The sequence below is a fragment of the Ambystoma mexicanum genome, chromosome 1q, assembly GCF_040938575.1.
Source record: "Ambystoma mexicanum isolate Mex_15411 chromosome 1q, UKY_AmexF1_1, whole genome shotgun sequence".
Classification (NCBI taxonomy): domain Eukaryota; kingdom Metazoa; phylum Chordata; class Amphibia; order Caudata; family Ambystomatidae; genus Ambystoma; species Ambystoma mexicanum.
The window spans coordinates 1,305,950,655-1,306,527,370 of record NC_090922.1 but is presented as its reverse complement, the minus strand read 5'-3'; the positions used below and the strand labels follow the sequence as shown (position 1 = coordinate 1,306,527,370).

Below are 576,716 nucleotides of genomic sequence, written 5' to 3'. Positions count from 1 at the left end.
GAAAACCAGCTCAAAGCTTGACTGATATTCAGAAAATGGGGGAACAGCTGTTCCTCCCCATTCAGTTAAACGAGGGGAGAGAGCTTGTTCTCGCCAGAGTATGCCTGAATAATGGAAAAAGCTTAATCAGCGAAGCATTGTTCAGGAAACTCCCAAAAGATCTGACCATTCCCACATTTAAATTGGTTGATAAGTGAGAAATGGGCCTGGAAACTCCCAATGCCAAAAATCTCCTGCCTAGCAGGTGTATGCTAATAATTTCCATAGGTGATAAAAGCATAGAACATAACAGTTGGGTTGTGCGAGATGTCCCCTCTGCATTTTATTTAGGCATTGACATTATCAATCGGTTCACAATTAATGTGGACCTCCTAAATTACAAAGCCTGGTCCTGACTGGGGGGTAACCCTATGAGCTTCGATGAATCTGAAAAGGCATTTCAGTCAGATCACTTGCTACCGTATGCAGTTGAAATTCAAATTGGAGACGAGGTCAGCATCCCAGAATGGACTCCACAATTCCCACTTTACCTAAACATTAAGAGAGGACAGAAACTCCAAAACCCGTATGCTTATGTACACCTAAATCACTATCTTCAACAACAGGGGTTTGGGTTGAACCCAACACCATTAGTTAACTCAGAACACAACACCATTCCAATATTGGTGGATAACAGCAACCCTAGTGGTATCACTCTGGGCGCAGACACCTCTATTGGAATTGCGGTTGATCACCAACATTTTTCCATGGATTTAGGGAATTAAATCATAGGACCAATCTCCAATGACTGCAATGATTGTGACGATGACATACCGCCAGAAAGGATCTTCACCCGGCCATGGGGGAATTTCTTGGTATACACTTCCTGCCCTGAGACTGTTGAAATTGCAAAACCTGAGGTCTTCCCAGGCTTCAGACAGATGGTTGAAGAAAGGTTCAACCTTGCTGATGCCTGAGAGACTGAGGAAAAAAAGCAAAAGTTGAAGCAGGTGTTTTTAGATTTTCAAGATATCTTTGCTGTGGACTCGTATGACTGTGGTCGCACCGAGATACTTCTCGGAGATACTATTCGTGAAGCAATATCTATTGCCTCTCATGTCTATGGAGACCATCACAAAAATCATAAAAACCTGGCATCCCGTGGGAGAATTAGTCCAGTCCACAGTAGCTTTAATATTCTGGTACTGGGGATTCTAAAACCAAATGGCCAATGGAGACTATGCGCAGACCTTAAGGAGCTGAACAAATGCGTCCACATGTCCCGATGGCCTCTTCCCTACATCGACCAGGGACTGGCCCAGATCCAGAGGTCAAAGGTGTAATGTGAGTAATTCCAGAATTACTTCCTGGATTCTGTTCATGCAAGACTTTCCTGTGGAGTTCAGATATGGCCGAAACAAGAAGAGTCCCCTAGCGCAAGGTTTGGCTGACTTGCATGATTGTGCCTGAGAGAACTGTCTCAAGGACGAAAGTCTCAAAACCCAAGACAACAGGGAGGCGTACCTGAATTCCCTGCACAAGGTCTATGAAGAAGACATGTGCAACGGGATGCCCACAGTTTATGTGGACTGGTGCTCCTACCATGTTGACAACAACGGGCAAAAGAAACTGGAGGCCAGCGTTGGGAATGCATGGGTGAATGATACCCTACAGCCCTCCACAGGGTACAAGATCAGTCCCCGCAGTAGTCAGGTGGTGGAGCTGATGGCAGTTCACCAGGCCATCCTCACTGCCATGCACAACTGACTCCACAAACTGGTCATAATCACTGATTCAGATTATGTCCGTAACGGGTTCGTGGAGCACCTGATTAATTGGAAAACCAGGAGGCATGCTGTGTTCAAACAATAAACCACTCAAGCATGGCAAACTAATACAAAACATTCATGTTCTGGTCACCACTAATGGGATGACCATCTATTGGAAAAAGATTAAGAGTAATTCCAGAATAGAGGTAACAGACAAAACTGGAAACGACCTGGCTGATCAGTTGGCCAAAACCAGAGCCATCCAGGGGGATCTCTTTGAGATAGAGTCCCTGTTGGGGGAAATCCAGGTCACTGCCGTCATCAGGTCCCAAACACTTGCCCACAATGAATTCCCAACTGCCCAATGGAATAATGAGACCCCAGATGCTGATTTAATCACGGCACAAAAAGGAGATCCAATTATTGGAAAATGTTACCAACACTTTGAGGACCCTGTGAGCTTTCCTCTGACGGAAACTGATTACATTGGGAAAGAGGATCTTCAGGTGTTGATGAAGTTTCCCCAAATGTTCCTAATCCAAGGTGGTTTATTGGTAAGGAGATCCATCACTGGATGTGACCAGTGGGTGGTACCTACCTCATTCCGAAGCCTGATGCTCAGTCACGCCCATGACCCAGCCACAGCCGGTCATCAGGAGTTTCATACTATTTAAGAAATCTTGAGGGAGGTCGCGTACTGGCCACACATGGAGCAGGACCTTAACCAATATCTGAAGGGGTGTCTTGTGTAAGCACAATTTCAGCCAAGTTCACTCACACACTGAGCTCCCATCCAGAGGAGGGGGGGTGACACTGCCTTGGTCAGATTTACAAGTAGATTTCATCAGGCCCATGATTCGCTCCTCTAGATGGAACAAGTACATGTTAACAGTAGCATGCTTGTTTACCAAATGGGTGGCACGCCTCCTGGCCCCAAATTGCAAGGCAGAAACAGCAGCTGCCCCGATTATCAACCACATCTTCTTGTGTTTCAGCCTTCCCCAAAGGATTGAGTGAGACCGAGGAAGTCACTTCAATAGCGAAGTGATGACAAAGATGTGGGAGATACTTGGGGCGAAGAGAAAACTATATATTGCATACTGCCATCTTCTAGTTGGGGAGTTGAGAGGTACAATACAATCATTGTGAGCATTCTTAAGAAGTTTTTGGTGGACTCTGGGCCTAGTTGGGACATCCTATTACCGCTTGTCCTGATGGCCATCAGATCTATATCATCCTCTTCGACCAAAACGTCTCCATTTGAGCTAATGACTGGATAGAAAATGGTGCTACCAGAGCATCTGCTCTATAGAACACAAGAGCAGACCTTGATTAACGCATCCACAACACATGAATATGTTGATTATCTGAGAAAACACCTTCAGCATGCTTTTGCGTACACTCTGGAATCTGGAGAAATCGGCAGAGGGGATGAAAACCCACGATTTAAAATCTACTAAAAAATAAAATATCAAGTAGAAGGCTGGGTCTACATGTACAATTTTCAGAGGAACCAGACCAATGAGCTTACATTCCTCCCGTCCTGGCGCGGTCCCTTTGAAATTGTAGACAAAATTTCACCTGTCGTCTATAAGATCCACATCCCCAAAGGAGAACTGTCAGAAGAAAAATGGGTCCACATTAATCAGTTAAAAAGCTGTCACCCCAGACACATTTTGCATCTGAATGATGAGCCAAAGGAAAACCAAGCAGCGGAGCCATCTGAAGAATAAGATGAAAGGAAAAGAAAAAGCATAGGGAAGTATTTAGATGCATATGTATATCGATATAATAGGGAGTATTATATTTGGTCTTATTGTAAAAATGAGATCGGATGTGATAAAAGTTGTCAAGTTGTTGTCCTTGTTCTGTTGAGTAATTTACTTGGTGCGTTTGTAAAAAAAATTAAAGCAATTCTATCTTGACAATGGTAAACGGTAATCATGGTTCCACTGTTGAAAAGCTTCCGGGAACAATGTCAGTAAAATATACTAAAACTTGTTTTTTGTCTATCTAGATAATTAACCTCATTACCTCCTAGCCTGGCGAGGAACACCCCAGAGACCTGGAAGGGCAGAAGGAAAGAGGTTGCCACCGCATACCCTCCAACTGAAAGACGGAAGGGAATCCTGGAGTGCCATTCCCTGATGAAGGAAAATTCCGCCAAATAAACCCCACTCTGCCCTACTCTCCCTCAACAAAGTCACAGAAGAGCAGGAGGGGGGGGGGGATCTGTGGGGTACATTTAAGGCCCAAAGCAGAAATCCCCTTCCCCTACAACGAAAAACTGCATTAAACAGGACCACAATGAGGCTTGTGCTTTTGTCTACGGGGCATATGTGTTGTGAGCTTTAAACACTGCCACCCAAAGAAAATGGCTGTATTTGCTTTATTTCATTTCAATCCTGAGAAAATGACCTGCATTCAGAACAGCTCTACATTTGCTGTTCTGTCATTTGAAGCATTCAAGACGGCATTGCAATTTGATCTTTCTTTCATTTTAAACACCACAAAGTGTGCGCGCCATTGAAACCCAGTCCTGCGTGTGTACTTTATCTGATTGACAAGAAGTGAGGCACTACATTTTAAGAGTGGCATGGTTTCACTAATAAAGTGCTTGAAGAGTAAAGAATTTTTTGTTTTTCCTGCAAACACAGCTTTTGCTTCCTTTTAAAATTAACCATTGCGCTCAGATTACAGCAAAGGAAAGAAATAGCGCGGTTCTCCCTCTGTTCCCATGTCACTATCAAAGACATTCTTTGCAGTATCCTTTCGTGTCTATGAACCCACAGTGTATGCAAAAGCCCTACCAAAGATTAATTGAAACATAATCCTGCTGGCTGCAGAACCGCATTTTCGACTCGAAAGGGAAAGCCTGCACACGTGTGTAACCTATACTTTAAACTAAGAAAAATGTTATTTCAAAGTCAAATGACAGCTGTTGTTCGCATAGAAGTATTATTGTATATGCGGGTGGGGTTTTACAGTGATATGGCTACCTAATGTACATTATATTTGTTCCCATAAGATTTGGTTTCCTTGAATAAGACTCAGAAACCAGTAAAACAGTTTTTTCCTGGCCCAGGCACTGAATTCAGTGACAAAGCCCTGCCTCCAACAGTGGGGAAAGTTGCATCCAGAAGTGAACCGGCCCACATGGACACATGAAAATACCAAAAATGTGAGGATTCATGGCCCCGCTAGACTAGCTGGAAGCCCTGAAAGAATGAACAAAGGAACACAGGAGGGCTGGTGCATGACTAAGAGGTGTGATTTCCTCCAGCAACCCCTCTGAAGGGGAAACTGTCAAAACTTCAAAGGGCATCATAAAAGCTCTTTGTTGGAAGCCAAGCCTGGTGGAGACAGTTTGCTGTGGGGGTTTGTAGCACCCCCCACACCTGTGACAAATCTACCCCATTGACAGTAAAGGACATCTGTATTTTAAGAAATGTTTTCCTGTACCCTGAATAAGCAGTAATGTTATATTATGACAGTGTTTCATGGGATCTTTAGACAAATAGAAAGAGACCAAGTGCATGTTTCTAGCACGTGGGGACCTGAAATGACCATGAAAGACACTTTTCAAGGGGAATTATAAATGGCACAATTATGAAACTAGGTGGAAAGCTGCAAGATGTTATTGGGAATATGTGTAGCCATTGGCAGAATTTTAAATACTATGCATTTCATTAAAATGGTGAAGTTGTGGCAAATGGCGATGAACCCTCACACAAAGTCAGCGTTCAGACTGTCCAACTCTGTGACTTAGTGAATCCACATATCTACTTCTTATGGTGGTGGCTAGTATAAATTTGATGTTTTGATCGACAACTTATTTTTTGTAGCAAGTAGCTTTGAGAGACATAGGAAGGTCATAAATGCAAACACATATGATGTAATTTCCCCTGAACCAAGCGGCCCAGGGGGAGGAGGGAACACTGGTAGGCTGCTCTATCCCAGGAGAGGGGTAAATCCAGAGTAATCCACCCCCAGATGGTAAACCGGTGATGTAATTTTGGCTCTATAAGGGGGAATAAGGGAAACACAAGGAACAACCCACTGAAATCCAGACTTCAAGATCCAGGAAAGCAGACATACATCCATCTATCCAGATCCAGGCATATACACCAGAATCCAGGGAGAAAGGAGGGGAGGCAGCTGATCCAGTTCAAGAGAGTCCAGGGACCAGGTCCCTTGCCTAGCTGTCCAGCATCCCATTCAGTGCTCTACAGTGACCAGACCTTGCCTAGCTGTACAGCATCCCATCCAGGAGAGCCCAGTGACCAGGTGCCTTGGCCCAGCTGTCCCAGTGACCAGATCCCTTGACCCAGCCATCCAGAGTGACCCGATCCCTTGGCCTAGCTGTCCAGAGACCCCGCTGGCGGACCAAAACCCCAAACTCAAACTTACATTGTAAGTATCACATCACCCAGTCCCAAATTGCATATTCAGCTCTTTTGACCCTTGCACCCCATTGAAATCCCATTTGAAATCCCAAATTGCCAGTATAATATTTTCATCTTTCCATGGACAAATCTGTATTAGCCTGTGTAACATAAATGTATGTTAGTGCATTTCTTTGATAACTTCTTCCATGGCCTGTTAAATCCTTAGTATTATTTTGCAATTAATTCCCCTATTAAGAGATTCACAGTGAGCTGGTTGACAGTCGAAATCAACCACCCCATGTCAAGTGCCTTTCATTAATAATTATAGTCATGAAAATATAGTCTCAACAAAAACAGTCTTTTTTTTAACCAAAACCGAATTTGCCTGTGCATTGTACTTTCCTACCAATACCAATTTGCATTCATCCCATAGAAAAACCCACATTACAATCCCATTAAGAGTAACCCCTTTCGACCAGAATCCTATCTGTTATGTGCCTCTGTTGCTTGTCCTGAAAACAGATTTTCGATTTTGATTGGCAAGCCCTTTCTGGGGCTGCCTGTCATCCCAAGTCCTGTGCAGAAACAAATTCCCATTTGCACGCGTTTTTCTTTTTTTTTATTTCTGTCTTTTTCTCAAAATCGATTTTCTTACCTGTGTACTTCCTTCCGTCCACAAAGAATTTACTTAGCTGAAGTTTGAGGGTGAGTGTTGCAGGGGGCGTGTATAACTTGAGTGCTATCTGTTATTTCTAAAAACGATTTTGCTCATGGTTGCTATTAAAGATTTCTGTATATTAATTTAGGAGATTGAGTTAACCGTATTGTGGGAATCTTTGCATTTGTATTGACACAACACTGGTTTTTGCTGCCCAGTTATTTGATTATGCTTGATTTTCCATTGAACCATAAAAATGAATAAATATCATATTGTTACACACCGGCCTGATTCCTAGCCCATTATGACACGGGGTGTTTGTTAAGGTGGATGTGAGGTGGGTTGGGGGGTCTACTCAAATAAAGAACCCAGGGTTGAAATGAAGATACAAAGCGTTTCTATTGTGCGCCACATTCATTGTCAGTGGGAGAAGGCCCTGGCTGGAGTGTGCCATGTTATAAAACCGTTACAGGAAGCTGTAAAGGAGACTGTACCTTCAGCCAGAGTCCAAATGAGTCCTTCTCCTTACAAAGTCGGATGATCTGCCAAAAGAGGGGCTCAACCTTCTTTTGAAGCCAAATGGGACCAGTAATTGGTGCAGGCTAAGCCTACACTAATGAACCAATCCTGGGTCCCCACCAACAATCTTCTGTTATGCGTGAGATCAGAACCAGAGTGCTTTACAACAGGAAAGCTAAGGGGTGAGCATGGACTACTAAGTCCCATCTATCTTCCTGTCTATTGTGGATCAAAGTGTGTCTCTGGTTAATTGAGCTCTCTGTGGCTCCTGATCAGAGCGCAGGTCTCCTTGAAGTTGGTGGTGAGAACAGACTGTCTCCATGAAATCACATACTTCTTCCCTGTAAAAGGGGTCCCCCTGAAAGGATTGCCTGCTGTAAACACTTGTCCTGGACATGCCATTCACTGCCCTTTATACAGAGGGGCAGGAGATAGCTTCAAGTTGACACATTTCATGTCAAATAAGTGTTGATTTCTTGTCCTTTTGTCAGATCTGCGATCAGGCCTCTCGCAGGCATGTTTCAATTAACTCATCAGTATTCACTACCAAAAGCAGAACTTTGACAATAGACAGGGCGGATCCATGGAGCCTTTTATATTTAATTAGGCTGGCCATGGCAGGAGGAAGGTGTTGCCTCCCCCTTCCTGAGATGCAGTCTCGGGAGGATAGTTCAGCGTCAACGTGCTCGCCTTGGCAGCAGGACGACATGGAACCACACAGGTTCAATCCCCGGGTCCGCGCTTAGAAACCTCTGTGTATTAGGTGCGTTATAAATAACCTATCATATCATATCTTTGATGTAACTGTGGCTATCACATTCCAGCTGAACATGGCAGGGGGACGGCGCCTGTAGGATGTGTCCACCCAGAGTACACGTGACAATGGTCCTCATTAAGACCCCGGCGGTAGCCGTCCCTGTAAAACCGGCACAGCTGCTGCCGGAGTCATTTTATTCCGCCACAAAGCATTGGAGACTTACCAGGGCATTACAGCCGCGGCGGTCCCGGCAGTTCCCCATTGCCAGGCACCGGAAAAAATTACTCCACATTCCCATTCAAGTCCTATTGGACTCAATGGGAATGGGGAGGATGAATGCACCGGCACTGTGTGAAACAGTGCCGGTGAATCCGTAAAGGTCTGCGAGCGGGTGCTTTTCCGTCTGCCAGGTCAGATCTGGCAGGCGGAAAGGCACCCGCTCGCAGAACTCAGAGTATGCCGGTCTGGTCAAAACAGTGCCGCTAGCTTACCGGCACCATTGTTTTCCACAGGAATCATTCATTTTGTCAGAGATGGAGGATTCTTATTCATTTTGTGAGATAAGCGGCAGAGCCGATCTTACTGTTTTGCAACTGACGTCGCTGAGCTCATTTTAGCCTTAAACATATACTGGCCCGTTATTAAATCTCCCAATGTTATCTTTTTTTTGCACATGTTGAGCATATCATACAGCAACATCAAAGACGTCTTGCTCCTTCACACTTTAAAAAGATCCCCCAGCTTTTAACAATTTCACAAACACTTAAAATACTCCAAAATCAGCAGTTTTTGAAAAAACACAGTAAAACAGTGGTTGTTGCAAGAAAGGCCTTTTATATTTTTTAAACAAAAATAGTCACCATATGTGGCAGCAGAGATGGACAGATGAGCCAGAGAGGGACCGGTGAGCCAGAGAGGGAACAGTGGGCCAGAAAGCAGAGAGGGGGTGCCGGGCAGAAAGCAGAGAGGGTGGGCCAGGCCAGAAGGTGAGCTTTGAGCCATAAAAAGAGGGAGTGCTGGGCCCGTAGGGAGCAAGTGGCAAATTTAAATAAGAATGTGTGGGGGAAGAGCATGAAACACTGAGAGAAAAGTTTCAAGATGGAGAAAGAATGAAGGACTGTATACTGCAGGAGGAACTGAACTGGAGAGCGTAAGAAAGGTGGGGGGGGCATGGGGGGGTATGATGGATAATTAGTGTCAGCGGTGTTGGTGAGTGTGGGCGTGTCCGCAATGGAGAACAAAGAAAGGAAATATTTGCACTATTACAAATGATAATCAATAAAGGTATTAATATACAATAGACTCCTACAAAACACCATAAAAGTATAGCAAAACAAACACTGTTCAGTCAAGCCAGGGACAACTGAGGCCATTAACTTGATCGCAGAAACTACATACAAAAAGGTGCAACTAATGATAATCTGGCTCTTTCGCTTTACACAAAATACCACTTTTTTTGCAACCTAGTTCTCTAGCACTCTCCCATCAATAAAAAAAATGTGAAACAAAAATGCTGCCTCAAATACAAATTTGTGCCACAACATTTGCATTTTTTATGTCGTAAAATGTTCCATTTCATGCTTGAAAATCTTTGAGGGTCTTAATGAAATTGAATTGCTCCCACAGGAAATATAGATCTACAAAGAGCAGACTTGAAGATTATCGTGGGTCTGGAAGCCAAAGAGCCGGTGAGGCCTGTTGTGTGGGCTTTGCTTTGAAGTGCTTATGGGCCATCAAAATTAAAGCCCCAACATTAGCAGTTTCCAAGAGGTGTGGCATTTGTGCACCTGAAACAGTCACTGAAGGTGAACTTGCTACATGGACCCTATTTTCCGTGATTTGCTGCCTACTGGGCAGCCCTTATCTATATATAAGTTGTACATCACAGCTCCAAGGAAAATACCACACAATGCATATGCAATTGACAGCATGGCAGGCTGACACCACCTTAAAACACCAAAGGCCGCTTCTGCTGCTACCCCCTTGCCTCGGAGTCTTTCTTTAAACGGAGACTTCCCCGTGGGAGAGATAATATCCGGATTTATATTCTGTAAACCAGACACAGATATACAAATACGGTCAGCTCGGTCTAAATACGGATGGGTGGTAACTCTAATAATACTAGTCTCCGCAAATCAGAAGCTGCCAGTTCTCTTTTCCTGGTTTGTTTTCTCAGTCATGACTGTGCCTCCAGGCAGAGTCGGCGGCTTATCAGGTGTCCCTCATCTTGCTACCACAAGGGGGCATTGGAGCGCTTTATCTTGTAACTCAATCACACACTTGAATGAGCTCCAGCAAAACAGGAAAAGTTTAATTCCTTGATGGAAGGACACTTATATTGTTTGCTCGTATCATGTGCTTACATTTTTAAAGAAACGATAGAGCACCCAAAGAAAGTGTTTTTCTATTCAGGATATGGTCTGAAAGTCCCTAGCCCGAGCTTGGAAGGACGCCGAGGGATACCGCCTCCAGAACACGTGTGTTTTTATTGTCCACAGCACCACAGGCCGGATTCAAGGAAGCCTCGTCCCCTTAGCGTTCTGCAGCTCTGTCGGTGATTGTCCCTGAAGGAAGATTCCACCAGCGAGGAAAGGACAAGCCTGCCACCCAGCGGAGAGAGGCAACATTGCAGGCACATCCTCCAACCCTGTTAAGCCACTTGAAGGCCTGTCTCCCAGAACAATGACAGGACGGCTGCCAGCCTTCCTGGAACCAGCATTCACCCGTGTATCAGATCTCACTCCCAAGGAGCAGGGCTGGGCCACTCCTGCAGCATCTAGGATGCACATTTTCCTAGAATCAATATATTCGAAAATACTGGAAAGTAATGGCAAAGCAGATTGCTTTAATGAGACTTTAGAGATATTACAAATGTTTACCTTTGGAATTTACAATTCCTTAGCACATGCCAAATTCGTAGCTAGTGAGCATCAGTTATGGTCCATACTTTGTCCAGTAATTAACAATTGCTCGCTTTATACATCTGGGCATGCTCTCAGAGCATTACTTTATCATCCATTAGAGCAACACTCTGGCCAGCCTCGCCTGGCATCGCAAAATGTTCCCATAAATCAAATATAACTTCTTAGCAACTACGTTGCCCATGTTCTACAATATTTAAAAGGGAGCACTAAAGGAAACTTGATATCTTGCGAGGCAGGTCAGAAGAGTACACATTACAGTCCACCATCCAAACCCATTGATGTCAAAGACAGGGGAGGAAGCACTTTATTTCTATATTTTTTATTAGAAGTGCTTTAACAACCTCTATACAGAGGCACGTATGGGTGACAGGGTAGTCCCATGATTGATTGGCTTACAGTGGCAAAGAGATGCAAAGATATATATATATATATATATTTAGGAAAGTCCATTTGAGCCAAGTCAAACATTCCACAACGCCACCTAGTAGCCATCGCTGGAAATTCACCTCCAATTCCGAGACACAACAGCAAGGCATTGTGCGTATGCACATTCACTTAAATGTGGTTGTGGAATGTGTGACTTGGATCAAATGGACTTTCCTACTTTGGAATTTCTGATGAAAGGTTTTTTTTTTTTCAAACCTTTTTGAACCCACCATAACTTTCTTGTTATATTACATAGTCTACAGTAGCAGCTACGTAGCTATGGTTACGTTGCTCAACCCATAGGAAGAGCACCTTTTGGGCAGCTTATAACTTGCCCCCCCCCGCCCGAACGAATCCTCACCAAATTTTGCAACAAAAAAAAAAGTATATAGGCCAGAGTAATCATGCAAAGTTTGGTGAGGTTTCGGCAACGGGGGTGGGGTACGGGGGTTGGTTCACACAATGTGTGGTTTTTCCCGGTATCCAGTTAAATTTTCGAAAATGCATTTTAACATGCCAAAATCTCGGAACAAAAATGCAGAAAAAAAATGTCAAATAGTTTTATTTTATTTTATATGTTTTATGTTTGTTTTGTTAGTAGGAAAAAAGTGTCAATAAAAAAATGGGGGATTGGGGGGTGAAGACCCCCATTAAAAAAATAAAATAAAACAAAAACTCTTAGAATTTTTTTTAGCCATTTTTGTGTTGAAAAAATGGCATTTCGAAATGTGACGTTCGAAAATGTAACTATAAACCGTTTTTCCCATAGACGCAATGGAAAAACAATTTTGCTCACGTCTACAGCCCAAACCGCTGGACAGATTTCCACCAAAATTGCGGCAGGAGTGGCAGCTTGGTCCTGAAAGCATGCTTTTGTAAATCTGGTGTAAATCCGTCCAGTATTATTATTATTATTTTTTTTAATTACCAGAAATTAGGCCAAAACGAATCAGTGTTATCTGGGCCCAGACCATGGACTCACTTCCCTGTCCGGTCCGCGGATGGACCTCCAATTGGTCTAGGTGGCGGTGCAAGGTCCACAGATATCAGATCGGCCAGCTTATTGGATGGTGAAGAGCGTGACGTGCGGAAGAGTTTTGGTAACGACTGCCATGTTGGATTGGCAAACATGCACCAGTGTCCACGGACATCGGGGTGGAAGCATATTTAAAAACACAACATTGTACTTGTCAAACTAATGAAACAATCTCTGGGGTGATGAGGATGTGATGGGGTATGGCCTTAAAAAGCCAAAAAATTGGCAAGTTTCCTCTCGCAAGTTCGCAAACAGCCCGGGGCAGCCCTGTAATGTTCACGAACATCTTGCAGACGACATTTTGTTTGTAGGGGGGTGGGAGCGTTTCATTAGTTCACCATGTATGATATGTACTTGTTATGTAGTTAATTGTGTTGGGGTCAGTGGCTAGATTCTGAATATGTGCACTGGGCACAATGAGTAAAGTAGTATTGTGTGTATTGTAATTATAGGAAATGTAGTAGAAGTAAGGCCAGAATGATCATAGTAACAATATGTGTAAAGTGATTGTTCATAAGTGGGAGTATAAAGTGTTTGTAATATGAGGTATTATACAACTGAGTCATTAGGAAAAAAGAACCCTACTGGATAAAAAAAAACTAAATACAAATATTACAAATAGTTGCAGGTAAACCGTTTGAAACATATAAGGGTATTGTTAAATATTGGTGTGCAGTAACATATGTGTTGAGAAGGATTTCTGAACTCCGACCTGGAGGGGCAGAGGTTCAGAAGGCCAACCTAGTTTCTTGGAGCAGGGTAACCTCCGGACAAGCCAGACCAATCAAGTTATCTTTGGCAGGCGGTCAAGACTATTGGCCTCATTACACGGACAGCGGTAAGGGTTTACCGGTACCGGTATTTTACCGGTACCGGTAAAACCTTACCGCCTTACTACGAGGTCCCTTTGCGGGTTGGGGAATTTAACGCCTGCTTTTTGCAGGCGTTAAAAACCAACCCGCAAAGGGACCAGGGAGCTAATTACGGTACCACAATTTGCGGTGCCATAATTAGCACCTTCCCCATTCCCATTATGCCCTATGGGGCAAAAATGGGAATGGGGAAGGGCAATGGGGGAAGGGGCAATTACCGCCCCACCAACCTTGGAATAGGGCGGTAATTCCCCTTTCCACCAAGGTGGTGCCGGTATTTTACCGGCATGGACCAAGGTGCTAATAGCACCTTGGTCCACTGCCGTCTGTGTAATGAGGCCCTAAGTCTCAGGAGAGGTGAGGGTGACTGAAGGACCTCAATGAGCACACAGAGCAAGGACACTTAGAAATTACTCCAGACAGGTGTTCTATCAAAAATATAGACACATTTATTACAAGGCCTTTGTAACATAGACCATAGCAAAAGAATCACAGTATCACTCAGTAAACCAATACATCACACTCAATACAATATTACACAAGACCATGGGGGTCTAAAGGGGTGACTGCACGAAATATATCGACAACCTAGAGGGGACGGAAACAGGCAGTGCAGGTAATCTTTAGGCCCAGTTCAACATCAATAATACACCTAACTAAGAGGCAGTCCAATCCCTACGAAGAGAGGAGCCTTGTGCTCAATTGTACATGCACAAGGTTGTGCCAATGGGTGGAATAGGGTCTCTTTAAGGGTCTTTGGCAACTCAGGAAGGTGGATGAGGCGATGCAGAACAAGTTCCCACTATTCAAGAAGGACCTCCACTTGAAGGAAGAGGAAGTTCGAGAGTACGGTATGGAGTCGCTATTTCGCAATAGCTGTGGACAGGAGAGGGGCCCCCAGGGGCCACTCGTGCGTAAAAATGGGCTCTTGCGCTAGAGGCCACCGGTTGGGGTAAGGAGTACTCACCGGTCCCTGACGCAAGCAGACCCAAACTTCACCAGTTCAGTCCACTTCGCTGGCATGTTCGAATGCAGCAAAAAGGACATCTCGGCACCTTTCAGTTCCTGAGATACAGAGATGATTCCCAAACTGGACAGTGGCGATTTCTCCGCTCCGGGAGGACAAATCGATCCAGTTTCACTGCGGCAGGCTTCAGGGGTGAGAGGGTCACAAATGCAGCGAACTTGCACAGGTCGTTGCCACGGCACGGCAACACGGTAACCGTGCTTACTCGGGTCCTGGTGCACTCGTCTCACTTCAGACCTGGGAATGCCAAGTGTACGAAATTCGGTGTGAGGGTGCCGTGGACAGAGAGATAGCAGTATACCAAGTTTCAAAGACCTCTTTGAAACGGCGGCGGTGACAGAGCAAAGCAACTGGGTAAGCTGGTCAGTCCACTGTTTGGCCCAGGGACACTTCCGAGAAAGCAGGGTTTGATGAAGGTGCCGAGAATAGTTGGTCCCACTATTCCAATGGGTCAAAGCGTCTTCGCAGACCTACTAGGATGACCAGATGCAGAGGGGTACAACAGCACAGCAGGCTCAGGGTGCCAAACCTTCCAGGAGGTCACCAGCGGTTCCTCGACTCAGCTTCGTAGTTGTAGGATACTTGGATCCTATCCTTTGTTCAGTGAGAACTCAGGAGATCGACCTGGTAGTGGTGTTTTAGCCTCCTTGCATCCAAAGTTCTCTTCTCGCCAAAACAGGGAGGACCCAATGGGAGATCTGCTCACAAACTCCATACGTGGACCAATCACGGACCACAGTGGTCCCAGGCATTCATGACACTCCAGACTCTCTGGCACCCAGGATGTGTATTGGAATCAGACTTTCCAGCCCACATCCTGGAGGCACATACACAAGGCATGCAGAAGCCTGCGAAAGCATTGGGATTCATGGGAAAGTGCATGACCAAATAAGGACTGGCCCGGGTCGACTCGACCTGGGGAAGGTGAAGGGGCAGGATGGCCAAACGACAGGACAAAGAACCTTGTGGCATGGCCATTTTGGAGGCAGGGCACCTATTTGTGCCAAACACGGTTAACATGGCAGGAAAGGGGTAAAAAGAATGAGAAGAGATAGCTTCCACCAGTCCTGTCCATGACACATCTGCACAGTTCATAAAAAGTCCAGCGAGAGTATCTAGGGCCTTTGGAAATTACTGTAGACCCAAGTGTGCTGTATGGTAAAATACATTGCACACTTGTTACATGTTGCACAAAAGCTACAACATGAGGAAAGGACTAAGGGAAACAAAGTCTCCCAGTACCGACTGTCTTAAGGGCATGTCAGTTTCCCCATAAAAAGTGAGCAAAGTCGATCAATGGTGTCTAAACAGCAGCAAAAAGTTTGGGGGTTGACACATGGAAGGAAAATGACATACAGTTTTGAAATCTTTCCCAACACTATGCATTGGCCCATGGCACTAATCTTACCCTTACATACCCCCTCCCCATTTATTATCAATGTCAGTTGGCAGCTGTGATGGTGTGCTCGCAAGGGGTCAGGGTGAATGGAGATGCTGAAGGTGTGGTGCACCCTCTGCACCAGAAAGGTATTTTATGGACTATAACTATTGTGGAAATGGATACTGCAGTGCTGGTGTCTGCAGACTCTCCTTTGAAGAGCTTGTTCTTGCAATGAACATATATATGAGACCATTGAATGTTGTCCCAGGCCTATTGTGTTTACCCCATAAGCTGAGGAGCAGCGAGGGCCCACTACGCGTCTTGTGTTATTACCCCCAACTCCCAACTTTGCTGGGTTGTTTGTCCAAAGACTACTGACATATTGTAGGTAGTGTTGGCAATAAAAGGCAGTGGAGTTTACTGCACAATTACATATATCATAATAAAGTTTTATTCATAACATTGTACATAAAAAACATCAAAAAGTCCCTATTGGCAAAAGGGCCAGTGGGTGTCCCCCTGGCCGTTGCCTCCTTTTCCCATGACTGTGCGACAACATTCGTTGTACTAGCACTCTTTTTTGTGTTCATCTTTCATTTTTTAATTCTTATTTTTTGCGGGTTGGGTGAAAAAGTACAGGTCTTCTGCGATCATAGAACGGCTCCTTTACGCTCTGTTTGGAGTGGTGTGCGAATTGGAGACCCTTGATGGTAGGGCTCCTTTTATTTGCTTATTGTGGCCTTGGGCCATTCATTGGGTGGTGGCCTTGACACCCTTGTCGGCCACCTGGTGCCGAATGTTTAGCAAATTATGAGTTACCCCCGTCCTGCTATGCCGCACTTCCTTCTCTTCCTTTCTTGTTCTGCAAAGTGACACCTGGGTACTTTTGGCACCATGGTGTGAGATCCTCACTTGCCTTTTGGTTCACCCAGTGGCCCCTTTTTTAATGTGGCTAAAGGAAAGGGGGGTTAATAAAACAGGAACAAAGGGGGGATAACTACTGTTGGTGTACTGTACTTATTGTGCTGTACTAATATTGCACAGCTTCAGCCCCGCTGTACTCGTCATTTGGGTCCCCACAGCTCCCGCCTATGTTCCCGCGCCTTCTAGCTACATATGGTGCCCTTATTTCACGGTGCTGGCCCTTGTTGGGAGTCCTCCTCTTACTTTTACCCAGAAGCTGAAGGTGTGCAGAGGAATGGTACTTTGTAGGCAGCCTTGTTGTTTGCTTTAAGGATGAAATTGAAGATCCTTTTATAATCAACAAGGATGTCCAGCCCATGGAAACACACTATCTGCAGTCGTTTGATGACAAACTACTTTTCTTCACGATACATTTGATGTTGCTGCTACAACGGTGTGCTAGGGAAATGCTTCTTATAGGTCAGAGCAGGGGGCACATTACTATTGACATATAGTTAAGTATGTGCCTTTGTGCACCGTGGATAACGTTATTTGTGAAAGAAAAATGTAATTGTATTGTAAACAAGCGTGTTGATAGCAGTAACATGGAAGGTAAAATTGTGATATGTGGTTTACTTTAAATATTTGGTTGTTTTTATATTGCACTATTTGCAAGTAACACTGTTGATGTGGCATGTGTTTCCAGAAACGAAACTGACTCTGGCACGGTCTGAACACTACGGGGGTAATTCATAGAATTTTGCGCACAAGTGGCGCACGCGGCTAGTGCACAGTGTGTGCGTGCGTATGTCTGCGCCAGCCGCGTGCGCTAAAATCGATTTCCGCGCACAGCGTATTCATGTATTTTAGCCTCCAAAACCAGCTGTGGCGCAGAGTGGCGCAGCGACCCTGCAGCAGCGCCAGTTATGCCCCCAAGAACGCCCTCGCGCAAGGAAAAGCCATCAAAATCCCCATTCCAGCGCAAAGTGCTGCGCTAACCCTGGACCAGTTTACAGAGCTGCCAAACAGCAAGAGGGGAACGTGTATTACTGGGGTTCGTGTGAAGTTTCACACGCGATAGGCCCTGTGTGAGCGGGGTACGTGTATAACTGGGGTTCGCGTGAAGTCTCACACGCGATTGGATCCGGGTAGGTGTATTTTGAGGGAGCGCAGGAAGTTTCACACGCGAAAGGGCCTGTGCAAGTGGGGTATGTGTATAACTGGGGTTTGCGGGAAGTTTCACACACGATTGGAGCAGGGTACGTGTATTACAGGGGTTCGTGGGAAGTTTCACACGCGAAAGGGCCTGTGCAAGTGGGGTATGTGTATAACTGGGGTTCGCGGGAAGTTTCACACGCGATTGGAGCAGGGTACGTGTATTACAGGGGTTCGCGGGAAGTCTCACACATGATTGGATCCGGGTACGTGTATTTCGGGGGTGCGCAGGAAGTTTGACACGCGAAAGGGCCTGTGCGAGTGGGTATTTGTATAACTGGGGTTTGCGGGAAGTTTCACACGCGATTGGAGCAGGGTACGTGTGTTTCGGGGGTGCGCAGGAAGTTTCACATGCGAAAGGGCCTGTGCGAGTGGGGTATTTGTATAACTGGGGTTTGCGGGAAGTTTCACACGTGAAAGGGCCTGTGCGAGTGGGGTACGTGTATAACTGGGGTTCGCGGGAAGTTTCACACGCGATTGGCCCTGTGCGAGTGGGATACGTGTATAACTGGGGTTTGCGGGAAGTTTCACACGCGAAAGGGCCTGTGCGAGTGGGGTATGTATATTACTGGGGTTCGTGTGAAGTTTCACACGCAAAAGGGCCTGTGCGAGTGGGGTACGTGTATTACTGGGGTTCACGTGAAGTTTCACACGTGAAAGGGCCCGTGCGAGTGGGGTACATGTATTACTGGGGTTTGCGGGAAGTTTCACACGCGAAAGGGCCTGTGCGAGTGGGGTACGTGTATTACTGGGGTTTGCGGGAAGTTTCACACGCGAATGGGCATGTGCGAGTGGGGTACGTGTATTACTGGGGTTCGTGGGAAGTTTCACACGCGAAAGGGCCTGTGCAAGTGGGGTACGTGTATAACTGGGGTTCGCGGGAAGTTTCACACGTGATTGGAGCAGGGTACGTGTATTACAGGGGTTTGCGGGAAGTCTCACACGTGATTGGATCCGGGTACATGTATTTCGGGAGTGCTCAGGAAGTTTCACATGCGAAAGGGCCTGTGTGAGTGGGGTATTTGTATAACTGGGGTTTGCGGGAAGTTTCACACGCGATTGGAGCAGGGTACGTGTATTACGGGGGTTCGCGGGAAGTTTCACACGTGAAAGGGCCTGTGCGAGTGGGGTACGTGTATAACTGGGGTTCGTGGGAAGTTTCACACACGATTTGCCCTGTGTGAGTGGGATACGTGTATAACTGGGGTTCGCTGGAAGTTTCACATGCCAAAGGGCCTGTGCGAGTGGGGTATGTGTATTACTGGGGTTCGTGTGAAGTTTCACACGTAAAAGGGCCTGTGCGAGTGGGGTACGTGTATTACTGGGGTTCACGTGACGTTTCACACGTGAAAGGGCCTGTGCGAGTGGGGTACGTGTATTACTGGGGTTCGCGGGAAGGTTCACACGCGAAAGGGCATGTGCGAGTGGGGTACATGTATTACTGGGGTTTCGGGTGAAGTTTCACACGTGAAAGGGCCTCTGCGAGTGGGATACGTGTATTACTGGGGTTTGCGGGAAGTTTCACAAGCGATTGGCCCTGTGCGAGCAGGGTACGTGTATAACTGGGGTGCGTGGGAAGTTTCACACGCGATTTGAGCAGGGTACGTGTATTGCTGGGGGGCGCAGGAAGTTTCACACACGATTTTGCTGTCAGAGTGGTGTACTGAATTTCGGGGTGCGCGGGGAGTCCTACACGTGAATTGGCAGTGTGGGTCCTCCCAGGTGTTCCCTCTACACCCTCCACGCCCCCTGCAGGCAGCCCACACCACAGGGGACTACCCTGCACGCCTGGTCATGTCCCGCAGGCAGCCCATCTACCATGGGCCTGCCGCCCAGCCAAGCCACATGTCAGCTTGCACTTCTGATCAGCCACTCATGTCCCACTCATGTCCCTTTGCACCTCCACCCCTCAGCAGTCAGGGGCACCTGCCAGCAGGCCCCCACTCATGTCCCCCTGCACCCCCTACCCCCCAGCAGTCAGGGGCACCTGCCAGCAGGCCCCCACTCATGTCCCCCTGCACCCCCACCCCCCCAGCAGTGCAGGGCACCTGCTAGCAGACCCCCTCATGTCCCCCTGTACCCCCACCCCCCAGCAGTGCAGGGCACCTGCCAGCAGGCCCCCACTCATGTCCCACTCATGTCCCCCTGCCCTCAGGTCATGACGATCCTCAATCATGGCCCTTATGGCCAGCCTCCCCAGCCCAAAGACCCAACCAAGTATTGCATCCACCCACATAGAAAAGGCAATTACATGATACAACCCCAATGGCAAGTATGTAATAGAACACATGTCCGTCACACACACACACACACAATGGGTGCAAGTGAATGTGAAAACCCACATCATGAAATGCATGAAACCAATGAGACAATACCACACATCGATGTATGAAGAAAAAAATGTATTAAATACAACATGAATGGAATTAAAATCCAACATACAACAATGGGAATAATAAAAGAAAAGTTGCATGTCCGTAAAAGAATAAAAAACAGGAAATCATAATCCAAAGAAATCCAACAGAAATGGTGTCCAAAGTCACAATCCAACAAAGCAAATCCAAGGGAAAAAAGAAAGTGAAATCCATTGCTCCATGGTGGAAAAAAAAAAAGAGAATAATCCAATGGTGAACTATGTACAGATGAACAATCCAGGGTCCATGAGCCCAACTGATGAAATGAAACCTATCAAAAATACTACCTAATAAAAAACTATGTACAAAAACGTGGTGTATTATCCAAGCGCAACCAAAAAAAAGAAAAAATGAAAGGAAACCTAACACTATACAATGGCGGCGGGCAAGTCCAGCGGCTCACTCTGTGGTGTCCCGGGCCAGGGCTTCATCGAACTCCATGTCTATTTGCCGGAGGCAGGCCTCTGTCCTGGCCCCGAGGTCTCGCAGGGAGGCACTCATGGCCTGTTCCAACTCCCTGCCAGTTGCCTCGAGGCACTCTGCCCGCCTCAAAGCCCGTGCAGAGAGAACTCTGCCCTGACCATGGTGAGCCATGCCTCTTCTGCCTGCCGCCGCTCCGCACCTATCTGCTGGCCCAACCGGTGCCACACGGAAGACACTCCCATTCCTGGGTCCTCCTGCCCTCTGGCCGATGCCTGCCCCTCCAATGTTGTTGGCCCCGAGCCATCATTGCTCCCACCTAGAGCCTGCTCCTGCTGCATGTGCCGTGTCTGATGGTGCCTGCACATCCTGCATCAGCTGGTCTCCAGTTGTGGTGTCCACTCCTGCTGGGCCACCGACTCCCGACTGTTGCAGAGATGTGAGCTCCACCAAGCTAGCTGTGTTGGTCGGGCCAGGTCCACAGGGGGCCCTGGTGGAATATGGGCCGGAAGACAGTGTGGAGAACAACTGGCGCATAGTCTCCACAGAGGAGGAGAGGGCTGCCAGAGTGCATGACACATGTAGGAACCCACCAACCAGGGCCCCTCCCAGCAGTGCCACGTCACGACGCTGCTCTCCGTGATGGCGTGCGTTCTCCGTCCAGGAAGAACGCACATCATCACGAATGACACACGTGCGCAACGCAACACCAACCAGGACAAAGCCCATACGTTCGTGGGACCCCCTCGTCCGCAGGTAGTGGAGAGGCAGATGACATGGCACTCTCCCCTACCTGCTGACAGGCCTGGGACGGGGCCTCCCTGCTGGTGCATGGTGGTGCAGTCACAGGGTCAGGGACAGCGACATGCACAGGCCCCTCCGCAGTGACCTGTGCTGCCTCCTGACCCTGGCCCTGGACTGCACCACTTGCACCAGTGGTACTACCCCCACCAGGCCCCATGTGCGGCTCAGTAGTGGGCTACTCCTCCTCTGTGGAGACCACCAACCTGGATGTCTCCACACCGTCTTCCGCCTTTGGAAGCCCCTGTGGGGGCTCACCCGGCCCTTCCGCCACAGCCGTTGTGGCAGACGCAGCACCAGCCCCCTGGCTCCCGGATGATGGTAATTCCTGGGAAGGTGGCTGGGCCTTGCATCGCCGCCCAGTAGAGGCATCCCCGCCGCTTGGCTCCACAGCGCCATCTCCGCCCTCTTCTTCACTTGACGCTGCATAGAGGGAGACATAGAACACAAGCATCAGGGTACAGTACAAAATACCCTAGACAGGAAGCAATAACACATGAGTGGCACTGTCAAATGTCACTCCCATCCTGTCATTCCACAACACATGGGTGAATGCACACAACACACATGCAGAAACAGTCCCGGCGCATGCAATCAACATCCATGTAGAAGGTCCCCTGTAAACCAAGTTGTTGCCTTCAAAGTCACATGCATCCATGGTGTTTCAAAGTCACACACACACTTCTCAGGCACACACACATGTGCACCATACATGTACATGACATCAGCACCCATTCCTCACCCCCCCTCCATGTCCAGGAACAGAGACAGCCATGCTTTCATGTGTGCATTCCGCATAGAGCTCCCCATGTTGCATTAAAACACATGCACCAACCAAGTGGTTCACACATAACTGGTCTCACATGCATGACCATGATGTCCCTGCACACACACATCCATACATGGCCTATGTCACACATACAGGCAAGCATCAGACTACCAGCACACTGCAACATGCCCTGTGTCACACAGCAATGCTTGGCCACTTACTGCTCAACTCCAGACGATCTGCCTCCGAAAGATCTGGGGGTGGAGCGCTGGGCCTAGACCCTCATCTGGATGTTACTCATGCGTGCCCGGCCCCCCTCCGTGAGGTGATTGGCCTTGTGGAGGGTCCTGGACCTGAAGTCCTCCCAGCGTTTCTTGACGTGCTTGATGTCGTGGGTTGCCACCCCCTCCACGTTGATGGCAACCACTACGTCATCCCAGATCCTCTCCCGTCCTTCCTTGTTGGCGCGTGATGTTCCGAAGAGGGCATCATAATGCCCCAGGACATGCTCCACCAGGACACCAACTTCGGTGGCAGTGAAGCTGGTGGCCCTCTGCCTCTCTGGCTGGGGGTTGGCAGTGGTGCCAGATGGAGATGTGCCCGACATGGCAACCCCAGAGGCAGGAGTGGGTGGGCAACTGGGTCCTGGGGCTGGGCTGTGGAGCGATGGTATCCCAGTCGGGAGTCTTCTGTTCCATCAGAGGTGGACACAGCAACTGGACCCCTGCAGATGGCTGATGTGCAGGCACCAAATAGGGAACATGGGCAGCAGACAGTCAGGCAGCAGCAGATGGCAGGTGGCAGCGTGCTCGGGGCTCTGGGGGGCAGTAATTCGGCCTTCTGGGCAGGAGTGTGGTCTTCCGTGTGTTTTCGCGTGGCCAGCTTGATACGGAGTGATTTTGCACGTGAAAAAATTGCACGTCAGCGTGTATTCCGAGGAAAGGCCCTTAGCGCGTAAGCGTAGCAGCACACGCATGCGATTTCATTGGACCAAAGGCCCTTAGCGCATAAGCGCGTAAGTTACATTACGCGCACGGCTGTTTCCCTCATAGCACGTGATGACAGAGCACACGTGGAAAAACTCCACGTGTGAGTGTCATTGCGTGTAATTGGAGGAAAGGGCCCGCGTACACGCGTATCTGACGTGTACGTGTGGGCCGGTTTAAAAGCTACGTGTAGGATGCCATTTCCTTGTACGTGCTTTTCGTGGAGAGCGAGTGGGTGAAATCTGTACTTTTTGCCGGTTCACACGCAATTACTTCACAGCGTTTGTAGTTCGTACTCCCTGTTACCTCTGACCGCTCTTTTCTGATTTTTGTTGGGCCGGTTTCCTCAAACAGAGTTCACTTCTCCTTTTGTCCCGTCTCCTCAGACAGCATACATTTCTTCTTTTGGCGGGGGTGTTGCCAACGCGCACATATGCTTATTTTTCACGTTCGTATTCCAGGCAGATGGTGAGTTCTGCACGTACTTAGCAACTGTGCTTGCCCCGTGTGTCGCGTTCCCCTTCAGAGGTCATTGTAGGCTGCGTGTATTACGCGTACGCTTATTTTTGTGTTTCTTGGTGCCACAGTGTAGTGCGGGTTCATTTTTTCACGCATGTGGTCTACGAGGGGTTGCGTGCACGTTAATTTTTGATTTTGGGCTGCCTGTGCATTGCGTGACCCATCATCTTCCCCCAGGGGTCACAGACAGCTTTGTTAGAGCACTAGGGTATGAATTCCATCTAGTATCCTACCCCTTTGACTCCCAATTGCCCAGGACAATAGTTTACTGCAACTCCCATACGCACAACAACATCAGTGCCATGGTTGGGAGGCGACCAAGCGGTAAGGGAGGCAAAGGTGGCCAACCTTCAAAAGGTGGGCGTGGTGGGCATGGTAGGGGACATGGTCAGGATTTGCAGGGTGCCCCTATACCCCCATGTGTGGAGGAACAATCAGGGACACCCATGCCCCCCCACCATGGTTGAGGGAAACGTAGCCGACACCATCTCAGCTCAGCCCCTGTTGGACCAGCCCATTGTGGCACCTGACCTGGCACAGGATGACTCCCAGGCTGACTTCCAGGTCAGCAAGTCTAGGCCACGTGTGGCGGTGCAAGTTGTTGTCACCAAGCCACGTGGATCTGGGGCAGCTATGTCATCAGCTGCGCCAAGTATGCAGGGTGGGGAGGCTGCAGGGACAGCTGCAGCTCCATCCGCCCCAGCTCTGACTCTCCTAGCCAGGACAGTGTCAGTCCAGGTCCATCAAACTGACGTTCCCCCTGCCAACATTACCCTGCAACCAATGCCTGCATCAAGACCTATGGTCATTGTGCATTCCCACACACCTACTACCCAGTCCACCGGTGATTCTGCCCCTACTGACCAGAGCGGCGTATGCCACTCTGGCTCCGCTCCACCTTTAAAGAAGAGGAAGAAGGGTGCTCTGGCACGACAGGCTGAGACCCCAGACACGGCTACACACTCCGGCACGTCAAGGAAGCCTTGCTTTAATGACGCGGAACTTGATGCACTTGTGTCCTATGTGTCGGCACATAGCCGCAAAATGTTGGTGACTGCAGGGTGCAAGACCACACCTGGTCAACGTAGGGCACACTGGCAGACCATTGCCGACCGCATAAGTGCCCTTGGATTTGTGAGGCGCACAGCTGATTGCTACAAGCGGTGGAATGACCTGAAACGCAGAGCAAAGAACAAGCTGGCCTCAAATCATGCCGCTACTATGTTGACTGGCAGTGGGTCTCCACAAGAGGACAACAAACTCACTAAACTGTGCTGTTGCCTTTGTGGGCCTTTGTCACAGAGGAACAGATCCAAGGTTTGGGAGAACTTCCTGATTATGATCACTCCGGTGAGTGCCCATGCACGTGTGTGTAATGCATGTGTATGTTGTTTGGGTGACGGGTTCTGATTGAGTGCCAGGTGAGGGTGTGTGTGCCCGAGTGGTATGGGTCACCCATGTGCTTCATCCAAAAAATTCAGCAGCCTTGGATTTGGGTGCGACAGTATCCCTCTGCCCACAGTAGTAATTTAGCGCAACATTACGGCAGTTGCCCTTGAAGTGGCATCTTGCAACAACATTGTTTGTATTTTTCAGTGTTCGTTCAGGCTAATTGTTTCAATTCACCCACTTTTGCTACGCATTCCTCAGCCCTATTGTCACATTTGTGACATGCTTCTGTCATTGATGAACCCCACATTGATCCACATGTGTTACCTTGTTAGGTGAATGATTTGACCATTCAGGCTGAATGAGTATTGGCCTGATCACATACATTTTTGGGGCATGTTTGAATGTGGAACATGATAGTTGTTTCCTGTCATGTTGAAGTGCACAACCATTGATGTGTACATCGGCCTGCAATCACTATTTTTGTACACTGGATGTGTTGCAGTGTGTGGCACATGCGTATTTTGTCACACTATGTAGCATTTTTAATCTCATCATGTCCATCTCACATGGATGGCTAACAGTACTCATTCACTGACATATGGATATACTTGTGGCATGTGTCATATATGTGTATTGGACATGCCACTCACAGGCCAATGTGTGATGGCAGTGCTACCCAGCATGCAGCAAATGTGTTGCTCTTCCATCTTGGTGTCATCAGTGTCTGCCTTTTGCCTCCCCTTCCAACTCAGTGACAGTGCATGCATGGGAGGGTTATAGTCATGTGGGACATGTGTAAATCATGTACTGGTTCTGTAGCTTGTCAGGCCGATTTGTGTGCTATGGTGCTAATGCCTGTTTCCATTTTTTGTCTTTCATGTTTTTGCAGGGGATGACGCACTTGATGCTGTTGAGGTTGAGGAGATGGTGCAGACCCAGGAGGAATCTCAGGCACGACCGGGCACCAGTGGGGGACGTGGTGTGGTGGTCGGTGAGAACGCAATCTTGCTGCAGACCATTCTGTCCAGGGGTGTCTCTGGGGGCACCTCCCCAGACCTCTATTCAGGTGCTGATTCGGATGAGACCTATGTGCCGTCGCAGGTAAGTGTTTCTGGCAGGGATTCGTTTTGTCCAACCCACCTGCACCAGGGGTAGAACCCTCTATGGGGATGTCAGTGTTGGTAAGTCCGCCTTTGGCAGTTACGGATGCAGGGTCACACTCCACAACGTCTGATCCTGTTCCTGGGCCAGCAGATCAGAGGGAGAATGCAGTCCTACAGCCTCAGGCAGTGCCAGCACAGCAAGGCGCAGATCACCTTGCCCCAAACAGGTGTGGTGCCCGCCTACGCGGTGGCCGTACGCCACCAGGCAATACCGTATGGGAACAATCCATGTACGGTATGGCAACCCAACAGGAAGCATCAGTTGAGATGATGGCTCAAGCAATTGAGAGGGTGGCCACTTCCATTGTCCCCCCTGAAAGGCAGATGGAGCAACTACAGCAGGCAACAGACGCCATTTGCCAATCACACAGGGAAGACATGTTGGCGTCCAACAGGGACCGACGGGCGGCACTGGAGACTCTACGCCAATCGATATCAATAGAGTCCCAGGGCCATAGGGAAGCCCTGAGGGTAGAACTCATCACCTCAGGGAGACTCTTGTTGACCTTGAGGCTTCCACTAACTTGAGGACAGAACAGCAGCTGGAGCGGCTCACATGTTCGCTCTCAGCTGAGATGCAGGCAACTCGGAAGGAGATCCGGGCATCACGGCAGGTGCTGCATGGGGATCTCTGCACTATAATCCTCCAGAATGAGACCTTCCACACCCGCATGCTTGCTGCCATGGAGGACCATACCAGGGCTTTGCGTGGGCTGCCTCCCATAGCACCACCACCTCCCGATGCAGCAGCAGAGGGTGATGAGAGTGACAGCAGCAGTTCTCCCACATTGGCATAGCCGTGTAGGCCATGAGCCCATGGAGGTGTTTTTTGCCCCAACATCCACACAGGTGGCTGTTGGTGCGCACCCTGTCCTCGGACCTCCTGGGTGGCCTCCCCCCCCGGCCCCCACATGGCCCTTTTTTGATTTTTGATTTTCTTTTAAAGTGTGTTGCCTTGTGTGGCTCCCGTGGGCATCCACTGTATTCCGGCTGGGCACATGCAGGCTTGTCCTGAGTTTGGGGTAGATGCTTGGGTTCATGAGACACACACCCCTTCTGCTTCCCGTTTCCATGGGCTTGCAAAGGGTGTGCCCAAGTGACAGTGAATTACACAGTGACGTTGGACTCCCATGAGCTGTGTGGGCAGTCTGTAGTCAATACCGTGTATACATTACTAGTGGATATTGTTGTTGTATTGTACACTGCATGGTGTATTGATATGTGCTTGTGCATCCATGTCTTCCTCCTAATTTGCAGGTTCATTCCTCATGTCTTCACAAGGCCGTCTACTTTGGAGATGGAGTTCATGTTGTAAGTAGTGCACTTACACATTTGCGTGGCAGCAACACTGTACAGTTGGAAGGGGTCGAAGTGCTGGCATAATCAGGTTGTAAGACTACCACTACTTTAACTTAGTACTGTCATGTTTTTGCTATGTTTGAGGTTGTCTAGCTGCATTGTATTGTTGGTAAGTATTTGGTTATGTGTGTTAGTTCTACATTGCTGGCAGCATATTGTGTGTGGCCAGTTTCCATTAGGGACACTGTACTTTGTGACACTTGTGTCAGGTTTTGGGGATTGCTTTGTTTGCTCTCACATAGCATGACATTCCATGGTGTGTTGGGTGGTGGTGCTGGGGAGGGGTTGGGTGACATGGCACTGTTGTCATGTTGCAATGGGGTAATGAATTTAGCAGCATAGAAGTGTGTACTTTGATGACACAGCATTGGTGGTGTTTGTATAGGTAGGGATTCGCACAATGTAACACTTCCAGGTGACCAATCTCAGGCTGGTATGATTGTGACAGTTGACTGTCCCTTATGTCATCATCATTGATTGTCAGCTGGTATGTGCCAGGGCTGTGTGCACTCCACAGGGGTGTGATTTTTGGTGAAGTAATTAGCCACCAGCTGCGTACGGGCTGCCTCACCCCATGCCTTTTCCCCTCCCATGCGCAGCAGCCGTGCATGAGGTTGGGGATGTGGGGGCACCACCATGTCCACGGGCAGGCCCCAGCATGTTGCAACATTGTGCAGGACAAATGCTGCCACTATGATCCTGCACACTACTGGGGGAGCGTATAACAGCTGCCCACCAGAACGGTCAAGGGAGCGAAAGCGTGACTTGAGCACTCCGAATGTGTGCTCCACTATGCCCCAGGTTGCAATCTGGGCTGTGTTGTATCTTACCTCGGGTGGCGTGGTGGGGTTCCGAATTGGTGTCATGTGGGTGCTCCGAGGGTAGGCACTGTCCCCTGGGGAGGTGGTGATGGGTATCATTAGTGGTGTTGTGACCTTACTCAGTATCTGACATGCATGCATGTGCTGTGGCATTTATACTCACCGAGCAGCCATGTATCGCCATGCCGCCCAGCTTCTAGATCCCAGTTTAGGGTTGACATTCTGTAAATAAAACTGTTGTGGGTAGACCCTGGATAGTTGGCATATACTGAGGTGATGATTCCCTTGGCATCACATACTACCTGCACGTTGATGGAATGCCAGTGCTTGCGGTTTCTATAGATGTGCTCTGATGCCCTGGGGGGACATAGAGCCACCCCGTAGAAATTCTGGACGGCAGCCTGCCTTTCTGCAGGTGTTCTGGGCAGGTATATGTGCCTGCGGACTGATGGGCATGCAGTCCTGATGGCCAAGACCTGGTGTAGGCAGCGTGACTGCGTGGCCTGTGACACCTCCCCCCCACTATAGCACTTGTCCACTGAAATGATCCAGTGGCCAAGAAGTGCAGTACATTGAGGACCTTCTCCAGGGGGCTGAGTGCTTGGGAGCACAGGGTGGGTGATGTGAGGTCATCCTCCCACTCACTCACCAGGTCGAGTATTATGTGAGGTGGAAACCTGTACCTCCCATACACCTGGTCATCAGGCATCCCAAAAAGGCTGCATCTGGGTGTGAAAATTCTGTGCCTGACTATCCTCCTCCTCCTCCTGCGGTATCCCACGACCACTGCTGCTAGGAACGGTATATTCATCCTGGCGTCTGAGCTTGTTTGTGGTTTGCGCGCACTTTTATGCTGCGCGGGTCCACGTATGCCTTACTTCCTGCTGGCATACGTGTTTCCGGATTAGAGCGTCTTTTTTGGCGCACGTGTTAGCCCCTTCGAATCCATGAATACGTGTTTTGAACGTGCGTGTGGGCGTCCCGCGCATTTGCCTCTTGTACTTCCCGTGATGCCCACATTTTCACGTGTTGTTCCCCATTCCGCGTGTCACGCCCCCTGTTCCTCCTAGTTTTGTTGTGTGCGCCGCGCTATGTGCGATTTCGCTGTGCGCGTAGCGCACGCTGTTTGGAGACATGTGCGCCACGCAGAATTATGGTGCACATCCTGGGATTTACATGTGCACGGACTTCCATGAATCGCTGTGCGCGGGTTTCGCTGCGATTTTCACACTGGCACTGCGATTCGCACGCTTTCGCCGAAAATTTCAGCGCACATTAATTCCATGAATCGGCCTGTACATGAAGGGTGGCATTGTTGTGTCCTTCAAAACAGTGGACTAAGAATTTGTGGGAATAAATGTGTCGAGAATCTGCAGAAAATTGATAAGATTTACTGTACTAAAAGCAGACATTGGAAAGTAACGTTTTTATTTCAGAAAATTGTTGTGAAGAGGTTCGTCCTGTACAACATTGGAAAAGTGCTTACTGAAATATGTTTTGTTATCTATTTCCCATAGTTTTATTTCCCGCTCTGTACGTGTCATGGGTTTAGTGTAACAGTGTTTGGACAATACTTATCAACAATGGATCTATTATAAATATTGTGTGGGATGATCGCCAGATAACAATGTTTTTTTTCTGTAACAAGAAGCAACATGGTCGCATATAGGTTCTAGAAAAGTGAGGATGTAAAAGTATTGCATTTATTTCAATTTGAAAGCAGTAATTTGTCCTGTGTAATGGAGCGGCATGTGCACAGATTATCGTTGCTTATGGAAAATTATTTTTGGTGGAGAATGCCAAGACTTGCATTGATGGATCAATGATTCGAATTGCCCGTCGAAGATTACAGTTTTGGGAAAATGTTAATGCTACGACGTTTGGTGGCTATGAATAAACTTTTCATGGACTTAAGTTAATGTTTTCATCATTGTGTCAAAATGAAAAGTATTTTTCACGGTTCCCACTATTGCTGTTTTGTTTGAAATGAAATTGTTCTATCATTTCTGTAAAAAAAGACTAAAGTTTTGCGTTTGTTGTGGATGTTGTTCCTTGTAACATAACTTTATGACATTGGTGATGACCATGTACGTTTGGCTATGGTGCGTACTAACATCATTGAAGTAGGTGGCGCTTATGTTGAGCATATAGTGATGTTAGTGTTCGGGGTGGGCGAATGTAATCAGTGCTGCACGGCTCTTTGAAGTTCAGACAATATAATCTTATTGAGTTTATCTACTTTATTTAACATGCAAAGTAGATTAAATCTATAAAATTACTTCTATTTTGTAACTGAGAGAGGGGGTTCCTACTGGAACCTTCTTATTTTTATTTTATTTTTTCCAGAAAAGTTGACAATGTGGGGTGGGACAGAAAATGAGAGAATAGGCATAAAGCAGTATTATGGAGGGGCAGGTGAACAGGGGAAGATGTTGCATGTGTGTTACATCTAAGGTAGGGGGCAGTGTTTTTCATGCTCTTTGATACCAGCTTCAAAAGCACCTCGAAATTGCTCCCCCCTGCAGAGTGGTGTGTTGCAGTACATACAGAGGATTGTTATCTTAGAAAGATGCAGATCAAAAGCCTCTTTTATTGCTTGCGAGGAAGTTGGTGGTACTTTGTCTCCCATAGAACTAGGCTGTGTGGTTAAAGTACTGGTTGACGAAGATTAGGTGGAGGAAGACCGGTTACTACCTGCTAAGAAAGGAACAGCCTTTCTAGTGCATTACAGTGGTTGGATTGGGTGTGGCAGCGCACAGATGTGGTCCCGTAGGAGCACTATCCAGGTACACTCTGACTAATTATAATGTTGCACTCAGTGCATTTCACATTGTAGCTCTCGCCTTTGGTATATTCCCAACATAGGTAAATAACTGCCACATCCATGATTGTCTCATAGTGCTAGAGGTAGGCAGTTCCTCTACTTCCTTTTCTTGGGCCGCCTCTTTATCTTTGGAAGTGCTGCGCTTTTTTTGTTCTGGTCTTCCTGCAGCTGGTAGTGGTGATGGTGGCTCTTGGAAGGAGGGATGGAAGTACATGATGCCATTTTTAAGATAAATAGCAGTTTTTCTAATACTCTCCCATTTACGTGCTGTGTGCTAGATTGTTAGTGGAAAATAAGAATAAGTCTAGGAGCTGTGCAATGGTACATTTTGTGCTTGGAAGTTGCTAAATCAGCAGAAAATGCAGTCCCGAACTGTCCGCGAAGCACAAACCCGATCACAAAGTGCGGACACATTCACAAACATGTCATCATGCCGCGCACGATTATGTGACACTGTTCAAAAAGTCTGCAATGACAGACACTCGCTAATGTCGACGAACGCAAACACAGTGAAAAAAGTTACAAAAAATGTATAGAAGTGTTCACAATGATGCTAAAAGGTGAAACTTTGTAAATTTTACAAAAATGTTGCTACATTGGGGTAAGTATGATATTAGCAAGTTTTAGGAAGTTAGGATGCGCTAGTAAAAACCCACGAAATTCACTGAAAAAACTTTAACGGGATGTTATGGTTAAGTTGCACTAATAGAAACCTATGAAATTCAATAACAAAACTTTGTTAAAGGGATGTTATGGTTACAAGTAAAACCAAAAAACCCAAGAAATTTGGGCCCCCTTAACTATGTTTTTTCATTGAATTTCATAGCTTTTTGTTAGTGCATTTTTAACAATGTTTTTTCAGTGTGTGTATCGATATGCATATAGATATATAGATACATATCTGTATATATATATATATATATATATATATATATTCAGTAAAAAAACATTGTTAAAAGGACGTTATGGTTACAAGTAAAATCAAAAACCCCCTGAAATTCGCCAGTTATGGTAAGCTAAGCAACCATAACTCGCGCCACCACCGTGCACTGCTAAGACTAACACCCAGGACATCAAAGATGACATCACAAATATCATTGATGACCTCACTGATGACATCCCATATCTAGCCCCTTCTTTTTTGTTCACTGACATACCTAGGTCAGGTGGGTTTATTTACTGACAGTCAGAAACTTAAAATTCAAAAGGTATTACATTTATAGATCTTGCCATTCTTAGATGTTCTTACACTACTTTCCTTAGAATTTAATCGCATCTTATGATGTACATATATAGGGGAAAAAGCAAGCCTGAAACACAGCAATCATTTTTGTGCATGAAAACAATCACGTAGGTTATACACAGTTTCTAGGGGTACTGCCTCTGGTTTGCTTACTTTACACTCCATATATAAGACACATATTTGGATGCATTGTAGTATATTTATCTTTTGTGTATTAGTAGAAATATGTAGTAAGTGATGAATTACTAGATACTTACTACATGTTTCATAGTACGGAAAACTCTGATACAGAAGCATTAACTGATTTACTATATAACTTTGGAAAATTACAAATATTGCACCTCTATGGTGTATGCTGCAGCCAATACCTATATTTCTGTATGAGTAGGTTCCTGTACTAGAAAGAACACTACAATGGAATGTTCATTAGAACACTACATTGCATAATGAAGTATGTAGTTCATTAAACATCTCCCGATCATCCATGATACTTTTTTGCCAACATTACATTCACAACCCCTTGTATGAAAACTAAATTCACATGTGATGTAATCAGTGATGTCATCAATGAGATTTGTGATGTCATCTTTGATGTCCTGGGTGTTGGTCTTAGCAGTGCCCGTTGGCAGCTTAATTAATGGTTGCTTAGCTTACCATAACTGGTGAATTTCAGGGGTTTTTCGATTTTACTTGTAACCATAAGGTCCTTTTAACAAAGTTGTTTTTACTGAATATTGATATATATTCATGAATTTGATAGGTTTTTACTAGGATTCCCTTAGTTTATATAGATATACCATACAACATACTGAACCCCCCTGTCCCACGCTAGTGTTTGGTATGTTCGCAGACCCTGTGCATGCCTGCGGACTGACTCGGTCAACATGAACACTGTCCAAAAACTCAGGGGTTATCGGACATTGTTGTATCATGCAATACACACACTGCACATGTTCAAAGAGCAGCATATAAATAAATTACATTGAAAAATAATAATAAATAAGAAGTGCAAACTGTATATGTAAGACACCAACAGTCCAATTACATAGCTTATGAAACATAATGGAAGATACGAAAAAGAAATAACATATGCCTCCAACGAAATTACCTCACTGATGCTTTATACAGAAACTGCACAACAAATATCAACAGCACACCTCCATAGCAGTTAACAGGAAAACTAAAACACAAACTGGTAAGTACACTACATTAATTCCTATATTTATAAACTTTACGGTAGGATACACAAAAAAATGCTTTTTAAATTTTTTTTACACAGAAATGTCTAGTACTTTGCAGTGACTTGAAGAAAACGTTCCCCATGACGAAATGAGTGAAAACAGTGATACTAATGGTAGACACTGCTGTTTTCAAAGTAAGCCAATTAATACACATTATTTTATATGTACCTAACTTTTTTTTTAACAGAACATACAAAAAATAAGAATAATACTGAAACAGATACTGTGGAAAATCATCCACAGCGTTTGGAACAAAAAATGGATCAATTAATGACCAATTTCATTATTTTGAATAACTTTGTAGAAAACCATATCGTGGAAAAAATGTAATATCACTGTCGCACATGCTCCTGTACCCCTTCTCCATGTCCCAGTCAACCATCCCCAAAAAATCCCCATAACCAAAAACGTTATAAGACTTCAATCCCTTCTTCCCCTACCATCCAACATGTAGAAAACCATAATTCCCCTGTATTTGTCTCAATTTCTGCTTCCCCCTATATGTTTGTAGAATAATAAAATGTTATGTATACTGTTACTATATTTCTCTTTTAAAAAAAAAAAGGCTTTTAGGGTGTCCGCGGACGGCACAGCTGTCCAGGATGTCTGTAATTAACCAAAATGGGGGTGTCCTAAGGACAGTATGCGAGTTTGCACTGTCCCCAATCAAAATTGAGGTGTCCGTAGGACACCTAACCTGTCCGCCTGTCCGCAATCAACCAAAATGGGGGGTGTCCTAAGGACACTATGCCTGTTTGCACTGTCCGTAATCAAAATGGGGATGTCCGTAGGGCACATAATCTGTCCGCTATTAGTGAAAACACGGTGTCCTAAGAACATCGCCCTGTTCCTATTGTCCGCAATCAGAGTAAATGTGTCCGTAGAACACATAACCCGGCCTCATGCGCACCCCACCCTCGGGTCCTACGAACATTGCGCCTGTGCATAACTGTCCGCCGCACTTGTATCACACTTTTAATTAGTTTGGGGACCCGAACACTGTCTGTAGAACACCCGCACGCATGCGCACAACCAACCCCACGCATTTGGTGTCCTACGGACACCCGTCCCATTTGTGAACGTGTTCGTGATCTCATCATGTGACCGCACCCATGCTAAGCATGGGTCCTTGTTCACGAACACAGGCTGGGTGCCCGGACATACAAAAAGTGCTTTTTTGAGCAATCCAAGCTGTTTTACTGTGAAACTTCACCCTTGCACAGGTCCCAGACATGCACCTGGTGATCTAGATATTTTTGGGAACTTTTTTAACCCTTTTTGGTGCTCAAAGTATCAGCGAACAGCGGAGCTGTCGGCAAAGCGCTCCACAGCACCCTTATAAAAGGCCACACCCCAGAGCTGCAACTCATCCTGTTTTTGGACTTCCAGGACAGACACTGCTCCACATTGCTGGATTGCTCTTTTGTGTTCCTGGATTGCGGACTTCTTTGTGGTTCCTGTGAACTTTGCAGCTGGCATCCGTGGCTGTTCCTGCTGCAGTTGCTTCTGCCTCACCACCAACCCCACCCCCTCCATCACCAACACCTTCCCATGGGCCTGGAGAGGGGAACAGGTGTGAGGATGCAGACAGTGATGAAGAGGATGATGAGTATGAGGTAGTGGAATTCCCTACTACTCATAGGTCCAGTGATTCTTGGGTATAGCGGTTATTTGCCACTGTTGGAGGGGTACCAAAGGCTCGTGCAAACAAGGTGCAATGCACTCAGTGCCAGATGGTGCTCAGTCATGGCAAACCAGGTTTGTACAGTTACTGTTCTACCTCCATGAAGCGACACCTAAAGTCGTTCCACACTGGGGCAATTTGTAGGTTGTCCCCTGCGATAAACATACTAAGTTGAGTTCCTCTGCAGCATCCTCCGTTTCTACTCCTGCCACCACAAGAGGCACTCCTGTGGGGCAGTGCATCCCCCAAGCTGCCTCAGAGACCATACACGACACAGTAAACCCTTACCTTTCGAGGGTCACAGTATTGTGTATGTACTGCAATGCCGTACTGTACAGGGGTGAGACTCTTCAAAGGGCTTTCGAGGCTGTGTTCTGGGGGCATGAGAAGGACTGCTCACTACCGGAATAAGGCCCACCCTACATCTTTCTCTCTCCAGCTGCCCTTTCTTATCCCTGTGGTTGGTACCCCTTCCTTTTGTGTCTTGTTAAAAAAAAAAAAAAATACAAAACAACAAAAAACCCAAAAAAAGGCTCTTTTCAGAACCACCTTTCACAGTTTAAAAATAGAAGTGCCAATTAAATACTGCAGGGCCCTGTGCATTTTAAGAAGTCCGGGCACAGTTCGCGGACATTGATATTTTTGGGGTGCTTTGCCATCAAAACCATTGCACGGTCAACATTAAAGTGGTGGCTCTGAAAAGAGCCTTTTTGTGGGGTTTTTTTGTGTTTCAAAAACTTCAAAGGATCAACGCCTACTGGAAAAAGGATTGCTATCGTTCCAAAAAGGGTCGCAATGCATTTTGTATATTTTGCAGAAAAATCTGATTGCCAGCATAAATAAGATTACTCCATCTCTGCGAAAAATGTGTGTACTATGAAACATAATATTTTCATTGTGGAAAGAGGACATGCCAACATCTCTCAAAAAGGCACAAACAGCCTTGTTGACATTGTGCCTCGCTATCTCCATTTGTGGACCAAATGAAGAAGAATGCAGCCATATTTGTCACTGCGCAATACAAGAAATAATTACTCGGGAGTTTGGAAACATGTCCATGACTTTCCCAAGTCCTTCTTTCATTGTAAATTGCAAAGAGATTCCAGAGACATGTCCTAAACTGTTCCCTCCACAATGAATAATAATAATGTTTGGATGACGCTGTCTCACCAAAGTAGCACAAAGAGGAACCAAATCCAGCCACTTCATTCCACGCACTCCATGCCAGTGCACATCCACATGAGGGAATCCAAGATGCGCGGCCACTCCACAGCAAATTGCATGAACCTCCAACCAATTTATCCATGAGTCACCCAAAATCCAGACAATCTGCCTTCGGAAAGACACAGCCATAGCTATCTGCTCTCCTCTCAGAAACAGACTTTCTGCCAAAGTCTCTCTTTACACATCACACCCAGTAACCCTTATTGACAATCCCTTGCCCTGCACAGTCTCATTTGCATGCCTCTCAGTCTCAAAATCCACATATGTAATACACGCTGTCTGCGGACAACCGCAGTGTTCGCGGACAAATCGTAAAATCAGAGTGGGGAATGAAAATGTAAATGGTGTGCCCCACTTCCCCTTTGAGGTTGGCTCTGAAAAGAGCCTTTTTTGTTTTTTGAAAAGTGCTTATAAAATAACAGGTTTCATTGTTATTTTTGTTTTCACTTATTTTCTTCCTGATGTCTTCACATTATCCTCTGTAAAGCACTCCTTATATTTCAAAATAACACAGCATTTCCCAATATAGATAAAGAAATGCCATCTGCTTAAAAACAGTCACCATTAACAAAATCAATATTGTCATTGTTACAAGACAACATTCCACTTCTCAACAAGAAAGCAGGCATCCCTCTGTTCACCAAACACCTTGCACCATTTTGCTGGAGGCAGAAAACATTAGAATTGTCCCATAGTACCCTAGGCAATATTTCAGAAACAAATCACCTTCCCATTTGGAACAACCTCCATCACTGCCTGAACCAAGTTTCCAAGAGTACTCAACAAACTAGGAGCACTGATGTATCCCAAAGGGACACCACCCCAAAACAGTGCCACTACACCTGGACTCTTCCACATGCAGACATTTTTTACAAGCTCCAACCACTGCCTGCATATTGGAACCAGGCACCGTGGACCAGAAAACCTCCACTACTTCAAAACCAAATCTGGCAGCCTTATGTTTAAACATAGCATACCTCTCCAAACCATCTACAAATTAATCTCCAACAACCAACACCCTCACTTTCTGCACTACACACACACCCTCTCTTCCTGCAAAGAACAACTTCAACACCTGATTGGCTAATTACCCTAGTCTTATTTCCATGCCAGATATACTGTGAAGCCCCGGATGTAGCATGGCCTGTCCGCGAACAACCGTGGTGTCTACGGACACCGCAACACAGGGGCAGCCCTTCTACCCTTTCCACGTCACTCTCTGCACCAGTCCCTCATTGGCTACTGTTAAGCAGTCACACAACCATTCACCAATCACATTCAAGAACTCTACATCTAACTCCATCATCACAGTTCACCATTTTAGATGTACTGTTGATCACTCAGTACAATTCTGCTGTGATTACAAAACACCTACAGCAATAACTACTGTAAAACTCGACAAGATTTCTGCTTGCAGATTCATGCACATCCACATGCATCAACACAAACTACAGGTATGAATATAGTGTGCACAGTACATGTACAACTCTTGTATAAATGCATATGAACAGGGTAACTGCCACTTATAACCTGCAAAAAAAGCTTACTGTCATTTCTCCTTGTGTCACTTGCAAAGCTGTGTGCTCTCCAAATTTACATTTACCCATACTACTAATTGTAATGTGCAAACTGTTATTCTCTTCATTCATTCATGTATTCAGTCATTTTTGTAACCACTGCCACCTAGTTATGCTTTCTGTACATTCTGGGAATTTTACATAGAATATATCATTTGAACTTCCTTTAGAAATGATTTCAATAGTAATCAGACAACAGACAGCTGTCTAACAAAGTATCATTTCATATTAAAAGATGCGAGTAATAACAGTATGATTGTAAATGGCAGGAACCATATTCAAGTGCATCTAATGCAGGGTTTCCTGTTCTGTGTTGTGATATGGGTAAATGAAAACTTGTAAAACACACACCATTAAAGCGACACTTTATCATAGCAGATGAGAGAAATTACAGCATGACATTTTTGCTACTTATCCAGGTAAGTAGCAGGTACCCTGCATTGTAAATACATATATTGCACGCTTTTCAACAGAGTTCCTGCCATTTACCCTGTATAAGTAGCAAGAAAAACAGTTATTTCTCCTAACATCAAATAACACTGCCTTAAAAAGCCAAGTGTGCTCTGTGTGCTTACTACTGTAATCATTTCTAAGTCAAGTTCAACTGACAGATTCTAAGTAAAATATCCAGAATGCACATAGACAAAGGGAACTGCATGTACATGCAATGCACAATTAACAGAAAGCAGTATTACTTCAAAAACAAAGAAATACATGTCTATATTAACAAGAGTGCTATCAACAAATATATGTACTAACTTCTTTCTTTCACAATTGCAGTGAAAACCACTCTCCTGAAAACCAGCAGCGCCTGAAGTACAAAACAGAACTCAGATAAACCTACTTGCATCCAAACAATTAAGTGCAATACTACCATAATGTTGTAACTGTTACTCGAACACTGTAGAATTCTAGTATTGTAAAACAATTGTATTAACCCTGCACCATTAGATTCAGTATTACTGATTGCACCTCAGCAGGTGCACACTTTGTATTGACATCTGAACACCAGTATAGTAACACAAATATGAGAATAGCCTTCCCAACCTGAACTAACAGCCCATTCCACAATCACACATCTCTAGATACATGCCTACCTTCATACTCAGACACTCATGCACAATGCACACATACATCGCACAACGTCCCAATCCACACTTTTTTTCTCCAACCGACTCCAAGAAAGCAACACTTCAGAAAGCAATGCAGAAGTAGAGCAAATCAAAATCAAAGTGTACAAAATAAGCATCCACCTCTAGCAGAATTTATATAAAAAGTTCAAACAAAACAGCTAATACAGTTACTAAGAGAAACAAAAGCAGCTTCCAGTAAAGAAACTTTGCCTCCTCTTTCAAAATGTAAAACTAAACAGAAAGTTATTTAAAAGACTGCAGCTACCACTAGTGCTAACACTGCAAAAACAGGAAATAAGTCATGCACAACCCTCAAAACCTACCATAGAAAATGTAAATTGGAAGCTCTGACAGTGCAATCCTTCTCAAAAGGAAATTATTTATTTTAGTTTTAAACAGAATGAAACCACTAACAAAACTACCTACTAAACAAAGAAGACTTCTCAAACGGAATATCAACAAAGATAGCTTGGCAAACATTTGTGGAGGTGAGTAGAGTCACACCACCAGCACAGAACCATATTTCAATGAAGAAGCATACAACAAAAGCAAACAAACCCAATTGCCATACATAGCAGTGGACAAGGGTATGAAAAAATTAATACTATTATGGAACAAGTAAAGCTGGTCAGAAAAATATTCCCAGAAAACTTAGTATCAACTTTCCATTCCACTGAACCAATACGTCCAGTCTACAAATGGCCGTGCACATCAATGTGTAACATAGGCAAAAAATCTTTAACATCTTTACGCCACTTCCTCAATCAGTATGTGAAAGGCAAAGACAAATTGAAAACGAAACTATTACAAACTATGGACTCCTGTCCAGTGCGAAAATACACAAGACATTCATTAGCCTGCATTTCTGGACCTATTTGCAAAAGCACCTTCCACAAAATCAAAATGATAGGAACACAACATTCAACTGTAAGAAATCTCGTTCATAAACTCTACTATGCCAAATATCATGCTTTAGCACTGTCCAATTTAAATAACATTCTTCTACATCCAAAGAATTACTCGAAGAAATAGAGCACAGCCAGAAAAAATATTTTGAAATTGAAAGCCACTTACAAAATTCAATATCTTTATAACAAACTAGCAAGAACTTTACAGATGACAACCTTTCTACTATACAAAGAAGTTGAAGGCGGGCACCACGTCCTGTTACTGTAGTTTTAATCAATCATAATTCGCTTTGTATTCATTGATCAAGTTTTAGCCTGGGGCAACCAGTCTGATGAAGGTCCTATGGCATAAGGACAAAAATATATGAACAAAGAAAAATAGAGTGGAATACCTCTATTAAGACTGGTGCTCTCAGTTTGCCCTTATGGTAGGGCTTTCCAATTCTGTGCTGTAAATATTGTATTTGATTTGAAAGTGATCTAGAAACTAAAGTGCAAGAAAAAGACAAACGTTTTACAATCAAACATTAGAAATCTTTTAGCAAACATGCAGATGTACGCTGTATGATAAGAAACCTTAGCCCACCCACTTGGTTTGTGACATTAAATTGTGCAGAATATGCATGGGAAGATTTGCACGATTTCCTATGCATAGCAAACAAAAATAAAACAAATATAGACATGAAAACACCAAGAGAACTCTGCTCTCTAGATCCTGTAAATGTATCAAGATATTTCCATCATCGCTTCATTGCTATGCTACACTTCATTTGTAATAAAACAATGCCGCCCCTCGGAGAAGTGCAACACTTCTTTTGGAGAAAAGAATAACAAACTAGAGGAGCACCACACATCCACATGCTTTTGTGGATTAAAGATGCTCCTAAATTTGGTCAGGACAGTGATGCCATTGTTTTACAGTTCATTCACAAATATGTCACTTGTGAAATCCATTCACAAATTCCACATTTGTGTCTTTGAAATTGTAAAATATGTGTATTTAGGTCACTATGTATAAAGTATTGTTGTGGCAAATATAAAAACAAAGGGAAATACTACACCAAGTGCTGCTTTGGTTTCCCTAGACCAGTTTCAACAGGTCAAATGAACAACTTCATGTCTTCAGTGAGACAGTGTCAAAAGTAAATCACCTAAGAACACATATTGCATTAAAAGAACAGAAGGATCAAAATACATCAATGATTACAATGAAATCATTGCCCTCCTATGGAATGCAAATATAGATGTGCAATACATTGCAGTCAATTCCACTGCAGTTGTACGATAAGTTACAGCCTACTTAACCAAAGCAGAAAAAACAGAGCTGAAATACCTCTGGGATGATAGATCATCTGACAAAACACTGTCAAAAAATTGTACAGCTTAGGCATCAAAATGCTCTCCCATAGAGAATGTGGCTGCTACGAAGCCACAGACCGTTTAACCAGTACTGCCTTGTATGGGAAATCTGAAAACATAGTATGGCTAAGCCTCAGTCTTGCTAAATCCAGAAAAAGAGTTCTGAAATCATATGAAGACATAGAAACAATAGCCAAAAATGATCCCAACAGCCAAGACATTTTGAAAAACAAATTACTAGACACATACTACCCAAACAGGAGTACCACTTTGGAAACCATGGGTCTATTCCACATAGCCGAATGCTTCACTAACAAAAATAATATTAAACCAGATGAGAAGAAAGATAGATACAGAGTCAAAACTTTTGAAGGCAGCCTAGTGAAACTTATCAAACAAAGCTTAATCAATCATATGAAATGGTCATTAAAAACTCCTCAACATAAAGAACTATATTACATGTCCCTACTACAACTTTTTAAACCATGGAGAAAAGAAGATTTATTAGATACCCATGACTCCTATGAAGATGCTTCAAAGCAAATGAAAGCACTATAGTAGACGAAAACTTCACGCAGTACAAAACAATGTTACACAATGAACAGCAACAAGAAGAATAACTCTACGGAAGTAGCACAAAGTAGCTGTTTGGCTGGGTGCTCTCTACAACCTCAACGCGGTACGAGCTGTAAGTTGCTACACCCAGATTTATATTGGGGCCATACAGACTTTGTGGACATTTGTGCATTTGCTTAATTAATTCTACACTCTAATGGTGTATTAATGATACTAATATCATTGTTTTTAACCTTTCTTTAAGAGAGGCCACGCCCCCTTTTTGAAACACTACAAAGTTTGAGGACCGCGCGCTACGGAAGTAGCACGAAGTAGCTGTTTGGCTGTTCGGCTGCTCGCTGTCGAGCTGCCGGCTTACAGTGCTGCTTCTTTCACCTCCCGTAGCTCCTGTATTCCTATACGTCCTCTGCCCCCATGTTCTTGGTATCGGGAGCCCGATAGTTGTAAGGCTCGAAGAGTTCACACACAAGCGCTAACGAGCTCTGAGACACTGCAGATCGTTGATCCTTGATCGCGTCTAGCCCAGCAGCAATTTCCGTAATCCAAAATGCCTAGCTAACCTGCTAATACCTTTCCCCTGATACATGTCTCCCTCCGGCTTGTCGCTCGCTCGTATGCTAACCTCGAGACATACGTGAGCTGACTGATGGGAATATTATTGAGCGTCCTCTCGAAGCCTTCGAAGTTTTCAAAGTGACAAGCAAGCAGTTTTTGTTTTTAGAATTTTAGAGCTTCAGTGCTCCTGAGCGTTCTTGCTCATTACATTCTCTCTCATTTTCATGATGTTAGATTCACTGTTTAATATGCACTGCACATTTTGATTGATCACTGTGTAGATCAGTTTTTGTTGTGAGTTGTTGTGTGCTACAGTGTTGCCAAATTGATTTGAAGACCACAAGGACATATGCTCACAGCCCTAGTGTCACACAAACTTCCACAAACACTGCAGTGCCGTTACGCCAGTATTGGTGTTTGTGTGTTGCACGATTATTTATAGGCACAACAAATTAACTGCATAACATTTGCCCCACAATTGCTTTATGAAGTTTAAGATGCTTTTTTAGTGTTTATGGACAACCTACATGGTGTTTGTAATTGGTGCACACAATTGTACCCATAGCTGGGTATTTCGCCAAGCCTTTTGCTTGCCGGGCACAGCTCGCCTGTTGAATTTGACCTATCATCGTCTTATTGTTTCTAATTAGTTAGCTGCTTGCCACATTGTGTTAACAGCGGGTCCTTTTAGCCTCGGACGCTGTTCTGTTTTCTATTTTCTTATTATACTGATCTTTAACTTGTAGTGGTCTTATATTTCTTTGGAATACGGCTGAATAGATGAGAATCAATTAGAACTAGTTTTGCATCTGTATTTGCTCCCATTTGCCTTCAGGATTTGAAATACGATTTTGAAATTTAATTTTTCTTAACATGGCAAACCATGCACACGAATTGCACAAAACATTGCGAAATAGACGCATATGTATTCCTAAGGTGATATCAAGAGTACCAGTTCAGGACAATCACATAACTGATTACTTTGCAAAGAATGGTTCAAAGGCAGCTGTCGAAGAAACTGTTGATTTCTCAAAAATGTTAATACCTGTGCCTGACAAGCTCTGTTGTGCGATTGCTGACGAATTGATCAATGAAATATCTGATGATCTTGGATGTGTTAGCTCTAAACTTCTAAACGACATTCTGGGCAGATCTGTACATAATCCTACTCATGTATCTGAAATATTAGAAGTTTCACTTCCAAAAATATATAAATAGCTACACTCTAACCTCGCTCTATCTATTGCCAGCGCAATCCCTAGTTCCGAGGTCTATCTAGAAGATTGAAGCTGATCAGTCACACCAGTCCTTCCCCTTTCAGGCACCTTAGATCTCTCCAAATCAAAACTTGAATAAATGGATATAGAATATTTAGGCCATGAACTAGAACTGCCAATTGCCGAACCAGTAAATACTCCTGCCTTTTTTACTCCCCCCATCCAAACCCTTTACTCCTCCTGCTTTACTGGAACATGCCCCTTCTATCCCTCCCACCCTTACCATAAAGAATCAGACTTTCACTGACCCTGCTTTGAACAAATTGTCTTTGTTCAAGTTCAAATCGGCTGGCACGTCATCCAATCCCATTGACGATCCCAGCATAAAAAGTGTCACCACTGAGTGTGGCCCTGGCAGTGATGACAGTGAGCATGATTCTAGCATGAATTCTGACGAGAAATGTGACGCCCTCGAAAATCTTCTTACTAGCCTATTGGATAAATGTAACTTATTAGAAGCCAAAATTGATATCCAATCTCTGCTCATTCACACGAGCTTGAGAAGAACCTGCGCTACCCAATCTATGGCAACATCACTGGTAGCACCCCAAAAGCTTAGTGCTCCTATACCTCCGACCTTAAGACGCAAACTACTACCCCGGCGCAAGCATAGTAAACCTAACTGTGTTTTTCAGGCATTTATGTATAGAAACACAATCCAAAAAAACATACAAAGGTCTAAACTTAAGGCCACTTGTCTGGGACAGTTTGCGACCCCAATGTCCCCGCATATTAAAAAATCCCAAAACACCACCCATGTAGACCCAATCATTTCTATTTTTAACCCTTGTCCACCTATGAAAATGTTGTCTAAATCCAATAAGGTTTCTCATGGAGCTGTGAATAAAGGGAAATTAAAGAAACCAAATAGGAAGAACATGTCATCTGTAGTAGAGCCCCCTATTGTAGTTCGACAATCAACCCTACCTAAAGAATGGGTTGTTCCACCCACTGAAAAGAAAGTGATCCCCGATTCCACACTTAACTTAAACCAAGGTCTCTCCAAACAACCTTCATTGATGGCTGGCCTTCAGTTAACTCAAATTGCTGCGGTCCAATCAGGAGTCTGTGTCCCCTGAGTCTGTCCCTGAAGGCTACTGGCAGTGGTTGCCTTTGTCCTTCAGGGACCACTTCACTGGGACTAGAGAATGACCTATACCGTTAGCATTTCTCTGCTCCTGGAATACTCGAGGGTACACCCATATGTTTGATGTTGATGAACTCATAAGTAATATTGATATGTTCCAAATAGTAGCTCTCCAAGAAACATGGCTCACTGGAGAGATTCAAATTGACAATCGTTGCACTATTCACTCACTTGCGTCAAAGGGACCCTTGGGCCACCCGAAAGGTGGGCGCTCATATCTGTATCAAGTCCCTGGACCATGGAAAAATTATGTACCTCAACCTCACACATCCTAATAGCTAGGATTCAAAATGATGACTCAACTTTCATCATAATTAATATTTATGGCCCGCCCAAAATGTCTCAGACAAAACAGAACCTGAAGGTTGTTGAGGCTGTGCTAAAAGAATATTCTCATGGCATCCCTATATGGGTTCTGGGAGATTTCAATGCGAAAATTGGTGTAATTATCCCATTCAATCAAATAGTTGATGATGCCCTGCAGTCAAATCCTATAAGACAAGACTCCAACACTCAAGGAAAAAAGTGGAATAGACTATTTCAAATCCACAACCTAATTCGCTTGAATGGCTCTACTGTGAGTGATCCCCATATGGCTCCAACACGTATAGCAGGTTCTGCTGCCAGCACCATTGACTACATTTTCTCAAACGGTTTAGGACTACCTTTCATTAGAGATATGGGCGTACTGTGTCGCGATGAAAGTGACCATCTGCCTTTATGTCTGCTATTTGATGTCAAACAAACAATTCACACATTGTCATCCACTGATAAGAACGGTCAGATCCACTTGAATGAAGGCCATAATCGCATCTTAAAGAAACGCCACAATATAGCCCAAGCGAATACAATGGCTCAAACCTTGCTAACTCCCTTCATTAAATTGTATTCTTCTCGAGTGGATTTGCATGATCAATTAATTGAGCACTACTCGGTAATCATGACCAATATACAAAGTTATACATTTGAACAACGTTCGTATAAATCAGTCATCGAGAAAGTTAACTTAGTGCAACCTGTACATAATAACGACAAGGCTATACAACTGGCAAAAAGACAACTACGGGCCAACATCAAAATGCTGGTCCACTCCAACACCCGGCTCCCAAATGAGCTATCTATTACTGCGCAAATCCGCAAACTAAAAAAATGCTATAAACGGTGGCTAACATCACATAAAAAAGAGCTTGAGATAAGACTCTGGCAAAAGATTGCAAGACTATCCCTATCTGGTGATGGAAATATGATTTGGCACCTTCTATCCAAAAACAAGCAAAGAGACCTAACAAACTGCATCAATGAAGCATCATGGGCTGATCACATAGCAAAGACACTAGCCAGCACTGAGACTGTCAATATGGCCCTTGCTATGCCGAATTCCATTTGGCAATGCAAGGCTTCCATATTAGACATTATTACCATCATCGAAAAACTAAAATCCTCTCGTGCAGCTGGCCCCGATGGGATATCTAATCTAGTACTCAAAAGTGATCCCCCATTATGGGGTGCTGCTTTGGACTTACTTTTCAGCCATATCGGCATCCATGGAACCTTACCCAAATCTTGGAAAACTAGTAACATACTCATGGTCCACAAGAAGGGAGCATGGGACATTCCTGCCAATTTCAGAATGCTTGCAATGTTAGACTCAACATCTAAAGTATTCACCAAAGTGTTACTCCATGAACTTAACGCATGGATCAATTAAAATTAAGATCTTACCTTACCTCCCAACCAGATTGGAAAACAGTACCACTACACCTGGACTCTTCCACATGCAGACATTTTTTACAAGCTCCAACCACTGCCTGCATATTGGAACCAGGCACCGTGGACCAGAAAACCTCCACTACTTCAAAACCAAATCTGGCAGCCTTATGTTTAAACATAGCATACCTCTCCAAACCATCTACAAATTAATCTCCAACAACCAACACCCTCACTTTCTGCACTACACACACACCCTCTCTTCCTGCAAAGAACAACTTCAACACCTGATTGGCTAATTACCCTAGTCTTATTTCCATGCCAGATATACTGTGAAGCCCCGGATGTAGCATGGCCTGTCCGCGAACAACCGTGGTGTCTACGGACACCGCAACACAGGGGCAGCCCTTCTACCCTTTCCACGTCACTCTCTGCACCAGTCCCTCATTGGCTACTGTTAAGCAGTCACACAACCATTCACCAATCACATTCAAGAACTCTACATCTAACTCCATCATCACAGTTCACCATTTTAGATGTACTGTTGATCACTCAGTACAATTCTGCTGTGATTACAAAACACCTACAGCAATAACTACTGTAAAACTCGACAAGATTTCTGCTTGCAGATTCATGCACATCCACATGCATCAACACAAACTACAGGTATGAATATAGTGTGCACAGTACATGTACAACTCTTGTATAAATGCATATGAACAGGGTAACTGCCACTTATAACCTGCAAAAAAAGCTTACTGTCATTTCTCCTTGTGTCACTTGCAAAGCTGTGTGCTCTCCAAATTTACATTTACCCATACTACTAATTGTAATGTGCAAACTGTTATTCTCTTCATTCATTCATGTATTCAGTCATTTTTGTAACCACTGCCACCTAGTTATGCTTTCTGTACATTCTGGGAATTTTACATAGAATATATCATTTGAACTTCCTTTAGAAATGATTTCAATAGTAATCAGACAACAGACAGCTGTCTAACAAAGTATCATTTCATATTAAAAGATGCGAGTAATAACAGTATGATTGTAAATGGCAGGAACCATATTCAAGTGCATCTAATGCAGGGTTTCCTGTTCTGTGTTGTGATATGGGTAAATGAAAACTTGTAAAACACACACCATTAAAGCGACACTTTATCATAGCAGATGAGAGAAATTACAGCATGACATTTTTGCTACTTATCCAGGTAAGTAGCAGGTACCCTGCATTGTAAATACATATATTGCACGCTTTTCAACAGAGTTCCTGCCATTTACCCTGTATAAGTAGCAAGAAAAACAGTTATTTCTCCTAACATCAAATAACACTGCCTTAAAAAGCCAAGTGTGCTCTGTGTGCTTACTACTGTAATCATTTCTAAGTCAAGTTCAACTGACAGATTCTAAGTAAAATATCCAGAATGCACATAGACAAAGGGAACTGCATGTACATGCAATGCACAATTAACAGAAAGCAGTATTACTTCAAAAACAAAGAAATACATGTCTATATTAACAAGAGTGCTATCAACAAATATATGTACTAACTTCTTTCTTTCACAATTGCAGTGAAAACCACTCTCCTGAAAACCAGCAGCGCCTGAAGTACAAAACAGAACTCAGATAAACCTACTTGCATCCAAACAATTAAGTGCAATACTACCATAATGTTGTAACTGTTACTCGAACACTGTAGAATTCTAGTATTGTAAAACAATTGTATTAACCCTGCACCATTAGATTCAGTATTACTGATTGCACCTCAGCAGGTGCACACTTTGTATTGACATCTGAACACCAGTATAGTAACACAAATATGAGAATAGCCTTCCCAACCTGAACTAACAGCCCATTCCACAATCACACATCTCTAGATACATGCCTACCTTCATACTCAGACACTCATGCACAATGCACACATACATCGCACAACGTCCCAATCCACACTTTTTTTCTCCAACCGACTCCAAGAAAGCAACACTTCAGAAAGCAATGCAGAAGTAGAGCAAATCAAAATCAAAGTGTACAAAATAAGCATCCACCTCTAGCAGAATTTATATAAAAAGTTCAAACAAAACAGCTAATACAGTTACTAAGAGAAACAAAAGCAGCTTCCAGTAAAGAAACTTTGCCTCCTCTTTCAAAATGTAAAACTAAACAGAAAGTTATTTAAAAGACTGCAGCTACCACTAGTGCTAACACTGCAAAAACAGGAAATAAGTCATGCACAACCCTCAAAACCTACCATAGAAAATGTAAATTGGAAGCTCTGACAGTGCAATCCTTCTCAAAAGGAAATTATTTATTTTAGTTTTAAACAGAATGAAACCACTAACAAAACTACCTACTAAACAAAGAAGACTTCTCAAACGGAATATCAACAAAGATAGCTTGGCAAACATTTGTGGAGGTGAGTAGAGTCACACCACCAGCACAGAACCATATTTCAATGAAGAAGCATACAACAAAAGCAAACAAACCCAATTGCCATACATAGCAGTGGACAAGGGTATGAAAAAATTAATACTATTATGGAACAAGTAAAGCTGGTCAGAAAAATATTCCCAGAAAACTTAGTATCAACTTTCCATTCCACTGAACCAATACGTCCAGTCTACAAATGGCCGTGCACATCAATGTGTAACATAGGCAAAAAATCTTTAACATCTTTACGCCACTTCCTCAATCAGTATGTGAAAGGCAAAGACAAATTGAAAACGAAACTATTACAAACTATGGACTCCTGTCCAGTGCGAAAATACACAAGACATTCATTAGCCTGCATTTCTGGACCTATTTGCAAAAGCACCTTCCACAAAATCAAAATGATAGGAACACAACATTCAACTGTAAGAAATCTCGTTCATAAACTCTACTATGCCAAATATCATGCTTTAGCACTGTCCAATTTAAATAACATTCTTCTACATCCAAAGAATTACTCGAAGAAATAGAGCACAGCCAGAAAAAATATTTTGAAATTGAAAGCCACTTACAAAATTCAATATCTTTATAACAAACTAGCAAGAACTTTACAGATGACAACCTTTCTACTATACAAAGAAGTTGAAGGCGGGCACCACGTCCTGTTACTGTAGTTTTAATCAATCATAATTCGCTTTGTATTCATTGATCAAGTTTTAGCCTGGGGCAACCAGTCTGATGAAGGTCCTATGGCATAAGGACAAAAATATATGAACAAAGAAAAATAGAGTGGAATACCTCTATTAAGACTGGTGCTCTCAGTTTGCCCTTATGGTAGGGCTTTCCAATTCTGTGCTGTAAATATTGTATTTGATTTGAAAGTGATCTAGAAACTAAAGTGCAAGAAAAAGACAAACGTTTTACAATCAAACATTAGAAATCTTTTAGCAAACATGCAGATGTACGCTGTATGATAAGAAACCTTAGCCCACCCACTTGGTTTGTGACATTAAATTGTGCAGAATATGCATGGGAAGATTTGCACGATTTCCTATGCATAGCAAACAAAAATAAAACAAATATAGACATGAAAACACCAAGAGAACTCTGCTCTCTAGATCCTGTAAATGTATCAAGATATTTCCATCATCGCTTCATTGCTATGCTACACTTCATTTGTAATAAAACAATGCCGCCCCTCGGAGAAGTGCAACACTTCTTTTGGAGAAAAGAATAACAAACTAGAGGAGCACCACACATCCACATGCTTTTGTGGATTAAAGATGCTCCTAAATTTGGTCAGGACAGTGATGCCATTGTTTTACAGTTCATTCACAAATATGTCACTTGTGAAATCCATTCACAAATTCCACATTTGTGTCTTTGAAATTGTAAAATATGTGTATTTAGGTCACTATGTATAAAGTATTGTTGTGGCAAATATAAAAACAAAGGGAAATACTACACCAAGTGCTGCTTTGGTTTCCCTAGACCAGTTTCAACAGGTCAAATGAACAACTTCATGTCTTCAGTGAGACAGTGTCAAAAGTAAATCACCTAAGAACACATATTGCATTAAAAGAACAGAAGGATCAAAATACATCAATGATTACAATGAAATCATTGCCCTCCTATGGAATGCAAATATAGATGTGCAATACATTGCAGTCAATTCCACTGCAGTTGTACGATAAGTTACAGCCTACTTAACCAAAGCAGAAAAAACAGAGCTGAAATACCTCTGGGATGATAGATCATCTGACAAAACACTGTCAAAAAATTGTACAGCTTAGGCATCAAAATGCTCTCCCATAGAGAATGTGGCTGCTACGAAGCCACAGACCGTTTAACCAGTACTGCCTTGTATGGGAAATCTGAAAACATAGTATGGCTAAGCCTCAGTCTTGCTAAATCCAGAAAAAGAGTTCTGAAATCATATGAAGACATAGAAACAATAGCCAAAAATGATCCCAACAGCCAAGACATTTTGAAAAACAAATTACTAGACACATACTACCCAAACAGGAGTACCACTTTGGAAACCATGGGTCTATTCCACATAGCCGAATGCTTCACTAACAAAAATAATATTAAACCAGATGAGAAGAAAGATAGATACAGAGTCAAAACTTTTGAAGGCAGCCTAGTGAAACTTATCAAACAAAGCTTAATCAATCATATGAAATGGTCATTAAAAACTCCTCAACATAAAGAACTATATTACATGTCCCTACTACAACTTTTTAAACCATGGAGAAAAGAAGATTTATTAGATACCCATGACTCCTATGAAGATGCTTCAAAGCAAATGAAAGCACTATAGTAGACGAAAACTTCACGCAGTACAAAACAATGTTACACAATGAACAGCAACAAGAAGAATAACTCTACGGAAGTAGCACAAAGTAGCTGTTTGGCTGGGTGCTCTCTACAACCTCAACGCGGTACGAGCTGTAAGTTGCTACACCCAGATTTATATTGGGGCCATACAGACTTTGTGGACATTTGTGCATTTGCTTAATTAATTCTACACTCTAATGGTGTATTAATGATACTAATATCATTGTTTTTAACCTTTCTTTAAGAGAGGCCACGCCCCCTTTTTGAAACACTACAAAGTTTGAGGACCGCGCGCTACGGAAGTAGCACGAAGTAGCTGTTTGGCTGTTCGGCTGCTCGCTGTCGAGCTGCCGGCTTACAGTGCTGCTTCTTTCACCTCCCGTAGCTCCTGTATTCCTATACGTCCTCTGCCCCCATGTTCTTGGTATCGGGAGCCCGATAGTTGTAAGGCTCGAAGAGTTCACACACAAGCGCTAACGAGCTCTGAGACACTGCAGATCGTTGATCCTTGATCGCGTCTAGCCCAGCAGCAATTTCCGTAATCCAAAATGCCTAGCTAACCTGCTAATACCTTTCCCCTGATACATGTCTCCCTCCGGCTTGTCGCTCGCTCGTATGCTAACCTCGAGACATACGTGAGCTGACTGATGGGAATATTATTGAGCGTCCTCTCGAAGCCTTCGAAGTTTTCAAAGTGACAAGCAAGCAGTTTTTGTTTTTAGAATTTTAGAGCTTCAGTGCTCCTGAGCGTTCTTGCTCATTACATTCTCTCTCATTTTCATGATGTTAGATTCACTGTTTAATATGCACTGCACATTTTGATTGATCACTGTGTAGATCAGTTTTTGTTGTGAGTTGTTGTGTGCTACAGTGTTGCCAAATTGATTTGAAGACCACAAGGTCATATGCTCACAGCCCTAGTGTCACACAAACTTCCACAAACACTGCAGTGCCGTTACGCCAGTATTGGTGTTTGTGTGTTGCACGATTATTTATAGGCACAACAAATTAACTGCATAACATTTGCCCCACAATTGCTTTATGAAGTTTAAGATGCTTTTTTAGTGTTTATGGACAACCTACATGGTGTTTGTAATTGGTGCACACAATTGTACCCATAGCTGGGTATTTCGCCAAGCCTTTTGCTTGCCGGGCACAGCTCGCCTGTTGAATTTGACCTATCATCGTCTTATTGTTTCTAATTAGTTAGCTGCTTGCCACATTGTGTTAACAGCGGGTCCTTTTAGCCTCGGACGCTGTTCTGTTTTCTATTTTCTTATTATACTGATCTTTAACTTGTAGTGGTCTTATATTTCTTTGGAATACGGCCGAATAGATGAGAATCAATTAGAACTAGTTTTGCATCTGTATTTGCTCCCATTTGCCTTCAGGATTTGAAATACGATTTTGAAATTTAATTTTTCTTAACATGGCAAACCATGCACACGAATTGCACAAAACATTGCGAAATAGACGCATATGTATTCCTAAGGTGATATCAAGAGTACCAGTTCAGGACAATCACATAACTGATTACTTTGCAAAGAATGGTTCAAAGGCAGCTGTCGAAGAAACTGTTGATTTCTCAAAAATGTTAATACCTGTGCCTGACAAGCTCTGTTGTGCGATTGCTGACGAATTGATCAATGAAATATCTGATGATCTTGGATGTGTTAGCTCTAAACTTCTAAACGACATTCTGGGCAGATCTGTACATAATCCTACTCATGTATCTGAAATATTAGAAGTTTCACTTCCAAAAATATATAAATAGCTACACTCTAACCTCGCTCTATCTATTGCCAGCGCAATCCCTAGTTCCGAGGTCTATCTAGAAGATTGAAGCTGATCAGTCACACCAGTCCTTCCCCTTTCAGGCACCTTAGATCTCTCCAAATCAAAACTTGAATAAATGGATATAGAATATTTAGGCCATGAACTAGAACTGCCAATTGCCGAACCAGTAAATACTCCTGCCTTTTTTACTCCCCCCATCCAAACCCTTTACTCCTCCTGCTTTACTGGAACATGCCCCTTCTATCCCTCCCACCCTTACCATAAAGAATCAGACTTTCACTGACCCTGCTTTGAACAAATTGTCTTTGTTCAAGTTCAAATCGGCTGGCACGTCATCCAATCCCATTGACGATCCCAGCATAAAAAGTGTCACCACTGAGTGTGGCCCTGGCAGTGATGACAGTGAGCATGATTCTAGCATGAATTCTGACGAGAAATGTGACGCCCTCGAAAATCTTCTTACTAGCCTATTGGATAAATGTAACTTATTAGAAGCCAAAATTGATATCCAATCTCTGCTCATTCACACGAGCTTGAGAAGAACCTGCGCTACCCAATCTATGGCAACATCACTGGTAGCACCCCAAAAGCTTAGTGCTCCTATACCTCCGACCTTAAGACGCAAACTACTACCCCGGCGCAAGCATAGTAAACCTAACTGTGTTTTTCAGGCATTTATGTATAGAAACACAATCCAAAAAAACATACAAAGGTCTAAACTTAAGGCCACTTGTCTGGGACAGTTTGCGACCCCAATGTCCCCGCATATTAAAAAATCCCAAAACACCACCCATGTAGACCCAATCATTTCTATTTTTAACCCTTGTCCTCCTATGAAAATGTTGTCTAAATCCAATAAGGTTTCTCATGGAGCTGTGAATAAAGGGAAATTAAAGAAACCAAATAGGAAGAACATGTCATCTGTAGTAGAGCCCCCTATTGTAGTTCGACAATCAACCCTACCTAAAGAATGGGTTGTTCCACCCACTGAAAAGAAAGTGATCCCCGATTCCACACTTAACTTAAACCAAGGTCTCTCCAAACAACCTTCATTGATGGCTGGCCTTCAGTTAACTCAAATTGCTGCGGTCCAATCAGGAGTCTGTGTCCCCTGAGTCTGTCCCTGAAGGCTACTGGCAGTGGTTGCCTTTGTCCTTCAGGGACCACTTCACTGGGACTAGAGAATGACCTATACCGTTAGCATTTCTCTGCTCCTGGAATACTCGAGGGTACACCCATATGTTTGATGTTGATGAACTCATAAGTAATATTGATATGTTCCAAATAGTAGCTCTCCAAGAAACATGGCTCACTGGAGAGATTCAAATTGACAATCGTTGCACTATTCACTCACTTGCGTCAAAGGGACCCTTGGGCCACCCGAAAGGTGGGCGCTCATATCTGTATCAAGTCCCTGGACCATGGAAAAATTATGTACCTCAACCTCACACATCCTAATAGCTAGGATTCAAAATGATGACTCAACTTTCATCATAATTAATATTTATGGCCCGCCCAAAATGTCTCAGACAAAACAGAACCTGAAGGTTGTTGAGGCTGTGCTAAAAGAATATTCTCATGGCATCCCTATATGGGTTCTGGGAGATTTCAATGCGAAAATTGGTGTAATTATCCCATTCAATCAAATAGTTGATGATGCCCTGCAGTCAAATCCTATAAGACAAGACTCCAACACTCAAGGAAAAAAGTGGAATAGACTATTTCAAATCCACAACCTAATTCGCTTGAATGGCTCTACTGTGAGTGATCCCCATATGGCTCCAACACGTATAGCAGGTTCTGCTGCCAGCACCATTGACTACATTTTCTCAAACGGTTTAGGACTACCTTTCATTAGAGATATGGGCGTACTGTGTCGCGATGAAAGTGACCATCTGCCTTTATGTCTGCTATTTGATGTCAAACAAACAATTCACACATTGTCATCCACTGATAAGAACGGTCAGATCCACTTGAATGAAGGCCATAATCGCATCTTAAAGAAACGCCACAATATAGCCCAAGCGAATACAATGGCTCAAACCTTGCTAACTCCCTTCATTAAATTGTATTCTTCTCGAGTGGATTTGCATGATCAATTAATTGAGCACTACTCGGTAATCATGACCAATATACAAAGTTATACATTTGAACAACGTTCGTATAAATCAGTCATCGAGAAAGTTAACTTAGTGCAACCTGTACATAATAACGACAAGGCTATACAACTGGCAAAAAGACAACTATGGGCCAACATCAAAATGCTGGTCCACTCCAACACCCGGCTCCCAAATGAGCTATCTATTACTGCGCAAATCCGCAAACTAAAAAAATGCTATAAACGGTGGCTAACATCACATAAAAAAGAGCTTGAGATAAGACTCTGGCAAAAGATTGCGAGACTATCCCTATCTGGTGATGGAAATATGATTTGGCACCTTCTATCCAAAAACAAGCAAAGAGACCTAACAAACTGCATCAATGAAGCATCATGGGCTGATCACATAGCAAAGACACTAGCCAGCACTGAGACTGTCAATATGGCCCTTGCTATGCCGAATTCCATTTGGCAATGCAAGGCTTCCATATTAGACATTATTACCATCATCGAAAAACTAAAATCCTCTCGTGCAGCTGGCCCCGATGGGATATCTAATCTAGTACTCAAAAGTGATCCCCCATTATGGGGTGCTGCTTTGGACTTACTTTTCAGCCATATCGGCATCCATGGAACCTTACCCAAATCTTGGAAAACTAGTAACATACTCATGGTCCACAAGAAGGGAGCATGGGACATTCCTGCCAATTTCAGAATGCTTGCAATGTTAGACTCAACATCTAAAGTATTCACCAAAGTGTTACTCCATGAACTTAACGCATGGATCAATTAAAATTAAGATCTTACCTCCCAACCAGATTGGATTTAGAGCCAAATCCAGCACCCTTCACAACTTGCTCATATTAACATCTGCTATTGAACACTCTTGGGAGCGGCGGAACCTGACCGTCTACTGTGCCTTTATTGATTTCTCCGCAGCATTTAATACGGTATGCAGAAATCAACTATGGCACAAACTTGACCAATGGGGGGTCCCAAGTGGATTGCTTTGCATGCTAATGCTTCTTCATGCAGACACCTCAGTCTGCATTCATCTAAATGCCATAGGCAAACTATCTCAATCTTTCCCTACTAATCGCAGCGTAAAACAGGGCTGTATGGTAGTTGCGACACATTTCAAGCTGTATTTGGCTGACACGATTGCCTCTTTTAACATCTATGCTGCACACCCTATCAAAATAAAAAATGTTGCCCTGGGCTGGCTGGCGTATGCCGACGACCTTTTACGTTTGGATTACACACCATTTGGTCTGCAACAGATGCTGGATGCACTCGCCACATATGCATCGAACAATAGCCTTATCAATATATCCAAAATTAAAATCATGGTATTCACTCGGAAAATGAGGCCAATGCGCTTACATTGGAACCTAGCTAATGTTCATTTGGAGCAAGTCTCCACCTACAAATATCTAGGTGTCACAATTGATGACAAGCTCAATTGGCAACCGCATTGGGCCGAAACCAAAGTAAAGTGTGTGGCCTCAGTCAATATGCTAAGTGCTTTTATAGGTCGTAACAATGGCTTTAGTGGAACAGCCGTCTTAACTATCTATAATTCTAAAATAACAGCTATGTTATCCTATGCTATATCCATTTGGGGACACAAATTGAAAAAAGAATTGGTCAGATTTGAGGCTAAACTCTTAAGGCGCTTATTCCGCGTACCTAAATGCTTGTGTTGTAAGTATAACAATAAACTTATCACTTATCACTTATCATAACTCCACGCGCAACTAAATGTAGACACTCCTGACAGCAGTCATCCTTCTGTAACAGGAGCCAAAAACCACTTGGACAGCCACTAATAGCAAATGAGGCACAATTAGCCATGACTGAAGTAGAAAACACCATGTGTCAGTATGAGAAATCTGCAGAAAACTTCTCTACTGAAATCACAACTAAACAATGAGCAGTGTAGCATTTTCCTAGAAATAACAAAAATTGAACATGGTATTCAGCATGAAACTAAAAATGGTACCCGTCAAGACTACAAACCTATACTGCTATACGTGAGTGGTCAAGCTGGTTCAGGCAAAACATTTTTTATCATAATAATCAGCAAGTTCCTCCAACAATTGATAAACAACAAACTGTCAGCTTTTGTAACTGCCCCCACAGGCTTAGCCACCTACAACAAAGGTGTTGTCACTTTACACAGATTACTACTCCTTCCAATAGAACACCAAAATGAATTAGACTACTATAAACTTTCTCCAGAAGCTGCAGTGGAACTACGCAGTGTTTTGAAACAAATGAAAATGCTGCTAATCGATGAGGAGAGCATGGTTTCCAACCTAATGTTAGCCTTGATTCACCTCAGATGACAAGAGGTCATGAAAACAGACGACGAAGAACTCTTTGGAGGAAAACACATTATTGTTTTTGGAGATCTTCTTCAATAAACACCAGTTAAAGATGAACCTATTTTTAAAACCTTAGGGCACAAACTATGCCGTAAAACTCTTGGCAGCATAGGAAATGTCAACCTTTGGAAACATTTCCAATACAAAGAATTAACTGAAAACATGAAGCACAATCTACATTAAATATCAGGCACATCCATGCACTCTATGGCCATAACTCATGTGCTACTGATGTCATGGAACAATTAGCACACAAAAATGAAAACTGTATGTCGTTGATGCCAACTGTTGCAAGCTGTGCTCAATTCAATGAAACAATGTTGAAAAAAGAAATGCAACCAATAGTTGAAATTTGCTCCACAGACAAACTGGACATGCAAGGTATGACACTACCCATGTGTCAACAAGCCACAGCATGACTAAATACCTTATAAAACTATTTCTAACACCACTGGTTTGGAGAAAATATTAAAATTATCTTTAAATTGTAGAGTAATGCTTAAACATAATCTTGACGTGGAGCAAGGACTAGTTAATGGAGCACTTGGTACAGTTGTTGGCTTTCAAACATCCCCATGTGACCACAACATTCAGTTTGTAAATATTCACTTTGACAAACTATCAGAAGTAAAAAGGATAGGACGCTCAACAGCCAGATTCCTTCTTGTCAAAGACATGTATGTACGCAGAGAACAATTTTCTCTATCTCTAGAATATGCTGTCACCATTCATAAATCACAAGGTCTTATCCTAGATAAAGCATTGATAGATATCGGTAGCACAGTGTTTATAGAAGACATGAGGTATGTAGCACTATCACGCTTACGTACACCTGATGGACTATTTCTAGTCAACTTTGATGCAAGTAAAGTAAATGCTGATATTCCTTGCATTCTAGAATACAATAGACTGCGTGCATTATACACCCCCACCCCCATCACAAAACCTATCCAGTTCCTCAAAAAGCAAAAGTTTGTAAAAGAAAACTACTTCAGACTCACATTGTGCAGGATCACACAGCAATACCTCCAAAGAAATTAAAAGAAGCTAATACTTCAAAGACCACAACCAAAGAAGGCTCTAGTGCACAAACAAAACCAACTACCTCTTCAAAGAAACAATGCGCACTCCAAACAAATAACTTGGACACAAAACTGTCTGGGACATTCAAGTTTTCAAATACAACTGGTGTAAATTGTAAACTGGTGCCACTACCGCGGCCCAGTAATATATATAGGAAAGTCCATTTGAGCCCAGTCACACATTCCACAATGCCACCTAGTAGCCATCACTTTAGGTTCACCTCCAGTTCTGAGCCACAACAGCAAGGCATTGCGGGTATGCAAGTTAGCTCAAATGCAAACCTTTTCTCCAAGAAATTGTCTTTGTCCAAGAGGGCAGTGCTACTTTATACATAGCTTAATAAACCCAAGACAGACATTTGCAAGGCTGCCAGGACAACCACATACCTGGTTTCACCCTTATTAGGGATAATCAGTGCAGTATAGTCCTGACAGCTTTGGGGTTAGAGCATTTGGCCATGTTTTCACAACACCAAGAAAGTTATGGGGGGTTTAAAACGCTTTGAAAAAAATGAAAATGTGAAAGTAGGAAAGTCCATTTGAGCCCAGTCACACATTCCACAACCCTACCTAGTAGCTATAGCTGGAAGATATATATATATATATATATATACATACCAGATGTAGTAGGAAGGCAATGGGACTGCAAGACGGACACTGAAAGACTACCCTAACAGATGAAAAATATACTTCATAGACACCTAGCACATATGCTACAAGACTATCAATTTGCAGGATTTACATCTATGATTTACTGCAGCATCAAAAGACAGTTCAATTGTTTAAAATATATATATATATATATCTTTTCTTGTTAATTATAAATCAGTATATGTGATACAAATGTGACAACCATATAGACTTTACTTCATATATCATACATCAATCCAAACTCTACATAAATCTGAGGCGTACTCTCGCAATCATACATACATTAAACCTAATGACATCACCACATATATATCACAAACCACAATTGGAATACATGTGCAAAAATAGTTATATGTGCAAACTACGCAATAAAGTGCAGATTATTATTATGGTATTTATTGATATGATATATGATCATTTATTTATATCGCCCTCGTACACAGGTGTTTGAGAGCGTGACAGGCAAAGGGAGAGGAACAGGAGCGAGAACAAAAACAATGATCTTACTAAGCCCAGTGACATTGAGACTGCGCAAGTGCATGGGGAAGGAAAAAGGGGGACGTGCAGAGCAAAAGAGGACAAGATAAATAACAGATAAATAAATACAGTTATCCAAAGCAGTGGAAGTGCAGCCTGTGAGTGGCCAAGTGCAAGGTTAGTCAGATATGGAGTATCTGATAAGTGCAGAAAAAGAGTGCGGAGAGGCCCGTATGGGTACAGATAGAGGCCCCAGTGAGCATGGACCTAGCTTCGAAAAGCAACAGAGCACTTTACAGAGGTATACACCAATACAGAAACGTAACGCAGCACTTTAGAGGTATAACACATTACAGATGCATAACAGAGCACTTTTCAGTGGTAACAGAACCAAAATACAGTAGGGGGTAGGATACAGAGGGGGGCAGAGGAGGGCTACAGCTGTACTGGGTGTCTAGTAGTAGAGGGGCGGGCGGCCTCTAGTGAGTCAGGTGACAAGAGAGGCGATGTGATGGGCTAGGTGATGAGGAAGAGAAACTCCTTGAAGAGGTGGGTCTTGAGTTCTTTTCTGAATTGTAGGAGCATGGGGGCGAGTCTGTTTCTGACGGGGAGGAGGTTCCATAGTCTTGGAGCATAGGCAGAGAAGGCTTGTTTTCTGGACCTTTCCATTTTGCAGTGGCAGATTTCAAATCTGCACATTTCCTAGCTTCTGGTGGCGAGCTGTCTGCCAGAGATGCAGAGTTTCTCCACAAGGTAGATGGGTGACTTCAGGGAAACTGCCTAATAGATTATGTAGCAAGACTTGAAGGTGGTTTGTGCTTGCAGTGGGAGCCAGTGAAGGTCAATGAGAGCCGGGGTAATGTGGTCATATCTGCGTAGACCCTTGATGAGGCGTGCGTGCGGCCGCATGTAGGCCACTTCTCCGGGGCACAAGGGTGGATGATGGCAGGCCTTCCAGGAGTGCATTGCCACATTCAAGAGGGATAGGACCAGTGCTTATACAGTGAATCTAAAGCTGTCTGCATGGGGAAAAGTATTGACCTTTTGCAGGAGGGAGATCTGATACCAAGTTGTCCGAGTTCTCTTAGCTACGTGTGTCTGGAAGGAGAGGTGTTTGTTGATGCGTTACCCGATGGACTTGGTGCAAGAGGTGAGCTTGGGTGTGAAGCCTTCGGAGTTCATGGTTGATAGCCAGGTCTGTATGTCTGGGTATTTGGTGTTCTTGGTGAGGAGTAGGATTTCGGTCTTGGAGGGGTTAAGCTTCATGTATGCACTGGACATCCAAGACTGGATCAACGAGAGGCAGGTTTTGAGCCTATGGATATCCTTGATGAGTTGATCTTGAGGTATAGCTGTGTTTCATCGGTGCATTGGTGGATGTGGATGTTGTGTGTGGCTAGAAGGGCTCCCAGTGGCTCCATGTATAGCTTGAAGAACACTGGGGAGAGGATGGAACCCTGCGGGACTCCAAGTGCTTAATCTGTGCCAGTGTTTGGCAGTGGCCAACACCGGCACTCTATTTTGGGCACGGAACTGATTGATGCAGCGGGTGGCCGGCGCACGTGTATTTGTTTTGTTTCAGCTCCACACTTCGATCATAAATCATTGTGATTTGTGATCTTTATCGCGCTCTCAGTTGTAGGTTGCAGGCCATGGCTGACTGGGCCTGGGATTACAACACCAATAGCAATGAAACAAACAGCCAATGAAAACTAACATTCTGTATAGTAACACAGAATGTAGAGTTTTCATTGGCTGTTCTTCTGAGCCAGTGAAATGTGGGGGTGGGTCACGTGGGTGTTGTTGTGGACATAGGCAGCACAGCACCATCTTCACTTCACGAGATACTGAGGCGTGGATTTGTGTTGTGAGAGAGCCAGCCCAACACGTGTGGTGTGGCCTAGTTGCTTAAGTACCTCAGCCGGGGCCGTGCTCATTTTTCATTTGTGTGCCTAGTTGTTGTGCCACCCCCGAGGCCACGACAGGAGACTCAGTCCCCACCAGCTGACTCCAAGGCAGGAGGTAAGTGAGTCCGTAACTGTGATGATGTGCGAAGGTGAACTGAAGTTAAGTGCTGCTGTTTCAGGGGTCCGGGCATCAGCGTGGTCCCTGTGTAACCTGCTGACTGTCCACACCGATTCCGTGACTGCCAAGTCTACAGGCAGAAGCCTCGATGTACCAAAACAGCACAATCATGCTGCATGCTGAAACAAGCATAGAGCCAGTTCCGAAAAGCTGCCAGCACGCTACAGATCTGGGACTATTCTGCAGAACATAGTCTATGTTCTGCAGAACAGTTAGGACAAAATCGCACATTCATGCATTGCCATCCTTATAATATACATGTGTGGATCTCCTTTGCATGCACAGACAATTGCCATTTTATATATGGATTCAAACCCAAGCTGTGCGTTCAGTGCTTGTCAAAGCAGCAAATATAATAAGCAAACTGAAATAGACAAACGTGGTAAAGTGCTTTGTAAGGTGGTATTTGCAACAGAGGCAATGGCTAACATACAGAATTGTGCACACAGCATTTCTGTTCAAAGGACTTTGAATAACAATACAAAGAAAGACAAATGTAAATCGCTAGATCCTGTAAAGTATTGCACCACAGTAAAGTGATACAAAATAAAGCTCACTGCCCTTTGCATGAAAGTTAAAGGATAGTTCCGGGACTTTTTTTTTATTGTCCCTACGGTTCGGCCATGTGTTTTTAAGCATAACTCGGTAGATCGTAGAAAACTTTCCTATGGACCTTACCCGACTTTTCGTCCATTAACGCACTCGAAATCAGCCGCCATTTTCTGATAATCCTATCATTTCCCCCCATCGCCGTGGCTCACCTGCTTTTGCAGCACTAAATCAAATCCCCCGCCCCTGAGCCTGACATCAGCAGACGCGTACCGCCCATTTCCCAACGCCAAAGCACGTTTCGTGTCAACAATCGCTGCGCCTCAGCTAATGAAGTGTCGCCATGGAAATGGCAGGACGCCTCTTTTCTCAATAAGTATAAACACACCGTTTCACAACACACAGCAGCAGATTTTCGATTCCATTACTCTCTCTGTGTTACTTTGAGTATTCTGTGACTCGTTTCTGTGCTCTGGTCAGCTACCTTCGCCGCTTCTAGGCCTTGTGAACACCTGTACCATCTCTGTAAATTATTTTACTTTCTTTACCACACAATGGCTACAATAATGCCGTATATGTACGAGCCCGAGTACACCGAGCAAGAACTACTGGAAAGGCAAGCACGCGAAAACGATGGGGATTCGGACGGCAGTTGGGAGGACCAGTCAACGGATGAAGAGCCTGGACCATGTCGCATGGACGGCGTCTCCACCTGGTGCACGTGCAATCGGTGCGAGCTAATGCCAACTGAGGAGGAGAACTGCTGCTGCCGTGAAAATTCCGGGTGCTTGGCCTACATTTCAGAAGGCGAGCCAAGTCCGCAATGCATCACCGAGCTGCCAGAGTTCAGGGAAGCCTGCCTCTCACGGACCGTGTTGAGGAGGATGATGGTGCTTATGCACGAACTTCGCGGCACTGTTCGTCCGCGTAATCCAAGTAACGAGTAAGTATACTCTGGTTTTGATGTCAGTGATGCCACTACTATGTCATGGTCGTCTCCCACATATAAAATGACATCTACATATCATTCGAATGCATGTAAATTGGTTCCATATTGTGCATTTTCTAGATAGAATTTTTTTCAAAGCAGAATGACATTTTTTACCTGAATGGACAGTGATAAGAAAGTTTTGTCATTTTAATACAGTTTGCATCTTTCGTTTTCACAGGTGGTACAGGCTGGTGGCCTATCGTTGCTTCACTTGGTGGCTTCACGGGAGGCTCGGACACCGCGTTCGGAGAGTAATACCTGCCTGTGCGGTACTTGCCATTAGACAACATTTCCCCAGCGACAGTGGACAATACCGCGGATTTTCCCTGGATGTGCTGCAACCGGAACTTTACAATGTGTAATGTTTATTATTTATGTTCAATTGAAATTAAGATCTAAAATAAAACCCAACATATATTTTAACAATGGTTGTTTTGATTTTTTAAATGAATCTAGTGTGTCTCCATTGAATAGTCTTCCTGTGCCTTGTCTTGTCACACTACATGTCTCCGGCCAGCATCCTCCCTCACGCTGGCCGCCCACCTTCAATCCACATAACCGTTGAACCCATATGCAGCAGACATACATATGTTATTTTGCGGGTTGGCATCAAGCCTCCCGGCCTTGCCTCCTCCCCCAAAAATACTTACCACACCACTTTGTTCAAGCGTTGGCAATAAAAGGAAGGCCGTTGGATTTTATTGATACAAAACATGGTTATAGGTAAATAATCAATATGGTTGATCATAATAAATCATCCTTTTGGGCACCGGGTACAGAGATGACCCCCTCTGGCCCGTGCCGCCTTGCCACCACAGGCCAGCCTGCTGCTGACTAACTGCCTAGGCATCCAGGGTCTCCAGGGTGAACTGCACCCATATATTCTCCTGGGAGGGTGAGGTATTTATAAACTCACCCCCCTGCCTTCCATGTACTAGATCCTGCAGCCTGCCTCTTACATGCAGTTAGATGGCCTCTCCTTGGTGAGGCCCTGCGGCAAACGAGTCTTGTCTGCACGACCACCGCCCTAATCCACGCCCTATCAAAGGCAGTTCGCACCGGGTACTTGTGCTGCCAAGTGGAGCTGTCAGGGAGCGATAAAGGCCAAGAGGTGCCAAAGACCATGTACACTTCAAAGTGGTCTATAGAGCATGGGTTGTTGTTCCCATGTCTACCTCCAGACCCCGTTTCTCCTGCCAAGCATCCCCCCTCACGCTGGACGGCCCCCTGCAATCCACATAAGTGTGTCTCCATTCACGAGTCTTCCTGTGTCTTGTCTGCACGACCACCGCCCCAATCCACCCCCCGCCCTATCAAAGGCAGTTCGCACCGGGGTACTTGTGCTGCCAAGTGGAGCTGTCAGGGAGCGATAAAGGCCAAGAGGTGCCAAAGACCATGTACACTTCAAAGTGGTCTATAGAGCATGGGTTGTTGTTCCCATGTCTACCTCCAGACCCCGTTTCTCCTGCCAAGCATCCCCCCTCACGCTGGACGGCCCCCTGCAATCCACATAAGTGTGTCTCCATTCACAAGGCTTCCTGTGTCTTGTTTGCACGACCACCGCCCCAATCCACCCCCCGCCCTATCAAAGGCAGTTCGCACCGGGGTACTTGTGCTGCCAAGTGGAGCTGTCAGGGAGCGATAAAGGCCAAGAGGTGCCAAAGACCATGTACACTTCAAAGTGGTCTATAGAGCATGGGTTGTTGTTCCCATGTCTACCTCCAGACCCCGTGTCTCCTGCCAAGCATCCCCCTTCACGCTGGACGGCCCCCTGCAAACCGCATAATGCCACGACATATACACGTCATTCATTCACAAACACACCCCTGTTTCGAATTCTTTATAACCCACTTCATATTTCTAATGAGAACTTCTTTGCGCTTTGCTAGTCAACCCGTGAAGGTGCTGGTTATCTGCTCTTCGTCTCTGTGAACTTCCGTGACCAGTTCGAGGAAACTCGTCAGTTTGCAACCTGTGAACTGCTCCCTGTTCTACGACAAGAAACTACTCTGATCCCTGCATCTAACTGTTTGTTCGTCAAGGTAAGGCCATGTACCATAATCATTTTGCGTCCAATTTCTTTTCGTTCAAGACAGTACATGCAAGGAACTAGTCACATGTTCTGAGTTTAGTCAAATTATCTTTCTATTTTTTTAAAGTTATTCAAATAATTATCCGCATGTGAATAACGTGTATAGTTCCAAGAACCAAAACGAACCTTGCATTGAACCTTTTATGTGTCATTTAATTTTTTAACACATTGGTATTCATAGAGAATTGTTGATCTTTACTTTTCAGAACTTTCCACAATGCCTGCCTGTTCCATTGGCGGTTGCCCTTCGAAGACCCATAATAAATCTGAGGGTACTATAATGCATGTTTTCCCTAAGACAATAGATCAGATAAGAGAATGGGTCCGATATTGCGGATATCCACCGTCTGAGCTTGAAAGTAGAGTCCTAGAAGTCTTTGCGGACAAGAGGGGTGATCGATACCGCATCTACAGCAGGCACTTTAGCTCAGACATGTACTCAACATCATTGCTAATAAAGAAGAACACACCGCGAGCGAGGCGAAAATTGCTCTCAACCGCTATTCCCACTCTATTCGTCCACATCCCTCCACTGGTGAGTCAAGTTTACGTATTTATCTCTCGGCCTTGCGGTAGTGTGTAGCATTAGCTAACAATAATTTCCCCATTTATGTATCCACTCAATATGAAGGCGGAAGATTCTCCAACCGTGTCGTTATTGCAGTCATCAGCCACTTCAAGCGCCTATCGGGTAATCTTACTTAGCTATTCTGCCACTGACTTGTTTTAGGCATGTAAATCAATAGTTTTAATTTATTGTGTAATTATTTTACCTAATGGTACACCCTTGTACTCGTCCTCTAGTCTTTGTTTTCAGTTATAATTATTGTTATCCAAAATAATGCAAGTACTGTCTTTCAGGGAGATGCTGAGGAGTCCAACGCATTGACGACAACCGTTGATGTCACTCAGATGCTCGAGGTACGTTTCCGGACAGTTCCATCATCAGATCTTGCATTCTTGTAGCGTGATTGTTACACACAATGTTTCTTTCGTTTTTAGCCATTGATATGTCCTTCTGTCGTCGCCCTCCTATGTGTCTTCTTTTTTCAATATTGTGTTCATTACTAATGAAAGTCCTATGTTTCAGGGAGTCGATGGAGCATTAGTCCAAGAAGAAGGGGGAGCATGCAGTTACGGGTCGGCGCAACAGCTTGCAGAAGTGTGCACCGCAGTTACATCATCCCTTGATGTTCTTATGCATTTCGAGGTATGGATACTGACAGTTCGATCAAGCAAAATCATATGACGTGATTACATCCGCTATACTTCCTTCTTTATTAACGCAAGTACTATGTTTCAGGGAGATGACGGAGCTTCTTCTACAAGAACATCACCCCTAGTAGTTGATGCAGACCTCTGGGTGGTGACACTTCCAACGATCGAGCAAATCGAATCATATTTACATATCCATTATTTATTTTAGACAACTGATCATTTGTGCAGGTCTATTTAGATGAGCCGTTGACGCCTGCACAAAGTTTATGTTCTTTTTAACAAAATAGAAAACCATACTAATGCAATTACTGCGTTTCAGGGAGTTACTGAAGCATCATCTTCAATAATATCATCAATGGAAGTCTATGAGGAGCCCGAGGTATGGATCTTGACAGTTCCATCTAGCTAGATCAACAATGCGTGAATAATTGTCGTTTGAATGTTCTACACAAAGCGTTCATTCGTGTTTTGCTATTGAGATGTACGTGGGTATTGGTCCCCAAGTACATTTTGTGTTTTCGATATTATTATACATACTAATGAATGTTCTATGTTTCAGGGAGTCGATGGAGCGTCAGTGCGTGATGGATGTGCTTATCATGAAAATATAGTCGTTGCAGCGCAAGAGGAAGTGGAGACATACACACACGAGTCGGAGCAACAGCATCCTGATGTTGAAGTTCGAGGCAAGAAAGTTTCAAAGAAAAGAAAGCAAAAGAAGGTTAGTGTCCTGGTCACTATATTATGTTGTTTTTCACTGTTAATAGTTCAATACTGTAAGTTGTGTTTAAACTGAACATCCCTTTTCCAATCTGTCCTCTAGTTGCGAGTGGGTGTACGAACTAGATCTACACAGACAGTGAAGCGAACGAGAGATGTTGCTTGTCAAACCTTTTGGCAGGGACTTGAGACTGGAGATGCATCGTGCCAATGGGACGAATATGAAGTGATTGACAACGGAGCTATACCACATCCAGCCATTGATAGTGAATGTCCTCCTGGTAGTTCGGATGCAGTCGGAGATCAATTCACAGAATCCACACCCGCAAAAACTAAGACCGCGAGAAAGTTGAAGAAATTGTTTTATTCACCCATCGCCGGAGAAGGAACAGATGTTGCAATGGAAGAGAATGAAGTGGACGACAATGAAACACCATCAATATCACTGAACATAGCGGAAGACGATATCAGAGATTCTACCTTTCATGTGAGTGACATGTCCTCAACGTTACAGGCCGAACCAGCTGGGATCCAGAGTGACAGTATAAGGAAAGAGGCCAAATTCATTGTATTCGATAGTTGTTTGATTGATATTATTATTCGGATGAAATGTGGGCATTCGGTTGGTGGGGAAGTATGTGGGGAGCCATTGAATAATGTGACTCGTGCAATTCGAGGCACTAACCTTAAAATACATGCCACCTGTACAAAATATCATCCTTTCTCATGGTCTGCACAACCCATGCTGGGGCAACTGCCAGCAGGCAATCTACTTTGTGCAGCGGCTGCACTTTTTAGTGGTTCAAGTTTTAAAAAGTTAGAGTCTTTCTTTCAGTTTGTGGGAATCCATTTCATTGCGAAAACTCAGTTCTACAAATACCAAACCGATTATCTATTTCCAGCCATTAGCGAAGCTTGGAGAATGGAAAAAATGTCTATTGATAGTACATTCGCGGGCAAACGGTTCAGGCTAGCCGGTGATGGACAGTGCGACAGCCCAGGATTTTCAGCCAAGTACTGCACCTACCACTTTCAGGACATGGAAAGTAAGAAAATTGTGAGTTCGGTGGTCGTGCAGGTGTCACAAAGTACATCCTCAGTGGCCATGGAGAAAGTTGGCTTTGTAGCATCATTGCAAGAACTACAATCGCGGGGAATGGTGATCGACCTGATAGCCACGGACAGACACGTTTCAATTGCCAAGACAATGAGAGAAGAGTACAAAAATATAAATCACCAATTTGACGTTTGGCATCTTGCAAAAACAATCAATAAAAAAATGTCGGCTGCAGGTAAAAAAAAAGATATGCAAGGTATTTCACAGTGGTCCAAGTCAATCAGCAACCATCTTTGGTGGAGCTCAAAAACATGTGGAGGGTCGTTGGAAATTCTACTGGAAAAATGGCGGTCAGTAATGCTACACTGTAGCAACGTTCACCGCTGGAACACAAACCAACATTTCCACAATTGTGAACATGGCCATTTGTCCACAGAGGAGGCACGGAAGAAGAAGTGGTTGATTCCTTCATCACCCACTCACAAAGCCATTGAAAAGATTGTATTTGATAAAACTATAACAAGAGATTTGAGGGGACTCACGGAATTCTGCCACACAGGAGATTTGGAGGTGTTCCACAATATGTGCCTAAAGTACAGGCCAAAACGATTGCATTTTGGCATGGAAGGCATGATAAATCGGACTCTTCTAGCGGTCTTGGCACATAACCATAATGTTGGCCGTCAACAAAGTAGGACGACCGGAACTTTAGGGACGCTTCGCTACAATAAGGCCTTCACTAAAAGAAGTAAACAATGGGTTATCAAACCAGTGTTTGAGGATATGCAATATGACTTTATTGAGAGACTTATTGTTGATGTCCTAGATAGGCACATACATGGAGTTGTGAACGAACCTGTGCAGGGGACAACTGCATTGCCACCCAACATTGCCTCTGTTCCATGTCCACCTAAAGAAGAGCTCATTGAGAAATACACATCACGGTTTAAATGATTGTAATTTGATTGTCTGTTCTCTCGAGTCTCCTCATGTCGCAGGCCCATTGAATATGTGCATCTATGTAATGTGTAAATAAAAGTGATTGCTCAGTGTACATGCAATGTGTCTCTCCACTGTTGCCCCTCCCGTCACCGTGCAGTTGTGCAAACCACCCGGGTGTCACCTGTGACTTTGCTCTGGAGTCTCCTCATGTTGCAGGCCCATTGAATATGTGTAACTATGTATTGTGTAAATAAAAGTGATTGCTCAATGTACATGCAATGTGTCTATCCAACCTTGTTCATTTGCGCATTAAATTAAACCAAACAGTGATATAAATCATTTTTCAAAAAATATAGAATGTCTCCGTATTTATGGTTCTCTGGGGCTGCAAATGCACGCAGACAAAATGCAAAGATGGAGTGTAAATTTCAAGTCCTGTGAGATGGCCTTACACAATGTAGCTAACTAGGAATGTGTGCTCGTTCAAAGTGAAGGTCAGCTGCTTTGATTTTTTGCTCGGGTGCCGGAATGGCCCACGACTCAGTATAAGGTTCTATTGTTATTTGACCTTGACAGGCCGGGACCATCCCGAAAGACTTCTTTTTGGGGGTGTGGGGCAATAACGTAAGATACGATAATGAATATAATTTCAGAAACGAAAGCCATTTAATGTTCGTTCATTAGAAGAAATAACGTCGGCATAGAAGGAGTGGTATTTCGGGGCTGCCCTACGCACAGACACAATGGAAAATGCAAATATAATGTAAGTAACTCTTTAGATGAGTTTATACCGCAATTTAATTACTATACAGTAGCTTTAAAGACGGGTTAAGTTGTACTTGTTCGTTCTATGTGGCATATTGTTTTGTACCACGCACTATCTTGAGGAGAACCATCTCCTTGTACGGAAGCACCTCAAAACCTTCCTCTTTGCTTCTGCTTTCTCTCTCCCTCTCCCCTGCTACAACTGGTCCACTGTCTGCGACCTCGGTCCTGGGCCCTTCCACTCTCCACCTGCACTGCCTCCCTGTCAACCCCTGCACTGGGGGACTGTCTCAGTATCCTACAGCCCCCCCCTTGACGTATAATACCCAGTTGCACTGTCCTAGCTATGAAATAATTTCCCGACCTAATATATAAAATGAATAATTTTAATAAAGATCTGATGGTGAGACTAATTTCATTTTTTATGTTTTTAAAACAGGTACATCCTTCATTATTGTATGTGTCACGAGTACCAGACACCGGCGGATGGCTTTTTCAACCGCCAGTTGCTTCTCCGCGTGAACAACGTTACCACCCTGACCATTTTATGGGACGATCGCCAAGTACAAGTATGCCCTTACGCGGTACTAACGGCTAGATGCAACATACAGACCGTTGTGGTGGCCTAGTGCCTCGTTGTTGGAACAGCCATGCGATTATCAGTGCGACCGAAGAGCTTATTGTATCGTAAACCAACACCCTGTGTACTGCACACGAACATCGCTTGCCTCAAGACGAACTATTTTGGATCGAGAGCAAAGAAAAATGCAAATTGCTGAATATTCTCAAAACATTTGATGTCAAATAAATGTACTTTGCCAAATGTACAATCTTGCCGTTTGCTTTTAAACCACAGTTTCATATTCCGAATTGTGGCGCTGTATGTGAGATGATCTAAGACCCTGTGTACAGCAAAGGAACATCGCGTGCCTCAAAACGAACTTTTTGGAACGTGAGCAAATAAAAATGAAAATCGCTGAATATTCTCAAAACATTTGATGTCAAATAAATGTACTTTACCAAATTTACAATCTTGCGGTTTAATTTAAAAGTACAGTTTCATATTCCCAATTGTGGCGCGCTGTGTTGTGTGAGCTCATCTGTGTTGATTTCCGGGTTCTGTGTGGAGTCGCGTAGAAGACGCCTGGGCGCGTTTGCCTACGCAGCTCAGTCACGTCACGGATAGAGGCGGGGAATATGAATGTTTTGATAAAGTCTGTTTCAGGGGCGGGGGATTTGATTTAGTGCCGCAAAAGCAGGTGAGCCAGGGCGATGGGGGGAAATGATAGGATTATCAGAAAATGGCGGCTGATTTCGAGTGCGTTAATGGACGAAAAGTCGGGTAAGGTCCATAGGAAAGTTTTCTACGATCTACCGAGTTATGCTTAAAAACACATGGCCGAACCGTAGGGACAATAAAAAAAAAGTCCCGGAACTATCCTTTAACATCGATATAATTGCTCTGTGTTGTGAACAGCTGCTGCTTTGCTGAATTCTAAGCAGCACACTTCTTTTCCGTGAAATTTTGCAAGGATTGCAAACACACTGCCAGGGGGCCCAATGCACACATTATGCAAAGTTTAGTTAAGAGCTTGGCAAAAACGCACAACTGGTACGTAAACAACCCTAGGTTCAAGGTCCAGCTCCTGCAAACTCGGGCAACCCCCAACTCTTTAGTGAAGCATCTGGCAAAAAACACAATGTACACGCCAAACGTATTGACTCTAACACTCTTGCACGTGTAAGCTATTTTGTAAAGAAGTGTTTCCTCTGCATGCACAAGCAGACTGAGCATAGAAAGAGCAGCAGCTTACAAGTCAGCCTATTTTGTAAAGGACGGTGTAAATGTCTAAAATATTTTTCTAAAATATCTGAGGCTTGCACTGCCTTTTGAGTTTGCATGCAAATGGCTGCTCGTATGAACTCTTGCATGCTGCAACTGCTCTGCAAAGCTCTTCAGAACGGTAAAATAGGCTACACATTCGGCCACATATGAAGCGCACCGCCTGCAAAGTATTGCAAGCTGGAGAACAGGTCTTGATGTGAAAACACAACTACTTAGTCGAATGCAAACTTTACGAGCTTCCTGCTGCTTTGATATTGCACTATTTTGCCTGGCTCTGATTCTGCATTTCCTGAAGCAATGCGACAAAGTATAATCCTAAATAAAAGCATGTTTCTTGCTTTATATATCCGTCCGGGCCGTGTAGGCAGAGCTGGGCAATTATTGGAGAGGAATGCACCGAAGTCAGTCCAGGAGCCCTGCGGCGGGAGCAGATCATGAGCTACTGCAGGCTCCGGGAGCTGGAGCGAGTCTGTCAGTGCAGAGTGCATGCCGTGCACCCATCCCCTTAAGTGGTTGTTGCATATTTCTTGTTAGTTTACCTCAACTCCGCCTGCTCCTCTCTGCTGCTAGATGCACACACCCACCTTTCCATAGCTATTCAGGCCTTCTTTTCACCATCCCTGGGCTATTAAGGGAGAGTTTCCAAAGCAATGTTCTGAGAAATGGAACGCACAGCACTCAACCAGCCACCCTCTCACCCTCAAACCTGCTGATCTGCAGAGTAGAGCGGGAGGAATGGCTTTGAAGACAAATTCTGCCCCTAAACTCACTGAGGCTTCCAGATTTCACAATCTGCGTTCTGATGTGCAAAGGGGCCCTTGTTCCCTCCCAGGACAACAGGACAGTCATCAGCAGTGTGCCAGCACCAGTGGCTGGGAGGAATGACTCAGAGCAGGCAGAGACTCTGGATGTAGTGACAGGAATTTGTGGCTATAAAAGAGCACCACATCCGCGTGCACTTGCTGAGCTGCAAAATATAATCTCTTGGGCATCTGCAATAACGTAGGTGATGGCAGGCCCAGCTGCACGGGGGCCCATTTCCCTCCTGCATATGTAAACTAGAAATGCTCATTGATGGGGTGTAGCCTAAGGTTTTCAGTGGAAAATGGGCTGTGGAAAACCAGCCTATAGGATGATCAATTGGTGCTGTTGTGCTTGTGCATTCCCTGAAGCATTTGTCTGATCATACAATATATAATAAGGAATAGGAATAATTATTGGTGGGAAAAAATGATTGCTCCTCACACATCACAACTTTTTTTTAAAACTCCTTTTGATGCAGGATTACAGGTTTCTTAGATAAGTAGAATTCTAATATGGTTTCCTTAGGAACTATGTGTAATCCCACAGTCTAATCAGGATCCGCAACCAGCTCCCCAGGCCAGCTCCCGCTCCCCAGATGCTTTTTTGGGTAACCCAAAAATGTAGTGAAACCGCTCCATTCCCCTGTCACAAAAATGAAACACTTTTGATTTGTTTTAATCAATGCTTTGCCCCTGCACTCAGTCCAGGGCGGCTGCGAGGTATAGTGCTACTCCACATGCTCACGCAGATGTCCACCTCTGTGGGGTCACAATGTGGCATCTGCATCTGTCCTCTGGTGCCTGCTGAATGGCTGTGGTATTCATGGAGTTTACGTCTGGGGAGGTATTGTTGATCTGGCTCTCAAGAGGTCCGGATGACGTCCTTATTGACAGGTGAAGGCTGTCGATTGTCGAGATCCGTAGAGTGCATGCTGGGCGTCTCAACTGTCTGCTCCCTTTCCAAACTGCTCTGCTCCAACTCCCACTTTGCACTATGCACATCAACTAGGGTCCCCACACAGTGCAACTGAGAATGCCCCTTCTAGGTACAGATATCTCAACAAGACTTTGACACAAATCACCTAGAAAGATGCCTGCACACAGAGTCCCGGTACTACTAATAATCTGCATGCACCAACACAACAGCCAAGCTATCTTGCATTTTCCCTCTATCCCACTAACCAATCCCAATCCACTTTTCTTGCATATCCCATAGCATTAGGAAATAGCAGCAGTGTGATGGGCTGGTGGTGGACCAATGTAGGTCTAGTACTGAATTGGACGGGCCGCCCAAATTGCTGGCGGCGCCCACCAGCTCTGGGGCCGGCATTATGGGTCCAAGATTGTTTGAGCACTGGAACTGCTTGAGGTTGGTGAGCTAGGACTTGAACCAGCGAAGTACAAGGTTGCTGATCCCCATTTGCCGATGTATGGTGTCCGTAAACAGCTGGTAGTCTACTGTGTCAAAAGTGGCCAAGAGATCGAGTAGAACCAGGAGGCAGGGGTTGCCGTTGTCAAGGATGTTGAGGGAGTGAAACAGCTGTATGGTTGCTGTCTTCATGCTGCATCTGGGCATGAATCCAGGTTTGCAGGAGATTGTTGGTGTCAATGTGTTGCTGCAGTTGCTAAGCTATTGCTTTCTTGATTTTACCTAGGAAGGGAAGATGCGTGTTGGGGCGATATTTACCCAGGTTGTCGGGATCCAGAGTGGGTTTCTTTAGTAGAAGGATTTATCCTGTTTTTGGGGTCAATGGGAAGGTGCCTTGAGTTAGGAAGCTGTTGGTCTCAAGGTAGGGAAGGAGAGCTTCTGCGGGGAGGGTCTTGAGGATGGATGCTGGGAGGATGTTATCTGTATACGATGTGGCTTTGAGGGCAGCGAAGGTTTCTACCATGTCCTCTATCGAGAGTGTCTTGAATGTTGTCCAGGGTGTGGAGATTTTGTGGGGAGGGACATGAGGTGGGTGTGTGGATGCAGAGATGACATCTATGTGCTAGCAAATCTTGCGGATTTTGTCGATGGTTTTGGTATGGCATGGTTGGGTAGTGGGTTGACACACTGCTTGACCGCTTCGAAGAGGGATTTGCTTTTGTTGTCGGCTTCTGCTATAGTATTCTGATAGTAGGTGGCCTTGGATGTGTTGATTAGTTGTCAGCGGGTTGCTTGGAGTTCCTTGAGGAGTGCCAGATAGGATGCAGTCCTGGAGCTGCACCAGGGTTTCTCTAATTTCCGGATTACTCTTTTGCTGAGGTTGAGTTCTTGCATGCTTGCGTGCTGATGTTTTTGGTTTGCAGGTTTGTTGTTTCAGAGGCGCATGTTGGTAGATGGAGGCTGAGAGGGTGAAGTTGAGTGCATCTAGTAAAGAGTTGCAGTTCGGTTGCGGGTGTTCTGGGTCCATTTAAGTTGTAGGTTGTCGAAGCTTCTACTGGGAAGTTAATGAAGGACCTGAAGGGTTGTCTGCTGGGAGTGCTGGACTGGGGCGTTCTGCAGAATGTTGAAAGGCACGGCTAAGTGGTCAGATGAGTCAAGCAGGAGAGGAGACCTGTAGAGGAGGGAAGACAGTCCAGTGATTATTAGGTCCAGGTTGTTACCTTTCTCGTGTGTTGGGTCTTTCAATAGTTATGAACTGGTGACTAACTCTCCAGTATATCTAAATAAAAAAGTGCAACGGGTCTAATGATTATCCTTAGCCAATATCACAGATTTAACCTGCGTAGCTTTGGCTTAATGAATAGTAGACATGTTCTTATGTTGGCATTCCATTTTTACTGCCCATGAATAATGGATTGATGTAGGAAATTCTATATAGTTGTGACATTTTTATCACATTATATATTGATTTATAATGAACAATAAAAGAAATATGCATATGTTTTCAAACAATTGAACTCTCTTGTGACACTGCAGTAAATTGAAGTTCATTTGGCACTGGCGATTCCTCTGCGTCGTCTCAGAATCTCCACATATTCCCATGCCTTTGAATTATAACTGAACCACCTGCGGTTGTTGTGTGGATTTACATCTATGTACTGGTAGTAGGTGAGGCAGTATGGATCCCGAACTGAACCCCTTCCCTGGTTTCATGAATGGATTTTACATGGGGAAGAAATGAAAACAAGAAGGGCAAATGATTTCTATTATACTCTCCTTATGATTCATGGTCTCAAACAGACTTCTTTCCCAATGACCTTGTCTGGGACTGGAAAACTGGTGGAGGTACCAAGAATGTGGGGAAGCAGGTGAAAGAGTGTTGAGGAAGAGCCAAGTACCTCTACCGGAAGTAGATGTGCAATACCAGTGAGGGTACCTATGCCACAAAGAATCCTTGAGACAAGGTATCCATTGAGAAAACCCTACATACATTTACAAAGAAATAACGGCCTTCTGAGGGAAGTTCCGGAAGAAGTGTGAAAAGAATGAGAAGACTGGTGACATCACACGAAGCAGAGATGACGCACCCAGAAGAGATGTCAATGAAGAAAGAGTATAAACCTTATAGAATCTGAGGATGAAGTATCGAAGTTAGCAATGTTTCGGGATTGAAATGTAGATTGCATTTTCTTCAGTGCTTCTTTGCATGTGCAAAGTCATTTTACAATTGTACAGGCGCAGTAACACAAGTAGACAAAGTAAACATGAGGCGGGCTATTTAGTGAATAGACTGTAGGAGATGCACCAATGGATGTTTCACAACGCACGTTAGCAAACTTGGACACCTGTGAATGAAAGGGCTGGAAGTGTGGCGCAGTTGAATAGAATAACCTGATGGTGAAGTAAGTTTTGAGACAGCCTTGGCTGGGTCAGTATCAAGAGTTGGGGACGCCAAGAGCCTGGGTGTCTGCTTAAGAAGACACATGAACATGAGAAAAAAGCAGAGCTTCGGTTTGAGGTGTAATGGAAAAACACTAGAAGTGCCAGGTTTTCTTCATTTAATAGTATTCAATACAATGAAAGAGCTCAAAACTTGGTCTACAGTCACATGGTCAGATGAAAATAGACTGAGTCGAGCTACACCAAGACCAGAAGACAAGGCCATGCCTTCACTCCCTTTTATTCACAGGCGCAGTGAGCCTCTTCAAGGCCGAGTTCAAACGTATTAATTGAATGACAGACCGCAGGAGTGATGATGGATGTTGGGCTAATTGGGTGGGGTGGCTAGGCATGGCCAGACCAGCCCACCCAGCAACTGGGATGCCATCTTGCGTGCTGCTAGCGAGTGGAATATTCCAGAAGGATACAAGCGTGCCAACCAATTGTAGAGGGACACGTTGTACAGAGCCCTATAGTTTGAGACGCCAATAGGATATTGTGTATAAGTATGACACAGAAGATGACTTGCACTTGGGATGGGCTTAGTTGTCCATCTGACCTTAGAGGGCCAATCACAACCTCCCTCCCCCCCCCTATATAGAAGATATACGTCAATTTTTTCCATTTAGCCTATTCTATCCCAGATAGGTTTTCTTACTTTGCCACGTAGAATGACGTCAGTAGTGACAAATTGTTAATATAAAAGACTGTTTATGGGATTTGCGTTGAGAGGAATCGTGGAGTATCCGATGATGATCGATGTAACTCACAGTTTTAGATAATTGTTAATAAAACAGTTAAATGTTTGCCAACTTCCTGAGTCTGTCTGATTTTTGATGTACGAGTAATATCTGCACCCCCATCCATCTCAGATACTGCTACCTCGTCTTAAAGGACCCCCGGTCCCGGAGTTCAAGAGGAACAGGATCCTGGACCGGGAGGTCAAATCTTTTGAGGAAAGGTATGTGATTCATTCTATGGATCCCTCACTGAACCCCTGCCTAAAGTCCCCTCCCAGGTGGCCAGGGAAGGGCAGACACTTTCTGATCCTGACCTTGAGGGAGTGTACTGTTGGAGAATTTCATGGGAAGAGACAATGCCCAGGGTGGTGCGGGGATCCCATGAGATGAGACACGGTATGTGTCCTTTGAAAGGGAGCAGCTTTCTAAATTGCCAAAGCAGGCAATGGCGTATTGCCATTATAATCCATCTGAAACACACATAAAATCTGTGGCTATGGGGACAAGTATTATAAAACCTAAACAAGCTTTACCCACAGAAAGATGTTTCAATGTATTTAGCGGAAACACCCTACGTACTCCCAAAGGTATAATGGAAATTAATCAATAAGTAATGCCTTAAATAGACGGTGTTCCTCTGTAACTACAAATTCTAGTGGTTTATCCTTAAATACATTTTAAAAGGGGACTAAATCTACCCTTAAAAAATGAAGATATTTAAAAAAAAATAACTTTGTTGTTGAGGACTGCAAGTCCCAGAATCCCATAAGTACTGGGACGAGGAAGAGGTATGTTATAGCAGTAGTCAGGCAATTAAGTATAACAGTCCACACCTGAGGGAACCTGTGAGACATAAAAGGCTGTCTCAGGTTTAAGGAATCAGAAGGAGCTGGAACTGTGACTCGAGTGAGTGCTGTAGTAACAGAAGCAGAAAGAAGAAGGCACAGAGCTGGCAAACCAAGCAGAAGTGGGAGAACCAGAGGGACACCGGAACGTGGATGCAGCAGATGTCACCTGCTTATTCTGAGAGGGTCCTGTTCCCCCAAAAACTGGAGTGCAGGGGCTGTGCAGCAGAAGTAGTGCAGGAAGGCCGCCTTTTCCCATGTGAGCCCAATTGCTGTGCACAGAACGTGTCGGAGACTGGGGCGAGGAGCTGTTGTCAAGCCGTGGGTCTCAGGAGTGAGAGTGGCTCCTTAAACGAGTTGCTGGACCAAAGACACCTTCAACAAGGAAGGGTGTGGTCCCTGAGAAGCCAGAAGCAGTAGAAGTTATGGCAGAGGTCGTAGATGTTGAGCATCCCGCAGAAAAGGTTCACAGAAGCCGGTGAGTGAAGCCTGGAATTCTGATTTGTTGCACGAGCACAGCAGGCAAAGGTATTCTGTTTCCTAATCGCTCGCCTATAATCAGAAGCAAGCTGAAGTCATTTGTTGAATCTTTAATAAGGGAACAATGGAAAAGTAGCGTGTATTGGGTAATTCCCATTTACTCGCGTGAAGAGCAAATGCTGCAAAGGACTATTGTTAAACCCTTAAAAGACTGCAAACCTTATGAAGAAATGGTCATGTGTCTCATTATGAAGAGTAAAGGATGGGAAACGCCATTGCTGAACATTTAACGTTTCTAAGACCATTGTTAAAGGACCTTTAACCTTTCAAAACTTCACCAAGTAGTTGTTGTGTGTGCCTAATTGTGCTTTCCAAAGGAAGTCTGAATTATATCTTATTTCACGCAGGCATTAATGTCTTATAAATGAAGTTAAGCAGTTAAATATTCTGTCTACAAATGAAGAGAGGAGCAGGCATTGTCCAAACCAAACGTCTCCCCATGCTAAAATTGAAAGCAGCCTTTCTCAGAGTCAAAAAGCAATCTATTGTTGTGAACCCAATAACAATTCAAAATTGTCCAAGATAAAAGTTTGCAAGCATTACCTGGAGCCAAGAGAGTGGCACCAAGGCATCTGGGTAATCACTTGGGCTAACAGTTGGAAGAGAGGTGAAGGCAAAGTTGGGGAAGGGCAACTTGCTGCTTGTAAAGATTATTTGAAGTTGACACAACCTATATTGCCAAAGACTGTGAAAGAAAGAGAAGTGGATCATGAAGGCAAACCTAGGTTATTGCAGCAGATAGACAAGAATGGCAAAAAGGCTGCACCTTTTGAAGAGATATTCAGAAGAAGTGTGTCTTACCTACTTGAAGGTGTTGAAGTACATTAATGTGAATCTTGTCAAAACTAGTCTTGAATCACAAATTACTCAGGCTGTGGTAGTAAACCAAAGTACTGAAGCTGTGGTAGCAGTCCAGAGTACTGAAGCTTTGGTGGTATATCTGGTTGTCAGTAAATGCAACATTTCAGTGGCCTAAACAAAGTGGAATATTATGAGGCAAAGGAGACTAGTCTCATAGTAAACTTGAGTACAAGTGAAGTCATTGAAGTAGAGGCAGCAGCACTGTGAAGACATCCTGACAAATATACCTATTGTGAATTCTAATCCTGTAAATGACATACTGAATGTTAACCAAGAACCACATTTAACTGAGTGGTAGAAGTTGTATTCCTTTTTGAACTGTGGCAAGCTTCTTGGGATACTGAGTGGTGGCAAGTATTAGTGCTGCTCTGAAGAAGTGGAAAGTCCATCTTATATCAAGGAGAAGAGACTTGTTATTGTTGGAACATTGGTTAACAAAACCTTACCTTGACATCTAAGCATCAAGAACTGATTTCTTTTGATTTTATTTTAAATATTGGAGTAGAGTTTACTTTGAATCCGGGGAAGGGAACTCGCCCAGGATATTGAGGGGTTATCAAGAAACTAGTAATGTTGATGGCATTTGAATTGCCATATATATTGTATTTAATGTTTAGTGTGAGAGGCAGACATCTTGTGTTCGAGTGTTTCACTTTAGGTTTGGTTAGGCAGGGTAATCCTCAGCAGAGCAGCGATAGTGAGGTCTTTAATATTGTTCACCCTTTAAAAAAGTGGCATGTTTTAAACAATCATCAAACTGACCCCTCACTATACCGAAAACATCCCATAGCACTTACTCATCCTGATAATTATCCTCTCTGTGGGCACACTCCCCCGCCCCCTTTTGTAAGAAGATAGGAGACAATGTGAGGGCAATCCTGAGAGTTAAGAGCCATGGTTAGATTTCTGCAAGGGAAAGTGGCAAACAGCTCCTCCAGTGCTCGATTTTAGGCTGATCATTTTAGCCTCTGTACAGTACCAGAAAAGGCAAGGAGGAAGTACAACAGAAAGTACAGATTGTAATGGGGGCAATCCGGTCCTAAGGGGGCTCTCTTGGCTAAGTGGAAATAGAATATCATGACTGTCATCATGCCCCTCTTGCCACAGCCTAACATCCACACCAAAGGTTCTCACGATACCCACTTGACTCTGAGGCAGTTTTTGCAGCAGAGTATAGTGATATACAAAAAGCAAGGAATTCGTAAGAGTTGATTTTCTGAGCCTGATGCAAGAGGAACCTGTACCACTGGGCATCCGACAGGTTTCTTTTGCACAGCAATATTATCATGGTCTTACCCACAAACATGTAGGATCCAAGCCTTATTACCCTTGTGAAGTGATTAACATTAGATGTCCTCAATAACTTCCCTTACATAGTTTCTGCACTACAATAACACGCATTTTCACTTGCAATGCAGGGCCTGCTTGTACACAAATAGAAACACAAAGAATGCTCTCACTTTTATTTATGTTTATTGCATTGAAGTCGTAAGATATGAGCATTACAAATAGTACAGACAAAAATAAGCAGTCCCCAACATCCACAATAAAGGAGTTGAATACAGTCCTAGCAGCCTAATCTTCTCCTGTTCGTGTCTAGGAATCTACACCACCTACAACATGGCACAATCCAACATAAAGGTTATGCTCGTAGTAGTGCGGCTAGGATTGACGAACAAATAGATCTGTTATATCAACTACTAATTCGAAACGCAAAGGTGTGAAAAGAAATAAAAGGCAAAGGCTTCTCAGGACAGTTACCTAAAAATAAAATAGAAATCTAAAGCTACAAAATGCAGGTGAAACTATTGAAATCCACCCGCTGGTGTTCTCCAGTCCATCAACTTATTAGTGAGTCCACGTATCCTAGCAGATGACCTGCAAGAAGGAGCAAAAGATTTTCAATGTTCCTCGCCAAGTGTTGCTGTACACCATACCTCAGTGCGGCACACACTGGATAGAATCATTAGAAGGTAGAAGGAAGCCCATCAACAATACATCTTGGTCTCTACTAGCTACCCAAGACCATGGAAAAGAAGTTCTTTTAAAAGGTTTAAAAAGTACAAATAGGGCTTCATTTAACACCAAACTATAGAAGCAAGCACAAAATTAGAATGTTAAAAACATTTGCAAACTGCTGATTTTTAGGCCCAGAAAGCAGATTTGATCACCTACTTCTGCTGCTGCTTCTTCTTCTTCTAAAAACCAGTCAGTCTCTTCAGATCTGTAGATACTCTCCACCACCTGGAAACCCAAGGAAGCTCTGGGTTTGTTTATCCTTGGATCTTGAATTGTAGGGTGAATTCTGGCTCACCTAATCCGCACCTATTTTCCCAACACCCAATCCCACCCGGGTGCACCAGTGTCTACTTAACCCTAACCACCTTCATCTCTACAGCTTAACCGGGAAAGAGACTGTGGAAATGAATGACATGATCATGTAAAGGCCTGTAATATGGGTCTCTTACCAATATAAAGCGGAGTCCTCCCGTAACAAAGCCTAGGCCCATCCACAGTAAAAACCCACACAGCCTGCAATCAAACGTGAACTGGCCAGCTGGTCATTTCCCCATAACTTTACATGGTTTAAAAAAAAAAAGACACTGAATATGTTGTGTAAACAACAATTACATGACTCCTTACCAGAACCATGAATTATTCAAGTGGTGAGCAAGTGTTTTACTCCATGTTAAATTCACATTTTAAAAAGGCTGAAAGTCCAAATTACACTGCTGATGCATTTGCTGTAATAGGGAATCCAAACAGCATTTTATTGATATTTTCTTTTTTTATTTATCAATACACTTTCAGCCGAATGGCTTTGTATATACAACATTAAGACAAATATAATTTATTCCCCATTAAAACAATAGGTACAAAAATTAAAAATCACCTGGGTACCATTTTTATTCTTCTAAAAACGGTTAAAAAATAGGAGCATACCATCTAAATTAAAAAGCTTAGGTACAACTTAACTATATTCAAAATATCATGGACATGTCAAATACAAAAATAAAGGTTTTCCAATAAAATTTCACTAGATGAAAAATCATGTTATGGTCACAGCCATTTAAAAACATTGGCCACACTGAAGAGAAATCACAGTTAAAACCACCATTATAGGATTTAAGATAACTGATTCTTATGTTTTTCAAACTCTCACAAACCGTTAACAGATGCTCGATGGTTTCAATATCTTGAGTACCACATAAATGACAAAAGCGAGAGTCGCGAGCAATTCCTTGTTGCGCCCCTTGGGTAATCAAAGCATCACTTATACTAAATTTTAACAGATACTGTCTGACAATGGCACTGTTAGGGTAAGCAGTTATGTAAGATGGTTTAATCAGGCAAGTAGAGATGTATTAACAAAAAGAAGCACTATTTCTCCTGGAGTACATATTGACAAGATTTTGTTCTTTACTATGTGTTATGAGTCTAACATTCAGGCGGGCCTTAATCACGTGCACTACACCGTTCACAGAACGAGAGCAGCATCCAACTTGCCACTTAGTGTGGAGTGAGAGGAGTGAACCTAATGTTGCCATTTTGTTACAATTGTCTATTTCACGGAATGCACTAACAAAATTCGCCTTCATAGTACTGTTGCTCAACCGTAATAGGTTATTGCAAAACATTACCGCTTTCACAATGAAATCGGACAAAATACCATCAAGGTCAAAATTATTGATATTTCAAATGACCACCCTACATTGTACAATATCACAACCATCACATTAGAATTTTAAAAATTCCCCAAAATAATAGTAACCTCGAAATATTTGACACCATTGATAAAGGTTTTTTTTAATTTTTTATTCCATAATCTCCATCTTTCTCGTCACCCATTGAAGCCTTTCCTATAAACCGCATTAATGCATGAAATGTTTTGGATATGGAAAACCCTGCTCACCCTACTACCAACTCTTTTCTCCAACAATATCCATCATATTTAGACAGGTATGAGGGGTCCCATAAGGGGTCCATTGCAGAAATTCCATTATAAAAAGGTAAATAACAAAAAACGTCACATCTCTTCCATAAACTATCTATAAAACCTTGCAAGGCATGAGTGACCAACTGTATGGCATGTTACCCATCCATACGCATGACCCAACACTATTCCATTCTATTCATGTTGGCCTCCTTCCATGCAACATTTCCCTAATAATGGATACCATTCTTGTTCCAGACTTATGGGAGATTCATGCAATAGCAACATCAGGTTCTCCATTTAAAATATTTCCTTAGGCTTACGCGGGCATTCCCCTTGGGTTGTAAAGATGGCTTCCTTCCATATAAACACGTAACACGCCCTCACGGTGAGCAGCAAAAGATGTGCTAGATGTGGCTCAAGAACGTGAGACTACATCTCATGGGGAAACCCAAATAGTACCAGGAATGGATCAAATAGCCTCCAGCTCCTCAGTACACACCCTTCCAATATATGTGAGCACTTCTACACCCCCAACCAGACTTTCCCGTGGGTCCCTTCTTTCCCACAACCTCACCAAAGTGGGCTTGAGTTAAAAGTATATCCTAACTAGTACATTTGGCATATACTGCCATCCGCGTAACAGTTTGACACCATGCATTTTATTTTACCATGGAGTAGAAGTTTTCCATACTTTCCCACGAAGCAAACTCCAAAGAGCATCTTCTAGATGTAACCCATGCGTCCTTTTCCAAATGAATTGTTGCCACATGCACATCTTCTCTTGGTGTCAAAATCAATACTCTGGGCTTCATCACGAGTTGGGCAGTATTCCTGATGTAAACATAGCATTCGCGTCCACCAGTCCGGCAGTATTACCACCAGATCACGGGTTGGGCGTGAACTTTAAATCCCCATTCACCAATGGGTCATCTGGACCCAATGGGAATCTTCAGTGCTAACACGGAGCGCTAATACAGCTGGATTTTCACCTCCAGAAACAAGCTGGAGGTAAAACAGCCCATTTAGCGCCCAATTCGTGATAGGGTCAGCCCTTTAATGCAACGCTAATACCGTTACTGCCGCATTTAATGGCTACAACACAACCTGTGGTGAAGCCCTCTATAATTGGGAAATCAGCCCTCTTGAGCAAACCTGGGTATCCAGGAATCTTTCAAAAGAGTGTTCTCAACAAAGATCTGTCACCAAACTTGGGTCAATAATGCCCCCTTTCAGTTGTGAATTAAAGAAAAAAAAAGTGCCTAAACACGTAATAATACTTGATGAAATTGCACCCGTTTGGGGAGAGCACAAAATGGAACCCAAAAGTGTTCACCCACATTTTCCAATTCCACCCACTGTTTTGCCCCTCAACCTGTAGAGAGTTAATCATTCCAAGATGACCAGCTGTGAAGTTTGTTTGTTTATTTATAAAGCGCACCTCACCCTAAGGTATCTGGGCACTTTACAAGACAGCTTTGGTATGTGAGAGCTACACAAATACATCATGATGAGGGAGCGAAGATACATACATACATTTTAAGGGGGCACAGAGCTGTATACATGCATCATGGTGGAAGGCAGGCAATGAATACATTGTAAACATTTTCTAAACTTACAAGGTCGCAAGATACATGCCATATAATCAGTATTGGCAGCAGAGCAACATAATAAGAGCAGGATAAAAGAGCAGAGTGGCTAGGTTGGGGCACTCGAGCAGAATTAGGCCATAGTGTCCTTTGTGAGGAGCCACTTTTTAGTGTTAAACCATAAGCTGTTGAAAGTGCGAGTGGTGCGTAGGTTAAGCGGGAGCGCATTCAAGGCTAGGCAGGCTTTTACAGGGAAGCTAGTGCCACCAGCTCTTTTTAGGTCAAAGAGTGGGTTGGTAATGCAGAAGGATTTTGCTAATCTTGTAGGTCTTAGTGCAGTTTTTGGGATGATTTTGTCTTGCAGGTACTTTGGAGCGGCATTGTTGAGGCATTTGTGGGAGATGGAGACAAGTTTACAGTAGATTCTGTCTTGGATTGAGAGCCATTTATAGTTCCTTCTTGTTTCAGAAATGTGGTCGCTCCTTGGAATGCTCAAGGCTGTTCTCAAAGCATTGTTTTGTAAGGTTTGGAGTTTATGACTTGTTTATTTGCTCCTGCATAGAGTGCATTGCAATAATCAAGTTTAGACAAGATCAGAGCTCTCGCAAGCATGATACAGCTGTTTGTGGAGAGGTAGGCTTTACATGCATGAATAGGTTTGCATGTGTAGGGTGTGGCCGATGCGGTTGCGCTAACTTGTTTTCTGAGTTTCAAGGTAGAAGCCTAAGGTTTTAGTTTCCTTGGCAGTTTTAATAATGTTACCATTATGTTGAAGGCAGTATATTTTGGGTTCAGTTTATTGATGGTGGTGGCACCTAGAATAAGGATTTCAGTCTTCTTGTCATTCAGGCAGAGGCTATGGGTTGCCTTCCAGGCCTGAATGATGAGGTAGATTTTCTTTTAGTAGGGCATTGTCAGAGTCATAGTTGCCGGATAGTGGTATCAGTATCGGAGTGTCATCTGTGTAGTTATTGTAGTTGACACCCAGGCGGTCGAGTTTATCAAATAGAGTCTTGGTAAATACATTATACAATGTAGGAGATATACACAAGCCCTGCGGGACTCCACATGTAATAGGTATGGGGTCAGCAGAGTCAGAGGGAGAGAACACACTCATCATTCTGTTACTTAGGAAGGACTTGGTCCAGTTTGCAGCTTCTTGGGAAAAGTTAGCTTCTAGGGTGAGATGTTCACAAAATATGTTGTGGTCCACCAGGTTGAAAGCGGCCGAATGGTCTAATAGAAGAAGTAGAGCACATTGCCTATTGTCTTTCATTAGGTCTATTTGTGTTTTCAAATCAATTAGGGCCGTTTCTGTTCCATGAAGGGGCCTAAAGCCGGATTGTCTAAGCCATAGGAGGTTATTAGTTTCAAGGTAGGTCTTGATTTGGATATATGCTGCCTTGCCGATGATTTTGAGAAGGGGACAGTGGTTATGTGTCTGTCATTTGTGGGGATAGTAGGGTTAAGGGTAGCTTTTTTTTGTAATGGGAGTACCCAGGTGTCTGAGGTTAGTAGGTACTTGGCATGATTTAAAGGAGGCATTTAATAATTTGGTGATAATGGGGCAAGGTCTCTAGCTGCGTCTTTGATCATTTGTGCAGGGCAGATGTCACCTTGGCATCTCAAGGGTTTAAGGGAGGCTATCATTTTCTTTTCGACCTCGGGTATAGTTACTTGGGCAAATTTGAATTCTTGTAAATTATTAAGGGCGGGGAGTTTTTCAGGATTCTGAGATGTTTAAAAATTGTTGATGTTGAGCCATTTTGAGACGATTTTTCTTTTGTAGGGTGACAATTTTGTTGGCCAGTGCATTTTGGATGCTTGTACACCAATCTTTGTTTTTAGTTTGTGAATCGTCCGGGGCTATAGGTGATTCTAATTCCCTCAGGATTCCAAATAGTTCCTTGATACTAGAACTATCGTTCTGGATCCTCTCATTGTAGGTTTTATGTTTTGTTCCGATGATCTCAGCTTTGTAGATAGAAGAGATCTCAGTTACTTTGTCCTTGTTCTCTTTGCAAGGCAGATTCTTCCACATAATTCCCCCATTTCCTTTTTTCAAGCCTCAGAGCTTTCAGGTGTGGGGTGAAACAGGTATTGAGATGAGCTTTAGGCTTACTCTTGCAAAGTTTCAGTGGGGCGATAATGTCTTAGGCCTTCGTCATGGTGTTGTTGAATAGGCCAATTCATTCTTCAGGGTCTTCAGAGCAGGTAGAATTCAGTGTTCAGAGTCAACTTTTCCACTGTGATGTTGCACTTATTTCAAGTGAGTAGAGGGGGCTCAATCATTTTAGTTTTGGAGGCCGGTCGATTAGTGGCGATGGTGAAGGACATAAGTGAATGGTCAGTCCAAGACGGAGGTTCAATGGCGGTTATTGTCGTGGCACAGTTGTGGTCAGCCAGCCAGTCTAATGTTCTTCCCTTCACATGGGTGGGATGGTTGATTCTTTGCGTGAAGTCAAGTTCGCCAAGGGCTTCCATCAATGATTTAGCAGCTTTGTCTTTCGGGTAGGCGAAGCCGAGGTTGAGGTCGCCTAGTATTAGAATTTGTGATGATTGTTTGGTGTTGTCTGCAAGTATCGTGATGATGTCTTCCTCAAAGACCCCAGTAGGACCGGGAGGTTTATATATGAGGTGGATAGTAATAGTGCTTGAATGGGATGTCGCTAATTTGACTGTGAGGAGTTCACAGGATTTGGGCATCAGGGTAGACAAGGTTCAAAGTGCCAAGTTAGTCCGAGCTATAAAGGCAACCCCGCCGCCTTTTGTGGCCTCTCTGTCCGCTCTAATAATGGTATAGGAATGGCTAGCAGTAGGGAAGGCCCTGCGGCAGCATGGAGCCAGGTTTCCAATATTGCTAGGAAGTCGAGTTCGTTGTCATCAATTATGTCTGCTATATCTGCTGCATGTGCAACGATAGATCTTGCATTTATTAGTGCACCTTTGATGTGTCTGCTTAGCTGAGGGGGCTGCAGGTTGGTGCCTGTAACTTTTGCTTCCGTTTTTTTTAGGTGGAGGGCTAGTGGTGGTTGGGCATGTGTAGGAATTACGACCCAGACCAGGTGGCTGTTTGCAAAAATTTGTTTTAATTCTTCAAAATCAACCAAAAGAAATTAGAGTCAATTAAGCCCTTGAGAGTTACTTCACTCTCAAGCGGCCTTCCAGGGTTGTAACCTGGTCCTCCTAAGCCTCCTTGGTGTCCGGATAGGCCCACCAGTTGTTCCTTCTTTCCTCGTCCTCTCCGTATGACAAAAAAAACAAAAAAAAAAAACAGAGTTGATCAGTTCCCGGGCTTTTATTTCCCTTGAGTGACTTACTTCCCCACCAATTGGAATCTTCCCTGTCTATCGGGCTTTTGATTGGCTGATCCTGCCATATCCCGCCTCCTTTAAAGGCTGCCGTCTGCTTCCAGGTTATTTGGTTCTCCAGCTAGTCAGGAAAGATCAGTTTACAACCCGGTCCGTCCCGTGAGGCTACCCACCCATGGAGAACCCCAGCGCCCCGCCTCCTTTTTCCTGCAAGGGCCACCACATCACTCCTGCAGAGCTGCCCTCCTCGCCGATCAAGCCGAGTCTCTCTCTCTCGAGGGAGAGAGAGACACAGAGAGACAGAGAGACAGAGAAGCCCACCAGGCTGCGCGTGTCTTGGCGCTGTTGCCTGCATCTCTCGCTGCCTTGCTGTCTCCAGCCCCAACCATGGGATGCATTTCCTGTCGCCGGCCTCAGGTAGGAACAGGTCGGTTCTGTGCGGGGTTTGCACCTTGCAGCCATCTGCCATGTTCCCGCGGTGTCCCCTTATCCCTTTTGCTCCTTCCACGTCGGGTCTTGACCCGCTCCTGCATTTCCCCCTCCTCCTCCTCTCACCTCGCATTGCCCCACCTCACAGCATGGTAAATTCTGTGTCAAGGGAGGAGGCGTTTGGAAGGGGGATAATGGTAGAGATATATATATATGTTCATTGAGAGCGAGTTGAGGCAAAGCCTGGAACCTAATCTTTTGTTTCTAAGGTTGCCGCGGCAAGGTTGGTTTGGAGCAGGTTTGGCCATAAACAGCTCAATCCATTGTTTGGGAGAGAGGCTGGGTGGAAAGTTACAATTGGTTTGGCTAGTCTGGTCATTTTTCTGGTGTAACGTTAGCTTGGGTAGGAAAGGGGTAGAATTGATGATAGAAGAGACATTTCTTTTAATGGTGGGAGGAAACTCGTAGGTTTAACCTCCTGGAAGAAAAGCATTTTCTTTTCAAATTGAAGATCCAACAGTGCTGCCGATAGGAGTAGGCAGAGGATTAAGGAGCTCAAGAGGTTAGAACAGCAATGTGGCGCTTAGTCGCGAACATGCTATGTTGGATGGGAGGGTTGTTAAGCTTAATAAGTCTTACCGTAGAGGTACGCCCAAGTGCGGAATGGAGTACTGGTCAGGACAGAGCTATTGTAGCCTTAGAGTCGGGTAATCTTTGGTTATGTTCGAGTAGTCACGCAGCCTAGAGATGCGGGGGCAGGAGCACAGTATTACAACGCAGGCTGGGTGCTCAGTATGAAAAATCAAACAATCAGCAAAACAGTCAGGGTTCTCAAATAAAATGCATTGTCTTAGCGGGGTCAGGAACACAGTATTACAATGGAGGCTAGGTTCACAGTGCAATCAATCAATCAGCAGTAGTCGAACAAGTTACTTACCATATCTGGTAACGTTCTTTCGATGGGATGTTCCTCTGACGTATTCCACATCTGACAGGTAATGTCCACAACTGTGCTGCTTCAGACATTTTTTGGCAGGTGTCCTGAGTCAATGAAGTCGATACTTTGTCCCTCAAGGTCCTCCGTCAAGGGTCGACGTCACCGGATGTTATATATAGGACGCACTGCACCCGTAGCCTCAGTTATAGTTTTTTCCCAGAACGTGTGCCACCACTCTCCTGCCAGTATGACTGTAGAAACCCTTGCGGAAATGTAAGCTGCAATCGTATAAGAAATTCAGTAGAGGGGCAGGCTGGGAGGGAGATGTGGAATACGTCGGAGGAACATCCCATCGAAAGAACATTACCAGATGTGGTAAGCAACTTGTTCTTCGAGGGGATTGTGTCCTCCGACGTATTCCACATCTATGCCAGACTCCCAAAGCAGTACCAACTTATGGAGGTGGGAAAAGAAGTTCCAATTTTAGAATTTTAGAATGCCCAATCAAATGGCTGAATAGAGGACTGCCTTAACAAAGGCCAAATCCTGCCAATGGATGGAGTCCAAGGAATAGGGTCCTTTCCCGCCAAACGGTAACACTCAGATCGTCAAAATGATCCATCTAGACAAGGTCTGTTTGGAAACAGCCTGTCCCAAGCGCCTTACAGCATAACCAACAAAGAGCTGATCATCCTCTCTGACCCCGGACATGCGTGAGAGATAGAAACTCAAAGCTCTTCTAGGATCTAACCTATGGAGCATCTCCTCTTCCTTACCAGGATGTGGAGGAGGATAAAACGCCAGCAGAATCACCTTCTGGCTCAAATGGAATTCTGACACAACCTTCGGAAGAAAAGAAGGCCGGACCCGCAGGACAACCCTGTCCTTACGGAACACAGTAAAGGGTGGCTTGGCGGAAAGTGCCGGCAACTCACTCACTCTGCTTGCAGAAGTAACCGCAACTGAAAACAGTTTTAAAGGACAACAGTCGCAACTGACAAGAACATAAGGGCTCAAATGGAGCTCCCATTAGGAACTTTAAAACCAAAATTCAAATCCCATCCCGGCACCTGGAAAGGCGACGGTGGAAACACATGAGTTAGCCCTTTTAGAAACTGAGAAATCAAAGGGATCTTAAAATAAGAACATTCCTCAGACGAGCGCTTAAATATGGACAGCGCCACCAGGTAACCCTTCATGGTACCCACTTGCAGGCCCTTGTGGGCTAAAGAAGGCAAAAAAGACAAAACCAAAGCAATGGAACATTGGAAAGGATCCACATTCTGTACCTTGCATCAGTCACAGATCTTTCTCCAGCAACAACGGTATGGGGGTTTCGTTGCAGGCCTTCTGGCTGAAAGCTACATCACGTCTTCGGGGAGGTCCCAATCCTTATACCTCAACCTTTCAGATACCAAGCATGAAGGCTGAGAGACTTGACCTCTAGATGGAGAACCCAACCCTCCCTCCCGTGAGAGCAGATCGTCTCGGTAGGGAAGACGGTGTGGAGGGAAAATGGACATGTCTAGAAGGACCGGGTACCACGCTCTCCTGGCCCATGCCGGAGCAATGAGGATCACTCCGTAACTTCTGCAACACTTGTGGAATGACGGAGACTGGAGGAAACGCATACAGCAGTGGGAAAGACCACTCCACTACGAACACGAAATTCCCGCAAGCAGAATCCTTCGCACTTCTGGTTGACACTGGTGGCAAAGAGATCTGCTTGTGGGGTTCCCCAAAGGGCAAAGATCTCCAAAAGAACTTCCTGAGCCAGCTCCCACTCGTGAGAGACTGCTCTGCCTGCTCAGAGCGTCCGCCGCTGCATTTTCGTCTCCGGCCAGATGAACTGCGAGATCGAAATTTCCGGCTTAATGGCCCAGAACCAGAGCTGCATCGACTCCCTGCACAACGGGAGTGACCATGGCCCCCCCTTTTTTGTTGAGGTAGTGCATGGCCACTGTATCATAATTCGGACATTCTTGTCTGCACAGACGGCAGAAAAGAGACAGCAGAGACGGCTAGCCTGAGGGCCCTCTGCTCCAACAGATTGATGTGGAGTCTGGACTCTGACAAAGACCACCATCTGCTGGCTGTCAACTCCTTGCATGAGCTCCGCAATCTGTGAGGGATGCGTCCGTCATGATCGTCACCTCCGGCAATGGCTGCCAAAATGGTGCTCCCTTCATCAGATTGCCTTCGTCGGCCCACCATAGAAGATCCTGGGCGACCAATGTCAGAATCTGAACGAGATCCGACATCCTGCCGGAGAACTGCGACTACTGCATCTTGAGAGCCCACTGCAGAGATCTCATCCGCAGCCTGGCCTCTGGCACCAGGAAAATGCAGGATGCCATGAGGCCGAGCAACCTCAAGAATTTGAACGCCGGAGACTCTGGGCACATTGAAACTTGTCCACCATCTGCAGAATGTGATGAGCCCTCACCTGAGGAGGCAAACACTGCCCCAGGGATGTGTCGAGCACTGCTCCGATGTACTGGAGCTGCTGGGTAGGTGTCAAATGGGACTTCTTTAAATTGAGGGAGAAGCCCAGCTTGTCAAGGAAGTGGCAGGTGACGGACAAATGATCCAGGACTTGCTCGGGAGAGCTCCCCCTGATCAACCAATCGTCCAGGTAGGGGTAGACATGAATCACCCCTTTCCTGAGATACGCTGCCACCACCACCATCAGCTTGGTGAAGACCCTCGGGCGGAGGTCAATCCGAATGGCAGGACCCGAAACTGAAAATGTGAGTCGCCAACCGCGATCCTCAGGTACTTCCCGTGCTTTGCCTGAATCGGCACATGAAAGTAAGCATCCTTGAGGTCTAGAGACACCAAGCAATCCTGAAGTTGAAGGGCCTGGAGGACTAGAGAAAGAGTTACCATCTTGGAGTTGTCCTTCCCGAGGAGCTTGTTCAACCAACGCAAGTCCATGATGGGTCTCAATCCCCCCGTCTTTTTTTGGGATCAAAAAATAAGGGGAATACCATCCCTTGTTCCTTTCCGCTACAGGCACCAGTTCTATGGCGCCTTTCTCCAGCAGGGATAGGATTTCTAACGCAAGGAACGGATCTGGGTGCTTCAAAGAAAGCTTCCCCGGTGGATTGTCGTGAGGCCCCTGCCGGAAGGGAAAACAGTAGCCGTGGGCTATGATCTCCAGAACTCACACATCTGAAGTAATGGCCCGCTATTCTCCAAGAAGCTGCACAAGTCTGCACCCAACCGGCGAAACATGGGCCTCATGATTGAGCGGACGTGGCTGCAGCAGTGCCTGAGGGCAAAGAGGCAACTGCCTGAGCGGCTTTGGCACCCCGAGTACCTTGCTTTCCACCCCGGGTACTCCTACGGTGGCCCCCTTGACTGGCAGCTCCTCTCGATCTACCAAATGTAGAGTAGTACTGAAAGGAACCTCCCCTCCATTGCTGTCCCCCTAGGACGAAAAGGCGGAGGTTGACGTACTGCAGCACTCAAAGCATTCGCTGCAGCTTTGGAGGTGTGCAACTTCTCAAAGCTCTTGTCAGCCTTGCTGCAAAACAGATGAACACCATAAAAGGGCATGTTCAGAAGACTGGATAGCACATCAGGAGCAAACCCCGACTTCCGCAACCACGCAAACCTGTGTATCATGGTGCTCACAGCCATGGACCGGCTGACACAGTCTGCCATGTCCAAACCCGACTGAACGGACTCACACATGGCATCCTTGCAGTCTTGCACAAGGGCTAGAAAACCATCCCGTTCCTCCCCTTCGGGAATATGCTCAGCTGCCAAAGACGCACAATTCCACAGTGTGTGTGTGAATCTCACTAAGGCACAAGTGGACTTGGCCGCCTTCAACGCCATACCCCCAGCCAAAAATACCTTCCTCGACCAACCATCAAAGCGCTTATCGTCCCTATCAGGAGGGATGGTAGGGTACGCAGCCTGCTTCCAGGAGGCCGTAGCCGCCTGCACCACCAAACTCTTCAGAGTAGGGTGCGTCGATAAGTAGCAGGGGTCACCACTGGAAGGGCGTTATTTTTTCAGAAGCGACTTATTAACTGCCGGTAGACTCTCCGGAGCAGTCCATTCTGCCACCACCCTCCTTTGCAGAGCCATGTGAATCGGCAACACAGGGTCAGTTGGTGGACCTTGATCCAGGATGTCCGTCAAATCATCCTGAGCAAAAACAACAGGTGGAGCAGACCACCCCAAGTATTCTGTCACCCTTGACATGAGACGCCATGGGAGTGTATCTCACTACAGCTGTAAGAAAGTCTGTTCACTGCCTCCTGATACGTGAACGGATCACTTTCAAAACACTGTCAGTAATGCAAAGATGTCTCAGCAAGACTGCTCCCCATACCTCTCTGAAAAAGATCCAGAAAGTTCAACCTTGCAGACCAACCAGAGCGTCTTATGCATACAGACTTATCCAGCCGAAATTCAAAAGGACAAAAGGCTGGTGGCTCAAGTTTCCCCAACGGTGGCAGTTAAACTGTGGAACGCTCTACCACAAACTCTGTGAGCGGAACAATCTTACCGGGCCTTCATAACAGCATTTAAAACTTGGCTCTTTGCATAATTGACTGGGTTTCTCCCCTCAGGCACTTGACTTACTTTTTTCTCCTCTATACGTGTTACAATTTGTAGCAGCGCCTTGATACCCATGGGTTTAGTGTGCTTTATAAATGTGAAAATAAATCTGCATAAAATTAAGTAAATCCAGACAAGCGTAGGCATATTTAAGTTTTAGAACTTCTTTCCAAACCGCTTCCTACTTCTCTGAAAGCCATGTCAATTTCCAAATAATTTCTGATTTCCCAGGAATTGCTACATTGGTTTTTGTGCTTTGCTGAAACATTAATTGTAGTCTATGGTGCCATCTTGCGTGCCTTCATCAAAACATCAGTTGGTTTCCTAAATTGACATATCAACACTATGAACCTCAGATCATTGCGTGAGCCCGTATCCGTACATTTCACCAAATCCATTTCCGCCTAATCTGAAATTTTAGGATTTTCTTTGAATTTGGTTGGGTACGATATGATAGGTTATTTATAACGCGCTTAATACCCAGATGTTTCTATGCGTGGACCCGGGATCTAACCTGTGTTGCTCTGTGTTGTCTTGCTTCTGAGGGGAGCACGTTGCCCCTGAGCTATCCTCCGGAGTCTAAGTGGGTGAATTTTAAAAACATACATGGGGTGGGGTAAGGTTATAGGATAAGGTAGGGGGAAGTGTGGGGGGTTCTGGGGGGACGTCCCCTGCATAATAAACATTTTGAAGAAAAGAAAATTCTAAGATTTCACCTTCAGGTGAAGTAAATTCGGTAAAATCAGAGACATCCGCATGGGCTAGCTTCTCTATGTACTCCCTCTATCAACACCTCCTCCTTGCCACCGTCTTCGTTTATATTGCCCCAATATTCTGACTTACCTTTCGATATTTGCCAGCAGAATTTTCTTCCTTCACAAGCAGCCGAACAAAGAAAAGATTACACTGCCTCTCGCAATTCTCCATACCGGCCCTGCATGCACCTCCCTGAGCTCCAAATCTGCAAGGCCCACTTCTCATTTCATCTCTTAAAAGTTGGTTGATAATTGGTTTCCCAACACCTCCACTCTGTCCCTAAATTCATCGATCCTTTCCTTGAGCTCAGTTTTGGAAGTTTGGAAGCTTCAGTATCATTGCGCAAATATTTAATTTCTGTGAGGACATCGAAAATATATTTGTTTCATCCTCGCGCTACTCTGCCTGAGGAGGGATGTTAGTTATGCTGATTAGCCATTAGAAGTTCAGTTTAAGATCTACAGAAGTAGTGCAAAAAGTGTGCCCTCCGCTTCGCGCTCAACTTCCCATTCAATGCCTGCTATACCACAAGCCCCTCCACCCCTTGCAGCCCCTTTTGTTCCGTTGGATCCTCATCCCACCCACCCCCCCCCACCCCCCCCCCGATACTGTAGTCGCCCATGAAATGCAGAGCTTTGCTAAGCCTATCACTTCATCGTCATGTGTATCGGGCAGCCACACAGTCCTACACAGCCCGACTTGTGCTTTGTTCATTCAGCACTTTCCCACCTTTGTCCTCTGTGGCCCAACGTTTCCACTTGCCCACAGGAGCACCGGCGCTCCTCTCTGTCACACAACGCTCCTATCACCGTCATCACGCACCTAGATCTTCAATCAGGGACGAATCGGTCTCTTCCACCACTCATACGAGGCCGCCACCCTAGTCATCCTCCACACCTGTCTTTCTGCAGGTCTGCCCGAAGCGCCGCCTGTAGTCCAATTGAACTGCACCACAATTCAAAAGGCCTCTGTCAGCATATCCATGTCCGTGTGGGACCGCAGGGGAAGGGAAATCACAACTTGCTTAGGTTAGGTTATAAAGCAGACGGGAATGACTCAATCCAGAGGGGCTTGAAGGTCAAGCAACCATCTTTCCTGAAGGCTGTGGGTCTTCCAATTTACTTTTATTCTGTTCAATACTCAAGGGAATGTAATCCATTAAATGACAACAATGTATTATAACTGAAGGCCACCAGGTTGCAGTTAAGTTTTTTTCCCATTTACAAATACTCTGTTAATTAAAATAATTAGATTTTCTTTGTGAGTATAGCAGCAGCAGGAGAGAGAGAGAGAGAGAGAGAGAGAGAGAGAGAGAGAGAGAGAGAGAGAGAGAGAGAGAGAGAGAGAGAGAGAGAGAGAGAGTGTGTGTGTGTGTGTGTGTGTGTGTGTGTGTGTGTGTGTATTGCTAAATTAAAATGGAGAACAATTTCAAATGTAGAACAATCTGACACTACATAAAAATACTTAATATCTTGCATATAAAAAACAAGCCACCATGGAAATCACATTCCGTCTTTTCATTTTGATTCCATATAAAAAAAAAAAAGAAAAGAGAGAGAGATATTCAATGAAAAAAACTTTGTTAAAGGGACGTTATGGTTCCAAGTAAAACCGAAAAAACCCTGAAATTCCCCAGTTAGGTAAGCTAAGCAACCATAACTTGCGCCACCACCATGCACTGCTAAGACTAACACCCAGGACATCAAAGATGACATCACAAATGTAATTGATGACATCACTGATGACATCACATATCTGGGCCACTTGTTTTTGATCCTCGACATATATAGGCCAAGTGGTTTTGTTCACTGGCAGTCAAAATAATACAATTTAAAAATGTGCTATATATCTAGAGGTTAACCTTGTCATATGTTCTTTAAGTACTTTCCTTAGGGTTTGGACTCAGCTCATGGTGCACATACATGGAGAAATCAGCAGGCCTCAAACACACAATTTATTTGTATACATGAAGATAAACTTTAATGTCATTAACATTTTATGATGATTTAGTTTCTTTCTTCCTTACTTTAGTTTCCCTGTATGTGCCTCTGATTTGTATGCATTGTGGTGCTTCATATGTGTTGTTTGTAGCAGCACAAGTGCTGTAAATCTTGAATTGTTAGCTAGTTATTATTACATGTTTAACATTACTCAAAACTCTGATAAGGGAGCATTTATTATTGTACTATCCAAAATTACAATATTATAAATAGTGTACTTCTATGGTGCATGCTGCAGTCATTGCCTATGTTTATATATGATTAGGTTTCTGTATTAACAACGATACTCCAATACAATATTAGAGGAGTACATTCTTTAATAGATTAAGTAGTTCATGATAGGACTCCTGACATCTTGTTATCAACACTACAAAACACAACTCCTTGTAGAGACTTTTCATCAAAATGTATTTCACATGTGATGTCATCAATGACATTTGTGATGACATCTTTGATGTCCTGAGTGTTAGTCTTAGCAGTGCACGGAGGTGGGACGAGTTATGGTTGCTTAGTTTACCATAACTGGTGAATTTCAGGGGGTTTTCGGTTTTACTTGGAACCATAACGTCCCTTTGAATTTCATAGGTTTTTATTAGTACAACTTAACTATAACGTCCCTATAACAGTTTTTTCGTTGAATTTCATAGCTTTTTACCAGTGCATGCTATTTTCATACAACTTACTAATATCATACTTACCCAAAATGACAATATTTATGTCCAATTTCCAAAGTTTGACATTAAATCTCTGCCATTTCCCACTATCTGGAATAGTTTTTAACACTTCTATACACTTCTTGCAACTATTTCAACTAGTTTGTCTCCGTAGACGTCTACGAACATCTGACTTCATAGCAGACCTTCCGACAGTGCCACATGACCATACGCTGGCACGCAGCATGATGACGGGTCTGAGAAGCCGTCCGTATTTCACAATAAGATCTCTGCTTGGCGACAGTTCAGAACTGCATTTTCTACTGATCTAGGAACTTCCAACTTCAAAATTTCCCTTGCACAGCTCCAACACCTATACCTACTCATTATACATTAACATTCTAGTACACAGTTCATACTTTTAGCAAAATTGCAATTTATCTTAAAATGGCATCAGCTAATGCCATCCCTCCTCCCCAAGAGCCACCACCACTGCTGTAATCAAGCAGCATGAGAAACAGTGCCCCCTAACTTAGAAATAACACACGCGCAACATTTTTCCTTGTCCACCTACCCCTCCATATTACTGTTTGGTTGCTCTTTCCTCATTTCCCTCCCTACCTTTCGTTCTCAGCACTCCTGCCAAAAAAAATACATCCAAAAACAACAAACGACATATTCCTTTAGGAACCACCTTTCAGTCAAAAAATAGAACTATAAAAAAGAAATGTATAGACTCATCTACTTTATATTTCTCATTAAAGTGCATAGACTAAATAAGATTTTCCAACATTTCCATTTGCATTTTGTGTTATGTTAATGGGCAAATTGTGGCGTTCATCCTCTGTTCCAGGGACTGGAACGGTGGATACCAGCCCAGTAACCCAAGTTAACAGCCCAAGCGAATCGAGGCTGGATAAGGAGGTCTCTGGACTATTATTCCCCCATTCCAGCCCCTGAAATGGGGGATGAAGGCCATTAGCACCCTAGGTTCCCAAAGCAGGAACCCGGGGTGCTAAAAAATAGGATTTTTCTTCCAACAGCGGGACGCCGAAGTAAAATCCTTTTCCAGGATGGCCACCATGGAAGGGGAAGGTGAGGGTTCCATACAGGGCCCCTCTTCGCTTTCCATAGCAGCGTGCAGAAGGCAAAAAGAGAACCCTATGACCATATAACCACAAGCACATTTTTCTTCCCTTTCAAATCTATCCTAATTTGAAGTAACTTTACCACAAAGCCAGTCCCAGGTGGACATGGCCACTTTAATCCTATGTTTTGTCCCTTGAGGTCATGGCCAGTAGCCAGATTGTCCGGATCATGACCTTATTCCATGACCCGGACAATCTGGACACTGCCCATGGCCACAGGCTACCCCTCAGTCACTAAAGGTATGCCGCTATTTTTTGTAGCTACACTTGTCAAATAATAAAACACAGGCACATTTGCAAAACCATGCTTGTAGGTCCTTGCCAATGCTCCTTACGCAAGTTTGCTGGAAATCCACCCATGTTTTATTTTCTCAAAAGTGTCAAATGTATGCACATACAATCGTCATATAACCTAGCCCCCACTTGACGAAATCCATTCAGACTTTATGAAAACATCTAAATCTAGATCTATAATCTTTTTGCAAACCTTTGTGTAGATATGTCAAATGGCACCACATTTATAAGCCTTTACAATATTTTGGGACCCCCACTCTAATTTTGCTCCCTCTCGACAGAATCCCACCAAACTTCGCAAAAACATGTATATCTTGATCTATTATCAGTTTGCCAAATGAAGTGCAGATTCGTCAAATGGCACCTAATTTATAAGCCTTTAGACTCAATAAGATTTTCCAACATTTCCATTTGCATTTTGTGTTATGCTAATGGCGATTGTGGCGTTTCTCCCCCGTTGCAGGGATGGAACAGTGGATACCGACCTGGCAGCCGAAGTTATCAGCCCAAGCGAAGCAAGGGTAGATAACGAGGTCTCCGGACCATTATCCCCCCCTGACCCAGCCCCTGTAATGGGGGATGAAGGCCATTAGCACCCTAGGTTCCCAAAATGGGAACCCAGGGTGCTAAAAAAAAATAAAAAAAGGATTTTTCTTCCTACAAAAATCCTTTTCCAAGATTACCACCATGGAAAGGGAAGGCAGGGTTCCGTACAGGGGCCCCTCTCCTCTTTCCATGGCAGCCTGCAGAAGGCAAAACGAGAACCCTATGACCATATTACCACAAGCACTTTACCACAAAGCCAGTCCCAGGTGCACATGGCCACTTTAACCCCATGTGTTGTCCCTCGTGGTCATGGCCAGTAGCCCGATTGTCCGGATCATGACCTTATTCCAAGACCCGGACAATCTGGCCACAGGCTACACCCCAGTCACCAAAGGTAAATTGGCACCTCATTTATAAGCCTTTACATTATTTTGAGACCCCCCCCCGTCTAATTTTGCCCCTTCTTGACAGAATCCCACCAAACTTTGCAAACACATCCGGAATCAGGACAGGAATAAAAATTGCAACATTTCATGCAGTTTTATTGAGTGGTGCCAACGTTATAAGCCATCCAAAAACTATGCCCAAACGTCTGAAGTGTCCCCAAACTTCTCAGGACTGTTCGCGAACATCCGAACTGTTCGTGAACTTTCACGGCAAAAAACACCTTTTTTGCTTCTTGCAGCCATATTCCATCCCATCCTCATCACCACTCACCTCCCCAGAGATTTGATAAATTTGACAAGTGCAATGTTGTGTTTTTTTATATGTTGGCGATGTCCGCGAATCCAAGATGGCGGGTGTTTCCAAAAATCGAACGCACCTCACGCTTCACGCCAACCAATCAGCGAACACGTTGTGTGTCCACAGACATGACGCAAGTCTATTAGCCAATCGGTGCCCTGTCCGCGGATCGAACAGGGAAGTGTGTCCACGGAGCGGACATAGATATCACTAATTTTTTTGCCTTATGTTATGGTCGTTTAAAAAAAAACTACTGGACGGATTTACACCAAATTAACAAAAGCACGCTTTTGGGACCAAGCCGCCGCTCCTGTCGCAAATTTGGTGAAAATCCGTTCAGCGGTTTGGGCTGTAGGCATGAGCAAATTTATTTCCCATTATGTCTATGGGAAAAAAATAAATTTTGGGCCCCCCCTATAACTTTGCCCCCCTCTGGACCAAACCTCACCAAACTTTGCAAAGTGGGCCATATACTTTTTTTGCAAAGTTTGGTGACGATTCGTCCCGGGGGAGCGAAGTTATAAGCCGCCCAAAAAGTGCTCTTCCAATGGGATTAGCAACTTAACCATAACTACATGGCCGCTACTGCAGGCCATGTAATAATATATATAATACATACACACACACACACACACACACACACACACACACACACACACACACACACACACAAAGCCACTTAAGGCTTAACTGGAGCACTAAACTGGTAGTGGAGGGACTCACACCACTGTCTGAGGCTGAGGGTATTTCTGACCTTTGGTGTTAAACTGGACATTAAAGTACACGTTCTGTAGATATAATGACTCAAGCCAGTCATGCAACTCCAAAGCCTGGAGAATCTGCACTGAGACCACAACTCAGAAGCCATCCTCTCAGAGAAGCTTTTTGAGGACTGTAAACTTGCCAACAACATGAAAGACTCCTCGCAAATTTTAATATTGGGCGACTTCAACCTTGGATTTAATGATCCAGAGGACAAACATGCTCAGGCACTAGCTACCATCCTCTCAGAACATGGACTAACCCAAAAAGTATACCTACCGGCCCACGTCAAAGGAAGAATCTTAGACTGGGTGGCCGACTTGACCTGCGAAACTTCTATTACCAAAGTAAACCCTCAATTGTGGACTGACCACCACCTGATTGATTTCTCCCTAGCAATAAACAAACAGCCAAAGATAAAGGGATGGCACCACCCCTTCCAACCAGGAGCAAACACAATATCACATCAGATAAACTACTACCACATATCCTTCCTACCCTCAACTCTCTCCCCTGCGAAACCGACTAACCTCCTTGATGCATTCAATAATATGTCTAAAGCTTTAGACACTATTGCACCAGTCAAATTGTGTAAAAGTAAACAGCATACACACCTCAATGCCTGGTTCACACCCCACCTCAAAGACCTCAGACTACAAAAAAGAAAACTAGAATCCCTATGGCGCCACACTCCATCGGACAAAAACAAGCTACAACTGACCCACTTTGCAAATAATTACAAAAAGGAAATCATTTGCACAAAAAAACTTCTATAATGAAAGAATATCCAATGCCAGCTCTAACACAAAGGGACTTTACGTGATCCTCCGTGAACTGGAATTCCCTATTCCCCCACTAGACACTACACTTAAGGACAAACAATGGTGCACTAGCATTCAAAAACAAGATGATTGCCAATAAAAAAGCCTCCTTGCTCTCCACCGAACCGCAATCTACCAGCCCTATCGAATCCTCTAGCCCCCTAGAAGCATTCAGCTAACCAAAGTATCTATCCAAGATACTGAAAACATGATTCTGTCCCTGAAACCATCCAACTGCCAGGGCCACAACTGTCCCGCCCAAATAATCAAAGATAGACCTTGCGCCAATTATGTTGCCAAAAAAAAGAAAATAGACTCTGGACCCCTCCATCCCAGCAAATCACAGGTCAATTACCACAGTGCCTTTTCTCCTCAAAATAATCGACAGAGTAGCATATTTGCAAATTCAGACTTACCTTGAAGCGAATCACCTCCTAGGCTCCTGCCAGTCTGGCTTCAGGCCATAACATGGCACGGAAACAGCTTTAATCGACTTAAAAACACAAATTGATGAGCTCAAGGACAATGGGAAAACTGCAATGCTGCTCCTCCTCGACTTGTTGGCAGCCTTCGACTTGGTGGACCACGAAATCTTGTGCAAACACCTAGCCTTGGCGGCCCACTTCCCAAGGAATGCTATAGCATGGGTCCAGTCCTTCTTGGTCAACAGAATGATGAGTTTTCTCCCCCTCGGCATCAGCAGGCCCTATCCAGACTACATGTGGCATTCCTCAAGGCTCTTGTGTATCGCCAACCATGTATAATGTTTTTACCAAGCCCCTATTCAATAAATTGGACAGACAGGGTGTCACCTACACCAATTACGCAGATGACACCCAGATCCTCATCCCCCTTTTGGGCAATTTCAACAAGGATACGGCCCTGGTAAATAAAATATGCCTCCTCATTCAGACACGGATGGCATCCCATGGCCTCTGCCTGAATGACGACAAAACAGATTCTGATTCGTGGAGCTGCTGCCAACCTAAAAAAAAAAAAACTGAACCCAAACTATTCCGACTTCAACATAGATGGAAACACAATTAAGGTAGTTGAAGTAAAAACCTTAGGTTTCTACCTCGACTCCACCCTAAACCTAAGGAAACAGGTAAACTCCATGGCGTTGTCTACTGCCAACACCTGCAAGCTCATCAGGGCACGCAGACCATTCTTATCCAAAGCGAGCTGCATTATCCTTGCCAACGCCTTAATATTGGATTAATGTAACGCACTATACCTAGGGACAAACAAATATATCCTAGACAAAATCCAAATTTTACAGAACAATGCCCTTAGAATGGTCCTGAATATACCCAACAGAGAACATGTCTCTAAAATTAGAAGAGAACAACACTGGCTAAAGATTAATGACAGAATACTTCTCAAAACAGTCTCCCTGACATTCAAATGCATGAATAACGCATCACCCCCTTATCAATCAGAGAGAATGGTTAGGAGAACATCTACACGCTGCTCCAGAGTGGCTAACTCCTTTTGCCTGGAAATACCCAGATAAAAGCTTAAAAAATCTGGAGGAAACAGCTTCCCGGTGAAAGCGGCCCAGTCATGGAACGCACTACCTCCAGCTATCAGAGCTGGCCAATCCTACCTCAGCTTTAGGCGCAATACCCTGAACTGGCTGCGCCCCAACGACAAATGATCCCTACCAGATCTAACCCCGATGTAAATACCTTGTATCTGCTTCATGTAACCTACTGTACCTTTTTGCTGTATTCCACTGTATATCGCCTGATGCTTTACTGTACCCATCTCATTGTGTACCCGAAGCTTTTAAGTATTCCTGTACCTCATTGCGCCCAATTACCTATGGGTTCGGTGCACCCTACAAATTAATAAACAAACAAGATCTGGGATAGGTCTGGGTCCATCCTCCTCCCTTGGAACTAGGAAGTGAAATACCACCAGCCTTTCCCCAGGACTTCATCTTGTGGAAAAACCACTACCCCATTCAGCAACAGCTAAGAGATGCCCTGTTATAGGAGCAGTCCAGAGAAGTTACAGGCAAAGTAGAGGGATTTTGATAAGGGCTTTGGCAGGAAGGGCAGGTGATGTCATGGACCACGATCTGAAAGACCCAGCTGCGCAAAGTTATTTCCTGCCATGCGCGCTTACAAAATGGAACCCTAATCCCTGCCGGGGAAGTGTGCAGCATTGAGGGAGTTACTAAACGAGTCTTGAAATTAGAGGCTTAGGCCTTGGTGCACCCTTCCCCATTTGGGAACGGTAAGGACTTTCCTTATGCTGCTGCAGTCATGGGTGTCACAAAGTAATAAGGATAATACCTCCCTTTGATTGAGGATGAGGAAAATATAGACACAAAGTCCTAATGATTTTGCCACCTAATTAGAGCGCTTCAACTTTTGGCTGCTCTCATGAGTGAGTGGCAAGCAAGTGATTTTTAAAGCATGCGCAGTCAACCTTAGTGCAAAGCGAGTGTGACCCATCAAACAGCAAGTGTTGGGATTCTATATTGTGAATGACAGTGAGAGACATTGTCCAGGAATGGTGCCTTAAGCTTGCACCAGTGTCCATAGCAATGTACACGCACACATTCTGTGAAGTCTACTTCTAGGATGTTCCCAGACATGCCTCTCTGAGGCTGAACCAACTGCTTGAAAGATCCTTGTAGATCTATAGGAAGACTGCACCCAGCTAGATCAGCTAGCACCCACAGTGCATGGCAGTATTGTGCAAAGCCATAGAAGCATTAAGCACTAGACTACTGTTATGTTTGTAGTTTATTCAGCCTTTGTGTTTCAGTGATGTAAGTGCATTCCACACTCTGTGTATGTCACAAATGTTCCATTTAGAACATTATGATTTGAATCAGGCAGTTTAGTCCTGTATGTGTAAGCTACGGGCGCGTCTGCTGCCTGCTGGAGTTCATTTAATAAAAATCCTTCAATACCTTCTCTGGTGTCGTGACCATCTCCACACTGGCGATGAGAAAAGTCCAGAAGTCCTGAAATCCCGGCCCGCGCCTGCGAAATCCATGTCCGGACCTGTCTGGGCCCTGTGCACCGGTGCAGCGCTCCCATGCTTTGGAGCGCCGCTCCTCCCTACCTGGGAGTGTTGAGCGGTGCACCCCTGCCTGGCATCCGGAGCAGTACGCCCTCATCCTGACATACGGAGTGGCCGACCACCACGTTTGGGGGTGGTGGTCCCTGCGCATTGGACTTGATCCTGCTCATAAGCGTTTCCCGCGCATTGAACCTCGTTGTGCCCTTGTCCTCGCGCACACATTTTGGGAAGTCAGCGGCCCCTCCCACGTCATCGCGTTGCGCTTGGGAGGGCCCGACCGTTGCCAAAAGGGCATTGTTTTTTGCATCGTCAAGTGTTAGTTGCCTAGCAACTCAGCCACAGCATCTGGAGAGCCGAGTGTTGCAGGCATATTGTGACGGCAGAAAGGTTTCCTCCTGCAAACGTTCTGATTGAGCTTCAGAACAGGACATCCACTTCATTTAGGAGCTCCATTGTGAAGTCACAGTACTTACTGTCACCAGCATGCATTATCTGCAGGATTTTCAACATTCCATTTCGTTCTTCTTAGGCTATCAGTGCAGGCGGTCATTCCAAGGCTTGTCATGCACTTTAATCTCTGTATATCCTTGTTCCTTGATATTGTGCACACCATCATCTCGCCTTAAGTTGACAACATGGCTGCATCGATCCCTCCCCCCATACCCTTCCTTTCTGAGCCAGGCCACCCTCCTTTGAGGTGGGACAGATGGATCAAAATGTTTGAAAACTACATTGTTGCCATTGTGGGTGACAGATACAGCTCTGCAAGAAAGAGCTTTGCTCCTACATAATTTGGGCCCCGAGGGACGCATAGTTTTTGGTGGCCTTACACACGATGTTGAGGAAGATGCCGGCGATGCAGATGAGTACCTCGTAGCCTTAAAGAAAATTGAGGAACATTTCGAACCAAAAAAAATGCCACATTTGAGAGGCACAAGTTCTTTCAGCGCACCCAAGACAGTGCTGAGTCAGTTGAATCCTATGTGGCATTGATGAGAACACTAAGTCATATGTGTGATTTCGGCAATCTCACCGACTCTCTCATCAGGGATCAACTGGTAAGATGCATGAACAGTCTTAGAATACAGGAAAAACTCCTTGCCAGAGAGGTCTCCTTGGAGCAAGCCGTGGAATTGACGCGCAGCATCGAACAGACATCCCAATACATGAGTCATGAAAATAGATAAGCAAACAACTCAAAGTATGGTGCAAGGTGTGTGCACTGTGTTACCCAAAAGAAAACCGACCACAAGAAGAGAGTGGTGGAATCAAAAGTGCTGCAGGTGCGGCAACCCCAAACATTCAGCGAATTATCCCACATGCCCGGAAAGATTTGCGTAGTGTTACAAATCCAAGCGAAGAGGTCATTTTGCGAACATGTGCAGAGAATCTTCCATCAATATGATCAAACAAAGGGACCGCGAGAACCAGTCCACAAGTCATCCTTCGAGCAGGAGACCAGATGAACTACCATTTCAAGAGAAGAACCTGAGGCATATTTTCCACATCCATGCCGTGTCCGGTGATTTCAAGGGACCGATTGATCATTTCTTAATTGACGGGCGTCTTCTCAAAATGAAAGTGGATTCGGCTTCCACGTGGACCATTATATATCTAAGGATACCTTCAGAAATGTACTGGGTAAAAATACCAACATTCTGGTTCAAGCTGGTGTTGAACCATGTGGCTATGGAGAATCTGCCATTAATCTGATCGGTGAATTCTGTGGGAAGCGTGTTGTACAAGGGAAGAGAATGCTCTGAAGAGATTGGTTGCCAAGAAGAGAGTCACTTTTGGGCTGGGACGAACAGAGCGAATTGGGCGTCCGCATTCAAGCCAATGCTGCAGAACCAGTGACAATTGCGGAAGTTGAAGATAAATGGTCAAAAGAATTTCCTGAAGTCTAACTCAAAACTGGGAAAATTGAAAAATGTTGAGCACAATATAAGACTGAAACCAAATTCTCAACCAGTTGTACACAAAGTGAGACCCGTTCCACTGAAATTACATCAGCAACCTCGTGAAGAGCTTGAGAGCTTGACCCAGAAAGGTCTAATTGGGCGTATTGAAGGGACTGAATGGCTTTCTCCCGTTGTCCTTGTCACAAAAACAATGGGAGTTTGAGACTCTGTGTCGATCTTAGAGATCTCAACAAGAACATCTTCATCAAGAGACATCCACTACCTGTAATATCAGAGACTCTTGCTACTCTAGGAGAACCTAACTGGTTCTCTGTAATTGATCTAGCCTCAGCCTATCATCAAGTGCCCCTGTCGGACAGTTGTCAGCATGTGACCGCATTCCTAACACCGGAGTGCACCTTTAAATACTTACGGATGCCTTTTGGATTGGCATCCGCTGCCTCAGTGTTCCAGAGAGTCATGGAAGAAGTGCTGAAGGGTCTCAAGAATGTTACTGTATTTCAGGATGATATATTAATTTATGCTGGATCTGAAAGTGAACATGATTGTGTGTTGAGGAGTGTTTTGCAAAGGCTGAAAGCGTCTGGTCTTACGGTACAGAGAAAGAAATGTCGCATTGGTCTCAGAGACAATGTGTCTGGCCAAGGTGTGTCCCCAAAAAAAACAATTTGGTAGAGAATATTTGCGGAGTTCCTGCCCCTACCGATAAAGATCAGCTTAGATCTTTTATGGGTATGGCAGAGTTCTACCACAAATTTGTAGATAAGTTTGCTACTATATCTTCACCCCTAAGGAATCTATTAAAAAAGGGAGTAAGCTTCAGATGGTCTACTGAGTGCCAAGAAGCATTTACCACCACACACTGGCAGAGAGAAAGAAGAAGTCGGGGCTCCGGTCCTGATTCCAGTTATCAGGAGGTGGAGCCAATTCTCAACTACTCTATAACTACCTCTACAGTCCGCGGAGCGGACGCGGAGTGGCGGCGAGTGGCAATCCTGCAGTATCCCTTGCCTGAAGAGTCTGCTTTCCCTGTCTTCATAGGAGGTGGAGCCAATTCTCAACTACTCTATAACTACCTCTACAGTCCGCGGAGCGGACGCGGAGTGGCGGCGTGTGGCAGTCCTGCAGTCATGGCAGGCGAGGCTGCGAGGACTGCCACCTCCCCAACCTCACCATTTACTGACTTGGAAGCAAAACGCTGGATGCGCAGTTCGCATCCTCCCTCTATTTTAGAAGAGCTGACAAACACTAAACAAAATCAAGTCTACTGCTTTTCCACAGCTTGTAGCTCATATGGAAAAACAGGAAAAACTGATAAGCCGGCAACGACACTGCTCAACTATAAACAGCAACGGAGGAAAGCAGCCGTTCTTACGGCCCCCTCTGCGCTCTCGACGGAAGAAAAACAACGAGAAACGATGCCGGAACCAGAGCCAGGAGCTTCTGCAACATCAATCATAGAGGATTTACATCTTGAGGCCCGACTCACCGGGTACCTCGTGGACCCTGCGATCACTGTCCCTCTGGCGCCCTCACCTATTGGTCCCGGAGGAGATTTAAGGTCCGTGCCGTCCAGGGGAGAGGATCCAGGCCCACGAGGATGTACGTTGCCGTCGTCCAAGGCCTCAGCCTCCGATGCAGCCTCGAGGACCGGCAAAAACCGAAGTCAGCCGCACGAAGAAGGCCCAGTAATTGCCGAGTCCGGAGTGGTCGAACCCTGCAACCGCGTCACAGTTGTAGCCTTCATACACAGCGACGCGGCCGCTGAAAAAGAAGACCCCGCTCCGCGGGGGCACGACCCACCGTCATCTGCCTCGGCACTGAGGACTCCCCCCCACCCCCCCCACCCCCGAGTCTCTCCACCAGGATGAGGAACTCGCTTGAAATGACCAGGAAAATCCAGATAAGTTGTGCACTACTTCAACGCCGGCCAGGTCAAAACAAAGTAAACGCCCTAGACACTCACCGGCAGCTCATAAAACAACAGAAAAGAAACGCCTTAAAGGCGGTAAAAAAGACAACAAAAAAAGAAGGCTGCTTTTAAATAAGGGCCGTTGTTATTAGTTATCTTTGTGACTAACAGCCTACTCGAAAAGGTCAGGTAAGGCAATGCAAAACACTGCCTCACAAAACCTGCTCACCAGATTTTTCAATCCAAAAACATCTCAATACTCTCATCGCACTCTAGAGCTTACGGACACTGAAATTTTGGAAGCACTAGAAGAAAACCCCCCACGGTCAAAATACAGGAAGACTGTGCAACTGACTCACCACCCACAAACATTGGCGACTTTAGCTACTGCTATTTTACACCAAAAGGAGAAAACTTTCCGACACCTCAGAGGCTACGCCACCACCGTTAAAACAGAATCCTCAGCGCCAGACGGAGAAGGGGAGAGAGATACAAACAAACCACCCCGTACAACCAAAAGCACCAACCGGGGAAATTTCCAACAAAAGCAATGACAAGGAGCACGACGTTGGCCTACCAATCAATACAAATGAACCAGTCAAGAACTCAACACCGGTGACCACAAATGAGCAAGTTTTAACAATTCCCAGATCGGAAGATCTTCAGCCCGATCCCCAAATCTCTTGGTCAGACTCAGGACCTCCTCCAGACCAGGAAAAGCATGATTCTATTCCGACGGCGGAGTTGGCCCAACCTCTAACGCCAAATAGCACCCTTACAGTGGACAAAGAACATTTTAGAAGCAGTGGTTGTGAGACGGAAAGCCCAAAATCAATTTCTACAGTACCAGCCAGGCCTTCTCACAGAAGACACTCTCTCGACCATCCTTCCACAAGACATTATCATAAATCTTACAAGACGGCCTCTACTGTTTTTTCGCATCAAAGAAGTCCTAGCAACCAAGCCAAATCGCCTTCAAAAACTCCATCAGCGAAAAAAACTTTTTCCATCATGTATGCAATTTCAATAGGCGTCACCCCATTAACCAAACTTTATGAATCCTTAAATGAGACTCTCAAAGACCACACTTCAATTCAAGCGATGATGTACACTAAACTCATTTTCCTGGAGGGCTATGTGATGGCCCAAGAAGAGCATCTGGAACAAGCAAAAGACCAAAATCTTTATTTTACTCCATCACAACAGAAAGCGAGAAAAGAAAATCCAACACTTGCCGATTCACTGCAAAATAAAACCACGAGAGAGGTGGGAGAACAAACCTCCACGTTCATAGATTTGACAGTGAAAACTACCATCAAAAACTGTCAAACCCAAACTGACAAGCCAAACGAATTCTATAACAAAACCTAGAGGCCAAGATGAGAAAAAGGAAGTGGTGCTGGTAGTAGACGACACCTTCACCCCAGACACTGGATACTCCTTCCAGAGCAAAAGCACGGAACAACCCTACAAGATCTTTACCAAAAAGAAAACGGATAAGGAACAAAGCAAAAGGAGCGATGTCCAACCTTCCAACCCCAAGAAACAACAGGAACCCTCAATTAAACCCAGAACTAAACCGAACAGAGTCGACCCAGAATGTGCTAGAGTGGAGACTATTCCCTCGGCAACCCAGAGCACTCCCACCCCCAGAACACAGCCACTTATTCTCCCAAAACGACTGAAGACTTCATGATCCAGGAATCGTTGATGAATATTAGCCTGCACTTAGAGGAAGGCTATCCATCAGACACCATCGAGGAAATAGTTAAATCGCAAGGAAAAACAGAAATCCTAGTGGGCCATCATTCCAGCTTAGATGCCACCTTAGAAGAAGTGCGCCTAAACCAACTTGTACCCTTCCTCACATTAGAAGAACGTCGTAACAAAACAATTCAAAATTTAAAGAAGCTGGAACCGAAAGCAACGGAACTTCAGCCAACAACCCAACAAAAACTAACAACGAGCTCCTACAAGGTGAGGGTCACTAGTTCAAGGTTTGACTCACAAAGATATCACGCTCGGAGCCATGAAGCCTCGAAAGAGGTGCAATCACAAGGAAAAAAGTCTAGCGATGAAAGACCTGAACAAAGTAACCGAAAACAAAAAAATTGAGGTTCTGCATTACAGATCCAAAACAGAAAAATACAAAAAGATCTCCAAAGCCCCTCAAGAACGACTGTGGGTCCTCAAACTGGTACAAATTCCAGGAAACCATGACGACGTGATCTTGAATAGAAGCTCAGTACTAATACTATTCAATCATGTGCCCAAGCTGAGGATAATTAATACGAATGACCTAAGGATAGTTGATCCAAGCCACAGGAAAGGTAAGGCGCAAACATATTTGCCCATTTCTTCAACAACAAAGACCTGCTAAAAAGAGAAGCAAAAAATCTACTAAAGATGGGATACGACCTCACAGAAACAACAAACAGCAGAGATCACTCGCGCACTAAACCCCTCACCCCGAGGGGAAACGGAAAATCCCAAGGCGACTATTCAAAAACTAATTCAATTACCCAAACATGCCAAAGAAATGGGGAACGGTCGACGGCCAGAATAGAGCAGAGTGAGAACAGCGACACTAAAACCCACGCTTTACCCAGTCCAAAGGGGCGAGTCAAATCTATCTCGAAGTACGATGCAACAGGACCAAAAACGAACCTGAATATTCGAATGCCCTCTACAAACACTCCATCTAGGGAAAACTTACGCAAGACCTTCAGCCAACCGGAACCACCATCAACGTTGGACAAAACTGGAACTTTAACCAAGTCTACAGCAACGAGCCTATGGGCTTGGCTTCCAAAAGCACTAACATCAAAGAAAATTCAATAGCAACTCAAGTACTCGGAAAACAGCCATATAGACCACCAGACAACAGACGTGGGTAGACATGAAATCCGTCTATGTTCTTGGAACACGAGGGGTTTCTACCGTTTGACCAACCCAGGCGAAATCCATCTAGGGGATTATGATATACTATGTCTACAAGAAACGTGGCTAACAAAACTACCGACTTTAGATGGCTACGAACTTGTCTTGGCGCCAGCTTTAAAAAGCATGAAAGGCCGGCCATCTTCTGGCCTTTTGACAGCCATCCGCCACGGCTTACAACTGGAAAAAGTCTTAAGAGCCAACCAACACCTTCTAGTAGTTCTTCTAAAGTGGTCCCAACAAAGCAATCGCGACAAGAAAGACCAAAACACATCTTTAGCTATTTTAAATATATACTGGAATCCAGCAAAAACAGAAGTGACTACTTTCCTTAGAGAAATGGAACTAGAAATAGACGAGATTCTGACAGTCCACCAAGTGACGCATATACTAATTTGTGGTGATCTAAATGCAGCATGTCCCCAACAAAAACCAAAAAATGCCATAACCCCTGCCGTCTTAAGAGGAAGTCAGTGGCTCGACCTTATGAAGTCTAGACAGTTCCAGAATTTAGACACGGTCTTTCCAGACAAGTCACGTCCACCGACCTGGTCAAATGGGGTGTCCGAGTCATCAATTGACCACATATTCGTATCACGCCCTTTCTTGAACTTGATCTTAGACTTCAAGGTGAAACAAACAACGGCAAGTGATCACAACCCTCTAATTACAACGTGGCAAAGCTCCAACAAAGCAGTTGAATCGTTGAACTACCAGGTGGAACTAAATCCTCAGGGAAACAGATTACGCCTTACAGCGAAAGATATTATAGAACTATCCAATAAGTACAGTAAGGCCAAAACAAGTAACCTGGAGTTTGAGACCGATTACGGCCCCTTGATAACAACATATAGGAAGCCTGGTACTACGAGATCTCTCCCCCTAGAATCAAAGCATTCGTATGACATACGGCTAGTGAAAAAACAAAGAGAATACCGCAAAGCAATTAGAATTGCCGGAAAACTTGAAGTTAACCAAGCAAAGAGGGAGAAAAGGAAAGTGAAGTCCACTTACCGCTCCTGGCTAAAATCTCATCGCAGAACTCTATATCAACAAGACTCCGAAGCTATTTTGAGAGCCATCTGCACAAAGAATTCGAAAGATTTCTGGACATTAATAAACTCCAAATCATCTACCAGTAGTGCAAGCATTGAAAACGCTATTGGAGAAGCAACTTGGGACAAATACATAAAGAAAACTTTTGGTCTACCTTGGGGCCAGAAACCCGCTACACTAGAGAGTCAAGAATTACCCTGGGTAAAAATCAGCGATCAAGAAGAAATTTTCGACTTAATCGTCAACCTGAAAAATTCAAGGGCTCCTGGCCCCGAAGGTATTACAAATATAGACCTGAAATCCAACCCAGAAGCTTGGTCCTCTTTTATCTGTCAAGTCTTCTCAAGATGTGCGGAATCAAAATCAATTCCTGCTTCTTGGACCACAGCCACAATTGTACCCATATACAAGAAGGGAGACATCAACTATCCAGTGAACTATCGCCCCATAGCGCTCCTTGATCCAATAGGAAAACTATTTGGCGCCTTGCTACTGAAAAGATTCCAACAATGGGCCTTGAACGCCGCATGTAATGATCCATTTCAATCTGGATTTAAAAAGAACTTGGGAACTACAGCCAATATTCTTCTGATAAGTATACTGAAAATCAAAATGCTCGAAGGAGGGCCTAGGTTACATCTGGCCTTCATAGACTTTTCCCAAGCATTTGACAGAGTCGACAGGTCTGCGCTTTGGAGGAAACTGAAAACCTGGTCTTGCCTTGAGTCCATACTGAACCCCATTAAAGCACTATATATGAACACGACAGTCCGTGTTAAACTGAACTACCAAGCCCTGCTTTCAAAACCAATAGCAACCCAAAGAGGTGTCAAACAGGGATGCCCCTTGGCTCCCTCCCTCTTTTTGGCCTACCTCGGTGATTTTTAAATTTCAGAAGCCTCTGTGAGAGCCTTCCCACCCCGGGTGGGTCAACACACCATTAGCAGAATTTTCTACGCCGATGACCTTATACTGATCGATGAAACACCTATAGGTCTACAGTGACAACTGGACAACCTGTACGAGTATACTACAGCAAATAACCTGGAAGTAAACAAAACCAAAACAAAAATACTTACCTTGGGAAAATCAACGAAGAAAACTGAAAAACTAAAGTGGTTTTTTTCAATCAGAGGAGATCGAAAAAGTTCAAAACTTCAAGTAACTGGGTATTGTGCTGGACAACACCAAAAAAGAAACAGCCATGCAAGATCATCTGAGAACAAAAACCAGGAAACTTGCCCCACAAGGAAAAGCTATCGATCATAAGCTGGGTCACTTTTCTACGATCCCGCCAATTGATTTTTACAAAATGAAGGTGGTTCCTGCTCTAACCTACGGTAATGAAGCAATGATATTGCTCCCGCGTGAAATTTGGCCAAAACCTGAAGCCTATTACTGGCGAACTGTTCTCGGCCTTCCTACGTCTACACCAATAGCATCAATTCGAAGGGAACTGAGTCTTCTGTCCCTGCAAGGGACGTTGAACTGTAATTCACTAAGGCTTTACAGAAAAATCTTACTTCCTGAAAGTCCACTGCTATATAGACTGATCAAAATCGAACTAGCAGCCGAGTCTAACAAAATTCTACAATCCTGGAAGACCTACATCTCAAGACTGCTAAAAGAAATTGAATGTGACGAGAATGACTTGATCACAAATCCGGGAAAAATTCTGAAAAAAACTAAAGAGCTAGACTGGATTAAGACGTTGGCAAAAGCTTCAGAAAACAAGCTAACTCAACACTTGCCACCGAATACAAAGAAACTGAATGAATTACAGGGATACATCAAACAATTTCCCAACAGAAAAGCAAGAAACTGTATTCTAAGAGTGAGATTGAATTTGTTGCCTACAAATGAAATTAGAGCCATTAGGGGTATGTCAACTCTATCACACTGCAGATTATGTCACAATACAAACGAAAAAGAGACAGTTCGACATCTCCTACTGGGTTGCCCAGAAACCAAACCAATTAGTACCGCCTACATGCAACACTTCTCATTGGACCCTTCTTTAGACAGTGAACTTTGTTGGTGGTCAAGAATGACTAGTGGAGATAGACCGACCTGGCTAACGGCTACCACGCAAATAGTTCACCAAATCATGGCAAAACTGGACACTTTGACCTCTCCAGAAATGACAGCAGAAAGTCAGGACGCGACGTTTGCCCTCTCAACTTCGCGAAACCTAGAGGTAGCAGCTGCGAGTGAATAGAGATCATGATTAATCATATCTTCGACTCACTAATACCAGTTTGAAGAGGCCGTAGAAGGCTGAAAACTCTAGCAACTTTGCTTCTCATGTAAACAAAATCAACAAAAAGACATTTAACAGACATGGACAGTGACAAGCTCTTTGTAAAAATCAATCTTTTTATTTTGATTCATACAAATAAAAAAATAAAAAATTTACCACCATAAAAGAGGGCATATCAAAAGCCCCCTCCTTGGGTGGTTTTGTGAGTGGTAGGAAGTCGGTTCTCATGGTGGATGCTAGTCTGGCTGGTTTAGGAGCCTCACTGTGCCGGGTAGACTCAGGAAAGGAATCTCACATTATTGCATTTGCTTCCAAGCCTATAAGAGGAGCGGAGTGTAACTACTCGGTAATTGAGAGGGAAGCTTTGGCTGTCTACTGGGCCATTTTACACTTCAAATTCTTTCTTTGGGGACATGAGTTTCTAATAAAATCATATCACAAAACACCAGTACATTTGTGGAGTAGTTGCAATTGGGCAAAGGGTTCTCCAAGGATCGCCAGATGGATGGTTGGGTTACAAGGTTATCATTTTAAGATGAGCCACATCCCAGGCAAAGACAATGTGGTTGCCGATTGCCTATCCAGACTTCCTTCAGACCAGGCTGATAATATTTCAAAAGTTGTCAATGAAGAAGACATAACTATTTCTGATATGGCAGCATGTGCAGTAAGCAAGGAAGAATGGTTTGAGGCTGATGCAGGTGACACCTTAATGACTAGAGTGAAAGAGTGGACGAAGAATGGATGGCCTAACAGATACATTAGACGGAAATTTTGATTGCTTCTATGAAGTCAAGTTAGAATTAAGTTTGTCTGAAGATGGAGTAAAACTTAGAAGAGGTTTCAAGATAGTTCCTCCTTCAAGCATTAGATCCTGTTTAGTAGACCTTGCTCACCAAGGTCATTTAGGCATTAATGGCACAATAAGGCATCTGAGGCAATAATATTGGTGGCCAGGTATGGACAGTGTGGTGGAGAAGAAAGTGAGGGGTTGCTTGGAGTGTGAAAGTGCAGACAAAGGACATATTCTTAGGGAAGTTCCCCTGAGTCCTGTCCAAGTCCCTAGTGAACCCTGGAAGAAACTGGCAGTTGATATTATTGGCCCTCTCTAAGGTTTAGGTGATGGGTTCAAGTTCATTGTTGTGTTAGTAGATTATCACACCAAGTGATTAGAATGGAAATCCCTAAGGGAAGCCGCTACAAATGAATTAATTGCATTCTTTGAGTAAGTCTTCTATAGAGACGGCTTTCCCACAGAAATCATTACCGATAATGGGGTGCAATTCTGCTCTCAAAGATGGAGTTCTTAGTTTGCTATGGGATTAAACATTTAAGAGCTGCACTGTACCATCCAAGGGCTAATGGTTTAGTAAAAGAGCCAATAGGTTTATCAAAGGTGGCATTCAACTGGCGCTCAATTCTGGATTACAGTGGTCAGATTTGTTAAAGGAAATGGTCTGGAGCCATCGCACCACGCCACATTCTACTACCAATGTTTCACCGTTTGTGTCTTTGAAAGGGCGACAACCTGCCACCAGACTATGCCCAGGATGGTTAGAGTTGGCTAGTTGTGTAGAGGTAGACAGGCAGAAAATAATGAGTTTAATATTGGATGCTCAGAACGAATATAGACAAAGATTTAACACTACTTTCTGTGTCAAAGATGTGGAGTTCTCTGAAGGAGATCTAGTGCTGATAAAATAAAATCCACGTTTTGGAGTCAAATGCACAGAAAGCAAATTTCTTTGTCCAAAGAAAGTAATAGCTATTCGAGGCAGCGTGGCTATTCGTTGAGGAGGTGAATGCTGGTCAAACTCCAGATTGGTCAAGAGCACTATCAATTTTGGTGGTGAAAGTAGTGTGGAAAGCAACATGGATTGGGAAACAAATGAGGAACAGGGAGTGAGAGAGTCACAAGTAGCATTGCAATCAGACAAGAGTTACTCAGAAAATTCAGAACCCAGCATCGAAGGACAAAGCAAAAGAGTAAAGAAAATGCCAAATCATTTCAAAGACTTTTATCTTGAATAGTTATAGTAATGTTTAATTTTCCTCACGTATAAGGAGGGAGGTGTGTTATGTTTTTAGTTTATTCAGCCTTTGTGTTTCAGTGAAGCAAGTACATTCCACACTTTGTGTATGTCACAAATGTTGCATTTAGAACATTATGATTTGAATCAGGCAGTTTAGTCCTGTATGTGTAAGCTACGGGCGCGTCTGCTGCCTGCTGGAGTTCATTTGATAAAAATCCTTAAATACCATCTCTGGTGTTGTGACCATCTCCACAACTACCAGACACAAGCACACTCTGATTGCATTAACTTTCCTGGATTTGCTACCAGCTGCGGCACTTCAATAACAGTGCTCTCCAGTGAACTGTGGGCTGTAAGGTGAACGAGGATTACCTGGCCAAGCAATGTGATTGGCTTCAGGTCCTCATAAATGGGGTGGATGGATGGTGACTTTGATGGACCACCTGCTGCCGGTCTGATCTAAGTCCCACTAAAAAGCGACAGGTGAACTTTGGCGTTCTTAGGATGCTAAATATTTTTGATGACATGAGGGAATCTATTTGGATGCAGACGTTAACCCCAAGGTATCAAAATATTGAGTCATGGCTACCCTGAAGAACCAGAAATTAGGACCCAGCTAAGAAATGGTATCAAGTCCAATCTCAGTGTCGGGGGATATTTTACTCTACTGGCCTTTTAAGGATGTCTCTTCAGTGGCATAAGAATAGAGTGACCGAACGCCTCTGGCCAATCCTACTCAGTTATGCACAGAGGTTGCAAACCCGAGGCCATATGCTCTAGAAGGATACTCTTCTCCATCTAAAATATGCTTGAACTTCGATTTTGGCTCCCCTACTTTCCTTACGAAATTGGAGGTGCAGTATATAAGGAGGCTCTGATGGCGTGTTTAATTCCGGTGCAGAAGGTACCAAAGATAATGGTGTTGGACACAGCACAGCAAAGAGGACATTGGTGAGGCGGTCCACGGAGAAATGAGGACTTTCCTGAACAGCGTGGCTTCGGTGCAGATGGTGCCAGCTCACCAAGAGGAGCCTAAAGTACAGAGCCGTTTGGCATGCAGCAATGGCACATTGGTTCCCCAGAGCTGCCCTTGAGAGGTGCCAGAGGAACAGCAGTCTTAACATCGGAGTTCTGCTGAAAGAACTTTGCATTACTACCTTTAAAGTCTCATACTCTTATGGAGGTAAAGCAGGGGTGGGGAAGGCAGGAGCCGGAATTACTTCAACCATTTGCAGCAAGCTTCTCACCAGAATCCAAAAACGGGCCCAAACGGTGCTGCATGGGGAACAGTATGTGAGGAACAGGACTCGCACTTCTTGAAAGCGGTATCTTTTGTTCTCTTCTTTCCTTTCTCTCACAAGCGTGACCAACGAGTCTCAGGTTGAGCAAGTGAAGTCTTTGAGGGCGTCATGTGAGAAGACTTCACTGCAGTATATTTGAGGAGCCTAGGGAAAACCTCACTCTACACCAACAGCTTTTGGAGTCATTCCCCAACAGTACCCACACTCGTCAGTATCATGGTCTTTACCAAGACAAAACAGACACATGGAACACGGGTTAGTCACTGACATGGAGCAGTGGAATTTACAACAGGCACTAAAGCCTGATTTGGGTGATGATACATAAACATTTTACTGAAATATTGGTCTCCAGTAATTAACAAAGTTCCAGAGCATAACATGAAAAAAAGGAACTGAGGAAAATGTTCGAGGTAGTCAGAGTAACTATGGGTCCAACATCAATTCCGGCATATATTGGCTCCAAGGGCTGGTGGCAGAGTTAATATTCTTTTTAAAGCCGACTGCATCAGAATGAACTTCAATTTATTTTTAAATGTTTTTATTGGCATTTTGTATAGACAAAGGGCAGTTAAGCATGAATGCATCTCAGCATCCAGAGTGTTACAAGATTTGTCCAATAAACATTACAAAACAATAACAGTGAACAAACATTAACTTGGCCGTCCCGTCTCCCACCACCATAGGGTTACTTGTAAGCCCTGCTCCGGCCCGCGATCCAGGCACCACTTGGCTATCCAGAAGGGTCGCAGTGCCGGGGTAAGCATGGGTGTAGTTCACAGGTCTTTTCCATGGCAACTGTCTATGACGATGGGTCTGCTCAGGGGGGCTTGAAGTTCGTCGAGAAGATCATGTCTCTCAGGAGGGCCTTCCAGGATTCCAGTGTTGCACTCACGTCCTCGCCTCCCCGGTTATTCCCTTCTTCCCAGACCCTGGTTTCAGCGCTGGTCCATCTCTCCATTTCCCTGATCCAAGGTTCATATCTGGGGCCTCCAGGAGATTTCCAAGCCATTGCTATGGTTCTCTTCGTTAGAATGCAGGCCATGTCCATTAATTTCACTATATGCTTAATTTTGCTCAGTCTGGGATACGTACCCAGGAGGCATTCCTTGGGCGTCCACTAGTATCTTTCCACTCCAGCCCCCCTGCAAGTCCTCTCGACAGCGAACCAGAGTTTCTTAGTTCTGGGGCAGGTCCAGAACATGTGGATTAGGTCTGCAGGCTCACTGGTGCACCACGGGCACACTGGTGGGGCTTTTTCACTGAATGTGGACACCCTATGTGGGGTCATATAGGTCCTGTAGAGGACATTCAGCTGAATGAGCCTGAACCTGGCATTGCGGGATACTTCCTTCGGGTACATCAGGGCCCTGTCCCACTCGTTCTGTGTGATGTTAGTCTCCAGATCTGCCTCCCACCTTTCTTTCAGGTGCTCGCTCCTCGGGTTGCGTCTATCGTTTAGTTGGGTATATAGTCTCGACATGGGTTTCCAGCCATCGCTCAAGTTGTGCATCTCCTGCACAAGACGGTGTGTTTCCGGTTCCTCTGGCCATGTTTCACCCTCTGATACCATAAAAATTGGCCGGCGGCAGGCCCTTCTTCCGTCTGTAATGAGTTGAAGTCCCGGAATATTCCGTCCACAAACATGTCCCCCCACGTGTAGAAGCCAGAATTCTCCCACTTCCTCATTGCCGGTAGGTCGGTGGTTGTCTTGCAGACACCGGCGAGCAAGGGGATTTCGGGCATATATGGTGGTCTCGGGCCGAGCGGTGAGCAGACCTTGTTCCAGACTTGTCTCCCCAGCTTTACCAGCATGGTGGGATCAGGAGGCCCTACCTGTGAGTTCCATATTACTTCTTTGGGGTACATTGGTGCTATCAGTTGGCGAAGGAGGCCTGTCTCAGCTGTTGGTTCATCGAACAACCACTTGACGACGTGTGTCAGTTGTGCTGCGAGGTAGTATTTCTGGAAATCGGGGAGTTGGATTCCACCCTCCCTGTATGGAAGTGTGAGGGTATTCAGTGAAACTCTGTGTCTGGCCGGGCCCCATAGGAAATCTCTGAGTAGGGATTCCAGTTTCCTGAAGGGGGGAGGAATGTAGTACGTTATGTTGGTGAAATAGTACAGGAATCTCGGTAGTATTATCATTTTAGTGATAGCCGCTCTGCCCATCACAGAGAGTGGGAGTCTGGACCAGAATTTGGTGGATTTGCGCAGCCCTCGCATTGTTACCTCCGTGTTGCTTTCGTGTGTGGAAGCAGGCGTGTGCATGATGGTGAGCCCTAGGTAGCGGAACGCTTCTGTCTGTCACTGGATCCCAATCTCAGGTAGTTCTTCCATTCCCTTCCCTAGGAGCCCAGCCAGAGGAAAGGAGCATGATTTCTGCCTGCTAAACTTGATCCCGGAGTATTTTGCAAAGTTGTCTAGGATGTCTAATGCTATTGGTGCTTTCTTTCGGGGGTTGCTCAGGTACAGGAGGACATCGTCAGCGTACAACGAGATGATGTTATCCGTCTCACCCGTTCTGATCCCTGCATCGAAGAGCTGCTTCCTGAAATAGATCGCTACTGGCTCTAGGCCAAGGACGTACAGCATTGGCGACAGTGGGCATCCTTGCGTCGTTCCTCTTTGAATGTCCCAGGATTTTGACACCATGCCCCCTGTCTTTACCCTTGCCACTGGAGTATTATAGAGCACCCTGACCCACCGGATGAAGTGCTCGCCGAGCCCGAACTCCCTCAGAGTCTCAATCAACCATTCCCAGAATATTGAGTCAAATGCCTTTATGGCGTCCAGCGAGAGTACTGACAGTTCCTCCTTACTCTCTGCGGTTTGAGCTATGACATGTTGGAGCCTTCTCAGGTTGGCTGTGGTGTTACGTCCCGGGACAAAGCCGTTTTGGTCCTCGTGTATTATAGACCCCATCACCCTGGACAGCCTTTTCGCCAGTATGGTTGTTAAGATTTTGCTGTCATAATTCAGCATTGCCAAAGGGCGATATGAGTCGCATTCGTCGACGGGTTTACCAGGTTTAAGCATTGGAATTATAACCGTCTCTCTCATGGTGCCAGGTAGTTTGCCAGTCTCGTATGCCTCTTCGTATACTCCATGGAGTATCGGGGCTAGGATCTCCTCATAGGCTTTGTAAAATTCTGGTGTGAGGCCATCTGTTCCGGGAGTCTTGCTTGTGGAGAGGGACCTGATTGCCTCCGAGATATCCTCCGTCGTGATGGCTTCTCCCAGCATCTCTCGTTGCTCTGAGCTCAGTTTGGGAAGGCCTACTTCAGCCAGGGTGTCCCGAATGTCCTCTACTGGGACTTGTTCATCGTGAGCATAGAGCTTGGCGTAGAAGTTTGAGAAGACATCGTTAATCGCCTGTTGTGTCCTCTGAGTTGCGCCGTGTTCGTCCTTAATTTCCTTTGGAGTCTGCCTTGGGTGCTCCTTCTTGCACGGCCAGGCCAATATCCTGCCCGATTTGTCTGCCTCCTTGTGTGCCTTTACAGTGCGTGTGGAGAAGTCAAATTTGGATAGCCTCTCCCAGGCAAGACGGCAGCCGTCCCTGATTTCTGCCAGCTTAGGTTCCTTCTCGCTGGTTGGGGTCGGGCTGTTTTCCAGTCGTCTAATCTCCTCTTCCTTGGTCTCAAGTTCCCTTTTTAGTTGCCTCCTGATTCCGCCTGCTTCTGCTATCACTTGGCCTCTGGTTACTACCTTCATTGCCTCCCAGATCGTGCTCCACTTCTCGACCGACCCCTTGTTAAGCCTCACGTATTCTTCCAGTCTTTCCCCTAGGGTGTCCTTGAAGGAAGGGTCGGCCAGAGTTTCCTTAGGCATACGCCACATCGGAATGGGGGGCCTCGGGCCTTTCAGATTTAGTTGCATGAGCAGAGGGGAGTGATCCGAGATTGACCTACCCAGGTAGTCTACGGAGTGCACCTGTGGGAGTAGTTCGCCGTTTATGAAAAAGTGGTCTATCCTGCTGTGGAGGCCATGTGGAAATGAGTAGTATGAGTAGGATCTATCGGCTGGATGTAGGTCTCTCCAGATGTCGACCAGCGCCAGGTCATCCACTGCTTTGCAGAGTGCCCTCGAAGCGGAATTGTTGGAAGCTCGTGGCGTCCTAGACCTGTACAACTCTTCATTCATGATGCAGTTGAAGTCTCCCCCCCCCATAGGAAGGTGTCGTTCCTGTGGTGCGCAATTCTGGCGCATAGCTGGTTCAGATGGGAAGGCACGCCGTGCTGGGGGAAGTATGAATTTACAATGCATATCCTTGTGTTCTCTATCATGCCCCACACCACTACGTATCTTCCGTACTTATCCACTTCTGTCCCCATTTGATGGAATGGTGTGTCTGGACTCACCCATGTATACACGCCCCATGCAAATTTGGAGTAAGATGCGCCACTGCCTTGGCCCCCCCAGTAGTCTGCCAGTTTGTGTGTGGTGTCTGCCAGGAGGTGTCTCTCCTGGAGGAGCGCAATCGACACCTTCTTGCGCCTCAGGTATGAGTGAACACGGTTCCTCCTTACGTAGGATCCCATCCCCCTGACATTCCATGTGATTATGTTAAGTTGTGGCGCCATCCCTTGGGTGCGGTTGTTGTCGTGGGTGGCCCCTTGTCTCTCCGCCACAAGATCTCGTGCTACTGCACATCATTTATTGTTCTGCGTTTGCAGGTCGGCCAGCTTCATTTCTCGGTGTCGAATGCTCATTGATTTCTTGGGTGGTTCTGGGGAGAGGGACGGTCTCAACAGGAACACATAAAAAAAAACAACTGTAACTGGTGCACCTAGCTCCTGCCGGTGAGGTGCAGTGCTCAGGTGCTCTCGTGCAATCTGGCCCCCTCACAGTTTCCGGCGCGAGCAGGTTTGTGCTGGCAACAGGCCTGCACTGATCTTTCAGGGGTTGTTGTTGCGTGCTCATGTGTGGGCGGGCCGGCGGGCCACGTAATCTTGTTGCTATCTCTTGTTATAATGGTGTTCCAGCGTGTTTGTTGTACCCTTTTACGGTGAAGTCCATTATGCGCGTCAGGAGAGAGGGGCTCCGGCGCCATGTTATCTTGTTTTGCAGGCTACAGCGCGGTTCTCGGCGGTGGACTCTTCAGGGACCTCGGCGAGGTGTTATGTTCCATCCACATGGTGGCTGTGTCTGGAGTTTCAAGGAATATCGCTCTTCCTTTGTGGATCACTTTTAGCCTGGACGGATACAGCAGCATGTACTTCAAGTTTAACTGCCTCAGTCTGGCCTTTATCGGGATGAAGGAGTTCCTTGCCCTCTGTACCGCTTGCGTATAGTCCGGGTATATGGTGATTTTGGAGTTACTTCTCTCTATCACCCCACCCTCTCTCGAGAATCTCAGGATCACTTCCCTGTCCCGGAAGTTAAGGACCTTCGCGATGATGGGTCGGGGGTAGGAACCTGGGGAGGCTTCTTCTGTAGTGATCTGTGGGCTCTCTCTATGGCGAAGCCCTATGATAGCTTCTCCGCCCCAATTTCCTGCTGAATTAAGGATTCCACATATGCCGTCGGGTCGGAAGTCTCTGTCCCCTCAGGGACACCAAGGATTCTGATGTTGTTGCGCCTGGCGCGTCCTTCCGCCTCTTCCGACCTTGCCTCCAGGATGCCCACCCTCCTCCTTAGGTCTGCCACCTCAGCTTTAAGGTCTTTCGTGTCTTCCAGCGTTTCCTTCTGGGTGGTTTCTATATTGGTGACACGCTCCGTCAGGTTGCGGGCGTCTTGACTTATAAGCTGTATGTCGGCCTTTACCTCTCCTATCTTAGTGTCTATAAACTCCCTTAAGGCCGCTATTTCTTCCAGTACCTGACTGTCTTTAGGGCTTTCCTCCTGGGTAGCCTGCTGCGTTGCACCTTTTGGGGTGGATTGGGTGATGGGGGGGGCCTTGGTCGTGAGGAAGGGGTCCATCGTGGCGGTCTTGGCCTTGTTTCTCAGGGTGGACATTGCGGTGTTGCTTGGGCCTTCTGCTTGGTGCTGGCGGCTATCTCACCTCTTCAGGCTGGGTTATTATGTAGGCCCGTCCAGGGCCGCGTCCCGCCCAAGCTCGTGGAGCGTATTGCGGTCCTCGGTAGGGCCCTGCCCTGGGTTGCCACGATCCTGTGGCCAGGGGGTCCCTGGCAGGTGTGAGGTCTCGGGGGCTTATCCGCCCCGGAGGTGCAGGGCCCGCATTCGTGGCGGGCAGAGGAGGTGTCCCAGTGGGGCCGGGCAGGTGGTGCCGATGGTGAAGGGCACTTAGCGCCTATTGCCTGTGTGCCGATTAGCTTTGGGCCCTCGGGGGGGCAGTTCTCCGGGTCCAGGCTGTCTGAGCCCAGCGGGTCGGGCCACACCTGGATGGGCCCCCAGTTCATCAGGTTGTTGCCAGTTCTTGGTGCGCACTCCCGCAGCGCGGTGGCCACCAGCCAAAGTCACCCAAGGCGGCTCGGCCTCCAATGTGTCCCCCAGGCCCCGGGCCTCATCCAACTCTCCGATGGCTCCCACCACGGGCTTCGCAGAGGGGCTCCCGCCCACTGTCGTGCGACCCACATGGTCCGGAGTGCGAGGTGCTGGTGGCGGTCTCTCCCCTGCGGCCGCCCAGGTGCAGATTGCTGCCTCTCCCTGGTCGCCCGCGGACACACCTCGCTCGGCGCCGTGGTCCTCGGGCTCCCGGGGGTCTGGGCTGGGTCTCGCAACGCCGGCCCAGCGCTTTCTCCGCCCCGCCGTGCTCCTCCGGGTGGCGGTCAAGGCAGGGTCCTAGTTGGCCACTGCTGCTGTCGCTGCGCCGCCTTCGCTGCTCACGGTCCCGTTTTGTCAGACAGTCGTGGCGGCCATCTTGTGTGCCTCGCCCGAGGCCAGGGGGTACGCCGAGTCGAGGCTTCGCACTCGGTCCCCGAGCTCCGATTTTCGTCGGACAAAGCAGGAAAGTGGGTAGATTCGCCCAGGCTTCAGCTGGGTCAGCTTGATTTCGGCACCGCCGGTCGCAGGGCTCGCTGTGCAGGATCGTATTACGGGCTCGGCCGGAGCTCGAGGTTTAAGCCTCCTCACTCAATGAGCACCAGGCCACGCCCCCCAGAATGAACTTCAAAAGATGAGAAATATGTGGGGGGGAATGTATCAATTCGAAATTAATTCAATCTGTCCTGATTGTTTGGAAGTACACTTTCGATAGGATCTCAAATCTTTTGTCATTTGTGACTATTACTGTCTTGTCATTTAAACCATATGTCTTAGGGAATTCTTTCTGGTTAGGACTGCTTGCTTCTACCCTGGCTTTAATATCCTTATGAATGTATAGCAGGGGAGCGTGACCAGCAGCGATGTGAGCAGGACGCGTTTGTTCTGAGCTCCCATGAAGATCCGACATCGAGTAGCTTTTCCAACATCCAAACTGTTCGAAAATGAAGTAAAATTAGCTCAGCGGCAAGAGCAGAACATTGAGGCACGAGAAGCATTGCCGACTTACAAAACTGAGTGTTCTTTGATCGGCGGTAGGTAGAGTGCAAACGGGAACACGGCGCGGATTGCTTTCAAAACGGCGGGTGCCATCCAAAGACAGTGAAAGAACGCCGAGAGTTTCGAGGAGGAGGTGCAGTGGAGCAAAGTTGCAGGTGAAATTTAGCTCAGTCCCTCCTGTGACCCCCAGCAATGTGTAGAAGGGGGTGATAACCGCAGAGGCATTGCGTGAGGACTGGCGGCAGTGCCAAGAACAGGGAACTAAATGTTAGGCGAAGCTCGCACTGCACAAGGAACTTAGTCCAGTGAGGGACACGACTGCCTGCTTAAAAGCTGCACCAGAGTGAGTAGCGGGACAGGAGGTGCACCATCCCTAACCAGACTGTTGCGCATCAGCGCAACCAGTAGAACAGTGATTTCCGTACCGCAGCGCCCATCCAATCGCGGAGCAGCTGAGAGCCCCAGAGCATTATCACAACTCCCCTCGGCTGCAGTTGATGCCCCCCTCTAACCTTCCCTTGCTAGCCACATACAGGTGTCGGTGATGGCTAGAGGCCCGTGGTGCCCAGTGGTGTGGAGAGGACGCACATGGTACTTCAAACATGGTAACCAGAGCCTGATCTGAGCCAGGGGGCCCAGTGGAGAGGGGAACGATTGACTGCAGACAGTGGCAAGAACTAGGGGATTGTACCAGGGACCAGCTCCACAGGAGAGGAACAATGGAATAAGCAGAGTGGGCATAGTAAAGCCTGGCACACAGACTGCACAACAAAAAACAAAACACAGTAAGCAGGCACTGGAAAGTGCAGGAGAGACCCATGCCAGAAGGGAATAAGAAGAAACCCCAGCAAAACCACGGTCAACAAAAATGGGAGCGTTTGCCAAAATAGGAGAGCAAAACAAGACCCCATAGGTTTACTGCACAAGACAGAGGTTTGTTTGATAGACAGTGATGCTCCCAATCAAGACGCGTCCAATTTCTTCTGTTCCTTTCCTTATAAAAAGCTAATCCACTATTGAGGAATGACGTGGATCTGGGGGGGGGGATTTTTATTGTTCCTTGCACCCTGGGCTAGATAGTCGGATGATCAACATGGGGCCCCATTTTCCCCCGCAAAGGTTCAGAAGACATTGCTGGAGGACTTGGAGTTGCAAGACATCTGGCACTGGTTAATGGGACCAAGGAGAGAGTTCTAAGTGTGCATGATGTGTACACGCAAATCTATTCGTGACTGCCTCATACAAAGGTAGGTTGCTGTCATACCACTCCCCTCTAACCGTAGGATGGACAATGAGCAATAAGCCGGCCCCAACACCCAAGTGGAGTTTGCGAGCTGAGGCCTTGCGGGATGCATCATTTCGGGAAGGTTTAGCGCAACAAATAGAAGAATATTTCAGTATCAATAAGGGGAGTCCAAGTAGTAGGGGGACACTGTGATACGCCTTTAAAGTGGTGATAAGGGGGACTACTCTCACAAAGTCTGGTGGAATCCCAGGGGAGCTGAAGCATGCTTTAGCTCAAATTGAAGCAAAAATTAAAATAGAGGAAAGTGCCCTCCCGCAGGGAGTGGGAAAACCAAGGGTGCACTTATTACACTAAGGCAGGAAATGCTAGAACATTGGGAGAGGCTGGGCAGATAAAGTTTTGCTAGATACGCAGAGAAGTTACATGGGCAAGGTGATAAGCAGTGTAGACTACTAGTGTGGCTGTGCCGGAGCACGGATAAATGAGAAGGGATTACGGAAATTGAGGATGAGTGCAGAGATTTCTGGAGGTCACGAAACATTTCGGAGATACTATCAAAAATTATATAGTGAAGGGGGAGAAGATAAAGGCCAGGAGATTAGGTCAACTCTGATAGACAAAGACCTACCCACCTTAACTGTAGAACAAGCGGCAGAGCTGCGAGCACCGCTTACGATAGAAGAGGTGCGAGGAGTGATTGCTACATTGCCCACAGGTAAAATGCCAGGGGGAGATGGCCCATCAGCCGAATTTTTATAAAGAATTCATTGATGAAATTGCTCTGAGGTTGCTCTGGATCTTCGAAGGAGCATATGAAAAAGATAGTTTGCCCAGTATCATGGAAGAGTCTATTATAATCCCAATCTTGAAACAAGGGAAGGAAGGGAAGTATTGCGAAGCATATCGCCAAATATCCTGGTTTAATCAGGATATATACAGCGGTCTTAGCAGCCAGATTGCAAACAGTGATTGGGCTAATGATCCATCTGGATCAGACAGGATACGTTCCAGAGAGGGCGACATCTGAGAATATCGGGAGATTACACGCAATCATAGAAGGAACACTGGAGTGGGAGGAGGGGTGTTCAGTAGTAGCATTAGACGCAATTAAAGCATTTGACTTCGTTGGGTAGGAGTGGCTATTCGCCTCCTTAAGTAGCGTTGGAGTAGGAGAGGGGTTTATGACCTGGATCCAGATGCTTTATTCTGGCCCGGTAGCAGTAGTACAGACAAACAGGTGTCCCAACAGTTTTCCATCCGGAGAGCGGAGAGGCACCAAACAGGGATGCCCTCTGCCCCCCCCCCATGCCATATGTTCTGGGCCTGGAGCCACTATCAGTGTGTTTGAGGGGGGAGTTTAGAGAGACAGGTCTCCTTGTAAACAGGACACACCATGTTGTTTCAATACGCAGCAATATGTTATTATAGGTGCAATAACCTGGAGTCCTATCTGGAAGTGTTGGATAACTGCAGGATGGGTAGGAGTGGCGGACTCATGACTCCCGAACCTGGGAATACAATGCAAGGTTGATACGATTAGATATCTGGTAGTCAATATACATCATGACACTAAAATGACCCACCAAAATAACACGCTGAGGGTAAAAGATGTGATAGTGAACTCGATTAAGTTCTGGGAGAAATTACCCTTCTTAGTGATGGGTAGAATTGCCCTGTCGAAAATGGTTGCTCTTCCCAGATTGCTGCATTACTTTCTGAATGTTCTGCACCTCATACGTAGGCCGTTTTCTAAAGAGTTGAATGGAATAGTAGGGGTTTTTATATTTAAATTTAAAATGTTTTAGTTTATTTCTAAACTTTTCATTTGTATATAATTCCTGGATTACATGATCGTATTAAAACAAAATTAAGACAGGGTCCAAGGACTATAGTTTAGAGTCTTTCTTTAGAATTCTTCTCCAAAATTGAATGATCGTAATTATCATTTTGTTGTTGCCTAGGAGGATCTGGTCCTATCGATCTTTTGCATCGAACTGTATCGTAAGTTTCAAATACATTTGTCTGTGGGTATTTCTCAGATCAGTCAGATCCTTGCATTCCATTATTAGATGGAAGAGACTCAGGATGTTCGGGGTATTTGCAAAATCTGCAGTACGCCTGTCCAGCCAGTAATTGATTTGTTTTCGCCAATCGTTTGCAGGTTGGCAGCAAGTTAATGCATAGTCGCAGAAATAGGTCACATATATCTTTGTCGGGAAACAGTTTCAAATAGTTTGGAAGCTGATTAATCACCCTAATCTCTGACATACAGTTGAGATCCATGTGATGTTGTGTTTTAGCTTGCATTTTAAGAATCCAGTCATTAAGCATAATTTTTTTTCCGCATGCTGTGGATGTTAATCAGCATTTTGTTTGAGATTTCAGATTTCTCTTCTGCAAGTTCCATAGTCCTTTTCCAGTTTAGTGCGCTTGTGTTAGTTGAAGTTGAGTTTTTAGAAAGAATTTCCATAGCTGGGACTTGATCTTTGTTTTGGATTTTCTGGAACATATCGAAGTGTTTCCATAATACAATGTATTGCAATGATTGAGTTGCAATCTCATAGCGAATCCTGACCATAGGGAACGACAGTGGCAATGATAACCCCTTAAGCCAAAATATGGCCTCAAGCTGTTGCCATATATCAGGGTTAAGGTTAACCATAGTCTCAGCTCCATAGGTGAGTATCGCTACTACTTTGTCGAAAAAAAGGGGAGTACCAGTTTCAGAGAACATTTTCCATATTTTCTATGGATGAAGATGCCTTGTCCCACCAAGGCATATGCTTTGGATTTGAGGTGCAGACACCATTCTGTCTCGGATTTGGATTGATTGATCCATACCTCCAAATACTTCACAGAGTTAACCTGGGCAAGTTTTTTATGTTGTAGGAACCAGGAAAGTTTTGACTTGAGTTGTTTCTTTGTTAACAACATGATCTGAGTTTTCTCGATATTGATCTTTAATTCGTTCAGCGCCATATAGTCTTCGAGTCGGTCCAACCATATCTTGAGACCTCTCGGTGTTTCATCAAAGATCACAATGTTGTCTGCATACATCATCTGTGGTAATGCCGCAGCGTTGAGTTTCGGCAGATTTCGGGTCGAGATGTTCATATGCTCATCAAAATCGAAAGTGAAAAGATTGAAGAGTATCGCCGCCAAGGGACAGCCCTGTTTCAGGCTGTTTGATGTCATTATTGGTTTAGAGACAATACCATCGGCATTCATATGTATTTGAATACTAGTATTGCTATATAGTAGTTTGACTGGCTTCAAAATGTCTGAGTGACATCCCCAAGCTTTCAATTTAGACCAAAGCGCTTGTATATTGATCATGTCATGACCGGTCAAAGAAGGCCGCGTATATTTGAATTTTTCCTTTTAATAAAAACAAGTCCAGATTGATGCCGACCCTTTTGACAAATCTAGTTTGTCTTTTTGCTTGTCTGTGGTTGTTAGCAGCCCAATTGGATAGCTTTTGCAATAAGTATGCAGCAAACACTATGTAAAGACTGGAGGGGTGGTCTGTACTTCTGCTCTCTATATGGTAGAGGAGAGGCATAGAGGACCCCAGCCAAGATTCTCTATTACAGTAGCAATGGACGAGCAATCAAGGCCTAGCTTCTCAGGAGGTGATGCGGGCTGGTTCTTAAGTACAGTGTAGTCCACAAGCACCCACAAAGGAATGTCTGCATACTATTAGTTAAAACACAGTCTTTATCCAATTATTACTCAAGGTTATGTACAATATCATGATAACTCACTTTGTACTCAGTTATCTATAATGGCAAATATACAGTTCTACGTGGTACCACAATTAGTATTAGATCTCTTTAAAGTGCATCAACTGTACCGTTAAATGTCAGACAAATTAGTTTGTAAAGGAAACCAACAATAGATAGAAGAGGAAAGCAGTTGTTTCGAACAATAGGCACAATACTGACCCTGTTACCTAGACACAGTTCTTTGTGGAGATTCCCCCACCTGGGCAACCTGTAGAATAAAGATATCACAAGCCCAGTCCATATATTGTTCACAAGAGTCTTTGCAGTAGTTCTGCAACCCCAAAGTACCTGGCTTTGTGGCGTTCCTCATCGGGGAATCGACGGCCCTTCTTGGGTGCCCTCCCTTTAAGGCAGGATTCACGGGTCGTGGAACGTCCGACGGAGAACAGGGTGAACTAGGGCGGTGAAGTGGCAGCTTCTTTCTTATCGGTGCTTGTCGACGGGGAAGCGTAAACATCCTTTACTTTACTTTATTACATTTGTATAACGCAACCGTAGACCCATGGATGTGAGGGCTCAGACAAAACACAAAAAGAGAGCGAAGGCCGGGAAATCTTATGAGAAAGGAACCGCAGAAAGAGGGGAACTATTTAAAGAGGAAGGTTTTAAGGCCTTTCTTAAAAATACTCAGGGCTGTTGAATTGCTCAAATGATCTGGCAGAGTGTTCCAAAGAGCCGGCACCGCATAGGCAAAGGCCCCGCATTGTGCTTTTCTGCTTTTAACTCTGGGCTGGTGGAGCAGGTTCTGATTGTTAGATCGAAGATTTTTAAACGAGGATTTTATTCCAATGTACCTTTGAAGATAGTAGGGCATCATGCCCTTAAGGCATTTGAAAGTGATAACCATAAGTCTAAAGGAGATTCTAGAGTCCACCGGCAACCAGTGTAGCGCTCGCCGTGCCTCAGAGACATGTGCCCTGTATGCAAGACCAGACGCCACTCCAACTGCTCCATTTTGGACCACCTGAAGACGGTTAATAGTTTTTTTACTGGAGCCTGCTAATGGACTGCAACAATAATCCAGTTTGGATTCCTGCCAGGAAGAGGCTTGCGGGGCACCTTGATGTCGATAGTTCTGGACCGCAAAGAGTTTGAAGAACTGAGGCCCAGCAAGGGAGTCGAGTCATCAGCGTCTCTGGTCTTTGGGTGGCAGGAAACCCACCACGGATGTTCCTCGGCGCGTCAATGGCCTGGCCTTCTCTGGTGAGATAAGACGGGCGACTGTGCAGACAAGAGCATCCTTGGATCAAATGTTCTGAGGCAACAGGAGCACGGCGGTTCTGGTCGGCGACGGCAGTCGTCGATGGTGGTGGCAGACGGCAGTCGTCGATGGTGGTGGCGGACAACAGTCCCGGCGCTTCTCTTGGGATTCTGCGACAGTCCCATTCTCCGATCGGCAGCCTTTCCTAGGTCTGTCTACCAGGGAGCTTTGGCAAAGATCAGCTGGTGCACGATGGACCCTCATAGCTCGGGAAGAGGGCACCTTACCAGGTCCTCTCTGGGTCAGTCCTTGGAGACACAGCAGCTTTCAGATTGATGAGGGCGAGCAACAGCAATTCTTTTCTTCCAGCAGGGCTTCCAGGTCAAGCTTCAGTTTCACTCCAGTTACTCTTCGTAGTTTAGACTTCAGCTAAACACTTCTGAACACGATTCTAAGCAGTGAGAGGTCCCCAGATATACTGTTGATCTCCCATTCATTCTGCTGAGTCCAATCACTTAGAAGGACATTCAGCAGTCAGTCAGCCAATCAGGTGCACGGCGCATTCAGGCCATTCTTCTCCATCCAGACACTCAACGCAGAACCAACAAACAAGTACCACGCGATTCAACACTACCCACTGCATTCACACCAGTTTCGGGCAGGGCTGTCTCAGTCATTGTGTCAAACACCAGATACCAGACATCCACAACAAGAAGTGTAGATTCGTCACAAACTCCATTCACCCAGGTCCCACCCACAGGTGTACACACAACATACGGTCGTTGGGAAGGCTCCCGCCAGTCTGGTCGGCACTTCCCCACACTACCATAAATGGAATTCCACCCAACAGCCAGTCAGGGGGTAGGGACAGAGTCAGGGCTTCCCGGGACTTCGGGAAGATCAAGGTAACAGGCGATGGAAGGCAAGAGGCCACGGGGGACATCTTGTCTCAATCAGGAATCTACCGATTCCAATGACAGGGCCTGGGCATCCCAAAATGGAGGACACTCAGGGCACCAGTCAATTCAGCACGGAGCTGCAACCAGCCGTACCCTGCTCTGTGGGCCACACATAGGTGCCCAAAAACATACACTAGGGTTGTACCCGCACCCATGGGTGCCATAAGGGTATCCCATGGGTCTGTATACCAGACCAAAAGAAAGCTGCACCGCCAGGATCCCACATGAACTCCTGAGTGGAAAACACAACAGAACACACGGTAAAAATCAGTAAAGGACAAGGATATGGAGGCCCTGTCCCTCCGATGCAGTTCCAGCATCACACACTTTCCCAAGCGGATCAAGCAAGGCAATAGGACGGTCATTATTTGGTTGTTTTCTTTCTCCCTACTTGAAAATGCGGACAAGAATTGCTGATTGCCATGTTCTAGGTATGGCATTTAATTCCGAGATCAGGCTGAACAATTGCATGCAAAATTTCGCCCAATGTTGAGGATTCTGTTTGATGAGGGCATTGGATAACCCATCTAGGCCCGGAGCATGATACATGTTTAACTTGGATATTACTTCAGCAATTTCCTCTTGATTGAACTCAAGTGAACATCCATTAGGATGGTTCTCCACCTCCACTTTCGAGTTTGAATCTCATGTTTTATATAATTCCCTAAAATGCTTAATCCAGCTGGATTCGGGTACATCCAAAATTTAATCTAAAATGGTAAATACCTCCTTCCGGGAACAAAGCGGTCCCCAAGAACATAAAAAAGGTGACTGTCACCCACTGGTCAAAAAGCCCAACCTAGACCAATGAGAACCAGGAAACTTAAGACCCATAACTAACTGCAATTTAATTCTTAAAGTCATGGATAAAGTTGCAACTGCTCAATTGCAAGCCTATGTAGAGACCAATGAAATACTACATCACCAACAATCGGGCTTCCGTGCTGCACACAGCACCGAAACTGCGATGCTGGACCTACATACAAAAATGCTAAGATCACCAACTACTACAGGAAGCTCTGGAGAAAATCGCCAACTGCTCTAGTGAAGCCATAGGCTGGCTTTCGTCATTCTTAGCAGACCAAATTGCCAGAGTCCTTTGGGGCGACAAATTATCTAGCGTATCTAACATCCTTTGTGGCGTCCCCCAGGGAGCCAGTCTCTCGCCACTTCTTTTCAACCTATATATACGCCTCCTGTGTGAGGTTTTAGATAACATCAATGCCTTTTTCACGAACTATGCTGATGACACTCAGCTGGTAGTGGAACTGAGCAGAGACCACGTAAAAGACAACAAAATGGTCAATGAACTAAACAACATCATCGACAACGGATGGATCATAGCTGGATGTGTTTGAACGGAAAAAAAAACAAGCTGATGGTTTTCGGGCCCAAACAAGCCAGGGCTAAACTATCATCCAGCTATGATGCCTTCATGATCAAAGAGTCCCACATCCAAGTAATGACTAGCGTAAAAACTCTGGGCATGACACTAGATGCCTCCCTGTGCTCAGATGCTCAAACCTCCTATGTAAACAAAAATTGCTCATACTACTTAAGACTGCTACAAGCCATCAGACCTGTTTGGAGTGAACATAACTGCTACCATTGCCAGAGAGGCCATTTTATCTAGATTGGACTATGGTAATGCCCTACTACTGCGGGCCAGTAAACAATTCCTGACAAAACTCCAGCATATTCAGAACCACGATGTCCAGATAATTAAGCGGAAAGCAAAAAGTGACCATATCAGTGAGGCTCGAAAGGAATTGCACTGGCTTAGGGTCGAAGGCCGTGTAATCTTTAAATCTTTGACAATCACGCACAAGTGCCTATACGGTAAAGCCCGGCATACCTGAAGTCCAAGATCGAGGGCTACACCCCAACCCGTACCCTTCGATCCTAGACGCAAGGACTTGTTACAACAAACCTTCATAGGAAAACAAATGGTAACGCCTTCCCCAATCGATCAGCCCAGCAATAGAATAAACTGCCATTGAGCTTGAGATCCGAATCAAACCTCAGATTCCGAAAACAATTAAAAACCTTCCTATTCAAATGAACTAGACATCCCTGAGTAGTACTTGTGCTTCTCTGTGTCTTGGCATCCCAAGTGTCTCGTGTTCTGTCCATTATGTAGTCAACTGTTATGTGTAAGTTAACGTCTATGTGGCGCCCTGATGCCTGTGGGCTTTCGGCACTTTACAAACAAATAAAATAAAATATTCCGTCATTGGTGTTATCACGTTGGTTTAGAATATTCCATAGATTCCTGGTGTTTTTGTGAGTCAAGGCTTCAAGCATTTTTTCTGCATCCTGTTGAGCTAACCGGTATCTGTTTTTACTCCAATTTGTGTATTTATGTTTCACCTTTTAATCAAGAGTTGTTTATTTCTGTCTCGGCTTTTGATGATTATTTTGAGTAGGCGGTGTTATATGGGGGATCAGGGTGGCACTGGATATACTATGTAGAGATAGTATGATCGTAATTATCATTTTGTTGTTGCCTAGGAGGATCTGGTCCTATCGATCTTTTGCATCGAACTGTATCGTAAGTTTCAAATACATTTGTCTGTGGGTATTTCTCAGATCAGTCAGATCCTTGCATTCCATTATTAGATGGAAGAGACTCAGGATGTTCGGGGTATTTGCAAAATCTGCAGTACGCCTGTCCAGCCAGTAATTGATTTGTTTTCGCCAATCGTTTGCAGGTTGGCAGCAAGTTAATGCATAGTCGCAGAAATAGGTCACATATATCTTTGTCGGGAAACAGTTTCAAATAGTTTGGAAGCTGATTAATCACCCTAATCTCTGACATACAGTTGAGATCCATGTGATGTTGTGTTTTAGCTTGCATTTTAAGAATCCAGTCAATAAGCATAATTTTTTTTCCGCATGCTGTGGAAGAGATAGTAAGGATGGAGGCGTGCGAGTCCCCCCATCTAGAATTGTATTACCTGGCTGGACAACTCCAACATGTTGCAAGGTGGTTGGTGGACATAGATATTGTGGAGCATAAACTGGTAAGTGTAAAACTAACTTCCTAAAAGAAGCTCTGTGGTTAGTAGAAAGTAGAATCAGTGACCCCCGCCCCCAGTCTCCTACAGCTGGGCAGCTGTCATGCCTGTCAGATCCTCTCATGCTCATGCTCGGCACCCTGCACGTACAGCCCAGAGATCAGCCAGACCGTTTTATACTCGGTGGCAACTCTGGGGGAAGTTTCTGGCAAACGCCTTCATTCCCTCTAATCCCTGTAAGACTTCTATTGCGCTTTCCTCTGCTGCCTACCTTCTGCCTTTCCCGAACGGACATTCCATACCGCGCATACCGCTTACCAATTATTCCACAGGTATGTGCGAGTATCACATGATGGTACGTCATCGCGCTACTCGCGCTCCCTCATCAGCTGACTCGCGCTACTCACGTGCCCTCATCAGCTGACTGGTACTTAAACGGAAGCCTCCCGCGATACGACGCTTCTGATCGTTGTTCTTTTGTCAGCGTTACAGAGCTCGGTATTCTACCACGCTTCCCAGCAGTTTCCAGACTGCTCTTCCTTTTGCTGTCAGCCGGACCCACGCTGCTATCTACGGCAGGAACTCCAGCTAACCCAAAGCCGCGGTCCTCTGGCTCCTTGCAGCAACTCATAGCGGCTCAGCTGGTTATTCTATTCTCCAGGTCCAGGGTACCGGATCCTCTCCGTTCCTCCTTCATCTTCTCCAGTTATCCTGTCTCCACAAGGGGGTGAATATAGGTGAGAAGTGAGCCCTGTGTTACTCTGCAATCAGTTCCTATTCCCAGCCTCAACCTCTTTTAAAGGGCCCTGCCAGTCCCTGCCTATCCTGGACCTTCTTGTTCTAGGAATTCCTTAGACTTTTTTTTTTTTTTTTTAAATTGTATAACAATTTTTACAAAAAGAGACAGGAAATAATTTACAGAATCCTATCTGCAAAATTCCGTATACTCTAATCCTTGTTTAGTCTTTGACTTATTCTTCTTGATCCTTAATCCTGAGTCTGATCGTACAGAAAGATGGTACGCCTTCGGTGGATTTGTTTTCATGTCTTTCCAAAAGCCATCTTCTCAGGACATATTCTACAACTGCAAGGTCAAAGATTTAAAGACTTGAGAAACAGGGCCACTCCTATGACGCATCGCTTATTGTTCCCATTGGTCAGTAGTGACCATCGCTTTTCTGCGTCAAGGGTTGAGTAGTGTTTCAGTGGATCCCTAAGAAAACGCAACCTTTCAGTTTCTAAGCTAGAACATTCCATTATCAGATGCTTTGAACTTTCTATATTTTCCTTTGATTTACAGACGCGGCAGGTGTTTGAAGGCGCTTGTTTGCGAATTGCCAGGATCTAGTTGGTTTAGTTTGAATCTTAGGAACGTACGACCAAGATTCTTATCTGGGAAGCTGTGCAGATAACCACATGTAGCGTTGAGCTTCATCTGGGCGGTTGGTAAGTTGGTTGTCAGGGAATACGTGTGTGCCACTTCTTGGGTGTGGATCCAATGTGCCTCAAACAGTTTTTTCGACACTCTGTTTGGATTTTGAAAGAGTGTCTCGGTCGACAGATGCAGTTCTTTCAAGATCGCTAAGTTTGTTTGTTCCCATTTTGCGAGCATCACGTTTCCGCCAACCACAAGTTCTTTTCGTATAAGGTCCAACACATGGGCTTCCGGATTGTTGATGACTTTACGTTATAGCATCAAGGTGGCTCTCATTTTTATTGCCAGTAATGATGATGTACAGAGCTCCCTCCTTATTAGTGCATTCGGTGTAGATGTTGCTAAGCCAAGTACGTTTCACCAGAAGAAACTTTCAAATTTCTCCCATATGGTATTCGGAATCAATGGCATTGCGTCCGTGCCATAAATTAAGGCGGGGACAACCTTTGATTTATAGAATCTTAGAATAGGCATAATCAAAAAGCGGCCATGCTTCTTATCAAGAGCCTTTGCTTGTGCTGTAAGGTTTTTAGCTTTAGCCAGAGTGTCTCTTGCATGGTCTTTTCGTCCTTGTCGTTGCTTATTGTTATTCCCAAATATTTAAAAGCATCGACTATTTCTAAGTTCTTGCCGTCGCAATGCCAGATGGGTTTTTGCTTCTTCTTTGCTGGCCTGCCCAATATGAGCACTTTTGTCTTTTCGTTGTTTAGTTGGAGGTTGTTTTCTGACATATAGGATATCATGTTATCCAATTGACGCTGGAGGCCTATTGGAGTCAAATCCATCAGGATGATGTCGTCTGCATATAATAAACGATCAATTTTTTCACCGCCCAGCAAAGGTGGAAAATGTCTGAGTGTCTGGATTGAGTCTCCATAGTCTGCAATGTAGGAGTTGTATAACGAAGGAGCCAGGGGGCAGCCTTGTTCGACTCCGCGTGCTGTGCCAATTTCCTCAGACAATCGGCCGTCTGCACTAAGGCGCACTTGTAAAGAAGTCCCCTGGTGTAAGGCCCTTATAGGGTTTAGGATTTCGTTAGGACAACCTTTTATTTCCAGTTTCACCCAAAGACGCTGCCTGTCGACCTGGTCAAAGGCTTGGACCAGGTCGATAAAGACAACGCAAATTGGGTGGCCGCGCTGGAGGACTTTAGCCTTCAGGGCGCTCATGAGCAGGATATTGGTGGTTGTTCCAGAATTTCTGATAAACCCATTCTGAAAGGGATCCAGTGCGTTGGCAGAATGAGCCCAGTTTTGAAATGCATCCAGTACAAAGGCCGAGAAGACTTTCCCCATTACATCTAAGAGGGCAATAGGTCTGTACTGGTTTGGGTCATCAGTCGCACCTTTTTTGAAAATGGGGACGATGTTAGCTTTTTTCCATGTCGGTGGAATTGCCTTGGTCTTATTGCAATTATAGAAAAGTTTGCTCATGAAGTTAGCCCACAGCTCAGGATGTTTTTTGAGTTCCAGATTACTGATGCCGTCAGGACCAGGTGCCCTCAAATTATTCAATTTTTTTAGCTTGTTTAAGATGGAATCTTTGTCATCGGGGATGTTCCATGTGGTGTTTCTTTCCCGGCCATCTCTGGTAAAAGATTTGGTTGTGGTAGCTTCCGCGGTTGGTGCAAATAGTTTTGAAAAATGCTCAATCCAGCGGGTCTCTCCCACGTTGTTCTAAATGTGGTCATGGTCATTGATGTTAGTTTGTGTTCCCTTAATTAGATTCCAGAATTCCTTTGGCTTATTTCCACAGATGGCAGACAGCATTTGCTGGGATTCATTCAAGTATAGTTTATGGCGGTGGTGTAACAGCCAGCTTCTGTAATCACACACTGCCTTTGACCAGTTTTGCTGGTTCTCAGAAGATGGTACCTTTTGATAGAGTCTTTTAAGTCTTCTATGCTCCTTCCTTTTCTCTACTAGTTCTTTGCTGTATAAGTGTGAATGATCTTTCTTTAAAATCGATGTTTTAGCTGGAGCCATAAGGAATCTGGTTAATAAGGGTGTGTAGTCCAGGTCGATTCCGTTCCTTTTAGTATTTGTCGAGATCTTAATTCGGGATCGTGTGTAATGTGCTTCTAGTTCCAACTGTCCCTTTTCAGATATATTAACTCATTTACCTTTTTCCGTTATTTCAAGGGACATAGGTTACGAGATCTTTTGCAGTCTAGCCGACCAGCCTTCTATTATTAAGAGGTTATGGTCGCTAAAAGTTGTAGGTCTGATCACAAAGGAGCGGATCTCCGGCAGGATCTCTCTTGATACAAATATATGGTCTATTGTGCCCGTTTGGTCACCTCTTTGCCATGACGGGATCAAAAGGTTTGCTTTAGAACGTTGCCAATGAAGGTTATACATATTCCTGTCCGACATTATCTTATCGAGGAGTTTTCCTCTCTCCCGTGCTGGGGATTTTTGGCTTAGCATGTTAGAGCGATTTCCGATCCCTTCGCAAATGGCGTTGAAATCGCCATTTATAATTGTACTGTAGTCAGTCCTTTTTTTGAAAGCTTCGTCCAGGACATTTTGAAATTCATTTGTGAAATCTTCATTCGTTATTATCAGAGGATTCCAGTACACATTTATTAGAAGGAATGTAGTTTCCGTTTGGTCAGTAGGAGTAGATTTTCTTGTAAGTACTGAGGCCTGAATCCAGTACGGAGTCGTGAGAATATCAGAAATTTCCACGCCCGAGACAGCTCTGACCGCCGTTATTAGACCAGCTGAAGGCCGTCCTGTTACTCCTTTTCTGGCACTCGTGAAGATTATTTCATAACCATCCAGCTGTGGTTTGGTGGTTAGCCAGGTCACCTGTAGACACAGGACGTCAAAATTTCCCAGGTTGACATCGGTTTCCTTAGTGAGGTGCGCAAATCCTCTCGTATTCCAACAACCAAATTTTAATGGGTTTAACAGGGGTATTTGCAACTCTTTGGCATTTTCCTGATGTATCTGAAGGTGGTTCTTCGTATCCGGTACTCGTTGCTAGTGATTTTTCCTGGAATTGGTATCTGTTTTATGCCAGGTCCATGGTTCAGTTTGATTTGCCCCAGAAGTTCCATGGTTGTTTCGAACTTGGACGTTGCGAGAGGATTGTTGGAACCATTTGCTCCGGTCGGAAGTCCGTTCCCGATTTGAATCGGTCTGAAGGTTTATCGCCAGTCTTTCTCCGTCTCTGATTAACGCTACACATTCCAAATTTATTTGTTGTTTGAGTGGTCTGTGACGGTCTGGCATGAGGCATTTGGCTGATGTAACGAGTGCGGTTTTCTTTGTTCAGCTTCGGAGTATCCTTTCGGTTACTTATTCCTCTTTCAATCCTTTTTACAGAGATCACTTGTTCACTTGGACGTCTGATATCTGTTAGTTCGAAGCCCACTGATCGCAGATTTTCTGATTCTCTCAGTAGGAAACGTTTGGTGGCTTCCGAAGTAAGGTGAATATAGGAGTAATCAGTTCTTCCTGAGGTACTTGTTTCCACCATCCAGAGATCTTTATTTTCTAAGCACTTCAGGTTTGGAATTTGTGTTAAGATTTTAATAATGTTTCTATTCATAGTTAGACCTTCCTGTTTTCGGTTGATGTTTTTCAACTTTAGCGTATGAGCGCTCACAATTTGTTTAGGTTCATTTTTCCGTTCTCTATCTGTTTCCACTACTTTGTCTTCTTTCCTCTTCTTGTTCACCTGAGAAACATATTGAAGATATGAGTTTGTGGTCCTTTTTTCTTTTTCATATTTAGGTTTTATATACTTTTTCTGGTCTTCATTCTCACCATGGGTTCGAGAATGGACAGGTGTATGCAGGTGTTTATTTCTCTTCCAAATATTTGTGCTCGGTCTGCGTACACGGTCAGATCTTTTTTCTTCAAGGACATTTGACCTCGATTTTGTAATGTCTACAAACTCCACTTTGAGGTTTTTGGCTTTCCTCCGAGGACATCGATAGCGAATCAGAGATGTCGTAAATTTTTACCTTGTTTGGAGGTTCATTTTTAGAAAAATCTGATCTCTTTGTTCACTTTTCTCTTTACTGGTTTCTTTGGGTTATTTTCGAACCCTATTTCATCTACTGTCAGAATACTCCAGTCTGACTGCTCTTTAACAACAAAGACAGGTTTAATTTCCTTAGCACAATAGACTCGTTTTTCAGGCTCACAATCCTAGCGGGAGGAGACTTTCTTCTCGCTTTTTGCAGAGGGGCCTTCTCTCCTGGTGGCCACCTTTAGCTGCTTCTGCTTGATTTGAGAAACTGGTGTGGCCTGTGGCATATTATCGTTCCTCTTCGGGTAACGGTTAACAATCGATTTTTGTTGAGTGAATATGCCGTAGGTGCAGTTCTTAGAATTTCTGACAAGGCCTTTATTTGATCTTCTCCCACCTTCACCATTCTTTGTGTAAGAAAAGGGGTTTAACTTTTGTTTCTCCACTGGTTCTGTATCCACAGTTTGAGTGGTCTCTGGATGTTCTTCTTCTTCCTCTAGAATGGCAATGATGGCATCTAGAGGCTCAGCCCCTTGTTTACAAGTCTGTGTCAGGAGCTCTGTCCTGGTGAGATGCCGATCTGACTGCCTCACCTATGGGGTCCGACAAGGGTGTCGATGGGCCAGTGGTATGTTGCGACTGTCGATTTAAAAAATCATCAGTAGCTGGCTGAGGTTCAGATTGTTGGGAACATAGGCAGGTATCGGTCGACTTTGTCCTGCTCACTCTTCTGCCTAATTCAGAGTCTTGGGATCCCATAATATAACCTTCCAGGTACAGTAGTTGATTGCATTGAAGCCAGCATGGATATCTGGTCACGCAGCGTGTCATTAATATTCTCATACATCTTCGTGAACGGGGCCATGGCAATCGTTACTGTGGACATTATAGCTGCAAGATCCACCTTTTGCTGAGTAACATTTTGCGGAGAGGATTGTTGGATTTTACTAATTTTCCACATGGGAGTTGGAATATAAGTCAGCGGCGACGTATTGGTCAATTTATTATCATTATCTTTCTGCAAGAGATTTTGGTCAGTTTTCTTTGACTGCACAGAGCTTCTCGTCATTGATGTTTGAGTCAAGACTGTCTGCGTCTCATATTTTTCCGCGTTCACCAAGTCGCTGTTTCGTGGCTCTGGAATATGATAGCGTTGCTCAGGAAGGGCTTCGTGCAGACTAGTATTAGGCTTTCGTTTCAGGTTCCACACTTCAGTACTCTGACTCCAGTCTTGATTCCTCAAGGGATTTTTCATGATTCCCCCGGGCCTGCGGGTTTTGCGCGTTATAAATAAATAAATACAATAAATACAATACTTATTACCATGATTCCTTCCGGCAGATCAAGATTTTCGACCCTCGCCACAGATTTGTTTAAGTAATGCCATCTTAGTGGCGGCACCCCGTCTGCCTGTTTCGTAGTTGAAGTGGTGTTTGGAAATTCTAGGGTTGTAGCAGCATTTCCTGCAAGACTGCCCGCAGATGATGGATTTACCTCTGCTTCGACCAAACTCTCTAGAATTTCACAATCTGATTGCTCCTGCTGATGGTTAAAGCGGAGGTCCGTCTTTTTCTTAAAAAAGTCATTCAGAGCTACCGCTGTGCAGTCTTTTGTAAGTCCAGGTTTTGGGCCCATTTTTTTACTTAAAGGGACCTTTGGTTTTGAGGTCGTTCGTCTTCTCCCTTTAGTATGATTGTATCGGTGCGCTTTCGTACTCACCGTTGGAGTTGGGTAATGTTGGACCTCGTTTTGTGCTCCTTGCTTTCCTTTTATCCTTTTTGATATAGTCCTCATTTGTATACAAGCAACTGCAGATATTTCTGTACCTTTTGAGTTCTTGAAGGGAATACCCGATTCAGTTGCAAGCTCAATTTCATCATTATATTTGCCCACGATAGGATTGTGTACGGCAGGATTTCGGAGCAGCATTTTACATTTCTTCAGGTCTTCATTATTTCCCATGGGGGCCAGAGTTGGTATGTGGGACAAGACTGTAATACGCTCCCTGTCTTATAATGTGCACTAAAGCAGCACAAACAATCTTTGCTGATCCCCCTAATGGGTGAACCATTTCATCCTGTCCATTTTCTACGTTATTTTGGATCTGAGGTACTTCGCCTTCAGTGTCCATAATCATCTGAGAGCGCGGCCCAGTGGCAATGTCATCTCGCTCAATATGTCCTGATTGGCCTGGGCGCCTGGAGGTTGACACATTCGCCTCGGGGGATATTGCAGGCAGAGCTTCTACTTGTCGATTACTGCCCTGCGTCCCCAAGGGCGGTGTCGAGACAATCTCAGCAATTGCAGGCAGAGCTTCTACTTGTCGATTACTACCCTGCGTCCCCGAGGGCGGTGTCGAGACAATCTCAGCAATTGAGTCGCCGCGGTTGTGGATGTTCACCTCGAGCCTTGCACTCTTTGCTTTACAGTCCGTGGCGGGCTCGGGTTCGTCTGAGCAGATGGTACGTTTCGGTACTCTCTTTGGTACCGAAGCCTTTTCTCCTCGCCTCCTAGAGTTAGGCTTTCCCGCTAGAGAATCTTTCGGCGGTCGGAGCACCCGACGGTTCTCTTCAGCATTCGCGCCGGCAGACGGGCAGGTAAGGCGGAGAGAAGGGGACGGGGAGTGAGGAGGGGGGTTACAGGAATAGAAGATTTAGGAGCGAAGAGGAAGGGCGAGATACCAGAGGCAAAGGGACACCTTGCGGCGCCTGCAACTGCCGAAAGAGAAGGGGACAAAAGCGCCATACCTGCAACCGCTACCGGCTCACTCGATGGAGGTGGTGTCTTCATATTGTCCAGTGAGGTCATCTTGACGGCCTCCTCTGCACGAGATTGTAGATCCCTGATGTTGAATGCTGGTAGTTTTGGTCTTGTAGATCGCGGTCAGGCGCCGGTCAGGCCCCGGTCTGCCACAGTCTGCAGGCTTCACTCTGCAGCTCACTCCGCAGGCCGCTCCGCGGGTGGAGTGAGTTTTTATGGACACAGGTGAGCTGGGAAAACAGTAGACACTGCGAAAAGACTCCGGTCTGCCACAGTCTGCAGGCTTCACTCTGCAGCTCACTAGACTTATTTCCAACCGGATATCCATCCATTTCAGCCTTCATTGCTTTAAGGATAGTGCACTGAACTTATGGACGCTATCCGGTGTGCACCAACCCGTCACTAGTGCGGCCCTCGTTCCGTTCGCGTTAGTCACCTTACTAACTTCCCTTTTCCTTTTGTTGGTTTTTGTTTTCGGATTTGGAATTCCTGGATTACAGTCCTCAGTCCATCTAGCTGCAGGTTAGTGTATTTCTAATCTAACCCATACCTAGTAATTAGTTCATGAAGAGTAGTGATTAAAACTCCTTGTCTTCTTTTCAGCAGACTGGTGATATCCTTTCCATATCTGGCCCTTTCCACTAATTACTCCCTCAGGCTGTTTTTATCTAGTCTGAGAGTGACATTAGTTGGAAGGTTTTCAATCATCTAATTCCTCTTAGAAGTCATCCGGAATACGTCATTGTGAGAAGCCCTCCGGGAACTCAACTTGTATCCTTTTTGTATACCAGAGTATCCTTTTTGGTGTTCCGCTAGTGTTCTAATATCTGTAATTGTAACAGCAGCAACATCTGGGCTAGGACCAAGGTGTTGCTGAAATTGGAGGAACCATACTGCCCCCCTCTTCCCTCCCCCTAGCAGCGATAGCTGGTAAAGACGCTGGAGATCTAGTACAAAGTAGGACACAGTGGAAGCTCAAAGGTCTGGCGACGGTGGGAGACCCGTTTGCATTTGATAGGTTCATGAAGTTCCAAGAAATAGTGGCGTATGAAATAGGCAGAGGACATCATTTGACACACTAGATTAATGAACAAAGTAAAAAAAGGTGGAAGGGCATTCCGCTCCCACTAGAGGAAGATAAAGTTCTTGAATTGTTGTTTGTCACTTCTGAGGGTGTGTCCAGCTTGTATCAGGGACCGCTGGAGACAACAACAACAAGAGAGAAGCCCAAAGGGAGGTGTAAATGGGAAACGGATAGACAGAGAATTTACAGAGCTAGATTGGACCTCGGCATTAACCTACCCGAAAAAGGTCTTGAGAAATGCATGATTGAAGTTGGCCCAGCTGTACGTGCACTATAGGGCTTACATGACACCACACCTAATTTTGCAATTTCCGGGCTTGGAAGAGTAGTGTCCGTGGAACGCAGATATGATACATATGTTTTGGGCATGCCCTGTGGTCTGATAGTTCTGGCGGGAGATGGAAGAGAGGTTTGGAGGAGGCATAACCAATGGACCCCAGAACCCTGTCTACTGGGCGTCTACTGGGAGTGTTTAGGTGCCCTAAAATGCTAGAATAGAAAACAGGATGATTGATCTTGCCTGGGTATTGGCAAAGAGATGGTTTGCCATCACGTGGAAATCGAGGGAGGGTGGTGGGGAGATCTGAGGCTTTGATCCATGGCAGAGGCTATGGTGTGGTATGAGGCGCTTCACTGGTAGGGGAGAAAACCTGGCAAACGGGACGACCTGGAATGCCTTGGTACATGCATTATTCAGCTCCCCAGATGATAAACTTCCCTGAACCCCGCCAGTGGAGATACAATAGGGGGGAGGAAGGATCAGGGGCAAGGGGAAACTAACTGCTGAGTAGAGAGAATGAGTTTAGAGTAGATAAGGAGGGAGGAGAAAAATGGGAACCGGTGAGCTGGTGGAAAATCAGCCATGTGGGTTGTTATGGTTTGTTTGGGTGGGATGGGGGGAGATACGGGGAGGGGAAGGGAATTTAAGCCGAATATTATTTAAGATGTAACAAATGTGATGTTATATGATTTACATAGGGGTAAGGGGAAAAAAACAGAGTTTAAAAATAAACTAAATGTACCGCACACTGCGTCAAAGCTGCTAGCACAAATCTTGTAGTCTGTTGTGTAGCAGACCAGTCTGCTAGCGCATTGCAAGCAATACGCACAGAATGAGTTTTTCGTGCCTTAGTCTGCGTAACTCATTCAAGAGCATTTACCTCTTTGATGTTACAAAACCTCTGCCAAATTTGTTTAGATATTATTGATTTGCCTTTGGAATCTTTCCAATCATTTTGCTCCCACTATTGCAGGTCCAAATTATATCCCCAGACTACAGATTCCGAATCTGCGACAATAAGTATTGGTTTATGTGGAGCAATCTTTTGGAGTACCAGTGGAAGGCCATATAACTGCTGTTTGTGCTGATGTGTCTCCTAAATGCTTTGCTTTTGTGTCTGGACTTTCAAAGACATTATTATGGTTGAATTTGGCTTTTGCAGGCAGAAGCATGTGGCAGAGTATTTAGAGTGCGTTCCAATGGCTCAAATTTCTGAACCACTGGTGTGATAAACACCAGTAAACAATGTCTAGTCTAGTACCACTACTTCGACTTGGAAGTTCAATTTAAGATCACATGGTTTATACTGGTACTGAAAATAAGGAGGCGCTTCCCATTGAATCCGTCTAGTGTGTAGTGCGTTAGCATTCAGGACACTGCAGAGTGTTACTGCTCCGAGCTGAACTAGTGGAGTGTTCAGATTTAGTTTTACTGGCAGACAGTGCCCATACTTTCTGTACTTTAATCTCCACTTCTGATAAAATATTCTCTTTTGGAGTGAACATCTGTTCCAGTGTTAGGTAGACTATTGGCTTGTCTCACACAAATTAAAAATGGAAATGCATTCGGACAAGGGAGCAGTTTCACTTCAAAATCTTTATCAGTGTTCCTGTGCCAAAGAGAAGTGCTTGGAGTTCTTCGATTGTAAAGGTGTTGCAGAGTTAGTCTGTGTTGTGCTTTCCAGTCCGATGGGCAGAAATGTACTTGTACAAACGCATGAAAAAGTTTTACTAATGATGCATAGTTTCCTACATACAAACAACCATAGGTTAACAAACCCAGTAATGCCTGCAGTTGTCTGGGTGCATGTTGATTATGTAAGTGTGCACATTTTTCGAGAAATTAAGAAGCGATTCCGCCTCGCTCATCCGACGATGGGGATCCTAAAACCATAACCTCTGTTTGGGCTTTTATTTTTTTTAACTGAATGTTATCTCTGAAGGTGGTGTTTTTATGATTAAATCCAGCTAGTCTAAGTGGGTTTTCAAATGATCATCTGTACAATACCCACACACAGCCAGCAAGTTGGAATGCCTTGTAATGTGCTCTGTATGCTGCTTGAGAATACTCCTGGGCCTTTCCTGTAGCTCGGAGGGGCTCCAACTCTCTGCAAAGCAGCAATTGCCCCATTGCATTTACTTGGCCTCTCTACTGCGACTTCACTTGACAGCTCTGCCCCTTCATCACCCCCAGACACATCCGCTTTCTACGCCTTTCATGTTGTTCTCGTCCCCTCCCTGACCATCCATGGTCCTTTGCTGCACCACCATTCATGGCACGATAAAAGATCTGTGCCAAGAGTTGGATGCAGTAAATACGCATGCTGCCAATTGTATCACGGCAAGGACCAGTCCCTACCCAGAGGAATTCTCGTGAAACGAATGTGTTTACGTGAAAGCACGGTTTTTAAAACTCTAGATCTAATGGCTGTGTGGAAAAACATCCCCGATGTTTTGAACCTCGATGTTAAAAGTCCAGAACTGTGCAGATGTTGAACTGCCTCAGTATGAATGCCTGTATTGAATACTGGGTAATGCAGATTAAAAAGGTTATGTACCATCCGGTTTTCCTAATGGCAGAATGGGTCTACTGTATGTACATGCCGGTTTTATTACAACTGATTGTTCCAATAATTAGTCTACTAGCACTTTCATGTGATGGAATAATGTGCTGAGCACACTAGTCCATGTGGAGGACATTACATTTTAGGACCTACACCGTTTAATAAATGAACTGCTGCAAGATCAGGCCAAGAATTTGCATACGTATTTATTCATTGAAGCTCAATATTTTGAAAAACTCTATTCTCCCCCAAGACGTTCACTAATAAAAAGTAGGGGCCAGCCTTGAGTTGCCAAAAGACCATTCCGTATTCTATGCAAGCTGTGCCCAAAAAACTTTCTTTGGGTGGTTATTTCTCCTCTAGGTGAATTATCACTACATGGATGTCATGGTGTTCTACCAGTTGTCCTGTGGCAGTAGTCATTTCTGCTTCCTTATGTGTAGGTATAATATTATGTTGTGTGCGTTTTCCTCAAATATGGAAAAGTCTCAACCAGCATCTAGGACCCCATTCCAGCCTCTGGTTTGCTTAGTTCCCAGAATTGTGTGGGTCTGCAGCTTTCCATTGCCTGCTTGAGGAACAATTTGCTTTTTCTCTGCATTTCTCCCTTCCTCACAGGTTTGCGATCACCCATGGATGTTGATCCCGGTTGTCCTGCATTTCTGTGGGTGAGAGAAAGTATAAACTTGATTTCTGTGGTTCTCTAACGTGTGTTCCTTCTCGGAGATCATATGCAATTCCAATTCTACTTTAAATCTTTGCCAAATGAACCCTTATTCCATGTGGCTCCTTGTTCAGGTCTGGATATCACTCTTCCAAAAGATATTTCTCCGTTCTAGTTCGTCCTGTGAGCTCGATAATCGCCCTCTTCTATAGTGGACAGGTCTGTATTGCGACACCTTCTCTATTTCTCTCGACTTATGAAGGCAATTCAGGCCCTACTTGATTTCATCCGGGATGTTACCCCTTTTATCCGACTTATATTCTTTTGGCTCTTTTCTAATTTGTCCTTCCTTACTTGTACATCAGGTAGTAACAGTCTCCTAGTCAGATCAAGTCTGGCAGGATCTTCCTATAAGTAGTGCCAAAACTGTCCCTTGAACCATAGGATAGTTGCTTCAGTTATGGCTAATACAAAGAACATTGCTGCAATTGTTCCTTCAGTGTTCATAATTTCCCTCACAATATTGATTATAGTGCTATGACTGATGATATGGCTATTAACCAAGTATAGTATCACCGCTTTCCATTCATGGACTGTATTCTGCTGCTAGTGCTCCATAACTGATGTGGAGTAACTTGAGGAAATGCTGCCTTAATTTGACTCGGTTTAGTGGAGTACAATGTATTAATCTCATCCTGCTTTACTGGGCATGTGCCTAGTAGAGCTTTGAGGGTGCTCAATGGGGATACTCTTCCTCTCCTTGACCAGGCGCTGCTGTGGGTACTAGAGCTGGCATCTCCATAGCACACACTCCAATTTCAAAGTGTTCCCTTAAGAGTGCACAATGCCGTCTAATGTAGGGTTCATTTGCCTCACTGTGGATAAATTCTGACAAGGAGTTCTAGGGGCATCCCAGACCCATCTCTGGTAGTAGCTGTATGATATGTCAAAAACCCCAAAAACAATTTTGATGGTCTATGATCTGTACAATTAATTCAGAATACCAATAAGGTGCAAATGTTACATAGTCTAAGAATTTTCTTACATGCAGGGTTTCAAGTAAAAATACCATATTAGCAGAGGTTTTCATGAAAGTCGAAAGTGTTTCTCGAGGTAGACCACCTGGCTGTACCACAGTAAAGAACAAATTACCTGATCCTCGGTAATGTTGCTCCCATTGATTGCTCATCTGTGTTATCTATCGCGTGCAGCTGCTCATCAGAATCATTTCTACCACCATGGGCCTGAACCGGATGTCCCTACAAGTCCTATAGGACATCAGAGCCAGTATATATTGTGTCTCTGCACCCAGACCTTAGTCCTTTTTTCTCCACAAACTCTGCTTGTTTCAGGTTCACTGATTTCACCCCCGCCCCTCTGTTATAGACTGTAACTGAAGTCCTCGAGTTTTGAACCCTCTGTTGGCTGTGAAAATCAGTTGTCTGCCTCGGATCCCCACATGACCTGCCTTTATTGACTCAGTGAGGGGCACAACACTCAGGATTTCAGATCATGAGTCAACGCACCCCCGCATCATCAATGGAAGGTAATAACCATCTACTTCCAACACAGTCATACCTCGTCCTCTCAACGGCCACATATGGAGACAGACTGTGGGTTTGGGTTCAGAACCCACCCCCTACCTCCGACTGAGGCAACAGGTCCACACTCTCATGAAGATGTCAAGGCGGACTCATCACAAGAGGATCCAGGTACTATGTTCCCCAAGTCCAATCCAGGGCTATCAGAATCATGCAAGACCCGAGCCTCCAAAACCACCTGAGAATCAAAGCAATGACTGGAAAGTAATGAATCCTGGAAGTCCAATCCACTAGGAATGCGTCCAGCTAACCTAACCACCTCACGAAAAGTTACCTTTGATTTAGAGGTTTCCCAAAGGTCAACAATCCCAGAAAAGACTCCCCTTCCCTTTTTTTGAGAGTGCATGGCCAATCAGATTGCTCGCAGCTCCATAGCTTGAGAACTCTGCCTTGGACCAACACCTGCTCACCCTGAGATTTATTTTCTATGCTGCTTAGTTTCAACAACAAAACTTCCACTGCTGGTACTGAGAACCGACAACCTTGTTCCACAGTGCATTCTGCTTTAACCTGCATTCTCCTTGTAACGTCTGCAGACACTATTACATACCACCCCAGTTCAAGTGTAACTACTACTGCTTCAGTAATTATTAAGTATTCATTAGATTTCAACCAAACATTCAACCTCTTCAGGTAGACAAGGCACTATTCCGTTTACTAACTTTCTGAAACAGGGGAAGCCCATCTGTCTCTTCCATCTAACTACCACAAAGAGAATCTGCTTTTGCCCACAAGACTCTTCCCCGTCTGGCTCTAGAAGTCTGCTACACCACAGATTGCCTTTTACTTCAGGGTAATCTTCGCAAGCATTTGGCTCCCTTCCCCAGTTATATTCCCACCTTTCTGCCACTGATCAACTCTAGTAATTACCCAGAAGTTCGAGCCACTTTTTCTCAACTTCAGGTAATCGGATACTTGTTTCTTATGCCACTGATTTGTTAACTTCACAAGACAATCACCTGGTTCTTTAACACTTGTCAAAACAGATTTACCTTTGAAATGGAAGGTCTACTGGCCTGGGAAATGCTAATTTATCTCGTTAAGTCTTTTAAACTCCATCTCTTAACTTGGAATAAATGTCAATTCCGGATATAGTATGAAGATCAGTTTGAGATAAAAACACAATGGGGCTCCTGCTGCCGTTCTTTCCAGCATTTTCCAAGGTTTACAATAGATCGAAAACCTTGTGTTCCTGTGTAATGGTAAAGCATAAAGTTCAGATTTCTTTCAGAAATCGTAATTGGGAATTGTTATAGTTTTCGTTCTGCTACTTGTAACTCATACAGACAAAGTTCGGGATTCGGTAATTTTTAGAAAATGTTCTCAGCTTAATTGGAGACATGGGACTGCTTTGTTGTACAGCAAACAGTCTTAGATGCACCAAAAATGGGTTTAAGGGTTTTAGCTTCACACACGATAAGATCTTCAGCGTTACATGCGAGTGCTACATTTCCATTGATGGGAAGATTTCGAAGACAAGTTATCCTCACATTAACTAATGCAAGTTAATTCAGAACTGGCTATTTACTGGCAAGGGTCACGCAGTGAACCTGAACGCTGTACTTTACTGACCGGCTTCAGTGTCACTGCTCCTGCGGGTTGCACTGCTTACCCGAATTCCTCCTCCTCCTCCTCCTCTTCTAATAGCCTGGCTTGCTGGGGACTACCCCTTCTCCAGCATGGAGTGTCTTCGTTCCGGCCACTTGTTGAAGGAGTTTCCTTTTCTCCCAAGACCCCCGGCTTGCCTTCTGCTTCGGGCCTTAGTCTCTCACACTTCCACAGCTTGGTAATAACTGTAACACAGCTCACATGGGACAACTCAGCCTCTTGCACGTCTTCCGACGAGCAGCCTTTGCAAGTTTCAGTTTGACAGAAAATAACCCTCTCTGAGCTTGCAGGTGAAATCTGCTGTCTCCACGCTCTGGTATCCCTTCTATTCCACCACTTTCACGTGATATACTAGCCGCGTGCTGCTCCTCTACTACTGCTACTAAAGCCAGCCTTTCAGTTCGTATGTCAGCTTCTCCCACTTCTGCTTTCTTGTTAGGGCCTCCCAACCTGTGTGATAAGACTTCAGGTGTGAGCCATTAGCTTGAATTGCCTGCCTTCTACAATGGCTACTAGGTTTAATTGCCCAACTGCGCCTGCACACCTCCTCAGGCCTCTTCTTCCTCTGTCCCTCTAGGATTCTGGGACTTTTAGTTTGTTCTACTGCTACATTCTTTTTAAAGGTAGATGTTATTCCTGAAATATGTTTATTAGAGGGCCTGTGAGATTTAACTTTCACAGAGGAAGATCGTGTAGAGAAGACAACATCTCCATATCCTTTAACATTGTTCCCTTGGGATTGAGAAAAGGGTTTAGTTTGGGATACCGAAAAGGATCTTTCTTTCGGTATGACTTGATCTAATTTTATAACCTTAGGATTCACAACCACAGATCGAACATACGGCTGGGGGACATTACAATAAGCCATAATCTCTTTAGGCATGTTGTGAAGAATCTTCCTGTTAGAGGAAAAATACTCATCTCACAGAATGTCCTCAACACCCTGGTCCCCATCTCCTCCCAGGTGATCCTCCCGCAGCACACGACCCCCAGGGTTGGGATCAGGAAACATCTGCCTTCACCCGGGCTCCCTGTGAGGAGACTTTAGGCAGTGTTTTCGTGAGGGATCCGTAGGATTCTTCAGTGGCATCCAGCCACAGCTGCTAGAATGGCTCCCCATGCTAGTAGGGTTTCCCTGCAAGTTCCCCCCAAAGACCCTCAACTTCCCTACATGACAACGAGATGACAGAAGCAGCCATTGTAAAGAACATTCTCAACCAGGCCTCTGGCACTAAAAAGAATAATTCAGGATGCCCAGTCCAGAAGGCAGACAAAGGTATAAGGCCATCAGCATGCTTAAGTGCTAAAGTAGGCCGACCATCTCATAGATTTGGGTGAGTCTTTTCTCGGAGGGAAAAGCCTTCCCCACCAGAGTGCCCAGGACCACTCAAATGAACTGGAGCAGCTATGAAGGTGTCAGCGGGGACATCTGAAAATTCAAGGAGAACCCCAAGAAATGCAGCAGCCGGTATGCCTCCCCAAGATGTTTCAACACCTGCTCTGACGAATGGCCCGAAGAAGTCAGTCACCCCAGTAGGAAAAGACATGACTTATCCCTCACGTGACAAGCCACTGCCATCCTCATGGTTAAGACCCTGGGGGTCAGAGTACAGACCGAAAGTGAGCAGTTTCAATTGATAATGGGTACTGCCATTTAAAAATGTCAGGCACTCCCTGTGCCTTAGATGAATCAGCATGTGGAAGTACCAATCAGTGCTGGCTCTTCAGAGCTTGAAGGATTTCTTTTTCTTTCAATTGCCATCCTGAACTTGTCCTCTCTCAAGAATTTGGTCAAACCCCTGAGGTTAGGATGGGGTGAAGCACTCGCGCCTTATTTGGCAAATGATCAGTACAAGGGAGTGGGGAGCCAATGATGAGGGGGCAGGCAATTTGGCAGCAAAGCATCTACAAGCAACAAGGGGAGCTACCAGGAGGAGCAGACACCCTAGTCTCAAGTCATGTGGGTAGTGGAGGAGTTCAGACCTTGGTGTTAAGGAAGAGTAATTCTTAGAGGAGGGTCTTGAGCTCCTGCATGAATTGTACAAGCAAGAGGGGAGGGAGATTCCGGTTTTGACAGGGAGCAGCTTCCAGAGTCTGGTGGAGTAGACAGAGAAGGCCCATCTTCTGGTTCTATCCTTCCTTCACCAGTGGAATTAAAGTCTGCACAGGTCTTGGCTTTTGGTGGATCATAGGCCTCTAGAGTTGCTGATCTTCTCAGGGAGTTAGCTTGGGGACTTAATGGTGACCGCATAGTATGGTATGACCGACAGGTAATGTTGCTTGCTCTTTAAAAAAAAAATTTAAAAAAAGAGTGCTTTTCCAAGAAGATCACTGCTTTATCAGAGAGAGTCTAGTGTTTGTTAGGAAAATTGGCTTGAGATTCAGGCTTAAAACCAGTGCCTCACAGCCAGTCATTATGGACTGCTGTGACTCCCACAAATTCATGGCCCATGGTTCCTGCAGCATCCAGTGCATTTTCTAATTACTGAAGGATGTTTTGGAGGGCGGTTTGTAGTGCATCTACAATGTCTTTGATTAAGGCTTCTATATCAACCCATTGAGCCTATTAGAGCTCTTCAGGATCGACGTCTACCACAATGATAACATTCCTTGCCTCAATGTCACCCGCTGAGGCAGCAGCATCAACCTGAGCCCACTCTACTTGAATGGTGTAGGCTGCCCAGCGCTTGGTTCAGCGCTCCAGGGGTTTTGGGATTTAAATGTTTACACACCAGTCTGTGTTCCTCAGTATGGTCGCTTGCAAGGCAGTTGTTACACATCCTGTGTGTCCTTCCAAGGGAACTTTGAACTGCACTCTGGGAAAAATTTTAAATACGTGTTTTAAATGGCTGATCTGGAAATGGAGTACATCCTGGAAAAATAGAGTAGTGGGGAATAGAGGCACTCTAGAGCAACCTAACAAAGATTTCACACCACATTCTCCCCTACTGTATGGTCGGAAGTCATTGAAAGGCTACGAAACGCTTGAGACTCGACTCCCGCCTCTTGGAAGTGGAGCAATGTACGTTTCTTCAGAATCGAAATCTGTGGAGAATGGCAATAAGAAACGTTTTCTCTACTCTGGTAACATGCAGCCAACCAATGCCATAAAGCCTGTGGAAGTCAAGGGGTGAAGGGTCACGAGTGCCTGTACATGTAGGATATGGATAGTGTGAGAAAAACACCCTATTGTTTGCGAATCTGAAAAAACGATGTTATACTCGGAGCCAATCACTAGGTGGCGGTCCATGCAAAGCACGTGAAACCAAGCAGATTCACAGGCCTCAGAAATATATGTGTACACCCACCCAAAGGGTAGTGAAAAGAGGAATTTTTATCAAATGTATACTTCACCACAGTGTGGCCCCTTCTACCACTTAGACAGCCACTTGCTACCTCAAAAGGAGCAAAATGGTTAAGCACATTTTTATGAAGTCTTGTGAAAGGTCTCTTATCTTTGTGGTCCATTTTGTCGACCCTACATGTGGGCACAGCCATTTTGGCTATTCTGTCTGTGAGCTCTGGCTGAGCTCAGAATGGAATCTGCTTCAGACAGTATGAGCAAGACGCCTCAATCCACATCCCTACGTATGTGCAATCGAAAGTAGAAGGCCGGCAACACTGAAAGGTGAGCACCTGAACAGAGGATCACGGAGGATCTCCTGAAGAATCTATGCCCTTCTCCATCCAAGGAAACCCTGCTTGCCCCTGAGCATCCCCCGCACTACATAAACAAGCACCTCAGCTGCTTGCCTTTCCATCTCCTACATCCTGTTAAAAGTGTATTCTACTGCTTTCCCTATGTCTTCTAGCGCTGCAAGTGACGGCCCCTCCTTCGTCAAAATGTCTTCCTGGATCTTGCTGCTGCCTGCTCATGTGCTCACCAAGGCTTGTATCAAAGTTAAAGTTAACCCCCAAATGCCTTTTAGCCTTCCCATTCTTCTACATACAGTTAGCCTTTTTCTGCTCTCTAGTACTAAAACGATCCCTTTTGAATAAAACAATATTGGGCAAGTTTCATGCATTAAACTTTTATATACTTATCAAAACATGTCCACTTAATTCAGTTAACTATAGGACCTGGTAGGAGTTTGAAACCCCTCTGCCCTCAGATTGTTCTGGCCAACATTAAAATGAGGGACATGTGCATGCCTTAAAAAACATTTCCAATCGTGCCACTTAACAGATGGGCCTCTTGCACCTGGAACAAGGCAATGGAAACGTAAACTAAGCATTTCTGTAATTCATTCTTCAAAAAAGTGTGAAAGAATCTGCACAGTTGGGAGGGGTAGATAATGAATCACTGCCTTGGCTGAGGGCTAAAGAACAGTGGCAGATAATATACCATGATGATCTGAACAGTAAATGAAAATGAGGTGCAAGAACGGGATTACTATTCATTTTACTATAGATGGGAGCCAGTAGAAACAAATTTACAGAAATGGACAGACCCTTACACTGTTTTAGTAAACAGTGGCTTTAATAAGGAAGTACCCGCCCCTGGCACATCCTCTACTTCTAGATTTTACTGTTCTGCTTCCTTTCTATGCCACAGTAGGTGAGAGTATATGATCATCCTTGGTCTTGTTCTGGTGATGCGAGAGATACCACAATTTAAATGCCTCTCTGCTGGTCATCTCATCTTTGAGGCAACAAAGTTTCTGCTCATTGAAACTTTAGTGCTATGCAATACTTTTCCTTGCCTTCCCTTCAGATTCAAAAAAACATGTTTTCACTATATTTTCAGATATACACCCAACCAACCTGCCCCCTGGAGAAGGACTGGTACTTATGAGGGGAATGAAACATGTCAAGGGTTCTCTCCTGTTGAAGTATTGTTGACGAGTGCAGGCATGTTTTTATTTAAGACTGTACATGTCTTTGTTTTTGACACTTCTCTAAATTACGCAGTAGCCCATACTATGTGTGGATCCTATGGGATTTGTAGTTTCATTTTTAGAAAAATTTAAAAACAAACCTTTTAAATGGGATTTGTTTGACAAAGCTGATACTTATCCCATTATGTAGGCACATAGACCTGCCACGCCATATATCTGCACTATATGGTTTTGCAACCAATAGTCACATTTCTATATATGATCATTACCGAAATTTATCTAGATTTGAAATCATCTGAGCTCCCTTTCTGTTTCGTAAAAGTTGGGATGAACCCCAGTAATTAGCGACGTAGGCTTATCCTGGAATTAGGAATAGGCATCCCCTGGAGTTTGGAATACCTGGCACATCATCGCCCGGCATTCAGGACGGGACCCTCCTGCTGAACGATGGATTTATATTCTGTTCTGGAATGTAAACAGAAAAAGAAAAGCATCATGGGGTACTAAGGCATGAGCAAAAAGTGTAGGCGGCAAATAGGTTTGTGTGACTAAGCTACGAAAACCTAAAGAAGCGTGACCTTCAAAAGCTTGTTCAATTTTATATGTTCTTTATAATTACAATAAAAATATACCACGCATTTGGAGAGTGCATTGCTTAGGTAGACGAAGTCCCAACAAACATACTCACACATTCAGAGATATGAGATTAAAGTTTCTTTTTGTCTTACTGCACTTGACTGATGAAGAATACAGAAGCCTTCAAACCAATGAACAGATATCAGCAGAGAACAGGTTGGTAAATGGATAGATTTTTACAAAGCCAGTAACGGGTTGAGAAGCACGCTGCAATGAGGCAGTCGGACACCAACAGTAAGTTAATTATATTTATTAAGTTCTACTCTAAGGAGCTCTGCTGGTTAGCCGGCTCTTCCTCAGCTCTCCTTCCAGTTATCCAACTGTTGACAGCGCCTCCACTTCTATATGAAGTGTCCACATTCCAACTGCTGGGAACCATGGATACCACTCAGCCCCTTATTTTCCACAAGCAATGCCTCACTTCACGTAGTGATGCATACTGGCTTTCTCTTGCATCTCTTGTATCTTCCTGGAATGGTGTGTCCTAATCTACATGCAATGTTCTCCAGCTCCTGCCCTCTTGAAGCCTGGTCATCTGCTCCTCCGCATTGTGATTATTTTGTTAAAGAACCTGCCTTTTGTTAGTTTTCATAACCCCTTGCATCCTTACGCATATTACCCTTTCTATGTTGCACTCTTCCATCAGCTGGTTCTACTGCACTGAAAAACACTCTTGTAGCTTGTATTGGCTGCAACCACCTTAAGGTGCTCTTTATTGCATTCAGCAGTTATATCCACATCCAACATGGGGATATATTGGCTCATGTAGCGCCATTCTGCCATGTGCTTTATTAGTTGTGTTTTATTTATCCTTCTACCCACCTTTTCATTGCCTACCACAAAGGATTTATCCTTGCCCAACCATGCGTGTGACAGTTTGGTGTTGGGTCCTCTACCTCCACCAAGCTGGAATGGTCACCCTGTCATCGACTGCGGTGTGAGCCTATGTGCCACAACAGTATCTTGAATTGCTAATTTCAAATAATTTGTTGGCCAACGCCCGTTTATAGTCTCCTTCTATACTGGTAAATCATTCTGCCACCCTGTTGGTCTGTGGTGGATATATTACACTCATGTGCTGTTCTATGGAATTAAGTACTCCTCCATTTCTCTTAATCTGAATTCTGCTCAGTTGTCAGACAACACCATAATGGGATTTCCTTCCCTACGGAATGTCTCAGCAAGGAACTTCATGGTATTTCCCATGCTAGTGTGTGGTCACCCATACGTCTACCCACCTTGCAAGCAAGTCAATTATGACCACACAATATGGGGGCTAACCATCATACTGTATTGGATCCATTATATCCAGGCTTACCTTCTCCCATGGCACGCTAGGGATTTCCATCAGTGCTATAGGGCATTTGTGACTCGCATACCCCTTTTCTCCCACTTAACAAAGGATACATTCCCCGACACCTCGCTCCACCTACATGTCGTGTCATGCCACCAATAGTCACATCTCAACTATAGTTTGGTTTTCACAATGTCCTGATGTCCTTCATGATACAAGTTTACTATTCTTTCCTTCAAATCCATCGGAGGGATCACTCTCGCGCCTTTTAAGCAGATGACCCTCCATGTACAATTCTTCCTCTCACATGCCAGAGACCATCGTGGCCATTTTGCTTTATCTACATCTTATTCAGCTTGCCCTCTTAATACTGTCCATTACTCTCTTCAACTTTATATCCTTATCCATTGCTTCCATCCATTCCTCCTCCGGGATGAACTAATCCACCACTGACATGACGTTGCGACTTCTTCACTTCCTTTCTCTACCTTGTTAGTCAATCTAGAAAGGCAGTCTGTTGTGCGATTCTTGGCTCCAGGCACATAGATCACCTCCATGGCAAGTTCCTGGAGCTCTACTACCCACTTCCGTATTCGATGAGACACTTTGTCCAATCATTTGTGGATTGTGATCTCTTAATAGTCTATGGTCAGTATGGATTTCAAATGGTACACCCCATTCAAACTAACTGAATTTTGACACAACCCATCTTATGGCCAGTATTTCCTTCTCTAGCATTGGATAATCTTTTTCAGCACCCTTCAATAGTCTGACGCTAATGCGATGGTGTATTCTTCCTCCCGCTCTTTCTGTAGGAGGGCTGCACCCAGTCCCACATTTCTTATATCTGTGTTACGCTCACCTGGCTCCCACAGAGGCGTCGATCTGAACTGGACAGCTGCGGTCTCCACCAATGTGACGCGTAGGGCCGAGATGACGGACTGGACTGGCCCACCTAGCTTCGTTTGCTTGGCCCGTAGGAATATTCTTCTGCAAATGGAGAAAGGGAATTAACCACCCGTGGAGTTGAGTGTAAATCCCCCCCCCCCACCCCCGCTGTTCTCCCCACAGATCACCTTTGATGTCCCCTCTATAGTCTCACCTGATGGTTTGAAAAGATGAGCTCACCATCCTGCATTGAGCGCAGGGGCGCATTGATAACCAGTTGCTTCACTGGCTCAAAGGAATTGGTGAGTTCCAGAACAATATGGACTCCGAAAAGTATGTAGTTCGTAAGAGTTCAAATGCCTGACTTTCACGCTTGTCCGATTCATTGCAGATTGACCCTAGTGAAGAGTTCCTCGTGGCAATTGGTAATATTCTGGTAAGGATTTGTATTTCCAACAGTTCGATAAATAATGTCAATATGTAACCTGTTGCTTTCTCCCTTCTTCCGGCGCTGAGAGAAAGTATGAAGTCTCGGGGAATAATACCTCCGGCAGTAAAATCAGGTAAGTCTATTGTGGTGAGGAGGGTTCCCCTTGATAGTCCCTTTGTTTCACCTTGCTGTCCTTTTGTTTCCCCTTAGGGGAAGGGGTTCGGCAAAGATGCAGTGGAAGCTGCGCCGACCCGTGAAGAGGAATAGGACCCCCAGTGGTAAAATCAGGTAAGTCTATGGGGGGTAACTAATATTCCTCTGTGTATTCCCTTGGCTCACCTTGCTGATCTTGTCTACTCCTTAGGTGCCGGAATGCGGCGGGAACATGCAGGAGGATGCAGTGGAATGTGAAGATGCTGTGAAGGCCGGCGAGTTCAGCGCGGCGCTGCAGCAGGCGTGGCGACGCGCATAAAATAACTTCTTTCTTCCAGCTCGAAGGCGCGATGGATCGGGAATTCAGGTAAGGATCAAAAGGTATTGCTCTTGTTCTAACCTTTTCTCTTGCTTTCTCCCTTTTTCTAGGAGCTCCAAACTCGAGGCGGGCGTGGCAAAAGACTGGATGCAGACTTGCAGGCACAGTGAGCGTTACGCTGCTGGATGCAGAATAACGCGAAGCGTGTGCTGCTCTTCGGGCGTGGTTTAAATAGCCTTCAAAATAGTCCCAGGTAAGTATTCCTTCCCAGCCCCACCCGAGTAAAAAAATAGTCCCTAGGTAAAATAGTCCCTTCCAAGCCTCATTTGGCTTGGAGCTCTCGCAGCATGGTCTGCATCAGGTAAGCATGCAGCATGGTCTGCATCAGGTAAGTTCTACTCTATGAGCCTGGTGCCTATGGAGCCAGGACTGACTCTCCATATGAGCCTGGCGACATAGGTGCCAGGACCGCACCCAAACAGCCCCTAGCAGGGGTTTCTGGGCTTGCTCAAAATAACTTGATGCCTGCTTCCGGGGTTGCTGGACCTCGTCTGGGTCCCCGGGGGTAGGCATCATGACAATCTGTTGGAATTATTGTCCTTCCACCCTGCTTGCAGGTAATTAGAATGGCAGCGTTGAAGGCTCACTTCAGTCCTCGGCATTCTTCGTTACATTCACTGGTCCAACTGAATCTTACACCGTTCCTTAAGGTTTTCCTCAGGGCCACCGTCTTTGCCTACGAAATTCAGCAAAGATTTAGATTATTATTCCAAGGAAGGTCTTCAACTCTTCTTTGCTCGCCGTTGGTGGTGTCCTTTCAATGGTTTGGCATGACCCTATTAAACAAAGAAATAAACACCCTATTAGTATCTGATAACCCAGTATCAATCTTCATTTACATAAAATTGGCCCTTATCCCTAAAAGGGCAGAAAAAATAGTAGGTTTATAATTACATACCTTTTTCCCACTAATGAATCGTGGGCCTGTTATTTGCTGCAGATTCCCAATCTCTTCAGGAATTCTTGCGTTTCCTATTCCTCTCTTCTCTACAGTGTGTGAAAAGTGGCACAAAATAGCACGAAATATATCATGGAAAATTTCCAAAAATTCCCATTCCTATTTATTACCAAAAAGTAGGTTAGAAACCAGTAGTAAGTCTTACCTAACTTAATGCAGGATTATGATGTAGTATGGCTGTAACATCTCTCTGTCCCATATCAAATGTTCCCTAGGGAACTTCTCTTATATGCAGGTTAGCAACAACTCCACTATCCTTATATGGGTCACAGTCTGAAAGACACAAATCCCATGCAATTGCATTTAATCTCTGCATGGTTTAAAAATGAGGAAACCCCCCCACCCCCTATCCAAGGAAACCACGTGGGGCATTCCCTCACTCACTTTTGGGTCTTTCCATTTCCTGCCATCCACGAGATCACTGCAGTATGGTCAGTAGCCGGATCCACACACTCGCGTAAAAAATTTGCGGGTAAAAACCGTCCCTACCACGACGACGTGACATCGTCACGATGCCGCGAGCGTGACCAATGGCATGCCGCGAGTCACGAAATGGCCTGTCCAGGTAATTCTGGACCTTGTAGGCGTTCACAGCAGAAGACAATTTCCCCTGAAGAATGTCCTACATTATTGTATATCAAGGACAGAAACTTGTACAAGTCAGGTTGTTGGTATTGCACCTATAGGGAATAGGCCATGAGTGGTGTGGCATAGGAATCAGAGTGTGATATGTACACACAGTGTATGATCCTAATGAAGTTATTGCAACAGTACTCACTTACGGTGTATTCTACTTGTGTGGTTTTAACAATGTATATGTTTTATGTACTATGATCATTTTTATGATGAAATGTATTGAATCTTAATAACATTTTGTGATATTGTGTTTCCACTTTTGATGTGGGAAGAGTGTTGAGTGACACCTGTGGAATGCCGGACTCTTTTTGTAGATAGAAGTGTATGCTCACATAGCAAGAAGTCTGTTTATCCCTACCTGTGACTCAGAACCGTTTTGAGAATAGAGTCCTTTCAATGGTTCCATGTAATAATGTCGCCACAAAAATCCCGCCATGCAAAAATAGCGCCGAAAAATTGCCGTTTTTTGTGGCAACATTATTGCATAGAACATGCGGGGGACACCCCTGCAACTCCCAAACGTACTTTTTTTTTTTGCCCCTGTCCCCGTATATGGTCACCCATTTAATATCGCCACAAGGTTTTCCTGGCGATGTTATTTACGGCAACCATATATATGGGGATAATATTACCCGATACCCTTTCAATGTGTCCATTTTTTTTGTATGTCCAAAGTACTCAATGTTTTGCCTATTCAAGTTTCAAACATCTTTGCCTAAGGACAAACCAGCTCTTCCTAGTTTCTCTAATGAATTATTTTGCTATGTTTCATTTCATCATTGCTGTACATCAGAACATCATAATGAAAGAATATGCCCCCACCTCCATTGAAAACCTTGCACATTATATTCTGAAAGACCACCAATGCTGCCACAAGGCCAAACAGCAGCCTCGTGTATTGGTATCGGCCTTCTGGTGTAATAAACGCTGTGAGGTGTTTTGACGTTTCATGTAAACAGACCGGATGGTATGCAGTTGTAAGAGCCAGAGTGGAGAACACCTTCGTTGGTCCAAAAGTCGACAACAGTTCATGAATATGTGGCATGGGATGCTGGTCCAGGATGACACACTTGTTTAATGCTCTAAAATGGACACATCATTTCCCAGATGGCTTCCTCACCACCACTAATGGTGACAACCATTCTGATCTGTGGATCCTTTCTATTATACCTTGCTTCCGTGTGCTCAACCTTCTTTGCTATGCAGAGAACGATCACGTATGTCAGGTCAAAGTTGAATGGTAATGGACAGCATTCGAGAGGGAAAGCTGGATAAGGTGTGGATAAAGTAAAATGACCTAGATGGTCTGTGGCAAGAATTGTACACGTGCACAATGTGGAAAACAAGAGTACTGTTTTTTGCTTGTATTGCCAGGGGTGTTCACTTAATCACTGACCGGGGGTAAATTAAGCAGGAGCCCAATAGTTGGAAAAAAAAAAAAGTACTAATGATCATAAATGGGATTGTGTTCTATTTATCTACTTCAGTGTAGAAGCACTTTGAGCTAACATGTCTGGAAAAACCACTTTAGCAACCAACAGAAACATTAAGGTGTGTGACCTTTTTGACAGGATCGTCGATATTCAAGGGCATTTCCGTACTGCTACATGACCAAAATTGACTAATGGGCAGGGGTCGGGAGGGGGTTAGTTCGTTCTTTCATAGTGGAGATGGAGCATCTGATGTCGCTGCCTGAGGGTGGAACTGAGTTAGGACTATGTTGCTCCCCTAATATTTTAATTCTCTAGATAAGGGCTCATAATAGTTTGGTAAAAACATTTTAACTGGATATATCTCGCACAAGGACATCATTGCATTTATGTTGCTAAAATGTTTTGTATAGGGTGTGCCAACCCCCTCCCGCCCTCCCTCAACCAAGTATAGATAACATGAAAGATCGATCAAATGGTTCAATTATTGCAGAAATCAGGATTACAGTGCCTTTATTTAAAGGTACAAAGTGCACATGGCACTGCGCATATTTGGGTAGAATGACTCAGGAAGTGAAGGGGCTTTAAATATCACACATACCATAAGTGTACAAAGATATATCATGAATAAGGGATACAAAGTGAGAGATGCTTAAATGAGGAAATTGCTCTCTGAAGAATGAATAGTGTCAGAGAAAGATATATTTCAAAATGGATAAAATGGTGTCAAGTTCTAATACAGGTGTGAAAAAGCCAAGACTCATGGCAAAAGTTTTCAGACAAGTAACAGATGCAGATACATTAGAGATAGTCTTTGGCAGCATCTCGCAGTGAGATAAATGGGATTGTTAAGTGGAACTTGGCAGGAAAAGAAGACAAGATTAATGATGAAGCCAGATAAAAGCAAGGGAAACTTGGATACATTCATCTATGTTGTTAAGGAGAAGGGCACAATGTGCTTCGTGTAGATCATTTGAAAGACCATTTGAGTGACCATCTGTATTATTTGGCACCATATAATAGAGTTGATCTATTTCTCTACAGTATAAGGCACTAAGGACCTCGAAAATCAGATCAAGAGTAGACATTGATGTGATGAAGGGGCTTTTGGTAGAAGTTGAGGACCGTCATAAATGTGTCCAGCCAAGTCTAAAATAAGCTAATCAGTTTTGTGCATCAGAGAAAAGTGTGGATGCCAGCTATGCTAATGTGGGCTTGGTGTGCACCAGATAAGCCATCCAATAATTTTTAAGTGATGTTTTTTTCTCTAAGAGGACCTATCAGAAGTATACTCATAAGGCTGTTGCATCATCCAAATAGCCTATATTAGCAGGTTGAATGCAAAATGCTTGAGTTCTTTCCAGAGTGTCTCTTGTAACCACAGATAATAAAGACTGCTGAGAAAACACCTTGGCACCCGATTTTCTCTGGTCTCTGAGGAGTGTTCATAGATGCCAGATGTGTGATGGCATGGGAAGAGGACCCCCAGTTTAGCTTGAGAAAAAACGTGCAGATACCTAACCTCTGCAGATCCCAGACTTCTGTTAAACATAACCTACACTAATGTCACTAATGTCAATACAAAAAAAAATCTACAATAATATTCAAGGACATACCCATTTTTTTATTTGGTGCAATACATAAGGAGAGTTACACTTTGGCCAAATGTCTTCACCTCCACACACTATCTTGTAAGGCAACCTAAGATCAGTGACTGAATTGATCAACTATTATTGTATATTGGCAATATCTCTATGCTTCAGTTAGAAACTCTGCATACATAACACAATCCTGGAATTTCCTATCCTTTGACTTCTATAATCCTGTGTTCTAAAGCGACATTTGGATCTCAGGAAATATTGCAAAAGTGACATAGTGACATCTCCAATAGTATTGCTCTAAACCTCCATGAGACATTGCACATACATCCATGACAGAAACTACATTGATAAGCAGGTGTATCCGGGTCATTCAGAGTTCTTCATGCTTGGATATACATGGCTTCACCACACTGCGCACACAGGTGCACGGTTCTCAGTGTACTACTTGGTTCTATTGCCAGGCAACTGAAGGAAGGCATTTCCACTGGCAAATGATGTGTTGAGATGTTAAAATTGTCATATCTGAGGATTTTAAGTGTGATCCCTCCATAAGGCATATCCATCTACTCAGTCTATGCAAGTCACTGGAGCATGGTCATATAGAGAAAAGGGTTTTGACCAGTTAAGCCCCAATGCACAGCTCTTTGGTGAGGTCAGGCCTCATTGTTGTTACTGATAACCCTGGCATCCTTTCATGGGATTCTCCAAGGAAGGCACAAATCATTTCAAGCGGGACCAGTTAATAGGCCTTCTGTGGCCAATCTGGAGCTATAAAGATCATTGTTGCCCCACACTACTTCAAATCTTGTCAGTGGAAATGGGGAATGCATACTCCCAGTGCATCTGCATAGCACCCCCCGGAGAGAGCTCTCAATGGCAGAAGATGTTGCACTCCCTGCTCTCATTGTAAGCACACAAAGAGATGTAGGGAAACCACATTTGAAATCCGAGCCATCGCCATATAGCTCCCACAAATGACACCATATCTGCTCAAGTGTTGAACTACATATTAGGCGAGTTGCTGATATTACCTGGTTGTCAGTCACCCAAAACCATATCAGCATGGTCTCGCTATATAGGTCGAGAAACCTCAGTCTGCCAAATTATTCAATACAGTAGATGGCGGTAATATTGTCCATGTGAACCAGGACGATCCAACACTGATCAAGAGTATGAATGGTCACCACACAAAAATCTTGCTCCTCCAGTAAGTTAATATGAAGGTCTTTTCTCCTGGCCTGCCCACAGAACAACTCAAAGAAAGATCTTTAAGGTGAGCAATTAATGATGCATTAGACACCAGAGGGCCAAGGCTGACCAAATAGGACCTGTGAAATAGGTTAGCTGGGAAGATCAATCAATAAAGGACCAAAATGATCAGTGGGGAGGCTACAGACCAGTCCCTCACTCCCACATGGACTGGAGTGCCTGCATCTGAAGGTTGCCTCTGGAACCAAGAAAATGAAATGCACCACGAGACCCAAGTGCATCAAGAACACCCAATCTGAGATGGACACGTTTGCTTTCAAAATAGCTACTGCAGCCTGGATGCTTGTCACCTTTTCAGAGAGTGGAAATGCAATGCCCAAATCTGAATCCAGTACTGCCTCAAGAAACGAGAACCGTACAGAGGGGGTCCTAAAGAACTTCTTCACACTGATGGAGAACCACAGTAAATATAGAAGAGCGCAGCATGCATCATCCTTAAGTCATTGTCCCCAAGAGTAAGTTGTTAAGGGAAAAGGCATGCAACATCTCGCTGTAAAGAAGGGCCATCACCACAGCCATGACCTTCCTGAACATATGTGGTGCCAAAAGGGAGTACCACCAAATTAGAATTGATGCCTCCCAGCACATAACTAATGTACTTTCAGTGAATAGGGATATGAAAATGCACATATAGTATATCAAAGGAGACAAGCCAAAGAACAAGTTACTTTCTTACCTGGTAACGTTCTTTCGATGGGATGTTCCTCCGATGTATTCCACATCTTTGACAGTGATTACCACAGCTGTGCTGCTTCGGAAAACATTTTGGGCGTAGGCGTCCTGCGTCGATGACGTTGATACGCTCCCTCGAGGACCACCTCAGACGGTAGACGTCACCGGATGTTATATGTAGCACACACGTAGCCCTAGTTGTAGTTTTTTCCCCCCAGAATGTGTGGCACCAATCTTCTGCCAGTATTACTACAGAAAGCCTCACGGAAACAGAAGCTGCAATCGCATAAGAAATTCTGTAGAGGGGCAGGTAGGGAGGGTACGATGTGGAATACATCGGAGAAACATCCCATCAAAAGAACGTTACCAGGTAAGAAAGTAACGTGTACTTCGAGGGGATTGTGTCCTCCGATGTATTCCACATCTTTGACAGACTCCCATAGCAGTACCAACGTAAGGAGGTGGGAAAAGAATTTAGAATTTTTTAGAATGCCCAATCAAATTGCAGAATGGAGCACTGCCTTGCCAAAGGCCAAATCTTGCCCATGGATAGAGTACAGGGAATAATGTTTCACAAAAGTATGGACAGAGGACCATGTGGCTGCTTTGCAAATATTGCGAATCGGAACACCCCTCTGTAGTGCAGTGGAGGCAGCCATACCCCTAGTAAAATGAGCCCGTAAGCCTACTGCAGGGTCCTTTCCCGCCAAATGATAACACTCAGAGATCGTCAAAATGATCCATCTAGACGAGGTCTGCTTGGAAACAGCCTGACCTAAACGCCTTCCAGCGTAACCAATAAAGAGCTGACCGTCCACTCTGACCCGGGACATCCGTGAGAGATGGAAACTCAAAGCTCTCCTAGGGTCAAACCTATGGAGCCTCTTCTCTTCCTTACCAGGATGTGGAGGAGGATAGAATGCCGGAAGAATTACCTTCTGGCTCAGATGGAATTCCGACACAACCTTCGGAAGAAAGGAAGGCCGTACCCTAAGGACAACCCTGTCCTTATGGAACACAGTGAAGGGTGGTTTGGCGGAAAGTGACTGCAACTCACTCTGCGGGCGGACGTAACCGCAATTACAAATACAGTTTTAAAGGACAATAGTCTCAAAGGACAAGAATGCAAGGGCTCAAATGGAGCTCCCGTTAGGCACTTAATCAAATTCAAATCCCATCCCGGCACCTGGAAAGTCATCGGTGGAAACACATGAGTTAGCCCTTTTAGAAACTAAGAAATCAAAGGGATTTTAAAGTAAGAACATTCCTCAGACGAGCGTTTCAATATTGACAGCGCCGCCAGGTAACCTTTAATGGTACCCCCATGCAGGCCCTTGTGGGCTAAAGAAAGCAAAAAAAGACAAAACCAAGGAATGGAACATTGGAAAGGATCCACATTCTGTACACTGCACCAGTTGCAGAACTTCTTCCAACGGCAACGGTACAGGGATTTTGTTGCGGGCCTTCTGGCCGAAAGCAACACCTCCATCACGTCTTCATGGAGGTCTCAATACTTCTATCTCAGCCTTTCAGATACCAAGCATGAAGGCTGAGAGACTGGACCTCTGGATGGAGAACTCGACCCCCCCTCCCGTGAGAGTAGATTGTCTCAGTAGGGAAGACAAAGTGGAGGGCAGATAGACATGTCTAGAAGGTCCTGGGACCACGCTCTCCTGGCTCATGCTGGAGCAATGAGGATCATCCGGGAACCGAACCTCCGCAACACCTGCGGAATGACGGGGCCTGGAGGGAACGTGTACAGCAGTGGGAAGGACCACCACCACAAACGCGTTCCCTAAGGCTCCACTTGGAGGAAATTCCCACGAGCAGAATCTCTCGCACTTCCAGGTTGACACTGGTGGTGAAGGGATCCACGTGTGGGGTTCCCCAAAAGGCAAAGATCTCCAAAAGAACTTCCTGAGCCAGCTCCCACGTGAGAGACCGTGCTCTGCCTGCTCAGAGCATCCGTCGACGCGTTTTCGGCTCCGGCCAGATGAACTGCCGAGATCAAAATTTCCTGCTGGATTGCCCAGAACCAGAGCTGCATCGCCTCTCTGCACAGTGGGAGTGACCCTGCATCCCACCCCTTTTTGTTGAGGTAGTGCATGGCCACTGTATTGTCTGTCATAATCAGGACATTCTTCCCCCGCACATGCGGCAGAAAAGCCTTCAGGGCTAGCCTTACAGCCCACAGCTCTAACAGATTGATGGAGTCTGGACTCCGATGGAGACCAACGACCGCTGGCTGTTAGCTCGTTGGCATGAGCTCCCCAACCCGTGAGGGATGCATCTGTCACGATCGTCACCCCCGGCCACGGTTGCCAAAACAGAGCCCCTTTGAACAGATTTCCTTCGACGGCCCACCACAGAAGCTCCTGGGCAACCGAGGGCGGAATCTGAACGGGGCTCGACATCCTGCCGGAGAACGGCAACCACTGCATCTTGAGTGCCCACTGCAGAGAGCTCATCCACAGACTGGCCTCTGCCACCAGTAAAATGCAGGATGCCATGAGGCCGAGCAATCTCAAGAACTCGAACGCCGGGAGACTCTGGGCATGTTGAAACTTGTCCACCATCTGCAGAATGTGGTGAGCCCTCACCTGGGGAGGTGAACACTGCCCGAGGGATGTGTCTAGAACTGCCCCGATGTACTGGAGCTGCTGGGTAGGTGTCACATGAGATTTCTTTAAGTTGAGGGAGAAGCCCAGTTTGTGAGGGGAGTGGCAGGTGACATACAGATGATCCAGGACTTGCTTGGGAGAGCACGCCCTGATCAACCGATCGTCCTGGTAGGGGTAGACGTAAATCCTCCCTTTCCTGAGATGCGCTGCCACCACCAGCTTGGTGAAGACCCTCGGGTAGAGGCCAATCCGAACGGCAGGACCCAAAACTGAAAATGCAAGTCACCAGCCACGAACCTCAGGTACTTCTTGTGCTTGGGATGAATCGGCACATGAAAGTAAGCATGAGCTCGAGAGACACCAACCAATCCTGAAATTGAAGGGCCTAGAGGACTTGAGAAAGAGTAACCATCTTGAACTTGTCCTTCCTGAGGAGCTTGTTCAAACCAGACAAGTCCATGATGGGTCTCAATCCTCCATCTTTTTTCGGGATCAAAAAATATGGGGAATACCATCCCTTGTCCCTCCCTGCTACAGGTACCAGTTCTATGGCACCTTTATCTAGCGGGGATAGGATTTCCTGCGCAAGTAACAAATCCAGACGCTTCAAAGAGAGCTTCCCCAGTGGAGTCATGAGGCCTCTGCCGGAAAGGAAGACAGTAGCCGTGGGCTATGATCCCCAGAACCCACACATCTGAAGTAATGGCACGCCATTCTACAAGATGCTGCGCCAGCCTTCCCCCAACCGGCGAACCATGGGCCATGGCCTCATGACTGAGCGGAAGTGGCTGCGGCAGTGCCTGAGGGCAAGGAGGCAACTGCCCGATCGGCAGTGGCACCTCAAGTACCTTGCTTTCCACCTCTGGTACTCCTACAGTGGCCCCTTTGACTGGCAGCTCCCCTCGATCTACCAAAGGAAGAGTAGTATCGAAAGGAACCTACCCTCCATTGCTGTCCCCTAGGCCGAAAAGGCAGAGGTTGACGCACTGCAGCGCTCAAGGACTTTGCTGCAGCTTTGGAGGTCTGAAACCTCTCAAGGCTCTCGTCAGCCTTGCTGCCAAAAAGATGGACACCATCAAAGGGCATGTTGAGAAGCCGGGACTGTACATCAGGAGCAAACACAGACTTCCGCAACCACGCAAACCTGCGCATCACCGTGCTCACCGCCATGGACTGGCTGACATAGTCTGCCACGTCCAAACCCGAATTAACAGTTTCACACATGGCATGCTTGCCATCCGATAGGAGGGCAAGAAAACCATCCCATTCCTCTCCTTTGGGAATATGTTCAGCCGCCAACGACACAATTCCACAGAGTGTGTGAATCTTGCAAGGGCACAAACTGAGTTGGCTGCCTTTAAAGCCATACCCCTAGAAGAAAATACCTTCTTCGCCCAACCATCAAAGCGTTTGTCGTCCCTATCAGGAGGGATTGTAGGGTACGCAGCCTGCTTTGCTGGGGCCGTAGCCGCCTGCACCACCAAACTCTACAGAGTAGGGTGCGTAGACAAGTAGCAGGGGTCGGCAACGACATTCGCTGCCAGGAGACTCTCCGGAGCAGCCCAAGTTGCTGCCACCCTTCTCTGTAAGGCCATATGAAATGGCAACACCAGGTCAGTGGTTGGACCTTGGTCGAAGATATCCATCGGGTCATCCTGCAGAAAATCCACAGGTGGAGCAGACCACCCCAGATATTCCGTCACCCTCGACATGAGGCGCCTGTAGGAGGAGTCAGCATGTGTACCAGGCTCAGGCCTGCCAAACAACCTCCGGGGAGGTATCAAGACACACTTGCGTCATGTAGAGATTGACGAAGGTTTTCCAATTGGCTATGACCCGACAACAGGTCATCAGGAACCTCAGGAGGCACAACCCCCTCTTCATCAGACCTTTCCTCTACCTCAGAAATGTACTCCAAGGGTTGGAACAAGTCCACCCTGGGAGGAGGAACAGAGTATGGGTCAAACATAGGCCGCACAGACTTGCTCAGCGCCTTTCTCGGAGCTTCCACAGCTCTCCGGGGCACCTCCGGCAAATGTTCCTCAAAAGAAGTTGATGGCACCGATGGGTGTGGCAACATCAACATCAACAGAGGCGCCGACGACTTTGACAGCGTTTCAAGGCCGGAGCCCTGAGCGTGTGCTTCGACGGTCTCGGCGCCGATTACTTTCTCAGAGTCGGAGCCTCGAGCAAGTCCCTCGACGGATGTGGTGCTGATGGCGTCAATGCCTTCTTCGAAGGCCTCACAGGCTCCATCGGCCTCGAGGACCGGGATGGGCACGGTGGCGATCATACTTGTCCGATCGGGACCTCGACGGTTCCCTATGATCGCGCCGAAGGCGTGCGAGCAGTGGCTCTAGAGCGTTCCTTGCCGGCTTCTCTCAAAGGCACAGACGGAACGGTGCCCTGCGATTCAAAAATCGCCATCATCTGCCGGCGGAATTCATCCCATTCGGCAGGCGACGAGTGTTTCATGGGACAAGCCACCCGCCGTCTGGCAGAGTCCTCTGACGAGGAAGGCGACTGGTGACGGCGCTTCCGTGAAGGCCTCGAAGAGGCAGAGGAATGGCAGGAACCGCTCCTAGAACGAGACCCCCTGGACTTATTCCGACGTGTAGAGTCGCCCCTCAAATCGTCGGTCGAAAGTCCAGCGGATTTCGACTTACAGGGTTTGGAAACCCTACCTACCGACAGCTGCTTCTTCTGCTCCTGCAAGGCCTTCGACGTCAAAGACTGGCATTTGTCACAGTCATCGGTGGCGTGGCTCTCACCGAGGCACCAGAGACAGACGTCGTGCGGGTCCGTAAGAGACATCTTGGAACCGCGTGTGCTGCAAACTCATCTCAGAACAGGTTATCATGCCATGTTCTTTCTGAGAGGAGCGCCTACTACCTTTTTTCAAATATTTGCAAGGAACTTGGGGTTGGTCACCCTGAGTTACCTGGGGCAACCAGACGTGGTCTCCCTGCTCACTGTGCTCAGAGAGGCTCAGCTTCACCTCACTGATGAGGCCCAACAAGGCTGAAACACGTGTATGGGGTTGCTGTTTGTACTCTTGTTCAGAGGAATTGCCATAGCAATTTGGTGCTGGACTGCCCATGTGGGCGGGACAAAGACTGATATGCAAATTGATATTTTCCATCTGTGAAAGGTACAGTGAGCAAAAAGCATGTGCTGCAAACTCATCTCAGAACAGGTTATCATGCCAGGTTCTTTCTGGAGAGGAGCACCTGCTACCTTTTTTGAAATGGGTCCTAGTTAAAGGCAGCATATTCACTTGTTCTTCTGGTGCCAGAATGGGGACCAACAATACACATGCAAGTGGCAGGCCACCAACTAAGTATTAAACATACACTGGCCCATAAATGCAATTGGTGCCACACCATCAGAAGCACAATTAGTGGTGGCACCTGGCAGGGACAGGACAGTCACCAGCCAACAAGGCCAACAGAATAGAGGCCACTGCCAGGTGAGAAGTACCTGTGCCGAGTACCAACCGTTAGAAGATCTTGCTTAGGTGTTTAACAGGCAAGTTAATCGGTTCAGTAATGTCGGTCGGCATTTGCCCATCACTTTACCATATGAATACAGCACATTTTCTCTGTTGTGTGGCTAGACTGTCAAAATGCTATAACTGCCACCTATAGAGGACATTGAAATTAGGATGTGTTTAAATAAGAATTTATACTTTGGTGCCACATTTCGAGAACCAATCGGTTATGTTATTTTAATTGGTATCTGATAGTCGCAGATATGCCATGGGTCGTGTGCACATCATTTCCAAAGAGCTATTGGAAGTGCAGCTTTAACCTCAACTATACTGACACTGTCGGGAGCAGCAGTGGGAGGCGACAGTGCGTGGGAGTAGTGGTGGACTGCAAGCTCCCCCCCACCCAATGTGGCATTGGGCCCTGGCACCCATTTGCAAATTAAGCACTACTGCTATGGCAACCTGTACTACCAAACTCAGAGTCAGGTGGGAGGACAAACCTATGATTCAATGGCGCAGTCTGGAGCGTGTGGGTGGCATTTGTGAACCAATGGCGAAGATCCATGTCAGCTCCATAAAACCATCACGGATTCAGGAACAGTCTCACTGAACAGCAAAGGGTTCCTTTGAGTGCTTTGGGCTCCACGCAGGTCCTGGAGTTCATATTTATTTGATTTATTTAAATTTATAAAGCGCACAACAGCCTTTAGGCATTGTGGCGCTGTTACAGAAGGTTTACTTAGTTGCTGGCGGAGTACATGATACTGATGACAGTCACGGTTAATACAGTTGGTTACAATATGCTCACTTTGTTGCTGAGGGAATACAGGATGGCAATAGCTAGCAATCAAGGTTGGTACATACAGTGAGAGATACAATTGCATGTTAAGAGTTTGCGAGCTGTTCCTTGGTTACAGTGGCTGATGTGGTGGAGAGGAATACAGTGCAGGGGAATACAGTAACATACAAAGGATGTTGGCTTAATGGTTGCTGGGGAACATAAGTCCGCTGCACCTATAGTTATAGGAAGTAAGCTCCCTAATGGCTCAATTGGAGTGCCAGGGGGTCTGGTGAGGATGTAATAGTACGCTAGTCCTAGTTGAAAAGCTTTGTATGGAGGGCTTTCCGGAAGACGGTGTAAGAAACTTCATTTCTGAGTGGAGTAGGCAAGGCATTCCAATTTTTTGGTGCTAAGTGTTGGAAGCTGGGGCCACCCGCTTTGGTTCTTTTGAATGTGGGGACGTAGATCTGGTTGAAGAGGTGAGCTTGAATGGGTCTGGAGGAGGTGACAGATATTTTCTCTGCTAGGTAGGGGGGGCAGTGCAAGCGAGGCACTAGTGTGTGATGGCCATGGTTTTCAATAGAATGCGCTCTTTGACTGGCAGCCAGTGGCCATCTTTTCTGGCTTGTAAAAGATGTTCCCTTTTAGGAATGCTCAGCGTGGCTCTGAGGGCATGGTTTTGAGCGACATGTAGCCCGTTGAGGTTTTTGGCAGAGGTACCCATGAAGAGTGCATTACAATAGTCCAGTTTGGCCCAGATGGTGGCCCTGGCTATGGTGAGGCTGTTTTTTTGGTTGACAGATGGGGTTTGACTGGATTGATGATTTTGGGGGTGAGCGCTGCAGATGACACAATGGCGCCGACTTGGTGTGTCATGGACAGAGAGGAGTCAATGAAGACACTTAAGGTTTTAACTTCTGGTGACACGGTGATCATTGTATTATCAATGTTAAATGTACTGTATCGAAGGTCCGGCTTGTTTGGAATGTCTTTAGAGCCTACCAGGAGAATCTCAGTTTTAGCTCAGTTGAGACAGACCGTTGGCTGCCATCCAAGCCTGTAGGGCAGCGTAGATGTTGGCTATGGTAGCTGGATCCTTTTTCATAAGAGCCCCTAAGTGGTAGTAAAACTTAGGTGTCGTTGGCATGGTTAGTGTACGCTGTGCCGAGGTCATCCAGGTCGTTGGAGAGGTAGGGTAAAGATATTGTAGAGTGTAGGCGCGGTGCAGGATCCTTGAGGGACACCACAGTGGATGGTGGGGGCTGCGCAGGCATGATCTGAGAACACCCTTATACGTCGTCCCTTAAGGAAGGAGGCGATCCAAGATGTGGCGTCGGGAGAATTGGGCAGCATGTTTGAGTTGTTTACATAGGGTATCGTGGTCAACAAGATCAAAAGCAGCCGAAAGATCTAGAAAGAGAAGGGCCAGCTTCCCTTTGCCCATTATATCACTGAGCTGGATCTTGAGATCCAATAAGGCAGACTCCGTCTCATGGCCTGGGCGGTAACCGGATTGCCTCTTGTCCAGGAGGCTGCCTGCTTCCAGAAACTGCTGGATTTGAGTGACTTTGTCCAGAATTTTTTAAAAGGAACGGGACCGTGGTTATAGGTCTGTAGTTATTAGGGGTCTCCGGGTCTAGGGTTGTTTTTTATTTAACAGTGGATGGACCCATGCCTCGACTCTGAGGCATGCAGGGACAGTATTGGAGTTGAAAGAGGCATTAATGAAAGCTGTCATGAGCGGTGCTAGGGTATCAGCACATTCTTTAATCAGGTTGGCTGGGCAGCTATCTCCCTTATATTGGATGGTTTGATTTGCTGGATGATGATGCGTACTTCTGTCTCCGTATCTTCCCTGAACGCGAAAAGTGTTGTCTTTTTGGTTTCTGTACTGGTAGTAGGGGACACAGGCATGTTGTCTTTGGATAGGGCCTTGTGGTGAGCAATGATCTTTTGTAGGAGGTCTATTTTAGCAAGGATAGTTGTTTGGACTGTAGTGCACCAAGATTAATCTTTTACGACATCCCGAGTGTTATTAACTAGTGTGGCTAGTTCTTTGAAGATGGCAAAAAGTTCTTTGGATTAAGAAGTGGCATTAGAGATCCTATCGTTATAAGCTGAAGATTTTGCTCGAATGATAGCGTTCTTGTATTTTGCCGCCAGGGTTTTGTAGGCAGTTAGCGGGTCTTCCTGTGGGACCCCTTGCCATTTGCTAAATCTTTTGCGCTTGAGGGAACGTAGTTCTTGGAGCTCAGTGGAGAACCAGGATTACGAATATTTCTTATTTTTAGCTTTCTTGCTCTCTAGCGGGGCAATGGCGTCTACTGCCGTTTTGAACGTGGTGTTGTAGAGCTCAGCCAGCACCGCAGGATCTGGAGGAGGAGGGCTTGGGAGCTGAAATATATGAGGATGGATCCTGTCTTTGGAAAGGTTTTTCAAGCATCTCGCTAAAGCAGGTGGGACCGGTATGAATGATTTAGGAATATCACCCCTGGTAGGGATGGAGAAGTGGATAAGGTGGTGGTCCTTCCAAGGGAACAGGGTATTGGAACTGATATCCGGACCACAGTTGGTCTACTACCCAGTCTAAGAGGCGCCCTTTGGAGTGCATAGGGTCAACAACTTTTTTGCTGGAAGCCAAGGTCCTGAAGGGCTTTGGTTAGGGCCTTGGCCTGTTCGTCTTTGTGATCATTAAAACCCAAGTAGAAAACTCTAGGAGCATGGAATCTGTGTTTTTTTAATTAGATTGTCACCGAGAAGGGGTAGTAGATTGTCATGGGAGTCAATTATTGGGTCAGGTGGGCGGTATGCTATATGGATAGCAATGGGGGAGATAGTAAGTTTGACCGCGAGGGAGTCTACAGTCTCTCCGAGAAGTGATGTGGTTTGTCTTACTGCTAGCGTATCTGACTATGAGGGCTATTCTACCACCTCTGGCAGCTAGTTTGTCTTGTCTAAAGATGGTATAGCCTGGAGGGAGGGCTAGAGAGATGGCTGGTCCCGAGGCTTCACAAAGCCAAGTTTCGGTAACGGCTAACGCATCCAAGTCCAGGTTGGTGAGTAAGTCACAAATTTCAGTTGCATGAGCTGGGAGGGGATCTGGCATTTATCAAGGAACACTGGAGTGCCTTGATAAATGGGCAGAATTCAGGCTATGTCTTTGTTGTGCATGAGGATGGCTGGGTAGTCAGAGGGCCCTTAGTGGGGTTGAATGAAAAAGGGGTTGACTGCATCCCATTGTGAGAGCGTTGTAAATTGGGCTTGAGATAGCTGGCTTGTAAGGCATGGCAGGAGCACTGACCTAAGTGTATTTCTAGTGCCAGTCGATCGGGGGCGCTTGCCATGGTGGAGCCGTTTGGTGCGGCTCCTGAGCCTATGTAGTAATAATAATAATAATTTGGCATTTATATAGCGCTACGAACCCTTAAGTATCTGAGCGCTGCTTATTATTACCCACGGTGTGTGGTGCTCATTTATCGACCTCTGAAGGATGAAACGCTGAGTTTGGCGCTGCCGGGATTCGAACCTGCGTTCGCAGGCTCTGCACTGATGTCAAAGCGAGCGCTCTACTCGCTGTGCCACTTGACCGGCTAGTCTGTTGGCTGATTGGTTAAGGAGGAACGTGGTGGTGTAGGGGGGTGTGGCAGAGGGGTGAGGTGGATTACAGAAAAAGATGGCAAGAAGTGGGTGGGGGGGATGTCTTCCGATTGGGGTGGTTCACTAGTCATGCTAGGATGAAGGGAGGGAGGAGAGCAGTGATACTGACAAAACTACAGTCCTAGTCAATATTCATAATACGCAGTGCTAGTAGGAACATTCCTAGGTTAAGCATACAGTACTACTGCCATCAAATTGCATAGGTTGTTGGGGTCTTACTAGTGGTAGAATGTGTAATGGGGGAACAACATCAGATACATCAAAATAATGTTCTCCACAGAGGGCAATGGCAAACCAAGCATGTTTTCTGCCGTGGCAACCTGGTTCCTGAATGCCCCAAAGTCCAGGGCTAAGGCTGACATTTCTGTTGTCCCGATCTCCAAATCTGGAGAAAGGTCAAACCCACTGGCATCTCCCGGACCATCTGCAGGTTCCAGTGGCCAGGCTCAAATAGCTCATCAACATTAATTCTGCAAGCTGCTAGACGGCTGAAGGCAGAACGGAATTTGATCCGATGCCTCATCTCCAAAAACGGTCTTAAGGCACACCATGAGAGCGCATTGGTCAGTCGGGAGCTCCAGAAGGGTGTCGGAATAGATCAAAATTGCTGCCACCAAGGAAGTGGCAATAAGGAACAGTGCTGTACGAATCTTCAATGGATACTCGGCACCGAAATCTAGGACGAACAGATGACGAGATGTGGACTTGCATGCGCTAGGCAGGAGGTGAGCTGATGGAACGGTTCTATACGATTTCATAGAGGAGAAATCCTTGAATCAGATTTAGTCTACATTTTTTTATTTTATTAAATTTGGCCACAACTGATTGTGGGGGAGGCGGGGAAAGGGGGGGAAATCCCCACCGCCTCCCACACTACCTCACCACACCTTAATTATTAACTTTACCCACCCCCCCACATATATTTGCGGCCAAATTAGTTTTAAAAGATTCGACAAATTCAAATTCGACAAATTCTCATGCAACGAAACCTCCCTATCCTGTCGGAACATCGTTTGCATAGAAGGAAACAAAGGTTTACCACCGACTTTAATGTATTGTGGTGGCCACCTCCATATTGCACCTTCAACACCTAATACCAGTAGCACGGTAGCCAGAAGAGGAAGAATCCAAATGAGAAGATAACTTACTTTGTGAATGCTGGTAGTGCTGATCTTTCCCCCTCTCCCTCCCTTTTCTCATCTTAGAAGAGCGATCTGGAGCAGAGGTCTCCTCAGAAGGCTAGTACATGAATTTTAAACTTTTTGCAGTGCCTTTTCCACAAGATATCTCCAGAGTCTATGTTGAGGCCCAAATAGAGTAAAGCCACTCACTGCCACACTGCATTAGGATGCATGAATTGGCACGATGCACTTTTCTTTGCGTCGTAGTCCTTACCCATTGTCCACGATTTCATTGAATCCGAAATGTCAGAGGGAGAAGAAAAAAAAGAAAAAAAGAAAATAGTTTGATGTTCGATTCTCCCCCCGGGACATCTGTTAACCCCAACCCCCTTACTTCTCTTTTATCAGCACACTTCGCCTTGTGCCACCGAGTCCATCACTCTGCAACACCGGCTCCCTTCACTTACCTGCATGGGAACCGGTGCCGCAGGGTCCTTTTTTTTTGCAAAACCTTGTTTTGCAAGTCGTGGCACCCCCGATGAAATTATAGCGAACAAGGATGCAGGGGACACCCCTACTTCCCTTGTTCGCTATAATGGCCACTTGGTACAACCGAAATGTGATAAATTCTACCATTCGTTCATTTACGTTCTTTTATACGGATACCGTCCTTACCAAGGGACCAAACACTCCTGTGAAGCAGACTAGCACACGCCTACCACATACATTACTTACAGGGCCTTAAGCCCAACTTGTGGAGACATGAGGCAGTGAACATACAAATTTGAGTGCGCTTTGGACCACTAAAAAAGGAACAGATGTAAAACGACACCTGTGGCTCTGTGTGTGTATATACACACTAAGGATATCGCATCCAATGGAAGAGCCGCCAAGAAGCCCATGATCTTTAGAAGCCTTTTGAATCTTTAAATCTAAGCTCTTTAGAAGTGGAGTTGAAAAATATAGCCGTCTGGGATTGTTTACCACCACGGAGGGGAAATGTACACTGAGGGCAGGTGAAATAGCTCTTCTCATAGTGTTTGAAGGTAGATAGCGTTTGAGGCAATTAGAATATAAATGTTTCAAAGGTCCATTTGCTGGCTTGTGAGACATCCAGTGTGTCTTACATATGAAGGTAAGAGATTGTAAAAGGGCTATACGGTCACAAATCAAAGATCCTCAGACGGTCCCAGAACTGACCGCAGCTGGTTTGAAATGGATTAAGAAAAAGATGTAAATCTGAATAGATGGCAGCCCGGTCTGCCCTACATTGTAGTTACAGAGACAAACTTTTGGAGAGCCCCCATTTCAAAAGTACGTTCACAAGGGTCAGATTAACAGGAACCTGAATGCCTTTGTGGTCTATGTAGGTGCACTCAAACCCAAAGACACGGTAGCATAACAAAAACCTTTGTAAACTCAACTGAAATGCGGGAGCATCCAAGCTTTAGAGGACAGAAGGCTTTTAAAAAAAAAAGTTGTATTGGTATTTTGAATTTTTGCACCCACAGGACAACAAGTCAAAGGACAATATTTAACATGCAACATCAAAATGTAAATGAATAAGTGTAGCCAGTGGTGGGTGACATTAGGGAAAGAATCAATGGGTAGGCAGAGGCACACAATGAGATGCAAGTGAATGCATGCGATGCTGCTAAACCAATAATCTCAATGAGTAATGAAGTGAGTGGCAGTAGTAGTCCAGAAATGGGGCCCAGACTTCTTTGAAGAAATTCTTTTGTTGGCTGTATGTAGTATGGTCTAAAAAACCCAAAAACATCAGACCTCTAGGGAGCAGTTCCATATTTGGCACATCAGTGGCCTTCCAGTGTTGCAGTATTACTTTCTTCTCCATTGTAGTTGATTTTTTAAATCTGGATTTGTAGGGATTTGGTATAAACTTTGAGGGAATCATTTGCGTTATAAACCTAAAATACCCATCTAGTATCTAAGAGACAACCTTTGCAGTCCTGAGAGTAATGGAGGCTTCCAAACAAATATAGGAACCTATGTCCAAAAAGCTTTGACCATGCAGCCCATTGGTAGTAGTGTTCTGGTTCCTGGACATTCCTGGTGGCTCCATCAGAGCACATGGATGCATATGAAGAATAGTCTTCCAGTACTGCTACAAGCAAGCTCCAACAGCTCAAGGAGGAGTTCCAAAAAGCAATTCAAGTGTGAACTGCCCTGTATATCTTGAAGCTCATACAGTGACGGATCGACTTCTAGTAAAAGCTTGTATGGCGCATGGAAACTCCATGTGGATATGGTACCTGAAGAAGGATTTTTTGTGCAAATCTTCTAACCAGTCTTCTGTGGCGTCAGCGGACTGCTAAGAATGGGTGAGGGTGGAGCAGGCACCATGTACCTGCCCATAAAAACAGAGGGATAAGGAGCATTAGTGCATGTGCAGGGGGAGCAGAGCTGGGTGCCGAGTGGGGGCTCGTGTACCTAGGCCTCACGTTGCTCAGTGTTGTGGCACATGTTCCAAGCGCTGTGCCTCACCTGTGATCACTTTGTAACTATTGTTGATTATTCTATCTTTTCAGAGATTTTTTTTATTTATTTCAATTTTAATACTAAGGTATTGGGGGGAATAGACGTCCTGCCGTTGCAGAATGTTACATTTACACTTATGAACATCGCAACATCAAAGTGCTGCACCTAAAGAAACCTCTACATATAAAATGAACATGATGTATGGTTACAGCACCATTTCAGGAAGATACCTGCTTTGCCAGCAAGGATGCTCCCTACAAAAGGTCACTTCCCAAACAAGCAAGTGTAGTGAAAAGACCAACAAGTTACACAACGCATACACGCTGCATTTGGTGCATCCTCTCCAGATAGAATACTGTTGAGGTGCCAAGATGGTTCATCTCCGGAAACCCAATGGTGCTGAACAGAGGAAGCCGCCAGCAGTCCACAACAAACTACAGGCATGTGCAGAAAGCTGCAGGCTTAAAGAAACCAGCCCAAATCAAAACAACTTATTTATTTGAACATCTTTTGTAAGTCATTCACAAGTACGTCTCACACAATTCATTTCAGAAAAGGGTCTGAAACAACAAACAATGAAATCCTGCCTCATAAAAGGGGAATGGGGTATGTGGAGTGCAGTGTGTGCAAATTCACTCTCCTCTGCTCCAGTCCTCCCAAAATAGCCAGCAAGAGACAAAGAAATAGACAAGAAGTGGGACAGAGAACAGTGCTTTCAAACTACAGCGACAGAGAAGTTATAAAATGGTGTTTTATAGTACAACGATAACGACACAAAAGAGGCTTTCCACCAGTGCTTGCGCTAATAGTCCCATAATTTGTGTGTCATTAAAATAGAAATTTCGGAAAGAGCAGCAACAAAGCGAATCCGTCCAATTACTCATCTTCTGATCCAAAGATGCTGGATGCCTTCTCCCCCTCTGCAGCACAAGTAACAGAATGTGCACTGCTTCAAACTACTCCCGGTATTCCAGGAATTGCTGCAGTCTTTTCCGGTGCTCCACAGATGTCTGTACTGAACTAGAATGCAATTTACAGAAAATGTAAGAAAATGTTACATAAAATATTTCATGCATAAAAACGTTACAACTATTCTTTGGTGACTGATTATTTTATTCGGGGAACCTGCTGGCGCGTCTTAATTTGGTGGAACAGTGCCACCGCGTGCCCATGAACGGAATAGTGTTAGTTCAAGGTTTCCATATAAAATGGAATTTGTTACTTTTTCATTCTCCTCATGCAATGCATTGAACGAGAGTTATTAAGCGAGCATCTACAACAATGATCGACAGGTCCATTAACTACCATATAGTGGGGACTACAGCCATCAAAAGAACAACGAAGGCATTTAACAAATGTACAAAACTCTCAAGACTAAAGTACAGAGACTTCATTTAACGAGGCATGGGCAAATGAAGTCGGCCTCATATTTGCATGCTAAAAGCCATGTGTACATTTTCCTAAAATATACATTTGGGTTTTCATTGTCTTGTGAACGTTGCTAGTTTTAATTTAGATAATGAACAAGTCGAGTAATAGGCAGAGGTCTCCCTTTCCACGGCGGCGTGTCTCGCTTTGGGATGTGCCGGGAACACTACTGTTCCTAGCGCAGGACAAGAAAGGAGAAGCTAAGTGGGGCAGGAGTGTGTGGGAGTGAAATCTGTGGGAAAGGGAAATGGGGGGGTGGGGGGCGGGACTCAGTGGAGCACTCGCATTATTCACCGGAAGGGGAAATGGCAGCCTCGAGCACTGCGCAGGCTCGGAGCAGCGGGATTACCGTATGGCAACGCCTCAGTTCTGAGCATCAATATTGACAGGGAGGACAAAGCCAGACCCCGCCTGGTACTAATTCTACAAATGCCCCAGCAGTTGCTTTTCACTCTACTTCCTCCTCAACCGATTCTCTTCTCTCACCCTTCACTCTTTCATCCTTCTACATTCGCTCTGCCATCATTCCACCCCACGCAACCATATTCCAAACCTTTGTTTTATCCATAAACCATCTCTGAAATGATCAGGCCTTCTGATATCCTCTCCGGCTTCCTCAGGGAGGATTCCAGACGTCACCCCTTCGCCTACCTTATCAAACTATCCTATTCATGTTCCATGTCCTGTCATCCTCATCTCTAACTGCTCCAGGAAATGCTTTCTCTTTTTAGGGAAGTGACCACTTCCTCTGGATTCACTCTCACAAAATCACCTTCCTTTATCTCCCTCACAGAGCCAAGTCACACATTCCACAACACCACCTAGTAGCCATCGCTGGAAGTTTTCCAGTTCTGAGCCACAACAGCAAGGCATTGTGGGTATGCAAATTAGCTCAAATGCGTTGTGGAAAGTGATTTAGCTCAAATTGACTGTACACATTTCAGGGGATAGGGGTTTTTCAAACCTTTTTAAACCCACATAACTTCTTGGTGAGATATACACAGACACGCACATCACCTATGACGTATATATGGATATGGAGAAAATTTATGAGCTGTTATTCTGTCCATCACAGCTTTTTTCCAAATTACACCACGCCCATCTAATGCAGTGCGTTATAACGCAACTGAATCCTTCTGTAACCCCATTGGCTTGAGTTTGATAAATAGATGGCAAAGTATGCACAATGCTATTCTCTTGAATGAAGAATTAGCTGCATCTCCCAGACTTGAATTGTACACCATGGTCTTTCAGGATTTCGCAGGGATATCCTTCACGTTTAATATCTTCCATGAATCCTGTTACTTCTCTAGTAATTTTTACTTCAACCCACTTGGAAACTGTGTCCACTAACACAGATCAAGGGTATTCCTCGACTGCAAATTGGTCCAATATCCATGCCATTTTTTTGAATGGACATTTGCCATTGGGCATACCCTCGTCTCAGGCCCCCTTCTCACTCAACATGCATGAAATACAATTTCTCACTACTCTTTCGATTTATAATTCGCATCCCGGCCACTAATATTAGAACTGAATTCTGTTTCGTCTTGGTAATGTTTTGGTGAAGTTCGTGATCACTTCTATGATTCTTATACAGTGCTCTACGTGGAGCTGTCGCCCCTCGAGATACTCTCCCCTACTACAAGTAATTCATCCCCAACAGGCCACTACATTCCGATCCTTCCTCACTTTTTTGATAAAGAACCTTTCTCTATTAATTTCTCACTCCCCTCAACACATCCATCTCTCAACACTCCCATTCATATTTCAAGATTATCTGTTCAATTTTCAATATACAGTGTTCCTCTTTGTCTTTCTGTGTACTTTCTTCTGCTTGTACTTCTAACCTGGATAGGCAATCCGTGGGCACATTCCTCTTTCCTGGAACATATTCTAAACCGAACACATTCTTGGAGTCATAAAACCATTTCCTTATTCCAGAAGAAATGTTGTCAAATCCTGCGGTCTGCAGTGTTTCTTTAAGGGGTTTATAGGCTATGTGAACTATGAAATTCAAACCCCATAGAAACGTCCTGAATTTTTCTATGCACCATTTAATTGGCAAAAGTGCTCTCACAATAGTGGAATAGTTCAAATCCACACCCATGAGGAGTCGAGGGAAAAGCAATTGCAATTTCTGTAATGGGTTATTTATAACGCGCTTAATACCCAGAGGTTTCCAAGCGCGGACCCAGGGATCGAACTTGTGTTGCTCAGTGTCGTCCTGCATCTAAGACTAGCGCTTTGCCCCTGCGCTATCCTCCCGTGACAATGATGTAATTCCTTGTCATTTTCCCCCTGCATTATAATTGCACCCTTCCCTGTATTACTGGCATCCATGAATATAATTGCCGCCTCCCCATGAAATTCTTAAGAGATGGTGTTAAATCAAGCATATTCATAATGGTGATTTATTCTTTTGTGCATTCTGCATTCCCTTCTTACGTGGTTCTGTCCTTCAGGAGTAATCTCATGTTTACTGGTCTGCAAAATGTTGAGTACATTTGTGATAGTATTCAACAATGCCCAAAAAAAGAGCATAGTTCATCTTTATTTTTGGGCTTCGGTGTCCTTTTTAATGTTGCCAACTCCTTTTTTTCAGAACTAACACCATTAGCAGAAATCATGAGTCCCAGGAAATCCATCTGATCTTGATTGAACTTGCACTTCTGTTCACTCAGCCCAAGACCCCTTCGAATGGATTCGGTCCTCCCACATATTCCCCAGCTTTAGACATCTTTCCTTCCAGCTTTAGCTGCTTTGGAAATAGAATTTCGGCAGAGGTCGCTGTGCGTCGATGAGGTCGACTTGATGTCTCTCAAGGGCTTCCATCTCTGGGTCTACGACATTGCAGGTGTATATGGGATACATTACTCATCGTATTTCTGATATTTGTATGTGCTTATATTCACATGCTGTACACAGGCCGACATCTAGTGGAATCTGCAGAGTATTACAGTTATTTTCGAAATTCAAAAAAGGGACGTCGACAGGGCGTACCAGTAATACTATCCCTAGTGTGAAGTCTCCTGTACCCATGGTCCTTCATGCGTCGATGTCCCTCAGATTGTTATTTTTCTGACATGAGGTAAGGAACAAGTTACTTACCTGTAACTGTTGTTCTCCAGCATGGGTCTGGCATGGATTCACATGCTCATGAATATTCCCCGTCGTCAGGCTGGGAATCCTCGGTAAAGAAAAAACCAGTATCAGTTTCGTTTCTGATCTGTCTTTCGTAGTAATAACCAATCACTGGTCTCTGCGTCATACTGACCACAGCCAATGACTGCCCTCTACCTAAGCACCGCCTCTGGCAGCCATCTTCAGATTTGGAAGCACGTGAAGTGGCAGTATGACCAAGTGAAGAGCCGCAGAGGGAGGGTTCGCATGTGAATCCATGCCAGACCCATGCTGGAGAACAACAGTTACAGGTAAGTAACTTGTTCCTTCTCCAGCATGGGGTCTGGGATGGATTCACATGCTCATGAATAAAGAATACATAGCAGTACACACATGCACAACCACGGGAGGTGGCAAAGGCTCAACATTAAGCATTACATCAAACTCAACATTAAGCATCTTACCTCCTCACCAGGCTCACCTCAGGAGAACAGGTTGCGCAGCACTGCTTGGCCGACCCTGGACTCCTCCCTGGAATCCCGATCGACGCAGTAGAATTTCGTGAAGGTGTGCGTCGACCTCCACGTAGCAGCCCTGCATATGTCCAGCAGGGGCACACCAGAAAGGAACGCCGTGGTAGCTGCGATCGCTCTGGTGGAATGGGCTCTCGGACGGCCAGGCAGCGGTCGGTTTGCCAACCGATGACAGTACATGATACAGCCGGAGAGCCATCTGGAAATGGAAGCCTTCGAGAGAGCCTTCCCCTGATTGACAGGTCCAAAGTTCACAAAGAGTTGTGACGTCTTCCGAAAACACTTCGTGCGGTCCACGTAGAACTTCAGCGCTCTAGCCACATCCAGCGAGTGCAAAGTCCTCTCAGCCGGCGACGAAGGCGACGGGAAGAACACAGGCAACACCAAGGGTTCGTTGAGATGGAAGTCCGACGGTACCTTGGGCATTAAGGAGGGGTGCGTCCTGAGCACTACCCTCGTGTCGTGAAAAGTCAAGTACGGGGCCTTGCAGGAAAGGGCCTGGATCTCTCCCACCCGTCGTGCACAGGTGATGGCCACAAGAAACGCTGTTTTCCACGACAGAAACTTCAACGGGCCGAGTGCAGAGGCTCGAACAGAGGTCCCATGAGCTTGGTCAGCACCACGTTGAGCTCCCATGCCGGGGCCGGAGCCTTCACCGGCGGGAATGATCTGAACAGTCCCTTCATGAACTCTTTCACCAGACGATGAGACCACAAGGACGTCTGGCCCGTGGTTCTGGTGTATCGGGAGATCGCAGCAAGATGAATCTTGATGGACGCGTGTGCCAGTCCAGCTTTGGCCAGCGTCAGCAGGTACGGCAGTACCTGGGGAGCCGTAATCGGTAGAGGGTTAATCTTCTGTGCGTGGCACCAGACAGAGAACCTCTTCCATTTGTGTCCGTAGCATTTAAGAGTCGAGGACGCCCTGGCCTTTGCAAGAACCTCTCTGCAGTCGGCCGGTATGTCGTATCCTCCAAACTCTAGCGCTGCAGGAGCCAGGCCTGCAAGTTCAGCGATTTTGGGTCGTGGTGGAGGATGGCGCCTCCTTCCCTGGAGAGTAGATCCGCGTCCGCCGGCAGCTTGATTGGCGGGGACGCTGACAAGTCCAGAAGGTCCGGGAACCATATCTGCCTCGGCCACGCAGGTGCGACGAGGCTCATCCTGCACCGTGACCTCTTGAGCTGGTTGACGAGCCGGATTAGCAGTGGCGAAGGAGGGAATGCGTAGAGGAACAGGCCCTCCCAGGGGAACGAGAAAGCATCGGCCATGCTCCTCGCCTGGGGAAACCTGCTGGCGAACCTCCGGCACTTGGAGTTCGTCGCGAACAGGTCGATCTGGGGTGTGCCCCACCGTCGGAAGAGGCGATCCACTAGATCCTGCCGTAGTTCCCACTCGTGGCACGAGCGCAGCTCCCTGCTGAGTGAGTCGGCAATGGTGTTTTTTTATCCCTGCCAGATGAAACGGCACCAGAAACATCCTTTGGGCGACGGCCCAATGCCACAGGTCCTGCGCCTCCTTGGACAGTGCTGGGGACCTGGTTCCGCCCGGTTTCCTGATGTAAAACATGGTGGTGGTGTTGTCGGTGAAGATCCTCACCACCTTGCCCTTGAGGGACGGAAGGAAGGACCTGAGGGCCCAGAACACTGCACGGAGCTCCAGGACGTTGATATGGAGGGACTTCTCCGTCGGGAGCCAAAGGCCTCTCGCGTGCAGATTTTCGGTGTGCGCTCCCCACCCTTCCAGGGAGGCATCCGTGGTCACTGTCTCCTGGTGGTCTGGGGTCTGGAAGTCCATGCCCGCCGTCAGATGCGCGCGGGTGCCCCACCACCGGACCGCTCGGCGGAAACTCTCGTCGAGTGTGATCCTCTCCTCGAAGCCGCCCGTCGTTTGGATTCAGCGCGCGTCCAGGAACTCCTGCAACGGGCGCATCCGGAGCCTGCACATGGGAATGAGGTAGATGCAAGAAGACATCATTCCGAGGAGGGACTTGATGGACCTCACCTTGGCCGCGTCGGAAACCAACATCCGCTGTACCTTGCCCAGGATGGACCTGGTCCTTTCCTCCAACGGGGAGGCCAGAAGGGACACTGTCGAGCTTCGCTCCCAGAGCAGTGCGTTTTGCGCGGGTACCAGGTGGGACTTGGCGTAGTTCACAGAGAATCCCCTGAGGAATTTTCGGTGCCCCTTTAGGATGGGAATATGGAAGTAGGCATCCTCCAAATCCAACGACGACTGGAAATCGCCCTCCTCCAGCTGACCCAGGACGTGTTGGAGGGTGACCATCCGGAACTTCTGCGCCTTGATGAACTTGTTCAGACGTCGCAGGTCTAGGATGGGGCGCCATCCTCCCGTCTTCTTCTTCGCGAGGAAGTATCTCGAGTAAACTCCGGAGCCCCGAAGCCTCTTTGGGACGAGTTTGATGGCGCCCTTCCTGAGCATCGCCTTTACCTCCAGGAGAAGCTGAGGGACGTGAAGCTCTTTCCTGGCCACGGGGGGGGACGCGCGGGCACCTTCTTTGAAACTCGAGCGCGTGGCCCCGGGCTAAGGCGTCCAGCACCCAACGGTCGGTGGAGATGGACTCCCACACGCTGACTAAGCTCGCCAGCCGGCTTCCCACCGGGGTGCTTCGGTGGGGGCCCGACCCCACGGCCGGTTCAATCCTGTTTCGACGAGGCTTTGCCGCCTTGACCTCCTTGGCGACGACGGCGGGGTCCGCCAGACTTGCCTCGTCCTCTGTAGGCCTCCTGAGACGACGAGCGGGCCGCTTGACGGTAGGTGGAGAAACCGCCGCCGGAACCTTTGGAGGCGCCCTTGCCTCCGCTGCTCCGAAAGGGCGTCCGTCGTTGCTGCAGAACCCCAAGGGCCCGGGCCGTCTCAGTGTCCGCTTTAATGGCCTGAAGGGAATCGTCCACTGTTTTCCCAAACAGGTTGTTCCCATCGAACGGCATGTCCATGACTCTGGTCTGTACGTCTTGACGGAAGTCCGTAGCCTTGAGCCATCCACGCCGCCTAAGGCACACGCCGTTGCCCAACTAGCGAAACCCAGTGTCGGCGATGGTCCGACGCCACCTCACCTTCCTGTAGGATCTCCAGGGCATCCGCCCTCTTGTCGTCCGGTAGGAAGTTCCGCAGGGGAGCCAGTTTGTACCATAGCTCCCTGTCGTAGCGGGCCACGATAGCCAAGGCGTTGGCCGCTTTAATCGTCGTCGCTGCAGACGAGATGACCCTGCGTCCCATAGCGTCCAATTTCTTTCCCTTGCCGTCCGGTGGGGAAGTCGATGTGGAGGCCGCACCCCCCCCCCCGCTTTCTTCCTGGCCGCCGCGGAGACGACAGAGTCCGGGGTAGGCTGCGCCCGGAGGCACAGGGGGGCCGCGCCCGGGACCCGGTACTTCTTCTCGTACCGGTCTCTTCTAGCTGGCGTCCTGGAATGGTTCTTGAGGAGGGCGAGGCCCTCATCCCAAATGTCGTCCAGTAGAGGCACCGCGAGGACCTTCTTCCTCTTGGCCTCGCGCCGTTGATAAAGGAATCCTTCCTTTTTCTTCTCCTCAGGGCAGAGTTGGAAAAGCTCGGATGCCCTGGCGATCATGGAGTGGAACGATCCAATCTCGTCGGGCGGAGAAGCCCTGGTGGGAGGTGACGACGGTAGATCCTCGTCGTATACCTTGTCGTCTGTACCCGTCGCTGCCGTGTCAGTCCCCGTATCATCCCCTCGGGTGGACGGGGAGGAGGGCTGGACGGGGCGCGACGGCTGAAAAGGAGGTGGAGGGTGAATCCTTTTCTTGGGCGGGGGAACACCAGAAGGTCCCGGTTCAGGATCCCCCGACGGGAGAGGTTCCTCCGTCGGCAACGGTAGTCTCGTCCTTATCTCTGAGCATAAGGACTGTATAGCCAACAAAATGGCCGCCGAGTTGTCTTGCGGCGCTGGCAGAGGGGAATCCGACGGGCGATCAGGGGCCCCGTCGGCACCCTCGACGATGTCGTCACCTCCGTCGGGATCCATCCCGACGTGCCGGTCTTCATCCACGCCAAGGCCGTGGCTTAAGACCTCGATCAGCTCTTCCTCCGAGGTTGAAGCCGAATCTAAGACGACGCCCTGCCCCCCTCTTTTTCTTCCCCGCCGGGGATTTCACGGGGGTCCTATCGATGGGCACAAAAGAGGACTCCCTCCGAGGTGGCAGGGAGACTCTGAGCCCCGAGATCGCCACCACCGGTGTAGCCTCCACAGGCTGAGCCAGGGCCGCCGCGACAGTATCGATAGAGGGCTTGGCGGGATGGATTAAGGCCTTCACCGCGCTCACCGCCTTATCCTTGAGGGGGGGGGGGGGGGGACACTGCCTCGCTCCCCCTCCGATGGGGCCTTCGAGCTCGACCGGGGCCTCTCCAGGAGCTTCGCCGGGTGCTCGCCCTTCCTCTTACCCGACCCAGAGCGTTGGCTCGTGGCTGAAGGTGCCGGGGAGGGTGCGCCCTGCCTGGCGCCCGTAGAGCCCAACCGTTCGGCGCTCCCGGTGCCAGCGGACTCGCGGTGCTTGGCCTTGTGTTGGACCTTCGTCGCCGGGGCGTCCTCAAAGGTCTTAGAAGACCGCTCGGATTTCTTCCTCTTCTTCTCGCCTGACGGGCTCTTCCCTTCCAGCCAGTTGGCGAGGCGTTGATGGCGGTCCTTCATGGTCCGCCCCGACATATTGCCGCAAAACGCACAGTCCTTCTCCACGTGCGTCTTGTCCTCATGTAAGCAGTAGAGACAAAAGGAGTGTTCATCCTCCTTAAAGACGTTCTGCAGCTGGCATCCAGGGCAGACCCTGAACAGCTTTCCGGGCGTCGAGCTTCCCTTCTCCTGGGCCATGTCCGGGCCTGAGAAGCTTCTGGAGTCCTCCAAAAACATAGCTCGACGAAATCTTCACCCTTGAGGGGCGCAGACTAATCCGACACGGGTCCCCGTTGATCGGATGGAGAGTCGGTGGAGCTTGAGGCTCTTTTGACCGAAAAAAACGAAGTTTGAGAAAAAACGTGAAAAAATAGCACTAACGCTCGAGAGCAATAGCACGAGGATCCCAACACATGAACGTGCGGTAAAAATCTGAAGATGGCTGCCAGAGGCGGTGCTTAGGTAGAGGGCAGTCATTGGCTGTGGTCAGTATGACGCAGAGACCAGTGATTGGTTATTACTACGAAAGACAGATCAGAAACGAAACTGATACTGGTTTTTTCTTTACCGAGGATTCCCAGCCTGACGACGCGGAATATTCATGAGCATGTGAATCCATGCCAGACCCCATGCTGGAGAACCATATCTGCCTCGGCCATGCAGGTGCGACGAGGATCATCCTGCACGGTGACCTCTTGAGCTGGTTGATGAGCCAGATCAGCAATGGCAATGGAGGGAACGCGTATAGAAACAGGCCCTCCCAGGGGAACGAGAAAGCATCGCCCATGCTCCTCGGCTGGGGAAACCTGCTGGCGAACCTCCGGCACTTGGAGTTCGTCGCCGTCGCGAACAGATCGATCTGGGGTGTGCCCCACCATCGGAAGAGGCGGTCCATTAGATCCTGTCGTAGTTCCCACTCGTGGCACGAGCGTAGCTCTCTGCTGAGCGAGTCGGCGATGGTGTTTTTTATTCCTGCCAGATGAAACGGCACCAGAAACATCCCTTGGGCGACGGCCCAATGCCACAGATCCTGCGCCTCCTTGGACAGGGCTGGGGACCTGGTTCCGCCCTGTTTCCTGATGTAGAACATGGTGGTGGTGTTGTCGGTGAAGATCCTTGCCACCTTGCCCTTGAGGGACGGAAGAAAGGACCTGAGGGCCCAAAACACTGCACGGAGCTCCAGGACGTTGATATGGAGGGACTTCTCCGTCGGAAGCCAAAGGCCTCTCGCGTGCAGATGTTCGGTGTGCGCTCCCCACCCTTCCAGGGAGGCATCCGTGGTCACTGTCTCCTGGTGGCCGGGGGTCTGGAAGTCCATGCCCACTGTCAGATGCGCGTGGGTGCCCCACCACCGGATCGCTCGTCGGAAACTCTCGTCGAGTGTGATCCTCTCCTCAAAGCTGCCCGTCGTCTGGATCCAGCGCGCGTCCAGGGACTCCTGCCAACGGGCGCATCCGGAGCCTGCACAGGCGGATTAGGTAAATGCAAGAAGACATCATTCCGCGGAGGGACTTGATGGACCTCACTCTGGCCGCGTCCGCAACCAGCATCCGCTGCACCTTGCCCAAGATGGCCCTCGTCCCTTCCTCCGACGGAGAGGCCAGAAGCGACACTGTCGAGCTTCGCTCCCAGAAACAGTGCATCTCGCGCAGGCACCAGGTGGGACTTGGCGTAGTTTATGGAGAATCCCAGGTCCGTGAGTAGTTGGACAGTCCTTGCCGTGTGCTCCACGGCAAGCTCCTTCATCTTCGCTCAGATGAGCCAGTCGTCCAGGTAGGGGTAGACGTGGATCCCCTCTCGGCGCAGCTGCGCCGCTACCGGTGCGAGGCACTTGGTGAACACCCTGGGTGCCGACCTCAATCCGAAGGGGAGGGCTCTGAACTGGTAGTGACGCCCTTGGACCACGAACCTGAGAAACTTTCGGTGTCCCTTTAGGATGGGAATATGGAAGTAGGCATCCTCCAAATCCAACGACGACAGGAAATCGCCCTCCTCCAGCTGACCCAGGACGTGTTGGAGGGTGACCATCCGGAACTTCTGTGCCTTGATGAATTTGTTCAGTCGTCGTAGGTCCAGGATGGGACGCCATCCTCCCGTCTTCTTCACGAGGAAGTATCTTGAGTAAACTCCAGAGCCCCAAAGCCTCTTTAGGACGAGCTCGATGGCGCCCTTCTTGAGCATCGCCTTTACCTCCAAGAGAAGTTGAGGGACGTGATGTTCTTTCCTGGCCACAGGGGGGACGCGCGGGCACCTCTTTAGAAACTCGAGCGCGTGACCCCGAGCTAGGGCGTCCAGCACCCAGCGGTCGGTGGAGATGGACTCCCACACGCTGACGAAGCTCGCCAGCCGGCCTCCCACCGGGGTGCTTCGGTGGGGGCCCGACCCCACGGCTGGTTCAGTCCTGCTTCAACGAGGCTTTACCGCCTTGTCCTCCTTGGCGACGACGGCGGGGTCCGCCTGACTTGCCTCGTCCCCTGTAAGCTTCCTGTGACGACGAACGGGCCGCTTGATGGTAGGTGGAAAATCCGCTGCTGGAACCTTTGGAGGCACCGTTTGTCTCCACCGCTCCGAAAGGGCGGCCGCCGTTGCTGGAGAACCCCAAGAGCCCGGGCCGTCCCCGTGTCCGCCTTGATGGGAATCGTCCACTGTTTTCCCAAACAGGTTGTTTCCGTTGAACGGCATGTCCAAGACTCTGGTCTGCACGTCCTGACGGAAGTCAGTAGCCTTGAGCCATCCACGCCGCCTAAGGCACACGCCATTGCCCAACTGGTGAATCCAATGTCAGCGATGTCCGTCGCAATAGTAATGGCATGGTCCGACGCCACCTCTCCTTCCTGCAAGATCTCTAGGGCTTCCGCCCTCTTGTCGTCCGGTAGGAAGTCCAGCAGGGGGGCTAGTTTGTACCACAACTCCCTGTCGTAGCGTGCCACGATAGCCAAGGCGTTGGCCGCCTTAATCGTCGTCGCTGCAGACGAGATGACTCTGCGTCCCATCGTATCTAATTTCTTTCCCTCGCCGTCCGGCGGGGAGGTCGATGTAGAGGCCGCGCCCCCCCCCCGCTTTCTTCCTGGCCGCTGCGGAGACGACCGAGTCCGGGGTCGGCTGTGCCCAAAGGCACAAGGGGGCCGCGTCGGGGACCCGATACTTCTTCTCGTACCGATCCCTTCTCGCCGGCGTCGTGGATAGGTTCTTGAGGAGGGCGAGGCCCTCATCCCAAATATCGTCCAGTAGAGGTACAGAGAGGACCGTCTTCCTCTTGGCCTCGCGCCGTTGATAAAGGAAACCTTCCTTCTCTTCCGGGCAGAGCTGGAAAAGCTTGGATGCCCTGGCGATCATGGAGTGAAACGATCCAATCTCGTCGGGCGGAGAAGCCCGGGTGGGAGGTGACGACGGCAGATCCTCGTCGTAAACCTCGTCGTCTGTACCTGTCGCGGCCGTGTCAGTCCCCGTATCATCCCCACGTGTCGTGGACGGGGAGGAGGGCTGAACAGGGCGCGATGGCTGAAAAGGAGGTGGAGGATGAATCCTTCTTCTCTTAGGGGGAGGGCTCCCAGAAGGGCCTGGCTCCGGGTCCCCCATCGGGAGCGGTTCCTCCGCTGGTGGTAACGGCAGTCTCGTCCTCATCTCCGAGCACAAGGACTGTATAGCCAACAAAATGGCCGCCGAGTTGTCTTGCGGCACTGGTTGAGGGGAATCCGACGGGCGGTCAGGAGCCCCGTCGGCACCCTCGACGTTATCGTCGTCTCCTACGTCGGGGTCCCTCCCGACGGGCTGGTCTTCTTCCACGCCGACGCCGTGGCTTAAGACTTCGATCAGCTCTTCCTCCGAGGTTGAGGCCGAATCCACAACGACCTCCTGCCCCCCCCTTTTTCTTCTCCGCCGGAGGTTTCACGGGGGTCCTGTCGATGGGCATAAAAGAGGACTCCCTCCGCGGTGGCAGGGAGACTCTGAGCCCAGAGGTCGCCACCACTGGTCTAGCCTCCACAGGCTGAGCCAGGGCCGTCGCGACTGTCTCGATAGAGGCCTTGGCCGGATGGATTAAGGCTTTCACCACCTTAGGTGCGCTCACCGCCTTCTCCTTGGGGGGAGGGTCACTGCCTCGCTCCCCCTCCGATGGGGCCTTCGAGCTCGACCGGGGTCTCTCCAGGAGCTTCGTCGGGTGCTCGGCCTTCCTCTTACCCGAGCCAGAGCGTTGGCTCGTGGTTGATGGCGCCGGGGAGGATGCGCCCTGCCTGGCGCCCGTAGAGCCCGACCGTTCGGCACTCCCGGTGCCAGCGGACTCGCGGTGCTTGGCCTTCTGTGGGACCCCCGTCGCCAGGGCGCCCTCAAAGGTCTTAGAAGACCGCTCGGACTTCTTCTTTCTTCTTCTCGCCTGACGGGCTCTTCCCTTCCAGCCAGTTGGCGAGACGTTGATGGCGGTCCTTCATGGTCCGCTCCGACATATTGCAGCAAAACGTACAGTCCTTTTCCACGTGCGTCTTGTCCTCATGTAGGCAGTAAAGACAAAGGAGTGTTCGTCCTCAAAGACATTCTGAAGCTGGCATCCAGGGCAGACCCTGAACAGCTTTCCGGGCGTCGAGCTTCCCTTCTGCTGGGCCATGTCCGAGATGGGCCTGAGAAACTTCTGGAGTCCTCCAAAAGCGTGGCTCGACGAAATCTTCACCCTTGAGGGGCGTAGACGAATCCGACACGGGTCCCCGTTGATCGGATGAAGAAACGGTGGAGCTTGAGGCTCTTTTGACCGAAAAAAGAAATTTGAGAAAAAAACGTGAAAAATAGCACTAACGCTCGAGAGCAATAGCACGAGGATACCAACACTTGAACGTGCGGTAAAAATCTGAAGATGGCTGCAGGAGGCGGGGCTTAGGTAGAGGGCAGTCATTGGCTGTGGTCAGTATGACGCAGAGATCAGTGATTGGTTACTACTACGAAAGACAGATCAGAAACGAAACTGATACTGATTTTTTCTTTACCGAGGATTCCCAGCCTGACGACGGGGAATATTCATGAGCATGTGAATCCATGCCAGACCCCATGCTGGAGAACATTAAGTGTAGCGTGACTACAGATGTATCCAAGCAGATATGTATTAGACAAGCTCATAAGCATTCATGCGCCTTCTCTCCGAGGGGAGGCAGGGTGGGTGCATGCAAATCTATGCAGGTACAAGCATCAGAAATACAATGACGGTAATGTATCCCTTCTGCGGCTTGTGGAATCTGCTTAGATCACATGCTGTGCATAGATTAGCGAGCAGTGTTAGGAGAAGGTGGTGGGTCTTGACTGTTCATGGGCGAACAGATGTCTTAGAACCGCTTGTCCCACCTGAGTATCTGTCTTGGAATGTGTGTCAATGCAGTAGTGTTGAGTGAATGTGTGTACTGAGCTCCATGTAGCTGCTTTGCAAATGCTGTCTAAGGGGACATTTGCAATAAATGCCTGTGCTCCTTGTGGAGTGAACTCTCTGCGTGAAAGGCAGTGTCTTGTCTGACAGGGAATAGCACAGTTGTATGCACGAGACTATCCATCTGGAGATGACATTCTTGGAAATGCAATCTACTTCTCTGCCTGGGGCTACAGAGACAAACAGTTGGTCTCTTTTCCTTGGCGGTCTGGTCTTGTTTAGATGTAAGGAGAGTGGTTCTTTACTATGTAGTGTGTGGAGTTTTACCTCAGCTGAGCTTTGGGGGTTCTGGAAGAAAGCCGGAAGCTCAATGGACTGGTTTACATGAAATGCTGAGATGAATTTAGGGGAGAACCTGGGATACGTTTGTAAAACAAGTTTGTCCTTGTGTATAACAAAAAGGATCTTGCACTGACGATGCTTGTATTTCACTAACTCTTCTTATGGAAGTAATAGCCACCAAGAAGGCAGTCTTGAAAGTCAGGTGTTTAAGACTTGACTTGTGCATAGGATCGAAAGGGGGTCCCATGAGCTTAGCAAGTACTAAATTGAGATCCCAACCTGGTGGCGGGTTTGAAATTGGAGGGTGGAGTCTTAACTCCCTCCATGAATGCCTTGATTACCAGCACTTTCCACCACAATACTTTGAGAGGTGGTGTAAGTCGGAAAGGCCGCCAGGTAGACATTAATAGAGTTGAATACTAACCCAGAGTCTAACAAGTGGAGCATATAACTTAGAATATGGCTTGGTGTTCATTCTATGGGGTCAATTTGTTTAGACTGGCAACAAATTACAAATCATTTCCACTTGTCGAAATAACAGTATCTAGTGTTAGGTGTTTGTGCCTCCTTCAGGATATCCATACACCTCAGTGGTAGGTTGAGATGTCTGAACTCTGACTTTAGCAGCCATGCTGCCAAATTCATAGGGTGAGGGTGCACTGTTAATCCCCCATGCTGAGTGAGTAGCTTGGTCAGGTCAGGCTTGATGGGATCGCACATCACCAGTTTGTGCAGATACCAAGGTTGTCTTGCCAACATAGGAGCTACTAGAATGAGCGTCACTTGATCCTTGTGGATCTTGTTCACCACCTTGTTCATGAGAGGAGTTGGGGTGGGGGAGAGGGGCGTGGAAGGAATAAGCAAATTTCACTGACCAGTTCATCCATAGGGCGTTCCTGTTGGAGCATAGCTGGGGAAACTTGGGCACAAAGTCTGGGCATTGACTGTTTTTGCTTGTAGCAAACAAGTCTATTGTGGGGAAACCCCATAGAGGGAAGAGGTGTTCGACGACCTTTGTGTCTAGTTGCCATTCGTGTTTCTCTCATAGGGATCTCTGCTCACCGAGTCTGCCAAACAGTGGATTTCCCCTGGAACGTGCTGTGACGATAGGAATATCTTCTGTTTGAGTGCCCATTTCCAAATTTGCTGCGCTAGTTTGAACAGATTTGATCGCTGTAGTGCTGTCAGTGAGGAGTTGCACTGATTGGTTTGCAGGTGATCTGGAATGCCTGAAGGGCCTTGAACACTGCCAGTTGTTCCAGCAGATTGATGTGGTTCTGTGCCATAGCAGGAAAGGTAATGAGTCCCCCACCCGGCAAGTGAGGCACCTGTTGTGACAATCACTTGCACCTCCGGATCGTGGAAGGGTTTTCCCTTAAACAGGTTTTCTCTCGTCCACCAGCGAAGGTTTTGTACTAGTGTTAGCGAAACTACCACTAGATCGTCCCATTGCCAGCTTGCCTGAGACCACTGTTTCGCCAACCACTGACGGGTCGCATGCGCAGGCGCCCGTGTGGTACCAGGTAAATGGAAGATGCCATCATGCCTATCAAACGCATAGCTTTGCGTACGCTTTTCTGGCTGCCGGCTTGATCATGAGGTATTCGCAATAACAGGTTTTAGACCAACCCTTCTTTTGTGTCCAACAGCTACTAGGAACTGTTTGGTTGTGCTTGGCACTAGGCTTGACTTATTTTCGTTTATGGAGAACCCCAAATGAAACAGAAAATTGATAGTTCTTTGAATGTTTTGCTTGTAAATTTGGGGTGTCTCCCATGTAATCAGCCAGTCGTCCAGGTAAGGGTACACTGGGATTGCCTCCCTGCGCAGGTGTGCTGCCAGCACCGCCAGTACCTTTGTGAATACCCTTGGAGCAGATGTTATTCCTAAGGGCAGCACTTTGAATTGGTAGTGCTGGTTCGCTATCTTGAAGCGCAAGATTCTTCTGTGCGCTGGGAATATTGAAATATGAAAATAGGCAGCTTTCATATCCAGTGTTGCCATGTAGTCCCCCGCTTTAGCAGAGGGATTACTTCTTGTAACAGTCATGCAGAACTTTTGTGGCTGGACATTTTGTTTGCAGGCAGTAAATCTAGTACTGGGCGCATTGCTAGATCTTTCTTTGGCAAAAGGAAGTAGGTTGAATAAATTCCCTCGTTTACCTGGTTGGCCGGGACGATTTCTATTGCGTCCTTTTGGAGCACCATTGACGATTTACTCGAGGAGGATGCATTGGTCGTCTTTGGAGTGGATTATCTGGCGTGGGGATGGTTGCGCGAGAACTGCTAGCTCCAGAGTCAATAGAAAATGATAACTTACTCACCGTAGTGACTAACATACTCCTAGTCCGTAGTCCCCTTTCTTCCATACTGTATGGGCATCCCTCGCTAGGGACAAGAGACGGAATCTTTTTCTCCAGAAAAAAAGTCTTCCCCTCTAAAATTAGAGGCGCGGCCCTGGGAGCATGCGCTCCCCTGACACCGCCCACCGGCGCCACTCAGTACCCTTTCACGCATCAACAATATTACCATTGCCTAATGACACCAGTTGTAAGGGGGAGGATGGTGGACGTATGGAGAAAGGGGACTATGGACTAGGAGTACGTTAGTCACTACAATTACTCCTACGTCCCTTCCCCTTTCCTCCATACTGTATCGGCTATTACAACTGAATGCAGCCCCAAGGTGGAGAGGTGACCCTCCTAAGAAAACAAGTTCCTTAAAACTGCCTGACCAAATGCTGCATCCGACCTGAAACTGGCAACCAAGTAGAAGTGTTTGCAGAAGGCCGAAGGCGTAGCCCATGTAGCCCCCTTACTGATGACCTGCCAACGAATGTGCCTCTGAAAAGCCACAGCCGTGGCCTTGGCTCTGATAGCGTGGGCATGCATATTTGCCGGGAGTAGTTTGTGCTGCCCCTCATAAGCCTCCATGATGGCCGCAACCATCCAACTTGCTATGGAGGCCTTGGAAGCTTGATAGCCTGGCCTTGACACCACCGAAGGTGACAGAGCGCTTATGATTTTCGGAAGCTTTTGGTTCTGTCCAGGAAGAATCTTCGAGCACGCCTGACATCCAGATAGTGCAGTACCCTCTGCGCTGTCTCCTTGAGGTACGCAAAGGAATTAGGTAGCACCATCTCCTCATTGAGCTGAAACAAGGAGACTACCTTAGTTAAGAATGCAGGATGAGTTCTAAGGACGACCCTGTCCTTCTGAAAGGCAGTATAGGGCTCTGAAGCCACCAGTGCCTGGATTTAACTGACCCTGCGTGCCGACGTAAGACCGACCCAGAAGGCTGTTTTAATGGTGACCAGCCTGATGTCCGCAGACACCATTGGCTCAAATGGTTTCTGCGCCAAGGCACCCAAAACAACATCGAGATCCCAGGTATGGCTTCTTGTTAGGTGGGTAGAGCCTGGTGAGTCCTGCCCAATGTGCCTCGACTATCGGGTTGGAGGATGAAAATACCTCATCCAAGTTCCTGTAGGCTCCGACGGCCGCCAGATAGGTGCAGCATGTGTCCACTTGCCTCCCTGAGTGTGCGAGGTGTGCTGAGAAGGAAAACACGTTGTCCAATGTGAAAGTCAAGGGATCGACTTCCTTTGAATCTGTCCAGTGACAAAACCTAGTCCACTTGCTCTTGTACTGGCTCCTAGTAGCGTAGCTTCTAGCGCCCTGTATGATGTCTAGGTTAGACTGACAGACGCAGGTGTTTTAATGTGACCTGTTCAGGAACCATGCTGTGAGGGCTAACCTCTGGGGGGTGGGATGGATGACTGCCTCCCTGCTGTGAGAGTAGGTCACCTTGTCCCAGCGGAAGGTGCACCAGGGCCTGTTCCGACAGGCTGAGTAGTTCGAGAACCATGGCCTCGCGGGCCACCACAGAGCTATTGGGATTATACAGAGGTGCAGGGCGTCCCTTATCTTGCAGATTACCCAGTGGGCCAGGGGAGTCGGAGGGGAAGGCATACGCGCTCATGTTGTTCCACTCAATCTGCATCAGGCCCCCCCCCCCAGAGAGCCCCAGCCCTGTCCCTGCCAGGACGCAAACTGGGGGCACCTCCTGTTCGACCAGGTGGCAAAGATCCACCCAAGGATGACCCCATCTGTCGAAGATCCCCTGAAGGACCTGATCGTTGAACTGCCATTCATAGTTGTCCACATCCAGCCGGCTGAGCCTGTCCACCTCCAGGTTGGATTCCCCCGGAAGGTGTATTGCCTTCAGGTGCATGTTCTCCAGAGCCCACGCCCAAATGTTGACTGCCAAGGTGCCCAGGGGAGGAGACCTGGTGCCACCCTGCTTGTTGATGTAATACATGCTGGTGGAGTGGTCCGTCTGGATGAAGATCCTCTTGCCACTGATTGGAAGAAAGGCTTTGAGACCAAGCCAGATCACCTTCAGCTCTAGCCAGTTGATATGGGCCTCCTGTTCCTGAAGAGACCAAACTCCATGGACGCTGTGGTTGTCCAAGGTGGCTCACCAGCACTCCAAGGAAGAGTCAGTTATTATGGTAACCTGCAGTGCTGATTGCCTGACGGGTCTGCCTATCCTCAAGTTGCAGTCCATGCTCCACCAGACAAGATGCTGGTGAAGAAAGGGTGGAATGCCGACTAGTTCCGCCTGGGAACCTCGCTCCTGACTCCACGAGGTTGCAAAGTGCAGTTGCAATCATCTCATTTTGAGCCTTGTGTGTGGCGCTGCCAGCAGACATGCCGCAATGATACCCAAGAGGTGTTGGTACCACCATGCAGAGGTCCCTGCTCTGCTGAGAAAATGACTTGTGGCCCTCTTGATGGTTGTGACCTTGTCCTCCGAGGGAACATTTCTCTCTGAGCTCGTATCCCGATGAGGCCTAAGAACGTTAGATTCTGCGTAGGCTCCAGCTGTGACTTGATATTGATGGTAAATCCCAACTCATGTAGCGTATTCATGAGGGCGGAGGAGGTGTGATGGACCGCCTCTGGAGATCTCACCCGGACGAGCCAGTCGCCCAGGTATGGATAGACATGGTACCAGTGGGCCCTGAGAAGGGCTGCCAAAACATTCATGAGTCTAGTAAAGACCGCGGGGGCTCAATTGAGGCCAAAGGATAGAATCTTGTATTGGAAATGAAAGCCCATGATCCTGAACCTCAGAAAGGACCGATGAGGCTGCCAAATCGGGACGTGTAGGTATGCGTCCTTCCGATCCAGTCACTTCCAGTTTCCCCTGCACAGTGTCTCCGCAATAAACGCTGGGGTAACCATCTTGAACTTTTGAAGAGGGAGGGGAAAGATTCAAGGTGGAAAGATCCAACACAACTGACCATCTGGGTTCTTGTGTATGGCGAAGCTCCTGGAGTAAAAGCCCATACCCTGCTGGGACGACTTCTACTGCCCGACTCTACGAGCGATCGAATCAGCGTCCCAATCGGTGGAGGGGAGGAGAAGGGAGGGCGAAACCGGGACACCACAGATAGTATCCAGGGGTCTGCGAACCTTACGCTCCAATATTGTGCGGGAAGGAAGGGCAGGCCTGCCTGCCGCCCGCCCAACAGAGACCAGAGGACCCGGAGGGGCGTGTCATGTCTTCATTCCCTCTGAGGCTATGGCTGAGGAGGGGGACTGAAAGAAGCCCTTGGTTCCCCACCTTGTGCTGTTTACGCTGGTGCTGACTTGGAGACCGGTCCGGCTGTCTTCACCTTTGCTCCTGGAAGCCCCGGAACCCGCCGAAGGCCCACCCCTTGTCAGAACGCTGATGCGTCTGGCTGTACGTCTTGGGCGTGGACTTTGTGAGGATAGATAAGGATTTAGCAGTCTGGGAACTGGTTTTCTTATCAAGCTCATCGGTGGTGGACTGAAAAAGGTCACCAGCTTCGAAGGGACGGTCTGATATGCATTCCTGGACGTCTGAGTTGAACTTGGTAGCCTGCAGCCAGGCAGTTGTTCTCATGTCCGTGGTGATGCAGATGGTACGGCCTGGGGTGTCTATGCGCCACGGTGGACTCCATGATGTCCTGAGCCACCATTTTAGCTTCTGCCAGCCCCGCCTTGAAACATGCCCGACTGAGCACCGGAAGTTCCAGAAAGAAGTCCGCTATTTCCCACCAAAGCCTCTGATTAACGGATGCGAGCATGGCATCTGCATTAGACTGACAAAGGTGTAGTGAGGCATGGGAATAGACCCTCTTTCCATAGGCCTCCAAGATCCTCTTACTTGCCTTGAAGCGCCGAAAACGAGGTAGCTGAGCATGACTGAGGAGTAGAGCGAGGCCGCGGCAATCACCGAAGAGTTGGTAGAGAGTATGCCGACAGCAAGAGTGGATCCCCTCCATTTGCCTGTACTTGGCGTCGAGGCACCGATTGGGAGGCTGCACCAAATGGGGTTTAAGCTATCCCTTTTTGGCCAAGGCGACCTCCTTCTGCATTGGGATCCCCGTTCTAGCTGCAGGGCATAGCGTGAGAAGCTCGGCCAGTACCCCGCCTCGAGTTGTTCCACCTCAGGTTGTGGAAGCCCCAAGTATTCGGTCAAACCTATGAGTCGTTCATGGAAGGCTTTGGCTGAAGATGGTGTGTCAGAGTCTTCCGACTCATCGGTGTCCACTAGGGTGTCTGGCTGTTCCCGAGCAAGTGGAGGAGTGCTAGGTGCCGAAGGCTGGAGGTGTGGTGACCTGAGACGGAGGCTGCTGTGGAGGCTAGTGTGGAACCGCCTGAACTGAGGGAGGCCGGGAAGCCGGAACGGAGGGATCCGGCGTGGGCAACTGGGGTTGCGTGGGGGCCTAAGGCGCTGCAGCCGTAGAAGGAATGACTATAGGCGCTAGAGGCGGGACTGTAGGCAGCATGTCCCTGATCACATCCCAAAGGATGCCTCTCATCTGGGGGACCTCATAAGTGTGTGGAACATTTCACAAAACCTGACTTCACAGGCTGATGGGGTGGCAGGTGGTGCGGCCGTAGTAGCAGCAGGCAGCTGGGGCCTATGCATACTCTGCCTTGCTGGCTGCGGGGTGTACCTGCCCTGCTGAAGGATAAGCTGTAGGCCTGGCAAAGACCAGTCCCACCTGGACACTTGTTCTACCTGCTCCCCTAACGGGTGTGGTGTTGGACGAGCAGCCATTTTGTCGGGATGCATGCCACGTGCCTGCGTCGTGGTGCTTGCCGCACTGGGCCCGGCCTCCTCCTGAACTCTTGGCGGTGGCGCTTGAGGCCTACACTGCAACTCGTAATGAAGCTCGGTAGGCGTAGTGCCCTCTGCTCTGTTGCTAGTAGTGCTGTGTACAGGTGCCCCCTCACATTTGTCCAGTAGTAGGGCGTAGCCCCTCAGGTGGACACCAAGTAAAAGAACCCTTCCGTCCCTCAAATATCACCAGAAGGATCCAGCGACCCCTCTGCCCGACGGCTGGTAGCTGAAGCAACCTCGGTACCTGTGCTGGAACTCGGACCAGAATGCTCCCTCCCGCTCAGACTCTTCCTGGTGAAGGAGTCGCACTTGCAGGCTGCGATTGAAAAAAGTGCCCCTGCCTTGGGCCTAGACCTAGTTTGTTTGTTTTATTTATTTATATAGCGCTCCAGACCCAGAGGCAAAAGGGCGCATCAGGAAACAGTTACATAGTACATTATATATAGTTAGCATTTATACACTTTACAGGTAAAAAGCACAATTAAAGTATAGGCAGTACCGTCAGACATAGGAGGAAGAGGATGGTAAATGCTAGATTTTGTCCAGTAGCCAACCAATAATCTGGTTCCTAAAAGACTGGAAGGACAATAGATTTAATGTTGAGTGGTAGGGTGTTCCAAAGTTGGGAGGCAAGGACCATGAAGCTAGAACCTCCAGCTCTTTTCAAGGTGAATCTGGGCACTATTAGGCATAAAGTATTGGAGGATCTGGTAATTCTAGTAGCAGGTTTCAAGGTGAATTTGTTGGTGAGGTAGGTTGTGGCTAGATGGTTTAAGGCTTTGTATGCGAGCCACAGGGTTTTTAGGTCGATTTTCTGTTGAATGGAGAGCCATTTGCACAATTTTCTGGTGGTAGAAATGTGCTCTAGCCTGGGGATGTTTAATGCTGCTCGTAGTGGGTAATTTTGGAGCACATGCAGTTTGTTGATTATGGATTGGGTAGCACCTAGGTATAGACTGTTATAGTCCAGTTTGGACTGTATAACAGCCCTGGCCAGCGTAAGGCAGCTATTAGAGGACAGAAAGGGTCTACAGGCCCTGATCAGCTTACCAGTATAGGCAGTGGCTGAGGCAGTCATGTTAATTTGTTTGGATAGGTTAGTGTTGGCGTCAAGATAAAAACCAAGGGTTTTCACACTTTTAACAACAGGAATAGTGTTACCATCGATGATAACGTTAGTGTAGTTAGGGCTGAGTTTAAACAGGTTATTGGGTGAGCCGACTAGGAGAAGCTCTGTCTTCTCATCGTTCCGGCATAGGCCGTGTATGGCCATCCATGCCTGAATGATGGAGAAGATTGTTAATCCGGACGACATCAGCATTGTAGTTACCTGAGAGGGTAAGGAGTATCTGGGTGTCATCTGCATAGTTGATGTAGGCGACACCCAGATGGTCCAGTTTGTCAAAGAGTGGCTTCGTAAATATTTTATACAAAGTGGGCGAAACACATGAGCCTTGTGGGACACCACAGGTGATAGGGATAGGGTCTGCTGCCGCTACTGGTGAGAAGACCCCCATGGTTCTATTGGCCAAGAAGGATTGTATCCATGTGACAGCAGAAGAGGAGAAGTGAGCTCCGGAGGATAGGTGGTTGCAAAGGATTTTGTGACCGACCAAGTCAAAGGCCGCTGAGAGGTCTAAGAGGAGTAAGATGGCAGAGTTACATTTGTCTTTGATTTCATCAATCTGACTTTTGAGGTCAGCAAAGGCAGTTTCTGTTCCATGTTGAGGTCTGAATTTGCAGGTAAGCAACTTTGTCAAGGATTTTTAGCAGGAATCGGACTGTGGTAATGGGTCGGTAATTAGTGGGTATGGCTGGGTCTAATTGTTTTTTTAACAGTGGGAGAACCCATGGATGTTTCAGGTGGCTAGGGACTGAATTGGTAGAGAAAGACAGGTTGATTAGTTTGGTGATCAAAGGGGATAGATCTCTGGCTGCGTCTTTTATAATCTGGGCCGAGCAGCTGTCCCCTTTACAATTAGATGGTTTTAGGGGGGTGATCATTTTTTGTACTTCCGGTATAGTTACCTTTTTAAATGTGAACCCTGCATTGGTGTCAGTGGGCGATAGTGGGCTTGGGCTAGTAGACTTACTACTGGTAAGTTGCTGTCGTTTATCCTCTATTTTGGTTTGGAGTCCTGTGATTTTGTTAGCAAGGGCGTTCTGGATACTAGTGCACCAAAGTTTGTTTTTCGTGCAAGTGTCTGTGGGTGGATTGGGATTTTCTAATTCCTTTTGTATATTAAATAGTTCTTTGGGGCAAGATCCTGCCCGATTTATCCTAACGTTGTAGGCTTCTTTTTTAGTGTGAATAATCTCCTTTTTATATAAGGAGGATATATTCATAAGATTGGTTTTGTTTTCAACAGATTGTTCCGTTTTCCATAGTATTTCTATCTTAGCTTTCTTTTTTTTCTCAATATTTTGAGTTCGGGTGCGTACCAGGAGTTCAAATGGGCTCTGGGTTTTCCTTTGCGCAATTTCAGTGGGGCGATGGGGTCAATGGCAGTGGAGTCGTTGAAGGTGTTTACCAGTAAGTTAAGGGCGGCAGTGGCTGGTAGTGCGTTAAGAGTGGGGAGGACCAGGGGTATTAGGGCTTCAGCAGTGATGTTACGCTTGTTTCTGGTCAGACAGGCTGGTGCCTTGGGGCACTTTTTAGGGTCTAAGTTATTGATATTAATATCTAGTAGGATGAGGTAGTGGTCAGTCCATGCAAGAGGTTGGGGGGCGTTGCAAGTAATATTGCAGTTGAGGGCCGCTACCCAATCAATGATTCTACCTTTCTGAGTAGGTTGAGAGCTAAGTTGTGAGAAGCCATGTTCAGCTAGGACGTTGGCTAAGGAGGAGGCTGGAGAGTCGTCGGGGTCATTGTACCCAAGGTTGAAATCTCCAAGGATGACAATTTGTGCCGATGGCTTGGAGTCTTCAGCTATTAGCGGTGTAATGTCTTCCTCGAAGGCTCCAGGATGACCTGGGGGTCTGTATATTAGGTGAATAGAGATCGTACTTTTGGGAGAGGTTTGCAACTTGATTGTGAGATGCTCAGATGATTTTAGTGAAGAGGGGGTGAATGATCTAATGTCTAAGGATGATTTAAAGATGATTGCTAGACCTCCTCCCCGAGCATTGGGTCTGTCAGCTCTGAGGATGGAGTATTTGTCGGGAATAGCTAAGGTTAAGTAAGGTCCTGATGCTTCATGTAGGCAAGTTTCAGTTATGGCGAGGAAGTCAAGATCATTAGTTAGGATAGTGTCAGCGATTTCTGTAGGATGGGCAATAAGAGACCTGCCATTTAGTAGAGCTCCCTTTAGGGGGAGTGATTTAGGCTAGTTAGAGACTGTCCTTATTATGAGTCTTAGTGTGGGGTTTGGCAAAAAGTATACTAGTTGTAAAGGGGAGTCTAGTGCCAAGTCTACTTTTATGGGTTTTGAGGTTGGGGTTGACTGTGTGTGTAATGCCTAGAGGCTTAGTTGTGGGGGGCTTAGTACTAGGTTTGGTGTGGTTAGGCTTAATACTAGGATTGGCATCCCCTGTAAGACATGGAGCACTTGGTTTAAGGTGACACAAAGTACTTTCAGAGATAGTGTTGCCTAGGGTGTCAACTGGGCAGACACTGTCTATGGAAGTGTGGTTTGGGTGGTAGCTAGGTGGGAAAGGTGGCAAAGTAGGCAGGAAGGGTGTGGGGCAGGGGATAGGGGAGTGTCTCAGGCATCCAAGTTTGGCTAGGCCATTTTTGAAGGCTTATGAAGTTATTACCGCTGCAAGGTATATTATCCTGCATGACACAGAAGGGGAACAGGATGATTGTTAACCAGGTGAGCATGGTCTGGTTACAATGTGATAAAGGTTGTAGGGCTGTGATGGGCAGATTCAACTTTGGCTAAGTGCACAAAGGTAGGTGGATTCAGCTTAAACTAGGTGTGCACCATTAGACATATTCAGCTTTGGCTGGAGACTTACAGATTAGCAAATTCAGTTTAGGCTAGCAAATGCAATAAAGACCATAGGGCCAGGCTAGTACAGTGCAGCATGAGAGCACAGGGCCAGGCTAGTACAATGCAGCATCTAGGAGCATAGGGCCAAGCTAGTACAATGCAACATCTAGGACCATAGGGCAAGGCTAGTACAGTACAGCATCTACGACCATAGGGCAATGCTAGTACAGTGTAGCATCCAGGACCATAGGGCAAGGCTAGTACAGTGCATCATCTAGGACAATAGGGCCAGGCTAGTACAGTGCAACATCTAGGACCATCCTGTGCCCGACTAAGTTCTTCAAGTCTTCTGGAGGCGACCATTCGAAGAGCTCCCTCCACCAAGCTCACCTGTTCTTCAGAGCGCGCAATGTAAGCGCATCACACGTGGTAAAACCCTCCCCGAAGAGTTCGGGGCCAAGGCAGAGGAGGCAAAGAGCATGGGGGTCAGACATAGGGAAGAGCCCCTCGCAGGCTAGACACCTGCTGAAGCCCGATGTCAACATGCACCAGGCAGGAGCGTGGCGCCCGAGGACAGAGTACCTGATTAAAGACCAAAAGAAAAGAGACAAAAAAAAAAACAGTATCTGGGGAAGACCGTGTGGAATTACAAGGCTGAAGTCAAACCCAGGAGCGCTGGTAGAAGCGGTCCGCTCCTGTCTAAAAGAGGGCTGGGGAGTGGCGGTATTGGGTGGAATCGGGGAGCGCATGCTCCCAGGGCCATGTCTCTAAATTTAGAGGGGAAGAAGACTTTTTCCTGGTGAGAAAGGTTCCATCTCCTGTCCCTAGTGAGGAACGCCCATACAGTATGGAGGAAAGGGGACAGGACATAGGAGTATGGTAAATGCTGCAGACTGCAAATGCTCTCATATATAACAGAACAGCTTTGTGATGGAATCTCTTATTCCCAACATAGCAATAATAGAATCTGCATGCATGAGGACCTGCCCACTTGGCTGTCCTAGAGCAGTTACGCAAGGCCACATATGTAAATAGTAACAATCCTTTCCTGGCTAATAAGGACTTCTGTGGCCATAACAAGGGTCTGCTCAGCGACAGCACTACTGGATTGACTGAACTCAAGAAAATCCTGAGCCAACAGTCCATCTGACTGTACCCTCCGCAGCAGTCTCAACAAATCCTTCAAAGGATCACTTTTGACTGAGGCAGACTATTACACCAACATGATAAGGCTATCATGTATTCCTTCTGCTTTGATGTTTCATAGTTATAAGAGGTTTACGTGGCCCTCATGTGATCAGGAATCCACATGTCCAAAGTTTAAACTCCAGTATGGGTGAAATTCTTCACACAATATTAAGACTTAAGCACCTAGATTCCAGTTGCAAGATGCACTGCTAGAACCTAGAGTGCTAACCCGTTCCTGTGACTGACAGCCTAGCAGGTGACTGACCTTTATCTCACACTCAACACCTTGAACTACCCCTTCAACCGCTCAGCTATCCGGTATCTATCGCCACAGGAAAATTCAGGCTCATTCCTTGACAATTTCACCTCTTTTCTTGGAACATCTAGACACTAGCACACAATATTAGAAATTAGTTATTTGCAACCACCTGCCAATGAATGTGATTACCTTCCAAAATCCTTGCCTAAAGAACCATACAACTAACCAATTGCTCCTGGGGCAGATCTAGCACCCTATTATAGCTCTTTTCGCCCAGCCCTGCACCACACAGAATACAGCAGAGTGCCATGAAATATGTGGTCCACCCGTCGGAGTCATGGACATCTCAATCCTAATCTCATCCCAACTCGGCCTATTCCTTGCCATTGCACTATTCAGCGGAAACTAGATCAGCCACCTGCATGGAATGTGATGGGATGGGATTCTCGAATGCCTCACATCTGTTCAGACTACGATATGCCAAAGGGCCATTGAACCCACTTTGCTTCAAATCCGTAACATATGGCAGCACATGCTATACAAATAGTGCAGGACATATGCAGTCCACGAAAACCGCTTACTACAGGTGGGGAAGCCAGATTGAGCCTGGTTATAGCCAAATGGTTGGCTTTGCCTCAGCTCAAGGGCCTTTGTGAAAGTAGGACCCAACTGGAGCCGGGCCAAACATCACTTCCAACTACCGCCGCATTCAGAGTAAACTAAAGTTACACTGCCACACAGTGACAGTTAGGAAGGGCATACAATCATCTACTTGCACTTTATCTAATTACATGTTGGTGCAGAGGGAGCATGTGTGGTCCGAGACCTGCAAAATTGGAAACTGTGCAACCAGAAAACCTGGATTGCACACTTGACCAACTATGTAATGCTGGACAAATCAACCTACCCAAGTGTGTTATATTTCCTTTGGTTGCCACAAGTGGGATCTCTTAGAAGTGACTCTGTTAAGTGTGCACTACACAAAAGGCTGCACTTAGCTATAGTGTATTAAACAGTATTAGCGCCAAAGATGATTAAAATAATTGCCGTTTATAATGTGCATAACACTGCAGGCTAAAATTTCCATTTGCTTGCTAATTTCTCTCCCAACGGAAAATTTAAGAGATGCCGATACACTGTTGGGATAAACTGGTTTGCTTGGAGCATTTTCCTTAACTGTACAAGGAGCCTAGCAGGACAATTGCTTTTACTATCCTTCTGGCAATTGGTTGTGGCCATGAGGTCTCCATTTGCTGGCCGCCCTGGTTGGACAGCCACCCACCGCTTTCTGTAAACTGCAGGGAGAGTTTGCAGAGGCATGAATGGGAAATCCTAATAAGAAGGCAAGGTTCCTAAGGCAGAAGGCAAGTCAACCACTGGAACAGAAGATCATTAACCGTGAAACAACCACTGATGTGCTGACCCAGTTTTCTTTTCAAATGAGGAGCTCCGAAGAGTACTCCTTTGGCTGGTGGAACCAACCAGCCCTAGGACGAACTGCAGATCAAGCCATCCCCTGAGGTACTGTGACCTACCAGCGCTGCAAACCGTGAATACCTGGGGACCTCCGACCAATTTGTAGTGCAGCGTCTTTAGGTGAACCAACCAATTAGAACTTTGGTGAGCTCCAGTTGGACCTCTAAAGGCACAAACCCTCTCATCCAAGTCCCCTCACCGACATGCAGGAATGCAGAAACGAGGAACGAGCGGGAACTGTTTCTTGGTGGAGCTGATAAAAAGGATCCCAAACCACAGACCGTTGTGGGAGACCAAAGACATCCTTGCTGAAGGTCCTTTCCTTTCGTCACCAGACAGAGTCTGGGTCTGTCACTGCTGCACAGCAACGAATCCAGCAGCGTTTTCATCAACCACCCTAAGGTACTATGGTGCTCAAGGTAGAACTGGAGTGCGATACCCGGTGTTTGGGTGTCCACCCATACCTTGTGTGTCTTTTAGGGAATCCTTTGCAGTCCTTATAAATTATATTATCCTACTAAAGCATTGTTTTAATTAACTAAAGTTCCTGAGGAACTTTGCCTTTCCTGCTGCTGCATAAGACCTTTGCTCCCATCCTACAGAGACATTGATGAACTCTTCATTAGTTAGGGATTGGACTGCTAAAGCATTAGGAGCCTTGAAAAGGTTTGCTAAGACGTAAATCACTGCTATTGGTGTTGAATAACCCTCCTTTTCCTTCCCACAGACTGAGTGACTTTGTAAATTAAACAAATTGTCATTTCACTGTAACAAATGCGGGAGCACCATTACTATTTAAACAGTAGAACTGTTATTACTGTCATTTTCTGCAACTGTAAGCGCAAGCAACTACTATTGAAGCAGTCACCTATGAAAAGTATTGTTGATATTTCCTGTGTATTGGTTGGTCTAAAATATTATTTACCTCCCTTGCCTTGTGTATATAACATAAATGTATATTTTATCATAGATTTCAGTGTGTAAGTTTTTCTGGGCTAATTTATTGACTGGTTTCATTGTACTTACCTACAGCTCTCATCCTTCTCATAAGATAAGCCTGGCTGCTCTGCCATTCTACCAATACTTTGGGTAGTACAGAAGTCTACTACGAGTTGGGGACCTGTATACCAAGGGATAGTTTTATAGTCTTATCTCCAGGTGGACTTTAGGAAACCTCCAACTAATCAAGCCATTGGGGAACAGGATGATAAATAACAGCCAAGGAAGGATATCAAGCATCGAAAAGTTCACACCAGAGTAAGACAAAAGGACCCAGGACTCGGCTAGTATGGCCAAACCTAGCCCCAAAATTCAGCAATTCCCTTGTGATAAAGTTAAGAATCCAGGAGAATTTGTGGCATGTACAGGGTCTCTTCTAGATACCCATTCACCTTCATGGTTGGCCCAAAACCAGCCCTCTTGTTACACAAAATGCACATACACATGCAAATCAGGCCAGCCCTACAAAAACACCAAGCACTCAGGTTTACCGATAGTTTGTTTATTGTGATGTATTGGGAGAGACACCAGTCTAAACAAGTCCAAACTACCGCAGAGGGCGCAAGTCTGGGCTCAGAAGGAGCCCATCTGTGCACAAAGGAGTGAAACCGGTTGCACCACTGAGGAAGCTAAAACTGAATTATAGCTGCCACAAGCCTACTCCATAATTTAACTACAAGGTGACTGAAGCATGCTGGAGCCCGAATGGGATGTTTAAAAAGCTCTACTGCCATAGACGCCATATGGGCTACCACAGGGCATTACAGGGAAAAGGGTTGCAGTGGCAGGTGGACTTCAGTAGTCCCTATGACCAGAAAAATCAAGCCAACGATCCTAGAAAACCAAGGGGATACAACTTAAGAGGTTCCATAAAATAGGGTAGCAGAACCTCTGAAAATTGAGTTACGGCCTAACTTGCATTATTTAAAGATTCTGCATATTAGTTAATAGAAAGGAGAATACTGGGTTAAAGAATACTGGGGAGAATACATTGTCAGGAGTTTGAATCAAGTATTCTTGGCATCAAGAGGCTGCAAGCTCAGAGTTGGAGTTAACATTTAGTCGGATTTCATAATTCCCTGTTGGCTTTCAGCGCAAAGTTTCCACATCAATACGAGCCATTGGAGAATTGCTTGCTACGTAAATGTGCCCTTAACACATTGAAGGTAGAATAACGATTCAAGGCAGATTTACAGAAGGAATTAGCTAACTTGGATGGAACTCTGTACTTTAACTGTGGCGGTGTATAATCCAGGGTTACATTCAAGACAAAAGCAAGCACTGACAAAGCCAACAGCTATGGCTTTAGGCCAGGCGTTTGCCAGGCACTGCCATTATGATACTATTTTACAATAAGATGACAAGAGCTGGAAGATCGTGTTAGCACCTGTTCATGTGTCAGTGTTTGGCAAATACCCATCTAATACCTACACACAAGGCAAAAAGTGTGGCTTTGCCAATGCTTGTTTTCAACAGAACTTCAGTGCATGGAAGAGATGCGAGGACACATTTGCTTATAAATCATGTGGTGGAAGGCATACTCTGTTAGAAATTTCTTTTACATCAGAAGCTCATTTACAGCTGTAATTAAGCTGTCAACTATCAGAAGGCTGCTTTGAAATAACTATGGCAGAGTCTAAACAGCATAAAGATTGAAATTACTGCTCGATAGAGCTAGCTCAGAGATCCCAGGTTGGTGCATTTTGGATGGAAGGTAGTCTGATAGATTGGCCATAGGTATTAGTATGACCATGGGCGGTAAAGAAGAGGCTTAAAAGCCAAACATCCAATAGCTCTGTATCCCTTCTCACATCCCATCTCTGATCAATGCAACAGTCTTGGCGTATGTGGCTCTAAAGCAATACCCAATGGGAAAAACTGAAATTGGCATATACCCAAGAGTATTCCTTACTAAAAGAATGCTCCTTGACATAAAACCAGTCTCAATGTAGAAGACAAAGTATTTCGCCTCAGTGTCAAGAATTATTTTAAATTTTGCGCTGAGGTACCACAATCTAGGAGTGGGACCACCGTAATTTTCTTTTGGAGGCCAACATGTACTTTGCCAATTTGTTATGAACGAATGCAGTTTTTTTCAAATTTAAAAAAAGAAATACTGAAAGAGACATTTAATATTTTATGGAAACATTCTATTAGGCGGCCCCACTATAACACATCCAATGCAGAACATACGAACAGCGTTAAATAAAAACGGTTGCCTGTTACAACTCCAGGAGAGCCACGTATGGGCTTAAATGTCAATCATAGGAATAAAAGGTTACTTACTTTAAGTGTTCTCCAAACGTTGTTGTTATTCTGTAAATAGCAGTTTTCAAAGAAGCTCTCAAGGCAAAACGTAGAGTTTTGTAGGAGGTGTCCACAAAGCTTCCCGAAATCCTGGTTGGTTTGCTGGAAGCATGAGGCAGCTTGAAGTGTTTATCCACAGCCTGGGAGACAACAATGAACACACAATTGTATGAACAATCCGTTTCATACAGTGTCTAATACATAGGGCTAAGGATGTAATTTACAGGTGAGTAACAGTCTGTAACAAAATGGGAGTAGAGGAGACCAAAAACTACTCCTTAATCGAAATCGCTGTCACTAGCCTAGTGCTACCTCCTAAAAGAGACCACCGTGACAAGCGGGTTCCCCCCACTAATCGCCACCAGAGTATTTGTTTCCGTCTCCTACGACGGCATAGCAAAACCAGAAGTCTGTTTCTGCACACGGAAAGCCTCCCACCCAAAAAGAAAGTCTCTGCAAACTGGTATATATGACCAACATTGTGCAGATATCTAACTTCTTATTATGGGTATTATTGCGACTAATGGATGATCACCGTGTGCGTTGTGTGCTCAAAATATTTGCATAAATATAAAAATATATGTTAACTTTTAGATTACTAAAATGCTCTTTGATTTTATGCAAAACAGCCAGAAACGACTGTGCTATTTATCACCTTTCCCATGAGAAATGTATTTACAGAATGAGGTAGATTTACTCACATATTGAAATGTTTATATTCGGAGCGAGGGAATATTTCATTTTTAAACCGGCATTTATTTACAAACTGAGCCAGAAAATAGTATTTCCAATTTGCAGACTAGATGCAAAGACGACAACCTGAGGCCATGCCGCGTGACACACAGTACATGTTTTACAAGGTCTCATGGTTTTCATCATTCCTATTATTAGGGTAATTATTATGCACAGGCCTAGTTTCGGTGGGCAAAAGAATGCTTTACAAGTGACAGTCGGAAGTAGACTGTTAAGGAAGCACATTGCAAGGGAATAAAAAGACACGAGGCGGTAACCTGCGAGAGAGAGAGGGGCAGTTTGGCAGCAAGGGATCGACAAGCAACCGGGGAGGCAAAATGGGGGCGCAACTCACCCAGTTTCACATTAGGTGGGAGTACAGCATGTGTGCACCTAGGATTAGAGGCAATTCCTTGAAGAGGGCGGTCTGGAGCTCCTTCCTGAAATGGAGAGTCGAGGGGATAAGTCGGGTGGTGTCAGGTAAGAGATTCTGGGGCAAAGACAAATGGCCTATCTTCTGTTTTTTTACTTCCTGCACTGGTGAAGTTCCAGTATGCACATGTCCTTGCTTATGATTAATTGCGTGAGCAATGGTTGTGCACGTGGCGATGGATGCGTGGGTGTGCACAATGAGTCCATATGTTTGGAGGCAGGGGGCTGCATCATGAAAGTTATCGATAGGGAAAAGGTTGGGTTGTAGTATTTGTGCAACATCATTCAATTTGCTATATTGAGCATTTTGGAATAGAGTATGGCTGCAGATCCATCACCATGATTTACAGTGACCTACATAGATTGTGACAGAAGCGTCACAAAATGATTTACAAGAACTATACAAGTCTAGAATGCAACATAAGTTATTAACAGCGACCTCAATGGCATAAGATTGTGGCCACAAAATCAAAGTGATTTACATAGGTTCAGAATCAGCTAAACATATCTTAACTGAATGTGGTGTATTAGGTCCAAGATACATACGTTACTTTAGTGAGGATGTGTAGGACTTGGATTCCATCAAAGGTATTACATTTTGGAGACATACTAGTTTGCTTATTGCACTGTATAGAGTTTGGTTATATGCATTAGGAAATATAGAGCAGTTAACATTATAACCAGAAGTGAATGTGAAGACCATAAAAGTAGAACAAAAGATTTAAAAAATGCACTTCAGATGAAGAAAGGATAGAAGACAATCAAGAGGCAGAGGTGACATTGGCACCCACGGTTTTATGGGACATTTGAGGAAGTGGGTGTCATAGCAGATTGGCTGGAGGCTGGATTACCGCATAACATAGTTGGAGGGGATTTTAAGTCTTGACTTTTTCGGGGTGGACCCTGGGAAATTGTTCAGCAGATGACTCAACAGCTTGAGCTGGGGCACACCGGGTCTAAGGTGGCACACCACCCTGGCCCAATGGGGCCTGAGCATTTGTCTTCCAGGGGGAACCCATGATGCTAAGGCAACCTATAGTTTGCATAGGGGAGGAGCTTGGTCCTGGATAGACTACTTCTACGTTTCCAAGGAGTTGGAGGTCCACTGCTCGTCTTTAAGACTGGTTGATTTAGGCTGCAGTGACCACTTGACCCTGAATATCATTTGCAGTTTTCCGACAGGTATCATTGTACTGCATCTCCCTTCAGCCTTCAGAGATGCGAGGCGTGGGGGTTTGTCAGTAAGATGGAACATCTCCAATTGTCTCGCATTTGTGGGGGACATTACAGAGTGTGGTTGAGATTGGAGAGGGCCAGTGAGTGGACAGTGCCAATGGAAACATGTATTGAGATGATCTCATGGTGCCCAAGGGTCGTTTCTAGCAGGAAAATACATGCGGTCTGTGCCACGCCTCCATGTCCCAGAGTGTAGGATTACCTTAGCTAAACAAGAAAAGAGCTAAATGAACTAGGAAAGTAATATCCAACGGTTGAACTCCATCATAGTGCAAAGAATCCAATCCAGATACAAGAGCCATCTTAAATCCATCAGGCCGAGTAAAGTAAGTGACAACTGGGTGATGCTGGAAACGCTTAAACTATGCAATAGCGCAGACTTCTGGGCCATCATTAACAAAAAAGACTGGTACTTCCATGCCCGAGATGGTCAGCATGATTTCTGAGGAAATTTGGGTCAAATACTTCAGTGAAATATGCGACTCTGGCAATGAATCTGAACTGGAAGATAGGAATTTTAGAACATGAGAACATAATACCATTCTCCTTGACGGAGATGGTGTAGCGCCAGTGGTAAAACTATGGGCTAGAGTACTGTGTCCCCTGTTCAAGGCCATTTGGGAGCCTTGTCAGACCCGGTCATCCTGGTCGAAGTCGCTTATCCCATTTACAAGAAAGGAGACGTTGGGGACCATAGTAACAACAGAGCCATAGCCTCGGGCAAAATCAATGCAAAATCTATGCAACGCTATTACTGAGAGAGGTCAAGAAGGATCTTGTGAGGCTAGCCGTGCTTTCCAGGCATCAAGTAGGCTTCAGAGCTAGAATGGCCTCTACTTTAAATGCTATGGTTCTGGCCTACCTTATGGCTCTGATCAAGAGGGTCGGCCAGCGTCTGGCCTACATGGCCTCCTTGGACATGAATTTTGCCTTCGACAGTCAACCGCACGGTGCTGTGGATTAAACTGTCAAATTGGCAAGTCCCTCCTCATCTGGTACGGCTGCTAAGTCTCAGCAAAAACACGGAGTGCGAGACTCCTCAAGGAGAGGATCTTTTCGGGTTAAGTAGGGTTTCACGGAGTCAAGCAGGGGTGTGTATTGGCCCACTAATATTTACCGCCCATCTCTCTGACATTGATATGCTTTGGGCTAAGGAGACTGCTTTTCCAGTTAGAATGGGTCACATGAAGCTTGATTGATTGGCTTTTGCAGACAACCTGGTCGTCTTTGATCGAACACCTCTAGGCCTTCAGCGGAAGCTTGATTTGTTTTCCATCTATGCAGCAAAAAATTGTAAACATAGCAAAATCGAAGGTAGTGGTGTTACCCAAACAAGAAAGCCTAAAACTATGTGCTGGTTAGTGGGAGAACAAAGGCTTGAAAGAGTTCTGACAAACTGATACCTGGGATATCCCTTGTCGAATAGCTGCTCCTTGGCAGAAACTGGTGCTCAATTTAAATCGAAAGCTAAACCGTTAGTTTCGCAACTAAAGAGAATCTACTTTACACTCTGTAGAGTCTTGCTTCTGACATTAATTGAATTCTATCATGCCAAGGTGGAACCAACACTTCTGTATGGTCTAGATCCTTCATTGTTGGACATGGGCGATATCCTTGAATCCATACAAGGTATGGTCTGGAAGAAGAATCTTAACCTACACCAAGGCTTACCTAATTCAATTATTAGGCAGACATTAGGATTCATCTCAAGGAGGTCTATATCTGTGAAGACAATTGAACTTGTATGCTAAAATTGCTGACCCTGTGCCAGGATCCCTGTCTGAGGATTTGGGGATCATTTGTCAACACTAATAAGACCCTCGTCAGTCTCTTTAAAAAAAAATCTACGACCAGCTTTCTCTGGGAAATCAACTCGTCAGTGGAGGAATTGGTGAACAGGCTGTCTAAAACCAAGCAGAAACTGCTCATGTATGAGTGGGGGCAAACAATCGATAAAATGGGCACCTATCAGTCTCACAAAGAATACTCATTTTCCTAGGAAAAAAGGTGATTTACCCAAATACTGTGTTTCCATCTACCAAGGCAAGACGCTTATATTTATGGTTCAAACTAAACATACTCTCTATATTGGACCGCACTAGTAAATGGAACAGTGACCCTACGGGGTCTTCAATTTGCCATCTTTCTAAGCAGGCATCTTCCGTGGAGACACTGAATCATCACACTTTTGTCCCAGTTTGACAGAGCGCAGAACACTATTTTGAGGGACATGTGGGAAGGGAACCTATGGCAAATCTGTTCTGGGCTCGCCTTATGTGGGGGGATAATAGCTCTCTTGTTCTAGCACTTTGTAATTTCCTGAAAGACATTTTTGATCAGCTTAAAACATTTCTTAAATGTATATATTGTTTTGGTTCTATATGCGACAGTTGATGAAACTTGTAATATTATGATGTATTTATTTTATTCTGTTTGTGAAAGGCTTGCTTAATACTTGGTACAGTGTCAAGGTATAAAACTTTTTCTTTATTTTTTTAAAGTCTCCCTCACTCATGCATGATTTAGTGGCACCTGTGTTGACCATAAAGATGAATTGCTTATTATCTATCGCAGCGCCCAACAAGGGCTCCTTGTCAAGGACAGGACTAGGCAAGCAAGAGCTTTCTGTGGGCTGTCTTAATCAGGATATGTATTGGTACCTGGTAACGTGAAGGGGTTTCCTTCCATGACGCTGACCCCTCAGTACGGTGCTACCGTTCCATTCAACAATGCATTGGGTGTCGGTATTTGGCCTCCGTACAAGGTGTGCTGCTGGGTTGTGGGATGTATTGACCCACTCGGCTATGCGGCATCACCCTGCCAGATATGGTGATAGAAACTGAAACAATGGCGACAAAAAAACTTGTGCATGCCAAAAACCTACAAAAACCACGCTCAAGCCCACAAAATGATGGATGCACAACCAGCCACCCATGGTGCATGTGTGGTGGAATAGAGCACACTGCAGAAAATGTGCCAGTGAGCTCCATGACCAGCAGACAGAGTGCAGACAGAGAAGTAGCATTTTACAAGCGAAACCCCAAAATGTGCCTACAAATGACATTTGCTTTGTTGCTAAAAACTCCAAAAATGCCTATAACACAACACTTCAACATTCAAAATCTTGCCTGGCGCTAAAATGTATGTAATCTTAAGAAGCATTGCGAACATACAAAGTCCTAAATGTGAATAGCAAAACATTCAACAGACAAACTGGATTGTCTGTAAACTGGCAGCCTGTCAAAATCTGGGTGCAGTACCCTGGGCTACCTGAACGACAGCTGTCAGATGAGTTACTGATGAAACTTTAAAGTGATCTAAAACAAAAGTCTGCTCGATTAGCAAACATAAAAAGGATTTTTGCTAAAAGGAATACAGATTTTAGTTCTGTTTTTATCCCCCAGATGTAAAGCAAAGAAAGTAATGTTTGATGCAACAAGTTTGGGGTTTTGCTGGATTTAAGAAGTTAGCCTTGCTGAGCTGCAAGAACTGGAAAAGCAGGTTTCTCCAAGGGGGAGGGATATCCTCTCAGGAGAAACTCACTGGGAGATGGTAATAGCGGGTTAGCCCAGACCTTTGTCTATAGAAAGAGAAGGAACAATGACAGAGCTTCAGCACAGGAAACTGAGGAGTGAAGGTGGTCGTAAATGGTTCCTGGAAGGAACAAACAAGGATGGGGTTGCTCCTGGACTGCAGGGAGTCACAAAGGGGCCGACCATCTGTTGCTAAACATCAACAAAGAACAATTCTTAAAGACTCGTCATCCAAAAGGGTGAAAAATATACCAAGGACAGAGTTGTGAATAAAATTTTTGGCTGCACGCTTGAAGAGGCGGCACAGTCGTGTGACATGTTCTGGACAGGAATGGCATGGTCTAGTAAAAAATATATATTTATTTTTTCTTTATTTTGGTTGGTTAAAATTAGATAACCTTTCAAAACAAACATTTACATAAACAGATCAATAAATGTACAACTATATAATTTCTTTCTCATTATACATTGATTTGATTAATCAAAGACAGCAAAGAGTGAGACAAATTTACGAAATTCTCCACAGGAAGAGATATACTTGCATAGATATAAGTCAATATTACCTGCAGTAAAATTCAATTGATTAGTTTGCAAAATCTCGAAAAGCCATAAATAAAGCAATCCACAATAGGTAGCTGTTAGTTCTCATTATTATAGTGAATCATCATACAAGAACGGTCAGCTGATTGCATTACCGATTCCAAGAACTGCATCGTGGCTATTCTTATTGAGATTTTAGTTGTTGCAAATAATTCGCACCACAATCCATTATCAGAGCGAGCTATGTAATGCAAGTGTGTTAATTTTTGTAAGATTGTTTCTTAAAGGCATGGTCTAGTAAAAAATGTTATTTAAAAAATAGATAGGCAACATTAAAAAAAAAAAATACTAGCATTCTCTTTTAAAACTTCCTATGTAAAATTTTGAGCTATTCAAGCTCAAAATTCGCAAAAGCAAGCACATGGGCCCATCCATTTTGTGAAATGGATGCCCTCCTGTGCTGGCTTTTGCGGCACTAATGAAGGAAAAGCCAGCCAGCTGTAGTAAAAAAAAGCTACCGCTGGGTGGCTTTCCCTTCATTAGTGCTGTACGCGGAGGACGTGGACCGGAGACCAGAGCAGGAAAGCTGCAGCTGAATCTCGGTAAGTGCCATTTATTTTTTTTTAAAAATAAGCACTAGCTGGGGGTTTTTTTCTAAGTGTTCCGGGCTGGAGGAGCCCAGAAAACTTAGAAATAAAACCGCAGCTTTAAAAACGTATTTATGTTTGCAGTCGCTTTTGAAGCGACCGCAAACAAATACAACGTTATTGTGTTGGAAAACGCTGCGGTTTTTCTTTCCAAGTTTCTCAGGCTCCTCCGGTTCGGAGGAGCCTGAGAAACTCTGAAAGAAAAACCGCAGCGTTTTCCAACACAACCGCGTGGTTTCTGCCTGAATCTGCTTTCCCATTTGGGGCCCACGGGGAGCCCGAGAGCCCCAAATGGGAAAGCAGATTCAGGCAGAAACAACGCAGCATTGCGGAAAACAACCGCGTTGTTTCTGCCTGAATCTGCTTTCCCATTTGGGGCTCTCGGGCTCGGGGAGCCCGAGAGCCCCAAATGGGAAAGCAGATTTAGGCAGAAACAAAGCAGCATTTAGCATTTCCCATTTGGGGCTCTCGGGCTCCCCACAGGGAGCCCGAGAGCCCCAAATGGGAAATCAGCTGTAGGCAGAAACACTACGCGGCATGTAAACACAACCACGGAGCACCGGAGACCCAAAGTGATAGCCACAGCAGGCAGAAACACAACGCGGTTGTGTTGGAAAACGCTGCGGTTTTTCTTTCCGAGTTTCTCAGGCTCGAGCCTGAGAAACTCGGAAAGAAAAGCTGCAGCGTTTTCCAACACAATAACGTATTTATGTTTGCGGTCGCTTCAAAAGCGACCGCAAACATAAATACAACGTTTTTAAAGCTGCGGTTTTATTTCTAGGTTTTCCGGGATCCTCAAGCCCGGAAAACTTAGAAAAAAAACACAACTAGTGCCTATTTCTTTTTTTTAAATAAATAGCACTTACCGAGATTCAGCTGCAGCTTTCCTGCTCTGGTCTCCGGTCCCCGTCCTCCGCGTACAGCACTAATGAAGGGAAAGCCACCCAGCGGTAGCTTTTGTTTACTACAGCTGGCTTTCTTTTCCTTCATTAGTGCCGCAAAAGCAAAAGCCAGCACAGGAGGGCATCCATTTCACAAAATGGATGCGCCCATGTGCTTGCTTTTGTGAATTTTGAGCTTGAATAGCTCAAAATTTTACATAGGAAGTTTTAAAAAAGAGAATGCTAGTATTTTTTTTATGTTGCCTATCTATTTTTTAAATAACATTTTTTACTAGACCATGCCTTTAATTTTAGAATTGTGAAAATTTACACACATTCCTTTGTTAAATACACACATTTGTGGAAATTTGCATAAAGTTTGGAAATTGTGTTCATAGCAAAGAGGACAACATTCTGTAGAAAGTTTAAAGATCCTACAGCTGCGAGATTTTGATGAACAGCTACTACAGAAAATATGGCATCTTTGTGTGATTTGTGTAAAGGTGACCAATGTAGAAATATGTATTTCGTAGAAAATTCCGATTTTGAGACCAGTGGGTAAAGGGAGGTCTCCGAGGACTGTAAAGCAAACCATAAAATGTGACATCATCCGGCCTTGATCCAATCATTCAAATGCAAGGCGGAGATGAAGTTTTAGTAAATCCCAACTCACAGGTGCAAGCTTATCTAAGCCGGCCCATACACACATTTTGTGATGTCATTTTAAAGCATAGGCACAGCTGACAACACATAGGGACTCACACATCCACTCCCTTTCCTGATTCCGGCGAAGCACCCTGATCCAGCATTCTACATCCAGCTTTAATATCCTTCCAGATCCAGATGCCAAGACTCTTGCCAGCAATAGAGAACTATTGATTTCCAGCAAGGCCTAAATACTCAAGCTTATTTTCCCTACCCAGTGGAGCGCTGTGGGGGGGGGGGGGAGAAGGCCTTGTGAACTAAAATCCTGAAATTCTCTGGCTTGCTACCACTAGACTTGCCTGAAGAACTCGCTATCCAGCTGATTAAAATACCCACAGACTAGGAGGGCAGATCCTGTGCAAATCCGGCGACCGGCCTAGCTGATCCAGTCCCGTGCCTGATGTGCTGTTCTTCCTAGACCAGATCCAACCCAGGACCAGAACTGATGGTCCAATCTAATAACTTATTTTGTAAGTATTAATAGGAAGAAAAGTGACCCTAATATCTCTGCATAGTCTTATCCAAATCTCAATTCATCCCATCTGTAAATTCAGAATCATAGTATTGTTGGTACCTTTTTTGCACTGATTTTTCTCATTTGTTTTATAAATCAGAAGTCATTAGTGATGGAGTAAGAAAAGTAAATCCCAGAACGGAAACTAGAGTATCACACGTGAAGGGTTACGCTGGCCACGTACCTGGAAATTCACGTGCGATTCTCCCGTTATAGAAAAAACCGTGCAAGTAAAAGTTTGCAGCGAATTACAATTCTGAAAGATTCCTACATGTGTGAATTAGCTTTAAACTGTTTCCAACTTGGACTTTTAGTCCAAAGAAAACATTTGAAATCTTAATCACTGCTTGTGATTGTGTGCAACTGTTCAAAGCAGCTTCCATAGGAATTTATATCAATTTAAGTATTTTTGACCACATTTGGTGTTTTTGCCCAGTCAATTTTAAAGAAAATTTCAAAGCCATTCTGCAGCTGAAAAGTCAATTCCGTTTTTCTCTTGTGTTTGAAGGGGGGGAAGGAGGTGGGACTGATACCTGCTCTCTCCTCCCATCTCTTTACATTGCCTATTGGGGGTTGAGTGGTGTTGCAGGGGGAACCTCTAACCATAGTGCCATCTATCCAAACCAACACAAAAGTATTTTCTGTGCTGCATTTGTTTTGCTCATTACTTATTCCTAGTGTATTAAAGATATTATTCCGTGTTCTGTCACCCCATTGGTGATTGTTTATCGATTAAAATATATTACATTTTAAATCCATAAATAAATATTTACCTTTGCAAACCAGCCCGATTCATGGTTCAGTGTGAATGTGGAGAGGGGCAGGAGGTCTCAGGAGAAGGGTTCGATAGGAGTGGTATATCGTTCAGAATATTGAACTTCTAGATACAAATTAATAAGGGTTTCAGTTGCGCACTACATGCTGGGTGAGACTTGGGTGTGTGCCAGATTGAAATCTTACAGGGTGGCACATTAGGCAATGCTTGGGCCTGCATATGTGGGAAGTTTGGTGGCAACGGGATGTAGGATTGGTGTATCTCAAGGTATGGAGGTGTATGCATTATACCCGGCCGGGTGCCTGCTACTGCACGCTCTTGCAAAATGTCCCCACTTTCTGCAGCTCCAATACCGAGACGGTCCCATCCCACTGAACCCCCTGGGCCCACTGTTCCCTTGAAATGCTCCTCTTCCCCACTGCTGACCTCTCAGCCCACCCCTTTGCCTATATGCCCCCTATCGTGTCAAGTGCTTTCTGAACTTCCTTGGGCAATCCCCTCTTAATTACAAAATAAAAGAGGAACTGATCGGTCGCACTGGTCACCTGTCTCCATTAGTCACATCTCCTGCACTTTTAAAATGTAGTAAGCAGCATCTTCATCATCCCTCATGGTGAACTGCAATATGGACTGCAAGTCTGGTGTATCGAGGTACGCCAATCACAATGCATCCCACACTTGCACTCTATTATTAAACGGGGCCCCATCACGTGCATCATCTAGTTTTACTCCTGGGTTACCTGCCTAAAACCACAGGTCCCCAGCCTGGTCTCCCATAGTTGCAACAAGTAGGCTTTGCATGCCCCCCACCGCCATAGAAATTTCAGCTTTTTCTCAAAGGCGTATATCCACTTCCCAGCCCCGGCAGTAAGGGGCGGGAGCACCTTGATAAAATTATTTGTAGCCATCTGAAACCACGGCACATAATGCATCTTTTCAGGCACTTTATGCAGCAGTGGCAGTTGCATGCAGACTCCTCGCCAGGCTCCGTTTGTCTCTACCCTTTTATCCTTGCCACCGCTACCCACCCAAATCTGTTCTTCAATCGTGGTCCCCACTAACAACTCTGGACGAGATCTCTGGAGCCTCCTGGGCATCCTCTTCCAACTCATCCACAGTATCCCACTCTCCTTCCCGCAGCTCCCCAACCACATCCCTATCCGACCTTACTGTCCTGGAACCTATACTTTTCGTTCTGCGATCGCCACCCTTTCCTCTTCCACATGCACATCCTTAATCACGGCGCTATCCAACATGAACAAAATGTACCCAGTCCTCCATTCATCTAGGCCGCATCCTAGTTTGCTCTCCCATTCCTTTATAGCCCTGAAGCAGGCCAGCTCTGCTTGCGTCACCTCCAGTGCCCAACTCTCTTTGTGTTTTACTATCCCGTGGAGTAATGTTTGATGACAGTATCTACAGGGGTGGGGCAGTAGCAGACACGAGCAAATATGCTGGTGCACCCTGTGGCTGGATGGGAAATAAGTGGGTACAGTCCATCTCTGGGCACAGGCTGTGCGCTTCCACTGGTGCTGTTGCATTCACTACGCTCAGGGGGGTAATATCTAGCCGAAATGTACAACCAGCAGTGTCCTCCAAGTCCTCCACCATTAGTCACAAATCTAAAATCTTTCCACTTCTGTAGGGATTTACCTTTATAGTTAGCCGCTAGAAACGTACCCATGTGCTCCAAAGCTCGGTTATTAGTCCCTTCCTTCGGCCAAGGGCAGGGCATTCCCCCTTGGATCTCCCAACTTTTCTATTCTAGTCTTGTACAATGGAAATTCACTGTACATGTATTCCAACAGAGTCATCAACCCCATTTTGACAATCGTATTTTCAAAAACATTTTATTAAACGTCACTCAACATTCATACAATCGTCCCTACCAGTCCTCCAATCCCACCTTCCAGTCGCCCCCTGTCCCACTCGCTCCCCTCCTTTATGTGCCCACTTCTGCACTCCACACTTGTACGAGCTCCACTAAATTCACAATATTCAATACACTAAAACAACAAACTAAAATAATACAAAAACACCACTACTTTGCCTCCTGCACACCCACTCTCGCTCCAGTCCCCCGTTTTCACTCGCAAGAGGTGAAGTTACATCAGCGTGTTCGTCCGGGCTCTTCTGTCACAGGGTCCCAATAACTACCAGCACCATCCTTGGAGCGGCGAGCTCCATAGAGCAGACAGGTATTCTGTGAAAACAGCTCCCATACACCACTGCGAGTTGTGCACTTGGGACTGCCCACTTTAGGTGTGCGCAGCCCTGCCGGAAATGCAGCCTGGAAACCTCAGTCTTTGCAGGGGTCACTGGGATCACATTGGGGTCTCCAAAAATGTAGAAAAACCCCTCAACGCTTACACCAGAAAAAAAAAAAAAAATACAACCCTCTAGGGAAAAAGGCTCTTCGAATGGATTGGGTCCTCCCACGTATTCCTCATCTTGTGATAGACTCCCATAGCAGTGGTCAATTTGGAGGTGGGAGTACTAGTTATTGTTTTCATGGACAGAATGAAGTACCGCCCTGGCAAATAAACACTCATTGGAGGAGGAGGCATCTAAGCAGTAATGCTTGATGAAGGTATGCATTGATGCGCATGTTGCAGCCGAGCAAATATCTCTTGCAGGGACTCCCCTCTTCAAAGCCGCAGAAGTAGCCATTCCCCGAGTGGAATGAGCCCGTAGCCCATCCGGTGGGTCTTTTCCTGCTAAACTGTAGCATTCCAATATAGCTAGAACGATCCAGTAGGATATAGTTTGTTTGGTCACGCCACCCCCAATTTACGACCTGTATAACCCACAAAGAGTTGGTTATCTTGATGTAATTTTGAGATTTTTGAAATGTAAAAGCTGAGGGCCCTTTTGTGGTACAGTCTATGTAGTCTTCCCTCTTCTTTACCCAAATGAGGAGGATACAATGTTGGTAAAATGATTGCGTGACAAATGGAAGTCAGAAACTAATTTCAGTAAGAAAGATGGTTTAACCTTAAGAACTACCGTGCCTTGTAAAATGTGGTATATGGAGGTTTACATGAGAGAGCCTGCAGTTCACTAACCCTGCGGGCTAATGTTAATGCTACCAGGAGGACAGTTTTTAGTGTTCGAAACCTCAAAGGGCAGGAGTGCAGAAGCTCAAATGGTATACAAGTTAGAAATTTAAGAACTAGGTTTAAATCCCAAGTTGGGACATGAAACGGTACTGGTGGATATACATTGGTAAGTCCTTTCAGGAACTGAATGATTAATGGAATTTTGAAGTAAGAAACCTCTTCCGAGGAGCGCTTGAAAACGGACAGCGCACCAAGATGTCCTTCAATTGTTCTGATCTGGAGCCCCAGATTGGCTAGATGCAATAGGAAAGAAATCACCATGGGGTGCCACATTGAAAAGGGTCCACATCCTTATCTTTGCACAAGTTACTGAACTTGTTCCAACAGCACAGATACAAGGATTTTGTTGCTGGCCTTCTGGCCGAAAGCAAAATTTCCATTATGTCGTCGGAAGGTCCCAATCTCTGTATCTCAACCTCTCAGAAACCATGCGTGAAGGTTGAGTATCTTGAACTCTGGATGGAGAACCCGACCTTCGTTTTGCAAGAGAAGATACTCTTTGCGGAAGACGTATTGAGGGCAGATGGACATGTCCAGAAGATTCGGGTACCACGTCCTCCAGGCCCAATCCAGGGCAATTAGGAGCATGGTTTTCCTGAACTTTTTCAACCTCCTGATTACTTGAGGAATCACGGGGACTGGAGGAAACTCTTACAGTAGGGGGAACTCCAAGTCCACCACAAACACGTCTCCTAGAGCTCCTCTCGGGGGAAATTCCCTTGAGCAATACTGTTCGCACTTCTGGTTTACCTCGGTCGTGAACAGATCCACTTGAGGGGTTCCCCAAAGGGTGAAGATCTCCAGAAGGACTTCCTGAGCTAACTCCCACTCGTGGGAGAATGCTCTGCCTGCTCTTAGCGTCTGCCGCCGTGTTCTGCTCTCCAGCTAGGTGAACTGCTGATAGAGATTCCTTCCCGTATTGCCCAGAACCAAAGCTCCATTGCTTCTCTGCACAGTGGTAGTGATCCTACACCTCTTTTGTTGAGGTAGTACATGGCCACTGTGTTGTCCGTCATTATCAGGACATTCTTTCCTTGTACAGAGGGCAGGAAGGCCTTCAGCGCTAGTCTGATTGCCCTCAGCTCCAACAGCTTGATGTGTAGTTTGGACTCCGATGGAGACCAACGACCACTGATTGTCAGATAGCTTGTATGAGCTCCCCACCCCGTGAGTGAGGCATCCGTTACTACTGTCATCTCCGGCCATGGTGCCAAAAAGATTCCCCTTTTGAGGATGTTGTCATTGCAAGCCCACCATAGTAGATCCTGAGAAACTGCGCTCAGGACTTGTAGAGTATCCGACATACTCCCTGAGAACTGGGACCACCGAGTCCTGAGGGACCACTGAAGGCATCTCATTCTCAATCTGGCCTCTGGCACCAGAAAAAAATGGAGGATGCCATGAGGCCGAGCAACCTCAGAAAATCGAAGGCCGGCAGATGCTGGGCTTTCTGGAATGTTGTTACCATCTGCTGAATGTGGAGAGCTCTTATCTCGGGAGGCGAGGCTTTGCCAGAGGAAGTGTCCAAGACTACTCCGATAAACTGGAGTTTTTGGAATGGTATAATGTTGGACTTCTTGAAATTGAGGGAGAAGCCCAGATTGTGAAGAAAGCGACAGGAGATCAACAGATGTTTTAGCTTGTTCGGGAGAACGTGCTCTGATCAACCAGTCCGAGGTAGGGGTAGCTGTGAATCCCCCCCCTCTCCTGAGACTCGCTGCCACTACCGCCATCAGCTTGGTGAAAACCCTCATTGCAGTCTGTCTCGAAGTAGTTGCAGCCTAAATAACCAGACTTTCTGGAGTGGGAGGTCTATTCAAATACTCGGGATCAGAAGAACAAGTTACTTTCTTACCTGGTAACGTTCTTTCGATGGGATGGTCCGACGACGTATTCCATATCTATGACAGTAATCACCACAGCTGTGCTGCTTCGGAAACTTTTTCGGCGTCTGCGTCCTGCGTCGATGACGTCGATGCGCCGCCGTCGAGGACCTCCTCCGACGTCCGACGTCATCCGATGTGATAAGTAGGACGCACGACGCCAGTAGCCTCAGTTGTAGTTTTTTCCCCCAGAACGTGTGACAATAGTCAACTGCCAGTCCGACACAAAGCCTTGCGGAACGTAAGCTGCAAACGCAACAGAAATTCTGCAGCGGGGAAGGCAGGGCGGGAGCGATATGGAATACGTCGTCGGACCATCCCATCGAAAGAACGTTACCAGGTAAGAAAGTAACTTGTTCTTCGAGGGGATTGGGTCCTCCGACGTATTCCATATCTATGACAGACTCCCAAAGCAGTACCAAATCAAGGAGGAGGGAAAGAATTTAGAAACAAAATTTAGAATAGCCAATCAAATAGCAGAGCAAAGGACCGCCTTGCCAAAGGCCAGATCCTGCCCTCTGATGGAATCGAGGGAATAATGCCGCACAAATGTATGCACTGAAGCCCAGGTGGCAGCATCACAGATGTTGCGAATAGGAACACCCCTCTGCAGGGCAGTAGATGCAGCCAAGCCCCTGGTAGAATGGGCCCGCAAGCCAGCCGGAGGGTCCTTGCCCGCCAAGCGGTAACACTCCGAGATGGCCAAAATAATCCAGCGGGACAAAGTGTTTCGTCACAGCTTGCCCCAAGCGCTTACCAGCGTAACCAATAAAGAGTTGATCGTCCACTCTGACCCGGGACATGCGAGAAACATAAAAGCTCAAAGCTCTCCTAGGATCAAGCCTATGGAGCCTCTCCTCTTCCTTACCAGGATGCGGAGGAGGATAGAATGCCGGAAGAACAATCTTCTGGGCCAAATGAAATTCCGTCACAACCTTCGGAAGAAAAGAAGGACGAACTCGAAGGACAACCCTGTCCTTGTGAAATACAGTGAAGGGTGGCTTAACAGAAAGTGCCTGTAACTCACTCACTCTGCGAGCGGAAGTAACCGCAACTAAAAACACAGTTTTCAAAGTCAACAGCCTCAAAGGGCAAGAATGTAACGGCTCAAACGGAGCACCCATAAGAAACCTAAGAACAAGGTTCAAATCCCAACCGGGCACCAGGAAAGGCGACGGAGGGAACACATTAGTGAGCCCTTTCAGAAACTGTGAAATTAAAGGGATTTTAAAGTAAGAACATTCTTCAGATGAGCGCTTAAAGACGGACAGCGCCGCCAGGTAACCCTTAACGGTACCCACTTGCAAGCCCCTGTGGGCCAAAGAAAGCAAAAAGGACAGAACCATGGGGATGTCACATGCAAAAGGATCCACATTCTGAACTCTGCACCAGTCGCAGAACTTACGCCAACGGCAACGGTACAGAGACTTAGTTGCGGGCCTTCGGGCCGAAAGCAACACCTCCATCACGTCTTCAGGGAGGTCCCAATCCTTATACCTCAACCTTTCAGAAGCCAAGCGTGAAGGTTGAGGGATCCGACCTCTGGATGGAGAACCTGACCCCCCTCCCGTGAGAGCAGATCGTCTCGGTAGGGAAGACGACGTGGAGGGCAGATGGACAAGTCGAGAAGGTCCGGGTACCACGTCCTCCGAGCCCACGCCGGAGCAATGAGGATCATCCGGGAACCGAACTTCCGTAACCTCCGCAGCACTTGCGGGATGACGGGGACCGGAGGAAACGCGTACAGCAGCGGGAACGACCACTCCACCACGAACGCGTCTCCTAAGGCTCCTTTTGGAGGAAATTCCCGCGAGCAAAACCTTTCGCACTTCCGGTTGACACTGGAGGCAAAGAGATCCACTTGAGGGGTCCCCCAAAGGGCGAAGATCTCCAGGAGAATCTCCTGAGCCAACTCCCACTCGTGAGAGATCGTGCACTGCCTGCTCAGAGCGTCCGCCGTCACGTTCTCGACTCCGGCCAGATGAACTGCCGAGATCGAAACTTCCTGCTGGATGGCCCAGAACTCGAGCTGCATCGCCTCCCTGCACAGAGGAAGTGACCCTGCCCCCCCCTTTTTGTTGAGGTAGTGCATGGCCACTGTGTTGTCCGTCAGGATCAGGACATTCTTCCCTCGCACAGTCGGCAGAAAAGCCCTCAGGGCTAGCCTGACGGCCCTCAGCTCCAACAGATTGATATGGAGTCTGGACTCCGACGGAGACCAACGACCGCTGACTGTCAGCCCGTTGGCATGAGCTCCCCATCCCGTGAGGGATGCATCCGACACGATCGTCACCTCCGGCCAGGGAAGCCAAAACGGAGCCCCCTTCATCAAGTTGCCTTCGACGGCCCACCACAGAAGGTCCCGGGCGACCGAGGGCGGCACCTGAATCGGGTCCGACATCCTGCCGGAGGACTGCGACCATTGCATCTTGAGTGCCCACTGCAAAGATCTCATTCGCAGGCGAGCCTCTGGCACCAGAAGAATGCAGGATGCCATGAGGCCGAGCAACCTCAAGAACTCGAACGCTGGGAGCGTCTGGGCATGCTGAAACTTGCGCACCATCTGCTGAATGTGAAGAGCCCTCACCTGGGGAGGAAAACACTGCCCCAGGGAAGTGTCGAGCACTGCTCCGATGTACTGGAGCCTCTGCGTTGGCGTCAAATGGGACTTCTTTAAATTGAGGGAGAAGCCCAGCCTGTGAAGGGAGTGGCAGGCGACGGACAGATGATCCAGGACCTGCTCGGGAGAGCTCCCCCTGATCAACCAATCGTCCAGGTAGGGGTAGACGTGAATCCCCCCTTGCCTGAGATGCGCTGCCACCACCACCATGAGCTTGGTGAAAACCCTCAGGACGGAGGTCAAACCGAACGGCAGGACCCGAAACTGAAAGTGCGAGTCGCCAACCGCGAACCTCAGGTACTTCTTGTGCTTGGGATGGATCGGCACATGGAAGTAAGCATCCTTGAGGTCGAGTGACACCAACCAGTCCTGAAGCTGAAGGGCCTGGAGGACTTGAGAGAGAGTAACCATCTTGAACTTGTCCTTCCTGAGGAGTTTGTTCAAACCGCGCAAGTCCATGATGGGTCTCAATCCCCCGTCTTTCTTGGAAATCAAAAAATAAGGGGAATACCATCCCTTGTTCCTCTCCGCTACAGGCACCAGTTCTATGGCGCCTTTCTCCAGCAGGGCTTGAATTTCCTGCGCAAGGAGCGGATCCGGACACTTCAAAGAGAGGTTCCCCGGTGGATTGTCGCGAGGCCTGTGCCGAAAGGGAAGACAGTAGCCGTGGGCTATGATCTCCAGAACCCACACATCCGAAGTAATGGCACGCCACTCTACAAGATGCTGCGCCAGCCTTCCCCCAACCGGCGAACCATGGGACAAGGCCTCATGACTGAGTAGGAGCGGCTGCGGCGTTACCTGAGGGCAAAGAGGCAACTGCCCGAGCGGCCTTGGCACCACGGGTACCCTGTCGTCCACCTCTGGTACCCCTGCGTTGGCCCCTTTGACTGCCAGCTCCTCTCGCTCTACCAAAGGACGAGTAATAGCGAAAGGAGCCACCCCTCCACTGCTGTCCCCTAGGACGAAAAGGCGGAGGTTGGCGAACTGCAGCGCCCAACGACTTCGCTGCAGCTTTTGAGGTCTGCAACCTCTCAAGGCTCTCGTCAGCCTTGCTGCCAAAAAGATGTTCACCATCAAAGGGCATGTTGAGGAGCCGGGACTGCACATCAGGAGCAAACCCCGACTTCCGCAACCACGCAAACCTGCGTATCACGGTGCTCGCCGCCATGGACCTACTGACGCATTCAGCTAAGTCCAAACCCGACTGAACGGACTCACACATGGCATCCTTACCATCCTGGACCAAAGCAAGGAAACCATCCCGTTCGTCCCCTTCGGGAATATGTTCAGCCGCTAACGCAACAGTTCCACAGAGTGTGCGTGAAACGTGACAAGGCACAAATGGAGTTGGCCGCCTGAAGCGCCATACCACCAGAAGAAAACACCTTCTTCGCCCAGCCATCAAAACGTTTGTCGTCCCTATCAGGAGGGATGGTAGGGTACGACGCCTGCTTTGCCGGGGCCGTGGCCGCCTGCACCACCAAACTTTCCGGAGTGGGGTGCCTGGTCAAGTAGCAGGGGTCGCCACTGGCTGGACGGTATTTCCGCGACAAGGATCTGCCCACTGCCGGGAGACTCTCCGGAGCAGTCCAAGCCGCCGCCACCCTACGCTGTAAAGCCATATGGAATGGCAGAACCGGGTCAGATGGGGGACCAACATCAAGGATGTCCGTCAGATCATCCTGCACAAACTCCCCTGGGGGAGCAGACCATCCCAGATACTCAGACACCCTAGCCATAAGGCGCCGGTATGAGGAATCGGCATGGGAGCCAGGCTCAGGCCGACCAAATTCCACCTCCGGAGAGGTGTCCAGACCACTAGCATCATGCAGCGACTGCCTCAATTCGTCAAATTGACTATGGCCCGAGACAATGTCATCCGGCACCTGACCAGGAACCAGGCCAACCGAATCCTCATCCGCCTCCGAAATATAATCCAAGTGGTGGAAAGGCACCTGAGAGTGCCTGCTCTTAGCCAGAGCCTTCCTAGGGGGTACACCCGAGACACGGGGCACCTCCGACACGAAAGGCGTCGATGGCGTCGAGCGAATCGGCGCCGCCGTCGAGAAAACCGGCAACGGCGCCGAGAGGATCGGCGTCGACGTCGAGGAAATCGGCGTCGACGTCAGATGCAGCGCCTCCAATATCGGCGGCGTCGACACAGCCCTCGAAGCCGGAGCCCCGAGCGTGTCCCTCGACGACCTGAACGTCGACGGCTTCGACGACTTCCTCGGAGCCGGAGCTTCGAGAAAGCCTGTCGACGCCCTCGACGCCTCAGACGTCGATGTCTACCTCGAAGACATCACAGGTGCACACGGTCTCGATCGCGTCGAGGACCGGGACCTGGAACGGGTACGGCGAGAACGAGCCTCCTTGTCCGAACGGGACCTCTCCCGTGACTCGTGCCGACCACTCTTGCGAGCGGCGTCTCTCGACCTCACACGGCCGACCCCACTCGGGGGCGCGGACGGTTGAGTACCCTGCGACTCAAGAATCGCCAACATTTTCTTCCCGAAGGAAGCCCATTCCTCCGGCGTCGCACAGCTGGTGGGATAACCGACGTGCCGGGCAGAGTCCTCGGAAGAGGACCTGGAAGGCGACCGGTGACGGCGCTTCCGAGAACGCCTCGAAGAGGCAGAGGAGTGGCGAGACCGACTCCTAGAAGAAGACCGACGAGACCTCCGACGATGACGCGGAGAGTCACCCCTCGAATCATCCGTCGAAAGCCCCGCCGACTTAGACTTCCGGGGCTTGGACACCCGACCTACCGACAATTTCTTCTTACGTTCGCGTAAGGCCTTGGAAGTGAGCGACAGGCAGTCGACACAGTCATCCGTGTCGTGGGCCTCCCCGAGGCACCAGAGGCAGGCGTCGTGCGAGTCAGTCACCGACATCTTGGACCCACACACCCCGCACTTCTTGAAGCCCGGACGCGGGGTTGAAGACGAAGTGGAAGACATCGCTGCGAAGGAATATTCACAAACGAACAGGCTCGAAGAACCAGAAAGAACAGAACTCCAAAGAGTCGAGGCTAGAACCGAGAAACACGAAGCAACACGTTCGCGGAAAAAACGGAACTGAGGCTACTGGCGTCGTGCGTCCTACTTATCACATCGGATGACGTCGGACGTCGGAGGAGGTCCTTGACGGCGGCGCATCGACGTCATCGACGCAGGACGCAGACGCCGAAAAAGTTTCCGAAGCAGCACAGCTGAGGTGATTACTGTCATAGATATGGAATACGTCGGAGGACCCAATCCCCTCGAAGTAGAAGTTCTATACTTCTTAGGAAAATTGCTGTTTACCACAGCAATGTTGTCAGGGGTTTCCTAGTTCTTTTGCACTGTTCTCTGAAGCGCCCTATGGAAGAGGAGAACTGGATCCTTCTGGGGGCCATGAACAATAATGTCAGTCATATCGTCCTGTTCAAAAATGGGTGAGGCTCTACCCCAGCCCATATATTCTACCACTCTGTTCATTAAACTCCTGTATCCTGAATCTGCATGATCTGCAGGGTCAGGTTTTGCAAATTCTAGTTCAGATGACGTGTCAATGCGACTAGCAGAATGCAGAGTGTCACAACCACAGCCCCTGGTCCTGGCATTCGGGCCCTCAGGGCCACATCGCAGTATTCCTGCGGGGCCCCAAGGGCCCAATCATGCTCCCAAAGACTCTTGGAGTCAGGCCTGGAGCTTTTGGCGCCAGGCTCAGGTTATTGATAGAGAGGCCATAATCTCCAATGGCAATAGCACAACATGGATGCCTCCACATGGTTCAGTTCTAGCTCTTTGGGTGTGGTCAGGCCTGAAGACCCGTGGGATACACAGACTATAAAAGCCACGCCCGAGCTGCAGAACACGCTTTGAGTTGCTCTGCACTCGCAGCGTGACGTTCACAGAGGTCTGATCTCTGCATTCCGGGCCTGCATCTGTGGAAAGAAGCAGCAGAACAGCATTATTCATCCTTACCTGCGAGAATCCAGCATCTGTTTACTCCAGTGTCCTGCACCTCCGGCATCACGGCAGACACTCCCTCTGGAATCAACCTGAAGGAAGGAAAAGAAACGAAAGACATTAGTAAGCGTACGCATTTGCATCTAAACCATCATTCACAAAAACGCTTACCTGAGTGGAAGTCGCGGTTGGCTAATTCTCATCGTGGCCTTCCATCAATCTGCCGCAGACTTACTCGACAGTGAATCTGGACAGCTTCCTCTCACCGCTCTGCATACTTTCGCCAGCCTTCATCCGGAACATCACGGCGACCTGTGAAGAAAAGGTTAGCACATCATAAAAGCGCACATCGCGCCACGCTAGTCACCTACCATCTCAGGCACAGCTCCAGCCTGCTCGGCGCCTCCGCCATTCCTCCCGCACCTAGGGAGATAAAAGACAGTAACAGGGGCAATAACAATTAAGGACAAATAAACAAAGCAAAAGCCTTACCTGAAGAACTGGGTCACAGCAGGACAGGACTCGTGGGCCCGCGCCAGTGAAGCAACTCGGCGGCGAAGCGCCCCAACCACAACGCACCCCTGCACAGAATTGCAGGACGGAGAGCGCACCATATCCGAAACCAAGGTGAGAAAGGCTCTATGGGAAATCTGAGTGTTCACGATGGGGTGGGCCCAGTGAGGAGACGACTGTGGGCTAATCCAAACTCCTGTATTCCAGATCAGATCCTTGGCAGAGTGGGAACCCAGGGAAGAAGGATCTGAGTCAAAGGCAGTCCAACCAGATTGGGTGGCGTCCCTGTGGATACCAGGTGAACGTTAGTCTCGCACAGGTCTCTCATTTTAGATTCTGGGTCTATAAGTTCCTCTGGAACTTGTCTATTGCCATATTGCACTCCAAAAAGGAGAGATTGCCTCCGAGCCAGTTTCTTAAATCGAAGACACAGACTTAAAGTCTGATTTTGTTAATGGCATAAATCTCCTCTCTTCCACTTGAGTTTTCGTCGAAGGAATGGAAGGATTCTTCGAAGGTGTCGAAGGAATCTTCGACGACCCCGATGAAGTCTTGAACAAAGGCGTCGAAGACGCTTTAGGCTTGGATATCGAAGCTGTCGACGCTGATGGTGTCGACGAAGTTGCAGATGTTTTTGACAATTTCTGTTTTTTTATTAGGTGTTGGTGCAACATTCGACTCGAGGATTCCTCGATGATTTGTTGACACAAGTTTTACGGGTTTCACCCATACTACTGGGTCTTACCGCAGTAGTTCACGACCTCCGTCATCCAATGGAGCGACCGGGTTCTGGCTCTTTTGGGGTTTCTTTGAGGGGGTCGAGGCCGCATTCTCAAAGACCTCCATCATCTTTCTTCTCAAGTCCTCCCATTTTCTTGGGGAATCTGATTTAGTAGGGCATCGGACCAATTCGGTCGATGTATCGGATGATGACGAAGGAGATCTATGTCTCCTTTTAACTTTCTTAGAAGATGAAGATGATCGCCATCTACTACTACGAGGTGTGACGTTCCAATTCTTTTGAATCAGACGATTTTTTGTCTTTTCGACGAGGCCTTCGAAGCCTCCCGCCTCACCACTAGTTTACCTTTCCTCTCACAGAGGGCCTTCTCTATCATCGACTGACAGGAGCCACAGTCGCGGGTTCGATCTGAACCCAGGCACCAAAGACAGATGCAGTGAGGATTAGTGATTGACATTTTCGAACTGCAGTCCATACACTTCTTAAACCCAGCCTTGGGTGTAGAAGCAGTAGATGATATTTTCTGACATAAAATCTCGAAGCGCGCCATTCGAGAGCGAAGCAATCGGAAAAACGGAACTGAAGCCAATGGGCGCGGCTCAAGCTATAACAGGGACGTCGACACGGTACGGAGCCCGTCGAGGGACAATCGACACCACGACCTCGAGCACAGGGCCCTCCGCCAAATTTTATTTTCCCGAATCTGTAGTTAACGAATATCACAAGATGAGGAATATGTCGGAGGACACAATCCATTCCAAAAGTGATTATAGGGAAGGAGCAGGTAAATCTCTGCTCTCCTCCACAGGAGCAGAGAAAAGTACACCCAACCACAGAGGAGACCCCCCACATGCAGCTCCAGTACCAGGTTTGAGACCCAAAATAATCAGGAAGGCAGCAGAGCAGGATTCTGTCAAATATAAATCAATGGTGAACCACAGTAGAAGGCGATCTGAAGAACCCCACTACTACAGCACACAGAGGATGCCTGATGGGAAACCCAATGAATAACTAAGTAGCCCAGGATCCAGCAACAAGTACGTACCCCACCAGTTCCAGAGAACAAAGTGACTGCTGCTTGACCATTGGGTCACCATAAGAAAAACTGTCACCCGAGTGGGTGTCCAAGTTACGTACATGTAAGTGCATTTCTCCAGCATTGGTATTTTTTATATATTCACATGCTTGAATGTTACCTGTTATCAGACGAGAATCCCTGTCAATTTAAAATGTTACAAAGCAATATAAATTGCTAACAAAGCCTGAAAGGCTTTCACTTTTGTTACACCTTGAAACACATGTGTATAGGCGCGTTATAAATGCCATATCATCATCATATAGTCCATCTACCCCATTTTGGTTATTTTGTCCCAAGCCAATGAGTTGGGTAGGGCTTTAGTTCCACCCCAGGCAGCCATCTTCAGAATTTGAGCCACTAGTCCAGTGACTGATAGCCTCACGACTGACTGAACCTGGAGCAGTCTGGCCAGGGAGGCAGGAGGGAGCATGTGAATCTATGAAAGATACCAGTGCTGGGGAGGTACAGCTACAGATAAGTAACCAAGACTTAACCAGCATTGTATCTTTCATGCTTGTCATGGCCACAGAACTAAGGGCCAGTCCTCGCTCATCCCCAGGGTCCAAATGGACAGTCTTGGTGCCAGGCTCATGTAAAAGAGTGCCTAGCACACAGTGTGCCTAAGGCACGTGCAGCAGGGCCGGGCGTGGCCATAGAACATTGGAAGGCACATGCAGGAGTCCCTGGGTGGGGCAAGGTGGAGCCACTAGGCGGGGCTAAAGGGAGGGGCCAGCCTATAAGGCCAACCCATCCACATGCATCTGCTTCACATTCTGCTTTTGCACCGTAACGCTTACCGCTGTCCTTACCTGTGCATCCACTTGATTCCAGCTGCTTCTGAAGACATCTTACCCGAGTCCTGCTACTCCGTCGCCGACGGCGCTCCTACCTGCTCCCAGCTGCTCCATCGCTGTGCGTGTCTCTTACCTGCATCCATCACTACCAAAGCCGGGGCCTTCTTCTCACCTGATCCGGGCAACCAGCTACCCGGAGCTCCACTTCGTTACTTTTCTTCGCGGCATCTTCACCCTGCAACCGCGGAGCTGCATCGATCATCTGGACTTCGTTCTTCCCAGTCGGCCTTCTCCTGCAAGAGAAAAGAGTAACACAACAGGTTAGAATTCTTAACAATAACGAATGCTTGGACGCCATGCCAGTGACTACAGTTCTATTATAAAGGCCAATTTACCAGTTCTATTAGGCTCAAGGAACTCCCCGGATTCGCTCCACACTCCGATCTGCTTCTTCATACCTATTGGGATGAGATTAGACATTGCAAGAATTATTATTGAACAAGACAAAGACATTATAATAAACTATAATCACAACCAAAAGACTTACCTTCTAAGTGGCTTGGTCGCAGACGGTCTGGATCAACACTTCCACGGACCAGTGAAGCAACTCGGTCCGCTCTACGTGCCCCTGCTACGATAAGCAGGATGGATAGCTCAACAGTACAACACAACAGGTGAGCCTGCATGGGAAAACGCTTGCACACTGCATTTTGGCATGAGGGTCGAGGGAAGTCACGACACCCCCACACCATTCTCATTAGCTCGCATCTTCTCTCAGGGGCAATACCAGCATCCAGAACAGCAGGCCTTGCAGCAACCATGAGAGGGAGGCGATCCAGAGGAGCCAAGCCCAGGGAGGGCTCCAACCGTGCCCCAACGTCACACAGAGACCAGGCGAGCGTAACAATGCTTGAATAGAATACCAAGCAGTGGACGCATGCCTCCTACTTCCATGAAGCACACAATTCCCTGCAGTACCCAAAAGAGGCATATCATATAATTAATGCATGATCACAAATCGAAGGAGAGAAAGAACAAGGCTGCTCGTACCTTAGGCAAACAATTGTAGTACCGCTTTGCCGACAGCCGACTTCCTTCTTGCGTCTTCCTGCTAACACTAGTGCTTGGCGAAGATACGGAGCGTGCTCCATGTAGCCGCCATGTTTATGTATCTCATGGCTATGCCAGAATGGAATGCTGCTGTAGCTCACGACATTGAGTAATACAGCCCACTATCCAGATCGGCAAGGCAGTTCCGAGATGGCGTAGCCCTTGTATGGGCCAGCAAAGGAAATAAATAATCTGAAGGATTTGAGGAACGCACTGGTGCGTTGCATGTGGAACTTAAGGACTCGTAATCCAGCTAATTTAGAGCGCGTTCAGTGCCGGTAGTGTGATCGCTGAAGTGATGGCTATCATGAAAACCACCTTCACGAAAGTAACTTTAGGTCGCATTTACGAATGGGTTCATGGGGTGAACGCACCAAAGCAGTTAGAAATGTGTTGAGTTGGCAGCTCGGGGTAGGCTGTGAAATACGAGCGAAAGTTCTAAGTAGACATTCTAGAAACGTCTTTACTGCAGTATCAGAGCGAGGGGAAAAGTAAAAGATGATGATCCTGGCCCCCTCGAGTACACTGTAATGGCGGAGAAGTCTACTTTAAGGGAGGATTGCGATAAACCCTCTTTGGCTAAACGGAGCAGGTAGGGAAGCAACTAGTGTACTATGATTTTCAGTGGGTCCAGTCCTTGCGTGCCACAAACATACGTTAAAACGAATCCACTTACTAGTCTATGTTTTGCATATAGAAAGAGCTCTAGATGCTCAGATATCCCAGCATTTGTCTGGCAATTTCAGATGGGTGTGTTTCCGTTGTCCAGCAACCAATCTCAGAGCTGAATGGTTGTGGTGATGAACCCGTCTATTCTGTTGAGTCACCAGTGCTTGATGCGTCCTGAGACGTATAGGTGTGTTTTGCATTCTCCAGAGGAGAATCGGATACGTGACCTGATGTGCCAATACCAGAGTAATAAGAATCATCCTTTATGGCTGTTCTTGCATCAGTGCCCGCACCCTCGATAACAATGGAATTAGTGAGAAGGCATTCAGGAACTTGCATGTCCAAAAGAAGGCTTCCGTAGTTCTCTCGGCTCTGGGTATCTTGTTGCTTCGAGGAAGCAGCTTGGGTTGGTCGTAGTTGCAAAGCGGTCGTTTCGGAGGCTAACTAATTTCTTGAAGATTCACTCGAGCATGTCGAGCACACATTCCCTGCGAAGTTGAGCCACCACCATTGTTGTCCTTCCGTAGAAGGTGTTCCACTCCGACATGAACTCCTTTCCCTGAGAGTCAATTTACCACAGGTCCTGTGGCTCTGCGGCAGCAGTGACAACCTCATGCCCCCTTGTTTGTGTAGTGCACTGAGGTGGTGTTGTCCATTTGCACCGTTATGACCTGACCTTTTAGGACTGGTTGAAACAACCTCCATGCCTATCGAATGTCTCCAAGCTCTGGGACACAGATATGTAGGGCTGATTCCTCTTTGAACCATGTGCCACTTGCCGGCAAGTTGCCAAGATGTGCTCCCCAGCCTGACAAGGATGCATCGGTCATGAGGATGAGGGTTTATCGTGTGTGAAGAATCATTCAGGCGAGTAGAGTTTGCCACACATATATTAGTACATGAGATAAGTGGGTTACAGGCCCCTGGATGCTCGCCGCTCTCCTCTCCTTCCCTTTCAACCAACACCAGAACTCTCCCCTCACATAAGTTGCTTTTGGAATGCTCAAGCTGGTTAATACAAATGGAGTTACAGTACTGAAGGACAAGAAAACACAAATGATAAAATACATCCCACCTCCCTCCCCTCCTTTATTCCACCAAACCCCAACCCCTAATAAGGCGAGATAACCCCAAAGAGCCAGTCTGCCATATTCTTGGCAGCCCTTCCCTTGTTCCAGACTATCCTCCAACACAATGGCATCATTCAATAACCTCCCAAGCCCTTGCTGTCTCTATAACCTACTATGCACCTTTGGCACATGCCCAAGTTTCCGGACTCTCACTCTCTCCCTCCTCAAAATCACCCCTCATTCTCTTCAACTCTTATCTCCTTTTCATCCGCTCTGCCTTCCTTTCTACACTGTCAATTTATGGTCATTCCATAAAGCAGGCTATTCCCAAAAACGGTGGACAAACTTTGTCAAGAGCTTAACCGGTACCAATCCCATTGTGGTATGTGGGGCACAAGCATTCCGCTCCATCATCTCCCAATCACAACCCACTTCAATCATCAGCACACCTTGCAAGAGTGCAGTTAAATAATTCCACTGCACCATTGGTCTCTGGGTGGTAAAGAGACATCTTGTGATGATCCACCCCTATGCTCCCCAGAAATTCCTCCATCCATCTTGAAGCTGCACTCCATTGTCGGTTCATATTTTTCTGGGAAATCCCTCTAATACATTTTATCCAGAAAACCGATCCACAATGGGACTAGAGCAATGAATGCCCAAGCCATGCTAGGTAGTTCCAACGGCCTGAGAGTCTGGCTAAATTTTGAGAGACTTGTACGCTTCTCTACACAAGTTGCAACTCCTCACCAGAGCCTCTACTTCCAAATCCGGCCACCAATTGTCAGCCCTCAAACAAGCCCCCTTCTCAACTCCTCTCTGCCTTTATGAAAGTCTACCAAACCACCCTCACGTGACCACTTATTCCACCCATTCCTAACATGCTTTCACACAACACAGCTCAGCGTCTTCCTGAGTGGCCTTTTTCCACTCCCTTTTGCATACAGCACTCCCACACCCCAGACACTCCTCACCTTCTTCTACATCTCCATCTTCAACTTCTGCCTCCAGGCCAGATTGCCTTGCCCTTGCGAGAAAGTCTGCAAGCATTTCTCCCTTCCCGGATCATGTTCCACCACAAAATTACGTTGCATTGGCGTAACCCACCTTACTCGACACTGTGGGAAATGCCATCTACTCCTTTATTCATTAACGCACTAACCAGCAATTTGTGATCGGTCCGTACAGTAAACGCCAGTCCCCCAACAGAGAAACTCAAACTCTTCACCACCCACACCACACTTATGTTATTGGAATGTATTAAGCGCAATTTCCACCAAAAGGCACCCCCACAGGAAAAATGAGGACCAAGTACTAAAAAATAAATGTCTTCAAAGAATAGCAAAAAAAGGTGGTTTGCAATAGGACAAAGTGTCACAGGAAGCGAATTACATAGCTTAGCAGCAGCCACAAACGAAAAGCGGGTATGCCGACGTGAGACCGACAGCTAGGATACACTTGAATACTATAGGTTGCCTGAGAGTAGAGTGGCCGACAGGGTATATAAGGGTAGAACTTAAGGGTTATTTGGCACCGGCCCCATGAAAGCATGATGTACCAGGCAATGCAATTTAAACTGGACCCTTTTGTCAACCGGGAGCCAATGAAGTTGGCGCTAAAATGGGGGCCATAACAATCACGAAGGGATAATGGACTTCAACTCTCACTGCAGGAGTGGACAGATCAATTATCTTGAGCAAGGAAAAGAGAATTAGTTTTCAACCCACTTATAATAAGAGAAGTAACAAACAGCGCAGGAAATTCGTAAGGAATAAAAGGCAGGACCTTGCATAATGTCTGTTTAAAATGTCTGCTTTGGCAAACAGAAGTGACCCGAGTCCCTATTGGCAAGAACGCCGATAGTTTGACCTCTAGGTCCTTTACCACTGGTACTGGCATCGGATTCGGCCCAAGAGAGATAGCCAGTAATTCGATGTCCACAAAGAGGGGGCAGAGTAAGGAACAAGTTACTTACCTGTAACTGTTGTTCTCCAGCATGGGTCTGGCATGGATTCACATGCTCATGAATATTCCCCGTCGTCAGGCTGGGAATCCTCGGTAAAGAAAAAACCAGTATCAGTTTCGTTTCTGATCTGTCTTTCGTAGTAACAACCAATCACTGGTCTCTGCGTCATACTGACCACAGCCAATGACTGCCCTCTACCTAAGCACCGCCTCTGGCAGCCATCTTCAGATTTGGAAGCACGTGAAGTGGCAGTATGACCAAGTGAAGAGCCGCAGAGGGGTAGGCGGGAGGGTTCGCATGTGAATCCATGCCAGACCCATGCTGGAGAACAACAGTTACAGGTAAGTAACTTGTTCCTTCTCCAGCATGGGGTCTGGCATGGATTCACATGCTCATGAATAAAGAATACATAGCAGTACACACATGCACAACCACGGGAGGTGGCAAAGGCTCAACATTAAGCATTGCATCAAACTCAACATTAAGCATCTTACCTCCTCACCAGGCTCACCTCAGGCGAACAGGTTGCGCAGCACTGCTTGGCCGACCCTGGACTCCTCCCTGGAATCCCGATCGACGCAGTAGAACTTCGTGAAGGTGTGCGTCGACCTCCACGTAACAGCCCTGCATATGTCCAGCAGGGGCACACCAGAAAGGAACGCCGTGGTAGCTGCGATCGCTCTGGTGGAATGGGCTCTCGGACGGCCGGGCAGCGGTCGGTTTGCCAACCGATGACAGTACATGATACAGCCGGAGAGCCATCTGGAAATGGAAGCCTTCGAGAGAGCCTTCCCCTGATTGACAGGTCCAAAGTTCACAAAGAGTTGTGACGTCTTCCGAAAACACTTCGTGCGGTCCACGTAGAACTTCAGCGCTCTAGCCACATCCAGCGAGTGCAAAGTCCTCTCAGCCGGCGACGAAGGAGACGGGAAGAATACAGGCAACACCAAGGGTTCGTTGAGATGGAAGTCCGACGTTACCTTGGGCATGAAGGAGGGGTGCGTCCTGAGCACCACCCTCGTGTCGTGAAAAGTCAAGTACGGGGCCTTGCAGGAAAGGGCCTGGATCTCTCCCACCCGTCGTGCGGAGGTGATGGCCACAAGAAACGCTGTCTTCCACGACAGAAACTTCAACGGGGCCGAGTGCAGAGGCTCGAACGGAGGTCCCATGAGCTTGGTCAGCACCACGTTGAGCTCCCACACCGGGGCCGGAGCCTTCACCGGCGGGAACGATCTGAACAGTCCCTTCATGAACTCTTTCACCAGACGATGAGACCACAAGGACGTCCGTCCCGTGGTCCTGGTGTATCGGGAGATCGCAGCCAGATGAATCTTGATGGACGCGTGTGCCAGTCCAGCTTTGGCCAGCGTCAGCAGGTACGGCAGAACTTGGGGAGCCGTAATCCGTAGAGGGTTAATCTTCTGTGCGTGGCACCAGACAGAGAACCTCTTCCATTTGTGTCCGTAGCATTTAAGAGTCGAGGACGCCCTGGCCTTTGCAAGAACCTCTCTGCAGTCGGCCGGTATGTCGTATCCTCCAAACTCTAGCGCTGCAGGAGCCAGGCCTGCAAGTTCTGCGATTTCGGGTCGTGGTGGAGGATGGCGCCTCCTTCCCTGGAGAGCAGATCCGCGTCCACCGGCAGCTTGATTGGCGGGGACGCTGACAAGTCCAGAAGGTCTGGGAACCATATCTGCCTCGGCCACGCAGGTGCGACGAGGATCATCCTGCACCGTGACCTCTTGAGCTGGTTGACGAGCCGGATTAGCAGTGGCAACGGAGGGAACGCGTAGAGGAACAGGCCCTCCCAGGGGAACGAGAAAGCATCGCCCATGCTCCTCGCCTGGGGAAACCTGCTGGCGAACCTCCGGCACTTGGAGTTCGTCGCCGTCGCGAACAGGTCGATCTGGGGTGTGCCCCACCGTCGGAAGAGGCGATCCACTAGATCCTGCCGTAGTTCCCACTCGTGGCACGAGCGCAGCTCCCTGCTGAGTGAGTCGGCGATGGTGTTTTTTATCCCTGCCAGATGAAACGGCACCAGAAACATCCCTTGGGCGGCTGCCCAATGCCACAGGTCCTGCGCCTCCTTGGACAGTGCTGGGGACCTGGTTCCGCCCTGTTTTCTGATGTAAAACATGGTGGTGGTGTTGTCGGTGAAGATCCTCACCACCTTGCCCTTGAGGGACGGAAGGAAGGACCTGAGGGCCCAAAACACTGCACGGAGCTCCAGGACGTTGATATGTAAGGCTTTCTCCGTCGGGAGCCAAAGGCCCCTTGCGTGTAGATTTTCGGTGTGCGCTCCCCACCCTTCCAGGGAGGCATCCGTGGTCACCGTCTCCTGGTGGGCTGGGGTCTGGAAGTCCATGCCCGCCGTCAGATGCGCGCGGGTGTCCCACCACCGGATCGCTCGTCGGAAACTCTCGTCGAGTGTGATCCTTTCCTCGAAGCTGCCCGTCGTTTGGATCCAGCGCGCGTCCAGGAACTCCTGCAACGGGCGCATCCGGAGCCTGCACATGGGAATGAGGTAGATGCAGGAAGACATCATTCCGAGGAGGGACTTGATGGACCTCACCTTGGCCGCGTCGGCCACCAACATCCGTTGCACCTTGCCCAGGATGGTCCTGGTCCTCTCTTCCGACGGGGAGGCCAGAAGGGACACTGTTGAGCCTCGCTCCCAGAAACAGAGCGTCTTGCGCGGGTACCAGGTGGGATTTGGCGTAGTTCACGGAGAATCCCAGGTCCGTGAGAAGTTGGACGGTCCTTGCCGTGTGAACCACGGCGAGCTCCCTCGTCTTGGCTCGGATGAGCCAGTCGTCCAGGTAGGGGTAGACGTGGATCCCCTCGCGGCGCAGCTGCGCCGCCACCGGTGCGAGGCACTTGAACACCCTGGGTGCCGACCGTAGACCGAAGGGGAGGGCTTTGAACTGGTAATGACGCCCTTGGACCACAAACCTGAGGAATTTTCGGTGCTCCTTTAGGATGGGAATATGGAAGTAGGCATCCTCCAAATCCAACGACGACAGGAAGTCTCCTTCCTCCAGCTGACCCAGGACGTGCTGGAGGGTGACCATCCGGAACTTTTGCGCCTTGATGAACTTGTTCAGACGTCGCAGGTCCAGGATGGGGCGCCATCCCCCCGTCTTCTTCTTCACGAGGAAGTATCTCGAGTACACTCCGGAGCCCCGAAGCCTCTTTGGGACGAGTTCGATGGCGCCCTTCCTGAGCATCGCCTTTACCTCCAGGAGAAGTTGAGGGACGTGAAGTTCTTTCCTGGCCACAGGGGGGACGCGTGGACACCTTCTTTGAAACTCGAGCGCGTGGCCCCGGGCCAAGGCGTCCAGCACCCAACGGTCGGTGGAGATGGACTCCCACACGCTGACGAAGCTCGCCAGCCGGCCTCCCACCGGGGTGCTTCGGTGGGGGCCCGACCCCACGGTCGGTTCAATCCTGCTTGGACGAGGCTTTGCCGCCTTGACCTCCTTGGCGACGACGGCGGAGTCCGCCAGACTTGCCTCGTCCTCTGTAGGCCTCCTGAGACGACGAGCGGGCCGCTTGACGGTAGGTGGAGAAACCGCCGCCGGAACCTTTGGAGGCGCCCTTGCCTCCGCTGCTCCGAAAGGGCGTCCGTCGTTGCTGCAGAACTCCCAGGGCCCGGGCCGTCTCAGTGTCCACTTTAATGGCCTGAAGGGAATCGTCCACTGTTTTGCCAAACAAGTTGTTCCCATCGAAGGGCATGTCCAGGACTCTGGTCTGAACGTCTTGACGGAAGTCCGTAGCCTTGAGCCATCCACGCCGCCTAAGGCAAACGCCGTTGCCCAACTGGCGGAACCCAGTGTCGGCGATGTCCGTCGCAACGGTAATGGCGTGGTCCGAAGCCACCTCACCTTCCTGCAGGATCTCCAGGGCCTCTGTCCTCTTGTCGTCCGGCAGGAAGTCCAGCAGGGGAGCCAGTTTGTACCAGAGCTCCCTGTCGTAGCGGGCCACGATAGCCAAGGCATTGGCCGCTTTAATCGTCGTCGCTGCCGACGAGATGACTCTGCGTCCCATAGCGTCCAATTTCTTTCCCTCACCGTCCGGTGGGGAAGTCGATGTGGAGGCCGCACCCCCCCCGCTTTCTTCCTGGCCGCCGCGGAGACGACGGAGTCCGGGGTAGGCTGCGCCCGGAGGCACAGGGGGGCCGTGTCCGGGACCCGGTACTTCTTCTCGTACCGGTCTCTTCTAGCTGGCGTCGTGGAAGGGTTCTTGAGGAGGGTGAGGCCCTCATCCCAAATGTCGTCCAATAGAGGCACTGAGAGGACCGTCTTCCTCTTGGCCTCGCGCCGCTGATAAAGGAAACCTTCCTTCTTCTTCTCCTCAGGTCAGAGTTGAAAAAGCTCGGATGCCCTGGAGATCATGGAGTGGAACGATCCAATCTCGTCGGGCGGAGAAGCCCTGGTGGGAGGCGACGATGGTACATCCTCGTCGTATACCTCGTCGTCCGTACCCGTCGCTGCCGTGTCAGTCCCCGTATCATCCCCTCGGGTGGACGGGGAGGAGGGCTGGAAGGGGCGCGACGGCTGAAAAGGAGGCGGAGGGTGGATCCTTCTTTTCTTGGTAGGGGGAACACCAGAAGGTCCCGGTTCTGGGTCCCCCGACGGGAGAGGTTCCGTCGGCAACGGTAGTCTCGTCCTTATCTCTGAGCATAAGGACTGTATAGCCAACAAAATGGCCGACGAGTTGTCTCGCGGCGCTGGCAGAGGGGAATCCAACGGGTGATCAGGGGCCCCGTCGGTACCCTCGACGATGTCGTCGTCACCTGCGTCGGGATCCATCCCGACGGGTCGGTCTTCTTCCACACCGAGGCCGTGGCTTAAGACTTCGACCAGCTCCTCCTCCGAGGTTGAGGCCGAATCTACGACGACGCCCTGCCCCCCCTTTTTCTTCCCCACGGGGGATTTCACGGGGGTCCTATCGATGGGCACAAAAGATGACTCCCTCCGAGGTGGCAGGGAGACTGAGCCCAGAGGTCGCCACCACTGGTGTAGCCTGCACAGGCTGAGCCAGGGCCGCCGCGACAGTTTCGATAGAGGGCTTGGCCGGATGGATTAAGGCCTTCACCACCTTAGGTGCGCTCACCGCCTTATCCTTGAGGGGGGGGGGGACACCGCCTCGCTCCCCCTCCGTTGGGGCCTTCGAGCTCGACTGGGGCCTCTCCAGGCGCTTCGCCGGGTGCTCGGCCTTCCTCTTACCCGACCCAGAGCGTTGGCTCGTGGTTGATGGTGCCGGGGAGGGTGCGCCCTGCCTGGCGCCCGTAGAGCCCGACCGTTCGGCGCTCCCGGTGCCAGCGGACTCGCGGTGCTTGGCCTTATGTTGGACCCCCGTCACCGGGGCGTCCTCAAAGGACTTAGAAGACCGCTCAGATTTCTTCTTCTTCTTCTCGCCGGACGGGCTCTTCCCTTCTAGCCAGTTGGCGAGACGTTGATGGCGGTCCTTCATGGTCCACTCCGACATGTTGCCGCAAAACGCACAGTCCTTCTCCACGTGCGTCTTGTCCTCATGTAGGCAGTAGAGACAAAAGGAGTGTTCGTCCTCCTTGAAGACGTTCTGCAGCTGGCATCCAGGGCAGACCCTGAACAGCTTTCCGGGCGTCGAGCTTCCCTTCTCCTGGGCCATGACCGGGCCTGAGAAACTTCTGGAGTCCTCCAAAAGCGTAGCTCGACGAATCTTCACCCTTGAGGGGCGCAGACGAATCCGACACGGGTCCCCGTTGATCGGATAGTGAGTCGGTGGAGCTTGAGGCTCTTTTGACCGAAAAAACGAAGTTTTTGAGAAAAAACGTGAAAAAAATAGCACTAACGCTCGAGAGCAATAGCACGAGGATCCCAACACATGAACGTGCGGTAAAAATCTGAAGATGGCTGCCAGAGGCGGTGCTTAGGTAGAGGGCAGTCATTGGCTGTGGTCAGTATGACGCAGAGACCAGTGATTGGTTGTTACTACGAAAGACAGATCAGAAACGAAACTGATACTGGTTTTTTCTTTACCGAGGATTCCCAGCCTGACGACGGGGAATATTCATGAGCATGTGAATCCATGCCAGACCCCATGCTGGAGAAGGGCCCGTAACAGGTACCTCTGTCTTGTCCCCATTTAACTTAAGCCAGTTATCACTCATCTACACCCCACAGCCTCCAAGCAGGCTATAGGGTCTAATATTGCCACCTACTCCACTCCAATCCGCAAGACACGCTAGGTCATCGACCATGGAGACTAGCACATCTGTCATGCCCAGACAAAGATGGAAGCCAGATTGAAAAGTCAAAGAAATTAGCACAAAAAAAAAAAGGAGAAATCAAAGATTCTAACAGTTTCATAAGAAAAGTTTATGAAATAGGATGAGAATTAGACAGAAGGAGCCAAAGAGGATTTTTTCCAAAGGGGAATCACAAAGGCACGCTTTAACTAGTCAGTGAGTGCCAGTAGAACAAGAATCGCTGACTGCTTGTGCAACCCAAGGAGCAATGACAGGCATCACAGCCTTTAAGATCGCAAGAGGAATTGAGTCAAGAGGAGATGCAGACTTCTATCCTCAAAAGATAGAAAAGGAAAAATGGACCAAGATACAGCTGAGGAATCAGCTAAAGCAGTAAAAACATAACTGCCTGTCTACAGACCTGAACAAGCAGTTTTAGCTCAGATATCTTCAATGAAATAAACTCAGGAAGTCACAGACTTAGAGGGGGTAATGCCTACTTGAGCAGTAGAGTTGGTGGACAAAGCAAACTAACTAAATCAAACAATTCCCTAGGCTGGTTAATAGCTAGTTCCACTCTATCCATAAAATGCATCGGTTTAGCTTCACAAATAGCCTCATGATAGATCGTAATTTGGCGCAGTAGAATTTTATCAGAGCGGCATTATGAAGCCTTCCACTCGCTCAGCTGGTCTAGGTTTGAGTGTCAGGGACTTCAGGTCATCATGAAACCAGGGCTCTGAGGGGCAGCCTCGGTCTATAAAGCATCTGTGGGGCCATGCAGTTAGCAGTACCGTTAAAAACGGGGACTAGAGAAGACAAGTATAAATTGATTTGAATAGCAATGTCAGCTACCGGAGCAGTGCGTCACCGCCGTTTCCAGTTATCTGGTCAAGCGGAAGCAACCACCGGTGCCGTAAGGAGAAAGGAACAATAAAATGATTTAACCAGGTAACTTGTAGCACAAGAGAAACCAAGACCAACACATCAGGAGACAAAACCAAAATAAGCATATTGCCTAGCCAATGTGTTGGTTCAAAGACAAGATGGGGAAGACGCAAACCAGACAAAGCTGCGAGAAAATAGGCCATAGTGAAGTCGATGACTGTTAACTTTGAGATTAAAATCGAAGACAATCAGCAAACTAGGATAGTTCAGCTGTACTTCAGCTATGAGTTCTAAAAAGCGATAAAAAAGAAGAATCATACCCCAGAGGGCGATACACAATAAGAATATATTGTGTAATGGAGGCAGTCATTGTAAAACAAGTGATTCCATTTTAATATAATGTACAAGTGGCACAGCTACAGCGGCAAACGAGGATTTAATTATCATACCAATTGCACCTCCTGAATGTGGGGAGAGGTGGTCACAGTGGATATTATAATAGTCGGCTGGGAGAGCCTAGACTACTGAGGGACAAGAATTGTCATGAGCCAGGTTTCAGTGACAAACTATATCCGGTGTGTAACATTCGAGTAAATTATAGCAAGCATTAATTAAAAAACAATTAACAAATTCAACTGCTGCCATAGACCTACATTTGTCTGCTACAATAAATGAGAGACCAGGTGGCAGTACAGTATCAGCAGGAGCCAGGTGAAGCCGACTAGCTTGGGACAATGTAGGCAGATCCCCAGACAGGGAAACAGCCTGCTTATCACGCCAATGCCCGACCTGCCCCCGGACAAGCACCGACAAGCTTGATTTGACGCACAAAGCTCTTGCTCGCTGCGCTTCCTAGAACTGCACTCTGGTCTGAATACACATTCTATCGCAGGAGCCAATCCCAGGCCACAGCCTCAATGGAAGGCGAGAAATTACTATGCAGATTGTCTGCAAGTCTGGAAAAAAAATAACAGCAACCGGCTTCACCGGGCACGAGACAGAAGAGCATGAGAAGGAAGCCAGGCAACTTCCAGCCAAAACAAATTTAGATACAAGGAGTCAAAGATAACTCAAATAATGACAAGGAACCTAATATTAAAGAAAATGGAAAACACACAGCTTCCCGCTCTATAAAGGAATATTTTGGCTCAACTCTTAAGAGCTCTCGAGGCGTGCACAACCACTTTTTCTACTTCCGCTTGTTTCTGCTGTCACACAGCCCCTAAACCGGTCTCACTGGAACCGTTCAAGATATATGCATCAAAACCTATAAAAGTTGCCAAGAGAAGGTATTTTGACAATGGCACTCTTAATATCAAATGCTCTCTCTGACATTCACCACTCCATACAAAGGTGGCTCCCTTTCTGCAAAGCTCTCCAATGCTCTTGCGCCTATATGCATATTGAATCACAAATTTAGAGTAGTACTCGACTAGTCCCAAGATGGACCAAACTTGCTGTTTACTTTTAGGAGGTTAAAACTGTACAAATCGCATTTACCATCTCTCCTCTAGGATCCAAACCTCTACCACTCACTATGTCCCAGGTAATCAATAGAGGTCACTCTGAATTTGCACTTCCTTCTGCAGAGTAAGCCCCGCTCTCATTAATATCCTCAGAACTCTGCTCAGCCTCAAACCATGTTAGACCATAGCTTTTCCTGTAACCAAAATAACCTTGAAAATAAGTTACATGTTTGACATTATCCTGTAAATTGCGCATTACACTGTGAAAGAAATGCAGCGGTCGACACCAAACCAAAGAGCATCCTTTTGAAATCGAGAAGTCCCCTAATGCGCAACTAACCTAGTAAGAGCCTTGGACTCGGGATAGAGCCTTACCTGATACGCAGAGGCTAAATCCAGAGTACTAAATATTGTTGCTCCCGCATCAATGCTTACCATTTCTCCTACATTAGGCTGAGAAATCTCGTCAACCACCACTTGGTGATTTAATCCCCTTAGGCATAGCCTCACCTGTCCATCAGCCTTTCGCACAACCACTATTGGTGATACTCCGACACCTCCACAGCCTCAATCACCGCTTCTCTCTCCAGTTTTCTGGTCTCACTGGCCATCTCCTGCCTCAGGCAAATAGACAATTTCCTTACTTTCTGTATGACGCGTCTGGCACCATCCTTCAGGCGAATGCGATATCGGGACCCCTTCAAACACCATCTCTGAATATTGCTTTGAAGCTCTCTTCAAGGCACCCGCTTACTCCTTCAACACAGCAACATGTCCTGGAACCTTTGTGTCAACCACAATTACCATCTTGCTCTGTTCATACCACCCCAACAGGCTCCCCCAATTCTCAGAGACAAACATTTGCGACAGTAAATTGCCCTTTGCATTCCACCTTGGCCCTAATCACTCCCATAATTGTGATGTGCACTCCCCCATATGCATTTGCCTTCATGCTGGGACAAGTACATTTTTCCTCCCTAGAACCTATTAATCCACACACTACTGTAAATAATTGTAGAATCTGAGCGTGTATTCACCAGCATAATCACTCCAAAACCATTTGCCGCAACAATAGTGTGCAGATTCTCGCACCTCTTGGGTCAGGATCACACTTGGCTTACTGACAAACTTAATCCCACACTTGCATCGCTTTCACATGCTTCCCAGTCTTCTTCCCCCTGCTCCATACGTACATCTCTAACTGTCCCATGAGAAAAGTTCACAGCAATGGGCAAAATGCCCCTTCTTCCCACACTTATGACATAACCTTGAGACCAGAGCATGCCCCCATTACTCACAAAGTGAAGTGTACTTCCATAACAGAAGCATCTGTTAAAATGAGGCCCCTGAGATTTATCACCATCCTCAGCGATGGACCCTTTCATGAAAAAAATCCCCCTTGCTTCTTCTGCCCACTCTTCTTTTGATCAGTGTCTGCATCCACAGCAGCCACGCCATGCTCCATAGACTGTGAATCTTTCTTTTCCAGTTCTTTGGCACATGCCATCATGTGTCCCATCTTCTTGCAATATCAAGTACATCTTCCAGGCTGGGGTCCATATTTTCTCCCGTATCTTGCTCTTGCGTATTTTCAACATAAATGGATCACGGTGCTGCTCATGAAACCGATTCACCCCTTCCCTGTTCATGTTTACCAAAGTAATATCTCCAGAATTATACTGGTTCTTTTAAAAATGTAAGTCAATTTTTTAGATAATGTGCTCATATGAATTTGACGTCTGGCCCATCCACCATCGCTATCCGCCCGGCCAGTCGCACTGACGGAATTCAAGTGGGGTGAGCTCAAGATTCAGTGACCTTCGAGCCCTAAACAAAGCTAAGTCAAGTATAGCTTTATTTTCGGCAAAAGGCCATAAAAGCATGCAAATTCACAAATACAACACACAGCTTTAACAATTAAAATAAAGAAGAAACATTACATATCATTTAAAACTACATTTGTTTTCGAAAATACATAAAATACAGTTCCAACAAGGCAATAATTATACAATCAATAACCATTTCGATATCTAAAGAACCACTCTAAGTTGACATTTAATCAAACATTTCAAACCTGATTATATACACACTATAAAACTATGTTTTACAAAGTTTTAAAAAAGGATATCAAAAATCTTTAAAATGAGGATGGTGAACTCACAACCCAAAGTAAAATGATTTCAATCTCAGTAGTGACCTTGCATATGAGTTTATCCTTCATCTACACAACCACACCTGATGAATATAACTTGCAATGCCGGTCACATAATTAGGATTAGAGGTGTTTTTACAAAATGTTAAAGTGTCCTGCACATCATCGCTTTGTAATAGTGGTTTCAAGAGCCGTACTCGTCTGTTTCAAACAAAGAATGTGCACAATTGTTTCTTCCCCCACCCCCTTGCATAAAGGACAGACACCATCCCCACCATTTTTCCACGATTTGGTGAAAGCAGCAATATTTAATGTCCCCATCCTAAAGCCGATAAATAAAGCACGCAAATACAATGGCTTCAAATAAACCAAGTAATCTTCCTAGCCAAATTCTAAACAATGCAGGAGAACATAACGCCTCAATACTTTACAAGGGTCCATGTATTGCCAATCCTCCACCACGTTTCCCATTTTACCGAAGGTTCTCCTAGGTTTGCAAGGAACTGAGGCAGCAAATTACTCAGGACTCCAGTTATAAATCTCTGCCAACTGCTCCCTTTCCAACAATCCATTTGATTGTATTTGATACTGGGCAATAAATCAGGTGGCAATATCAAGCAAGTCTAATTCATATAAGCATGGGACAGTATCTGGGCAAGAGTCTCACTGCATGAGACAACACACAGTCTCCGAATGTCCTTCCAAATGCCCTGAACCCATAAACGACACCATCACAGCACGGACGAAAGGATAACCAGCTCTGATTCAAGTTTCGTACTTCACACCGGTAGATTTAATTGCCACCATAATACCGAAAAAACACCATTTTCTTTGTTAAATTTGGGGGGTCCCCCCGCAACCCCTGTTTTTCTACCCTTGTAACGCCACTGCACCCAACTGATTTTAACCCCTTTCCCCATATATATTAAATTAATATTTTCAGTGTTTTTCTGTATTATGTACTTCAGTAAATGTACCACTCAGTTTTGTTTTCGATAAAATGACTGGGTAGCCTCCTGTAAAAAACACAAATCAGTAAAAGTGCACTGCATGCTCACCTCAAGTAGGATTAAAAAGGTGGACAGGATTGAGGGAAGAGTTGTTTGTACAACTCCAAACGTGTCTTCTGTATAAGATGCTGCCACCAAATGAGACAGACCTAATATGAGAACAAAATGAATGAGAGAACAAAAAAAACATTAAATGTAGTTCAACTTTTTTTCTGAAGAACAGACATGGCACTAAAGAACTTTCAGAGTCCCATACAAAATGACAAACGACAACCATAAACTATAAACCGTGTTTAAAAAAAGACAATCAGGATACAAAAGTGCATTACAGTAATTCAAAAACATGCTAAGATGCACTATAAACAGCTTCCTGAAAAAGAAAAAAGAACACTAGATGCCAGGTTTCTCTTAAAGAAATAGGAAGTCAATAATTCAAACCCATCTATAGGCGCTGGGTCTGTTTCAGCCTTGAATGTCTAAGTTCATAGCAACAAGCAGATTCTATTCGTTCTACACAGCCAATATTAATTCTTGTAGCGGACACACCTTTTGACCAACTGGGACATTATCAAGGTTAAAAGTTAAGTAGGAAAAAGTTGTGAGAGTTAACCACCCAAATTGAAAGACACGAAAGCCAAGATTAGTACATCAAGAATTCTGCAAAATAATAACGTTCAAGTTTGCATTCGGACATCACACTGTAAATATAACAGTTGATGGCATCATCCAACCATAAGTAATTGAAAACCAATCAGTGATTAATGAAATCATGTATGAGCAGTATAGTGTGCAAATAGGATTGCAGGGGTGCTGGGGGAGAGGATCAAAGTGCAAGGATGAGCTCTCACAACAGGAGTACTGAGCTTACCAATTTTAAATGCAGAGTATAGTACTCGATGAGCCGAGTTGTTCAAGGCAACTTCTGGAGGTGGTAATTTGGATTTGTCTATTTGGATTACAGGTCTCTAATTAGAACAATATGGAATTACTGTTTAGGAATGTAGGGTAAATATGTCCTGCTTAATGATTGAAACCTACAGAGAAAAACAGTAGTAGGTTTACTTGGCAAGATGGCCGGTGAAAGTAATTTATGTAGCCTCCCTTCAGTCGGGACAATCTGCCATGTCGTTAGCAAGGTGATGCACCATTGTGATATATAGTCCAATGATGGATCGGGCGGCCCAAAATCTGTTGGATAGGAGGAGAGTTTGGGAGGAAGCCCATAAGTATGGCCTGTATATACCATATTGCTTATGACCTAGCAACTGCCCACATATATACTTTATCACTATGAGCCTCCAAAAATATGATCTGTTCTGGCACAGGGCGAGATTCCGGGATGTCTTAAAATGGGGAAGCGCCTGGGATCAGTATACAAGTTTGTACAGTGCACAATGTGGTCTAATAGAGAGATGATGGTAGTGTATTCACTACTTGGTCATGTATCGGGTGCGACATAACAAGGGCCCAGATAAATATATTCTATCTGTGATGTCTCGAACATAGGAGATAGTTTTCTTATCTGCTGCCAGTTTTTGCTAGGGTTTCCATAACCAGTGCAGGTGACATGCATACACAAATGCAAGATGAGCAATGTTTCCAGTGAATAACAGGGGCTGGTGAGATCAATTGTGTGTATCGCAATAGAGAATGAGTTGTAAATACATGCAAAAAAAAGTGTCGGACGATTACAACCTGTTGGTGGCATATTGTTAATGTGCCGTTCGCTAAATGTGGTAAACCTCAGCGGAGAGTCCTCGATTTGTTGATATCAAATCAATAGCGCTCTGCAGTTAAGATCCAAGGCTGGGTCTTGGAGTCTAGTGTAGAAACTCAAGATAGTAATATTCTAAGGACCATGTAACATAAATGGAGAGGCCGTATCAAGACTGTATCCTGAACTGAGCAGCATGCACTGTCATTACAGTGGTGCCTGCCATGATGAGCACTCTATTAGTTGTTACCGAGTGTTGGCGTGATAACGTGTACAATAATGGTGTCATGCCGGTATACTGTTACAGGAAGCATAGCGTTGAGTGAAATTACATTAGCCGGAGTTGGTCCTCTTATATTGTGGCAAAAGTCCTCCATGTGATGCACATGTTCAAAGGACAGATGAAGGACTAGTTTGCATCAGTCCTCCCAGTGGAAACGCAAAGTTCACTGTTTGCGCTGGTGGCTGAACCATCTTACTGGTAATGAGAATTGATCTGTGTGTATTTAAACTGAGACATGTTTGAGGGCACTAATTGTGTGTTGATAAGCATCTGCCCCGAGAGCCCAGTTAAGTGGGTTCTGGAATGTGGCGATTGGTGGTGCCTCACGTGGTCCTTGAGTGCATATTAGAAGTGATGGTAATGCGTTGGTGTTATTGAGGTGGCAATGGCGATTCCCATCTTGAGGTAAATTGTTTCTTCATGTCAGAGATCACTTTTGCATTGAGCATGATGTGCAGGCACATATGTTGTGACTAGATTTTAATGTTAAAGTGAAATTGTTCTATATTGCAAGTGGCACATCAAGGCAGTTGTAAATTGGTGCAAGTCGTTGTGAAGCAGCATAGTCACAGGAATACATTAAATTCATGTTCAGTATTAAGGCCAGTTGTCACATCTGTATTTGCAAATTAATCTTGCTTCTTTTCGTCTTAGATGCAGTTCATAATCCCCACCTCTGATATCACAGGGGACAGTTTGCAGCCCTGCAAAACAAATGTCTTATTGTCTAACTGGTGTTTTTCTTGCCAGTGGGTGGATAGCGGATATTTTGAATCTTGAGAGCTGAGCATTTTCAAATGTTCCAATTCTGACAAAGTTCTCCAATGGTACTTCCTATATACACACACAATCACATACATGACAAATTTCAAGCAGCAGTTAATGAACCATTTAATGTTTTGACTATTTGTCCCATTGATATGGTTTGTGCTTTTAGCATAGGGACACAGAATATGTCCCACATTTGTGGAACCCATGAGCTTGCGGTGCATGTAACCAGTTTGTGGTTGGTGCGGGGATAGGTGCCATAAATGATGAATTTAGGATATTCCTTAGTGTAGGTGCTTTTTTGAAAGAACAGAGGTAACTTCAGAGACTCATTTCTTAATGTCTCGATCAGTTTGCAGTAAGTGCAAGTGTCTTTTGATGACTTGCTGAATCCTGTGACTGTTCTGATTGTATTGTGTGTCAAACCTTAGATATTCTGTGGCCATTTACCTTTGTCTTTGGGAGTAAATAAATGTGTCTCTAATAATGCCACCAGTATGTTTTTCTGCCTTCTCAACAATGCTGACTGGATAGCCTCTGGATGTGAATCTTACTCCGAGCAATTTGCACTCAAGTCTAGTAAGCCGGGTCACTCCTGCAGTTTCTTCTGGCTCGTATGTATTCCCCTTTGGGATATTGTGTATGACTTTTCTTTTGGAAACTTCTTGCATGTAGCACAGAATTAACCTCAGTCGATTTGCAAAATGTTTTAGTGTTGAGTCCTTCTGCACTCACCATTATACAAATGTCCAGAAAATATAGTGCCATTGCTATACTTGCAGGTCAGGGTTATACCAAAATGAGTTTGAATTAAGAAATGTATTTAACTGGGCTAGTTTTCCTTCCGTGCCCGACCATATCATTAAAACATAGTCAATGTACCAATACCATTTGATGAGGTCATTAAATTCAGAATTGGCAAATGCATGAACCTGTTCATAAAAAGGTTTGCTACAGCAGGGGTATAGTTAGCCCCCATCGCAATGCCTTTCTTTTGCCTGCAATATTGTCTATCAAAAAGGAACACATTATTAATCATGGAGAATTGTAAACTTTCTTTTATCATTTCTAGGTGACAAAAGAAGGAAGCCGACTCTTTTCCATAGGTAACGTCAATGGATTCTAGGGCTAGCGAGTGCTGTATGGATGTATCCAGGAATGTAACATCTAGCGTCACAAGTAGATAATCTGATTGTCAATCTGGGGATTGCCCCACTTGAGGAAAAGGTTGACCACTTGATCCTGCCGAAGTTAACAGTACCGTGTGTGTGTGAGCCAAGTACTTACGTCTTGTTATCTGTAGCTTGCTTGTTGTCACTTGAGACTTGCAGTAGCTAATTTTCTGCAGAGGTGCTTGCAACTTTGCTTTCACAAGCCTTACAGCTGCCACCAGGTTCCCCCACAACACTTTCAGGTTATAGATTCAACATAGGAGCAAAATGTGGCACTTAAAAAGCACCTGTCTCCTGGTAGCCATAGGAGCTACTAAGGGCAGCGCAACAGAAAAACGGTTCAAGTGACAAGGGCATTTCATTAGAAGCCCCTATGATCACAAAAGTTACAAAACACCATGGAAGCTCACAAAAAGGGGAGGACCATGAGGGAGAGGACCTAAGACAATTTTATTTTTGGTAATTTGGTCGGTCCTTTTTAGGGTTCCCTTCCCTTGAATTGCTGCTCCCCCCACCCCACTTCCTCTTTCTGATCACCAAACTATTTTAGCTTCTTAGGACGTCTGCTGAAGCCCTCCTGTTACAGAAATGCTTTATGACTCACAGTATATGGTCCCATGGTTGCTGTCCGGAAAGATCTTTTTGCAGCTTTCCCTCCAATGGCCAAAATGGGATTCCCCCCCCCCCCGTTCCCCAACATTTTGCTAGTTTTTTTTATACCTGTCCTGACAGTTGAAGTTAACTAAAGCCTTTTTGCTTTACTCCCTTTGCTTAGCTCATCTCTTTGCAGGGCACTAGTCAGGCCCTGAGGCTACTAGCCTAGGGACACCCAGCCTCCCCTCAAGAAATTCCTTGCTTTTAAGCTGCACACATCTTAAAGCGAAGTGTGATAGGAGTACTTTGTATGCTTCCCCCCTCCTTTTTGTGACATTGTCATTACTTTCAATGTCTCTGAAACGAGCTAGTGGCAGCGGATATTTTTCTACTGTTTTTTTCATGTGCGCACTTTTGCACTGTACCATATAATGCCATTTTCGAGTGCTACAGACTTAAAATAACCATGCCATATGTTTCTCACCCTGTCCTTGGTTCGTCTTATTTGGCCTTCAACCTGCTTTCTCATGTCTGGAAATACCATATAAAGAACGCTCATTCCCAAGCAAGGCTTTCAGAGGAATAGCGACAAAGTGTGTGCATCTGGTTGGTTGTAGGTGTTGGGACTGAATTCCTAATCCACACTCTAGCCAAGGGGATGTCTTGCTGAGCAGATGTGGGGCACATGGCTGTCCATAATTGGACAACTCTTGCCAGCCAAAATGGTGCAGATCCTTTCCACTGAGGCGCTAGGTTAGACCATGGTTCAAATCTAAGTTAAAAGGTTGACTCCTGCACGGACACTCCAGATCTTCATTGGAGCCAAGATTACTATGAAGAGTTGCAGCCAGTTGAAGACAAAACCAGTGGACGGCTGCTGAAGACTTACAGCACTTCCTCTATCCAAGTCAAAGTGAAGGACGAACCTGTGCAGAACCTAGACTGTGCTTCAATACTTGGGCTAGTGAGTGCAGCTATATCTTGCACGCTGGAGCCTTCAGATGTGTCCCTGGAGCATCCTGTGGTTAGACCACCACAACTGGGGACATCTTCTGTGTACCAGTTGCCGTTCCGAGTTTCACTTCGGCACTCTGCAGGTCTCCAGGTTGTGGGCCAAGAAAAATCCTCCTGCTGTTGCTGCTTTCCAACTTGAAGAGGGACCTTCCAAAAGCAGTATTCTGTGCTCGCAATGAGTTTCACCTGCTGCTGGTTGAGGGGGGGCAAGAGAGGGGGGGCGAAGAGAGGGGGGGGATCAGAGGGGGGGGAAGAGAGGAGGGGAAGAGAGGGGGGGGAAGAGACGGGGGGGAAGAGAGGTTGATTGACTTGGCTAGTGGTGAAGACTGGAGAGATGAAACAGGGGAATGTCTTCCACGCGAGGGGTATTTTCTAGATGATCACTGTTCCCAATCTTCCTAAGGCATCGTACATGCTAGTTGTTTTGAGCTGAGAGCCCATAATGTGCGCTTGAAACTTGCTGGTAAAAAAAGCTCTCAACTGTGTTCTGAAGGCAAAACACATTCTATAAATTCTATAACGATAGAGAGGGGGGTAGAGAGGAGGGTAGAGTGGTGACTGGCTACACCCAAGTATCTAACCCCCCCTGTACACTATAATAGGGGGGCAGAACCCTCCCTTAGGGAGGTTTCTTGAAATTAATCTTAGCACCGACCGATTTTTAAAACTAAAAATGTTTTATGGCACCACAAAGACCAATTACCCATATTTTCCAAACAACCCACCAGCTTCATTTTCATTGGCTAATTTTCTGATCAACAGCATGTTAGAGGTCTAAGCTGTGGACTAGCATGGCTCGGAATGTCTACCCTTCAAAAAATAAAACCCTTCATCCTGTCACATAACATCCGGACCATAGTGCAGGCCCTTCTGGCCTTGCACATCGATGGGGGAAATGCTCTCCCTTTGCTAGACTAAAAGCAGTCCACCACCCTGCAACACGTCTTATTATGGGAGCATGGAAATTTGCCCGAATTACCAGCATCCTCCACAAACTACATTTGCTACAACTCCAAGCCAGGATACTGTTCAAGACTGCATGTATCGTCTACAAAGCAGTCATGACTAGCACACCAGCGTACCTCGAGTCTAAGCTCCACATGACCGGTGGCACAGGCTCCTCACGCAGCATATCAACCAACCGGCTGGAACAACAACTCATCCGCAGAGAGAACCCGCAAACAATCCTCTTGTCATTCACCCAACCCTCTGGAACTCTATCTCTGTGTTGGCTCGGAATGCGCCCACAATTCTCCAATTTTGCAAAGATCTCAAAACATGGCTCTTTCAACAACAGCTGACCAAGGACATACTCCAATGGATACACATACTGACACATAGCCTCACAGTACGGGGCTGTTAAAGGTGCTAGCCCAAATGCCAGCTACCCACACTTTACAGCACTCCACGGCTCTCTAGCTAGGTCTGCGCTTTAAACAAAATTAAAATAAATTGAAAGATAAGCTTATTCATGTGCGCCGTTATATCGAACTTAAATATTTCCAAGAGTGTTTGTTTCTTTCATAGATTCTAGGTGCTCAGCCATATCTGTTAGCTGGGCAGTCATCTAACCTAATGGTAGAACAGTGTGTCACCCAAAAGGAAAGACCAGACTCTCCAATGGTAGCTGCAGCAGAGCGGTCAGGCTAAACTTCAGGATGGAGGAAGGCTAGTAGGGAGGTACAATTAACCCAAATAGGCCCGACAAAATATGCCACACTTGTATGAGTTGTGAGTAGGACCAACTCACTCTTTACCCTAAAATGTAAGTTCCATACGTGATGGCAGACAGCACATAGAGTCCAACCCAGAGCCAAGTCCTCCCCGCCCCCTGAAATATTACAGGCACTGATTACTAGTCAGGATCCAAGGCTACCACACATAAATTAGTACAGGTTTCCAATTGTATTCTAAAAAAAAAGCATTCTACATAATACATCTGTGTACACATCACATGTCTGTCAGGAGGGATACAAAAGTCCAGGATATTTAAGTCGGGCAGTCATGTCGCATACAAATGCATGTTACACACCAAGGAGGAAATGTGCAGCATCACAGTGACACAATGTATATCCTATGCAGTAGTGTGATATCAAAATATGAAAATACCCAACAAATAAGCGAAAGACTATAGTAATCTAGGGCCTTCTGAAGAACTCCAGGGGGTGTAGGGACAACCCAGGAAAATTCCACAGACCAGTTAAGTACTTTCATGTGGTGGGAAATCTGGTTTCAAAAGTGAGGGAAGTGTCCAGGAACAAACAGAACAAAGTCTGTAGGCTGACCTAGTTTGCGAAAAGCAAGGTAAGTCCCAGTTTCTTTCCCACAGGTAACCAAAAGGTAGCAGTCGACCACATGGGACCCAGAAGAAGAGATTCAGTGGAGAGTTCAAGACCCAGCAGCCCCAAAAGCAGAAATGCAAAGCACAATTTTGCCCTACAAATGTCAACCAATGGGAAATGCAGTAGAAAGGGACCTGCCAAACCCAACAACCACTGGGAATCCCTGAAGGTATTTTGAGTAAAACACAAACCCAGGGCCCAGAGGAGAGTACTTACTGTGTTGGTTCTTAAAAACATTTTTCAAGGAAAGCAGAACAACCTGATGTGACTTCTCTTTAATGGGCAAAATGAAGGATCTGATTACTCGGGGGCTTGCAGGCCAAGCCAACCATGGGCTTGATGGCCCAAAAGACGACAAACCGTCCTTCACTGTAGTCTGACCCCACCAGTCAGAAGTGGATTCGACAACGGCGTTCGCTCCAGGAGCATGGAGGAATCCGCACATGGCCGACCCCCGTGGCTCAGCAGACAAGAATGGATTGCAAACCAGGAAAAACAACCAGTGCAATAGGACAACTGTGGTGGCGATCAAAGAGCCCTGAGAAGCTCTACAGGATATTGCAATCCCAACAACTTTCCAGGTGTAAGTAGCTTTCAAAACCATGACGGCAGACCACTGGTGGGAAATTGCAGTAAAATCTAGTAAAGGAGGCTGGAAAACAGTCTCAGTATGACAGGCCTGGCCAAGCAGATGAGGACCATAAGGAGGGCTACAAAAACTTGGGAAGGACACCCAGGAGCCTAAATATATGCCCAGACCAGTGCGTCAAGCCAGTTAGGCCAGAACAGGGTCTACAAATGCAGTAATGGCAAGAGATTCTTGAACAGGTAAGCATATCTGCAAACCTTTAAAAATCCAGCAGCAATAAGCTCAGGACAGGGTTTCCCCTACATGTCCCTTCACTCACTGGGGTAGTCTTCCACCAGCCCACTACTTCCATTAGGGGATTTAAAACAAAGGATATGGCAGCAAGCCAATCGGGTTGGCCCCAAAATCCATGGAGGCAGCCGTTTTGGGGTTCACAAAGAGCCCACGTGGGAAGAACAGCAATTTTAACACCTGTACCTGAGTTTCCATGAACAAAGGATTTCGTTGAAACAAAATTGCTAACAGTAGGACTTAAAAAGCCCATCAATGACCACTTGGCTATCATAACGGTACAATGGGCAACTAATGCAGAAAATCTGCTATGTCTGCCACCAGCCTACCACCTTAAACCAATGTAGGGTGATAAAATCACCCAAGTGCAAAAATGAGGTGCCTGAGAAGCACATCTGAGACAGCACCTTATGGGCGACCCAATACAATATACCTTAAAGGAAAAAGTAATCTAATGGCAGGGGGACCACCAAATGAAATCATAAAAACCCAAAAATCAAAAGGGGAAAATGCAGAAACCCCGTAAATAGGATTCGGACCAAACAAGTGGGTGAAAAGTTTTAATTAAAAGGATAAAACTAAAATCGCTAGTATACCTTCTCAGTAGCTTGAATGCAACCAGTAACAGGATATGGATGAAAAAAGGGAAGATTGAATGGAGCCAAATCCAATAACAAACAGCAGACAAGTTAGAAGTGAGGACCAACAATTCAAAACAAGAGACTGCAAGGGTGATTTGTAGTTTCGTAGAACAGAAGGCGTGGGAAAAGCAGAATTTACTAAATACAGTAGCACTCCATTAACTGGAACATACTAACTGACACCGGTCATTTCCATTAAAAGTAACATTGTGATTGAGAATGTACTGGATATCCAAGTTTTCTCCCAGTGCAGAAGGCTAGGAAGTTCTTTTCCAACCTTTTGGCTCGGATTCTGGATCCCTACCTTCCACAATACCAACATTATTTGCTTATCAGGCACCTTGGGGCTTGAATAGCGTAGCTACCCACCATTAAATTACAATATTTGCAACATGTCAGTCCCTACTGTCGGGATTCCGACTCGAGCCTGATGTGAAACCGTGAAATTGTAGAAGACTATATGAATGAAATGGCTACGAAGTTTTGATGAGAGCACAGAAAAAGAGGAAAATAATGAAGTGGCTAGATAAGGAAGGATGTAAACCAAAGCATTTCATTGTCTGAATAATAACCTTTTGATGGAGTTAGAGTGGAGGAAATGGGAAGTGTTTTTTTGTTTATTTGTATAGCGCTCCAAACCCGGAGGTAGGAGGGCACATCAGAAGACGGTTACATAATTGTGATGTATACAATTTCACAATACAGCAGTTTACAGAGTTATACAGACATGTTTGAGCAATGGCAGGGGTACGTCCATATTGGGAGGTACTACAGTTACCAATACAACAATTTGCAGAGTTCACGTATATTTGAGCATATGGCGGAGTTACTCATTGCTCAGGAGCCAACTGATAACATGTTTCCTGAAGATCTGGAAGGACTCAATGGTTTTGATGTCGAGTGGTAGGGTGCTCCAGAGTTGGCAGGCAAGTACTGTGAAGCTAGCTCATCCAGCTCTTTTTAAGAGGAATCTGGGCACTGACAAGCATAAGGTGTTGGGAGGATCGAGTGGTTCTGGTGGGGAGTTTCAGGGTGAATTTGTTAGTGAGATACGGTGGGGCTAGGTGGTTTAAAGCCTTGTATGTGAGGCAGATGGTTTTCAGGTCGATTTTCTGTCGGATGGAGAGCCATCTGCAGGATTTCCTGGCAGTGGAGATGTGCTCACGTCTGGGGATGTCGAGTGCTGCGCGTAATCCGTTATTTTGAAGTACTTGTAGTTTGTTAATTATTGATTGGTTGGCACCTAGGTACAGGCTATTGCAGTAGTCCAGTTTGAATTGTATGAGGGCTCTTGCAAGAGTAAGGCAAGTGTTGGAAGATAGGAAAGGTCTGCTGGCCCTGACAATCGTGTTAAGTTTGTTTGGAGAGATTGCAGTTGGCATGGAGGTAAAAGCCAAGCGTTTTTATGCTTTTGGCGATGGTGTGACCGTCGATAGCGATGTTGTTGTAGTTGGAATTCCGTTTTGCCAGGTTGCTGGTAGTGCCGACAAAGAGGAGCTCAGTCTTCTCATCATTCAAGCAGAGGCCATGGGAGGCCACCCATGCCTGAATGGAGGAGAATATTTTGTTTATTCGGGTGACGTCTGTCTGGTAGTTGCATGTGATGGTGAGGAGTATCTGGTTGTCATCTGCGTAATTTGTGTAGGTGACAGCCAGATGGTCCAGTTAGTCAAATAGTGGCTTTGTAAATATGTTATTCAAAGTGGGGGAGACACGGGAGCCTTGTGGGACTCTGCAGGAGATGGGGATGGGGTCTTCTGCATCTGTAGAGAAGACCCGCATGGTTCTGTTTGCCAGAAAGGATTGTATCCATGTGACTGCAGCGGAGGAGAAGTGAGCTGCGGTGGCTAGGAGGCTACAGAGGATTTTATGGTCGACCAGGTCGAAGGCCGCTGAGAGGTCTAAGAGGAGTAGGATTGCGGTATTGCCTTTGTCTTTAATTTCATCAATTTGACTTTTGAGGTCAACAAGGGCCGGTTGTTCCGTGTTGAGGTCTGAAGCTGGATTGGCGTATTCCTAGCAGTTGGTTGGATTCTAGGTATTCCTGAATTTGGAGGTAGGGGACTGTCCAAGATTTGTAATAGGAAGGGGACTGTGGTGATGGGTCTGTAGTTAGTGGGTATGGCTGGGTCAAGAGATTGTTTTTTCAGGAGTGGGAGAACCCATGATTGTTTTAGATTGCTGGGGACTGAGTTATTGAGGAATGATAGGTTGATGAGTTTCGTGATGAAGGGGGAAAGATCTCTGGCTGCGTCCTTTATGATCTGGGCGGGGCAGCTATCCCCTTTGAAGTTCGAGGGCTTAAGTGAGGCGATGATTTTCTGAACTTCTACCGTGGTTACTTTCTTGAATGTGAAGCCTGTTTTGGTATTGCTGGGCGTAGGTGAGCCAAGGTTGGTGAGTTTATTGTTGGAGTTGTCGGCGTTTGTCCTCATTTTTATTTTGGAGTCCTGTGATTTTGTTGTTAAAGGCGTTTTGGATACTGGTGCACCAAGGTTTGTCTTTTAAGCAGGTATCAGCGGGAGGATTGGGATTTTCCAATTCGTTTAGGATTTTAAATAATTCTTTAGTGCAGGATCCAGCCTGATCAATCCAGATGTTGTATGCCTCTTTTTTAGTGCAAATTATTTCGCTTTTGTATAGTGAAGATATGGTCGTGAGATTGGTTTTGTTTTCCGGGGTGGGGTTGGTTTTCCAGGTGAGTTGTGCCTTAGCTTTCTTTTTTCTGAGCAGCTTGAGTTTGGGGGTGTACCAAGAGTTCAGGTGATCTCTTGGTTTCACTTTGCGTAGTTTCAGAGGGGCAATGGTATCCATCGCCCTGGCCATGGAGTCATTAAAGGTGTCGACCAGTAGGTTAAGGTCAGCATTGGTTGGGAGTGCATTAAGGGTGGGTAGGACCAAGGGTATTAGTGCTTCAGCAGTAATATTGCGTTTGTTCCTGGTGGAGCAGGCTGGTGCTAAGGGGCTTTTTTTGGGTATTGGTTGGTTGGTGTTGACCTCAAGGAGGATGAGGTGGTGATCCGTCCCTGTCAGAGGTTGGGGGTCCTTGCAGAGCGTGTTGCAGTTGTAGGTCGCTACCCAGTCAATGAGTCTGCCCTTCTGGTGGGTGGGGTGGACAATGAGTTGTGCGAAGCAGTGTTCTGTTAGGGCGTTGGCTAAGGATGCGGCAGGTGCATCGTTGGGGTCGCGGTAACCAAGGTTAAGGTCCCCGAGGATAATTATGTGTGTTGATGGCTTGGAGTTTTCAGCAATGAGGGATGTGATGTCTTCTTCAAAGACCCAAGGGGGGTCTGTATATGAGGTGGAAAGTGATTGTACTTGTGGGGGGAGGTTTGCAAATTGACTGAGTAGTTCGCAGGATGTAAGGGACACTGAGGCGGCTGATCTGAAGTTTAAGCGGGATTTGTAGATGATTGCTACGCCTCCTCCCCTAGCTTTGGGTCCATCGGCTCTGAAGATGCTTTAGTTGTCCGGGATGGCTAGAGAGGAGTATGGTCCAGATGCTTCATAAAGCAAAGTTTCTGTTAAAGCTATGAAATCTAGGTCATTGGTGAGAATGATGTCAGCTATTTCTGTAGGGTGGGCAGCAAGGGATCTGACATCGAGTAATGCTCCTTTTAGTGGGGGTAGCTTGGGTATGTTGGTCGCCTTGTGTTCCTTATAGGTTTTGGAAATGAGTTTGGCAGTGGACTTGCTAGTTGTGTTAGATAGTCTAGTATTGGGAGAGCGAGAGGGGGTAGGTCTCGGAGGCTTGGGGCTGGCAAGAGGCTTGGTGTGGTTAGGCTTGGTGCTAGGTCTGAGGTTGCTGTGGGCTGTGTTAGTGGTAGCCGGGGAGCCTAAGTTGGTGGGTGATTTAGCGGGCAGGTGGTGAGTGGGTGGGCAGGTGGTCAGTGGTGGTAGGAAGGGTGTGGGGCACAGTATGGGGTGGTGTCTAGGACAGGCGAGTTTAGCTAGGCCGTTCATGTAGGCTATATAGTTGTTACCGCTACAGGGTACATTGTCCAGTTGAACGCAGAAAGGGAACATGATGAGTGTAAGCCAGGTGAACATAGTATGGCTACGAGGGTGCGTGGTGCTGGAGGCTAAAGTTGTGGAGATAGTTTGGAGGGCAGCCTAGGCTGCTGGGTTAGTTAATTAAATCTGGGTAGGGGTAGGTCTATAGGGTAGTACAATGTAGTATAAGATGGCTAAAAGGGACCTAAATTCAAAATAGCACAAAGTGGAAAATATGCATCTAAATTCAAAATAGCACAAAGTGGCAAATATGCATCTAAATTCAAAATAGCACAAAGTGGCAAATATGCACCCAAATTCAAAATAGAACAAAGTGGCAAATATGCACCTAAATTCGAATTAGCACAAAGTGGCAAATATGCACCTAAATTCGAATTAGCACAAAGTGGCAAATGTGTATCTAAGTTCAAAATAGTACAAAATGGAGAATTTGCAGTGGGGCAACACAAAGGTTAAACATGGCATTGCAAAATAGTATAGCGTGTGTTAGAGAGACTAATCATACATGCTTAAGTAGAGGTAGAAATGGGCATTCAGCGATGGGCATTAGGTAAGAAGGGAAGAGGCCCGTAGATGAGCTTGATACTGGATGCAAGTGGCAGGGCATGCTAATAGGCTGTTTAAATGAAACAAATAAGCCTGTAGTGAATAACAGGTATGCGGCAAGGCAACATGCAGGGCATAGCAGTGGGTTCGGTGCTACAATAAAGTTATTAGTCACAGCAACAAGCTCGATACTGAGATGAGCTCGGGCATGTATGGAGGTTCAGCCGTCGGGCATCGGTAAAGTGAGAGATAGACCGAGCCATGCGCTGGTGGGGAACCGGGAGTCTAGGAGCTGTGTAATAGCCTTTAAGGAGAGGCTAAGCAATTATTCATTGAGGGGGGTCTTAGCGTGTGTGCCTCGTAGCAGCGAAGCAGTGCCAGGGGCGTTGTCAAACGAAGTGATGGTGAAAGGCACTTGGAGCTATGAAGAGATTGGTTAAAGTGAGAGTGATGTCACAAATTCAATAAGGCAATCACCTTCGAGATCTTAGATTTGTGACTGTGTGTGGCATTTAATATGGCAGCAAATTGTAAAGAGTACATGTCAAGGTAGTGTCCTATTCAATCAGTCCACTCACAATATTCTTTGCCAAAACCGATCTGCTCAAGGGAGCAATCATCCATCATAAAACAATTTAAAAGAGTGACCACTTCTCATTCAACCTCGGCTGAACACCCTTTGGGAGAGACTTGTAATGGAGGTGCTGCTGCTGAGGCCATTGGAGACAAAAAACAAATGCTGCTCAAAACTAATGATACTAGATGCTATATTCCTCAATGATAGTGGCTACTAGACGATTTTGGATGTTAAAATGGCAGAAATGATGTGGGGCAGAACAGAAATGAACACCCTCAATGCATTCGTAGACAATGAAACGTTACAGTTGCACACACTAACCTTCTAGTGCCCAAATGTGGGTTTGGGCATCCGAAAACAAATCCTGGTTGGAGGCTTCTGGGTGCTAAAATGATAGAACAGAATAGTGTATCAAAATGTATTCCGTCAAGCATATACTTAAATTAACAATGGCAATCCTAGTCATGGTATGGTTGATTCCTGCCTACCAACTACAACTTCTCACTTAAAGAATCAACGTTAAAATCTTTACCTCTCACACCACACTATAATCGTATCAGTTTTGACCACTAAGGCCCATGTGACCAGTCATCGAAATCATGGGACAACACATTAGTCGGTGGCCTTCAAACTTTGGGGCTGGCCACCCCCGGGGGGAGGGGTTTGTTGTATGTGAGCTGAGATATCCGTTGGGTGGCGGTTTGTTGTATGCAAGCTGAGATATCCAGTAAAGTCACAAGGTTCTTTCATAAAGTGACAAAGTAACTTCTGTTACAGAAAGGCTGCACTTGCACTTAATTCAAGCAATCCCAACGACATTAATATAGCACCATTCCCCTCTCCTAGTGAACACCCCCCCCCCCCCCCCCGGCCCCATGCCAGCACTTTTTGCTGGACCTCTGGACCTTTTTCTTTAATCCTAAATGAGTGGAGCCTTTTTCCACTCATTCATTCTTATGGGCTCTGTCTCTTCTACTCTACCTGTCCTATGGAGTTGATTTCCATCCATAACTCGTAAAGGCATCTGTATTTTACTAGTGCAGCACACAGCTCCTTATGGGCAGTGTTGCAGGGGATCCGTAGGACCCGCATTTGAGATCTTTGCTCTATCCAAGAGTAACTACAGTTCTAAAGGATTGAGAGATACTTTGTATCAGAAACAGAGCAAATCAAACAGCCTTGCAACATTCGTACTTTGAGTGGATGGGGTGGTGGGCGGGTGGCTGGGGGTGTTGGCAATCCTTCCAGGACAGCCAGCCTCCCAGTTTGAACTAGATTCTCACATTTCGGCTGTAAGACAAAGGACGGCAGAGTTGGACTCCTCCCTCACTTGTTGCCTTCACAAACACTGGAGCCTGGGTAGGAAGTTCACAGGACTCCGGACGAAGATAAAGTGAACACGAAGGAGTTCAACCCTGGATGTCATAAGAATGATCAAGAATGGACAAGTACCACTAAAAGGGTGAAAAAAAAAAATAAGGGGCCATTTTGGTAAAATGGGCACCCATGGGTGCCTTTACCAGGGCTGTGGAAACAGCCTGTGGTAAAGATGCACCAAATTAAAATTCAAAATGAGAAAGGGGATATTCAGCATCTCCCCAGCACTCCACATAATGTGGAGGGTAGGGGGGTGCTGGTCTCGCCGAATAAAATGTAAAAGGGATCCAAAGATACTTTCTACCCTGGGAATTGTAGTTCTCACATGTTTAGCCAGAGAAAGTTCAAAGGGGAGGCCCTAGGGCAATCCAGCAACAATAGGCACTTATTGCCAAAAAGTTGTCAAAGAGGATAACTTTTAAAAGAGACTATGGAGAGTCTTAAAAATTACACCCATAAAAAGAGTAAAAGATTCTGTGAGTGTGGAAAAAGATTCCCACTCACTGAGGTAAAGGGAAAAATAATCGACCAGTCCAGCAAAAGGTTATGGGGTCGACACGGGTCAGGAATATCTATCATTGATCTTGAAATCTTACCCAAAGACTCCTTCCCTTTGACTGGTGGGAACAACCAGTCCAAAGACTGACTTTGATTTGAGCCGTCTCTCGAGGTCCTGCGATTTTCTAGAGCTGCAAAACCCTCAATACCAGGAGACCTGCTGCCCATTTCGAGTACAACGTTGTGGAAAGCCCGAATCCATCCACATTTTTGCTGAGCCCTCAATTACACGGCAGAGATCCAATCCACCTCACCCAGACCCCCCGCACCCCTGAGCAGAGTGAGGGACTGCCAGAAGCAAAGAAGATTGATCGGATTAATTGCATCCTTTGTTGGTGCTTCAGAAAAGGCGCCAAAATCGCAGAGTGACCAGATAAGTTTACGACAGTCGTGCCAATGGTCCACCGCACCGTCAAGACTGCTGCTGAGAGATCCCATCCATTGTCCTACGTTTCGTCAACAGACCAAAGAAACTTCAAACATTTTCTACAAACCTAAGGTACTGTAGGGAAAAAGGTATTGCTTACCTTAGTCCAGAAAGTCGTTCCAGAGCATTGGAGAGCACGTAGTGGTGTCCAGGGCAACACTCCGACCCAAGCCACTGCTTGTGTCCCTTTAGCTAACCCTTTAACAGGCTCTCCAACGTTGGTTAAGCCTTCTTGTATCTTCCTTACTAGCAGCTAATATCTACAGGAACTTGACTAATGCTTTTCAAGACATTGAGCCCTCTCTGAACTGCCTTAAGCTAGAGTTGCGTTTTTTGTCTTAAAAGACTTGCTTTGCCAGGAATCTGCCTCTAGAACCTGAAGCTCTACTAGGATAACACTAACCAACTGTTTTCCTTCCCAGAAATCACCATCTTATATGTGTATGCTGACTAAATGCAATTACTGTATTACTTTGTGGGTGCGCGTTATTACCGAAGTACTGCACGTTCAGCAACTACCAACTAAGAAGTTGCATTTTTTAAAGTATTGAAAAGGATAGCCATTTGTAGTTGCTTTATTGTACTAAGTATTTAACAGCAACTTGTGTAGTTATGATAAATCTATATTTTAATGTACATTTATGTGTAGGTGTTTCTTTGATGTGCATTACTGATCAGACCCTCCAGGATACTGCAGCATGAAATGGCAAATTTTGCGGCCCAAACCTTTACAAATTGCAGCATTTTTGTGGCACATTTTCTATTGACTAGTGTGCAAGATTGGCACATTGCAGGGAAGAGGCAGTATGCAAGGCTACAAGAGAGCCAGGGTGTCATTATGTATATCATTTGTATCAATTTAACAGGAAGAGTCCCAGATGTCTGGCTTGGCTCAATATTGTTTTGGCTATGTGTTTGGTTTAATATGCATGCCTATTTAATATTACTGTTATTGATTATTATCAGTTGTAATTCTGAAAATGTTCTTCCATGTTCAACAATTCCCAAACACACGCACCTCTCACCAACACTCACTCACACGTCTCAATTCCCCATTACAACTTGCATTCCAAAACCTCTGTCATACACATACTCGCGTGTTCTGTCACACTGCCAAGTCACAATTTGCACTTCCCAGTCTCTGCTGCACTCCAAATCATACTCCCAACTCACATTCCACAATTCTTCCCTCTGCATACAGTCCTTCATTCTTTCATGCTACTTCTGCATCCTTTTCTCCCATTCTATTGCACGCTTTCCTCATCCTTTCTCCCAATCTGCAGCTCACTGCCTCTTTCCGGGCAACCACTCCCACTCTGCTTTTTGTTCCACAGCTCCCCCCTGAGATCATGCTCAATTTACTGTCTGTACCTCCGCTCCCTCTCCGTTTCTGGCACGCTGCTCCCTCTGATGACTGGCCCACCGCCTCACCACTCTGTTTTCTTGCCTACCACTCCACATATGACCCATCCTTCCCACTGTCTCTTTTGCCCCCTCATGTGCCAATTTTTTTTTTCCTTAACCTCCAAAAATGGGGCATCTAAAAATAGAGCAGAGGATATGCTATTTTTTTTTAAGAGAACACATGTTTGTAAATGAGCAGGTCACCTTATTCTGAAAGGTAACATGTGCATTTCCATGGGGCTGAGCTGGCTGAGCTGTAGAACAAATGATGAAATGGCCAACCACCTTGAATGTGTTCATTTTGGAAGCGCTCTCCCGACAGTGCTCTATAGGCTCTCAGCACATTTCTCAGTGAAGGGCCCGTAAGGCCCCTGCCACTGTAAAATGCGACCCAGAAAAATGCATTACCGTTTGAGGAACAGAAAGCCAAGTGAGACAGCAGCGGTTCAAACCTCTGTCACACTAAAAATAAAATGTATTGCATGACTGGATCAGGAAAGACCCTTTCATGCAGTGGCACCCACCATGTGACTATTCAAAGGAGTATAAGGTTGCCTACACTTTCTGCACATTTACAAGCACATCTTGTTTCTAAATTTAGGATGTGCTTTTAAATGCACAGAAACAACCCCTGATTTGCGCAAAGTGGTGAAAATGCCATCTAAATGGGTTGCCCAGGATACCTATAGGTATACTCCATGGCTCTGGAGCGACTTTTTGGATTAAGGTAAGCAATACCTTGTTCCCAACAGTACCTTAGGTTTGAAGAATTGTTCGTGGCTGGATTCTCCTTGATGTGGCAGCGCTGGAACCAACCTGATTCCTTGGTCTGGTGAAGAAAAGCAGGACTATGGATGGGACCTCTGGCACGTATTTCTTCAGTTCTGTCAGTTGGCGGTTTTAGCGCCTTTACTGCAGCACCAAAAAAGGATGCGATTTGTGTCTCTGGAGGTTCACTTGGAGCTCAAAGACCTGGACGGATTTGGCCTTTCAAAGACAATGCACTTCAATTGTGTCAGAGGTATTCACAGTCTGCAGCTCTGGAGAGCCTCAAGACCTCGGGAGATGGCTCAGATTGTAGTTCGTCTCAGGGCTGGTTGGTCCCACTAGCGAAAGGGAAGAGTGGTCTTTGGGGTTCCTATGTCGCTTAGAAAACTAGGTCAGGGCAGCAGTGGTCGCTTCACTGTGTTGCAAAGGGTCTGCAGGCGTCTTTGGTCATAGTCTTCTTCGGTTACTTCAGTTTCCATTTGTCAGCTTGTTCTCCACCTCAGGAGCCTCATCTTTCATTCAGTTGCAGCACACACTCCTCTGAAATCTCTCTCTCTCTCTCTCAGCAGTTTACAGAAAGGGGCAGGGTGCATGTCCAATCAGGGCAGTTAGACACCCAGTGAGAGCTGGTTCAATTCAGTCACTCAGGCAGACAAAGGGAAGGAGAGTGAAAAACTCCTCCCCCTCTTCCTGCCTGTCCAGACACATTGGAGCCTAGGCAGGTATACCCAAGGGTTCCAGACAAAGGCAAAACCACACAACCTCCCCCTCCCATAATGGAAGGCTAAGGGCCAACAAAGGACAACTACACTAGAAATGGTGAAATAAGGAGCTACCAAGTTAGAACTTGAGTAGCCCTATCGTGCCTGCAGAAAATATGAACAATAGTTGGTAGAACACATCCCTGGCCACCAGCCACAACTAGAAGGTTGTCTGACAACAGTCATAGGAGCAGAGAGAAGGGGGATACTAGGTATCCCCTTGACAACCCACATAAGGTGGTGTGAACCAATGCCTCAGAATATAAAGTTGTAGGAGAGATACAAAATATCTCTATTCTTAACAGTAGAAAGTAAGGATAACCGAAGAATCTCATACGAAGCTGTAAGCAGCAAAAGTTAAACAGATGCTTTTAAGGAGATATGTGGGAAGTAGACTCCATAGTAAAGGTAAAACGCAACAGAATTCCAGAAATCAGAGTAAATAAGAATGAATGAGTGGGAAAAGACTCCACTCATTCAGGATAGAAAGAATAAAGGACCAGAAAAAGTGCTGTGGTCTCACTAGGAGAGGGGATGAAGCATAAAAATGATAAATCTCCCTAACAGGACAGATGACAAAGGTTTATTCGGTGGGGCGTCTTCACAATACTAGCTCTTGACACATTGACTGAAAAAAAGAACACATTCTCTGTATCCTACCGGTCCAGTGGAGCACACGCTTTGGTAGACACTTAGAAATTGAATTAGCACTGTATACGGTATAAAGTAATAGTTGGCTGGAAAAGGATGTCATGCGAGCATCTGCCCTGGGAAAACGGGTCTCTATTATGTTCAAATAATAGTTAATTTAATGTGATGGTCTGTATACCATTTGACGATACAAAGCATTGTAGTGTGTCAGATGTTGGGCTACTCACTATGGATACATTGTTCAAAATTGTACAAAGCAAAACTATACTGAAGTAATAGGGTTCTGGAAGAATCACCGCCGAGCAGGCAAGTATATTACTTCAGAGTTTATTGTTCTACAGGATTGTAAGTACAATTGTCAGTAGTCAAATAGCCAGCACGTCTCACCAAGCCAGCACTCTACTCTCACCTGTCACAAACGAAACACCCATGCCCACACATTCTACAATGGTGGCACCACACTTCAGTGACCCCCCACACACGACACCAGGCATCTGACACATATCAAGAATAGGAGAAGCAAGAAACACACCGAGTGCCTGTACCCATCCAGACAACAGGGTTTGCATGAGCATCACCAACAATTCCAATTAAGAACACCTCCCCCTTTTTGCTTACCAAGTGGAGTGAAGCAACATAGTTGAAGAATAGCAGTATCCAGTAGCACTTGCATTGTCTATTAACAGTGATGTCATGGCGTTCATGTACATGCCACGCTTGGACAGCATCTTTGTTAAATGATGTCTGAAAAACATCTAATTACTTTGTGGTGTGCTTTAGGTGCATTCAACAATATATTTCTCATCTGGATTACGAATGGATATTTTAATTTCAAAATGTGCATATTGACACGTTTAAGACCGGTCTTTGGTGTCCACTTTTAGACCGAGAGGTTGTATGCCGAGATTGTAATTGTTTATTTATACAGCAACTTATACACAGGTGGAGTGCTTCAAAGTGCTTCAAGGTGGGAGGGAGCAAGGCAGAAACAGTAATCATTCTTAGGCCTTGAAGTTTCCGAATGATCTAACAGAAAAAACTAGCAAACTAGGCCCGAGGTGTTTCTTCTAGAAAAATGCATGACGTCTTAGTCGCAACCAAGCTAAGAGGGGGTTGAGGGGAGAGGCAAAGAAGTGAGGGAGGGACAGGACAAACTAACGTACAAGTCATCAGTACATTCAGGTCATGCATGCGTAGTACAATGGAGGTGGTGGTGAGGGGAAGACGGGAGTTTGTGGGGAGAACAAGCACGTCCAGTAAGGCTCTGGGTTAAGTGCAGAGAGGTCTCCCCGCTCATTGAGCGTAAGCAGAAAGTGCAGTAATGCTGTACCATAGTGCAGTGGCTCGGAGGCAAGTGCAAATGCTGGAGGGGGAGTCTGGGAGCTGTAAGGCTCTAGATGTTAACAAGGCAGCCAGTAATAAAAAAAAACAAAAGGTTAGGGAGGAGAAGGAGGGGGATGGAGAGGAGATTAGTATGGGAGAGGAAGAGCGAAAGAGTGAAGGAGGAAGAGAAGAGGAAAGACTTGAGGAGTTTCCGGAACTTAAGGTGTTCCGGCTCAAGACGGAGAGAGGCAGAAAGGCTGTTCCAGAGGGAGGCACCTGCGAAAGGATAACAATCTACCCCCAAATCTCTGTTTGGAAAAACGTCACACGCAGAGATTTGGAGGAGGAAGAGCGGAAGACTCTTGAGGGAGAGTTTTTAGGAAGAGAGCGTTGTAAATAGTGTGGGCCCTGGCCCCAGAAGGCCTTGTGGATTATGCAGAGGGTCTTGAACTTGATCCTTGCAGCCACGGGGAGCCAGTGGAGGGATTTCAGCACCAGAGAGATGCTGTCCCTGGGCTTGAGGCCAAGGATAAGTCTTGCGGTTTTGTTATGGATGAGTTGTAGAGGACAGAGCGTAGAAGGAAGATTAATAAAGAAAGAGGCTGTTGCAGTAGTCCAGCCTAGAGAGAACTGATGGTGAGCCTCTGGAGGAAAGTGAGAAAAGGTAGAATACGTCAGAGGAGGCGCTGTTGGTAGTGGTACTTTTTGGAGATGTCAGATGCGAGCAAAGGAGGAGAGAGTGGAGTCAAAGAGGACACCTAGGTATTTTGCCTCATTGAGGCCGCAGTGCCCAGTGAGGCCAGCCAGTGTGAAAGTGGGAAAGCGAGAGCCGGGGTCCCAATGAGGACGATGTCTGTCTTACTGGCATTCTGGAAGAGATTGTTAGCAGCACACCAAGAATAAATTGCGGACAGTCAGGAAAGAGCTGTGCGTAATCGGCATAACACTGAAAGTTGGAGGTGAAGGTAGAGATCCTGTGGGCCAAGGGGGGCATGTAGATATTTAAGAACCAGGGGGAAAGGTTAGATGCCTGGCAGACACCACAAGTAGAGAGTGACAGAGGAGAGAAAGGACCCAAGTTCCACCTGGGACGGACAGTCAGAGAAAAAAGGCGACCCACGCCAGAGCCGGATCAGTGATGGCCAGAGTATCAGAGACGAGAGATCGGGAGCAGAGAAGGAGAAAGTGGAACCTTATTACACAAAGTAAATCAAAATACCACAAGCAATAGGATCTCAAATAAGACAGTCGTGATCACTCTTTGTTGTATGACAAGTCCTTGCTCACTATGGTTTACTATTAAAAACATAATTATTGTACAACGGTGTACTAAGCAACACAATAGCAATTAGGTGGCATGCTGGGGCCATAATTTGAAACCATAACAAATCGCACCCAAGGAAAAGTCAAGGCATTAAAATGAAACACAAATAACAGATTTAGGTTAATTTAAAAAAATCCACCTCGATTTGCGTGTATGTCAACGTACCTTGTTATGTACCAATCGCACTTGGAAACTCCTCTGTTAAAGTTCGTACAACACATGCAGATAGCACTCTAAAGCATGGTTGTCCAACTCGAGGACCAGAAACAGGTTTGGTTTTCAGGATATATGTCATTAATATTCATGAGAAATTTGCATACAATTCTAAATGTATGCACATTTTTCTCATCAAAATTGAGGGATATGCTGAAAACCCATCAGGATTCCGGCCCTCGTGGCCTGTAGTTGGACAATCCTTCTCTAAAGAGTCTGATCCCCATCTTCCATTAATCCATGACGAGCATGTACCATCTGTTGAAATTTTTTTTTGAACTGACCGAACAGAATGATAAAGTTGGGTTTTTTGCCATTTGTTTTAATTTTCTAAGCTAGAGCATAAAGCAAAACTTATTGAACTACTGTTGGTTGACAACAAATCGAAATAAAAAGGAATATCATTCTAATATGTGGTTGTATAAATAGTAGGTGGAAAGAGTAAAGGAATGTATTGGACAGTAAACATTTTTTTGGAGCGTGGGATTTGTTTTTTTGAAAAAAGCAAAACACGAGAACAAGGATTGGATGAGTAACCAAAGAAATATTACATATCAAAAGATAGAAAATACTCGAGATTCTTGGGCAGATGGATATTCCAGTACTTCCGACCCAATTTCAAGTCAGGTAATTTGTAAGGGAACACAGATGAATCAGTGACATGAAGCCTTTGAGGGGGTGGGGGAGCACAGGAGTTAACGTCTGCAGTGAGGACCCTGCATTCTGTGGCCTGCACACCCGTCTTCCACGGAGGCCCCGCTCACCAGCTTGTAGACAAAACTCCTGGCAAGCCCCTGCTAGGCCGAAGGCAGCGAGGGTAAAGGGTGCAGGGGTTGGCATCTGCAGGGAGTTAGCGGCTGCCAGCTCTTTGAGGATTCCCCAGAATTGTTGTATTGCTTACTGCTGAGTCGCTGAATAAGCTGTGTAACCCCTGGAATCTGCACACGCGATAAGTAGATCCATCAAGCATCAAGTATCCAAGCAGTATCGCTGTACAGATGAGAGGCAAAGTCGGGAGACGAAAGGCAGTTTTTCTATCCTTAATAAAACTGCTAAAACAAGGAAACAAGGTGAATGGAACTTTTGGCTCAAAAGTGTACTTTTATGGTGACGCTGACATTGCTCCGACGTGCTGAATTGAGGATTTGTGCAGGGAACCAGAGTACACCATTATTTGCACACAAAAAAGGGGCCTTTTGCTGACTTTCTTCGCAGCTTTACAATGGCAACTCTAATCCCTTCGGTTACATCTACTGCATCGCAACAAACTACAGTACCTTTCCCCAAATATAAACTGCTGAGTGTGAAAAGAGAAATTCCAGTACTGGCGTCAGCCCCAACTCCCTCCATGTTAGGTACTACGAAATCAGCTCGCTTAACTCAATTGCGCACCAGGGGGAAGCTTACACCCCCATTCGTGAAATAAACAAACTCCTGTGTTCATCTAATGTCCCAGTTAGTTTGGACCTCTAGGTGAGTAGTAACTCTTTGTACAACACTGAGCCCGTTATTACAATTGACAAGCCCATGTGCCTTCCCATCGGTCAGCCCAGGGATTCTGGACAAAAGGGAAGTGCTGACCATTATTCTAGTACATCTATTCCACCTACCGGCCATTTACCTCTGTCTGCTGTTGCTCCTTTCATCCTCCCTGTTGCTACATCGCCCCAGTCAGTGCAGACTTGAGCAGCCCTATCCATTGGCCATCATCAACGCCACTTTGATGGTGTGGAGGGCCTTATGTTTCCAGAGCCGGCCATCCTTGCCAAGCCGCCCCTCACCCTCCTCCATCTCCTCCCCCCCCCCCCCACCCGATTCTGTTGAACACCACCAGGGCCCACGGGACACTAAGAATGAGTCATCGTTGGTTGGAGACATCTGCCAGATCGATTATGGCAGGGGGCGGCTGATAGCTATGCTGGTTTGAACAATGGGTTGCCTAAGCCACTTCTATTTGGTCTGGCGAAGGGAACTTTGCACATAAGTTCCAGTGCAGTACTTCTTACTCTAAAGAGGCTGGTCCTATCGCTGGTGGATGCTGTTGGGAAAGGCTTGAACAAAGGGGACTCATTGCACCATCAAGAGGATGAAAAAAAGGTTTTAAATACCGTAGAGGAAGCCAGCCCGACCCAGTCTAAAATTTGCCTCCATAACCCCTGCGCCACGAAAAACACCTAATCTTTTGAAGGGGTGGGGGGGATCCACAAATGTGATGAATGGGAAGAAATACAGCACCAGCCACACACCCGCAACTGGAGGCAAAGGTTTGTTACCTGAAACAGCCACAACTAACCATACTCGCTGTTGGGCAGAATCCTTTGCAGTTCCCTTAGGGAGCACTACAGAAGATTAAGACTACATCTATGAGCAATATATTCCCTTTGGTATCAGTCTGTACCACAAAGATTTAGTTGGTAGCTGTGGCTAAGCAGTCCGACCTATCACAAGAGGGAGATGAGCTGTATTCAGGGTTTACACAATAGGACTACAGTGCTATGGTACAAGGAAACACTGACCAAATCTTTGTATTAAAAATAATATATATATTTATTGTACCCACTTCTAGTTCGACACATTAATCACAGTTAATAAAGCAAGTTAAAATTAGTCAAGAAAAGTATACACAACTCCCTATTTAAATTGGACAAGTTTGAGCAAGAGTGAAAACTGAGCAAAACGGCAGTGTGAAAACCAAACACAAATGGCACTCTAGCAATTTTTCACAAGGGAGGGAAAGGACAAGTTATACAGGAATATCTTCTTAGGCACCTTAGCAACACTTCCCAATAAGTTTGTGAACAAGTTTAGGCAAGGCAGTACTTTAGCATAGAGAATACTTAAATGAATAACGAGCAAAATGGCACTTCACAAGTTTTAAAAGTAGGGAGAAAAAGGTGGCTATAAGAAGTAGGTGCACCAACACAGTTCTAGTTGTCTAGAGAAGGCAGTTCTAACAAATTTAGCCAGAGTCCATAGGCCTGTGCCAGAGTCAATAGCACAGGGCAAGGTGTAAAGCGCTTTATAAATCAATCAATACAAATACAAGGTCACAGGAGCAAAATGTTCTTGTAGCTGCAGTCAAGTCTTTGGTTAACGATTCGAAAAGGTGGGTGCAGAAGGTGAAAGACAATGTTAGGCGAAAGGGGCGGCCACCAACCCAACAGGTAGGTAAAGGATATTAAACACCTTTAGCGCTACCACACAAAAAGGGAGGTCTGGCGGAACAAAGTACCTTACAATGAAGAAGAGGCTCATGCGGTGGTGGTTGTGCCTGGAAGTTCCTGCAGTTCAGGGGATCCAGCAGAGGAAGAGAGGCTCTCGTCGTGGAGGAAGGTTCGAGTGACTGCACTACCCAGGGATGAAACCAGCCGCGGTGCTGCCCAATGAATAAAAGGTATACTCCTTTAAATCGCGGTCCGGGTGGATGGCTGCCTGGCTATCCGGCCTCCAAGTGCAGGGCACTGGCGATTCGACCAAGGCATGTCCGGGAAGGCGATTGGCAAAATGGTTGGCCCCAACAGCTCAAGGGAAGAAGGCTCTTTCAGATGAAGATCTCCTCTCGTCGTGTGGAGAAAAATGGTGAGACACTGCAGCAGGACTTCACCGGTGGTTCAGTCGTTGCAGATGTCTTTGGCTTCTCTCCTCTTCGGTTCCTCGGCTCCACTGGCGACGTCTTGCTCTTCCAGTCCTCAGGACCCTGCTTTTATGCAAAAAGATCCCCATTCATACAGCCTAGCTGTCACTCAATCAGTGGAGTGGTCATCTTGGCGAGCGACCCTCCAGCCTATCAGGTTAGAGTGCGACATGGGTTGCTGCAGCAACCCTGTCCAGGGGTCCTACTCCCCTTCCCACACAATGGACCCACCCCAGACTCAGTGGTGCCGAAAGGAGGGCTTCTTGGCAGAAGCTCGCCAAAAGGACGAACAAAGGATCCCCAACCTGGGTTAGGTGTTTAGAGCAAGACACGAGAAATAATTTATATTAAAGTTCTGGCAAATAAAACCTACCGGAGTAAAGTTAATAATAAAACAAACAGGCGGGATGTTAGAGGCTGTCAGAAAACGTGGTAGCATCGAACAATGGGAAAATCCCATAGGGAAATATTCGCGGTCGAATATTTTCGGTAGTAACCACTGCCACCAGCCAGAAACTTGAGAGGGACTGTACGGTACCCTCTCGAAAATGAACACCAGGGAAAAACTATTAACCCTTCCCAGTACCTTCATAGTAAGATGGGTTGTACTGGTTTAGTTCATAACAATTGACTAGTTAAGGCAATGGGGACTTTACATGCCCTGGGAGACAGTCAGTCCCAGGGTATGGAGTCTGTTTGGGGGATGCTACGACACCGTGTCACTGCACTGAAGGTGCTGTGTAACGTGTGTATAAATATGGTTCCTATGAGGGAAAGGTAAACCCCATAGACATAAAACACAAAAAATAGCCCAGAACACACATAGCAAACATGTCTAAGAGTGGGAAGAGAGTCAAAACTTCAAATCCAGCAAAGCTGCTGGGGGACTCTATAGGTAGGTAAGGGAATTTAGCCATATAATGAGAATTCTCCCCAACACTTGCCGTATGTGTGTCCAAGAATCAACACTTGCCGTACTGCCCCGGACAACTATTTGGCAAGTGGACAAGGAACACAAGTTTAAGTCTGTACCCGATAGGGTGAAGTGGCCCCTATTACACCCGCCATGTAAACCCTGGAAGACAAATAGCATCCCAGATTACTGAGGGGATTGTACATTTGCACAGGGTCCCCAAATTGGTGTCAAGTGATTGTGAACCCAGGGAAGCGCTTGTCAAAATGTAGACACTGGCTTCGAGCTGTAAGAGGGTGCCTATTTGCAACACCAGAACAAATCCTGTGTTGCACAAGGGTACACCAGAGGGGCAGCAATGTTTCTGATTCTGTTAAAATGGTCTTTAAGAGTTAGTACTGCGAATCGTTTATTGAGTTTTCTGGCAAGATACCACTCACCTGCGAACAGTGCAATCATACCCAGTGGCCATGATCTGAAAAACATACTAAGCTGACACTTTCAGGACCGAATACCGTTCCACTCGGTAAAAGTCTTATAGTCGATACTCTTCAACCGAAACCCCCCAAGACTATGTTGAAGCAATGCCACTGTCCCCTTGTGCTATAAAACTAATTTCCTTTTTGTTTTGTTAGATCCTAAATCCCGCCTATGTTTAAAGACTGGGCCTTGGGTCTGCTGTACAATACGTTTAAAAGTTGCCTGAATGTTCCCCATTTCTTTTATTCTTCCCTTCCTTTCTTTTTTAATAATTGTACTGTGCTTACATGTTTTGTAATACTTGTATGGCTCAAATGCCGAAATAAAGTTATTGGCCATCAGCATTTGTAGAAACAAAAATGCACGGCATGCTGCGCTGAAGTTTGCAGAGTTATGTATAGTTACAGATGACCATCTTCCGATATATAGCCCATGCAGGTGGAGTTTTCGCTGAAACACATTTTCTTCCAAGCTGGCCATCAATTGGCAATGATGGCAGCAACACCAAGTGGCAAAATCTTGATGGGGAAAATCTTTGTCCTCTTTATCAGTCATCTCCACCATTAGGTTTCGGCTTTACCTTGATGGCTTTTTTTCATCCATGGATTCAAACTCATGAACCCCTAAATACTGGACATGGTTTACAAATGAAACCAGAAAAAAACGAACTTGCTAAAGAAATTAATGGGGAATTATTTTTAAAATCTCAAATCAAAATGAGCTTTAAAAAATGACATTAAAGTAATCGTGCATCTTCATTTAGAATGAGACAAGATCGGGAGAACTTTCAATGGGTCCATGGTACCAAAATGACATCAATAGAGACCTATTGGGATAAATAGCTAATTCACAAGGCATAATTTATTATATGCCCATGAAGAGGAGCACTTTTCCAATAGCATAACCCCATCAATAGATTTACTTTTTGCAGAGTAGCCGATGGTGGAGTTAGTAGGCGATTAGAAGCAATTACATTTCTCACAGGTCAGAAACTAGAGTGTCCAAGCACTCCGGGATCAGAGAAAGGCTTTGTTATTTATTGAATGAAGAGGCGATTACGGATTCCCATGGCAACAGGTGAATGCAATGTGTACAATGTGCATTTAACTTGGTCGTTCACAAACATCATGGCAAGGGGCAGCGCATAGTGGATGTGTGTCTAATGCCACTGGGGCAGTTGACTTGAGTCAATCCTGCACATTACACTATCACAAAATGGCTGATGGGAACGGTTTGCAGGTATTAATCGTTCAAAATGCAAGTTATGCACAGTGAAAATAAAACGTCAGTACATTGATATATGGTGTGATATGAATGTTATTGCGATTGAATTAAAAACGAGTGACCCCTTCCTTTAATAAAAAAAAACTACATGACAGACGCTCCCTTGATGCATTCATGCTGAACTCTAATTTGGCAGGTACGCGCCATGGAAAAGATCACTGCCACACTCGCCGACAAATGCAGATCTGTCTGGGATCAGTTTACATTTAACATCATTTCGGAGGACTATTGCCCCATAACCCCTTGTGAAGGGAAATTCTTTTCATTGTCTAATGACACTCTCCCGCTAGGTTATAATAACTATGAAAATCCATGGTTTAACTCAGACATTGCTTTGACCCATCGGTGCCTTATTTCTAGTTTATTTGAAGTTCTACAGCTGATGAATTTATGCGGTCACAATTTTCCCTAAGTATTCACTACCACTGTTTGTTAGTTGTATGTTATAATGAAATTCTGATTACTGTTCTAACTGCTTATGAAAAGCATGTACAATTAAATTAAAAAAGGAAACTATAAGCAATTATTGTATTTAGGAGGCCTGCCAACAGTGTTTTTACTCAAGGAGGGAAAGAGCAGCTTAGCATAGAGTTTGAAAACCACTGAGTAAGGGATATACCATGGTTAACCCTTGTGCACACCAACAGTATCGTCCACCTTGGTCATCTCGAAACAACCTATGTGCCCTAAAGTTAAGGGACTTATGAAAGACTATCAACCCCCAATGTTAAGGAGGAGGAGGAGGTGAACTATCCAGGCACTCACTCCCCATTTCACTGCAAGAAAATCATGGTGGCAGGGAGCCAAGTGGGTCACCTGAAGCATAGTATATTAATGCAGTGCATCCGAGACAAAGGTGGATTCCTTACATCATAGCTTCAGCAAAGCTCTCCAGGTTATCCATCTCTGATCGAAGCAGTGAGCGCTTAACCCACTATGCTAACTTTCCTCAATGTGTGATCTCCAGGTCACAGGTTCAAATCCTAGCAAGGCCTACTCAGCCTTTCATGCTTCCAAGGTCAATAAATGAGTACCAACTTCGGTTGGGTGATAATTGTATGTACATACCTTCCATGTACAGTGCTCTGGCAATACCACTCCAAGCATAACAAATCATTCTTATTTGCCAAAAATGTGTATGCTGTTCTTCAATGATCTCCCTTAAGGGGTCCCTCCCCTTCTTCACCTCCCTCACTAACTCCTTCAGCTGCTTGGCTATCATCTTGATGATCTCCACAGGCATTGCAGAAGAGTCTTCCATCTTGGATATCCTGTTCTGCCCATCATCAAGCCTATTCCATTGGTAGTCCAAACAGGTCCGTATGAATTAAACTTTGCATAGCAGGTTAATCCGCTTGCTATTGATGCCACTGCGGCCAGACAAGTTCCATAAACCTTGTTCTAGATCTTCCATCTCCTCCACGTGGCAGGAAGCCTTATCTACTTGTGATGCTCGAGGCTCCAAAAGCCACTTCACTTCAAAAGGTCATGTGAATTGGTGATCAGCTTTTCCCATATGGACTACACGCAACAGCTTCCCAGAGCATTGGGTCAGGCAGCAATACGAAAGCTTGCAGTGCTGCACTCTTCACAATAGCATTGCTCTACTCAGTTTAATTTTGGGAGTTCTCTGTGCAGGGCCAACCAGCTTATGGACCGTCCACCTCATTATGGGCCCTCTCTTCCTGCTCCTTCCTGTGAGGCTATGAACCTTGGTGTCATCTTCGACTCACATCTCCGACATCTCCAAGAAGTCCCATCAGCTGCATCTCCTCAGAGATATTCTTTTTTTTCTCACTTTCCCCCAGAAGCTCACTGTCTCCAAAGCTCTGGTCCTCTCTAGGCTGGACTATTGCAACAGCCTTCTTCTAAATCTTCCTGCCTCTACTCGTCGACCTTTACAACTTCTTCAGAACAGGACTGAAAGACTTGACCTTGGCCTCAAGGCCAGGGATCGTACGTCTCCAGCTGTTAAATCTCTTCACTGCCTCCCGGTGGCTGCAAGGATCAACTTAAAGACCACAAGGCTTTCGAGGGTCTGGGACTGCTCTACCTCCAACTTTCTTTTCCAAAACATGTTCCTTCCCGAGCTCTCCACTTGTACACCTCCACTCCAAGGGTCTGACGCTTCTCCAAGCAGAGAGTTGGGGGAAGATCCATCTCCTCGGCTGGGGCCTCCCTCTGGAACAGCCTCCCTGCCTCTCTCATACTTGAGCAATACCACCTCCGGTTCCAGAAGCAACCCAAGACCTTCCTTTTTGCTTCCGCTTTCTCTCTTCCTCTCCCCTGCTGATGCACCAATCACCCTCAGAACTCTGGCCCAGGCTCCTGCATGTCCAGTTGCCCTTGCACTGCCTCCAGGCTCCCCAGCACTTAAGGGTCTGTTATCTGCATTCTCTCTGCACTTATGAGCCACCAACTGGCTGCACGTGAGTTAACTGCACTTCACCATCCTCATTTCCCCCCCACACCTCTCCACCCCCCCGACACTTCTCCCTTTCCCCATACACAAGGCCTAGTAAAATCGTTTTTTGTCCTCCCTTCGTTTCCCCATCCTTGTCTTGTCGCGCCTAGAAACACTTGTGTACAGGCGCGTTATAAATGCCACATCATATGTGTCAAGAAAATAAAAGACCAGTTAGATCCACTCAGCAGAGTGATATTCCATACCTACTAAGTCCCACACTCAGTAACTCAGCCCACACTTTAGCAATGGCATCCAGATATGAGAGTGCAAAAGACTCCCTGGCTCACTCCCCCACTCTAAGTTCAGTCTCCTTCCTGCAATTACCTGGTTGGGCATAGGCTCCAAAATCCTACAGACGAACCAAGGCCAAATCTAGGACTCCTCACAGGCTCTGCAGCACGAGGATCATCAGACCCACCTCCTGGACAAGATATGCACAGTTTAATCGGACTGGACCTCGCAAACACTATACAGTACATCCTAAGGAAGGGTGCCTCCAGGGATAGTGAGGGTCACCACCACTCTGGCTGAAGGGGAACTTGTCCCTCTCCCTGTGAGTCTTGGCCAATTTTAAGGCAGTATTTGCAGCATCCTCATTTGAGGATCCTACAACCACTAGCCGCTTTGCAGGATGGGCAGGAGCCAAAAACATGAAACAACAGGGAAATCAAACCTCATTCAGCAGCCAACATGGAAATAGTGACAAGGCTTACCCTCTCAGATAGGGGTTTTGGCTGACACAAAGGTACAATTAGTCCACACACACATAGGGACAACAGTACATCAATATACTGACACATACACGCTTTAACACATAAAATGATCAGGTGAAATGAGTACTTTTAATAATCCAGTTTGAAAATATACTAAGCACATTATAAAAACAGGAACATCTATACAATGGCTCTCATAACCCCAATGTCTATGTGTCTGCCCTCTAACAAAGGTGAGCAATCAAAGTAACGGGGGGTGGGGACAAACAGGGAACCAAAAAAACCATCAAGCAGGCAAGTCCCCTGTGGGCCTGCACAACAAAGCACAGTCACATTAAATAAATTAGAGCCATAGAAAACATGAAACCGTTAACCATTCTTCTAAGAACCAGTACAATATTTTGTCAAGAGTTACTTTCCTTAAACGTTTCAATGAAAAATATGCAAATTCCTATAGGAAATGGTGTTTGAAGTGCATTCACCCAATACAAAATGCAGGGCATGAATAAAATCAATATAGAATCACAGGTAAATGAAAAAAGTTCAAAAATTGCCCCAGACCTCACTGAAGCTGTATGGGATCCAGGTCAAATATCCATGGCCAGGTAAGAATCCCAGAGTCCATTTTGAGAGTTCCAGTGCAAGTTCACAGTTCCACAGAAATGAATGGGAAAGTTAAAGGGCCATTAGCATTAATGGAGGCAACTCTGATCTACCCCACAAGTGCTTGTTCTGCAATGATCAAACCCAGGAAAGGCCAGTGGAGACATCCCCAAAGATGGTCCATTCCTCAGAGGAAACAGAGCAGGTGGATCCCCAAAAGAAGTCTACGAAAAATTTGGTAAAGACTCGCTGTCCGGAAACAGAGCAGGGGTGCATAGTGGATGTCAACATCACAAGGGTAGTGGGTGGTAACTTGCCTAAGCAGCAGGTTAGCCACAGCAGCATGACAAGGTACAGAGACAAACCCCACAAGGAGCAGGCAACTATACCTCCCAGGAGGACAAGCAACCAACACACGTGTTTACGAAACGCCCAGGGACATGCCTGACGCAACACACATTTGCGTGCAACTAAACTGTTTGCACTCAGGAGTTGAGCCTAGACAGGCGCACGCTCGTGGAGCTCCAAGCACCTGGCACTCATAGTGGGGCCGCCCCCTCGCCTGTTCCGATCAGAGCCCGTTCGCACCAAGATATGTAACGCAGCAATGCTGCTTCCCTAAACTGAGTGACTAACAGCATGAGAACGCACACGTCGCCAGGTGACCGCGTGTTGCCGACTGATACCATTAACCTGTTCAGAGCATGAGAACGGGCACAGTCTAATCTGTTGCAACTAACATTGTGTGGGTGGTTAGGCACGATAGCATGCAATACCCTTTGGGTGCACTACAACAACCCTGACTACAGGTAATAGGAAACCCAACCTTTGGTATAAGCTTTTACTACACAGTTTGGTAGTTGGTTGAGCAGCCAGGCTTATCTCAAGAAGGGTCAATGTGAGCTGAAGGGGAGTTACACAGATATCCACAGTGACAAGTATTCAAATAAAGACTTCCACTCAAGGTTTCTTGAATAAACAATTATTAATTTATCAGTTAGAATAAGCCTTCTTCAGAAGGGAGCAATATAAAAGCAACACAAAAACACACTTCAAAAACTATATACTCTTAGTTTCTAAATCAGTAAGTACCCTTTTGGGATGGGCCACAGACAACCTACACCCTCAGGTGACTTCAGTAGCTAGGGTGCTGGGGACATTGATTATATCACTGTTGCATTTAGAATCAATTCAGAGTAAGTCAAAGGAAAAGGTTATTGGAACATACAAGAGATGACAAATATTCTTAAGCAGGCAAATACTTTTCAGATCACCCAATAAGAGGTATTCAGTGAAAACAGGCCAAAGTCAATGGGCAAAAGTCTACATGAGCTGAAGCACTTCTTTGTAGGCAAGTAGAAAAGTCTTTGCACAATGTTTTAGAAATCTTTTACAAAAAAGAAGAATCAATGTAGGGCCACAGGCTGTTAGACCTGTAAGTAGTAGAAGATGCAAGAAACTCTACAGCAAGAGGTAAGTTCTCTCAGACTGTTTACAGTACCTTTGTATTGAAGAAAAAGTGCAGCAGATTACTTCTGTTCCTGAGCAGCTCTGCAGATCTCATTGTTCCTGGGCCTCAGTCGTGGGTGTTGGGGAGAATTCTCATAAATGTGCCAATTCCCTCTACCTTAGAGCCCTCTAGCTCTTTTGCTAAACTTTGGGACTTTGAACTTTTCAATTCAATGTGTTTTCTGCGTTTCCTTTTTTTTTTTTTTAAATGGAGTTTTAGTCAACTGCATAGGCATCTTTTTATTTGTGTCACAGCACCGTCAGTGCAGTGACACAGGGATGTCTTTTAGACATCCCAAAGGTTTAAATACCTTCTCTGGGATAAAGTTCTGTTTCCCAGAGAATGTAAAGTTAAATTGACTTTACTAGTCTTTTCAAATTCCTAGACCCAGCACACACTATCTTATAATAGAGTGCTGGATGGGTGACCTAGTTTCCCCGGGGTCTAGAAAATCATGTAGCAGTTAAATGCTACCATTTCTATCAAAATGGCTGGTAGCAGTGGTTTTACAACGAACTACCATGATTTTACCGACCGCGAACACCGGTAGCTAAAAATCGTGGGAGCCATGTTTTTTCAAGATGGCGCCTTAAGCCCCTTTGTTTAAACGGGTCCCGCGCTTTTTTCGCCATTTCATTTTGGAAAGGTCCTTCTAGTGTTTCTCTCTGCGCGCCAAACTAGGTTTGGTCCCTTTGTTCGTATGCCTTTGGCAGGCTTCAGGAATGAAGACCGCCTCTGGCGTCCGAGTGTCTGGGGTGGGCAGGAAGTGAGGGAGGTGCCCGAAACTCCCTGTGCCTAGTCTCCTAGGAGACCCAAAGGCACTCTGACGCGATTGGCAGGCTGTCTGGAAAGGACAGCCACCCTGCTGGGTGAGTGGCGGCTAGGCTGGAACGAAAGAACAGAAGACAAGCTGGACAAGGACAGATGCTGCAACCACTGGACCGTTGGTTTGCCCAGTGAAGCCCTGCTGCAGGTCCGAATTGACAAGTTCATCTCGACAGAGAAGCACCTTCAAAGGCAACTTCTTCCTTTGAGTTGGTGGGAGCAATCAACTCGTAAGCCACCTGGATACCATTCTCAAGGCTGGTTAGGATTAACCAGGGAGACGGACACCAGCTTGTGTGCTTGAATTACAGCTACTGGAACTGAAGGGTCTCCATTTTGTCAGCGTTTTCTGACAAGCCCATGCAGTGCAGGAGTCCCCTGACGTCCTCCCACTTTTCCCCACGACTGAGGCTCAGGAACAGTGAGATCTGCAGGAACGGTCAGGAACCAACGTCTTCAGCTGCATCTTGTTCGTCATTTTATGGTACTGTGCCAACCTGATTGAGAGAACTTACCTCTCGCGGTGAAAGTTCGCGGAACCTTCCCAACTTGCAGGCCTAATCAGCTTGTGACCAATTAAATGATTCTTTTTCGTACAAACTACTTCTGAGGACTTTGGCAAAGACTTTACTGTTTACTACAAGAACTGCTCTTTCCTATCCAAGACACTAGTCCATTGACTTTGGCCTAAACCTAATGGACTGAATTGAGTCCTCTAGTGAACTGAAACTATTTGCACTGCCTAAGAAATCATTTGTGGTCTATTCTATTAACTTGTGCTTTTCCTATTCAAAGACTGAAATGCCCTTTGGCTCCTATTTCAGGGAAGCTTAAATTGTTCAGAAACGTATTGGTTTTGAGTTGAAGTAAATTTGTGTATAATATCAAGTTGCCTACCTCTAGTGAATGTTTTCTAAATGATTGTGTAATAAATGCATAAGTGTTTTACCAAGAAACCTTGAGTGAAGTATCTACTTGAACCACTGATTTACTGCTCACATTCTCTCATGAGATAAGCCTGGCTGCTCAGCTCTCTACCACAAAACTGTGGGGTACAGCCTTATACCAAAGGTTTTTTTTTCTTACACCTGCAGTCCTAATTGTATGTGGTGGTCCCAGATGGTACTGCATGCAATTCTGCCTAACACTGGTGGCAAGCAGTGAGGATAAAGTATAGCTGTTACATTGAGAGTGCTGCTCTTACTTTTGTTCAAGTAACCTTCACAAGGCTAAGCACCGCTAGAAAAGCAATTGTTTCATAATGCCATATATGGATAACTTCAAACAGGAAGCCCAGATCATTCGAACAGTAGATCAACTGATAGATATATGTGTAAAGTCAGGTGACTCCTGCACAGCAATAGGGACGGTCACCGCTCGCAACCGGCAATCCGTCGGTGTTTCAGCTCCTGGCATCTACCGCAAGTAGCAACAACGCAGTTTCTGGCTATCGAGATGGGCTTTCCTCGCTTCTGGGGTCCCACAGTCTGTTAAGGGGCTTAGGCTAGGTCAGTCCTGCTTCCTGGGAGTCCGGAGGATCTTCTGGGAGCTCTTGGCCAACTTAACTATGTCCAAGACACTACAACCATCAATGGGATCTATTAAATAATCCAAAATTGAATAGCCTCTGCCTCAACGATGAGAAAACTGAACTTCTCATCGTGGGCTCCCAAAATAAAATGAGCGCACTTCATTTCGACTACTCGGCTATCAATATTGATGGCTCCATGATCCCTGTATCAAAACAGGTCAAAACATTAGGAGTCTATTTGGATGCTAATCTCACTATGACTAGACAAATTAGTGCCCTATCCTCTGCCACATCCTACACCTCTAAACTGAGTTGACAATTTCTCCCACCCTCAAACTGTTTCACACTAGCAAGAGAATTCATTCTATCCAAGTTGGACTACTGTAACGTACTCCTAGTAGGCACCTCCATTACCAATTTACGGAAACTCCAGCTAATGCAGAGCAAAGCGCTTCGAGCAGCTTTGGGAATCCAAAATCACACCCCCCCCCCCAAAAAAACAGACCATATCGTCAATGTCAGAAGGGAGACACATTGGTTACCCATCAAACCTAAAATTTATATTTAAGGCTCTGTGCATTACCCATAAATGTCTATCCAGCAAGGCTCCCATTCACCTCAACAACTGTATCTGCAAAAAAGAATCTATGCGTACGCTTGGATCTAATACAAAAATCGCTCCTTGCTGTCTCCCGGTTCAAAAGCTCCAGAGCAGGAGGGAGTAGTTTCCTAGTTATGGCCCCTAAACTTTGGAATGAGCTCCCCATCAACATCAAAAGTGAAGACTCTTTCCACCGCTTCAAAAAACTCCTAAAAACCTGCCTTTTCGACCAATACTAGCACACATCCCTCCCACTTTACCCCTAGCTGCTTTGCTCCATCTCAAATTCCCCAGAGTGGAGCTGAATCCCTGAAGCGAACAAGTTACTTTCTTACTTGGTAACGTTCTTTCGATGGGATGGTCCTCCGACGTATTCCATATCTATGACAGGTAATGTCCACAGCTGTGCTGCTTCGGAAAATCTTTGGCGTCTGCGTCCTGCGTCGATGACGTCGATGCGCCGTCCCCGAGGACCTCCTCCGACGGCCGACGTCACCCGATGTGATAAGTAGGATGCACAACGCCCATAGCCTCAGTTATATAGTTTTTTTCCCCAGAACGTGTGCCATCAGTTTTCTGCCAGTCAGACACACAAGGCCTTGCGGAACGCAAGCTGCAATCGCAAAAGAAATTCTGCAGCGGGGAAGGCAGGGAGGGAGCGATATGGAATACGTCGTCGGACCATCCCATCGAAAGAACGTTACCAGGTAAGAAAGTAACTTGTTCTTCGAGGGGATTGGGTCCTCCGATGTATTCCATATCTATGACAGACTCCCAAAGCAGTACCAAGCAAGGAGGTGGGAAAGAATTTAGAATACAAATTTAGCATGCCCAATCAAATTGCGGAATAGAGAACTGCCTTGCCAAAGGCCACATCTTGCCCTCTGATGGAATCGAGGGAAAAGTGACGTACAAAAGTATGTACTGAAGACCAGGTGGCTGCATCACAGATGTGACGAATAGGAACTCCCCTCTGCAGGGCAGTAGATGCAGCCACTTTCTGGTAGAATGGGCCCGCAAGGCAGCCGGAGGGTCCTTACCCGCCAAGTGGTAACACTCGGAGATAGCTAAAATAATCCAACCAGACAAAGTCTGTTTCATAACAGCTTGTCCCAAAAGCTTTCCAGCGTAACCAATGAAAAGTTGATCGGCCACTCTGACCCGGGACATGCGCGAGATATAAAAGCTCAACGCTCTCCTAGGATCAAGCCTATGGAGCCTCTCCTCCTCTTCCTTACCAGGATGTGGAGGAGGATAGAACGCGGGAGAACAACCTTCTGGCTCAAATGAAAATCCGAAACCACCTTCGGAAGAAAAGAAGGACGAACTCTAAGGACAACCCTGTCCTTGTGAAACACAGTGAAGGGTGGCTTAACTGAAAGTGCCTGTAACTCACTCACTCTGCGAGCGGAAGTAACCGCAACCAAAAACAGTTTTCAGAGTCAACAGTCTCAAAGGGCAAGAATGTAAAGGCTCAAACGGAGCACCCATAAGAAACTTAAGAACAAGGTTCAAATCCCAACTGGCACCAAAAAGGGTGACAGAGGGAACACATTAGTAAGCCCTTTCAAAAACTGAAATCAAAGGAATCTTAAAATAGGAACACTCTTCAGACGAGCGCTTAAATATGGACAGCGCCGCCAGGTAACCTTTAATGGTCCCCACTTGCAAGCCCCTGTGGGCCAAAGAAAGCAAAAAAGACAAAACCATGGGAATGTCGCATTCAAAAGGATCCACATTCTGAACTCTGTCTGTAGCGTTGCCGTTGGAGAAAGTTCTGCGACTGGTGCACTTAGTTGCCGGCCGCCTGGCCGAGAGCAACACCTCCAACACGTCTTCAGGGAGGTCCCAATCCTTATACCTCAACCTTTCAGAAGCCAAGCGTGACGATTGAGGGATCCGACCTCTGGATGGAGACCCTGACCCCCCTCCCGTGAGAGCAGATCGTCTCGGTAGGGAAGACGACGTGGAGGGCAGATGGACAAGTCTAAAAGGTCCGGGTACCACGTCCTCCGGGCCCACACCGGAGCAATGAGGTTCATCCGGGAACCGAACCTCCGTAACCTCCGCAACACTTGCGGGATGACGGGGACTGGAGGAAACGCGTACAGCAGTGGGAATGACCACTCCACCACGAACGCGTCCCCTAAGGCTCCTTTTGGAGGAAATTCCCGTGAGCAAAACCTTTCGCACTTCCGGTTGACACTGGAGGCGAAGAGATCCACTTGAGGGGTCCTCCAAAGGGCGAAGATCTCCAGGAGAATCTCCTGAGCCAGCTCCCACTCGTGAGAGATCGTGCTCTGCATGCTCAGAGCGTCCGCCGTCTCGTTGTCTCCGGCCAGATGAACTGCCGAGATCGAAACTTCCTGCTGGATGGCCCAGAACTCGAGCTGCATCGCCTCCCTGCACAGCAGAAGTGACCCTGCCCCCCCCCTTTTTGTTGAGGTAGTGCATGGCCACCGTGTTGTCCGTCAGAATCAGGACACTCTTCCCGCACACAGTCGGCAGAAAAGCCTTCAGGGCTAGCCTGACAGCCCTCAGCTCCAACAGATTGATATGGAGTCTGGACTCCGACGGAGACCAACGACCGCTGACTGTCAGCTCGTTGGCATGAGCTCCCCATCCCGTGAGGGATGCGTCCGTCACGATAGTCACCTCCGGCCAGGGCAGCCAAAATGGGGCACCCTTCATCAGATTGCCCTCGACGGCCCACCACAGAAGGTCCCGGGCTACCGAGGGCGGCACCTGAACAGGGTCCGACAGCCTGCCGGAGGACTGAGACCACTGGAGCTTGAGTGCCCACTGCAAAGATCTCATCCGCAGACGAGCCTCTGGCACCAGAAGAATGCAGGATGCCATGAGGCCGAGCAGTCTCAAGAACTCGGACGCTGGGAGTGTCTGGGCAAACTGAAACTTGTGCACCATCTTCTGAATGTGAAGAGCCCTCACCTGAGGAGGAAAACACTGCCCCAGGGACGTGTTGAGCACTGCTCCGATGTACTGGAGCCGCTGCGTTGGTGTCAAATGGGACTTCTTTAAATTGAGGGAGAAGCCCAGCCTGTGAAGGGAGTGGCAGGTGACAGACAGATGATCCAGGACTTGCTCGGGAGAGCTCCCCCTGATCAACCAATCGTCCAGGTAGGGGTAGACGTAAATCCCCCCTTTCCAGAGATGCGGTACCACCACCATGAGCTTGGTGAAAACCCTTGGGGCGGAGGTCAATCCGAACGGCAGGACCCGAAACTGAAAGTGCGAGTCGCCAACCGCAAACCTCAGGTACTTCTTGTGCTTGGGATGGATCGGCACATGGAAGTAAGCATCCTTGAGGTCGAGAGACACCAACCAGTCCTGAAGTTGAAGGGCCTGGAGGACTTGAGAAAGAGTCACCATCTTGAACTTGTCCTTCCTGAGGAGTTTGTTCAAACCGCGCAAGTCTATGATGGGTCTCAATCCCCCGTCTTTCTTTGAAATCAAAAAATAAGGGGAATACCATCCCTTGTTCCTCTCCGCTACAGGCACCAGTTCTATGGCGCCTTTCTCCAGCAGGGCTTGAATTTCCTGCACAAGGAGCGGATCCGGACTCTTCAAAGAGAGGTTCCCTGGTGGATTGTCGCGAGGCCTCTGCCGAGAAGGAAGACAGTAGCCGTGGGTTATGATCTCCAGAACCCACACATCCGAAGTAATGGCTTGCCACTCTACAAGATGCTGCGCCAGCCTTCCCCCAACCGGCGAACCATGGGACCTGGCCTCATGACTGAGTGGTAGCGGCTGCTGCGTTGCCCGAGGGCCTTGGCACCTCGAGTACCTTTGTTTCCACCTCTGGCACCCTTACGATGGCCTCTTTGACTGCTAGCTCCTCTCGCTTTACTGAAGGACGAGTAATAGCGAAAGGCACCTCCCCTCCATTGCTGTCCCCTAGGACGAAAAGGCGGAGGTTGGCGAACTGCAACGCCCAACGACTTTGCTGCAGCTTTGGAGGTCTGCAACCTCTCAAGGCTCTCGTCAGCCTTGCTGCCAACAAGGTGTTCACCGTCAAAGGGCATGTTGAGGAGCCGGGACTGCACATCAGGAGCAAACCCAGACTTCCTCAACCACGCAAACCTGCGCATTACGGTGCTCGCCGCCATGGACAGGCTGACACAATCCGCCAAGTCAAAACCCGACTGAACGGCCTCACACATGGCATCCTTGCCATCCTGAACCATAGCAAGGAAACCATCCCGTTCGTCCCCTTCGGGAATATGATCAGCCGCTAATGCAACACAGTTCCACAGAGTGTGTGAAACGAGACAAGGCACATATGGAGTTGGCCGCCTGAAGCGCCATACCCCCAGAAGAAAACACTTTCTTCGCCCAGCCGTCAAAACGTTTGTCGTCCCTATCCGGAGGGATGGTAGGATACAACGCCTGCTTTGCCGGGGCCGTAGCCTCCTGCACCACCAAAGTCTCCGGGGTGGGGTGCCTAGACAAGTAGCATGGGTCGCTACTGGCGGGACGGTATTTTCGTGACAAAGACTTGCCCACTGCCGGGAGACTCTCCGGAGCAGTCCAAGCCGCCGCCACCCTTCTCTGCAAAGCCATATGAAAAGGCAAAACCGGGTCAGTGGGTGGACCGAGATCAAGGATATCCGTGAGACCATCCTGAACGAACTCCCCTGGGGGAGCTGACCAACCCAAGTACTGGGTAACCCGAGACAAAAGGCGCCGATATGACGAAGCGGCATGAGTGCCAGGCTCCGGCCGACAAAACTCCACCTCCGGAGAGGTGTCCAGTCCACTGGCATAATGCAGTGACTGCCTCAGGTCAAACTGACTATGGCCCGAGATAAGGTCATCCGGAACCGTAATCGGAACCAGGCCGCCATCAGAGCCTTCATCACCCTCTGAAATGTACTCCAGGCAGGGAGAGGAAGACCTCTGTGGACCAAAGCAGGGCCGGACCTTAGCCATAGCCTTTTTAGGGGGCAAACCCCGTGCCACGGGGCCCCTCCGACACCATCGCCTCGAAAGGCGTTGAGCGAGTCGGCGCCGACAGAAAAGGCGTTGAGGGCGCCGAGTGATTCGGCGCCGGCGTTGAGCGAATCAGCGTCGAGGGAATCGGCGTCGTCGTCAGCTGCAACGCCTCCAGCATCTGCGGCGTCGACAGTCCTCGAAGCCGGAGCGCCGAGCGTGTCTCGACAACCTGGGTGCCGACGACCCCCTCGAAGACGGAACCTCGAGAGAAATCGTCGACGTCTTCTTCGAAGACGGCACAGGATCACGCGGTCTCGAGCGCGTCGAGGACCGGGACCTGGAACGGGCATGGCGAGAACGGCTACCCTTGTCCGAGCGGGACGTCTCCCGCGAGCCGTGCCGACCACCCGAGCCCGAAGGCGTACGGGCGGTGTCTCTCGACCGGTGCCGACCGACCCCACTCGGAGGCGCAGCCGGACCGGTGCCCTGCGATTCCAGAATTGCTAGCATCTGCTTCCCGAAGGAAGCCCATTCCTCCGGTGTCGCTTGCATGGAGGGATAAGCGACCCGCCGACGGGCGGAGTCCTTGGAAGAGGATGGGGAAGGCGACCTATGCCGGCGCTTCCTGGAATGCCTAGAAGAGGTGGAGGAGTGGCGAGACCGACTACTGGAAGGAGAACCACCGGACTTCCGACGACGACGCAGAGTCACTCCTCGAGTCATCGGTCGAAAGCCCCGCAGACCTCGACTTCCAGGGCTTAGACACCCGACCTACCGACAGTTTCTTCTTGCGTTCTCGCAAGGCCTTCGCAGTGAGCGACTGGCAGTCGACAGTCCGTATCGTGGGCCTCCCCGAGGCACCAGAGGCAGGCCGACGTCTTGGACCCAACAATCCCTGCAGTTCTTGAAGCCCGGACGCGGGGTCGAAGATGAAAAAGACATAGCCACAAACAGGTCTTCACACCAACCGAACAGGTTCAACGAACCGAGAAAGAAAACAACAACTCCGAGTCGAGGAGTACCGAGATTCACGAAGCAAACACGTTCGCGGAAAAAACGGAACTGAGGCTATGGGCGTCGTGCGTCCTACTTATCACATCGGGTGACGTCGGACGAGGTCCTCGGGGACGGCGCATCGACGCAGACGCCAAAGATTTTCCGAAGCAGCACAGCTGTGGACATTACCTGTCATAGATATGGAATACGTCGGAGGACCCAATCCCCTCGAATGTCAATTTTTGTAAATATCCATGTTCTGTATATGCCTGTGTTAATCATTATACCACTTTTCTCTTGATATAATGTATCTCTATTATTGTAACCACAAGATATCTGTAACAATGCCGTGATACCCCACGGTCTGGGCATTTAAACAAATGTAATAAATAAAAGCAAAGCACACAATCTGGCGTTCCTCTGCCTGGCTATTCGGTTTCCAGCAGCAACTCTGTGGAAATACAACCAGCTCTGAGACAATGTCCAGGCGGCTTACTTTGGAGTTGATTGGCCCCACCAACTCAAGGGGAGAAGCAGTCCTTGCAGGGGCTGCTCTGTTGATACAAATTTGGAGTTTCAGCACAGCAGCAGGGCTTCACCGGGCAAACCAATGGGCCAGGAGTTGCAGGCTTCCTCTTCAAGTTCTTCTTCGGTTCCTTCGTCCAGTGGTCGACTGCCTTCCAAGCCAAAAGAGTCTCCTTTTATTCAGTTCTCTCCCATTCATTCCAGCCTAGCTATCAGTCACCCAGCAGGATGGCTATCCTTGCTGAACAGTCAACCGGCCAATCACTACAGGGTGCATTTGGGCCTCCTAGAAGACTAAGCACAGGGAGTGTCGGGCACCTCCCTCACTTCCTGCCCACCCCAGACACTCTGGAGCCATAGACAAGCTGCACTCGCAAATCCCGCCAAAGGCAAAGCAAATAAAGGGACCAAACCTGGTTTGGCGCACAGAGTAAATCTCAAGAAGGACCTTTCCACAAAGAAATGTCAAAAAAAGAAGACCAGGCCATATTGACAAAAATGGCACCTTTGGGTGCTTTACTGCAGCTGCGAACACAGCCCGCAGTAAATGCACACCATGGTAGTTACACTTAAACCACTGCCACAAGCAATACAGTGAGTAAACAGTAATATGAAAAAATGTTACATGACAAGCTAGACAAAGGAGATACTAGGTAACCCCTGAAGCACCCTATTGTAAGATAGTGGGTGCTGGGTCTAGCAAGTTACATCGGTAAGTAAAGTCAAATATACATTTTATTGCTCTGGGAAACCGTAGTTTATCCCAGAGTAGGTATTTAAACATTGGGAAATCTGAAAGACTTCCCTCTGTCACTGCACTGAAGGTGCTGTGTGACAATGTAAAAGATGGCGCCTACGGAGTTCGTCAGACACCACAACCAAAAGAAAAACAGTGTACCAAATCATTAAAATACATGAGAGTGGGGGGAAAAAGGGTCTCACTCTCTCCAGGTTAAAAAAAATCAAGTCCTCAAAATCCAGCAAAGTTGCTCGGGGTCTCTAAGGTGGAGGGAATTAGCACAATATTGAGAATTCTCCCTAACATGGGCAAGCACTTTAGAAGGCGCACTAGAATGATGACATATGATAGGAACGGGCACTGGTTGTGTGTTTTGTCTTTCGACATTGTGCTACGAATCATTGTGCTATAAAACACAGACAAGTGGAGAAAACCATCTGCGCTGGCCCAGAAGCATGGTAGACCGAGCATTACCCCAAAGCCAAGCGAACTCCCATTGCTTGTATGTTTTGTAATGTACTAATGTGTGTGAACATCAGATGGAGGTGGGGGGCTCTATAGAAACCACCTGTAGAGGTGTTCGATGACGGTAGCATCGAGAGGTATCTGGATGCCTTGTCCTATAGGACCTCGTTTATGCATGTATGCATGTATGTATGTGCCGTCCAAAGCAGTAAGTGCAAAGTGTATCTAGAGAAGGCCAAAACGCTGAGTAACCTTCCCAAATCCCCCTACCCATCCATGGGTTTTCCCTAATCCTCTATCTGGTTATCCCAACACCCCCAACCCTATACAACTAATGGAACCCAACCATCTTTCCTTGTGGGGTCATGGCGTACCTGCATGCACAACAAAGCAGGCACCAGGACTTCCTAGGGGAGGCAAGAGTATGTGCTACCTCCACCTAAGAACCCGTTCTGGCAACCCTAAAAAAAAAAAAAAAAAAGAAAGAAAAAAAAAAAGAACAAACCCAGTTATCCTCAACGCCTGGGTAGCATGAGACTGCATCATGGAGGACATGGTGAGGGCCCTGCAGGAGCTCCTGGCAGAAAGGACTTGCCACGAGTCAGGACTACGCCACTTTAGCGACCCATGTCCAAGCATTAGCAGCCCACGTTATGCCATTGCTTGTAAGACTGGCACCTTCGGTAAGTGAACGTGCTGGTCACAACTGAGCCCGCTCTGCAATTGACACCTCCTGAACGGTATGAAGACCCACCCTAACACCACGCAACAAGCGGTACTGCACGTCGCTGTCTAGTTGACTACTCTACCTGGGCAAACAGGTTCTGGTGTCATTAATGTTGGATTCTGGGGCACCCGGAAACCTCGACGAAGCATATGCGGAAGAGCTGGGTGTCCCAGTGTGACTGAAGACAAGGAGGCAGTAAGATCCATGGATGGGTCCCTGCTCACTTCAGGTCCTATCACATGGCAAACCGAGGAGATGACAATGGAAGATGCTCATGGTCACAGGGAGGTCCTCAGCTTTGATTTGATTGCGGATCTGCAGTTGGGCTTATCATCTGCCTTCTTTGGCAGAGTATACATAACTCAGCTATTGATTGGATCTAAGGAACGGCACATTTCTCAACCGCTAATTGTGCATCACAGTGTCTCGGAACAAGAAACCAAGGGATTTAAGATACATCACAAGCAGCGCCTTCCCCAGATGTGGTGCACACACAATCGTGGTACGACAATAACACTACCTTCCGAATACAAGGAGTACAAGGACGTGTTTAGTAAGGCCACTGCTGAGACCCTGCCACTGCACCAGTCGTGATTGCCGGAACGACATGGAGACTGGAGCTGCATTCGTATCTATGCACCAACAAAAGCCGAGAACAAACAAGGGAATACATCAATGGAAAGCTGAGGAACGGCTTCATCTGTCATTCAATGTCTTCTCTCCATTGTTTTTCGTACCGAAAAAATGACCAGCGACCTGCACACTTGTATAGAAAACCGAACTGTGAACTGCATTACCGTCAAAATATCCATTGCTCCGATACCAGTACTACTGGACCATGTACGAGGATCCACAATCTATACCAAGCTAGATCTGCAAGGTGCATACAATCTGGTGCAGACGCAATTTGGACTGTTTGACTATCAGGTCATGCCATTCGGACTCTGCAACACACCTGCTGCATTTCAGCATTTTCTGGACAAGGTCCTACAGGGTACTTGGATGCCTTAGCTGTGGTTTATATGGACGATATCCTTATTTACTCACAATCCTTGGAGGAACACATCCAACATGTGAGGATGGTTTTGGAGCGGCTTAAAGCTATATGTCAAGTAAAAAAAAAAAAAAATTTAAAAAAAAAAAAGAATAGCGAGCTCCACTGCACTACGACAGAGTTCCAGGGGTTCATCCGGTCACCGGAGGGAGTTCAGAAGGACATGAGAAAAAAAAGCAATCCTGGATTGCCTGGCACCGCTTTGGTAAAGAGATCAAACTTTATTTGGGCACATCCATTAACAAAACTTAAAATCACAACAATACATACAAAATGGACAGCAATACCAGCAAAATGTACAGCATCGCTAGCGAATTAAAACTATCTTGGTTGATCAAGGCTAGAATACACCACTCCTATAGTCATTGATTTCTTTAAAGGCATACTTAATAAAATTTGCTTAATCAGATACAAATTTTCCTTCATTGTTAGTCAAAAAAAAAACATCACCCTGCACATGTTTCCATGTTGTTCCTGTTAAAATGAGGTCTTTGCCAAAGTTTCCTTAAATTAAAAACCTACAAACTAAAATTAACTGGATCTGCCTCACGTTTCAAACCACAGGGGCATATCTTTCTTAAACCCAGCCATGGGGCTCTGGCTCTAAACGCCTACACATTAGTTAGAGCCATTAAGAGTAATCTGCAGCTTTCAAGTGCATGCAAATTAACTATTGCAGAAGAAAAATTGGGGAGCTCTGAAGCGGGGGTTAAGAATTTGAACGAAGGCAATTTAACTATTCTTTCCTGAAAAGCACCCCGTTGCAAATCAGCAGCCTTTTTTTTTAAAGACTTACACTGAATGATTGAAAGTGCACCTGATAGATCTGCATCCCTCAGCCTCCAGCAGACCGTTAGATTAATCTCACAATTCTACCAGTGGTCACGATAGTTAACAAAATTACTGCAAAGCTCCGTCACAGCGGCGCCTAAATTCGAATTTGTGGGGGTAATGTACTGGCTCTTTAAAACAGAGTCCAGAAACAGCTACGTAATCACACATTTTGAAAATTCTGTAAGCACCTACAAGCAGACAAACCCCCTAACTTCAGCGCGTCTAACAACTGATTGGTGGCAAAAACGCGGAAGTCCACCAAGGTCCACCGTAGCCCCCTTAAGCCATTGAGCTTATATGGCTTTGCCAGGTGCCACTATTCACAAAGAGCAAATCCAAGTTTCTATATTCATTGACTACATCTAATGAAGAGTTTTCAAGCACCCATATATCATTTTTTTAACCAAAAAGCACAATTTCTGTTTTTGCCAAGTTTAGCATAAGACCATTTGCTTTAAAGTAATAATTGACATACTGTATGAGTTGGGTCTGCAATCAATGTAATCCTGTTTTGTGTGGAAGTGCCTCTCCCTTTAGATAAATCAGATTGCCAGAAGAAAACTCTTTATTCTCCGAGTTAAACACCTTGTTGATAAATTAAACTTCAGTACATTTTAAGGTTTGGGTAAAATGGACAGTATGTTTTATTGGATGTGTATAGGTCCTTGGACTGCTCTCCACAAAAGGTGAAACCGACTGTCAGAAAGGGACTGGATAAGAACATGTGAGGCAGTAGGAAAATATATTTTGTTTGGTAATGTGGCATAAAGTGAAAAGGCTCACTAATGCCCTAAAGAATATCTGAAAAGATCTCAAAGTCCTAGTTGGAGAAGCAAGTTCATGCGTTTTCACTTGAAGTTGCTACCTACATTGGAAATTGTGGGGGCAAGTTAAAGTCTTGAATGATCGTTAAGACATTGTAGTCCATGTAATGCCCTGGGTTCGATTAAAACTATTGAGCATCTTTTATATTATTGTATGAAATCTAGGCCAATAAGTTGTTAAACTTCATCTGCACACGAGACAATTTAGACTAATAGATTTGGATGCATTTTGGCAAAACATTTTGAATGGGAGATAGATTGCACCGACTCTGGCAGCGATCAGATGCACTGAACACATTTTAGCGATGATATCCTGACTACGTGGATTTTAATGTATTTATGTTTTATTAGTGATTGTATATAATTGCCAAGTGTTATTGCATAATTGTGTTTTGAGGTATTTTTTCATGGATGGATTGAATTTTTATATGCATTTTTTTAATTAAATGTTTTGTTAAACCATAAAAAAAAGACAAATTACAAACTCCTCTGCAATCCTTTGGCTCTGAAATCCATTAAAACCGCCATCAGCATATAACAGGCTACATTTGACACCATCTAATGACGGAGGTATTAAAGCCAACGAGGCAGTAGAGGAATTAAAATCGTAAAGAAATAAGGAAAATTAAAAAAGCAGCCAAGGAGCATCCTTGCTTGACCCCCTTATTAGTGCCAAAGTCCCTTGAATACTATAATGTCCTTCACATCTGACGGACACTCAGGGATCCATGTAAAGAACCTTAATAGCTTGCAAGAGTGCAGCAGAAACATCAATACGGTTTAACTTATCCCATAATAGAATTCGACTAATAGAGTCGCATGCTTTGGATAAATCCAAAAAAGCAGTAAACCGGCGGGATTTACTTCTTTAACATATTTCTCCACTATCGCAAGAAACCCTGATCGATAGTGGAGAGCCCTTTAATGAAACCCGCCTTTGCATCTGGAAAAACCCATTCATACAATTTAGCCACCAAGCATCTGGCAAAAATATTATGGAATCGTTGATTAACGCAATTGGTCGGTAACAGTAAGGGCCCAGCATGTCACCTTTTGTTAAACAAAAGGACTACTAAACTTTTTCCACTACACTGGAGCAGTGCTCACAGCAGCGATTGAATTAAAGACCTGGAACAGAATATGTGCCCACCACTCACTGACATCACCGTAAACTTACAGCCTAGGCCTTTTTTTAAAGATTGTGTCTCAACAACAAGAGAAAGTATCAGCGCTTGACCCAGCTCACTCATCTGCACAACTTGGGAACTTCAAAGCGACCTCCCCTCTCGGTCAGAAAAAACATCCTTAAATAGATAACCCATCGTTCCGTGTCAATGGCACTCACATCACCCTCTATGGGTCTCAAACTCACTTGCTACTAACCCCCCAAAAATATTTGTCCGATTCTCACTCACTGCCTTGTGCCTCAATGAATTGACACTTCTTTTTAAGCAGATTCTTTTAAGATCTTTTCAGGAAATAAAGATAACCTGCTGCTGCGACGCTGAATGTACTACCCATTTTAACTGTCTGAATTCACTATTCAACCATGGGGCATCAATCCTCATAGGCCCTCTTGCATTCTGATCGAGAAGGGAAGCACGACGAGAAATTTGGTACTGAAGGTGTCAGAGATAGAACACTTTGCAATGAAGCAGAGCCTTAAAAAGCTTGCCCCATAGTGAGGATTTCCTTATCTTGAAGCATTTACCACATCGGTCCGGGCATCCTTCGCATGGGAAGAAGCTGGCTTGATTCAGCCGTAGGCCGCATCTTATCTCCAAGACACGCATCCATCTACCAGCATACCACCAATGGGTGTTGATCGTTGTATGGACAAATATATTAAGACCCTCAACTTTACTAAAATAATAACAGTCAACAAGACAGTAGTCCGTGATTCTATTCCTTGCCTCAGCTTTATAGGGGGGGGGGCACATACCCCACACATCTGCCATTCAAATCAACAAATTGGTGTTTAACCATGAATAAATCCATTAACCAGCCCATTGCGGATAGCTTGTACATATGGATCTCGTTGGTATGCCACAAAGTTCCACCACCCATAACTTGTCATGAGGCACTGCCCCATTCAGACCCAATATCAATTTGAAATAGATCAATACAACATTTTCCAGTTTAGCCTGCTTTAAACCCAGAGGTAATAAAAAAATCTTCCTTTTAGAAATTTGGTTACATTTAGGAAATACATACATGCTGATCACTGTTGCATTGTGTCTCCTCTACATTTTTATTTATCCGAGATTGATACGGCTAAGAAAACAGTTCTCAGAGACCTGGGCGATTAGTGTCGAAGTATATGACTCCTCCACCTCCCGATTTTTTGTTGAGTTGCTTTAACAGCTTATTGCTTAAAATCCGGAAAACATTCAGCCAGGCAAGACCCCTCCGCCAGCCACGTCTCCTGAAAACAGAGCCCATCCCCCAGGTTTAGCGACCATAGATCATGTAATTTACTCTTAACGCCAGACATACTCAAGCTCACTATTTGTATGTGTGGACCAAAAGGGGCCACCTGATTCCAGTTACGCCATTAGGGTTTTTCTGCACCCCGTGGCTTATTACTCAAAGCGGTTGAACTCAGCCGAGCAGAATTACATCATAGCAGACCAGGAGTTATTAGTCATTAAGGTGAAGTTTGAGGAATAGCTGCACTACATGTTAGGGGCACGGCACTCTGTCACGATCTTAACCAACCATTGACTGATTTTCAAGAATTGCAAGTTCAAAGCAAAGTATTTCGAGGACTTCGATTTCGTGGTGGCAGGAAAACAAAAAGGTGGCCATCTTGTTTAAGTATCTTGAGAATGACCTGCAAACCCAGGTAGACAAAAAGCCAGAACCGGTGATACCACATAATGAGATCATCAGGAGTACCACAGTGGACAATCTGTTTGTGCAAGTCGGACAAACAACGTCAGCCCATGAGCTTGGAGTGATCTGCAGAAACAGCAAACAGTGAAAAATGTCCTACCCTTTCATGGATCAGCACTATATCTCCCCACCCCCGTACTAAGCAAGCAAGCCATGCAATCGTGTCAATTCCCCACTCGTATGGCACCAACAGATTACCAATACCCAGGAATTAGGAGTAATTTTTGGTGGCCAGCAATGACCCAAGAGATTCACTGGTAAGTGCAGAACTACGAAACATGCCTCTGAAAAAAGGCAGACCACCAAAAACCAGTAGGCCTCCTATGCCCACTGCCTTGGCACATCATCTCTATGTACCTTATAGTAGACCTACCACCTAATCAAGGCTACATCTCCCTATTGGTAGTAGTCGATTCCTTAACAAAGCATGCGCATTTCATGCCATTTAAAGGAGTGCCAACTGCAAACAACCCTGTGGACCTTTTCCTACAACATATTGTCTGTCTGTATGGTGTTCAACATATAATCTCAGCCCAGGACTCCAATACATGTCGCGCTTTTGGCGCACCTTCTGTGAACATGTGGGAATAACCATGTGGCTATCCACAAGTTACCACCCTGAAACAGATGGCCAAACTAATGGGTAAAACAAACCATTGTGCAATACCTGCAGTGTTTCACACACAGTAAAGTGCACGCTGGGATGGAAGCAGTCCGTTTGGCAGAACTAGGGGGTGATAACTCAATCACATCTCCACAAAGTATACCCGTTCTTCAGCAGTTGGTGCCCCAAAGGCAATGCTACCGTCAGTACGCCTCATCATTTACTCTCTCCACAGTACCCTTAGGCTTGCTCTGTAGGATAATGAACACTTGGTCATGACTTTGCATGCTTATATAATAACTGCCATCAGGCTATACCTACCTGACATTGCATATGTACGTTACTATGCCTGTTCAACACCAGCCTAAGTCTTTGTTTGGTAGAATTACTACCACTTGGTCTTTATTCTATATGTTTGTATGACAACTGCCATCAGGCAGCTACCTTTGTATCTGCATGTAACGATGCCTGCTCTACACTAGCTTGTCTAGTACTTTGTACCTGCAACAGCGCCTCAATGCCTACGGGTTGTATGGGCGCTTTACAAATGAAATAAAACAAGTACAGGCACGCAAGGAACAAGTTTGGATGAATGTGCGTTCAAATGTGGATGCTGCCAAAGACAAGCATTATGCTGACAAAAAGCAGCGACCCGGCCAGGTGCGGCTGTCAACACAACATTCACATTTGTCAGGACCACGCAAGCTACAGCCCAGCTACATAGGCCAATTTGCAATAGAGGCTGTGATCATACCTGTGGCAGTAGGCTTAACTTTGTTTACACATTAAAACCTGCCTTATCTACCACATGCACCATTCGACCGCCTCCTATATTGGTTAAAGGGTTCCCAAAGTATGGCGTTACAGCCGTACTGTACTCCTGCATTCGCAGAGGGTGTCTGCATTACATTGTAGACTGGGTGGGGTTTGGCCCACGAGCCCTCCAAGACACACACATCCACATCCACTAATACGCCGACGACACAGCTATAACTCAAGATCAACTCCATCAAGGACATCCATAGGCTCAAGAACTGCCTCTAGCTGATCCAGTCTTGAATGTCCAGTGCATACTTGAAGCTCAACCCCTCCAAGACTGGATTCTACCTCCTTACCAACACCACGCGAACACCCAGACATACAGACCTGGCTATCAACCATACTCTGGGGGTTTCACAGACATACACCTCTCCTTCAAGACACATCGCTAAGAAAACTAAGACAGCTTGGTATCAGCTCTCCCCTCCTCCAAAAAAAAAAAAATGAAGCCTCTCCTCACTCTGTTCAAGCACTCGTCCTATCCCACCTGGATGGGGGCAATGCACTCCTCGAAGGCCTCAGTCCCTTGTGGCCCAGAGAATTGTCCTACACATGGCTGCACGCCTCATCAAGGGTCTAAACAGATAAGATCACATCACCCCAGCCCTCATCGACCTTCACTGGCTCCCACTTCACCCACAAATAGCCTTCAAGTCTTCCTGCATCATCAATCAGGCAGTAGCCCCTCAAGTCACACAGCTACCTCGTGGAGAAACTCATCTCCGGCGGACAGCACACGGCCAGGAAATTTGCAGACTTGAAATCCGACGCTGCAAAGAGAAAAGAAACAGAAAAACAAGCCTTCTCTGCTTACGCCCCAACATCAATTTGGCATCACACTTGCCCCCACTCTCTTACAACTCAGAAAAGATCAAGATCCACCTCTTCAAGGCATCTCTCTTCAACAACTAGTCCATTTTTTAGGGGGAATTTAATTTCTGTGCTAATTCCCTTCAAGCTTTGAGACCCCCAGCTCTTTTGCTGGACTTTAGGACTTTTAATGTTTATCCTGGAGTGAGTGAGACCTTTTTCCTCACTCAAGTATTTTTGATCTGATTTGGACTTGGTTTCTTTGTTTTTGGAGACAAACTCCATAGGCATCTACTTTTGTATTGTGACACAGCACCTTCAGTGCAGTGTCACGGAGAAGGCCCTTGGATTCCTCATAAGGTTTAAATACCTTCTCTTGGGTAAACTACTGTTCCCAAGAGTAGTAAAGTGAAACTGACTTTACTTACCTGGTTTTCCTATGTAGGTCCATCACACCCCATCTCATGTGGAAGTGCTCGGTGGTTACTTAGCAGCCCCTTTTCCTACTTACTCATGCAACATTTTTCACTTTCCCCTCACTACTTTAAAATGGCTGGTGGCAGTGGTTTAATTTTCCTACCAGTGTGCGATTCTACCGCAGGCTGAATCCTCAGCTGCAGTAGTGCATCCACGGGTGCCCATTTGTCAAACTGTTCCCACGTCTTCTTTTTTCGCCATTTCTTGCTTTTGAGGTCTTTCCTGGGTTTTACTCTCCGCGCAAAACCAGATTTAACCCTTTTGTTTGTTTGGCAGGCTTCAGTGCTGAAACCCACCTTTGGCTCCAGTGTGTCTGGCAGGGAAGGAAGAGAGGGAGGTGCCCAAAACTCTGTCCTTAGTCTCCAGGGAAACCTGAATGCACCCAGGGGCGATTGGCTGGCTGGACTTGCGCAGCAGGGTGACTGTCCTGAGAGTGAAAGCTCGGCTGTGCATGAATGGGAGAAAACTGCATAAAAGGCGAGGCTTCTTGAAAAGAGTCGATCACTGGACGAAACATGCGACAAAGGAAACTGGAAGAGAAGCTTGCAGCACCCTCCTGGACCGTTGAACTGCCTGGTAAAGCCCTGCTGCTGTGCTTATGCTCGAATTCCGAATAGACTATAGAAGCTCCGGAATGGACAACTTCTTCCCTTGGGTTGGTGGGACCAACTGACCAAGACAACTTTGCTGGAGGATCTTCCCCAAATGGCTGTACTTCTTTGCTGCTGCTGGAACTGAGTGGCAGGGGTCGAGAAATCCGTAGTCTAGTGCATCGTCTTTAAGAGCTCCAGGAAGATCCTGAGGACCCTCCCGAAGCAGGACGACCCAAGCCTGAGTCACCTCACCAGAGTGCTGGACTCCAGAAGCAAGGGAAGCCCATCAAGTGTTCAAGAACCGCGGTGGTGCTATTTGCCGGTAGCTGAAACCGCAAAGTACTGCGGATCTGAAAAGAGCCCATAGCTGCCCCTAACCTTCAAACTGCAGTGCAGGAGTTCTCCAGACGTCCTCTTGTCCTCACGACTGAGGCCCAGCAACCCAGGATCTGCAAGACTGCAAGCAGAACAGAAGCCAGCTGGATCCTTCTTCAAACCTAAGGTACTGTCTTGACTAATGGGTACTTACCTCTTGTCTGTAGCTTGCTTGTTCTCACTGGAGACTTGCAGTAACTACTTTTTGCAGAGTTGATTGCAGCTCTGCCCTTGACAAGCCTAACAGCTTGTGGTCCAACAGTGATTATTTTTCTACAAACTCTCTAAAAACATTGTGCAAGATCTTTGTGCCATCTAAAGTGCCTCAGCTCCCTAGACATTGATCAAATTGAACTTGGCTGGCACCTTGCAGACTCTAACCCATTGACTTTGGTTCCAACTATCCCTCATAGGTGGTGCATAAGTTTAACTTGTATTGCTGGGAAAGATCTAATCTAGACTTCATTGGGAGATTGAAAAGTATTCACATGCTCCGAGAACGGGTTAACCTTTTCGCTTCCCTAAACTTTTCCTTTTCCACAATCTCGAAATTGGATTAAGTACAAAAAGTGATATATCAATGCCAAACAATGTCTTAGTAATTGAAGTCACCGCAGGGTGTAGGAAGGGTGAGAGACATCCCAAAGGGGTATCTACTTGCTTATCTTAAATCTGACGAAGTGTTATGAAGTGTATTTTTATTGTTGCATATTGCCCTTTTTAAATAAGGCGTACTTAAAAATGACTTGCATTATTTTACTAGAAAACCTTGCAAATAAGTGTTATTTGGATACTTGTAATTGTGAATCTCAGTGTTACCTCTCTAGAGCTCACATTTACCCCTCTTGTGATAAGTCTGGCTGCTTAGTCACTCTACAGATCTATACCAACAGGTGGGTTACCTATTACCAGGAGGACAATGCTGGCTCCCACAGGGTTACTGCTTCCATTCTTGCCTAACAGCCATCACTGTCACCCCTCGCGCCACCCGACTCGTAGACGCCCACCCCTCTCCTCCCCACCAAGTTACTGCTGTACCTATCCTCTGCTCTAGATCTGTTCTGTTGCTACCTCTGAAAATCTCTCAGTTATGCATCTGTAATGTTGTACACCTCTGTAAAGCTCTGTTGCTTCTCGAGCTAGGACAGTGCTAAATACCATAATAAAAAATTGAAAAAACTTTTATGGTAAACACCAACATTAAATGCTCCTCAACTTTTGCATACTTTCCTAGCCAGCTACCCAAATAGACGTGGCACTTCGCTTCGGGGATTACTGTCAGGAGATGTGGAGGGCAGGGGGGCATAGTGGGAGGCATCACTGGGGTCGTGGCTGGTACCATCACTAAGCCTAAGCAGCAGGTTAGCCACAGCAGAGGTCACATTTGCCCTCACTGCATGAAGGGCAACAGGACAAGGAACAGACAGAACCCACAAGGAGCATGCAACTACACCAGCCAGGAGGCCAAACAACCGACACACGTGCCCGTGAAAAGACCAGGGACACGCCCACCGCAAAGCACATGTGCACGCAATGAAACAAAACTTTGTGCTCAGGAGTTCAGACTGGAGCACGCTCGTGGAGCTCCAAGCACCTGGGACTCATAGCAGGACCATGCCCTTGTCTGTTCCCATCAAACCCTGTGTGCACCAAGATAATTAAACGCAGCAATGCCACTTCCCTAAACAGAGTGACTAACAGCTTGAGAACACGCGCCTCGCTGGGTGACCGAGTGTTGCCGACTGATACTGTTAGCCTGTTCAGAACACGCACAGTCTAAATTTGATTGTGCATGAGATGGGACAACTGTTGAAACTAACGTGTGTGGGCAAGCACTTTAGAAGACGCGTTAGACAGTGCTGTGACATACTATAGCAACGGACACCGATTAAGCAGGGCCAACAGAGCATTACGCCTGAGCCAAGTGAATCCTCAATGCTTGTATGATTTGTAATGTGTGGTAACAGATGAAGGGGGGTGGGAGGCTCTGTGGGAACCTTGTATTACCTGTAGAGGTGATAGATGAAGGTAACATCCAGAGGTATCTCAGTGCCTTGTCCATTTAGACCTTGTTTATGTATGTATGTACGTATGTACGTATGTGTTGGCCGTCCACGGCAGTTGATTGCAAAGTGTATCTAGAGAACGCCAAGGAGTAATCTTTCCCCAAACCCCCTACCCATCCATGCGTTTTCCCTAATCCTCTACCCGGTTATCCTAACACCCCCAACCCTATTCAATCAAGGGACCCAAACCCCTTTTCCCCGTAGGGGTCACGGCGTCCTGCACACTTAAAAGAGCAGGCCCCATGACTTCGTAGGGGAGGCAAGAGTACTTTCTACCTCAGCATGAAAGTCTGTTCTGGCAACCGTGACTCTCCTTCAAGGGATATCTAGCAAGGTTCAAAAGGGACACCTGGCTAGAGTATCTCAAATATTCACCCCACCCAATGATCCGAATGCAAGTACTCAACAGTAGTTTCAGCTAAAACTGCTCCAGTGGGTCGAAACAACATGTTAAGTCAACAGCTCTTTCCACAGGTGCGGTTTTCGTAATGTGGTTCCGCAGGATCTGCACATGGAGTCAATAAAGACACCAGAAACCAAGGAAAGGAACGAATACGCTTCCCAAGACATTTACAAGCAAGGAGTAAAAGATCCGTCAAAGAACATTTCAGAAAGAAAAGGGGGCCCAAGAAGACGAAGCTGAGCAGCTCAGCAAACAAAGAAAGGCAGTAGCGTAGCAGCAAACTGTCCTAGGACAGGGACAACAGGTGGAGGCACCCTTTGACATCTTAAGCTGAAAATCTGGCAGATGGTTGAGGCGTCAAACATTCTGCACAGCAGCAGAAACCCACAGGCAACCAAATGATTCAGACAGTAAACAGTGGAGGGCTCAACAAGTCACATGTGGGTAGTCACCAGGAGTCTAAGATAATCAGGACAGCACCTCTAGTGGAAAACAACCCAAACTAGGAAATGCCCAAGCCACTGACATTCAAATATTGCCAAGAAAGGGCTTCAAAAATGGCGGAAATCGGCAGGAAAATTCCTTCAGCATGTCAGCAGACCTGCCACCTCAGTTATAGGGTCAGACAAGCAAGAGATGCAACAGGAGAAGGGCAAAGTCTAAATAGTCTTGCAGGGGCTCGCCAAAAACCAGCCAGCCAATGGCTAAAAGGGGCTGCAGGATTAGGATCAGATTACCAACCATACTGGCTAGTCAGTAGGACTGTCACTTCGCCTTAGTCACCTCCCCACCCACCCAGAGGTAATAAGATGGATAGTCTTGGACCTATAAATTGCGCTAAATCGGTTAGGGCTTTTTAAAAAATTTTTTAAATGATATATAGTTTATATATAAAGCAATAAGTGAAAGAAAGAATAAAGAGAAAGGAGAAAGAAGAGAAAGGAAAAGAAAAAAAAAAGGTGCACTTTAGGTAGCTTGGGTAAGTTCCAAAATATTATCTAGAAATTGTACGACTATATATCAACTTATTATTTTGACCGTGTAGAAGTTTTAACCATCTGGAGTCGCCATGTTCTTGATTGAGAGATCTTAAATAAGGCTCCAAAGAGGAGTCTTTTGTCAGTTAGTGCCGGGCAAATCATGATGAGATGGTTGAGAGACTCTGGTGTTTGTTGTTGCAAAAACGGCAACATTTTTCCTCTTTTTGTATGGATCGAATTTGAGAGAGTCTTTGTTTGGTGGGTAAAATATTCAGTCGAATTTTCAAAAAGATTCTTTGTATATTTGGGTCCAGAAAACGTTCCAGATAATGTGGGAGTTCATTCAAGGCTCGTATGTCCATCGGGCATTGTAGGTTCATTGAGTAGGATACTTTCTCCGTGATTGTTTTGGACCAATCATTCTGCTGTAGCTTGATCTTGGCCCGTTGTGGGCGATTTATGAGCATTTCTTCCGTAATGTGTTCCTTTGCCATTAGATTCAGCAGTTCAATTCTCCATGTTTTCAAGATGGTATTATGCATTGTATGTGGCCTTATTTTAAGGATTTGCATGGCTGGGATTGGATCTTCATTTATGACCTTACGCAGGAGGTCCAACTGCTTCCACCGCACTATTGAGGCTAGTGATTGAAGGGCTAGCTCAAAACGTATTCTGGGCATAGGAAAGCTCTTTGGGAGCTGCAAGATTTTCCGCCAGAATTGTGCTTCCAGCTTTTGCCAGTTTATGCTGGTTGCAATAATCATCGCATCACTTCCATAAGTAATGATGGGAATTACCTATTGGCGGTAAAATGCTATGATCGGTTTCATTGAAAATGTTCCATAGCGTCCGTGTAGCATCACACCTTGTCGTGCCAGCATTTGGATTTTACCTTCCAGCCTGGTCACCCATGCGGTTTCTTCCTTTTGTGGATTTAATAACACACCAAGGTATTTGAAGGAGGCAACTTCATCCAGCGTTCTTTTGTCTAAAATGAAATTTGTTGGTTTGTATCGCTTAGAAGCCTTGTGGTGGTTTGTTAATTCCATAATTTTGTTTTTTGCAGTTAATCTGAAGTTCGTTCATGCTCATATACGATTGTCATGCGTAAATTCTCCTGTAATCCAGATGGCGTTTTATCTAGAAGTACAATGTCGTCGGCATACATGAGGTATGGAACCTTAAGTGAATTTATCTTCGGCGGATTGAGATTTGCAGGATCGATGTTCATGGAATAATCGGCAGTATATAAATTATACAGGGTCGCTGCTAGTGGGCATCCCTGTTTTAGGCCATTCCAAGTTCTTATGGGTTCCGTTGTAGTTCCTTCTTTTGAAAGCCTCATCGACACTGTCGTGTTGGAATATAGGAGTCTGATCGGTTCCGTAATTTCTGCAGGGCAGTTCCATTTGGCAGGTTTTTCCCACAGGATCGATCTATTTATGGCGTCAAACGCCATCTGTAAGTCTATAAACACTGCATAAACGGGCACATTGTTTCGTATGGCTTCGTTTTTAATAAGGTTTAGAATTAGATTTACATTGGTACCTACATTCTTGGTGAAACCAGTTTGCTGAGTATCAAAACGATTTGAGGCTTTGGCCCATATGGTCTATTTTTGGAGCAGGTATGAGGCAAATAGTTTTCCCAATGGATCTAGCAGGGCGATTGGTCTAAAGTTGGCAGGGTTATCTCCATCGCCCTGTTTGTACATTGGGATCAATACCGCTTTGGTCCATGTTGTTGGTAGTACCTTTAGTGTGTTAATTAAAGTTAGTAAATGGTCCATGAGAGTCGCCCATGTTTCCGGGTCACCTTTCAGGGCAGCATTCGATAGTCCATCCGGCCCGGGGGCTCTAGAGGAGTTTAGGTTGCAAATCATTTCTACAAAGATGTGCTTCTCCCAGGTGGACCATTGATTTGAAATTGGTAATATCTCAATTTTTTTGTTGCTGTACCATGGGTTGTAAAGATTAGAGAAATGTGTGACCCAATGGTCTTCGGCGACGTTGGATACCATCAATTGTTGCTGCTGGGCATGGTTATTTAGCAGGTCCCATACAGATCTCAGGTTCTTATTTGAGTGTGTTTAGCATTGCTTCGGCATCCGTTTGCTGCACTTCCATCGTATTTGATTTGTTCCAATTTCTATATCCTTGTTTTGCTTTTCGGATATTTTCCAATTTACTGGAGATGGATCTTTTCTCCATTTTTGCAGTTTTTGCTGCAGCAGTTTTTTTTTTTTTTTTTTTTTTTTTTTTACTATTTCCTGGTTATAGTAATGTTGATGAATCAGTTTCTCTGTAGCAGGTTTGTTTTTTTAAAAGGGAGTAAGACCCAATCATAGTTTATTTTCTGTTCATTAAGCAGCAGTGTTTGTTGGAAAATCTGTGGGATAGTAGCTAGCTGGTTTTTGCTAATTCTTAATCTGGTGTTGCCTCCAACGATATCAAGCCGCACGGGGGGGCGGTAAGGGCGTAAGATCTCCAGCTCCTGCAACAGAGATCGTAAGCATCGAATGATCGCTCTCAGTTGTAGTCCAGTAGCATATTGGTTATGGCTGGTGATAAGTATATATAATCAATGATGGTAGAAGAGTTACGGCATGACCATGTCGGGATCGGCAGTTTCTGATCATCCAGAGGTTGATTTAATAATTTCGAATTTCTCGCAGAGATCTCCCTCGACCAGCGCAGGGCTCTGATGGAAATGTCATTTGGACGATTAAGGAGACCGTTTGTCATATAGGTGAATATTGAGATCTCCACATATAATGAAATTTATATCATGGTATTTGGCACTAATTCTGTCCATTGTTAGAAATACGCCATTCAAGAAGTTATTATCGTTGATTGCCACTGGGTTCCAGCATGTATTGAAGATTGCAATCTTATTCCTTGGCTTAAATTGTGTGGTCCGATAAGGAATCCTGTGATTCCAGCAGAAATTCCTGGAGCCTCTCGCACTTTATTATGATAATCAGTTGAGTCCAGGAATTTATATTTTCTATTTCGACGAGGTTCCAAAATGGAGATATCTTTATCAACGTCAAAAGGCCTGCAGCCGTCCGGCCCCTGGTCCCTTTTGCAGCCGGATTGAGGACAGATAAACCTGTCGCAGGCCGGCGTATTGGTCATCCAAGTCTCTTGGAGGCATATAATGTGGCAAGATTCTAGTGCGAGGTCCGAAGGGTTGAAGAGATGGGATGATCCTCTCGTATTCCAAGAGCACAGTTTCCATCTATTGCTCTTTGGTGGTTATGATTGAGTTTCTGACTATCATCAGTTGTGATGCGTCTTCCTCATAGTGTCTCCAAAAAGGTTGATTATCTTGAAATTGTCCATCAGTGTCGGTTTGATTACCTGGTAACGGAGTGAGATTTCAGGGCTATTTTGGAGGTTGCCATGGTCACCTGGACAAAGGAAGACCCTGAAAAACCAAATGGCAGAGCAGGTTTGAAAAAAAACAAAAAACAAAACACTGGTACCCCAATGGCTTGCAAAAAGGTACATTTGCCAACCAATGGAGTAAAAGGTCTTGCACCCCTGGTGAAACCGAAATTAAAATATAGCTGCCATCAGGTCATCAAAACCACAGAGCCGCGATCAGCCTCAAAGAAACTCTTGCCTGAAGTCTTCCCCCACCCCGCTTGATCACTGCTGCAAATTCCCTTCCAGTTTCCGGTCTTCAGTCATAACAAGGAATTCAATTACGAAGTTTCTGGCTGCAGATCCTGAAGACGTCCAGCTGCAAACTCCTCTTCTGTGCCGAGTTACTGTGTTGGCTTGGGTATTACTTACCTTAAGCTTTGGGGGCGGTTCATGTGATTGCGAGTCCTCTCATCCAGTTCGTCCAGGCCCAAAGCTGGAATCCCTCTAGGGTGTATTCTCTGAAGTTTCTGGAACCTTTCTACAACTGTATAGTAAAATACTTACTTGTGTGAACAGTTTTCCTCAGGAACTAGTTTCCTACATCTGTGCCTATCCTGACATGTCTGTTGGACGCTAGAGGACTAGTGATTCCTGCCACTGAGAACACTCATGCTTCAAGAATAGGGAAAGACTTGTAAGGTTTGGGCCTTCTGTCCTGAAATGCGGCAAGTGTTTAAAAGTTACTTACTTGTGAAAGAGTCAGTTGGTAACTGTCCTTCTGAAATATGGAGCACTTACAAAAGTTCTTCCTACCCTTTGAATGTGTTTTGCCATTTGTAAAAGTATATATAAGGTTATTTTACTCACCAGTGAATTGGGTACCCCTCTTCCCAAAAGTAATGTTGTTAGGTTCACACAACTCTATCAGAAAATTAGTTTATATGTTCACCAACTGGGTCTTGCTTCCCCTAACCTGCTGTATAGCCTGTCTAGAATAAGTCTGCCTTGGGTTTTACCTACTGTTAGGCACGATTGTATGCAGTACCCTTTGGAAACACTACAACAACCCTGACTACAGGTAATAGGAAACCCAACCTTTGGTATAAGCTTGTACCACAGTTTTGGTAATGTGTTGGGCAGCCAGGCTTATGTCAAGAAGGGTCAATGTGAGCTGTATGGGAGTTAGAGGTTCACAGGGACAAGTATTCAAATAAACACTTACACACAAGGTTTCTTGAATAAACAATTATTAATGTATCAGCCAATTAGGGTAAGCCTTCTTCAGAAGGGAGCAATATAACAGTAACACTCAAATATACTTCATAAAATACACTCTCTAAATCCGCGAGTACCCTTTTGGAATGGCCCACAGACGCCACCTACACCCTCAGGTGACTTCAATAGCTGAATAGCTATGGTGCTGGGGACATTAAAATATCACTGTTGTATTTAGAATCATTTAGGAGTAAGTCAAAGGAAAAGGTTATTAGAACATACAAGAGACCACAAATATTCTTAAGCAGGCAAACACTTTCAGATCCCCCAATAAGAGTCATTCAGTGGAACAGGCTAAGCCAAAGTCAATGGGCAAAATTCTATATGAGCAGAAGCACTTCTTTACAGGTAAGTAAGAAAAGTCTTTGCACAATGTTTTAGATGACTTTGAAGAAAAAGATGAATCAATGTAGGGCCAAAAGCCGTTAGACTTGTGAGAGTAGAAGATGCAAGCAACTCTACAGCAAGAGGCAAGTTCTCTCAGACTTTTACAACACCTTTGGATTGAAGAAAAAGTGTAGCAGATGACTTCTGTTCCCGAGCAGCTCTGCAGCTAACTATTCCTGGGCCTCAGTCGCGGTGACAAGAGGGAGGACTTCTGGGGACTCATGCAATGGGACGGTCACCGCTCGCAACTGGAAATCTTCAAACAAGTGGCTGTTCGGTGTTACAGCTCCTCGCGCATCTACAGCAAACGGCAACACTGCGGTTCCTGGCTGTCCAGATGAGCTTTCCTTGCTTCTGGGGTCCCGCATTCTGTTGAGGGGGCTCATCTTCCTGGGAGTCCGGAGGATCTTCCTGGAGCTCTTGGCCAGTTTAAAAGCAACGCACACAATCTGGTGTTCCCTCCCTGGCGTTTCAGTTTCCAGCAGCAACACTGGAAATTTAACCAGCTCCGAGAGAATGTCCAGGTGGCTTACTTTGGGAGAAGTCGTCCTTGCAGGAGCTTCTCTGGCGATATGAATTTAGAGTTTCAGCACAGCAGCAGGGCTTCACTGGGCAAACCAGCGGTCCAGGAGTTGCAGCAGGCGTCCTCTTCAAGTTCTTCTTTGGTTCCTTCGTCCAGTGGTCGACTCTGCCTTCCAAGCCAAAAGCCTCGCTTTTTTTCAGTTCTCTCCCATTCATTCCAGCCTACCTGTCAGTCACCCAGCAGGGTGGCTGTCCTTGCCGGACAGTCAGCCGGCCAATCACTACAGAGTGCATTTGGGTCTCCTAGGCGACTAAGCACAGGGAGTTTCAGGCACCTCACTTCCTGCCCACCCCAAACACCCTGAATCCCACCAAAGGCAAAGCGGCAATGGGACCAAACTCGATTTGGCGCACAGAGTAAATCTCAAGAAGAACCTATCCACAAAGAAATGGTGAAAAAAGAACACCGGGGCCATTTTGACAAAAATGGCACCCTTGGGTGCTTTACTGCAGCTGCGAGCGCAGCCCGCGGTAAACGCACACCACGGTAGTTAAAAGTAAACCACTGCCACCAGCTATTCAGTGAGGACAGGGTAACATTAAAAATGTTACATGAGAAGCTAGACAAAGGGGATACTGGGTAACCCCTCCAGCATCCTATTGTAAAATAGTGTGTGCTGGGTCTAGAAAGTTACAAATGTAAGTAAAGTAAATTTCACTTTACTGCTCTGGGAAACAGTTCATCCCAGAGAAGGTATTTAAACCTTTGGGAAATGTGGAAGACTTCCCTGTGTCACTGCACTGAAGGTGCTGTGTAACACAATGTAAAAAGATGATGCCTAGGGAGTTTATAAGGCTCCATAACCAAAAGAAGCACAAAGTTCAGAAATCCCATTAATACATAAGAGTGGGAAAGAAAGGTCCCACTCTCTCCAGGTATAATAAATACAGCAAAGTTGCTGGGGGTCTCCAAGGTAGAGGGAATTAGCACATTTTTGAGAATTCTCCTTAACACCTACCTTGAATAGCTGTGTGCACTATGGGTTTAGCTGACATTGGTCTGCTGAGTGCAATCTAAAAGATAGTGTAAAAGAGTTATTGCTTACCTTAGTCTGTGTTCTACTGATCTGAAAAGCGACTAATAGTTTATTACACAATTAGGTTTTACTCACCTGGTATAACTGAGGGTCATCCTGAATGTACTCAAAGGTTCACACTTTTACAAGAATATGAATTACACTAAGAAAAGTATCCTGGTAACGGGGTTGGTTTACTATGATTTCTTAACTGAGTATCCCTGCTTGACTGACAGGACCTACCACTCTTGAAATAATCTAAAAGTAAATTGTGGTTTTACCACCCAACCCCCACCCCTCTGAATAGGTGTGTTCTATTCTAAATGTGTATGATAAGGTCCGACTTACCTAAAATTACTGTTACCTATTCTGAACAAGGTCTCTACTTTGGTCTGTGTACCTTAAGCATTGTGTTGTGTTTTTATAATGTGTTTATGATTCTATGACAAAGTACTTAGCCACCAAGATTCACCTTGGCCTATTGGTATTTATAATAAACCTTTATTTTGTATATAATAGTTTTGGGTGTCTTTCTTTGGGACCATTTGTATGCTACAGGTTATTTGTACGTTCCTACAGCCCTCTCTCCCTCCTAAGGTAGGCCTGGCTGCTCTGCCTATGCTACCAAATACTCAGGTGGTACAGCCTTATACTAAGAGTGGAGTTTTGTACTGTCTGGTGTATGGTTTTACTAAGCTCTTAGTTAGACTTCAGAAAAACTGTCCTAACAACGTCCTGGCATTGAAAGTCCACTCAACCTCAGATAATTGTTTTCCATAGAGAACTGAAAACATTTGTTCCCTCACTAGCATTAGAAGTTAGTTTATGATCTCTTGCTCTAGAATAAGGCTTAGGTGCTCCAATGCCAATATAGTGCCTTAGAGAGAAAACATGCACTTAACAAGTAACCATACCTATATCAAAAGGATTGCAGAACCAATGGCAGCAATGCTCATCCACGAAAAGACAGACGAACTCTAGTAGTGTGCTAAGGAGAATTTTCATTTCTGTGCTAATTCCCTTTAACCTTAGAGACCACCAGCTCTTTTGCTGGACTTAAGACTTTTTAACGTTTAACTCCTGAGTGAATGGGACCTTTCTCACTCTGTTTTTCCCCGATTTGGATTTTGTGTTTTCACTGTTTTTGGAATATGACAAACTCCATAGGCATCTGCTTTTTGTATGCCGACATTGCACCTCCAGTGCTGTGTCACTTAGGATTAAAAACCTTTTCTGGGGTGAACTACTTTTCCCACAGTAATGTGAAATTGATCTTAACGTGTTTGTAGGCACATGCCATCTTATGTTGAGTGCATGGTGGGGTAGTGGGGGGGGGGGGGGCTGGTTACCTAGTAGCCCCTTAACCTACTTTCCCATGTAACCTTTTTTGTTACCCTCACTACTTTAAATGGCTGTGGTTTTATTTTTACTACCATTGTGTTTTTCTACCGCAGGCTGAAGCATCAGCTGCAGTACAGCACTGATGGGTGTCCATTTTGTCAAAACGCCTGGTCTTCTGCCATTTTCTGTTTGTGGGGTCTTTCTTGGCTTTTACTCTGTGCGTTGACAGATTTGAGCCCTTTGTGTGTTTTGCCTTTGGTGGGCTTCTGCCCTGAAGCCTGCCCCTGGCTCCAGTATGTCTGGAAGGGCGGGATGTGCGGGAGGATTCCGAAACCCCTGTCCTTTGTCTCTAGGTATGCCTGCATGAAACCAGTCCCGATTGGCCAGCTGGCTCTCTAGGAAGGCCAGCCACCCTGCTGGGTGATTGAGAGCCTAGACACTGCAGGAATGGGAAACCCTGCTTAAAAAGGCGGGGTTCTTGGGACTACAGGCAAAGGTGACCACTGGAAGAAACATCTGAAGAAGAAACCGTGAAGAGAAGCCGTTGCAACCTCCTGGACCTTGGAATTGCCCGGTGAAGCCTTGCTGCTGTGTTGACCTTTTTCGTATCTACAGAGAAGCTCCAGATGGGACTTCTTCCCTTGGGTTAGTGGAACCAACTAACCCCGAGATGAACTCCACTTTGGCGCAATCCCCGACTTGCTGTGCCTCTCCGTTGCTGCAGAAGTCTAATGCCAGGGGTTGAGTCTCCATAACAGAGTGCAACATCTGCCGACCAAATCTGGCCAAAAGCTCCAGGAGCCTCCTTAGGACACTCCAGAAGCAGGATTTCCTGATCCATAGTCCCCTCGCCAGAGTGCACAACCGAGGGAGCAAGGAAAGACTAACCAAAGTTAACCTTTCTACATCAGTGCTGTTTGCGAGGCACTGAAACCGCAAAGTGCAGCTGATTCGAAAAGAGCTTGTAGCTGCCGACGACCTTCCCGAATACCGTCGCATGAGCCCTCCAGACGTCCTCCCTCTTGTCCTCACAACCGAGGCTCAGAAACCATGGTCGGCATAGCCATAGCAAGACAGAATCCAGCTGGACCACTTTTCTTCTAACCAGAGGTACTGTTTGGGCTTGAAATATCAAGGTGCAATTGAAGTATTGATTAGAAACATTAAGATTTACGTTAAGAAAGGTGTGAGGTCCAGCTAATCTATTTTTCCCCCTCTTTTTCCTCTTCTTTCTGCATTTTGTACCCCATTGACTGTGTCCATCCTGTAGCCCCCATTTTTTGTCCCCTCTTTAGATTCAAATCAAATCTTGAACACTTTATATTTTTTGCATGGTAACCATTGGTTACTGTTGAATGTATGTACATTTCCTTGACTAATATTGTTGGCATTGATTGTATATGAAGAACTCTTTTTGCCTTGGAAAAAGACCGAATAGGTTGAAACACTTGTTGGCAAAACCTTAAGGCGAACTTCAAATATCCCTACTAAATTAAACTGACACATTGAATACCTGATGCCCACGTACATTATGTGACTAGAGCTCTATACTTATTAATTAGGACAAGCGCATTTATACAGACACGTCTCCTAGTTTACTATACTGTTACTGCTTGGAAAGGCTCATCTACACTTCATTGGAGGATTCCGTTTTCCTCACATTTTCGTACTGTTCTACCCTTTTACTTTCATTAACCCTTTTTTTCGGAAACTCAGTCTACAAAGCATACTGGTGTTATATATAAATGACAACACTATCCTTGTAATTGAACTCACTTCAGGGTGTAGGAGAAATGTATTAAACATATTGATAGTGTATTTGTATAGCGTCTATACACATGTTTCAAAGCGCTTCAAGGCAAGGGAGGGAGCAAGGAAAACAATAACATTCTTACAAGGCCTTGAGACATTAAGAATGTGAAATTAACTATCGTACTAGGCCTGACGACATTTCAGATAGTGCTAGAGCTTTGACAATGATCGGGGGAATTGGGTTGTAGGAGGTAAGACAGACAACGACTACCATACTAGGCCTTTACAACATTTCTGGTAGTGCAATGGAATGACAAAAGTGAGAGAAGGGGGTGAGAGGTGGCGGGTACTAGGCCTGATGACATTACTGGTAGTGCTGGAGATTGACAAAAGAATGGAACGAGGGGTGGGGTGGGGGGGACATAGCAAGCGACTATCGTAATAGGCCTGCCAATTCTGAAAGTGCACAGAATATAGGGTGGGGGGTGGGGGGTGAGGGGAAAAGAGAGGAAGAGAAGAATGAGAAGCAGCTAGTGTGGTAAAAGAGGAAGCACCAAAGCCAGCAAAATACAGTGTTATAGAGCACATAAGCAAGTGGTGGTGAGAGCACATCAAGTTGCACAGGTCAGAACTGAACACATAATGTTGCAAGAGATTAGCAAGTGCAAGCCAAGATTCAAGTAGTACATTGGCACAACATGACTCATGGTCACCATGATTACGTGATGCTTAAGGAATTCCAGCAATGAGAATGACGAGATTCGAGATGGGTGAACCAAAGTGAGTCACATGAGTCCAAAAGTCAAATCAAAGCATCAGCAACAAGACGGTGATGGTGCCGCCATAATGTGTCAATACAAACTCCCCGCAATGGCCAGAGAGGGATTGTTGATGCATATCCAAAGAGTATTCACCAGCGTTATTGATTCTGAAAAGTAATGCCAAAGTTTGCTTGAACTGTTATAAACAATTGCCTTTTTAAAGAATGCTTTATTAATGTTAATTAACTATTTATAACTGAAAACTTGAGTGTAAGGGTTACTTGTATTGACTGATTTCATCTGTACAGCTCTACAGCTCTACAGCTCACATTTACCCCTCTTTAGATAGGCCTGGCTGTTCAGCTGCTCAGTCACACTACCAACTTGTGTAGTACAGACCTATACCAAAAGGTGGGTTACCTAATACCAAGCAGATAAGTGCTGGGTAGTCGCAGAGTGTGACTGCTCATTTATTAGCTAACAGTGTGATCATTTGAAGCACAAGTGAGAACCAATACAGTAGAGTGAATGATTAAATAAAAGTGCCCTGTGTTTCTACCCATCTCCTCACATCCCCCAGACAACTCCAGACTCTGGAGTGGAGTTGCTTGGTAGTGAGGAACCACAGAAAACCCTGCATTCCGCGTAAAAGACAGGCACTGAAACTGACATCACGTAGGTGTGCAAGGGTTTAGGAAGTAAGATGCATGATTGAAAAGCATTAATCCTTTTGGTGTTTGCCCATATTCTTACCTTACTAAATAAATACATGACCAGCATTCGCCTAGACAAGAAAGCTTTAACCTGAAAAATCAAAAATAAAACAAACATTACACACAACTCTAGAAATATGTATTCACACATTGCCATTTCTTCCACCCATAAGTCTGAATATCATTAACATGTATGTCATCTCTTTAGCCAATTGACCCTTTAATTATTTTATCCTCCACATTAATGGGTTTTGCACATTCTTTTAACATTTGTCATGCTTTTTAGTACCAGCCCGTGCTGGGATTCAAACGCAATGGACACAGGTCACAGAAGCAAGCCACTGAATTATCCGACAGTGCAGTGTTCATGTACATTACCATTTAGTGCAAGAACAGAAAGCATACCTTAGAATTGTTTTAAGTGGTGCATGGCGAAAACATGTTTTGGGTGTATGACCCTGGACTGAAAACTCCCCACTCTATTGGTGACCTTTAACGAAGGAGGATGTTGACTGTAAAGTTGTAATGGTGAGAAAAACACCTTTGTTTTTCTTATTCATAGACTTAAAATTCCTCGTTTCCACTCCGTTAGTGCATCCACACTTTGGAGTAATTAAAACCCTATTTCTTTTGAACAATTCTTCAGCGATTCATATACAGTTCTTAATACCGCTGATCTCCAAGGCTTGCATACTTGAGTCACCAGTCTCAAAGGATTCATTCCTTGATTTATTAGCACTACTGAACGGCTTGGAGTGTTTGAGCGCTGGCATAATGCATTTCTTCACTTAATTCCATCAAGTGCTTGCACAACTCCACAGACTATCTATATTTTCAGACTCTCCCGTAACAAATTTTGGCGCAGGCTGACCTTCATTTGGACCATATGTCAGACATGCAGTTCTACTCAGTTATGAAATCACATAATAAACCAACCCTGTTACAAGTATACTCCTTGCAACATTACGTTTTAGAACTCAGTTCAGAGCTAGTAAATCAACTCACTTTCTGGAGGGGCCTTAAGCTACTCTATAAGTATGAACACAACTATTTTTGAATGCACTAAACAAGTCAAGGAAAGCAAAGCCCAATTACACTTTAAAACACAATGTATTTAAAAGGTAGGTAATTGACCCAATGACTATTTTAGAAATGTTATAAGCTGTTCCAGGGAAAGCACAATCGTGTGTTATAAGTTTAGAAGAGCAGCAGCTATTCAAGGTAAGTGAAACCATATACTTTTAAGAGGGGCTTCAAGCAACTCATAAGATGAGCACCAACTTCAAGACTGTAGGTCTGTATAAAGCAGATCAAGGAAAGCAAACTCCTAGGCGTACACTTTAAGAATGACACTTATTCAAGGTAGGTAAACCCTATTGGTAAGCTTTTACACCCATTTAGTTAAGCAATGATAAAACAGTACCAACACTGATTACTTTTTAGAATATGGGACATTATTCGAAGTAAAGCAATGTCTATATTTTTTAAAGGGGGCAACCAGCAACTTAAAAAGCAATAACTTCTAGACACTTAGTAACTTTTATATTGTACATATTCAGTTACCAACCACACTAAGAAAGTACACTGGTTATACTCAAGACAATCATTTTCTTTTCCAGTCCTTCCTTAGTCTATTGTAGGGTTCTCTCAGAGGCAGAAGAGGGACCCTTGTGGTCTAGGAACCAGCTGTAGGCAGGTTGAAATAGGGTTCAGTTACAGGAAAGTTCCAGAGGATATCTTCTTAAACAAGTAAGTATCAGCTTCAGAGTTAGTTAGAAGTGTTCAGGTACTTCCGAGAAGGCTCCCTATATATGTGTACCAGCATTAAGCCTGGGCAAGTGGTATGGGCAAAACGCCCAACCACACAGATCACCCACTCAGCCTCACTGGATTCACACAAGACATGGGGTTAATGTTACCGAAGCCAACACAGTACCTTAGGAGAAAAGAAGAGCCAAGTGGATGCCTTCAGGATGCAGCAGCACAGGACCTGGTCCCTGGATTCTTGGTCTAGAGACGAAAGAACTGGACACTGGATGAGAACTTGCAGCAGTCGACAGAGGAGGTTTCCAGCAAAGGTTTGTTCACAGATTCATGCGGCTCTGGATTTGGCGCCTTTGAACAGCAGCCGGAGGAAGAACAAATATCGCTGTCCAGATTCTCTTCACTCTCTCGGTCCTGCACTTTGGTGAGGGGACTACAGGGATTCGAATCATGTCTCTGGAGGTCCAGCAGGAGCCCATGCAACTGCCAGCGAGGTTCGGACTTCGGAAGACCATGCACTGCACCCAGCACGAGGTCCCAGGGTTTTGGCGGTTTGCAGCCCAGCAAGGTCACAGCACGTTGTGGGATGGTTCAAAATGCAGGTCTTCTTGAGACTAGTGGATCACACCAGCCGCCGAGTAAGTTATTGCATTCGGGACACCCAGGGCGATTGGAAGAAAGGGATGCATCAGGCTTCGGTTACACAGCATGCTCTGTTGACGGTCGCTACAGATGTCTTTTCTTCATCTTCTGATTCAGCTCTAGTCGACGTGTCATCAGCTTCCAGGTTCAGAGTATTTATTAGGAACTACAGCACAACATTTGCAAACTCTCCCTGCAGTTTAAAGAAAGGGGCGGTCTGGCTGTCCAATCAGGACAGCCAGCCCCCACACCCCCATTGGGAGTTGGTTCCTTTTAGACAAGGAAAAAGGCAAAGGGCTGTAGAGTTTTGGACTCCTCCCTCACTTCCTTCCTGCTCAGACACTTTAGGTTACTCACCGTAGTGACTAACGTCCTTAGTCCTCTTTCCTCCATACTGCCTCCATACTGCCTAGGGACCAGAGACCGAACCTTTCTCACCAGAGAAACCCGTGGTGGGACATATGGAGGAAAGGGGACTAAGAGTATGTTAGTCACTACGGTGAGTAGCTTATAATTACCATTACACCCTGTCCCCTTTGCTCCTGGGCGATTACAACTGATTGTAGACCCTACTTAAGCAAACAGATTCTTTAGAACCGCCTGTCCGAGGCCGCGTCTGACCTAGAGGCAGCGTCCCAACAGTTATGCTTACAGAAAGCCAAGGGGGTGGTCCAGGTTGGAATGCCACGGATGTGGTCGTGGCCCCGACAGCGTGGGCTTGCATGTTAGCTGGTAGTGGCTTGTGCTGCCTATTTGATGGCTGCAACTATCCACCTTGCAATGGAGGCCTTGGGTGCTCGATACCCGGGCCTAGAGCCCACAAAAGTAACAGAGCATCCGACTTGTGGAAGCCCTTGGTCCTGTTCAGATAAAAATTGAGAGCACCCAACGTCCAGACAGTGTCACACTGAGCCTCGGCAGTGTAACACAGTTAGCAAAGAACAGAGGTAAAACTATTTCCTCGTTTAGATGGAAAGATGAGGGTACCCTGGGTAGGAACGCAGGGGCGTCCGCAGGACTACCTTATCCCTTTGAAAGGCGGTACAGGGTTCTGAGGCCACCAGAGCCTGGATCTCACCGACAATGCACACAGAGCTGAGGCCCACCAGCAAACTTTTGATGGTGATGAGCCCGATATCCGCGGACGCCATAGGCTCGAAGGGTTTGTGCGCCAAAGCACCTAACACTATATTGAGGTCCCACACTGGGTGTGGCTTCCTAATGGGCAGGTAAAGCCTGGATAGGCCCGCCAAATACTTCGACTATCAGCTTGGAGGATGAGAAGACCTCACCCTGCGAATATCTGTAGGCCCCTATGGCAGGTAAGTGCGGCATGTGTCCACCTGTACTCCTGAGGGCGCAAGGTGCGCAGAGGAGAGCACATCATCCAGCGTGCAAGTAGGGGGGGTTGATCTCTTTGGAGCCCGCCCAATGGCAGAACCTTGTCCATTTACTACTGTATTGGCTCCTGGTAGCCTTGCTCCTGGCGCCTTGAATGATCTCTAGATGCCTGCGAAAGACGTGCTTGACGGAGACTTGCTCAGGAAGCATGCTGCGAGGGCCATCTTCTGAGGGGTTGAGTGGAGGACCCTGACCCCCATGCTGTGAGATGAGAAGGGCTGGCCCCCATCAGAAGGTGAATCGGTGGTCTGTCCAAGAGGCTGAGCAGCTCGGAGAACCAGTCTCGCCGGCCACCATGGATCAGAATGATGCTCAGGTGGCGAGATTCCTTTATCTTGCTGATTACTGAGGATCAGGGGAGTGGGAGGGAACGCATAGGCTGTCATGACGTTGCACTATCTGTAAGGTGTCGCCGCCCTGCGAGCCGGGGCCCTGTCCCTGCCAGGATGCAAACTGTTGGCACTTCCTGTTCCAGGAGGCCAAAAGATCCACCTGAGGATGCCCCCATCTGCTGAAGACATCCTGCAACACCTGGTCGTTGAATTGCCATTCGTAATTGTCCGAGCCCAGTCTGCCGAGTCTGTCCACTTCCAAGTTGGTCTCCCCCGGGAGGTGGAGAGCCATGAGGTGAATGTCATTCTCCAGGGCCCATTCCCACATGTTGACTGCTAGGGCGCTCAATGGAGGGGACCTGGTACACCCCCGCTTGTTGACATAGTACATGCTGGTGTAGTTGTCGGTCTGGATAAGGACGGACTTGCCCCCAATGAGGGAAAGCTCTGAGGACCAACCAAATGGCGCTGAGCTCTAGCCAGTTGATGTGAGACTTGTACCTGCTGGGTCCAAACTCCATGGACGCGGTGGCTGTTCAGAGGGGGCCCCCCCCCCAGCTTTCCAGGGAGGAGTCTGTAGTGATAGTGACCTGTGGAGTCTGCTGCCAGATGGGCTTGCCCGTTCGCAGGTTGCCCTCCTCGTACCACCATGTGAGGTCTGGGTGGAGAGAAGGAGGGATGCCGACGAGCTCCGATTGGGAGCCCCACTCCTGATTCCATGAGGCTGCGAAGTGCAGATGCAATCTCCTCATCCTGAATCTCCTGTGGCACAGCCAGGACGACTGCTACCATGATACCCAATAAGTGCTAGTACCACCAGGCCGAGGTCACTGTTCTGGCAAGGAAGTGAGCAGTGGCTCTCTTGATGGCCGTGATCTTGCCCTCCGAGGGGAAAGGAGCCTGTATCCCAGATGAGGCCCAAGAATGTGAGGCTTTGCGTGGGCCGCAGCTGAGATTTCTTGAGGTGGACAGTGAACCCCAGGTTGTGGAGTGTATTCATCAGTGCGGAGGTGGTGTGGGTATCCCCCTCCAGGGATCTCACCCTGACGAGCCAGTCGTACAGGTATGGGTAGATGTGGTGCCCTTGGCCCCGAGGATGGCTGCCACAGCGTTCACGAGTCTGGTAAATATCCTGGGGGCTGAGTTGAGGTCAAAGGTTAGCACCTTCTATTGAAAATGGCAGCCCATGATCCTGAAGCGCAGGAAGGAGCGATGTTGCTGCCAAATTGGGACGTGTAGATAAGCGACCTTCAGATCGAGGGAGCACATCCAATCTCCCTTGTCTAGCATCCCTGCAATGAGTGCTGGCGTAACCATCTTGAATTTCTGACGAGTGAGGGAGAGGTTGAGGGTGGATAGGTCCAACACAACCCTCAGGCCAGCCTGGTTCTTTTGTATGGGGGAAATCCTGGAATAGAAGCCCAAGCCTCGCTGGGAGGCTGGGACTTCCTCCACTGCCTGCCTCTCGACGAGTGCCCGGATCTCTGCCAAACGAGTTGCTGTCCCAATCTGTGGCAGGGGAGGAGAGGGAGGGAACGGTAGGCAGTACCCCGAGGACACACGTGGACCCAAAGGGAAGCTTCATGCCTTCTTTCCCTTTGAGGCTGCTGCGGAGTAGGGGGACTGGAAAAAGCCCTTACAAAATCCCCACCCCCTTTTGTGGTTTGCACCGGTGTTGACTCAGCAAGCGATCAGGCTGCCTAGACCTCCGTTCCTGGAAGCCCCGGAACCTGCCGAACAATCGCGTCCTGTCTGAGCGTTGGTGCGACGGGTATATGCCTTGGGCTTGGCCTTCGTAAGGCTAGATAAAGACTTTGCAGTTTGCGAGCTGTTCTTTTTATGTAACTCCTCGATGGCGGTAGTGTCAAAGAGGTCAAACCCTCGAAACAAAAGGTCCGATATGCACTCCTGGACATCAGGGTTAAACTTCTCATGTCCGTGGCAATGCATATGGCCTGGCCAGAGGTATTGATGTGGGCCACGGAGGACTCAATGTCCTGCGCTACCAGCCTGGCTTCTCCTAGACCCGCCTTGAAGCGTGCCTGGCTCTGCACCGGAAGTTCTGAAGGAAGTCTGCCATTTCCCGCCAAAGCCTCTGGTTAACGGCTGTCAGCATGGCATACCCGTCGGCTAGACGCAGGAGGCGTCGAGTACAGCTTGTATGCCTCCAAGATCTTCTCCTTGCCTAGCAGCGCTGAGGATGAGGTGGCCGAAGACGACTGAGGCTTAGAGTAGAGTGACTCTGCAGTGATCACCGAAGAATGCAGTTGGGGGGTGCGCCGACAGCAAGAGTGGATCCCCTCCATCTGTCTATACTTGGGGGAGGACTTCACGGGCTGCTCTACCTCGGGTTGAGGAATGCCAAAATATTCCACAACACCTGCAAGCCTGTGGTGGAAGGCCTTCGCCGACGACAGCGTGTGAGGGTCCTTCTCATCTGTGTCCACCAGAGTGTCCGTCTGGTCCGTAGCAGGCGGAGAAGTGCTGTGCGCCGTGGGCGCGGTGTGTGACCGGAGCTGGCAGCTGCAGCTGGGGCTGTTGTGGAACCGCCGGAAAGGTCGGAGGCAGGGGAGCCGGAATCGAAGGAGCTGGCAGGGGCAGCTGTGGCTGCACGGGGGCCTGCAGGAATGATTATGGGCTCCGGTGGAGTGACCGCAGGGGTTGGGGGAAAGCATGTCCCAGGACTGCATCCCGCAGGATGCAGGATGGCCCCCATCTCAGAGGTTTGCATCAGCGCCAGGAACCTTTCTAAGAACCGGTCTTCGGAGGCTGAAGAGGTGGCAGAGGATATTGACAGAGCCGTTGATGCCGGAGCGCACTCTGCCTAGACTACAGGGGGTATCTGCCCTGCGCTGCTGATGGATAAACAGTTGGCCATTTACCTGGTTGACACCAGTTCCACCTCGACGCTCGTTCTTCCACCAGCTCCGTTCTTAGGGGTGGCATCGGAGGAGCAGCCCTGATGTCTGGCGCGCCTGCCATCTTGTTGAGCTGCATGCCATGTGCCCACGTCATGGTGCTTTGGTCCCTGGGGCTGGTCTCCTACAAGACTTAGTGTTGGCACATGAGGCATACCCTGCTCCTCAGGCCTAGGCATCTCGGCAAAAGCGCCGGTAATGCTGCGTGTAGGCGCCCCCTCAGACATTAAGCTGGTACAAGGACGTTGCCCCTCGGGTGTAGACCCGGTAAAAGAATCTTGAGGTCCCTCGGTAATACTTACGGAAGGATCTGATGACCCTTAGGCCCTGAGGCCGGTAGCTGTACTAGCCTTGGTACGAGTGCTGGTGATAGAACAGGAGAAGTTCCTCCCGCTCTGCTGTTCCTCAGGAAGGAGTGACCCCTATGGGGTGCGATGGAAAATAGTGGCCCTCCCTTGGGCCTCGCTCTCTGACGAAGTCCTTCAGGTCCTCTGGAAGTAATCTATCGAAAAGAGCTCCCTCCAACTAGCTAGCCTGTTCTTCAGTGTGAGTGGAGTCAGTGCGTCGCATGCAGTACAACATTCCCAGCTGTCGTCAGGGCCAAGGCAGCGGAGGCAGAGCGTAGGAGTAAGAGGTAAGGAAGAGCCCCTCGCAGGCTGGACACCTGCTGAAGTCGACATGCGCCAGGGAGGAGCGTGACACCGGAGGACCGAGTACCTGTATGACAAAAAGAAGACAAATAATCCGGGGAAGAGCGCATGGAATTACATGGCAGAAGCCAAACTCAGGAGCGCTGGTGAAATCGCTCTGTTCCTGTCGACGCGGCAAAGGGGACTGAGGTGTGGCACAAGTGGGCAGAGTCAGGGTAGCACATGCTCCCTAGGCTGCGCCCTTGTGCGTGCATCTAAATTTAAAGGGGAAGAATGGTTTTTCTGGTGAAAAAGGTTCCATCTCCCGTCCCTAGGAGGGACGCCCATTCCGTATGGAGGAAAGGGGACGGGATTTAAGAGTATGTTGGGGAGATTAATCATTATTGTGTTTCATGCCCTCTCCTAGTGAGAACCCACAGCACTTTTTGCTGGACTTCTGGACCTTTTTCTTTTAATCGTGAATGAGTGGAGCCTTTTTCCACTCATTCATTCTTATGGGCTCTGTCTTTTGGAACTCTGTTCTTTGTAAATCTACCTGTACTATGGAGTCTGTCTGTTTCATAGCTCTTAAAGGCATCTGTGTTTTACTACAGCAGCACGCAGCTCCTAATGGGCAGTGTGTGTTGCTGGAAACCCCTAGGGTCCGCCTTTAAGAGGGTTTCCTATATCCTTTACTACAGTTCTTAAGGATAGAGCGATACGTTGTATCTGACAAAACTGTATAGTCGGAGAGATTGGCACACACCACCTTCAGTGGAGTGCCAAAGGGATACTTCGTATCCCCCTTCTCTCTGCTCCTGTGACTTTTTAGTCACATGGACAATCACCTAGTTATGGCTGGTAGCAGTGGACGTGTTCTACCAACTATTGTGTATGTTTTATACTGCAGGCCATGTCCATAGCCTCGGTAGTGCACAATACCATTACTAGCGTTATTGTTTTTTTTAGCCCTTCTACCATTCTGGGAGGGGCAGGTGTGTGTGTGTTTTGCCTTTGGAAAGTGCAATGCCAGAGAGATTAAGGGTGAGGGTGGGGAAAGTGACTGAGTGAAAGGAAGGTGTCAGTGGAGAAGGTAGGTGTAGTGGAAGGGGCATAGAACTAGAGAGTGGGAGGATAGGAGGAGAAAGTAGTAAATAGGGAGAGTGGAGTCAGACGGTAAACAAGAGAGCGGGACAGGAGAGGAGGGAGGGAAGGCACGCGGGACAGGAGAGGAGGGAGGGAAGGAGCATGGGACACGAGAGGAGGGAGGGAAGGAGCGTGGGACACGAGAGGAGGGAGGGAAGGAGCGCGGGACACGAGAGGAGGGAGGGAAGGAGCGCGGGACACGAGAGGAGGGAGGGAGGGAAGGAGCGCGGGACACGAGAGGGAGGGAGGGAAGGAGCGTGGGACACGAGAGGAGGGAGGGAAGGAGCGTGGGACACGAGAGGAGGGAGGGAGGGAAGGAGCGCGGGACAGGAGAGGAGGGAGGGAGGGAAGGAGCGCGGGACAGGAGAGGAGGGAGGGAGGGAAGGAGCGCGGGACAGGAGAGGAGGGAGGGAGGGAAGGAGCGCGGGACAGGAGAGGAGGGAGGGAGGGAAGGAGCGCGGGACAGGAGAGGAGGGAGGGAGGGAAGGAGCGCGGGACAGGAGAGGAGGGAGGGAGGGAAGGAGCGCGGGACAGGAGAGGAGGGAGGGAGGGAAGGAGCGCGGGACAGGAGAGGAGGGAGGGAGGGAAGGAGCGCGGGACAGGAGAGGAGGGAGGGAGGGAAGGAGCGCGGGACAGGAGAGGAGGGAGGGAGGGAAGGAGCGCGGGACAGGAGAGGAGGGAGGGAGGGAAGGAGCGCGGGACAGGAGAGGAGGGAGGGAGGGAGGGAAGGAGCGAGGGAAGGAGCGCGGGACAGGAGAGGAGGGAGGGAGGGAGGGAGCGAGGGAAGGAGCGCGGGACAGGAGAGGAGGGAGGGAGGGAGGGTAGGAGCGAGGGAAGGAGCGCGGGACAGGAGAGGAGGGAGGGAGGGAGGGAAGGAGCGAGGGAAGGAGCGCGGGACAGGAGAGGAGGGAGGGAGGGAAGGAGCGCGGGACAGGAGAGGAGGGAGGGAGGGAAGGAGCGCGGGACAGGAGAGGAGGGAGGGAGGGAAGGAGCGCGGGACAGGAGAGGAGGGAGGGAGGGAAGGAGCTCGGGACAGGAGAGGAGGGAAGGAGCGCGGGACAGGAGAGGAGGGAAGGAGCGCGGGACAGGAGAGGAGGGAAGGAGCGCGGGACAGGAGAGGAGGGAAGGCGCGCGGGACAGGAGAGGAGGGAAGGCGCGCGGGACAGGAGAGGAGGGAAGGCGCGCGGGACAGGAGAGGAGGGAAGGCGCGAGGGACAGGAGAGGAGGGAAGGCGCGCGGGACAGGAGAGGAGGGAAGGCGCGCGGGACAGGAGAGGAGGGAAGGCGCGCGGGACAGGAGAGGAGGGAAGGCGCGCGGGACAGGAGAGGAGGGAAGGCGCGCGGGACAGGAGAGGAAGGAAGGCGCGCGGGACAGGAGAGGAGGGAAGGCGCGCGGGACAGGAGAGGAGGGAAGGCGCGCGGGACAGGAGAGGAGGGAAGGCGCGCGGGACAGGAGAGGAGGGAAGGCGCGCGGGACAGGAGAGGAGGGAAGGCGCGCGGGACAGGAGAGGAGGGAAGGCGCGCGGGACAGGAGAGGAGGGAAGGCGCGCGGGACAGGAGAGGAGGGAAGGCGCGCGGGACAGGAGAGGAGGGAAGGCGCGCGGGACAGGAGAGGAGGGAAGGCGCGCGGGACAGGAGAGGAGGGAAGGCGCGCGGGACAGGAGAGGAGGGAAGGCGCGCGGGACAGGAGAGGAGGGAGGGAGGGAAGGAGCGAAGGAAGGAGCGCGGGACAGGAGAGGAGGGAAGGAAAGAGCCTGGGACAGGAGAGGGAGGGAAGGAGCGCGCAAGAGGAAGGAGTGTGCAAAAAGGAAGGAGTGCCCAAAGGGAAGGTGCACGGCACGCAAAGGAGAGAAAGCAGAGGGGAGACACGAGACACACAACCCAAGCACCCACCCACTCGTAGGCCATCATAGTAGCCCAATCAGTTAGACAATGGGGTTTCTGATCTCTAGTGATCATCTTGGGTGTTTAGGGACACCTGGGCCGGCCCCCCACCCAGAGACTAGAGAGGCGGCCTTCAGTGAGCCATCATCCAGCCTTGCTAAGGTGATCTTTGACACTGTTTCCAAGTGTATCAAGAGGTGAACTGGGACATACCTAGCCTCAGCAAATTATATCCAATTTAGCTCTTTTAGGGTAGCCCACTGGCCAAATTTCAAATTGTTTTTTAACCCTTTCACTCAACTTTCTAATGCATAGTTCATCTAATATATTCGCTTTCAAGTGCATGTCTCCAATAACGTATCAGAGGTTGTGGGGAACAATTGTTCAACCCTTGTGTACTGAGTGTCTGTCCCTTTTCTCCCCACCCACTAGCATTATAATTGTCGAGTTTACCACAAAATAGGGGTAATACATTAGTTGTGGGAATAGCCTGCTGTGAAGCCCTTTTGCAGATTTTGATTGCGTTACTGTGTTGTGTTCTAATCAGTACCAATTCAAAATTCCAGTATTGCAGTGCAATTCTATAAAGAGCTTATATTTTTCAATATACCTGTGCAGTGTACTTTCTTAGGCTATGTTCTGGAGCAAACTGTACCCATCCCCCAGACGTGTGCCTTCTCAGGGGGACAATGGCTACCCAGCCTCTGCTACCCCATTGAGTGATTTTGGTCTATCTAATGGTTGGAACCCTGTATGACCCGTAGGACAAACTTATTTCACACCCCTCACTGGATGCTGGGTAAAAATCTACCCAACACCAATTATAAAGACAGAAAGGCAGCCATCGATCGGAGAAGCCCACACAGCCACTGTGCAAATATTACCACAAGGCTATGGGCACCCTTACTCTAGTTTCTTATTGTCTTTCAGGGAGCGCATTTGATAAGTCATCAGAATGACACTCAGCATAGAAAATCTGGCAAACTAATCAGGGAAAATGGAGGTACACATGTCGAGGAATGCAAAAATTACTTGAACACAAGCCAGAATTGCAAGATAGAACTCAGTCTCAACTTAAGTGAATTAACTAGAGTTTAATAGGAACCGATTGATTATTTCATAGACTATGTGGTTTGACATTGAAATTGATGGTTAGCTTCAAAAGTAGCTTTGAACACTGAACACTAAACGATAATACCAAAGCACACTCAATGGGGGAGATTGAAATGGATTCATACACCTTCAGGCAGGTTTCCAGGTAACAACAAAGACTGAATAGCAGAGAGGCGAAAATGAAGCCAGATACACAAGATAGCCTATTGTGCAAGGTAGAGTTGTGGAGAAATTGGAACAGATTTCGGTAGCTCATCCCGTACTAAAAACCAGAGCAACAATCAGGAGTGTAAACATCTATAGTTCGGAACAAAAAAATAAGACTTAAGATAACATTAAAATGTAAAAATCAATCATAGTGACACTTTACAAGTCAGGCAAACAATTAACATAATATAAAGCAGACATACTGGGACTAAGTTGGGAAATAGTATCCATTGGATAGCATTTTTTTTAAAGTGCACACTACTGTGTGTTACTGTACCGTTCTATAGTTTTAATAGGCATGACACCCTAATGCGCCAATTTCGAAAACTAGAAAATTGCGTAATTAAAGCAGTACATATTCTGCTAATATTTAGATGTTAATTATTAATGATTACTTGTACTGTCTGGTTAGAAATATTGCTCACAGTTTATAACACTAAAGTCAGAATGAAAGCAACAGGTTCAGAATCTACTTCTTGCATTGAACTTGTAAATTATTTAAGAATTAATGAATTGGTACCTGTTCCAGTTTGTTCTGAAACCACATGTGCAGTGCACTTGGACGTTCTGCTTTGTGAACAGTCATAACTGGCACAGGCGATGACTCTGATGTTTTAGATCCATTTATCTGCATATCTAGAAAGACAAAAAAAATTCAACTAGGACAGTAGACCTACAATTGGAAATTTCTCAAAACGTGATTTAAATAACCGCTTTCTTCAGTTAAAAGAAATGTGACATTTGAAGTTTGCAGTGATTTCAACTTTATTTGGGATACTGGAGCACCTGCATTTCATCCACTTAGAAACACAAGGGCCAATCTGAAAATAAAAACACAATTACTCATCTTAGTCCTTTGATTTCTGCTCAGAACCATGCTTGAGATCTTCAAACAGAAACTTTAACATTGAAGACAAAAGCATGTATACATCCCAGTCCTGGCTTCAGGCTTGCTGAAAACCAGTGCTAAAGATGCTCAAAATAAGTTATTTCAATGATATCACATTACTCTTAATGTGGGCCATCAGCACAATGTCAGTCTAGGGCCATTAAGGCAGAGGTATTTAGTCATCACCAATGTTAGGAAGAATTCTCATTTCTGTGCTAATTCCCTTCAACCTAAGAGACCACCAGCTGGACTTCAGGACTTTTTAATATTAACCCTGGAGTGAGAGGGACCTTTTTTTCTCACTCATGTGTTTTGACCCGATTTGGATTATGTGTTTCCGCCTTTTCAGAGTGACAAACTCCATAGGTATCACATTTTTCTTTGTATGGTGAAACACAGCACCTTCAGTGCAGTGTCACAGAAGTCCTTTAGATTTCTCATAAGGTTTAAATACCTTTTCTTGTGTGAGCTACAGTCCCCAAGAATAGTAAAGTGAAATTGACTTTACTTCTCTTTTTTCTTTGTAGGTCCACCACAAACCATCTTATGTGGAGTGCTGTTGAGTTACCTAGTAGCCCTTTATTCTGCATTCTCATGTAACATGTCTATGTTACCTTCACTACTTTAAATGGCTGGTGGCAGTGGTTTAATTTTCCTACCATTGTGCTTTTCTACAGCAGGCTGAATTCTCAGCTGCAGTACAGCACCCTTGGGTGATTTCTTTTCGCCATTTTCTGTTTGTGATGTCTTCCTTGGGTTTTACTCTGTGCATTGAGCCAGGTTTGAGACCTTTGTTGGTTTGGCCTTTGACGGGCTTCAGCCCCAAGGCCGCCTCTGGCTCCAGTGTCTGGAAAGGCAGCATGTGAGGGAGGTTCACAAAACTCCCATCCTTGGTCTCTAGGAGTGCCTGAATGCAACCAGTCCTGATTGGCTGGCTGTCCTTTCAAGACAACCACCCTGCTGTGTGATTGACAGCCTAGGCTGTGCATGAATGGGAGAAATCTGCTCAAAAGGCGAGGGTTTTGGGACCAGAGGCAGAGTCGACCACTGGGAGAAATACCCGACGAACAAACTGCTGTGCTGAAACTTTCGATTCGACAGAAGCAGCTCCGGAAGGGATGACTTCTTCCCTTGAGTTAGAGGGGCCAACTAACCCCGAGACAAACTCCATTGGACCATCTTCCCTGGCTGGCTGTACTTCGCTGCTGCAAGAATCATGTGCCAGGGGTCGAGAAATCCGTAGTTGAGTGCAATGTCTGAGGTTCGGCCAGAAGCTCCAGGAGTCTCCCAAGTACCCTCCAGAAGCAGGACGACCAGAGCTCTAGTCCCTTCACCAGAGTGTAGGAACCAAGATGTGAAGGAAGCCAACCAGTATCCGAGATCTGTGACGGTGCTGTTTACTAAGTACTGAAACTTTGGGTTCAGCTGCACTTCGCAAACAGCCCGTAGCTGAGGACGACCTCCAAACTACCACCGCAGGAGCCCCACAGACATAGCCCCTCATGTCCTCAAGACTTAGGCTCAGAAACACGAGGCCTGCATCGCTGTTAACAGGACAGAATTCAGCTGGACCACTTTTCTTCAAACCAGTGGTACTGTTTAGACTTGGGGTACTTACCTCATCTTGTAGCTGTGCTTCTCTCAGTTGGGAATTGCAGTGGCTTACCTTTAGAGTGGATTCCAACTCTGCTTTTCACAGGCTTAACACAGCTTGCGACCCTACAAGTGATTTTTACAAACTTTCTAACTTTGTGCAAGACTCATCTAAGAAGTGCCTTAGCTCCACAGACTGTTTCAAAATGACTTTGGCTGACTTGGCTCCCAGCAGACTCTTCTAGCCACTTGACTTTGATACTGCTGTCCTTCATAGGTGGTGATGCTGGAAATGCACTTCAGGGACAGGGCCTCCATGACCTTTTCCTGTACTCCCATGTGTGTGTTCTGTATTTTCTGCACAAGAGTCCATGTGGGACTCCTGGCAGTGCAGCTCTTCCTCTTTTTGGTTGTGGTGAACAGATCCTTGGGATACCCTTATGGCACCAAAGGGTGGGGAATACAACCCTGTAACCCTAGTGTATGTTTTTGGTCACCCGTGTGTGGCCCACAGAGCAGGGTATGGGATGGTGGCAGCTCCATGCTGAATTTAACAGGTGCTCTGAGTATCCTCCATTTTGGGATAGCCAGGCCCTGCCATAGTAATCAGTGGATTCCTGGGAGGAGACAAGATGGCCTCTGTGGCCTCTTGGTTTCTATTACCCGTTAGCTTGTTTTCCCAAAGTCCTGGGAAGCCCTGACTCGGTCTATTCCCCTGACAGGCTGTTGGTGTAAGGACCATATATGGTATTATATGGCATTTATAACGCGCCTATACACAAGTGTTTCAAGGAGCGATGGGGCAAGGGAGGGGGAACAGAGGGAAGACAGACACCGAGTGGAAGAGGGAGGGGATAATGCAGTAAAAGGAGAATAGAACAACAACAAGTAAGGCCAGCAGCTGGCAAGTGCAAGGGTAAAGTGTAAGTGCAGGCATCAAGTGTCAAGTGCTGGTAAAGAGACTGCAGGGATACAGAAAAAAACTATCCCCAAGTGTGGGATTGCAAGGAAGGCAGTGCAGAAATCAGCAGGGAGAGGAGGAGAGAAAGCAGAAGCAAAGAGAAAGGTTTTGAGGTGCTTCCGGAATCGGCAATGGTTCTCCTCAAGTTGCAGGGGGGCAGGAAGGCTATTCAAGAGGGAGGTCCCAGCCGAAGAGAGATCTACCACCAAGTCGTTATTTGGAGAAGTGACTGGCCCGGAGGGAGTTGGAAGAGCGAAGAGCTCAAGAAGGAAGATATTTAGGAAGAGAGAGTTGAAGGTATTGAGGCCCCAGGTGGCCTTATGGACAATGCAGAGGGTTTTGTAACTTAATCCTTGCAGCCACTGGGAGCCAGTGCAGAGATTTCAGTCCTGGAGAGATACGATCCCTGGGCTTGAGGCCTAGGACATGTCTCGCAGTCCGATTCTAGATGAGTTGCAGAGTGCGGAGGGTGGAAGCAGGCAGATTTAGAAAAAGGCTGTTGCAATAGTCCAGCCTAGAGAGAACCAGAGCTCTGGAGACCGTAAATTTCTGGGGGAAGGAGAGGAAAGCAAGAATACCCCTGAGGAGGTGCAGCTGGTAGTGTGACTTCTTAGAGACGTCGGAGATGTGAGGAGAGAAGGAGAGGGTGGAGTCGAAGTTGACCCCAGGGTTTTTTGCCTCACAGGTGGGAGGAGGAAGTGGGCCAAGAGAGGCCAGCCAGAGTGACAGGAAAGGAGGGTTGGGTGTGCCAATGAGGAGAATCTCGGTCTTACTGGCTTTAAAGGCAGAGATTACTGGCGGTAAACCACTCCTGGATGGCGGCAAGACAGTCAGATATGAGAGAAGGAGAAGAGGTGGCTGAGGGTAGCCTGAAAATTAGCCGAGTGTCATCCACATAGCACTGGAAGTTGGGGCATTGTGGGGAAGTCCAGGCCAGACTAGCTGGAGCCTTCCCAGTGACTATGTTGTGTGTACACCTTTGGGTTGGGACCTGGGTGAATGGAGTGTGTTACTAATATGCATTCCATGTTATGGGTGTGTGACACAAAGAATGACACAGCCCTGCCCGAAACTGACATGAATGCAGTGACATGAATGCTGAGGGGCTGGGTGCTTGCCCCAATCCACATTCCTTGTTATGGGTGTCTGGGTGGAAGTGAATTGCCTGAATGCACTGTGAGCCTGATTGGCTGTCTGCCGGCATGAATGCCCTTCTGAATGATTGGCTGCCTAAACTTGGATCAGCATTGTGAATGAGAGACAGAACAGTATATCTGGGGACCTCTCACTCACCAGAATTGTTCAGAATCTGAAGTCGAAACTTGATGCTTTACCTTGGAGGCCAGCTGGAAGAAGATTTTGCCGCTGCTTGCTGTCGTCGAATCTAAAACCTGTTGTGTCTGTCAAGGACTGATCCCAGAGAGGACCTGCATAGGAGACCTCTTCTCAAGCTACGAGGGAACATTGTGCAAGGCGCCCTGGAAGTCAGTCCTTGGAAGGCTGTCTACCGTAGACATGCTCCAGCAAGATTAACGAAGTGAAGCAAAAGGATATCAAGGCCGTCCCCGACCATCACCATAGACCGAGGTTCTGAGAACCGTTGTAACCTCATCGACCAGAGCTGCAACGCTCCGTTACCTAAGAACATTTATGCCAAGGATTCCCTTGCCATCACCGTCGACCGCTTTGTCCCCCAACTGAGGAGAATCCGCCAGTGGCTTTCCTGCCACCTGAAGTCCACAAAGACAAAGACACTGACTAAGACCCGAAAGCCCACTGCAGTCTAGTCCTGATCCATGAAGCCAGCGCTGACACTAAACGCCCTTGCTGGGCCTATGTTCTTCACTTAATCTTCTTTGCAGTAACAAACTCGTCACCGGGGTGCACCGCACGCCTCGCCTTCGCAGGACATCCACGACCGATTGCCGACGAGCACCGCAAAGACCGAAGCTGCAGTCCTGATGACTGTGTTCACCTTTTCTTCACAGCATCTCGCTGACAGTGGCTCCTGCTTTAAAGGGAGTCCGCTCACGAGGAAACAGTTGCGAGTCGTCAACGAAACTCTGCTAAACTCTGGTACATTGGGGTAGTAGAACATTTTAGCAGGAACACGACTCTTAAACATATATGGACTGGGCGTGTTGATACACTTTATTTACAGGTTGCCCAGGTGGGGGGATCCTCACACATAACTGACTTCGTAGCTAAAGTACTATTCTGCCATTGTTTAACCTAACTTCTCTTCCTTCCTATGTCTGATGTTGATTTCCATTGATATATATATATATATACACACATATATATATCAATGGCATACATCTATTGCACCTTATTTATATAAAGAACTGTTATCACATACCAGTGTGTGGGCATTCCTTTGTTGGGGGCTTGGGGACTACACTGTTCTTAATAACCAGCCTGCATCACCCCCCGATAGCTTAAGCCTTGATTGCTTGCCCAATGCTATCGCATAGAGAATCTTGGCTGGGGTGCTCTATGAGTCTACTCGGCCATATAGAGGGCAGGAGTACAGATCCCCCTACAGTCTTTACAGGTGGTAACTTGTTTTAGACGGTTATTGCTGGGAAAGGCTTGTCTAGATATCATTGTAAGATTTAAGTGTCCTCACATATAATTGAGAACCTGTTTAACCTTTTTGCTTCCTTAAAACTTTGCTTTCTGCAAAGTATAACTGGTGTAATATATAAATGCCAGTACTGTCCTTGTGATTGAAGTCTCCTTAGGGTGTAGGAATTGTGAATAAAGCCTATCCAAAGATTATCCACTAACCTGTGCTGATCCTGATAAATATGTTTAAAGTATATATTTTTTTTACATGAATTGCCTTTTTAACGAATGCCTATTTAAAACTTGATGTTAATTATTTATGACTGAAACCTTGAATGCAAGTGTTACTTAGTTACTTGTATTTACCAATTTCATTGCTACAGCTCTACAGCTCACACTTACCCCTCTTGAGATAGGCCTGGCTGATCGATCAGTCACACTACCAAGCAGATAAGTGTTGTGTAGTCTCGCACAGTGTGACTGCAACAATTCTTACCAACAATCCGGAAGGGGATGAAGAGTCCACCAAGCCTCCACACCCCTAACCAAAAGCCCTACAGCCAACCTGTAGAGAATCCTGCCAACTTACACATCCCTGAGCATTTATTTCATTTATTATTCACATTTCTAAAGCGCCAACCACTGAGGCAACCAGTGCGCTCTTGCGAGACCAGTTACACGATACAATATTAGCGAACTAAATAGTACATTTCACATTAAAGGAAAGAACAGCATGAATGGCAAATTAAAGACAGTCAGTGTTCAAAGGCCAGAGTGGGTGCTGATCAGTTAAAGTTCTCTTTTGTGCTTTACTCCAATAGACTTCAATGGGCACCCTTTCTTTAGACTACTGATCAGACATTTTGGAGGTACATAAAGCAGCCTTAATCATGTTCCTTGTCTTTGTCTACATTCCTATGCAGAAACTTATCCATCCATAAGACTATCAATACTGGGAGATTGTCTCAGTGAATCTTTTGTATTTTTGCAATTGCAGAAGCAGTTAGGATACTTTGTATCTTTATAACATTTATTGTAGTACATATTTGGTTACTTCTACAGTGTGTCAAAAAAGAGCTGGTTGAAGCAGATATTTTTCTATCAAGTTTTAAACATTTTACTGATGCACTTTTCATTTACCACAAACTGATACTGAAGGTGGCTAGAAGCACAAGATGGCCGTGATAAGGTGTTTGCATGTCCTTTGGCCACATTGTACTTTGTCTTCTTCCTGATCTCTTGGGCCCAGAATTGCCAAATATAGGAGGCCTGTTCCCGGGCTTTCCCGGGCAAAGAGGTGGTTTGTGTCTGATCCCAGATGTGTGGACGGTATTTCCTGGTCACAATACACATCCTGGTACCTGAATGCCTCTTGCTGGGCAGATGTTCTCGCAAGCTTAACATGTTCTCCATGATTAAATAGCCACTGCCAGTCTGAATGGTGCAGATACTTATCCATGGTGGACTTGGGTGAGTTTCCAGTCCAGAGCTTGGATAAAAGGCAGACTCCTGCAGCTATTCTTCAAATTGTTGGCGACAAGTGCTCTATGAAGAAGAGCAGCACACTGACATTCCAAGGATGACCCCCCCCTTCTTGCTGTTAGGTTAGATTTTCACATTTATGCTAAATCACCCACACAGGTGAGAACACCCCCCACCCCAGCACTTTTTGTTGGACATGTGGATTATTTTTCTATGTTCCTGAATGAGAGGGAAAATGTTTCCCCCCCACTCACCCTTTCTTTTACTCTTTCCATGGAAGTCATTTTTGTGACTCCATATTTTATTTTGGGAATCATACCTTCCTATAACCTTGTTGTTATCTACATTTTATTATTGCAGCACACACCACTTTCTGTACACTGCTGTTGGGGAGCCCCTTGGCTTCCCATTTTATTTTCTCTTGGGTTCCTTGTGTGAACTAATGTTATCAAGGGTAGATACAACCCCCATTGTGATATATGATATGATCATTTATATAGCGCCTATACACAATGTTTCAAAGCGCTTCAAGGCAAGGGAGGGAACAAGGGAAAATACAATCACATTCTTACAGGCCATGAACAGTAAGGATGTGAAATTAACTATCGTACTCGGCCTGACGACATTTCAGATAGTGCAAGAGCTAAGACATGGATAAGGAAGGGAGGGGGAGAGTGGGAAGGAAATGGAAACAGACAGGCGACTACCGTACTAGGCCTAAAATTTCTGGTAGAGCCGGAGAAAAACAAAAGGTGAGGGAGAGGTGCAGAAAGGGAAGGGAGGAACAAAACAAGCGACTATCATACTAGGCCTGACGACATTTCAGATGGTGCTGGAGGGGATCTGGGGAGGAAATAAACAGTAATGGGAGGGTGGAGGAAACAGACAAGGTTGCAATCATATTAGGTCCAAGGACAATATTGATAGAGTAAGTGCACAGAAGAAAGTAAGGGGAGGAGATAGGAAAAGGGAGAAGGGAAAGGAGGAGAGAAAAGAGTAAGCAGTCAAAGAGTGGAGAAGCAAGAGTGGAGAGCGAATACAATTGCAGAAGTCAGTAGTAACACATAATGTGTCAAGCCAGGATACAAGATGAAGATGGGAACAGCATGATTCAGGGCCACCATGAGTACAAGATGCAAAGGAAGTCCAGCATGAGAGTTGAGAAAGAGTGACGCACCGTGAATGAATGAAGTCCATAAAAGTCAAATCCAGCATTGTCCACAAGACAGTGATGGTGAAGGAAGGCACCAGGTGGGCGGGGCTTGCTAAGTGGTGAAAAAGAGCAGCAGGCAGGAAGGTACTAGGTGGGCGGGGCTCAGGCCAGGTGACCTAGATCCACTTGCACCTGCTCCCCATCTGCAAAGGAAAAGAAGCTGAAGGGCTCCTTAAGTAGGGAAACAGAGCGGCAAGCAGGAAGGCACCAGGTGGGCGTGGCTTGCTAAGCAGTGAAAAAGAGCGGCAAGCAGGAAGGCACCAGGTGGGCAGGGCTTGCTAAGTGGTCAAAAAGAGCAGCAGGCAGGAAGGTACCAGGTGGTCGGGGCTTATACCAGGTGACCTAGATCGACTTGCACCTGCTCCCCATCTGCAAAGGAAAACCAGGACACCCCACCTTATGTGGATTGCTTAGGGGGTCCACTGTATCCCCTTTCTCATTGCTCACGTTTCTGCTATAGTGACAAGCATACCTGTATGGCTTGTGGCAGTGGACGTTTTCTACCGACATTTGTGTAATTTGTACTCGCAGGCTATCAACTCAGCTGCAGTAATGCACAGAAGGGTCACCTTTCATCTAGAATGACAGTATTCCTTTTTCACAATTTTTCGTGTGCTTGTCCTTTCTCGGTCTATCTGCCTTCCTGGGATGGTAAGGTCCTGGTTTGATTTTCTGTCTTCAGCGGGATCCCTTTGGGTCACCTGACGAGGCTCTAGAGTGTCTGCAGACAGGAAGTGTGGAAGGAGCCTGAAACTTCTCAGTCCTCATCTTCTGGCATGCCTGCCTGGAACCAGTCCTAAGTGGGAGGCATCAGTCACAGCTCAAAGTTTGAATGTACCATGTGTGCCGATTGGCTGGGTTCCTGGATAAAGGACCTGGATTTGGAAGCTGCAGGTAATTCGACCACTGGAGCTGAATCGATAAAGAAGAGAAGACAGCTGTAGCCGATTCCAGGGGCCAACGATGCCTGCTGTGTAACCGCTTCCTGTGCTGACCCCTTGTTCCATGCGACAGAGGAGTTCCGAAGAGGACTGCAACCTTTAGACTCGTGATCAGTCTGTCCGTTTGAATGAGGATCATCTTGCCACTGGTAAGCGGCAGAAAAGCTGAGACCGAGCCAGATAGCTTTCAGCTCGAGCCAATTGATATGGGTCTCCTGCTCCTGGAGGGGCCAGACTCCATGGACGTTGTGGTATCCAGGGTAGGCCCTGTAAAGACCGGTGGGGGGGGTCTGTACTTCCGCTCTCTATATGGTAGAGGAGAGGCACAGAGGACCCCAGCCAAGATTCTCTATTACGGTAGCGATGGACGAGCAATCAAGGCCTAGCTTCTCAGGAGGTGATGCAGGCTGGTTCTTAAGTACAGTGTATCCCCAAGCCCCCACAAAGGAATGTCCACACACTGTATTACTGAAAACACAGTCTTTATATAATTAATATTCAAGGGTTATGTACACTTATCACAATAACGCACCTTGTGCTCAGGAAAATCAATAATGGTAAATATCTACAATTCTAAAGTGGTACCACTAATATTAGACCTCATAACAGTGCATTCACAATACGGTAGAAATGGCACGCAGATCAATAAGAAGGAAACCAGCAATAGAGAGAGGAGAGATACCAGAGGGTTGAAATAATAGGCAGAAGACTGGCCCTTGCTACTGGACACAGTTCTGTGTGGAGATCCCCCCACCTGGGCAACCTGTAAAAGAAAGAGATCTAACACAAGCCCAGTCCATATGTTGTTCAATAGTCTTATTCTCTCCTACAATGTTTTTACCCCCCCAATGTACCTGGTGGAGTCGAGTCCTTCGAAGAGGCGTCGACGGATCCTTCTTGAGCGACCCCCTTTCAAGTGGGAGTCACGGATCGTCGAGAGGCGTCGAGAAACGTCGAAGACCTCGGGGTTCGGCGACGGGGAATCGACGGCCCTTCTTGAATGCCTTCCCTTTCAAGCGGGAGGCACGGGGCGTCGAACGTCCGTCGACAAACGAGGTAGAACGATGTCGAAGAGGCGGCAGCTTCGTCCGAGCGGTGCTCGTCGCCGTCGGGGCGTCGGCGTCCTGCAAGGCGGAGGTGTGCGGGGCACCTCGATGACAATAGTTCTGGACCGCAAAGATTGTAGAGACGGAAGCCCAGCAAGGGCGTCGGGTCGTCCGAGTCTTTGAGGTCGTTGGGTGGCGGGAAACCCACCGGCAGGTTTCTCCTCGGCGCGTTGGTCGTCCTCGACTTTCTCCGGCAGGATAAGCGGTCGACGATGCGGTCGAGGGAGTCCTTCGGTGAATGTTCTTAGGCAAAGGAGCGGACGGCTCCGGTCGTCGGCGGCACGGCGTCAAGTGGTTCCCACGGCTGGGCAACACAACTTCGACGGGCCTCCAGCGGTTACACAAACCTGCGAACCATGGTCGACGGCAATGGACTTCGACGGCGTCGATGTCCGGGTGCTTCACTTCGATCTCCTCGGCGGTCCCGTCTCGGGTCGGCAGCCTTTCGAGGGTCTGACTTCCAGGGCGCTTCGGCGAAGATGTAGCGGTGCTCGATGATCCCTCGGAGCACGGGAAGAGGGCGCCTTACCAGGTCCTCTCTCGGGTCAGTCCTCGACGAATTCGGCAACCTTCAGATCTGTCGAAGCAAATGCAGCAGCAAGTCTTCTTCTTCCAGCTGGACGTTGAGGATCAGCAGTTCCAGTTACTCTTGAGTGGAGACTCAGCTTCTGAACGCTTCTGAACAATTTCCAATGGTGAGAGGTCCCCAGATATACTATTCTGTCTCTCATCCACACTGCTGGCACACACACAGCAGCCAATCACACAGAAGGGCATTCATGCAGTCAGTCAGCCAATCAGGCACACAGTGCATTCAGGCCACCCTCCTCCCTTTCAGACACTCACAACAAGGAATGTGGATTGGGACAAGTACCCAGCCATTCAACACTACACACTGCATTCAGGCCAGTTTCGGGCAGGGCTGTCTCAGTCTTTGTCTCTCATGCCAGAAACCAGACAACCACAACAAGGAGTGTATATTGGTCACACACTCCATTCACCCAGGTCCCACCCACAGGAGGTACCCACAACATACAGTCACTGGGAAGGCTCCAGTCAGTCTAGCTGGGCCTTCACAACAACACCATATATGGAACTTCCACCCAACAGCCAGACAGGGGGAAGGGACAGAGTCAGGGCTTCCCAGGACTTTGGGAAAAACAAGATAACAGGCAATAGAAAGCAAGAGGCCACAGGGGCCATCTTGTTTCCTATCAGGAATCAACTGATTCCAATGGCAGGGCCTGGGTATCCCAAAATGGAGGACACCCAGAGCACCTGTCAAATTCAGCATGGAGCTGCCACCAGCCCATACCCTGCTCTGTGGGCCACCCACAGGTGCCCAAAAACATACACTAGGGGCACAGGGTTGTACCCCTACCCATGGGTGCCATAAGGGTATCCCATGGGTCTGTTCACCAAACCAAAAGAGAGCTGCACTGCCAGGAGTCCCAAATGGACTCATGGGCAGAAAACATGACAGAACACACGATAGAAACAGAAAAAGGACAAGGATTCAGAGGCCCTGTCCCTCAGATGCATTTCCAGCATCACAGGCCCCCCCCCCCCCCCCCCGCCTTCCAAGGAGGAATCTGTGATGGGCACTTGCGGTGCTGCTTGCCAGAAGGGCCTGTGTCCAGAAGGTGCAGTCCTTGGACCAACAGACAAGGTCCTGGTGGAGAAAGGGCAGAATGCTGACAAGCTCTGCTTGGGAGCCCCGCTCCTGATTCAATGAGGCTGCGAAGTGCAGCTGCAATCTCCTCATTTTGAGCCTTGTGTGCGGTACTGCCAGTAAAAATGCTGCCACGATACCAAAGAGATGCATGTACCACCAAGCTGAGGTCACCTCTCTGATGTGAAAATGATCTGTGGCCCTCTTGATGGCTGTGATCTTGTCCTCAGCGGGGAAATCTCTGAGCTTGGGTCCCAAATGAGGCCCAGAAAAGTCAGACTCTGCGTAGGCTGCAGCTGTGAGTTCTTGAGATGGAAAATCCCAGTTCGTGGAGTGTTCATGAGGGCGGAGTAAGTCTGCTGGACCACCTCTGGGGATCTCACCCAGTCGTCCAGGTAGACATGGCGACCTTGGGCCCTGAGAAGGGCTGCCACTGCATTCCTCAGTCTGGTAAAGACCCTGGAGGCCAATTTGAGGCCGAAGGGTAGAACCTTGTATTGAAAATGGAAGCCCATGATCCTGAACCGTAGAAAGGACTGATGAGGCTGCCAAATTGTGACGTGTAGATGCACGTCCTTCAGATCATCCAGTCTCCCCTACAGTGTCTCCGCAATAAGTGCTGGCGTAACCATCTTGTATTTTTGAAGAGGGAGGGAGAGGTTCAGGCTGGAAAGGTCCAACACAACTCTCAGGCCAGCCTGGTTCTTCTTTCGTATGGCGAAAATCCTGGAGTAGAAGCCCATGCCCCGCTGGAAGGCTGGGACTTCTTCCACTGCCTGGCTCTCTACGAACAAACTAATTTCCGCCAACAGAGTTGTTGTCCCAATCTGTGGGAGTGGAGGAGAGAGGCGAGGGAGGAACCGGTAAGTGGTAACCCGTGCACACACGGATAGGATCCGCGAACCACTGACACTAAGACTGTGCGTGAAGGGCAAGCCTGCCCCCCACCAGAGACACGTGGATGCGAAATGGCGCGTCATGCCTTCATTCCCTCTGAAGCTGGGGCTGAGGAGGAGGGACTGAAAGAAGCCCTTGGTCCCCCTCCCGCCCCCTTCCCTTCTGCTGCTTGTGCCGGTGCTCACTCAGAACGGTCCGGCTGTCTCGACCTCCGTTCCTGCAAGCCCCGGAACCCGCCAAAGGGCTGCCCCTTGTCGGAGCATTGATGCGACTGAGTGTAGGTCTTGGGCGTGGCCTTCGTGAGGATAATGTCTTCGCAGTTTGGAAACTGTTCTTATCAAGCTCCTCATCAGTGGTGGAATGAAAGTGGTTGCCACCCTCGAATGGAAGATCAAATATGCGTTCCTGGACGTCCGGGTTGAACTTGGTCGCCCGTAGCCAGACAGTCCTTCTCATGTCTGTGGCAATGCAGATGGCACAGCCTGAAGTGTCAATGTGTGCCACGGTGGACTCCATGATATCCTGGGGCACCATTTTAGCTTCTGCCAGCCCTGCCTTGAAAAGTGCCTAACAAGAAGTTCTGGAAGGAAGTCAGCCATTTCCTGTCAAAGCCTCCAATTAACGGCTGCCACCATGGCGTCTGCGTTAGATTTGTCAAAGATGCAGTGAGGTGTTGGAATAGACCTACTTTCCATAAGCCTCCAAGATCTTCTCCTGCTTGCCTAGAAACGCCGAAGATGAGGTGGCCTAGGACTGAGGCTTGAAGTAGAATGATGCCCCTGCGATCACCGAAGAGTGTGGTTGAGGATGCGCCGACAGCAATAATGCATCCCCCTCCAACTGCCTGTAGTTGGCGTTGAGGCGCCGATTGATAGGCTGGGCCGAATGGGGTTTCAGCCATCCCTTTTTGGCCAAGGCGACATGTCCTTCTGCATCTGGATCCCGGTTCTAGCCGCAGGGCACAGACTGAACCTCAGCCCAGACCCCCCCGCCTCTGGTTGTTCCACCTCAGGTTATGGAAGTCCCAAGTACTCAGCCAAATCTGGATGCCATTGGCTTTGGCTGAGTATGGCGTGTCGGGGTCCTCCTCCTCAGTGTCCAGTAGGGTGTCTGGCACGGATGGAGGAGTGCTGGGCACCAAAGGCTGCGGTGTGAGACTATAGCCGGTGGCTGGTGTGGTGGTTGGTGTGGAACCGCCTAACTGTGGGAGGCAGGGGAGGTGGAATCGAAGGACCCAGCGTGGGCAGCAGGGGCTGCGCTGGAGCCTGAGGCGCTGGAACCATAGAAGGAATGACAGTGGGACCGGAGGGAGCATGTCCCTGATCACATACCGAAGGATGGCCCCCATCTAAGGAGACCTCATGAGAGTGAGGAACTTTTCAAAAAATCAGTCCTCACAGGCTGGTGGGGTGGTAGGTGGTATTGACGGAGTAGCGGGTGGCTGCTGGGGCCTGTGCATACTCTGCCTTGCTGGTTGCGGGGTAAATCTGCCCTGCGACGCTGAAGGATAATCTGTAGGCCACGTATCTGGTGAAGACCAGTCCCACCTTGAAACTAGTTTTCCCACCTGCTCTGCACCAGGAGGGCGGCATCAGACGAGCAGCCATTTTGTTTGGCACAGCGGCTATTTTGTCGGGCTGCATGCCACGTGCCAGCATCGTGGTGCTTGCCTCTCTGGGCCCTGCCTCCTCCAGGACACTTGGCGGTGGAGCTTGAGGCCTACCCTGCACATCTGGACGAGGCCTGGTAGGTGTATTGCCCTCCGCTGTGTCGCCGGTAGTGCTGCGTACAGATGCCCCCTCAGACATATGTCCAGTACTAGGGCATAGCCCCTCGGGTGGACAACTGGTAAAAGAACCTTGCTTTCCCATAGCAGTCTCCGGAAGAATCTAGCGGCCGGTAGCTGAATCAGCCTCGGTATCTGTGGTGATGCGAGAACCTGGCTGTTCCCTTCTGCTCAGGCGTTTCCTTGGGAAGGAGTCGCCCTTGGGGGGTGCGATGGAAAAAAGCAGACCTACCTTGTGCCTTGACTTGTGTCTGATGAAGTTCTTAAAGTCCTCAGGAGCTCCCTCCACTGAGCTAACCTGCTCCTCAGAGCGCAAGGTTTACACCGCGTCACACACAATACAAACCTCCCAGCCGTGATCGGGGCCGAGGCAGTGGTGGCAAAGAGAGTGGGAGTCGGAAGTAGGGAGGAGCCCTTCGCAGGCTGGACACCTGCTGAAGCCTGGCGTCGACATGCGCCAGGGAGAAAAGTGGCGCCAGAGGACAGAGTTCCTGATGAAGACCAAAAAACAGAAGACAAAAGACAGTATCTGGGGGAAGAGCGCACTGGAATTACAAGCCCAAAGCCAAACCCAGGAGCGCTGGTGAAAGCGATCCGTTCCCATCAATGTGGAAAAGGGGACTGGCACTGGTGGGTGGATTCAGGGAAGAGCATGATCCCAGAGCCACGCGCCTCTAAATTTAAAGGGGGTGGGGGTGAGAAGGTATTTTCTGATGAAAAAGGTTCTGTCACCCGTCCCTAGAGAGGGACGCCCATGCAATATGGAGGAAAGGGGACAGGACGTCGGAGTATCAGTAAATACAAGTGTCCAATTAAACACTTACACAAAAAGTTATAGAATACATTTTTCATTTATACAAAATGATATTTAAAGCATTCTTTAAAAGGCAGTAGTTGTAACATTAATCCCAAGTTAGGATTCAATTCAAAAGGTGAACCATGAAGCAGGTGAGTAATTCATTCAAATGTTACACATGTTCCAGCACCAACATGTGACGTCAGTTGAGGTCAGCATAACACTCATTTTGTATCACCTTTGTAGTATTGAGTTAAGGAGGGAAAGGTTGGGGTTATATCAGAACAGACTGATAATCTATAAAAACAGTTAGATTCTCCCAGAGGGATACAAGCAGTCTATTACCCCCGCATTAAAGTGTTCAATATTTAAAATCTGCAAGGGAACATGCACTGCCAACGCCAATAGGTTCAGAAGGAGGCCTTTAAGGAGCCAGGACAGCCAAAGTCAATGGGTGTTCGGGATAATTCACTGAAATGTGGTAATTCCCTGCTACCTTAGAGACTTTTCATTTCAAAACCTGAAGAGAGTGAAACCTTTTTCCCACTCATGCATTTTAGTTTAATTTGGACTCTGTTTCTTTTGGTTTTGAAGTCTGGCAAACTCCATAGGCATCTTTTTACATTGTGACACACAGCACCTTCAGTGCAGTGTCACAGGGAAGTCTTTCAGATTTCCCAAAGGTTTAAATACCTTCTCTTGGATAACTACTGTTTCCAAGAGCAGTGAAGTGAAATTGACTACTTACATTTGGAATTTTCTAGATCCAGCACACACTATCTTACAATAGGGTACTGGAGGGGTTACTTCGTATCCCCTTTGTCTAGTTTCTCATGTAACATTTTGATGTTACCCTTTCTACAATTAATGGCTGGTGGCAGCGGTTACTTTTTACTACCGTTGTGTCTTTACTAAGGGCTGCGTTCACAGCTGCAGTAAGGCACGCATGGGTGCTAATTTTTTCAAAATGGCCCCGGTATTTTTTCCACCATTTCTTGCTGTAAAGGTCCTTCTTGAGATTTACTCTACGCGCCAAACCAGGTTTAGTCCCTCTGTTCGTTTTGTCCTTGGCGGGATTCACGACTGAAGCCCGCCTCTGGCTCCAGTATGTCTAGCAGGGGCAGGCAGCGAGGGAAGTGCCCAAAAATCCCTGTGCTTCATCCCCTTGGTTACAGGAATGCATCCAAAGGTGATTGGCCGGCGGGCTGTCCCCGGAGGACAGCCACCCTGCTGTGTGATTGACAGCTAGGCTGGAATGAAGGTGAGAAACCTGCATAAAAGGAGAAGCTTTTTGCTGGAGGGCAGAGTCGACCACTGGACGAAGGAATCGGAAGAAGAACTTGGAAGACGCCTGCTGCAACTCCTGGACCGTTGGTTTGCCCGGTGAAGCCCTGCTGCTGTGCTGAAGCTCTGAATTCGCCTTGACTAGAGAAGCCCTGCAAGGACGACTTCTCCCCTTGGGTTGGTGGGACCAATCAACCCCAAAGTGAACTTGTCTGGACATCCTCTCGAAGCTGGCTGTACTTCCACTGCTGCTGGAACCGAAGTGCCAGGGAGAGGAACTCTAGATGGAGTACATCGTTTGCAAGTCAGTCCCCGAGCTCCAGGAAGATCATCCAGACTCCCAGGAAGCAGGACTGACCAAGTGTGGGCCACAACAGAGTGCTGGACCCCAGATGCAAGGAAAGTCCGAAGTGGTATCCGAGAACCGCACTGGTGCTATTTGCATGAGACACGAGGAGCTGAAACCGTTGCTGCCGACCTTCAATATGTAGTGCAGGAGTCCCCAGACGTTCTCCCTCTTGTCCCCATGACTGAGGCCCAGGAACAAAAACAGAAGTCAGCTGGAACCATTTCTTCTAACCAAAAAGGTACTGTAAAACTAAGAACTTAACTCTTGTTGTGTAGCCATACTTGTTCTCAGTTGAGACTGGTCTTGGTTGCTTTTTGTAGAGTCGCTTGCAGCTTTACCCCTCACAAGCCTCCCAGCTTGTGGCCCCAAATTGATTTCACTTTTTCTACAAAGACTTCTAAAGCATTGTGCAAGACTTTTACTTACCTTCAAGAAGTGCTTCGGCTCAACATTGGCTGTCCTGGCTCCATGAAAGACTTTTTACCTCTGACATTGTGCTTTACCGTTCCTTCAGGAAAGGGTTAATTTACTTTGCATTGCAGGGATCAAAAGTACTTACTTGCTTCAGAATATTTGTGTGACCTTTGTTTGATTCCTAAAACCCTTTTCGTTGACACCAAGCCCCAGTATTGCTCTAAATATACCAGTCATCTATTAATGTCCACAGTGTCCTAGTTTTTTAAGTCACCCGAGGGTGTAGGAAGTGTCCGTGTGCTATCCCAAATGGGTACTTGCTGATTTAGAGAAACTAAGGGTATTTTGGAGTGTATTTGTGCGTTACTTATATATTGCCTCTTCTGAAGAAGGCTTATTCAGCTGACTGTTAAATAAATTAATAACTGTTTAATCAAGAAACAGAGTGTGCTTATTTGGGTACTTGTCAATGTGAGTCTGTGTAAAACCCTACTGCTCAAATTGAACACTCTTGAGATAAGCCTGGCTGCTCAGCCACACTACCAACCTGTGTAGTACAGGCCTATAACAAAGGTTGGGTTAACTATTGCCAGGAGGACAAGGTTGTTGTAGTATCCCAAAAGGGTACTGCACACAATCTTGCCTAACAATGGGAAAAATCAAAGTGGTGATGCTCCTCTTAGAAAAATGTTCTTAAAAAGTCAGTGTTCAAAAAGAAAATCACATCAACTCTAGAGGAGTGTCCTTCAAGACGCACAAGCTGAAAGGCTGTGCAAGTGAGTTGAGGTCAACTCAGTAGGGTTAAATAGCACTCCCCAAGGTAGGATGCACCCCAAATGGCAAAAGGATAATCTACCCTAAGCCCCACAGTACCTTTGAACTGAAGTAGTTCCAGGTGGATGCAATGCAGCTGACCCTTGTTCCTGGTCCTTGGTCATGGTGACGAAAGGAGGACGTCTGGTGGGTTCCTGCGGCAGCACTCGATAGGTGGACTCGGCAACAATGATTTCCATCGATTCAGCAGCACTTTGTGGTTTTGGCACCTTTTTCTCAGTGCCAGAGAAGAACGAATAGTTCTGGTTGTATGTTCCTTGAACTGTCAGTCCTGGACTGTGGTGAGGGGACTCTGGACGCGGATTTCCTGCTTCTGTAGGTAGGGTCCTCTAGATGCCCACAAAGAATTGGTTGGATTCGCACTTCGGAAGACAATGCACTCACAGGTGGTTCAGTTACTCCAGTATTGGGATTCTGCAGCATTGGAAAGTCGCAGCAAGTTGGGGGTTGCACCAAAGAGTTTGCCTTGAGGATAGTTGGTCCCACCAACCTGAGGGAGGAAGTCGTCCTTTACAGGTCTTCCAGAGTGATTCAAAAACAGGGTCAGCACAGCTGCAGGGCTTCACCGGGTACTTTTGCGGTCGAGGAGGCTGCTGCTGGCGTCTTCGCTTGTCTTCTGCTCTGGACGTTGTCCTCCAGTGGTCGACTGCTCTTGGTCCCAAAAACCTCACTTTTTATACAAGTTCCCATTCATTTACATCCCAAAGGCAAAACACACAAAGGACCTGAAATCGAAGAAGTTACTTAGTATTGTTATGTACTTACTTGCAATGTTAGTAGAATAACTACTATTGCTTGAAACAGAAGTGTAAAGGTTTACTACCAATAGGGTCGGCTTACCTTGAATTACATGCTGTCATTCTAAATGTGTTTTATACTTTGGTTTACTTATCATAAGTATTGTGTTGGTTTTTATATTGAGTTTATGACTTATAAAACGTACTTACCTTTCTAAAGAATTTGCTTTGCCTATGTATACATAAAATAAACCATGAATTTACAATACATCAGTGTATATGTATACCTTCCTACAGCCATCTCTCTCTCCTAAGATAAGCCTGGCTACTCTGTCATTGCAACCAACATACTAGGTGTTACAGGCCTGTATAAAGAGTTGATGTGTCTGTATTGCCAAGGTATATTTTTATTAAGTCCCTTAGGGTGGGCTTTAGAAAATCTGTCCCAACAGCAGATCTCTACTGGGCAACCTCAATGCAGCGTTGTTGATCCAAGTGCCTCCCCATCCTTGGAACTTGGAGGATCTTCAACTTGTGTGACAAGACACCTACCCGTAAACCCCGGTCCTTAGCACAGAACAGTGACCAGAGAGGAATCCGGAACCACAGCAGTGGTCTCTGGAGAAATCTAAATTGGGGGTGGTAAGTTACATACCAGTTTCTGATCCACCCTCCTATTCTGCAAAGGATTACATGGGCATATGTCCCATACCTAAATCACTCTTTCCCGACTTTGGTCGGTGGAAGCCAGGTCAAGGTCCCTTTTCCTAGAACTATCCTAGTGACTGGGATGGAGTTAGTTGAACTTTAGTTACCTTTTTTTACCAAAATTGTGGACGCTCTTACATGTTTCTCTCCCAGTACCACCGCACTAGGGGAAGTGGAGGGATTCTGGACCAGACCACCACTGATCTTGTCAAGCAAGGGAGCAACAGGGTTAGGACTTTAAACACATACAATTCTATGGCAGGAGGGGGGTTTAGGAATAGGTAAGCAAGCTCTTCCCCCTTTCTTCAACAACCACTTTAGGGGATTCTGAATCTGCCAGTAAAAACACAGTAGAAAAATATCCACTGCAATAATCCCATCTTAGACACATTGTAAATGTAACCAAAATGTCACAAAATAAAATGTTAGGAGGCTTCAAAGTACCCTAACTGCACTTAACGTTTGGGTGATGTGTGCAATTGTAACAATACAAGAATTTCACTAAGAAACCGTCTTTCATTACAGATAGTCCCATGGACTGATCATTTTTACCCATAAAAACACGCCAAAAGACAAGAGATAGCAAAAGGCTTTATTTACATCCAAAAAGTCAGAGGTCAAAAAGCAAAGGTTTCCCATAGAAGGCTACGGGAGGTAAGTTGCAAAAAGAAAAATCAGCAAATCCTAAACACCTTTCCCCACACTTGCATTGGGGGGCTCCTGATCTGAAACCTCCTCAGGGGTCCATCCCCTGTGGCCTCCCCTGGTGATGATCATTGCAGCCTCTGCACCTGTTGGGTAAAACATGTACTTGCCTCCAGTAATGAGGATGGGCCTTTAACACTTGCCACTCCATCCTCTGGAACTTTGAAATGACACCAACTCTCCTTAAAGTGACTCTGGGGTACTTACCGGCCCCTGGACATTTTTGCCAGATTGCCCTTTGGGTTCAGTGAGCCCTGGACAAGGATTCAACATTTCTGTAGTTAACTCTGAAATTCTAACAATTTTTAAAATCATCCCTCATTTCTGCAATGGTGAAGGTACTTGAAAGGCTAACTGCAACTGCTAACAATGAGTATACTTTGCCATGAAATGTATAGGGAAGGTAACAGTATTTAAATGTGCATCAATTGAGGGAAGGTTTTGGCAAGGTTCAGTATGGTTTCATCCTCTTTGTAACTTTAATATATTGTTAAGGCCCTACAAGGTCAAAATGTATTGGTGAATTGTGTTTAGGCCTTATGGATGGTACATTTATAGTTCCTCAGGATAAAATTGTATATCCCTTTTCATTTCCACACCCTGCCATATGCGTTAGGTGCTGGACACCAGGTCTAGGGCCTTCCACACGTACTGAGATTTGGATGTGTCTTTAGGTCACTGCACTAAGTTGGGAAGGCTACTAGATACTTACCTAGGTTGTATGGAATCCGGATTCACCCCATCCCCGGTTCTTTTATATCCGGTGCTTGCCCTTGGCAAAGGACACACAGAGATTGGGGTTAGGAGAGTCCCGGTATAGGCATTATTGTTTATAAAGATACTTGGTATCTTTTTAATGCCATGTAGTATGACTGAAATACTTATTTCAAATGGTAGTTTTATATATGGGACTTTATGAAAATATATATTTCAGTTTCATTGTAGTGTACATTCCCTATATTTATTATGTACACTAATGATACCTCTGTGTCGACCTATTACCCCTACCTGATCGTTAAGATTTGTCGCCATGACCCAGTTACCTGTGTTTAAGAGGTGTGGCCCCTCTTGTTAGGTGTTTAATCCCCCCCCTCCACCCCACCTATGGTTGGTTAGTTGTAGCATCCTCAACAAAGGGTGTTACAAAACTGCTTTAACAGTCTCAGCAGAAATGAAATGAGAGAATTTAGATTTTAATTTTGTTGCCTTGATGAAAAAGCAAAAAAAGTGAGGAAAAGAAAAAACAAAGAACACAATTTCCATTGTATGAGTCAAATGAGAGGCAAACAGAACTCACCAGAATCAGCCGACCATAGTTTCGCTCCTCTCCTCATTATGTGAGGACTCTGGATTGATCCATGCCATGGAGAGTTCTGATCCAGCAATCCACCCAAGCGGATCACTGCAGGAGAACCAAAAGGGCTCCCGAGGTCATACATGGAAGTCTTATTCAAATCAGGGTTTAATTTAATTGCTCGTCCCATTGGAGTATTCGGATCCCTCTGCATGTGAGAAGGCATTTCGTTTGTAAAAGAAGACCCTGAAAAAGGGGTACAGAGAATAAACCATGCTCAATTTCACAAAATAGAGATGTTCAGTAAAACTAAGTGATAGAACATTGATTTAACTACAGAAATATAGCAATACACATTGGAAACATTGCGACATTTTACACCAGACACCTTTTTATTTTTTTAAAAATTTAGCTTGGTTGGTCAACACATTCTTGCACCGCTACTTCACTGAGTCCTGCCCTCTGAAAGCCAAAGAACCTGTTACTAAAAGGTTCTACCAGTGTAAACACATTAGTATGTGTAAATATACTAGACTTGTTTCAAAACAGGACCTCTTTTGTGGGACATGTATACATATTAAACACATTCCAAGGACGCTTCAAAGGTTGAATCGTAATTACAGATTACAACAATGGTGTTACTATTTAAATAGATAGTTAAAAATCTGAAATTATCCATGCAATACCTGAACTGCTGGAAGATGTCTTGAGCTCCCCTGTGGCGGATGGTATTTTTACTCTTCCATTCGTGGCTGCCGCTTCTTGGTGAGCAACCAATTTAGAAGTCAAACTGGTTAACAGGCTGATGCACTCTCTCGATATTGCTGTCCAATTGTGAGGATGTCCTCCTAGCACAAATGAAAACTTACAATGTAGTGGTTTCATTTATGAATTGCTGAATGCTTATTAACATTAACTGCAAACCATGCCAGGATGGGTGCCAGACAAGAGCACCGACACATTGAATGAAACATACATGTGGGGCATAAATGATTAAGAAAAATCAGGTTGCTACTTGCAAGGTTTGCAGGAAAGGTATGGGTGAAGAGCAAAAGTCCATTAACAAGCGAGGCTGCTGTAGGGCCTTCAGAAATACCACAGAGCGCCTGTCTACGCTCCCACAGGAGTAAGAGCTAAAGAACAGGGTTCTTTCTGGTATTTCAACCCTCTTCTTGATCCTCTTTTTTTTGGAGTCCCAACAGTAATGCTGGGTGCTAGGGAGTTTTGCTAAATCCACCAACAGGTACGACTTCGCAAACTCAAACTTGGAACACAGTACTCCAACTCTTAGTATAGGCTTGTACCACACAAGTATGTTGGTAGCAATGGCTGGGCAGCTAGGCTCATTTTAGGAGGGACAAAGGAATGTAGGCGGTACAAGGAACTTAGAGTATGCACACAGGCCAAAGAAACATGATGAAGAGGACGTATCATGAACAAATAGCAGCAGCTGGGCTTTGCCCAGTGCCCATCAGAGTAACAGCACCTATTGAAGTACCGACACCTAAGAAAACCTGGACAGTAAGGTACCCATTGAGAAAAACATATCTACAGTCAAGACAGAATGGCGGTTGTCAGAATTCTGCACTTTGTGGAATGGGGCAGGAGTCCTCTTCCCTAGGTCTCTTGGGAGTGATATATTTATCTGAGAATATTTATCTGCGAAATCTATACATTGGGCCATCCTGTCCATAGAACTCCCAAATCTCTGCCGAAGGGTTTGGAGGTGGAAAAGGCTGGTCTGAAGGGGGTGGTTTTTCCTGATAAAGACAGAGGTTGGGGGACTTCAGAATACTCCTCTCGACAAGACGGGGTGGGCCCTGTTCTTCCGATGCCAAAAAAGCTGTGAGACTCTTGCGTATTTTCGGCAGCTTAATGCTAGGTTACGACGTGCCTGCCAGCGTGGTTGCCAACTCCACCTAAGCCTTCGGTGCTTGCGTGCCCTTGGACGGCGTGTCGGCAACCGTGTGTTTTGTGGGGGGAATGCTCTGAGAAGGCCTCGTCGCATGCCAAGAAGACTTGTGCGGAGGGCGCCAGACCACAAGGTTCGGTAGAAACGGTAAAAGTTTTCGGCGGGCCTGTTGGCATTATGTGCTTCAACCTGTCCATAGAGGAGGCCTTAGGGGTTGTGTTGCTTAGATGGTGCGTGTGTGCCCTTGTCACCGGAGTGTGAACTCCCCATAACAGAGCAAGTGGACTGTCCGTCGGGTCTGGGGACGGGCATTTGGGAACCTGAGGGTTCTGCTGAAAGGTCAATGGCATCCTGTTCGGAGTCATGGCTGCCACTGGAACCCTCGTCATCCAAAGTGACGGTGCCAATGGGGGATGGACTCTCGGATTGCGTAGGCCGCCCACCATTTTGTACACCTGTTTAACGTCTGGGGACGAAAGAGCTTGCAGGACTTACAAGAACGCTCGTCACAATTGAGGTAGACACCTATTGCAACAGCGATGGGTGTCCTTCCAAGGGAATTTGCTGTTCGTTACACGACAGACCAATATAAAGGGTGTCCTCTCCATAGCAGAGGGAGATGTTAATCAGACCAAATAGGGAAAGAAGGGAAAAGGAAATGCATTCTTGAAAAAGAATACTGTAAGGGCCTGGCCGGAGGGCCATGGTCACGCGGGCGACAGACGTCGATCAGTACACCAGTCGCTGAGCAGATTTCTTCGGCGGCAGGAAGTCCACACAGCCGTCATTGAAAAGATGTAGTCTAGACTAGACGACCATAGGTCGTGGGACAAAAACAATATGGAGCAATATCAACTCTTGCAAGCTCTGCATACGGCGACCAACTAGTCTGAGGGACCTCAATGCATAAGGAATTTTGGGTACACAACATGTCACGTTAAGGATAGTGTTACAGTCACGCCCATGTCGGCGTCCGCTTTCAATCTTCGAAAGAAAGATGCAATACTATGTCATTACCACCAGATGTTGGACTATATGCACAGCATGTGATTCTAAGCAGATTCACAAGCATCAGAAATATTTTTATATAATGGCTTTTGATTACTTTTAGTATGTGCCCAAGAAAAGCTGGTGACCCCTTTCCCACTGCACAGGTCCTTGCCCCAGGTGGTTCAGCCCTTGCCTCAAATCCTTCAAAACCCTCAACCATCGCCTGGCACTCCTTTAGGGGACCAACACTTCCACCCAAAACAAAGCCACTCTTGCTAGACATGCCTTCTACACCTCCTGCATCGTCAATGCAAACAACCCATGCAAAGAACTCCACAAGATTATCTCTACATTCAAGACCACCCCCTGCTCTTCCTCGTCGTCCCCTTTCCCCCGCGCCCCCCCCAAAGCACTGCGCAACACCCTTTCTTACCATTACTTCAACATATAAAGGAACCTCGCCATCCACCGTAAACAAACACGTTACCCCATCCCACCACCAACCTACCCCATCCCACCACCAACCGCCCCCCCTCCCACCTGCCCCTGACACGCACCCTCTTCAGTTCCTTCTCTACAATCTCCCAACCTGACTTCTCAAGGCTTCTCTCCATTAGCCACCAATCGGGACCCTGGGAGACCCCTGCCCTTCTCAAAATCATTCTCTCTACCACCTGTGCAGGCACCCTTGCTAGATCTATAATTAACCACTCTCTAACAACTGGGATCTTCCCAACAGCTCACAAAACCTCTCGCGTCAAATCACTACTAAAAAAGCCCTCTAGACCCCCCCCTCCCTTCCCTCCAATTAAAGCCCCCATTTCCAACAATGGCTTCATAGCCAAATTACTGGATCGCACAGCATACACCCAGCTCAGTCTCTTTGCCAAATCCCACAGCCTTTTTGAACCTGCCCATTCCGGTTTCAGGCCCCCTCCATGGAACCAAATACTCCATTGTCTCCATCTGGGACGACATGAAAAGAACAGCAGACTGAGGGGTGAGCTGGTCTCATCCTTGACCTCTCAGCAGCCTTCGACACGATCAACCATTCCATCCTCACGGAGAGACTCTTTGACCTAGCCATCAGGGACTGCCCTCAGATGGATCTCCTCCTTCCTCCCCAACCGTTCCCAAATGGTCTCCATCACCCTTTCTCCTCTACCCCCTCACGGAGTCCCTCAGTGAGCCTTCCTCTCCCCCTGCTCTTCAACATTTACCCATCACCAATCCCCTCGCTCATCCGCTCCCACAATATCACCCGTTACAACTATGCTGCTGACACTCAGATCATCCTCAAGATTCCCAAATCCCCCTCCACACCCCACCCAGACCTGGCATCCTGCCTGACATTGACCTCTGGACGACAACCACCACCTGCTCCTCAACACCCTGAAAAAAGGAAATCCTAATATGCGACAAAACAGCTCTCCTTCCCCAACCTATCCCTTGGCAGTTATTGGGACCTGTGCCCACTGCACCCCCCTCAGTCAAAAACCTAGGATGCACCCTTAGCTCGAACCTGACCCTCTCCATCACATCAATGTAGCCACCAGATCGTGCGCCTTCCACCTGCGCATCCTCATGCAGATCTTTCATTATATCTCCTGCACCCCAGAGAATTTCCGCAATCATGGCCATCATCCTCTCGCGCCACTACTTCACTCCCTCGACCTAGGCGTGCCTACATACCAAATCTCCAACTGATTAAAAATTCCACAGCAAGGCTCCTCCTCGCACTTTCCCCCAGAGAACATCTCCCTCACACTCAAGACACTTTACTGGCTGCCCCTCAGCTGACGGGCTTCTTTCAAAGCCATGTGCATTACCCAGCGTACCATCCACACGAAACACCCGGAATTCCTCCAAAACAATTTCACAAATCTACCGCCCCACGAAAATCCTGAGATTAGGAACTGCATACCTAGTAGTCCCCCCCCGCACCCATTTTCAGGTTCTACAGACAAGGAGGTGCCAGTCTCAGTTCTCGCACCCACCTTCTGGAACTCCCTCCCCATCGCACTCTGTCTCATAGAGGACCACTTGGCCTTTAAAACCCTCAAAACCTGGCTGTCCTTCCCATGTCCCTAATGGCCCCACGCTAACTTTCCTCCACTCGCACACAAGCTTCAGGCAGCAGTCACCCCTCCTGCTTCATCTCAGGGGGCCCTCATCTCTCCATCTTCTGTCCTCTGCCACATCTAACCCTGCCTGGGCGCCACCAACCCTTACAGGGGACTCAAGAAGTTATTCCAGTAACTTGCTCATGATGAGAATTCCTGTCAATGGGCCGGGTGCTCCATCCATATGGGCTTGAAGGCTGGGCAATGCATCACACTTAGAATGCACCCAAGAAAAAGCACTCTGATCATCTGTACGGCAATCGGGCACATCGGATCCCTCCCTTGTAGTCGGCACTGTATGTAAATCTAAAGCACATGCTGGGGTACTTGTTCGTACTAGGATGAACTAGGGACGGCCATCTATCACTCCAAGTTCCTCTGTGAAACGTAGCACTGCCCCTCTACATAGATGGAATCCAGGATGTAGACATGTTTGTACAGCTAACCCATTTTCCCCTCTCGCATACTGCACCTTTGCAACTTAACGGAAGGCACAGGCATATTTCCACACACAATTGCACAACACCTCTGCCATAAGAATGAAGCTATCTTTAACAAAAATCTAAACTGTAGCTTCCCACATAACACCATCGCCTTAAACACAATCCACCCACTTTAGTTCATATCATGTACCTCCACTGCACCCATTTACATGCCATTCAGACATGGGCGACTAGCAGGGTCTTAGCCACCCACACCCACAATGCACAAATGTATAACAGCACCTCCCAATGCTCCCAAATTTTGGACTCTGGTCCTTCAACCAACAGCTCGTTGGGACCATAATTATGGTGAAAGGAGCTATACAAAATGTCAAAATGAATGAATATGTTTAGCGTTTGTGTGATTTTACCCGTACACTGTTCCCTTTACAGCGAATGGCTACTAAAAAGGTGTCTTGCACCATAAAATGGCTGTGCTATGAGTTTTTTCACTTGATCTTTATCCTTCTTCCTTCCCCCTCAGTTCAGGAAATGACTTATATGGAAAACCCTTTCCCAGGGAAAGCTGTGGCTTTCGCAGGCTAAGGGGTGTTGTGTGGGAGCGCCACAAAAAGGGGATAGAACTGTAGCTCCAATCCACACCTATGGTGCCAGAAAGTCTGTTGATTGGCCGATGTGTTGACCACTGGCTACCCATTATTGAAAGCCACTGGCTGTTTGAATGATGCATATCGTTACCATTGGTGGGCTTGCTCCCAGCCCGATTCCTGAATAAAAAGAGCTCGTTCATCAGATCGTTAGAACCAAGACTTTAATGAAACCGGACGACCTGAAGACGGCTCCTGCATTTAACCAGCATCGAGTCCAGTGTTGTCCCAGTGAAGCCTTGCTTCTCCGTCTATCTCACGAAGGCCTTTGTTGGTACGTCGACCTCTGGACACAACCTGTCCCAGCCCCTGCATGAAGATCAATGCTTGTACAGCCGTCGGAAATGTCTCTGGACCAACCAGTGGCCTGACCAGCTAACTCCTCAACTATTAATTTTTAGCCACCTGACTCCAAGGAAAGCTGTGCTGTGGACTGCTTGATGTGTTTGCCGCAGTATGATCGGCTGCTGCCGCCTGACCATGGGACCTTCATTGGATCTGGTCTTCATGTCCCCGAGATGTCCCATGGCAGTCTCTCCCACGGAAGTCTTCACTTGTCTTTGGGTGTTCAGCTAAAAATGGACTAGACCTCTAAAAGGCTCTCAGTAGTAATCAAAAGAGAAGAAAAAGCCAGGAATGAAGTATGGAAACTCCAACAGTGATATCGCTGAGAATTCCCAACCGAGAGCGGGCGGGGTCAGTCTACATACCGGTTGCTTTCTCCCCCCTCCTAACCACCCCCATACGGTACCTAGGGCATGCATTCCTGACCCTACCTCACTCTGACCCAACCATTGGTGATGAATATAGGTTTAGGACTCTTCCCAATGCCTATCCTAATTTGTTGAATTAAGTAATCACCTGAACGTTTAATTTTATCTAACTGAGAACTCTCTTAACCACTGGCACTGTTATTTCTATAAGAACTTAACTGAAGTATGTTTTGGAATTGGTGACTTTAGGGAACAAGGCCCCAAGCCATCTTTGGGCTAACGTTGGTAAGAATTAGGGAAGCTGTCTTGTGTTGATGCTTAAGAGTTCTGCCGGTATCCAGTCCCTTGTTCGGCCACACCAATCTATTTAGGCACAGAAAGACTTCTCTTTTCCTGTTCAGATACTTATTTCGTTTATTCAAAATCTCGCCTCTGCTGGCGACGTTCATGTAGCTTGACTGCCCTCTAGTGGTCACTGGCGTCTACATGCAACAATGTCAATATTAATAGATTGGATTACAATATGTGCTGAGTAAAGGAAGGAGTTTTGAGCGACTAAAGAGTATGGCAGTTGTGGGAGTGGAGTGTTAATTGTGAGATAAAGGAGGGCTTGGCTTGCCCTCCTTTTGAATTGTTTTACATTTATATCTTGGCTTTGACATTTTTTTATATGTTTAAATACTAGTGTTGAGATTTGGGGATCGGGTTTAAGCCAAAAGTGACTGAAAGACAGATCAGTTTTGTCTATTCTATGCATCAGACTACTGTCCCGTGTTGCACTGGTAATTGCTTCATCTGTAATTCTCTCTCCCTCGCCTAAGAGACGATGTATAAATGGGTTTTTAAATGTTTTGTGTAATGATAATTAGCTGTGATTTTCATCTTAGTTTGTAAACTAAAGGCCTGACAAGTAATTGTATTTTGTATACTTGTCGAACACGAATTACGGGTGTTGCTCTGTGGGGACTCATTGGAGTCCTAGACCACTTTCGATAGCCGGTCGGATAGCACAGCGAGTAGAGCGCTTGCTTTGGCGTCTGTGCAGAGCCTGCTGATGCAGGTTCGAATCCCGGCAGGGTCAAATTCAGCCTTTCATCCTGCCGATGTCGATAAATGAGCACCACACCCCGTGGGTAATAAGCAGCGCTCAGATACTCGAGGGTTCATAGCGCGATATAAATGCTAAATTATTATTAATATTTCACCCTTCTTGAGAATAAGCTTTGACCGCTCAGCTACCTTACCTTGTTTGGCCAAGTTAACCTCTGTGTCTTCACTGTTCACCATAATAGGGTGGCCTCTCAAAATCCTCTCACCAGAGTGGACTTTGGAAATCCATCTCAACTCCCAGTAAAATCCTTTGCAATAGAAATCTTTGAACCACAACGGACCCCACCAACTCCAGGCTCTACATCACATCTCGCCTTACCTAACATTTACCCACAGAACCATGGCCGCAATTTCACTTGTTCTATCCAGACTAGACTACTCCAACAGGCTCTCTGCCCCCTGGACTACCCGATGATTGCATGGGTAGTGTACAGCTCAGTAGTAAAGCGCTCTTCTTGGAAGCAAGAAGACGCAGAGCAACTCAGGTTGGAATCCCGGGTCCATGCTTCGAAACCTCTCCGGTATTAAGCTTGTTATAAAAAAAACAATTATATTATAATGAGATAACTTGGAGTGCAAAACACAGTGGTGACATTACTCCACTGTATTATGATTATAACCTCGGGCTCTAGAGAGGCGCAAATCTCAGTGGCTTTGTGAAACTTAGGGTTCTGAAGAAGGTGCTTCTGTTTCTTCCCAATGAGGCCAGGAGTAAATTTGTTACTGCCTCCATTATGGGTGCTATATTATTGAAAATGGGATCCATTTTGGTCAGCCAGAAGCACTGCTTCAACGAATCCAGACCCTCCAGAATGCAGCAGCTAGGATGGCTCTTAGTGCCCCTGGACTATCCCATTCCCAGGCCCTTCAGCATTTTCACTGGCTGTCCAACAGAACCCGGGTAAAGGTCAAGGTCTTATGCACAGTCCATCATGCTATCCACTCCATGGGCGCCAAGTTTCTACAGTTGAAGCAGTCTCTTTACCAGCCCAAGAGAATTCTACGCTCGGCTCATCAGTTTCTGTTGACTGTCCCCCGCTTTCGGCGCTCTCGTGCAGGAGGCAGATCCTTTTCTGTAATGGCACCCCACTCTGTGGAATGCTCTTCCCTTTGCATATCAGGAGCATTCATGCTCTATCCATCTTCCGCAAGCAGCTACTAAAAACTGTTCTGTTGTAATTGGGTTGCTCTCCTAGAGTGGTTTTTCCCACAGCGACAAAATAATAAAAAAAAAATACAAACTGGTGCTTTGGGATCAGTCTTATTAGGCCACCTATTGTTTAAGAAATGTACAACCTAATAAAGGGCTATTTAAATCAATGTTATTTGTCCTGTGATTAAACTGTTTCTAACCATAACTTGTGCCCATGGATAGTAGGTTGCATTGGGTCTATGTAGTTTTGCGATTTGCAACTTCTTCGCATAGAAGCACTGACACTTCAGAGGTTTGTTCTCATATGCAGCACTTAATGTCATTGTTTACTCCCTCCTTATGTACTGCATAGTAACTGAAACACTAGGTGTGGTTTCCGGATACATTTTTAATGTTTTATGTCTCTCAGATGAAGAACTAAATTTAAATATACATATTTAAGGAAAAATACACAGGAAAAACTGCTATATAAATATTGGATGAAATCCCAGCAGGTGACAACATTCTGCTGCAGTGCGTCATCTTAGATTCTGAAAACGATGTTAAGGTAGGAGACCCCGAACCTCCAATCAGACCATTCAAAGTGTTAGCAGCAATCAAGTCAGTGTTGGCCACCATAGAAGCTTTTACAGGCATTCTCTCAGGTAAACACAGAAGATGCGGGTACCAAGAGAACCCAAGTCATCCCCCGGGAACCACTGCACAAGGTTAGAAATTGCTGGTAGACATTTAGCTCCTGGATAGGGCCTAGAAGAACCTGGCTAGTTTGACACCAATAGCTATAAAGATCTACATTTGGCTCCCCAATGTATTCCGACATGAACTATGTGTCTAGGAATTTGCATACAAGTTACAAAAATAAACCTCTAGAGTACATGTAAGGCATGAATGGTTCTATGTAATGGACTCGAATATATTTTCATCTCATGGGAAGTCGTTTTTTAGCATACTGTGTATTCGCCTCATTCTGCGGGAGCAGCAGAGAAAGAAAGGGAGCAAGGTTACATCACAGAAAAAGTGGCATAGGAGAGAAATGTGTCAGTAAAGAGGCAGTAACGGACGTTAATTCAGTAACAGATGCAGGGGCATACTTATGAAGTAATGGTAAAGCTAGGTAATGACTAATTAGGAGGTTGCAGCAAGAAGGGAGAGCCGACAGAAAAACGTAAGGTAAATAAAAAGTAAAGCATTTAAAAACCGTAATACGTTAAGAGGTCTAAAGCAACATGGCAAGAGACAGGATTCTAAAGCAACAGCAATATAGTACAAGACAAAAAAGAAAGATGGTTTCAAGAAATGTGCATTATTTGGGTGCATGTCCCAGTTTGACAAGAAAAGCATCTTTCAGGCATGCCATTCATGAGGCTGGACTTTAGTAGTCCCTGGGTCAGGAGGAGCAACTCCTGGTCAGAGGAAAATCCTTCAACTCCTTGTACATTCATTCCAATGTCGGCCCTTGAAACCCATTCGCCAACTGCAACTCACAAATGATCCAGCACATGCATTCCCTGTCAACATCCAATCACACAACGGCAACAAAGTACACTTTACTGGCTAATGGATTTACAAACACTAGACTCCATTTGGAGAGCAATCAGAAAGGGAACAGTGTTCCTTTGAGCCAGGAAAACTACAACTCAAAATACCTTTTTTTTAATTTTATTTTGTAGAGGTACACTGCCACCAAACAAAACGAGTTACAACTGATCAATCCAAGGACACCCAAAGAAAGCACAAGTTCACATGCAATCCTTTCCAAGTGATTCACAAAACACTTTACACTGAATTAATGTGCAAATGATTATGAAAAGTTAGTGAAAGCATGTCTGCATTTCCAATGTTCAACATCTATCCTGACAGGTTTCTGGGTTAACTTTAATCCTCAAATCACCTAAACCAGAGCATAGACCGCCATTTAGCAAAAGCACTACATTCTGGCGAAACAAGAGAACTTGTCTCAGGCAAAAAACACACTAAACCGTGTCTCATACCAGGAAAATGGACATGAATATCCTTATGGACCGTCAATCTAATCAGTAACACTGCATTGTAAACATGGTGATGCAGAGCATACACATTCGTTTCGTGCATGAAGCAATAGCGTTACACAAAGGGAGACAGAACATGCACATGACATCAGCAGCCTGTAACTTTGTAATATAGAATGGCTGTGACATCAGACCCTTTAGGTCCAAGGGCTGTTCGAGATAACATTTTCTTTTCCGTTCAATGCAAGGTTTTAGCCAGGTCTCGGGGTAAGGATAGGCGCGCACATGATCTATTTTCAATGCACAAACATCTTAACAGAATGAAATACACTTTCTACATAAGTAGATCTTATGGACTTTCTATGTAAGCGCATCTATTTAGCATACAAGACTATACAATGCACCTTACCTGGTTGGCTTAGGCAGAAAACCTCCTGTCTTCGGGAAGGAGAATACTGTGAAAGCAATCTTAAATCTTGCAACGCCAAGTACTGGAAGAAAAACAAAAAGGTTAATGCAGTCCATTTACTAACCCATTAATGTTAAAGGACATTTGTACCGCGCACTATCAGTGGTCCCCTGGCGGCTCTGAAAGAGGAGGGGAGGTTGAGTTAATGGGAGGAAGCAGGAAAAGTGCAAGAGAGCAGTGATGTGCTGTTGGCGGCCTCAGCCCGGTGGGTCCGTTGGCTGGGCCTGGGGTGTTTGAGGCCGGTAGTCGTCGTGTACTGTTGTGCAAGACTGTTTTTTGTTTTGTTGTTGCAATGTAGTGAAGTTTGTGCGGTTTGTTGTGCTGTAGGTTTTGGTTGTGTTTGGTTTGAGAGGTGTATGCAGGAAGGGAAATTGTTAGTACGGTTGGTAAGTTTGCGTCTCTATCCTGAATTGAGGCACTCGGCTTGCGTAGTCTCCCCTGATGCGGCTTTCCATCGTGCAAGGCAATGCTCCGTCCTGACCTGGGTCTGACTGGTATACAAGGTACCTTACTCCTCTGGCCCCCACCTCTAACATGCTCTCTCATAGCTCCCCTTATCCTCCCTTCATACTCCTGTGGCCAGTGCATCTGCAAATGTCGACCTCTCAGGTAGTGTGGTGATTGCCAATATCTCGACAATTCCACACTACTGTGGTACCTGGCGGTAACTAAGGGGCGGGCGAAAGTGTTGGTGGGATTGTCTGGGATAGTTGACTCAGTCCAGTCTATCCGGTGTCCCCCGTCCAGGTGCCGTGGGAGCTGCCCTCTCGGGTTGGGGAAGTCTGTGTCCTTTCCGGCTTAGTCATCTTTTTTCCAGTTTTGGTTTCAAGATTTAGTCTGTGGTGTTGAAGAGCCAGGTTTTTAGTGATTTCCTGAATTTTAGGTGATCTTCAGTGTTTCTTATTTCTTTTGGGATGTTGTTCCAGGTTTTTGCGGCTAAGTGGTAGAAGGAGGTGCCTCCAAGTTTTTTTTTAAGGTATAGTTCGGTATGGTTCGAGTTCCAGGCGGATTTCGTTGCTTGATCGGAGGGGTCTCGCTGGTTTGTAGACCGTTATTTTCTTTTGTAGGAATTCTGCTCGTTGTCCGCTGATTGCCCTGTGCGTTATGCACATTGTTTTGCAGGTGATGCGTTGCTTCACTGGGAGCCAGTGTAGTGTTTTAAGGGCTGGAGTGATGTGGTCTCTTCTGGATAGTTTGAGGAGCAGTCTTGCCGCTGCATTTTGGATCTGTTGCTGTTTCTTCAGGAGGTATTCTGGCATTCCGAGATTGAGGCTGTTTGCATAGTCGATTTTTGACATGATTAGGACGATAGTGAGTGTTTTGTGTGTGAAGGAGAGGAAAGGTAGTATTATTCTTCCCGTGTGGAGGAGAAAAAAGCATTTCTTCACTGTTGCATTTATTTGTGGTTCCAGGGTAACGGTGTTGTCCATTAGGACTCCCAGATTTTTTACTACCTTCGATGGTGTTGGTGTGTTTCCCCATTTCCGTAGGCCATGGGATGGTGGTTTCGTTCTCTTGGTCTTTGGATACGATCATGATTTCTGTCTTTCCTGGGTTGATTTTCAGGTTGTTGGCATCCATCCAGTTGAAGACTTCTTTTAGACAGTCGATTAGGGTTGAATGGTCGGCATCAATGTCTTTGATTCTGTAGATGATCTGAGTATCATCTGCGTAGTTGTAACATGTAATGTTGTATTTTTTGAAGATTATGATGACCGGAGTCTGATAGATGTTGAAATATAGTGGAGATAGTGAGGATCCTTGTGGCACTCCACAGTCAACTCGTGGAGTGGATTTGAAAGGTTTGATCCATACCGTTTCTGTTCTGTCTGCTAGGAATGATTTGGTCCAGGGTAGTGTTGTGTCTGTTATGCCTATGTCTTCTAATCTTTTGGTCAGGGTGTCGTGGCTAACTGTGTCAAATGCTGCAGAGAGGTCGAGTAGAATAAGGGCTGAGGTAGTGTTTGAGTCTGCGTTAGTTTTGAGGTCGTCCCAGATGGATAATAGTGCCGTTTCCGTTCCTCTCGCTGGACAAGATTTGATTTTGGTCCAGCAGGTGGTGTTTTTCTACGTGTTCTTGGGTTAGTTTATATACGTAGGTTTCTAGAAGTTTTGCTGGGTTGGGGATGTTAGAGATCGGCCTGTAGTTGGAAAGGTCATCTACGTCACCACTTGTGTTTTTCAAGAGTGGCTTGATGTATGCTGATTAAGTGTAAAGAGTATACCATCTCATTGGCAAGCAATAACAGAAACCAATTGCAATAATTATTTCATTTCCAATGCTCTAAAGATTCTCAGTTGTGAAGTAAGTTTTACTAATACTGAAAGAAATGTAAAACATTCACAATAAGCGTTAGAAACTGGTTATTCAGCATACTGCACAGTTTAGTCTTCCTGAAAAACAATTACAAAAATAGCACTAGAAAAAAAGCAGATTACTATTTTTGGTTTTGGTGCATTTTGGAGGTGCAAAGCACCACCATAACGCAGAAACCATTGGTACTGAAGGCAGAGATGTGGTTTTGGAACAGTGTCTGGTTGACATGGCAACTGTCAATGTTCTGTATGCAATTACCAATGCACAATTTGTCACTTGTAAACATTACTTTAAAATGGCCTTCCACCATTTAAACCGATGATTGTAGGTCCTTAATGAATTTGGCCAATGGAGAATTATGTTTTGTGAAGCAGCGGACAGTGATCTACGCTTATGTGCTCAGCCTCCCGTGTGCCACCAGAGGATCCGTTGACAGCAGGCAGAGGCAGAGTCATAAGAGTTCTGCCTCTGCCTGCCGTGAAGTATGCAACTGGAGGCACACAGAGGAGGCAAAGCACATAATGAGAGGCAGCAGGGCTGCAGACACACTGACTAACAAGAGTGGAGTCCTCTCCGGTCAGTCAGCATGTCCATGTTGTGGCTGGCAGGGGCCATCCTGTCCTCCTTGGCAGCTCATGGTGAGGGTGCGAGCAGGCAAGTGTTTAATGTAATGAGTATGTATTGTGACGAATCTAGGGTATTCGTCCCTTCTCACTAAGGGGGTGGGAGGTGAGCCCGCTCTGCAACACTCAATAGAGAACTGGGAAAGTGGGATTTCACTGGGAGAGACTCCCCTTTGGGGACAAGGACTACCGTTCTTGTGAAGAACTCCCTAGATGCTCCAGCCTAGTAGCATTTATGGGCCTAACAGATCTGAACGACATTGTAGTACCCAGAGACTTGGCTAAAGGCCAAACTAAAATGAACCTGGATGAACAAGAAAACTGATCCACACATCTCGTTAGGAACACATACAACTGAGATTAGAAGACTGAGGAGAGCATGCCAAGGAGAGGCGAAGCGCAGAGAGCCAGAGAGAGACCAACGTAAGCAGAGGAAGCCCCCTGACAACGTGATGCCTGGAGGAGGCGGAGTCCATGACTGAGTGAAACTGAATGCCAGAGGGAAACACTGGAAGCTCTACGTTTACAGGCTGAGAGAAGCAGAGGAGAGGGGAATGGCAATCCCTGTGGTGGCGTGACCACAACTTTGGGGTGGGCAATACAGCCACCTAACAACGCCGAAACCACCCAGCTGAGTCAACAAGACACCCTTGTTAGGTAAGATTTTAACTTTAGTGGCAAATCTACCTCACTTGTGCGAACCCCAGAACTTTTTGCTGGACTGGTAGATTATTTTTTCCCTATGCTTCAGTGAGTGGGAACCTTTTTCCACAATCGCATATCCTTTTACTCTTTTTATGGGGGTCATCTTTAAGACTCTCAATAGTGTCCTTTTAAAGTTATCCTCTGACAACTTTTGATATTTACTTTGTTACAGGGTTGCCCTTTGGAGCTCCCCCTTTACTTTCGCCGACTAATCCTGTGAGAACTACAGTTCCCAAGGGTAGAAAGGCTATTTCTATCTCTTCTACATTGTGTTAGGTGAGAACCAGCACACCCCACCTTATGTGGAGAGCTGGGGCGATAAAATCTAACCCTTTCTCACTAGCACTGTAACAATTCTGTTACAGGGACAAGCTTACCTTAAGTGGCTGGTGGCAGTGAACCTTGTTACAAATTTTGTGCACCTTTACCGTGGGCTGTTTTCATAGCTGCAGTAAAGGCACCTTTGGGTGCCCATTGTACCAAAATGGCCCCGTCTTCTTTTCTGCCATTTTCGTGCTTCTTGTCCCTTCTTAGATCTTCCCCTGCCCTCCAGGGCGGGAATGTCCTTTGTGCAATTTCGATCTTCGGTGGGAGACCTCGGTCAAGCCCACGCAGGCTCCAAAGTGTCTCAAGGCAGGAATAGAAAGAGTCCACAACTCTGCAGCCCTTGGTCTTCTAGCCTGCCAGCGAGAAGACTGTTCAAACTGGGTGGCTGGCTGTCCTGAAGGGACTGCCAAAACAGCCCACCCTACCCCCCAAAAGTTTGAATGTTGCACGTCTGTTTGATTGGCTGGGTTCCTGCATAAAAGCCCAATCCCGGTAGCTGAAGAGGTAGTCTAGCACTGGACCAGAATCCAAAGAGGAAGATGAAGAAACCACAGATTCGATTATTTCTAGGGTCAGGAGAGCCTGCTTAGTAACCGGAGCAGGTTATCCTTCCTTCCAAGCAACCTGGGGGACTCTGAAAATGACGGAAACAACCAAGAGCCTGGCGAGAGATCCACTAGACTCATGAAGACCCCTCATTTTGAGCCATCCCACATCGTGCTGCGACCTTGCAGGGTTGTAATACCCCAAAACCTTTTGACCTCGAATGCTGAATCTAGATGAAACTTTGATGGCATCATGCTGGACCGGCGGAAACGGGATTCCAGTCTTTTAAGTCCCCTCACCAGAGTACTGGACCAGATTAGCAACACAAATCCAATCAGCGATATTCTGCCTTTCAACTCAAATCACGTCCTCCATCTTCATGACAAAGGAAATCAATCAACCGGGGTTTTGGCTGCAGATCCTGACGTCTCCCCTGCTGTAACTCTTCTTCCATGCTGAAGTACTACGGCTTTGTGATTCCTGTGTAGCTTTGGGATGTTTGTGATTGGAGTCCGCTCGTCCAGTTCATCCAGGCCCACTGCTGGAATCCTCCTAGGGAGTCATCTCAGTAGTCCCTGGACCCTTTCAACCTCTCTAAAGTATAATACTTACTTGTGTGAACAGTCTCTTTGAGGAACTGACTAGTGCTCCTTCTGTGCCTTCCTGAAATGTCTGATGTGCACTTGCTCCAAGAATAGGGAAATGCTTTCTAAGTATTGGGCCTTTGCCTAGAAAAGAGAACAAGTGTTTAAAAGTTTACTTACTTGTAAAAGAGTTGGCTGGTAACTAACTCTGAGAATGAGTAGTTACACATGTTCTTACTCATCTTGAATGTGTTCTGCCATTCTTAAAAAAGGTATATGTAAAGTTGTTTTACTCACCTGTGAATTGGTTGTGCCTCTTTCCAAAAGTAATGCTGTTAAACTATTTTAGAATATAAGTGTGCAAGTTCACCAACTGGGCTTCCCCTGGCCTGCTGAATAGCCTGTATAAACTATGTCTGCCTGGGGTTTTACCTACTTTGAATAACAATGGGTCATTCTTAAAGCATAACCTTCAGTTTTGCTTTCCCTGGTCCGTTTTATACAGATTCTGAAAACAGTCTATACCTACCTTTAAGTTTATGGTAGTTCCTTTAAAAAGATGTGCGTTTTACTTATCTTGAATAGCTATTATTGCTTACCCTAGTCTGTGTTCCACTGAGCTGAAATGCAAGTTAAACTGTATATTACAACATTAGGTTTTACCTGCCTAGAATAGCTGTGTACCATTCCGAAAAGTGTTTTGTAGGTGTAGCTGACTTGGTGCAATCCTAAATTAGTGCAAAGGGTCCTCGCTTACCTTAGACTGTGTTCCACTGAGCAGAAAAGGAACTGCAATTGTATATTACACAAAAAGGTCTTACTCACCCAGCATAACTTATCTTGAATGGGGTTATAGGTTTCTACTTTTCCTTGAATGAGTGTTCCACTAGTCTATCTGCAGGTTGGTTCATTAAGTGGTTCCTTAACCGAGTGTCACTGCACAACTGCTAGAGTCTACTACTCTTGTATTACTGAAAGTAATCAGAACGTAATTTATGGTTTTACTCCCCATGAATACATGTGTCCTATACTAAATGTGTTCTGATATGGTCGGAACTGCCTAGAGATACTGTTTGTTTTCTGAACAAGGTTTATGCAAAGATGCTTTGTACTTCAAAGCATCTTTTTTTCTAATGTGTTCATGCTCCTATGACGAAGTACTTTACCCTCCCGACCCAATAATTTATCTTGCCCCAACTTCCATTTATAATAAACCTTTATTTTTTATAATACTTCTGGTTGTAAGCGTTTCTGTTGAACCCTTGGTATACAAGTTCTTTGTACCTTCCTACAGACCTCTCTCCCTCATAGGTTCTGCCTACGCTACCATATACTTAGGTGGTACAGCCGTATACTAAGAGTGGAGTCTTGTACTGCCTCAGTTGATTGGTTTTACTAAGCCCTTAGGTGGACTTCAGAAAAACTGTCCTAACAGCCCTGCTACCCATAGCCATACCCAGTCACAATGAGTTCGAAGATCGCAGATGGCTCACTGGTAGCATCAAGAAGCACGTATGGAGAATGGAGGAAACCAATCCGAGCGAGTGCCAAGCCAGAGAGCATTCCCCTGCAGACCCAGACGGGGAAAACAGCAGAACCGGGAGGCCGCCAGGTCATCATTATAAAGTGGGAGAAACTCATCCCAGTGGAAGCGACAAGTTACTAAACTCCCACTAAACTGTGCTACAGTGATAAAGAGGATAACTGAAGAAGGCATTAAGACATGGGCCCAAATATCCTGGGAAAAGGACCCCAGAGATAAAGAGTGAAACAATCTAGAGAAAGTATTCCATGAGCCTGAATGTGAACTGAATGCAAGTGAGCCAGATATGGAAAACATTGATAAATTAGACCAACCCCAAATGAGGGGAGGGAGCAGGCGGTTGGGCTTGGGGCAACGGGGATCGGGGACTCAAACCACAAGTATATCCCATCTGAGGAAATAAAGTTACTCACCATAGTGACATCCTTACTCATAGTCCATGATCTTGTTTCCTCCATACTTTTGGGACATTCCGTCCATCGGGACCAGAGTGCTTTTTAAGCATCAAAAAAAAATAACTTACCCTTTCATTTTTACGCAGGGCCACCACAACCGACATAGCCCTGCCTTCCTGAACTCTGCCCCACACATCGTCCTTCAGTCCTTTTCCATCGCCAAAGTCGAAGGACCATGTAGCAAAACAGAGGATACTTATTAGAGGGGACGGCAGGCGGGCGTATGGAGGGAAGGGGACTATGGACTAGGAGTAAAGTAGTCACTACAGTGAGTAACTTTGTTATACTCCTCCGTCCCGTCCCCTTTCCTCCATACTGTTGGGAGATTCCCAAGCACTGACCAAAGAAAACGGGAGGATGGACATTTCCCCTATTGGAACAGGTTCTTAAGAACTGCCTGGCAGAATTGGGCATCAGACCGGGAGCACAGGTCAAGACAATGTCTGCTAAAAGCCAAAGGGGAAGCCGACGTAGCAGCCTTGGCTATGGACTCCAAGGGACGTATTTCTGGAAGGCAACGACAGCTGCTTTGCCACGGACGTTTGGGGGCTGAAGGCCTTGAATTGTGTAAGCATCGGAGATGCATGAAGCGATCCTACGCGAGATTACACTTTCGAAGCAGGTTCCCCTTTTGGGTCACCAAATGTAACAAAGAGTTGTGAAGAACTTCTACGTTTGATTGTTCTGTCGAGCTCATACGACATCTAGGTTGTGTAGAACCCTCTGCATTGGAGACTGGGTTTGGGAAGTAAGGATATTGACTAGTTTAAGTGGAAGTCAAAGAATTTTTGGAAGGGAAGGAAGATGAGTACAAAGGACAACCTTCGCCTTGTGGAATGTTCGGAACAGATGTTCAACAAAGCTTGAAGCTCACTTATTCTTCTCGTAGATGTTATCACAATCAAGAAGGCCAATTTCCAAGAAAGGTACAGGAGCTCGGTAGTGGTCATAGGTTCAAATAGCTTATCATACAAAACAGTGAGGACCACATTCAGACCCCATTTGGATGAGGACGCCTTACCCGAGGAAATAGATGAAGACCTGTAAAGTGCCTCTTTATTACTGGGTTTGCCAGTGAAAAGGAGCAACTGTCTGTAGACAGATAAGCCGCAATGGCGGATAGGTACATCCTGCATGATAATATGTGGATGCCAGAGGCTGCAAGGTCCGATATAAAAGCCAAGATACAGTCAACAGAAGCCTGTCAAGGATAAAGCTGTTTAGCTAGACACCAATGACAAAAACCAAGCCTTTTGCTTTTTGTACTGAACCCTCATAGAAGGGTTACGTGCCACCTGAATTATGCGCACATTATCCTCTGAAAAGTTGAACTATGCTAAGGACCTGAACTCCAGTACCAGGGTACCAAGCTGAAGGATTGTGGGGAGGGTTGCCAAAACTGGTTGTTCTGGTGGACAAGGTCTGTATTCTGCTGCAACCTGATCGGATTGCATAGCGATAGGTGCTGCAGCTCCGACAACCAGAAACTGGCTACCCACCAAGGAGCCATGAAGAGGAGAATGCAGTTGGAAGCGCTTTTGAGTTTCCAGAGCGACCGATCAACAGCAAAGGCGGGAAGGCGCAAAGCCTTCATGTTTCCCCAGGGTATCTCGAGAGCGTCCCACAAGGAAGACACTCCGAGACGTCTCCGATGCATAAAGAGGAAGTTTCCTGTTTGTTGAGGTTGCAAAGCAGTCCACCGCTGCAGAACCCCATTGCAGGAAGATCCTGGTAAGAAAATCGCTATTCATCTCCCACACAACTCGCCACAGACTGTCGGCTCAGGGAGTCTGCGGCAACATTGATGTGACCAGGAATATGCATGGCCTGCAGGAAGACATTGCGCTGGATTGCCCAATTACAAATCTGGATAGCTAGATCCACCAGAGGAGGGGACCTGGTGACCCCCCTCCTTGTTGATGTAGAACATTGCTACGGAATTGTCTGTGCAAGGTCTAACCACTGTTGATGAGGGCTGAAAACCTTTTAATGCTAGAAAAACTGCCAGAAGCTCTAGGTAATTGTTATGGGACATAGAAGGGAGAAGTCTGTTGTAATCGTGACTTGTGGGTTCCTGGTGGATGACCACCATTGAAGATCTGCAGTCATGGAGGATGGAACCAGAATAATTCTGGTGTCCGGGTCCACAGCTTGAGACCAGCAGTTCTGAAGAGGAAGCTGTGTGCACCTCATTTTCAGTCTTGCAAGCGTTAGGGCTCACACTCAAGAAGCAAGGAGTTTCTGGTACCACCAGGGCAACATGTGGGAGGACTGAAGGAAAAGCGGGCACATAGCTGATGGGTCCGCAATTCTGTCCTCCGTCAGGAACACTCTGGCCCCGACAGTATCCCAACGAAAACCTAGAAAAATCAGGTCTTGAGCAACTATCAGACGATTGCCGTCAGTTCACCAACAGCCCAGTTGGAGCAGGTGCCGAGCTGAGACCAGACGGAAATACTCGATACTGGAAGTGCTCCGTTCCCACTGAAAACCACAGGAATTGCCAATGTGGACCCCAGATCAGGATATGCCTGTAAGCGTCCTGAAGATCTACCACACTAAGCCAATCATCCTTCCGGAGAGAGGACCTTATCTGGCTGCGCATAATCATCTTGAATTTCTCTTGGGGTAGGAAGAGATTGAAGTTGGAGGTTGAGGATAGTGTGCAGGCCAGCCTGGTTGGGTTTGGGCACTGTAAACAGACAGGAGTAATAGCCCTGGTTCCACTGCTCTGATGTCTAGAAGTTTCTGTACCTCAGTTCTGAGGGAGGGCGACCCAGTCTGCTGAAGAAGAGGGTGAGAGGGTGGGGTATGAGAGGGGCAAACGGAAGCCCGCTCGGGTGACAGACAAAACCCATCAGTCTTCTGTGATGTCTGCCACGCCTTCAGATGAGACGATATTCGTCCTCCCACTGGAAGCTCGCTAGACAGAAGGAAAACATCATTTAGATGGTTTATTGCCAGCGAGACCACCTGTCGCCGAAGCGGAGGCTGCTGACCGACTGAAAAACTGGCCACTTTGCCTTTGTTGCTTGTGGCGAGGTCCACCAGAGGGACCTTCTGTGCGGCGCTCATTGAATCCTCTGAAACCTGGGAAGGACTTTGTGTCCCCGACCTCAGAGTATAGGCTGCTTTAGCTGAGGTTTTGGCAAGGACCAACAAAGATTTAGCCGTTTGCGTGCTTGCCTTGGCTTTATCAAGTTCCTCATCGGTGGAGGAGTGAAACAGTTCTTTACCTTCGAAGGGAAAATAAAGTACTTTGTCCTGAACCTCCTTTGAGAACTTTGTACCATGCAGCCACGCTTGGCGGGAGATGTCTACACCAACCATCAGGCCCAGAGGAGCAGAAGTGTCTACATAATGGGCTGTGGCCTCCAGCAGGTCTTGAGCCACCAGTCTGGCATCTGATAAGCCTTCTTTAAAATCTTGGGGCCTGTCAGGAGGGATACATTCCTGAAACTCATCAAGCTCCTTCCACAGCTTGAGATTTTCCGCTGCTCGAATTAACTCAGTATTCGCCTGTCACAGCTGGAGAGCAGAACTTCCCCCCTCTCCCCACTCCCCCATCCTCCCAATGGCATCAAGAAGAGGTTGTCCTCCTTGGATAGGACTTGAGAAGCTGCCGTGGACTGTTAGAGAATTTTCATTTTAGTGCTCAATTCTTCCCACCTTTAAGACCCCAGCTCTTTTGCTGGACTTAGGACTGAATTTTTACCCTGGACTTAGTGAGACCTTTTTCTCACTTGCTCATGTGTTTTGAGCAGATTTGGATTATGTGTTTTCCCTGTTTTTTGGAGTCTGGCATCTACTTTTTGTATGATGGCACAGCACCTTCAGTGCAGTGTCGGAGAAATCCTGTTGGATTTATCATAAGGTTTGAATTACTTTCATGTGCAAACTATAGTTCCCAAGAATAGTAAAGTGAAATTGTAGGTCCAGCACACACCATTTTACGTGCACACACCATCTTACGTGGAGTGCTAGAGGGATACTTAGTAGCCCCTTTTTGCTACATTCTCATGTAACATTTTTATTACATTTATGTTACCCTCACTACTTTAAATGGCTGGTGGCAGTGGTTTCATTTGTCCTATCATTGTGCTTGTCTACCGCAGGCTGAACCATCAGCTGCAGTACAGCACCCATGGGTGACCATCTTGTCAAAATGTCCCCACCGACTTCTTTTATTGACAATTTCCATTTGGGAGGTCTTTCTTGGGTTTTACTCTGTGCGTCGAAACAGATTCAAGCCCTTTTTGTCTTGCCTTTGGCAAGCTTCAGCCCTGAAGTCAGCCTCTGGCTGCATGGTGTGAAGAAGCGCAGGATGTGAGGGAGGTTCCCGAAACTCCTGTCCTTTGTCTCTTGGAATGGCTTAATGCAACCAGTTCTGATTGGCTGGCTGTCCTTTATGGACAGGCCACCTTGCTGTGTGATCGACAGCCTAGGCTGTGCATGAATGGGAGAAACTTGCTTAAAAAGGCGAGGGTTTTGGCACTAGAGGCAGAGTTGACTACTGGTCGAAAGACCTGATGAACAAACCGTGAACGAAGCTTGCTGCATCCTCCTGGACCTTTGAATTGCCTGGTGAAGCTCTGATGCTGTGCTGAAACTCCTTTATCAATTCAACAGAGAAGTTCTGGACCAAATGACTACTCTTGTCCCCCTCCCCGGGTTCATGTGAACTAACCCCCAGACGAACTCCACTGGACCATCTTCCCAGACTGGCTGTACTTCTTCGCTGAGTGCCAGGGGTTCAGTAATCCATAGTCGAGTGAAACGTCTGAAATCCGGCTAGAAGCTCCAGGAGTCAAAGGACCCTCCAGAAGCAGGCCACCAGATATCGAGTCCACTCACCAGAGTGCAGGACCCAAGGAGTAAAGGAAGCCCAACCGGTATCCAAGATCCGCGACGGTGCTGTTTGCCAAGCACTGAAACCGTGAAGTGCTGGTGAACCGAAAGGAGCCCATAGCTGCAGACGACCTCCCGAGTACCACTGCAGGAGCTCTCCAGACGTCCTCCCTCTTGTGCCTATGACTGAGGCTCAGGAACACTGGGTCTGCACCGCTGCAGCAAGACAGAATCCAGCCAGACCACTCTTCTTCAAACCAGAGGTACTGTTTAGGCTAGGGGTACTTACCGTATTGTCTTTTAGCTGTGCCTTTACCAGTTTGGAATTGCATTGGCTTACCTTTAGAGTCAATTCCAACTCTATTATCACAGACTTAACAGCTTGTGACCCACAAGTGATTTTCTACAAACTGACTTTGTGCAAGACTGTTTCCGATCTAAGTGCCTCAGCTCCATACATTGTTCCAATTGACTTTGGCTGTCCTGGCTCCCTGAAGACTCTTCTAGTCCATTGACGTTGATATTGTTTGTCCCTCATAGGTGGTAGCTTGTTGTGAACAGTTACTGCTGGAAAAGGCTTGTCTAGATTTCATTGGAAGGTTTAGTTGTCCTCACATTTACTGGTTACCCGTTTAACCTTTTCCTTCCTTAAACCTTTCCTTTCTGCAACCTCAGAATCTTCAAAGTATAACCAGTGTGATATAAACATGCCATTACTGTCCTTATAAATTGAAGTCACCTCAGGGTGTAGGAATTGTGCAAGAAGCATATCCAAAGATTATCCACCGACTTGTTTTGAATCTGAAAAGTACTTTTACAGTACATTTATATTGTTACACAAATTGCCTTTTTAAAGAACGCTTCTTTAAAAATGGATGTTAATTAAATAACTATAACAGAAACCGTGAGGGTAAGTGTTACTTGGCTACTTGTATTTACGGATTATTTGTACAGCTCTACAGCTCACATGTACCCATCTTCAGATAGGCCTGACAGCTCAGTCACACTACCAACGTGTGTAGTACAGACCTATACTACCCCAATACCAAGCAGATAAGTTGTGTAGTCTCGCACAATGCGACTGCATCAATTCTTACCTAACAATGAGGGCTTAAGACTGCTGCCACCACCGCTGATGAGGTGTGTGGGCATGCAGTCAAGGTTATGTCTTCTGACGATTGTAGCAAGCATCAATTGTCTGTTCAGGTGCTGCCCGGAATAAAGTTTTTCCCAGACCTTGCAGGCTTCAGATAGAACATCTTTTCGAAGGAAAAGGCTAGTGTGCTCCTGTGCCAAAAGAGTAAAGGCTCCTGAAAGTACACTTTCTTGTGGAGCGGAGGCTCCAGTTTCGGAATATCTAGCAACGCCATCATATCCACAACCCGGTCACGAAAGGCTCTGAGAGTGGGGAAGGTCCTCGCTATCCTGGTCCACTTGATCTTTATCCAGTGCGGCTGAACAGCGAACTGATCCACAGCACATGGCAAATCAGAACCAGTGGGCAGACTTGACTGCGGGCGGGGAGGGGGTGAGGCACCAGAAGAGGATGGGGAGGCACTACTAGAACCTGCTGAGGAGTTGCCTGAGCAGTCTGTGGCTTGAGAGGCTTAGGATACATTTCTTTTAACAGATCCTTAAAGTATGCCTTCATAGGGTCAGAGTGCATAAGGAGCTGGAATTTGCCAAACACGTCCTCATAGGAAGGTCTAGGCACAGGAGGGGGTAGAGGCCGCTCTGAAGGGGCATACCCCCTGGATTGCAAAGTGGCTGGTTGCCATGAAGGCCCTCCACCAGCTGAATCCACGTAAACTAAGGAAGCAGACGTAGGAGGGAGCCAGATTGTGTGGCAGCAGAAAACGAGCACGCCAATTCATTGGAGGGCAGAACAGATTCCCATTGTCCCCATTCTGTGGAAAAAGCTGCTCGGCCTCAAACAGGCCCCTCCGTACCAGCCGTTGAGAACGTTAGTTTGAGAGAGGTAGTCAAAATGGCCACCTCCGACTGTGTGGGTTGTGCTGCCATTTTGTATATTGGGACTTTTTGTCCATTTTAGCCTTGTGACAGGGAACCTCGGCATAGCCGCTGCTAGCACATCTGGAGCGCTTTTGTGACTCCTTAGATTCCTGCCAAGGTTCACTCACCGAGGGATAATTCTGAAGAATTATCCCTCGGTGAGTGAACCTCGGCAGGGCTGGTACTTGGACTTAATTAAGGCGTTTGCCTTCCTTCTTTGCCCCCTCAGCAGGATAGGTTCGACCACAGTATTGTTTGTGGGAAGGCTTAGGATCATGCCCCCGTAGCCAGAGCCCTCGGAGGGGGCCCCTCGATCTTGCCTGTTTTAATTATAGCTCATCGTCGGGGATCCTCAGGGGTAATACTTGTGCCTTTAGGACACCTTGCGAGTAAGTCTTGGTATTTTTAGTTTCAGATTTGGAAACCTCTGGAACTACCGCGGTGAAAACAGCCCCGGAAAAACTGGGACTAACGTTAGCCCCAAGATGGGAAACCTCTGATGAAGATCAGGTCTTGACAGCCCCCTGAGAGGATCCTCAGAGCAAACTCAGGAGTCCAGGTTCGATCCCATTCAGGACACCTCAGGGAGAGCCCTCGTACCAGAGCCACTTGGGCCCCTCCTGGAACCAGAAGACCCCAGGAAGGAGTCCTCCTGGCCTGGGTGCCCTAAAAAGGAAGGAACTTACCAGACGATGAACTGCCGTAAATGCAGAGGAGGAATCCGTTGGAACATCTCCCACTTGACAAGCCAAAGCTGGAGTGCACGGATGGAGAGGGAGTTGCAGTAGACACAAGAGTCCCACCGGTGTTCCGGGCCCAAGCACACCAGACAGAGAATGGGGATCCTCCCTCGCGAAACGACATTCGCACAAGAGCAGACATGAATCCCAGATGCTACAGCATGGACTGAAGAAAGAAGAACATGGAACCGGAGCAGGAACATGAAGGACAAGGGAACAAAAAAAGTCGTCGTTAAGATGCTAATGCGTTTGACCCCTACCGCACAGAGAAAAGGACTGAAGGGTGATGCGTGGGGCAGAGATCAGGAAGGGGGGCCACAGTCCGGTGCAGTCGCCCATGTAAAAATAAAAAAGGAGACAAAAAGTTATTTTTTGATGCTTCAAAAGTGCTCCGGTCCTGCCCCAATGGACGGAATGTCCCAAAAGTATGGAGGAAAGGGGACGGGACGCAGGAGTACCTGCGTTACAAAAACAGGAAGACATTCAAGCCTGGGTCAGAGTAAAGAAAGTGATATACAGGACTGTCGAAAAGCTACTAGAAAAGGGAGATAAAAACAAAGAACATTGTGGAATAGTTACAAGAACTAATCCAGAAGGTGGCAAGAGATTTAAAGATTAAATTATTATAGATTAAAGAGACTTTCCGTCAAGACAGAGGAGAGGCGAGACGATTCTCCTAGTATAATTTAAGTTAGTTAAAATAGTGGTAGGGTCAGTTGGAACTAGCTTTTGAGGATGTATATATTTCTTTGGGACTCTGAGGATTGACTAGCACCTTTACATATATTACATAGGCAGGGACACCCCTCTAGCAATCAGGAAAGTTAGGCCTTTTCCTTATTAATTTAAATAAATATAATTCAACATGCCCGTTAAGTGTCCACCTCCTTCTGACCCAACACAGTATGTAAACAGACATTACAAGTTAATTTATCTGCTTGCATCCACACCACACATCTCTACACAACATATGCTGACAGATAGTCCGTGTGTCCATGCTGAGACGGGAAGGCCATCTGGTCCTTCGTGGCAGCACAGCGTACGGTGAAGGTGCGAGCGGGTACATGTAGCATGCATGTTGGCGTTTTTGTTTTTATGTATTCGTGCCAGAAGTGGTTTCATATGTTGATGCGCGTGTGAAATTGGTGCATGTCTGTGTGTGAAGGGGAGTAGGGCCATGCCCACATCAGCCCTCACCTGGTGGGGATGCTGGGGGCATGGCATGCTCTTTTGCTTTACACCTTTGATGCACAGTAAAATGCATTCACTGTACATGAAGGGTAAAGCAAACATGGGAAGTATTACTTGGGTCGACAGGCCAATAAACTGTTAGGTTTACTTTACCCTTGATGCATAGTAAAAACAATGCCATGCCACATTTATTATTAGTATAATATACTAAACTACAAACACCGAAATAATCGGCTTTGCCAATGCTAGTTTACACTGGTAATGACTCAATTATTTTACAGTTTGTGCAATGATGTAGTCTGTAAAACAGCACACTTATGTTGACCTAAAGAGATACGCTTCTAAAAATCGAACATTCTATGACAAGACAGGAGGCTTGCATTATGCTTTACTCTTATTTGCTGCCACACCAGCACTTTAAAACTTAACTTTAATACTGCACATTTATGTTCTTACAAAACCACAGTTATGGAAAACGAAAATGGACCAGTTTAAACTTTTGTTTCACATCTGCAAGTGATCACTGCAATCACCCACGAACTACTAGTCCCATGATACTCATGTCTCTGGTAGTCCAATCCTCCCAGCTCTGCACCTATCAGGGGGCAGCCTCCTGTATAAGAACCCTTGTGCCCAGGTCCTTTCCTCTTTCTTTTTGCTGCCATGAGATAAGTGACGTTTTTCTCTATCTTTGCTTATAGAAGGATTGTTAGTCACGTATATATTTCTATAATTTCTGTAATATGTGTATATCAGTATGGCATTACACTGTAGCGCGCATGGAATTAGTTTCATTCTCCTCAAAAGAGTTTACCCGAACGCGTAGCGTGAGCGTTGCGCAGCGTATCACATTCAGTAAGCGCGCATTAGACTTCTTTCACGAAAGTGCGAGTGTGGTAAAGAGCGGGCGAGGGCCGGAGCCGCGAGTAATTCTCCTTGCTCCAGGCTGCCGAGCCCCGCGCTCTAATAATCGCGCCGGCGAACTCGGCGGCCGTTAGGACCCGTGGGAGCGGGAACCCCCTCAGGTTTTCCCAGCTTCCCCAGGGATTCTAGCTTCCGCTCACATTGCGCTTGCAGTCGCGTATGAGCGAAGTAGTTAACCAGAGTTTCAGATTCATTTAGAATTTCTTTTTTAAAAAAAAAAAAACATATCTTTTGAATACTTTATAAATCGCAAGAAGCGGTTTACAGGCACACACTACATTAATCCTCAGACGTGTGTAGAGCCTGAAGTGCCTTCATCTGCTGACTTCCATGCAGTTGGCCCTGCCAACACCTCGATTATGGCTCAGTTTGTCACCCCCACGAACACCCCTTCCACTTCTCCGGAGTGGATTCAAGAAGAGTGGGAAGAGGATCCTTCCCAGCAAGAATCAGACTTGACAGTTTTAAGAAGGTACTCGGAGACTCCTTGCAGCAGGCGGTCTCAAGGGGTGCAGCCCATTACAAAGAGATTGGAGAGACTGGAAATGATAATGGCTGAACAACAGACAGATCACAGCCAGGAAAAGACGGGCTAGTAGCTCTGATGAAGGAATGTCAGCAGGACACCCCCAAAGAGGGGTTGAGAAGAAGGGGTGTAAAGTATCCCTATTTCCCTTCGCAAACTAGCCAGGGTAGTAGGTCTTCTAGCAGCCTCCATTCAGGCGATATTCCCGGGTCCTCTTCATTATCGAGCACTGCAAAGGCTCAAGATAAAACATCTCCAAGGAGGTCTGCGATACCATCAATTAGTGACTTTGGACCGCGAAGCCCTCAAAGAGCTTAACTGGTGGCTAGAGAATATCAAGGCCTGGAACGTCCGCGTCATTTTTGGCGATGCCCCAGAACTAGTAATAGAATCAGATGCAAGCAGATCAGGCTGGGGAGCCAGATGCGAACAAGTGCAGACAGGAGGGAAGTGGTCAGAGGAAGAGTTACACCTCCATATAAATTGTCTCGAGTTGTTAGGCTCTTTCGCAGTGCGCACTTTTACGAAAGACAAAGTGAAATGTTGCGTACTGCTCAAGATGGACAACATCTCCGCAGTGCGATACATAAACAAATTGGGAGGCACAAAATCCAAAATGCTAGCCGAGTTAGCGAAGAATTTCTGGCATTACTGTCTTCAAAACAGAATCTCTGCATCAGCGGAATACTTACCAGGCAAGCAGAACGAAGTAGCAGACTGGAATTCACGTTATCTTGTGGACTCCAGCGATTGGAAACTACACCCACAAGTCTTCCAGCGATTGCAGAATCTATGGGGGCCCCTACACATAGATCGCGTCCAGACTGAACGCCCAGACATCAAGGTACTTCAGCTGGATGATAGACCCGGATGCTGCGGGCACAGATGCCTTCCTGCAACCTTGGACAGGGGCAGTACATTATGCCTTCCCACCGTTCATTATGATCACGAAAGCTGTAGCGAAAGTTCGCAGAGACCAAGCAGAGATTGTGATGGTGCTCCCCCTATGGAAGGCACAGCCTTGGTTTCCAGTAGCGATGGAACTTTCTACGGATTTTCCGAGGATAGTGCCTCAGCTGCCGGACCTTCTCGACCCAACCGGCCATCCTCACCCGCTAGTGGCCGCGGGCTCGCTACATTTGATAGCATGCAGGGTTTCAGGAAAAGATGGGACTTGCCAGGAATTTCACAACTCGCTGCAGATTGTATCAGAGACTCCTGGGCGCCTTCCACCCTTCGGAGCTATAGTGCGGCATGGAATGGGTGGTCCAGGTGGTGTTCGGAGCACGAGTTTGATCCCGTTTCAGCCCCTTAAGTAGAATTCCTCAACTTCCTAGCTTTCAAATTTCAAGAAGGCGGCGCCTTCAGAACGGTGGGAGTGTATAGGTCAGCCATTTCAGCGGGCCACGATGAAATAGACGGCACTGCAGTAGGTGAGCACCCAGCAGTTGTACGTCTACTCAGGGGGATGAAGCTCAAAAGACCACCTATGCCCAAGTACAAAGTGTTGTGGGATGTGAGAGACGTTTTTCGCCTCTTTCTTACATGGCCCCGATAATGAGAACTTGTTCCGATCTCAGTTATCGGGAAAGCTAGCCATGCTGCTTTGCCTTACGGCCTGTAGGAGAGTTTGATGTCATAGCTCTTGAAATCGATAGGAAAATATTCTATCCGGACAGCATATCTCTTACCATTACTAAAAGGACAAAGACAGATTCGAGTGTGATTGACTACCCGTACTTCACTAGTAATAAACAGCTTTGCGTAGCGCAATGTATCAAAGATTATGAGAAAGCAACAGCGCATATTAGGCCACAGGGAGTGTCCCAGCTACTCATTGCGCGCAGGAAGCCCCATCATGCAGTAGCATCAGCAACCATTGCTAGATGGGTGAGAGAAATAATGCATTGGGCAGGGATTGACTTGTCTCTATTTGGCGCGCATTCAGCCAGGGGGGGCGATGGCTTCAAAAGCTTTTACTACAGGGGTGCCTCTAGAAGACATTATGAAATCAGCAGATTGGTCCTCCGAGTCAACCTTCAAGACATTCTATTTAAAACCTGTATCTGAGATACCTAATAGGGTGGTGAACAGCGTTGAACAAGCATAATGCGAGCCTCCTGTCTTGTCATAGAATAAAGATTGCCCACGCTATCAGCTCAGGAAGTCTTCATTCTATTAAAGACAAGGAGGCAAGCATTATATCCCACCCAGAATAGTAACATATCAGTTGCATTGTCATGTGGTTAACTTTGTAACACCGTTGCTCATTCCCACCCTCATGATGACTCTCCATTCCTTTTAGGAGATGACCAGAAAACTACAGGATGAAGAAACTCGCGAAATGGATGAAAGTTCTGTCAAGTTGGTCGCGTTTGACCTTAAAGCCTACAGTTCCGAGGATTGTTAACAGTTCATCCCGAGAGGATCGCTCCGTTGGCGAAGAGACTATTGAGTTTAAGGGCCAGACACAAAGAAAGAGGAAAGGACCTGGGCACAAGGGTTCTTATACACGAGGCTGCCCCCTGATAGGTGCAGAGCTGGGAGGATTGGGCTACCAGAGACATGAGTATCATGGGACTAGTAGTTCCCGGGTGATTACAGTGATCACATGCAGATGTTAAACAAAAGTTTAAACTGGTCCATTTTCGTTTTCCACAACTGGTTTTGTAAGAACATAAATGTGCAGTATTAAAGTTAAGTTTTAAAGTGCTGGTGTGGCAGCAAATAAAAGAAAGTAAAGCATAATGCTCGCCTCCTTGTCTTTAATAGAATGAAGACTTCCTGAGCTGATAGCGTGGGCAATCTTTATTATACATACTGGAAAGGTTCAATAAATGGTGCACATTATCTTGAATTGAAAAAACCAAGTGCAAAATATCTACCTTTGTTCAATCTTTCAAAAAAAGGATAGCCACGTTTCACACTGGTTAAAAGAAAACATTTAGAATGCTGGGTGCCATAATGCCAAGAAGCAAGGTAAAGTTTCCCCAGTATCGTTCAATACTTGGGCCCAACGTGAAATCTGAGAACTGACAACTGGATGGGTTGACAGGTAAAACTACACTCACAGAATTAGAGCTCAAATAACTGTACATGCAAAAGTTAGATGTCCAAAGGCGAGTCCTGTTAACATATGACAACATAGTATCAGATGTCAAAAGGCTGCATCAATCAGATTATTTGAAGACCCAAAACCTAAATGGTTGAAAGAGACAGGGATGCTAGGAACAAAGGTAAAGTAAAGCAGGAAAAGCCAAGATTTAATCGATAGACACCTATTCACAACTGATGAGACTAGACTAGTCTGTAGTACTTGCACTGCAGAGGGAAAAGGCCAACATATACAGAAGTGAGTGGACCAGCAGGGTAGTCTGGTGCTAGCTTTCGTACAGACAGATACCAACTTAGCTTGGTCTCATCAATGCACTTTTAAAGACACAATTGTGCAGTTAATCATACAAATCTTGGCAATGGTACTTAAAACACATTGAAACACCATAAAAGCTACGTGAAAACAATCTTCACCAACAAAAAAGGTCTAAAGTAATCCTGCTTGTGAAAATGAATTAAGACCGCAGCAGCAGATGTCCCATTTCTGTCCAGGTAAGAACGAAATCGGGTGCGATATAGGGGGTGAGAGAGGGGCGCGGAGGATAAAGCGGAGAAGCACAATGGTGCCCACACTTTAGTCTTTGGTACCAATCCCAAAAGGACATTGAACATTTATAGGAGTAGCTTTATTTTGGTAACCAACGTTTGTAATTGCGCAGAGCTGCGTAGGTGGCATCTTGGTGTTACTGCATGGTACTAAATACAAAACTATATGCCATTGTTCTACATTCCTAAATAGGTGGAAGGCTCCAATGTTTCACGTTCAATTACCTCTTACATAAGTTGAAAGTCAAAATAAATTAAATACCTTGACGATGAGCGGAGGGTTGTTGCTTAAGACTGCAGGGAGGCATCGGTCTGTTTCTTGAGCAAATGTCGGTTGAACTGGGAAAATATAAGCCTATCAAATATGAAAAATAAAAATATAGTTATTACCCAAGGGGGTATCCAAACATTCTCTTTTTCACAAATGTCTTCATACATTGTCATTATCCACTATGCAAAACTTGAGCAGTGTATAGGAGTTTTCAATGTTGTTTAGTCAACCAGTCCCAACAGCCTATGAACCACAACCATAAAACCAAAACTGGGATAAGGCCAAGCCCCTGCACTTAGCAAGTATTGCCAAGTGAGTGCTTTAATTAAAACAACCAAAACAGCAGAATCTCTGGGAAAATTCCTTCAGCAAGTCAGCAGACCTGTCACAGTTCCAGGAACACTGCAGCAAAAGTGAGTTATGGGCAGGACAGAACTTAATACATCTGAGAATTATACTTGGCCAAGAGTCAGACAGCCACTCACAAAAAAGTGCTACTCAGCCAAAGCCACCCACACAAAAATGAGAGGCCCTTTCCAGGGACCTCTACTAGCCAAAAACAGTTGAGACCGGTATTGAGGCTGCTATGATGGGTTCAGATAGACACATCATGGTTAGAAAAGTCATTACCTTGTGGCCACCTAGACAAAGCTAGGCCCAAGAAAACAAAACGGCCAGGATCAGAAAAACGAAAATGGTAACCCCTCCCCCTCAATGGCTACCAAAAAGGTGCACTGGGTGAAGACGAAATCAAGCACCGCTACCATCAACATAATCCCCAAAAATCACATTACAGTGACACAATTACTCTAGTGCAGACATTGGTACTGAGCACCCTTGCTGAGCCAGTCTGCACGGCCTGGCTACTGGGCCTGCATCATTGGCTACCACACAGCTGCATCACACCCGATCATCTGTCAGGTCAACCACCCTGCAACAGCTCTAACCCATCCACCTGGCTCTTCAATCTCTACTTGGCCCCTTTGGCCCATCTTATTGCTACCTTTTCCTCTAACTCAGTGTTATGCGGATGACACTCGGCTCTCCTTCAAGCTACCCACTGCCTCCTCTCTCACTCATTCCGGACTATCTGTAATTCAGGAGTGGTGCGCCTCCAACGATCTCTGCCTTAATGCCAGTAAGACGAGATCCTTCTCATTGGGACTCCAGCTCCAGCTGTCCCTCTTCTCACTCTGGCCGCCCTCCTTGGGCCCTCTTCCTTAGCCTTACTACGAGGCTAAAAACCTTGGTGCCCTCTTCGACTCCACTCTCTCATTACATCACTGACTTTGTCAAGAAGACCCACAACCAGCTGCACATCCTCTTGGGTATTCTTCCTTTTCTCACTTTTCCCCCAGAAGCTCACCGTCTCCAGAGCCCTGGTTCTCTCTAGGCTGGACTACTGCAAATGCCTCTTTGTCAATCTGCCTTCCTCTACTCTCGGCCTTCTGCAGCTAATCCAGAACAGGACTGCAAGACTTGTCCTTGGCTTCAAGCCAGGGACCGCATCTCTCCAGTCCTGAATCTCCCCACTGGCAGCAAGTATCAAGTTCAAAACACTCTGCATTGTCCAAAAGCCTTTCTGAGCCTGTGGCAGCACTACATACACTCCAACCTTCGCTCAGCCACCGCCAACACACTCTCCTCTGCAGATGCCGCCCTCTGGAATGCCCCCCAACTGTATGCTGCACTGACTGGCTGCTCTCAGTCTCACGGGTACCGGGCACCTCCTTGACCAGAAGCCCCCTGCACTGCCTCCAGGCTTACATTGCACTAGGGGATGTATCTAGAAGAGTCCCCTGCCTCCTTGCACTCACCCAGAGCTGCGCTGCCGTGGCTGCACTAACTCAGATAACTGCCGCCCTGATTGCACTTCCCCCTTCCCTCCCCATGGCACTTTCCCCTCTCTATCCCCCCCGCCCCCTGCACTTTGTGTCTCGCACTTGCACAATATGAATGACACTCCGTCTAGTAAGATTGTTTTTTTTTCCTCCCTCCGTCTTCCCTCCCTTGTCTGGTCTAGTAGCAGAACCTTCCTTTACATCACCAGAACCAACAATACTCAACCAAAGACAGCAGTGACCTTTGGCTCCAAAAAACAATGTCCAAGCTGACAGCTCATGTTTGTTTTCCTATAAGCGCGAGTGTGCTTCTACGGTTTTGTCATCTCTGCATTGCCCTATGGCAGATTTTTAGTCTCTTTACAATAACTTATGCAACCTTGGTGCCCAGAGGCAACAGCTGACCCGAACTTTGTAGGGTGTCACACTCAATATGTGAACTAACCATTTTACAAAATTCACCTACAACATTGCATTTCTTTTTCCTGTAAAGCTACAGACAGTCTTGCTTTGAGTAATGTGTTATGCACATTCCCTCATTGTATCAAGTGTCAACTGTAACCTTAACCACACTGCTCAATCCTGATTGATTACTTAGCTGCTCTGCCATATTCACCAACAGTCCGGTGAACTCCAGGGTAAGCCGGTTGCCTCGCTGTGGGTTATTCCTCTCAGATCCTAAACTCATGATCAAAGAGTATTCTACCCAACTGATAGAGCAAAGTAAAATACATTAGTCAGCAGATGTGTTTATAACAATGGGAAAGTATGAAGAGGATTGAGTTGAGAAGAACAAGTTACTTCTTACCTTGTAACGTTCTTTCGATGGGATGTTCCTCCGACGCATTCCTGATCTTTGATAATTCATTTCCAGCTTGCTGGCCTCGGATATTTTTTCTCTGTAGAGGGCACCGCGTCGACGTCTGCCGAGTCGATGTCCCTCGAAAGCCACCGTATCGGCGCAGACGTCACCATGCCCATAAATAGCCACGCGCAGCGTCCGTTGCTCAGTTCCGTTGTGTAGATTTATCTATCTATAGTTTTAGTCTATCGGAGACTAAAACCGAGGGAAAACCGTGTAACCGAACGATGTTTTCTAAGAATTCTCGGGCCAATACTGAAGCTGAAGGTAGGCCCTTCAGGGGAATGAAGTGAGCCATCTTGGAGAATAGATCCACGACTACTAAAATGGTATTATACCCAGAGCATGGAGGTAAGTCCGTGATGAAATCCATGGACAGGGTATGCCATGGACAGGGAGGAATGTCTGGAGGGTGTAATAGGCCGGCTGGTTTCTCCTGACTTTTATTCTGGGCACACACACCGCAGGAGATTACAAAGTCTCTAATATCCTTCTTCCATGACGGCCACCAGAAATGTCTTTTAATCTTTTCCATGGTTTTGGTAATGTCAGGGTGACCCTCCATTAGAGAGTCGTGATAAAAGGAGATTACTTGTTTTTGTATTTTCTCACAGGGCAAGTACAATCGTCCTCGGAAATATGGTAGGTCTTGATCCACTGAGAATTCTTTTCCCTTTAATTGCCAGTCCTGCAAATCGGCCGGAGTTGGGAGTGATTTGACTGTAGTCTTGATGTCTTCAAAGGATTGAGCGCTGACCAAACCCAAAATCCTTTGTTCTGGGATTATGGGTATTGGTTCTGGATTGGTCAAATGTTCATCTACTCCCATCCGGGAGAGGGCATCTGCTTTTCCGTTTTTACTGCCTGGTCGATAAGTAATTATAAAGTCAAACTCAGCCAGAAACAGAGCCCAGCGAAGCTGTCTGGAAGACTGAGCTTTGGCCGACTTCAGATATTGTAAACTGCGGTGATCAGTCATTACGGTGACTGTGTCTGGCTCCAAAAAGATAATGCCGCCAGGCTTTAAAGGCCGATCTGATAGCTAAAAGTTCCTTGTCTGTAATTGAATAGTTGATCTCGAGAGCCGAGAATTTGCGGGACCAAAAGGCTACAGGATGTAATTGGTGTGTGACCGGATCTCTCTGTGATAAAACTGCCCCCATAGCAAGACTAGAAGCATCCGTTTCCACGATGTAGGGGAGTTCTGGGCGAGGATAACAAGTGGTAACACATTCTGGAAACTGAACCGTCTTTGCTCGCCAATCGATCTGAGGATTGTGCTTCTCTAACCAAGGGATTCCCAGAATGATCTGGAACTGAGGGGCCTTGATCACATCGAACACGATTTTCTCCCGGTGTCCATCTTGGCTCACTAGCGTCACTTCTTGGGTGGCGTGCGTTACTGGTCCGGAGGCTATCTCCGTGCCATCCACTGTAGTAATGACGTCTTTTACTGCCTTAGGGACAAGGGGTAGATTCATCCTTGATACCATTTCACGGTCCACGTAATTACCGATTGCTCCGCTGTCGATGTAAGCTTCAATTGCATGCAAACGATCCGGACGTTCAGGACTGAGGACCATGGGCACCACGAAATGCGAGGTCACGGGACAGATCTTAACGCTCGGCAAGAGGACCTCTACACTTGCCGGGCTAGGTCGTTTCCCTGCTCAGAACTTGTGGTACAGGTATCTGCGGCTCCTACAGCCTTCTTAGCTGGTTTCACTGGACAGTCTCGAAGAAAGTGCCCTGAGTTCCCGCAATAGAGGCATAATTGCAACGGTCTTCTTCTTTCCCGCTCCTTTTGGGTTAAAGGACCTTTCATGCCCCCTATTTGCATGGGTTCCACAGTGTCAACTCCCTTAGTAGAGGTCTGTGGTTTAGAAAACACTCGGGTATCGAATTTAGAACGATCAGCCTTCCTGTTCTGTAATCTGTGGTCCAATTGGACAACTAAGTCAATATAGTCTGAGCATTCTTGTGGAGGGTTCACATCTTGAGCTAACACATCCTTGAGCTCTCCACGCAGGCCTCTGTAGAAAAGCGTTATTCTCTTATCCTCGGGCCATTGAGTTTCCACTATAAGTCTGTTGAATGAGGCTATATAAGTCAAGAGGTCTTGATTACCCTGTCGTAATGAAAGAAGTTCATTGTCCAAGACCTGCCCTTGTGCATGTCTTGCGAACAGTTTCTCCATGCTGGACTGGAAGGCCTGGAAATCATGTAAAACCGGATCATCCTGGGTGACTAAAGGGATCGACCAATCTGCGGCGCTGCCACTGAGATAAGAAAGCACGAAAGCCACCTTGGTCTGGTCTGTTGGGAATGCAGCTGGTCGACATAAGAAGTGTAGGCAGCACTGGTTGATGAACACTGCAAATTTCTTTGGGTCACCAGAAAAACGTTCGGGCGGAGCCAAGGGCACATTACCGGGTAGATTGATTTGCACTGGATTTAAAGATGATGCAGAAGGATAACTTGCTCCTGGAGCGGGCAGAGGTGTCTGTCCTGCCTGCGTTTGTAGCAATTGCCTAGCGAGGTCCTCTGTTCGCTCCTTGGAAATTATCAGTTCTCTTCTTAGAGAGTTTGTTTCCTGACGAGCTGCATGTACTTCTGCTCTTAATTCCCCGAGCAACTGGGCTAATTGATCAGTGTCGGAGGTTTCCATTGCGCCTGGGTAGGAGTTTTGCGGTGGGCTTCGCGTTCTGTAACGCTCACCTGATTCCCACGGAGGCGCTGGTCTTGGCAGGAAGGTGTCTGTGACTCGAAAAGTGATGTGCAGGACTCGATTGGCTTCTGGGGTCGAACCTCTTTGCACTGTGTCGAACTCGTAGGGTGAGGTTTCTGCAGGTGAAAGAATATGGGGGTTAATGGTCTGGGTTGTTGAATGTCCCTCTTCAGATGATGAATAGACAAGGATGTTTTAGAACAGGTGCAGAAATGAATTTAGCTTTTAAGTCCTGAAAAGCTTGTTCTGCTTCAGTAGACCACTCAAAACGTTTGTTCTTTAACAGAGCGGTGATGGGCTGGACTATCCGAGAGAATTCAGGAATGAATCTGCGGTAAAAGTTAGCGAAGCCTAACATGCTTTGAACTCCTTTTACAGAGGTTGGTGATGGCCACTTGATAATTGCATCAACTTTCTTTGAATCCATATGGACTCCGTTAGGTGACAATATGAATCCCAGGAACTCAACTTCAGTTCCGTTGAAAACACATTTTTCAAGCTTAGCAAAAAGGTTATGTTGACGCAATCTCTCGAGAACCTTTTTAACGTGTCTCTGATGTTCCAGTTCCAGAAGAGTTCCAGTGCTGTATCCAGGGAGTGGAGCTTGCCCCACCCAGGTAAGAAAGTAGTTCCTGTTCACAGAGGACTTCTAAGTGGCTGGTAAGTAAGCAGCATGGTCTGCTGCAGGTAAGTCCACCCAAGCATCTTCACACATATTATGAGCCCGGCGCTTCCAGTGCCAGGACCGATGGTTTTGATGAGCCTGGTGCCACCGGCGCCAGGACAAGGTCCAAAAGGTCCCAGTGGGGACCGGCTGGTGCCTAGGATTAGGGTTAGGGACCTGCTTCCCAGGACGTTGGGCTGGTCCTGGCTCCTTGGAAGCAGTGATCTTGACAGGAAAGACCTCAGAGTGGTTTGGGGGCGGCTGATGCAGATGCCGAGGGTAAAGAGGCACCTGCTGTGGCTTTAGTACTTTTGACCCGTCCACCTCGGGTGGATCTCCTTTGGCCTCTGAGCCGGCTGTCCTGTGCTTTTCCCCGAATGCGGAATAATAGCAAAAGGACTTTCCTCTCACAGAGGTTCCTGAGGGGCGAAAAGGAGTTTGGCAGATTGCAGCTCCTAAAGATTTTGCCGCTGCTTTAGATGTCTGCAACTTTTCCAGACTGTCATCAGCCTTTTCACCGAATAAAGAAGAGCCGTCAAAGGGCATATTCAAAAGTCTGGCCTGTACATCTGGAGCAAAGCCAGACTTTCGCAAGCAAGCATGCCTGCGGATTGTCGTACTTGCCGCCATGGCCCTGCTGATACTGTCAACGGAATAGATGCCAGTTTGAAGTGACTCGCACATGGCATTTTGCCATATTTGATGTTAAGAAAGGCTTCCCTTTTCTCTCCTTCCAGTATGCAGTCAGCCGCTGATGAAGCACACTCCCACAGTGTGTGACTGAACCTGACGAGCGTATAGGTGGCGTTGATGCACTTCAACGCCATACTACAAGCAGAAAAGACTTTTTGCCATAGCATCGTACCTTTTGTCATCTCTATCCTGTGGGACAGTAGGGTAAGCAGATCTGCTGCTTGATGAAGTTGCCGCTTGAACCATCAGGCTCTCTGGAGTCGGGTGTTTTGATAAGTATTCAGGGTCAGCCGCAGCTACCCTATACTTGGCGGACAATATTTTATTGACTGCAGGGAAAACCTCAGGAGTTTCCCAATTAGATGAAATCTTCCTTTGCAAGGCTGCATGGAAGGGGACCACAGGATACTCCTGTGGACCTTTGTCTAGTATGTCTGTCAGGTCATCCTGTTGAAAAACAGGTGAAGGCTCAGACCAACCCATAAATTCAATAATCCTTGCCATCAGGGTTCTATAGGGTTTTTCGGCATGTTCACCTGGGTCTGGTTTGACAAATTCCACTTCTGGGGAAGTGTCTAGCCCACTTGCCTCATGTAATGATTCCTGTAGGTCTTTCAACCTTCTTTCCTCAGAGGTAAAATCCTCTGAAACAGGTAGTGTGGTCCTCTGCAACCCGAAGGTTTCCTTGTCAGAATCCTCCCCTTCTTCATAGATTGAAGATAATCCGGGGTACTCTGACCTCGGAAATGGTGTAAAACCCATTTCTAAGGCAGAAGGAGCCAAACTCGTCATTATTGGGCGAGAAAACGTTGATGTCGTCAACGCCGATGTGACAGGCTTCGAAGGCGCCGAGAAAGGCGTCGAGAGTATCTTGGTATCACCGTTAGCTGTGAAGTAGCCGTGGTTTTCTCTTTCATCGGAATCGATGCCGACGATGGCGTCGATGCGATCAATGCGTCGAAGAACCCTTCGACAGTGTCGATGGCGCCGATCCATGCATCGAAGGGATCTTAGACAACGGCGAAGATGGTGCCTTCTTACCCAATGGCCCGTGGCGCTCTCGGGTGGACTCTTTTGCTGGGTGCAGCAACTTGCGGCGTTTCGATTTTTGGGGTTTTTCAACCGGGTATCACCCTCAGCTGTCTTCGGGGGGGTCGAGGCCGCTTTCTCGAAGACGCCTAGCATTTTCTTCCTGAATACCTCCCTCTCAGCTTGAGAGTGGTGTTTTGTGGGGCAGGAGACCCTTTCTGGGAAACAGAAGATGACAAAGAAGGGGATCTTCGACGTCTCTTCTTTGAGTGTCTAGATCTCGACGAATGGTGGGAGCTACTTCGAGACCTAGAATGGGAATGCTCGACGGCGAGGAGACGACTGCCTCGACCGAAGAAACTTTCAAGGAGGTTTTGACTGACTTACCTCTCTCGAGCTCCCCTTGCGCTCCTTCAAGGCTTTCGCCATCATGGACATGCAGTCCCAGTCCTCACACTCCGAACAATGGTGCTCAACTCCCAAGCAGATCCTGTGTGGATCTGTTATCGACATTTTCTTACCGCAGTCTCGACATTTTTTGAAGCCGGACCGCGGAGTCGTCTGTTCCGATGAAGAAGCCATCGAGAACGAGTTGGTATTTAGAGTAAATATAAGAGGTTCTATCTGACTGAACTGAGCAACGATATTCCGAGGCCCCACGAAGCGCGGAAAAACGGAACTGAGCAACGGACGCCGCGCGTGGCTATTTATGGGCATGGTGAAGTCGGCGCCAATACGGTGGCTGTCGAGGGACATCGACTCGGCGGACGTCGACTCGCAGCGCCCTCTACAGAGAAAAAATTTCCGAGGCCAGCAAGCTGGAGACGAATTATCAAAGATAAGGAATACGTCGGAGGACAATCCCTTCGAAGGTTACTTTGAGAGACAAGGTAGGCTCCTTGACAAAAACAAAAAATGCTAATGATGCACACTTACCTCGGTTGTGTAGATTTTGAAGAGCACCCACGCGACATACCAGGTGATCAGGATAAATATACCACACAGCCACGTGTGATAAAACAAGGACAAACTCAACAGCCCACTTAGAGAGTCCAGAGGCGGTAGTGTGCTGAGGAGAATATACAAAAATTCAGTGCAAAATATATTAATTGAAATTATGTACAAAGGTATTTTTCTAACTTGAATCTTTTAGATAGAGATGCCAAAACAAATCTTCTAAGTCATCTAGCAAATAATCACCCCTTCAACAAAAAAACAAAAAAACAGTCTTTGAAACATATGGACAACCTTACGGTCCCGTTTAGCAGTGTTTGCAAAGTGTAATGTTTGCCAATTCCAGGACTTCTGGGAGCTGTGATACATCCAATTGAGTCATCACCGATTCCTAGACGGTGACCTCGTAAAGACTGGAGGGGGTACCTGTACTGCTGTTCTCTATATGGTAGTCTCGAAACACAGAGCACCCCAGCCAAGATTCTCCTAAGTAGTAAAACATGGGCGAGCAACTAAGGCTTAGCTCTCAGGAGGTGACGCGGGCTGGTTTAAGTACAGTGTAGTCCCCAGCACCCACAAAGAAATGTCCACACGCTGTTAGTGAAAACAGTCTTTATATACACAATCACCATAACACACTTTGTACTCTGGAAATACTATAATGGCAAATAAACAGGTCTACGTGGTACCACTCTTAACTATCGATTCCTTTAAAATGCATCCACGGCCAACAGCCCAAATAACATGCGAATCAGATTGTAAAATGAATCAACGATAGACTTGGAGGAAAACAAGTTAGTTAAACAATTGGCAGATTACTGGGCCACTACTGTTAGGCACAGTTCTGTATGAGGATGCCCCCCCCCAACCTGGGCAACCTGTAGAATAAAGATCTAACACAAGCCTAGTCCATATATTGCTTATAAAAGAGTCTTATTTCCTTCTAAAAAGGTTCTACCACCCCAATGTACCTGGAATAGCAGAGTTAGACGTCGGGTCGAAGGATCCTTCTTGAGCCGCTCCCTTTAAAGCAGGCGCCACGGATCGTAGAGATCCCACGACGAAATGGTGAACAAAGGCATCGAGGCAGCAGTTTCGGTCCTGGCAGTGCTAGTCGACGATCAGTCGTGGACGTCCTGCGAAGATTATGCATGCGGTGCTCCTCGACGATAGTTAATTGCCGCAAAGAGTCTATGAAGAACTTTGGCCCAGCAAAGGCGTCGAGTCATCGTCTCTGCGGTCTTCGGGTGGCAGGAAACCCACTGGCGGATGCTCCTTGGCACGTCGGCAGCCTCGACTTTCTGCAACGGGACAAAGCGGTCGGCGGTGCTGGTGAGAGCGTCCTTGAATTCAAAGTGTCTTAATCAATGGAGCATTGCGGCTCCGGTCGGCGGCGGCTCAGCATCAAGCGGTTCCCGCTTCTGGGCAACACTGCTTCGACGGGCCTCCAGCGGTTATAGCAAACCTGCAAACCCCGGTCGACGACAGTGGACGGCTGTCCAGTGCTCCTCTTCGTTCTCCTCGGCGGTCCCAGTCTCCGGTTGAGTCTTTCGAAGGCTGACTTCCAGGGCTCTTTGGCAAAGGTTAGCAGTGCACAATGGTCCCTCGTAGCTCGGGAAGAGGTCTGCTCCCTAAGCCAGGTCGTCTTGGATCAGTTCCTTGAAGGTACAGCAGCTTTCAGATTGGCTAAGGACAGCAGCAGCAATTCTTCCAGTGGGCTTCAAGGTTAAGCATCAGCTTGTGAACGATTTCTAGCAGGCAGTGAGAGGCCCCCAGATATACTGTTGTCTCTCTTTCACTTTGCTTGGTCACACTCAGGCAACCAATCACTCAGACAGGCATTCATGCAGTCAGGCAGCCAGTCAGGCTCACAGTGCATTCAGGCCATTCTCCTCCCTCCAGACACTCACAACAAGGTATGTGTATTGGGATAAGTACCCAGCCATTCAGCACTCGCACCGCATTCATACCAGTTTCCGGCAGGGCTGTCTAATTCGTTGCGTTTCATACCAGAAACCAGGCATCCATAACATGAAGTGCATATTGGTCACACACTTCATTCACCAAGGCCCCATGCCAAGGGTGTACCCACAACATACAGTCACTGGGAAGGCTCCAGCCAGTCTGGCCTGGACTTCCCCACAATACCATATATGAAACTTCCACCCAACAGCCAGTCAGGGGGAAGGGACAGAGACAGGGCTTCCCGGAACTTCGGGAAGACAAGGTAACATGCGACAGAAAGCAAGAGGCCACAGGTGCCATCTTGTTTCTTATCAGGAATCAATTGATTCCAATGGCAGGGCACCTGTCATTTCAGCACTGAGCTGGCACCAGCCTGTAGCCTGCTCTGTGGGCCACCCACAGGCTCCCAAAGACATACACTAGGGGTACAGGGTTGTAACCCCACCCATGGGTGCCATATCCCAATGGTCTGTACACAAACAGAGCAAGAGCTGCACTGCCAGGAGCCCTGCAAGGAATCCTGGGCAGAAAAATACAGAACACACACGAAAAAACACTACAGTACAAGGACACGGAGGCCCTGTCCCTCCAAAGCATTTCTAGCATCACACTCGTCCCATGTGGCCAGGGGACGGCAGCCGCTACCTGATCCTGAACCTAGGGCAGCTATATGTGTGACGATCACATGAGAGGAAATAACTAGGGAGATGTCATGACTTCATTTGACGAGGTGCGGTATCCCCACTTTCCCCATGGGGAAGACCCTATATATTTTTATGTGAAAATATTCTCAAGTAAAACCACTCTGAAAAATTCTATATGTACAAAGGCATCCATGGACTCAAGTCCCATAATCACTGAAGTACTGAGACGAGGAGGATGAATGACTTGGTGCAAGGTAAAAGGAGCCCAAAGCTCAATGTGCAGACTAGTTCTACAGAATTACCTGTGCGCAGGACATTTAAAGATGGCAACTGCACTACAGAGGGTGGCAATGCAGGAGAAGAAGTCTGTTCCTATGCAGAGGCTTTCGATCGCAGGAGACACGTGCCAGAGTGGCGGAGTAGAGGAGTACACCGAGACAGGAGAAACGCAGTGCGTGAGCAGGGTACGCAGTGGAGACCGCAGGAGCGGCAAGAGACCATGGGCGCTCAGCAGCTCGAAGAGCAAGCGTTCTCCATACCAGGACCTGAAGTGAAGCAGGCGTGTTACTGCAGAGCCGCAAAAGAAGCCGGAAGGACATCTGAACAATCCAGAGTGGGAAGCGGGCGGCAGAGCCACACCAAAGAAGCGCAAAAAGGACCAGAGAAGCTGGAGAGAAACAAGGAGTCAACCCAAAACTAGTGGGGACCCCGGGCGTTCCAGCAACCGCACCAACGACAATTTGACTGTTGTGAGAACATTGCTTGAATGCAGAAAAGACAAAGTACAGATTCAAGCCCCAATAAGAGAAGGATGCATGCGATGCAAGTGTGGGACAAAGTTTGAACGAACATTACTGCAGACCAATATACTGAGCCAAGAATGGTATATGCAGTTTTGATGATACATAGGAACTGAAACACAAGTAGTCCTGGCAGAAGAAGGATACCAGGCAATTGAAACCCAAGCGAAATCCTGGCAGGGGAGTAATGCCAGGTGAATTACAAAGCTACAATAAATACGAAAGGACAGCGTATGCTAGACAAATGAGAAACTTGAATTAAAGAAAGACTGTTAAAGAATCCAGGGGATGGGAACCACCCTCTGGGTCCAAGGTCTTTCACCTTGGAGAACATTTTCGTTGGAGCTATTTGAATGTTCAGTTTTGAAGGCATTTCCTCTCACACTTTATGGTTTGTAGTACGAGTGTCATGATGGGACATTTTGGACACAAGGATGGCTTTTCAGTTATTGACATCTTGACAGACAGAGCCTTAGATTTTAGGTAGGGAAACTATTTTTAGAATAGAGTACAGAGGCCTTTTCCCAACCCATTTGCATTTAAATAAAAGTTGTTAACCAAAGAAAGGACAACTTTGTTTCCGGATTTAATTTCTGACCCCTCACAGAGCGGAAGAGAGGCGATTTAGTAATGAGTGGGCTGCCATCCAGGTTTAGTATAGTGTGTTGAAAGAATGTAATGTGAACATGCGGTTTCATGTCTCTGTAACCAGATGACCAGTCAAAATCAGTGCACATTGGAATACAATTCACAACATAGTAAACATCACATAAAATTAACTTGTAAAGCATTACATAACAGGACTACACAGAGATTTTCCTGACAATATTGGTTACAGGTTCTGAGTGGCAAGCCTTGTGGTATGCAAGTACTTACCATTTGGGTCTACCAATACTCGCTTAGCACTGTAGGCTCATCAGTAAAGCTTAGAGTTGGGAGATTAAGGGTTTTGTGTAGAGCTACAATTTACACTTGAAAAGGACACACAGATATACATGAAAACATGCTATTTCTAAAAGAAAAACAACTCAATTAAAGGTCAAGTGTACTACACACTGAAAAGCAATCATATACACATCTGCACAGCAGGTAACCAACGACAGACTGGTTTCAGTGAAAATCACCCCCATCAGGGATCGGCACGACACTTTTGGCAATGAAGAAGACAGCTCCAGGAATGTCCCTCTTCATGCAGGAGAGCAGTTGCTGTAGGGGTCTCCTTAGGCCTCAAGTCAACAGCCTGCAGAGTGGCAAGCTGTTATTCAGAACATTGACTAATGCACAGGAGATGCCTTGGACTATGCTGGCCAGCCCACAGGATGGTTCCAGGACACTTAGACTTCTGGTGGTAGGATGGTTGTGAAGGAGGTCCAGACTGGCTGGTCCCACTAGCCCAAGGTTCAAAGCACCAATGAGGGTCTTCTATGCTGGTTGCCTTTAGCATGCCGCTTCTCTTCTTCGGGGGCGTGGCGCAAATCAATCTGAGGGGAACAGCTGCAGGACTAACAAAATTCGAGCTGGGGTCTGCCTCAGCTCGCCACTGTCAAGGATCTACACCAGTCAAAGGGGCAGGGACTCTCCAACCATGGATGGCCTCTTTCCCCACATCTATTCCGCAACAGACATGCCCTGGCTGGAAAGTGAATTGAAACAAGACAGTCCCCAACCCTCACATCATGCCAGGATGCACAAACCACCACTTGGCCCGAAAACATCAAGTCAAAGACCAGGAATGGACTTAACCTATATGGCACTTCCTGAGCTAAAGTGGCCAAAGAACAGGGCAAAAAACGTGTGGCATGTCCATTTTGAGCATATACTGCTTAAAATGGAATTATGCAGTAAAAACGAAAAACTCGGTAGAACTGATATGCCGCCACTAGCCTGTCACAAAATGTAACCTAAGAAAGTTTAACAAAATGTATTACAAAAAAAAAAAAATCTTTGCGTACCCCTGCAGCACTTCACTGTAAGGTGATGTTTGCTACAGTGAAACAACAAAGGAATCGTGCAAAAGCGGCAGGATCTCTGCACAAGTAGCAATATTGGCTGCCCAGTCCCCTCAAAAAGGATGGGTTGAGCAAGTAAGGCAAATCAGAAAGACTCTACCATCTCCAAAAGTCATGTCAGAGTTCAAGTCGGAACGGATTCAGTTATAAAACATGGACAACTATGTGCTGTAAAGCGAGTGAAAACAGTCAAGTATTGTAAAAGCAATTGAAATTCAGAGACGTCAAAGCCTCCTACCCACACAAAACCATTCTCTGATAAGGTAAACAGGCATAGTACCCCGGGAATCTTTAAGTCGTGAAAAACCCTTGTAAAAATTGAATTTACTTTTTTTAATTAAAAATTCAAGTAAATAAAAAATAAAAAATAGTACCCAAAATACACATGTCTCAAGAACATAACATTTGTCTGGAGTCTTTCAACAGAAAGAACAAGAAGTGTTCAGGTGACTAAACAGTTCGTGATGAAAGAACAAAGTGAAGGGTCGAGTAAGGACTTGGTAACATAACAACCCTATGGCTGGAAGTAGGGGCTGTAAACAGCTATACAGGCTCCTCGCTAGGTTTCCTCCATTTGCAGGACCCACCTACTTCAATCGTTTGTTCCGTTGCAGGGAGTCCCGAAGGCTGTGGGTGCAATGGTCCTTTTCAGGTTTGGGTCCGGCAAGGCATCAGCAACGAGCGGCAAAAAGTTGGTTCACCTGATGCTTTGCCGATGAAAGACCACAGCACCCAGAGATAGACCACCTAGAGTCCCACGATGACAGGAGAGATAAGGACACGATGGAAGAGCTCATGACAGGACAGGAGACATTCTTGAGAAGGAAACATAAGTGCCCTCATTAAGACAGAGCATCAGCTGTAGGAGGACTGCTCTTAGGTCACAAGCTGGCAACCTGTGAAGTTTCAAGCGGAAACTGTTAGGTAAGATTTTCTAATCAACGATAAATCATCCGTCCCCGTTTCAACCCCAGAACATTTTGCTTTGACTGGGTAACTATTTCACCTTGTCCCTAGGAGAAGGGGAATCTTTTTCCCCCAATCACCTAGTCTTTTACTCTTTATGGGTGACCTTTTTATGTCTCTCCATAGTGTATGTGGAGTGCTGGGGAGATACAATGTTATCCACTTTCTTAATCAACTGGTAGTTCTGTGTTTTACATGAATGGCTGGTAGCATTGTTTTAACTGTATGCATTTTAGTCTTTTTAGTTGCAGGCTGTTAATTCAGCCTCACTAATGCACAGAAGGACCTCCATTTTTCTAAAATGGTTGGCGCCTTCTTGTGCCATTTTTTTTGTGCACTTGCTGTTTCCGAGGTCTAGACGGGAACACCTCAGTGGCTGTTTTGTCTTCGGCAGGAATCCTGTAGATTCCACGCCCAGGCTCCAGTGTGTCAGGAAGAGTCTAAAACTATGCATCCTTTTGTTTTCCACCTTGCCTGAAAGGGAACAACTCCCAGCGTTCAGCCAGACGGTCCATTGCTGTAAAATGCGGGGAGAGAATGCAGAGGTGGTGCTGTAGTTCCTGATAAAAACTCCAAACTTATAATCAAAACCAAAGAGGATGATGACATGTAAGCCGTAGCAATTTCCAGCAACTGGAGAGCCTGCTGTGCAACTGGAACTGCTGTAGCCCTTGCTCCCAAGCAACCTGTGCACTCCGAAAACGACATTGACCCAATGCCTGGTGAGATCCACTAGACGCAAGACAACCTGCATTTTGAGCGATCCCAAGTTGTGCTGCGACCTTGCGGGCTGTAATACCCCAATACCCTAGGACCTTGAGCCAATGTGTGGTGCACAGTCTTCCAAATTCCGAATTTCCTGAAACTTTGTGGGCATCCTTCTGGACCTCCAGAGACGTGAATAGAGTTTGAAAAGTCCCTTCACAAGAGTGCTGGACCTTGCAAACAATGAGAATCCAACCAACGATATTCAGTCTTCTGGCTCCTGAAAAGGGTGCCAAAATACACAGAGCTGAATCCAGCTGCAAAGAAACTCTTGCCTGGAGCCTTCCCCGTTGATCCCTGCTGCAGATGCCCTTCCAGTGTCCGGTCTTCATTTTTCATGACAAGGAATTCAGCGACCAGGTTTTTGGCTGCAGATCCTGAAGTCTTCTTGCGGGAACTCTTCTTCAATGTTAAAGTACTCTGGTGGCTGGGGTATTTTCTTACCTTAAGCCTGTGTGATTTCTGTAAAGCTCTGGGGTGATCGGGAGTCCCCTCATCCAGTTCACCCAGGACCCTGCTGGAATCCTCCTGGGGTATCTTCTCTGAAGTCTCTGACTAACTTTAAAGTGAACTACTTACTTTTTGAACAGTCTTCCACAGGAACTCTGACTTTTCCCTGCAACAGAAACCTCTCACCCTGCCTACAGCCGGCTCCTAGACCACTAGGGTTCCTCTTCTGCCCCTGAGTGAACTCATGCAATAGAATAGGGAAGGACTGGATAAGTGAAGGATTCTGTCTGGAAAAGTATAACAAGTGTTTACTTGTGAAAGAGTTGGTAACTAACTCTGAGAGGGAACAGTTGAACAGTTACAAAAGTATTTACTTCCCTTGAATGTGTGTTGCACTATTCTGATAAGGATATAAAGGTTAATTTACTCACCTGTGAATTGGTTTTGCCTCTTCCCCAGAAATAATGCTGTTGGTTTCACTTTACTATTCCCGTTAGGATATGTATGAGTGTCCCCAATTGGGTCTTGCTTCCCATGACTTGCTGCTATAGCCCGTCTAGAATAAGTCTGCCTTAGGTTATACTTACCTTTTAAGTTGCTGGTAGCTCCTTTAAAAAGTATATAGGTTTTACTAAACGTGGGTTAGCTGTGTGCCATCCTAAAATATGCTACAGTTATTGCTTACCTCAATCTGGGTTCCACTTCTCTGAAAAGCAACTGTGATAGTATAGTACAACATTAGGTCTTACCTGCCTAGAATAGATGTGTTCCATTCTTGAAAAGTGTTCTTTAGGTATTCTGACTGGTCTGCCTGGTGCATTCTAAATTAGTGTGAATAGTTCTTGCCCATCTTACGCTGTGTTCCACTGAGCTGAAAAGCAACTGAAATTGTATATCACACTAAAAAGGTCTTACTCCCCTAGTATATCTGTGTCATCATGAATAATAGATAGTTTTTTACTGTTCCTTGAATGAGTGTTCCACTATTCAGAAAGGTATATTTGTAAGCTGGTTTAATATGCAATTTCAATGCTGAGCATCAATGTATAACTGACAGGGTTTACTACCCTTGTATTACAGAAAGTAATCTAAAAGTAACTCACGGTTTTTACTCACCATGAATAGGTGTGGCCTACATCAAATGTGTATAAGGTTTGATTCCCTAGAATTACCGTTAGGTATCCTGAATAAGGTTTTATGCTGTGGTCTCTGTACCTTCAAGCAATTACTCTACGACCAGTACCTACCCCAAGACTTCACTTGCGCTACTTGTATTTAAAATGAACCTGTATTTGTTATAATACTTCTGGTTGCGTTTCCATTGAATCCTTGGTGTACTACAGGTTTTCTCCTTTCCTACAGCCCTCTCTCCCCAAGATGAGCCTGGCTGCTCTGTCTATGCTACCATATACTCAGGTGGTACAGCCTTATACTAAGCATGGAATCATGTACTGGCCAATTGGATAGACTTAAAGAAAAAAATAAAAACTGTCCTAACAAACTCAGAACGGGGACCGATGCACATCAGAATCCCTAGAAAGAGATGGTCAGGGCACCATTTGGTTCTGGGACACTTCCGAAGGCTCTAGAGGGCAGGATTGGCAAGGAGTCTGAACTGGCTGATCCGACAAGCCCAAGTGTAAAGGGGCTTCATGAGATCGATTGAGAGGCAGGACTCCACTGGAATTTGGCTGGAGGCAAGGCTAAATATCTAATGGTTGCCCTCGGTCTTCAGCTCGATACAAATCTTCATAGGGTTCTTTGCTCCAGCAACAAGCTAAATAATGGCTGCAGGATCACTCCATTACTCCTAAATTCAAGCCAAGGTCGCCCCGAGACCACCAATGTAAAGGATCGGCACCATCCAAACTGAAGTGCTGCCCAAATCATGGACAGCCATTTGCCCCACATGTGCCCAGCAACAGACATACGACTAGCTAGAGTATTGATTGTGTGGGGTGAAATATAGCTCCTGAAGGCCAGAAATAAAAAGGCCAGAGTGAATTTTAAAAGCCAACTGAACTCCAAGGCCAGCAAAGAAATGGTGCTGTCAGACATGAGACCTATTGAACCAAAAACAGGCACAAATTCCAAGAAAAAGTGGGCATGAATTTCGAAAGTGTAAAGATATGTGCAATGTATTTCAGCAAGGAAAAGACAGACACGTGATGTGACAATGCTGTTTTACTCAATCCATGGGGAGCTGCACTTGTACTTAAAGAAACAGCAGTGCGTACATTATCTTCAGCGTAATACCGGATTGTGCTCCAGTCATCGAAATTGGAATCAAGCTCCTTGCATTTACAAGAAACAAAATCAATTCCTTTTTGTTTTTCCTCATCCAAATGACAGTATGCAGAGAAACGTGCTCACTAGACCGAGTGGGAACATGGTTTTCTCATATTACTGCCCTATACATATGGAAAATCCAGAAGGGATACTCATGTATTTTGAAACTGTGAAAGCCTTATAAGATGTCATGTAGAATGCCTTGTGTGTGGCTTTGAAGGCCATTGCTTGCAGGGTACATAGAGCTGGTCATTTCTCCAAAGATAAAACTTTCCAAGACCTTTCCTCTGCTGCCCTGAAGGAAGGGAGCCTGGTTGCCATCCATAATCAGGCTCATTACGTAAAAATATAGAAAGAAATACACTGCTAAGATGTAAACCACAGTAAAGACTGATAAGGCCATGCCTGTTCTTTCAGCAGAAGTGACCTTGAGGTCACAAATCCTATAAAACGTCCTTTAGAGTTGATAGCAGGGCCTCACAGGCCTTGAAGGGGAGGTGGACATTAACATGAGCCAGCCTCTGCCTGGTCACGTGTCTAAGGGTAAATGCAACTTAAGGGAACAAAGGAAAAGGCTGCAGTTCAATAGGAAAATACATATTGCATAAAAGGGGCAACGTATATACCACAACTGTAATTTCAGATTTTTATTAAAGGTGACCATCACCCCCCTTTGAACCATGCCAACATAATTTGTGTGCGATAAACCTAAGTTATTAATGAAAATTTGATTTAGGTCTTCCCTTGAATCTGAGAGATTTGAAAGTTGGTGTGAGTGAAGCAAATTAGCTTGAGAACTATAAAGTGGCATATTTTTCACTGATATGGCTTATGAGTAAATGAAGAAAAATCATATCTCTAAAGGAAGGGCATGCCAACTTCAGATTAGATGGGCTTTTTCAATTATCCGAGGAGGCAACCTGCTGTTAAGACTTCCGAGAAACATCCCAGCAGAGGCCCAAATCTTGCATTGGAGACAGGAACCAGAAGACCTAGAAGCTGACTGGGACCTCTTGCAGGATTCAAAGGAGACAATCCTTGACTGACACTCTTGCTGTCCCAGCAGTGGCCTGCTGTTCCCCGATGCCCATTCCAAAGCCTCTCCTGTAAGTAAAGCTATCCCCAAAGCCATAGATTGTGTAGGCCCTGCATATTTTTCAAGCATTGATTTAGTTATTTACCCATAGCAAATATCCTGTTTGTCCATGTAGATCCTTGGCATATTTAAAGTAAATCAATTAATTTCCCTATAGAGATCATGAGATGTGTTTTCTTGGCATTCGAAACCAACAAGCTCTTCCCAGTGTGTTTTGAGCCAGCATAGACAAAGATTTGCCAAAAGACTTCTTCCCAAAACCCTGTTTCCATGTGAGTGTGCAGGGTGCAAAACGAAATTCCCCTTTGTTCCCAGTGTGCTCCAACCAAAGCCCCAAAGCCCTGCCGGTAATGTTTAGGTGTGGCAAACAAATGTTACCATTGCTTTTCTGTCCCTCATATCACATCTGTGGCAGTCGAAAGAACAGTACCAGGGGTAAATAACTTTCTCTTTGAATGGACTGTGTCCTTCAATGTTTTGCTCATCTTTGACAGACTCCCAAAGCAGTAGTGCAATTTGGAGGAGGGAGTAGAATGACATATGCATTTTCATGGGCAGAGCAGAAAACTGCCTTGCCAAAAACCCCATCCTGACCTTAATGTTTTGTAAACATGTGGATGGAAGACCACGTTGCCGCTTCACAGATGTTTCTAATGGGAACACCCCTTTGAAGGGCTGTAGATGTGGCCAGGCTCCTGGTAGAATGAGTCCGCAAACCTTCAGGAGGGTGTTTCCGTGCAAGCCTGTAGCACTCAGAAATCGCCAAAATTATCCATCTAGATAAGGACTGTTTGTTAACAGCCTGACCTAGTTTGTGTCCTGTATACCCAATGAATAGCTGATCATCAAACCGTATTTTGGATATTCTTAAAATGTAAAGGCATAGTGCTCTTCTACGATCTAACCTATGAAGTCTTTCTTCCTCCTGACCAGGGTGAGGTGGAGGGTAGAAGAAAGGAAGGCCAATTTTCTGGTTCAAATTAAAATCCGAAAAGATCTTCGGTAAAAATTAAGGTTTGACCTTCAAGACAAGTTTGTCCTTGGAGAGGAATGTAAATGGTGGCTTTACCGACCGTGCCTACAACTCGCTCACTCTGCGGGCTGATGTGAGAGCAACCAATAAAATGGTTTTAAAGGTTAATAACCTTAGAGGACACGCGTGCAGGGACTGAAAGGGGGCACACTGTCATGCGCCCTTTGTCAAGCATTGGGTCCGATGGAAATTGAGCCGCCAGTACTTGTCCCGTTACGTTTGACTCGTTCCTGGGCTGCGGTCTAGTCTTTCAACATGGCCACCCACAGCTTATCTGTGCACAGTTGCTGCCGGCTCTCCGCGTTGCAACTGTGTGTCTCTCTCCCTTGCTGTTGCCACTCTCCTGGTTATTTCCCTTGGCTTTGCTGAGCCCCGCTTTTCCTCGGGCCCTTGCCCCCCGCTCTCTCAGCTCCTCCTTTTTCACCTTCCCTTTCTGCTCTCCTCTGGACCGCCCTGCGGTTCGTTCTGTTTTCGCTCGCTTTCACTCCTCTCCTCTTTCCGAGAGGCTTCAGTGTTTCTCCCCGGCTTCTCGCTCCTCTCTCCTGTCTTTGCTCTCCGTTTCTCCTTCGCCAGTGTTCCCCCTCTTCCACAAGGACTCGCTCCTCTACTCCTGGGCCGCGACGGACACTTTCTTACCTGCTCAGAGTTTCTGTGTCTCATTTTTGGATCACCGGCGCCCTTTTAGAGTACATCTCTGCTGCAGGAGGTTTCGGGGTTTTTTGCCTAAGTGGCTTTTTCCCCTTTTTTGACTGTCACGGTCCCGGGGCCCCTGGTTTCCGAAAAATCTCTGCAACCAGTGTGGCGTCGTTCCGTGGCAGACCGTATCTTCTAAAAAAGAAAACGTCAGCCAAAGAAAGAAGAACGAAGACTTCCAAAGATATCTCTTCAGGTGAGGAGGAGGGGGAGGAAACAGAACTAGAACGTGATTTGGACATTACTGACAAACCCTCAATTTGTGACACACATTAAGAACTTTAAAACCAGATTTAGGTCCCAAACCAGAACCTGGAAAGGAGATGGTGGATACACATTGGTGAGTCCTTTCAGGAATTGAGTCACCAGTGGAATTTTGAAATAAGAGCACTCCTCATGATCGCTTAAAAATGGAGAGAGCCACCAGATATCCTTTAATGGTAACAATCTGGAGACCCAAATTGGCTAAGATAGAAGGAAGGACAATACGTCCGGTGTTTTACACAGAAAAGGGTCTACATTATTTTCCTTGCACCAGTTGCAAAACTTGTTCCAACGGCACAAAGGTTTTGTTGCTGATCTTCTAGCCGAAAGCAACACCTCCATAACGTCATCCGGGAGGTCCCAATCCCTATATCTCCACCTTTCAGAAACCAAGCGTGAAGGCTGAGAAGGTTGCTCTCTGGATGGAGAACCTGACCCCCCTCTCGCGAGAGAAGAGCCTCTCTTTGTGGAAGACTTATCTGAGGCCAGACGGACATGTCTAGAAGGTCTGAGTACCACGTCCTCTTGGCCCAATCCCGGGCAATTAGATCATGTGGTTCCTGAACTTTCGCAACCTTCTGATCACGTGAGAAATTACGGGGACTGAAGGAAATGCGTAAAGGAGTGGAAACTCCCAGTCCACCACAAACGTGTCTCCTAGAGCAATACAATTCGCACTCCGGTTGACAACGGTTGCAAACAGATCCACTTGAGGGGTTCCCCAAAAGGGTGAAGATCTCTTGAAGGACTTCTTGAGCCATTTCCCACTCATGGGAGACTGCTCTGCCTGCTCAGAGCGTCCGCCGCCGTGTTCTCTCCGGCTAGGTGAACTGCTGATAGAGATATTCCTTCTTGAAATGCCCAGTACCAGAGCTGCATTGCCCCTCTGCACAGTGGTAGTGGCCCTACACCTCTCTTGAGGTAGTACATGGCCACCATTTTGTGCATCATTATCAGGACATCCTTTCCCCGTACAGCAGGCAGGCCTTCAGCGCTAGTCTGATTGCCCTCATCTCTAAAATATGGATGCGTAGTTTGGACTCCGATGGAGACCAATAACCGCTGACTGTCAGATTGTTGGCATGGGCTCCCCACCCCGTGAGTGAGGCGTCCGTCACAACTGTAATTTCCGGCCATGGTTGCCAAAAGGGTTCTCACTACAGAATATTGTCCTTGCAAGCCCACCACAGAAGATCCTGTGAGACCCTTTTTGGAATCTGAAGTCGGTCCGACATCTTTCCTGAGAACTGGACCCATTGTGTTCTTAGAGCCCATTGAAGGGATCTCATTCTCAGGCAGGCTTCTCGCAACCGAAAAATACAGGATGCCATGAGGCCGAGCAACCTCAAGAAATGAATGGCCGGAAGATTCTGGGAACTCTGAAATTTGATAACCATCTGAAGAATGTCTTGAGCCCTCACCTTGGGTGGCGAGCTCTTTCCCAAGGATGTGCCTATTACAGCCCCGATGTACTGCAGCGCTTGAGAAGGTGTCATATGGGACTGCTGGCAACTGAGGGAGAAGCCCAGACTGTGGAGAGTGGCAGGTGACAGATGATCCAGGGCTTGCTCAGGAAAACGCGCCCTGATCAGCCAATCGTCCGGGTAAGGGTAGGCGTGAATCTCCCTCTCCTGAGATTCGCTGCCACTACTGACACCAGTTTGGTGAAAACCTTCGGGCAGAGGTCAGTCCAAAAGGCAGAACTCGAAGCTGATCGTGAGAACCGCCAACTGCGAACATCGGGTATTTTCTGTGCTCGAGATGTATTGGCAGATGAAAATGAGCATCTTGAAGGTCCAATGACACCAACCAATCATGTAATTGGAGGGCCTGAAGGATTTGAGAAAGTGTGACCATCTTGAACTCATCCTGCCTGGGGAACTTGCTCAAGTATCTCAAGTTCAAGAGGGGTCTCAGTGCTCGGTCCTTTTTGGGGAATCAAAAAACATGGGGTGTACCATCCCTTGTTCCTCTCCACCACAGGTATCGTTCTATAGCACCTCTCTCTCTGGCAGGATTAAAACTTCGGTTTCTAGAGCACAAGCATCTAAATGCAGAGAGTCTGTCCCTCACTGGTGAGCTATGACTCAAAACCTCAGAGTGGTTTTGTAGCGGCTGCTGCAGAGGCTGATGGTAAGGAGGTCACTACTTGAGCTGGCTTAGCAATTCTACCTCATCCACCACAAGGACATTTTCTCTGGCCTTTTTGACTGGCCATTCCTTTCACTCTTCCAACTGAGTAGTAGTGAAAAGATCTACCCCTCCAAGGTTGTCCACTAGTACGAAAAGGCTCAGGTTGCCTAACAGTGGTACCTAAAGACTTGGCTGCCACCTTCAAGGTCTGGAACTTGTCAAGGCTCTCATCAGCCTTGCTGCCAAAAAGATAGAGGTATGTTGAGAAGCCTAGACTGCATATCTGGTGCAAAACCAGACTTCTGCAACTACGCATATCTGTGCACTACGGTGCTGGTAGCCATGGATCTGCTGACACTATACTCAGTATCCAACCCTGACTGAAGGGATTCACAACTAGCTTCTTTGCCATCCTTAATAGCCAAAAGGCCATCCCTTTCTTCCCCCTCTGGAATACGCCTTCCCCGCTCATCCATCTACATGCTTGTCGTCCCTATCAGGAGGGATGGTAGGGTACGCTGCCTGTTTTGGCGTAGCTGTAGCCGCCTGCAAACTCTCCGGAGTGGTGCGTTTCGACAGGTAGTCGGGGTCACTACTGGAGGGGTGGTATTTTTTAGTTTGTTTATTTTGTTCTATTAACTGCCGGATTGGTCTCAGGGGTTTCCCCAATTTCTAGCCACCATTTTTTTGTAATGCCATATGGAAGGGCAAAACAGGGTCAGTGTGAGGACCCTTATTCAGAATATATCGGTGAGATCATCTTGTTCATAAGGTAGTAGTGGCCTGCTCCATCCCATGTACTCTACAACTCTGAACGAGTTATTTGTATGAAGCGTCAGCATGTTCGCAAGGCTCAGGTCTTTCAAACTCAGTTCAGGTGAAGTATCTACTCCGCTCGCACACTAAATTATCAAGTAAGCCCTTAATTGTGGACTCCCCTGACATTAGACACTCTGGAACATTGGATGTCCCATATTGCAACCCAAAGGGAGCATCTTCCTCATCTGACCGTTCCTCATCTTCATAAGAAGAGTGATTTGAAAAACTCCTTCCTGGGAAGAGGAGTATACATTCTCTGGGTTGGAAGGTATTGGCTTCAATGACGTCGAAGGCTTTATTGGCGCGACAGAGAAGGGGCGCTTGATTTTGATGGGACAGCCAGTGTATGTGACGCAGATGGTTTTGAAGTTGAGGGCCTGACAGGCATCAAAGACCCCATCAGCGTCGAAGGGCCTGGCAAGCGAAGCCACTGATGGCGAAGGTCCCGATAGCGTTGAGGACCTCGACTTTTCTTTGTGCTCATCAGATGACGGCCTCGAAGGCTCCTGATGTTTGTCAGCCCGTTTACCAGAGCTCGAGGGCGAGCAGTATTTCGTGCGTGACCTATCCTTACCGGCTTTGAAGGCTCGGTAGGAGCATGAACCTGCTTTTCGAAGATTTTCAACATTTCCTTTCGGAAAGCTTCCTATTCAGCTGGGGTAGATGTGTGGGAAAGCGAGCCTTTCAGGGGAGATGGAAGAATAAGTCAACATAGGCGACCTCCGGTGATTTCTCTTCGACTTCATCGAAGATGACGAAGGGTGGTGGGAGCCACTCCTGGACCTAGAGTGCTTTGCCTTCTTCCACCGATGAGTCTCCTGTCGACTCGTCGGTCGAAGGCCTAGATGGTCAGGGCTTATGGGAGTTGGGATTTTCCCTACATGGAGTTTCCCCTTCCGCTCCCTCACGGTCTTTCCTGTCATGGACTGGCACTTGGAACAACTGGACATATAGTGGTGCTCCCCGAGGCACCACAAGCAGACACGATGCGGGTCAGTAAGAGACATCAACTTTTTTTAAACCAGTCTTCAGTGTCTAAGATGAAGACATATCCAAGAATTTCTCGAAATAAACCATCACAAAATTAAACGGGCCGAATTTTGTTGTCGAAGCTAATGATATCGCGGAAAAACGGAACGAGGCCAAAGGACGAAGCATGTGCTATATATGCTCTCCGATGAGGTCACCCTTGATGGAGGCCTTCAAGGGACATTGACTCGATCGATGCAAGGCGCCCTCTGCCGAAAAAGTTATGGAACATATGAGGCAAGCAGAGGTTGACAGAGTAGGCAACATAGGCCAAAAGTGCACAGACTGAGGCGATTAGTCTCCCGCAAAAGAGGTCTGAATATGACCAAACAATACAAGCCTCACAGAAGGAAAACTAGTCACTTTGTGAGGAGATCAAGAGACTCTGTGACAAAGTAGTGGCACAAAACAAAGTACTAGAAGCTACTCAAACCCAGGTATCCGAGTTGAACACTCAGGCTCTATATATCACCAAGAGATCGGGGCAGAAAAAAACAAATCTGAGAGATTGGAAAGAGAGAGCCAACTACAAGCAGGCTTTGAGGCACCCAGACCAGTGGAAAGGCACCCTCAGATCACAGAGTGATGACCTCCTCACCAGGTACCTCAACCCAACTCACCACATTATATGCACAGGGTGCTGCTAACTTCATGCCTGCCAGTTTGCAAGAAGAGGGACTCATGAGGCAGCTGGACTCAACCAGGCCTAGTCCAACTGTGCCGGAACGCCAGTTCTTATCAGACATTGACGGGTATTCATCTCTACCCAGAATACCCTAGCATGTACTTCTGAGCAGGAGGGCTCTTATGATGAGAAGATCAGGGAGTTAGACTGGGAGAAACTAAAGTTAAAGGGACCACGTGGTCCGCTTTGCAGACAAAAAAGAACCAGAGTCCAGGCCTCAAGAGTATTTTTAAAAGCTTCACACATTTATGGAAGTGGGGGGGAATTCTCCACCATACCCAGAAGAAGGGATGAGGAAGAGGTGTACACACCTGTGCAGAAAGGAGAGTCCAAGAGAAGTGCCCCTGAGGGCCCACAGTACCACAGGGGAGAAGAGACCAGACCCCGTCATTCTGGGAGGGATTCCCAGTCTCAGAGGTAGGGAGCGCCTGGAGAACAGCGAGTGGACCCCCCATTAGTAGCAGCTCTGAGTCAGAGGGCGAGTGGACTCAGGTGCAGCAGAAAAGGAAGGCTTCCAAACAGAGGAGAGGTCTTGCAAAAGACCCAATTCAGCAAATAAAAGGCCATAAAGAGTTTTAGGACTCCCTACTATAAGAATGCCAAATAGTCTGTATGGGAGCATCTAGAACTGTATGGCCAAATGATGTCATTCGGTATCACAAATGATCAAAGTTTGTGCAAGAATTAAAGCAGGCATTTGCCCAGACCTCTAGGCGGGTGAAAACAAATAGCCAGGAGTTCATTAACACTTCCATGCACTCCTGAAATACATTATGACCCAACTGGTAAGGGATGTCCATAAGCATAGGACCCTGAATTGGGTGATGGAACAGGCCACCCGGTTTTAAAAGGTACAAAAGCCCTCAGAGAACAAAAATAACCCTAAAAACCACAAACCGTCAAACACATTCGCTGCTGCAAAGGTGGCGGAGGTGAAAAATAACCCCTTATTTGACTTGGAAATAGGTGGGCCTAAAAATACTACTCCTACTAATAAGCAGAATGAGAGGCAGATGAGACCCTCTGATACAAACCAATCAGGTGGTAGCCAGGCAGGGTATCTGACCAACGCTTGATCTGACCCGGCCACCTAAATCAGCCCTAGATACAAGGATAACAGACCCATCTTGGGGTATGTATGGACTCCCCCGGCACAAAGAGGGTCTGGGGGGTCCATTCAGGTAAGGAACAAGTTACTTATCTGTAACTGTTGTTCTCCAGCATGGGTCTGGCATGGATTCACATGCTCATGAATATTCCCCGTCAGGCTGGGAATCCTTGGTAAAGAAAAAATCTGTTTCACTTCTGAACTGTCTTTCTCCAAACAACCAATTACTGGTCTCTGCTCATACTGCTCCCATCCAATGACTGTCCTCTACCGAAGTCCCTCCTCTGGCAGCCATCTTCAGATTTGGTAGCACGTGAAGGGGCAGTAGGACCAAGAGAAGAGCCGCAGAGGGGTAGGGTTCGCCTGTGAATCCACGCCAGACCCATGCTGCAGAACAACAGTTACAGGTAAGTAACTTGTAACTTCTCCAGCATGGAATCCCATGCTCATAAGGAATACATAGCAGTACACACAAGCACAAACACGGGAGGTGGCAAGGCTCAACATTAAGCATTTCAACATCAACATTAAGCATCTCTTACCTCCTCACCAGGCTCACCTTCAAGCAACAGGTTGCGCCGCACTGCTTGGCCGACCCTGGACTCCTCTCTGGAATCCCTGTAGACGCAGTAGAACTGTGTGTAGGTGTGCATCAACCTCCACGTAGCAGCCCTGCAGATGTCCAGCATGGGCACACCAGACAGGAACACCGTAGATGCAGCGATCGCTCTGGTCGAGTGGGCTCTCGGACGGCCAGGCAACGGTTGGTTTGCCAACCGGTGATGCAGCCAGAGAGCCACTTGGAAATGGAAGCCTTGAAGAGGGCCTTCCCATGGTTCACAGGGCCAAAGTTCACGAAAAGGTGCCAAGTCTTCCGAAAACTCTGAGGTCCACGTAGAACTTCAGCGCTCTAGCCACATCCAGAGAGTGCAAAGTCCTCTCAGCCGGTGTCGAAGGCGTCGGGAAGAATACAGGTAACAGCAAGGGCTTGTTTGGATGAAAGTCCGACAGCACCTTGGGCATGAAGGAGGGGTGCGTCCGTAGCACCACCCTCGACTCATGGAATGTCACCCGCAGCCGGGTTCTTCGTCTGGACTCATGGTGCGTGGAACCATATCCTCACAGAACGCACAGGCCTCTTGCACGTGCGTTTGGTCGGAATGTAGGCAGCAAAGGCACAGGAAGTGCCCATCGTCCAGGAAAATGTTCCGTAGGCCACATCAAGGGCAGTTCCTGAACAGAGGCGCCGAGTCTCCTTTATCTTCAGCCATGTCCACACGAAATAGGCCTCAAAGAATCTTCTGGAATCCTCAAAGGAGGGAACTGGATGAAACGTCAGCCTTGAGGGGCGTAGAAAGTTCAGAAAAATAGTGTCCGAGTTCAATATAAAAATAAATTACCGCCAAGCTGAACAAAATGCAGATTTTCTTTGTCCCCTTGAAGAGAGAGAAGGAAGATTATATGCCTCCGTCAAGGTACAGGTTTTCAATGTGCATCATCAGCGGTGGTGGATACGGGAACCCAAGCCACCCTTCTGTCCAAGGCCTTTGACCAAATGAATTCAGGAAGGGAGAGCGTCACCAAATTCCCCTCACACCTCATCCTGGACAACTCCAAAACTTTGATGGAAAGAATATTTCTGTCAAAGGGGCAGGGGATCTGGAGCTCAAAATTGGCGACATAGGGTGAAGCACCCAGTGATAGCATCACTCCAGAGGGCACACCTCGTCTACTGGGGCATGACCTCCTTCGGACGTTATAACCCCTGATTGACTGCGTGAACAAGGTCCTCTGAACGCAGACTAACCAGCCAAACAAATTAAAACAGTACAAATTATGTGAGTTTAAATGGCACATGCCACATGATTGAACAACGGTCTGTCCAAATAGAATTTCATTTTAGGAACAATCAAGTACCAGACATCGCTGTCATCTGGGTAGGAGAACAAACCGGTGATTGGAACCTTTCATTTATCATTAACCTTTTTCCCCAGTTTTAAGTGGCATTTCACACTGGAAGGAAATACTCTGAAATGTTATACCAATCTACAACCTGAAAAAAACCCAAATCCCATGACCAAAAGGTGATGAAAAACCAGCTCCTTGATCGACATCCAGAGAAAGGGTGAACAGCTGTTTTTCCCCATTCAGGTAAATGAGGAGGGAGGGGGAAATGAGCCTGTTCTCAGCAGAGTATGCCTGAATAACGTAAGAAGCTTCATTCAGTTGATTGATAAAAGGAAAATGGGCCTGGAAACTCCAAACATCTCGTGCCTAACAGGTGCATGCTAAAAATGTCCATTGGCGGCAAAAGCATAGAAAATGATTGTTGGGTTGTGAGAGATGTCCCTTCCGCCTTTTACTTAGGCAGTGACATTCTCGCAATTAATTTGGGCCCAATTAATTACAAAGCCTGGTCTCGACTCGGGGGCGTAACCCCATGGGCTCTGACAACACTGAGAAAGCATTTCAGTCAGCTCAATTGCTGCCGTATAAAGTTGAAGCGCAAATGGGAGACGAGGTCACCATCCCGGGACAGGTACGACAATTTACAATTCCCCTATAAAATGAAGTGAGGACAGAAAGTCAAAAACAAGGACGCCTATATAATTTTGAATTCTCACCTCCAACAGCAATGTTTGTATTTACATCCGACACCCCTAGTTGACCTAGAACATGACACCATTCGAATATTGGTGGATAACAGCGACCCTAGAAGCATCACTCTGGGCGCAGACACCTTTATTGTAATGGCTGTTGATGCCCAACAATATTCTATTGACCTAGGTAATGAGATCATGGGACCAATCCCAAATCACTGTTACAATTCTGAAGACTATCCCTCTGGAAAAAATCTTCACCCGGCAGGGGGGGACATTTCTTGGAATGCTCCACCTGCTTATATATATATATGTCTTTGTAACGTGCCTATACACAAGTGTTTTAAGGCGAGACAAGGCAAGGAAGGGGGAACAGAAGGAGGACAGAGACAACAATCTTACTAGGCCAGGTGACATTGAGATCGCGCAAGGGGAGGGAGTTGTGGGAAAAGTGCCAGGGGATGGGGCAGTGCTGTACATGGGATCAAAAACAAGACGTGCAGCCAGCAGGTGGCAGGTGCATGGGTAGGTGCAGACAACAGACCCAAGTGCAAGGGTTGACAGGAGGCAGTGCGGGTGTGCAACTGGGTGGGCAGGGACCTGGGCCTGAATCAGAGGGTAGCCAGGTGAACAGTGCAGTATCAGACAGGAAATCAGCAGGGGAGGGGAAGAGAAGCCAGAAGCAAAGAGGACAGTTGAGGTGCTTCCAGAACCGAAGATGGTAATCCTCACGTTTCAGAAAGGGAGGCTGTTCCAGAGGGAGGACCCAGCCGAAGAAAGATCTACCACCAACTCGTTGCTTGGAGAAGCAACTGACCCTGAGAGAGTTGAAAGTTGAGGAGCGAAGAGCTCGAGTAGGAAGGCATTAACGAAAAGAGAGTTAGAGGTATTAAGGACCCAGGCCCCAGAAAGCCTCGTGGACAATGCAGAGGAGTTCATGCACCTAATCCTTGCAGCCACTGGGAGTCAATGCAGATATATTGGTGCTGGAGAGATACAATCCCTGGGCTTGAGGCCAAGGACAAGTATTGCAGTGCTGTTCTGGATGAGTTGCAGGGGGAGGAGAGTAGAAGCAGGCACATTTAGAAAGGCTGTTGCAGTAGTCCAGCCTAGAAAGAACCAGAGCTCTAGAGACAGTGAGCTTCTGGGGGAAGGAGAGGAAAGGACGAATACCTCTGAGGAGGTGCAGTTTGTAGTTTAACTTCTTAGAGACGTCAGAGATGTGAGGAGAAAAGGAGTGTGGAGTCGAAGATGACCCCGAGGTTCTTATCCTCACAGGTGGGAGCAGGAAGAGGGCCAAGAAAGGCTGGCCAGAGAGTGACAGGAAGGGAGGGTGCAGGTGTGCTGATGAGGGGAATCTCTGTTTTACTGGCATTGAGGCAGAGATCGCTGGCGGCACAACACTCCTGGATAGCAGACAGAGATGAGAGAAGTGGCGGCAGAAAGGACCCTGAAAACGAGGCACGTGTCATCCGCATATCACTGAAAGTTGGAGTACAGAGCGGCAATGCGGTGGCTGAGAGGTGGCAGGTATTGGTTGAACAGACAGGGAGAGAGTTTAGACCCCTGGGGAACACCACAGGTAGCGAGTGAGATATAGGAAAGGAAGGACCCAAATTGGACCTGGGAGGGTCGATCAGAGAGGAAGGAGGTCAGCTAGGCCCCAGGCTGATCAGTGATACCCAGGTTCTCGCAGACAATTGAGCAGGATGGTATGGTTGACTGTGTCAAAGGCAGAAGAGAGATTGAGATAGAGAGCAGGTCTTCAAGGATTTTCAGGAGAGCAGTTTCTGTTCTTCTGGCAGCTCTGAAGCCAGATGTATGGTCATGGAGACAACCAACAGATTCCGTGAGAAGATTAAGTTGGGAGATGGGCATCTTTTCCAGGAGTTTGCCCAGCAAAGGAGTGATGGAGATCGGGAGATCGTTAGCCGGGCAGGAGGGGTCGGCTGAGGGTTTCTTGAGAAGAGGGTGCACAAGAGTGCTTCAGGGGGGAAGGGAAGGCGCTCCAGTGGCAAAGAAGTGGTTGCAGACGTCAGTCAGGGCAGGAGCAAGGGTGTCAATGTGATCCGTGATGGTTTTGGAATAACAGGGAAGAACCTGTTTTGACGAGACTTTCATAGATCAGAGTCTTATGGTGGGGAAGAGGTAACCTGTGACATTAGGAAGTATGAGGCAGTATTTCAAGTCAACAGTGATGACCTCCCATCCTTGAAACCTCATGTTCAGGGAAACACCATAACAAGAGATCTCTCCACCCCAACTGGAGAATACCGCCGAAATTGCCAAACCCAAGGTCTTTTCAGGCTTTAAGCAGATGGTCGAAGAACAATGATGCCTGAGAGACCAAGGAGCAAAAGCAGAAGCTGAAACAGGTGTTTTTGGATTTTCAGGATATCTTTGCTGTGGATTCGTACGACTGTGGGTTCACATAAATACATTCAACCTATATATCTACGGACCCTGAGATGGCTCCTCTATTAGTGAAGCAATACCAGTTGCCTCTCGCGTCTAGGAGTCACTCACAGATATTAAAACCTTAGAATCCACCAAAAGCAGATGAGCTAAACAATGGAAGTAAAGCAAAAAGGCTTTACTTAACCTCCACAATTCAGGACAGGAATGAAACAGCAAAGGGCTGGCGGGGTTCCATTGACATCAATGAGGGAAGTTGAAAAAATAAATTCTTTACCAACTATAGCAATGTAGAGAAAGCTGCAAAAAGAAATTCTTGCCAAACACTGATCATTTTCTATAGCTAGGAAAACTTCATAGAACAGGCACGCTCAAATGAGGGCAAGCTTTACCAACACACAGTGATAACGTCAATATTTTTCATTTACTCAAACATTGAGAAAGCTTGTGAACTATATATATATATATATATATATATATATATATATATATATATATATATATATATATATATATATATATATATATATATATATATATATATATATATATATATATATATATATATATATATATATATATAAAAAATCACGCTGCTCATTAGTAAAAACAAACTGGATAACCCACGTCCAGTAAACAAGACTAAAGATTATTTACGAAATGTTGCATTTCATTCAAAAGGGCCAAACAGGTGCTTCACAATGCAGCCAGTCAACTTTAAACCACACTTTCAACAGAAAATAACCAGGCAATGGCACTTACTTGTCTTTCTGAAAGTTCATGGTTGTTCCGATCCATGCTCTTGGAACATAGCCTGACATAGAAACAAATTGCAAAACGTTCAGTACCTTTCCATTTTTCAGAGGGAGCTCTAATCTTACAATTTGTAGTATTCATTTATTTTTATAAACCAGACAACTAGTTCAGAGTATTCAGCGGTAGGGTGCTCGCTCTTTCAGCCAAATCTGTGTATTCGCCTTGGCTGCACACACCATTTGAACTAATAGATATTAGGCGTGAACAGTTCTGTTTACGAACCTTTTTATAGACCGTTTCATTGTCCCATGGTTAGAAAAAGTATTGGAGCAAATTGCCAGGTTACATAAGAATACGTGGAGTTCAAACACACCTTTCAATTAAGATCTAACATCACTGTAAACATTGCAGGCAATGGCAGGTGCTTGCCACATTCTAAACTTCTGAGGCAAATACTCAAAAGATATGGCCGGAGTATCTGGCTATATCTGACCTTTGTATCTGTCCTCGCTCTTCAGAGGCAGACAGAAGCCACAAGCATACATAGCTGCACCAATTTCCCAACACCCAAAGCAAACAAAGTTCAGCTGTAAAACTAATTGGGGCAATATTATTTTGAGGACCACCATGGTTAACACTTAGGTGCTTCTAAGTCCCCTACAAGCATTTTTATCCTATGAAAAACAGAGTACAAGAGGGTGAAAACTAGAATAATACTTTACACCTCCGTTTTGCATAATGTTTCACTGCTGCTTCCATTTACGCTTGGCAAACAATTTTAAATCTAGTCAAATGAAATCTCCATCTTTTGAGCAGGTAAAAGCAGGCAGATCCAAAATTATAAATAGTGTTGCATTTCTGGTTTTACACAAGCAAGAAAATCTCATGCAGGTTTAAAAGCAGGTGGTTAAGCAGGCAGTTACAGGCAGCGTGGGAAGCTTTACAGAACTTTTTCTAATCTCTCACTCAGCCTACAAAACAGAGTTAAAAAGAACCAGATTGTAAAAAGGGAACATTGAATGTATTCTACCTCAATGAAGGGAGTGCCTCAAATATATAATTGTTAGGGAGTTTTACTAAAGTCCTCACATGACAAGGCCACAGTGTTAAGCTATGTAGGAGACTCTGCCCGATCATACGTAGCATGCTTTGCTACCTCCACGCTTCCATGCCTATAAAAACAGAGGTTCGGACCCTATGCAGCAAAGCCCTCGCAGGACAAGGCTGCTGCGTTGAGCGGCGCAGATGTTTGGCGGTGATTGGGTAGCGGTGCAGATTGCGAGTGCAGGTGACCTCACCCTCCCGTCTGCAACCGCAAGGTAAGAAGATGTGGGCAGAGTTAGTTTTGCTACACTCCATGCAATCCCCTGGCATTGTGCATACGCATTGCTCCCCCGTAACCGATCCTCACTCCCCCACAACCCCCTCCACGCACTCCTGTCTCCGCTTCTTACGTGTGCTCCCTCGCAACTTGGCCGCGTGCGCTCCCTTGCTTCTCTAGCTGCATGCGCTCCCTCACATCGTAGGTCCCCGCATCCTGTTTAGGTGCATGCGCTCCCTCGCTTCTCCAGCCACATGTGCTCCTGCGCATCATAGGTCCTTGCATCCTGTTCCATTCTCCCCCCCCCCCCATGTGTTCCCTTCCTTATGCTCGCATTTTAGCCCTTCCCTTCTTAGATCTATTGTGTACTGTTTTTGATACACGCTCCACGGTTTTTGCATCACATTGCACTGCCTGCATTCTTTCTTCCAGTGTCCTATTTGTACTCTGTGCCTTATTGTTGGTACTGACTGTTCTCTACAGCTTTGAGAGTGTTTCGTTCTCCACAGTTGTAGCATTACATTGCCTGCATTCTTCACTTCTAGGTTCCCAGTTGAGCTAGTTTTTTGCTTTTGGTTGTGTATTGCATTCTTTACTTCTAGGTTCCCTGTTGTGTACTCTGTGCTTTGCTGTTGGTTCTGTATTCCATCTGAAGCTTTAGGTCTGTTCTTGTTCTTTGTTGTGCTCCTCTCCCTTTCCTCCCCCACGTGTGCCTACCTCTGGTCTGCGCCCACCCCCTTGTGCCAACCTTCTATTTGCCCAATCCCCAGCGGGACCCTCCCCTCCCCCGCTTGGGCCCCACCTCTTTCCTCCACACAACCCCTATGGTGCTCTCTGCCTCACCTTTCTTCTCCAACTGCTTTTCTATAGACTATCCTATCCCTCTCAAAAAGTCTGGCAGGATCAATCTCAAAAGGGACCTCTTGGTCTCCAACCTAGGCTTCCCAATCGCGGATACCTACACCAGTGCTTCCTACAGAAAGACCCTTACTGACATACTCCGTCGTTCCCTCTCCAGGCTTATTAACCCTCTATAGTGTGTCTGTTCTCCCTCCTTTTTCCTCTTCTCCCATTAATGGTGGCACCCAGCGGGAGGCACTCCTGGCCCCTTCCACTCCTCTAAGACCATCATTAATGTCCACTTAAATGGAACCGTCGGGGTCCTCATGCCAATCTCTTTTTGATCGAGGCTTCCCACGCCTCAACTTACTTTCCTCTCCTGCTATCCCCTCTCCGGCTCCTCTGCCACCTCTTCAGCAACCATACCGGTGGGGGTCTAGCCTTGATTTTCCCAGAGTGGGGGAATATATCTCCCTCGCTCGCTCCCTCCCTCTCCCCCCCCCCCCCTCCCCGGATGCTATCATATCCCCCCTCCCCCCCGGATGCCATCAGCCCTTCTCCAGGACTCTTTCGCAACCTCAGCGACTCTCTCCCTCTATTGTTTCATCTGGCCAGACTCACTCTGCAGGGCACACCCAGGATTTACTGATCTCCTCAGACCTCCCCTTCTCCAACCCTCACACCACTACTCGCTGGAGTGATCACTTTCTCCTTTCCTCCCACCTCTCCCTCTCTACCCCTGCAGTCAACAGACTTCAGCACTGCCACCTACCTTCTCGGTCATCCGACCCATTAAACGTGCGTCAGTCAAGGATTTCACCACTTTCTCTCCTCCTCCTGTACCTTTGGCTGACTTGCACCGTGACACAGCACTCTCTAACCGTCATCTTCCCATGTGCAACATTCTCCTTGCCCATGTCATGAGGATCCGCTTGAAGCCCAAATCAAAGTGCAACTTTTGGTACGATTCCGGCCTCACCACCCTTAAATGCAAGTGTAGGGCAGGGGAGGGCATCTGGCGCACCCACTGACAAACTTGCCTGCCGCCTGCTCCAAAGGTAGTAGAGACTCCGTCCTCTCCAAGAAGAGAGCCTACATCCAAACCCGCGTCTCTGTGGCATCCAACAACTCAGCCGAACTCTTCAAAATCTGCAATGAGCTGGTCAATCTTGCAGCTGTCTATACCTCTCCTGTACCCTCCCAGGCCCTGCGCACGGCCTTGGCTTCTCATGTCACCACTAAACCTCAGGACATCCTAACCACGCTCTCTTCCTCCCTCCTCCTTTCCTCTGTTCACCCGATGTTTCTAGACAAGTCCAATCTATGAAATTCTTGTCAAAGCAGGTTCTCCCCTGTTCATCCAAGACCATCAAGGATCCCATCAACACCCTTGCTCCAGCCTTGGCCGATTTCTGCAATCACTACTTTGCCACTGGAACTTTCCCGTCCACCTTAAGCACTCCCTTGTGCACCCCCTTGTAAAGAAGTCCTCAGCCGACCCTGCCTCCGAGGAGGATATATCCAGGCATGTCCTTTGGATTTTTTCATTTAAATATAACCCATCTCTTATATTTCACTAATCTATTTTTGCCGTTATTAACGACTAAAGATTGGCGCAGATCTGTTTTCTGGGTGAAATGCCAGGATACAACGGCCTGAAGATGTCTATGATCACTTGATCCTCCGTCCTTAAATTCAAAGTGTGTACACCTCTCCAACAAGGGAGATAGTTACAGTTTATTTAATATACTTAATAGCCTTACAGATTTGTATATACAACAAAAGGACAACGACCTACATAATACACATCATCCAAATATAAAACAGATTTAAAATTCCGACTTCAAATGAGACTTATTGTAGATACACATTACTTTCACTTAATAAAATCACACCAGATTGCTAACAATTACAATAAACTATTTAAAATGTCAACAATTCGGAGATAAAATGACACTAAAATAGATGAGATTTAAAGCCTCACCTTTCATAAAATGTTGCCATAAATGGAAATATGATTAACAACAATTGAATTATCAAAAGATTTTGTAAATTTGACACGCAACTCAGAGAGACTATCACAGAGCAACAACAAATTATAACGACTCAATACTTCGCAGCCGCAAAAGCGACAGTCTCATTTCACGGCACAGGCCTAGCCGTGCCCCCTTGCTCTCAAGAGCCTCAGAATTATTACATTTCATCATAAGATATAATCTAAATGTCAGGGGGCTGGGATAAGCCATTATATACTTTGACCGTGATTCACGACTCAACCTATATTGACAGTATGTGCCTTCATAGCCAACTCAACTACGTGGCTGCCATAGCTAAATGTTGCTAATTTCTTATTAAGCCAACCTTAACTGAACATGATCGCTGTATCCTACAGTATGGATAAAACCAACCTCCCATTTTTCATACATAGATTTGAGTATGCCCAACGTGCCCATCTATTAACTATCAGTTCTTATAAAGGCCTGAACATAGGCTACAATAGAATTATTATCTAGCTTAATCAAATGTTCATAACATGTTACAGCCCTTCTTGTGTATTCTGATGCAATACATTTCAAGTCGAATTCAAGGTATAAATATGCCAATATATTCTTAGGTAGCCGCATGAGTTTACGAAGTATCATAGCCTCAAACCTTTTCAGGCGTAATACATATTTATGCCCCCATATTTCAATGGCATAGAGACGCATTGCTCTTATTTTTGCAGTATACAAGATGAGGACAGTATGTACAGCATAACCAACATTCCTGCTAATTAAGTCGCCGATAGCATTGGCTGATGTTAGGCATCTTGCTTTTATCGATTTCCATTGTCTCCCAGTTATCGTCAACCACGACACCAAATACTTATAGCTATGAACCTGATCAAGGTTCTCATTGTTCATGTTCCACACATGTTTTTTGGGTTTTTTTCTTTGCTGGAAAAAACATGACTTTGCTCTTTTCAATATTTTTAAACCATTTGTAGTTTAGTATACAGCTAATGCCTTCAGCATCTTCTGCAGGCCCTTCAGGATATAATCAATAGCAAACCGTCCACATAAGCCAACCACCACACGGACTACGTGCCTACCTTTACTGGACATGCAATCAGATTCACAAAAGCCTACTGCATAGCAGCCAAATATAAGTTAAACAGGGTTGCTACCACTATGCAACCCTGCTTAACTCCACAGCTTGTTGGTGTCAAGTTAGACAGTTTCCCATTGGCATCCAAACAAAGCTGCACTGGGGTATGTGAATAGAGGAGCATGAGCATTTTTAGGAGGCCTTTTGGAATGTTCCATGTGTTGAGTTTATGCCATAAACTATTCCTCAGTACCGAATCGAACGCTGCTGATAAATCAAAAGGCACAATATACATTCAACTCTCTACATTTCCATGGCCGATGTCAGTACAATTAGGTTATGGGATGTACTAGCTCGTTGTCTGAACACAACCTGGTTAGCTGGCAGAATATTATTGTTCAATATCCACTCATTCAATTCTATGAGCCACACCCGTGCAAATATGTTTGAGGGTATATCGAGCATGGCTAACATTCTAAAATTCGAGGGGTCATCCCAAGCACCTTTTTTATAAACTGTTAGGATGTGACTCACATTCCACGACTTATGGATGATACGAGTCATACCAATTTCATCAAACAGCATATGAAGAACAGCAGCCCATAATTCTGGCTCCAATTTTAACAATTGGATACACGTGCCATCAGGTCCCGCTGCGTGGGAATTATTAAGGTGTTCTATAATTACTATGATGTCTAATGTGGACACTTTACAGATCCATCTATCCAACGGGAGGGGAAATACCTCCTCAATACTTTGTTTGTCCCAAGGTAGATTTGATAAGGGCACTCCACATCTCTTCAAAAAACACAATCGGCAGAGCTCTTTTTTTTGTACTTCGCTGTATATTTCATGTTCTAGACGAATTATTTGATTGAGCTAGGTCAGCAATCGGTTGCCATCTTTTAATCTGACAGCTACGCTGATGTCTCAGCCAGTGACGATATCCATTCTTGAGAGTTTTAACATACAAAATCAGCAGCTAGCTCTGCCTTGGTGTAGGAAACAGCACTAGCAATATTTCTATTTTGCAAGGGTGAGATCATCTGGTCTTTATATTGTCTGTCGCGTTTACCTTTATTTGATCTTTCAGGAGTAGACTTTTATACTCTAGTCTTTTGCACTTGTTTACTAATGCCCTCCATCATGCCAGAGAAATGTGGTACCAACTGTTTACTGAAAATGTTATCGGCAGACAACGCTTCTGCTAAATTTCCTTAACCAGCATATTCGCAGTTCCAAGATTTTTAGTATGCCAATGTATTCAATTATGTCCCTCATTTACATATAGTTGGCCATTTTGATCATAATCAGTAGGTTTTCTATGTGCCATAGGTAACGGCAAGAGAGTACAGCGTAGCAGATCACTCTCCTCTCGATGTACTATACCCGTATCTTGTATACATTCAAGCCCTTTACCATTTGCAAACATGTAATCGAGTGTGGGGGCTCCCCGCAACTCTTGTGAACGCCATTTTTGCATCACTCTGTACTACCATTTAGCTTAGAGAAGCCATACAAGTCCAAATCCTTGTACCACAATTTACCTGGTCTGTGGTTAGCAGGACTTTTCATTGGGGAGGACATATGTATATTAGACTCGAGACCGCTAATTGGTATAGTGCCAATTTTTGCATTAAACTCTTCTACAAATGGAGAATTTTACTCACTACACTTACATTCTCGGTAGTGATCGCCATGTTACGAGGGTCATATGTTTAATAGAATGATCACTATGTTTAGATACAACAACTCAGCTGCTAGAACATTTGGAGCAGATTCAATCAGCTTAACTGCTATCTATTGGGATTTAACCCAATTAGTAAACCTTTAGGTTTCCCTTTTTGCCATTGTGTGGCCGCTTGTTGTACATTACTGCAACCATAAAATAAAACGATATTAGTAAGCGAGGTTTGACATGCTACAAATAGAAAACATAGCTACAAGACCCTCTTCGTCAAACCAATGAGCATGGCCTCTAGTATTCCAAATGAATATCATCGATGTCCAGACAATAAATGATGTTTAAAAGCCACTGGTAGCCACTGCCAATATGCATTTTCAGTTACCTCCTTGGTCTCTACTACCCAAATCCCTACACACATTGACAGGGGGTAACATCTTCTTGGGTACGATCTTTGGCTTAACACTTTTTATTGACATTAAGGGCGTATCATTTCGTTTACAGACTACTGGTTGTACTCTTTCAGCCGACATTCTGGTTCAGTGGACCTTTCAGCAATGTCTTTAGCGGGTGCAGTTTTGTCGTTGGTATGGACACTACGTTACAGGTGTTACCCAATCTTCGTATGTCAACTTCATATTTCATGATGATATAATGTAATGTTGTCTCAGAGGTAAACCATACATTTGTGATCTAATTCAGCCTGGTCAACTATCCTAATATCTCTTGTTGTGAAAGTTCTGAGTGGAACAATTGAGAGCAACATACTGAGCACAGCAAATCTTGGTGCAATTGCAATGCTTTCGCTAGAGTCATTTGAGCAGAGACAACATTTTTTATCAACTCCAGCTATCTGTACAGGATTATTACTCTCCATGTTCCACAAATCTGTCAGAGTACTTTGTATATTATGGTAGACAGTGGATTTTGCCAAGCACCCGGTTTGTACACCAGGACCCTGCCACAACACAAGATTACACACCGGTAATGTCAGTGGGACCATTTCAGTTTGTACCACAATATTCTCGACAGTAGTGCCAATCCGATTCACAGAAGCCAACCCAGCTTCCATTATTGTCCGAGCAGGCTGAGGCTCATCCTCGGTTCTCACAGGCATATTCCCAACCCTCTTCACATTCATTGCATATTTCCGCAATTTAATCTCATTACTGTACATGAAGGCATGATTAACAGGGCTAGGTGGTTGCTTAACACGAATGATATTTCTATTCATTGCTTTAAACGACAACCTTGTCACAATTCTGCAAATACTTTACCTCTACATTTGATTCCATCTTACCCTGGGCAACTAGTTTAATAGGTGACACGCTCGTTCCACATTCACAAACTGATTTACGACAAACATTTAAACTTGTGTGTATGAGCAAGGATTGAACATCCAATTTAGTTTCAAGGCTTATGGCATTTATAACGTGCCTATACACAAGTAGAATACACATCATACAAGGCGCTCGCATTTGGCTACCAAAGTGGTTAATACATTCTCAAATGCATTAAACATGACTGCAAAGACTACAAAAGACTCTGCATACAGTCAGGGTCTTTAAACACAAAAGCCCTGCCTCCTCAGTGAAGTGGGACGAAAGACTCTCCCCTCCTTAGTTTTGATCGGGAACAGGGTCAATACAATGCAAACCAAGACTCCAAAAGACTCGGCTGACTACGCCTGGATTCTTGGTCTGGTGACTAAATAAAAGGACACTGGATGGGAACTTTCAGTAGTAGTAGCCAGAGGAAGATTCCAGCAAAGGATTCTTCTCGGATTCTCACGGCTCTATGGATTTGGCGCCTTTTAACAGGAGCCAGATGAACAAATATTGCTGGTCGGATTCTCTTCACTCTCTTGGTCCTGCACTCTGGTGAGGGGACTTCAGGAATGTGAATCGCTGCTCTGGAGGTCCTGCAGGAGTCCAAAGTTTGAGCAGGATTGGGACTTTGGAAGACCATGCACTGCACTCAGGCTTGAGGTCCCCTGGTATTGGCGTTTTGCCCCCCAGGAAGGCCCAGCACATCGAGGGATGGTTTGTTTTGGAGGACTTCTTGAGACAAATGGATCTCACCAGCCTCTCGGTAGAAGTTGCATTTGGGACCCCCAGTTCGCTTGGAAGGGTTACATCAGGCTCCTGTTACACAGCAGGCTCTCTGGTCACTGGAAATGTCAACAGCTGCATCTTCCTCTTCGGATTTGGTTCCAGTTGTCGACTTAGCAGCTTCCATGATCAGAGCATTTATCAGGAACTACAGCACAACCTCTCCAAACTCTCCCTGCAGTTTCCAGAAAGGGGCAGTCTGACTGTTCAATCAGGACAGCCAGTTCCCCCGCCCCCCTTACCCCTCCCAACCCTCCTCCTTGGGAACTGGATCCCTCTCGAAGGGACTGCAACGCCTGTATCAGATGGGAGAGAAGTTCCTCCAAAGTAGGACTGAACACTGCAATGTGATCAAAGTATGCAACTGGACTAGACCATGGACTGCTGGAGTGTTAAATTAATCCAAGGTCAAGCATTGTATTGAGCTCTGTCTTTATGCGATTCCTCACATTATCTAACATTCTGTAGACCCTGCTCTGCCCACAGGGAAACTATCACCTGTGTCTATATCATGCTAACTTCAAGGAGTAAGGCCTGGTGTTAGTGAAAACAGAGGGGAAAACTGAGCTAACATAGCTTTGCACTCGCTCTGCTGCTCCAGATTCAAAATAGATGAGTTGGACTCCTTCAACAGATCCATCTGAAGGGTGTCACCTTAGAAAAATCAGGAAGAGGTTCACTCTCCTCTTCTTGATCAGAGGCTAAGAGCAAATCTCCCATTTCTGCTCTAGGAACATAGGTCTTCAAACAGTTGGTGTGAAAGACCAGAGGGGCCTCCTTGCGGTTGCCAAAGTCCACTAAATAATTGACTGCCCTCTCCATGGTACAGAAACAGCCTTAATAGACCTTAAGACCCAAATTGACGAGTTGAAGGACAATGGGAAATCAGCTATGCTACTCCTCCTTGACCTATCTGCAGCCTGTCCATTTCTCAAGTGATGCCATAACCTGGGTTCAGTCCTTCCTAGCTAACCGTACAATCAGAGTCTTCTCCCCCTCAGCAGCTGCTGATCCCATACAAGTCTCCTACGGCGTACATCAGGGATCATGTGCGTCTCCCACTATGTATAACATCTTTACTAAGCCCCCGTTTGACAAGATGGACAGACTGGGGGTCACCTACACGAATTACGCAGATGACACCCAGATCCTCATTCCCCTTTCGGGCAACTTCTTGGAGGACTCAGCCTTAGTAAATAGGATATACCTCCTCATTCGGGCATGGATGGCATCCAATGGCCTCTGCATGAATAACGACAAAACGGAGCTACTGATCTTAGGCTCTGAGACGGCCATTTAAAAAAAAAAACTCAACCCCAGCTATGCCTCCCTCAACATCGATGTCGTCATCAAAGTGATGCCCGCAGTCAAAACCCTAGGCTTCCATCTTGACTCTGCCATTACCTGTAAGAAGCAAGTCAACTCACTAGCCTCATCAACAGCATAAACTGATCCGAACCTGCAGACAATTTCTCTCGGAAACCTGCTGCATCACATGCACTTATAATATCCAGATTGGATTACTGAAATGCCTTGTATGCAGGAGGCAATAAGTACATTATTGACAAAATGCAAAGACCCCAAAATAATGCCCTCAGAGCAGCTCTAAATATCCCAAACAGATCAAATTTCTACATTTAGAAGAGATGTCCAATGGCTTAAGATCAATGACAGAATCCTCCTTAAAACTCTCTCTCACATCCAAATGCCTGAATAATATAGCGCCACCTTATCTTGTAGAAAGAATAAACAAGAGAATCTCTGCCCACCCCATGAGATCTGCCAACGCCCACAAGTTAGAGGTTCGCAGATTTAAACGCACTACAGCTGGCAGCTCTAGCTTCCCGGTCACAGCCGCTCAATCCTGGAATGCACTCCCTGCAGATCTCAGAACAGACCAACCTTACTACAGATTTAGACGGAAACCCCTCACCTGGATACGGACCAACAATGCCTAAACCTGCTGACCTACTGACCCTTTAACTATCTCTTCCTGCACTTATACCTTGACTGCACTTGCCACCTAAGGCCTGCCAGGCCTTACCGCTCTCAATGTATCTGCTACTATTGTACTAACCCGAATGTTATCCTGGAATACCCATATGTGACCACTATTATCTTTGTAAATTATGTGGCAGCAATCCTGTGATTTTCTGTTTGTACCAATCTACCTTGTAACTAAGCTTCAAGTATACTTGTAATGCTCGCGCCCAGCTACCCGAGTGTTTGGTGCGCTTTATCAAATAAACAAACCAACCTCTCCTGGTTTTCCTACAACATTTAAGGGTCCTTTCCACTTGTCCAGTAAAGCTTTGGGCTTTACTGGAATCATTACAAGAACCGGTCCAGGTTTCTACGATAAAATATCTGGGTATTTGGATCAACCATTCGAGAACAGTACTTGAATGGTTGGCCCACCTTAAATCCACAGTCCGCTCACTCGCGAGGCAAGGCGCTTGTATTCACCTTAAGTACGGAATATTTTCGATGAAGCCAGTAATATCGTTCTACAGGCAAAAGGTGGCAGCAATTTTGTCATACGGAAGTGAGACTAGGATTAGTCCCGACCACGTTATTTAAGTGTTGACATTACCTCCCTCCTTTCCCATGACACGTACCAGATACGAGATTGCCCTGCAATCCCTACACTCCATTACGACTTGGAAACAATTCGATCTATACAGGAAAATAGAGAGCGAAGATATGATACCAGCAATTAACATTTTGCACCACAAAGGCTTGACTTATAATGATATGGCTTTGAAAGAATGGAAAAGCGCCATGGAGGAAAAACTGAGTGGCAGCGATTTCAATTGAAATGCTAATCAAGCGCCCGCAACAAGCAAAAAAAAAAATATTATTTTTTTTAAAACGATTTCATTAACTCATTGGATTACCACCCTGCAGCAGAAAGTCAGATACCAAATGGACTTTAAAGTGTGAAGCTGACTCAAGACCGATAAATCAACTCCCATAATACCTTATACACTTTCCGGACCGACAGATCCAAGATACTTTCTTGAGACTACGACTAAAATCTTCTACCGACACAGGAACTATTAATGAAAACAAAACAAATTCCAAAAACTTCAGCGTTCTGTCATTTCTGTAAACAAACCGGCCTCAGAGACATTATTCCATTTAATAATGGAATGTACTGCACTTACTGAAAAACGTAATTTGTTCAGAGACCAGTTCTTGGCATCGACAATACAGCTAGAACCAAAAGACCATTGGACACAGATTCTGCTAGGCAATGACAAGAACCTGATATAGACCATTATCCGTTTTTGGAACAATACAAGGACTGTAAGAACTGAATATGAAAGACTAATGAACTTTGTTTTATGTAATATTCTGATGTGCATAAGTGAAAAGTTTAGAAATAAACTAAATCATTTTAATAAATGATTTTTAATAAATACCAAAAACCTGCTGGTCTGGAGAAAACTCCATGTTAGCTTTCTGGTCATACCAATATTTGACCATCTTTCAAGTTTTCAGTGGCTTCTGTCATCATATGTGCCATTATTTTTCTAAGGCCTAGCACATAGTCAGTGCTGTTCACTGGCTTAGAAGGTGGAGAAGCCTCCAGGCTGTCTTTAATCAGGGCCAAGTGGCCTCTTACTTCATGACCAATGAGAAGCTCAAAGATGCTAAAGCCCACTCCAGTTTGAGGTACTTCTCTATATGCAATGAGAAGACATGGCAGTAGAAGATCCCACTTCCTGCAGAAGGGTTCCTCTAAAGCTCCCATCACGCTCTTCAGGGTTCGATTAAACCTCTCCACCAACCAATTTGTCTGTGGGTGATAGGCAGTTGAGAACTTGTAGGTCACTCCACAGGTGTTCCACGTGGCTTGTATGTAGTGGGATTCCCCCCCCCCTCACAGACTACTTCCCTAGGAAAACCTACCCTGGTAAAACTACCAAGTAGGGTAGTGACCGTTGTCATGAGAATGGCCTCAGGATACCTAGCGGCATGGTTCACTACAAGTATAACCCTGTTGCATGAGGATGTTGGAGGTTCAATGGGACCGACAATGTCAATCCCTACCCTCTCAAAAGGAATTCCCACAACTGGGAGAGTCTCTTTGGTGTTCTTAGTGCTTAAGTGACCAGCTATAGGGACCTCATGTGCCATCTGGAAAAAAATTGGTCTAACTCCTTGGGGTACCACCAGTCTTCTGTGATCCCCTGGGGTTGACTCTACAGGTTCACTAGATAGGAGGCCATCCTCCCAATAGAGCCTGTGCTTCCCAGGTACTTGCCCTTCAAGCTGAGAAGCTGCTTGTCTGTGCAAGCCTTCAAGAGAGGGACACTCTGACCCGGACTATAGTCTGCCCTAGAAGATTCACCTTCTGCAAGTAAAGCCTGCAGATCAGAATGTCTCTAGGATCCAGATCTTCAAGACCGGGTTGAATGCCCTCCACCTCTGTTTCACCAGTAGGTGGGTCTTCTGCAGATTCTGTTTGTCACTTGAGGCTGAGCTAGCGGTGAAATCACAGGAGTGACCCTGAGCTTGTTGAACATAGGAACCCTTTTCCTCTTGGAAGGTTTGGTCTCAGTGGGGAGGTATTTTACAGTTGCATTCCTTGTTTGAGCCCTTTTCTTTTTACTAGGGGGCTATTGCCCAATAGCACAGTTTCAGGCACTACTGACTGGTATTCTGACAGTCACGTCATTGCACTTTATAGTGACAGGCATTATAGGAAGCATTTGGACAGGGCCTCAGAGATGCCTTAGCTACATCCTCTGGGTTGAGCAAACTCATACCACCGTGATGCTGGCCACAGTGTCTCTAATGGCAGGTGCCTCCTGACCATGAGTGCACTGTCCTTAAAATATTGTATACCATTATCTGGAATGGAATTATAGGTATCCCGATTCTGCTGTTCCCACGACTTAAGAGACACTAAGGTAACTATAGCCTGAACTCCAATGGGTTCTGAAGCTAGAGAGTGGAAGTTGGCACCCGTCATAGCAGCTTCTCCCTCTTGGGTGAAGGCTAAGGAGACAGGCGGAATGCCTAAGGGTTTACCCTTGCATCTGGGATCACCTTTCACATTCTCACCAGACCACAAACCACACATTTACAAAAGGTTTTCTGGAATGGTGAGTCACTAGCCTTACGGAATGTGCCCCATTGCCACATACCAAACACCTGCAAGCAATGTTGTTCAGCAAAAGTGTAAAAAAGCTTGTGCATAAGAGAAAGGCAAAGAAGGGGTTGCAAATCCAGGTTAAATGCCCAAAGAGCTTGAGTGGAGGACCCATGCAAGCTTGGTGCAATACCCCACCCATAAGGCACCAAAAACTGTACAGTGATGGATACTATAGCCCTTAAAGGCTCAATGCAGACGGCATAGCGATTTGCAGAATATATTCCGGAGGCACTGCGAGAGCTGTATAGTGAGCTTCCTACCACATCCCTCGAAAGCACAACAGAGCGAGTTAAGAATTATATCCTAGAGGGCACTGTGCAAGCTGCAGAGTGAGTGTGAGCTGCATAGCTAGCTGGGTGCTACATCCCAGGAAGATAGTGCAAGCTGCAGAGCCAGCAGTAAACTACATTCTAGGGTGACCCCTCACATCCGTACAACAACCATGTTGAAACTAACTGATGGTCCCCAGATTGGGGGGAGGGGGGGAGCACCCCAGAGGGGACGGGTCCAGGGGCAGAGAGGCCCAGGAAAGGGGATTGGGAGGGGGGGGGCCCAGAGCACCGCAGACAGGAGATGGGAGGGCCAGAGCACCACAGACAGATGGGAGGGCCAGAGCACCACAGACAGATGGGAGGGCCAGAGCACCACAGACAGATGGGAGGGCCAGAGCACCACAGACAGGAGAGGGGGTGCAGAAGAGCAGCGCAGACAGGAGAGGGGGTGCAGAAGAGCACTGCAGACAGGAGAGAGGTGAGGTGGGGGAGCTTGAGAGCGCTCCAGACAGGGGGTGAGAGCACCCTCCTACAGGGGAGGGGGGAGGCGTGGCGAGAGCACCGCAAGACAAGGGGGGGGAGGCGTGGTGAAGGGGAGAGCACCCCAGACAGGGGCTGGGGAGAGAGGTGCTTTATCACACTGCGAGCACCCCAGGCAGGGGAGGGGGGTGAGAGCACCCCAGTCATTATCCAAGCACCCCAGATGGGGGTAGGCCGAGCACCCCAGTCAGAGGCCAGTGTGCCCCAGACAGGGGAGGGGGGCCCAAGAGTGCCCCGGTGAGTGGGGATGTGAAGCCCCCCAGACAGGGGACAGCAGGGCAAGAGCACCCGAGACGGGGGACCAAGAGTGGCACATCTGCACATTAAGGCTTTCCTCAAAAAAACAGGACATCCTTGGCCATAAACTATCCGGCTTTAGATGGGCCCATAACACTGAGTCCACGCTGCTGGAATTACAGACCAAACATACTCCGGAAGGAGGTCATATGGCCCTGCTTGTGCTGCTGGATCTCTCTGCCGCATTCAACCTTGTGGATCGCACCCTGCTGGCAGAGAGGCTATATACTTCAGCACATTTTTCCATAGCAGCAGTGGGATGGGTTGGCCGAATGCAGAGGTAGGTGTTTCTTCATTGATGCCCAGGCTGAAGAATGTTTGGTCTCCTGTGGGTGACCACAGGGTTCATGCATGTAAAAGGGACAAGTAAACATCCTTGTGTCCAGTTCCTGCGATGACCTGAAATTACTTGCCCGGATATGCCGCTTTCTCTCCTCTACTAACTCTGCTACCATTGCACGGGCAATCACATGTGCCAAATTGGACTATTGTTCCAGCCTATTGCTCATCTCGAAACACAACCTAAATCACCTACACATTGTGTAAAACAATGCAGTACGCATCGTTGAGGGTCTCCACAGTACGGACCATGTCACTGCGGCTATAAGAGCTCTACATTGGTTTCCTGTCTGTAGCAGAATCACCTGTGTGCATTAAACATAAATGCCTCTTTGGGCAGGCTAAGTTCTTATCCACTTATATCTCTAGGCGCCGGCCCGCAGACCAGTGACATCTAATAACACTGGTATGTTTTAGGTACCTAGACCAGACTCCTACGTGGCCCAGAGACCCTATGCACATGGTGGACCACGGATTTGAAGTTCACTACCACTCTGCCTCAGATCCTGTCCCTCATTTGCACTCTTCAAGCGAAGACTAAAAACGTTCCTGTTTGTCCACACTTCGCCACTCCTGATCCCTCCCTTCTTGTTGCTCGTTTTTGTGCGTTTTGTCTAGCGCTCCTAGGCCTCCAAGTCTGTGTTCATACACTTTATAAATAAATGAAATAGAAAAAAATCCTAGATAGGCGGGGGACCCCAGACAAGTGAGGGGAGCGGAGGGGACAAGAGAGCCCCCCCAGACAGGGGAGGAGGGGAGAGCTACCCCCAGACAGGGGAGGAGGGGAGAGCCCACCCCCCCCCCAGACAGGGCCCCGGACTGGAGAGGGGGAGAGGGGCAGGGGCGAGAGGGCCCCAGACCGGGGAGGGGCAGGGGCGAGAGGGCCCCAGACCGGGGAGGGGCAGGGGCGAGAGCACTAGCACGCACCAGATAGGTGGCCGATTGAGTGAGGTGAAGAGGGCATAGCGTGACGATTCCTTGGACCAGTAAGTTATATTCATACGAGAGCATAATCTGGAGAAACAAGCTCGGCTTGTGATCATGACAATGCCATGCAACATGGGTTTCAACCCAGGTGTAGGGCTTAGCAGCTGGATGAGGCCGGCATTAAGCGCTGCATAAATCACTAATAATTAAAAATGATATATTCGACTTTTACACAAATGAGTTAAGACAACACTTACCTAGCAGATAATAAGCAATGAAAAAGTTCCTAACTAAATACAGCGATTCCACACAACCATGTTTTATCAGAAGGGACACTGATCTTCTGAAGCTCAAATATTTGTATTGCTGAAAGAAAAGAAACATTCATATATGAGTGAGATTCATAATATGGCAGTGGGAGAAAAATAACAAATCAGAGCAGTGTGAAGAAAGCATCACTTGCAAAGTATATTATTTCTTTTATAGACCAGAGTGACAAAACACAAATGACAACTCACTAAATTGGGGTATAGGTCTTATTAAACCTGTTCAATAATCCCTTATACAGCACTAAGCCAAACACTGCATTCACTCAGACCGAGATCATTTGTAAAAAAGAAGGCCAAACTGAACTATGAACCATTGGCTTCCTAAGACTTGGCAGTAAGACAGAGCCAAGTTGTCCTTGGATTCTTAAACATGGTCATCACTGGTGGAACTTGTGAAAAAGCATCAGACCCCAAGTAAGCCTGCACAAGTATGTCTAGCTTCTGTATACCCTTTATTTAAGGCAACATTGCCAATGGACGATGGACGATGGATCAAACCGGAGCATACCTGGAAGAATGTGATGTACGTTGGTACAATGACTTACAAAAGTAAGGAAAAAAAGGTCTTGCAGTAAATGCAGAATGTTTATTCTTTGCTAGTTTCCTGCTTATTTTCCACTTTAGGAACACATCTTCAAAATGAAGATCGGATAGATATGGAGGCTATGGAGGACAAAGGCAAGCTGCAAGGAATTATGAACAAACTAAACATCTGTTCCAGAACCATTGTGCCAAGTAATGCTTAGAGGAGGGTGTGAACTACAAGGGACATCTAGGGGCTTCATGCTAGGGAACATGGTACAGCGCCCTAAATTGCTTCGTGTTGCAAGGTATAACACAGTTTGACTTTCACTAGGGGTACCGTTGGACAATCCCACCCAGCAAGTCTTCATGTATCTCAGAGGGAACAACTACACAGTTGCATCCCTAATGAGGGCTTGGATTAGGACTGGCAAGGAAAACATTAAAGAACCAGGAAAAGGATTTGTCAAATGCACTTACGACATTGGCCCTATCAGGTTAACCAAGGTTAGGTTTAGGAAGCGATTCCCCCAATGCAAGCTTTCTGTTTGGAGACAAAAGGCTGCCCTGTTGTTCACAAACTGCTTATACAGCGAAAGACTATTCACCCACAAAGTCAAGTCTATGAGCATTCTCAGAAAGCCATAAGCAAGATCTGTCAATAGAAACATAAACCAACACTTGGCAATGCAACCTATTCATCAGGGTGCAAAATTTGCACTTGCCACTGGCTAGTGATATTTGACACTTCGCAAGTAAGAAATGGTGTGCTGTGTGTATGTATAGAATTAAGGTGAAGTAGGACCTATTTTTAACTAGCAACACATTTTTGCCTCATGCAATCTCAAAGTGCAACAGTAAAAAAACTCATACTACACTCTTTAGAGACTTGGGTGTCTTCCACCCTGATCCCCCATGTCAAGGAAATAGAAATTGGGGTCCAATACCTTTCAGATCACACCCCAGTGGTAGCCCGCATAGAACTGCAGAAAACATTGTACAGGCCCCCGCCCACAGTGGAGGCCGACTGAAAATCCTGCGAGACGTAGCGCTTAGGGCACATATGGAGGAAGTCATAAGTAATTACTTCCTGGAAAATGACAATGGAGAGGTGGATTGGTGGGTTGTATGGGACACGGGGAAAGCAGTTATGATGAATTCATAGCTCAAGCATCGCAATACTACAGGGAGAAAGCCCTTATAACACAGAAATTAGAAGAGGAGGCAAGAAATGCTGAAATCCGTCAGACGTCCAGAGCCTGGCGAGACCTCAAAAAAGCTAGATCCAAACTCGAAAACCACATGGCGGACAGAACAGCGCAATTGCTTTTAAATACTAAGCAGTCATACTACATACACGGGGGGAAAGCGAGCAAATTCTTGGCAGCCAAATTACGCAAACAGAAAGCGGGCAACCACATTACCCGGTTACGAAACAGTAGGAGGGGTATTACACACGGAAGATAATGAAAAATTAGAAACAATGGTCCACTTCCACAAAAACCTGATGTCTAGTGGGAACCTAACCGCAGCGGATCTAGTGTCCCATTTGTCGGCCGTACAATTACCACAGATCTCCGAACAGCAGAAAGAACAATTAGGTGCCCCTTTCACAACACAGGACGTGGGTGATGCGATAGCAGCACTGTCCAGAGGAAAGGCACCCGGCCCAGATGGTTTGGGGAACGGGTTCTACAAAGTTTTCCTCACCCAACTGACAACTCCCCTCACACGTCTCTTCAACCTAATTAGGGATAAGGGAGCTGTCTCAAAAGACATGGGACACTCCGTCACAATTCTTCCCCTAAAGCCGGGGAAAGACCCGGTGGAATGCTCCAGCTGCCGCCCCATTGCCCTCCTCAATACTGACGCGAAACTGTATGCAAAAATACTCACAAATCGGTTGGCGACAGTATTGCCTGAGATAATTCATGCAGACCAGGCGGGTTTCGTACGGGGAAGACGCACTCAGGATAATGTCAGGCGGGTAATAGATATAGACTGGGGCACCAGAAGCGCACAGAAATTCGCTATCGCCGCACTTGATGCCACACGGGCATTCGATAGCAAGACTGGGAATACATTCGGCAGGTGCTAGAAGGTTTCGGTTGTGGGCCAACATTCACCAAGATGGTGCTGGCTAATTACCAGTTTCCATCCACACACCTAATAGTAAACGGCTATACATCAGAAAGACTCAATATCCAGAGAGGTACTCGGCAGGGGTGCCCCCTCTCCCACCTTATATTTGCCATGGCAATGGAGCCATTGGCCCACAGGATTAGGGAGAACTTGGGTATTAGGGGAGTGCGAACAGGTGAGACCCTATACGCAGACGATATTATGCTTTACATGGCAGACCCAATGCACACGTTACCCAATATAATTATAGAACCGCAGAGATTCGGAAAAATATCAGGGTTCACAATAAATTACGCCAAATCCAAAGCACTGAATATAACAGGGTAGAGGAAACATAACATACCTAGAGGAACGCTACCACCTACAGTGGCAAAAACAGTCCCTGGAATACCTAGGGATATGCATCACTAGATCCACAAAAAACCTGCTTAAAGCGAACATCACTCCCCTTTGGAAGCGCCTGCAAGAAGATTTACAGAGATGGGACCTCCAGGAATTAGCTTGGTTTGCTAGGATAGCGGCGATAAAAGTGACCCTGCTACCCAGGTTGCTGTACATGGTCAGCTCCACCCCGGTGGTGTTCCCCCCCCTCCCGAAACTGATTCAGCAACTCCAAAAAGCCGTGCTCAAATTTATCTGGGGGAATAAGAAGCCTAGAATCCAAAAAAAGATCATGACGCGCCCAACCCTTCTGGGGGGGCTAGGAGTGCCGGACATAAAGAGATGTTTTAGCTGCCCAATTGGCGCCTGCATTGAAATGGGCAGGCAGTGACCCTCTCCCAGGGTGGGGGGGAAAATAGAACAGTTCGCTACCGACACCCCACTACGTGTGCTTCCATTCCTTAGACCAAAAGCACGAGAGAGGGGTGGTATCCTACTGGAAGCGACAAAAACAACACTTCACAACTGGGACACGGCGATCCATGGCAGGGGGGGATCAAACTAGGTCTGGGTCCCATGTCCCCTATTTTACACAATCCGGATTTCTCGCCTGGGCTCCAAATGAGATTCTGGGATGGCTGGCAGGGAGCAGACGCAATGTCCCTACGAGACTTGTACCAAGACGATGCCCCACTATCCTTTGATCTATGCAAACAAAGATTTGGCATCACTGAACAGCATAGATTTAAATATATACAAGTGCGTCACTGGATCTCGCACCCTGCAGTAAAAAGGGCCGGCCTACGCCCCCCAGTAGGCTTAGAACTCACGATATGGGAGGGGGCACAAGGAAAAGAGATTACCAGACTGTACAAGTTACTAGACAAATCGCAAGCAGATGATACCCTCCAATACATGAAGGATTGGGAGCGGGACATGGGGGAGGAGATTACTCAGGAAGAATGGAGTCAAATCTGGAGGAGGGCTCACAAACTATCCAAATCCACTGCAATCAAAGAACCAGCATATAGGTTATGCTACCGATGGTATCTGCCCCCAAACAGAAAACAAAATGAATCCCACTTACCCCTCAGACTGTTGGCGACAGTGTGGTGAAAGAGGTGACCTTTTCCATATGTGGTGGTCATGCCCAAAGATAAAGGTGTATTGGAAAGAAATTCTTAGTTTAATCAAAGATATAACAGGTGCAGAGCTACCACAATCCCCCCAAGGTCATTCTGTTGGGGGCAGTGGCAGAAGGGACTTACGCAGCTTCAGGGAATAGAGCAGCCCTCATCACCCACCTACTAGCTGCAGCAAGGATGACAGTCGCCCAACGATGGAAAACAGTGGAAGGCCCTACAACCCCTTGGTGGTGGATGAAAGTGTGGGGAGTTATGGCGATGGAGAACATTTGCGCCACAAAGTCAGGGACATACCTGAAATTCCTAGCCATATGGGATCCACTTCAGGATTATGTGGGGGAAAGGTCCAATTCTTTAAACCCAGGATTTTAAGAAACATTCACATCAGATAATGACAGCAGAAGACATTGTGGAGGGAGAAGCTCCAAAAACTTTTTTTTTGCTCTGGTTATCACCTTGATACAGTTTGGTTCAGATTTGCTCTAAGGACTAGAGGGTGGGATAGGGTGGGTGAGGGTGGGGGGCTCTCGGGAGGGAAAGTTGGAAGACAATAATAGTTTCAAGGCCAAAGTTCGGGTAGGCCAAAATAATATGTTTATACAGTCAATAATGGTTGTATTCCTGATGTAATCGAAAGCTAATTGTTGTCTTACATGCTGAAATGATTGAATATAAAGTTGGTTAAAAATAAGGGAAGAGGGCGGGAGGGGTCGAGAAAAGTATGAAGACAATACTAGACCCAATGACAAAGTTTCAGAATGTTGAATAATGGGTTCAAATGGGTAATAATGTTTATAACATATGTTGGAACTAAAGGCCAATGTTTGGCTTAAGTAAAAATGAAAATAAAGTTGGTTAAAAAAAAAAACTCATACTACAACTTTAAACTGTTCAAATTAGGTCTCAAGAATGCCATGGGATTAAAGATAGTTCAGAAGGGCCAAGAAAAAAAAACGATTTCATAAAACTGACGTGTTTACTTAAGTGATGGCCGTTTCCGGGCAATAGGAATCATGAGAGTTATACCCCAATTGAGTTCCTAATATCACAAAATAAAGAAGACAATTAACAGTGGGGATGCTTCAGATGTCTCACCTGTATAGCTGGGAAAGGCAGATAGTTCATGTTTTGAATGAAATACTGGAGGCTGTAACTGTATCCCATGAAAGCTCCGGCCAAGAGAATGAAGAGGTGGTACTCATTAAGGCATGTGTGTGGACTGGCAACGTCTGGACTAGAAATAAAAAGTTCCTCATTAGTCAATACAAGACGAACTTCCTCAATTAAGCAAAGATTAGAGCCACAAACTGACCAGATAGCTTGGCGACGCTGGCAGCCCTACAGATACAGTGTTTATCAGCCACTTTTACTCCCTGAAAATTGGCAAATACTCACTAATGAAAATAAGGAATACAAATACTCCTGACATAAAAATAGGAAAAAAAGACATGTAGAATCTTGTGCCCCAGCGCTATTGATATGTTTGGACCAGTAGGTGCATGTAGCACCACAGGAAGAAAACTATATAAACTGCCCAATTGGAAGAGGCAAACTTGAATCTTTTAATGTGCATGAAAAGGTGCAAAGAAATAATTACAAAACATTTCCGTTTTTTACTGTTATGTTTTGCTCACTTCTAAACTACTCTCATTGGGAATTGGATTTTGTTTTACTCACAAAAAAATAATTTTACTCCGAACTCAAAAAAAAATAGGGAGTAAAATACTCCCACTTCGAAATCTTAACTGCAGCACTGGACACTGCAGTCAATCGAGTTTCTATAAATATACTTCACTGAATGATGCATTATTTATTTTTTATTACTTTCAAGACCCGAACCGGAGGCGGAAGCCGGCCGCTCCAGCAAGGGCCGCAACAATAAGGGCCTGTCTGCGTCTGTCCGACTCATTCAGGCAGCCATCCAGGGCAGGGCAGGAGAACCCCCCCCCCCACCCGTGGCACCACTTCCACCTTTTGCACCAACGTGCGCTAATCTCCGCGCACGAAGCATCGCCGCTGCGCGCTTTAGCACGAGCACGAGAAAGAAGCCTCCCCTGCATGCATGAAAGCTATCACCTTGCTTTCACTTGACCCGATCCCCGTGCATCACGGCTTACAGCAACAGGATCGAGTCGTGCAGTAGCCATACAAAGATGGCCGCCATGTTTTCGTCGGAGATGTGATTCCTCCTCTCCCCGCCCAGCACAGCTAATTGGCCTTGCGCCAATATTTACTTTCAAGACCCGAACCGGAGGCGGAAGCCAGCCACTCCAGCAAGGGCCGCAACAATAAGGGCCTGTCTGCGTCTATCGGCGACATGCCCGCAAGTGAACCACTGCAACCCTTCCAGCTGAGCAGCCTATATACTCTATTTTACCGCTACCTTCAGTAAGTCCTTGGCGTGAACTGTAAGTAAAAGCACACTGTCAATCAGGAGAAACGCTGCTAAGCCACTCTACGTGCCCCTGATGCACCTGCTGTGTACAAATATACATGATTAGACAAAGTTACCCATGCTAATCGCTCTATAATTGCCTTGCTAACTACACTAATATAGACTGCTATTTACTACTAAGTGATTGGAGTGCACTCTGAAGACCAATGCTTAATAACTGTACCATACTACTTAACCTCTTACCTAGCCACTGTGCTGCCCATGCCTAGCCACTGTGCTGCACAGGGGCGTTGCTAGGGGGGGGGGCTCAGGGGGCTACAGCCCCTGACCTTTTGGTTGTAGCCCCAGACAGTATCTCAGGAGCTACAGCCAAAAGACTAGCTAGCTCCCAGTCCCAACAGTTCTGACATCAGCATAGCCCCAGGTCTTTTCCAGAGCTAGCAACTCCCCTGGTGCTGCATATGCCCAGCCAAGTGATTGGTGTTCTGCCAAAAGTGATAGCTGATTGCTGCCTTGTGCCCTCCCATCATGGCCAACATCACATCCCCACCCTTCGCACTCATCCCCCCCTACGCCCTTCCTTCCATCCTTCACCAAACCCACTTATCACAAGCCTAGCACACATTTGACGCGACCTAGAGCCACTAACTCTAGAAATCAAATACTAGGCCTCCGCTCCAGATCGGCACCACAAACCCCACTTGCCAAAACTGAAAACAAACCTACCTCAGAACACCACAAAATGACCATTACCAAGAAGGCAGCCACAGGGCAGATTACCACCCCACCCCCACAGCCACGCCCAGACTTACAATGTGCAACCTCGACCTCGACATTCTCGCCATAACTGAAATTTGGTTACACAATGCCGCAGGCCTCGCCATCTCCCTAGCTATCCCATCAGGATACTCCATCCTTAGACAGGACAGAACACTGTCCACAGGTGGGGGGTAGCCCTCATAGTCAAAGATCACCTAGAAATAAAAGACAACTCTCACCCAAATTAGGGGAGAACGTAGACTATCGGCCAAGATCGCACTCTCCCCCAATACCACCATCACCGTTAATCTAGTATATCGCCCGCCAGGCTCAATACTGGACTTTCAGTACAACCTCTCACATCTGCTAGGTGAAAACCTTAAAACAACTACCAAAACTATTCTCTTAGGAGACCTTAATCTGGGACTCCACGACCAGAAAGATAGACCCTCCACTACATTAGCACAAGCTCTCCAAGAAATGGGCTTTGAACAAAAAGTACTCCATCCTACCCACAACAAAGGACGTACTCTTGACTGGATAGCCAACCACTGGCATCGACATCAGCTCCATCACACCCACCCCTTGGTCCGACCACTTTCTCATTCATTTCCTCATCCCTACACCCAACAACTCGGTAAGAAAACTCAAGCCAGCACCGCCAGCCTTAGCTAGAAGCGCCAAGAACCTCACCAAAGAAAATATTTCCCCCTACCTAGAGGCCCTCACTACCAACCTCCTTGCTACACCAGACCCTGCTGCACTGGCGGATATCTACAAATCCACCATTAGCACTGCCATAGATGATCTCGCCCCTCTACAAAAGAAAAAATCATAAAATACCAAACACTCAAATACTTGGTTCTCGGCAGAATTAAAAGAATTACGAACCTAAAAATGCAAAGCCCTAAACCTTTGGCAAAGTGCGCCTAACGCATCCTCACTATCCTCCTACAAATCACTGGCCACCCAATACAAAAAAAGTTTAATAGCAGCCAAATACACATCCTACAATGAAAGAATCGCTAACGCCACATCAGAATCCAAAGAGCTTTTCGCCATCTTCAAGGAACTATCCACACCGGCCACCAAGTCTCAAGAGATTGTTAAGGACCAAGCCTGGTGTAACACCATACAGTCCGCCCTCAAACAAAATTGAACTCCAAGCAAAAATCCTAGACCATCACAAAAATCTCACTCAGCACATCTTATCAGCAACCCATACGGAAACAGTGACTGAGAATAAAAAGACAAATCTCATTACTCCATTCAAATTTAGAGAAGTCTCAGAAAAAGAGGTAGTCGATATCGTTAACAGAATCAAACCCTCTAATTGCAAAGGCGACGCCTGCCCCGCTAAACTAGTTAAAGACTGCGTAGAAACACTAACCCCATTTCTTAAAACCTTCATCAATGCATCCTTCAACACAAACTCAGTCCCAACCAGCTTAAAAGAAGCCTGGGTGCGCCCCCCTTCTCAAAAAACCCACCCTAGATCCTGATAACGCCAACACTATAGACCCATCACAACCGTTCCCTTCCTGCTTAAGATCCTCGACAAAGTTGCATACACACAAATACAGCAATACATGGAAGAAAATCACATATTAGGAAAAAGGCAATCAGGTTTCCGCCCGGGGCATGGGACCGAATCGGACATACTAGATCTCAAAATCCAACTAAATGGCATCATGGACAAAGGCAAACCTGCACTCCCGCTCCTGCTAGACCCATCTGCCACCTTTGACCTGGTCCATCACGATATTCTAGGCACGCAACTCAAAAATGAAGCCCACTTCTCGCCAGAAGCCATATCCTGGGTCAAATCATTCCTCAAGGGTCGACTTATGAAAGTCTTTTCTGACTCGAGAGCGCTACCCCTACCACTATCCACTGTGGCTTCCCACAAGAGTCCTGCACTGACCCCACCTTATACAACATCTTCACCCTACCACTGTTCAATGACCTGGACCGTCGTCACATAGCCTTCACCAACTATGCTGACGACACGCAAGTCCTGCTCCCTCTCACAGGGATCTATGAACAAGATGCAGCAGCATTAACCAAGATCTATACAGCCATCCAAACCTGGATGGCAGCCAACGGCCTTTGCCTAAGCAGGGACAAAACAGATCCTACTAGTTGGCACCAAATAAACTCTAAACAAACTCCCACCGCGGTACAAATCCTTTAACATAGACAACTCCACCATCACAGTCTCCACTGCAGTAAAAACGCTAGGAGTATACCTTGACTCCACTCTCTCCATGACACGGCAAGTCAATGCCATAGCCTTCTCTGCTGCACTTACTACTAAAGTAATCAACGCCGTTAAACCCTTCCTATCCACTAGAAACTGCCTGGCCGTAGCCAGAGCCTCAGTAGGTACCAAATTGGACTATTGCAACGCTCTCTTTCTGGACACGTCTGCACAAAACCTAAAAAAAAAAGTCACACAAAACAATGCCCTATGAGCAGCCCTAAGCATCCCTAAAAGGGAGCACATCTAAGCCAGGAAAGAAGCCCACTGGTTACCAATAAAAGAACGGATACTATTCAAATCCATGGCCATCACCCACAGATGCCTTTCCACCAAGGCTCCCCCCTATCTTTCTGAAAGAATCACCCTTAACACATCCACCAGACTCACTAGGTCACACTTGACAACCAGACCTATGTACCCACATTCTAAAGAAGCAAAGCCGGTGGGTCTAGCTTTCAACACTTAGCACCCAAAAACTGGAATGCACTCCCTAAGGAATGAAAACTCATACCACGCCTTCCGCAAAGTACTCAAAACCACGCTGTTTAAGTAACTCCACCCCACCTTACCCATCCTACTGTATATTCACAACTATATGTAAATAAGCACAACTAAGTAAATATGCAAAAAATGCTCTGCACTGTATCTATATACACTCCATGTACGCCTGTAACAAGATTGCCTTCAGCGCCACAATGCCCCTGGGCAGATGTGCGCTATACAAATCCAAATAAATAAATTATAACATTGAACAAAGTGGACAACAAAAAGGTATTTGAAAAAGAAAAAGAAGTCTTGCATACCTTGATTGTTATTTTGCGATACTAGCAACATTGCTGTTGTCTGTATAAGAGTCTCCAATCTCACTTGCCGAGGTCCATTGTATTATTGTTTCTTACAGAGTCACGTGAGCTCCTGAAAACCATGCAAACAGTAGCAGTGCACAGTATAAGTTAACATATCATGACAGGTTTCTAATTTCCATGGGTATACTCTATTTTACAGCATGCTTTTTGGACTACCATATACCGCAAATGGCCCAAAAGCGTCAAAATTGCTGGCACAGCCATCTTGTCCTTCGACCTCGTTTCTGCCCACTAAGGTTAGAAAATGGTATATAAGGAAATCCATTTCACCAGAAGAGACCCTTTCACAGGAAAAGTGTCAGAGTGTACATCTGGGCCGATGTGAATGTCTGGTCCCAATCCACTCCTGGGGCAGGGAGGGGTGGGGGGCATGTCTGCTGCTGGGCAGATGTGGGGGCAAGAGTCATGCCAGGATCAAGCAGCAATTATTAAGATAATTGTTGGATCCAAGACTACTCTGAAGAGTTCCAGCCATCTGAAGACCTGTGAAAAGCTATTGAAGGCTTTCAACATTGCCTCCAGCCAAGTCCTGGTGAATCCCTGTCTCTCTGGGCAGTTCTCCTGAAGACCCTCATTGGTGATTCGACCCTTGAGCAAGTGGGACCAACTAGTCCAGAACACTGAACTCCGATCCTGCCCCCTGGAGCATTTTGAAAGTTTCCTGGGACCATCTGGTGGGCTGAACAGCTCCATCCAGGGAATCTGCTGTGCGTTGGTCAATGTTCAGAGTTTTACTTTTGAACCCTGCAGGTCTTCAAGCTTGCGTCCCAAAAACGATCCTCCTGCAGCATCTGTTGCTTAAATGTGGCGATAGTCGCTGCTTCCCACTTACATCGTGTCTGGTGACTCATGGAAGCCTGCCTCTCGTGGTGCCCGAGTCATCCAGCTGACCAACTTGAGGAACAGTCTCACCAGAGTTCGAAACTACTGATTAGCTGGACCTAATCCAGACACAGTGGCCACTGCATACTCGACCTCAGGACTCCATTTGACTGAGGTAGGCCCAGAGTGTCTACGAACCCTGCAGGTGGTTTCAAGCATAATCGAAATAAAGGGGGCGGTTGGGGGGGGGGGGGGGCTACATAACTGCTTTCACCCCTCCAATAGGGTAGTACGAGCGGAAAGCCATGACCCTACCGCTTCCTAGCCTGGTCGTGATCAGTGGAGTTTTTGCCAAGGGTGTGTGAGAAACCAGAAGGCGTCTCACCCGCTAGTCCCCGCAGATCTCTCTCGCGGATGGCCAGGACACAGCCATCGCCTTTGGATCAGAACCTGGGGGTGGACCAGTGCAAGATCACCACCTGGGTGTGGGGTCATGCAGGAGTGGGAAACCGGATGGGGAGATGCAGTATCATAACACCTTTACCCCATCTACCTGATGGGATATTTAGAAACAGCCCCCACCCCACCCTTTTCCTGCATGAACACTTTTGCCCGGACATCCCGCTTTGGGAGAGAACCGACTCAACAGAGCCATGTACCTGACATGTCCCAATACTATGGTCAGGCAGTTATCGACAATCGCTCACACCCGACTTCATTACGCTTCCCCACACGGATAAAAGGCGGAGCACACTCTGAGCGAGGCAAAGCACACAAATGTACAGTAGTTCCTAGTCGGCAGGTGAATGAGGGGAGAAAGACAGCCAGACACAAGGGGTTTGTGCGAAGGGCAACGCACTTGACCTTTTTGGCAGGAAGCTGTTACTTTCAAGAAACCAAGGCAGAAAGCGCAAGACCCAGAAACCAGGCTGAAGAATCCTGCATTGTGTGTCGAAGATACCAAGGGCCCTCCCACGTAACTGACTAAGGAGGAGAGGAGCAGCAGACGCTGTGGTATCGACCTTGGCTCCAAGAACAAAGAAGCGACACAGAACACCACAGCCGGTGAGTTGGGGAGACCGATGCGAGACCGGTCTGTGTTGAAGTCAAGGTTGCAAGTGGCAACATTGTAAAACGAACGCTTGAATGAACATTGTTAAACCTGTGTGATGAGACACAAGTAAAGTTGAATAGCTGGTGAATGTTTGAACCCAAGAAGGAAAGATACGATACTGTTGACAGAGTGGTCCAGCACTGTGAATGTGCTCAATCGTAGGTCTCTGTACAGTAGCCTAACAAAGTATGTGAAGTGTAATTGTGTGAAGTGAATCGAAATGGCCCTGCAACGGTTTGACCAAAACCGATTGCATATTCAAAAGTCTTCAATTCTTTTAACACAAGGGTTCTGAGCCCAAATGAGGGGGATCCATGGTCCGAGCTCGAAGAAGGGAGACCAGTTTTGAACTTGTAAATGTGAAAACGCTGACAAAGGAAAGGAACTTTTGTGCTTTGTTACATCAGGCCCTCTGCAATAACAGACTGTCATTGCGAGAGACTTTGGCGGAAGGCACAGATGCCTATGTGTTGAACTGTTAATTTGCGGCCAAGAAGCCAGAGAGTGTGCGAAGCCCGCACGTACCGCATTGCCCTGTGCTGAAAACGTGGGGGAAGGGAAGCCAACTGCTCAACTATCCTGACATATCATTCTTGAACACTTTTCTTTTGCATACATTGTTATCCCACACCTTTTTGTAATTAGGATTGGCAATTTATTTATTAGTATAGGCCTTTTTATTTTGACAGACTCCACTAGGACTGCATCATCATTTGATGGCCGTAGCTTGCTCCCAATCCTTTAGGTTTAGATATGCGTTCTACCAACCCATTGAAGTTCAATATACACCCTTGAACAGTGATTACTTGTGTCCGTCTTCACTGTTTGATACCATGCCTTCCTTACAGATGCTACCCTGGGCTTCCCCTAGTCTGTTGGGATTGGGAGCTGTCCCCAAATCGTTGGTTCTCATCTTTCTTTCTACATGCTTGGAACATTTTACCCACCAGTTGGCTTTGCCAAAACTTGTTTCTCCACTTTCAAAGACTCATGAACCCATGCAAAGATTTCCACTTGGGACTCTTAAGGACACAAGGTCCACTCATTCTTGAAGCGACAGGGGGTCAGGTATAGTTTTTCCTTTATCGGTTTCAATAATTACCTTCAATTATATATTTTTATTAATTTTCAGCATATAAAAACATTAACCCCACCATCCCCTATTTCTTTTATTGCATACAGTGTATTCAAGCTGAATAGTGTTTGTTTACTTTCCTAACTGCTCTGTGTGTATCATTCTGTCGCTTCACCACCCCTACTTTAGAAGCCTTAACACACAGCCAGCTAGCTGCCTTGATGGGGTTTGGCAAGAATCAAGCGTCTAATACCGGTTAACTAGAATAGCGTCGCTTCCAAGAAACCTTCATCAGGGCTGGTTCTAAAAATCCATCTTAAAGTTCAATACCAGAGATTATAGACTGCATTCGGATCACCTAAGAGGAGACCTATAATGGAATCTATGTGCCAACAATAGTTGACCAATTCATAGGTTGGGTGCAGTCCCCCTGTAGGCATTACAGGTCATACTGACAAACTGCAATATATATCGAAGTTAAATACAAGGTACTTTAGATAGATGGATACAATTACCAGCTTGAAGAAAAATGCATTAACGAGAAGGGAATTTCATCATGGACGAGGTTGCATGGAGAACCAGCAAATAATTCTAAACCAGTACAGCTGGTAGCTTCAAGTACATGATGTTGCTTTACCCTTGCCGTGGAGATATAAGTTGTGAAATAATCAGAGAACTCCACTAACTGGAATAGGAGAAAACAGTTGTTTTAATTCAGAATATGATACAGTATATTAATGCTGTTCAAGGCCCCCTTTAATATGGTGCACTACGCGAAACTAACCTTTTCTGCCGAATAAGGGAAAATTCAATGCAATTATTGGATCTAGAGATGCAACCTCATCTTGTTGGGGGCTCGGTACAAATGATTTAGCTACTCCAGTTATGACTTCAGATGAAAATCCAATGTGGAGACGGACACACATACACAAGAGTGGGAAAGACTAATTTGCCTTCATTTCTTTGGATGACCGACATTTTTAGTTTTCACAGATGTTATTGCAACCCTTTTTGCCATATTTAAGTTATATGCTATTGGGTCATCTCCAAGGCCCCCAGGGTGCCAGTTTAGGCACGCAATAGCTGCCCTAGGGTGCTTACATCATGCTGCATTGGTTTTAGGGAGTAGGTTAGTGGCAGGTGTACTTTAGTTTTGGCTTTTTACTGCGTTATATACCTTTATGGTAGCAATTGGGGCACGAAATCATTGTTCTAAATCCTGCTCTTGGCCATCTTGTATTGTAGGTCTCCATTTGTTCGGAGCATCCACAAGAAAGGCACACATTCATCGTTCTGAACATGTGGGCTCTTTGGGAGCCCAAATGGCAGCTTTCATATAGGTTTTAATGGATTTAGACCATTATAGGCCCCCAAGCTCTCCACTTCCTGCGGCGGTGATCGGGGCTGAGTGACGGTCCAGTCATCAGACCTTTTGCCCAGATACCCTTTGGACAGGCCCGCTTTGGAGTCAATCTTAAGGCTCAACTTTGTCCTTGTTTCCCACTCATGGCCGTTTGTTCTACAACATGGTAGAAACTGGGCCGACATCCTCCAAAACCAACTAAGTGCTGGGTGCCATTTTCACAGGTTCCCTCCTCTGCCTCACACAGATTCCTCATGCCTAACTTGAAGGTAGTTGTGGGAAGGCAGTTGGTTCCTTTCCTTGGTCGTGGGGGTGGAGCAGGGGAATCAGTGGCTCAGGATGCAAGACACTGTTTCCTGTAACTTGCAGCCATTAGAGAACTCTGCACTTAACCAGTGTGGTGGAAAATATACATATAGTGCCATTCACTTAATGCCCACTTTGCCTTGCATGCTAAGTTTTACTGAGCTGCCACAAACCAGCCCAACCCAATGCCATTGCGCGGGTGCCTTAACCAAATGTGTACTTGTTATGCTGCATATTGGCTCAGACAAGCGAGATGTAGAGTACCACCTTGCTCAGCAAGATGGCTGCAATGTTTAGAATTAGCAACATTTGGCAGGCCAGGCGCTGCTCAGCCATGGGAGAACTGTAGCTGTACCAGAATCTGCTGACTTGCTAAAAACAAAATGTACCCCAATACATCTGCTCAGTGTTGCAAAATGCACTCATCCAAGAGTGAGAATGTAGTTGATATTTATGTACCGTGTTAGGAGAGCCATGTAAAACAGGTTGGATATACCCCAGATACATTCTATATTGTGGTCAGTGGTTTGGTATGCCCTGTGACGAATCGCGGGATCTCAACTTCTCCCCAGAGGGGAGCCCTTCCCTGTTACGCTAGGGAGGTGAGGCTGCTACGCAACAATCCCCTTAGGGGTGGTGGAAAGCAGAACCTCTCAGAGGGAGACTCCCCTCATGGGGACAAGGACTCCCATTCTGCGATGAACTCCCTAACCCCATTGCCTTTGGGACCATGACATCCTTGAAGTCTTCCAAGAACCAACCTGAAAGCACTACTAAATTACTGCAATATTTCCTCCTTTACTCAAGACGTAAATACTAGAAAAATGAGGAGGAACATACAGTGATAAGTCATCTCCCAAAAGTAATGAGGAAAGGAATGTTAGCGAGAATTCTCATAAATGTGCTAATTCCCTTCACCTTACAGACCCCCAGCAAATTTGCTGGATTTGGAGGACTTGATTTTTTTACCTGGAGAGAGTGAGCTTTTTTTTCCCACTCTCTCATGTATTTTAATATGTTTTACTCCTGTGTTCTTTGATTATGGAGTTTTAGACAACTCCATAGGCATCTTTTCATGTGTGTGACATAGGGAAGCCTCCCAGGCTCTCCCAAGGTTTAAATACCTTCTCTGGGATAAACTACTGTTTCCCAGATAATGTAAAGTTAATTTGACTTTACTAGCCTTTTTAAATTCCTAGACCCAGCACACACTATCTTCCAATAGAGTGCTGGAGGGGTTACCTAGTATCCCTGTGTCTAGAAACTCATGTAGCAGTCCCCTGCTACTCTTTCCTCTCGAAATGGCCGTTGGCAGTGGTTTTACAACAAACTACCATGATTTTTCCCTGACAGCGAACACCGGTAGCGAACAATCGCGGGAGCCATGTTTTTCAAGATGGCGCCTAAGCCCCCTTTGTTTAAACAGGTCCGGTCTTCTTTTTTCGCCATTTCTTTTTGGAAAGGTCCTTCTAGAGTTGGTCTCTGCGCGCCAAACCAGGTTTGGTCCCTTAGTCCCGACTAAAGACTGTCTCTGGCGCCCGAGAGTCTGGGGTGGGCAAGAAGTGAGGGAGGTGCCCGAAACTCCCTGTGCTTAGTCTCCTAGGAGACCCAAATGCCCTATGGCGTGATTGGCTGGCTGACTGTCCAGCAAGGACAGCCACCCTGCTAGGTGAGTGGCAGCTAGGCTGGAATGAATGGGAGAAAATGGTTTAAAAAAGGCGAGTCTCTTGGCTTGGAAGGCAGAGTCGGCCACTGGAACGAAAGAAACGAACACAAGCTGGAAGAGGACGGCTTCTGCAACTACTGGACCGTTGGTTTGCCTGGTGGAGCCCTTCTGCAGGTCCGAATCGCCAAGTTCATCTCGACAGAAGCCCTTCAAGGATGACTTCTTCCTTTGAGTTGGTAGGCCCAATCAACTCGTAAGCCACCTAGATACCATTCTCGGAGCGGATTGTATTTTCCTCAGAGTGCTGCAGGAAAACGGATAGCCAGGGAGAAGGACACCAGTTTGTGGGCTTGAAGACAGCTACCGGAATCGAAGAATTGGCAGCTTTGTGACCAGTCCCCGTACAGTGCAGGAGTCCGACGTCCTCCCTTTTGTCCCCACGACTGAGGATCAGGAACAGCGAGATCTGCAGGAACAGAAGTCTTCAGCTGCATCTTTTTCTTCAAAATAAGATACTGTGTAAACCCGACCGAGAGAACTTACCTCTCACCACAAATGTTTGTGGAACTTTGGCAACTTGCAGGCCTAGTCGGCTTGTGACCCGACATATGAAACTTTCTAGTGAACTACTTCCGAGAACCGTGGCAAAGACGTTTCTGTTTTAATATCAGAACCGTTTTTACCTATACAAGACACTAGTCCATTGACTTTGGCCTACCGATTGCATTGAATCAACTCCTCTGGTGAACTCACACTATTTGCACTGTTTAAGAGTAACTAATATTTTTTTTGTATTAACTTGCTCCTATTTCAAACGCTATGAATACAATTTTGCTCCTCCTTCACAGTATTTTAAATGTTTCAGAACCGGTTAGTGGGACGTATTGTAGTATATTTGTGTGATATGGATTGCCTTCTTTTAGTGAATGTTTTCTAAATGACTAATAAATTAAAGTGTTTTACCAAGAAACCTTGAGTTTAAGTGTCTATCTGAATACTTGTGATTGTAGACCTCTGTGTAACATTACAAACTCACATTCCCTCTCGAGATAAGCCTGGCTGCTCAGCTCGCTACCAAAAACTGTGTGGTACAGACTTAAAGGTTGGTTTTGCTTACACCTGTACTCCCAAAGAGTACTGCATACAACCTTTGCCTAACAAGGAAGACTGAAGCATTGATGCAAACTCCTTTTTCACATCTAGACAGTACTGAGAACAGTATTTAAATCATATTAGAAATCTAAAGGATTTCTCTGTGACACTGCACGGAGGGTGCTGTGCGTCATCATACAAAAAGTAGATGCCTATGAAGTTTGTCAGACTCCAAAAACAGAGGAAACAATCCAAATCAGGCCAAAATACATGAGTGACAAAAGGTCTCTCACTCCAGGGTTAAAATTAAAAAGTCCTAAAGTCAAGCAAAAGAGCTGGGGGTCTCTAAGGTTGAAGGGAATTCGCACGGAATTGAGAATTTGCTCCAATACTCAGGCCTATGGCAAGTTGCAGGGTTGACATGAGCTGACGAAACAATTGGTACGACCAGAAAGCTTCTCTTGTTCATTTTACTACAGACCAGGAAATCTCAAACAGCTCCTATATCTGTAAATCCTATATGCCTTAAAGCTTTGAAGGACAAATGGAGAGATCCTTACCCTATAGTTAAGACACTGGGAAAAGTGAACTATTAAGTGGCGCTTGGAAAATCTAAATCAGTCTCCTTAAGGTGTCCCATGTGAATAGATTAACAAGTTACTTACCAACTGGTAACGTTCTTTCGACTGGATGTTCTTCTCATGTATTCCTCATCTTTGACATGCGCAGCTCGTCAGCTTCACGGCTTTGGAAATTTTTTCGACAGAGGGCGCTGTGCACAATGTCGTGGCGTCGATGTCCCTCGAAGGCTGCCGTGGCATGTCAACGTCACCAGTAGTATAAGTAGCGTGAGCCGCACCCGTTGGCTTCAATTATATTTTTTTGTTCCATAACTCGAGGAACTAATCAGGCGTACCCCAGACTGCAAGCTCTCAGGAGAAACAATGTAATTCACGTAAATTGTACAACAAGGTAGGCTGGGAGGGGCGATGAGGAATATGTGGGAGGAACATCCAGTCGAAAGAACGTTACCAGTTGGTAACTTGTTCTTCGAATGGATTGTGTCCTCCCACGTATTCCTCATCTTTGATAGACTCTCAAAGCAGTGTCAATTTGGAGGAGGGAGAACTATTTAGATTTATCATGAAGGACTGCCTTGGCAAAAAGGCCTACTTGTAACGAACAAGTGTCTAAGCAGTAATGCTTAACAAAAGGTATGAATTGACGCACAAGTTGCAGCTGAGCAAATGTCAATTGCAGAGACAACACTTTGAAGAGCCACGGCAGTTGCCATGCCCCTCGTGGAATGAGCTTGAAGCCCTTCCGGTGGGTCGTTTTCAGCAAGTAAACGCCATAATCGCAAGTGCAATCCACCGGGATATAGTTTGTTTTGTTCCCGAAAGTCCCAATTTAGGACCGGTATAACCCACAAAAAGTTGATCATGTCGAACCTTTGGCATTTTCGCAATGTAAAAACTCAAAGCCCTTTTTGAGTCTAGTCTATGCAACCTCTCCTCCTCTTTGCCCAAACGAAGAGGAGGGTAGAAAGTTGGGAGTGTTATTTTTTGTGACAAATGAGTCAGAAACTCAGCAAGAATTCTAGTTTAACTGGAAGGACTACAGTAGTATAAGGAAGTTTACATGAAAGAGCCTGCAACTCACTTACTTTGCGGGCTGATGTTAGTGCTACAAGAAGAGCAGTTTTCAGCCTTAAGGGGCAGGAATGTAAAGACGCTGACACCTAAATGCACCCATGACACCTGGTCAAACTGGCCCACGTTCCTGTATATTTTCCAGTAAACTTTGTTTTCTCCACAGACTACACTTGCCTGACAGCCCGATTATCATACCTGTAAATATCCTGTATATATGCAACTTGACTGTCTGTCACTTTAATGAATGTGTAAATTGTATTTTAATGTGCAACTATGCTTTGAGTGATCTTATGCAATGCGCCCCAATACCCTCGGGTCTGGTGCGCTATACAAGTAATAAAACAAACAAGCTGGCATATACATCAGGGGTTAGCTTGTAAAACTATCTCTTTCAATTGTTACATTACGCCAGACCGTAAACCAGCATTTAGGGAATACATATCCCAAGATCCTTTACTTCGTATCGGATCATCAATTCCTCTTTTCATTCTTCATTCTCGTATGACAGGGAGTCGGAATATCATCATCAACAGGTCAGCTGCGGATGATCAAGTCTTGCTGAAGGAACTCTTTGCATCCTTTTCACAGTGGTAAGATAGAAGTGGGTTAGGTAGGAGTCTTCCTACATCTCATCTGTCCTATCTATCTCAACTAACAGTCTACTCCTGTTATTCTAGTACCGCATAGTTGCATAGGAGACCTTACGGCCCCGGACCACAGCCTGCAGAACGGACAGGAACACAGTCTTCATAGGAGGCATCTACCCATCGCTCCCCAGCAGCTCTCCCCAGGGTTTTCTCCCCCAAGAGGGTTTCCCTGGGAGTCTCTGGCAGGTAAAGAGCTTAGTGGCTGGACCACCTAAGGATTCTCAGGAAAATTACTATTAACTTCAGCTGCAGCATCTCTGGGCAAGGTTCAAGGTGGGTGATCTTCTGTGATTCGATTGAGATTTGTATATCCCAGCATAACACCCACTGCTGTCAACCTTCCGTGAGGGCAGTCAGTGGGAAAGTGTAGTAACCAGTGCTTTATTTTATAGATTCGCACCGGTTGCGCCTATTCATAACCAAGGAGGACCTCCTTGGGGACCGGGAAAGGAAAGAGCCAAGGAGAAGCTGGAGGGGGGGGGGGGGGTCTCTCCACACTACGAGAGACAACGGGAGGATCGTGGAGTACCGCTCCCTGATGACAAAGAATCCACCTGATGAACCCTATTTTGCCCTACCGATGAATCCCACTTTGCCCTACTCTCCCTTGACAAGGAATCTCAGTAGAATCTGGGGTTGGGGGCTTGTGGGATATATTTACCCACTCAGCAGTACTTCCCCACATCAACAAGCTGTATTTCAGCAGAAACAGCAAAATTGCTACGCTGGCTCCTTTGAGCACCACTGTGTCTCACCAAAACTGCGTTTGGCAACTACAAAAAGATGGCTGCACCATCTTGCCAAGCACATATTGGGCAGGATGGAACAAGGGGGCACACTGAAAAATCCTGCTGGTGTGTTGCTTACATGTACAAAATAATGGGAGTGAAAAAGCAGCGCTGCTTTGATGCAAGTCCAAATTTCCCATTGAAAAGGGGACATATTTACATTTAAAAATAATGCTGCTCTGGTGCCCTTTTTCTCCGATTCCTCATCACAAAACATTTATTAATGAGACCCTGCCATTCACATTCACATTGTGCTCCAGCAGACAAGAGCAGTATCCCTGAATGACAGGCTGTTCATATCTGAAGAAATAAAAAGAAGCTTTCCTTCAGCTACACAGGAAATGCTTTACTTTTGGCTACAAAATGTCAAGGATCAATGCGTCTAAAAGGCCCAGGCTTTCTGTGCCTATATCAATTTTAGTGCATCGATATTCAAACAAAGTGCTGCATACTAGGAACTAACTATGGATAGAGAACAATGTGGGAATCCAGATAGAAAAACCGAATTTGAAAGAAAACTGCAAGGTTTCACCACGTGTCAAAATGGGGTTTTGCAAACCAAGGATGAAAATGTCTGTTTTTAAAGTACAAATGTTGAATAAAAACGTATCCTTGGCTAGTGATGTGAAGGGGTTTTGTACCGTGAAAAAGTTAGGGGATTGTTTTATCCAACAGGCTTGTTTTTGATTCAGGACAAAATAACAGAAAATAAAAGAATTAACATGTATTGGCTGGATTTTGCAAGCTCCAGAACATGTTTCTCCTGTTGGCAAAGCCAAGGCTTCCCCCAAAAGGGAACCATCATAAACTTCCAGGACACTAGGCTGATAATTCCTAGGTTGGAAAACTTTGACCAAGACAAAGAAAGTTCACATACTCAGACTTTCGGCTGGGCTGAGCCCTCTTACAGAGAGAGGCACATTCAGCAGGGGCCGAGGCTGGGACCGCATAGGCAGGTCATCTCCTTGGATACGTGGCCCTCTAACACAGCGACCCCGGCAAGACCAAAGCATTGCCGACCATCCCAGCAAGGTTTCAATCCTGAAACCCACTAAAAATCCCAATACCCAATGGGAGAAGCTGTGGTATTCTTTTGGGAAGCATCCTGAAACCAGCTTGGCTTTTTGCCCACTAACTGCAGGCCCGCTGCAACCCTGCCATCAAGCTGTCCTGATTATCAGGTGGCCAGACCTTTGCCCAGCTGTCTTTTGCCAGGGGGTCCGCTATTCGGTGACCAGAATCTTGTGACCAGAACCGGTTGACTGTCCAAAATCCCAGATTCAAAAGTGGACTGAGTAGCCCACATCCCATGACACTCTACCCCATTTTGACTTTTGTCTTTGTTCCACTCTAAGCAACCCTATCCATACCCTGATAACTTGCATAGACGGTTTTAATTCTCTGCGCACCCCGTTCTTGTTTTATAGTGTTATAGTCATCTTTTGAGTAATCAAACTAAATTCCACATAAAGTTGTACGCTGGGGTGACAAGGTTGATGTTGTGAATCAACCTTGGATCTTACGTTGTGTCCCTCTTTATCAATATAAAATGTGCCTCTTTCAAAACGGATTAATTTTTAATTGCTTTATTTTCCTAAAAACAAACCTCATTCTACATTCCAAATCTCTCAATTCACCAGCTATACCCCTCCTTTCACCTCTACATTGTCCCTATGATGCACGTCTAATCCCCAGCCCAAAAACCACATTCAAATTCAGTGTTTTTCACCTGTTTTTTGGAGAAAACGTTTTTACATTTAAAACTACAAACTAGAAAAAAACTGCAACATTTCCACATGTGAATTTAGCTGGACTGGGTTTTCAATTTCAATCTGTTTTGTGAACTGTATGCTTTTGTGATACCTTACCTTATGGTTGATAGTGATATATCATCCCTAATACTGTGATAGTATATCCATTAAACACACAATTATTTGACAAAATCCGAGTGTTATTTTAGGTCTTAGTAAAGGGTTTAAAATCTGTCCGTCTAAATTCCATCCACTCAGAATTCGATTATTTGTGGGTTGAGGGAACATTGCAGGGGGAAACCTTAACTTGGGTGCCATCTATCCTAATTTAAAAAGTGCTCCTATTCAATTGTGCTTTGGATATGTTCTACTAGAAGGTTAACCAAGTGCATTGCTTTCATTTTCATTGTCCATTATTTCCCAATATTAAAATGAGTGGTTTTTGTGAATTTTTAAAATAAATAAAATATTGTATTTTCACCAGCCGGCCTGGTTCATGGTCCATTGTGACCCCGGGTCATTTGTAAAAAAGGGGATGTGAGACTGGTCGGGTACCGGCTCAATTTGAATTTGTTGAAATTCAAGAAAAAGCATTCCTATTGGGAACCACATTCCAGGCTAAAACCAAGTGTCCTGGTCCAGTGCGACACCAGATTGGAATCCTTAAGTGTGTGCACACTATATTCACCCCCTCCTCTCTGTACGGCATGTGGCAGGGCAGGCTGTATCGGAGGAGCAAGCCCATCTTCAGTGATTGGAAAAGCTGGGCATGTTCACATTTGGGTATTTTTTTATTTTTTAGTATTTTTACAGATGAGTTTTTCCCAAAGGAGGTGGTGGGGGAATCTGCTCAAATTTTTTTTTTTTACTTCTGGGTGCATTATTCCCCAAACAGCCTCCCACGTGGGCGTCATTGCAAAGTGTGATTCAATCTCGAGGAGAGGACGCCTGGTCTTGCAAGATTCACAGGCATTTCTCTTCTACACCAGACTCCTCTGTCCGGTGCGAGGTTGCACTGGCAGGGTTTCTTCATTTGGCCTTGGAACGCACGTCAGTCTCCCGCTTCAGGGCTGCGGTCTTGGAGAAAGGCTTTGTTCATTGTAGAACAACTGGACCCGGACCCTGTCCTCACTCTCCTGTGCGGTACGAGATCCCTGCTGTGGGTGATGAGGCATCTGGAAGGGTGGCCATGGACTGGGTGGGCGGAGGGCCGTCCTTCCAGTGTTCAGGGATGGTTGCATGATGTTGCAAATTGTCATGATGTAGAAACTGCTTTTATTTTTTTTAAACTATGCCGCCACACGCCCAGCCACCTGAGGTCTTGGCTCTGAAAGTGCAATACTCGATTACAGCAGCTGAATAAGAATTGCAAACTCTAAAAATGGATTGCCAGTACGTATTGTACGCTGTCTAGGGTGGGTTGCGCGATGGATCGATCTCTTTATGATGTTGATGCAAAATTAAAAATAAAGAATTACAAAAACTTTTAATAGAACTACTAGATCGTCCCGGGGGCGTGGCTAGGAAGCCATGTGAAAGGACGTGTCTGTACGGGGGCTCCCGAAGATCCGTACATTATCCGACTGAAAACCGTGCAAGGACCGATGTAATTTGGCTGAGACTGATATGACTGCGTACATGAATCTCAGGTGAACGTGTGGACACGTTTCGATACGGGCCTGCACTGGGAGAGCGCAACAAGAAGCTAAAAGAAGACCTGGAGGCGAGAGTGCGATGAACGAGAAAATGGCCGCCGCCGCCTAACGAAGGAACAAAGGAGTGATTGATCTGGGAGCCTGACGGTCGCACTGGAGCGTGGTGGTGAGGAAGGTGCACGACTCGGGTGCATCGTGGTCACTAAAGACACCCAGTCCTGCGAGGCCGACGGCGCGGACCTGGCAAGGGAGCAGGGCCTGGCCGAAGATACTTTGTAACCGGAGCGTGCGGTGTGACCTGGAACTGTGCCCCGGGCCCTTCATGGCCTAAAGTGCGCTTCAAAGGGTGAGACGCGACCTGGCTTAGCCAGATGGCCGGGGGAGCCGGAGGACAAAGGAACTTTGTGTCAGAGATGTGGCGATAATGATGGGGCACCCGAAGAGCGCACTGTGACACCCTGCCCTAGATCCGAGCGGGGATAGTAGGACGGGAGACATGTCTAACAAGCCCCTGAGAACGAAGACCAAACAGCCCACGCTCGACGAATACGCTAAGACGCCTCCCGGCCCAGACGGAGCCAAAAGCAAAGATAAAACGCAAGCCAAGGAAATGGCCGCCGGGGGTGCGAACCAGGAGGTCCTCGCTGCAATCGCAGACCTGAAAGCGACCTGGGAGACCAAGCTCCAGCTCGCTGTGGCTGAACTGAAGACCGCAATGGAACTCCAGGTTGGGGCAGTACAGGAGGACGTGAACCTCCTAAGGCAGGACGTGCGTACTCTGGCTGAGCGCACGGAGACTTTGGAGAAAGAAATGGGCCCTACCGCAGCGGACTGCGCTGTGCATAAGCGTGAACTCCATGCCCTGGTGCAACGCGTGGGCAATTTGGAAAGTAGGGCGGAGGAGGCAGAAGGACGCGCCCGGAGGAACAACATTCGTATCGTGGGCCTACCGGAGGGAACTGAGGGCCATAATCCAACGGAATTTATCGAAAACATGCTACTGCAGGAGATCACGGGAGGCACCCTGTCGCAGGGTTTTGCGGTTGAGAGAGCGCACAGGGCCTTAACTAGGAAGCCGCCGCCGGGAAACCCGCCCAGGCCAGTGATAGCCAAGATCCTTAATTACCGGGACCGAGAAAGGATCCTTGAACACTTCCGTAAGGGAGGCACAATACAACGAGGAGCGGCGAACATAACTGCCTATCCCGATTACACCCTGCAGGTACAGCGCAGTCGTATGAACTTTGGATCGGTGAAGAGGAGATTGCGGGAAGCGGGGCTTAAATACATGTTGCTCTATCCGGCCAAACTGAAGGTTTTCTTTCAGGGCAAGCTGCTGTTCTTTGTCACCCCGGAGGATGCTATGGAGTGGTTGGATGCACAAAACTGCCCTCAGGAGTCAGATGTCCAGACGGCCGTTGGAAAATAAAAGACGAGATAAGTAACGCTGTAGGCCCGGTCGGGTCACGAACATTGGGACTTGAATATAGTCATTGAACTCGCTGGAGAACATGCGTGCATCAGTGGTTATGAAACGTGGTCCGTGAGCACGGACATGGTTGCGAAGTAGAGGAGCCTCCAGAAGCCGCTCTTTACACCCCTTTTTGTGTTTAGTTTAGTCACTGTTAGTGGGGTGACACCCTGTCGGGTTCTCTATTTGGGTTTTCCAAGGAGGACCGAACACAGGGATGCCTGAGATCCAGGGATGGAGCTGGGCAGTTGTTTGGGGTAGGAGTTTGGGGGGGGGGGGGGGGGGGGGGGGAGTTTTAGTTTTTGTATGAGCCTGGGGGTGAAACCGGGATTGGGTGTTCACAAAGTGGGGAGGGATTGCCTCGGATGGGGGGAGGAAACTACTGATAGGCCATGGGAGACCTCAGGATATTAACGTGGAACGTTAGAGGGCTTAACAGTTATCTTAAGCGAAATAAAGTCATGTTGTATCTTAAGAGGCAGAAGATAGACGTAGCCCTGCTACAGGAGACACATCTAAAGCGAGAGAAACTGGAGCTGGTAGGGAGGAAGTGGAAAGGAACAGTGGTAGGATCAACGTACTCCGCCTATGCCAGAGGAGTGCTGGTGTGGGTGGCGCCACACGTCCCATTTAAGCTAATTGAGGAGGTTGTGGAGGAGGATGGGAGGTTGGTTATGGTGAGGGGGCTGGTAGAGAACAAAGTAGTGTGCATTGTAAACACATACGCGCCTAACCAGGAAACTGCAACATATTTTAAGACGCTGTGCACCAAGCTCAGTGTCGGGATGGGTGGAACGGTGATATGGGGTGGCGACTTTAATTGCGTGTTGAATCCCAGGGAGGATAGGTCGGATGACAAGATGGCTAAGCCCAGTCCGGCGGCTAAGGTATTGCAGACGCTGCTGGCGGATTTTGGCCTGGCAGATGTGTGGAGAGCGAAACACCCGGGCGTGAGGCAATACTCACACTATTCGGCTCCGCATCTACTGCACACGAGGCTTGATTACTTTTTCGCTACGCCAGACATAGTCGCGGAGTGCGAACATATAGACTACAGGGCGAGAGTCCTCTCTGACCACTCGCCCCTGGTCATGCGATGGCAGCTGTATTCCCCACGAGCGCGTATACCAACATGGCGCCTCAGGGCGGAGGCGCTCAAAGACCCTGCCTTCAGAGAGGATATGAGGGAAGAGATAACTGCTTATTTTGAGGTGAATAAAGGGAGCGTTAAGTCGGCTGGCACCTTATGGGAGGCCTTTAAGGTCGTAATGCGGGGGATCGCCATTGCGAAGTCTAAGGGATTGATGGGGGGAGTCCTGGCGGATCTGCAAAGAGCTGAGACTGAGCTGGAGGAGGAGTTGAAAGGTGGTGGGACAGATGCGGAGGCGGTCTCCAAATTGCAACAGGAGTGTGCGGACCATTGGGATAGGCTCTGTAATTTGAACTATAGAAAGTATATCGAGAGATTGCATGCGGGGGGAGATAAAACGGGCCGACTCTTAGCTTGGCTGTACAAGAGCGAGACCCCACGATCCCCGATCAGATTGGTAACCAATGAAAGGGGGGAGGAGGTAGACACCCAAGAAGGCGTGAACAGGGCATTCATGGAATACTATAAGGTCTTATACGAAGATTGCGAAGGGGGCAGCCAGGAGGAAATAGACGAAGTGCTGGAAGATATAGGCTTGCCTAAGGTCAGCGATGAGGAGCGAGAGGAGCTGGAGGCTCCGATCACCCTGGAAGAGCTGAAGGAGATTGTGAGACAGTTGCCCACTAGCAAGGCCCCGGGGGCAGATGGGTTCCCCAGTGAATTTTATAAAGTGTATGCGGAGGAAGTGCTCCCGCCCATGCTGGAAATGCTCAACGAAGCGTACGAGATGGGACGGTTGCCGGAATCACTTAGGGAGGCGATTATAATACCGCTCCCCAAGCCAAATAAACCGGGACATGATTGTGGCTCCTACAGGCCCCTGTCGATGCTGAACCAAGATAGCAAGATCCTGACAGCTGTCCTGGCTACTAGAATGCGTAGAGTGATCAGCAAGTTGATCCACCCTGACCAGACGGGCTATGTCCCTAATAGGAACATTACTCACAACCACAGACGCCTCCACAGGGTGGTCGAGTGGGGCTGTAGTGATGACAGCGAAATGGCGATAGTGGCATTGGACGCGGTTAAAGCGTTCGACTCTGTTCGGTGGCCTTGGCTGCTGGCGGCTCTGAGATGGTACGGGATGGGACCAGGTTACGTTAGGTGGGTCGAGATGTTATACAGTGCACCACTAGCCAGGGTCCGCACGGGTGCAGTGGTGTCGGAGAGATGGCAGTTGTGCAGAGGCACTAGGCAGGGGTGCCCCTGGTCCCCAATGTTGTACATCCTGGCCCTAGAACCCTTAGCGATTTACCTCCGGCAGCAATATGACCCGGTCAGCATCGATGTAAGAGGAGAGTGTCACCTTATATCCCTGTATGCAGATGATATGCTGCTATACCTAAGATACCCAGAAGAAAATTTGCAGTTCGTCTTAGAGGTGATGGGGAGGTATGCCTGGTTGTCCGGTATAGCGGTAAACCCCCAGAAATCCATTCTATTTCCGCTAGGGGGCTATGTGGGGACTCCGGTAGACAGGTTGCCAGTGTTGCAGATCCCGTGGGCGACGAGATCCTTTAGATACTTGGGAATTGACGTGTATCACACGACTGTGGAAGAGCACAAGCATAACACTGAACTTGCTGTGGGGAAGATCGAGAAATGCATGAGGTTCTGGGAAAGATTGCCACTGGCGATGATGGGCCGGGGAGCTATGCTTAAAATGGTGGTACTGCCCAGGCTTCTGCATTATTTTAACAACATCCCCTACATGATTCCTGGGAAGTTTTTTGTGAGGCTACATAGTGTTTGCAGAGAATTCCTGTGGCACGGCACGCGCAACAGAGTTGCGCTGTGGAAGTTGCAGAACTTCTACGAGAAGGGCGGAGTCAAACTGCCGAACTTTGAGGCCTATTATGTGGCAGCGCAGCTACAATATGAGACCCCTGAACACAGGCTGTTTGGGAGGGATTGCTCCCCTTTTTATCTGCGAGAGGTGATCTGGGTGACTAATGCATGCATGAGGGAGCGGCCTAGAATGCTAGCTTTGGGACGGAACATGTGGAAACGGGCCTGCCGGATGATGGGTAACTCTTTGCCGTGTGTGTCGCAGTTCCCATTGGTTGCACTGGCGAAGGGAGATGGACAGCTCAGAGTAATCATCCGGATATACTGGGAGTCAGTGGGGTTGGTTGATGGGACCATCTTGGAGTTCGAAGAATTAGAGGCAGGGTCGGGACTGCACAGGGGTCAATATATGACATATCACAGGATAGTGCAGGAGATCCGGAATAGGTGGCCCGAAACTACCCTGGCCGATGAACCGGACGCCACGGTGGAGATACTATATGACACATCGGAGGGCGGGCATGAGGTCTCTAGGTTGTACGAGATGTTGATGACGAAGGTTGGGAGCGATTTAGTGCACTTGAGACTGGACTGGGAAACGGAGATGGGGGCCCCGATGGCAGATGGGTTGTGGGAGCGAGCCCTGGTGTATCATAAAAAAGTATCGAGAAACGCCAGGTTTAAGCAAATACAGCTTTATATAACGCACAGGGCATACATGACCCCCTTGAGAATATCCAAATTTCGGGATGTTGGACGCCAGGCGTGCCCCAAGTGTAACGAGGAGAATGCAGACATGATACACATGTTCTGGGCGTGCCCAGTAATTGCAGGCTATTGGGGTGAAGTGGCGCAGAAGCTGGCAGGAAAGGGTGTCACGCTCAAAGTGGATTCAGCCTGGGCCTGCTTACTGGGGGGATATCCCAGAGCGCGTAAACTTAGACATGTCGAGAAATTGAAAGATTTGGCTTATGTGCTTGCTAAACGTAGGATTGCCATGGGATGGAAGGAGTGTCATAAGCCACGAATGGAGGTCTGGTGGAGGGATCTCCAAAAATGGGCGGAGGCCGAGACGGCTGTGTGGCGGGATACCAGCATTGCAGGAAAGGAGGAGGAAATGTGCTCCCTCGCGGCATGGAAATTGTTGATAGCTGAACTGTTTGGAACGGGGTCGGCTCCAATTGAATCTGAGAGCGATGACGCCTCCCCGTTCACAGCGGATACCGATGGCGAACACCATACAGGCTCATAGGGGGGAGGGATGGGGATTGCAGTGCTTTTTGGTTGTTAAATGTGTTTATCTATGTTCAGTTGTATTGTTGTTTGGTTTATATATAAAATAAAAATATATTTTAAAAAAAAAAACTACTAGATCGTCCCAGTCACCAGCTATTTCAGACCACCAAAGTGTGAGCCAGGTGTGTGTTGTGTAGAATTATGTAGATGCAGGATGCTTTCATGCCAAGTAGTTTCATGATCATCGCCAATGAGGTTTGCATTATGTGGAAAAAAACCAGAAGGAATCGGATGAGTCAATGCCATGTTCAAGGGTGTTTATTGAAAATAAAAATGTCTAACTGACCCTACATCTAGGAGGGAAGTTCCCTGCCTTCTAAAACAAAAGGGTGCTTGTCGTAGTGAAAATCAAAGTCTGGAGCCCAAATTGTAGGTAACTAGCCCTAACACTCATGAATAATTAACTAAACGGAAAAAGCAAGGCTTGCAAAACAGGATCAGGACGGACTTCTGCCTGGCCCAATCCGTGGATGACTTCTTCTCAGTCTCAATGTTGCTTGAAATATATTGTCACAGTTCACAATCTTATAGGGTTTTTGTGTGGGGTTAAAATACAAAATATTCTCAGTGTTGCCTTCTCTTCCCCCCTCTTTGAGGAAAATGTAGATTTCTTTTCCTTTTCAGAGTTTACCAGTGATCAAATCCCTGCAGGATACTTTTTAAACACTTCTCTGTATCAACTTTGCCTCCCTCTCCACCCACCCACCCACATACATACTGCAGCTCTTTGGTAGGTATATAGGTTTTAGTTCCAACTAATAACCATAGGGCACCTGTCCTCTCGGGTATTGCAGGCTCCCATTCTGCTGGATGCTTCCCCTACCTTGATATACAGTGTTTGTATCTTTCACTCTACACTTTGCCGACTTTCCCAGCCTTGATGTAAAGCACAAATATTCCTTTCACTCCTTTTTGCATAAGGAGTGTGCACGTTCGTTTCTCTTCAGTGTTTGTACTGTTGGGGCTTCCCCAGCCTTGATATAAAGCAGAAGTGTCATTCTCTCAGGCTCCCATACTGTGGTTGCTTTCGGCACTCTTGCAAACAGAGTTCCGTAGCATTCACTGCATCCTCACATTGGGGGCATCTGCTTCCCTCTTGGTTCTAGTCTAGTCTGCAAAGGCAATTGCAGGCTAGAGCTCCGGGACACCCGTGCTCAGTCGTTCCTCCTGGTCTCAGCGTTGGTTGCCGGGCGCCAGGCCCACCAATGTGTTCTAGTGGTTTTGCCACAAGGGAACACTGTTCACTTTCTGTCTCCGTTGCTCTCCTGACTGGCCCAATTGTTCAGGTAGTTTGAAAGCCTCTCAGCCTCCAGCTAGCGGGTCTTGCTACTGCTGGCTTTACATCTCGACATGGCTCCGCCCAGTGGTCGAAGTGCACGAAAAGTAGTGGAGCTATATTCCCTGCCAGCCAGCACCCAAACCCCATCAAACACATGCACCTGTTTAAGGGAACGTTCAGTGTAGTGCACTGAAAGTGCAAGTCTCAACTTCTTCCTACACTGTTATTTTAAAACAAAACAGTTCCGGAACGGTTTCTTTTTAAAATAAAAGTATAGGAGCTGTAAAATGTAATTTAAAAAAGTAGAGGAGCGCTGCTCCAGCCGCTCCCGCTCGCTTTGACCACTGGCTCCGCCACTCCAGGATATCGTCTGAACAGAGACTTGTCTCTGCGCAGCTAGGACTCTCCGCCCTCCAGTCTCCCATTCCCATTTCTTCCTGTGTTTAAGTAAATCATCACAATCGAAAAGGGTGTGTCCTTCCTTGACGGGCACGTTCAGATGAAACCCAGCATTACCCAAAGCAAACATGGTGGGAGGAGGATCACTGGTCGTTGTAGTCAAAACATTTTCAAGTACCATGTAGGCGGACAATATAGTATGGTCAGGGAGGTCCTCATCGGACTAGAGTCCTAGTCCTAGAGAGGGGAGTCACTCCCAGCGGGGATTGTTCTTTCTTACTTTTGTAGTGTTCATTATCCGATTTATGGATTTTGTTTTGGACATTAGGCGCCTCTCTAGGTTTTCAACGCATTACAAATAAAATAAGTTCACAGAACCCAACTGGTTAAAAAAGAAGTCTTATTCCTCAGTTCAGACTAAAGTGTTCTGTTCACCCTTCATCACACCAGCCATAATTCAAACCTGTGACCGAAGCTTGCTCACAAATTTAGACACCAGTTTTAAAGATATTCTAATCTGGCAACAGTTTGGCAACTGGCAGTAGGATTCCAAAAACAACTGGGCATGAGGACTCAAACGAGCTACACAACCAGGGAAAAAACTTATTAAACGATGGGGTGGGGACGGGGGGGGGGGAATTGGGGAGAAAGGACCTACGTGAGGAATGTATAATGGTATGTGCGAACAACAGTTTCAGGAGATGAAACAGAAATGAACACAGCTCAAAGGTGAGGAAAGAAGAAAGTTTGAAAAGATACCTTTCTGTAGCAGTACATGGCACAGCCAAGTATTGGTACTGGCCCTTAGTCAGGACCGCGGCACACCAAGCTAGCAGCATTCCCATCATAGCATGAACGATGGAGTGGACGACCTGTCGTGGGTGAATCACTTTTCCGATCAAAGCAAATCGAGAGCAAGGAATCGAAGGAACGACTGCAAGCATAAAACAATTGTGTTAAACAGAACCATTTCATAAATCAGTTTAAACCATTGCCCCTCAATCGTTTAAAATAAATGCCAGCCAGGAAGTGCAGATGAAAGATTAGCAGACTCATTTTCTGTACTAACCATTTTAGGTTTCTTCAGAACACATACTTAATACTTAAAGTAAAATACAAATTAAAACAGTAGGATCCGTCACTTTCATACTAGGATTGTGAACTATTGTATGTTTCAATGTACCAAAATACTGATTATTGCCATCTCCACCATACAAACATTTCCAAGGTGTTCTGGGGACACATTTCTTTTAATCAGAATTGAAAAATAATAAGCATCTAAACAAAGCACACAGCCCCTGCAAACAGTAAGCATAGAATGCCCCATCCCAAAGCATGAATTCAGCATTTCTAAAGCTAGATTGACAATTAAGAGCAGCAAGAGGGGCTATAACATGAACACTTGAGACGATCATGCAACATTAGCCTTTTTCAGAAAACACAGGTTAAAAGGCCATTCTAAACTGCAAGACTGTAGACGCCACTAGATCATAAACATTGAGGGGTGCACTTTGCAGAACACTTGCCAAATTTCGTAATATACAGCAGAAAAATAGGGACGAACCAATTGCGCCTTAAAATGTCCACAACTCACCAGTATAAAATTCCAAATTGAAGACACTTATGATCACAATCGCCGCAGACATCAGCAGCATACAAAACAAGGTATAGGAACTCCCTAAATCACCAAGAGAATCTGAAAGAAATTTTAATCAGATTAAACGTCCACATTATTTTGAAAATACATTGTACATAAAGACTAAAACAATGTCTGCCCAATGTTTACTCCGGTGCCATAAGCACAAGAACATGTTGGACATCAATAAGCTTATTAATAATTTAATTTCCCATGCATGCAATTAAAAGGTTAATCAGTGAGGTATTGTTTAAATCTATCTTGGCCAGCGTAAATATTTTCCTTGTTTCGATTCATATGATCCTTTATTATGACGGATAACTTGTAGTAGAACAATTCCCTGCCTTTCCAATACCCATCTACTCAGCATGTTGAGATGCCTTTTGGGACTACAGAAAATCAAAATGTCAACTATTTAGCTCCTAGGTGTAGTCTGGAGTCCCTTAGTCAGCATACACACCGCTACCGGAAGCTCCTTTTTACTCCCTAGGCCAACTGGTGTCACACAAATATACCTAACACGGACTCAGCATGTTTGTAAAACTATGAAAATGCATTAGGAAACTGTTCAAAGACAGTTTAAAGATAATGGATGTCTTAATGGACCAAACAAATCTTTAGACTGCATTTCGGGTTAAAGTCAGGTTTGCAGCACCCCATCTATTTGCTACAAGTTTCACAGATGTCATTGTTGTTTACAATTGGATTTCAGCAGCTGCTTTTAGCTCCAGGTTATCAAATCTTTCTTTGGATCCCTGGAACCACTGCGTAAAAAAAAAAAAATATATAAACGCTGGTGGTTGCAGTCCCATTTTCTGGCCGCCACTGGACAGGGCTCCCTAGTACATCATACACTTTAGATCAGGGACCCCACTACCATCCTTCCATTTCCTCTAGCTGTTAACTGCATGCCTAAAAGTCCAGTAGCTGTTAACATACATACTAAAGCCACAACATATAGTCCCAGACAAGTGATAATTTTCCCTTTTAGAGTGCAAACTGGTGTGCAGTGAACTGGCATTCATTAGTTTAGAAAGAAAGCCCACTTTTAACCACATTTGGTAGCCCCCCTCCGCCCTGTACATTTTCAGGGTTTTGGGCTTAGTCTTTCTCAAAGAAAGGCTCACTCCAAAGGCAGACAACGTGGCTCTGTTTTTATATGCTCTACCTTAAGTGTACTTATGACTCCCTAAGGCACAGGTAAACCAAAGGTGCTCCATAGTATCCCAGTGAGGGTACTCTGTCCGTTGGTAATGTGGCTAAGCTAGTGGTGGATTTTTACACCCATGTAAAATAGTTCCTTATCTTACTTTCATAGGATTTATACCTGCGCATCGCTGGCATACTCCCCAGGCTTTTAAGCAAATCTGAAACAAGAGGAAGGGATCAGGTTTTAGTGGGAGGAGAGGGAGAATGCACAAGTGCTTTTGCTGTTGTGTTGGTAGTTTCAGTTCCACACAGTGAGCGGTTTTGCTTCAAGGTGGTATGGGTCGGTAGGTGTGCCTGCACTGGAGTCCGTAGGGGAGGCCTTGAAATCCTGTGGCATACGAGTGAATTGAATGTGCTGTGAGTTAATAGTGAGATGTGGGGGCACACAGTGGGACCATCAGGCACACATCAGAGATTGGCACCAACATCGAATCAACAGTCGATAAGCGCTACAGAGCCAGCGATATCTCCAACGACCCCACCACTGTAATATAGGCCACGTGACTGAGACCCTGTCATACCCATAGGTGGAGTCACTAGGTCTGGGACTTTATTTCAACGGGTTTTGGGGCCCTGCGCACCGACCACGACAACTGTAAACCTATCTGGAGCGGGAAAGAACCTATGTGCAGTGGAGCCTGACCAGATGAACCAGGCAGGCACAGATGGGAGTGAGGGGAGCCAACTGGGACACCAAATTTCCAGCTAGAAACCAACTGGAGCAGCCAACCCAGAAACAGAAGCTCCTCTCGCCCTCCTTCTCCCTCTGCTGGAATCCCATGGGCAGCTTGAGCGCTCCACACGGACTGATGGGGTGGCTACAACTTGGCCTCTTGACATCCTAAAGGTGGGGAGAAGGTGCACGGCTAGGTCCCCCACCCTACCATCTGGACGGTGAGGGCACAAGAAATACAGTATCCGGCACAACCCTGTTAAGGTCTGAAGCCCAGAATACCTTTGCGAAAACCCTTTCCACACAGAGAATGAAAGACAGAGGCTAGGAAGCTGAAAGAAACCGCTGGTGAAACTGAACCCACGGCTGGGCGCACGAGAAACTGCAATCAGCGGTTCACACCCTCAACTCACTACACACTCTAAGGCAACCGCGCAGATCTATCCAAGCCATTACTATTGTTAGTGACGGAAAGGTCACAATAATTAGGGAGTAAGACCCCCCTCGGGCCTATACGAAGCGACGCCACACCGAACATCCCAGACCTGGTTGAAAACGATGTAGCCTGTCACTCTCACAATGAGAAACGAGTGATCACCACCTGCCGAAAACGGCCAACACAGAACTGTCCTACATACTGGCACATGCCCAGAACAGAAACAAACACTGCAGCAGCGACCCCCCACATCTATCTGGGAAGAGAGACATCTCACTTTGACCCACCGCCAACCATGCCTACCCTGGGCAGAGAAATCTAAAAAGGTGACCAAACAATGTAAAATTGACCAGTATACCACACCTGCCACGATCTTCTCGGCGGAATAATAACAGATACCATGGCAGATACAGAAAGCACAATATCTCTGAAGGACGTCATGACCGTGATAGCTAATTTGCGCGCCTCCATAGAGCAGAAGATGGGCAGCATTAGCATGGATATTTGACTCCTTCGACAGAACCTGACATCCCGGACCGGCAAGGCAGTACACTGCATATCCGGGGCGGAATATGGGTTACGAAACATGGAATAGTGAGATGTGGAGTTTTACAGTTTGGCTTCGGTGTGGGTTTAGGGTGTTGTGTTTGCCATGGGTGGCAGATGGATGTTGCGTTTGCAGAAGTATGGAGAGTTAGTTTGTTTAGTGTGTCGGGATGAACCTGATCCTCGTACCGGAATATAGGAGTCCAAACATTATTGCGTGCGGTTACTGTGTTTTCATCCCCACAATTTTGGCAATTCTTAAAGTAAGTTTGTGTAGGGATTTTGGGGGTGGTAGGTGAGGTGACGGGGCATTTAGGAGAAGACACCCCTCTACCTTAAAAATGCTCAGAGTGAAAACACCACAGTGAAACAGCTGCAGCAAAAATTGCTGCGATGAACGCATGTGAAACCGTTGCAACCTATCATACGGTGGTTAACGATTTTAGGTATCTTTCAGTGGTGCACCAATCTGCTTGGATCACGTGACCCCGGAATCCCAAGAAAAGACCTGGTACGTCATGCTGTAGCCCTTTACATTAAAGCTGCATGGTTTTCTTTGACCATGATTTCACGAGTTAAGTGGGCAAATCAAAGACATGTTTTTGGTGCTTGCCTTGAAGGTACGTTCCTCTATTGTGCATATTCCCTTGGGGAGGTTTGAAAAGGGTGATATACCCCAGATTTCCTTTTTGAATATTGTTGGGTTGAAGACATATGACATTGCTAAACCTCCGGGTTCTTAATGGTCTGTAATGGTGATTTTTTTTCTAGCAGGAATTCTGGCCCTTGGCCATGAATTGCTCTGTGAGCAAGCAAATTGTTTTGAAATCAATGCCTTTCTTTAATGATAGCTAGTATAGGGATCTCGGCGCTTGTGGGATGTCTTTCTTGCCGATTTTTCTGGTGGAACCCATATTCCTTGGATGGATCCTTTTCTTTAAAAAATCTCCTGCAGTCCCCAAATTGGAGGTTTTCTTTGCTTGCCTCAAAGAGATACTATCCATTGTCACTCTTTGCGGATGTTCGAGGAAGTGGCCATCTTGGGTTGCTGGGCACCTGCATCCTAGGACTGGGGCTGTAATCAGCCCGAAACCAGTTCAGACTGGGATGCAGTGCACATTCATAATGGATGCATGTCCCCTGAACGTGGTTAAGAGAAAACCCCTTTTCCCACGTGAAACTCCTGGAATGCTGGCTGTTAAAGGAAGGCCCAGAGCTTTGCACCAGCATCCATAGACGGTGCCAAGAAGCTCCTCTTCCTCCTCACCACTGAAGTCCCCTTCCCGGTCCTTGTGTGGCAGACTCCTTTCCAGTACGACTGACCTTTCTTCAATATCCGCTCTTCCTTGTTGTTCCCCCCCCCCCACTCCCCCAAGCCAACCCCAACCTCAAAAGCTTAATCCTGTGCCCAATGACGACGTGGGTACTCAGCATCAACGGCTACCAGTAACTGCAGCCAAACCACCTGTTCTGGCTCTGACCCTCGTCCCGGAAATCAAAATATCATGTATAATAATTTCCCAAGGGTCTTAAGATCTCTCCTGCACCAGTGTGCCATTGCTGGAACCCTCAGTGGTCACTGAGTAACAAGCATACCAAACTCTCAGGAAAAAACCCCAACCACATGCTGCAGGAATTTCTTTTTCAGACCCAGTGTATTGATCTCCTGGCTCTCTAGTGTTGCTAGTGGGTCTTTCCTTATCTACTGAGGGTCTCCTCTGGGATACAAGGAAACAATCCATCAAAACTCCATAAAGTGATCCATGGGTCAATTTTACACAAAGGTAACAGTTTCCAGCAATAACCGCTTCAAATATGCATTACTGGTCTCCCTCGAGCTCTCTGAACTTCGTGGCCTAGATACGAACACATTTTACATGCATGTTACTGCATTTTCTTTTCTAGAAAGGTCTGCTAATGAGCTGTAAAAGAACTAAAACTATTTCTTCTTACCAAATTCATTGTGCCAGCTTTTGTTTTACAAAGTTCACTTTCCTGAAAGTGTGATTTTTCCTTTGGCGTTCTCATGTAAAGATTACATTTTTATTTAAAAAAAAAAATAATGCATGTACATTCTCTCATTGGGTATTAACGGTTTGTACTGTACCTGATAACCACCCTGCAGGAGAAAACAGAGAAAGGAAACTGGTGTGTTTGAATCATCGCAGACATTTGTACCTGCTCCCTTGAGAGATCATCCGACAAATGGCACAGATTTTTCCACAGGAATTGCACAAATTGGATCCTGCAGAATTATAACATTTACAATACGAAGAAAACCTTAATAAAATAAAACTGTCTGTTGGCATTTAAAGTGGTATTTTGCCACATTGGAACTCGGAAAGCTAAAGAAAACTGCACAGTTAAACACCAGGAAATCATTCATGTTGAATACATTAGCCGATGTAGGGTCATTTTAGAAACTAAAATATTGTTATGTGCTCAAAAGTGAATAGAATCACAGAGTACCATTTTGAGTTTCGGCTATTAGGTGGCTCTGCCACCTAGAAGCTGAAGCTATTGCATTAGAGTACAGATAGGGAGAAAAGTTATAGAGGGGAGTGTGAGGGGAGTTTTCCTCAAGTCTACCAGCAGGTGAGACTATAAAACTATCCCTTGGTATACAGGCCCCAACTCTAAGTAAACATCTGTAATACCCAAAGTTTTGGTAGAATGGCAGAGCAGTGGGGGGCGCTGTTGAGCAGCCGACAAGATGGCCGCCTAGCTACAGAGCTCCGCGACCCACAGATTTCCATCTGCAAACAACGGCGGAATCCGCTCATTTTTACCCCCAAGAACCACACCGGACAGTTCCCCTAACCACGGGGCACACTATAAAAAAAAAAAAAAAAAAGAAACGCTGCCCACGGTTCAGCCGCGGCCGAGATACAACCGACCACGCCGGCCGGCCCTGTGCACCCGCTGGACCTGCCTCCTGAAACCTCGGAGGGCCGGGGTGCTTGGTGGCCCGGTCACGCCACCGAACCAGAGAGGAACACGCGGACGGGCCTCCCGACGTGCTGCTGCCATGGGACGAAGGACCGCACTGCGCCTTAGGACACCAGCTGGGGCTCCCTACGACCTGCCGCCGCGGGCCCTGCCGAGGGCAGGCGGCAACTGTGAGTGCCCCCGGGGGGTGTGTTGGTGCGCTGCTGCCTCAACGGAGCTCCCGCAAGGCCCGGCTTCATCTTCGAGGCTGCTGCGGCTCGCTCCGCCTCACCCTCCACCCCAGCAATACTTACCGCCCCCCCCTGGGCACGGCAGCGGTCTGCGGCGGCCCGTGCCTGGGCCCTGGATCATCAAGGCAATGCTGGCTGCGGCCCGGCGTCCTGCCCCAGCGTTGCTCCCCCGTGGGCTGAGTCCTAAACTCCAGATCTGCTCAGTGACGGCAGCTGCACTCGGGCCCCGGCGCCAGTGGAGGCGGCGGGAAGCAAGGGGGCAAAGCGGTCTCCCCGGCTCTCCCTCAGGCTGGGAGCACTAGGATTTATAAAAAAAATAAAAATAAATAAAAAAAAAAAAGGAGTCTGGGGGGGAGGGGGGATGCAGCTGAAGCTCAGTCAGCCATTCCACGCGGCTGTTTCCCCACACCAGAAGGCATCTCCCCTCTACTTGAGGGGAACCTGCCACAGGGGAGCTGGGACTGCACAGTACACCACGAGGGGTGAAGGCAAGGCACCCTGCTCCATCAGCGCCTGCAGCAACATCTCTTCGCCCTGTGGGCTCCCCCCACACTCACCCCATCCACTGCATTTTGCCCAAAGATTCTAAATATCACCTAATGCGATACTGACTTCACAGGAGCCCACATGACTCCCCCCAGCTATCTCCACCCACGGTGCCAACGGATGTCACGGAGCACCTGCTGACCCCACTATCATACAGCCCCCCTGGCCAGCCCTTCTTCACAGCGCACCCACTACCACTGCCCAACCCTGCGCTGACCACTATTAACTGGCTGGGGCAAATACCTGCAATACCGGGCGCTGATTGACTGCACGCCAAAACCACTGGCCAGCTGGCGCCCCAACTACAGGACTCCTGTACTACGTTCACCACCAAATCCACCCAGCTGTGAGCTTCTCCCCATTATAGCAATGTCAAACAGATCACAAGGAGCTAACAAGGTAGACGCCATTAGTTTAGTGGGAACGCCCTTGGGGAACTGATGTCCAGAGTGTTGGAGGTCATGGAGCAAGATTATGATATAGGTGTGCATTTGGCCAAAAAAAGACTTAACAGGGCTGGTCAGACTCTGGTAGAGGAGCAACACATGCTGTCAGGCATGTGGATGGATTCGGAGTGGAGTAGGGGTGAAGTCAGACTCGGTATACATTCAGCGTGCCCAAATGTACTGTAGGTCTGCGCTGCATTCTGCTGTCAAAGGTGTAAGGTGTAGTTTATGTATGCAGGGCGTTATATGTGCACAGCACGACCGAAATGTGTTGAATTCCTTGCTGTAAACTGATGTGTGTAGTTGGCCATGCCTGTGGTCAGTGGAGAGGTGTATACAAGTACATTGTAGCCATTAATGGCGCTTTATTAGGGCGCTGTGAGGAATCTGAGGGTGTCCTCGCTTCTTTCTCCAATATATATTCTCCCCCCAGGGGGCCAGTTAAAGGCCATCACTCTTGGATCATGACCCTGGGGGTGGATATGCTAGGAAGGGTCACCTGGGTGGAAACTTGTGGAGTGGGGATAAGGCACCCTTGAGTGAAGCGCAGTATTCCCCATTTCCATTCTCCGATGATTCAGACATTTTCCCAGGCATTTGTGGTTTATTTTCACATAGGGCATCTCCCAACAAACACTAGTCAGGTACTGGGACGAGGAAGACACTAGAGCCATACCATCCTATCCTTATTTAATATTACATACACAAACATTGCTTAGGCAGTGGGATGAGGAAGAGGCATCAAACACTGAAGAAAGACTTAGTTTGACAAGAAGCGGTCTAGGCTTTCTGAAGCATTAATTGGTGCCGGGAACTTTAAATGGAGGACACAAAAGGCGAGAGGGACTTCGGTTTCGTCTGGGAAACACGGTGGGTCACAGGACGAGGCAGTGACCCAGAGAAGCTGCCTCAGCATAGGGGCAGGAATCGAGGCAAAGCCAGGTCGAGACACGCAGGTGAGCCGGAAGAAGCAGTACTGGCATTCTGGAACGCTGCAGAGACACCGGGAGCATAGAGAAGCTCCCTGGGCGTTCACAGCTATAGGAGTGAAATGACAGTGCTTACCGGTGCTCCAGGGAAGGCAGCAGGGTGAAGCAAAGTCCTTTAAAAGGGAACCTGAGGTCATGGATGGTGGCGCGAAGGAGGTTCTCCAGCGCCATACCGACAGACACGCGACTGGAAAACAGTGAGTCTGCTCAAATGCAAGGAGACCCCAGGGCATGTCAATTATATGAAAGAAAGCTAAAAAATGTTGAGCAGATGAAAGGTTTCAGAACAAGGGGCTGAGAATAATTAAATTAGCATTACCAAGAGTCAAGTTAGTGATAAACATCGTCAAGAGGCAAACAAGAATTGCCTAGGTCGCACTTGGAGGTTTTCAGGAAGGCAATTGTGCAGTGTGATTTTGTAGTGGTCATCTAGCCATGTTTCAGTTGTGAATAGATTTCGATGGCATGTTTGGGCATATACCTAGTGTTGATTGATATGATAATTTATATAGCGCCTATACACAATGTGTTTCAAAGCGCTTCAAGGCAAGGGAGGGAACAAGGGAAAAAAACTGACATTCTTACAGGCCATGAACAGTAAGGATGTGAAATTAACTATCGTACTCGGCCTGACGACATTTCAGATAGTGCAAGAGCTAAAACATAGATAAGGAAGAGGGGGAAGAGTGGGAAGGAAATGGAAACAGACAGGCGACTACCGTACTAGGCCTGACGACATTTCTGGTAGAGCCGGAAAAAAAACAAGAGGTGAGGGAGAGGGGTGCAGAGAGGTAGGGGAGGAACAAAACAAGCAACTATCATATTGGCCCGACGACATTTCAGATAGTGCTGGAGGGGTTTGGGGAGGAAAAAAACAGTAAGGGGAGGGAAGAGGCGACAGATGAGGTTGCTATCATGCTAGGTCCAGGGACAATTCTGATAGAGTAAGTGCATAGAAGAAAGTAAGGGGAGGAGATAGGAAAAGGGAGAAGGGAAAGGAGGAGAGAACAGAGTTAGTCAAAAGAGTGGAGAAGCAAGAGGGGAGAGTGAATACAATTGCAGAAGTCAGTAGTAACACATAATGCTGCAAGCCAGGATACAAGATGAAGATGGGAACAGCATAATTCAGGGCCACCATGAGTACAAGATGCAAAAGAAGTTCAGCATGAGAGTTGAGAAAGGGTGACGCACCATGAATGAAGTCCATAAAAGTCAAATCCAGCATTGTCCACAAGACGGTGAAACCAGAATGTATCAGGACAGACTCCTGCAGAAGTAGGCTTGAGTAGGGTGAGGGGGGAGCAGGGTAGAAGAATCTAGCAAAACAGGCAACACCTGTGTGCGAGAATGGGGTTGCAGTGGATCTTGGTGTGCTTAGACTTGTTTAATGGTCCCTGACATTTTGGTGTTCCATTGAGGCGTTTGTGGTAATGTGTCCGAATGGTTGAGGTTCGGTGGAGGTTGCTTAATCGTTGAGTAAGTCTCTTAATTTGATAGCTGGGTTGATGTGTGCTTCGGCTTCGTCCTTGTTTAGATTCAGTTCTTGGCATCATGCTTGTGTTCTTGTTATATATGGAGTGAAGGTGGTGTTATCATGCCATCTTTTCCTTAGATTCTCTTTTATTTTGGGACTCCAGATGGTTCTTTGCTTGTATGGGCATTAAAGTGTCATTGGAGGTGTGTGGCCCTGTGCTTGTTGCGAGGTATGGAGTAAGGTATAGTGATGTTTCTCTTGTGATGGTGGTTCTATTGGTTGCATTTGTTGGGGTGCGGTCTATGGTAGTGGCGACTTCCATTTGCAGCGGTTGAAGGTGTGGGTCCGAGGAGATTGGTCCTTGTTCAGATTCTCTTTGGCGGCGTCCAGTTCTTCGTTGGACCCTTTGATGGTGTCTGTCCGATTAGTAGGTTTCTTTTTCAGACTAACTCTAGTCGGGTGCCCTGTTTAGGCGTGGTACAAAGCGTAAGGGGATTTTGCTGAGGATGGGGTGACAAAGTTTTCCTGTATCACTTGGTAGCTATCCGTTTGTGGTTGTAGGGTTTGGCGATCGCCAAGTGATCTTAGTGAGGGCACAGGCCTAGTATTTAGGATGGTATTCAGTGGTGATGTCCACCTGGATTGAGATTCCTAGATGTGTACGAAAGCTAATTTCAGCTAGTGGTTTACTGTTACAAGGTACCCTTGAAGTTTGGGATCTTTGACAGAGTGAGAGAGGTCTAGTTTTCAAGGTACATGCTCAGTGAGTCAGGTAGACACCTAGTTTTGGCCGTGAGTCAAGTAGTCAGTGATGGATATTGGGAGGGAGGCTTAAGTAACATGGATGGCAGGTAATCAATGAGAGGCATCCCGCTGGAGGTTTCCTAGATGGAGGGAGTAGGTAACTGTGGCAGGCACTAAATCTGGACGCCCATAGTGCTGACTACCATAGTGTTGGAAAGCCCTAGGTAATACATATATGCCAGGCACTAAATCAGGACACCTAAAGGTGACTTTTCTGGTTGGTTGTGGAATGATCCGGTTGTCGCAAAGTAACAGGCACAAGATTAGAAACACCTAAAATAGAATTTCATGTACAGTGGGAGAAAGGCCTAGGTGCCACAAAATGGCAGGTAGTAAATCAAAGGTGAATAGAGTTGATGGAGAGGCATGAATGAGCTATCAACAGCTATGAGTTCTATCAGCGCCCATCACCAAACCTATGTGATTTGTACAATGGGCTATTTAACAGAGGGGAATTGTGTCCTATGATGAAGGAAGCTAGAATTACTCTTATCCCCAAACCTGGAAGAGATCACTCAGTGTGAAAATGATCGTCCAATTTCACTTCTGAATGTGGACATGAAAATGTACGAGTTTGTACATTAGAGATGTGATGCATGCATTGCAGGCGGGGTTCATTAGTCATATGGGTATGACAACATTGGGACGGTTAATATACTTGGACATAAATTAATGGCAGCCACAACGCAGCTTTGATTTTTTTGTATTCTGCGAAAGCATTGTATCGTGTTAACTAGACCTTTCTGGAATTTACATTACACAAGATAGGCTTCATAGATACTTTGAGAATGGTACGTTATGTGAATAAAGGAGTGCAAGAAAACATTTGGGTTAGTGGCGTACTGTAAGGAATTTAAATTATATAGGTGGTACAAGGCAGGGCAGTCCATTTTATTTAACAATACTCTAGAACCTTTGATTGTGCTCATACGACAGGGTCCAAGTCTCGATGGACTGGGGATTGGATCTTTAGACAATAGAGATTTGGTCTATGCGGATGACTTTGTTGCTACTCTTTTGAACAAGCGAGAATGTGGGCCTGCTTGAATAGAGATTTTTGATGAAGTGGGGAAGTTGTGGGACAAAGAATAAGTCTAAAACAGATATTTTTGCTGTCTTATAGAGGTCTCAGAACTGACTTTCGTGATTGGAGTTGTAAATAGTCTTACGATAGTGTGAAGTATTTAGGAATTACATTGGTTCAGGATTTTCAAAAAAAATTGAGGTTGTCAATAAAGGTGGTAACTGATATGAAATAGGTAATTAATAAATGAGTCATTCTAACTTCAATGTGTGGGGTAGAATTAATGCAATCAAAATAGCATTACTTCCTAAAGCTCTCCATCAGTCACTGCCTCTATGCTTTTCAAAAAACTATTGAATAAGATGGACAAGGTTTTTTAATATGTTTTGTGGAGTGATAGAAAATCTAAAAGAATTCTGCATTAGTCTGCATTACACTTTCGCCAGGGATAGCAAATGGGGGTTTTGGTTACCCCCAACTTGGGCAGGCATCAAAGGCTTCATACTTCAAAATCGGCAATGTATTTTAGTAACAAAGATCTTGCCACTAGGGTTACTAATGGAAGCTCAAGCAATTTTGCCATTCAAGCTTGCAAATCTCTACACCATGTCTAAACCACTGCATATTACAGATTACTTCCAACTAGATCACTTGCATGTACGATAATGGGTGAAGAAAAAGAAGAACGCCTCCTTGTGGAACAAGGAGGCGTTGTGGAACAAACCGACTTTTCCAATACATAAGACGTTATGTTGGAAAAGGTGGACCAATAAGGGTATTCTAGAAGTGAATGGCCCGTTAGAAGATGATTGTTTGATTAGTTTTGATGTTTTATGTGACCGATACAATTTGCAAGCAAGGGATACGAAGTATGAATACAACTTATTGTCGGAGAGAATTGCTTAACAAACGCTTCCTTGGTGGAAAGACCACGGCTATGTGTGATAAAGCCTTATACTAGAGTGGAAGCGTGTACTGCCACAGTTGAATGGTTTTACTAAGCCCTTAGTTGAACTTCAGAGAAAACTGTCCGAACACTGGGTACAGGATGTCCTTGGTTGCACAGCCCCTGCCAGATTCAAGGTGCAGAGCCTTACCAATTATTATCTACTGAGTGAGGAACTTCTTGAGTGGGGATCTCATAAGGTGTACTGTCGCGACCCGTATGTTAGTGCTATTAAAGTTGCCAATGGTTTTCTTATTTTATTATTTTATTCTAGTGTCGCAAGGATGTAGGTCAACACGGAGACAGAGTCCCTCAGCTCCGTTTGTAAAGTAAGCAGTAGTTTGTTTGTGCCTACACCTCTTTGTGCCAAATTTCTGATGTAAATGAATAAAAGTACGTAGTGAAGTTTCTTCAAGTATATTTTCTTAATTTATTTGATATATGTTCTGCCCATATGGATGACACGTGTTTCGGCGTTTCATTGGCGCCTTTTTCAAATCCGGGCTGAATGCAAGCGTAACATGTAATAAAACAAAACACAAAATATAACATATGAAATAGCATTTTAGCATATTTTGTAACACATTTAGTAGTTAGAATAGTGACTTAGGCTGTGTAGTATATCCTTTTAGCATTCTCAAATTGCATGAACACCTAAAAGTGCAGCACCTCTTAGTTACCTCTAATGGTTAAAAATAAATCCATTACAGTGACTATGTTAGTTTTTTAAAATTAAATTTGTGCAATCCGAAAAAGAAGTATGGGATGGCATGGACCTAACAATTTTTGGCTGTCAGAAAAGCATGTGAATTTGTTTTCTTACCCTTATTGAATGTAATGCGAATCTCCCTTTCCTTATTTCCGGGAATTAGTTTTTAGTTGAAGTGTATCACCGTAGTTCCAGGGTTAAATCCCACCTAGAACAAATTTGGTTGTTCTGTTATGCTAACATTAGCCTTTTAACCTTCTATCGGATTGATTCTTTATGCATGATTCCCTGGCATATATTTAGACACATTTTAAACTCTAGTAAGCATGACTAGTAACATCTTTCTCATTGCATTTATGTAAAAAGTGCTATTCATATTTGCAATCCTCCAATCGCATTACATATCCTTGGTCTCATGCATTCTGTTACTCTAGCGGTCACTAGGAATTACTTTTTCAGTTACAATGAGTGGTAACCGATTTTCTCCCCATTTGTGTTTACCAAAACACCCTTTCGCGTGAGTTTGAAATCCCAACCAAAATATATTTTGTTTATGCCACTCGGCATCAAGCGTGCTGAATTCTACATTGAGCATGCTTGTAGCGGTGGTCTTTCCACCCCTTAAAAGCGCTTACCTACAAAGTTCTCTTGCTCATGCCTCAAGCATCGGGGGTCCTGTTTTGGTTCTGGCAAATCCTTGTTCATAAAGAGTTAAAGATTGCTAGTCCCTCTTTCCTTTTGTTCATTTACAAAATTCGGCGGCCATACTTTGGGCTGAGTACGTAAGTCCTTTTTTCCTTTTTGATGTTTAAAATGATCTGTTGCATTTGTGTTTAGTGTAACATTGATTTGAATTTAAACTTCCGTATTTATCTTGCGCGGCTGATCTGTTACTTATTATTATGTCCAAATTTACAAAAATTAAAGTTAAAGGAGTAACTAATTTTTCACTATGTTTATTAGTATTTTATTCCCTTCCCCCCCCCCGCAATCTCTTTATATTATGTATACCTAAGACAGTTTCCTGTTGGGAATGGTGCATTATGGTAACTTTAGTTTTCTTCATTGACCATTTTTTTCTCACTATATTTTATTAGCATTCTTTTCACAATTTCAGAATGGTGCATTGTGGTACCTGTGGTTTGATGTAAATTTCGCCTCTCTCATCTGTTTAACTTTCATCTGATTAGCGGTTTCGCCCATATATAGGATCTCCCCATGTGTATATCTGAAGCATATGTTTTAACATTGCAGTATTCAATAATATTTTTCTATGCAACAAATTATAATTGAACAAAATAGAAAACAGGAAAAAAACATTTTTGTAATTAATGAAAACATTTGCAATATTCATAACAAGAGTCCTGTATATTATTATTTTTTTGGTTTTGTTTCTGCTATTTCTTTGCTACTTCTCCAGCATCACAAAAAGTGAATCATTTCATTGTTTGAATTTAATCCATGTTCCAATGTTTGAAAATGACAGATTAATCTGGCTTCTTCTTGCCTTAAGCAAAGTTCTTGATTTCCTCCTCGTTTGCCCATTTTGATTCTTTTTAGTCCAATAAATCTAATGTCTTTTTTATTTTGCATTTGGTGTTGGTTTTGCCAATGAACAGATAACGGGAGGTTTTTGTCTTGACTTCCTATGGCTGAAATATGTTCTCTAATTCTAGTTCTCAACTCCCGAATGGTGCTCCCAATGTAGAGCAGATTACAGACACATCACTGCGTAGACCACATGTTTGGATCTACAATTAATTTGTTCCCTAATCTTTGTTTTGACACCTTCTTGGTTCGTAAAAGTAACTGTTTCTTGTAGTGCATAGTGGCACATCGAACAGAAGCCACATTTCCTGAAACCTGACTGTGGTTGTCGTAACCATGTTTGTGATCTTGTTTCTTCTTCCTCCTCTTCGGACATCATAGAAGGACTCAACATGTTTTTCAGAGTTCTGGCTTTCCTATAAATTATTGTTGGATAATCTTGTATGTGTTTCTCGATATGTGGGTCTAGTTTTAATAGATACCAGTTCTTTAGGACTTTTTTAAATTTCTTTGTTGTTTGCACAATATTCCGTAATAAAATGAATAGTATCATCTGGTTGTGTACTTTTGCTGCTTTGAGATAATGTTGATTGTCTGGTCATGTTTTTGGCTTTCATTTTTGCAGTTTTAATTGATTTTTGTGAGTATCCTCTGGCCTTAAATCTGTCTGATAACAGTTGACATTCACTCTCAAAATCTGATAATTCTGTGCAATTACGTCGTGCTCTAATGAACTCTCCTTTCGGAATGTTGTAGATAACCGGTTTATGGTGGCAGCTAGTCGCATACAATGTTGAATTGACTTCCGTCTCTTTTCTGAATGTTTTTGTGTGTAATTGTCCTGTGGATACAAAGATGGTTAGATCCAAAAAGTTAATTTCCGTTTTGCTGCTTTGCCCAATAAATTCTAGGCCAAATTCATTGTTATTTGCTTGGTTTAGTAAAGACTCCAGTTCTTCCGGTGTACCGTTCCAAATAATTAGTACATCATCGATGTACCTTAGCCATTTGATTATTTTGTTCTTAAACTCAGGTATTTGGTATATGTGTAGGTCTTCAAACATTCCCATTACAATGTTGGCAAGGGCTGGGGCATATTTAACGCCCATTGCGACTCCACGTATTTGTCGAAAAAACTGATTGTTGAAAATGAAAACATTGTTCTCTAAAGTTGTCATGAGCATTTCTTTAAGCATGCATACAGAGTTGAAAAATGACGCAGATCTATTTTTGAAAGTATAGTCCATTGCCTCCAGGGCCAATTCGTATTTAATAGATGTATATAGAACCTTGACGTTCCATGTTGCTAATAAGTATGTATCTTGCCACTGAATTTCTTCTACAATTTTAATGGCATCTGTTGTGTCTTTCAGATATGCCTGTATTTTAGGTACTTCAGGTCTTATTATATTGTCAATATACTCCGCTATAGGTTCTGTCGCCCAACCTATGCCACTTACAATAGGCCTTCCTTCTGGGATGGTGTCATATTTCTTGTGAACTTTCGGAAGAAAGTATATGGTTGGAATTGTAGGTTTATTTACCCGTAGGTGTGTCTGCTCTTCATCAGTTATTAGTCCTTGCTGGTGCCAGGCATTAATAAGGCTTGTCAAATCTTGTGTTATTTTCGGTATTGGATTTCCTATTAATTTCTCATAACATTCTGGATTTTCCAAGTGGTTCATAGCCATCTTTATGTAATCCACTCTATTCATTATTATAATGTTGCCACCTTTGTCCGCTTCCTTGACAACCAATTGATGATTTGATTGTAATTTTCTTATGGCAAGAATTTCATTTGCTGTAAGATTTTTGAGATTAGTCTTGTTTTTTATTTGTGGTCTTTTTCTTAAGTAGTATAAATCTTGTGTGACAGCTCTGTAAAATGCGTCCACCATGTTATCTGGTGATAGCTGGGGTGTGAACCTGGATTTGGGTTTCAATTCTTTCATGGAAAAAGGAGTTGGCTGTATTGCTAACTCATGAATGGTTTGATGTATTGGATAGTCTCCTGGTTCTTGTAGGGATCGTAATAGGTGAATACCGCTTAGTTCTTCTATGGTTATATCACTTCTAGTTATGGTTTCAGATGTTTTTTTCCTTTTTTCAACTTGAGTCGCAAAAAATGTTTTAAGTTTTAATTTTCCGAACAAATTTGAAAAGATCCACATGTATTTCTATGGGTTCAACAATCAGTTTTTTCGACAAATACGTGGAGTCGCAATGGGCGTTAAATATGCCCCAGCCCTTGCCAACATTGTAATGGGAATGTTTGAAGACCTACACATATACCAAATACATGAGTTTAAGAACAAAATAATCAAATGGCTAAGGTACATCGATGATGTACTAATTATTTGGAACGGTACACCGGAAGAACTGGAGTCTTTACTAAACCAAGCAAATAACAATGAATTTGGCCTAGAATTTATTGGGCAAAGCAGCAAAACGGAAATTAACTTTTTGGATCTAACCATCTTTGTATCCACAGGACAATTACACACAAAAACATTCAGAAAAGAGACGGAAGTCAATTCAACATTGTATGCGACTAGCTGCCACCATAAACCGGTTATCTACAACATTCCGAAAGGAGAGTTCATTAGAGCACGACGTAATTGCACAGAATTATCAGATTTTGAGAGTGAATGTCAACTGTTATCAGACAGATTTAAGGCCAGAGGATACTCACAAAAATCAATTAAAACTGCAAAAATGAAAGCCAAAAACATGACCAGACAATCAACATTATCTCAAAGCAGCAAAAGTACACAACCAGATGATACTATTCATTTTATTACGGCATATTGTGCAAACAACAAAGAAATTTTAAAAAGTCCTAAAAAAGAACTGGTATCTATTAAAACTAGACCCACATATCGAGAAACACATACAAGATTATCCAACAATAATTTATAGGAAAGCCAGAACTCTGAAAAACATGTTGAGTCCTTCTATGATGTCCGAAGAGGAGGAAGAAGAAACAAGATCACAAACATGGTTACGACAACCACAGTCAGGTTTCAGGAAATGTGGCTTCTGTTCGATGTGCCACTATGCACTACAAGAAACAGTTACTTTTACGAACCAAGAAGGTGTCAAAACAAAGATTAGGGAACAAATTAATTGTAGATCCAAACATGTGGTCTACGCAGTGATGTGTCTGTAATCTGCTCTACATTGGGAGCACCATTCGGGAGTTGAGAACTAGAATTAGAGAACATATTTCAGCCATAGGAAGTCAAGACAAAAACCTCCCGTTATCTGTTCATTGGCAAAACCAACACCAAATGCAAAATAAAAAAGACATTAGATTTATTGGACTAAAAAGAATCAAAATGGGCAAACGAGGAGGAAATCAAGAACTTTGCTTAAGGCAAGAAGAAGCCAGATTAATCTGTCATTTTCAAACATTGGAACATGGATTAAATTCAGACAATGAAATGATTCACTTTTTGTGATGCTGGAGAAGTAGTAAAGAAATAGCAGAAACAAAACCAAAAAAATGATAATATACAGGACTCTTGTTATGAATATTGCAAATGTTTTCATTAATTACAAAAATGTTTTTTTCCGGTTTTCTATTTTGTTCAATTATAATTTGTTGCATAGAAAAATATTATTGAATACTGCAATGTTAAAACATATGCTTCAGATATACACATGGGGAGATCCTATATATGGGCGAAACCGCTAATCAGATGAAAGTTAAACAGATGAGAGAGGCGAAATTAACATCAAACCACAGGTACCGCAATGCACTATTCTGAAATTGTGAAAAGAATGTGCACTGTTAAATCATATGTTTTAGATATACACATGGGGAGATCCTATATGGGCGAAACCGCTAATCAGATGAAAGTTAAACAGATGAGAGGCGAAATTTACATCAAACCACAGGTACCACAATGCACCATTCTGAAATTGTGAAAAGAAGGCTAATAAAATATAGTGAGAAAATAATGGTCAATGAAGAAAACTAAAGTTACCATAATGCACCATTCCCAACAGGAAACTGTCTTAGGTATACATAATATAAAGAGATTGCGGGGGGGGGGGGAATAAAATACTAATAAACATAGTGAAAAATTAGTTACTCCTTTAACTTTAATTTTTGTAAATTTGGACATAATAATAAGTAACAGATCAGCCGCGCAAGATAAATACGGAAGTTTAAATTCAAATCAATGTTACACTAAACACAAATGCAACAGATCATTTTAAACATCAAAAAGGAAAAAAGGACTTACGTACTAAAACTCAGCCCAAAGTATGGCCGCCGAATTTTGTAAATGAACAAAAGGAAAGAGGGACTAGCAATCTTTAACTCTTTATGAACAAGGATTTGCCAGAACCGGACCCCCGATGCTTGAGGCATGAGCAAGAGAACTTTGTAGGTAAGCGCTTTTAAGGGGTGGAAAGACCACCGCTACAAGCATGCTCAATGTAGAATTCAGCACGCTTGATGCCGAGTGGCATAAACAAAATATATTTTGGTTGGGATTTCAAACTCACGTGAAAGGGTGTTTTGGTAAACACAAATGGGGAGTAAATCGGTTACCAGTCATTGTAACTGAAAAAGTAATTCCTAGTGACCGCTAGAGTAACAGAATGCATGAGACCAAGGATATGTAATGCGATTGGAGGATTGCAAATATGAATAGCACTTTTTACATAAATGCAATGAGAAAGATGTTACTAGTCATGCTTACTAGAGTTTAAAATGTGTCTAAATATATGCCAGGGAATCATGCATAAAGAATCAATCCGATAGAAGGTTAAAAGGCTAATGTTAGCATAACAGAACAACCAAATTTGTTCTAGGTGGGATTTAACCCTGGAACTACGGTGATACACTTCAACTAAAAACTAATTCCCGGAAATAAGGAAAGGGAGATTCGCATTACATTCAATAAGGGTAAGAAAACAAATTCACATGCTTTTCTGACAGCCAAAAATTGTTAGGTCCATGCCATCCCATACTTACTTCTTTTTCGGATTGCACAAATTTAATTTTAAAAAACTAACATAGTCACTGTAATGGATTTATTTTTAACCATTAGAGGTAACTAAGAGGTGCTGCACTTTTAGGTGTTCATGCAATTTGAGAATGCTAAAAGGATATACTACACAGCCTAAGTCACTATTCTAACTACTAAATGTGTTACAAAATATGCTAAAATGCTATTTCATATGTTATATTTTGTGTTTTGTGTTTTGTTTTATTACATGTTACGCTTGCATTCAGCCCGGATTTGAAAAAGGCGCCAATGAAACGCCGAAACACGTGTCATCCATATGGGCAGAACATATATCAAATAAATTAAGAAAATATACTTGAAGAAACTTGACTACGTACTTTTATTCATTTACATCAGAAATTTGGCGCAAAGAGGTGTAGGCACAAACAAACTACTGCTTACCAATTATTAGTTTGGGAGCAACCCCAGCTCAAATCCTGGATGAAAGGAGGACTCTTACAGCCATTCAACATCATGAGAGACAAGACGCATATGAAGAAGTGCAGCCCACTGAAACCGGAGGACGACCACTGCAGATAACCAGCATCATCCAAATCCCGGTGAAGTCCTGCTCCTTACTACTGATCTCTAGAAAGTCCTCATTGGTGGTTCAACTCCAGGATCGGTGGGAACAAACGCTTAGACCCCTGCTTGGGGATCCATGCCTGCTGAGCCATCAGAAGGGTCTCTCCTGGGCCACCTCACTACACTGGTCGCCCTGACGAATTCTGCTTTAGGACCTTACAGATCTTAAACTGGTGAGACAAGGCACCTTCACCTGCTGCATTCCTGACCGAAGAGGAGCCACGCAGGGCCCAATCCTTTGTTTTCGCCATGAGGGTCTCCCGTCACTGCCTGATCATGGTGACCATCACTACTACCCACCATCGCATCCTAAAGGTCCTCGGATGTCACCTGTTCCATGGATGTCTTCATCCCATCATACCAAGGAAGTTCAGTCAACACTGCCATCTCCCCAAAGCCCAGAACTGCTGACTTGCCCAAACCAGACACCGTAAAGGACCACTTTACCCGCAGTACCTGGACCTCCCACGACCAGACAAAGCCTAGACGTTAGTGAAGTAAGTGGGTCAAGTGGATCCAGAAACCACTGAAGTGGTTACTTAAGGAATCAGTGGGGGGACGGGTATATTCCCGTCCTGCCGGCCATAGGATTGTATAGGCCTAAAATCCTAACCCTATGTCTCCTTTAGCTGGCCATGATCGGGAATGATCTGGTAACGGATCTCTCTCCTCTGGGCTTCCTCTAGAAAATTTAATCTATTTTTCAGTTTCTGAAACATTTAACTGCAATCGCTGGCTGTGCCAACTATCCTTGAATCGCACATTAAACCCTCCTGACTCTCTGCAAAGTGATTCTTATGGAACCAGACCCCATCTCCTAGCATGGCAGGACAGGGTTAAGAATTAGATCTATTATGATTGTTCTAAACGTTTTCTAACAATTTACTTACCTGTGTCCAACTAGTTCTAAATTGCTATGTGTTCTCTTCTACACTGCCTTCACCCTATGCAGTTACTTAAAGAAGTACTGCTTACAATTGTCTAACTGCATCAAAAAGGTAAAGTGCCTGTGTTCTGCTAGCAGAACCCCCCCCAACAAGTAAATGTATATATGTGTGCAAGTAGTAGTAGTGTGACAGTTATACGTACCTCAGGTTGTGATTACTTCTAGTGTATATTTGTGTACATCTTCCATCTAACTTCAATTATTGGAGTGTCACGTGTGAGTCTCTTTGTATCCCTACACCACCCCACACCTTGCAGTCTACACCCCATATCACTCCACTCCCTGGATAGCGGTCGGATAGAAATCAGTGTCTTTTCCGTGTTCGCTAGAATAGGTTGGCCCCTCAGAATCAACCCATGTCAAGGAGCAAGTTCCTTCTACCTCTAGTTCACCTACCCACAGGAGTACCTCTGCTACTTACATCAGTCATGGCAAGACTTCACTGAGAGCTTTATTTTATTGCAGCAGCGATCCCTGTACAGGGGAGAAATGACACTGGTGCTTCAATGCGGCTGGAAACAATTATGCATCGCCAACCTTTGTAGCCGGAAACCCAAGAGTAAGGTATGCAATCATACATAATTGCTGATTGGAGTGCTTCCTCCAATCACTTCCAAGACGAAACTGACATGGAACTGCAATTTATAAATCCATCGATCATAGCGGGAGAGAAAGTGAGAAAGCAGGAGATAGCAGCCTGCCTAAACTTGAAGAGCTCTTATTTTGCACCATGTGGTAAAGCTTTGCCTTTAAAAAGGATGGCACTTTATTTGCAATTTATATACACACAAATAAAATAGACGTTCAACATGAAACACTGACAAAAGATATGCTTAACTTCACTATTCTTACTTGGTTATCTTACGGATTGACTTCTACCAACATCACAATTTCGAAACTGGACTAAGCACTAAAACCTTATCCTGGCAACGCAAAAAATGAAAGTTACTGGCGCAAGATTTTACTTTGTGTTCCTTAACTGGCTGTATGTTAATTATTTTCTCACAAAGTAATGAAAACGGTCTCCTGTATGATTTTGCTTTGAATGGCAAGGCAGAAGTATACAACTGTACACACTTTAATGTGAACTATTTTAGTCAAGCCAATTGTCATGAAGAGGACCAACTTTATGCATAATCGCCACCAAAAAAAAAAAGCACACTTACCTGTGGCCCACTGTAAGGGATGAAGTAGATCGACACGGCTGAGAAATATAAAGGTTACAGTGCACAAAGGCATCAGAAGTACAGACCATGCAATGCTAGCAGCTTCTCTCCAACTCAAAACCTAACATGAAGACAAGAAATCAAATGTTAACTTCGATGAACAGTAACACTTGGTTATATTTTGTATGTGCACTTAAAGACCTGAAAAGCTCAAGCACTACGTTTCTTAACACATTCCTAGGATAATGCACACTACCCTGCACAAACATACAAATCTGTAAAAGTAGAGTCAGACAATAAGTTTGTTTTTCACTTGCTCCTTGTCTGGGTGAACGGCTAATTCTTCAGCTGCTCAGCACAAGCCAAACAATTCTGCCTCTCAATTGCTCAGTCTGTCACTCTCCCAACTGTCACTGAAATGCATTGATCCAACAAGGCACAAAAGCACACTAGGCGGATTGCTTTGAAATGTCATATGTAATGTATTTTCAAAATCTGCAAGGAACTTGCCAATCCTACTGCAGTCCTCACCTCTCCTCTTCCTTCCCAGGCTCCCTCTGCATGGCTTTGGCCTCCCACTTCTCAACAGAATATCAGGACGTCTTTTCCTCACTCTCCTCTACTCTACTCCCCGCCCACCTCCATCTGCACCTAGGACTCCTTTAGCCCTTCCCCCTCTCATCCCTTCGCCCCTCTCATAGCATCTGAAGATATTACTAAGATTATTCGCTCTATGAAAGTCTCCTCCAAACAGATGCTTCTTTGCTCATTCAGAACTATAAAGGACAACATTGTCGCCCTCACCACCCCCCCCCCCCTCTGGGCCAGTTCTGCATCACTCGTCACTGGTTCCTTCCCATCACCTCTTAAAGGAATGGTTCGGTCAAAATTCTTTATTGTCCCTAAGGGTCGGCCATGTGTTTTTAAGCCTAAGTCGCACGATTTTAGAAAAATTTCCTATGGACCTTACCCGAGTTTTCGTCCATTAAACGCACGCGAAAACAGGCACCAGGACGCTGCCATTTTGTGATAATCCTATCACTTGCCCCATCGTCCTGGCTGACCTGCTTTTGCGGCACTAAATAATATCCCCCGCCCCTGAGCCTGTCATCAGCAGACGTGAACCGCCCATTTCACAACGCCAAAGCACGTCTCGTGTCAACAATCGCTGCGCTTGAGCTAATGACGTGTCACCATGGAAACAGCAAGAAGCCTCTTTACTCAATAAGTATAAACAGACCGTTTCACACACAGCAGCAGATTTTCAATTCCATTCCTCTGTGTTACTTTGAGTATTCTGCGACTCGTTTCTGTGCTCTGGTCAGCTACCTTTGCCACTTGTAGCCCGTGTGAACACCTGTACCATCGCTATAAATTATTTTAGTTTGTTTACCACACAATGGCTACAATAATGCCCTACATGTACAAGCCAGAGTATACCGAGGAGGAACTACTGGAAAGGGAAACACGCGAAAACGATGGGGCTACGGACGGCAGTTGGCAGGACAAATCAACGGATGAAGACACTGGACCTAGTCGCATGGACGGTGTTTCCACCTGGTGCACATGCAATCGGTGCGAGCTAAAGCCAACCGAGAAGGAGAACTGCTGCTGCTGTGAAAACACGGGATGTGTGGCCTACATCTCGGAAGGCGAGCCACGACCGCAATGCATCACCGAGCTGCCAAATTTAGGGGCAGCCTGCCTCACACGGTCCGGGTTGAGGATAATGATGGTGCTTATGCACGAACTTCGCGCAACTGTTCGTCCTCGTAATCCGAGTAACGAGTAAGTATACTCTGCTTGTGATGCCACTCCTATTTCATGGTCTTCTACTATATCCAAAATTATATACATATGTTAACGCATGAAAGTCGTTCAATAGTGTGCAGTCTCTAGATAGCATTTGTCCAAGCAGAATGCCATTAGTTACAAGAATAGTCATCGACAACAAACGTTTAATAAACTTAACTTGTTCATTTAAAAACAGTTTGGATCATTCTTTTTCACAGGTGGTACTGGCTGTTGGCCTATCGCTCCTTTACATGGTGGCTTCCCGGGAGGCTTGGACACCGCGCTCGAAGAGTAATACCCGCCTGTGCCGTTCGTGCCATAAGAGAAACTTTCCAGAGTGACAGCGGCCAGTACAGGGGATTTTCCCCTCGCTGTGCTGCAACCTGACCTGTACAATGTGTAAAGTCTTGTATTTTTGTGCCATCAAAATAAGATACAAAATAAACCACCACATATATTTCAACAACGGTTGTTTCGATTTTTTAAATGAATTAAGTGTGTCTCCATTCAAGGATGGACGTCAGACATCTGTGCTCCGAATAGGGGGAAGGTCAGGTCGCTGTGAAGCGGGGTGGTCACTATCTAAGCTAACATAATATATTCTCAATAATGCATGCACTAATTAACACTTGTTCAAAGTCTTTCAGTAGGTTATGTCTCTATAAAAGTCACACATATATCTATACTATCAATTAACACACTGGTTGAAGTGTGGGTCTGTGCTCACAAGAATCTCCGGTATGTGTCATGTGTTATTGATGGGCAACGATATACTGTGGAAGGGGTCTAATGTTAGTTGGGGATCTGCTAGGTTGGCATCATGGCGTGGTCAGTGGTCTGGCACTTGAAGAGAATACCTTGCAGGGACACAGGGTCAGAATGGCAGTAAGATTCCACTGGCGAGGGTGCGTGGGCAAGGACACGTTTGTGGAGATGAACGAGCTGTGTGCTTAGTTCAGGCTGGTTCACATGCAGGACAGTGATCGCAGAGGAAGATTGATGTGTTACATTTATTAGCTGTTGTAAATACCTCGGGGATTTTCCAGTCAGAGTGGGAACGAGGGTGGGGGCCATGTGCTCTGCGCGCTGTACTATCGCAGTGAGGCCTGGTCACCAAGATGGAGTCGAAAGGGGGTAGAAACATGGATGCCCCGTGTCCTGCTCAGTGGTCCCATCTACGTGAATGTCAACCAAAGTTATCACATAAGGGCAAGGGACGAACCCACTACTGGAGGCACTTGGTCAGAGTTTCTACTGAGAAGTAAAGGATGAGAGGGGCCCGATTGCCCCTCGCTCCCACACACTTGCCTGCACGCCCACCGGCCCATCCATCCAACCTCCCTCCCTCCCCCATCAAAGGCATTTCGCACCCGTGCATGAGCGCTGCCATGGTGTGCTGTCAGGGGCGATAACGGCCAAGGTGCCAAACACCATGTACACTTCAAAAGGTATCCCACGCCAAAGGAGCAATCGCTCACATGGCCTCCTCAGACTCCCGTGTCTGCAGGCAGTCCTCCCCTGAGGCAGGCCGCCCCCCTGCAAACCACATAATACCACGACATACACACGTCATTCATTCACAAACACACCCCTGTTTCTAATACTTTATAAACCACTTGATATGTCTCATGAGAACATCTTTGTGCTTTGCAAGTCAACTCCTGAACGTTCTACCTGAGAAGCACTGAGATCTATGCTAATCTGCTCGTTGTCGTGCCATCTGTGACCGGTTCGAGCAAACTCGTAAGTGTGCTACCTGTGGCCATCTACCTGTTCTCCTGCAACATACTGCTCGGCCTGCTGAATCCAACTGTTTGTTGGTCAAGGTAAGCCATGTATCCTAGTCATATTTCGGTCATTTTTAAATTTCTATCTATTTGCGATTAGAGTACCCAATAGTGCTATGTTCATTTGGCTCATTGCTATTGACTTGAGTTTCAATTGTTATGCTATCGATAGGTCTAATTATTTTCATCTGTGTCAATTGTCATCAAATTGCATCCTTCGGGGGTCCAGTCTATAATGTAAGCACGTTTCCTTCTCGTGCAAGACAGAACATCCAAGGGATGAGTCACATGTTCAGAGTTTAGTCACATCATTTACACATTTCTGCAACTTATGCAAACACTAAGCCGCACATGATGAACTGGTATAGTTCCGGCGAGTAAAACCAACTTTGCATTGAACATTGTATGGTTCATTTACTTTTGTATCAGATTTTTATTCATCAAGATTGTTTAATAATGTCGATATTTACTTTTCAGAATTTTCAACAATGCCTGCCTGTTCTATTAGCGGTTGCCCTTCGAAGACCCATGCTAAATCTGAAGGCACTACAATGCATGTATTCCCGAAAACTGTTAAATCGAATAAGAGAATGGGTCAGACATTGCGGATAGCCACTGCATGAGCTTAAAAGTAGAGTCCAACAGGTCTTTGAGGACAAGAGGGGTGATCGATACCACATCTGCAGCCGGCACTTTCCCTCGAACATGTACGCCACATCTTGGGTAACAAAGAAGAATAAACGGCGAACGACATGAAAATTGCTCGCAAACGCTATACCCACTCTATTCGTCCACATTCCGCCACTGGCGAGTCAAGTGTCCGTTTTTAGCTTTAGGCCTTGCAGTAGTGTGTAGTTAGCCGAATGGATTCATTTATATTTTAGGTGTTTTTTCCAATTTGTAATACTTTCGACATTGATATGAGTATAGCTTTTTGAATAATATTTATCAATATATTATTTTTAGATTTCATAACCCACAAAAGAAATCTATATATTGGCACAGGGAACTGTGCTATATTGCGCATTTTCAAATGCATTACTCAAGTATTCTGTCTCCTTACATGGCAATTTTAAATATTGGCATTTCATTATCAAACAATAATTTACCTTTACAACTGCTTGACTATCCCTTGAATCTGAAGCAAGAACATTCTACTTCTGTGACATGCTCGCAGTTATCAACCACTTCTAGCGCGTATCAGGTAATCTTACTTAGCTATTCCGCTACAGACTTGTTTTATGCATGTAATAGTCTTTATGTATCGTGTGCTTATTTTACCAATTGTTTGGTTAGTGCTTTCCAATTGATACACACCTTAGTTGTCATCCCCTGGTGTTTGTTTTCAGTTATAATTAGTGTTATCCATGCTAATGCAAGTACTGTCTTTCAGGGAGATGCTGAAGCGTCCACTACATTGACAACAGCCCTAGATGTTCTTCAGCAGCACATGGTATGGATACGGACAGCTCCATCGACCTTGATCATCAGGACTGGAACACTTGTCGTTTGTTCTACACCAAGTTTCATTCGTGGTTAGCCATTGATATGGACCTGTGCGGTCGACCCCAAGTGTGTGTTATGTTTTCACTATTGTAATGCTCACTAATGCAAATACTATGTTTCAGGCAGTTGTTGAAGCGTCAACCCCCGCACTTGATGCGGAGCCTGACATTCAAGTAATTCCAGGGGAAGTGGAAGCAGGACCATGTGGCTACGAATCGGCGCACAGCTTTCGGAAGTGCGCACTACATTTACAACATCCCTAGATATTCTTCAGCAGCACGAGGTCTGGATACTGACAGCTCCATCGAGCGTGATCATATAACGTGATTCCATTTGCTATACTTTCTTCCCTATTAACGCAAGTACTGTGTTTCAGGGAGACGATGGAGCTTCCACTACAATCACAACATCCCATTTAGATGATGCAGATGTAAAGAAATCGGAGAAATAAGTCGATTAAATCTGATCATATTTAAATATTCCTTGATTCTTTTAGACAATGTATCATTTGTGGTTCTCTTTATATGTACCTGTGCCGTCGACCCCAAGTGTGTGTTATGTTTACAATATTGAAAACCATACTAATGCAAGTACTGTGTTTCAGGGAGTTGCCCATGCATCCTCTCCAATACAATCATTCATGGCAGTCCATGCAGAGCCAGAGGTATGGATACTGACAGTTCCATCGAACTAGTTCATCAGAGCTCAAATACTTGTCGTTTGATTGTTCTAGACAATGTTTAAATCGTGTTTAGCTATTGAGATGTACCTGTGTGTTCGTCCTCACGTGCGTTTTATGCTAACAATATTGTGAAATAGTGTAAAGTACTGTGTTTCAGGGAGTCGATGAAGCCTCAATCCGTGCTGTCTATGCGGATACAGAAAATATAGTCGTTGCAGCACAACAGGAAGGGAGGAGATGCAGAAACTAATCGGAGCTACAGCGTGCAGATGTTGAAGGTCGAGTCAAAAGTTGCAAAGAAAAGAAACAAAAATAAGGCTAGTTACAATCAGTTCATAACTTTAGACTTTTTTGTGCTGGGGACTAGTTTGTTTTTTTCCAGTCAATTGTACTAGACTTTATCTTGTGTTTAAACTGAACATCCCTTTTCCAATCTGTCCTCTAGTTACCCGTGGGTGTACGCACTATACATACACAGACAGTGAAGCGAATGAGCGACATTGCTTGCCAGACCAGTTACACTATGGAGGAACTATTAATTCAGACGCCGCGTGTTGAGACTAGAGATGCTCATGTCCAATGGCCAGAACATGAAATGAATGTGTCCGGAGAATCCAGTAAAGTTGTAATGGATCATTGCTACAGTGCGACTGCAACACCACAAGAAGATGATACTGAATGTATTGGATAGCCCTAAAGTAGTCGCAGATCAATTCACATTATATACCACCGCCAAAAAAATGCCACCCAAAAAGCTGTCGACAATGTTGTGTTCTCCCATCAATGTTGAAATAACAGATGTTGAAATGACAGAATAAACCAGCAGCAGCATTCACCGACGCATCAGAACCTGATATCGGCGATATTTCTTTCAATGCTGCTGGTATGTCCGCAACAATGCAGTCCGAAACAAGCGTGATGCCAGATGACAGTCTAATTAAAGAGGGCAAATACATAGTATTCGACAGTTGTTTGCTGGATATTATAAGTGTGCTGAAATGTGGGCATTCCGTCAGAGGGAAAGTATGTCGGAAGCCATTGATTCATGCGACTCGTCAAAAACAAGGCAGTAACGTCACAATACATGCCGCCTGTAGATATAAATCATACGTTCTCATGGTCTGCACAACCGATGCTAGGGAAACTGCCAGCAGGCAATCTACTGTGTGCAGCTGCATCACTTTTTAGTGGCTCCAGTTTTAGAAAGTTAGTCTTTCAGTTTGTGGGACTCCATTTCATTTTGAAAACGCAGTACTACGGATACCAACGCGATTATCTATTTCCGGCCATTAGTGATGCTTGGAAAATTGAACAATTGTCTCTAGCAAGTACATTCGAAGGCAAACGATTCAGGCAAGCCGGCGATGGACAGTGCGACAGCCCTGGATTTTCTGCCAAGTACTGCACCTACCACTTTCAGGACATGGATACTAAGAAAATTGTGAGTTCGGTGGTCGTGCAGGTGTCCCAATGTAAATCCTCAGTGGCCATAAAGAAACTAGGATTTATAAAATCAGTGGAATATCTACAATCGAGGGGAATGCACATCGACCTCGGCCACGGACACACGTTTCAATTGCCAAGACAATGAGAGAGCAGTTCCCACATATTAAACATCAATTTGATGTATGGCATCTTGCTAAATCAATCAATAAGAAAATCTCGGCTGCAGGGAAAAAGAAAGGTTTGGAAAGTGTTTCACAGTGGTCCCAGTCTATCAGCAACCATCTTTGGTGGAGCTCCAAAACTCGTGAAGGGTCAGTGGAAATCCTACTTGAAAAATGGCGGTCACTGCTGCACCACTGTACCAACGTTCACCGCTGGACAGAAAACCTACATTTCCACCAATGTGAACATGGCCCTTTGTCCCCAGGGGAGGCACAGAAGAAGTGGTTGGTTCCATCTTCACCCACACACAAAGCCATTGAGAAGATTGTTTTCGATAAAAACATTAAGAGATTTGAGGGGGCTGACAGAATTCTGTCACACAGGAGGTTTGGAAGTGTTCCACAATATGTGCCTAAAGTACAGGCCAAAGCGCTTGCATTTCAGCATGCAGGGCATGAAATATAGGACTCTACTTGCGGTCTTGGCCCATAACGAGAATGTGTGCCGTGAACAATCTAGAACTACAGGTAATGTAGGGATGCTTCGCTACACTACGGCCTTTGCAAAAAAGTAAGCAAGCAATGGGTGATAAAACCAGTCTATGAGGAAATGGAGTTCGACTTTGTTAAAGGCCTTATTGTTGCTGTACTCGAGAAGCACAGATATGGAATTTTGAGCGTTTCTGTGCAGAGCACTGATGCATTGCCACCAAACATTGGCACTGTGCCATGTCCACCCAAAGAAGAACTCATTGAGAAGTACAAATCCCGGTTTAAATAATAATCGGATTGTCTTTTTGTAAAAAAATGTTATTGTACAGTGTACATACAAAGTATGCAAACCCTAACCCCTACCTTCACCATCCTGGGTGGTGAACAACCAGGGTGACTTCTCTCTCTATTCACCTCATATCGCTGACCTTGTCAATATGTGTATGCATATATTTTTGTTGATGTAACTAAGTTTCGCAATCTCATGTAAATGCTGCGCAGTTAACCAAGGGGAGGCTTGCGTATTGCAAATAATAAAAAACAAACAATAAATCTCACTTTCAACTCCTCGGGTGCTTTATACTTTCCCTGACCTTCCCCCAAAAAGTCAATATCCCCATAGTTATGGTTCTCTAGGGCTGCAAAGCTCGCGGACAAAAATTGGGGGCCTTAGAACGCGGCAAGCGAGCCGTTGCAGATGGGAGAGAAGCCAGTTCGCATTTGCACATTGAGGCCCAGTACATAGATGGATTCGAAAATTCAAGTTCCCACAGATGGCTTTACTACGGGATGTTGCAAAGTAAGAATGTATGCTCATTTCGAGTGAAGGTCAGCGGCTTTGGTTTTCAGCTCGCGGCCTGAAGAGGCCCACAACTCGCACCGGCAGTATAAGGTTTATTGTTTTTTGACCTTGAGAGAGAGGGACCATGCCGAAAGGACTTCATTTGAAGGAGGTGGGCAATAACGTAAGAGACGATAAGGCAGAAAATTCGGAAACTAGACTGAGTTTCATGTTAGTTCAGTATACGAAAAATCGCTGTCACGAGCACAGTGGGATTTATTGACTGCATTACGCAGAGACACAATGGAAATTGCAAATATAATGTAATTAACTCTTTAGACGCTATTATACCGGAATGAAGAATTAAGGAATGGATGAATGAACGAAGAGAAAGTAAAACGTTTGTGGGATCGTCTTTGTACCGGGCACATGGGCATGCAGGTCCACATTTCACACGCATGTAGACAAATAGTCGTTTCTCATTGTGTGTTAACCTCGATTTATTTCGTTAGTTTTTGCATTGATTTTAGAGCCGAACATTCTCCATTGCACTATCCTTGCAAGCAAATAGTTTCTGATCGGCCGTAATAAATAAAATGAATAATAGTAATAAAGATCGGTTGGCGAGACTATTTATAATTATGTTTTCAAAATAGGTATATCCTACCCTACTGCTACCAGTTTCAGACCCCGCAGATGGTTTTTTCAACCACCAGCTGCAGCTTCTCGTAAAAAACTGCACAACTTTGACGATCTTATGGGATGATCTCCAAGGGCCCATATGCCCTTACGAGGTACTAGCGGCTAGAAAACATATCAACCTTTACGCTGGCCTAGTGCCTAGTTGATGGAACAGCCTTGGGGTTCACCGTGCGACCAAAGTGCTTCTTTTAACGAAAACCAACACCCTGTGTACCATAAAGGAACAGCTCTTGACTCACGATAAAACCGAACAGCATTTGCGGATAGAGAGAAAAAAAAATAATCATATTCCGATTTAATATGCCAATTGATGAATATTCTATAAACATTTAATGTCAAATAAATGTAGTTTACCAAATGTACTGTGTTGCTGTTTGATTTGAAAGTACAGTTTCATATTCCGAATTGTGGCGCGCTGTGTTGGGAGTTGATTTGTGTTGGTTTCCGGGTTCTGTGTGAAGTCGCGTAGAAGACGACTGGGCACGTTTGCCTACGCAGCACAGTAACTTCATGGAGAGAGGCGGGGAATATGAATGTTTTGATAATGTCACGCTCGGGGGCGGGGGATATGATTTAGTGCCGCAAAAACAGGTCAGCCAGGGCGATGGGGCAAGTGATAGGATTATCACAAAATGGCAGCACCCTGGTGCCTGTTTTTGCGTGCATTTAATGGACGAAAACTCGGGTAAGGTCCATAGGAATTTTTTCTAAAATAGTGCGACTTAGGCTTAAAAACACATGGCCGACCCGTGGGGACAATAAAAAATGTTGACCGAACCATTCCTTTAAGCACTCTCTTATGCACCTTCTCCTAAAAAGTCTATCTACAGACACTTCCTGCCCGGCAAACTACAGCCCCATCTCCACTATCCCTCCCCCTTCTTGGGCCTCTCCCAACTAATCCATCACACCGAATCGGTTGGCTGTCTTCATGACCACTAGTTAGGCTTCAGAGCAGCCAACCCAACAGGAACTGCTCTCCTGAACACCCGTGAAGACTTGCTCTCACACCTCAACTCCAACGCTCCCTCTGTTCTCATCCTCCTTGACCGGTCCTCTGCCTTTGACACAGTCAATCATGCCACCCTCCTTAACCGACTGACCATCACAGACTTGGCGCTGGAATGGCTGTCCATTTTCCTTTCAAATCGCCACTCCCAAGTTCAAATGGGCCCTTTTCTCCCCTCTTCCTCGATCTCTACATGCGGCGTCCCTCTTCTATCCTATCCTATCGCTGTGGCTTTCCAAGATTTACCTTGCTTTCTTGCTCACGCGATTTCCACCTTCTCTCCTGGGTTTAACCCAAAATATTGAAAAAAAAAAAAGAAGACTGCATGCACAATTAGTGTGCATTCGGCCTACTTCGGTATTACAGGCTGCAGGGGTGGCCCCCGCAAACATTAAATGCCCAGCAGGGGACAAACACCCGAAATCCGAAAACCATGAATTAAAAAATGCAAACAATTTTGTAATTCAAGCTTTTTGTTTTCAGTATAACATAGATCCTCCCTCCTCACTTCGTGTTATGTGGATGACACACAGATCTCCTTTAAGCTTCCCTCCTCTCCTTCGTCCCTCATTCCCGACTCCCTGGCGGCTATTCAGGCTAGGTCTGCTGCTAATGATCTGTCTTAATGCCAGCAAGACAGAGATTCTTCTCATTAGTACACTCCTCCCCACTTCCCTTCACCCGAACGCTGGCCCTCCTCTGGGGCCCTTATTCGCGCTCTTGTGTGGCAAAAAACATGGGGGGTGGGGAGGTCCTCTTCGGCATGTCCCTCTCCTTCACACCTCATATTGCTGACTTTGCCAGGGAGGCTACCTTTCAGCTTCACCTCCTCAGAGGTATTCTCTCTTTCCTCACCTTCCCCCAGAAACTCAATGGGGGGGGGGGGGGGGTCATTACGAGTTTGGAGGCTGCCATGGTGCCTTTAGCACCATGGCTGCCTCCAAAGTCGTGTCCGGGTTCTCTGAATGAGGATTTACCGTGTCATTCCAACCTTGGAGGACCCGGTAAATCCCCATTCAAAAAACCCTTCCCCATTCGAGCCCCCATAGGACAGCTCGTTTTACCAGCAGGCCTTAGGGACCTTGGAATGCAGCGGTAAGGGGTTACCGGCACCCTTACCGGTGCCGTTAACCCCTTAACACCGCACTCATAATGAGGCCCAATGCCTCTAGAGCTCCGATTCTCTCCAGGCTGGTCTACTAACAGCCTCGTCCTTAATCTACCAATTCAGCTGTTCACCCTCTTCAACTAATCCAGAATAGGACTCCAAGATGTTTCCTTTGCCTCAAGCCCAGGGACCACATCCCTCTAGCCCTAAAAGCTCTCCACTGGCTCCCAGTAAATGCAAGGATCAAATACACAACCCTCTGCATCCTCCACAAGGCTTTCTGGGGCCTGGGTCTGTGCTACATTCAACTTTCTATCTCTAAACACCACCACCCTGCTAGAGTCCTTTGGTTCTCCAGCTTAAACTCTCTGCAGGTCAGACATTTCTCCAAGCAGAGAGTGGGAAGGGGTGGGGGGGCTAGATATCTTTCTTAGGCAGGTACCTTCCTCTGGAATGGCCTCCCTGCCCGGGTCAGAGCGAGTTGGATCTCCTTAAGTTCTGGAAGATTCTCAAGACCTTCCTCTTCTCCTTCCCTCTCCCCCTTCCTGCTTATGACCATCTACAGATACACCTGGAGGCCTGGTCCCTTCTGAGTTCTCACAGGGGCCATCCCTCCCACCCCAACCTCGACCAGGTTGCCCCAACATCCTGCACTTTCCTTTGGCTACTCTCTCCCTCCCAGACTACTGAGCCTAGTCCATCCGCCCCTCCTCGCACCACCTTACCCTATCCCCCATAGCACTGCCCTCCAAGCCTCACCTAGCACTTGCGCCCCAGGCCTCCCCTAGTACTACTCGGCCCCTGTAGCACCTTCCCTCCCTCCCTTAACACCCCTGCCCTCCCTTATCGTCCCCTCTTCCTGCCCCTCCACACCCCCTCACTTCCTTGTTGCACTTGCACGATCCGAATGTCACAAGGCCTAGTAGGACTGTTTGTCGTTTTATCCTCCTCTACTCACTTCCCCCACCTTAGTCGTGTGGCGCCTGGAAAGGCTTTCTGCTGTATAAGCACCATACAAATGTTCAATAAATAAAAATGTAAATATTAAAAAGCATTCCTATTGTACATAATTTTTCTCTGGGATTAGAAACAGTAACATGCAGGTTGCTGGAACAGACATTCATCCACCAAGGTAGATTTATGCATTTTGATGTTGCAATGATAGTAAAATCCACCACCCATAGTTTTAGATTTCGGCTCATTGACAAAGCAACACATAGCGGAGCCATGGTATGGTATGAATGTGAGGGGGGGGGGCAAGGAGATCGCATTAGTGAAGATGTAGTAGTAATACTACTAATCTTGTCGTCATTTTATATAGCGCTTTAACACGTTTTACATGGAAAATTGTTATACAAAATTAAATTACCACCCAATCGGATTTGGTACTCATTTTATCGACCCCGGAAGGATGAAAGGCTGAGCTGAGATCACAGCGGCAAGCACTTATCATAAAAATGTGCAATGGAACCCATGGCTCATAAGTGCAGGGAGTCGGGGGACTGTAGGGTTGCAGATACAATCCTTAAGTGGTTGGGAGGCTCAGAGGAAGTACAAGGGAAACTGGTCGTGCAGGAGGAGGGGCATCAGCAAGGGAGACCGCGGAAGCGAAAAGGGGGGCCTGGAGTTGCTTCCAGAACCTTAGGCGGTCCTGCTGAGATTTGAGAGAGGCAGGGAGACTGTTCGAGGGAGGTCCCTTCCGAGGATAGAGATCCACCACTCACTCTCTGCCTGGAGAAGCGTCTGACCCTCAGAGAGTCGGAGGTGGATGAGCGGAGGGCTCCAGAAGGAAGATGCTTAGGAAGAGAATGTTTAGCCAAAGCACTGGTGTACAGTATGTCAGTAAAGTCCCATACGCCACAGCCATGTGCAGGCATTAATTTGCTTCCAGCCGCCTCGTTTTGAAGAACCTCGCCCAACAAGCAGCATGTAATTTCAGGCCTTCGGGCCTGTACCACCGCCAAAAAGCGACCTTTCTCTTATTTAACCCAGCCTCATTCCCCTTCATTTTAATTAACTTTAACCATTTATCCCTTAACTTTAAAAAAAACAATTAAAAAAAAAAAATCACAATACCCCAATCCTGCCTTTCCCTTCAGAACCCCAGACCCTCCCCCAAACCACCCACACAACCCTCCATTGGTGCTGTTGGGGATGGGAGTGTCACATGGCTCAAACAGCACTCTTACTGTATCCTCCCAGGGCAGCCAGCGAAGGGCTGTGGATAATGGAGATTCCCATTGGCCTGCCCACCTGGCACCCAGTCCTGCAGCACCCTCCCCCAACCCACAGGACTACAATAAGGTAAGGGAAATCACTATATAACTCAGAGTTGGTTTTCTGCTGCTTTTAAATTTAGCCATGCTAAGGACCAGCTGGTTCAGTGTATGCAGCTTTTGAAGTGTACCAATTTGGTTTTCTGCTGCTTTTGAATTTGGCCACACTAAAGCTGCACTTGTTCAATCTATACGGCTTTGGAACTTAGCCACACCGCACTAGTTTATTTTCTGCTACTTTAAAATTTGACCACAAAGGAACTGCAGTGATTTGCGCTTACGCTGCTTGAGATTATCCACACACAAACTGCACTGGATGAATCTATACTGCTTTAGAATAAAGCCACACACAGGAGCTGTACAGTTTTGGGTTTTCTGCTTCTTTAGACCTTAGCCATACTAGGTCTGTGCCTATTAGTTTGGCTGAATCCAAATGCAGCAGAAATCAAAAGCTACACTGGTTCAATCTATATTGCTTCAGATCTTGACCACAATGGAACTGCACTGGCTCAGTCTCTGCTGCTTCTGAATTTGGCAACACTATGGCTGTACTGGTTTCAATCTATACCACTTTGAGTTTAGCGACATTAGAGCTGTGCTCATTTGCTTTCTGCTGCTTTTGAGTTCAGCCACACTAAAACTGCCCAGTTTTGGTTTTCTGCTGCTTTTGAACTTGCCCACACTGGACTTGTGATGGTCTGGTTCCCACTACTTTGAACTTTACCACACTGGAGCATTGCTGGTTTGATCTTTGCTACTTTTGAATTTGCCCATTTTAAACTTGTCAGTTTGAATCCAGCCATACTGGTTCAGCCCCTGCTGCTATTGAATCTACCACACACTAATTCTGCTGTTATTTGGTTGCAGCTGCATTTGAATATTGACACTTTTGGGACTGTACTGATTTCTTCCCGGCTGCCTCTGGATTTAGCCACTCTACACCGGCACGGATACGTTTTCTGCTGTTTTGAACCTACCCATCTTCATAATCTGTACCGATTTAAGCTCAGCCACTCTTAACATAGCTATTTTAGGGCAGTACTAATTTGATCTCTGCTGCTTTGAATCTAGCCATTCTTATGGCTATACTGACCTAATCCCAGCCTCTATTGAATGTAACCACTTTAAACCCTGCTGACTTCTACCCTGTTGCTATTTTGCTAAACCTAACTTCTAGCCATTTGCTGCTTTGGCCTTTAATGCTCTGTAAAGGTTGACACATGAACTTTCTGCCCAAAAACCAAAATGCTTTGAATTCTAACACTCTGAACCTTAATATTACTGACTTCTGCCGCTTTTGAACTAAACCATCCACAACCTTGACAATTTGAAGTTTGTCACTTCAAATCCTCACATTTGATCTCACTGCTTTTGAACCTAGCCTTTGCGAACTTTCAAACTCTGAATCTTTGCCTCCCCGAATATACCTGCTCTCCGCAACTACTGTGATTCAGAAAATTCTTCTTCAAAACCCTACATTAATCTGCTTGATTCTTTCCAACCCAAACAGTACCACCACTGTGTTTTGTGACTGAGACCCTGACACCCCTACCTTCCACAATGGACTAAGCCACACAAAATCTTACCCCCTTCAAACTTAACCATGCTAATCTCTGATTCGGATTTGAACCACCTTTTGAATCTTTAGGATCAATACATTTAGACACCTTGGAACTCAGTCCCTGGAAGCCATTCTTGCCCACTACAACTACAACTGTTTCCAAAGCATATCACCATGAAAACACACGTATACCCAGTGGTATATGCGCAACACAGCGTCATAACCGTCATGATTAGAACCAACATCAGCAAACCCCCCTAACCAGAGAGTCTACCAATGGAACAGCTTGATGCACAATGACCACATCAATAGACCACTGATCCACAACTTCAAAAGATTCCCTGATACAAGAAGGAAAAACAAATGAGGATGGAAAACTGAACAAGAAACAAAAGACACCACACAAGAAACCACACTGCCACCAAACAAGAACTACCTACCGGAATTCACAACATCTCTAAATCTCGACTAACTCCCCCCTAAACAAAATAAAGATCTGGACCAAGATATTGTACATCTCCCGCTACAAGCCAGCCACACCATAAATCAAACCGCACACAATAAAGGACCCAGGGAATATTAGAGGAGACGCCACTATACCATCAAACCACAGATTACGACACCAGAGAAAACCGTTTCAGAAATACAAGAGAGCTAGACTGGAATCTCCTGCCACCTACACTCCTTACATAGCAAGAGATTGAAAAAAAGACAACCACGATAACCATACAAACTACGGCGGCTCAAAACAGAAACCCACTGCACAATATATTGGAACTCTTCAACGAAGGGACAGATAACTGCACACCTGGCAATAAACAGGCCAGCACAACAGTGTTTTGACAGTCTGATGAACGCCATCGAAACGACAGACAATACCGAACAAGTACACACGCTAAAACGCACACTACACTGCAGCCTACTCAACATGCAATAGACAGCAAAGCACACAACAGTAATCTACAACCTTCTAAGCAAAGGCAGTACAAATACTCTTCTTCACGGAAACATGGCTCTCGGACAACTACAAAACAATGGCACATGAAGCCATCCCCGACAACTGCAGACTATTACAATCAAACGGAGAAACCGGAAGAAGAATTGCTCCAACACACAAAATACACATCAGCTTTTCATCACTACCCTCAGAAATAGAAGACCGAAAATTACTCCCAATTAAGCTCAATGGCCAATTCAAATTACTGTTCCTACAGATCTGCAGACCACCTACCGTGAACCCCAAATTCACCAGAAAATTTCCCGATGCCATAGCTAACCTTTCCACAAATTACAATAATACACCGAAGTGAACTATCTAGTGATCAACTTTAAAAAGTAAAGTTACACATGTTACAAGAGGAAGCCCGAACTCGAAGCAGAGATGGTGGCTTGGTTCTATAAACGGTCATGCTGCCAAATATCTTGGACCGAGATTTACAGCAAAGCCTAAAAGAATATTTAAAAAAAGGTTTATTATGGACTTCTTTGAGGGGTGAAAGCCAACCAATTGGCAGCCGAAATAAAACACCAACAGTACATTTGGGAGGTTTTCACTATTACCAACCATCAAAATGTTGAGTGTAAAATGATCCCTGCCCTCGTATGCAGAATGTCAACTTCTCCTTCCTGATTTGGACCTTTCGTTCAGAGGATCTTATCTGGAAGGAAATGCTTGCTCTGCCCAAAGGGATCCCTACGTCAGTTATTCAATCTGAATTAGGCAGATCGGCAATAAATGTGAGTAATGCTGAAGCGCCTATTATGTAGGAAACTAATACAAACACCACAGAACTCCTGAAAGAGTTGAGGGAAATATAAAATAGAATAAGAATTGGTATGAAGAAAAATATTTACAACTCAGCATAGGCAAGGGTATCTCACTAGATGAAATTACTTGTGATGCAGTAACCAAAAAAAAGCCGATTAGTGAGAAACCTCCAATGATATCCAGTGTTAATAAATTTCCGATCATAAAAGAAACCTATAAAAGATTGGAAGAGGATCCGCCTTAACTTGTGAAATTTCTCTTAAGTCACATGAGACATGCAGTAATGAGGTTTAGGCTTCATTTATTAAAGGACAAGAGAAAATATCTGCAGATGGGAAGGTGCCAACTCCGTCTTGATCATGTTTTTGTGTGAGAGTAGAAAGCATTTAGTACTAGAATGCGAGAATGATGAATGTATACACATGTGCATTTGGAGAATTTGTAAATGGCATAGAACATGTATTTAGTGATTCATTGTGGGAGCGCAATAATCATAGCAAGTCATTGGCACTACTTAGATTTCTTTATAGGATGAATATTAATGACATGTAATATTGAATGGTCGGAAACTAAGGTTCAATGAGAACATATTTAACTAAGGATGAACTAACATGCACATTAAACACATGAATGTAAACTTTTTTTGTAGATATTTTACCTGTGTAATTTTGTTGTACAAGGCATATATATTTTTTTAAATTAGCATAGTTTGCTAATTAAAATATTTTTGATTAGCAAACAAACTTATTTGATTAGCAATGTTGGACTCATATTTTTAATTTCACCAGACGTTATTTGTACCGAAGTCATAAAATGAGCTATGTTTAAGTGCACCGCTGAAGAAATTAATGAGGAGTCTAAAATGTAAAGGTTTGCAGCATGAATGGACACTGGTTTGCAATTATTTGAAAATAGCTTTTCTTGCCTAGCACTCCCACACAGGTCTTTGGTGCTTTTAAGAGTAGAGGAAACGATTACTGCTGCAGACTCCCTCTATTAGCCCCTTTGAACTTTCAGTGAACAGAAAAAAAGCGGGTGGAAAGAGCCCTTACGGCAAGAGGAGCAGGGTGAGCTGCACTTTCATTGAACAGGTTAATTTAATTAGCATACCTATAGAATTGCTACGTGAAACTGCTTATTTTATGCCTTGTTGTAGGATTTTAAACTGCAGAAATTGTGTAAGGCTTCCATGCAAACCACAAGCACAAATACATTTAAAAAATGACAATTGTTCTGGGAGACTTCAACATCTGGTTTCAAAGAGACAATGAAACAGACTCAGCGCCCTACTGGAACCTATCCATCTCAAATAGTGATCAGAACAACCCAGCTGGACACACACTAGACAATTTTCTACAAGAATGGACTTTCAACGCTGAAGTACCAATGGTATGGAACGACCATTAAAAGGTCCCTTTCACCATCAAAATCCCAAGCTGCATGATGCCCAAAAACATAACTCGGACAACAACAAAAAAGAAACTGTAAAAGACTTCACTTTGAAACTTAAACACAACTATTACAAACTACCAAATAAGCCACCTCCCACAAACTAAATGACCACACACACCTGAAAAGAACCTTCCCAAGTGTGTTAGACCAACTAACAACCTTGAAACCCACACCAAAAAATAAGTTGCAGCCAGATTGTTAACAGGAACGGAGGGAACTCAAAAAAACAAACTGGAAACTAGAAAAGCGATGGAGGCACAAGAACAACCAACGACAAATCTACAGTCCTGAAAGCCAAGATGGAACACTAAATATACACACCACGAGAATTCAATCAGCAACTGATCCACAGTAAGAAATGTTTTGAATAAAAGGAAAAAATAATAAAACATTCAGCAACATTATACACTCGCAAGCCATATGCGACAGCATCACGTCCCATCTAAGCTCAAAAATAAAAGCAATAAAACTAATACCCCCAAATAAGATTCTGAGGTGGGAATATTTTACTCCCCATTTTTAAACTTGGAGTAAATGTGATTAAGAGTAAAAATGTTTCTCCTTTGCAAGAGAGTAAAAAGTATGTGACATCCAGCCAATGTGGGCAAAGAGTTAAAAAAAAACTGTGTAAAAATCCTTGTAATGCAACAGCTTTTCGCATCGTTCCAGTTTCTCTTGCAAATTAACACAAAGCACATGGTGCAGTGGCACAAAAACCATCTAACAAATGGGCACCAACGCCAAGTTTACCTTCCATGTAAAGAAAGAGCACAACAGCAGTGTAAGCTTTTTAACATCGCTCAGAGCAGGTCAGCTTGAGTAGGAGCTGGGCAGGCTTCCCTCACACACAAACAGAAAAGACGACCGCAATGCAAGCTTTAATCATGTAGAACAGGTGAAAGGGATCAGTGCAAGGTGTAAAGTAAGGGTGGTAAATTCCCACACAAAACAGATCACAAATGTGTCCCCGCAGTAGAAGCTCCCCTCATAAAATAGGTGTCACATAGCCTTTAGTAGTGCACACCCATATCCTACTATAGAAAAGTTATACCATGATTTTAGTAGATCATGCTTTTCTCACAAAGAACTAGCCCTACAGATAAGGGGGAATATCTGCCACATTTACTCCCTAAAAATTGGCAAATATTCCCCAAAAATAAATACAAAGTAAAAGAAAACTGACAAACAAAATAGGAAAATGAAATGTAGAATCTTGTGCCCCTGTCTTCACCCTCACTGCTCCATGGATATGATTGGACTAGTAGTGCACACCACAGGAAGAAACTATTTTAACTGCCCGATTGGAAGTAAATATGTAGAAGAACTAAAGATCGACAGGGTCATCTATTTGCAAATCCAGGACTTCCTTGAGTCTCACCATATCTTAGGCTCCCGCCAGTCTGGGTTCCGGCCAAAACATGGTACTGAGACATCATTACTAGACCTCAAAACCCAGCTTGACGCAGCCAATTACTGTGGCAAAATCTCCCTGCTCCTAGGCCCCTCTGCGGCGTTGAACCTGGATAACCATGACACTGCCTCCACCTCACATCCTCAGCACAAATTTTGCTGGAAGCAGCAAAATGGGTCACCTCTTTCCTCGCTGTTAGGAAAGATTTCATATTAGAATGTAATTTTCCCTCCATGTGTCCACCCCCAAACTTTTTGCTGCTGTTTTACACCCTGATCTAACCTTTGCCAGAGACGCGCATCCCCCTGCCGCACTCCTCTGGGCTTTCGCTCAATTCTTATGGGGAAACTGGCATGCCCTTAAGACAGTCAGTACTGGGAGACTGTTTCCCTTAGTCCTTTCCTCATGTTGCAGCTTTTGTGCAACATGTAACAAGAGTGCAATGTAACTTACATTACCGCACTCTTGCGTCTCTAGTCATTCCAAAGGCCCTAGAAATTCGCTGGACTTATGAACTGTGCAGGTGTGTCACAGACAGGACTCGTGGCAGCTATCGTTTATCTTAGGTTTTGAACCCTTTGCCATATTATCCGCGCTTACCGCGTTTGGCACGAATAGGTGGCCTGGCTGTAAAATGGCCATGCCACGCAGTTTTGTCCTGTCCTTTGGCCATCTTGCCCCTTCACCTTCCCCCGGTCGAGCCGACCCGGGTCAGTCCTTATTTGGTCATGCACTTTCCCGCGAAACCCAAAGCTTTCGCTGGCTTCTGCATGCCTTGTGTGTGTGCCTCTGGGATGTCTGTTCCCATTACACATCCTGGGTACCAGAGAGTCTGGAGTGTCCTGAATGCCTGGGACCACCATGGTCCATGATTGGTCCACGTATGGAGTGAGTGTTTTTGAGCAGATTTCCCATTGGGTCCTCTTCGTTTTGGCGCGAAGGGAACTTTGGATAAGAGGAGGCCGAAAACACCACTACCATGTCGATCTCCTGAGTTCACACCGAACAAGGGATAAGTAGCCAAGTATCCTGCAACAAGAAGCAGAGTCGAGGAACCGCTGGAAGGTTTGGCACCCTGAGCCCGCTGTCGTCCTGCGAGACCCCTCTGCATCTGATCATCCTAGAAGGTCTGCAAATGCGCTTCGACCCATTGGAATAGTGGGACCAACTATTCTCGGCACCTTCATCAAACCCTGCAAGTAAGCCTCTTTGGAAGTATCCCCGGGCCAACAAGTGGGCTGACCAGCTTACACGGGACATTTGCTCCGTCAGCGGCGCCGTTTCGGGGAAGCCCTCGAAACTTGGCCTACTGCTAGCTCTGTGTCCACGGCACCCTCACACCAAATCTCGTACACTTGGCATTCCCAGGTCTGAAGTGAGACGAGTGCGCCTGTCACAAGAGTAAACGCGGTTGCTGTGTAGCCCTGCTGTGGTAACGACCTGTGCACATTCGCTGCATTTGTGACCCCCTCGACCCTGAATCCTGCTACTGCGGAATCTACACGGTGTCGAGACGTCCCGATTGTCGCATCCGAACCTGCCAGCAACATGAACTGGTGGAGTCTGGGTCTGCCTGCGTCGGGGACTGGTGAGTAGTTCATACCCCAACCGGTGGCCCCTAGCGCAGGAACCCATTTCTTTTCTACCGCTGTTGGGAAATAGCGGATCCATCCCACACTCTCACCCTGCCTCTGCCTGCAAGTGGAGGTCTTGCTTGAGTAGTGGGGACTTGTTCTTCATTGCTTCATCCACCTTCCTGACCTGTCAGACCCTTGAAGAGACCCTATTTTGTCCATTGGCACAAGCGCGTGCATGTACTATTGAGCATAAAGCGCCTCTCTTCGTAGGGCTTGGACTGCCTCCTAGTTAGGTGTATTTCTGATGTCGAACTGAGTCCAACGATTACTTCAACTGCCCGTTTTCCTCCCCATCTAGGTGGTCTACATATTTCGTGCTTCTAACTCCTTAGACCCTTCGGTCTTGTATATATATTGTATTGATTGTGATGTGTTGGTTTACTTTATTATTGTGATTCTTTGCTATGGTCGATGTTACAAAGGCCTTGTAATAAATGGGTCTATATTTTTAATATAACACCTGGCTGGAGTAATTTGTAAGTGTCCTTGCTTTGTGTGCTCATTGAGGTCTTTCCGTTACCCTCACCCCTCTTGCGACTTAGTCTTGACCACCACCATCGCTACCCTGATTGGTCTGGCTTGTCCAGAGGTTACCCTGTTCCAAGAAACTAGGCTGGCCTTCTGAACCTCTGCCCCTCCAGGTCCGAGTTCAGAAATCCATCTTAACACTTGCTGACAGGACATCTAGAGTATTCGCCAGAGAAGCCTTGGCACACCAGAGCCCCATCGCCGGTTGTGTCCCACAACGCTCCTGCGTATCCCTGACACTATATAACAAATATGCCAAACCTCTCTACGACCAACTCGACTCGCTAGGAGTTTCATACCCCAACTACGCAGATGAAATCCAGATCCTCATCCACCCCCTCTCGGCCAATCACACGACTCACTGAAGGTCAACCTCCACTATGAAACAATCCAAACCTGGGTGGCCACACACTGTCTCTGCCTCAACAACGAGAAGATAGAGCTCCTTCTAGGGGGCCCTCTCGCAATACTAGCAAAGCTCCATCAGGAATAAAAGTCCTTCACAATCGATGGCCACAGCATCCCTGTTGCCGCAAAAACACTTGGAATGTATCTGGACTCCACCCTCAACATGACATCAAACTAACCACATCAGGTTACGCCACCAAGCTCGTCACCGCCAGCAAACCATTTTCGTCCTAAAAAAACGGCTAGAAGTGGCTCAAGCACTCATTTGCTCAAAACTCGACTATTGCAATACTCTGCTCTCAGCACCTCCACGAAAAACCTATGCAACCTTCAAGAAAAAAAAAAAAAAAAAAAACATTAAGAGCAGCACTCCACATCAGAAAGTGTGACCACATTTCCAAAGCCAGGAAATCCGCCCACTGATTTCCAGTTAAGGATAGATCAATTTCATGACCGTGTCCATCACACACACTGCTCTCTCCAACAACCCCACTCCTACCTGGCAACAAAAATCTGAAGACATACTAGAAAAAGGCCTCAACACGCAGCCTACAAACACTGCATCACCCCCAGATTCTACTGCAAAAGGTGGGGGGGCAGCTTCCCTGCCCGTGCCCCTACACTCTGGAACGACCTCCCTGGCCATCACAGTGAAGAACCATCCTATAGTAGCTTCAGGAAGCTGCTCAAAACTCCTCTTCAACTAGGACTCTTCCCCTGCCCCCAAGCCCATCTTTGTCTCCCCCCCCTTCTCTGGATTTACCAGCGCCCCGATGCCCTCGGGCTTGGCACGCTCAAATAAAATAAGTCACGCAATAGGACTTTTAGTTCTCCAAATTTTGGCCATTGATCTCTTCTGTATATATTTTACTTTGTAATGCACAAAAAATCTGCCCAATTACACAGAAAAGCAAATGTCAATTGCATCGTGTGCTTTGTGGTTCGATAACAGACTTTTCTTAATGTTTAATTAAAGTCTTCATTTCCTGGAAATACTACTACCCAACATTTTGCCAATGTTATGATACTACAGATCTCATCATATTTGTCATATTTTGAGGCTCCCCTTTTACTTTCTCTGGCTAGCCTTGAGAAATACAGTTCCCAAGGGTAGAACAGAAATGTGTATCCCTTCTACGTTTTGTTAGGGTAAACCAGCACAACACACCATATGTGGAGTGCTGGGGAGATACAGTGCTAGTGAGAAGGGGGAAACATTGTAACAATTCTTTTACAGGGACAAGTTTACCTTAAATGGCTGGTAGCAGTGAACTTTTTTGCTAATTTCGTGCACCTTTACCACAGGCTGTTTGCACAGCTGCTGTAAATGCACCCATGGGTGCCCATTTTACCAAAATGTTTGTGCTTCTTGTCCCTTCTCAGTCTTTCCCCTGCTCTCCAGGGCTGAAAATTCCTTTGTGCGATTTTTGTCTCCCGGGGGGCCCTTGGACAACCCGGCCCGGGATCCAGCGTGTCTATGAAGGCAGGAAGCGATGGATGAGTCCAAAGCTCCACAGCCCTTTGTCTTCGAGCCTACCTGCAAGATTCCAGTTCAAACTGGGAAGCTGGCTGTCCTGAAAGGACTGCCAAACCCCCCCCCCCCCCCCCCCCCCCCCCAAGTTTGAATGTTGAATTTGTTCGATTGGCTAGGTTCCTGCATAAAAGTCTGAGCCTGGAAGCTGAAGACTTAGTAGAATAATGGACCTGAATCTGAAGATCAAGAAAAGGGGCATAGACTATTTCCAGCGACCAGAGAGCCTGCTGTGTAGTACCCAGAGCCTGCTGTAGCCTTTCCTTCCAAGCGACTGGGGGGACTCTGAAAACAACGACCCTGACTCAAGAAGACCAGCATTTTGAGCCATCCCACCTTGTGCTGCTACCTTGGGGGGCTGCAATACCCTAATACCCTGGGACACCATTTATAATTACACCCATAAAAACAATAGTAAAAAGCATCTGAGAGTGGAAAACGGTTCCCCACTCACTGAGGTATAATCTACCAGTCCAGCAAAACATTCTGGAGTTCTCACAAGTGAGGTACATTTTACTCTAAAGTTTATCTTAACTAACAGTGCTTATGTTATTCGGCTTTGCAGCCTTCATGGGCTCCATCATGCCGCCCTTGAAGCTAAGCAGGATTGGATAGCGGATGGGAGACTTTGACGTGCACTGGCCTGTGACATGGGGCGTAAGCTTCCAATGAAGTTAGCTTGTGTGCAGGGTTTTATGATTTATTGCCGCAGGGGCACTTGAACGCATGGCGATGGATCAACAGATAAGGTTAGTACAAGATGGCTGTTTTGCATGTGTAAATGTGAAAATCTAAGATGTATTTTTTTTTTTTTTTTTTTTAGGATCTAACTATATATGCTAGAAAATACATGCCCTATCCATTGTGACAATAAAAGTCCTGAGTGAACTTCCCCTTTAAGATCTAGCTCGGACCTCCAATAGAAACAAGACACTACAAAAAATATTTTTCTTCATCTGAAACTCGAGACCAAAGGAAATCAGAATGACAGAAGTCCACCTAACTTTCAGGAAACTACTAAAAACCTGGCTATTCAGCTCGCTGAGATAAAAAGGCCAACTACTCAACAAACGACCTAACAAATCGACCACCCAACCCACGCAATCCCTGCTTCTACAAACCATAAGCTGGAAACGAAGACAAGGAGTAAACTCAGAAAGGAAAATAATAACATAGCTACACATACCCAGAGGTCGCCGCAAACCCACTAACCATTTCTCTCTTCCACACAACCCATACTTCTCCCCTACAACACACGCCCAAAGGGTTATTGAATCAATCCACTAAAGTATGCAAACAGCACATCACCATCTAACCAACCTACAAACCCATAATCTTAGTCAACAAACACCTACACTGGACGACGCCCTTCCGGACAAAACAAGCCCCAGAGCAACACATTTAAAGAAAAGAAAAAGAAATTTCAGAAAGTACACAAACACACATTTAGTTGCTTCTGCATTCACAGACGAGCACAACAGCTATCTCTCTCTCTCTCTCTCTCTCTCGACCCCCCCCCCACCCCACCTTTCCTTTCCTTACTGGAGACCATGGGAATGGTATACATCAACCTAGCATCACCAATGTCAGAGGGCACAAGCACCATCTCCCATTTGTCCTATGATGCCATTCATATTCAGCCAATGCAAGCTATTGAAGAAAGCTGTGTGGCTTCATTTTTCTTGACAACCATTGTCCAATAATTTCAATTATTGGGTATTTATAATGCACCTATACAGCAAATGGTGTAGAGGCGCAAAAGGGATGCATGCTCAGCTAACGGGCTAGAGAAGGTTATGTTTTTGTTACTGGGATTTATATTGATAACTGCTGTCATTTGCATGGTCTCCATGTGTCTGTTCGGTTCAGAGAGGTGGTGGGTTAGATTAGTGGAGAGAGGGGTAATATTCAAGATAGTATTACTGTTGCATTGATGCAGAGATGCCTGAAGTACTCCGAGCTCTGCATGTGGGTTTATTTACAAGTGTTCACCATCTGGAGCATAGAGGCATGCCCAGAGGGGAGCCTCGTGCCTCTGGTCCTAGGATACATTAGCCAAATACATTGAAGTTTGGTTGTAGTGTAGCAGTCCATTTGATGTCTTTTCAGAGGGTTATTCAATCGCTGTGTGCAAGTAGCTTAGCTGGCATATGCCCATTCTTTGTAGGAGCATAAAATGTGCGCACATCAGTGAAGGGAGCAGTCAGTCGACACCTTTATGGGCATTGGGAGCCTCCATCCGCTGTGGCCATGGCAACGTCATAGTAGTGGATTTACCGCAGGTATAGTTTCTCTGAGGAGTTGTCCTAAGGCGCCATGAAATTGGTTGATGTTTCTAGCAGAAGCCTGCGCGTCATGCCCAGTTCGAAATGAAGTTATAGAAAAAAAAAAAAGTGCAGGGAGTATAGGAAAGCAGACATAATGGGTACTGTTAGGTTGTGAAGGTGTGTGGGCTGTGAAACGCCAAGGAGATGGAAAAATACAGTTTATGTTCCCCGGTGGCAGCGTGTGTTCAGAACGTACCGCTGGGGCTTAAAGGAATAGTTCGGTCAACATTTTTTATTGGCCCTACGGGTCGGCCATGTGTTTTTAAGCCTAAGTCACTCGATTTTAGAATAATTTCCTATGGACCTTACCCGAGTTTTCGTCCATTAAACACACGCGAAAACAGGCAGTAGGGCGCCGCCATTTTGCCATTTTTGTGATAATCCTATCACTTGCCGCATCGCCCTGGCTGACCTGCTTTTGTGGCACTAAATCATATCCCCCGCCCCCGAGCCTGACATTATCAAAACATTCATATTCCCCGCCTCCCTCTGTGAAGTTACTGTGCTGCGTAGGCAAACGCGCCCAGTCGTCTTCTACGCGACTTCACACAGAACCCGGAAACCAACACAGATCAACTCACAACACAGCGCGCCACAATTCGGAATATGAAACTGTACTTTCAAATCAAACAGCAACACGGTACATTTGGTAAAGTACATTTGACATTAAATGTTTATAGAATATTCAGCAATTGGCATATTAAATGCGAACTGCCTTCCTTCCCATCTGCAACGGCTCGCTTGGCGCGTTCTGAGGCCCCCAATTTTGTCCTCGTTGTCCGCGAGCTTTGCAGCCCTAGAGAATCATAACTATGGAGACATTGACTTTGGGGGGGGGGGGGAGGGTCAGGGAAATTATAACGTACCCGAGGAGTTGAGTTGAAAGTGAGATTTATTGTTCGTTTTATTATTTGCAATACCCAAGCCTCCCCTCGGTTAACAGTGCGCAGCATTTACATGAGATTGCGAAACTTACACATATAGACAAGGTCAGCGACATGAGGTGAAAAGAGAGAGAAGTCAAAGATGACACCCAGGATGGTGAAGGGAAGGGCTAGGGTTAGTATACTTTGTTTGTACACTGTACAATAACATTTATTTACAAAAAGACAATCATATTACAATTATTTAAACCGGGATTTGTACTTCACAAACAGCTCTGCTTTGGGTGGACATGGCACAGTGGCAATGTTTGGTGGCAATGCATCAGTGCTCTGCACAGAAACGTTCAAAATCCATATCTGTGCTTCGAGTACAGCAACAATAAGGCTTTTTACAAAGTCGAACTCCATTTCCTCATAGACTGGTAAGATCACCCATTGCTTACTTCCTTTAGAAAACGCCTTAGTGTAGCGAGGCATCCTTACATTACCCGTAGTCCTAGATTGTTCACGGCAGAGATTCTCGTTATGGGCCAAGACCGCAAGTAGAGTCCTATGTTTCATGCCCTGTATGCTGAAATGCAAGCGCTTTGGCCTGTACTTTAGGCACATATTGTGGAACACCTCCAAACCTCCTGTGTGACAGAATTCCGTCAGTCCCCTCAAATTTCTTGATAGAGTTTTATCGAAAACAATCTTCTCAATGGCTTTGTGTGTCGGTGAAGATAGAATAAACCACTTCTTCCTTGCCTCCTCTGGGGACAAAGGGCCATGTTCACATTGGTGGAAATGTAGGTTTTCTGACCAGCGGTGAATGTTGGTACAGTGGTGCATCAGTGACCGCCATTTTCAAATAGCGGTTCCACTGACCCTTCACAAGTTTTGGAGCTCCAACAAAGATGGTTGCTGATAGACTGGGACCACTGTGAAATACTTTCCAAACCTTTCTTTTTCCCTGCAGCCGAGATTTTCTTATTGATTGATTTAGCAAGATGCCATACATCAAATTGATGTTTAATATGTGGGAACTGCTCTCTCATTGTTTTTGGCAATTGAAACGTGTCCGTCCGTGGCTATGAGGTCGATGTGCATTCCCCTCGATTGTAGATATTCCACCGATTTTATAAATCCTAGTTTCTCCATGGCCGCTGAGGACGTACATTGTGTTACCTGCACGACCACCGAACTTACAAGTTTCTTACTATCCATGTCCTGAAAGTGGTAGGTGCAGTACTTGGCAGAAAATCCAGGGCTGTCGCACTGTCCATCGCCGGCTAGCCTGAATCGTTTGCCTTTGAATGTACTTGCTAGAGACAATTGTTCAATTTTCCAAGCATCACTAATGGCCAGAAACAGATAATCATGTTGGTATTTGTAGTAATGCGTTTTAGAAATGAAGTCCCACAAACTGAAAGACTAACTTTCTAAAACTGGAGCCACTAAAAAGTGATGCAGCTGCACACAGTAGATTGCCTGCTGGCAGTTTCCCTAGCATCGGTTGTGCAGACCATGAGAAGGTATGATTTAATCTACAGGCGGCATGTATTTTGACGTTACTGCCTTGTTTTTGACGAGTCACATGAATCAATAGCTTCCCACATACTTTCCCTCTGCCGGAATGCCCACATTTCAGCATACTTAGAATATCCATCAAACAACTGTCAAATACTATGTATTTGCCCTCTTTCATTAGACTGTCATCCGGCATCACACTTGTTTCGGACTGCATCGTTGCAGACATATCAGCAGAATTGAAAGAAATATTGCCGATATCAGGTTCTGATGCGTCGGTGATTGCTGCTGTTGGTTCATTCTCTGTCATTTCAACATCTGTTACTTCAACATTGATGGGAGAACACAACATTGTCGACAGCTTTTTGGGGTGGCATTTTTTTGGCGGGTGTAGATTGTGTGAATTGATCTGCAACTACTTCAGAGCTATCTTCAATACATTCAGTATCATCTTCTTGTGGTGTTGCAGTCGCACTGTAGCAATGGTCCATTACAACTTTACTGGATTCATATTTTGCATCTTATTTTGATGGCACAAAAATACAAGACTTTACACAATGTACAGGTCAGGTTGCAGCACAGCGAGAGAACTCCCCTGTACTGACCGCCGTCACTTGGGAAAGTTTCTCTTATGGCACGAACGGCACAGGCGGGTATTACTCTTTCGAACGCGGTGTCCAAGCCTCCCGTGAAGCCACCATGTAAAGGAACGATAGGCCACCAGTCTGTACCACCTGTGAAAAGTAATGAAACAAACTGTTTTTAAATGAAAAAGATAAGTTTAATAAACGTTTGTTGTCAATGACAATTCTTGTAACTAATGGCATTCTGCTCGGACAAATGCTATCTAGACACTGCACACTATTGAACGACTTTCATGCGTTACAATGATATGTATATGTAATTTTGGATATAGTAGAAGACCATGAAATAGGAGTGGCATCACAAGCAGAGTATACTTACTCGTTACTCGGATTACGAGGACGAACAGTTGCGCGAAGTTCGTGCATAAGCACCATCATTATCCTCAACACGGACCGTGTGAGGCAGGCTGCCCTGAAGTCTGGCAGCTCGGTGATGCATTGCGGTCGTGGCTCGCCTTCCGAAATGTAGGCCACCCATCCCGAGTTTTCACAGCAGCAGCAGTCCTCGGTTGGCATTAGCTCGCACCGATTGCATGGGCACCAGGTGGAAACACTGTCCATGAGACTAGGTCCAGGCTCTTCAGCTGTTGAATCGTCCTCCCAACTGCCGTCCGGAGACCCATCGTTTTCGCGTGTTTCCCTTTCCAGTAGTTCCTCCTCGGTATACTCGGGCTTGTACATGTAGGGCATTATTGTAGCCATTGTGTGTTAAACTAAAATAATTTATAGCGGTGGTACTGGTATCTGTTCACACGGGCTACAAGCAACGAAGGTAGCTGACCAGAGCACAGAAACGAGTCACAGAATACTCAAAGTAACACAGAGAGGAATGGAATCGAAAATCTGCTGCTGTGTGTTGTGAAACAGTCTGTTTATACTTATTGAGGAAAGCGGCGTCCTGCCATTTCCATGGCGACACGTCATTAGCTGAAGCGCAGCGAATGTTGACACGAGACGTGCTTTGGCGTTGTGAAATGGGCGGTACGCGTCTGCTGATGACAGGCTCGGGGATAAGATTTAGTGCCGCAAAAGCAGGTCAGCCAGGGCGATGCGGCAAGTGATAGGATTATCACAAAATGGCGGCGCCCTACTACCTGTTTTCGCGCATGTTTAATGGACGAAAACTCAGGTAAGGCCCATAGGAAATTCTTCTAAAAATCGAGCGATTTAGGCTTAAAAACACATGGCCGACCCGTAGGGCCAATAACATTTTTTGACCGAACCATTCCTTTAAAAAGACTTGCACCTGCCATGCTGTGTGCGATTATTTTGACCTTTATGAGCACAGGCAGGGTGCGTCAGCGAACGGCTGGAGAAAGAGTGGCAGTGCAGTGAGGCGGAGGACCGGGTCGCAGTGGTGACAGTGTGGGAGCATTACTCTAGTTCGCCGGGCAGCGCCAGCGATTCGAGGGCACAGAGGGATAAGGACATATTTCCCAGACTTCATCATCTCGCTCGGGGGCGACACGTGGCTCCCCGAGCCAAAGATAAGTACAATACCAAGACGGGCATAGTGGAATTCAGCTTGTGTAATATGTTTTGGTTGCATTCAGGACTAAGACTGTTTATATTTGAGCTCTGTGAAAGAAGGGGGCAAACACGAACAGTGATTTTCTTAGCTCCACTCTCGTCCAGTGAAGTAATTGGGCAGTTTTTAGGGGCACGAGTGGTCCTGTGAGAGAACATGGTAGCACTTTCGACTACATTAAAGAATAGCATGCTTTCACCCTCTGAGGCAAAGTAAAGAGCATGTGGGGTAGTGTCGCAAAGCGAAAGCAAAACAGGAAAAAGCTAGCAGCAGGCATTATGGCAGCCTACTCACTCAGCAGATGCCACCTTTGTCTGGTCGGTGTACCAGGTGTGGCAGGTTGGCATCTGCTGGCAAAAGGCACAATGAATCCAATACCAGAAAAAAGGAGTAAAGGAACTACAAGCCCCAGCAGCTGGGGACCAAGAACTACAACTCCCAGCAGCCCCGGCACCTCCTACATTTAGGACAGCAGTCACAGGCTCCGTGTAACACCCAGACCAACGCCCTGACTAGTGGGAATGCGCGAGAACTGAACACTTGTTCGCACTCTACTTTTCCTCTGGGTGGACGCATCAGGAGAAGCTCCTGTCTGGCGAAGCACATTGCGAGGCCCAGCGGTCCTTAAAGATAAATGGCATTAAGCAGGAGCTTCTTTACTGAGAACGGAGCATGCTTTTAACTCTTTACTGACCGCATGCCAGGGTTTGGGACAGGCACAGGAGGGATTCCGGTTTACTGCCGAGGCATTTACCAGAACATTGAAGGCACGAGGGGGCACCCAGCTAACACGGCAGTCACACCAGAGCATTAACTGCATGCAGCATAAGCTCAATACTATTTGGGATGCATGTTTTCTTCTTGATCCTCAGCGAGAACGCAACGCTCCATGATACAGAGCGCATTACTGGTTTCTCCTTTGCCAGTTAGACTCGGCTCACAGGCCTTCGGGAGACCGCAGATTGCAGGCACAACTCACAGTACACACGAAAACAGCCCAAACTAAGTGCTGGTTTTCTTTACAATATAACTCTATATGAATACTGTGTTTGTGTATAACTTTGTGTAGCTTAGCTGCTAGACCAGCAGTGTACAGCTGGTATTCGGTGTTCCTCATTTTCAGTGGCACTAAAGCAGGTGCTCAACAAGTTGCCTCAAACAGGGGCGCATGGTCTAGGTGCCAACAAGTACCTGAAGCAGTCTCAAGGGGCCGAGCTAGGACTGCATGTGTTATTGGTAACAACCACATATTGGGGGTCAACTCAGTGCCGATATAAACTGATCTGGTGGGGTGTGTGAACATGAGGGCACACTGTACCAAAACAACGCCAGCTGGACAGGCTCACAAGACAAGAGCCAAGGAGCATGTTTTCCCTACAATCCCCTTACCTATCCATCACCTCTTCCCAACCCTCTTCGCGGTGTCATCTACAACCCTCTACCCATCCAATTCATGGACCCAAACCTTTCCCCGTCGGGGTCGCAAAGGCCTCTGTACATATAATTCCAGGTACCAAGACCGCCATGGGGAGGTAGGAGTTTGTGCTGCTTCTACGCTGGACCAGGATTCGTCGTGACAGGTAGGAGAACTGTCCAAATATAAGGGGTACCTGAATTTAATCCCTGGTCCTTCAGGCAATAACCCAGAGCAATATAGAACACAATGGACGAGTGGATAGAGGATAGAAGACGACAATGAACTCTCAGTTCCTACTTTCGTTCAACATATTCTTTATATCTTATTTTATTGCAAAAAAATTCATTTTAAAATACATAATCACATAATTCAATATACAATTTACAAAAATCACAAAATTGTTCTCACATCCTTTCTCCCCCCCGCCCCCCCCATCACTCATTCATACTTTCCCTACATCACTATGTCTTGATTTTACACAACACCAACGGTATATCATCCGTCACTTTCCATTATTACACATCAACACAGTATTTGGTTCCCTCACCTCAGTCAGGGCAACACAGTCTGTATGTAGATATACCAACAGATTTTAAGGTCGACATGCATATCGGTTGTCAAAACAGATCACCACCAATAGGGCCGTCCTATTAATGCAACCTTCATCAGGACGAGAAACAAAGTTTGTCTCACTTCATATACACTGGGGTGAGCCACACCATCTCCATATTTCGTTCATGTGGGAGATCCAAATGAAGTGGACTAATCACAACTCCACTTTAAGACTCCTGTAATTTCTTTGAGTGTCTCTAACTCAGACTACGGTCCTGTATACTCCAAGTATACTTCTTGTTTTATGTTATAGCCTCAAGACTCCTTATAGTGCAGTATCACTTCCTTTCTTCCCCATTATTAATCAGTGGTAGCCCCGTCGCTTACACTTGCATCTCACAAGCACAAAGGTATATTCAAGTACTTCACTGGGCTGCCTGATGTCTTCGCACCCTCAATCTACTGACCGGAGATAAGCCAGCGAAAGCTTCAGCCTGCCACAAAAAAACAAAGAAGTTTCAACAGTACTATGCCTGTGAAAATGATTGGTTCCAGTGTGTCTACGTGACTTGGGCGTTGGCGCCTTTGAAAGCTGCAGTATGGATGGAGTTCACTGTCGGCAAATGTGTTACGAGTGCGGAGATCGCTACCTGGTTTGTTTTGGAGGGGAAATATCCCACGATTTTAAAACATAATGTCCCAACCCGAGGCCGTTTGGATTTCCGAGAGGACGATGACGGCTACGTAACACCGAGAACTCCAGGTAGGATAAATGGACAGCAAGATGTGTTGACTTTGACTCTATGTTCCACGTTTACTGCTTGAATTGTATGTTACCATGCATGGCTTCATGTAGGAAGTAATGCGATTCATTGTGTATTCATGTTGCTACATCACATTGATGTTATGTATCTGCATGTTAGAAGGGGTTGGAGGATGACTGACCGGGAGCAGGATAGGACATGAGTATTAGGCAGCAGGTACCAGCAGGCATCAGGTAACAGGGTTGACTCAATTAGGAGAGTAGTATTTCTATGCAGGTTGAATGGTTTTTCCCTACACTCCCCCATACCCATCCATTTATGCAACCCTAATCCTCTTTCCGGTGATCCTAAACTCTGCAACCTCTCCCTAATCCTCTTCGCCACATGGGCTGTCTCGTGGTGGCCTGTCGAAGCATCAGGGATCCGTGCACAACCAAGGTGGGAGGGTCGTACTCTCTTCGGCTTCCGTGGTTAGGGAGAGGTTGCGGATGCCCCTTCAGGTGAGACATAGGTGGTTTTTCAAAACCACTACTGGAGCATCAACTGAAACTTCAAGTGTTTCATACAAATGTATTAGAAAAGGGGCTGAGCAGTAAGGCCAGGGTGAAGAGTATCAGGGATTTGAATTAAAAAAGAAAAAGAAAAAAAAAATACAGGTAGTATACACAACTGCTAATGGGAATTGTGCAGTTTGTCTACCTCCGCACAAGCATACATCAATTTTTCTGTTTTGCTTGCGTTTTCATGCATATGAACTGCTGGGACACTCCTTCGGTTTGGATGGATGCCCAATTTGTATTCTTCTTCCCCCTTCTGTAATGGCACAGTATGTTAAAAACAATGACCTGTAGTGTTGCCTGAAGCATTTTCAATGGTTATGATGGATTTGAAAACGGCCACCTATCACTCGATACACCAGGACCACAACTGCAGTGTTGAAAGGAAACGGAAGGTTCCCCCAAAGAACCCATCACAGAAAGGGAAGATTCCCCTAAACAGCCGATCTGGAAAGGGAACATTCCTCCAAACAACCGATACGACATCCAGTTAATGTCAAATCCAAAAGCAACTGCCTATGCCAGGAATCTAAGGAAAACCTATAAAAATATCACTGCACATTAAATAAGTCAAAAAGAAATGCTACTCAATAAACATTTGCAAATGTATTTATAGCTACAAGTGTGTTACTCCTTAGGTAACAGATTGTATTTGTTTTCAGAATTGTGGCACATTACGGTTTGTATAATTGTTGATATTGTGTCATTATATTATATCATTGTTTTTATTATCATAATTTGATGGTCCAAGCTGCTGTTATTGTATCCGATTGCTCGATATGTATCCGATTACTCGATATCTAACCCTTATAATTAATTATTAAAATTGACATTAAATTATTCAAAAGAGAAGGGGTCTGGCTAGGCAGCACGCCATGCGGCTGTGCTTCCCTTGAGCTCCGCTTCACGGTGCACAAGTCATGCAACTTTAACATCTTTTCATGGAAAATTCCTGCCTGAATTCACCCACCGGGTGACTATGAAGAGACTGATGCAGCGGCAAAATTCGTGGACAGAAACGCATCACATGAAGCCCGTTATTCGTCATCGAATATGAACTCCGGCGGCTGCAGGGAAGAAAAAGGCGGCGCGCGCCATCCGAGGCAGTCTTTGAGCGAGGGAGTCGCTGACTCTGCCGCCCCCACGCTGGAACGTCCTCATCCCTAGAACTTGGGGACGCGACTCGGCAGAGGCTTCCCACTGCCCCGCCGAGATCTCCTTGAGACCGCAGCAGCTCAACGGGATCAGAGGAGTCCTACGACGGTGAACTCAGAAGAGGAGGAGCAGTGCCGCAGGTGGGGACCGCTTGGCGGCCTACCTGGAGGCGGGGCGGCCCCCCCCTGCTGAAACGGACCGACTTGGAGCGCCGGGGTAGCGGAGCCTCGGGTGAGCCGAAGCGGGCTGGAGGTACTGCTCCGCCAGGCTCCACTGCACGGCACCGCCCCTCGGAGCCCGCTCGGGGTGGCGCACATGACAAACACTGAGCCCTGAGGAGCTGGCGGATCGGAGCGGGCGGCCCCTCCCCGCGTGCCGTGACCATCGGGGGAGCCGGAGGGGCTTGCCAAGATCCGATGATACCGGATGCTGCCTGCCCTACGATGAGGACACGGGGACACCCGAATCACCACCAGACGTGCTCACTCGAGTACACTTCTTTCGCCAGAAAGAAGCGATCATGGCATCAGCCAGGAATTCGGATTCTATAAAATTCCAAGGCACGAAGGTTCAACTTTTCCAGGACTTTGCCCCCTACACTTTAGCATGCAGACAGCGTCTACAGAAGGTAACTTCCTGGCTGAGAACCCAGAAAGTCTGCTATCACTGGGGATTTCCTTATAAGATGATCTTTGACTGCCAAAGCCAACATTATGTAATTTCCTCTGAAGAAGAAGCAAGAGTCCTGATGTTGGGGGCGCCTGATAATGGCGAGCTGAATGCGCATGCTCAGAATATAGATGGGTCTACTCCACACCCCTTGCCGAAAACTGGATGAGGGAAAATTCGGCACTGGCACCAATCCGCGACAAATCCGTACCAGGAATTTGGTCTAGAGAAAACAACCACTATCCCTGAGGAGACAGCAGCCCTGAAACCGGTGGAGCTGGAAGACTGGCGGCCACCTGACCGTAGTGAATTTAAAGTCCTGACGTGAGAGGACACGGTCACCCCGGAGGTCTCTACTCTACTGCGCCACCGATGCTTTTTGGTCAAAGTAGACTCCCTGTGGCCAAACTGAGGTTCTTGGACCTCTGAAGATGTCTCCCTCTTCTCTCTTTGGACGCACCCGTGGGCACCCTATCTTCAACCTTGGGCCGAGAGACCGGGGAGAAACTGGACTCAACATAAATTTGCAAGTTACGGAGTTCCCTACCGCCACTGTATGCTTTGCTGTACTTTAGTGGCACTGGAAATGGCCACATGATAATCGGCCTGGGCTCCTGAGTGGATGGCGCCCGACATACGTTACACTTGGTTAAAGTTAACTGAGTGTGGGAATAGTACATTCCGAGATGGAAATAACAGACTAAACAAAATAAATAAGTTATCACTTTGATTATTTTTTTTTAGTTTAATCAGAAACCTTTAAGTTGGCATTAATACCTCACTCACCACAGACCTCTGTGAGGTTACATTGCAATGATATGCCTGGCTGGGTACCTCACCCTTGGCTCTCTTGGGGGGGGAGGGGGGTGGCTTACTTGAAGTGAAAACCCATGCAACTGTAATATGGCAACCCTGAGTTATAGATGTATCTCCCTTAATGTGCAAGGCCTGAAATCCCCCTTCAAACAAAAAGCACTCTTCCATAGACTAGGGTCCTTGGATGCATCATTTCTATTTCTTCAGGAGACTCATTTACGGCCGGCAGATGAATTCCGCCTCAATGATAGGCTCTACCCCACTAAATTCTTTGCCTCAAGTGGAATGAAGAAACGAGAGGTTGTCATCCTAGTGTGCAGGGGGATTTCCCTTAAAACTGTAGGGGTGGTGCGAGATGAGGAAGGGAGGTTTCTGTTGGTCAACGTCATGCTGGATGGTCGTAAAATCACACTTGTCTCTAAATATGCCCCTAACACTAAACAAGATCTTTTTATGAACTTGTCAAAAGCCTTACTTGAACATACAGAGGGGGGGGGAAAGTGATCCTGTGCGAGGATTTTAATGCTGTGGTTAACCCCCTGGTTGACAAGACGCTCCCGCCAACATTAAATGATAGAACAACTTCAGAGCCCTTACCTCCCTGCTGAAAGAACACTCCCCGATTGAAGTGTGGAGGTACTGCCATCAAGATGAGAGGTATTATACCTACTTTTCAGCTGTTCATTGGGGTTTTAACTATATCTCCCCCTCAACCCTCCCCTCCCGAGTTACCACTCTCACGAGACCTACCTGGAGGTTAAACGACTTCCTCCAAGAGGACCCAGTGATCTGTGCCCATATTAGAGACTCTATGGATCTATACTTCAGTGATAACGACACTGACGATGTGAGCTGGGGCACGGTCTGGGACGCAAGTAAAGCAGTGATCAGGGGGCACTTATCGAGCAAGCAGCACAACGGGGGGAAGGCTAGGAGATTACTTCAAGAACAACTGAGGGGGAAGCCCGTAGACTAGAGGAGACACACAAAAAGAAACCCTCAAGGCGCTCATTAAGGGACCTGCGAATGGCTAAAAAAGCGATTGAGGCACATCATATGGGGAAGGCGGCCTACTGCATGATGCGTACCAAACAATTTTTTCATACCAAAGGAAACAAGGCTAATTGTTTCCCTAGCTTGGCTGCTAGTAACCTGACGACAAAATAGGAAAGACCTCCTGCGGGATAAAAAAGGCAAGGGCACCCACTCTGAAGAGGGGAAATGCCATATTGTTGAGGAATTTTTCAGGGAACATGCAGCCCCGCATAGAGGGGACTCACAATCCACCAAAGACTGCCACAGGCTCTTCAAGAACCCTTAGAAGATCAAATATCCTCTGAGGAAGTGGAACTAGCTATTAAATCACTCCCTATTGGCAAGGCTCCGGGCCCAGATGGCTTCACAAATACGTTTTATAAAACCTTCTGTAAAGACCTCACACCACATCTCACGAAGTTATTCAATGTCTGCTGGGAAACAGGTACTGTTACACAGTCCATGGCTGAATCGAACACAACCCTATTCCTAAAGCCAGGAAAAGAGCCAACAGAATGTTCATCCTACCGGCACATAGCCTTGCTCAATACGGAAGCTAAGCTATATAGCAAGATCATAACGCTGTGATTGGGGGAGATTTTACCTACACTAATAGATAGGGATCAGACGGGCTTCATCCCGGGTCAATATGCCCATGACAACATTTGCAGAGCGATAGACCTGATAGCCCTGGCGCCATCAGTTCCGGGTCCTCTCTCCCCATTATCCTTAGATGCCAATAGAGCATTTGATAGCATGTCCTGGGAATGCTTGCAATTGGTCCTGAAGGGCTTTGGGTTTGGCCCACAATTTTCTAAACTGGTACTATCAAACTTCCGGATCCCCTCCACCCGAATACGAGTCAACTCTCGGGGGACATCCCAGATACCCTTCAGTAGGGGGACCAGGCAAGGGTGGCCCCTATCACCACTGGTCTTTGCGCTAGCAATGGGACCCTTGGCCCAACATATCTGCCTTCACCCTGACATTCGGGGGTTTGAGTTAGAAGACCAATGCCACAAAGTTGCACTTTATGCAGACGATGTGCTCCGTTTCCTGAGAGATGCTCAAGCTTCAGTCCCATCGCTTATGGGTCAGTTTGACCAATTTGCGGTGATTTCAGGATTCACTATAAACATGACAAAAATCGATAGACCTGAATCTATCTGAACCATCACACGTGTTAAACGCCTTACAAAACACCTACTCCCTCAGATGGGAAAGCTCAAAAATTACGTACCTTGGGGTGCACTTGACCCCGACCTAGTCGGGCCTATGGAAAGCCCACATTCCCTCTACTAAAAGACGCCAAAGAATCTTTACAGAAGTGGGCCCTTCAAGAGATATCTTGGCTAGGGCACATAAGAGCTGTCAAAATGACCTTGCTCCCTAGGCTTCAAAACACGCTGCAGGCGCTCCCGGTGTTCATTCCAGAGTGAGACTTACTAAACTTGCAGAAAGAGATAAGCCGTTTTATATGGCAACAGAAAACACCCAGAATTCAGCGCAAGAGCCTCACTCGGGGCAAGCAGCTGGGAGGCCTCGGGCTCCCATCTATAGTAAGATATTACCGGGCAACCCAAATTGCCCCCATCTTGAGCTGGGCCAACCCAGTTGACCCCCCCACAGCCGAAGTGGCAGGACATTGAGCAACTGTTTGCTGGAGCGCCCCTCTCCCATCTTCCCTTCCTTCCAGAGGCCCCATCTCCCAACTACGAAGTCATCTCTCCGTTTTTTGGGATAGACAGTACAAATTAAGGGGATTCTCTCCAGGACTGGGACCCCCCCCCCTCCCCAATTACGCAGAGCCTGGTCTTTACCCCTGGGCTCCAGGTCAACTATCAAAACTGAAGAGAAGGACCCCTGAGACTGCAAGTACTCTATGATGACAATATCCCCAATGACCTTTGCCCAATGTAAAGAAAAGTTTAATCTCCCTGAGACCGAGAGATTTAGATTCATGCAATTACGGCATTGGATTACCAATCCGAACACCAAAAAGGCTGCCACTAGGCCCCCCCCCCTCAGGCCTAGAACTAACGGTCGCGGAGGGCCAACGCTCACAGAGTAACAATTTGCTATCACCTCCTAGAAAACGTCCCAGAAGACGAGAAGCTCCCGTATATGCTGGCATGGGAGAGAGAACTAGGAATTGAGATACCCCCAGAATCATGGCAAAGAATCTGGGACAGAGCACAGAAGTCCTCTAGATGCACGTCTGTGTAGGAGTGTGCACTTAAGATCTGCTATTTCTCACCGCAGAGGCTACATGTGATAAACCCGGAATATCCAGACACATGTTGGCACGGCTGCGGGGCGAAGGGAGATCTAGGTGGTGGCACTGCCCGGTCATTCAAACTTACTGGCTGGAGATTAGGTCAAAGACATATGTGGAATCCTACTCCCCATGGACCCGCTAGTAATGCTGTTAGGCGACTCACCTGATGATGGGTCTTACCCCCACTCTGGCCCTATTGCCTGCCTGATTACTCAATTACTTATGGCGGCCCGCCTTACACAAGCTCGATTTTGGAAGGAAATAGAGGGTCCCCACATAGTATACTGGCGGGTAAACGTTTGGGAACTTCTAGGAGTGGACAAATTAACATCTGCAACAGAAGGTCAGACACCCAAATTCACAAACATATGGGGCCCATTTTTAGATCACGTTGCAGAAAAAGAACATATGATTTTCCAGCCTAGATTGATTAAGTACCTTCTCTAGCCCTGACACGCCTCTGGCACGGCATAAGTAACCATCAAACGGACATCTGGTAAAGGGAGAGAGACAGCCCCTCACAGGGCAACGTGATGAACTGCTGGTGACTTTGGTGAGGTTTTTTTTTTGTTTTTTGTTTCTTTTCTTGTTCTCTTCTGCTTTCATTAGTTTAGAACGCTACAAGTTGTTAAGCTACATTATCCTATTCCCAGAGGATGTTTATGAAATTCTATATACTTGATGAATTACAAAAATGTTAAAATGAAATGGTGTTTGATTAAGAGATTAATTGTTGTTACAATTGCAGTGACAAACTATAAACTTAGCCTTCTTACAAAAGCTGCCGAAATCGATAACTGATGAATTGCAAAAGATACCAAATTAGATTGTTGATTCATAGCTTTTGAGATTAACTAGGTTACCACTTGCAATGACATTTGATGAATTAAATGTTTAATCAATATTTCAATAAAAAAAATTGACATAAAAATTCTAAAGAAATGATATTCAAGTGTTCTTTTCAAAATAGGATTTCCTTAGATTCCTGGCATAGGCAGTTGCTTGGTCTTTGGGTTTGATAGTCCACGAGTACTTATGCCTTAGGTTACCCTTGTGGATAACCTCAGGTTTGTGTTGTCTATGTCGCCCACAAACCAACAGGTTGGTGGAGAATCTGAGTCATCAAAGTCAGTCTGCTGCCAACAGCTACCTGAAATAGAGATGGGAAGTATACAGCGTTTCGCATACTGTCCCCCAGTACAGTCAGAGAAGTATTGCCGTTTCAAGTAGGAGAGCACACTTCAGATGGATTCCGCAAGGTTACCATAACAGACAACACAATGGTGACAATAGAAGACAAAAATGTATAGAACAAGAACAGGACAAAGAAAGAATTGGTATGATGTGAAAGCACCTCATATACAACTTGAATATGTAAGATACACCATTTCAGGGTTCGGATTTAAGACTGGATGAGCTGAAACCAGGAGAGGGGATCATCCAGCAGGCAGGAGCTACATCTGCGAAACCAGGAGAGGGGCACATTGCATGCACAAATTTAACTTACAACTTTTTGTCCACAAAAATTACACTTTAAGGGCCTGATTCACGGAACGTTTTCCTATGGGATTGCGCCATTATAAAACACTTCCATGAATCAGGTCCTAAATGTCTTTTAGAAGGGTGCTAAAACATCTTTATAACCATTACCCAACAGACAAAGTTAATTTCACATGTTTGTATAGCACCAATTGTCTGGGGAGCTCCTAGTAGCTATTGGGGCAAGTTAAACAGGCTCTCCTGTGTTAGAGGAACTAAATCGATCCCAACAATATCAAAACTTGCATTTCTAAGTATAGCGCTCTCATCAGTTAATAAAGATAGGGAGGAGCTAAGAGCTCACTGAAGACAGCAGTAGATGGAGTTTAGGGACAATTGCACCGTTTGGATGGCATGTGAATGGCAAACAGGAAAAGAAAAAGCTGAAACTGATCAGCAGCATGAAGAAGAAAGAAGTAGAGAACCCAATACCCATCGAGTGCAAGCATATGGGCCAAGTTATTCTAAGCAAGTCAAAATCACAATCATAAATACACCACACCACTTCCCTTAAATTCTAGACAAGTTAAGCTCACAAAATGAAGTGGGAGCAAAACGGCACTCCAGCAATTTAGAAGGGAGGGAAAGACAGCGTTATCAGCAATTAGGCAAAACCAACAGGTAAGTATTCTGGGCAGTTGGAAAAAGAGAGACTACAATGAGGAGATCAGCTAGAAAAAGCTTAGGGCCAAAGTCAATAGGTCAAAAGTCTTTTGCTCAAGATCACACAGTTCAGGTTAGCTTGCGGTAAAGTTTGTGGCACAGATTCTGGACGAGGTTGGTTGGTAGAAAAGTTAGTTCAAAGGGAAGGACAAGCCCTCGGACTGGAGAAAGATTTCAAACACTTTCCCCGCAGCTGAGCGCAACACTACTGGATTTGCACAGTACCTTAAAACGGAGAGGGGGCTGTAGCTGAGGCAGACGTTCCTGGTAGTTCCTGCAGGCTCACGGTTCCTGAAGCGACTGAGACTGATCAGAAGTAGGAAGACTGGAGGGTCCTGCACTACCCAGGGAAGAAACCAGCAGCAGCGCCAAACAACAAATAAAAGGTGCGCTCCTTAAAACCTAAGCAGGGTCCGACCTTCCTGGCTATCCGGCCCACTGTAGCTAAGTACAGCAAATTCGACCAGAGGAGGGGTCCTGGTAGTTTGGGCGAACTGGTTGGTCCCACCAGCTCAAGGGAAGAAGTTTCCTGGAGGATCTGCTCTGTCGTCGGATTTGGAGATTCGGACCTGCAGCAGGGCTTCACCGGGCGGTTCACTCATTGAAGGGGTCCTCTTCTTCCAGTTCCTCGTTGGTTCTTTAGTTCCAGTGGCGACTGTCTTTCCAGTCCCAGAGACCCGCTTTTTATGCAGTTTTCCCCCATTCATACAGCCTGGCTGTCAATCACACAGCAGGGTGGCTGCCTGGCAAGGCCAGTCCCCTTAGCCAATCCGACAAGAGTGCGACTTGGGTTACCAAGAGAACCCATGGCAGGGGTCCAAAGATCCCTCCCTCACATCCTGCCTACGCCTTAAGGAGGGCTTCTGTGCAGAAGCCTGCGAAAAGACTGCGAACAAAGGAGTCATCCCCGGTTTGGCGCAGAGAAAAACACTAGAAAGACTAACAAAAAGAAATGGCGACTAAACCCAGCCGGAACCAAAATAAAATTTGGTCAAGCGGGTTTAGGTTTGAGGCTGATATAATAGCCTAAAACATTACCACGCTATATAAGATAATTGCGGTAGGAAAGTTAGGGTAGATACCACTGACACCAGCCAAGTGTTAATGTTAAGGGAGCGAAACAATGCCCCAAGAGGTACAGACAAAAAGGGATAAGAGTTAACCCTTTCCAATACTCCATGTAAAATGGGGTGTACTGGGTCTGTGGTTTAAAGTGACTATATAAAGTTAATGGCAACTTTACCTGTTTCTGGGGGACAGTAGTCAGCCCCAGAAAAAATGGAGTCAGTGGGAAGTCTCAAAGACAACCCTGTGTCACTACACTGAAGGGGCTGTGTAAAACACACAAAAAGGGGTGCACATGGAGAAGGCTCCAGTGCCCAAGATCACACAGGAAGTAGAAATACACATAGCAAAATACATATAAGAGTGGGAAAAAAAGACTCTCTTACCAGGTGAAAAAAATAAATCCTAGAAATCCAGCAAAGCTGCTGGGGGACTATTTAGGTAAGGGAAATCAACCATTTATGAGAATTCTCCCTAACAACGGTATAATCGAAATCAATCAGCCCTGTCCAGCATCAAAAAAAGGTTTTCAGGTGCTTCTTGAAGAGGGCCGTTGAATTACTGTCAGCGAGTTGTTTTGGGAGGGCATTCCATAAGGAGGGAGCCCAGACATTCAAACTGGCTCCACCAATTTTCTTGAGGGTGGAGCGTGGTTGTATCAGGCGAATGGTATCATTAGAATGCAGGGTTCGTCCGATAGACTTTGTCCTGGTAGTCAGGTATGAAGGAGCTTCATCGTGAAGACACTTAAACACTGCGACAAAACCCTTATACTGTAGTCTATGTTGAATGGGCTGCCAGTGTAAGCTCCTTCTGACTTCCGCGACGTGTGCTTTACGCCTAAGACCACAAACGGCACACACGGATCCATTCGGAATTACTTTCAGTGTTGTTATGTTAGTTTACGAGGTGCCTATTAATAGGCTGTTGCAGTAGTCTAGTTTGCAGTTTATGATAGCAACTGCTATCAAAGCAAGATGTACTTTAGACAAAAAAATAGAAAATATGCCAGAGTAACTATGTGTAGTAACAGCAAGATGATTTGAGGTAGCTGACCTGATGATTAAAAGAGTTGAGGAACAAAAAAACACCCAGAGTTTTTACTGTTTTAGAAACAGGGATGACATGTTTGGCAATAGTCAATTTATCATAACTAGAGTCAAGCTTTTTTAGTTTTGTTGTGTGCCCAAGATAAGAAGCTCGGTCTTAGCGTTTTGAGAACTAGCGGGTTCAGGGCCATCCACTTTTGGATCTCTGGGAAAATGTTATTGATCTGCTCTGAATCATCAGTATAAACACTGGATAGCCTCAGGGCCATCTGTATGCCGTCGGCGTAATTTGCAAAATAGACGCCCAGTGTAGGCAAGAGGTCACACAGAAGTCTTGAGTAAACATTAAATAATGGCGAAAGACATGACCCCTGGGGCACACCACACATGAGACCAGAGCTACTAGAGTATACATTATCCTTGGTGACGTTCATACTTCTAAAGGCCTAGGAAAGATCTAAACCATGCTGTGGCCGAGGGAGTGCCTCTGCCCACCGTGGATAGTCTATCCACCAGAGTAGGGTCTTGCATCTGCCACAAGGCATCCAGTACCAAGACAGTCTCTCCCAAGGTCACTACCAGGCCCACCTCTGCACAGTCACCTGGTGCCGCATATTTGCCCCTACCCAAAAACAGAAATACAGATTCCACACCACAACCTCGCTCCCTAGTAACCCATGCACGCGATATTGCTGACTTCATTATCGCCCATCAACTAGACTTCGTGGCCATAACAGAAACCTGGCTTAACCATGCTACAGGACCCTCTCTAGCGCTAGCCCTTCCAGATAACAATACCATCATCAGAGCCGATAGAACCTCTGGTAAAGGGGAGTTATCGCATTCATGGCTAAAACCCACCTCTGCCTCAGAGTTGACGAGCACCTCTTTACCATCTGCGGAACTACTCTCAGTCAAATTACTACTCACGCCTACCCATACCTTACTCTTACATCTCATCTATCGGCCACCCGGCACCCTCTCCTCCTTTGAGGAAGACATCTCAAACGTCTTCACTCAAAATAGCAAACCTGGCTCTCTAATCATCCTGCCAGGGGACCCGAATTTAAGCTTCCACAACCCCAAAGACACAAACGCCACGCCCCTTGAAAACCCCTCACAACTTGGCTTCAAACTATGCATCACTGCACCTACCCATTGCAAAATGTATAACCTTGGATTGGTTGGCAGATCTTAACTGCTCCACAACTATCCATAACGATCCATGCGCCTGGTCCGACCACCATTATATCACCTTCTCCGTACAGGAAAATGTCTGCCCTAGTCCAGGCCCAACTGCTGCCCCCCCCCCCCCACCTTGTCCAGGAACAAGCATAACTTAACCTTAGATAACTTATGGCCCCTATTACAACCCATTGCCAATCTACCCCCTGACCCCCCCAATAAGGACCCTGCCTATCTAGTTAGGTATATTACCACTATGGAGCAAGCAATTAACAAGATTGCCCTTTAAAACTTTGAAAGGCCAAACCCACTTCCCATCTAAATAAGTGGGATAACCCCGACCTAAAACTGGTCCGTAATGAAAACCACCCGGAGAAAGAATCCCTCCTCCCTCAACAAAGACATGCGTCACCGCTGCCACATCCCATAAAGCAGCCATTCTCAGAACCAAAAGAGAAATATACAATGAGAGAATTCAGAACGCCAAGTCAAATACTAAGGAACTTTTCACCATTCTAAGGGAATTAGAGTCCCCGGCTCCACCCGTAGAAACGTGCCTGAAAGACGCCGCCTTGTGTGCAAATATTCAGAAAGTCCTCTCAGATAAAAATATTACTTCTAAAAACGAAAAAAAAAATAAAAAACACCCCCTACCTCAAACACAAACCGTGGGATAAAACAGCCTAATTGCCAGGGTGATTTATGCCCAGCTTCGGTCATCAAGGATGGAGCAAGAGAGCTGGCACCGTTCATAACAACCCTGATAAATTCTTCCTTAAAAAATTGTTCAGTGCCCGATAACCTCAAAGAAGCGTGGGTCATGCCGATTCTGAAAAGTAAACAACTTAGACCCCAACATTCCTACTAATTAGGCCTATTACAACGGTTCCCTTTCTCTTAAAGATTCTAGACAGTGCTGCCTTTATCGAAATTCAAAAACACCTGGAAGGTAATGAGCTATTAGGCCTCCGACAGTCCGGCTTTAGACGGCTCTCCTAGGACTTAAAAATACAGATGGACGAAGCGAAAGACAAAAAGGTAAAGTGGCCATCCTCCTTCTATTAGATATTTCAGCATCCTTCGACTTGGTCGACCATAAACTCCTGACTAAACACCTAACCACAGCAGCAGCCTTTTCACTAAATGCTGCCAGCTGGATCCAATCCTTCCTTGCTAACAGAATCACTGGGGTCGTCACGCCTTCAGCATTTGCCCCACCAATCCCCATCAATTGTGGCGTTCCGCAGGGTTCCTGCATCTCGCCGACGCTCTACATTATATTTACAAAGCTCTCCAACCTTCTTGACAATCTGGGTGTCACCTACACTAATTCTGCGGATGACACCCAGATCCTCATCACACTCACTGGCTGCTACACTAAAAACACTAAGATGATCAATGACATCTACAGATCCAAGCCTGGATGGCTACACATAGTCTATGTCTAAACAATGATAAGACTGAACTCCCGATTATTGGCTCCCAAGCACGTTTAAACAAATTAGACAAACGCTACTCAGCATTCATCATCGATGAGAACACCATAAAAGTCTTCAGTGAAGTCAAAACGCTTGGGATTTACCTAGACTCCACTCTATCGCTAAAAAAACAAGTCAACGCCACAGCCTCTTCGACTGCCTATACCAACAAACTCAAATGCCTATAAACCTTTCCTTTCGACTAACAGTTGTATTACACTTGCCAGAGCACTGATACTCTTGAAGTTCGATTACTTTAACACCTTACTCCTTGGCTCTTCCTCAAGAAATCTAAACAAACTCCAAGTTCTCCAGAACAATGCTCTAAGAACAGCCCTAAACACCCCACGCTACAGCCATATCTCAACCTTTAGGAGGGAGGCACTTTGGCTATCAGTGTGTGACAGAATCATGCTACGCTCACTAGTCAACACACACAAATGCCTCTCTAACACAGCCCCGAAATACCACACAGATAAATTCTGCAGATTTCAGCCAAACAGACCGACCAGATCCAACTAACTCAAACAACTCACCATCCCAAAATACAACTTAAAAACGGCAGGCGGATCCATTTTCCCAGTGTTAGCGGGTAAATGCTGGAACTCCCTCCACCAGATACAAGAGCAGAATCTTCTTTTTGGTCATTCAGATCCAAAACAAAATCCTGGCTTCTCGCCCAAACTCCAAGCTAGCAGAGCTCACTCTTTTCTTACACCACTCAGTGCATACAACTGTATAGATAATCTGCACATTCTGACATGCGCCTATGTCAACTAAATTCTTGTGTAAATCTGTGAATATGCCTTAACCTAGTATCTTTTAAAATGTGTTGTGTCTGCTTGTATTGCGATTTGCAAATATGTACTACGACTGCTTCTATGGTGTTCTGTAACCCACCTTGTGTACCCAAGTATAAGCGCCCAAATACCTTTGGGTTAGGCGCGCTATACAAGTAATAAACTAAACGATGATCAACGAGATCAAAAGCATGTGATTTGGCAGCTCACTATTCTTATTTAAAAAAACGGAGGCAGCCAGGACAAAAACGAAGGATGACTACCAAGTTCCAAGATTGGAAGTAGTATGGACTGCATAGTGTGGTAGGTCAATCATGAGACATAAAGGCATGATTTTTACAAGTTTTATTTGCCCTTCAAAGTAAGACGAACTAATCTTTCCCTAAATGTGCGTTACTAATCCGTATCTATACAAAAGAAAGTCAAACGTGATGCTAGTTAGGATGTCAGGAAAGGGGGGGCAGAGGGAATATAGGTACGCAGAACTATAAACTCTAGGAATCATATACAGGGAGGCTACAAGCAAGAACTCTGTTTTCGCCAGTACCAATTAATTGCTTAATGCAATTGAAGACGCAATGAATGGGTAATTTAGTGGTGTGAAATCACCAATATGATCACACTATTTGCCCTTCTGTGTGGGGGAGGTTTAATAGCTACAGAGGTTCATGATTCTCCGCCACACGCTACAACATCTTTGCTAAACCTTTATTTGACCTGTTGGACAGACAAGTCTTAAATGAATTACACTGATGACACTCAGATCCTCGTCCCTCTCACTGGACGCTACTCTTCTGACTCCAACTCTCTGCACTCAGTCTACCATACTATCCAATCCTGGATGGCCTCCCATCTCTTATGCCTCAACGTTAAGACAGAAATTCCCCTGATCATTTTGCAAGTATCACTTAGAAATTTTCATTCTACTCACACCTTCACAATAGATGGCATTACAATCCCTGCATCTAAAGTTGTTAAAACACTGAGCGTCCACCTAGGCGCTACCCTGTCACTCAAAAGACAGGTCAACACCATCTCTATATGTACATCACACACCACTAAGCTAATAAACACCTGCAGACCCTTTCTGTCCACTGAGAGCTTCCTCACTATTGCCTGCACCCTCAAATGCTCCAGACCAGATTACTGTAATGACCTGTTTGTTGGCACCTCCTCAGAGAACATCAACAAACCCCAGATAATCCAGAATGAATAATGCACTTAGAGCTGCATTAAACATCCCAAGGAGGGAACTCATCTCACTTGCTAGGAGAAAGGTCAATTTTGGCTCCCAATTTGCAAGCACATTACCTTCGAATCAATTGCAATCCCCACAAATGCCTCTCCAACCCCTCCCCCCGATACCTCACCCAAACATTCAACAAGTCTCACTCACTAAGACCCACCCGCTCAGCCCATACCAGTTGGGGTTCGAAGGTTCCTGGTAATAGCCTCCAAAAATTGGAACTCTCTACATCCTACACTAAGATCTGAACAATCCTACTGGGCCTTCCGGAAACATTCAAGACTTTGCTATTCTCTCATGGCCCCTATCGTATCCTCCAATACATTTTCTGATGCTGATGAATTGAATGTATTTTGTTCTTAAATGTGTTATAATTCCGGTAACCAGCGACTTGATGTCCAGGCTTAGTGCGCTTAACAAATGCAAAAATAAACTCAACAGACAGACAATAGGGGAGTGGAACCCACTAAATGAGCACAGAACCACCATTAATCACACTGGGGTTTTTGTCATTTATGTAGAGAAGAATATGGTTTACTCGCTGACTGAACTGCTTATATATATCTGAGGCAGAAAATGATTTATTTACATAGAACAATTTATTCAGCAACTAAGCCATAGGAGTCATATTTAGAGTATGCAGACCAGCTACAAACAAGACCACCTCAGAATACTGGGTGGCACAAAGAACATAGCTGCAAGATCTTAAAATGTATCGTTTGGGACAGGTGGCCACTGCCTAAGTCATCTGCCCAAGCTTTAGGGTATGCCTAAGTCAGTTTGGCCACGACCCCTTCCCAGAGCACACCCCGTATCCCACTTAAAGCACCGCTTGTCGTCTGGTAAACCCATTTGTAACGCACCTGTCCCTATACATAATCAATGCTTAAATAGTGTAAATACGTAAAATCGTGCAGCAATGGGTGATTGAATGTTGGCTCTGTCTCGGCAAGGTGGGCTAAGTCTCCGCATGTCAGCAAGTGGCTGCAGTGTTCCTCCCCCCAATATCCCCAATATCCCAAATACCCACAAGCGCTCCCTCCCAAGTACCTTAGTGAGGAACCAGTGATCCTGGCTTAGGACAGTCATGGTGTGGCCGCAGGGTTTACGGGTCAGTACGGGGCGAGGACGTAGCTCGCACTCCGAACTCACAGCCAAAATCAGAGAAAGCACTAATGCCTAAAACAGCAGCAACCCGCCACTCGCATTCAAAGTGACTGCGCCGCCGCTCTTCGAGGACCCCGCGTCGGGGAGGCCAGCGCACTGCCTGACCCACTCCCAGTGTTGCCAACTCCTCAGTGAAGAAAGTAGCTATTGGCTCCCCTAGAAGTCGCCAGAAGTAGCTAGATGACGTCACTGCCCAATTTGCATAATTACCTCCTCTTTCCCCCTGCGATTTATGGCTTTTACTGTGGCCCCCTCCCCTTTTAACACCTCCCTTTTAAGTTATAAGTGTGTTTTACTGTGGCCCCCTCCCCTTTTAACACCTCCCTTTTAAGTTATTTGTGTGTTTTTACATTACTCCCGTTAGAAAACGGGCGAATTACAGCACTTTTTTCAATTGGTTTGGAAACTTGCATAAATGAGCAAGTCTCCAAACCAATTGAAAAAAGTAGCTAGAATTCTCGCTAGCCGCTTTTTTATAAAAAAGTCGCTAGGGGGGCGTACTTTCTCGCTAAATATAGCGAGAAAGTCGCTAGGTTGGCAACACTGCCCACTCCATCCCACACCTCCCGAGCTGGATGGAAACAAGGCCTTCTTCTATGTCTCTGACGGCGAGCCGGAGACTCGCTGCGCGTGCACCAGACCAGGCGTGCACCATTCTGAAGACATACAAGAACTACAAAGTCCCAAGCCTCGCGAGGCCTTGCGCAACCTCTGTGACCATTCAGAAATTGCACAACGTACATTGTGTGACGGTAACGGATAGTGCTGGAGTGAGGAGCAAATAATATATTCTGGTTAGCTGTCGATTTATTGGTGTTAAATTGGAAATATGCGTTTTTTTCACTTAAGTGATTTTTTATTGAAAGTTAAGAATAATTAAATAGACATTACAGCAAGTTGCATGAAAAGTGAGTTACACTGTAGTTATTATAATATTGGATGACACAGTAGTGAACTACATACTGTGCTACTATGCTATGTATAATAAATGTTATAATAATAATAAGTAAAACCAAAGTATGGTTCTGGACAAACGGGAGGACAGACAACACGTTAAGGGAACAATAGGGAGAGGAAAGCGCGATGAAGGCAATAAAAGGTGCCTTTCATATTAAGTGGTCATTAAAGGTATTCGGTTTGTTATGAAACTTAGGTAAAGTTTTTGTTGACAAGGCATACATTTTTTGAATTCTGTGAAAAGATCAAAGAGAATCCCATCATAAATTCTAAGTTAATTTTGCAAGCATTTTTCCAATTAGACACAATGAGATGGAAGGCAATATGCACCAGAAAATGAAATGATTCAGGCCAAGTAATATGTGAAATATTTTATATTTATATTTGCCACAACTCCACTCATTACCTCCATGTCCACTCTTCCCCATCCCCTTACTTCATGAGGCCCCCGCCCCGACACAGGACCCTCTTCTATTTCTTTTCTTTTGTATAGCTCCTCCCCTTAACCCTCAACTCACAGTTGCCTTGACTGCAGATTGCTGTTTATGGGTGGTCCGCGATGCCTGTATGGCCGACATCGTGCAGGCCCTAATTACCGCCCTCTGGATGCCGGTAATTGCATGCCCGCGTGTGTTGTGATGTCCTCCTATTGCCGGCATCCCGGTATTTACTCCGTGAAGGGGCGTGTGTACGCGCACGTGCCGGTATGAAGGGGCACGGTACGGGCGGTGGCGGTATTGGCGGGTTGTCGGGTCGTAATGCCCCGGACCCGTTAACGATGCCGGTATTACCATTCCGCCTTCCTTTTTTCATTACCTCCATTCTCGTAATGAGGCCCCATGAATACCAAGTAATGCCATTCGGTCTCGTGAACGCACCAGCAGTGTTCCAGCGGTTCATGGACAAGGTCTTCGCGGATTTGCTGTTTGCCTCCGTAGTAGTTTATCTGGAAGGCATCTTGGTGTTTTCGACCTCACTGCCAGAACACAGAAGACATGTCCGCAAAGTTCTACGTCGACTACACGACCATCAGTTGTGCACCAAGCCTGAAAAATGCTGCTTTGAACCCTCCTCGGCCTCTTACCTGGGGTTTATTCTCTCCAGTACAGGAGTCCAAATGGATTTAAAAGAGATCAAGGCAGTGTTACAATGGCAAGATCCCAGAAATATCAAGGACATCCAACGCTCCCTGGGTCTGGCTAACTTTTACAGGCGTTTCCTTCCTTGGTTTTATGAAGTAGACCTACCTATTGCCTCCCTAATGAAGAAAGGTGTCAGGTTCGCCTGAAACAAGGAAGCAGACATAGCCTTTCATGCACTGAAGTCTTCATTCACCACCGCTCCCATACTCACCGAACCAGTCCAGACACAGCTATTTATCGTTGAAACCGTTGCTTCAGAAGGGGCATTGGGCGTTGCGTTAATTCAGACTTCTCAGGACGGCTTGGAACATCTTGTGGCTTATTTTTCACGGTCTTTAACAACTAGCGAAAGGAACTACTCTGTATTAGAGAAAGAGCGTCTAGCCATCTGACAAGCTTGCGAGGAGTAGAGGAATCTATTACAAGGATTTCTGGTACACACCGACCATAGCAATCTGCTGATTCTCCAGCAAATGGAATGTAGGAATTCCCGTCATGCTCACTGGGCATACTTTTTCTCACAGTTCGACTTTGATATCACTTACCTTCCGGGCAAGGAGAACACCTTGGCCGATGCTCTGTCTCGCAGTCTTGAAGTAGAAGCAGGTGAAGCTAGGGGATACGAAAGCCTGTTGTCAGGCAAGAAGTTCCTAGTCACAGTCAACACTTTTCTACAAGTCTTGAGGCGTGATACTGATCAAGCGTCTATTCCTAATACCTCTGCTCATCCACTGCAAGAGATCGACAGGCTCTACTTTTGGAACCATGCCTTATTCCTACCCTCAAGGAATCTTCAGACCCAAGCCATCTCCTGGTGTCATGACCTGCCAGCAGCTGGTCACAAAGGTCAAAAGGCTACACTAGATCTGGTGTCTAGGAGCTTCTGGTGGCCAGCACTCTACAAGGATGTCAAGATCTAGGTGGCAACCTGTACCGTTTGTGCTACCAGCAAATACACTACCTCCAAACCGGTTGGGCGGCTTCAAGAGGAAGTACTGCCTACCAGACCTTGGGATCATGTGTCTACTGACTTATCTCCCTCCTTCTCGGGGTAATACTGCTATCATGGTCACGGTGGATAGCTACAGTAAGCTAGCCCATTTTTCTCTTCTCCACGGTCCCCCTACAGCACCAGAGACGGCCACAGGGTTCCTTAGAGATATAGTCCGACTACATGGTATTCCCCGCACTATAGTGTTGGATCGAGGTTTGCAATTCACCTCGTCATTTTGGTCTTCTCTCTGCATACAGCTAGGAATACAAAGGGCATTCTCCTCTGGATACCATCTGCAAAGCAACGGCCAGACCGAACGTCTCAATTCCACCCTAGAGCAATACTTTTGTTGTTTCTGCAATCAAGACCAGGACGACTGGGCAGATTACCTTCCCATGGCAGAATTTACATACAATAATACCAAACATTCTGACATAGGGATGAGTCCCTTCTTTTGTACCTACGGCTGTCACCCACGGCACCTTCTCATCGTGAGTACTACATCCTCCAAGACCCCGGCGATCGACCACCTTCTGTCCGACCTCAAACACACCCATAAGCCTGCACTTCTGTCCTTAGAGAACAGTAGGAAAGGTTACAAGACCTGGGCTGACAAGAAGAGGTGTAAGAACCCCACTTGGGACAGGGGGACACAAGTATAGCTCTCCACCAAATTAATTCCTAGGTGGGTTCACGCAGGAAGGTTTGCTCCCAGGTTTCTCTGACCTTATACCAAGTTCTGCGATCAATCCTGTGGCTTTCTGCCTTGGTTTGCATACCAACTTGAGAAGGGTACACCCAGTGTTCCATTCCTTTCTCTTAAAAGAATACGGTACAAACCCGTATGGATGCAAGATTCCAAGACTTAGAGGACCTAAACATCAAGAACCCGAAGAATATGAGGTCTCAAGACTTAAAGACTCCCGGTACAAGAGAGGTACCCTCCAATACCTTGTACATTGGAAGGGCTACACAGAGGCTGAGAGGACTTGGGAACCCAGAAGTCACATCCATGCCCCTCGTTTGATCAGACTATTTCATCTGCGGCATCCAGGTAAACCAGGGGGTCCCCCGATAAAGAGGTGTCATACTTTCACACTTCGCCCTTGGAAATGCTGGCATCAATGGCGACTTCACTAGCTGGTTGTCACGTTGTTCACATCAGCACTAGACTCGGTCTAGTGTTTTTTCCAAGATAGCTACCGCCAGTTACTTAGTCATTTCTGGTGTGCATGTTCGGTGCGTTGCAACCTCAGTTATGCTCTGGGTAAGTCGCTAGTTGCTTCTCTGTCTGTCCTCTATGCTTCTGCCTATTTTGCTCTGCTTTGCCTTCTCCCCTTATGGCAGTTTGGTTCACAGCCGCTCCGTAACCTGCCTTCTCGCTATTTTTGCTTGCTCTGTGTTTCCACGGCTTCCCTGGCACTATGCTTATTTCCTATCCCCTTTTCGCTTTTCTCTGCGGTACCGCCGGGTATCGGGGGAGTGGTCCTTCGGGATTACAAGGGCTCTCTTTCTCCTTTCATTCACTTACAGATTCTCTTGTTCGAATTCTGGGCGGCTCCTCCTCCATTCTGTCAGTCTGTCAGGAATCCATCTCGTTTGCCTTCTCTCACTTCACACATACCCTCAGGGATTCCTAGTACCTCCTGGGGTTTTACTCACTCCTCCATGGTTTATGCAGCTTCAGCCCCCGTTCTCAGTAAAACACGCTCAACAAGAAGAACAGTGCACACATCACCAGCGCATTCCCGTTCCTTCCGACAACACTGGGGATTGCCACGGAAACGCTGGTGGCCTGTACACAAGCTCTTTAGGCTACGCCATGCTCAATGTCCTGCCGCACGATACATTTCAGCTGGCGTTGATTTAAGCACCACCAAACGCCGCTAGCGCTGCTTCTGAATTTGTTTCTTAAAGCCCTAAAGTACTACGGATCTTGTTTTGTCTTGACTCTGACCCATTTACGCTGCTGGATTCCGATTGCGCAACCCTTGGCTCGTCTTTTTGGTACTCTTCTGATATTCTGTTTCTCTGACCTCGGAACACTGATTGGATCTGCCTTTGCTTCACGTCCTGTTTTCAGATCTGCTCGGAACTTTGCTGACTCGGAACGCTACTTGGATTTCTCTCTGCCTCACGTCTTGTTGCTGGATTTGCTCGGAACGTTACTGACTTCGGAACGCTTTTGGAAGTGACTCACCGCAACGTTTGTCTGTTACTAGGATTTCGGATTTTGGACTTTACCAACTTCACCTTGTGTGCTCGAACTAGAGACTGCCATTAAGCACACTTTAGGCGTCCGCGTGCTGGCGGTGTTAGGTTGGGACGTTTTGGAACTCTTGGATTGTTACTTCATTGACTGGCACTGCTACTGCTGGGAACTACCATCATCACAGATCCCATTTCCCCAAGCCTAACGTTATTCTCTGGGTAAGACCATTTTTTATTCAACCTTCTTGTTTATATCATGGTGTGATTTTGTAGTATTAGCTTCCCATTGACGTAGGTAAAACATATTGTGGTTTGTCTGCAGGATCACGCCCCGCTTGGTGCATTAAATCCATAGACCACTTAAAGACACACAACACGTGAGTTGCAGTAGATTCTGTTCCTGTTTTTGTCTCATTGTAAATCACTGTGAATTCTGAATACATGTCTTTCTTTGCAGCCAGCTGCGTCCTGGGCAATAATCCATCTTTCAGGCAATCCTCCTTCCAAATAGTCCTTCTGTACTTTGAGTTGTGGGGAAGAATTCTACACCTACACGACGTGGTCAACTTCCAGAGGCAAGAAACCCAAGGGTCCTAGTGAGGGTCCTAACACAGTCCCACCATTCTGACGGATTGACTTGCCGCACTTTAAGGCTTGGATCTTCACCTGCCAACAAGAAAGTAAAGACCATCAAGGGATACGTTCAAGGGATACGTAACGCGCAGTCTGCCCACGAAGCACAGATCTTCCACTTGAAACCGGGAATGCAATCAGGGTTTTTTCTAGCCGCAAGGTTTTTTTCCCTGAAAGGGGCGTGCTCCCTGGGGTCCCGCTTGTCTGGAGCTCTCTCACCCAGTCAGGGTGGCCTCTGGGGGAGCACATCCTTACCTCTTCGAAAGAAAGATGGAAAGGAAAGAAGAAGAACCTAACAAACCACGCAGGAAGAAGAAGACAGGGATCAAGGATAGCTCCACTGAAGAACCAGGTGAGGAAGAACAGGGGGTGGATACATCGGAGCTTGACAGCATCGTACAATGAAGGGGAAGAAGTCGAGGCATTTTTCCTTGACCACGGAAGACATAAAATGGTTGCTCAGTCGAAATCATGGACACACACAAACATTGATACAAGCGCCAGCGTTTGTCGTTTCATCGTCCTCCTCTTCTGGGGCGGAGGCCTCCTCAGCCACTTCCCATTCCTCATCGGCTGACGCGGAAGTGAAATATCTGGACTGGAAAGAGGTGGAGGAAGTACTTGCACAAGTTTGGAACTTGGGGTTATCAGAGCCCTTGGTGCAGGAGGATGGGACTGACCCCACAATCAGACAGTATAAGCATACCCCGAGGATGGGGTTTGCCGTTGGTCTCAGTCCATTGTGAGTGCCGTAATCCAGAGAAGATTTACATGCCCCGCTTTATGGCCAAACTCTACTCTTTGAAAGGGAGTGAGAAGTTGCTCTCGGACACTGTTGAGGTTGAGGATATCCTTGCTTGTCTGGAGGGTCGCTCCTCTATGTCAGCTGAAGAGGCAGCTGTCCGAGACCCGTTGGACCATAGGGTGAATTCCGTACTGAAGAAGGTTCATGCTGGTGCCCATCTGGATCTCAGGGCGAATGTCTACCCTCCTACATTGCAGAGACATTGCTAGGTGGTTTCAGGAAGTTGAGGAAGGCCGTGGAAGGGGGCTCTGACAGTGTCCCGCTACTCGCAGACATGCAGCGACGGGATGATCTCTTCTCTAATCTGGCGTTTGATGGAGTACGTGGCTCGGCCATGGCTATGGGTGCTGGTGTGTCGGCCCAGAGGCATGTGCATCTGCGAGATTGGAAAACGGAAGATTTGCAGAAGGTGGCTGCCCTTAAGCTTTATTTTGATAGTTCCAAACTGTTTAGTGATTTACTTGAAGATAAAGTACATAAAGTGTTTTGTGCTGACAAACACGCTGATAAATTACAACAGAAGTCTTCCTTGACATTCAAGAAGTCCTCTTCTGGTGAGGGTGCAAGAACCGGACTGTCATTTTCTGGTTCCTCTTCCCACTCATTTCAGAGACCCAGAGGGGTCCTCTGCGCTCTTCTCGTCCGTGACCAGCTCAGAAGTCCTGACGGTTTGGGCGGGCCAGTGTGCGGATGTCTCCAGCAGTTTTTTCCAATATGGGACCGGTGGTGCCTGAATTCTTGGGCTTTGGACACTGTCCGGAAGGGTTATCGTGTGAATTTTCTGTCTACTCCTGTCTACTCGTGTCCAGGGTTGCATGGTTCGGGCTACTGTTCCCTGCTCTACCCAAGAGATTGGCTATGTCAACGGCTCGTTCCGATTTGTTGCTGAAGGTGGCTATCATGTCGGTTCCTCTTCCACAGTTGGGTCTGGGATTTTACTCAAGGGTGTTTCTGGTCCCCAAACCTTTGGGAAAATGTTGCCTCATTTTGGACCTTAAGGGTCTGAACTACTTTGTTATCCAAAAGGAACGGTTCAAGATGGAGACTTTGCAGAACATTCTCCTGATGTTGCACTTGGCGGACTGGCTGGCATCCCTGGATCTCCAAGATGCTTATTACCACGTGTCTCTCCACCCCTGCCAGATGAATTTCTTCAGGTTTGCTGTAGGGTCTCAGAATTTTCAGTTCTGAGTGCTCCCGTTTGGATTGCGGTCACCAAACTTGCGGCTCCCCTGGTTGCACATCTCTACCTGAGGAGCATTCAGATTTTTTTCCCTACCTGGACAACTGGTTGGTCAAGGTAGCCCTCCAGCAGACGATCCTGGCACATCTCCAACTAGTTTTCCAGGCGTTGCGGGACTGGTGGTTTCTGGTGAACTGGCAGAAGTCTCAATTGGAGCCCTCTCAGGAACTGGTATTCATCTGGGCTCAGATTTGCACCAGGATGGGAAGGGTTTTTCTGTCCCAGGAGAGTGTCCCGGTTGACTCCTGGCTTCTCGGGTTTATGAGGCCCTGATCCCGGTGTCGCATGCTCTGAGGGCCAATTTACATGGTAGTTGGGGGTTCCAAATCTCTGGGCAGGGGTGACCCTGGTCCAACCCACTGTGACCACTCTTAGTGCAGACACAAGCAGGAGCAGTTGGCGTGCCACATTGGGGGTCCTTTCAGCCCAGGGTTTGTGGGCTCCGGAGGAGGTTCATCGCTCATCCAATTAGAAGGAGTTGTGTGCCATTCTCCGGGCCCTGTTTTCCTTCCGGATGTTTCTGGAAGGCCAGGCAGTCCAGACAGCAACAACCACAGCTTTGGCCTATGTCAACCGCCAGGGGTGTCCAGCTGCTCCTTGAATGCTCTGGCGACTCAGATAGGTTCTTGGGGGGAGTCAAACCTATTGTCCTGATGGCTACTCATGTCAGGGGAGTGGACAATACTTGGGCGGATCGGCTCAGCTGCCGGATCCCCTCCTCTTTGTAACTGATTCTGTCAGACAGGGTGTTTGCGGAGGTCTGCACCAGGTTCGGGCACCCGGTTCTAGATCTTTTTGCTTCTCTGGCCTCTGCAAAGGTTCCTCTCTTCTGCTCCTGGTTCTTAGCCAAAGGGGCTTTGGGGTGGATGCCCTGATTGTTGAGTGGCCTTTGGGTCTCCTTTATGCGTTCCCTCCTCTCCCCCTTCTTCCCCGGGTGAATCAGCGCAACAGAGAAAGCAGGGTGACTGTGCTGTTGGTTGCTCCATTCTGGCCTCGTCAGAGCTGGTTTCACTCCCTGGTGGAACTTCAGTGTCTTGAGCCCTGGTTGATTCCGAGGGGGCCTTGTCCCCTGCAGGCGGGACTGGGGATCGGGTTCAGGCAGATTCGATGGGCAGTTTGGCTATTGCACGGTCTTGGTAAGTCTCCCGAGGTTTTTCGGGTCCTGTTGTTATGTCTATCCTTAATGCTCGAAGGGCTTCTACTCTGAAAGCATATGACAGGCACTGGGGCCATTTTCTGGCTCGGTATGGGCGGTCTGGGACCTCTCCTTCCGATCTGATCTGCTGGCTATTTTCCAGTTTCAAAAACAAAGAGGTGATGGCTGGAAGGTTTAGACAGAATCTTAACCACTGGCATTGCTCGGGGCAACCCTCCAGACCATCGTTCTTCGCCTGCCAAGCCGTTACAGAAGGGGAAAGACCATATGCAAATCAGGCTTGGCCCCACCCTAAACGGGGCAGTCCAGCCCGAACTGCTAGGTCACATCCCTTTTGCACGAGACCACAAGCATCCCCAAACATGTTTCGCCCTTGTTGGGGCTCATCAGTGAGGAGTAGCTTGGGTCTCTAGGCCCAGCAGGCACGGGACCCACGTCTGGGCATACCCGTCCTACTCGGGGTGACAAAGCAAAAACAAAGAGGTGATGGCTGGAAGGTTTAGACAGAATCTTAACCACTGGCATTGCTCGGGGCAACCCTCCAGACCATCGTTCTTTGCCTGCCAAGCCATTACAGAAGGGGAAAGACATATGCAAATCAGGCTTGGCCCCACCCCAAAAGGGGCAGTCCAGCCCGAACTGCTAGGTCACATCCCTTTTGCACGAGACCACAAGCATCCCCAAACATGTTTCGCCCTTGTTTTGACACCAGGAGGGTTTTGACAAGGGCCTGGCAATCTCCATGTTTTCGCTCCCAATGGGCCTCCATTCAAATCCTGTTGGGGGACTCTGATGGCCACCTGGAAGGGGAGGTCTTAGTGGGGAAGTTTCTTTGGGGTCTCTCTGCTTCTCGTCCTTGTACCTATAATGACCTTCCTCTTTGGGATATCAGTCTAGTCTTGAGGTTCCTTCAGGGGCCTCCTTTTGAGCCCATGTCAAAAATTGATATCAAGCACCTTACTCTGAAGACTTCTTTCCTGATTGGTATCACATCTGCCCGTAGGCTGGAGGAGATTGGGGCTCTGTTGTGTCGACCCCCACCCCCTTTTTGAGAGCTCTGCCGGACTCTGTGGTTTTGCGATGTAATCCAAAATTTCTGCCTAAAGTTGTGTCTCGGTTTCACACTTCTCAGGATCTGGTTCTCCCTGCGTTTTTTCAGGATCCGCAGATGCCAGAGGAGGTGGCTTGGCATGCCACTGACGTTCGGCGTCGGTTCTGGAATATTTGGCTTGGACTGGCCATTTCCGGCAGTCTGATAGTCTCTTGGTGTGGGGAGTGTCCCATACATCTTAAAACTGTGAGTTGAGGTTTAAGGGGAGGAGTTATACAAATGAAAAGAAATAGAAGAATGTCCCGTGTCGGAGGCAGGGGCCTTATGAAGTAAGTACTGTGACGAGGAAGAGTACAACTAGGAGTAAGGAAGATTACTGGTAAGTAATCGGAGCATGCCATTACATAATATGAGCGGTTCCTGAAACGAAAACATTTTTTTAAGCATTTCCATATATGAGTCCAAAAAGTAAAAACAAAATTACAGTTAAAGATTGAATTAATTAAATCTGCAGAAGAAGATTGGCAGGACCAGCATACACTATGACTGGAGTTAGACATTTTGGCAACCCTTTGTGGCGTAAGATAGGCTCTATGTAATGTGAAATAGTGCAATCGTGTGAGATTTGCTGCAACAGAAGCGGGAAAGCATTGTAGCCATATCGTAGTCCACATTTCTTGAGTGACTTGTAAATTCCAATCAGATTCCCACAGGTTATAGCGTTTAATCAGACCCTCCAGCTTATTGCGATTTTGCGATCCTGCAAAATGCCGCGAAAACGGCCGTTTTGCGCAAAATGCCGCAAAAATGGCCGTTTTGTGCAAAAACAGCATCTTTTAAAAAAAACATTTTTTTTTTTTTTTTTTAAGTAATCTGCAAAAATTACTGTTTTGAAAAAAAGAATCCTCAGGGTGCCAGGTGCTCAACTTTTTTTTTTTGTTTTTATTTACACAAGAAATGAAATCACTTGCGCCCCAAAAATTGCAGCCCAATCCACAAGGGACACATGAATGGGCACATTTTATATGCGCGCCCATTCAGATGGCCTTTTTCACCTCCTTGATCAAATAAAGTGGCGTTTCTGTCAATTTAAAAGCACATCCCTCATTTCCAAGCAAGATGCACTTTTAAATGTGCAGAAATTGTAGGCAACCCTACGCGCACGGGATGTGGGGCTGCCACTGCATGACAGGGTCTTTCCTGACCCTGTCATGCATTTCTTTTAAGGTATGAACCGCTGCTGAGTCGCTTGCATTTCTGTTCCTCAAACAGGATAAAAATGCATTTTTTGGGTCACATTTTACAGCGGCAGGCACCTAGAGTGCCTGTCCCTGTGAAAGGCGCTGGGAGCTTGCAGAACACTGTCGGGAGAGCGATTCTATTCAAAGTACTCCCCATTTTGATGACAAAAATCTATCGAATGTTACAATTTGACCAATTACGTGCAGTACTATTCGATCGATTTTTATAAATACTGAACATGTGTTGCGGGGGTGTCACCCGCTCCCCTTGTTTAGTATTTTTGGTCTAGGGTGGTTGCAGAAGTGTTTTCCCCTTTTTCCTCAAAATTGGAGGCGGGGACAGAAAAAAAAGGAAAATAACGAAAAAAGGACCCTGCAGAGTCGGATCCGACCCGCGTTAGAGGGACGGATCCGACCCGCGTTAGAGGGACGGATCTGGCACCGCAGGGTTGCAGGGGAAGCTGCAGCGACCAAGCGGTTAAGTAGGGGAGGGGGTCGGGTGGTGGTGAAAGGTACATTTTGGGTTGTTTGGCTGAAGTGCAAATCAATTTGCAGCAAAATTGACTACGGTCAATTCCGCCGCAAATAATTACACTTCGGTCAAACAACCCAGAACACCATTCAAGGCAGCTGCCAGCGCACAATTTGCGCTACAGCTTAAGCCTGTGGAAATGCGCCGGTCACCTTTGAGAATAAGGTGACCTGCTCATTTCCAAAAATGGGTTGTCTAAAAATAGCATATCCTCCGTTCTTTTTTTAAATGCCCCCTCATTTGAGGAACTGGGACAAAATCTACATTTAAAAAAAAATAATAAAAATGGTTACACTATGAGAGAGAGGGAGAGTGATGGGTGAGATGTGAAGTGATGGGCAAGAAAGCAGAGGAAGAGCAGTGGGTCAGAGGAGGAAGTGCTGCACAAGAGAGCAGAGGAAGCAGTGATGCGGTGGGCCAGAAATCTGAGAGCGAGCAGAGGTACAGAAAGTAGAGGAAGCGGTTGGCCAGAAAGAGGCAGTGAGCTGCAGATTGGGAAAAAGGATGAGGGAAGAATGTGATAGAATGGGAGAAAAGATGCAAGATGCAGAAGCAGCACAAAAGAATGAAGGACTGTATATTGAGGGAGGAATTGTAGAGTGTAAGGTGTGAGTTGGGAGTATGATTTGGAGTGTGGCAGGGGCTGGGCAGTGCAGATTGTGACTTGACAGTGTGACATAGCACGTGAGTATTTGTATGACAGAGTGAGAGGTTAAGGAATGTAAGTTATGATGGAGAGTTGGTGAGATGTTTGTGGGTGTTTGGGGGATTGGAGAACATAGAAGGGGAATATTTTCAGCATTACAATTGATAATGATCAATTTAGTTAATACTATTAAATAGGCATGAACATTAAACCAGAAATGTAGCCAAATCAAACACTGTTCTGCCAAGCCAGAGACATCTGGGACTCTTCCTATTAAATTAATACAAAAGACACATAATAATGATACCCTGGCTCTCTTCTAGCCTTGTACTCTACCTATTTCCTGCAATGTGGCAATCTTACACCCTCCAGTTAATACAAAATGTCCCGCAAAAATGCCGCAATAAATAAAGGTTTGTGCCGCAAAATTTGCCATTTCATGCCGCAAAATTTGCCATTTCATGCCGCAAAATCCTGGAAGGTCTGTTTAATGGTAGTATTAGTGGCGTGATTGAGAATGGAATAGAATTTGGATGCTTTGGTGGAGTGAGAGTACAGAATTAGTTCTAAATATGTTGAGGACATTTTATGTGTATAGTGAGGTATAGCTTTAGCAATATGTTTAGTGAAACTGGAATAAGTTTTAAAATCTGATTCATTTAAATTGAAGCAAGTACAGAGGTCGTGGAAAGGTATGGGTGCATTATTCTCAAATAAATGTGAGACTAGAAACATTTCGGCTGAGTACCATTTATGTAGGATATCATGTTTGGGTTTATGAGAAAAAGCTTTATTAAACCACAAGAATGCACTGGAGATATCTTGGGTATTATTAAGGAATTCCATACTTGTTTGAAGGAATATAGGAGGGGAAGTTTTTTGATTCCGGGACATGAGGATGTTTTGAGAAAGTGAGGAAAGGATAAAGGAGCAATGAGTTTTGATTCCAGAATAATGCATGAGGGGGTATCAATAAATTGGGGTTAAGAAGTGAAACATAAGGTAATTCGTCATAATAAAAAGGATTTCTGGTCTTTCAGAAAGTCTGCAAAATTCACTACAATTAAATCTTTACTGGATTTCAACTTATTGAGAGCAATTTTGGCAGATTTAACTTTCCACAGGAATTGAACTAGAAATTAGTCTACTTTTTTAAAGAAAGAATTTGGGAGTAGTACTGGTATCATAGAGAGATAATAGAAAATAATGGGCCCAAGAATCATTTTAATGGAGTCTAGTCTGCCCCACCAGGAGTGGAACAAAGGATACCAGTGATTAATGGATGAGTTCATTTTATCAGTAATCATATTCTGGGTTAGGTTTAGGGTGGTCGCAAGGTCTTTAGTGATAAGGATCCCTAGGTATTTAACAGTTGAAGTACACTATTTCATACCAAAAAGAGGTGTGTTTGCTAATGTACATGAATTTGTAAGGGGCAAGATTTCTGATTTGTCATAGTTCAATTTATATGCAGAGACATATCCATATTGATCTATAGCAGACATAAGTGCTGTGAGGAAAGAGTTGGGATCTGATAAATAGAGAAGCACATCATCTGCATAAGCAGTGAACTTAACAGTAAAATCTTTAATCGTTATACCTTTAATGCTATCATTGACAGAGATACTTTGGAGTCAAGTTTCTAAAGCTAAAGCAAAGACGAGTGGGCATAATGGACAGCCGTATCTAGTGCCCTGTTAGATGGGAAAAGCTTTAGTAAATGTGTTATTAATAAAAATTCTGGTTGAAGGAGAAGAGTATAGAAGATACACTACTCTTATTAAGGTAGGGCTGAGTCTGTGCCATAAAAAGGATTGAAAAAGATATAGCCAAGAGAATCTATCAAAGGCTTTTTCGGGATCTAGAGCAAAGAGGAAAAGAGGGTCAGTAGAATCGTGCGTGTGTATAGGAGTGTTGAAAATAATTCTTGTATTGGGTGAGGCATACCTTCCTTTAATGAAGCCTGTTTGATTAACATTAATTAGTTCATACATAATACTATCTAGACGGTTGGCAATTATTTTGGCTAAGAGTTTGGAGTCCAAATTAATTAGTGTGATGGGATGGTAATTTTTAACCAAAGAGGGATCTTTGTCTGGTTTGAGAAATGAAATAAGAAGTGCTTCGCCAAAAGATCCGTGCTAGAGCCTGAGGTAAGAAAATTATTGTATAGTTCGACAAGTTTAGGAGATAGTAGGGATGAAAAAGAACGATCAAAATCTATAGGAAAACCATCTGGTCAGGGGGCTTTACCGATTTTAAGATCCAAAATAGCTTTTTGTATTTCTTGCAATGAAATCGGGTTATCAAGGAATGAAAGGTCTATTGGATGTTCGGTGATCTTTTTATTAGAGCTGAGGTATTTAAGAATATTATCGTTAAGAATTGTTTGATCTGCCGAGTAAAGTTGGGAGTAAAACTCAAAAAATGTGTCATTCATTTGTTGTGAATTAGAAACTCTCCTAATTTGTTGGCTAACAACTGAAGTTATGATATTTTATTCCTTTTTCCTTTTTAGATAGGCGACTAATAATTTGCCAGATTTGTTGTATCTGCCATCAAATTTAGCTTTGGATCTTAATAAAGAGGAACAGGCTTTATTTGAGCTATATTTGTTGAATTCGATACGCTTTGCAAGGAGTGATTTGAAGGCGACATCTGTGGGATTATTGAAGTACGCCTGTTCTAATGACTTAATGGAGCAAATTAGCTCTTGGGAGAACTTTTCATTTAGTTTTTTCTTGAAAAATGTATATCGTATAATTAATCCATGCAGCATGGCTGGAAATGCATCCCAATTGTTATGTATAGATGTATCAGGGAGATTATTAAAGATAAAGAATTCAGTAATAAAGGTATTCATTTGTTGGATAAACTCTGGGTCATTCAATAAAAAGTGGTTACATTTCCATTTGGTTGAATGGAGATGTAAGGGGTCCCACTCAAGGACAGTTAAGAACAGGGGCATGATCAGAAATAATAATGGGGCCAATTTTGGAATGAAGAATGTTGGGAGCAAGAGGGGAGTTAATAAATATATGCTCTATTCTAGAAAATGAATTGTGTGCAGTAGAAAAAGTATGTGCTTTTGCCTCAGGATGGCAGAAGCGCCAAATAGCAACAAGGGCAAGGTTTTCTATAAAATGAAGGAACTGTTTGTGTGATTTCGAATTGATAAAATTGGATTTAGATTTACGGTCTAGGGTAAAATCACAAATTTGATTGCAATCTCTGCAAATAATGAGACAATCAGAATTTTTGCTAAAAATAGCGTGTTTTAAATGATTCCGCAAAAAGTGGATCAGGAGAATTGGGGCTGTATGTTAAGAATTGTGACCACTACCTTGTTGATAATTGAATCAATAATAGACCATCATCCAGAAGAATCATGTTGCTCGTGAATTAACTGAAAGGAAGATTCTTTATGTATAAGGATACTAACTCCACCCTTCTTGTCAGCTGCAGGTGCAAAAAAGGCATGCTTGACCCAAAGTTTAATCATTTTATTATTTTCTCCTACCGAATCTAGGTGTGTTTCCTGAATACATGCGGTATCAGGATTACTTTTCCCTAGATGGCTAAGGATTCATTGTCTTGTAATAGGGTTGTTAAGCCCTTTAACATTCCAAGATAAGACTTTAATACTCATAGCTATAAGGAGTTATGTAGTGATATTAAAAAGGGACTTGAAAAGAACAATGATAAAATGAAATAGAAAAAAAGAAGAAGTAGTACCGATTGGAGTCAGTATGTATACATTGGTAGTTAGCTCCTCAGATATAACGATATGTTTGATATTAGACAGATGAGAGGAGGGTAAGGAAAACACATAAGGAGAAGGAACAGCCAGAGCATACGAATATTCAGTTCTAATAATGGTAACAATCGAATAAGAGAACATAAAGAAATTAGTGATCCTGAATTTTTAATGCAAACCAAACAGGAATCCGTTACGAGCTGCCGTAGGAGGTAGCAAGACAGCACACATTGCATTAATGAGGCGGACAGAGATAAATATAAAATATATATGTATGGCAAAATTGGGCAAATTAGTAATAAGTAGATAAGAACAAGAACAACATCTGGGCAATAACATACCAGGAGGAGTGAAGGAAGGAATTACACCTTCATGAAGTTTGAGCGACTTCTAATCCAGTGTGTTTAATCAGGGACCTGGATTTATCCCTTTGTTTTTCCGGGTTGACGAACATATTGGCAGACAAGTTAAGTTCAGATCTATTCTTAGAGTAGTAGAGTTTACCGGATTTGAGTATTTGCCGAACCTGTAGATTGTGGTTTCGTTGGTGAGGTTGATAGCAATAGTTATGATCTTTGGAGGTTGATACGCATGGCAAGGTGTCCATATCCGAAGATTGAAGGGATTGCACAAAATCTTATAAATCAAATATTGTTTCGTAATGCCTCCTGGTGGAGTAATCGGCATTCTTGCCGGTTTGAACAACCCTTATTTAATATCCAGTTTTTTAAGTGACGGTCTTAGGTACAAGAATCTTTTTCTTTTATCTTGTGTAGATTTGGAAAAGTCAGGGGAGATAAATCTCTTGTTTCCTTGTATTGGGACAAACTCCCAGGTGAGGTCGTGGCAAGGCATAATATAAGCGGTATCGCATCGCAATTTGCGATACAATACCGCTGTTTTGCTGTATATTTAATGAATCATGTTGCATAAACTGCAATATGATTCATTAAATATACAGCAAAACAAAAGATTCTGCCTAAACTCTGCCTCTACTCTGCCTGAGTGAGGCTGTGCACAGCGTGCACTGCAGGTGAGGTAGAAGCACCCGGGGCTGGGCTCATAACATTGTATCAATGTTATGAGCCCAGCCCGGATGCCAACGTCATCGCGTGAGAGGAGGATCTCAGTCCCCCTCTCACACTGGCTCTGGCGTTTTCTGAGGTAAGGAGTGCTTAGGGGAAGTTTGGGTGGGGGAGCCGGGCCCATTTTGCATTAATGTTTTATGCTCGTAGAAGGCTTTAAATATTCTTTCATCTAATGAAAGAATATTTAAAGCCTTCTACGAGCCGGCTGCATTATTACTGCGGGTGCTGGTTTTAGCAAGTGGCTGACAATAATATTTCTCCCGCCCGAACGGACGGGAGAAATATTATTGTCAGCCACTTGCTAACACCAGCACCCTCTGTAATAACGCAGCCTGCTCGCAGAAGGTTTTTACGAGCCGGCTGCATTATTACTGCGGGTGCTGGTTTTAGAAAGTGGCTGACAACATTATTTCATGAAAGAATATTTAAAGCCTTCTACGAGCAGGCTGCATTATACTGGGGGTGCTGATTTTACCAAGTGGCTGACAACATTATTTATCCCGCCTTTTCGGGCGGGAGAAATATTATTGCCAGCCACTCTCTAACACCCAGCAACAGGACCCAGCAACAGGCCCGGCTGAAGATGTGTGCCCCCCACCCGACCCCTGCTTGCTGAGGGTGGAAAGCGGTGCAGGGTCAGACTGGGGCATACAATAATTGACTCGGGCACCAACTAAAAAGTGCTCCACAGTTGCAAATGGTAATTAATTCCTTTTGTGACGCTGTTTGAATAACCCAAGGGGAAGGTTTCTGATGTGCAAATTGTACATTTTAGAAAATATTTATTCAGCAACATTGTTCAAAACTATAATAGTCCAGTTGAGTAACTCTTCAAACTGGCCCACATTGGCAAAAAAGGTGGGTCACTAATTTGACCCAAAAAACAGGCCCACACAGCTTGCAGAAGGCCTTTCAAAAGGTCTTCTGTGAGCAGGCTACGTTATTACTGCGGGTGCTGGTGTTGGCACGTCGCTGAGAATAATATTTCTCCCGCCCATTTGGGCAGGAGATATATTATTGCCAGCCACTCTCTAATACCCAACACTCACAGTAATCACGCAGCCTGCTCACAGAAGGCCTTTAAAAAAGGCTTCTGCAAGCAGCAACAGGCCCGGCTCAAGATGTGTGCCTCCCAGCCCGTCACTGCTGAGGGTTGAAAGTGGCGCAGGGTCAGACTGGGACATACAATAATTGTCTCGGGCACCAACGAAAAAGTGTTCCACTGTTGCAAATGGGAATTCATTCCTTTTGTGATGCTGTTTGAATAACCCAAGGGGAGGTTTCTGATCCAGTGCGATGCAAATTGTACATTTTAGAGAATATGTATTCAGCAACACTGGTCAAAGCTATTAGCCACAATATAGTCCAGTACTCATCAAACTGGCCCACATTGGCAAAAAAAGGTGGCCCACTTTGACCCAGAAAATGGGCCCACACAAGCATTTTGCGTTTTTGGTTAAGCCATGGGTCTATTGCCCTATAGGCCAGTCCGAGCCTGCAATGGTGCATGGAGGTTAGCTGCCGAATGTATTACGAGGCAGGCAGCCAGAGCCAGTAGGAAGCTTTACACTGGCCATAACTTCAATGTGAGCACTGCAAAGCGCATATTAAAAGCCCCAGAACGAAAATTGTGACTTTTATTGCTGTGCTTTGCGGACTGGAAAGATGGGGGCATTTGCTGGGCCCCCCCTCCTCCCGGAGGCTCGAGTCCTCTTTAGTTTGTAAAGGCTAAAGGCCCCAACGCTGTTCCAGATTGCTGGGCTGGGTGTACTGTTAGCAAGTGGCTGAGCTAGCATTTATTTCTCCCACCCGTTCGGGTGGGAGAAATATTATTTTCACTCCATAGCGGGTGCTGAGGGGCCGGTTTGATTCTCGAGTCCCCCCCCCCCCCCAGAGTGAGTGTGCATTGTTGTGGGTAATGAGTTGCTTTTTGCCTATTTTGTAGGAATTGGTCTGCAGTGTAGAAGAAGATTAGGCAGAAAGGCCCAACCCACTCTGACTTGATAACAACGGGCCTGAGAGGTAAGCAAAGCCTAGCCCAACTTTTTATTCTAAAAATATCTTTTTAATTGTAGACTATTCAAAGGCCTTCTGCAAGCAGGATGTGTTATTGGTGTAGGTGGCCGCGCTGTATTCAGGGTGTTGCAAATACTCCCCCAAAGGTGGTTGCTTCGAGTGATTTGTGTTCTTTGCAGATAAACAACCATTTTGTAGTTCTTGAAACAAAACAAATATGTGTTCTATTAATTAGAACTTGGAAGGTATGTGGCAAGTTGCTTGAATTGCTGGCAAATTCTGGCTTACTGCTTAACCAAACTGTGTGATCCTGGGCAAATCATTTGACCCAACCCAGCCACACCAGTGTGCTGGGAAGAACAGTAATGTGCATTATTTATCCTTCGGCAGTGTTGGTGGCCTGATGGGCATTACATTGCACAATCTGCTGCTAACTTGCAACTCAATACTTCCCACAATGCCATGTAGTCACAAAATGTGGTGCCTGTGTGCCATAGGTTTAGAGAAGAGATTTCCAACCTCTTGGGCACCCTGATGATTTTTCTATTGGCTTTTAGGTGTTTGATGGCACTCCCTCTTTAGATTATTTATTTTGATCTTTTAAATCATCTCACTTTTTGCTGACTTGCAATAAGCCAGACCACAAATGGATGATTACATGTTAACTTGCTGGGCCCATTTGTCTCGCAGATGCATGAGACTTTATGGCACTAGTATCTGGTAGGTGCTGCACCATGGCCTCACTAACCTGGGCAGAACAAGAGGCTGGCAACTGGACATTTGGTTCTGCAGAATAAGATAACTAATGTCCCCAATGTGTCACAAACTCCTTGTAGCTGCTATCTTCATCTTGGGGAGTTACTTGTGACTGTTATATGCCAGAACACTAGCTAAATGAAACTTGATAATAAAATAAAAATGACACACTCACAATTGCATCTGTATTGATGTCTTGTTGACAATTTGATGGACACTGCACTATGCACCGCTGACTGCTGCATGACCCAGCTGCACAGAGCCTTGAACTGAAAAAAAAAACGTCAGAGCTTTTTTAAAATCAGATCTATTTATGTGGTCCATTCATGCAGTGAACCTTTACATTTTACAGACACTCATTGTACTTGAGAGGTACATAGAAACTCTGTATTCTTGCTAATTGTTTGTCTTGGGGTAAAACTAACTTTGGGTGACATTTAAAATAGGAGTACAAAATTGCTAATCAAATACGTTTATTTGCTAATCAAAAATATTTTAATTGGCAAATTCTGCTAATCAATTTTTGAAAACTAATTTATGCCTTGCGAGGGCTACTAGGAGTTTGCGGACTAAGTACTCATGGAAGGCCCAACACCTTCCCCCAAAAGGAGCGCATGTACAGAAAGCAAGTTCAAACTGTGGTTTATTACAGCCAAAACCAACAGTGATCAGTACAAGGATCGAAGACTCTCCTGGAACTTCTCAGCATCTCCTGGCTCGCAGGCCAGTTTTAAGCCATTGTGACATCAGAGTGACGATACAACTTTGCCCCTTCTCCAGCAAACCTATCAAACATTTGGATTGGCCGCTGAGTGGTAGTCCACCTATAACGGATGCTATGCATGTTAATTCACTGGCTCTTGCATGTCAGGTGTCTGGCCTGGCCCATCCCAGAAAGTAACTAATTCGACAAAGTTGCAGTGGGAGGGTCTTACCATTTGTTCTTGCCCGTTACTACCCGCCCCTAGGATACTGAACTGTAGTTATCTAGAGCTGACGGCCCCAGGCCTGGGATCTGAAATGATTCTCAGCTCTCGATGTACCTTTTCAAGGTAATACAAACAATTATGTGTCTGCATTGTAACTTGTGTGTACCACCAAAGACTATGAGAGTGCCCATCCATATCACGCAACACTTGTCTCCACTTTAACAACCTTGTTGCAAGCTTCTTTGTCTGGCGGCGTGAGAGCATCCCTCTTCCCATCGTCTGTTTCGGTTCATCATACGAGTCGGTTGAACCACATGTTCAGAGACTGTGTTTTGGGCTTCTTGTACCTCTGAATCATTCTAAATTATTCGTATTTACTGTGGCTGGTTTTACTGTTGTTCAGGGAATGGAATGTTACTCGTGACTGGTGACCTTGGCTACGGGCCCTGTCCCATACGTTTGCTTCTCCTGTTGAGGCTGAATTCAAGCAGCTCAGCTCTTTGCTGAGAGTGTGTGGTCCACAGTGATATTCCTAGGCCATAATATGGCTCATATGTTTTGTACTATACTACACTTCCCATATGTTAGTCACACTGGCTCTGTCAGGTCCCATAAGTGCTCCTGCAGCTCCATATGGTTAATTGCTTGTACGAGCATCTGCAAGCATACTCAGGATCTCTTGCTTCTTGTGGTTTTTGCATTGCTGCGTTAAGCTAATGACAAAATAATAAAGGCAATGGCTGTATGTATATGTAACTGGCTTTGCAACAGGTACTGTCCTTGCAGGCAGAGAGGAAGGGGGTGCTTCGACTGCAGTAGGAGTGATTTGAGATGCGGCATCAGTAGCAGATTCAGGAGTACTAGCAGGGGGAGCAGCAGAGATTGGGCTTGCAGATCTTGTAACAAGTAGCATGGTGGATGTAGGACCAGGAAAGGGTAAGCTTTCTGAAGGCTGGCCTGCAAAGTCTTGTGTGCCCAAGTTGAAACATGGATCTGGGGTATTGACAGTAGGCAACGTTGGATTCCAGACAGGTACTGGGTATGCTTCAGGATCTGACTCATGGTCAGGAGTACCAATGTTCATAGAAACAGAGTACATCTCTGATCTGGTCACTTCAGTAGAGGCTGTAAGTGGGAGTAAAGGACCGACATCAAGGGCAAGAACGGAACAATCCTTTGACTCAGCGGAATCTCCAGTCAGATGATTACACTTGATATTTGGTGTAATGGCCATGTGAGCGATCTGGCCCACTGGAGGAGTCCATTCTTCACTATCTGAACGACAGCCTGAGTTACTGTGGCTAGTAAGTGAATGAGCGGTGTCAAGCTTTAACTGGTATGTATATGCCAAGTTCAGGTCTTCCATCTGCTCTGTATAAGTCTGTATCCTTTTCTGTGTTACCAGTACAGGCCTTAATCTGTTAAACTCTAAAGACAGAATGTCGGGTGTTGGACATAGTGTCAGATGGTCTGGTAAATTGTGTCCCTTTGCTAGATTCTTAAAATGCAGATAGACAAATTCATCATAGAGGTCTTGGGTTTGTCTTTTAAGGCGCAAGAGCTGTTCTTGAAACTGGTATGTTCCATTAGCCAGTTCTACAACTTCGGAATCTGGTGTAGCAGAAAAGCCAGATGTTACCATCTGAAGACTGACCTTGGAGTTATCGTGGTTAGTAGTTACAGGGGAAGCATTAAGACAACCGATGGTCAGTATTGGTCCTTTGTACCTAGGACTAGCTGCTCTAACTTCAGGATACTGAATGTCTTGTCCTGTTAAATGAGTGGTATCAGTAGTCTGGGGAGGTTGTGTAGCTTGGCAAGCTGATCTTGAGGATGTCACTTTGGCAATAACGTACTCTGGTTGAGAGTTTGCCACAATGAGTGCAACATCTTTGGTTGAAGCTGTGTCAAAAGTAATGCCCGAAAGTGCATGAGTGTTTTCCACTGGTTGGGCTAACAAAATCTGCAAGAATTCGTTATCTTGCTGTAGTTCTTCTACAGATAGAGACTGTCGATCATAGTTCAAATGTCATAGTAGTTATACATAGAAGGGTCAGAGAGCCAGTGAGTGTAGTACTGTGCTTGTAAACCTTTGTTTACTAGGGCGAGTCTGTCTTTTAAACTAGGGTTTTTGTTTGCTGTCCTTACGAAAACTTTAGATTTTTGTAGAGGTTTCTTGAACCGAAAAGAAAGCGTCTTTGGTCTGTGTGTGCCTTTCCTGCCTATGGAACAAGAATCTTTTGGGTCTTGCATTCTGTCAGGAATGGCACTCTGTCAAGAGTGGCACAGGGTACCCAGGTAGGTGTTGGGTGGCTGTGCTGAAGTAAGGTAGCAGATAAGCACACACAGCAGGAAGTTGAACAAGAAAGAAGAGTAGGAAACTGTAGCTGTGAGCCAAAAGGGGCAAAAGATACAAAGGTACAAACAAACTGGATTCCCTCTTGGGGTGTATGCTGAAATGGGAAAGAGTGTTCCACGAACCTTAGGAAACTCCAGCCTTCTGCACAGATTGCTATAACAGAGGCCCACGCTGTATGCTCATGGCTGGGAACAACAGCAGTGGGTGTCTGTAACACTGAAAACGCGACAAGGGAAGGGGCAGAGGTTGCCTGCCGGAAACCAACAGGCAAGCTCTGTACAAAGGGATTACATAAGACACATGAGAAGACAAGAACAGAAATATCCAGCGAAAAGGAAGTCAATGAGCAATCTAGCAGAAGGAAATGAAGGAAAGGCAGTTAGACTGAAGTAGATAACCTAAGGTGGAGTACAGAGGACTCAAGGAAGAGAAGAAGGGAGCAGCAGTCAGGAAAACAGAAGGGCTGCAAAGTAGGAAGCAGGTCTGTAGTCAAGAGTGGCACCAGGTGCAGGCAAACTATAGTGGACTGCGAAGGACTGTAGTAGGCTGCAAGGCAGGAAGTCTAGAAGAACAGGACAGAGAGAGATTAGTAGTAGGCGACAGACAGAGAGCCCAAAAGAATAGGGCTGCAAGGTAGGGAGCCCAGAGGAGCAGGGCTGTAGGCAGCTAAGTGTAAAACAGGCTGTAAGGCAGAGGAGTGTAGCAAGCCGCAAGGCAGGGATCCCAGAGGACAAGGGCTGTAGGCAGCAGAGGGAGACAGGCTGCAAGGAAGGAGCCCAGAGGACACGGGCTGTAGGCAGCGAAGAGGTGCAGGCTGCAAGGTAAAGAGCCCAGAGGACAAGGGCTTGGAGACAGCAGAGGGTTGCAAGCTGCAAGGTAGGGAGCCCAGAGGACAAGGGCGGTAGGCAGCCGGAGTGAGGCAGGATGCAGGGCAGGGAGCCCAGAGGATGAGGGCTGTAGGCAGCCGGAGTGAGGCAGGCTGCAGGGCAGGGAGCCCAGAGGACAAGGACCGTAGGCAGCCGGACTGAGGCAGGCTGCAGGGCAGGGAGCCCAGAGGACAAGGACTGTAGGCAGCCGGAGTGAGGCAGGCTGCAGGGCAAGGAGCCCAGAGGCCAAGGACTGTAGGCAGCCGGAGTGAGGCAGGCTGCAAGGCAAGGAGCCCAGAAGAGCAGGGCAGCAAGGAGTGAGCCCAGAGGAGCAGGGCCGCTGACCGTAGAGGGCTGCAGAGGACTGTAATAGGCTGCAAGGCAGGAAGCCCAGAGGACAAGGGCTGTAGGTAGAAGGCAGCAGAGCGTGATCAGCTGCAAGGCAGGGAGCCCGGAAAGGGCACTGGATCAAAACAGGATAATACAGGAACAGCATACAAAGTAAAGGGTCAAGGCAAACAGGAGCGGGGAGATCTCAAGATGCAAGACACTGTGCTCCTGCAGGCAGCTGCTTATATACAGCCCTGCTGTGTTCTGAAGCAGGCTAATTGACAGCACCTGGAGCAGCACACCTGAAGACAATCTGCCTCCTCCCTCTCTGGTCCTGAGCAGGTGGAAGCAGCACTGGCCACTAGGGCTTCTGGGGATTGTGGTCCCAATAACGAGGAATGAGAATAGCCAGGAATTGAGGACTGTAGCCAGGTGCATTATGGGAAATGTAGTTAATTTAATAAAACAAGAAAGAACCAAAGTTGAGCAAATGGAAATAAAAGACCAAGCCGTGAATAGGAGTTGTTCGAAGAGGATTAGGAGGATAAATGAGTACCAAGTGGTCCATGATGGTTGCCAATGTGTGCGCCCCTGCGGCGCGGGCATGACACTGACGTCTGGTATGCAATCTAGAATGATTGAAAAGTACTTGGCATCCTGAACTGAGGCCAGGATTTCCTCTTCAATAGTTGTTGTTAAGAGCTGAATCAGTTCATTTTGTATATCTTTCCCCAGGTAGTGAATGTGTGTCTTTTCGTCTGTTATTTTACGAAGATGCTCATTCATCAGTGGGTCAAACAAAGCTAGATATTCAACAAATTTCAGGAAGTTTCCATTACCAAATGTATGCAGTTTTTCATGTGTTCCACGAAAGGACAGATTTTGCATACCGAGAACTCTTACTAAAGCAATCAGTCATTCTAAGATTTGCTGCCAATACTTCTCTTCTTGCTTAATGAGGTGCACATTTTCTTCATCAATTGTTTTCTTCTTTTTCATTCGCAGTGACAGTTACTGCCACTTTTGAATATTTTCTAAATGCGTGTTACCTTCTTCATGCGCTGCTAGAACTGCAGACATGTTTTTCGAGTCCCTTGACCCTTTATTAGCAAGAGATGAGGCATTGGCTGGATTACTGCTAAACAGCTTACAACAGAAACAAAACACAGCGTCCTTTGATATGGAATACTGGAGCCAATGACGCTGCACAGCATTTCCATTGGGAAGCCTCCGTTTGTAAACATTTGAGGAAAACTTTCTTTTGTTTCTATCTTTAGGGAAAAGAAACGGCATAACCTGTTCAGGCCCATGTTCTACCAGGATTTGTCGGACATGATCACTGCTTTTGGAGGGAAATGTGTCCCAGGTAGCAGGATCACTATAGCTCACGCTGATGGAGGCATCAGCACTTTCACATCTTCTCAAATCTTGAACCTGCAATTCTTTATTCGGTTCATTTTCTACATTGAGAGTTTGCACTTCCAATTCTGCTGCTTCTGCCATCTCAACTTCAGTTTCAGGAGGATCCTTTGAACAATCTTCATCTCGATCTAGCAGTGGATTGCCTTGAAAATACTTATGAAAAGACTCTTCCTGTTTTGCTTTTGCTTTTTCCCTTTTTCTTCTGAATTTACTATACTGTGACCCAGACAATTTCCTTCTATTTGCCATGATGCACACGAGCTGAAAAAAGATAAACCCAATGGATTAATCAAGCTTCCATTAAATAAAAGATAACAATCCAGTGTTCTGCCCAGGTTTCTAAGAGAACATAAACACATAGCCATTGCTTACTGTGGTTAGAAAATTGTATTTTGGAACCAAAAATAAGCTCTACCTTGGCGACATCAATTATTGAGTTGAAATGATCGGTTTTTACTTAAAGGAGAATATGAAGTCGTCGGCATGGGTGCCACGCATAAATTTGTGTGGCTACTTCACAAGTTAATTGCATTCAGTAATTGATATGCGAGAAATTGTCACTCTAATGCACCGACTCTTTAGCTTGTTAAATGAAAATAAATAATCCTTTACTCAGTTCGGTGAGTCAAACCAAATTTATTGCCTAAGTGTTATTTTCACACTGGTCAGGATTTGACTTCAGATTCTAATTTCTAAAGTACAATTATATTTAACTTCTCTCAGATTGAATGACTTGCCTCAGTGTTATTGTCACACTGGTCAGAATTTAGCTTTAACGTCAATTTCCAAAGTACAATTTCATTCAGTTTCTTTCCAAAGTTCAATTTTATTCTGCTTCTCTGACTTGCCTCAGTGTCATTGTCACACTGGTCAGAATTTAACTTAAACTTCAATTTCCTTAGTACAATTTCATCCAACTTCTTTCCAAAGTACAATTTTATTCAACTTCTTGACGCGTGTTTCCCCATTGCCAATTGCAATGGTTCCTCAGG

The 576,716-nt window shown here is 46.2% G+C and overlaps 1 protein-coding gene across 1 annotated transcript; it reads right to left on the bottom strand.

The window, feature by feature from the left end:
- Positions 1 to 182,500: 182,500 nt before the first annotated feature.
- On the bottom strand, positions 182,501 to 549,743 carry NDC1 (NDC1 transmembrane nucleoporin). The gene is made up of 18 exons (XM_069642162.1): positions 549,474 to 549,743; positions 499,224 to 499,344; positions 476,935 to 477,036; positions 476,100 to 476,274; positions 448,836 to 448,974; positions 443,479 to 443,587; positions 426,646 to 426,697; positions 402,103 to 402,235; positions 393,341 to 393,433; positions 372,017 to 372,098; positions 361,215 to 361,376; positions 360,532 to 360,774; positions 338,820 to 338,935; positions 326,305 to 326,355; positions 270,882 to 270,945; positions 256,064 to 256,164; positions 214,735 to 214,895; positions 182,501 to 183,039 (listed from the first exon to the last, which is right to left on the bottom strand). Exons 1-18 carry the CDS (start codon positions 549,510 to 549,512, stop codon positions 182,976 to 182,978), a joined length of 2,007 nt encoding a protein of 668 aa, XP_069498263.1. The 5' UTR covers positions 549,513 to 549,743; the 3' UTR covers positions 182,501 to 182,975.
- Positions 549,744 to 576,716: the final 26,973 nt, after the last annotated feature.

Bases quoted from the DNA above. Each gene is read 5' to 3' on its own strand.
- NDC1 (XM_069642162.1), bottom strand. From the start codon at position 549,512: ATGACTGTCCTAAGCCAGGATCACTGGTTCCTCACTAAG. The intron at 372,099-393,340 runs GTATTTAATTTA...TTTTTCTTCCAG, and splicing joins ACCCTCCGCTCATCGTCAAG to TACTTGGCGTTGCAAGATTT. The intron at 360,775-361,214 runs GTATTGCATGGA...CCCCTTTTTCAG, and splicing joins GACATCTTCCAGCAGTTCAG to GGTCTTCTTTTACAAACGAA.